Source organism: Lepidochelys olivacea (assembly GCF_965140295.1).
Source record: "Lepidochelys olivacea isolate rLepOli2 genome assembly, chromosome: 2".
Classification (NCBI taxonomy): Eukaryota; Metazoa; Chordata; order Testudines; family Cheloniidae; genus Lepidochelys; species Lepidochelys olivacea.
The window spans coordinates 136215310-136792025 of NC_140412.1; the positions used below are offsets into that span (position 1 = coordinate 136215310).

A 576716-nucleotide genomic window follows, 5' to 3' on the forward strand; every position below is an offset into this window, starting at 1 on the left:
CATGAAAGACCCCCTAACCTTATTTCTACCAGCTTAGGGTAAAATTTCCTCAAGGCACAAATTCTTTGCCCTTGGAGAGTAACACCAAGTGATTTAACAAAGAATCAGGGAAAAGACCACTTGGAGTTTCTATTCCCCCAAAATATCCCCCCAAGCCCTTATACCCCCTTTCCTGGGGAGGCTTGAGAATAATATCCTAACCAATTGGTTACAAAGTGATCACAGACCCAAACCCCTGGGTCTTAGAACAATAGAGAAATCAGTCAGGTTCTTAAAAGAAGGATTTTATTAAAAAAAAAAAAAGGTAAAAATCACCTCTGTGAAATGAGGATGGAAAATAACTTTACAGGGTAACAAAAGATTCAAAAACACAGAGGATTTCCCTCTGGGCCAAACTTTAAAGTTACAACCCCCGCCCCAGAATACACCTTCCTCTCAGCACAGAGGAAATCACAAGCCAAAACAAAAATAAGCTAACACATTCCCTTGCTAGTACTTACTAATTCTAATGGAGTTGGATTGCTTGCTTCCTTGATCTGTGTCTCGCAAGCACACACAACAGACAGACAAAACCTTCCCCTTCCTTCTCCCCCAGATTTGAAAGTATCTTGTCCCCTTATTGGTCCTTTTGGTCAGGTGCCAGCCAGGTTACCTGAGCTTCTTAACCCTTTACAGGTAAAAGGATTTTGTGCCTCTGGCCAGGAGGGATTTTATAGTACTGTATACAGGAAGGTTGTTACCCTTCCTTTTATATTTATGACACCTACTCTCTCAGACCCAGTCTCACCAGACTCCTTGTCCCAATCTACTCCTTTCCCTCCCTGTGCTCTGACTTTTGTCCCCTCTGCATTCAAATCAGATGGTTTCTTCTTCCATGCTGCTTGAGTTCTGGGGGGACAAGGGGGTGTGGTCATTGAGTGCCCAGCCCCACTCCAGCACACACAGCAGCTAGGAGCAGCAATTACAGGGAAAGTCCAACTTTGCCCCATAGCCCTGCATAGGAATATGCCCACTCACTCTGTGGGAATGGCACATGTACAGTGTGGTCAACACTAAGAGCTGTGAGAGGGCTGAGCATGCCCAGGGAAGCAAAATATGTTCTTTCCTAGCCTTGTTCTGGGATATGGCTGAATTGTTTAGATTGAAATTTTCCCCCCAAAAATCAGCCTGAGGCAGACATCAAGCATGGAAAATTTCAGCCCAAATAGTTAGTTTGGCAAAGCTATAACCACTGAAAACAGGGTCTTATAATGAGAAATATCAGGCAAACTTCATAGGCGGCGCTACTAGCTCTACCAATGTTTTTTAATTACACTTTGGTCTACAGCGTTGACCAACCTGCACTTCTCATCAGTGACTGACATGTTCCTTTTCATATGAGTTTTGACATACTGCAAGCACAATGTTGGCAAAATTAACTCCTTTTTATTAACTTTTTGATTCTCCAGTATAAAGACAAAATTCAGAATTTTTCAAAAGCCACTGTTGAAAGGTTGAAATCTTGGATCCTGATCCTGCTTCAAGATTCCCATTGGAAGCGGTTTTACATTTTGTAGTAGGCCAAGTGAGTATAACCTGCAAAGACAAAAATGTTGAACTTCATACCAATTCTCCATTCTGACTGAGGGAAATAATTCTGGTTTTACTTAATTCTAGAGATAGGAAAAGTGCATCTAAATGCAGATCATTGGGTTTGAGCCAGAATATGTGGTTTGTAGGAAGCCGCTGTCTAAAATGGGGTTAGCTGAAAAAAGGTTACACACATCCTCAATAAGCATAAGAAGATGGAAGAAACTTTCCTCCAGGTAGGTTGTTCCACAACTGACCATTATGGAGTATCTTGCCCTTTCTTCTGAACCATCTGGTGGCCATTGTCAGAAATTGGAGCTGCCATACTGAATCAGATCAGTGGTCCAGCTAGTTAGGTATCTTGTGTTCAACATCTGGATCTGAACTTTATGACTAAAGAATCTTTTATCTGAATTCATTTCAAAATGTATAATCTCCATCAAATCTGAATCTGGAGCAAAGACAGCATGCACACACAAACATACACCCCTCCTCCACACTCAAACTCACTCCCTCGCATATACTAATCAAGTGCTTTTGGTGCACCTGTTTGCAGCAGGACCATTACACCTGTGAGGGGGATTAGACGATAAGGCAACAAACAGTATCAACAAATTACACTGAAATTTTCTTGAAATCAACTGTAGCTTCACAACGAAATAGCACTTCAGATCAGGGCCACTTGAGATTGATTATTTTAAAATGTGAGACTAAGGATGCAAGTCTTCATTCATCTTCCATACACATCCAGAACAATGGACTTCTCAGAACATCCGTGGCTTTGTGAAGTGTAAAGAATAATAGTTATTATGTATCGGTATTGAGCCTGACCCTTGGTAGAACTGTACAGTCAATGGAAAACAGTTACTCATATCATACAACTGCTCTGTGTTCTTATTCTCTTTATTTTTTAAGACCAAGTGAACATTAAGCTGGGTTTTAAACTAATGAAGGTACCTTCAAGAATTTCTTGTTAATGTGATGATATATTGGCATTTGTTTCGCATACTTTACCAATCACCAGCTACATTTTGAGATCAAGTCAGATCAAGTGAGAGACGACAAATTATAAACAGATATGCAAGGCCATTACTACGGTCTCTTGTAACATTTTCTGGAGGAAATCCTGAATTATAATTGACAGTGAGCTATTAGTGAAATGTCCACTCACATACTCATGAACCGAAGGAAACTAAACTTTGGGAATATCTTAAGCCTCTCTCCCCATGCTCAGCCAGAAGTTAACTGATTAGCTCAAATGACCATCCGTATTTGCCAGTTACCAATATATTGCTTTATTTCTTGGTAGTAAATTAAGGCTTTATAGTGAGATTCACACAGTCCAGGCCAATTGAAGACATCAGAATCTTTAACAACCCATGTAGCAGTGTTCATTCCATTTAGCCAGGGCAGAAAGGTAGCAACTTGTTATAAACACTTAAATGTCACTAGTGAGACCTCGAGTGCCAATGGCTCAGCCAAATTCACACCAACCTTGAGAATGGATTCAACAGCTTAACTCTCCTTGGGGACAGTGAAGAGAATAGCTAGCTGGGATAAAATCCACTCTGCAACCTCCTGAGAAATCAGCTTTGTGAAAAAAGGAAGCTAAACTGATGTTAGTTGTCATAAAATGGCACCACTCCCTAACATACACCGATTAGTGACACAGCGGTAATGAGGAGCTGTAAGAGCTTTTCCCCACAATTATTTTGGCTCTTACCCCTTGTCTCTTTTGGACAGTGTTATTTAATTCAGAGGGAACTGAAGGCTGTTTAATGAGTTTGCCCATGAGACCACAATATCCCGCAAGTGAAAAAATACACAAACTGACAAACGGAGAAGCAATCTGTACAGGCTAAAGATCTTTTCTCAGAAGTAGGACACATCCTGCCAGCTTTGCCTTTTATACATTGTGTGAGTGAGGCTACAGATTATTTCCTCAGTGATTATGTATGTTCTTAAACACATGGATTTTCACTTCATCTCAGTGACATTGTTAATGTTGTCTGGAGACGATGCAGCTACTGTTCTTTGAAAAGCAGACAGAGCGTTTTCCTTCCCACATCTCTCTAGCAGAGACATTTACAGTGATTGAACCTAACATATGAACCAGTTGTCAATCATGTGTAGGGGGCCTGCCTGAAAATATCACTTCTAATGAGTCTGGCTTTCAGATCTAAGGACTGGAAGGTACTTCCCAGAAAAAAGTGGGAAAGTAGTTGCCAGAAGACTGTGATGGAAGTTACCATGAAATGATCACATGCTCAGGGAAAGAAGGGGACAACGAGCAGGGAGAAGCCTCAACATTGATTGCACTGGCAAGAGAGAGCAGCTATAACAGTAACACCTGTTAGAGTAACAATCTTCAACCATATGGGGCAGTACTGATATGCAATTTTTTGCTCAACAATGGCCATTTCTTCAGTTGAAAGGAATGTGCTGTCATGGCTGCACAGAATCCAATTCTAAGATGGATAGCATTCCAAATCCCTCTTTCCCAAAGACGTGATCTGATATCAGGGTAATGAATTCCAAGCCTTGAAATCTACTATCCATCCTTTAAATAAGAAGGCCCTAGAAAATGTACGCGCTTCTGTGTATAAATACCTAAACATTCCTTTTACTTAAAAGGAGTCTCAGTTGCAAAGGCTCCTTTTACCGATAAAGGAATTAAAACAGGCTCTGCGGCAACAACGAGAGTTACTGTGAGACAGCCCAACTACTGGGGACTTTCATAGGTTTGCCCTTGTATGACCCACTCTGAGACACTTTCCTAATCCCTGGAGTGCTGCTGCAGTATTTTAATTCACAGTAGTAGCAAAATGGGATTTCTCAGACCAATTTGCAGCTAAGTAAAACGTTGAATTTTCCCCTTAGTTGCCTGGAAAGGAGTATCTGCTGCTTCCTACATTTCTTAAAAATGTTCCTTCCACTCAAGTGCTAGTGACACTGCTAAGTGGACCCAAAGGTCCCCAGTACTAGCAAAGGATGCTTCCAAGCCAACAGAAAAGGCCCGTGCTGGATTAGCGGGAGTAGTAGGTTAACACATTAGTGATCCACATATAAGCTGTTGAAGAGGTATCCCAGGATGGGTAGGATTTTCAAATGCCCTCGGTGCTCGCTAATTCTGCTCCCATTGACTTTATCGACTTTAAGTCAATGGGATCAGAGCTAGGCCAACATCGAACGCATTTGAAAATGCCACCCAATACTGCCCTGGAGATTGCTGGAACATGGTTAAGGGACTCCAAGAAGATGCTACTTAGACAAGGTGGTGTTGCATCAGCCATGCTGGAGGAATTTGGGGGGTGGGTTTCGAGAAAAATAGTGCCCCTGCAGCGTCATGAACACAGCTGGAGCTCAGACTGAATGCTGCTCAAGTTGCACCGCAAAGGGAGTGATTATGTGCTATTCCCCTTGGAGAGCTAGTTCAGGCTAGCAAAGGGTCAGGATTACCAGGGGCATAGCACTGCCATGGTGCTGTGGAGTACTCACTGCTTTTAGGTTAAGGAAGCATCTCCGCAGAGACACAATCAAATAACAAAGTGATAGTTTAAAACAAAAAAATATTCTTTTTAAAAAACAAACCTCACCAGCACCATACAAGAAAGCTGACTCCCACGACCATAGAGAGAAGAGCTAGGTACTGTTTGTGGGAGCGTGTGTTTATACATCAATGTTTTTAATCAAGAGGTGCAGAGTGTCCTTTCAGAAAAAAGCGGGGTTGGTGTGCTCAATAATACAGCGCTTGCAATGGCGTTTAACAAAACGGAGAGCGTCCACGGAAACCTCACAGTCCTGCACGTTCAGCATCTGCAGGTCAAAGCAGTTTGCAGCTACAATCTGTAGGCCCTGGCCTGTGATGCTCTCACATGACTTCAGGCTCAGGCGCTTCAAGTTGAAGCAGTTAAGGGCCAGAAACTCCAGGCCGGTGTCTGAGACCAGTGGGCACTTGCCAATATCCAGCGATTTGAGTTTTGTGCAATTTTTGGCGAGGTACTCCACGCCGTGGTCCGTGATGCCCTCGCAGCCCCGCGCATTGAGGTAGCGCAGTTTGCTGCAGTACTTGGCAATGTAACGGATGCCCACGTCTGTGATGCGACCGCAGTGTGCGATGCTGAGGTACCGCAGACGCGTCTCCAACTTGGCGATCTCCCGCATGCCGAAGTCGCTGACGAAACGGCAGTCGCTCACGCTCAGCTCCTTGATGGATGTGCAGTAAATCATTAGGTAACGGAGGCCTTCATCGGTGATGCGGACGCAGCGGCGCAGGTACAGATGAGTCAGCTGAGTGCAGTGTGCGGCGATGGTGTGCAGGCCTTCGTCCTCAAGCACAAAACAGTCTGTCATGTCCAGGTAGCGGATAGAGATCTGTTTGCCATGTAACGGGGACAGCTTGATGGAGGCTTCGCGGGTCAAACTAATGCATGTCACTTTCGAACAGCCTACATGGAAAAACACAATGTTAATAAGTTGCAAAGCAACTCCTCTGGCAGGATGGGGGAGGTTGGCGTGTAACTGCAGACCTCAACACACGGGTAGTTATGCAGGCATCTCAGTGCTGCCAGACCCCAGAAAGTACTCTGATGAAACAGACACTAGTCCAGGTTCTGCCACAGCAGCCATTCATCTTAAATAACTCCACTGAAGTCAGTAAAGTTACTCCAGTAATCTAAACAACATCAGAACCACAGAAGCGTGGTTTTTCCATGTCCCAAATTAGGTCAGATCATGGCCCTCAATTTCTTTATGAAGGGACAGATTCTGAACTCTATTACCCCAGCACAACTCCAGTAATGGTTTTGGACAACCTGGGGACCACAAGTACATCAGCGCACACTGTTCTCTGGGCTGTGGCGATGTCACCACTGATTTACTTCGGGCATGTCTAGGCTGCCCCGCAGTTCAAACTACAAACGTGAATACCAGTGTGCACTGAAGTGCTGCACTGTATCGCTCCCCTGTGGATGCTCCAGGTGCAAATTAAAAGGTCTCTAGGTTACATTAATGTAGCCCTTTTCTGACAGGGAGATGTTAACACAAGCTAGGAACCTCTTCGTTTGCGCCACAGTGCAACATGGGGGAGTGACAGCACAGCACTTTGGTGCAGACGGCTATTCACACCCCCAGAGTCCAAACTGTGGGGCAGTGTAGACATGCCCCCAGTTGGTGTTCCAGCATCAGAGGCCATTTTACTGTCCAGCACCGCAAGAAACAAAAGGGAACCCCCAGGCCCAGATGGGCTAATGTTTGGGGAACAGAAATGTATGGTCTGCCCTATTGATGCCAATCGGGCTAGTAACCAAGTGACACCCATCTAGCAACTGGATGACAATTATAGTGTATGTCATGGCATCTTATATTCAAGCAACACAACCAGCCTGACCCTTGAATGTGCAGAAAATCTGGAAAATCACATGCAGCACTCGAATGCTAATCTCTCTCCTCTCCATTGTGATTCCCTTTCAAAGTATGTTATATTAAGCAGAGGACCTTTTCTTTCTTATTTTCCATAATAATAATAATAATAATAATAATAATGCAGAGCACTAACCACCAGGCCAGCCAGCCACAGGACCAAACACAGAATTACCAGGAATTCAATCCAGGGACCAGCTTCAGCCCTGACATGAACAGGTGCATTTCTCCCATTTCCTCCTTCTTGGGGTCATGGGGAACTAAGGAGTGCAGCAGAGGCAGCAGGGTCCTTCCCTGAGAGAGGGATGGGGTAGAGGAAGAAAGCACCAAGTGTCACTCTGAAGCCCATTAACTCTGTAGCGACACATCTGGCCTGTTCCATTCTACAGTCTTTAGCCAAGGAAGATAGGACAATGTAGCACAGGCCCTTTGGGGTGTGACAAAAAGTAAAGCAAGAAAATCAGTGTAGATGCCAGGATGAAACAAGTAAAACAGGGAAATTAGAGGTGGCATTAGAGCTGTAGGAACCTCAAAAATTGCCTGTTTGACTTATGCACTCATCATACTAGGTTTACAGTAGGAGCTTTGATTTAGACTTTTGCTTTGGTCAAACAGATGCAAAGTTTAACTGAAATCGCACACTACGTGCAAGTGGCAAGTACTGCACAGCACCTGGGGAAGCCCTAGGATCTTGAGACAGGAAGAACCATTTTGATTAGTCAACAGTGTCCTCAGAAAATCAATACCCCTTTTTCCCTTTTGGATATTCTGGTTCAGGTCTCTGCAGATGATGGTGTGGTTTATAATGAGAACAATCAACCGAATCTGGAAGACTCAGAATAAACAAATGTGTGCGCACACACACACGACGGCTGCAAGGAGAGATCCAAAGGGAGGCAATGCAATTGGAGTTCAGCCATGTAAACATTCCTTAGACTAGACAACAGAAGATGGCACAAGGGCCTACTCCTCCAGTTGGGTCTGCCCAAGTGGATGCTGGCAACCTGGCACAACCCCACTTATGTCAGTGCAGTTTGGCGTGAGCACGAGGGTCTGTCTGCACGGATCTGACTGCAGGACAGTGGTATAAATGTGGACTCTTTACAAACAGATTAGGATTTATTTTTAAAATTAAGATAGTGAGAATGAAGGTCTGCAGACAGAGAGAAGGAGAAGAAAATTCTGCTTGTTGAATATTCGAGAAGAGGGAAATATGAATGACTAATGCATTTCTGAGATGAAAATGAAAAGTTGAGTCTCCCCGCAGGGCTGGATTTACTGTACATGGCCATGTGATCACTGTTTTGACAGGCTCAGCATCTCCTTGTTGTCTAGTTACTTTGGCTACAACATATGATATTTGTTGGGAAGGGTGTTCAGAATGATTTCACCAGAAGAAAAGAGTGCACATTGATTATAGGACTTTTTTTTTTTTTTAAGTGAAGTGACATTTTTCTGGGTCTGTAACAATTTTTCTGTCCCAAATAATAAAGATATAAAAACAAACCCTCATACAGCAAGATTTTTCCATAGAGGAAATGTAACTAATTTAAAATGCAGGAGAAACTTCCAAGTGGAATGAAAGAACCTTGGCCAGCATATGTTGGATAATAGTTTGCAGTCAAGCTCAAACAGCTCCTGGAGTTATCTGAGGCCTGCTAAAGGAGTGGATGTTGAGAGTTACAGAATTTATGTTGTGGAAAACTCTGATAGTTAATAGGGATGCCTGTTTTTGACATTAAAATATTGATATCTTATCAGTGCCAAAGAATAGCCCTTAAGAACAAAGAGACAGCTGAATGAAACATATGGAAGTGAAATTCTTTACATTAATTAGGTTTTCTTTTGGGTCAAAGAGATCCAGGCTTTCATAGTTTTATTGATAGATCATATACTGTGACCAAAACTGCCACGGTCTCCATTATGTCACACAGCACACCCACCTAAGCTTTCATGCTTGTTACTATACCACATGTCATGTGTAAGCCCAAGCCTTTTTTTCAACTACCCCTAGCATTTAATCACAGAGGAATCTCAATATTTTGGGCTAGATTTTGGCCAAGAGTCCATCAGAGTCCAGCTAGACACATTAGGTTCAGAGAGAGACTGCAGCAGTCGGAGCTGCCAGGAGAGCATTACAACCAGAATTCCTCCGGGGGGCTCCCAGGCAGCACACTCTGGTGTGTGTCCTGCATCAGCCTTGAAGAAGGCGCATTCTCGCATCTCGATGCTCTACTAGTGCCTCCCTCACTCTTGTCCCCTTACAGGTACTTAGGTCCCACAGGGACTCTAGGAAAGAAAAGCATCGAAGCTCCCCATTAGGATCCCACCAATCCCTGTGTGCAGGCTAAAGAGGGATGGGAACCTCTTTGTGCCCTCTCCCTCTTGTGCATTTGCACAGAGGCTGATCAGAATTTGACCCCGGCTCTTAAACACTGCTCATGCAGAGCTGCACATTTGCAGAGCACTTCTCCTATTTAGGCTGCAAGCTTCTTGGAGCAGAGATCCGCTCTTACTCTGCTTGCAAAGATAAAAACATGAGAAAAGGGAGAAAGGTGGTGTGTGGATTATTGATGAGAAGAAGAAGGTAGGAACTGTGGCTTGAATAGGAGCTGTCCACACAGCTATTGTTTGTACAGCCCAATCTCCCCCTCCAATCTCTGGGGTGTCACCTACAAACCCTAAACATGGCTAATCCCCTCTCTTCCCCTCAGCTCCCACATGACCTTTTTGGATCAGGGTGCCTCTTCCTGGTGACCCTCCAGAAACTCACAAGGGAGAAGCAAAAAGAAAAGGAGTACTTGTGGCACCTTAGAGACTAACCAATTTATTTGAGCATGAGTTTTCGTGAGCTCACGAAAGCTCATGCTCAAATAAATTGGTTAGTCTCTAAGGTGCCACAAGTACTCCTTTTCTTTTTGTGAATACAGACTAACACGGCTGTTACTCTGAAAAGGGAGAAGCAGTTTCCTGATGGCCAGATATTCGGGTAGCGGGCTACCTGTCCCCCGGATGATAGGGGGCAGACCTAGTCCCACTTGAAATGGATGTAAAGAGAAATGGGAAACAGCAACTGGAAGAACTAGGCTGGTTCCTATGGGTGATAAGAGATTTTTAAGGGTGCTTGCATAGTACATGAACCTGAACCTCTGTATGATCCAGATTTGGATCCAACCTGCAAGGCCCTGGCAGCCCTGGAGACACACATTAAAGCAGATCTGACATTCTCTCCCGTAGAGGGCCTTGCTATGCATTCACTAGATCACACATAGTTAAAAACACCTGAGATAATTGCTGGCCCTATCGTGTTGCATTTGGTTTGTTTAGGTAGATGCATTTCACCTCCCTTTGCATGTGCCAGCAAGTACAGCATAGTGTGCAAAGCATTTGAACAGTGAAGTTACTCAGCGAGATCATTACACAGCCTGGCATACTGCCAAGCAGCCCTTCACACACCACAGGCTGACAGCAAAGAGGAGGTAAAAATAATACTCAGCCATCGAGAGGAAGGAGAAATAATGGGATCCTGTTTTCGAAGCACTTTCACAAGTACCCTCTATAACAAATGCTTTGAAAATTAATTTAGAAGTGGGCTCCTCAGCTCCAAAAACAAAGGCTTGCTGAAGATGCAAAACCCAGCTCTGGATTTTACGCACCCCCAAAGTTCAAGAGCATTGGTTTAGCGCTCTATAGAGGTTAGGGCTATTCTGAAACGTTTGACATTCAAACATATGAATGTTATAACTAGTCAGTTTAATATAAACTAGTTATAAACTAGTCAGTTTAATATTATAACCCTCCATTTCACACCTGGGTAATTTAAACCAAAGAGGCTAAAGGTTTCGTGTTAAACAACACAATTGCATCTTAGCTATTATGCTGACAATTAGTCAAACAGCTCCCTCTCACTTCGCTTTATTAAACCTCTTTCAGTTACCACAAACAGCCTTGTTTACTTACACTATACTGGGAAAACCATGGAACTGACTGTACACAGTGTTGCCAAATGCACAATTTCTCCTGTTTGTCTGGATGTTTCATGCAGCAACACAGCAAAGAAGAACATCTTAAAAATAGGAAGCTGTGACTGGAAGGCCACAAAAATTGGTAGGGGAACTCGGGCTCCTTTGGAAACCGCAGCGTTTGTCAGTTTTCAAAAATGAGTTCAAAGTAGCTCCGTGTTCTGCTCCTGTCTCTAAAGAGGTTGGGCACCTAGCTCCTTAAGGCTCCTTTGTGTCCTTTTAAGGGACTTTCCAGTCAACTGGGATTTACATCTGGGATTCTCCAAGATTACAGTGGGAGTCACTACTGGAGCCAGGAACTCTAGCATTCTAATCTCTGCTTTCAGTTCACTGGGCCAGGAGACGTATGGTCTGAGCACAGGACTGCACATCCAATTCATTGCATGCTTTTCCTTTGGTCTTTGGACTAATCTTGCACCACTGAATTTAACTGGAATTTTCCTCTTGATTCAGTGGTGATAGGATCAGGCTAATGTGTTATGAAGGCTTCACCATGGAGTCTGATGAATGGCATTTAAAAAAATTATTAAAGCAAAGTTGCAATAAAACATTAACCTACTACCTCGTACATTACTTATTCAGGATCAGGTTAATACTCAAAGAACCTGGCTCAAGATTCTGGCTTGCTGGCTGAGGAGCCCCCCTCTCCTGACTACACTAAACAGGGGGGACCAAATTTCTAAATACCTATCCTCTTTTTGGTGCTTCTCCTCTTGTGCACATACTTGGTATGAAAGCTTTTCCATTACAAGAACAATCCATATTTTACTCTCCCACCATTCCATCGGAGGAGGCAGGGGAGGGTCACATTTTTCCAATAATGTGTAATACAATGTCTAGCTGCTAACAATAAAAAAGAAATTAATTTTACTAGCTCCTTTACTGGAGCATTAAGTAAGCAGGGCCAGGGATCTCTAGGAAGCTGGCATTTTGTCATAAGAATCTCTTTCATTTCCTCACAAGTGGTCATAGGGTCACAACCACCACATGTGCAAGTATGTTTCCCTTTCCCCACATCCCCTCACAGAGCGCCTCTTAGAAGCACAAATATGATTGCTCTTAACTGGAGTCAAATACCATCTATACAATAATTTATAAAAATTGTCTTTAGGAGCTACACAACTTGAAGAAAGTATATCCCCTTTCTGATATAGGGCCCCATTAATCCAGATCAATTAATTTTTGTCCAAATCTGTCTCCCATCTTTTCATCTGGGTTTATTCCTATCAATGGATTTTTCAATCAAAATAGTATGCATCTTAAAAATTAAACATTTTGTTCCAGCTTGCTCCTGAGTTAACTCCTTAAATGTGGTTAAGATCTATATAAAGCTGCTTCATATCCAGATTTCACAATAAAATGTTTGACTTGTAAATATTGAAAATACAGGATATTTATGTTATTTATATTATTATATATCTCTTGGTCTAATTTCAAATCAGCACTCAGGAACAGCTGTCCGAACTGAGCATTCTCAGCTCTTACCTGCAACAAAGAGTAACTCTGAAATTTCCTAGGGATAAATTCCTGATTATTAATGCAAGTAAATAAGGCAGAAGGCCACTGTGACAGAAATGTAGAAAATTTGTCCAAAGCTGCTAAGGTGGTCTGGATGAAAAGGGGATTTTTTATTTCTGATCACCTACATTTCTTTTTAACCCAGCAATTACTATGAATAGCTATATTTGGGCTCCAGTCTTATTTGGTTATACCCAGTGTTTGGATGGTCTATTGTTAATCCAATTGATGTAATATTTTAATTGTCAGGTGCTGAGTGCTATTTTTATGTTAGAGTGGGAGCATGCCCTGCAGTAACAATCCTTACAAAAATAAATACAGAGAAACTAGTGGTTAACTACTTTTATATTTGTATCATGCTTTTTCTCCCAAGGCATTTCAATTACACACACATTTGATCACTGAAGTGCAGACACTTATGGTACACACCTCTAGAAACTAAGGCTCCCTACGTCACTTCCCATAAGTTGTAGAGATTTAACTTGATCTCTAATGTCCATACAGAGTAGACAGGGCCTCCTCTTTTAAGGTCAACCCATAAGATTCCCCCTGGCTAAACTGCATGGCATTTGGTTTATCTACCTAAAGAATATGAAGGGCTGAGTTCACAATGAAGAGATTTGAATCAGTGGTATAAAAGAGCCTTTTGTGCAGCTCCAGTGACTTCAGTTGCATACAGGACTTTGGTAGCCAGAGTTGATGGCTTAGTGGTCTAAGCATCAAGTTCAAAATTCCCATAGTTGCTCGTTTACTGTGCTTGCACACACATGCACAATAGCAGATGTCCCATAAGAGCCAATGAAGGGTGTGCTAAAAGGGAGAAAAATGGGAGCATGTGGGCCTGAGAGAGCTCGTCTGGCTTCAGTGTTGCCAACTCTTGTTATTTTATAGTGAGTTCCACAAACTTTTCTTCCTGGAGCAATGTCCGGTTGAGCGTAGGCTCACACAGGCAATTGCTTCTTCACCAATACAGATAACATTTGTACTGGATGGAAATCAAGTATAACTGATTATTGATGTAATCTTACTAGGAGCTTTCAAGCAAGTTGATAAACTGTCACCTGTTTGTAATTTGATCTAGTCAACATCAAAACCATATGGAGGCATTTTTAAAAATGCCTGAGTGGTGAGGTTTGTAGGATATTTGCAAAGTTAATGTAAACCTCAAACATAAGATTTTCTGACATTTTCATTTTATGGATGTTCCCATGATAGTGTGTGAGTTTTATGATTAAAATATTTAATAATAGAATGGCCACCTGATATAATCTTCAGAGAGAATGCCAAGATAAAATCAATTTAAAAAAAAAAGTTATTACACATATTTATCTGTGTACTTGCCTGTAACTATGTCTAGGCATCAGAGAATTAAAAAAACTCTGACCTGTGTTGCTATTACATTATTACAATTCTTCATGTACTTACTTCAGCTGAACTCCTAGAACTTGGTCTAAATTCTACTCTTAGTTGCACTAGTGTAAATTCATGTACATCGGTGATGCTACTCCAGTTTTATACTGATGTAACTAAAGAGAGAGAAGAGACCAAATTCTGCCGTCAGTCAATCTTTTCCCCATATCTTGCGCTGATTTAGTATCAGCCTTTTCCTGCTCCTTTGGCAATTTCACTTCTTTGGATACAAGAAAATCTTCATCTCTAACTGTGGGCACTTGGAACAGTCCACCTGTTTTTAAATTTAGTATGAAAGTGTCCTCTCATATTTACATAGACTCTAGTTTTCCTTTCCTTCTGCTTTCATTTTTAACTGTAATTCTATTTAACTATGCAAGGTATGGTACACAGTATGTAAAAAGATGCTATAAAAATACAGTTGCACTGTATTGTTCGGAAAGAATTTTAAAATCCAGTTTATTTTTCAGTACCTATGGCATTCAGGCCAAATCCTCAAGTCATTCCTCTAGTAAAAGATCCATCAGGTCTGATTCTGAACTCAGACTGATGTGACTTCATTGGCTTTAATTAGTTTATGTGAGTTAAAATCCCACTGAAATCAATGGTCTTAATTCTGCTCTGAATAAAGGTTGACGGCTTTCAGCTTCCACTGAAGTTAGGTGCAGGTGAAGTACTTAGGACCTCATGGGTCCAGGCCCAGGGCATGGCCTGTGTTTACTTTTGTGGATCACTCAGTTTGGACACTGGGGGGAAAAAGACATTTTTGTTTCTAGATACTTCCATTTCCTGCGTTACACACACTAGTCCAGTGCTGAGTGTTAAGGACTTTAGCTTTGCAGATGAATGTTTAAATGAAATACAAAGCAACCCTGACTGACACATTTTATATTTCTAGTTCTATTTTTGTAGGGGATTTTAGCCACATTTTTCATCCTGGTGGACTTTGTGGAGGGAGACAGAGTGTGTGAGGTAATATCTTTTATAGGACCAACTTCTGTTGGTGAGAGAGACAAGCATTCCAGCTTGCACAGAGCTCTTCAGGTCTGTGAAAGTTACTCAGAGTATCACAGCTAAAGACAAGGTTTGAACAGATTGTTTAGCATAAGTAGTTAAGACATATTTCAAGGGACCAATCAAGGTGAAGTGGCCCATTAACACCCTTCCAGTCATAAAGAGGAAAGGGGGATGGAGAGCAGCTGGGGGGTTGTTAGTGGGTTATAGATTGCTGTAACAAGCCATAAATCTAGTTTCTCTATTCAATCCATGATTTTTAGCATCTAGCCAAGTTATGAATTTAAGCTCCCATGGACACAGCTACTACCTCTCGTGGGGGTGGATTAACTACACTGACGGAAGAAGCTCTCCCACTGGCATAGTGGCATCTTCAGTGAAGCGCTGCAGCAGCACAGCTGCACCGGTGCAATGTTTCAACTGTAGACCTGCCCTCAGACACTTCTAACCTCCGTACGCAAAGTTCCTCTGGCTAGTCGCTAGTGTTATGTGGATTAAAAATATACATGAACCTTAGTGAAATCTAGCTCCAAATCCAAATTACACAGCAGGCTTTCATCTATATAATGGACCCAACCCAAACTTTGGGATCCAGACACCCCAAACGTTGGAACAGCTTTTATCTGGATTTGGATTTTGCAGCTCAGATCTTGAGCCTGCAGATTGCGTGGAGGAGCATTCACCAGCCCTAGACAACTCCTGTGCTGGGGAAATTTTCCCCTGGATTGTTGCTGCTCCTGTGTGTCACTGGAGTAGTGGCTGAGGATAGGGTGGGGAACAGATTCTTTGTTACTATTTCTTAGTTAGTTTTAATATTTTCCTCTTTATAATTAAAAGTTTTCTCTGCTCCAGCAGTTTATGAGACTGCAGTTCAGTATCTGCAAAGGATGTGTGGCTTCCAGCAAGGCCATTGCCAATAGGCTGTGTGGGTCTGATTCTTTGTTGTCCTGAACCTCTTGCAAACTGAGCCCAACACACTACTATTCTGATCCACTAGCAGCAATGTAAATAACTGCACAATGCGCAGGGCAACGGGGGTCAAGTCCTGTGCTCGTCCACAGGTCAAAAGAATGCCATCCAAGACACCCTGCTACCCTGGAGACAGATTTCATCTGGGAGAAGGGCAGTAACATTCAAATCACCAGTTATAACTCAGAACCCCAGAGTGAAATAAAATCAGAGAGGTTAACGGGCCTGATTTTCCATGGCCACACACCTGGTGGAGTCATTTATACCTATGGAAAGTGAGTGAACTGCCGTTCTGAGGAGGTAGCACTTTACACCATTTGCTCAGCTCCCTCTGCAGTCATTTATGTCTGTGCAATGGGTAAGCAGAACCAGTTAACTTAATTCAGCACTGAACTACACCCAGTGCAGTTGTGGGATCATGCAGAGGGTCTAACTCAGTGCCGAATTTCATCCCAGTGCCTCCACTGAGGCCCATCCTCCAACTCAAGCTCTGATCCATCTATATAATCATTATATAAGGGGAGCAAAATTCCCTATGGTTGACCTCTAATGAGAGCCTCCTGCCTTCAGACAGCACATCTGCTGCTCTAAACCATTGCAACACCACATAGAAGCTAAGAAGCTCCCTAATGTACATTAGTCAAGTCCCAAACAAAATTAGGCAGTGCCTAGATGTCAAAACGTATCCCTAGCTGAGGGTCTTGGCCCTTCCAAACTTCACTGTCCTTAACTCAGGGCCATATAGCTTTCGTGCTCCCAGAAAGCCCAGTTGCTGTGTTACCCACCCTTAAAGAGGGTGTAGTGTGCACTCCCCACTCTAGAGGGCCAGCTGTGCTGGCTGGTTCAGAGGGAGGGTTGCCGCAACAACTCCTGCAGCACAAAGACTGCAACTAACCCTATGCATTGACACAGTGTGATGAGGAGTATTAACACCCAGATAGGTAAGGCAGAAGGGGAAGGAGGAGGGGCTTGTCTTCTCGGTGCAGCTATAGGGGCCAGATTATGCCCTTCCCCTCCGTGCCTTATCTCCCCCTTTTCACTTCTTCACAGGATTGTCCTGTCTCTCTCAACCCAGACTATATTATTTAAATACTTTCACTTACCTGACACATCCAGGTGCTCCAGGTTTGGACACAGTGACACTACATCAAAGACTGCTTCATTGGAGATGTTGTAACAGCCCGACACCTCTAGCCTCCTCAGCTCTGGACAGCACTGGGCAATGGTGTAGAGTCCTCTGTCTGTGAGCCGCCTGCAGCCACTAACAATTACCGTCTCCAACATGAGACATACATTTGGCGTGTCCTGACAAAGCCTCCGGGTCAGCACTTTAAGAGCTCTGTCTACGTTGATTGTCTCGCCTGTCAGGCGAATAGTCCTCCAAAGCCGTGGGTCCCAGGCAAGGTTATACCAGCGGCGACACACTCGTGCACAACGGCACAACTGGTTGGTAGGCAGGAAAGAGAAAATTTGGATCATGGAGTGGTCTGGGAGACGGTCTATGTTGGCCTGTTCTTTCTGCTGTCTGGACGCCAGCCGAATGAGGGGATGAGTAAGGCGGGTTGGAGGAGGTGAATGGACCATAGCAACTGTCTCCCCGGTGACTGAGGATGAAGAAGTGGAAGATCCTCGGCCATTCTGGAAGCCGTGAGAATTCTGTGGACATATTAGTGCTGGGCTGGGCGTGCTGAGTGTCCGCATGCTCAGGTCGGAATCTGAAAGATAACAAAGCACAGAACAGTGTTCATTTATAGCATTCAATTGCAATTACAGTGTTTCTTTTGAAAAATAAATTGACCCTGATTTTTAGGCAGGCTTGTCCCATCTACCAATATTGCAGACAAGAAATTGTGAGCATGATTAATGGCTTTCTGAGACACATTGTGATTTGCAGGTACAGACAAGGTCACTAGTTAGACATCTAAATGCAATACATCAGCAACACTGGATGCCATTTAAATGTAGCCCATGGTGTATGATCCCTCCTCTCCCACACAACAATAAAACTCACATTCTGGTGTTCTGAACTGTAAAAAATAATTGAACACACACACACTTGCCAATCTTTCACTGCTGGCTGGAGCTGTGTGGCACTTGGTAGTTTCAATTCACAGGGATTCATTTCCTTCAGTGTTGGTTCATGTAGTTTCACATCTCCTGAGCATTGCTTTACGTTTCCATTTGGTTCAAAACTTGAAAATCAGAGCTGGCAAGTTTCACTGTACTGGGGGCCAGAAACCAGGAATTTTGACTGCAAGTTCTTTTCTTCCTTTATGTTGTTTCATGGAAGGAGAGCACTGTGTCCCAAGTTAAGTGCATTGGGTGACAGCACTGGCCCACCTGCATGCTCTGATAGGGTTGTAGGTGCCCTGCAGGCAAGTAAATGGCACTTGAGAGCATTGATTACATAACTGTTTCACTGCTCTGAGCTCTAAGGATTTCAGTATGTGTAAGACTCTGCTCGCCTGCCTGTTATCAACACATGCTGAAGAGAGTCTTCAGTTCTTCAAAGGTTTGTTTAAAAAATGTAACTTTCTCCCTCCAGAACTTGCGGCTAGAATTTTCAAGCTTGCACGTGTAAAATTTGGTGCCTAATTTCATGTTTAGGCATCTACATGAAACAGTTAGAAATGCTGATCATCCTGCTGAAGTCAATGGGAGTTTTGACTGCTCAACACCTTTGAAAATCCAGTCACTTAATTAAGTGCCAAAGTATGAATGGGGAGGGGCTAACTTTAGGCCTCTGAGTTTGAAAATTTTGTCCTTTCATTTTATGGGTGCCCTTTTTGCTTGCTATGCCCTCTTAAATCATTTGCAATAATGGAAGTTCCAGATGTGTCTCCTGAATAGAGTATACCCCCTACACCTAAACTTGATATTCTTCATCTTCAGATCTGCTCCCCACTGCTGGTGCGGAAGCCTTCACCTACACACCTACATCCCCAAGAGTAGTTCAGAATGAGATCACAGGATTGTGTTCTAGCTCAGACATGAGAGCCAGGAGAGCTATTATTATGCTATTGAACCCATAACGAAATTTTCTACTAGACTGGAATTCTTCCGGCAGCTTAGTGGCACATTTTACAGCAGTATTTCAGGACCACTGTTCATTGCATACCGATGAGGGGGAAGAAAAAGCAGGTGAGTCCCAGAGCTTTTTGCCAGTAAAAACTTCGAGAGCCTTGATGAAGTGAGCTGTAGCTCACGAAAGTTTATGCTCAAATAAATTTGTTAGTCTCTAAGGTGCCACAAGTACTCCTTTTCTTTTCACTTGAGTGTAATCTCTAATGAAGCACTTCACTGGAATCACATACCCTCCATTCTTTACAGTATTCTAGGGAGGGACTTAAAGAATTATCTAAACCCACAGCAACTTTCTAAAACATCTACTCTCCAATATTTACTAAGTGCTGGCCTACAGTTTGAGTCACTCTGAGATAGGATTTAATGACAGTGTGACATCTGTAAATACAATTCCAAAAGGGCAACTTAATGCACACATGGCAATTTTCAACAGTTTCTCTCCAACTAGATAATTGGCTACTTTATACAGGCACTTTTTTCAATGCGCTGTTCTTTACAGCCCTGGAATACATATTTACATTTTGGTGACCTTAGAAAGTCAAAATTTACAAAGCAGCCCTGCACTTTCCCCCTTTGATTACCAATGCTTTTGAGCAAGATGCTTTTTATTATAGCCTTGTTCAGAGCCCAAGGATTGTTTGCTGCCATAAGAAAAATGAAGTTTCTTAATGGTCATAAAAAATCTCAGAGGAAGGCTGGGCCAGCAGCAGAGCTATAAAAGCTGACATGAAGTGGGGGGAGAAGTGGGTGTGCACTTTGGGGGAATTTTCTTCGTCCATTAGGGAGCTCTGTTTTATTTCAAAAGTTTTTGGTTTTTATTTCCTTCCTAATTAATTTATAAGTTGTAGGGAAAATATGTAAATAGAGATTAACCAAATCAAAATCTAGTGTCTGAACACCCATGTGTTAGTGAGGATGTCTAATCCCTGAATTTTAGTCAGTTAGACACAGAGGATCCATTCGGGATCGAACCAACACATGACATCCCCAAATATGTGATCACTGAAGTCTAGCTTCTCTCTCTACATTTCCAATGTGCCCCTATTCTGATAAGACGACTCAGCCAAGATAGTCAGGGACACAACATCACACTCCGTGGGTGTCCCTAACCCTTCAAGTGCCAGAAGCTGGGACTGAATGACAAGGGATGGATTGCTTGAAATTGCCCTGTTCTGTTCACTCCTTCTGAAGCACCTGACAGTGGCCACTGTCTAGAAGACTAGTGGCTGGCTAGATGGACCATTTGGTCTGCCCCAGTAGGAACACCACCAACAGCCTTGAATTGTTTCTTTCTATGTCCCACAGAAATCTAGTCTCCAAGGAATTGTCATGTTCCCTTCTGCTCCTCTTGCGGCTCTGCAAATACTGCAGGATCAGGTGCTCCATACTTGCAATGCTCATAGCAATAGTGCGGGCTGTGCAGGCTCCGGGCTTCTGTGAGAGATGGTGGACAGCGAGGAGGAACATGCGAGTTTACAGGGATTTTGAAAAGAGGTGTGAAATATTATGGGATGCAGATGAAGTTATGGGATGGAGAACACTGAATTAGGGCAGGTTGACCTCCATGTTCCCAATCCCCCCTGTGCGACTCATTTTGGTCCCATGAGGCATTGCAAAAACTTCCCAAAACACACTGTGTTGGATGATGACGAGTTGCACAATGGGATACATACCCACAGTGCATTACCCTCTGCACTCTGATACAAGCACTCCTGGTGAGGACACACACCTCTGACAGAAGAAGAATAGTGTTCACACGCACAAGCGATGTAATAACTCCGGTGGCTGCATGCTGACGTAACTTAGACCAACATAATGTTGTAGTGTAGACATGACTTAAGTTTCAGAGTTTCAACTGCCAGACAAATAAGGATGCTCAATGTTACTTTGAGCTAACTCAGTGTTACTTTAGGTGCAGTTACTGCATGACATCTTTAGTTCTCTTTATGGGGAGTTTCATCCTAGGTGCTTATATGTATAATGGGCAAGCCAATAGCTACTTTTTCCATAACAATAACAATACAACCTCTATTTTAAGGGCTTGTCTACATGGGAAAGTTTTACCATTTATACCAGTATAATTAAAATAGATATGCGCTACCTCTGATTGAATTCCAGAATGAGAGTTGCTTTTTTTTGCTTTAGTTTAAACCCCTTTCCAAGTGACATAAACTACATTGAAAAAAGCACTCTTATACTGGAATAAAAGTGTCCACATGAGGAGTCATCCTGCTATAACTCTCTGGGTTAAAATTCACACCTTAGGGCTCATCTAAGATAAATTGGTATAAGGCAAGATTTTTTCATTCATAAACTGCTCTAAATATATTAATTGTTTGCACTTTCTTTCACCAACAGCAGTTGGTCCAACAAAAGATCTTATCTCACTCACCTTGTCTCTCTAAATATATGAAGAGCTGATCCAGCTGTGCATTCCTTGCACAACCAGAATCAGATAGTTAATGTCAAATGGCACCGAAAGTGAAGTAATTGCTATAGTTTTTATTAAGCAAATACATTTTTCCTTCTGAGAATGCATTTGTGAAAAGCTGGAACTAATTCCCCTCCCCCCTTTGTCCCTTGCCACTTGGCAAGCTTGATTTTTATTCCCATATTTTGAACAGAGCTAAAAATACCATGGCTGTTGTTAGTTAAAACACAACAGTAATCTACATAAAAATCTACACAAAAAAACATCTTCAGCAGCTCTAGGAGTGAGTTTGTTAGTTTGTCATTGCTTCAAAGCCACTTAGATAAGATTTGTGTGGCATCTAGCTACCTAGGGCCAATGCTGCATTCCTTGCATACATAAAGTTCTCACTAACATCAGTAGGAGTTTGGGGTTTGCAGAGAAAGCTGGATCAGGTCCTTAGTGGCTACCATTGTGTTTCTGATTCTTGTACTTTTGGGAGACGAAGTAATGGATTAAAAAACAAATCTAAGAATTTGGAATAAGGATTCACCTTTTAAGATTGTAACAGACGAGCAACTTCTGGACATAAAATTTTGGGAGGGATGCATTTTCAAAGTATCTCCAGTTTGTTCATGTGGATCATACCCAAAACTTTAAGTGAACCTGCAGGCTCATGCAAATTAAACTAAGCCGGATGCAGACCAGAAGGAAGAGAATGTTTGTGTCTTAGCAATATTGAACGATGGAAAGATGTGATCACATGGTTGTGCAACTGAGATGAATTTTATCCCAGTTGGCTGCAAACAGTATTCTGCAGCAAACATTCAGCTTCCCCAAGAACGGATCCTCCAGCATATTTTCCACTTTTCCTCATCAGAAAATCATACTGTGTGAAATGTAGTGTTTTCTTCCAGGATCAAATCCTGCCTCCTTTGAAATACAACATACTCAGTGAAGTTATGGGGACTGTTGAATAATGTGGCCCTCAAAACTTTAATACTGAGAGAGGAGATTAGTGGAAAGGAGTAAGCTAAACAGTGAAAGATGGAAAGGCTGAAGGAGGCTTAAAGCTAAGGGTCAAGCCACAGTTAAAATTGTTGTGCTCCACCCTAAACACTGTGATATTTAGATGCAAAGAATTATTTTAGTTGACTTTGGCTTAGTCTAAATGCCTTCCTTGAAATAGGCCTAGGGTTTAGTAAACATAGGATTAACCTCTAATTCTGGAAAAAAAGAGCCCTCCAGATTCGGGTATGGTAATGCAGATGCCCAGAGCAAGGATCTCTAAATAAAGGTAGAGGAAGGTATGAAAGTGAGTTCCATGTGAGACAAACAGCCCAACTTCTTGTGGTCTGACTGGAGGAAGACTATTTTGGCTTATTTGGTCCAGCTGCTTCCTGTAGCCCACAGGTGACCTGGGTGGTTTCACAGCAACGGTGACATGCAGAACAGAAATGTTGACCTGTGTAATGTCTGTATTTTAATGCGGTAATTGAGTGGATTGGTTTAATCTCCAGGCACCATCTTTCCTACTATTCACATAAATGTATGTGCCAGGCCTGTAAGGCAGACGATAAAGGGGAATGAGGAACAATACTGGAGAAATAATACCTACAATGGAAAAAATATATACATCCTTATTCTGCGAAGCAGCTCTTCAGGTTTTTATACTATGACCATCACCAGGGTAGCTGAGCACCTGAACCACAACTATAAGAGACTACATCTGAGGCTACTGACCAAGTAAGGTGTTTCCAAGCTTCTAACTAAAGGTATTCACCTCCTGCCTGACACTACTACAAACACCTGCAATTTGTGAGGCGTAGCTGTAACTGAAAGCTAAATCGGGGGCACATGCTCTATATCAGATCAGATCTATTTATATTGCAGTTTCCTGAGTTTATTTTCCTTTTCAGTTCTGAAAGTGATCCATCACACCTGCTAGTAGGCTGCAAAGTATTCTCCTTTTAGCTAGCAAACACCATATTTTTCTGGTTGTTGTTTCTTTCCCCCTTCCTTCTGAAATGTGGCCAAATTGCAAAAGCCTTTCAGAATAGAGATTTTTTCTGGTAGCAGAGCAGGTCTCTAGAGACTTTGTACAAGCTATGAGACACCATAATTTTTCCAAATTTTAACTCTTTGTCTCCAGCCTCAAAACCATGCAATACCACCCCTACCCCTTCTAGCCAAAGAATTATACAGGACTGTTTTAAGAGTCTTTAAAGCCACCCTGAATGAGATGAAGGAGTCATGGTTAATGTTAAAAGTTCCTTCTTCACGAGAGAAGCATGCTACCTAAATTTCCAACACGGGGATTAAGAGACCATAATAAAATTTGACTCTCCAGTATGGCAGGTCAGGGTATCACTCGAGTCTGACTGGTACACAAGAGCCTAGAGCAAATTGCAGCTTAAGCATTATAATTCAGAGATGTAGGACCCCGAAACTCTAGAAAAGACCCTCCATCTTCAAACCCTCAGCCAGGCCACAGGGTCTGGTTTACTAGGCTGAGGGTCTGAAGATGGAGCTCCTTTTCTAGAGTTCTGCTTCTCTCTCAAAAACTGCTCAAAGTGCTGAGAACCTCCTGTGAGGCACCCTCTGGCCATGTCTGCCTTTGGGAGTAGCACCAGTTCAGCACTGGTGGCCAGCAATTGATGTAGCTCATCAAGTGCTAAGTGCAGACAAGGACAAGCTGTGGCTTGGACCAACTGAGCGTGAGCAGAGGAAAGTCTCTGCTAGTTCAGTTGATCCATGTGTGTCGTCATATATATTTAGCAGTCAGCACTGGTGCAGTGTCATTGATTGCTGACCACAGAATACTTTGGGGGTACACAGTGGAAATTGAGGGTGCTCGGCACCTTTCATGATATATTCTGAACCTTCTGGAATCGGGCCCTTAGTCCTCAACTCACCCTCTTCATTATGTGTATTTGGCAATTACAACATACAAAGAAGCCCACAAGGATTTGCATATCAGTGATCCTCCCTTTTAACATAAGGGCTAAAGTATCTCTTGTTAAAGCCCCTCAGGTTGAAGGCATGTGTTGTCCTGACCAATGAACTCAACTACTAGAAATCTGCTTGGGTCGACAAGTTACCTTTTTTTTTGCTAAGAGACAGAAATCTCCAATATATCCGAGCTCATTCAGATGTATTTGTCTCTTCGTTTCATTTTTTATATACAAACTGCACAATGGTGGGTTTAAAAATGAAAAGAAAGTGAAGGAACCTTAATGCTTTGAAAAAGGGCTGTATTGACAACCATGGAGATAGACATGTTCATTTGTCAACCCACCCCCCAAAAAAGGTGTAGGTGCAAGCAGTTTGAACGCCAGTTTCCTAACATGCCGCATTAGACTAACAGTATCCTGTATCTGCGTGGATTTCCGCAGCTCCCCAACCTTCTAGAAGCCATGACATGTAATTTCAAGTTTATTTACTTTATGTTACATCAAGTATTAAATGAGTGCAATTAAAAATAACTCATTGTGATGTTAATTTATCAAAACTGTATACAGATTTTTCTTCTATTCTTGTCTTAACTGATTTTTGCTATTGCGATGTCATTCAATAAAAATTAATATTAGAAACAAAGGAACGTTTCCACAAACAGGGTACATATCACTTAAAAAAATTGAAAAAACATTGTTATCTAAATATCCATATCTCAGCCTATTATTTTTCATGTCAATTTTAATCCACACTGGAGCTACAACTGTATCAAACCCCACCACAAGAGGTTTGCTGGAATCTGTAGATGTTACATATGTCGAAAGGTTTAGTATTACCAACCCATGGAGTCATCTTAACAAGTAGGTGTAAACTGCTGGCATACGGCATCAGCCTTTGAAATAAAGACAAGTTTGAGGATCCTGATAAAATAAAACGCAGAGGTTTCTTTTCCTTACTGAGCCAGAGACAGAGGAAAAGATCCTCCATTCAGAATAACTTTACTCACCAATATCTCTAGCCCGCCAGAAATTAAAAGCAAAGTAATTACCCTCTTCGAACAGCATGCATATGACAGCACTTGGAACTACTGCACTATAGTTCTGAGCTTGATTGTAAAAGGTGCTAAGCACCTCCAGGGATGACTTTCATTCCGTTCCCATTGACCGCAGTGGGAAATGAAGACTCTTAGTGCTGCTTTACAAGATCAGTCTTCACTGCAAAGTTAACTCAAGTTAAAACTTGAGTGTTGCACCGAACTTGCATCCTGTTCACAGACAGGACTCCTTAACTTCAGTGTGATAGTGCTGGTAATCAAGTTAGCTGACCCATCTGGGGGAATAGGTTAAAACTCAAGTGAGCACAACCGAGCTGTTAACAAAACAACTCTGCAGCGTGGATGCAGGCTACTGCACTTGAGTGCTGCTACTCCTCAAATGGCTTCACATTATTCCTACCATGGGGCCAAACAAGTTCTCCCACAATTCATAGTATACATTCATAACGCATCTCACGTTACTACAGTGCAAAGAATTATGGGATTTGCCCTTATACATCTTAGTGCCCCACATGAGTGAGTGCAGCCAGTGAGGACACAGCAACTCAAGTATTATTTCACAGTGTAGACAATTCCAGTTAACTCTGCAGTGAAGGCCTACCCTCAGCAGCTGATCAGGACTGTACATTTGAAAATGTAGGAGACTCAAAAATTAAAGCTTGTGAAAGGTGCCAAGATGACAACCTTCATGATTACTTAACAGAACGGGCCCAACACCATCCACAGCAGTACAAGTTTCCCCACACAACCCTGGCAAAATGTTTTAGCTCTGTTCTGGACGGGATACTTCCTGGGGTAAAAGGGTGGTTCAAGTCTCTGGTCTTTTGGTTACCATTTGGGCCTTGGATGCTCTGCTGTGAATGGCAATTGTGGCATTTTATTTTATTTGTAGCAACCAGTCTACTAGAAATTTCAGCCTAATCACTATTTTATAGAGCTCTCACTGCCATAGTATTTGAGCATTTAACGATCATCAAAACTTTTCATGGAGGCCATTGAACAGTCTTCAGATGGTACTGGCTTTTAGTCAGTGTTCACTTGCTTTGGATTTAAACCAGTGACCCCAAGATGAAAGGCTCTGTAGCCATTAATAATCCAATAAGCCATCCAATCTCTTCTCTTGGGAACCTTGCAGAAAAGAATGCTTTCAGAGTAGCAGCCGTGTTAGTCTGTATCTGCAAATAGAAAAGGAGGACTTGTGGCACCTTAGAGACTAACAAATTTATTTGAGCATAAGCTTTCGTGAGCTACAGCTCACTTCATCGGACGCCTGGGTGCCACAAGTACTCCTTTTCTTTTTGCAGAAAAGAACACACTCTAGATAAATTTGAGACAATCCAGAGAGGGAGGATAAAGGAATGATAAAAAGATTAGGGTATATGAACCAAGTTGAAAGGCTAAGAAAATGTACCATGTGCAGCTTGATGGAAAGGTGATTAAAAAGAACTGTGCTAACTCACATTATTGCTTCAAATATTTGTAGATATGAGGTAGGGGAGGGATTATTTACAATGCTTGAAAATGGAGATAACAAGCAGCAACAAGTTTCAAATTAAAAGTTACATTTTAAAATGATCAGCAGTATGAGCAACTTGGCAAAGGCATGATCTACCTAAAGAGGGAATTGGGGTGGGATGTCTAGAGCTGTTTAGCAGGCAGCTTGATAAAACAAATGAGGAACCAGTCTAGGAGGAAAATCCTGCTGTTTAGAAAAGATGACCCAAGAAGTCTTTCCCATGCTTTGTCATCAACAAAAGACTACTATTTTTCTGCCAGCCTAGCTTTCTGTCAGAGAGTACACACAAAGCTTTTATGATTTTTTTTTTAAATGCAACTCTTTGTTGAAAAATGTTGGCACATAAACATTTAGGATGTAGGAAAAACAAGGGGCAGGAATAAGGTAATCAAACTATGTACCCAAAGGAACACTGATACCATGAACCAGATTCTCCCCCAATGGTGCTATGCCAGTGTACACCTGCTCAAAATCTGATCCATTGTTTCCCCATCTAGTTTGCATAAATATTTATTTTAAGCTAGAAAGTGATACATTGGTTATAGCTTTCCAAGATCAGTAGAGTACCTTTCAGAATGGACTTCTATAACCTCTGTAATCAGATCGTATTTCAAAGATGTCTAAAATGATTCCCCTCTAGAGTATACAGAATTCACTCCAGAGCACAAGGCTCACACAAGGTCACACACACTGAAAGACCCAAGTAAAATGCTACAAGATGACCTCTGCACTTGTGTGAATTTTACCTAATTTTCCCCCCCCACTTTGGCTGGAGTGTGCTGAACTTGATAATTCTTGTATAAATAACAATGATAAAAATATGGCTGGGAGATCATTTATCCAATGGTTGTATGTTTGACCAATTCTGAACTGGTTCACAGAAACTTTTGAGTGACACGTTCTGTTGCATTGTTCTTCGGGCTGTGGGGCCATTTCATTGCTGTGTAGACTTCCAGCCTGGAGCCTGGGACCTCACACCGCACAGGGTCCTAGAACCAGACTCTAGCTAGTGCTGAAGCTTTCTGGTTATACAAGAACAGACCACCGCTCCTGACTCTTTGGTGACCACAGTCATAGAGCAAGGTCAGCCAAGTAGTACAACAAAGGGGACTTTCTATACAATTCAACAAGGTTCACTGTACAAAGCATGGAGAAAATGGGTTTTAAAGAGGGACTTAAAAGTGAAGGAGACAGGGGCCTAGTACAGGAACTCTCACTCTTTCGTCGCGTGGACTCTAGAGGGACACTAGAGGGATGTGGACCCCCCCATGCTCGCTCTCTCTCATTCACAATTGCACAACCTACCTCCCCTCCAAGTCACAATCACATAACATCCCTGTGGCAACTAAAGTGATAGTTTACAGAGAAAAGTAACATAAGAAAATAGTGTATTTTTAGCAGCTTTTAATGTATTTGGAAACAAGGAGGAGAGCAAGTACCATGTGAACATAAAGTAAAACAGTCACAATTTTAGTTCATCCAATGAGGAGATTAAAAATAGTTTACATTAGGAGATATTTCAGAGACCCACAGTGACTTCATATTTTCCAAACTCCTGATTTACAAGTTGTCCAATCCTGCAGGGTGCTAAGTACTTCCTGAAAGGTACAGAGCAACTTTCACTGCCATTGGCTAATGGAAGTTGAGCACCCTCAGCATCCAGCAGGATCAGAACTTCTGAGTCTATGTTAAGTCTGCAATTTTTACTGTATTGGTACAGTCTCATTGCTGTATTCTATTTACGGCAAGAGTCATATTTTGCTAACACTTTTGATAATTGCCTGTAAAGTATACCTCATTTTACCCTGCTGAATTAGATTCCACAAATGCCAAGTCTGTGTCTATTTATAGCATAGGCCAAGTTCCCAGGAAGCATGTAGCATATACAGTAACATAACACAGAAAAAGCACCAGTAAGTGAACTCCTGTGTTAAGTTTCAGAGTAGCCGCCCTGTTAGTCTGTATCTGCAAAAAGAACAGGAGTACTTGTGGCACCTTAGACACGAACAAATTTATTAAAGCATAAGCTTTCGTGGGCTACAGCCCACTTCATCGAATGCATAGAATGGAACATACAGTAAGAAGATATATATTTATACATACAGAGAAGGTGGAAGTTGCCATACAAACCGTAAGAGGCTAATTAATTAAGATGAGCTATTATGTTAAGGAAAGAAGAGAGGCTCCTAAATCTGGTCCATTATTATTAAAAGTGGTTTCAGTTGCATTTACTCATTCCCTCATCTTTAATTCAGTTTAGATAACATCCAGTTCAAATGCCAGATGGTGACAATATCTTTTTGTGTATAAGACACCATTTTGGAAATTATTATTGCAGTCTGGAGGGAACTGGGCAATTCGGGGAGGGGGGGTTGATAGAGAAACGTGGAATCTTTCACCATTTAAAATCACATCTAATTTGAAAGTAACACCTTTCACTTGCTACCTCCTGGCTGTTCCTTAGCCTATGTGAGCAGGTATCTGCATCACAAACCACCATCACTAATAGGAATGCCGGTTGACAGTCTCAGCAAAAACCAAGGAAAGAGTAACCAAACAGTCCAAAGCATCACCCTTCCACTGTTGGTGAGGAAATGCACCGAAGCTTACATGCTACAGAGGACCTTGCAGCTCCATGGTGTTGAATTTCTTGGGCCTGATTCTGATCTCACACCAGTGTAATTCAGAGGCTTTCAAATTTTAAGATGATTCAGCTCCATGGACTTAGTGAGAGAACAGACTTAGGTCTTTTGTGAACCTTTACCTATTCAATTGCACATTACAGTATGGTAAAATGGAACACTTTAAAATGAATTGGAAGCTGGGAAATGAGGTGTCAAAGAGTTGCCTGGAAATCTTTGGACTTGTCTACTAACAATACTGGTTTAGAAACACAGTTAAAGTGATACAACACATTTGTATGGACACAGTTATACCAGTATTAAGGTTTTCATACCAGTATAGTTTATTCCTGTCCATGCTGGTCTTGCATAGGCTGGTGCAGAATACTAATGGGAGGGCAGACTGGGATAAGTACCTCCATAGAGGCAGATTATTTGAGCTTTATGTTGGTTAAATGGCTTTTGCACTTATTGAATAATATTTTCCCCTTAAGGAAAATGGCTATTTGTGGGTAGTTAGCCTCGCCAACTTTTGTAGTTGTAGTTAAAGTCAACCAGGCTTTAATATTGCATTGCCTCTCTGTTTATTTCTACAGTTGTCTCTATTGCCTCACTACCTTTAAAGAACATAAGCTTGTATTCCCAAATGATCTCGTTTTCTACAAGCCAGCTAGACACCATCTGAAAAGCACGTGATAAGAAAATGCTTCAGGAGGCAGGATGGATAAAATGGTTAAAAAGACTTTAAGTTAAATACAGTTTTTAATAAACCTATTTAAAATTAATTTTGAAATTGGCAACCTAAGCTTACTATAATATAATAAAATCATTTAAATTAAAAACAAAAATTAATATTAAGCAGTACTTATTTGCTGCCAAGGTTTAAAGTAAGTCAAACCCCTGAACTGGTGGAATTCACTGGCTAAGCACCTGGCTAAGTTTGAGTTTGAGACCAGTAGCTGCTTTTGCAGGAGCAGAATTTTTTTTTCTTCATTTTAGTTAAGAACATAACATAAGAATGGCCATTCTGAGTCAGACTAATGGTCCATCTAGCTCAGTATTCTGTCTTCTGACAGTGGCCAATGCCAGATGCTTGAGAGGGAATGAACAGAACAGGGCAATGATTGAGTGATCGATCCTCTGTTGTCCACTCCCAGCTTCTGGCAGTTAGAGGCGAGGGACACCCAGAGCATGGGGTTGCAACCCTGACCATTGTGGCTAATAGCCATTGATGGACCTATCCTCCATGAACTTATCTAATTCTTTCTTGAACCTCATTATAGTTTTGGCCTTCACACCATAACCTATAATGCTCCACAGGTTGACTGAGTGTTGTGTGAAGAAGTACTTCCTTTTGTTTATTTTAAACCTGCTACCTATTAATTTCATTGGATGACCCTTGGTTCTTGTATTATGAGTAAATAGCACTTCCTTATTCACTTTCTCCACACCAGTCATGATTTTATAGACCTCTATCATATTCCCCCTCTTTTCCAAGCTGAAAGTCCCAGTCTTTAATCTCTCCTTATATGGAAGCTATTCCATACCCTTAATAATTTTTGTTGCCCTTTTCTGTACCTTTTCCAATTCTAATATATTTTTTTGAGGTGGGGGTGACCAGAACTTCATGCAGTATTCAAGGTGGAGGTGCACCATGGATTTATATAGTCACATTACATTTTCTGAGTGGTTTAGTTCAATGACTAGTTCATTCAAAGTTTAGAAACCAATTAGGAGTTGAAAAAGTAGAAAAACTTGTTTTCCTCTTCCAATCTATGACTAAAACTAGGTGTGAGAGAATGAGATCTGCTAATTTTAAAATCCTGAAGGACATGGTGACCAGAAATCATCAGTTCAATTCACTAACTATAGATAATATTTCTTTAATAAATCAGAGACTTTTAAATGCAAAACATGCTTTGGTAAACTTGGATACATTTTTCTTTGTATTTTCAGCACAGTTAAATTAAATTAAATTAAAGTACTATTTTTGTGCGTTTAATTGGATTTGAATTTCCATCCAAATAGAGCTTGACACAAATCACATGTATAAAAATGAATAATCTAGTAAATAAGAAATGCATCCATCACCATTTTCTAAAATAAAAAAACAACAACTATGAATCTGAATAAGTAAGCTAATTAAGTACTAATTAAGCTAGCAAGTACTTAAATAAATGCGTATGGAAACTGTCTATCCATCTGGTTAGCAAAAAGAAGCACCAAATTGGTGTAAAGGCTGTATTTAGTTGCAAATCAACATATTTTAATGGTTACCAACCAAAGAGATGCAACTTTTCTTTAGGAAGATAATTAAAAAGTACAAACGCAAACACAATTAAAATCAATTATTTAAATCAATATTTCCTGGTTGCTGATTTAAATTATTATTCAAATTGGTGATTTAAATCGCTTTGATTTAAATGCATCCACCTTGTCCAGAAGTACCCAGAAAGTGAATTCTGCCTCAGCACACCTCAGCTCATATGTAGAACTAGCCCTGACCAGACACGACCCTGGATACATACTTGAGCAGTTGATACCCATGTTGCCTCCGCTGTACTGCTATTATTACTGGACCTAGCATTGATCTATGTAGAACAAAGCTAGCTCAGGATTATTTAAAGCTTTACATTTTTTAGATTACTTTGGTTTGGTTATATTCAAATCCAGAGGGATGAAGATCCTTCTGTCACCAGCACTGATTTTAGTATTCTGGGTAGTGCACACACACACTGGGGGTGCATGTGTGCCTTCTGTACATCACCTAAGTATCATAAAATCATTGCGAGCACTGGTACCAAGGCAGGCAAATCTAAGCCAGTGGTTCTCAACCAGGGATATACGTACTTCTGGGGGGTACTCAGAGGTCTTCCAGGGGGTACATCAATTCATCTAGATCAGTGGTTTTCAAACTTTTTTTCTGGAGACCTAATTGAAGAAAGTTGTTGATGCCCACGACCCAGTGGAGCTGGGGATGAGGGGTTTGGGATGTGGGAGGGGGCTCAGGGCTGAGGCAGAGGGTTGGGGTGCAGGGGTGAGGGCTGTGGGGTGGGGCTGGGAATGAGGGGTTCAGAGTGTGGAAGGCGGCTCAGGGCTGGGGCAGGGGGTTGGGGTGCAGACGGGGGTCAGGGCTCTGGGCCGGGGGTGCGGGCTCTGGGCTGGGGATCAGGGCACAGGCTTACCTCCAGCGGCTCCTGGTCAGCCGTGCAGCGGGGGTGCTAAGGCAGGCCTCCCACCTGTCCTGGCACCACAGACTGTGCTGTGCCCCAAAAGCGGCCAGCAGGACTAGCTCCTAGGCGGAGGTGTGCAAGAGGCTCCGCATGGCTCTTTCCTGCAGGCACCGCCGCCCCCCAGCTCCCACTGGCTGGTTTCCAGCCAATCGGAATGCACGTGGAGCCCTGTGGCCCCCCTGCCTACGAACCGGACCTGCTGCTGACTGCTGCTGGGGTGCAGCGCAGTGTCAGAATAGGTAGGGACTACTAGATTTTACTGGCCAGCCACTAGAGTCCCTGGATGCTAAGCAAGACAACCCAGTGCCTTGCATTCCCCGACCCAGTACTGGGTTGTGACCTGAACTTTGAAAACTACTAATCTAGATATCTGCCTAGTTTTACAACAGGCTACATAAAAAGCACCAGCGAAGTCAGTACAAACTAAAATATCATACATACAATGACTTGTTTAGACTGCTCTATAGACTATATGTAAGCGGGGGAATAGTCCAGCTATTGTGGGGAACTTTCCTGGCTTCTGCACTACCCCAGTGAAGTGGGCTAACGAAAGGATCTGAGTCCTCGCTCCCACTTCCGTTACCCAGTGGCCTCCCTGCCCTTGAGGACTCCCCTTCCACTCTCCTGTCTGGCAGAGTCCTCGTAACCCCAACAAGGCTGGGCCCAGAATTCCTGGGGGGCTTGACCCCCAAACCTGCTGTGGTCACCTAGGACGGGGGCTAGGGTGTCCCCACTCCGGGGTACTCTCTCTGCACTGGGCACTTCTCTGACCCACTGACCATTACATACAAGTTAAAGCAAATGCAAGTTATTTAATCAACAATTAATTTTAAAAAGAATAAGGGAAAATGGGAAAAGTGAAAGGAAACACATCAACCCGCTCTGTGGCGGGGAACATCACAAACGGTGTCTCTGGAATGTCCGGGCAGTTCACAGTCTGTTCCTTGTAAGTCCCAGGCCTTCTTCTCAGGCCCTGGCTGTGCTGCAGGGATGCTGTGGGTTGGACACTTGCTCTGGTGGTGGCCACACGCTCTCAGGCTCTAAGTGGTAGGACCCTTCATCCCAGTGTCGCCCCCGCCCTGTCGGGGTTACGATCCAAGCCTGGCCTGCAGAGCCTCTTGGCTGAGGTGTCTCCCTGTGCTGGGCCTGCTGCCCAGGGTCCCTCTCGCTCTCCCCAGCTGCTCACCGCACCCAGCTCCAGAGTGCTCCAGCCCCAGCTGCACCACTGTCTCTGCACTGCTGCTGCTGCTCTGCCTCCAGCTCCCTGGGCTGCTTCTTTGGCCCCTCTGGCTCTGGATGCTGCAGCTCTGCTCCCAGGACAGGTCTGCTCTCTCTGGGCTGTGCCTCTGGCTTTGGGGCTGCAGATCTGCTCCCAGGACAGGGTCTGCTCTCTCTGGGCTGCTTTTCTGGTCCCTCTGGATCTGGCACAGCATTTGGGGCTCTATATGCTGCAGTGTTGAGTACTTGCAATTGACTTCAGTTGCTCAGTGCTCTAAAATCAGGGTCTTTGTGCTCAGATACCACACAGGTTGATGGAATACATATACCGACAGAATACTGTGATTAAAGACAGCCAAAAATGACTCAGGCAGCATTGTCAGCTTTTAGAATTTTATGATAAGTCTCATGACATTTGGTGTTGTTCCTAAATCCCTGGTGCCTAGAGTCATATGAATGCATGAAAATCTCAGCTTTCATTTTTAGCAATGCTCCTAGCCCAGAGGGCACGTAGAAAGAACCCAAAATAGGCTTAAAAAATTTCATGTGTCTGGGAGGCAGGGGCACCTTTTAGGTGTGTGTGTGTGTGGGGGGTCCCCTGCCACACTCCAGGCTTCATAGTGCATGTTAAAGCTAAAATTAAAACTTACCTTTTTGCCCTATGCTGGTAATTTGGTTGTAGTACACCTGTATGAATTATTATTGAATATATAGAAAATAATCACAATAAATGTTCTCTAAATAGCCTGATTTTTATATTTTATCCTTCAAAAAAATCCAAGAACTTCCAGGGGCCTAAGTGACACCAGACCCCTGCTGAAAGTTGCCACCCCACACTGAAATCTGTAACAGCACCCCTTTTGGGAGATTCTTAGTCATCATTTTTGAACGCTTGGAGTTTATGATAGTGAATTAGCATCTACATAATTTTATAAAAAATTAGGGTGACCACATATCCTGTTTTTAAAGGGACAGTCCTATATTTAAGCCCTCCTGCAGGTGTCCCGACTTTTTCTTAAAAACAGGCATATTGTCCCATATTATCTGTCTCTTCCCATCAGTACTGGTGCGTCCTGCTGCTGACCAGATCCCAGCTTGCTAGCTGCCTGCCCACCAATGCAGCCCCCTGGTCCCTCAGTGCAGCCCCCGCTGTGTGCCAGCTCTCAGCCATCAGGGCCCTGTCCCCCGTCCTGTTTCTGGCCGGCACTCCCTGTGCGCTGCGAGCTGTGGTGACTGGTGCCCACCCATCAGCCCTTTACGTGCTCCCCCCTCACTGTCCTCTTCTTGCTTTGCCCCTCCCCCACAGCTCCTCCACATCCCTCTAGGTGGGGCATGTCCCGCTCCCAGCACTGTGCAGAGAACCAGCCCCTAGTTGGAGTGCTCAGCTCACCAACAGCCTGGCTGGCAGGCTCCTTCCTTCCCCCACTGCCTCTGGCTGGGCCGCGCTCCAGGAAAGCCCAAGATCCTCTGGCCCAGGGCACTGGTCAGGAGGAGCCAACCCCTGCACGTGCCAAAGCCCTGTGCAGTGCTGGCATGGGGTAGCCTCTCTGCCCCCCAGCTAAGCTCTGACGTGGCAGGGAGGAAGGGATTTCCAGCCTGTTCGGGCCCCAGCCCTGCAGGCTCAACAGCAGTCCCCTGGGCAGGGGCTTAGCACCCTCTTCACCTGCCCCCCACACCCTAGGTCCTTCCTCCAGGGAGTGCGGGGCTGCTCCGTCCTCTAGGCCCCCTTCCCTCCTGAGCCACCTCTCTGGTTGTGTTTGCTGAAGCACCTGCAGTAGGGTTCCCTGGGCCCTGGTGCACAATGCTACCTTAGGGCTTAACCGTTTCCTGACCGCGCTGTAGATGGCCGCTCAATTATGTCGGTGGCCAGCAGAAGCCTGTAGGTGTTGGCTGCCTTTCGACACTGTGCAGGCAGGAAGGGACAAGCTGCTTCTAGCCACAGGAGAGTGGGGAAGGGATAAGCTCTGGAAAGACAGGGGCCAGGTCATCCCTTCCCCCTGCCCTCCTCCCCTGCAGCTGGAAGCAGCTCCCATCCCTTCTCTCCTGCATAGCGCCGAAAGGATGTTCCAGGCCACATTAAGAACAGCCATACTGGGTCAGACCAAAGGTCCATCTAGCCCAGTATCCTGTTTTCCGACAGCAACCAATGCAAGGTGCCCCAGATGGAATGCACAGAACAGGCAATCATCAAGTGAGCCATTCCCTGTTGCCCATTCCCAGCTTCTGGGAAACAAAGGCTACGGACACCATCCCTGACCATCCTGGCTAATAGCCATTGATGGACCTATCCTCCATGAATTTATCTAGTCCTCTTTTGAATCCTGCTATAGTCTTGGCCTTCACAACATCCTTCACAAAGGTTGACTGTGCATTGTGAGAAGAAATACTTTTTTGTTTGTTTTAAACCTGCTGCCTATTAATTTCATTTGGTGACCCCTAGTTCATGTGTTATAAGTAAATAGCACTTCCTTATTTACTTTCTCCACACCAGTCATGATTTTATAGGCCTCTATCATAATAATCTCTTTTCCAAGCTGAAAAGTCCCAATCTTATTAATCTCTCCTCATAGGAAAGCCATTCCATACCCCTAATAATTTTTGTTGTCCTTTTCTGAACCTTTTCCAATTCCAATATATCTTTTTTGAGATAGGGTGACCAGATCTGCATGCAGTATTCAAGATGTGGGTGTCCCATGGATTTATATAGTGGCAATATGATGTTGTCTATCTTACTATCTATCCCTTTCTTAATGATTCCCAACATTCTGTTTGCTTTTTTGACTGCCGCTGCACATTGAATGGATGTTTTCACAGAACTATCCACAATGACTCCAAGATTTCTTTCTTGAGTGGTAACAACTAATTTAGACCCCATCATTTAATATGAATAGTTGGGATTATATTTTCCAATGTGCATTACTTTGCATTTATCAACGTTGAATTTCATCTGCTATTTTGTTGCCCAGTCACCCAGTTTTGAGATGCTTTTGAAGCTCTTCGCAGTCTGCCTGGGTCTTAAATAGCTTTAGTAATTTTGTATCATCTGCAAATTTTGCCACCTCACTGTTTACCCCTTTTTCCAGATCATTTATGAATATGTTGAATAGGACTGGTCCCAGAACAGACCCCTCAGGGACACCACTATTTACCTCTCTCCATTCTGAAAACAGACCATTTATACCTACCCTTTGTTCCCTATCTTTTAACCAATTACCAGTCCATGAGAGGACCTTCCTTCTTATCCCGTGGCAGCTTACTTTGTGTAAAAGCCTTTGGTGAGGGACCTGGTCAAAGGCTATCTGAAAATCTAAGTACACTATATCTACTGGATCCCCTTGGTCCACATGCTTGTTGACCCCCTCAAAGAATTCTAGTAGACTGATGAGGCATGATTTTCCTTTACAAAAACCATGTTGACTCTTCCCCAACAAATTATGTTCATCTATGTGTCTGACAATTTTGTTCTTTACTATTGCTTCAACCAGTTTGCCAGGTACTGAAGTCAAGTTTCCTGGCCTGTAATTGCCGGGATTACCTCTGGAGCCCTTTTTAAAAATTGGCGTCACATTAGCTATCCTCCAGTCATTTGGTAGAGAAGCTGATACAAATGATAGGTTACAGACTACCATTAGTAGTTCTGCAATTTCACATTTGAGTTCCTTCAGAACTCTTGGGTGAATACCATCTGGTCCTGGTGACTTATTACTGTATAGTTTATCAATTTGTTCCAAAATCTCCTTTAATGACACCTCAATCTGAGACAGTTCCATTCTGGTGAGAACCCTGGCAGAAATCTGGGAAGGGGAGGCATGTGACCCTGCGTGCCCCTCCGACACGTGTTGCCTTGGGAAGACACGGTGCCAGGTACCAGGCCTCGAGCATGGAGAGTGCTGGGCAGGGAAGGTTGGTCGGTCACCCCCCGTGTGAGAGAGGTGTACCGGAATGTGTGTATGGCACCTCTCCCTGTGAGAGCCCTAAAGACTTAAAGATAAGAACGTAAATAAAAAGAATCCAACTACACAGTATTTCTTTTTAACAGGGGCTCAGTCAACTTGATGTTAATTTGAACATTTGTACTGCATAGTTCTGACTGATTTAGGGTTGCCAACTGTCTAATCACACAAACCCAAACGCCCTTGCCCCGCCCTTTCCCTGAGGCCCCACCCCATTCACTCCATCCCCCCTCCCTCCATTGCTCGCTCACTCTCCCTGACACTCATTCACTCACAGGCTGGGGCAGGCGGTTGGGGTGCGGGAGGAGGTGTGAGGTCTGGACTTGGGCCGAGTGGTTCAGAGTATGGGAGAGGGCTCTGGGTTGAGCCTGGGGCAGGAGGTTTGGGTGCAAGCTCTGAGAGGGAGGTTGGGGTGCAGGAGGGGGCTCCGGGCTGGGGTAAGAGATTGTGGTTCAGGAGGGGGTGTGGGGTACAGGCTTCAGGGAAGTGGCTTAGGTGTGGGTCAGGGGACTGGAGTGCAGGGGCAGAGCCTACCTTAGCCCTGCTGGGATACTGACTGGGAGCCACCCGAGATAAGCAGGGCCAAGTGGCTCTGCGTACTGCCCTCTCCATGTGCTGCTCCCGGAAGTGGGCGGCACATCCCTGAGGTCCCGGGGGTGTGCACGGGGCTCCGTGTGCTGCCCACCCTCTCTCCCCCTCGGCAGCCACAGGGATGTGTTGGCCGCTTCTGTAAGTGGCGAGGGGCCAGGGCAGGCACGGAGCCTGCCTTAGCTGTGCTGTGCCGTCAGACTTTTAGCAGCCTAAAATCTTCCAGTTTGGCTTCAATAGCCTCCGGGAGATGGGGCCTGATTCCAGGAGACTCCCAGCAAAACTTAGAGGGTTGGCAACCCTAGATTGATTGCCGTTGAACTCACTTGACCACAAGTAATTTTACGCCGTGTCCTGTATTCAGCATAGGGAAATATGGTCACCCTATATAAAATACACACAGCATTTTAGCAAATCAGCTTTACCCCTTTCACTGTTTCATTGTAAAGTTACCTAAAATGTTTCTGAGCAACAATTTGCCTTTAGCAATAGACTGCCTTGTAGAGTTCCCAAACCTCAGTCTGAGTCAGAGGCATTTTTCTTGGGGTCAGGCCATTTTTAAGCTCAGTTAATGTTAAGTCCTAAAAACTATCACAGACTAACCCAGCCCACATTTTTTTAAACAAGCATTAGACATATTTACAATGAAGAAGCACTTATATAGTTTTCATTGCAGCACTCCTCAATACTGCTCTGCTCATTGGTGCAATACAAAATTAGGGCAGGTTTCAGAGTAGCAGCTGTGATAGTCTGAATCCGCAAAAAGAAAAGGAGTACTTGTGGCACCTTAAAGACGAACAAATTTATTTGAGCATAAGCTTTCGTGAGCTACAGCTCATTTCATCAGATGCATTCAGTGGAAAATACAGTGGGGAGATTTATATACACAGAGAACATGAAACAATGGGTGTTACCATACACACTGTAATGAGAGTGATCAGGTAAGGTGAGCTATTACCAGCGGGGGGGGGGGGGGGGGGAGTAGACGGAAACCTTTTGTAGTGATAATCAAGGTGGGCCATTTCCAGCAGTTGACAAGAGTCTGAGGAACAGCGGGAGGGGGAGGGTAGGGGGGTAGGGAATAAATATGGGGAAATAGTTTTACTTTGTGTAATGACCCATCCATTCCCAGTCTTTATTCAAGCCTAAGTTAATTCTATCCAGTTTGCAAATTAATTCTAATTCAGCAGTCTCTCGTTGGAGTCTGTTTTTGAAGATTTTTTGTTGAAGAATTGCCACTTTTAGGTCTGTAATCAAGTGACCAAAGAGATTGAAGTGTTCTCCAACTGGTTTTTGAATGTTATAATTCTTGACGTCTGATTTGTGTCCATTTATTCTTTTACGTAGAGACTGTCCAGTTTCGCCAATGTACATGGCAGAGGGGCATTGCTGGCACATGATGGCATATATCACATTGGTAGATGTGCAGGTGAACGAGCCTCTGATAGTGTGGCTGATGTTATTAGGCCCTATGATGGTGTCCCCTGAATAGATATGTGGACACAGTTGGCAACGGGCTTTGTTGCAAGGATAGGTTCCTGGGTTAGTGGTTCTGTTGTGTGGTGTGTGGTTGCTGGTGAGTATTTGCTTCAGGTTGGGGGGCAGTCTGTAAGCAAGGACTGGCCTGTTTCCCAAGATCTGTAAAATTAGGGCCGTTTACTATGGTATGGTACATTAATCGGGGATGATAGGCTGCTAAATAATAAAACTTCTAATGGATTCCAAAATACTTATACCTTGTTAAAATAAATCCAAGCTACATAAAGAACCACTTCTAGCTGAGCCACAGATCCTCTGACCCGCAATCAGGTGAAAGCTCCCTAATTCAGACACTTGGTAATGATGCTCTTTATGCTTCCAAGGGCCTTGCTTGGGGCCTCAGCTGCAGTAATTTGTGTAATGCATACACAGCAAGTTCAGCCACCACATGGACTCTGCTAATTGGTCAATAACACTTTTCTTCTTCAAAAGGATTTCCAAACATTCACTAATTAATTCTCCCAATACCCTCGTGAAGCAGGTGGCTTAACCTTTATATTATAGATGAAAAAAACAATGCAGCTACATGAATTGACCTGTCCTAAACCACAGAGATAGTGTGTCCAGACCACTAAATTACACTCTTTGGCAACTGGCCATCAGTTAGTAGATATAACACTAATTTATATTTTAAAAAATGACATGAACAAAGTATTGTTATTTATTATACATAATTTTAGGGATGACCCTTAAGTGTGAACAACACGCACAGAAGATCAGACGTTACACATAATAGCAACACCCACATCTGCCCTTCCATAAGCCAGTTTGTACCTTTTGCTTTTTGTCTCTCCGTAACTACGCCTGCCACTATGACTTCCTCTTGAGAAATTCCCAGAGCCAGCTCCTTTGTCTGCTATAAACACAAGGAGCGAAATGTCAGCTAGAATGTAAACTTGGCGGAGGCTCACAAAATACACAACCAAACAATTCAAGGCCTTGTTGAGACCAGCCCTTTTACTGCACGCAACCATAACCTTGACCAGACCGCCCTATTTATATGGCTTCCCAAGTATATAAACTATTGCTGTTAAATTATGAGTATCCTACGTTTATGAGAGCAATTAGTCTGTTTGTTTAGAAAAGCTATTTGTCTGTCTCCTGTATTTTAAATGCTTCCCCTCCTTCTTTTGCCCAAAGCAAAACAAAATAATGTTTGGATTTTTAATTGAGGGTGGGCTACATCCAAAGTTCACTTAATGCAAGGAAATCTCTATTACATTCAAAATTATTGGGGGATGATAAACTTTCATTAGAACTGGAATGTTCCTTTATGATGAAAGATTATAATAAAGCATGTGTGTTTCAGGCATACATAAGGGTTTTATTTTTAAACCTCTTTATCCAAGTTCATTAAGAGAGATTGTTTTGTTCGGAAATATTGTATTAAAAACCATGCAAAGTGTATGACAGAAACCAGAATGCTTTTTATTTGAGGGGTGGGTTGGTGGTGATAGTCTGGAGGTAGAGATGTATGACTGGAAATGTATCCCTTTAAACTGAATTTTGCAGTCAGTTGGAGGAAGGGATGGAATAAAGGGAGCACAAGACTTTTGGTGGGATGGATTAAAACCCATTTTCAAAAGGAGAAATAAGCCTCTCTAATGTTGCTCTACTGTATGTTACTGCTCATGGTGGCAAATGCATCTGAAGGCTATTACTGGGATATCTATCATCCACTCTGCCTGTCTTTTTGGCTAGTCTTCGCAGCCAGGAATAAAAATATGCAAATCCTGGTGCAACAGACACAGACTTCCACTACATATTGCAAAAACAAGATCCTAGATACCAGCAGTATTATTTCTACAACTCGGAGCCTTAAGCACTTGTTTGAAAAGTTGCGTGGCTGGCAGCCAACATGCTATTTACTTCTAAGAGTGCAGTTCATTCTCCCTTAGAGGGACTAGCATCCCAAGCCCCCTGCTTTAGGGGACCCCCAGATTAAGTCTTACATCTTCAATTTCACAAAAAAGAAAGCTTACAAGGCAAATTCAGCAGCCGGGAAAGTTAAGAGAATAAAGTTACCCTTCTCAGCACCTTTGCTTTGCTATTCTGTGTTATCGAGTCTCTCCTCTTTCATATGCATGTAGCTCTGGTTAGTGTGGATGAAAGTTCTACATTCTCATCACTATATATGCCCTTGTAGAGGAGACCTATTGCAACACTTACAAGCATATGATCCTGCAGAGGGTCTCAGAAAGGACAAATTACGAGTAGTGGAGCGGCCATCTTGGAAAAAGGAAAAACTAGAGGGGAGTTTTTAAAACCAGAATTGCATAGTTCAATCAATAAATACAAGGAAATACATAGATAGCTGGTATTATGAGAGCTGTGATACAGACAGAGACTCTCTAGTCAGTATTGGGACAAAGAATGTAAACACAGCATGACGGATGATTTAAAAGAAAACTGTGCCTGATTTGCTCAGCATGATGAGAACACACTTGGTTAAAGGCACTTCTCATGTATTACTCCTGGGGCAATTCTGCACCACTGCATATGCCACTGCGCCGTGCATATTTTTTTCTGCAGAAAGTAACTTCTGCCGGAAAGTTGCTCCAGTTACGCTTTTTGCCCACAAGAGGCCACGGTGGCGCTAGAACAGAGCAGTCACTTCCAGGCCCTCCACAACTGTGATAGGCAAGAGAAGAGGCTGCTTTGCAGGTAGGGATATGGAGGGACAGACAGTGTGGGGCACATGGGGCTGCATGGGCACATAGGGCGGTCAAAGACTGGGGTTCATAAGGTCTAGTGGGGTAGGACAGACTGGGGCAGAGGCTGAATGGGAGTGGAGGCGCAGGGCCACATGGGGGAAAGGGATGGCTTAGTGGGGCATTGAGACACATGGGGACGAGGGGGGTGTAGTGCCACATGGGGATGGGTGGAGGGGGCTGGCTGAGGGGTCCACAAGGACACATGGGGAGGGGCACAGGGATACATGGGGATAGGGAGGGGTGCAGAGACACATGGGGGAGTCTGAGTGGAGGTGGAGGAACACATGGGGATAGGGGGAGGGAATCAAGGATACATGGGGGTGCAAGGACACATGAGGATGGGGCAGATGTGCCTGAGCGAGAGAGGCTAGGGGTCAGCCAGGGTCTGTGTGGGGGAAGCTCCCTAGCAATCCCTCCCTGCCCTCCGCAAAACACCTGTTCCATATTTCTCCCACCCACACCCAACAACTCTCCAGGTTCACTCCCAGGCTTCTTCCCTCTCCCTCAGCTCCTCCATTACCCCTGATTCCCCTAAGTGTTTGCACTGCTTCTGAGGGGGCAGGTTATACAGTTGTGCATTGTAGTTTAAATGAATTATTACTCAAAGCTCTGAATTTATATGCCTAGTAAGGAATCTATTTGCCAATAAACGTATCCTGAATCTTTTTCATTGTCTGTCTTGTTACAGACATACTTGCTGACAGGTATTTTGAAATAAATTACGAATATTATATTGTTATTTTGACAAATAAAATATGCAGAATTTTAAAATGTGCACATAATTTGTTATTTTTTGGTGCACAATTTGTAATTTTTTGGCACAGAATTCCCCGAAGAGTAATGTGTAAACTCTGAAATCTATTTCAGAATTAGGGTGTAGTGAGACATAATATTGTCAGGAAAACCAATATCTTTTTGTCAGTATCCATTTTAGTCTTAGTGTGGTGGCAGCCTGTCCCCAGGAGACACTCACTCTGTGATCTTAAGTGAAGACTATACTTTTTTAGTTTAAAGGAAATCAAGAATAAGTGCTCATTTTTAAGCTGAAAGTATTTGATGTCCTTTGTAAATTAAAACCTATTGCACTTATATATACATGACCATAATTCCTGAGTTTACGGGAGATTGGTGACATCTTGTAAAGTGGATGTTTGTGACACTTGTCATGGGACAGGCACATCACATCGAAACACATGAACTCATTTTCAGAGGTGCTGAACACCAACATGGCGTAGCAATGCAGGTGCTCAGCACCTCAGTCTGAAAATCATACTAGCAGTTGCCATTTTGCTTCTTGCTGTTTGTACTTTCAAATCACAGAGCAAAGTTAAACGGATGCAGCTTTGTTTTAATGGAAAAGAGGCGAGAATAACCCTGAAAAATATCAAGATGAGATCACAGCAGAATTAAATACCATTCTACTTTCCAGAAGCAGTCTATCTATTCCCTGTTCCTCCATTTATTTATGTACCTTTTACCATCAACAACTGTTTTTATGAAGTAACTTTATGCCAGGCCCTAAACATGGATTTTATAGAAAGCTCTTGCTGTAAAAATAGTTGTTCAGTTTGATTAATGGTCATCTTGAACAGGAAATACTTGCATAATGTGAATACATCTTGGACACAGATCAGGCTCACAGTAGGTCTTTTGTGCTGCAGAGGCTAACCTGGAACTGTTCCCACTGATATCAGTTTGAATAGTTCTTCTGGACTGCAAAGTGTGGATACCGATATGCAGCTCTGGAGTTTTTAGGCTATGTGGTTTCAGAAGATGATTTATAAAATGCAAACTGTACCAGCTAGCCTGGTGGGGGTAAGAATCCAGCAACAAGCTGTACCAACGAGCCTTGTATGCATTCAGTAAGGATCCCTTTATACATACAGTGCAGCATGCAGATCTACAGTCTGACTCTAGAAAATTCAGAAAGTAAGAGTCCAAAATCTGGGAAGTTGAAGAGCATTCAAGGAATTCTTCATAATCCGACAAACAGATTTTACAAAACCCCTGCAGGAAGGCGCCTTAAACAGAAGATCTTTCAAAAATTACCAAAAGAACATTTTTAAAAAACAGATCTGGAGTAGACCCAGGACAAAAAAGAGATCATCAGAAAGAGAGACCAACAAGATAGGGGAGTGTTGCTGTCCAGTAAGGCAACTGGCATCCTTGTTCATTTTTGGCACGGTGTGATTGATATGTAACTAATTCAAAATGGTCAGGCTCCTTTAGGTGCAAGGGGACGTTAGATCTGTAAATCATTTTAGTGTTTACTTTCTGGTCTCTTGCAGTTTCACAGTTTTACTATTGAAAGCCAGCTGCTTTTCTATTGCTCTTCATTCTGTGGCCCAGTACCGGGAACTGACAATTCCTAGGTGAATAAATAATCTTTGGGGATGGCTACTGCAGCTGACTGGTACAAAAAAGTATAGCACTCGGTTTATTGAGCACCTGGAAACTGAGACTTTTGCAGATTGTACAGAAATGCTTGAGAAAGTGATAGGCCTTCCTGAACCACGCTGAACTAGTACTGGGGGGCGGGGGTAGGTATGGATGGGGGGAAGGGACAAGGATAGGCCTTGGCAATGGCACAGTGGCTTCAGTGCAATCCTGCACTTGTGTTAAGGATACACTTAAGGATACTCTTGCTGCCACCTTGAAGTGTTGCTTTACCATCTTATACTGACCTCAGGAGACCAGCTCCTGTAAGATTTCCACACAGCTCCTATTGGTTCATCCATGGAAATCAGACAGGGCATCATCAGGTGCAAAGGAGTTTGCATGCTTCATTAAAAGGCTAATGCAGCCGTCTCCTACACAGATTTCTTTTGCTACTGCAATGACGCTGTTTTCAGAGTAGTTGCACGGCCCAGTTGAGCTTCCTCTCGCTTTGCTCCAGGTGCTACTGTTTGGTAGTGAGAGCAGCTACTTACCAGATCTCTCTATGTAAGATCATTGCCTAGAGCAGGGGTGGCCAACCTGTGGCTCCGGACCCACATGCGGCTCTTCAGAAGTTAATATGCGGCTCCTTGTATAGGCACCACCTCTGGGGCTGGCACTACAGGCGCCAACTTTCCAATGTGCTGGGGGGGTGCTCACTGCTCAACCCCTGGCTCTGCCACAGGCCCTGCCCCCGCTCCACCCCTTCCCGCCCCCTCCCCGAGCCTGCCATGCCCTTGCTCCTCTCCCCCAGAGCCTCCTGCATGCCACAAAACAGCTTATCAGGAGGTGCAGGGAGGGGGAAGCACTGATCGGCTACCACTGGGCAGGAGGCGCTGGGAGCTGGGGGAGCTGATGGCGGGCTACTGATGTATTACTGTGGCTCTTTGGCAATGAACACTGGTAAATTCTGGATCCTTCTCAGGCTCAGGTTGGCCACCCCGGCCTAGAGGCTTCTGTGTTCCTAACTGCCCTGGGTGTGTTTGACTGCTTGTTCTGTTCAGTGAAGTAATGGGCACAATGGGGCTCTGATCTCAATTGGATCCTTTAGGCAAAACTGTAATACAAATAATAAATACCTAGGGAAACTTCTAGCACTTAAGCTCTAGGGTGCTCCAGAAAGACCTTATGACTCTATATTGTTTGCAAATAAGTCTAAGACACACTAAATATTTTGCCCAGAAAAAAAAATCTTGCCTAAATGCACTTATTTTAATAGGTTTTCCAATACATATGTACTAATATTATCGACTGGCCACACATCTTGCATGAGCACTCCTGAAAGAAGGTGGGGAATGTAACACTTGCTGTTTTCCTGTGAGTGAGAGTACTTCTTTGGAACTGAGTTCTTTGGAACTTATTACTGATGAAGTCATCTAAGAACAGACTGATGTGTCTAGATTCAAGGGAACATAGTCCAGTCAGCTGTTTTAATCCCAGGAAGGGAGCAGTCAGTTTTTGTGCAGTGTACTTGGTAGTAGGTCTCCAGTGAATTCACTGACCTTCAAGGCAGTTCTGATTTACCAGTGCAGAAAGGTCAGCTTTTCAATTATGTGCAACTTACTCTCAACAAAAACAACAACATTTTAAGAGCGGTGCTGAGGATACAAATTACATAAAACTGAAAAAACCCAAGAAAACTCTTTTAGAGTGTTTTCACGGGCACAGTCAGAGGAGGGCAGAGTAAAACTGATTTCTGATGCAAAAACACGGAGGGAAAGGAAGTAATATTTTAAGCTGTAAATGACAGGTATAAAATAAAGGTTCCTTTTCATGCATAGTTTATTTCAGTATTTCTGCTGTTTCTCCCAGGGGTCTGGTATGCTCTGGAAACAATCAGGACATTGGAAAGAGCCCAGAGAAATAAGGCTCACTAAAATGTGGACGATAGCATCTCTACGACTTACTTTACACCTTTTGAAATACAGAGCAGAACAATACTGCAGATAAAGACTCACTGATGCACCTCACTGGCCACAACAAGAAAATAATTACTTAAAGTGTTCTTAAATTATATCTCTGCACGTTTCCATTAGAATCAAACACGCCCACAGTCCTGCCTCAAGGAGTTTACAACCCGGAGTACAAGAAATGCATTACCATTGGCTGTATATAACCCCTTTTATTCATAGATGTCAAAGCATTTTACAAAAGGTGGATACATGTTACTTCCATTTTACAGACAGGGAAACGGACACTCAGAAAGCTTAAGTGAATTATCCTAGGAGAGGGTCATTCACTGAATCAGAAGCAGAACAAGGAACAAAAATCCCATGTCCTGACTTTCAGTACAGACCAACAGGAATAGCACGTCTGCAATTCAAAGATCAAACACAAACACACTGGAAGACTCAGATGAAGAGTAAAACATATATTTTGAAGTCAATTAAGACAGCAAGGTGAGATAACCAACAACCCTGAATTGGGTGAAAAAACCTTTTTTGCTACTAGCAGAAAGGTGTTTTGAAGGCTAGTGAAAGACGTGGAGGTTACTTGTTGTAACTGGAGATTCTTTGAAATGTGTGGTCCCTATCTGTATTCCACACACAGGTATGCATGTGCACTATGCATCTGAGTCCGAAGATTTTAACAAGCAGTGTCTGTTGACCCCACCCCAACAGGGACACATCTGTTACAACAGTGGCACTGGGAGTGGGAATGGTGAAGGGAACTCCCACTTGTACCTTGCCTGGGGTTGACCACCAAGTGAAGGAGGTGATGATCCTGGTGGGGTCTGGCATCCTGGAATTGACGTGGTCTTTGTTGGGTGACTAAACTGAATTGAGCCAGGTCTGCAGGAAACATAGATGAAGCCTGGCAAAGGATGTCAAAAAAGTACACACAGCTATATGGCCTAACAGTGACAGGCACATCTCATTGTAGTCCTTGGTCTGTGGGAAATCAAAGAAATTAGGTTGTGCATCATCTGAAACCTTCCTGCAGGGAGGAAGGCTCTTGTGCAAACAAAAGTCCAACATTGCCCTCAAAGTCTATTATCCTTGTGGGGGATAAAGCAGATTTTTCTCTGTTCTTACAGACCCCCAGGGCTGTGAGGATTTGAATGAGATATTGAATAGCTGAACTGACCTCCTGTCAAGATCAACATATCAGGAGCCAGCTGTCGAGATACAGAAACATTGTGTGGCCCTGATGTCTCATCTGGGCTGCCCTCATGGAGAAAACACAAACATGCTGGGGGTGCTGTCGCTAGTGTGAAAGGGAGGATTCAGAACTGGAAGTGTTCCTGGCCCATGATAAACTGTGGGAGGGGTGAATGTCTACATGGAAATGTGTGTTCTTCAGGTTAACAACTGTGAACCACATCCCTTCTTGAAGGGACGGGATTATTGATGCCAGTATGAACATCCTGAATTTTAACTTCTGCATGAGGATGCTGAAGATCCAGAATGGGTCTCCACCATTCATCTTTTTTGGGGACTAGGAAATACAGAGAATAGAACCCCCTTTCTTGATACTGAGGCCCCTCTATTGCCCCTCAATATAATAGGGATTCCACTTCCTGTTGAAGAATTACCTCGTGTGAGTGTTCCCTGAAAGGGGGGGCGGCGGCGGCAGGAAGGCTGTTTGTAGGGAGGGCAGGAGATGAACTCTCTGGAGTATCCATGATGGATAATGTCCAAGACTCAACTGTTCATTGTGATTAGCTCCCAATTATGGGCAAATAGAGTCAGATGACCTCCAAAAGTGACAGAAGAAGGGGCAGGTGGCACTAGCAACGGTAAGAGGGTCTCAACAAAAATTTCACAAATGGCTCCAAGCCACGGGCTGAGAATGGGTAGCAATCATAGTGGTAGAGGGGGCTCAAAAGCAGAGCCTCTGAGTCTTTTGCTGGGAGGGTCGGCAGGATGCTGGTAGTAGAATGGATGAGAAGGTGGTGGCAGTCCTGATTTATAGGTCTGCCTCTACTACTTTCTCCTTGGTGCTGGGGTGTAGATCCCCAGGAAGTGGAGGGTAGACCTTGAGTCCTTAATGAGTGGAGAGAGTCACCAATCTTCTTGTTAAAGAGGCTGGATTTGTCAAAGGGAAGGTCTTGGATAGTATTCTGCACCTCCCTGAAGAAGCCCGAGGACTACAGCCATGAATCCCTCCTCATAACAATACCAGTGGCCAAGCTTCTGGATGCTGTATTAACTGCATCAGCTGTGGCCTGAAGAGCCATTTTCGCTACCAGATTTCCCTCCTCTAGAAGGGAGAGGAACTGGGCTTGGTCCTCAGAAGAAAGTTTGTCCTGAAAGGCTGCCAGCCTAGAGTAGTTATTAAAGTCATTCTTAGCTAACAGAGCCTGGTAATTGGTGATGTGGAATTGCAAGCCCGCATAGGACAAGACTTTTCTCCCCAGATGGTCCAGTCTCTTGGATCCCTTGTCTGATGGGGTAGTCGTTAGGTATTAAGATCTATTACATTCTGCAGCAACCTGTACCACCAGGGATTGGGAGCAGGGTGGGAGAACAGGAATTCAGCTTCCTTTGTTGGACTGAAATAGTGCTTCTCACCCCTCTTAGGTATGGGGGCGCAGGATGCTGGGGTGTGCCAGACCAATCTCGCCAGTTCCACTGTGGCCTTGTTAACTGCAAGAGCCACCTTACTTTGGCCCTGAGGCTGCAGAATGTCCAACGGTTGGTGGTGTGGGTCTTGGACTTTCTCCAGAGATATCTGGAGATCACTAGCCACTCTTTGTAGTAAGTCCCGGTATTTTTCTATCATGAACAGAGAAACAGTATAAACAAGGTACTGTGTAACTGCTTGGAAAAATTAGAGGTACTAAACATATTGATAACACTCTAACAAACCACTTCATAGGTTAAGCCAATCCATAAAATGGTCGGGAAAACAGAAATGTTCACCCTGAGTTCACCTTGAAAGAAAAATGGAAAGACAAACATAACCAGGAATAATATATACAGCCCATACTACTGGATTCAAAGTCAAGTAGCTGCCAATTTCTAAAAAGGGGCATGTTCCACATTTACTGTGTACACTCCGGAAGTTTGGTTCTAATACGTGCTTCTCAATATGACTAGATGGTGCTGCACAGTAGTTTTGGTTAGTACAAGGTAACCTTTTGCAATAGTTTAAGTTTATATAGTTCTACTGTATTGGACAAATGGTTTTGCTTCTTTATCACTCAAATGAAGTTACACTTAAGTTATTCAAACTTTTAAACAACATTTTCTGTGCAATTTGAGGGTATGAAAACACCATAAAGTGAGAAAAATTACTTGATTCTGCCCGTCTTTAGAAAAAATGTGTTTCATTTGTTGAGTCTTTATTTGCATACAGAACATAAAGATTCTGTGGTTTAGCTCTTATGGGAGTTGCAAGTTTCAATACTGCAAATTTTTGAGACAGACAACTGAGACTATAAAAGGGAACGGAGGAAACTCTTGAGCAGCTGGGAATTGAGACAGTATGGGCTGTATTGTGTCCTTATTTGTTTTCAGGAATTAAGGCTTTTTCCTGACAGTCTAGAATTACTGGAAATGCGTATTAACCAGAAGAGAATTTATGATGTCTGCATAAGACCTGTATACCAAGGTAAACATTTTTGATCTGGAACTCAATATTTATACTTGCAATTCTTTTCCAATGATGAAAGTTTACATTTACACAATGTAGCATTCTTGCATACATTAAAAAGGGACAAATTCTTAAGGCTTCATTCAATTTTTACTCTGATCTTAAGTCTGTGGGAGTTTTGCTGAAGATAGGTCTAAGAACAGTACATGTGATCTATCAGAATCTTCCAGATCCTAGCAAAAATGTCAGCGAAAGCAAAGGACCATACCGTATAACTGTCCTAGCTAGCCAAACATATTTTTCAGTTATACAAAATTCACACATCTCTAGGGAGGACAATGTTAATAAACTTGATCATATAAACTTTACAATGAAATTCAATTTTACCTTTAATAGGTCTGTTAAACAGTAAAGTTTCTTACAAGACCAATAACATTTAATCAGATTCTATCACAGAGATCAGGTGTTTCATTTTCATTTTTTATTCCATTTCTACAATAGAGTCTTAGAACATTCCATGTCCCCCAAAAAGATAAAATAAAATGCCAATAAAAATGCTATGTGCTGCAGAATATTGGAATGATCCCTTCCCCTTTTTTGGTCCGGAAAAACTTACCTTAGGAGAGAAAAGCACATGTCTTTGCTTTTGTGATCCCATATCTGAGAATATCAAAATCTTCAGCCCCTAAAAAAGTTAAAAGGGCCAAATGTTTTCGTACAACAGTGAACTTCAGGTATAACTGCACTGAAAAGAGCAGACTTCCTTCAGTGTCTCAGACTACTGTCACTGAGAAAATAATTTGATCCAAGTTCTGTCTCTCTAGCAATGGCAAGATTGTTGTCATGTAAGTTCACCAAGCAGAAAGTCACAGGTCTCCATTCTTCCACCATGAGATTAGGCTTTCCTACTGAACTATAGCATGCATAGTCTAGATACATACAAGGGTCCATACCCTTCTGACAGCCATTTCTGGAAAAACTCTTGTGTACTTATACCCTGTATTTGTTCTAGCACTTCCAAGGTAACAACATGGGCTTTTGCTAGATTTTTCAGTAATTCCACCCTAGAAGAAAATACCCACAAGGAATTCAGTGGGGGACTCTGATCAACATTTTAGATGTCTGTACACAAATGCACGTAGTATTGGGAATAAGCAGAAAGAACAGGAAGTATTAGTACATACAATAAATTAAGATTTAATTGGCATCACAGAGACTTAGAGGGATAAGTCTCTTGACTGGAATATTGGTACAGAGGGTTATAGCTTGATCAGAAAGGACAGGTAGGAACAAAAGGGAGTAATGAGGGACTTTAACTACCCAGACTTCCATTGGAAAAGTAATATGGCAAAACACAAAATCTCCAGTAAGTTCTTGGAATGTATCGGGGACAGCTTTTTGTTCCAGAAAATGGAGGAAGTAGCTAGGGGGACATTCATTTTAAACTTGATTTTGAGCAGCAGGGTAGCAACTCTAAAGGTTAAAGGCAATTTGGGTGAAAGTGATCATGAAATATAGATGTCATGATTCTAAGGAAAGGAAGGAGTAAGAGCAGCAGAATAAGGATAATGGACTTCAAAAAAGCAGATTTTAACAGACTCAGAACTGGTAGGAAGAAAATCTAAGGGAAAAAGCTGTTCAGGAGAGCTGGCAGTTCCTCAAGGAGACAATATTAAAGGCACAACTGCAAACTATTCCGATTCAAAGGAAAGATATGAAGAATAGTAAGAGGACAATATTGCTTCATCAGGAGCTCTTTAATGACCTGAAAATAAAAAAGGAATCCTACAAAAAGTGGAAACATGGTGAAATCGATAAGGAGGAGTACAAAAGGACAGCACAAATATTTTGGGACAAAATCAGAAAGGCTAAGGCACAAAATGAGTTACACCTGGCAAGGGACATAAATGGCAATAAGAAGAGGTCCTTTAAATATATTAGGAGCAAGAGAAAGGAAAGTGAAGGTCCTCTACTTAGCTGGGAATGAGAGCTAATAACTGATGACATAAAAAAACTGGAGATGCTTAATGCTTTTTTGCTTTAGTTTTCACTAAAAAGGTTAATGATGACCAGATACTCAACACAATTAATACTGACAGGTTTCAGAGTAGCAGCCGTGTTAGTCTGCATTCACAAAAAGAAAAGGAGTACTTGTGGCACCTTAGAGACTAACAAATTTATTTGAGCATAAGCTTTGGTGAGCTACAGCTCTCTTCATCGGATGCATTCAGTGGAAAAATGTGTTAGTCTCTAAGGTGCCACAAGTACTCCTTTTCTTTTTACAATTAATACTGACAACCAGGGGGAAGGAATGGCAGCCAAAATAGGGAAAGAACAGGTTAAAGAATATTTAGATAAGTTAGATATATTCAAATCAGCATGGCCTGATGAAATTCATCTGAGGGTACTTAAGGAACTAGCTGAAGCAATCTTGGAGCCTTTAGTAATTATCTTAGAGAACAAACTCCTGTAGGATAGGAGAGGTCCCAGAAGACAGGAGAAGGGCAAACATGGTATCTATCTTTTTAAAAAAAAGGAACAAGCAGGACCCAGGGAATTACAGACCAGTCAGCCTAACTTCAATATCTGGAAAGATACTGGAGAAAAGTATTAAACAATCAGTTTGTGAGCACCTGGAAGATAATAGGATTATAAAGAATAGTCAACATGATTTGTCAAGAACAAATCATGCCAAACCAACTTAATTTCCTTCTTTGACAATGGATATGGGGGAAGCAGTAGATGTGATATACCTTGATTTTTAAGGCTTTTGACAGTTCCATATGACATTCTCATTAGCAAACTAGGGAAAACCAGTCTAGATGAAATTACTATAAGTTGGTGCACACGTGGTCGAAAGACCACACTCAAAGGGTAGTTATCAATGGTTTGCTTGCAAATTGAGTGAGTGTATCTAGTGGGGTCTCAAAGGGGTCGTTCCTGTAACCAGTACTATTCAATATTTTCATTAATTACTTGGATAATTGAGTAGAGAGTATTCTTATAAAATTTGCAGATGACACCAAGCTTGGACGGGTTACAAGCACTTTGGAGGACTGGTTTAAAATTCAAAATGACCAAGACAAATTGGAGAATTGGTCTGAATTCAACAAGATGAAATTCTATACAGACAAGAGGACAAGGGGTTGAGGGGGGGCGGGGTGTTTGGATGGGTTGAGGGTTCTGAGGGGAGCATTCAGGGGGCGGGAAGTGGGAGGGGTCAGGGGCCAGGCTGTTTGGGGAGGCACAGCCTTCCCTACCTGGCCCTCCATACAGTTTCACAGCCCGATGTGGCCCTTGGGCCAAAAAGTTTGCCCACCCCTGGTCTAGGTGGTAGTACTGCTGGAAAGGATCTGGGGGTTATAGTGGACCACAAACTGAATATGAGTCATCAGTGTGATGCAGCTGCAAAAAAGGCTAATATGATTCCAGGGCGTATTAACAGGAGTGTTGTATGTAAGACACAGGAGGCAATAGCCCCACTCTGCTCGACACTGTTGAGGCCCCAGCTGGAGTGCTTTGTCCAATTCCAGGCACCACAATTTAGGAAGGACATGGACAAATTGGAAAGAGTCCAAAGGAGAGCAACAAAAATAATAAAAGTTTTAGAAAACCTGATCTATGGAAAAAACTGGGCATGTTTAGTGTTGAGAAAAGAAGGACTGAGAGGTGATCTGATAACAGGTTTCCAGTATGTTAAGGGCTGTTATACAGAGGATGGTGATCAATTGTTTTCCATGTCCACTGAAGGTAGGACAAGAAGTAATGAACTTAATCTGCAGCAAAGTAGATTTAGATTATATATTAGAAAAACCTTTCTAACTATAAGCCCCGGAATAGGCTTCCAAGGGAGGTCATGGAATCTCCATCATTGGCAGATTTTAAGAACAAGGTGGAAAACACCTGTCAGGGATGGTTTAGGTTTACTTGGCCCTGCCACAGCACAGGGGCCTGAACTTGATGACTTCTTGAGGTCCCTTCCAATCCTACATTTCAATGATTCTATGATTAATTATGCCTCTATTGTCCTTCAGAGGCAAGCTTCTTATTTAGTAGATACTTATTTCTCCTTCCCAAGCCATAATGTTCATAGCACATTTAACAGCAATTTTACATTCTCACAAGCTACTCTTATATATCAGTTCATTTAGTAATCAACAGGGTTGCACCAGTGGCAGCTATTAACCTTTTCTCCCTTCCTCATCAAGCACATGAAGATACTCTGCCTGCTCATGATCTCTGTACAATGGATTTTCAAAAGTAGCCTTTTATTTGGGGTGTCTCCATTTTTGGGTGCTCATCTAGAGACACCGAGGCCCTGATTTTCAGAGACACTGAGCACTCACAGCACCCCTGATTTCAAGTGGAGCTCTGAAATGCTTAGCAACTCTGAAAAGTCGGACCCAAAGTGCCTCAGGTTGGGAAAACAAAAATTAAGCCACCCAAAAACCAAAGGGTGTATCAGAACATTTTGGTTAATGCCTCTGGCTACCACTGCTGGTGTGGTACTGCCCACAAGTAGCTATAAATCTGAAAAGGGGCCCAAAGCTTCTGGCAAATTGAGGGCCGTTATGGAAGAATTTTGTGTACATTTATAATCACAGTTACCTTATTGCAACATTTTGGCTTTAATAGTTCTAAAACAAAAATTAAGTTAGTTATGCCATCTCTCCTTGCTCTGTTTGGCTCCGTTGAATAAACACTGGATTTGCAGCCATACGAAGAAATTTGTCTACCCAATTTGTAACCACAAATGCAATTTGCAGATACAAGTCTGAGTTACGTGTGCACACAAAAACTTTAAAATAGAAAATTTTAGTCAAAATTTTTGGATCCCAGGTTAAACATTTGACCCTTAGTGCTAGATATGCTGAACAAACAGGCCAATCTTTAATTTTGTGTTCTTTATTTTTTTAAAGTAATGTTTAGTACAATGTAAAATGTTTACCACAAAAGGGAAACAAATGTATTGGCTATCAAGATACAGACTCTGCATTCATAAGGCCAACCATGAACTGATGAAGGGTTAGGAAGAAATTTTCCTGTGGACATAAACTGTCCATGATAGAAGAAAAGGAGTACTTGTGGCACCTTAGAGACTAACCAATTTATTTGAGCATAAGCTTTCATGAGCTACAGCTCACTTCATCGGATGCCGATGAAGTGAGCTGTAGCTCATGAAAGCTTATGCTCAAATAAATTGGTTAGTCTCTAAGGTGCCACAAGTACTCCTTTTCTTTTTGCGAATACAGACTAACACGGCTGTTACTCTGAAACCTGTCCATGATAGGGCCTTCCTGCACCTTCCACTGAAATATCTGGTAATGGTCACTATTGAGAAAAAGATTCTGGACTAGATGAACTTGTTGTCTCTTGTGCTGTGGCTATTCTTATGTTCTATGAACTATTCCTAAACTCAGTATTTAGAACTTTTAGAGAATTTTCTATTAAAAAAAAATCTAATTTATTTGCTGAGTTTTTTTGGTGGGTGTAAAGTGTGGTAGAATTTTAATAAGGGTAAAATTAGTCTTCTATATAAGAAATTCAGTTAATTATAACAGATATGTTAATGACTGAATGAATATTGTACTTAAGAAGGAAATAAAGGAAGAAGAAAAGTAAGGTAGAAAAGAAAAACAGGCTGATATGAAGGAAACCCACCTGTACAATCCCTTTGCAACTACTGTAATTTTTTGAAATGTGTTGTTTTATTAAGTCCTAATAGCTTCAGTGGAATTAAAGGGACTGAATTAAGTGGGGATTACTCATATGCTTAAAAGATAAGCATATCTTTAAATCCATCCCAGCAAAGCACATGCTTATAATCAGATGCTTAAAGCTCAGCATGTGCGTTGCTGGATTGGAGCCAGAGAGACGCTTCATGCTACTTATAGTGAATATTTACACCACTATAAGTGAGTCCCATTGTACTAATGCATGTGAAATGCAGCTCTTCACAACGGGGTTTAAAATCCTTCTTCCATTCACAAGAGATGGGGAAGAAAAAGTATTGTTTTCTCCCCCCCGCCCACCCCACAGCTTTCTCCTCAACCCCCCTGCCCTCCCAAGGAAGAAGGGGTAGAGGAAACTGACTTCCAAGCCTGTTGCATTGGTTCCCCACACATTTTATGTGGCCTAAGTGACTAATCCCAGGCTTTTGGTCTGAGTTTCAATCAGGTTTTGGGAAGATTTCTCAGGCACTCTGGACTATTTCAGAAAGCTTTTTATTTTAATGGTGCTATGGGCAATAGCACTATGAAAATACTATTGAACAGAATTCCAAAAAAGGAAGCCATTCCAGCCAGGTTGCGTAAGGAGCTAGCTATAGATGTCTTGAGCCCTATTAACTGAGCTGATTGACTTCAAGTAGGTTATATCTCATCTTTCCATTTAAACTTTTCAAAAATGCATGCCAATTTTCTTTTCATGTGTGGCCTGGGGTCGGCATATGGCAGCAGAGATGAAAATGTTAGCATTTTCAATGTCCCATTGTAGGCAGCTTTGGCATATGGCCATATGCATGTACAGGAGTAGCACATTACTTACTGATTAAAGGGACTAAGGTTTGTCACATTAATTAGATTCTATTCAGAGCGATTTCAGTGTAGTCACAGTGTATAAAATAACAACAAGATACCGTAAGAGTAACATGGCGATCATATAGCTGTTACAGGAATTGTGTGTCACAGTTGCTAAGTTGTAAGCTTACCTAACTTATCTGCAGAGTTACATACTTGTGTGGAATGAATGAAAAGGAACAGAGTCTAGTACCTATTGCACAGGACGAGGAGTCAGGACAGCTGGATTTTGTTCTCATCTCCGCTATGTTTGCTCTGTGACACTGGGTAAGTCACTTCACCTTTGTGTGCCGCAGTGTCCCTATGTGCAATATGGAGATAATATCTGCCTGACAGGGTTGTTGTGAGACTTAATTCATTACTGTTTGTAAAGTGTTTTGAGAGCCTCTGATGGAAGGCATCATACAGGTGTAAAATAGATGATCTAGAGCCACCTGTACTAATTTTTCCTTAAAAAAGATGTGTACTGAATATAAACACAATAAAAATAATCAATTTCAGGGCCAAATTGTGGTCACCCCTTACATAAGTGCACAGAGGGGGAGAAAGTAGAGACTCTCTCCCCATGCCCCCTGCACAGGGGCATACCACTGTTACAGTCCTTATGCATCCTACTAGACACCCCCACCCCAAATGTGATAATGGGCCAAGACCTAACCTGGCTTCCCACTCAGGACTAGCAGAAGGGCACACAGGCAGCCCACCCTTAGGAGATGGAGAAGTGACTGTACTCATTGTGTGTGCCTGAGAGATCAGGGAGGTATTGCCGCTTTCAAAGCACGAGGCCTCCCACAGTACCAATGGGGTGGGGCATCCCCGCTCTGCTCCCAAGGCTGTAGTTAAACTCAGTCTGAAAGGTTCAGAGTCAGGCACGCAGTCTGCTAGCAGTCCTCTTTTAAATTGTTTTCTACCTCCAAGGCAAGCTCCTTATACTGCCGGCCAGGCCCTTCTCAACTCTGTGTGATTTACTGTCCACGCAGAAGCCCATGACTGTGATTCATCCCCACAGTCTTTAAGAACTGGAGGCTATTTTCTGTGTCTATATTTACACTGAAAACTTCTCTGTTGTTTATATGTCCCCTCACAGCCGCCAGACTGTTTATTAAGGCATCAAATAACGTCCTCGCTATCAGTGATGTCCTCCAGGGTGGTGGTACTCTATGCTTACCACACAGATCAGACTGTGCCCCAGACTGACTGAACTGTCAAATAAGACCACGGTCAGAATGATTTCAGATCCCTTAGGGAGACATCACCTATCCCAAACTATGCTCTACATTCCTAAACATCCAGTAAATATTTTGAGAAATGCTGTATTGTGTGGCTGCTTGGTTTCTTTAACCCTTTTAAAAAGGCAATTTGGTGGATTAAATGCAGATTTCACTGCATGTGAAAAATGAATACACTGTGCAAGTTTCTTTTTCTGTAGTTGTTAAGAAGTGAAAGGATACAGAAGGCAGATAAACTGAGGGCCCCAAAATGAGATGGGGTGGCATTGTGCTAAGCTTTACATGATTCGTAAATCTAGTAGTTACTACTTTGTAAAGCTTATGTAATGCACTGGGATGTGTCTGTTCGCGCGCGCGCTTGTGCATGACAGGTACTCCTCTGTGTCGGATCCACAAAGTTTGTGAGTCCATTACAGCCCCAGCTAGAGAGCATTGCTTTCCCCCTCATGCCGTAGCAGCCCATGATTTTAGCTATGGAGTTCCCAAGTTCAATCCAAAGTGTGCTTGTCAACATGATAGCCCTCAGATTTCAATCTAAATAGACAAAACACACTAAGTGGGAACAAGGAAGAATAATCCATGCTTATCCAGATGGGAAACTGAGGAATAGGAGAGTAAGGGACTTCCTCCAAATTGCACCAAAGTCTGCGGCAGAGCAGACTGGAACTCAGACAGAGGAGAGAGTCTATTACAAACCCCAAAACCCTGGTGTCATTTAAGATGGTGGCTGCCAGACTACTTTCTTTTCTACATAGGTTGTGTGGAAAGAGTGTTTCAGTCTCCAAACCTGCCAGAAGAGCCACAAGAGTGATCCAGTAGATATAGTGTACTTGGAGATTCAGAAAGCCTTTGACAGGGTCCCTCACCAACGGCTCTTAAGTAGACTAGTATCATCACGCTGTCTCAAATGGCCCATCTTGATTATCACTACAAAAGTTTTTTTTCTCCGGCTGATAATAGCTCATCTTAATTAATTAGCCTCTTAGAGTTGGTATGGCAACTTCCACCTTTTCATGTTCTCTGTATGTATATATATCGTCTTACTATATGTTCCATTCTATGCATCTGATGAAGTGGGCTGTAGCCCATGAAAGCTTATACTCAAATAAATTTGTTAGTCTCTAAGGTGCCACAAAGTACTCCTGTTCTTTTTATGGAATAAGAGGGAAGTTCCTCTCATGGATCAGTAACTGGTTAAAAGAAAGGAAACAAAGGGTAGTAATGGATGGTCAGTTCTCTCAGTGGAGAAAGGTAAATAGCAGGGTCCCCTGGGGATCTGTACTGGCAACAGTGCTGTTCAATATATTGATAAATGATTTGGAGAAAGGGGTAAACAGTGAGGTGACAAAGTTTGCAGATACAAAATTACTTAATAGTCCAACAATGACTGCAAAGAGTTACAAAGAGATCACACTAAACTGAATGATTGGGTGACAAAATGTCATCTGAAATTCAGTGTTGGCAAATGGAAAGTAATGCACATTGGAAAGTATAATGCCAACTATGCTTACAAAATGATGGGGTCTAAATTAGCTGTTACTACTCTAGAAAGAGATGTTGGAGTCATTGCTGATAGTTCCCTGAAAACATCCGGTGTGCAGCAGCACTCAAAAAACCTAACAAAATATTAGGAACCATTAGGAAAGGGATAGATAATAAAACAGAAAATATCATAATGCCACTATATAAATCCATGGTATGGCCACTCCTTGAATATGACATGGAGTTCTGGTCACCTCATCTCAAATAAGATATTATATATACATGAATTGGAAAAGTTGCAGAGAAGGGCAGCAAAAAATGATTAGGGATATGGAACAGCTTCCACAGCAGGAGAGTTTAAAAGCACTGCGACTTTTCAGTTTAGGAAAGAGACGACTAAGGGGAGACATGATAGATTAGATCTATAAAATCATGAATGGTATGGAGAAAGTGAATAGAGAAAATGTTATTTACCCCATCACATAATACAAGAACTAGGGGTCATCCGATGAAATTAATAGGCAGCAGAATTAAAAGAAACAAAAAAGAAAGTACTTCTTCGCACAATGCACAGTCAACCCGTGGAACTCATTGGCATGGGATGTTATGAAGGCCAAAAGTATAACAGGGTTCAATAAAGAGATAGATAAATTCCTGGAGGACAGGTCCATCAACTGCTATTAGCTAATATGGTCAGGGACGCATGCTCTGGGTATTGCTGAACTCTAATCGCTGGAAGTTGGGACTGGGCAATAGATGGATCACTCAATAATTGTCCTGTTCTGTTTATTCCCTCTGAAGCATTGTGTACCAACCATTGTCAGACACAAGATACTGGGCTAGATGGACCATTGGTCTGACCCAGTATGGCCATTCTTATGTTCATAAGAATGATCAGTGGATTAGAAATCGTGCCTTATAGTGATGGACTCAAGGTGCTGAATCTATTTAGCTTATCAAAGAGAAGATCAAGGGGAACTTGGTCATAATCAATATACCTAGATGGGGAACAGAAATTTGTTCAGAGGGCTCTTCAGTCTAGCAGACAGAGGTATAACAAGATTCAGTGACTGGAAGCTCACACTAGACAAATTCAGATTAGAAATAAGGCATACATTTTTAACACTGGTTTCAGAGTAGCAGCCGTCTTAGCCTGTATCTGCAAAAAGAAAAGGAGTATTGTGGCACCTTAGAGAGGAACAAATTTGTTCATCTGTAAGGGGCCACAATACTCCTTTTATTTTTAACACTGAGGGTAATTAACCGTTGGAACAATTTACCAAGTATTGTGATGGAATCTCCATCCTTGCAAATATTTAAATCAAGATTAGATGTTATTCTAGAAGACATACTCTAGTTAAAACAGGATTTAATTCAGAGACGCCCTATGGCCTATGTTAAACAGGAAGTAAGACTAGGATGATCACAACAGTACCTTACAACCTATGTATAAATTCGCAGAAAATATTTTAATGATCATCATCTTTGTGGACCTTTTAAAAAATGACTTTTCTTAATTTGGAAAAATTTCGCTGAGTCTGGAAATTGTTACCATTAGGAGGTAATCTGGTGGATGAATTGGTTTATTGGTGTGACACTGGCAGACCAGCTAACCGGTGTATAACACAAAACAATTTAACAAGAGGCATTGCAATTGTAGTCAACACAATCCACTTATGTATGGTTATCAACAAAATGTTAATTAGGCTATCAACCCCCAACTCATTCACTTTGTATTGATAAGACTCAACCAATAGCTGCTAATTGTATTTGTCTGTGTTTACCTGTATCTTTCAGAGTAGCAGCCGTGTTAGTCTGTATTCCCAAAAAGAAAAGGAGTACTTGTGGCAACTTAGAGACTAACCAATTTATTTGAGCATAAGCTTCCGATGAAGTGAGCTGTAGCTCACTAAAGCTTATGCTCAAATAAATTGGTTAGTCTCTAAGGTGCCACAAGTACTCCTTTTCTTTTTACCTGTATCTTGTTAGAAGTTTACTAATGTAAACCAATTAGCTTTTAGATGCTAATTCCCTTTCATGTCTTAATTGCCTTATGTTATGTATGTGTCTGTGTTCAGTTAACCTTAAGATGAAAAATGTGAGATTCTGTGGAAAACTAACAATATTATCTACATTATCTTAACTGTCTCTTGTTATAATGGAGGACTGATTAATTGCCTTATGTAAATAAGTATAATTAGTTTACCTGTATATGCATAGGAAAGAGAGGATTACCTTCAAAGCAAAAGGTCCATAAGCTATCTGCATTGCCTATTCTTCCTCAGAGGAAAGCCCTGCTGTGATGATTTCTGTAAGGCAACTTATCAGAGAGTTACAGAAGCAAAACCTTGGGCCTGATCCTTTCATCCCAGATCTGCTTAAAATTTAACAGGAAAGGTCTAAGCCACAGGACAGAGATCTCCAGGTAGTTACTTAGATTACCCTGGAATTCTCAAGGAAAAACTCTAACAGGCCCTGCCCCTGAACGGTCTATTGGACTATAACCCTTTGAATTGATTCCAGAGAGACTTTTCCAAACCAGCAGATAGAACATCACTGCTCTGATCCTGATCTATGAACACTGACAATCACTTGTATGTATATGATTCCTTAACCATTAATTACCCTCTTTTTATTTTCTTAATAAATCTTAGATTTAGTTATTAAGGATTGGCTCTATGCGTGTATTTGGGAGAGATCTGAGATTCATATTGGCCTGAGGGTGTCTGATCCTTTGGGATTGGTACAACTTTAAGTATGGTGAATAGGGTTTTCAGTAACCCCTCACTATATTAGACTTGATTGTCTAGATGGGAGCCAAGGGCTGGAATGCCTAAAGGGGACTGTGTTTGGCTTCCTGTTAATCAGTGGGGTGCAACAGAAGCTCTTTTGTTACTGGCTCATTGAATCTAATTATAGAACAAACCAGCACTTGGGGGATTCTCTGCACTATTTCTTGCAGCCTGCCCTGAATGTGGCATTCTCAGTGTGGCCCATCCAGGCACCCCGTCACAACTGGTTTCTAATTTTAGGAAATATTATTGTGCTGCTATCATCACTGTAACTAGTAAAATCAATGTCTCTGAATTAATATGAAGAATTATATTGAAACATTGGAAACAGTAATTTATGATCTTTTGAGTCAAAAGCCGAATGCAAGATTTAGCACACAAGGAGGGCATCCTCCACAGTACTAAAATAATTTCATTTGCTGAAAATTTCAAGAACAGAAAGCAAGTGCCACTTTCTGTGCCTGTAATTTAAAAAAAAAAATTAATAAAGATTAGAACATTCACATTTTTTCTTGTCTCCTGATCTCCTTAATGACTGACTGTGCAGCCAATGAACAACTACGTGCACTTTTACAAGTGTCTCCTTGTTCCCTGGTGTGGCTGCCAGGCTGTTCCACGTAGCCCTGGCACCATCTCAGAAAGGCTGCTGCCGCATGTATACAGCCTCTTAGTATTCATGTACTCAGTGTAATGCACTCACTTTTTCATTTGTGCGCACATGTAACAGTCACCTTTTAGTGACTAGCACACCAGGAGGGTCACCCATTTATGGAACCAATATGGGATCTAATAAGGACCAGTGACCTGGAATAGTGTGATTGGTGCACTCCATTCATGAGTGTTTTAACTGTCACTTGTGTATGTTGACAGCCTCTCCCTGTCCTATTTTCCTGCTTCAAATACTATCCATCCAATGCCATCCACAGGGGAGGGATGACTGCTGGCTGTTTATTAGTGTAACGCTGACAGACCCTGGTCATCGGGATCGAACCTGGGACCTTTGAAGCTTAGTGCATGACCCTCTACCACATGAGCTAAAAGCCACCTGGCTGTTAGCTAAGGCTGTAGAGCAGACTCATTTTATCTCTCTCTTTTTAAGTGGTCTCGGTGCCACTAGATGGGACAGAACACCACACCCAGAAGGTTTGTGGGTTACATTAGCATAAACAGAGGCAAACAGCACAGTGGCAGCAGCAACAGCTGAAGTCTATTTAAAGTTCATTAATGTAAAAATGACCCTTGACGAATGGAAACACAAGGAAATCTCCCAAAGTCTCCAACCCTCCTGCTATAGCAAACAACTTCTGAAGTGAAGTTGTTTTCACACAGAACCTCACCAGTCTCTCGAGGCTTAATATAGTACACTGGCATGAAGCAGAGAGGTCAGCGATACTCTGGAGAGTATCTTTGATTAACTTTGATTAACTTTGTGACAATGGAAAGTGAAAGAGCAATGGTATCCTGCCTGAGCTCTTTAAATGTCGGTTAAGTTTAATTATTGACTTCCTTTTCCCTGCACTTCTTTAAAATAGAGAATTTACTAATACTATATCCAGGATACCAGACTAACCAAAAGAAAAAAAATCACATCTACACACAATAGATGAGAAAACCAGAAAGAGAAAATCAATATTATACTTTGTAAAGCTCTTTGAGGTCCTTGGATGGAAGATGTTATTTGACCACAAACATTTATGTTCTAGTAATACCCAGTGACTTAACACCCATGTAAGGCAGGAATTTTACTCGTAAGGAAGTTGACAAGATGTTAAGCAATTGTCCAAAGGTGAAAAGAGTGCATATCGCAGGTGGGTATAGAATTCTGACTTCCAGTCATGTACGTTAGACAATTTTTCCATTCATGACATTAGATTCGGGGAGGGGGGATCTTTCTTTGAAGACATGCAATGTTATAATTTTAGCTATTGAGCACCAAGCTAAGAAATATGTATCAGTGAGAACCAACACTGAGAATTATACAAAGTCAGTCTAAGTCTAGGATACACAACTAAATACACTTAAAACTACCTTCACTAAACGATGACACTCCCCCAATAGAAGTAGACTGCATCATAGAATGGGCCACCCAGATACCCTGAGAGAACTTGCTTCAATACAGGGGGAAAAAAAAACCCTATTGACCGCACACCCCTACTCGTCACCTGCCACCTCACACTGGAACCCATATGTGGTATCATCAAACAATTACAGTGCATACTTGATGCGGATCCACATCCAGAATGAAATCTTTCATAAACCACCACTTCTGGTCTTCAAACAACCTGCCAAATTCATCATCAGAAATAAGCTCCCTGGAGACCCGAACACACCAACTCTAAGTGGCACCAGACCCGCCAGAACAACAGGTGCAAAACCTGCAGACATACCTCCACTGCTATGGATTATCAACATCCCCCACAACACACCTTTCAAGATCCAAGCCTACATATGCCTATCACAACATGTGGTGTACCTCATCCAGTGTATCAAATGCCCCAACACAACTATGTGGGTGAAATGAGACAGTCACTATGCTCTCAAATGAATTCACATTGAAAAATGATAAAAGACAAAAACATCCTGTCACCCGTGGGTGAAGACTTTTCTCAGCCCTCATCTTCAAAGGAAACCTTCAAAAGGTGAGCCTGGGAACTTAAATTCCGATCTCTGCTAGACACTAAAAATCATTGACTTAAAGACACTGGTTTTATGACTCATTAGAACAGTTTGTAACACATTCTACTGCCTGTTAACCTTTAATTACCCCTTTCATTTTAAGTGGTCTCCTATAGCACATGTGAACCCCTTACGCTTAACAATCTGACCCAACTGGTTATTTAGCTTAGACATTCCAATTACGTTCCCCAGATCTGAAGAGCTCTGTGGAGCTCAAAATTTTGCCCTTTCCACCAACAGAAGTTGGTCCAATAAAAGATATCACCTCAGCCACCTTGTCTCTAGTATGATGCAGAACAGATTGTGATGCAGCTTTCAGAACAAAGCAGCATAAATTTGGAGAAAGTGAGGATTTAGCGAGTTACTGGCTGGTTATTAGCTACCAATATTGTTTCTTAAAATTACTTATAGAAGTCCAAGACAAAAATGGTTTATTTATGAATCTACAAACCATCTGCAACTGGAAATTACTTCACAGACTGAAAAATCTTATGGATAGTTAAAAACATACATATAGCTGAAGAATATAAAATAAAAAGGAGCGACTATGAAATAACCTGCCAACTTTGTCCTCAGGAAATAGCTGTGGAATGTGTATCCCTGCTGATTACGTGTATAATCGCTCCAAAAGCCATGTTCTATATCAAACAAAGCTGAACAGGACAACCTTGTTTTCTTTTTTCTTTTGCAAACAGCTTCTAATTAAGCACTTTTGGAATGATGCACGTCTGTTTTTACAAAGGAGGAAAAAATATCAAGACCTGATTTATAGAAGTAAGACATACGCACTGCTACATGAAATATGGCCAATACACACATACAATAAGCTTTATTAAAAACCAGACATTTTCTTTACCATGGCATCTACCTGTGCCAAAGTCTTTTTGGTATTCTCTACACCTGTAGAGTCAGAAATACTGCAGTACACAGTGAATTTACCTACTGTGTCTATCAAATGGGATCCAACTTATTGTATAAACCCAAACTATAAAAATACGGTACACAAACATTTCAACTATTACTGCTAAATAATAAACAGATATTAAGCACAGCTGAGGTGAACACTGAGACATATTGACATGGAACAAAACAAACCATCAACTGAGCTGAAGGAGGTCCTCTGATTGGGATGAAGTCAAATTGTTTGAAGCCAAGAGCCAAGAACTGTATTCTAATCCCACCTATCACACAGACACCCCTTTGTAACCTCAGCCAACTCATTTAGATAAGTCAAGCCAGTACTTCACTGAAATAAAAGGGAGATAACAGTACAGAATTTACCTGCCTCAGGAGAAGGGGGTGTGTTGTGAGGCATAAATTATTCTTTGAAGATTAAACATTACATAATACTAACTACTTAATCACAGTGACCTGAAAGACCTCATTCATTGCAGACATCATTGATTACTATTCAATGCTTTGAGTAGAGCTGTGCAGAAGACAGAAGTTTCATTTCATTAAGGACTTTATCATTTCAAAATGTGGCTCCATTTCAAATCAGAACAAAACCCTCAAATTTAAAATTTATCTAAGGGAAAATTCTGAAAAAAATTCATTTTGAATTGATCAAAATGTTTTGTTTTGATTTAGATATTTTATTTTATAACTCAATTTCAAAAATTTCAAAACAAAAAGCATTTCAAAACCAGAGATCAAAATGTTCCCTTCCAAAAATGTCAAAAAATAGGATGTTTCAATGGTGTTCGACCTTTTTCCCTTTTTGACTCCAAAATGAAATTTTGACAAAAACAGGATTCTGTGAAGCAGCGTGATTTAGCCAGAATTTCATTTTCCATCAGAAAATGGTTCTGTTAAAAGTTTTCCCAACCAGCTCTACTTTTGAGGTGCTCATGATTTGCTCTCTCCCACAAAGCAGAACCCTGATGGCACACAGCGTTGAGTACTGCTGTTCAGCTCTGTATGCCAGGTCACATTTTGAAAGCGGTACTTCTGAATAGATGCAGAAGCTTGAAAACATCTCCTATTGGAATGGATTTCTAGAAAATAACTGATCAAATATTCATCAATGAAAGCATATCCAAACTCCTTTAAAATCCTTTCGCTGTTCTCTGCTGATTGCTACTGGAAAATCAAAAGCTTCAGAAATTAGTCAATTAACAGATCTGTTGCTCTGTTCCAAAAGGATGCTGGCCAAATGAAACCAGTTGAAGATTTTCAACTGGATTGTTCTTAGGGTTGGCAGTTTAAGGACAGCGGAGAAGGTGTTTAAAAAACAGGTAACATTCTTCCTGTCCTTGGCACTAGAACTGAGCTAAAGCAAGAAAATCAAAATAAAAGCATTCTGCATGTAATTAAAAGCTTCTACTCACAACTGGCATCCTGCTGCCTACACAGCAGAGTCTTTTATGCTGATATATACGAGGATGTCCCTGTGACTATCCAGAGCCTGTACTGAACTGCCACAGCTGGAAGCAGCACAACAATGAAGCTGATTTGCCAAAGGGATAATTTTGATTGATTGTTTTGTTTTGGATGAGTGACATTCCTCTCACAATTACCAATCCCAAGGGAGAGAGGTAAGTAGTGGGGTCCCCCAAGGATCTGTACTGGGCCTTGTGCTGTTCAGCATACTCATAAATGATCTGGAAAAAGGAGTGAATAATGTGGTGGCAAAATTTGCAGACAATACAAAATCACTCAAGTTGGTTAAGTCCAAAGTTGGCTGTGAAGAGTTACAAAAAGATCTCACAAAACTGGGTGACTGGGCAACAAAATGGCAATATTGCCAAGTACAAAGTAATGCACATTGGAAAATAAAATCCCAACTATACATACAAATTGATGGGTTTTAAACTAGCTGTTACCACTCAAGAAAGCTATTAGACTCACTGTGAACAGTTCTCTGAAAACATCCACTCAATGTGTAGTGGCAGTCAAAAAAGCGAACAGAATGTTAGGATATCATTACGAAAGGGACAGATAAGACAGAAAATATCATACTGCCACTTTATAAATCCATGGTACGCCCACACCTTTAATACTGTGTGCAGTTCTGCTCTCCCCTCCCAGAAAATATATATTAGATTGGATAAGGTGACCAATGCCAAATTAAAAATGAAAAAGAAAAACCACTACCCATGCCACCCAAGGAATAGTAATTTCTATTTGTAATGGCTTTGCTTTCAAATGTTAACAAATAGTTCTAGCAATACTCATTTTCTGCATTTAAAAAAACCACACACGTTTGAACATTGTATTTATTCTGTTCATGCTTTGATAGCAATATAAAATTAATTGACAAATGAATAGAGGAGCCAAAAATCCATTAATATTAAGTAGTGGTATTATTTACATGACAGTTTTTTCTAAATATAGAAATTCTGTAATTATTCTAATGATTATTTGCTCACATTTCAAAGCAGATGAATAAAATGGGAGTCCTAATCCTTCTTAAATTTAAGAACAACAAAAGAATTTGTTCTTTGCGTCTTTGGAAAAACTGACGCAGAGCAGCTTGGGAACATGTGGCGACAATGGCAGAGGCTCTGATATTTGTGGAAAAAAATGAAGCAGTGCCAGGCCAGTAGGAGCCCTCAAATGTCATATCTTTAGAAATAGTATTATTAATGCCTAGCTCTTCTATAGTGCTTTTTATTGTTAAATCTCAAAGCACTTTGCAAAGGTGGTCAATATCTCCATTTTACAGATGGGGAAGACTGAGGCACAAAGCAAGGAAATGACTTGCCCAAAATCATGTAGCTGGCCTGGGTCAGAGACAGGAATGTAACCCATGTTTCCTGGGTCCCAGTCCAGTGTTCTACCCACTAGGCCGCACTGCTTCCCACGGTGTGTAATGTTGTAATGTTTTAAGTTACATAATACCTTACATTATATTAGAACTATCTATGAGCTAAGTTCTGCAACCCTCACTTATGCTGAGTAGTGCCATTAAAATAAATTGGATTAGTTGTGTAGTAAGGTGGTATACAATATAACTCAAAGAGGCAGAAGTGGGCAATATGAGCTACATGTAACCTCCAAAAAGATCTGCAGAATATCTCTAATTGCCAAACAGAGAAGATCTATGCATTCTACTGTAATTGCAGGTATTAACTGCTTGTTATAATGGACCAGTTTCTGTACATTCTGCTGATTTCCAGAAAATGCTAAAGCACAGCGGAACACATTGGTGAACAGAAGAGAGAGGAGACCCTAACCACGTGTTCTTCTGAGTGGCTCTTTCCTCATCTCCCTTCCCCAATAGCCTATAGAACTATGGTATTCTGAGAACCCTTATGCAGATTATAATTGCAGCCTTGATTCAGAATTAAAAACCCCATAATAGAATGCTTTCTGAGACCTTGCCTCTCTTGTCGACTAAGTGGCTAAAATTGCACACATTAATTTGACAGATGTAACCTGGTTTGCATGCTCAGATACCACTGACACATGCAAATTTGTTCTTTGGCAAGTCCAAGTTTAGAGGCCATTTTGGAAAATTTGGCCCTAAATAGCCATATTTAATCAGGCAATTACAGCAGCACTCAGACCTCCCATGTGTGAAAGCCAGATGTTAAAGTGGCCAGATTTTCGCTACCTAAGCAAGATTTAACCAGATCACTGAAATACTAATCTGTCTTCTGAGGAAGTTGAGTATCTCTGTTGCTTACCTTTATGTGGCTAAACTTTTTCCTAAACAAGATTTTTTGTACTTGTGAAATGTTTTAGATCCTATCATATTGTGCTTAGGAAAAAATGATAATTTATTCTTCCATACAAAAAGCTAAATTGGTATAGTTATAACAACAGTTATAATTAATATTTTTTAATTCAAACAGCTCATACCCACAAATCTTCCTATACAAAATCAATTGCACAAATTCATCCCTGATGTGAATAGGCACACTTTCTAGGGCTGAGTTTGAGTTTCAATGTTAATCACCCAGCTACATAAAAATCCAGTGCAAAGTTAGAACTTTGACATTAATTATTTTGCCAGCGTAAGTATATTTCTGGACACCATCAAATGGTTAATTGCTTGGCTGCTGCTGCACTAAGCAAGACCAAATCCACACACTGTTTATGCCTTTCTACATGCCTGTAGTTATAACCTGACATAATACTAAATTACAGAAAAAAGTGTCAAAACACCACAGTAATACCGAAACACATAGGAGACAGGAAGGAAGGCATAAGGAGCGAGAAAAGATAGGGGATAAACCAACAGCAAGGAGTTAGAGAATGCACTTTGAACTCTTAACACTTAAATCTACCTGCAACCACAATTTTATCAAATTGAAGTACTGATTATGATATATTGCTTCTTTTATTAGGAGGCTTTTTTTTTTTTTTTAACATTTCTTGTTAGAAGCATTTACAAGACACCGATGCATGATATCCCATATATGGAAAGGTGTATTGCTTTTAGATTTAGAAAAATAGTCACCACTTGATTTAAAAAAATAGATGCTTTATACCAGTTTTGCTAACAAAAATAAACAGGGTTTCAGTTGAAAACACTATACAATTTTTAGTTATCAATTCTGGGAATTTGCATTTCTTAATTTAGCCAGCAGGGGGAGCCCATACTACTCTGTAAATGAAAAAAAAAACAAATTACAAAGAACTATTAAAGCTACAATTGTTTTTAAAAAGGATAGGAGAATTCAAACATGCATTTTTGCATTTATAATGGCATTTTCCAGCATAAATTAATCTTAGTTTTCATGAAATATTTAACTAAAAGTGTGATGTTGGAATGATTAAATAGGTGCAAACAAAAGTCTAGGAGTCTGGTAACAGAGCAATACCCCACACTCTCCATCAAGGTTAGTTTTGTAGTGGCCCTATTTGTAGGCTTTGACTGTGACTCTCCATACAAGAATAAAGCGCTTAAGAAGCAATTAAATCACAGATTAGCTTGAGAGGCTGAATGACAATCAGCCCTATTATTTTTTCCAAAAGTAATGTCAGGACTCTAGTATTTGGCTGGGTTTATCTTCTCTGCTGCCTTTTTTTCCAGCATGCTTGCCTTAAATGTCAATCCCAATTAGGCAAAAATGGCCTTGTTAAAACCATTTTAATCCTTGTGAAACAGAACTGAATTCTGTGGTTAGCTGCTTTAAACTGTGAATTGGAATGCAAGTGAAGCAGATGTAAGTTATTTTCCTGTAATATTTGCCTGCAGAGACTAGACAGAAATGTATATCTTCTGAATTTTCATGTATTCATTCTTCAGTTATAGATGAGTTCCTACAGTACTGAGAACTATGTAAGAGAATCAGGAAGTAATTTAAACAATATTTCATTATTATCTATAGGTAGGGAGAAAAAACTTGAAATATGATGTATACAATATGTATCTCTATATGTCTGCTAAAATATACATATCTACTTGTCAGTGTTTTAAATAAGTATATTTTTATTTTTACTTTCCTTTATTTACATTTCTGTCATTTTTTTGCCATTTTTCATTTTGCAAACAATAATTCTACCCATAATTCCTAAACCAGTCTCAGTTTGGAATGAAGCTAAAGTTAAACATGACTCATGGGAATCAGATGGCTTAGGAAACTGAGTACTTACAACTCTAGGATGCTAGCGTAAAAATAGTTCTGCACATTAATGGAAGTAGGTTATTTTTATTTTTACTTTCTGCTGGCTATTTGGTGACATATAGGATATGTTAGTGGTCTCAGTCCAGAGCCTACTGGACAAGTACTTTGTAACATGATTGGCAGCCTAGTTAAAAATCTCATTTTGTCCAAGGAGACAATGGTCTCAAAAGAAGCCATTAAGAATTTAGCATTTGCCAACTGTCACTAGATAGTTACCATAGATTTATCTGATTAACTCAACCCTAGAGATCATCTTTCCAAGTCGGAGGACAATGTGGAGAAGCCTAAAACACCACAATATATCTGTTCCATGGATAAAGAAAAGTTTTCCATATGCAGCACCTTTCACCTTTACACCAGATCCAGTAACAGTTTCACAGCATTCAGATCTAAATGCAAAATTCACCTCTTCAATAAGCTCCTCCCTTACTAGTGATATTCCCCCATCACCAGTTCATGAAAGAAAGGATGGGGAAAGGGGAAGAAAAGCAGCACCATGACAAGGATGAAGAGAAAAAAAATTAACTTGACAGACTAGACCCCTGGGTCAAGTACAATGCTACTTTTAATTGTACTCCTGTACCCAGATACCACAGTGGCCAGTCAGTATCTTAGACATAGTATTTGGAGGGTTGTGCATGTATGATGTAGTCATACCATAGGATAATACTCCTTCCATTCCACAAGAGGATGTTAAATTAGACCTTTTAAAATTAGCAGGTCCTGATAATTTGCATCCAAGGGTTTTAAAATAGCTGGCTGAGGAGCTCATTGGACCATTAATGATGATTTTCAATAAGTCTTGGAACACTTGGGAAGTTCCAGAAGACTGAAGAAAGCTGATGTTGTGCCAATATTTAAAAAGTGTAAATGGGATGACCTGGATAATTATAGGCCTCTCACTCTGACATCAATCCCAGGCAAGATAATGGAGTGGCTGATTCTGGAACTCAATTAATAAAGAACTAAAGGAGACTCATATAATGCAAATCAACATGGGTTTACGAAAAATAGACCATGTCAAATTAACTTTATTTTTTTTGGTTGAGATTACACATTTGGTTGATAAAAGTAATAGTGTTGATGAAATATACTTAGATTTCTTTAAGGCATTTGGCTTGGTACCACATGACATTTTGGTTGAAAAGCTAGAACAATACAAAATTAACAATGAACACCTGAAATAGATTAAAAACTGGCTACATGATAGCTCTCAAAATCTAATTGTAAACTGGGAATCATTCTATGGCTTGTGCTACACAGGAGATCAGACTTGAAACTAGGTGATCACAGTAGTTCCTTCTGGCCTTGGAATCTATGAAAGATTGTGGATGCAAATGTGGAGGAACATCAATCATGATAGCAGACTTGGCTCATGAGAGGGAGATGCAACCCAAACTGTGCTTTACAAAAAAAAATTAATTAAAATTCCTAGTATTGAAAGGAACAGTATCTACTAGAAAACACACCTGTCTGAAACATTTTTAACCTACTGGTGTTACAAGTAACACCAAAGATGATTCTGCATGAAGAAATACGGATTTCTCTATCTCTGATCTCAATTTATATTTTGTGCATTTGACAGCATTTTGCATATAGCTAGTCTCACCAATTCTCCTGTATAGTCTGTTAGTCATTGTCCCTGTTCGTGTGGGGCTTTCATATAGCCACAGAGGAGAGAAAAATGTTTAAAAACAGGAAAATATGACGCCAAACCACAAAAATGGGCAGGTGTAGAACCCAAAATTACTTTTAATTTTATTCTTAAACTGACTATATTTAAAATTGGCTCTCTCCCTTTCAACAAATGATTTCCAGCTTATACAGACTAAAGTCTAGCTAGCTAATTATCTTGGGCATTTGCAATATGTCCCTAACCACAGATCGGACTGTCCCTAATGGCAACATGCGAAGGAAACTATTTGCAAATTTCACCTCTTCCACATGTAAGGTTGGCTTGCAGCCATCATTTGTTTCTTGACTACTGTCCTACCATACCTGGGACCCCATGTAAGACACTCCAAAGATCCAGAATCCACAAATGAGCGAGGGAGAGGATTGGGTGGGTGAGATGTAAGGAACAGAAAGCCTCAGTTTGGCTTCACTACCAGCTTTAGGTTCATTTAACTTAAGTTTTGCCTGGATTCAACCTCATGACAAAAATCTAATTTTGTGTGCTTTCCATCCATAACCATGAACTAATCTAGATTCACTGCGATGATGCTGCCAAGGTTATGAAGCCTCTGAAAATGTGGTCCAAGGTTAGGATTTATAATGAAATTCTAAAATCAAAAGTATTTTTGAAATGGTTTTGGCTTTTATTATGAATGTTTTCGATAACTAGTGTTAAAGTGAAGTCTAAAATGTAAAGCACTGCAAATCTGTGGATAGCCACTTTATATCCACGGACCATGTTTGCAGATCACAGATTGGATGCAATCTGGACGTGATTCAACACTACATTATTCCAGTTTCACATCCATGTAAATCCACTGAAAGCAATAGAGTTCCACTGACTTAATTATGACCAGAATTACACAGTGGTGGTGAAAGTCCTTTATTTTTATTTATTTATTTTTTTGCCTTCCAGCTCCCACCACGGCATTTACACCCTAAGTAATGACCGTTAAAAACAGCACAAGTGATACCACCCCTTTAAAACTTCAACAATCCAGAGTGAAAGAAAAGATAAAGGGGGATAGAAAAGGTAAAATACAGGGGCAAGAATGGCCAAGCTAAAAAGTTTGCAAATTAAGAGCATTTTTTTAAAGAAGTGGGAAGAGATTAAATGAAAGGTTTCAAAGGGGATTAACTTCAATTTAAGACCCATTGCTTACTACCTCATGGCCACATTGGGTGACCAGATATCCCAATCTTATAGGGACAGTCCCAATGTTCGAGGCTTTTACTTATATTGGCACCTATTACCCTCCACCCCATCTTGATATTTCACACTTGCTATGTGGTCACCCTATGGCCACATGATGGGACTCACCACATTGGGAGGCATCTGAGGCACATGGAGGTGGTTTCTGATGTAGGCAGGAGCTGCACCAACAAGGGCTTTAAATAGCAATAGAGCCATCTTAACAACCAATCCACCACTTCAGAGGCAGCCAATGGAAAGAAGTCTTACTGTGATCACAGCAGTGAGAGCCAGCCTCTACATTTTGAATGTGTTATACATGATAGAGTAGCCATGGGTAGAGGAAGTTACAGTAACTAAACTTTGACTATGAGGACATGCGTTGATGTTGCAAGAACATGGCATAAAGACGTGGAGAGGAAAGTGATCAGGAACAGTCAGCATGGATTCACCAAGGGCAAGTCATGCCTGACTAACCTAATTGCCTTCTATGATGAGATAACTGGCTCTGTGGATGAGGGGAAAGCACTGGACTTGTTATTCCTGGACTTCAGCAAAGCTTTTGATGCAGTCTCCCACAGTATTCTTGCCAGCAAGTTAAAGAAGTACGGGCTGGATGAATAGACTATAAGTGGATAGAAAGCTGGCTAGATCTTCGGGCTCAACAGGTAGTGATCAATGGCTCCATGTCTAGCTGGCAGCCGGTATCAAGCGGAGTGCCCCAAGGGTCGGTCCTGGGGCCGGTTTTGTTCAATATCTTCATTAATGATCTGGAGGATGGCATGGATTGCAAGTTTGTCATTTGCAAGTTTGCAGATGACACTAAACTGGGAGGAGAGGTAGATACGCTGGAAGGTAGGGATAGGATACAGAGGGACCTAGACAAATTAGAGGATTGGGCCAAAAAAAATCTGATGAGGTTCAACAAGGACAAGTGCAGAGTCCTGCACTTAGGATGGAAGAATCTCATGCACTGCTACAGACTAGGGACCGAGCAGCTAGGCAGCAGTTCTGCAGAAAAGGACCTAGGGGTTACAGTGGACGAGAAGCTGGATATGAGTCAACAATGTGCCCTTGTTGCCAAGAAGGCTAACTGCATTTTAGGCTGTAAAAGTAGGAGCATTGCCAGCAGATTGAGGGATGTGATCAATCCCCTCTGTTTGGCATTGGTGAGGCCTCATCTGGAGTACTGTGTCCAGTTTTGGGCCCCACACTACAAGAAGGATGTGAAAAAATTGGAAAGAGTCCAGCGAAGGGCGACAAAAATGATTAGGGGGCTGGAACACATGACTTATGAGGAGAGGCTGAGGGAACTGGGATTATTTAGTCTGCAGAAGAGGAGAATGAGGAGGGATTTGATAGCTGCTTTCAATTACCTGAAAGAGGGTTCCAAAGAGGATGGATCTAGACTGTTCTCAGTGGTAGCAGATGACAGAATGAGGAGTAATGGTCTCAAGTTGCAGTGGGGGAAGTTTAGGTTGGATATTAGGAAAAAACTTCTTCACTAAGAGGTGGTGAAGCACTGGAATGGGTTACCTAGGAAGGTGGTGGCATCTCCTTCCTTAGAGGTTTTTAAGGTCAGGCTTGACAAAGCCCTGGTTGGGATGATTTAGTTGGGGATTGGTCCTGCTTTGAGCAGGGGGTTGGACTAGATGACCTCCTGAGGTCCCTTCCAACCCTGATATTCTATGATTCTAAGTGTGCAGTCTGTGCACACTGTGGAATAGAATGACACTTGTGTAACACGTTTAACTTATTTCCATATTTAATACAATACCCTGTCAGGTCCTATCTTTATGTAATGCAATCTGTCTTTTGCCCATTGGTTAGAACTCACACACAAAACTAAGGAGGTGTTCAGATATTTTTATGGTAGGGGCCATGAAAATACCTCAAACGATAGGCAGGAAGAAAATCAAAAACCCAGAGTAATACCACCACTGCCAGAAAAAAAAAAAAATCACCGAGACACATCACCAAGCTAATCCTGTTTGCGGACCTTAACAGCAGCCACAGTGTTCAGAGAGACCCATTTTCAACTAGTACCAGTGATACACAAGCAAATTAGTTTCTAGCTAATGCAGCCTGCTCTTTATTGAAGCAACTGAGGGGGAAAAACAGCTTCTCACACATAGCCAGTGTCTACAAACAAAACAAGGAGCAGTAGGGCTTTGTTTTCACTTACTTTTGATTATTCTGTATATATTAAGAATTAGTATAATTTAGCACTGCTCTGGTTTCAAATCCATGTATGTGACAAAACGAGCACTTCCCCCCACACTTTTGGAAGTGGAATTTGCCATTACTTTCCAATTTACTATGCATTTTCTTATGTTTTAAACAACTCTCTTCTTCCCAAAATACAAGTAACCTTATCAATAAGCATATTAAAAGACCTGAACCAAAAACCCAATCCAGACATCTGTGAACTCTTGGAGTGGTCACAACTGGCTGTACATTAGAGGTGAATCTGAACCACACAATGATAATTCAACTTGGAGAAAAGGAAAGGCTCACAGCGTCAATCCAGAGTAGACAAAACAGAATTGAGACTTGGTTGTTTCAGACATATCAAACTCTGAAAATAAGTCTGGGCAGCCAGGAGTCCCAGTTAATGAACACTGCTGCATCTGCAAGCTCTTTCTGTCCCTTTGTGCTACTTGTGTATTTTAGCATCCGAGTCAAGTCCTTTAGATTTGTGTTGTGGCCTACTGTGTTCCACTGATTCATATAACCCACATGGCTGTCTGCAGAAGAAAACGATTAAATTAAGCAACATATTGTTATTCTTAATTTCTCAAGAGATGCAAACAACTCCCAGCCAAAATGTGACAACATGGATAAATTAGTTGCCTAAGGCAGCAGTTCTCAACCAGTGGTCTGAGGCCCCCTGAGGGGCAGCTAGCAGGTTTCAGGAAGTCTGCCAAGCAGGGCTAGCATTAAGACTTATTGGGCCCAGGGTAGAAAGCCAAAGGCCCACCAGCCCAAGCTCTGCCAACTGGGCCTCAAGCTGAAGCCTAAGCAGCTTAGCTTTGCAGGGCCCCATGTGGCATGGGGCCCCGGGTAGTTGCCCTGCTAGCTACCTCTTAATGCCAGCCTGACTTTTACATGCAGAAAAACAGCTGTTATGGCACAGGTGGGCCATGGAGTTTTTATAGCATGTTAGGGGGGCCTCAGAAAGAAAAAGTTTGAGAACCCCTAGCCTAAGGAACTTCACAGGCTTTGAAGTGATAGTGAGTGCACTACTGATTGGAGGAAGGGCTAACCTTCCAAGAGCCAACTCTTCAGTGAAAGCTATTGATGCCCAGTCCCCCACTCCAAGCCCTTGGCACCTTGAAGAGGCAGGCTCAATGGGAACGGGTGTAATTCGCAATCGCTGGGTAACACAGATTTGACTTCACTCCTTTACTATGAAAAATGCATGTTCAATCATTACATCATTTTTGTACTGCCTGCCTTATTAACATACAAAGTCCAACCTTTCATTACCCAATGGAGGGGATTTATGAACAAAGAAAGTGTAAGAGCAATTAGATCAGCAATTACAGCATTACGTCAGAGGCCAAAATATGGCAGCTGGATGCCTGTCATTTTGAGCAGAAAAAACAGAAAAGCCCCTAGAGGTAACTTCTGGGTGCTGTATGTTAACAGGGACTAAAGATCTCTTTGGGTATGTCTACACTACGAAATTAGGTCGAATTTATAGAAGTCGGTTTTTTTGAAATCGGTTTTATATATTCGAGTGTGTGTGTCCCCACAGAAAATGCTCTAAGTGCATTAAGTGCATTAACTCGGCGGAGCGCTTCCACAGTACCGAGGCAAGCGTCGACTTCTGGAGCGTTGCACTCTGGGTAGCTATCCCACAGTTCCCGCAGTCTCCGCTGCCCATTGGAATTCTGGGTTGATATCCCAATGCCTGATGGGGCTAAAACATTGTCGCGGGTGGTTCTGGGTACATATCGTCAGGACCCCGTTCCCACCCTCCCTCCCCCCGTGAAAGCAAGGGCAGACCATCATTTCGCGCTTTTTTTGTCTGCTGCCAGCCAAAGATGTAAAGGATCGATGGAGTGGGTCAGAACAAGACATAGACCAGATTTGTTTTGGACTCATTTTCCTCCTCCCCTGTCTAGATCACACTGCAGTCAGTCACAGAGAAGGCGCAGCGAGGTTAATCTAGCCATGTATCAATCAGAGGCCAGGCTAACCTCCTTGTTCCAATAACAACGATAACTTTGGTGCACCATTTCTTATTGGAACCCTCCGTGCAGTCCTGCCTGAAATACTCCTTGATGTACAGGCACACCCTTTGTTGATTTTAGCTCCCTGAAGCCAACCCTGTAAGCCGTGTCGTCAGTCGCCCCTCCCTCCGTCAGAGCAACGGCAGACAATCGTTCCGCGCCTTCTTTCTGTGCGGACGCCATACCAAGGCAAGCATGGAGGCCGCTGAGCTCATTTTGGCAATTAGGAGCACATCAACCACCACACGCATTATCCAGCAGTATATGCGGCACCAGAACATGGCAACGCGATACCGGGCGAGGAGGCGACGTCAGCGCGGTCCCGTGAGTGATCAGGACATGGACACAGATTTGTCTGAAAGCATGGGCCCTGCCAATGCATGCATCATGGTGCTAATGGGGCAGGTTCATGCTGTGGAACGCCGATTCTGGGCTCGGGAAACAAGCACAGACTGGTGGGACCGCATAGTGTTGCAGGTCTGGGACGATTCCCAGTGGCTGCGAAACTTTCGCATGCGTAAGGGCACTTTCATGGAACTTTGTGACTTGCTTTCCCCTGCCCTGAAGCGCATGAATACCAGGATGAGAGCAGCCCTCACAGTTGAGAAGCGAGTGGCGATAGCCCTGTGGAAGCTTGCAACGCCAGACAGCTACCGGTCAGTTGGGAATCAATTTGGAGTGGGCAAATCTACTGTAGGGGCTGCTGTGATGCAAGTAGCTCACGCAATCAAAAATCTGCTGATATCAAGGGTAGTGACCCTGGGAAATGTGCAGGTCATAGTGGATGGCTTTGCTGCAATGGGATTCCCTAACTGTGGTGGGGCTATAGACGGAACCCATATCCCTATCTTGGCACCAGAGCACCAAGCCGGCGAGTACATAAACCGCAAGGGGTACTTTTCAATACTGCTGCAAGCTCTGGTGGATCACAAGGGACGTTTCACCAACATCAACGTGGGATGGCCGGGAAAGGTGCATGACGCTCGCATCTTCAGGAACTCCGGTCTGTTTCAAAAGCTGCAGGAAGGGACTTTCTTCCCAGACCAGAAAATAACTGTTGGGGATGTTGAAATGCCTATATGTATCCTTGGGGACCCAGCCTACCCCTTAATGCCATGGCTCATGAAGCCGTACGCAGGCAGCCTGGACAGTAGTCAGGAGCTGTTCAACTACAGGCTGAGCAAGTGCAGAATGGTGGTAGAATGTGCATTTGGACGTTTAAAGGCGCGCTGGCGCAGTTTACTGACTCGCTTAGACCTCAGCGAAACCAATATTCCCACTGTTATTACTGCTTGCTGTGTGCTCCACAATATCTGTGAGAGTAAGGGGGAGACGTTTATGGCGGGGTGGGAGATTGAGGCAAATCGCCTGGCTGCTGGTTACGCGCAGCCAGACACCAGGGCGGTTAGAAGAGCTCAGGAGGGCGCGGTACACATCAGAGAAGCTTTGAAAACCAGTTTCATGACTGGCCAGGCTACAGTGTGAAAGTTCTGTTTGTTTCTCCTTGATGAAACCCCCCGCCCCTTGGTTCACTCTACTTCCCTGTAAGCTAACCACCCTCCCCTCCTCCCTTTAATCACCGCTTGCAGAGGCAATAAAGTCATTGCTGCTTCACAGTCATGCATTCGTTATTCATTCATCACACAAATAGGGGGATGACTACCAAGGTATCCCAGGAGGGGTGGTGGAGGAGGGAAGGAAAATGCCACACAGCACTTTAAGCACAGCACTTTAAAAGTTTACAACTTTAAAATTTATTGAATGACAGCCTTCTTTTTTTTGGGCAATCCTCTGTTGTGGAGTCGCTGGTTGGCCGGAGGCCCCCCCACCGCGTTCTTGGGCGTCTGGGTGTGGAGGCTATGGAACTTGGGGAGGAGGGCGGTTGGTTACAGAGGGGCAGCAGTGGCAGTCTGTGCTCCAGCTGCCTTTGCTGCAGCTCAACCATACACTGGAGCATTCTGGTTTGGTCCTGCAGCAGCCTCAGCATTGAATCCTGCCTTCTCTCATCACGCTGCCGCCACATTTGAGCTTCAGCCCTGTCTTCTGCCCGCCACTTACTCTCTTCAGCCCTCCACCTCTCCTCCCGGTCATTTTGTGCTTTCCTGCACTCTGACATTATTTGCCTCCACGCATTCGTCTGTGCTCTGTCAGTGTGGGAGGACAGCATTAGCTCGGAGAACATTTCATCTCGAGTGCGTTTTTTTTTCTTTCTAAGCTTCACTAGCCTCTGGGAAGGAGAAGATCCTGTGATCATTGAAACACATCCAGCTGGTGGAGAAAAAAAAAGGGACAGAGGTATTTAAAAAGACACATTTTATAAAACAGTCGCTACACTCTTTCAGGGTAAACCTTGCTGTTAACATTACATACATAGCAAATGTGCTTTCGTTACAAGGTCGCATTTTGCCTCCTCCCACCGCGTGACTACCCCCTCAACCCTCCCCCCTCCCCGTGGCTAACAGCGGGGAACATTTCTGTTCAGCCACAGGCAAACAGCACAGCAGGAATGTGTCCCTGAAGAAAAGCACCCTATTTCAACCAGGTGACCATGAATTATATCTCACTCTCCTGAGGATAACACAGAGAGAGAAAGAACGGATTTTGGTTGAATGCCAGCAAACATACACTGCAATGCTTTGTTCTACAGTGATTCCCGAGTATGTGTTACTGGCCTGGAGTGATAAAAGTGTCCTACCATGAAGGACGAAATAAGGCTGCCCTCCCCAGAAACCTTTTGCAAAGGCTTTAGGACTACATCTAGGAGAACTGCAAATGCCAGGGCAAATTAATCCTTTCACATGCTTGCTTTTAAACCATGTATAGCATTTTAAAAGGTACACTCACCAGAGGTCCCTTCTCCGCCTGCTGGGTCCAGGAGGCAGCCTTGGGTGGGTTCGGGGGGTACTGGCTCCAGGTCTAGGGTGAGAAACAGTTCCTGGCTGTCGGGAAAACCGGTTTCTCCGCTTGCTTGCTGTGAGCTATCTACAACCTCCTCCTCATCATCATCTTCTTCGTCCCCAAAACCTGCTTCCGTATTGCCTCCATCTCCATTGAAGGAGTCAAACAACACGGCTGGGGTAGTGGTGGCTGAACCCCCTAAAATGGCATGCAGCTCATCATAGAAGCGGCATGTTTGGGGCTCTGACCCAGAGCGGCTGTTCGCCTCTCTGGTTTTCTGGTAGGCTTGCCTCAGCTCCTTCAGTTTCACGCGGCACTGCTTCGGGTCCCTGTTATGGCCTCTGTCCTTCATGCCCTGGGAGATTTTCACAAAGGTTTTGGCATTTCGAAAACTGGAACGGAGTTCTGATAGCACGGATTCCTCTCCCCAAACAGCGATCAGATCCCGTACCTCCCGTTCGGTCCATGCTGGAGCTCTTTTGCGATTCTGGGACTCCATCATGGTCACCTGTGCTGATGAGCTCTGCATGGTCACCTGCAGCTTGCCACGCTGGCCAAACAGGAAATGAGATTCAAAAGTTCGCGGTTCTTTTCCTGTCTACCTGGCCAGTGCATCTGAGTTGAGAGTGCTGTCCAGAGCGGTCACAATGGAGCACTCTGGGATAGCTCCCGGAGGCCAATACCATCGAATTGTGTCCACAGTACCCCAAATTCGAGCTGGGAACGTCGATTTAAGCGCTAATCCACTTGTCAGGGGTGGAGTAAGGAAATCGATTTTAAGAGCCCTTTAAGTCGAAATAAAGGGCTTCACTGTGTGGACGGGTGCAGGTTTAAATCGATTTAACGCTGCTAAATTCGACCGAAAGTCCTAGTGTAGACCAGGGCTTTGAAAGAGTAAAGCTGGAAGCCTTTGTAAGGCACTCATTATTTCATGGATTTTCATCAGGGAATCAGAGAATTGATTATAATGATTTATAACTAAAGGTTCTGAAGTGGTATTTCTATCAGCATTTTGGGGAGTCCTGTGTGATTGTGGCATCATCCAACATTTGTGTATGTCTCTTTTTCCCTCCAGTTTAGCCAGCAAGCAGACTTTCTTAGAGCAGGTTTCAGAGTAACAGCCATGTTAATCTGTATTCACAAAAAGAAAAGGAGTACTTGTGGCACCTTAGAGACTAACCAATTTATTTGAGCATAAGGTTTCGTGAACTCCAAGTTCTGGCTGCCTGTGTTTCTACCAAAAAACAGACAGGATAGAGACCAGCCAACATATATGATACACAACACATTGGACACAGGCTATCACACAGACAGCAACAACTTTCGTTCCAAAGTAGGGGTGAATTTTAACTCAGAATTTAGAGATGAAAGGCTCTGTAGCTCATTAGCATTCCCTGAGCCATCCGGTTCACGTCTGATTGATTAGCTTTAAAAAAAAACAACAACAAAAAAAACCTCCCAAGCAACACTAATCTTAGAATGAAAAAAAAAATCCAAAACTTTTTGCACAGGCACAGTTCCCACAAAGCTTCCACCGCAGGCACGCTTTGAAAGAGTGCCCAAGAAAAATAAAAATACTTTGCATCTCCAACAGCTCTGTTGTGTTTCAACCAGCAATTTGTTCTGCAAGAACTGCTATGCAAGGGCAACCACTACAGTTTCAAACTGCTGCCATCATCTAGCTCATTATTTTTATTTAATAAAAGTGGTTTTCTTTAATCTGTTTCCAATACACATTACAGTCCATAAGAATACTGTGAAGTAGTAAGCAACTGATAAGGGAAGTTGGAAATTGCCATAGTGGAACAGACCATGGGTCTAGCAAACTCTCTCCAAAACTGGCCACTAAAGGGATCTGGCAAATTGTTCCATGCTGCATGAAGGGGAAGAGCGATTCTCTCATGACCCCTGTGAATGGGGATGTGCAATGAATGCAATGATAGTAAGATAGCAATGGAAGGAAATGGTATTTGACCCTCAAATTTGTTACACTTCTAGGGAATGCTCATCCCCAGTACTCCTAGATAAAAGCCTAGATCCAATGCCCCTGACAGTCTTTCCACTGATTTCAGTGAGCTTTGAATCAGGCCCAGATGGGCTACTTTGCTGAATTATAGAAGAGCATTATCCTGTAAGATAGGAAACCGAGGTACAAGTCCACTCAATTTAGCTTAATAAATTTTTCACCGTTATTTATATATTTTCAGACAGTATCATTGTCACTTATAGTATGACACACAATAAGATAAATAAGGTAGGGGGCCCAGGTTACCAAGTTCCAGAGTCCCAGGACACATCATTGTCAGATACCCCTCAATACAAGGATGATATCTGCCAGAGGGAAAAGTAATTGATGAGACTTAAGATGGCTGAGGAGTCCAATTTGTGCTTTACAGGTTTCTCCACATTATGTAACAAGTGGCTGTTTGGAGAGAGCACAACTGCTGCCCAAGATGCTGTACCCTTTTCCTCCTCCCCCTCTGCCATTTCTCAGTCTCTTGAGCAAGGCGATTCTCTTCAAAATGGGCTTAGGCTTGATGTATGATGTGATGCCATTGCAGTCTATTGCCAGCCAGCTCTTCCCAATTAGTGGGGTCAATGCCTCCCTGTGACATTATCTGACTAAAATATGACCATATAGATCATTGTTGCAACCGCTGTTTTATATTTGCAGCAAATATTGTACAAAGTGATGCCCTATGGATCCCAAGAAAGGTCGTATCTTGATTGCCAGTATGGCAGAGTACCTGGAATGGATGCCACATATGTGGAAAATGCAGAATACTGTTCGGTCATATAACAGTTAAAATACAATTGTGGGCAGAGGATAATGTTCCCAGTTAATCAGTATACTTGGTGTTTTATCCTTAAATTTGAAATCATAATTGGATCAGTCAAAATAATACCTATACCCAAATTTGTTGAACCAGTACTAATAAAAAGTCGACCAAGCTTTTGTTTTGAGGCTATACAGTTGCTCCCCAACTTTACAACATGCCTAGTACTAAATTAAACCTACATCTAAAGTCTTTATTAAAACAAAATACAAATCACCCAGCTCATATCTGAGAAAAATCGAATATAGTAAATAATCAAATGGAACGAATATAAAACCAGTCAGCTGGTGGGATCAAATAAATACAGTTGGATAACACCTAATTGTAGCATTCCAGTTTTAAGATATTGTTTTGGATACAAGTATTAATAGTCATAGCAATGCTTACAAATATGATGTAAAATATGGCGTATACTAAAGGATTGGCAAGAGACAGAAAGAAAACAGTCATTGGAATATGCCATCATACTTTGTCATGCAAAATGATGACTACACCCTTGCAAATATTTTATTCCCAAGAGTGTTGAGTTGGGGAACTGCTAAAGCACCTATGTCCTAACTGACTCAACACTTCAAAATACAACAGGCAAAATTGCTGACAAAACTTTCTAATGATTTTTAAACACTGATGCTAAGCTTTGAGCAAAAGTCCCTTGAAAACCCAGATAAGAATATCCTGACATTAGGACATGGTATTCCCCATAAGTTTCCTACTCTAATAAGAAAAATAAAGCTTATGTTAATGAATATTTTAGGATGCTACACGTACGTTGAACTATGGTACTAAAAGGTGGAAAACTGATAATGATAAATACAAAGGCTACATTTTATTGGTTTAATGTTAGTAGTTCATGACAGTGAATGGTGAAAGGAGAACTGAGTTGTGCTGATGTAATATTAATGATTTGTAATATAGAATGGAGAATGAAAAACAAGTTATGAAAGTTCAGGTAAATATATAACTGGGTATGTGGAATGATAGATGACATAGAAGGACGAATTAATATATAAAAAACAAGTGACCCATGGCCCAAATTGGAGACCACTGATCCAGAGACTGAGATGAGCATTATGTGCCCACTCTAGTTCTCTTCTCTGGAGCTTATAATAGCCTGGGACTTTCCCTCAACATTGGGAAAACTAAGATGCTCCACCAGCACAAATTGCCCGTTCTCCCACAAATTGTCATCGGCGGTGAAATTTCCCTTATCTTGGTAGCCACCACTTTGTCAAGCCAGGCCTTAAAAACCTCCGTAGGTAACCCATACCAGTGCTTCACCACCCTCCTAGTGAAATAGTGTTTCCTAATGTCCAACCTAGATCTCCCCCACTGCAACTTAAAACCATTGCTTCTTGTTGTGTCATCTGCCACCACAGAGAACAGCCTAACTTCATCCTCTTTGGAACCCCCCTTCAGGTAATTGAAGGCTGCTATTAAATCCCCCCTCACTCTTCTCTTCTGTAGACTAAATAATCCCAGTTCCCTCAGCCTCTCCTCATAAGTCATGTGCCCCACCCCCTAATCATTTTCGTTGCCCTCCACTGGACTCTCTCCAATTTGTCCACATCCCTTCTGTAGTAGGGGGGACCAAAACTGGGTGCAATACTCCAGGTGTGGCCTCACCAGTGCCAAATAGAAGGGAATAATCACTTTCCTAGATCTGCTACCATGCTCCTACTAATACAGTTCAATATGCCATTGGTCTTCTTGGCAACAAGGGCACACTGCTCACTCATATCCAGCTTCTCGTCCTGTAATCCCCAGGTCCTTTTCTGCAGAACTGCTGCTTGGCCAGTTGGTCTCCAACCTGTAGTGGAGCATGGGAGTCTTCCTTCCTAAGTGCAGAACTCTGCACTTGTGCTTGTTGAACCTCATCAGATTTCCTTTGGCCCACTCCTTCAATTTGTGTAGGTCACTCTGGACCCTATCCCTACCCTCCATCGTATATACCTCTCCCCCCAGTTTAGTGTCATCTGAGAACTTGCTGAGGATGCAATTAATCCCCTCATCCAGATCATTAATAAAGATGTTGAACAAAAATCTATGGAGTAACTCAAAATTGCCCAAAACTTTCACCAACTTTTCCAGAGATGGATGTGAAACTAGGGAAGGCAAGAGAAAACAGGGCTATAAAAGACTACTTGGAGTGAGAAGGGAATCTGATGAAACTGATCTAGACTCTCTGATATTCAGAATAAGATTTAAGAAGAAAGAAGAAACAATGATTGCAATAAAAGTGATTTAAGTTATAAATAAGAATTTTAACAAAGAACTTCACGGTAAGGACAAATTCTGGCAATGCTCTGTAGGTGGTAGTATGCAGCATTACAGACAAAGGAAACAAAATCTGTGGGGGGAAAAGAATTAATTTACAATCCTCCCAGTTCATTTTTATCTTTGAATATAAGTGTGGTTTTCATCCAGAAAAAGCTGAGACTGCAATAGTTGGAATAATGGCAGAAAGACAGACATTTTTCTGCAGACCAGTGGGTTAAAGCTAAACGGTGTTAAAAATAGATTCTCTTTGATTAATTTCAAGTACACTAAACGTAACTGTACCCACAGTTTTCTCTGCAGTCATTAATGTCCTTGACTGAAGGAGAGTTTAGATCTGATCAGGAGAACTGATTCCCAGTCTCCTGCTCTGAGTTCTCTTTCTGAACAACTGAATTGGTGTGCGACTTTGAGCAAAGTGATTTGATTTACCCATCATGGTATAATAATCAGTATTTATTTTTACCTAGTCTTTCAGGGAAATTGTGAAGCATAGTTAATATTTGTACATTATGTGGAGACCCTTTCATTTTATAGATGAAAGATTCTATAAGAGTCCAAAGTGTTTATTAACGGGATACACTGGAACATAACAGACTAGCAGTTTATCTCTTTGGAAACTGAGTTACTGGCTCATGAAGCTGAGAGACTATCTACATTCCTCCTCTTTTTTTTGCGTCCTCAGCTCATTTAGCATTGGACTCCTCTCTACCCATGTCTATATGACTTCATGGACACTGGATTAAAGACTTAGAACATAGAAGAGAGTTCCTGCCTTTAGAGTTTGATATGCTTGTATAATGCCTAGCACATTTGGGACACTACGGTTATATAATTATTAATCAAGCCTATTATTTATTTAACAACAACCCCAACACCATGAACCACCTCCACTCACCACAATAATAATACAGAGATTTCCAGACAAAGTAAAAGAAATAATGGCAAGACACTGTAAACATGGCAACAGAATTTGTAGACTCTTGCTTTAAATTTGAGGTGACCTCAGCAATTTCAGCCAGACCCTTACCTCTAAATTATTTCCTTACTTTTGTAGGTTTATATCAAGTTTGACCCATAAAGTTCAGTAAGTTTGATTAATTTACAGCTTGACCCACTACTCTAATATTTTCATTCCCTCCTTTGCTACCATTAGTTTTTCCTCTTATTCCTTCTGTTAGAAATGGATCCTTTCCCCAGCAACATCACAGCTACTTGGAGTCCTGTGTCCAGGGGTGCTGGAACAATTTGTATAGTGGAGCTGCTAAGAGCCATTGAACCAAACTGTAAACCCTGTAATATCCCCTGTGGACACTGCTATAGCACAGTGAAAGTCCCAGAGTGCGGTTTGGTTTACTCCAGGATTTTCACTGTGCTGTAGGTTCACACCTTGGCTTGCTACACAGTAACATGCAATGTAGACAAGCTCTAATAAGGGGTAAGTGAAAAGCACAGGAAAATACCAGTCAGTGGACGAGGAAACAATTGGAACCATGTTCTCCTGTCTCAAACTAAGTACACATTCCCCTAAAACATAGGGCATTTTGAAGGGAAAGTCTCTCCCTTGAAACCCAGGCAGATTTGGCAGTCATAGTAAACGTGTCACACAAAATGCAGGTCTGGCACAAACTGTTTTTTCTTGAGTAAATAAGAGGTTGCCAGTGAGAGTGCATCAGTATGCCATAAATCTTGATGCAGGCTCTTCTCTTTGATCCCATGGAATTACAAACTAATTAAATGAGTGCAGTCTGAAATAGGTTAATGTAATGGCTCTAATTCATCCAGTAAATCTAATTATTCCCATAAATCACCTTTAATCCTTGTTTCAACAATAATTTGTAGCCCCTGAATTATTTAGAGCCTGGCATAGGGGATGCAGGTAAACATATCTTAGACAGTTATAATCTATTTTATTTCCCTAATTGCAGATTTAGGATCTGATTCAAAGCCCTCTCGTCAATTAAATTGAAGTCAGTGGAAAGACTCAATGAAAGTCTTTCCACTGACTTCAATGGGCTTTGGATAATGCCCATCACCAGTGTCTTGGTCAAACAGGAGAGGAGACTGAACCTTCAGAAAGAAATAGTCCTAAGATTTCTTGCCCTGAACAATATAAATTGAGGGTTTTTTTTTATTGTAAATGTCATGACAACCACCCGACTGTGTGAGGCTCATTTTACATTGTCATAAATACAAAGGGAAGGGTAACCACCTTTCTGTATACAGAGCTATAAAATTCCTCCTGGCCAGAGGCAAAACCCTTTCAGCTGTAAAGGGTTAAGAAGCTAAGATAACCTCGCTGGCACCTGACCAAAATGACCAATGAGGAGACAAGATACTTTCAAAGCGGGAGGGGGGGAGGGGAACAAAGGGTCTGTCTGTCTGTTGCTTTTGCCGGGAACAGATCAGGAATGCTCTTCATAACTCCTTAAGTTAGTAAGTAATCTAGCTAGAAATGTGTTAGATTTCCTTTTGTTTAATGGCTGGTAAAATAGCTGTGCTAAATGGAATGTATATTCCTGTTTTTGTGTCTTTTTGTAACTTAAGGTTTTGCCTAGAGGGATTCTCTATGTTTTGAATCTGATTACCCTGTAAGATATTTACCATCCTGATTTTACAGAGGTGATTCTTTTACTTTTTCTTTAATTAAAATTCTTCTTTTAAGAACCTGATTGCTTTTTCATTGTTCTTAAGATCCAAGGGTTTGGGTCTGTGCTCACCTATGCAAATTGGTGAGGATTTTTATCAAGCCTTCCCCAGGAAAGGGGGTGTAGGGTTTGGGGGGATATTTTGAGGGGGAGACGTCTCCAAATGGGCTCTTTCCCTGTTCTTTGTTTAACATGCTTGGTGGTGGCAGCATAGGGTTCAAGGACAAGGCAAAGTTTGTACCCTGAGGAAGTTTTAAACCTAAGCTGGTAAGAATAAGCTTAGGGGGTCTTTCATGCAGGTCCCCACATCTGTACCCTAGAGTTCAGAGTGGGGAAGGAACCTTGACATACATATTCCTCTATAAATTAATTAAACTGGTTGATGTAATATTTACTTTCACCCTTTCCATGGTCAAATTAATTTGCATAAATAAAACAGAACAATTAATTGCAAACACTGCCAAATTACATATAAATGCAATAATGTTAAAAATAATTTAGTAACTATTTTTTCCAAATATGAAATTTAAAATAAAGAGAATATTAATACAGGAGCCTTGGTCTTATTGTTCTAGACTAGAAGACAGAATCCTCCTCAATCAAATGTTCTTAACAGAGGTCCAGATTCAGTCCCCATGCTGATTAGAACTCTGCTTTATGGGATGCCCCACTAACATAACTGTGGTGTCTTTCAGAGTAAAATACTATACAATTCGAGTAAGGGTGACAGTTTGCCCTCGTTGAGTTATAAGAACAGCCATACTGGGTCAGACCAAAGCTCCATCTAGCCCAGTATCTGGTCTTCCAACAGTGGCCAATGCCAGGTGCCCCAGAGGGAAAGAACAGAACAGATAATCATCAAGTGATCCAACCCCCTGATGCCAATTCCCAGCTTCTGGCAAACAGAGGCTAGGGACACCATCCCTGCACATCCTGGCTAATAGCCTTGATGGACCTATTATCCTCTATGAACTTACCTAGTTTTTTTTTTAACCCTGTTATAGTCTTGGCCTTCACAACATCCTCTGGTAAGGAGTTCCACAGCTTGACTGTATACTGTGTGAAGAAATACTTCCTTTTGTTTGTTTTAAACCTGCTACCTATTAATTTCATTTGATGACCCCTAGTTCTTGTGTTATAAGGAGTAAATTACACTTCCTTGTTTACTTTCTCCATACCAGTCATGATTTTATAGACCTCTATCATATCTCCCCTTAGTCATCTCTTTTCCAAGCTGAAAAGTCCCAGCCTTATTAATCTCCCCTTGTATGGAAGCCATTCCGTACTCCTAATCATTTTTGTTGCCCTTCTCTGAACTTTTTCCAATTCCAATATACCTTTTTTGAGATGCATGCAGTATTCAAGATATGGGCGTACCATGGACTTATACAGAAGCAATGTGATATTTTTATTATCTAGCCCCTTCTTAATGATTTCCAACATTCTGTTCGCTTTTTTTTGACTGCCTCTGCACATTGAGTGGATGTTGTCAGAGAACTATCCGCAATGACTCCAAGATCTCTTTCTTGCGTGGTAACACCTAATTTAGACCTCATCATTTTATATGTATAGCTGGGATTATGTTTTCCAATGTGCATTACTTTGCATTTATCCACATTGAATTTCATCTGCCATTTTGTTGCCCAGTCACCCAGTTCTGTGAGATCCTTTTTTAGCTCTTCCCAGTCTGCCTGGGTCTTAAATAGCTTTAGTAATTTTGTATCATCTGCAAATTTTGCCACCTCACTGTTTACCCCTTTTTCCAGATCATTTATGAATATGTTGAATAGGACTGGTCCCAGAACAGACCCCTCAGGGACACCACTATTTACCTCTCTCCATTCTGAAAACAGGGCCCCCATTCTAGTCATAAGGAGCCCCATGGTGCCACCCTACCCATTGTTATTTGTAAAATTATCTTACATGTAGTCCCATTAACTTCAAGAGGATCATTCAATGACTTCTTCAACATGACCAAGGGTAACAGAATATACCCAAATGTGACTATTAAAGATGGCAAAATTTGGACAAAAAGGACTGGCTGACAAAGAACCTGATCCTGGTCTCACAATGGTGAAACTCCATTTAAAGAAATGAAGTTAATCTTGATTTATGCGTACATGAGATCATAATTAAGCCCAAACACCTGACACATTCATGATCAGCAGGTGCAGTAATATTGGTTTATAGTATCATTTTTTATTTCCCTTGCATTGTAAAATGTACTTCAAATATTTCTTAAAATAAAAAAAGCTGCTGCCAATCAAGCTCATAATACATCTTTGAAAAAATGTCTTCAAATATCTCTCTAAACAATGGCTTGGCATTTACAATGATCTTGAATTCCAACTTCAAGTAGCCTCCTGTAAAACTGTACTGTGTTACAGCCAGGCCTGCTGAAAAAAAATTCAGGGCCGCAGGGCCAGGGCCATCCCTGCGGGGAGGATGTGGGGGCGGCCAGGGCCCAGGACGGAAGTGATGAATACGTCACTTCTGGGACTGCCCATGCTGGCCAATCATGCTGGCCCACAAGGCCCCCCAAAGCGTGGGGCCCAAAGCAGTCTCACGTGCCTACGAGCCCTGTGGCCCGCCCGGACGATTGACAAGGTCCTGGGATTCCTGGCAGCCGCCACCCCTACTATGGCAGCAGCTGGGGGCCCCCGGGCCCTTTTAAATCACCCAGGCCCCTGGGCAATTTCCCCCTTTGCCCCCCCACTGTCGGCAGGCCTGGTTACAGCAACCATTTCATCTAGTATGCACTGGATACTCTTTGCTTAAAGAATCATTTACACCAAGAGCTATGCAAAACTATCAAAGTGGTAAGCTTGGATCAGGTTCACCCAAAGCTTTGAGAAAGTGTGCCAGGACTTCAATATCAGAGAAGGATTTATGGTTTCAGAAGGAAACCATGGCACCTTATGACAGGTTTCTGCCTGCAGCAGATCTTAATAGGTATATTAAAAAGTCTTATCATTGAGGTTTATAATGGAAATGTCAACAATTCCTAATTCTAGATATACCAGAGGGTGCCCATGTCTATTTGAAAACACCTCTAGCTTCCACTGTAGAGTTGATGCTACCTGTTACAAAAAGCATTTATTCAGTTGAATTTTGTAACTAAGACACATGCAGTGATTTACCTGCATAGACCTAGACCATATTTTGGGGATATAACAATTTCCATAAAACAAACCACATCACCATTACATTATAGTCCACAGTAAAACAAATACAACCCCAGATTTGCATCTTCATTTGCATCTTTCATGACTGAGAAACATAAATCTGACAATATTTTATCATTCCAGGTTTCAAAAAATTAGCAGCCCTTACTCTTTTCACTCTCACTATGTTTACACGGTGTACCTGATTGCCATGGATTTATTCCTAGTTTAGCAGAATATTTTGCCTATCTTGGCTGTCATGTCTCACAGAGGGCAGACATAGACGTCGAGATTTAGCACAGAATCCGCTGTGCCAGCCTTGCCTTTGGCAGACTGTCTTGCCGGGTGTTCAACAATCACAACATCAGAACACACACTAGACTTTTAGTTCATAAAGCGGTGGTAATCCCAACTCTTCACTAAGGCTGTGAGACTTGGGTGACCTATAAAAAACACCTGAAAAACCTGGATCATCAGCACCAGCACTTGAAGATCCTCAATATAAAGTCGGAGGATTTCCGCATTAATGGCAGTTGTCGTCACAGAGGCCAACATCTTCATCTGATTATCCAGCACCAGCTGAGGTGAAGTAGACACTGTGTCCGCATGCCTGATGTACACTTACCTGCTGTATGCTCTACTCACCAAAGGAGAAAGGAAATGGGGAGGCCATTTAAACACTTTAAAGACATCCTCAAGATACACATCAAGAGATGTGGCATTAACACCACACACTAGGAGTCAGTAGCCCAGGATAGGAATAACTGGGGAAGGCTTGTCAGGGAAGGAACATCCACTCACTTTTGAAGAAAACTGCCTTACTCTGGTTGCAGAAAAACACAAGAAAGGACAGACGACTGTCACACAGCAATTGTGGCCCAACCTTGACTTCCAACGCCACCTGCAACATCTGCCAATGAACCTGTGGCTCAAGGATCGGACTCCTCAGTCACCAAAGGACCCATAAAAAATAAAACCTGTGAAAGTGATCATCCTCGGCCTTGAGGAATCGCTGCCACTGCAGATTCCATTGTAAGTGAGAGAATAATTAGACCCATTAACTCTGGATTAATTTATTAGTGAGACAGTATTGCATTCTTCATATTACTAGTGCTTTACCCTTTAGGTTGGACACTCACCTAAATAACATGCATCACCCCAAACAATATAGTTTGTCATAAAATAATTGATCTCCACGTAATGAACACTGAATCCCATGGGCAATTTTCTTAGGGGAAAAATCCTCATTTAATACTGAGAAAACTGCCAATGCTCTTCAAACACAATTGTGTCCCACAGTATGCAACAACTCAAAACTGGGGCACAGTACAACTGCAACTCGCCTTCAAGTTTCTTTATCAAGGTAGTAAGCCTGTTGCAGGGAAGGAGGAATTAGGATCTAGTGGCTGGAATGGTAACAAGAGGTCAGGCGAAGCGGTACAAGTTACAAGCAGTCACCCATTCCTGGTTTCAAGAACTCCCTCTATTCCCCAGATGTCAAAACTATCTGTACTTCTGCCCACTGCCAATGTGACAAGTGCTTCTATTTTACAAGGGTTTTGATTTTCTATTTCAAAACTTTGGTCACCCTATCAGAGTGCTACTAGTGCCTGGGATCATATTATTTTTCAAAGGGTGGAAAAGCAGCTTTATTCTGCAAACACTAACATACACCCACATTATGTGATACAAATTTGATTTTGAGAACAGAATAGGCTCCTCTCCTCTCACACTGGTTTAAACTGGGGTAATTCCAATTAACATAATACTGTCACGTTTGTGCAAATCCAGTTTGAGTGAGTGGAGAATCAGGGACTGAATTTTTAGTGGCAAAGAAAAGAAGCTGCAACCATAATCTTGACTCATTACATTTTAATTGTGATCTTTTATGTAAACCACTCACTTATCCAACTCCTCAGTATTTTTTTTTTTTTTTTTTTTTTTAGGAAGAATAACTCCCAAAGAGGTTCTGTAAAACATCTGCAATAAAAAAAAGTCCATTGTTGCATTATTGTTCAAATTGAACCTCTTATTAATTACTCATCTAACAATAACAACCTGAAAGTCATTCTATTCCCTCACTTTTGCTAACAACAATGAAAAATAGAGTGATCATGTATTACTTTCCACTTGTCTTTCTGCCATCTATGACAACTTTTTGAAACTGTGATATTGCGCCCATTTTCTTATGCTGGTATAGTGACTTTAACGAAGTTATTCCTGATGTATCTCAGAGCAAGTTAGATCAGAATCAGGACCCTGGTCTTCAAAACTCGCTGGTGCAATATTCATGAGACTCACAAATATCCATCATCAAGGTAACTACTATTTAACTAGTCTCCCACCCTCTATTGGTGGGTGGGCAGACTACTTACACCCCACACTAAATTCTCTTTGAAATCAAAGTAAAGCTTAAGTGAAATAATTATTCTAGTACCACCTGTATTGGGGGCATAACACTTTTAGGGTTCTACCCACGCACCCAGTTCATCCCCAAGTGATGACACTCCGGTGGAACACTAATGATTTGAAGTATGTTACTCCAAATAACTACTGCGGAAGGGCTACAGAAGGTATCAATAAAATTGTCCCAATTTATGATTACAGTTAACTGCTCACCACATTCACAAACACTGTTTTTGTTTTACTTCAAAATCTATTACTGTGCAAATTCCAAGAAGCACAGTTCCACCAGCCCATTTTCAGCTCACCACTGTTCATGAGCACAATACTATAATGTATAATAAGGAGAATATCCCATTGAGAAAATCCCATTATTTACAGTAGTTACATGTTTAATCGCTCCAAGAATTGACCCCTGCAGCCTGGAAAGAGGATCAAAAATAAAACTTGCATATTTATCTGGAGAAAATACACACAAGCCTTTCCAATTTAGAAATAAATTAATTTTCTAATGCAGTCTTCCATGCAGCTATCCTGCTGAATATTTCTGGATAGGTCAAAAAAAAGGCAATTAACTTTGATCACCACCTGCAAGTGGATAATTCTATAGAAATATGCCACTGCTACGCACAAAGCAAGCATTACTTTTAGAATGTGTGCCATTAGTCAATACTGCTTTTGAATTAAGAAGAAATAGGTCAAAGGCCTGTACCACATTGCTCTGAGCAAATGGAAGGCATGTGATCTGTTGGTGCTCTGCTTTAAGATATAAACAGCAGGAATATACAATGCACATGGCATCCCTGTAGAACATAAACTCTAAACCATCAGCAAGCAGTGAGGTGGTGACTTGTTCAAGCTGTGAAATGGCTACCAAAAGTGTTTAGAACTCCTTACCAGGTTCTGGATCACGCCAACAGTTAACTGGAACATCACATTCTGATATCTGGTGCAATGTTGACAGAAATTAGCTTCCTGTATGTTATGACATATTTTGCTTATTAATTTCACTGCATCTGTTAATGTGAACAGTAATTCTGTTCAGTACAACAGAATTACTGTGTGAAGCATCACCACACTGTATTGCAGGATAACAAAGAAGTCAGCTAGTGTTCCCATTGTGGTGTCATGAACTCTTCTTTTTATGCTAGTTCACTGCAAAGAATGCCAGAGCGGTGGTCTCCCTGATTTTCATTCTGAGGGATTCTTTAACAGCTCTTTGCTTCTCATCATAATGGGAATACTCCTGATTACACAATATACTCTGCTGTCACTTCCCAAACAGAAAGTAGAAAACTGGAAGAGTGAGGTATTCTTTATTCAAGTGATTGCAGAGAAAAACCCGAACTCTCAGCACTGCAAGCCCACAACTTCCTGCTTAAGACAACAAGTTCCACCCATCTTCAATGGACTGTTATTGATTGATAGCAGCAGCTTTGTTATCTACTTCAATGGTGCATTTAAAAGTTTTACAGCAGTTTGCTACTCCTTGCCAAACTTTAGCTGCTTAATATGCCATTTTCTGAGATCTCAATGCAAACAGCTAGGGTAGCAGAAAGATTTTTGTTTTGCTTGCAGAAGCGAAGTTGTCTAGATCATTGCAAATCTTCCTGGTGGTCTGAATTATAAACAAAGCTTCTTCATTCAACTCCTTTGTTGCTATTACAGCTTTGAACAATCAGTGGAAACTAAAATCCTCCTCCAGCCCATTCTTTAAAGGAATTCCTCATCCTTGGAGTAAGGGGTTGCATACTGTAGTGTCTAACTTTCTCACCCTAAAATTTTGACCACAATTTTCAAAAGTGACTAGGGACTTTGGGTATCTAACCTGACACACCTTATCAGTCTCTGATTCTCAGAAAGTGCTGACCACCCACCCTTGGAAACCAGGCCCATTTTGGTGTGTCAAGTTGGTCACATAAAAAACCTCTAGCCACTTTTGAAAACCTTGGACTTTGAGCATGTGATGCACCATCCCAGACAGAAAGATCCCTGTCTCTGTCAACCACATACAGCTGCCATTGAGAGACTATACTTTTGTGCTCCCTGGTGTTTTCTCCTTGTTCCCTGCCATTTGCTCCTCAGTTAGCTTGTTACTAATGGCAAGGTAGAGAAAAATATTTATTGTAATAGGACCTACCTGGCCTAGGGGCTCAACATTTCCCTCCATGTTCACAAAGAAGCTGGGGGAACAAAATAGAGTCCTCTGGAATCTCCTCACTCAAGCCACTAAGATACACAGTGTAAGTTAATACAGTGTGAGACTGTGTGAAGCTACACAAAGTTTTGCCTTCATGCTTTCTGAGGGGCGCTCCAGGCGTATCTTCTGCAAAATCATGGTTTCTGCAAAAGCCACTTACAAAACAGGGTAGTAGGACAGAAGAGCACCCACAGGGTGACTTCTGTGAAATCTGAGTGAATCATGTTCTCTGTTTATACAAATCTCCCCACTGTATTTTCCACTGAATGCATCCGATGAAGTGAGCTGTAGCTCACGAAAGCTGATGCTCAAATAAATTTGTTAGTCTCTAAGGTACCACAAGTACTCCTTTTCTTTTTGAGGGACCTGTGGTTTAAGAAAAAAACTGCTTCTCCCACAGAGGGCAGAAGGGGAAGGATAGAGGGCAGAGGTAAAGATTCAGAAAATGAGAAAGTAAACCCTTGAGGAATTTGGAAAGTATTGATGAAACCAAAATTTCCCCTCTAGTGAGCATTCCAGTACAGAGCAAAAAGTGGTCCTTGGTGTTTCTTGCCCCATTATACATGCTCAGCATCTCATGTAACAGGGCCCCCAATCTCTGACCGGGGCCTCTGGGCAGCAGCACTATCACTATAAGCCACCACAAATAAAGTAACAAGGGCTGCTTATCAGCTGGGTGGATACATTTCAGCAATCTAATTTTGTGTTCAAAATACTGTTTGCATTCTCAGATCTACTATCCCAGTTCTGAATAGCAGCTAACTTAATGAAGATGGAGGCAAAAAAAAATCATCTGTTAGTCATTTAATTATGATGAGTACTCATGCAATTTAGAGCATAAGGTCTCTGGCAGATGTAAAAGAAGCTAAGTACATAGACTCTACCAAGATTGCCTCTCTCGGTTTACCCTTGATATTGATTGAGCCTTAGTGGACTATGCTCTAGTTTTAAAAGGATTTAAGTTACAGCACTTGAGACAACTGCGATGAAGTGGCTTGTTACCTCTTTTCTGAACCCCTCTAAGAATATTTAATTGTTATGGTGTTTAAAAAAGAACAAGCTGGTCCCTAATCAGGAAGAACTTTTTCACTTCAAGGGTCTTGATTTGCAACCTTTTTTGATAAAGATGAACAACAACTGTAGTGTGGAAAAAGAATGCTGCATAGCTAGTAAAACAGATCCGCAAAATTCCCTGTCCTTTCAAATCGAAGTACTATAGTGAATTCTCAAAGGAAAGAAAACGAGGTAGAATTTACAACCTAGCCCCAAATATTTCAGCTGTACATGTCCACTCCAAGATCAGGCAGGATGAATCAAAATCTGAGTTGTGATGTTAGTGATCACAACTCACTCTCTTACACTTGTCAAATTTTTCTTGCAAGCAAATAAAGATTTAGGTCATTTACACCATCAACACAGTTACACAGAAAAAACTCAATACGTGGACAAAATTCTTCAACGTCTGAGAACATCATGCTGGACTGTGTCTCTTAGTTATTTGCCAGAAAGAATATACAGCTTTTTAAAGCTCTTGCGACCAGACTGGTTCAGGAGCAGTTTCATTCTAGTGATATGTATTAAGAGTAAATCAGGACTTATAAATTGAAATTCCAGTTTCTACTGATGATGGGATTTAATAGAGAAAACCTCCTCCTGTTAAAATAGATCAGTGAGTGGTTTTAATTCTTCTTCTTTAAAAGGCTCGGTTCCACTTTTGCCACCTGTCAAGAAAGTCTTCCTTAACTCTCTAAGCACCCACAAGTCTCACTGAAAACAACAGGCTTTGTGGGTGCTCAACAGCTTTGATAATCCAGGCCAGTTAACTTTATCTGTTTTAGGGTTTTAAAATGCCACCAATCACCATGGTATCTGCTATTGCCATCACTCAAAGTCCCTACACTTCAGAGACTCTGGCTCTCTTACCTTTTCAGGTTGAAATCTCTTCCTGGGGCATTTGTATGGTTTTGATTGTTTTCTTGGTCACACAGGTTTTATGATGAGGGGTTGAGTATCTGAGGATTTCACTTTATCACCCATAAATTATAAACCTTTTATGTCTTCCTTAATTCCATCTGCCATACTGAAGGGGTAGTAAGGAAGCAAAACTGCACCTGACTGCACATAAACTTTGCTCTGGATCTGACTATAGATGTTTGATATTGGGAAAGGAGATGCATGGGGGAAAAAGAGAACGTTTTGAATCTACCCTTACTTTCTCTTCTCACTTGTAGGTGAGAGGTGACATGCATTCGCCTGTCCATCACCTTAGATATATTGGTTGCCATACCTTCAAACCCAATTAAATTCTCCATTTTTTCCCGTTATTTGCCGGCAGTTGTTTCAAAAACGCCTTTGGTCAACACATTCATTTACTACACATTTGACTAACACAACAATCAAGCTTTCAGAAAAATTGGAAAATGAAAGAAATTTTTCAAAAAATGAGGAGGACGTGCAGTTGATCCTGTGGTAGTGAAAATCTTGGATTTCTAGTCTGTCTCCTGATCAAACATTTTTGTCCTTAATTGTTCCTTCCATTATCTGAATGAATAAACTGCCTTGATATTTTTAATAGAAACTTACGCTAATGAAATATCATGTTCGTCAATGGACAGACAAAACCTTCTACTTGCCTCTCTCACCTCCTGCATTTCTAATTAAAGAGAGATTAATGCAACAGTCTCCCGCTTTGCTAAAAACTCACATTTATTGTGCAACTGTTAAATGGAAGTTGTTAACCACTTTAATAAAAACACCAGTGCCTGAGGGTATGATCCTGTGAGAGCCTGAGTGCCTGCTGAAAACCCTTAACTTCCTATGGCTTCAGTAGCAATTAATTGAACCAAGCATCTTGCAGGATTGGGGCCCTTAAACAGCTTAGCAAGTTTGCATGTATAATATGTTAGTAAAGAACTTTGTTTCCATGGAGGGAGCAGAGCTATTCTCCATCTGAGTCCTGCTTAGTGCTGTTAATTAATGTTTTCTTCTCTCTAAGGGGCATCTCATCATTTAGTTCTATTCATTCACACACTGAGATAAGTAGCTGCAATAATGTTATCGGATGCCAATTAGGACAGGGTGCTATTGAGCACGTTTCTCCAACAACAACAATCGGGAAGAAAAAGGACAAGTCTAGCACCAGAGCGTCAATAGGATGTTGTAACTAAAAATAAAAGCTCTCTCTCTATAAGTAATTATATATTTTATGTTAGTATCAACAATTTATGTTTCTAGCGATGTTGAAGATGAAATGGTTGTGAAAGGTAGCAGATTACTGTACTGTGTATATATTCACAGATGGCTTCTTTGATAATGCCAGTTCATCAAGAAGTTTTCTCAGGTATAGGATAGACTCTGGTCAAAGTGAAAGAGAGCGCTCAGTGGTTAGGGCACTCACCTGGGATGAGGGTGAACCAGGTTTAAATCTAAGACTTGCCTGATTTACTGGACTGCTAGCTATCCTTGGGTGGTTTCTTTCTGAAAAATTTCCAAAGGTCTGTTTTGTCCCACTGAGAAATGGGAAAAATTCTGAAATCTCAGAAGTTTAATTGTTTTTTTTTTTTCAGGACAGGAAAACTATTTCCTGCCCAGCTCTACTCTCAGTAGAGAAAATACACATGGGCCCAGCCACAAAGAATTTATCATCCGATGTCAACAGAACACCACTAGCTATCCTCTTCAGCCCCCAACTAAAACCTCTCCAGCGCATCATCAAGGAACTACAACCTATTCTGAAGGACGATCCCTGACTCCCACAGATCTTGGGAGACAGGCCAGTCCTCACTTACAGACAGCCCTCCAACCTGAAGCAAATACTCACCAGCAACCACACACCATACAACAAAAACACTAACCCAGGAACCTATCCTTGCAACAAAGCCCATTGCCAACTCTGTCCACATATCTATTCAAGGGACACCATCATAGGGCCTAATCACATCAGCCACACCATCAGAGGCTCAATCACTTGCACATCTACCAATGTGATATATGCCATCATGTGCCAGCAATGCCCCTCTGCCATGTATATTGGCCAAACCAGACCGTCTCTATACAAAAGAATAAATGGACACAAATCAGATGTCAAGAATTATAACATTCAAAAACCAGTCGGAGAACACTTCTACCTCCCTGGTCACTCAATTACAGAACTAAAAGTTGCAGTTCTTCAAAAAAACCCTTCAAAACCAGACTCCAATGAGAAACTGCAGAACTGGAATTAAATTTGCAAACTGGACACCATTAAATTAGGCTTGAATAAAGACTGGGAGTGGATGGCTCATTACACAAAGTAAAAACTATTTCCCCATGCTAATTTTCCCCCCTACTGTTATTCGCACCTTCTTGTCAACTGTTTGAAATGGGCCATCCTGATTATCACTGCAAAAGTTTTTTTTCTCCTGCTGATAATAGCCCACCTTAATTGATTAGTCTCATTAGAGTTGGTATGGCAACACCCATTTTTTCATGTTCTCTGTGTATATCTATCTTCCTACTGTATTTTCCATTGCATGCATCTGATGAAGTGGGTTTTAGCCCATGAAAGCTTATGCCCAAATAAATTTGTTAGTCTCTAAGGTGCCACAAGTACTCCACGTTCTTTTTACACAATGAAGGGAGGCAACAAAACAGTAGGATGGATATGGGGAAGAATAACTGTGATAGCAGCAGTGAGATTATATGCCTACTTAACAACAGCATCTGCTGCTGTATTATATGGACACAGGTACACTTGCTTACTTGCCGTTTGAACAAAAAACCTGCCAGTAACATATGGAACAGCATGACCCACATTGCTGTGGTTTTTGATCATGACAACTACATGAAATGACAACAGTGACTTTAATTCAACCACAGCTTCTCCATAAAATAAGTAAGATGACTGAGGTGCTCAAAGGGCTGAAAATGGGATGCAGATCTTTTAACAACTGGCAAACTAGAGAAAACTCAGCTGATGTGAAAAGTGTCTAAATCACTAGCAGCTGATATCTGTTTGGTGATGAATGAAAAGTGAATTGGGGGATCTCAGTCCAGTTTTCTAGGGATCTCACTGCATCACAAAATCTGAAATTAAGTGTGTCACTCATTGCATTCTCTGCAGAAAGAGATGGATGAATCATTGGAAGTGGAGGAATGAACTAACCATGCACATTTGGGGCTCATCTTTACAGAAAAATGATAAACTTGCTGAGAACTTTGGGTGCGATAAAATTCTTTAGACAGCGAGTAACTTGTTAGTTCAGTTTTGTCTCTAGAAAGCATAAAATTATTTTATATTTAACCATTTGTTTCCAATATTCTGACTTGCTATCTCTCGAATCTCTGTTCTTTGATAATAAATTTATTCTTGTTTTCACTATAAATATATCTAAGTGTTGTGGTGTTAAGCAAAGTGGTGGTCCTAAATTTAATCTTACATGCTAGTGTGTTCTGTTCCTTTGAGAACAGCAGGCCTGGTAATTCTCTCAGTGTTCTCTCTCAATTCTCTCAGTGGATAAGAGGCTGGACACTACAGGGAATGCTTCAAGGACTATGGAGTTGATATGTGCCTATTGCTACCTGTACAGAGAGAGCAAGGCCGGGAAGGTAGTGCTTTTGTTGCCAGAGGCTAGTGGTTTCAGGGAGCTGCTCCACAGCAGGCACAGACAAGACTTCCTCATGCTAAGAGCACATAGTGATGAGATACCTCACAACCCTGGGTAGTGTCACACTATCTGAAGTTTTGAGCTTTGACCTACTTTGCTCCCACTGAAGTCAATATAGGTTCTGCCATTGACTTTGATGGGAGCAGAATTAGATCAATGTTGAACACAGTTCGAACATCCCACACTTCATCCAGATGCAAATTTACAAAACTTGATGCTGATACTAATGATGAGTGCAATCAAAAACAAATTATATACATTGTGAAGCTAATGTTTCTTTTTGAGATGAAGTGAAGGTTGATTTTTAGCATTTTTATGAGCACTAAGATGATGACAAAGATGTAGCTTATTCAAGAGCTGGGCTATGACTAAACCAGTGCCAGACAAGCTGGTGTGTGCAGCTCCAGTGAACTGTTGAGGGACTAGATGAATAGAAGTTTAATGCAGTGCAATTTGCCTGGGGAGCCAAGGCTAGCCAGATTTTTTTTAAATATGACCACTTTCCATGATCTTAAACATGTGGTTACTCAGCACCAGAACACTTTTCTCAGTTCTTTCAGGTTGCATGCTTCTATTTAGAGTTTTATTTTTCTTCCCCTCTCCTCTAGAATGCAAAGGTTTCAATGCATACTCTTCCAAAGAGCTAATCGAATACAGTTTAGAAGTGTTTCTTGTTCATAGAAGTAACCCTCGCCCTTGCTATGATGAGCAGGTGAACTTGTAATCATTCCAGAAGTTCTTGGGTTTTTTCCACCTCACCAGTGCACATGTACCCAGCACTACTTAGAGCTGTGTGAAACTTGGTGGCATTTGTCCGAGTATATTTCCCACCCCCCAACAATTCGTTTTACATTTCTGATCTGAATTAAACTACAAAGTAAAACACAGCTGAAAATTCCTCTGCCTGGTTTAAGGGTCAAAATGAGATGAAAACCATGGGGTTTCATTTAGTTTCCATCTTTATCATGTATCACCCTAAGTGAACTCTGAAGTTGGCCTAGGCTCACCTGAACGTTGACCCTGACTGAAGAAGTTTGTGAATGTTCTGAGATGCTAAGCAGAGTTTAGAACTTCCTAAGGGGCCAGCCTCCAATACCCCTTAATCATGTGCAATAATGCTTTATTCCACATAAACTATCCCACTGAAGTCAATAGAATACCTATGGAGTTGGTTGCTACCTGAGATAAGTCAGAGGGCACCAGAATCTGGTCCTTTATTTGGGTCTTCAAATACAATTAGAACTGCAAAATCTTTTCTTTGTTTTGTATCAAACTCAGTATTGTCTCACGAAAATAAAACAGGAGGATTTCAGTTGTGAAACATGGGATTTTTCGTTGCATTTGATTTGACCCCGAAGACTCCTACTACTTCAGAAATAACAAAGGTGTCGGCCTGTTACTGTGCTATAGAGCTGCTGCTGCTACTATTACAATGTCACTCATGGCTCTTAAAATATTTTATTCTAAAGGGGGAGAGATGCTGAGAAATATTTAAAGTTAACACATCTGGCAAAAAACAAAAGTAACAGCAGTACTTCATTAAGACTCGAACCTGCAGAGACTCCAGGATCTGTCATCAGTCGAACCAAGTTCAGGGGATTTTTTTCCCCCCACAGAAACGGAAGAGCATGTGATAGGGGAAAGAGAAGCCTAAGCTGAACTGTTTCTTTTCTAAACTGTCCTTATGCAAAAAAATGAGATACTTTCAAGGGAGAAGTGGGTGTGAAGTTTGGCTAGTCGACTGCTGTGTGTGCTGCAGCACAGATGTTTTGGTTATCCGCCATCGCAAATAGCAAAATCCTTCCAGCAATATACAGAACAGTGGTCTCAGTAATGTTGCTACAGCTCATGATCGCTATGCCATGTGATAGCAGTTGTTTTTAATTGAGCCACTGCTTTTTCATGTGTTCTCTCTGGGACAATAGATTATTTACCTATTTAAAAAATAATAAAAACAAACAAAAGAGGAATGGATAGCTCAAGCCATTAGTATTGAACTATTCAGCCTTTAACCTCTAGGTCACCTACCTAACAAAATTCAGCTCATGTTAGTAGTGATCAAACTAGTCACTACTTTCCAATCTGTGGTGACTTAGTGAAACATAGTATGTGTCTGTACACTTCCCAGCAGAGGTATACAATGTTTAAATGGGTACTCCAGCTCACTAGGGAAGTGTCCATTGTAATTATCATTGCGGGGGGAATCTATACAAAGGGGACCCCTACATACACATTGTGTGAATGGGTCCACCACTGTAGTGAGTCCTTGACCTTTCTTGGCACATTGAGAGGCTTACTCAGACTGTTTGTGTGGGATGTACACTGTCATGAGCCACCCTTGCAGGCACTGCATGCATAATTGGGCATGTTTTACAATGTAGGCGGTTGCCTCCACACAGCCTAATAGTCGGAAGCAAGTCCTGTTTGTGGACTGTTCACTGTACTGTTGATCAGGTTCATTAGGGTGGAGAATCTATGTAGCGGTAGTGAGGCTTTTTGCCTCCAATAAGTTTAGGTGAGTCCCAATGAATTCTAGTTCTTGCACTGGTGTCACCGTTGACTTTTGAATGTTTATTTGGAGGCCGAGTTTTGTAAAGAGTATCATTGTCTTTTGTGTGGCTTCGACAGCTTCTTCCCGAGAGGAGGCTTTGAGTAGACTGTCGTCTAAATATGGATATAGCATGACCCCTGGCTTGCGTATGTGGGCCGCTGCCACTGCTGGAAATTCAGAAATAACTTTGGGAGCCATGGAGACACCAAAGGGCAGTACCGTGTATTGGTAATGATCTTGTTGTAATGATCTTGTCCCAAAACAAAATTGGAGAAACTGCCTGTGTGACAGACGTATGGCAACGTGAAAGTATGCGTCTTCCAAGTCAAGAGCCGAAAACTAGTCTCCTTGTTTCAGTGCTGGAATTACTGTTGCTAAAGTGACCATCCTGAACCGTTGTGTTTTCATGAATTTGTTTAGGTTTCTCAGACTGAGAATGGGCCTCCAACCCCCAGTCTTTTTCTGGATTACGAAACAATGGAATTAAAACCCCTTCCCTCTGCGTTGTACCAGTATTGGTTGTACTGCTCTCAGTTGCAGGAGATATTCTTCTTGTCTCAGAAGGTGCTTGTGAGAGGAGTCCCTGAAGAGGGATGGGGCGGGAGGGTGGTTGGGGGAATGGAGGTGAACTGGATAGAATAATTGGTGTTGATAATTTCCAGTATCCATTTTTCCAAAGTAAAAATTCACCAGGCTGGGTAGAATGGTGTTAAATGATCTGTAAATGGATGGTTCATAGAAAGTGGTTTCAGCAACTGGAATTGGGGGAGGTCTGTTGAGCCCTCAACCATACCTTCAGATGTGATGTTCTGATGCTGGTTGTTGCAATGTGGGAGGTTGAGATGGTGTTGGCCTACATCTTGTGGGTCTTTGTCTCTGCCTCTGGGTATCATACTGCCTCTGTGGTGGTGTGTATAGCGCCAGTCTTGAGCATTGCACTGAGTAATATCTGTCTTGTTTTCATTTTTGCGCAGATGTGTAGATGCCTAAAGACCGAAAAGTCACTCGAGTCCTTCAATGTATGGAGGAACTCGTCAGTCTTACCCGCAAACAATTTTGGACATTCAAAGGGGAGATCCTCTACAGTGGATTGCACCTCCCTTGGGAATCCAGACAGGTGGAGCTAAGAGGCCCATTGCATCATTATGGAGGTTGCAATGGATCTTGCTGCCATGTCTGCAGAGTCTAAGGATGCCTGGAGAGTCGTTCGTGCCAGGAGGTGACCTTCAGAGATGACTGACTTAAATTGCTCCTTCTTGTCTTCCAGGATAAAGTCAATAAATTGAGACAGTTTGGAGTAATTGGTGTGGTTGTATTTGGCCATCACAGCATGAGAGTTGGCAATTCTGAACTGCAATGTCACTGACGAAAGGCCCTTGCAACCAAAGAGATTCAATCTTTTCCACTCTTTATCATATGGGGTGGTCATTTAATAGTGTTGCCTGCCGCATTCGTTGACCACCTCTGCCACCAATGAGTTTGGCTGGGGGTGTGAAAATAAAAATTCTAGTGCCTTTGATGGGACATAATACTTTTTATCTGTCCATTTACAGGTATGGGGAATTGTAGTGGGGGTCTGCCAGAAATTCTTGGCAGGCTCCAGGAGTGCTTCATTTATGGGAAGAGCAATTCTGGATGAAGCTGACGCGTGCAGTATGTCCAACAACTGGTGTTGGGACTCAACCTCTTCCAGGGGGATTTGGTACACATTTGCAATTCATTTAAACAGCTCCTGAAATTGCTTAAAATCGTCTCCTGTTGTAGGCAGTGGAGTCATGATGGTCTTACCTTGAGAGGCAGAGCTGTTAGTTGCAGGGATGGCCTCCTGATCTAGAGCTTCCTCTGTTTCTTCAAAAGTCTCTTTAGGAGGCTTATGGGGTCCTGCCTCTGACGTTGATGGGAAGCATCTCTGTCTTTCCCTGGAGGTACTGAGGGGCTTGGAGTAATGTTGCCTATATACTGAACATAGGTCCCAATATGGCCATTGTAGCGGGAATGGCATTGGTGATGGTATCCATGGATGTCCATACCACCCCTGGGTGCCAGCTCCGGAACGGTGTCCTGGCTGTTCCTGTAGCTCTGGTTTGATGTTCCCCTGTATGAGTGAAGAGTGTTTTGATAAAATCTCACCGTCCTCATCGTCTTCCTCCTTGCTAGAAAAAGGAGGGACAGATCTGTTTGTCAATGTGTGAAGTGGTGCCACGCTATACCGGTGACTCCGGTGCCACAGCAACTGTTAAGTCTTTATGCCAGAGGAACTGTCGCATTCCAAGTAGTCTTGGTACCAATGGTGGCATCTGTAGTCGTTGCTGTACTGGGAATTGTGGTGGTACTGGGAGGTGTTGCGGTGCCAGGAGAATTGGTGCCGAGGATATCTGTTCTGAAGGAGGTAGACTTCAGTACTGAAGTCTGCGCTATGCGCCAGAGGGCAAGAAGATGGTACCATCAGCTGAGGCACTGCAGAGGTGCTCAGTATCGAGTGTTTTGTTGCTGCAGTCAGTGCCATGGTAGCAGGGGAAGTCTTGTCTCTGCTGTCCTTCTGAGAGCCTGCCTGCTTAGGGTCTTTGGCTTTAATGCTACCAGAAGATCTTGCTGACTCATAGGTACCTAGCTGTCGTGCAGTTAGAGAACGCTTCTTTTTTGAGGCTGTCTTCGTAGGAGAAGTGGTATCTTCTTCGACCCTTTTTTAAGTGACAAGCCCCTCCCATGCAGAGTCGGTGAAGGAGGTCTGTCCAATGACCAGGAGGAGTTTGTGGTCCCGGGTTTAAGGCTGGGCAGAGAGATTTCTCCATAAGCATAAGTTCGATTTCAAGGTCCCTCACTTTCCTGGTGTGGGCCTTAAGGTTGTGGCAATGGGAGCATTTCTGGGTATGTGCATTTCCCCCAAGCAGAAGACACACTGGGAATGTCCGTCTGAAACTGGAATTTTCAGGAGAGGCAACATTTAAAACCCAGAGCCTTGGACATTCTCATCCCAAAAGGGATGAATGAAACGTAAGGTAAAATAATATATGCTTTTTTAATGGGGAGAAAGAAAAAGGATAACACAAGTTCTAAATAACTAGTCTGTCTACGATTATACAGTTAATTCTAAATCTAGATTTGAGGTAAGTCATGTAGATGCACTGCCAGAGCTCCAACTTGGACCAAGAGTGGTTGAAAAGGAACTGAGGGGCGGTTGGTCGTACAGCACTAGTTAACAGCCACTACAGACATGAGACAGGGAGAGCACATGTGTGGCCCAAGCAGGTACTGCTGTTTAAATTCTCCACCTAGAGGTGCAGGGGCGCACAATCACCTGAAGTGGAGCACCCACAGGGACATCACTTGAAGAACAACCCTGTAAAACCCTATGCACCCATGTGCCCTCTCCCAGTTGGCTCCAGAGGGTCGTTGGGTCCACAATACTTACTTAAAAACATTTTCTGAAGAGAACTGATGGAACATCAATTGTATATACCACCAGTGATAAATGTACCACAGTTGGGGAACCACTGACAGTGGATGAACTACCCAACCCTACCCACCATCTCTCAAGTTCATAAATGAAACTATAAAAGAAGAGTTGGGGCAGTTGGGAAGGTACGAGCCCCCATAAGGGACATTCAAATATTGCGATGCTAAGAACTACATCTATTGATATCAGCTGGTGAGCAGAAAGTTGGTATATGTCCCGTGTTGTTCCACAGATAAAGAGACAAAGATTTCAGTCAGGTCTTCACATCCCAAACAATACTGAATTCAGGTTATATAAAAAAGGTTAACACATGGCTACCCTTATGATTAAAATCTGAGAACCAGTTAATTCCTGTTTAATAAATTTTCACATATATTCTATATTGGTTCAGATGGTAGACACATATAGGATCAGTTTTGAAAAGATGAAAGACTAGAAGACCTGGGACTGGTGATAGTCTCCTCAGGAAAAATTTTTGTGCAGTGCCATGCACAGGTGAAAGCTGGCAAAGAGTTTTCCATTAAAGAGCATTCTGGATTCTACAATGAAGCATGAGCGGTGGAGAGCCTGCAAAATATCCTACCGCTGTGAGCTAAAGCATGTTTAAACCTAATAGAACTAGAGCAGAACAAAAAGAGTGAACAGCCCGCCAGTAGCAGTATAGCAAATGGTCAGTATCAATAAGCAGTGGTTCTCTCACACATTGCCACAAGTGCCTCCTGAAAGCCAGCATGAAAGGAAACCCAGGGGCAGCATTACTGCATCTGTACAGATGAGGTTAATTAGGCCACATTCAGGCTTCAATTATGCTGGGAAAAAAAGGCTGGTAGGGCTCAAATTGGATCCTATTGAATTTTGAATGTCACCTCTGAGAAGAAGGGTACTTACAAAAGAGGTGCTTTGAACTCTAAATACTTTATTGATTTGTCAACTTTAAACAAATTCTGCAAAAGCAAAATACAACTCCTGTTTAAAAAAACCAGCACTGAAATTGGTTGTGGGTATAACTTTGCTTTACAGGTTTTGTCACGAATTGGCACTAATTCTTTCTAATCAAACATTGTATAGCAATATACTCTACAATATTGTATAGCATGTATACTAACCTACCTACCAATCTTTCACATACATTACTGGAAAACATGTATCTTGGGGAGACACGTTTAAGTCCATTCCCCATGCTTCCAATGGCAGCATAAAGCAACTAGCTTTTACCGATGTGTTCACAGCAGAAGAACAGTGGAATGTTCTGAAAGGTTATTCCAAAAATCCTCTCCTTGTTGTTATCATCGCCACACATCAACATCCCGCTTCCAGAAGTGGAGCTTGGCTGAGAGAAATTGCACATTGATTTGCTCCAGCTATACACCAGCACAACCAGTTGATTTCAATTACCTGATTTTTCAAATGTCACTTTACTGTAGATGGTAGTATTCTGTTTAAAACGCTTTCAAAATTATCCTTGCCTGCTAGAACTTGCACCAGACAAGGGAAGAGGAATTAAGACGGCAATTACAGTGTTATCTTCAAATTAATTATGAAGAGATACCAATAGCAATTCACCAATAATTTTAAATTAGTTTCCTAGCATTAACAAGTTCACCCTTATCTCATTGAATGTGAATCCTCTTGCTGTTTTACAGGTAACTCTTGCCAGGCCCCTACCAATCTGTTTAAATTCTTTTAATCATGAAATATGGGGAGCATGTCTGGAATATTAAGCAACTGCCAAAGAGAGCAGAGTATCAATACCACCTGCACACAATAGATGTATATTATTAAATACATTATGCGGAGACGCAAAAAGACTTGACTCAATCCTTAACATAGTAAAATGGAGAATAAACCTAACAGAGCAACTGTTTGCAGGTAATAAATACACAGTCAGAAGTATTTATTCTATTATTTATTCACAAGTACCAAACCCATGGCACAGACCCAGGATCCCACGATCCCATGGGGAAGGAGGGTCCAGGCCTGTATCAAGCTGGGCCCGAGGGTTGGCGCCCTATTTCTTTGCAGTGAAGATGCAGCCCCATTGGACTTGTGCTCTCAGAGTCTGCCAAAAGTTTCCCACAATGCAATGAGCTGACTTTCTTTGTCCTCTGGACAGCCATGTTTTCCCACATTGCACCATGACCAAAGGGCTAGAACAGTCACATTTTGGGAGGACTCTATGAAGTCTGGGATATCAGTGGTTGGACTCAGGCCCGCATAATGCAGTGTAGACACTGATCCCCCAGTTGGGACCCAGAGTTCAACAATTCCTAAACTGGGGTTAAAAGTGAGTGTAGATGCGTAACCTCTAGGTTAACAAACCCAGGGTCTGTTAATCTGAGTTCTACTAACCCTGGGCCTGCACTGCAGTATAGACTTACTCTGGGCTTGCTGTGGCTCCTGTCACTGCTGCGGTTACTGGAGTGCAGTCTAGGCTTGAAGATCCTTCATAAAATTTCAGCAAAAGCTGTACTACTACTGCGGTTCCAGCACCATTTCAGGATAGCTTTCATTTTCTCCTTTTTATACCTCCACAGAAGCAGGGATTAATAACCTACGTCAGCACCACTGTGGAGCTGGTGCCTTTCCAACTCTGCTCTCCAATTGTTCACTCACTATAAGGAGTCCAAACTCACCCCCTTTGTTGAGCTCAGTTACAGTAACACAGAAATGTACAATGATCTATGCATCCGATGAAGTGAGCTGTAGCTCAGGAAAGCTTATGCTCAAATAAATTGGTTAGTCTCTAAGGTGCCACAAGTACTCCTTTTCTTTTTGCGAATACAGACTAACACGGCTGCTACTCTGAAACCTGTCAAAATGATCTAATGTCAATTTCAGCTCCAACCTTCTCCCCAAGGCTTGGCTGCTCCTAGTTTCCTTCCTCTGGGTAGCTCAGCCTGGGCCCAAATCAGGGATTCTCAACTTTTTTCTTTCTGAGACACCTCCAACATGCTATAAAAATTCCATGGCCCAGCTGTGCCACAATTGTTTTTCTGCATATAAAAGCCAGGGCCAGCATTAGGGAATACCAAGCAGGGCAACTGCCTGGGGCTCCATGCCACAGGGGGCCCTGTGAAGCTAAGTTGCTCAGGCTTTGGCTTCAGCCCCAGATGGCAGGGCTTGGAGCCCTGGGCTTCAGCCTCAGGCAGTGAGGCTTTGGCTTTCTGCCCTGGGCCCCAGCAAGTCTAATGCCGGCCCTGTTAGGCGGACCCCCTGAAACCTGCTTGCAGCCCCCCAGTGGGCCCCGGACCCCTAGTTGAGAACCACTGTCCTAGATCCTCTCTTTAGAAAACCAAACCGACCTCCATTTGTACAGTACTGTATTATGTCCAGTTTGGGAAATTAGTCACCTGTTTCATTGTGCCAGCATAATCCATTTAATATTCCTCCAGCAAGATCAATGCCTGTTAGAAGGGTGGAGTTTCAGCCTGTTAAATAATCATTCCTCTGAATATTCTGATATTGGACACTATTTAAGAGAGGATAGTAGATTAGGACCATTGCTGGTCTGATCTGGTGAAGAAATTATATGTATTTCTAACATATATAAGGTTGTCCAGATACTACAAAGCTGGATGATATCAAAATGTGTAATGATAATTTCTGGGGAATTTTCACAGAGACTTTAGCTTTGGCATGATTTTGCAGGTGCAAATTAATGTGGACAAATTAAATTTATACATGCAAATACTATTTGCGCACAATTTGCAAGTACAAACACTGGGCCAACACAGAGAGTAGTAAAATATGCCATACTAGCTTGAAGCCCATACTGTTGTGTTTAAAAAAAAAAAGTGTAAAAAAGAGGAAAATGTTTGAGAACTTAAAACTTGGATGATAACAAACTGTGGATTCCAGTGATGACTGAACCTGGTGATATTCTGAACAAAACAAAAAAAACTCATCACTTCACTCTGTCTAAGACATTCTAGGCTTCAGAGTGACAATCTTGGAATCTTACTATGTAGATTATGGGCCAAGCCCCTGATTGTAGGATCATTGTAGCATCTCTTGGGTTCCAGAAAGTGTTAAGCAATCCAAAATGAAGTTAGGATTCCAGAGCTCTGGGGGCAGAGCCAAGCAGCAACTTTGGAGTTTACCTGCTTTCGGGGAATCAGGGAATTTCCAAGAGGAAATCTACCCACAAGTAATGCTGGTTAAACCTTTTGGGAGGGGACAGGATTGGGTGCAGCCAACCTAAGTGGAGAAATATTCATGACAGTACGGCTCCTGAGAGGCCCATTTTTGGGACTTCAAATTAGATTTGGGATTGGAGCCACTTGTGCTATCACAATCATCTTCAGGGCTAGATTTCCACCACTAGCAGCCTTATATCCTGGTTTACTGCAGCAGCTGATGCATTCCAGAGATGAATATGGCTCAAGGTATTTATTGCGTTGTTGGGCACACTAGTAAGCCTTCTCTTTCTGAGATATACTCTTGTACTCCTTGATCCACTGATCTTAATACTTTTATGTGTGCATATCAAGGGCAGGATAGGGTTTTTTCCTTTTAAAAACAACACTGTAGCACAGCCAAATAGTTTCAGATTTCCAGTGCCAATGCTGATATCACTGGTTCAGAAAGATTTATCCACCTTGCTTGATTTTGCAATCACATTTTTAAACGTCTTCTCTAGCGATCACTGGGACTGTATGCTGAAGAGAAAATACAAAACAGAAAAGCTTTCCCCAGAGATTAATCCCTCTGTTAGTTATTGCCTGTTGCTAAGCCAAATCTCTATCTATAGAGGAAAGACCTTTGTGATTTTTTCCTGCTTCATGATGATGTTGAAAACAATAGACGTTTTGTTTTGGGGCAGGAGTACAGGAGCCAAACCTCAGCACACAATGGTGTGAGCATCATGCAGGCCTGCATCCCAACCTTTTAGAAATGCTTCAGCCACAACACCAAGTGACTGACTTCTGAAAAGATAAAGGACAGTCCCAGGGAAACAATGAACAAGATCGTCACTTTGTACAAGGCAGAAGGCCACTTCTGTATTCCCACAAACGCGTGCCAATTTTTCCTTTCCCCGTTCATGCTCTCCTCTATTAAATAGGTGATATTAGTTTTGACCTCCGCATGTTTAAGCGATTTATTATTCTGAATATAAATACTCTTGGGAGGGATGAACATACAGGCCCTGTAGAGCTCTGACAGGCCCCAGAAGAAACATCTGTGGCTTTGTTTTTTTTATAAATATTATATTAATTGTGCTAACTTCATGCCTCTGCATGTGTAACAATAAAGGGAGCCTGATTACATGCGATGAGCCACACTTAAGAAATGCCAAGAACCAGATGATGCTCGGCCCCTCAGAAATAATGCTCTAAGTCTCACAGGTTCAAGCCCTTAGTCATGATTTCTCCCAGTCACTGTGGATGATGCTTTAAATATGGGCTGTGGGGAAGGGGCAGAATCTAACAGAACTGTCAAACCATGGAGAAAGCATCATTCTAGGAAGGAAACTAATTTCTAGGATCCAGTGTTGATCTGTTATAATATATTTAGAGCTTTAATGGTGTAGATTATAAGAATCCTGGACTAGTGACTGTGGTTCAGACCCTCAACTGGTATAAATTGATATAGCTCCACTGAATCACACCAGGTGAGGATGTAGCCCAATGTCTTTATTTTTGTTTCATATAGCACTGAAGACACTGCTGGTATTCCTTTGTTAGAAGTTAATTGCTTCACCCAAGTTTTACTAGCATAAAATCTGCAAATTTACACCAGTGTAGTGCATCTACTCTGGTGTTTCCTACGTGCAAAAATCCTTAATGTAGATAAGCCCTCAAGACCTGAATCTCCAGCGACCTGCACCTCGTATTGTCATTAACATTGGTTTAAATCAGAACATTAGCATTTTTACACCCACTTTGCACAAGTGTAAGCCAGTGGTGAATCAGGCCCCACCCATATGAGATATATTTGAACTGGTATAACTACACTGATGTACTCAGGTAAGTTATCAAATTTAGCTGCACTGCTGTATAGTCCGCTTTGCACTGGTGCGACACACGTACATTTGAGGATTGCACGTGTATAACTCAACTACACCAATATAGTTATAGAGGTGCAAGTTTTAACAGGTAAGCCTTTACTCACCCTGGATTTGTTAGTCCTTGTTTTAGTAAAGTTTCCAGGTTGCTCTGTGCACAGACACAAATTATGCCTAGCATGAAATGATCAAGTTTTAAGCCATCTCATGCTTTGCTGCACCGAATATAAGATTAAATAGAAATCTCACAGTATTCAATATTGGCTACTTCCTGAGACTATGGGCTTATATATTTCTGTAAAATAGAATTTACTAAGTCAAAAACACTGGAATAACCCTACTCTCAACTAGTGATATTGGACCATTATTGTAGAAACTACTGCAAAACTTCATGTAATGTCATTATCCTTGGTATAAAAGAAAAACTTGGAGAGCAGATAGGATCCTTATAAATACCTTCCACAAATGGCACCCTTGGTACCCAAGTAGTTAGTAAAAAGGTAAAAATAGTTCTGGAATAAACTGTTGGATTAACATTTCTTTAACAAACATCAGCCTGAATGAATTACTACCAGTCTTGCAAATTAAGCTTTATATTTTTTTTAAACTTATAAGGGACACACAAAAATACACCTAAATACAGTGTATAAATATAATAATAGGTGCTTCTGGTAGGTTAATAGAACAGATCAGGTGTTTTGTGTGCTGTGTTCTACCTTTGAATCATTTACTGTCAACTGTTCTAGAACCATAAACATGGAAGTTACAGATGAACTATTCTTATCATATCTTTAAGTCCATCTCGCTGCAAATACAGCATTTCCTACAGTATATTTTCAAGTACTTTGTCCAGTCTAGTTTTAAGGGACACTATTATTGAGGTTTCCACACTCTACATTGGAAGAGATCAGTGTTATGAAATTTCTGGTATCCAGACAAAGTTTCCATTTGGTTCAGTTTTGTAAGGTCTTATTCTCCATTTTCACTCACACTCATGTAGATCCAAATGAATTTTATTTGAATCAGTGGTTATACTGATATTAAAATGGTGTAAATATAAGAAAAAAGGAAGTTCACAATTCCTAATAGCAAAGTAGAATCTTGTTAAAATTAAGACATCCTAATGGACTGTCTACCATTCAAAAAGAATAAAGGGGGGAAAGGACCAGAGACACCATGCTAAAATAATATTAACAACATTATTCAAATAATCTCCCTTCCCTTTTAATGTTTATTTTGAATTATTTCAAGGCTGTAGTTGAGATATTCACAAACAATTAACCTCCGGCTAATCACCATCTCACCCTTTGACACAGGGCAACAGTGTTGAATTTTCACGAGTTCTGTGGCAGTCACGGTCATTCATTATTATGCTAAACTGATGCCCTGGGAAATTGAAAGGGGAGAAAAAAACCTTATAGGAGAAGAAACTGCTAATGGTCAAGCAAAAAGTATTATTTGCAGACCCCTATATTTTCTACAAATTAACTGGATGCAGGGGAATGATTATTTTGGGAAGATGGCCTAGTGAGATTGGCAAGGAGCAATCATGGAATGAATCATGAATTTGAGGAAGTTTTTACAGCTATTTAGTCACTGTAAGTCATGGCTCATAAACAGCTGAAGGCAAGCAGACGACGTCACTGCATAAGAAAAAGGAGCCTACTATCACCCCTCCCCTGTGCTGGAGCTTAGTGCCATCAGTATCTTGCTGGTCTGAACACTAATAATATCCAGAGAAATGTAAACAAAAAAGACAAGAATTTACACTCGCACACACACAGAGCCCCATCAAAACCTAACAACTGTCCACTGTAAGCCTGATTATCTGCTGCATTGCACCGTGTGTAGTCATGCATACTTGTGCAAAGAACAAAAAAATCATAATGGTCACATTCTGCTCTCATTCTGCAGTACCCGCTACTTGATGCACTACAGCAAGACAGGTCACAGGTCTTAAAGGCCTGATGTTTTGAGACAACAGAGGACAGGAAACAAGTGTAGAATCAAGTATTTGCTGGAATTACTTCTCCCTCTTTCAAATGGAAAATGTATACAATAATCGTGACAGGCTGGAAAGAGAAAAAAAGGAGCACTATTTTAGAGGTTGGTAGGAACCACAGGCCTGACTATCCTCAATCTTGCATCTTGTGCGTGTACCTCTATGCAAAGTGCATGCAAAATGGGTATAAAAATCATGGTAGGATGGTATAATTTTACACTGATTTTGAACCAATGTAAATGACTGCATGCAAGGTGGAGGGCCAGGAAGTATGAGGCCCCAGGCTCAGGCACTCTCTAGGCTCAGGCACCCTCACAACACAATGAGCACAGCTGGGCCCAATAAACCCTGGATTGGTCAGAAGAGCCGACAGCTCACTATGTAAGCCCTGTAGCAACAACAGCACAGTGGCTGCTCAATGCATTCCACACCTGCAGCTGCATAGACCTGTTTTGTGCTGCCTGTCCAGCCCTTGCTCCAACCCTTGCCTGCTCTATTCCAGACCTAGTCCCTGCCTACCTCTGAACTCCTAATGGTTGACTCCAGGCTCTGACCATTGGCTTGTCTCCTGACTACGACTCCAGTTCTGCCTTCTGATTCTGCTCTGGCCCCAAGGCCAGAACCCTGCTCTGACCAGCAGATTGTACCACCTACACCTTGGTGTGTGATAGTGTGAGCAGCCCACAAGAAGATATGTAAGGACTTCACCCCATGACATGGAGCTCCTTTGTGGAATGGCCCCAGCAGGAGCCCAACACACCTACTTGGATGTTGATTGGTCCTGTGGGAACTGCAGGCTCAACCTGCACTCTACAAGACCAGAATGCAGTCCTCGAGCCACAGGTACAAGCCCAGACAGCATGTTCTGTCCGCACAACTCTTGCATCCACTTGTGACTGCTGGCAATTACTGCCGATCACAGCCTTTGGAGAAAAACAAAGCACAGACGACGGCCTGTTTAGACAGTCTGGCTTGCTGGGGAAATCAAAGTGAAGGAAGAATTGTGCAGGTTGAAAAAAATAAAAAATAAAAAAACAGGTCTCTTCCCAAGAGAAGTGATGGCTGAGGAGCCAGGAGCCTAAAGTGGGTGGTGCAGGTGCCCTGAATTGTGAAAGGTACATCTCCAGATACACCCTAGTCCTGATCCACATTAATATGAAATGTAAAAATAGTAATAGAAAACCATGGGCCTGATTTCAGTCTCTTGTAAACAGAGAATAACTACAAACATTGGTAACTCCTGAGTGAGATCAGAATAAGTCCTGTATAAGGGGATGAAAAGAAAACTAATGTAGAAGTACCAAAAAGAATAAAAAGATGGAAGAGAAACATATCTACATCTTTAGTATAAATGTGATAAGGTTAATATTTGAAAAAGCAATACAGTTCTGAAATTCTTATGGAGTAAAATAGTTTCACCTAAGAAACATGAAATCCAGAGATGATATTTGCAAAGAAATGTCACCTTCACAAACGAAAATTGTGGTAACTAACCAAATATTTTGAATATAAGAAACTATAGGGTAGGGTGACCAGACGTCCCGATAAAATCAGGACTGTCCCGATATTTAGTTGTTTGTCCCGCATCCTGACTGATGTACGGTCGGGATGCCATTTGTCCCAATATTTTGCTTTAGCAGCACTCCAACTTTTTATTTATTTATGTATTTTGCTTGGGGCGGCAAAAAACCTAGAGCCAGCCCTGGAGGGGGGTGGGGGGAGGGGTGAGCCCGTGGCTGCCCCCCCATGTGTCCTGATATTTTGTTCTTGTCAGCTGGTCACCCTACTATAGGGAGAACTGAGAAATTTACAAACTAGCTAGAGGATGGCTGTACTAACCGACATGGGGATGCCAGAAACCTGAGTTTTCATCTCTGTGTCTTCTCCCTACCTGACTGTCTTCATCTGAGTTATGTATAATAGGCTTCTGGTGACATAATTGCTAAAGGGTATGTTATAAAATATTCCTCGCCCTTCTGCTGCTAGTCTGCATTAAGCAGTGTGTAGCTGTACTCAAACAAAAATTATAAAAAGCAATTCAGACAACTCCTGGCTGCCCAAGAAAAGACTGATTTATATTAGTCCTTGTGGAAGATGGTACAACGAGTATCAAATTGCAAAACTTAGTCATGGACGCATGAACAACCAGACTACAGGTTAGTGGCACCTCACTATTCTACAGTCGATCTTTTAGAACACCAGGTGTAGTGCTTACCACTGCAAGCAAACAGACAAAGCAACTGAAAAGAGTTGGCAGGTCAAAAACAAAACGAAAATGTGTTTTTATGGGCTAGCATATATCCACATAAAACAGTATACAACACAAGCCCAGTCAATATTGGACCACAGGGACTTCTGTTTATGTATTGTGAAGCCAGCACACATTAAACTCTCAAGTTCTTTCCAGTGTTGGAGGTTTTCAGTGAGCATTGTACAGACCTTGGAAGGACTTCTGATTTACTCTGCCAATGAAAACATTATCGATGGATCCATCAAGTCCTCTTGTTTAGTGTCTCCTGCTTTTCTAACTAAACACACTAAGTAACAAATATCACTCATCAAATAATGAACTCAAATTCTCTTTCATCACCCATGAACCATGTTTCCAGGACAGAGTGAGCAAGCGTCGAGACAGACAGTTTTATGTCAACCTCAGAATTCACACTATAGCTATTCTAGACTGTTTTAGACCTACTGCATTGCAACTTGTTACCCTCTTGAATGCTAACCTCAATCCAAAACTCACCCAAGTACTCTTTTTCAGAGTAGCAGCCGTGTTAGTCTGTATCCGCAAAAAGAAAAGGAGGACTTGTGGCACCTTAGAGACTACCAAATTTATTTGAGCATAAGCTTTCGTGAGCTACAGCTTACTTATGATGTATTCCACCTTTTCCTTATTGTTTGTCTGCGGGCAAACCACGGACACTTGTTTGACTGTACAGTTATCCTACGGGTAAGTCAGCGTCTATATACAATGCTAAAAACTGATACTGAATTGATACTGTTTGATTCTACTACCTCCACTCACAGTTGAATTAATCATAGAAGCAGTCCCACTGAAGTTAGATAACTATTCATGTAGGATAAGATTTTCAAAAGTAGCCAGCATTTGTTTGTCTCACTAAAGTTAATGGGAGTTTTACTGTTTACTTCAATACGAGCAGAGGTAGGTCAACATTAGATGCTTTTGAAAATCCCACAGAATCAAGCCCTAAAGGGTATACAGGACACAAGGGAATATGTTTTTATTAAACTTTGGGCTCACAACATTTAGATCCTGTCCCTATTCTCTCATCTATCTTCAATGCCATACCTGATGTTGTGAAATAACTTTTAACTGTGTGTAAAATTAATTAATGTAACATTACAGAAAGTAGCTTTTTTTTGTTTAAATATATTGCGGTTTTTAAAAAATCATGAATTTCTTAATGATTCTATGATTGACACCCACTACAAAGCTATGTGGAGAAGCAATTCATGTATGTAGTAAAATTATACACAATTGAAATATATTTGTGGCTACCAAAATTTCATGTGGGAAGTTTGTTCAACATCACTGCCACTGTATAATCTGAGTAATTTAATGCAGTTCACTTTCCTCTATGAAAAACAGCAACAATATTCCTGTAATAAACCCAGTGGAGCCCCAGTTAATCAGAGTGCCAAGCAAGGAAAATGGGAATTTGGAAGACTAATATTGGCACAGTATGTAGGTAGAAATTGAAAAAGAGGAAGCAGACAGTTCAAGCAATGTAACATATAGACAGTAAAGATGCAAAGAATTAAAGATCTACAATCACAAAGAAACAAACTCACTGATCAAGCATATACAATAAATCAAGAACACCTGCATTTTTAAAAAGTGTTTCATGTGGACTTTTATGAATAAAAAATACTTGATGGCGTATTAGGCTTAAATTGTTTCCATCACAATTGATGCTGGGTTTTGCGAACTCTAGCATCCTGTGGCAGCAGAAATAATTGCTCAGTTCCTGTTTCTCCACAGGTGCAGTGTCAATGACTACATTTTATTTTTCCTGTCAGTTTACTTTGCAAGTAAAGAATGACAGCAAAAAGGCCAGATTCTGAATTGTTTACCACTGTACAATCACCTCATCAGTACCAGGATAACTTTTGGGTGTTTTCTCCTCTCCGTGATGCCACTCTTTTCAACTAGCAATTCAACAATTTATTTTCTTTTCCATGTTACCTTCTAACTGAAATGAAGATGAGTACCTAAAATTCCTAAGTAATGGTAACAGCCAATACTTTCCTCAAACAGAACTGCTTAGTACAATTCAGAGTAGCTCTAAACATGATAAAAGTATTATCTACCTTATTTTCTCTACATCATTTTCCTCTATAATTGTTTTAATGATAAACAAATGAGACTATAATTCCCAATGGATGAATATGAAATATTGTTTTATCAGCAAAAAATGCAATTATTATTAATACTTCTTATAGCACTTTTCATCCATAGATCTCAAAGCATTTCATGAAAGAGATCGGTATCATCCCCATTTTACTGATGGGAAAACTGAGACACAGAGGTGAAGTGACGCACCCAAGGTCATTCAGCAAGCCAGTGGCAGAGCCAGGAAGAGAACCCAAGTCTCCTGAATTGTAGTCTAGGGCTCTATAGGCTAGGCATTTGGTAGCTACTTATCTTAAGTCAAGCAACTTCAGCCATAGCTGCATGGAAGAAAGGGGAGACAATGATTTTTGAAACACTAGTGTTGGAGATGGCTGTGAAAAGTCATGCTACATCTTTCAATTGTCTTCCTGCATTCTCTAAAAGTCAATGCAGCACTATATTCCTGAATCTCTGTCAACGCATACCGTGTTAGCACCTACATTATAATTCTGTTATCTCTTGAAGGGAAACTAAAGCAATATGCCTCTTTAATAAAAATCATCCAATATAATGCAACCGCTGACAGTAATCTATTTGATGTTGACATCCAATAAACCACTCACATTAGTCACTTTGCTCAAGCATTGAATCAACAAAATCAACAACAATTGAGGGAAAAATTATTAAAGGTCTAGAAAACATGATCTATGAGGAAAGACTGAACTTCACCCCTCAAGGTTTGTTTAGTCTGGAGAAGAGAAGACAGGGAGGTGGGGGGAGGAGGAAGGGGGAAGAGGGGGACATAACAGTCTTTCAGTACATAAAAGGTTGTTATAAACAGGAGGGTGATAAACCATTGAGGACAGGCCAAGAAATAATGGGCTTAAATTACACCGAGAGATTTAGGTTAGCATCACCGCAGGCAGCGCCTCGTGCTGGCCGTCCTGGGGATTTGCTCCAGTCAGGCATTGCACCCTCCTCTGGCAGCGTCTCTCCTGTCATCCTCTTGCCCTGCAGACCCCTCACACTCCAGAAACCACAGTCTTCTCTCCATGACATGGCCCTCCAGTCGGGTCACCAGACGTGTTCCCCCATTCCAGAGTATCAAAGACCCTCTTGAAAAATGGGTTCTGGCAGTTTGCCTGCTCACTGCCTCACCGGTGCCCCTTTGTCGGCAGCTAGTAGGGGGACTCGGGTCCACCCTCTACTCTGGGTCCTGGCTCAGGGGCCCTCTCGCTGGCAACCAAGGTTTAACCTTCTCCATACCTTATTGCTTTTCCTTTGAGCCTTGCCTATCTCTCTGGCTCTCCCTCTCCTGTGGGCTTGCCAAGCCACACTCCCAACTGCATTCTCTCAAGGATTAACCATGGACTACTCCCTTTACACACCTCCCTTCAGGGAATGTCTGCAGACTAGCTCCCCTGAAGCCCCCTTCTGCTCTCAGTGTCTGGGCTTCATACAGCTCTCTCCTCTTCCTACCCAGCTGAGCCCCATTTAATCAACCCCAGGTGTCCTGAGGAGTTAACTGGCCTACCCTTTCAAGCCTTCTGTGGGATGGACACCCCATCACAGTTAGACATTAGGAAAAACTTCTTAACTCTGAGGGTAGTTCAGCACTGGAACAAATTACCTAGGGAGGTTGTGGAATCTCCGTTATTGGTGATTTTTCAGAACAGGTTAGACAAACACCTGAACTGTCAAGGATGGTAGATAATACTTAGTCCTGCCACAGTGCAGGGGACTGCATTAGACGACCTATCAATGTCCCTTCCAGTACTACATTTCTAAGTTTCTATAATCGGATCAGCTGGATAAGGGGCCTACATACACACACATATAACATATGGTATTCCCAGATGACACTGCATCAATCCTGCTTGAATAGCAGATTTTTGGATGAACTGAGTGAATCTGCTCCATGTTCCTTGTAACTCCTATTAAATGGACTGGAAGATTTTTGGTTCCCCATTCCACTGGGAATTTCTCAAGCATTATCAGTCTATGGGGAAGATGTGTGCGAATCGTCAGGATTGAGCTCTATTTTTTCTACAGAAAAAAGTTAACTACAACTTTATAGTATAAACTGCCTCTCAAAATACTATATACATTAAACCCAAATCGATAGCATTCCAAAATATTTGCTTTCTTGAGTTTGATGAATTGAGTAAGTCACAGAGTGCGTATCTCCAGGTTAGATGCAAAACATGCTGCTATTGCTGGTATGGGTACATTTTCTGACAGGAGTTTCCTATGGAACATCTATTCAAATTAACAGAATTTCAGGGCTTACTCTACATTGCTTTTACATAGTGCAGTGGTTCTCTACTAATGGTGCACAGAACACTTCCAGGTGGCCCACAATGCTGCTTCTGTGCCAGTTGCGAAACATCTGTCAGTCTTCAAATAGCAACAGGTCCTGCTTGTTGTACAATTGGGTGGGTGGGTGTTTGCTCACAAGAGACTCTCTCAGAACATGGTCCACAATACAAAAAGCATTGAGAATCCCAGACACAAGTGCCTTTCATTGAAGGATTTCAGTGTTTTATACAAATATTGGTTAAGTGTCATAACCCTGTAAGAGGTAGGCACCAGTAAGTTCTATTATACCCATCTGACTGGTGGGGAAACATTCTCCTTCACTAACTGCTAGATTATTCTGCTTCTCCACCAGCCACACAGGACAAATTATACTTTCCCATTTTATTGCACGCTGTTCAGGAGTGCTCTGGTTAGCTAATTCAACTTCAGAGTTAAGGAAACAATTAAGACAATTAGGATAAGCACTCCTCTATATTATTATGTCTCACCTCTTTTATTATACCCTCCTCTTCTCTTACTAGTAAGCAAGCATAAGTGCTTCCTGAGTAACGGTAAACACAACTTTTTCAGAACAGATTGCTAAGCCACCACATCATCTTGAAAACGTAGAAGTAGGACATGAGGGTGGAGTGTATGTAGGGAGCTCGTTGCACTCATGCAGGGTTTAGCCATCACACTAAGTGCTCTTGTAATCTGAAGAAGGGCAACTGCCACTGAATGGGCATGTATTAGGGTGGGGAGGAGATATGGCCATGACCACACCTTCCAGGTGCTAACTAGTGCCAAGAGGCCATACAAGCTACACCTATTCTACATACACATTCACTGCTTCAGTAAAATACACTCTTACCAGCACTTTTACAGTTACTATGATCGTTCCTGCACTATGCAAACCAAATGGAGCTAGCTACTTGGGTAGAGAGTGCCTGCTGACCATTCCCACATGTTTCAGGATCCTTGAGCCATAGTGGAGCCCACTTTATATTTGTTAAGGAAAAGACAAAAAACTTTGTGAAACAGCTGAAGTTCTTACACAAGACATATGATACTCAAAATAAAAAAAGCAAGGAAATGAACATTTCAGCCACCTAGCAGTACATACTCTCTGCTCCTGCATCCACAAAGAGACACCCTACCACTTCCAGATGGGAAAACTGTGCCTTAGTTTCCCCATCTGCAAAATGGGGATAATGATACTGACTTCCTTTGTAAAGTGCCTGGAGATCTGCTGATGAAAAGCACTAAGTAAGAGGTAGGCCAGTGATACTCAGACTGAGGCTTCAGAGCAGCAAGTGGGTCTTTAATATTTCTCCTGTGGCTCTCTGCAGCACATGATATTAAAACACAGTGTGATTTAATTATTAACCGATCTAAGTTATTAATCAGTCAGGATGCTTTTGCTATGTTATTAACCAATTAAGTTATGTTATTAACCAATAAAAACTAAATATTTCCCAGTATGCAGTTTAAATATAAATATATAGCACTGTAATAAATGCAATAATGAATTCACACTGCTGTCACGCTTTTGGCTAATGTTGATCACTAATTTGGCTCCTCAATCGCTGAGGTCTGAGTATCACTGAACTAGGTACTCATCATCATCATCTCCACCACCACCACCACCACAAGTAGTAGACGCCACATATCACATGCCCAGGTAGAGACACCAGACTTCCAGTACCCCTTTTGGCAAAGTATCCTCTCCAAATACACCAAACTCTTCCATTAATAATATTGAGAGGTGGCAGTGGGGTGAAAGGGATGCCAGAAGGGAAGGCTGAAGATTAATCTGGAGGGTATTTAGTAAAAGGGAGGGCATAAAGGGTTGTATCTGTGGGTGCGAGGCGGGGTAAGTTAAGCTTGAAGTGTGTGGGACTTGTGGTAATGGAAAGCAGTGTGTCTCTACAATACATATTCTCTACTCTTCCACATAGAGAATAATGGAATAGTTTGGTATATTTGGAGAGGATGCTTCATCCAAGGGCTTGCAGGAAACCTGGCAGAGCTGAGCCTGTGGTGGGTGATATATTGTGTCTACTAGTTTTGGGGATTCATGTTAGATGTGTTAACATTTCAGCATTGATCACAGAATCATAGAAAATTAGAGTTGGAAGAAACCTCAGGGGTTCCCAAACTTGGTTTGCGGCTTGTTCAGGGTAAGCCCCTGGCGGGCCGCAAGACGCTTTGTTTACCTGGGCGTCCGTAGGTACAGCCGCTCGCAGCTCCTAGTGGCCCCGGTTTGCCGTTCCCGGCCAATGGGAGCTACGAGCAGCTGTACCTGCAGACGCTCAGGTAAACAAAGCATCTCGCGGCCCACCAGGGGCTTATCCTGAACAAGCCGCAAACTAAGTTTGGGAACCCCTGATCTAGTCCAACCCCCTGTGCAAAGCAGGACCAACCCCAACTAAATCATCCCTGCCAGGGCTTTCTCAAGCCGGGCCTTAAAAACCTCTAAGGATAGAGATGCCACCACCTTCCTAGGTAACCCATTCCAGTACTTCACCGCTCTCCTAGTGAAATAGTTTTTCCTAATATCCAACCTAGACCTCCCCCACTGCAACTTGAGACCATTGCTCTTTGTTCTGTCATCTGCCACCACTGAGAACAGCCTAGCTCCATCCTCTTTGGAACCCTTCTTCCGGTAGTTGAAGGCTGCTATCAAATCCCCTCTCACTCTTCTTTTCTGCAGACTAATGTTGATGTTCAGATATACAGTCAAATCCATCTAACTGCCAGTTCTCTCTTCATTCCCAGCATCCCCTCCACCAATCTCTAGTTTAGGTGGGTGGTAATCCTGGATTCAGGTGAAGTGGGTTCTCTCTGGGGAACAGTGGAATAATCTTGGGCAAATCACTTGACCTCTCTGTGCATCTCTGTCCCTCATCTCTACATTGGAGACCATTTACAACACACACCTTTGCAAAGGTTTTTGAAACCCATGGATAAAAAGGGCTAGATAGACCTAATTATTATTCCATTCGCAAGTCAAGAAAATATGATCTAGATGAAGTTACTTTAAGGTGGGTGCACAACTAGTTGAAAGACCATATTCTCAGAGTAGTTATCAATGGTTCATTGTCAAACTGGGTGGATGTATCTACTGGAGTCCCACAGGGGTCAGTTCTGGGTCCAGTACTTTGCAATATTTTCATAAATGGCTTGGATGATGGAGTGGAGAGTATGCTTATAAAATTTGCAGCTGACACCAGGCTGGGATCAATTGCCATTGCCATAACCTTATAAAAACACAAGAGAAGCAAAGCAAAAATAATTCCCGCATTCTGAGTATATCACATATAGTGAGCACCAGACATAAGTATCTTTGTAGAATGCATTACAGATGGAGCTCTTACCAAATTGGTGCAAGATGTGTGCTCAGATACTAACATGCAGGCCAGCACTAAGAAGAGCTGGCAAGAGACATCAATAGGCAACACTTCTTGTATTTCTGAAAGCCTAAAACTTTTTTCCTTTTTCTTTTGGAGTTTTGGCAGATGTCTTCATCTCTTCAGATTGTCCTTCTATTGGGGTATGTCCATGGAAACAATGACCTTAAAATACAATCTCTCTCCACTGAAGAGCTATAAAATAGGAGGTGTGTCATGGGAAAAAAACAAGAGTGGAGGAGTTAAAATATTGGAAAAAATCCTCCCACTAATAATGGGAAATTGAAAAACCTGAGTTTGACACAAAGGGGCAAATCATGACCTGACTGACAGTGAGAAAGGGCAGAGGGATAACCCAGGATGTATAGTCTGGCTTGTTGAACTTTCCTGGTTCTCAGCACAGGAGTAGTGTGCATGCCCTGCTTGTGCATGCTATTGACTTTGCAGTATTTGCCAATTGTCTTGACATGCCCCTAGGCTTGGAAGAATTAGATTTTTATCAGTAAATGTCAATTCCATCATATGCACATAAACCAACAAAAATTTCCATCAATAATCAAAATTTTACAGGTAGGCAAAGCGAAAAAAAATGCTGCTTGAGAACTTAGGATATTTAATTTGTGTATTTTGACATGTAATTTTTAACAATTTGTGTTTTAATGGTTATAAAGCTTTAATTTTCTGAATCTCCAGGTTTACTGTCATTGCATAATTATTGTCTGAGCCCCCCGCAGCATGAAAAATTAAAATTGAAATAGATACAAATGCTTAAAAAGAAAGGGATGTTATCCATTGAAATTATAAACAAATCAAAATCCAATTCTACCGATCTTACATACCCTTATCTCCAAGATCACATTATCTAGGTCCTAGGAGACGTGCTACATGGTGGACTGGTCAATGCATTGATGGATCCTTTCTCCATGAGTGCTGCCAACACTTTGTGCGAGTCTGTCTCAAAGGAATTGTTTTCTGCACCATCGCCATGCCTCAGAAATGTGCTAACCTATCAAAACCGGAGTGCAAGAGCAAGAGCCAGTGCTGCACTGGAACCTGTTATTTAATAAAATACTCTTGATAGAGATTAACCATGATGTTAATGGACTTGCTGACCATTACATGACTGGCTTTAGTCACTCATGAGCTAAGTTTTCTTCCTCTACTGTATGTAAAAATATAAATATTGAACAAAGAGTTAAAGGTAGCAGGACCTAACACTGTTTTACTTGGCCAGGTCAAACAGGCAGATTCTGCATGAAGCTGGGACAGGAAAAAATGGTCTAAATGTGCCAGGAAATCATGCATGGCGCAGCATGTAGCTGACCATTAACCACATAAAGATGGATGATGCAACAACAGCATCTTCCATAACCTCAGAGCTTGAACCTATTGCAAATGAATTAAATTTGCTATCTAGAAATGAATGGGTGATGCACGACCTCATCAGGAATGAAAGTATTAAACGTTTAATTAAATTTATTAAATTACAATGTTCTCTCACCATATGGCCCACAATGGGAGGGCCACACAGAGAAGTTATTTTAGAAGTATATGCCAAGGTTTTATTAAAAAATAAAAGCCTAATCTTAAGTGCCCTACATATGGACTCAGGAGCTTATGTGGGCTGATTTTCAGTGACAGTTCAGCTGCCAAGTGCGCAGCATTCTTAAAAATCAAGGCATTTATTCTGTTACCCAACTGGATTTACATTCCCAACTTTAGGCTGTCGTGTTTTTAAATCTTGGCCAGAGATAGCATGACAGAGGGGCACCTGACTTCTTTGGATCTTCACATCCCTCCTTTCTTTCAGAAAATATAAGAAATATCTTAATATTTGTCTGACAGCTTTCTCTCACAACCTTGGAAATGCCTAACATACCCCAAATGATCTAAGATGGAGGTTTGAAGGAAGTGTATTTATTTTTGTAACTAAGTTTATTGCCTCCCTTACCAAAATCTTATGGCTTGTTTTCCAGCAGTGCTTTTCTTTGAATGTTTTATATTGGAAACTCATGGAATTTTGGCATTGTAAACACTTGTGAACTAATGCTGTCTACCAAGTTCTGCTCTCTGCTACCAGCAAGCAAGAGCACAATCTTCAATGGGGTCACACAGGTGTAACTCAGAGCAGAATTTGTCCCTATAATCTTTCAACTGCTCAGTAATTTAAAGGGCATTATTTCTGGGTGTACCTCTTTAATTTGTGAGGGATGTGATATGCTAATTTGACTTAATGTTCATCCTACTTAGCTGGGATAAACAGGAGAATGTTTGATTCACACATCCAGAACTAAAGAGATCCTCTGCTTTATATTCCAGACAAGCCAAGGAGTTTTTGCCTTGCAATATAAACTTGAAGGTTTTATGCTGTCCTAAGGATGAGAGGGGAGCTAATAAGGGATTTTGGTAGAAAAGTCTGACAGAAAGGAATTTTTGTATGAGAATCTTGTTATATAGCCATGTTGTGGGCCAGAGGCTCTCAACCCTTCCAGACTACTGTACCCCTTTCAGGTGTCTTGTGTACCCCCAAGTTATACCTCACTTAAAAACTATTTGCTTACAAAATCAGACATAAAAATAAAAAAGAAAAAAAAAGTGTCACAACACACTATTACTAAAAAATTGCTTACTTTCTCATTTTTACCATATAATTATAAAACAAATTGATTGGGATATAAATATTGTACTTACATGTCAGTGTACAGTACATAGAGCAGTATAAAGAAATCATTGTCTGTATGAAATTTTAGTTTGTATTGACTTCGCTGGTGCTTTTTATGTAGCTTGTTGTAAAAGTAGGCAAATATCTAGATGAGCTGATGTACCCCTGGAAGAGCTCTGTGTACCCCCAGGGGTACGCATACCCCTGGTTGAGAACCACTGCTCTGGGATATCCAGTGGACCAGTCTACAGCTGTCCTAAATAGCACGTTTTTTAGAAAAAATGTTTAAATGCATAATCTGACCCCACTGTGGACCGGGTATAAGCCCTCAAAAGAAAAGGGAGTTAAGAAAATGCTGAAGTGAGGAAACTTAACTGAGGTCAACAAAGAAGAGTTACAAATATTAACCACTCAGATTGCATTTGCCAGTGATTGCCTCCGAGGTCAATACTAGTTTATTTTCAACTTGTAACTTTATCTCCTTGCCTTCTTAGCAATTCTGTTTCAGAAGTTTGGGGCCATATTGGAGGATTAACAGAAAATTAACAGATTCAGGGCCAAATTCTCTTATAATTTATACTATTGTAGCCCCACTCTTCACCACAGTTGCATCACTGTACTGGGCAGCAGAACTGGGTTACCAATGTGTATACAACAATTTATTTATGGTGAACAAATTATTTATCAATTGGACAAATAATTCAAGAGGCATTGGAGCAAGGAGACAGACACCTAAATCTCCCACATCCCAGGTGGTTGCTTTAACCACCCGGCTACAGAGTCACTCATGTTTGTGCTCTCTCACTTTCTCTGGCCCAAATGACTTGATGAAGCAACAGCTTCATTAGGAGAGACTGAAGGAGACCCACATCAGAAAATGCCATAGCACAGTGATTAGAATGCTCACATTGGAGATAGCAGATCCCAGTTCAAATCTTTTCTCTCCCACAGGTGGAGGTGGAGGTGGGCCTTGAACTGGGGATCTCCTACATCCCAGGTGAGTACCCTAACACTAGGCTAAAAGTTATGAAGGAACTCCTCCTTCTCTCCTCCTGCTCCCTACGTGTCTCTTGCTAATATGGAATATGTGCCTGACTCCAGCAGAAGGATTACAGGTTGTGGATTCCAAGCAGACATAGGTGCCTCCCTACAACCTGGACTTAGGAACTTATCTCTGTGAGTGTGGTGGGGCTTAGCACACATCCCTCTTGTCAGGATCTCCCATTGGCTAATTTAGGCACTTCCCCACCTAGCATACTGGCTTTTGTGAATTTCAGCCTAAGGTGCTTACCTCTCCCTATTCATTGTCAAGGAGCCTACACACCTAACTTGGGCTTTCTGAATCGCAGCAATTTTCTAGGCGCCTAAAAGATAGGTGCTGTAACACTCAGCATCACAAGGCCTAACTCCTTTTGTGCATCCAGGCCTTAGAGACTTCATGCAAGTGGCAAAAGTTAGAGCAGGACAGGGAGTGTGCAGACTGTGTCACTGGATCAGGAAGCCATAACTTGCTCCCTTGCTGTACACCCTCACGGCATTCCTAGCACTCAGTGGAGCTTGGTGGGGAAGACTGAGACATCTTTTAACATAATGCTGGTTTGATAAATGCTCAAAGCAATATTTTTCTGTGAAGCACAACAGATATTCCTAGCAGTCTTACAGCAATAGTACTAGAGCACTAGTTCTCAATCTGGGGGAATACAGTAGTGGGCTCTGGAGAGCTAGAAGTTCACATGGAACTTGCTCCAGCATGTTGTTTCCATCCAGGCTCCTCTTTGCAATACTGGAAACAAGGAAGAGCAGTCAGCCTATCTGCCTCCATTAGTGGGTCACTGATGTATAGCAAAAGGGAGGAAAGAAAACAGCTGCTCTTTGGGAACAAAAGAAAGAAACCAAGATGCTGGGCTGCATGTACAGGAGGAGATGATGGAGGCCAAGCACCAGGGAAGCATGCATAGATGAGTCAGAACAGGGGACCAGGAAACAGGGGAGGATCAAACCAGATTTGGGTTGGGGGAGAAAGAGAGAGGAAATGAACAAGAGGAGACTAATTATTTTGCCTCAGGAAGCAGAAAAAACATTTTGTATTAAACAATTAAAAATACCAACATGTGTTATGTAAGCAATTGTAAATGGATCATGACTGACGAAAAAGATAAAGGGGAGATGTCCATGAGAATCTCTCTATTTAAAAGGTGGGTTCTCCACTGTGAAATTATTTAAAACATCAGCACTGTAGAATTATCTGTGCACCATTTCTCCAGTGACATCAGCACAGTGATAAAGACTTGGTTACAATGGGAATACCTTTCTAGACCTAAAGACAGCAGAAGCTGTGACTTGGCTGCACTCTTTTTAAATAGGTTTCAGAGTAGCAGCCATGTTAGTCTGTATTCACAAAAAGAAAAGGAGTACTGGTTTTTAAATAGCGTGATTGTGATAATATGTATTGCTACAAGACTGTATTTTGGCCCCAACATCTTCCTCGGACAAAGAGGTCATGCTATTCTGTCCTAGATTCTGAATATCTATTAGGCAAAAAGTTTACCTAAAGTACATCCCATTGATTTTTCATTTTGTTCAGTGATTGCAACCACTAGTGTGTGTGTGTGTGTGTGTATGTATTAGTTTTTGATATGACCTTATTGTATACTGACATCATATATTGATGTTAGTGTTAATATCAAGTTGGACAAGGTGTGCAGTGATGAATAGACAAAAATAAAACAGTCTTCAGTGAATCAGTAACATTCTTAGTTTAACAAATCACTTCCAAATGTGTCATCTGGTTCTAATATATTTGGTGGTTGGGGATGGTGGTGTTTTTGTTGTACATCGTTTCCACAGTTAAAATGCAATGCTTGAAGCCAGCAGTGAGAACAACATAAGCAGCAAAACCAGCCCCACTGTCTGCCACGTTAAAGTTTCTTGGATGGTTCTCTTAGACTGGGGATATGGTTCAGATTGCTGTCTGCCAGACATACATGGACTGAGAGGTTGCTGTAAGTTTTTTGGACTGCTCATGATTCCTGTCTACAGCAGGCTGTCAGATAAGGCTGTCCCTTATAGTATTCTACAATGCTATAGCAAAACTACTGTAAACTGTGGTGTTAAGCCATTATAGTTACATAGAGGCAACATGTAACCATGCAACAAAAATGAGCCTCCTGTCCAAGCCATAGGAGATGTGTGATGCTTGCCTTTTCTGGAAGTAGATCTTTCTATACTGTGCAACAGGAAAAGGGACTTACAGTGTGAGACGAATTAGCTCTCTATTCACAATGAATGTCATTCACAGAGAATGTGTTCCTCTTTTCAAGGACACAGTACAATGATCATTCAAAAGCCACCCAAATTAATGTGCCTCCTCTTTGTGGAGCAGATTCTAAAACAATGCTAATTCAGCATAGTAAACATGCAGCAATTCTTATCTACACAGTAAATGTGTGCACGTGTGTGCACACACATGCTACTAAACAGCAGATTAGGGATTCCAACTTGGGACCTCTGGGTCAGTAATAAGACCATCTAATATACTTTTAGATTAAGGGCCTGCTTCCCTAGAACATCTAATAGAGGGTACTGTTCCAAATAAAGACAGGTTTCAGAGTAACAGCCGTGTTAGTCTGTATTCGCAAAAAGAAAAGGAGTACTTGTGGCACCTTAGAGACTAACCAATTTATTTGAGCATGAGCTTTCGTGAGCTACAGCTCACTTCATCGGATGCATGCCGTGGAAACTGCAGCAGACTTTATATATACACAGAGAATATGAAAACATACCTCCTCCCACCCCACTGTCCAGCTGGTAATAGCTTATCTAAAGTGATCATCAGGTGGGCCATTTCCAAAACCTGGATTTGTGCTGGAAATGGCCCACCTGATGATCACTTTAGATAAGCTATTACCAGCTTGACAGTGGGGTGGGAGGAGGTATTTTTTCATATTCTCTGTGTATATATAAAGTCTGCTGCAGTTTCCACGGCATGCATCCGATGAAGTGAGCTGTAGCTCACGAAAGCTCATGCTCAAATAAATTGGTTAGTCTCTAAGGTGCCACAAGTACTCCTTTTCTTGTTCCAAATAAAGTCATCCCTCATGCCGCAGAAAAGCATAGTGGTTGTAGGTACATACTAAGAAATCAATGCTGCACCAGAATACATAAGATTGGTGCAGAGAAAAATTTTCCTGCATGTAAAGAAAAACCTTCTGATGCTGACAACAAGAATATTTCAAATTAGCTTTGATATACTACTGCAGTTGGTATGCAGAGCTTTGTTTGGGTGAATTTTAATTGTTTTAAGTAAAATACATTTGTTAAGTAAAAAAAGGGGTAACTAATTCTAGCTTTGATAACTTGATATATGGACTTTTGAAGTCTTATGTTTTTCAGATAAATTTCACATGTGACAGCACAAGTCCACACATATGCCCTTTAAAATATCTATGACATAATTGCCTCAACCCTTCAGCCTGCCTTCTTACTTCTGAAGATGCTCGTTAACTCAGCCTCTCTTGATGAACTTCTAAGTGAACACAGGATGGCTTGGAGGTAGGAAAACTAAGAGGGAACAGGAAGAGATTTTTAACACATTTCAGAAGGAGCCCCATTTGTTCAGCTATTAATTCAACAGCACTTGAGAGAGATTCCTTATAAACTACAGGTACTGATCACACTTTCAGAGTTAGGAAAGACTATTTTTATTCATTCAAAAAGTAAATATGTTATGTAATAGAGGAAAGTTCATCTTGTCCTACAGTACTATGTATGACTTTTACCTTCTGGCCATATCTACTCCTAATCTTGTGTCATCTTCAGCATTTTTACTAGCTGTTCAGTCTGTTTCCTTAAAACAGCCCTGGGATACTTTATTGAGAGAGAGAGAGACTTTAAATCTGAGAGTTTCTTTCAGCACTGAAAGTCATTTGTTGAGAAGAAAAGGACCAAATGGGGGAGAAAATCACCCCATCTCTTAATCACAATTCATTTTTGGCATCTTTTCAAGTAACCCCCTCTTTTAGCCAGATTCTACCTTCCTCCCAATACCCAGGAAAATTAATAGCAAAGAGTTGGGGATGAGGGGTTGTTAATGAATAAACTTCCTGGCTCTGATCTACATGAGGAAAAGCACCTGGAATTTCAACAAAGTTATCTAGCAATGAGTGTCCCACAACTTTCTTCAAAAACATCATATATGCAGTTTGTATACTATCTGCCGTAAAAGACTAGATTGATTCCTTATTTTTATCATCAGCTTACAAGCTTGCTTCCAAATGGGTCAGGACTTAATTGTACAAGGTCTTGTGAGAACTGACACAGATAAATGAAGTAGTGGAAATTCCTACTGCTTAGCACACCAAGAAACAGAAGTAACTAGTTATATGGGTCTCCCCTCTACCTTGGACAGCAGGCCAAATTCATGCCTCGGAATAACTTCACCGAAGTCAGTGGAGTCACACCAGGGATAAATTTGTTTCACTGTTTATAAAAGGAAAGCTTTGTACAAGTGTTCTGTGCATTTCTTGCTATGATTTCTTAAGTAGAAAACCAGCCATTTAACCCAATTCCATGTACACACAATACAAGCAATGCTTGCTGCCACTGTGCCGGATAGCTGCGGTGTCCCTGCTATTTTCTATCTTCATCCTGGACATAAAGCAGTAATATTTTTGGCACACAGACTGCTACAAACAATTATTTTTAAAAGGAGAGAGGAGGAAATTACCTACTCAGAAGATTAATGCTACAGATTACTCAGCAACACAGTGAAGCAGAGGAAAGGAAATTGAAGAAGCAGGTTCTTTCCAACATCAACGTAATATGTTACTTCTCATAACATCTCATTCCCCTCATTTGCACTTCTACTGCACCTATCCAAGACAATGAACAATGCAGGCTAGTTTTGGGTCATAACTCTCTGGAGGAAGGATATGTGATCCACACTCTCCCCTTCTCTACTCTTCTCCTGTTTGCAACATGCTTGCAGCTGTGCGCTTTCCAGAGTCACCTTGAAAAAACAAGGCAGCGTTCCTGTACATCATGTCCCTGGCTGGTTTTGCACATCTCACATCCCTTTTTTGCTTCAGAAGAGGTAGAAGAAAAAGGCAAGAGAAGAAGTCAATCACTCTGGATCCAGTCCTGGCAGGAGCTCAGTGCCTCCTGGCTAGGTGCTGACAGTTCTCAAATCCCACTGACTTTAGTGGAAGTGGAAGCCACTCAGCATGTCACAGGACTGCTTCACAATGTTACTGTATAGGAAATGGAATTCAACCTCCCTGTCCAATATATTACAAGCTCTTTAAGGTCACCACTACACTACAAAATTAAGTCGACATAACTAGGGTAACCATATTTCCCTGTGCTGAATACGGGACACCTGGTAAAGTTACGTGTATTCAAGAAAGTTCAATGGCAATCAATCAGAACTATGCAGTACAAACGTTCAAATTAACATCAAGTTGACTGAGCCCCTGTTAAAAAGAAATACTGCATAGTTGGAGTCTTTTTATTTATCTTATCTTTAAGGTTTTAGGGTTCACACAGGGAGAGGTGACACTCCTCCCCCCATACACCTCTCTCATACAGGGAGGGTGACCAACCAACCCTCCCCTCCTGGCACTCTCCGCCCTCCATGCCTGGCTGGGCCCCCGGGATGGACCCACATCTCCTGGTACCTGGCATTGCATCTTCCTGAGGCAACACGTGGGGGTGGGATGCAGGGCAACATGTCCCCCTCCCTAGATTTCTGCCAGGGTTCACACCAGAATGTGGCCAGCAGCAGTCTGTCGGCACTGTGTCGGAAGGAAGGGATTGGAGCAGACATGCGAAACCCACGGAAAAAACACAGAAATTGGGCTTCTTTTTGGCTTAATTGGCTTGTGAGTTACTTGTCGGCTAGTTTTTGGCTTGTAGCTTGTTTGACTTGTTGCAGCTTGTTTATTTATTTATTTATTTTATCAACTCCCAGAAAGCAGGGTCAAGGGGGGGAGAGAGAGTCAGGGGTACACAGCGGGCCTACCACAGTCCCAGACTGCACACTGGGGGTGGGGAAATCTAGTCACATAGAGTGTTAGGGTTCTTAGGGATTGGCTTGTTTTAACCTTGTTTTGAAATGGGATTAGCTTGATTTTTGGCTTATTGTGACAGTCAGGGTGCTTATTTACCGTGTGAAAGTTGGCAACGGTGACACAGGGTGGCAGGGGGGAAGAAGATAGATGACATGGCCCATGTCTTTGTAGAGCTCATCTCTTTCCCCTGCCAGCCCACTCCTCTGTGGCTGGAAGCAGCTTGTGCTTTCCTGCCTGCACAGTGTTGAAAGGCAGCTAACACCTCCAGGCTGCTACTGGCCACTGACATAACCCAGCCACCTCCTGTGCTCTGGCTACAGAACGGGCAGGAAGGGGGTAAGCCCTAAGGATGCATTGTGAACCTGACTGCAGGAGCTTCAGCGAACCTGGCCAGAGAAGTGGCAGCCCCGCACTCCTGGGGGGCAGAACTGAGAGTGGGAGAGGAGGGTGCTAAGCCCCTGCCCAGGGGGCTACTGTGGAGTATGCAGGGTCGGGGCACAAACATGCTGTGAGACATGCGGGAAATAGAGTCCTGGTCCCCGTTACTCCAGAGCTTAGCTGAGGGGCAGAAAGGCTTCTCTGTGACAGCGCTGTGTGGGCTTTGGCACATGCAGGGCTTGGCTACTCCTGGCCAGCACCCCAAGCCAGAAGGTCTTGGGCTTTCCCAGGACACCAGCCCAGCCACAGGCAGTGGGGGAAGGAAGGAGCCTGCCTGCCAGGCTGTTGGTGAGCAGAGTGCTCCAACCAGGGGCTGGTTCTTCGCACAGCGCTGGGAGTGGGATGCATCCTACCGGGGAGGATATGGAGGAGCAGCAGGGCTGGGGGTTGCAGGGGAGGCTGAAGGGACAAAGCAGGGAGAGGACAGTGAGAAGGGGAGCATGTAAAGGGCTGAGGAGTGGGCAGCAAAGGAGACACGTAACCGGCTGGCACCTGCCCGCACTCACCAGCCACTGCATTGAGTCTGGAAACAGGAATGGGGGCAGGGCCTGGCTGGCTGAGGGCTGGCACACAGCAGGGACTGCACTGACAGACCAGCAGGGGGAACGTCCAGCCCCGCACTCTGCACTTTGTCCCACCACCAGTCTTGCACACCCACCCCCATGGTCGGCTACTAGAAACCCCCCCGCCCCCCGCACTGCTGGTGGACAGGTGGCTAGCGAGCAGGGATCCAGCCAGCAGCAGGACCGGCCAGTACTGGGGGGAGAGAGAGAAGAGACAGAAAATATGGGACAATTTGCCTGTTTTTAAGAAAAAGTCTGAACGCCTGCAGGAGGTCTTAAAAATGGGATGTCTGGTCACCCTAGACCTAACTTAGGTTGGTATATAGCCGCTACAGTAATTACATAGCTTTTGCACGTCTGCACTTTGCTGCTTGTGTCGGTGGTGTGCGTCCTCACGAGGAGCGCATGTATCGATTGTTCTGTCTGTGTGGGATGGCTCCTGAAAGCCAGTAACAGTTGACATAAGCCATGCAGCGCCTAAATCAACTCTGTGTCAATCTAACTACATTAACCTTGACTCTATGTCGCTTGTGGAGGTGGAGTTATTAAGTTGGTCGAGTGGGCTAGTTATGTCTGCGCAAGTGAAATTTAAGTGTAGTCGCTTCCATAGTTAGGTTGATGTAAGCTGCCTTGCATTGACTTAATTCTAGGGTAGACCAGACCCCATTAGCATCACATAATCCAGGGAAGTGAGACAAATTATTTGACACACATTTCACAAATAATGACTAGGATACAGAAATAGTATAAATGCATGCATGTTGGTGTCCGTACTGACAGGTAATCTCCTCTGAAAATTATTTGACCCAGTCCTGGGTCAATTAAATATTTAAGATTCAGTGGTCTCACGAAACATGAAGGCCATTTTATACCGCCAGGAAGTATGTCATGCCCCTGTCTAAATGTTACAAGCCATATGTTTCTAGCACGGGTATAGTGTGAGATATGAAACCTTAAAATCACAACATTATGATTTATTGAAAAGCTATTGGAGATGATGTATTTTAGAAACTTCTAAACATTAATGATTGTGATGCTGTGGGGACCACCCAGACCAGTATGGGATTCTGTCACCACCTGCCTTTTAACTTTGGGTGCCTTACGGGTATGCTACTATAGCTCAGAACCCTGACACCAGTACCTAGCCTACAATTGTAAAGGTCTCACCCTGGATCACACCCACGTAGTTACTCCTTGCAGAGTGACCTCAATAGCACTTCTGGTCCTGAATCCTCCCCACTCCAATCCATCCCCCAAGTTCTTGACTACCAAATACTCTCCAGTTTGCACACTAGAGACGTGCTTGGAGTAAAAATAAACAAAAGATTGATTTAATAGAAAAATCATAGATTCAAAAGTGAAATAGTAAGGAAAAGCAAACACACAAGTGACACACAAAACAAACAATGACAACCTCAGGCTTTACACTTCTATATTAGCTCAGTTTCCTTTTCTAATACAAGTTACCTATTACCTCTGAACAGTTTCCCAGCATGCCTTCTGTCCCAGAGACGATCCAGTGTTTCACAGACAGCCCTGTGCTTAGATGCTGCGCCCCCCTGTTTCTGGATAGCCTTCACTTCAAACCTCTTCCCTTTTAACAGGGTTTGCAGTTTGTTTGTTTCTCCACCCCGCCCACCGCAGATTATGGCAATTCACAGTTACACAGAATGGTGGTTGGTAGGGGGACTCCCTCCTTCCTTAAGGCTTGTTTACGCTAACATTTTTGTCGGTCAGTGGTGTGAAAAACAACCTGCTGACCGACATAAGTTTCACCAACAAAAGCATCACTGTGTACAGCGCTATGTTGGTGGGAAAGCAGAGCATCTGTCACCAACTAGCTACCACTGCTTGTTGGGCCCAGTTTAATTGTGCCAATGGGAGAGCTCTCTCCCGCTAGCATAGAGCGGCTACACAGAAGACCTTCCAGTGGCGCAGCTGCAGCGGTACATCTGTGCTGCAGTAAGGTCCGTAGTGTAGACTCAGGCCTTGTCTACACTGCCATTTACAGCGCTGAAACTTGTATCGCTCAGGGAGGTGTTTTTTCACACCCCTGAGCGAAGAAAGTTTTAGCGCTGTAACTAAAACACGTAACACGGCAGTGTAGAGAGCGCAGACAGCTAGTCCCCTTATGGAGGTTTTATTACAGCGCTGGGAGAGCTCCACAGCCGCGGCAGCGCTTTAATGTCGACCGTGTAGACATACCCATAACCCAGCTCTTGGAAAACTAAGGCTTTCTTTTCAGCTTCAGTGTCTTTCCATTAGCTTTAATAGGCCACGATTGTCTTTTTCTGGGTTGAACAATACTGGGTGCTTGGTGTTAATTTTGTGTAAACAATTAGCCTGGGGGCTGCCCTTCCCTATGCGATTGCTTCACTCCCTGTTGTGAAGGGATGATTTAGTTGCACCACAATTAAAATGTTGTACACATATACATGCAGAACCATAACCTGTATACACATCTCCTATTGACCATCAAGTTCAGAACATTATAAGCTTTCATAAAAGCTCTTACTTGACATATGTTTATACACCACCACATCAATCATCATACACAAGCAGTTGAGTCAATTGCTTATTCGTTGGGGTTTAGAGCCCCTGTTCTCTGCATGCAGTGTCTGGGCCCTGATTGTAACACTGATATTTTTCCTTGCTTTCCAAGGCAGGTACAATTATGAGTCATGGCAGTAAGGCAAACTGGCATTAAAGGTAGTGTGATATGAAAAATAGTAACAAAAAAACAATCCAAGGCTTTCTAAAAAGAGATTTTGATACTGGAGATCTGATTAGTTAATACATGCATTGAATCGCACATTTTATCACAGTTTCTATATATTTCATATACATGCTGTTAATTGAATGGTTCAGTTTATTATTGTCAAGGTTCCTCCCCCACTCTGAACTCTAGGGTACAGATGTGGGGACCTGCATGAAAAACCTCCTAAGCTTATCTTTACCAGCTTAGGTCAAAACTTCCCCAAGGTACAAAATATTACCCCTTGGACAGGCCGCTACCACCACCAAACTAATACTGGTTACTGGGGAAGAGCTGTTTGGACGCGTCCTTCCCCCCAAAATACTTCCCAAAACCCTGCACCCCACTTCCTGGACAAGGTTTGGTAAAAAGCCTCACCAATTTGCCTAGGTGACTACAGACCCAGACCCTTGGATCTTAAGAACAATGAACAATCCTCCCAACACTTGTACCCCCCCTTTCCTGGGAAATGTTGGATAAAAAGCCTCACCAATTTGCATAGGTGACCACAAACCCAAACCCTTGGATCTGAGAACAATGAAAAAGCATTCAGTGTTTTACAAGAAGACTTTTAATAAAAAATAGAAGTAAATAGAAATAAAGAAATCCCCCCTGTAAAATCAGGATGGTATATATCTTACAGGGTAATTAGATTCAAAAACATAGAGAACCCCTCTAGGCAAAACCTTAAGTTACAAAAAAGATACACAGACAGAAATAGTTATTCTATTCAGCACAATTCTTTTCTCAGCCATTTAAAGAAATCATAATCTAACACATACCTAGCTAGATTACTTACTAAAAGTTCTAAGACTCCATTCCTGTTCTGTCCCCGGCCAAGACGACTACAGACAGACCCTTTGTTACTCTCCCTCCTCCCAGCTTTTGAAAGTATCTTGTCTCCTCATTGGTCATTTTGGTCAGGTGCCAGCGAGGTTACCTTTAGCTTCTTAACCCTTTACAGGTGAGAGGAGCTTTCCCCTGGCCAGGAGGGATTTCAAAGGGGTTTACCCTTCCCTTTATATTTATGACACGCCCCCCAAATCTCAGCTAGGGTGAAACACTGGCTGGGATTTCTTCCTGGAGCTCTAGGAAAACAGAGTTAATAAGACACATGCATCTCTAAATATACTACCAAGTACATAAAGACTAACAATATTTTCCACATCTCAAGGACGATTTTAACCAGTTGATTCTGGGAAACTTTCACGGGAGAGTGCATCAGCCACTTTGTTAGAAGCTCCTGAGATGTGTTGGATGTCGAAATCAAAATCTTGGAGAGCTAAACTCCACCGAAGAAGTTTTTTGTTAGTTTCTTTGATGGTGTGAAGCCACTTTAGTGCAGCATGGTCGGTTTGCAGGTGGAAACGCCGTCCCCAAACATATGGGCGTAGCTTTTCCAGAGCGTAGACAATGGCATAACATTCTTTTTCAGTGACTGACCAGTGGCTTTCCCTCTCAGACAGTTTTTTGCTGAGAAACACTACAGGGTGGAATTCTTGATCAGGTCCTTTCTGCATTAAAACTGCTCCCACACCACGCTCGGATGCATCTGTGGTTACTAGGAACGGTTTGTCAAAGTCTGGGGCCCTTAGTATAGGGTCAGACATGAGTGTCGCTTTAAGCTTGTTAAAGGCCTTCTGACACTTTCCGGTCCACTGAACAGCATTTGGCTGTTTCTTTTTGGTTAGGTCTGTCAGTGGGGCAGCGATTTGGCTGTAGTGCGGTACAAATCGTCTGTAATAACCAGCCAAGCCTAAGAAGGATTGAACCTGTTTCTTTGACTTTGGGACAGGCCACTTTTGGATAGCATCCACTTTGGCCTGTAGGGGGCTGATAGTTCCTTGACCCACCTGGTGCCCAAGGTAAGTCACTCTGTTTAGGCCTATTTGACACTTCTTAGCCTTAACAGTTAGTCCTGCCTCCCTTATGCGCTCAAGGACTTTTTGTAGATGTTCCAGGTGGTCTGCCCAGGAATCCGAAAATATGGCCACATCGTCAAGGTAGGCGACTGCATATTCTCCTAATCCCGCTAGGAGACCATCTACAAGTCTTTGGAAAGTGGCGGGTGCATTTCGCAGCCCGAAAGGGAGTACATTAAATTCATACAGCCCGAGATGTGTGATGAAGGCTGACCTTTCCTTGGCAGATTCATCTAGCGGTACCTGCCAGTACCCCTTGGTTAAGTCCAAGGTAGAGATGAACTGGGCCCGTCCCAGTTTCTCTAATAGTTCATCAGTGCGTGGCATTGGATAGTTGTCTGGGCGAGTTACAGCATTTAGCTTACGGTAGTCCACGCAAAAACGTATTTCCCCATCTGGTTTGGGAACTAGAACCACTGGAGATGCCCATGCACTTTCAGAGGGGCGGATTACACCCATCTGTAACATATCCTGGATCTCCCGTTCTATAGCAGTTTTAGCTTGAGGAGACACCCGGTAAGGTTGGACCCTAATTGGGTGAGCATTACCTGTGTCAATGGAGTGGTATGCCCGTTCAGTCAGTCCTGGGGTGGCTGAGAACGTTGGCGCGTAGCTAGTGCACAGCTCCTGGATCTGCTGTCGCTGCATACGCCCAAGGGTCATGGAGAGGTTCACCTCTTCCACACCACCAGCACATTTCCCTTCGTAGTAGACACCTTCAGGCCACTCAGCGTCGTCTCCTCCCTGGGCTGTAAACTGACAAACCTTTAATTCTCTGGAATAAAAGGGCTTTAGAGAATTAATATGATACACCTTAGGCTTTCGGTTGGAGGTGGGGAATGCTATGAGATAATTAACAGCTCCCAGGCGCTCCTGGACCACGAATGGCCCTTCCCACGATGCTTCCATTTTATGGGCCTGGAGCGCCTTTAAGACCATGACCTGGTCTCCTACTTTGAAGGAACGCTCTCTGGCATGTTTATCATACCAGGCTTTTTGCTCTTTTTGAGCATCCTGTAAGTTTTCTCTAGCAAGGGCTAAAGAGGTTCGGAGGGTGGTTTGTAGGTTGGTTACAAAGTCCAGAATGTTAGTTCCTGGAGAAGGTGTAAATCCCTCCCATTGCTGCTTCACCAACTGCAATGGCCCCTTAACCTCACGGCCATATACAAGTTCAAATGGGGAAAACCCTAAACTGGGATGTGGTACAGCTCTGTAGGCAAAGAGCAACTGCTGCAATACTAGGTCCCAATCATTGGAGTGCTCATTTACGAATTTACGTATCATGGCCCCCAAAGTTCCATTAAACTTCTCCACCATGCCATTTGTTTGATGATGGTAAGGAGTGGCAACCAAGTGATTTACCCCATGAGCTTCCCAAAGGTTTTTCATAGTTCCTGCCAGGAAATTAGTCCCTGCATCTGTGAGGATGTCGGAGGGCCAACCTACCCTGGCAAAAATGTCTGCTAGTGCCTGGCACACACTTTTAGCCCTGGTGTTGCTTAGAGCTACTGCTTCCGGCCATCGGGTGGCAAAATCCATGAAAGTCAGTATGTACTGCTTTCCTCTGGGTGTCTTTTTCGGAAAAGGACCCAGAATATCCACAGCTACTCGCTGAAATGGAACTTCAATGATGGGGAGTGGCTGGAGAGGAGCTTTGACCTGGTCTTGGGGTTTTCCCACTCTTTGGCACACCTCACAAGACTGGACATAGGTAGAAACATCCTTGCCCATTCCCTCCCAGTGGAATGACCTCCCCAAACGGTCTTTGGTCCTGTTCACCCCAGCATGGCCACTAGGGTGATCATGGGCTAAGCTCAAGAGCTTGGCCCGGTATTTAGTTGGAACTACCAACTGTCTCTGAGGATGCCAGTCTTCCTGGTGTCCCCCAGAAAGAGTTTCCTTGTATAAAAGTCCTCTTTCTACAACAAACCTGGATCGATTAGAAGAGCTGAGAGGCGGTGGGTTGCTCCGTGCCGCCGTCCAAGCTCTCTGGAGGCTTTCATCTGCTTCCTGTTCGGTCTGGAACTGTTCCCTTGATGCTGGAGACATCAGTTCCTCATGGGATTGTGGACCTAGGCTTGGTCCCTCTGGAAGCGATATAGGGGATGGAGCTGTTTCTGTTGACTGTGAACCGCTCTCCGCTGGTGCACTATGTTGGGATTCAGGCTCCGGCTGAGCCTCTTGTGTAGGGTTATCGGCTGCTGCCAGTTCAGGTTCGGTGGGGCCCTCTGGTGTTGAGGTTGCAAGTACTGGATTCAGTGCTGGCACGGGGTCTGGTGTTGGTTGTTCGGCTGGTTCCGGTTCTGGGACTGGTTCCGTCTGGGTCTCTGGGACTGGATCCACTACTGCTGTTGCAGACATTGGCCTGGGGTCCAGGTCCATCACCTCTGACTGGGTCCTGATAGAAGTTTCCGGAACAGAGCTAGGCCTCACGGCTTGTTTAGCCTGGTTGCGGGTGACCATTCCCACCCTCTTGGCCTGCTTCACATGATTGGCCAAGTCTTCCCCCAACAGCATGGGGATGGGATAATCATCATAGACTGCAAAAGTCCACATTCCTGACCAGCCCTTGTACTGGACAGGCAACTTGGCTGTAGGCAAATTGAAAGAGTTGGACTTGAAGGGTTGAATCGTCACTTGGATCTCTGGGTTGATTAAATTGGGGTCCACTAAGGAAGCATGGATAGCTGACACTTGTGCTCCGGTGTCCCTCCATGCGGTGACCTTCTTCCCACCCACACTCACAGTTTCCCTCCGCTCCAAGGGTATCTGGGAGGTATCTGGGCCTGTGGACCTCTGCTGTGATTCCGGTGCAATGAACTGTAATCTGTTGGGGTTCTTGGGGCAGTTGGCCTTTACATGCCCCAGCTCGTTACACTTAAAACATCGTCCAGCTGACGGGTCACTGGGGCGAGGAGGGTTGCTGGAGAACGGGGTGGTGGGACGATAAGGGGTCTGGAGGGTTCTTTGGGAGGTAGGTGGGGCTTTGGGCGGCCCCCGGTAATAGGGTGTGGTCTGGGGTGGTCCCTTCTGGTCTCCGCTCCAACTGCGACCAGTTTTCTTCTTCTCTGCCACCTCCACCCATCTGGCTCCAATCTCTCCTGCCTCAATTACAGTTTTGGGTTTCCCATCTAGGATGTATCTTTCTATTTCCTCAGGAACACCCTCTAAGAATTGTTCCATTTGCATTAGGAAGGGCAAATTTACTGGAGATTCAACACTTGTTCCTGATATCCAGGCATCCCAATGTTTTACAATGTGGTAGGCATGTCGGGTAAATGACATGTCTGGTTTCCACCTTAGGGCTCTGAGCCTCCGACGAGACTGCTCGGGTGTTATCCCCATTCTGACTCTCGCCTTGGATTTAAACAGTTCATACTTGTTCATGTGTTCTTTAGGCATTTCAGCTGCCACCTCAGCTAAGGGTCCACTGAGCTGCGGCCTCAGCTCTACCATGTATTGGTCAGTAGAGATGTTGTACCCAAGGCAGGCCCTTTCGAAGTTTTCTAAGAAGGCCTCAGTATCATCACCTGCCTTGTAGGTGGGGAACTTTCTGGGATGGGAAGTGGTACCTGGAGAAGGATTGCTAGGGTTTGTTGGTATATTCTGCTGGGCCTTTATCCTCTCCATCTCCTCCACATGCTTCCTCTCTTTTTCCTTCTCCTCCTCCACATTTTTCCTTGCCTCCATTTCCCTCTTGTGGGCAGCCTCTTGGTGTTGTTCTGCCTCCCTTTCTTGTTCCTTCTTCAGCTGCATGAGTTCTATCTGTCTTTCATGTTCCCTTTGTTTTTCCTCAGCCTGAAATTTGGCTAATTCCAGCTGTAGTCGAGCTGAGGATTTGGCCATTCTAACCTCTCTGTTTTTAACTAACTTTACACCCGAGGTTTAGAAATAAACAAACAAAACTTGGCTGTAAAATTTTGCTGTGCTGGAATAGAATACCTATTCTCTGATAGTGATTGTCAGCCTACAGAAAAAGACAATTCCCTTGTCTCTGCTCTGGGCCCAAATTAAAGCAAAAAACCTCCAACTACTTGGAAACCTGCTTACCCAGCCCAAAGAAGAAAAAAATTTCTTTTCAAACCTGTGCTCCTTGTAAAACAAAAAAAAAAATCAAAATCCTAAAAAAAACCCTGCCACTTTTGTCTCCAGGCAAATGGGTAGAGCACACACCCCCTATTTACTTTTAGGAAGAAAAGGAAAAAAAAAAAACCTCTGGGTTGGAAGACTGTGAATTTCCCTGCAGGAGTTAAGTACCCTGCCTCCAGGCAAAGAAAACCTGCAATTCACAAGATAATCCCCTTTTGTCTCTGCTTGGCCACAAAGCAGAGAGAAACCAAGCTGCTTTCAGTTTCAAAGCTGCCTTCTGGACTTCCTAAAAATTCCTTTTTAAAATCTGTATTTCTAGTTCAAAAAATCTCAACTGGATCTCAAAATGATTTCAGGTTAATCCCACCACTGTGCCACCATGTCAAGGTTCCTCCCCCACTCTGAACTCTAGGGTACAGATGTGGGGACCTGCATGAAAAACCTCCTAAGCTTATCTTTACCAGCTTAGGTCAAAACTTCCCCAAGGTACAAAATATTACCCCTTGGACAGGCCGCTACCACCACCAAACTAATACTGGTTACTAGGGAAGAGCTGTTTGGACGCGTCCTTCCCCCCAAAATACTTCCCAAAACCCTGCACCCCACTTCCTGGACAAGGTTTGGTAAAAAGCCTCACCAATTTGCCTAGGTGACTACAGACCCAGACCCTTGGATCTTAAGAACAATGAACAATCCTCCCAACACTTGTACCCCCCCTTTCCTGGGAAATGTTGGATAAAAAGCCTCACCAATTTGCATAGGTGACCACAAACCCAAACCCTTGGATCTGAGAACAATGAAAAAGCATTCAGTGTTTTACAAGAAGACTTTTAATAAAAAATAGAAGTAAATAGAAATAAAGAAATCCCCCCTGTAAAATCAGGATGGTATATATCTTACAGGGTAATTAGATTCAAAAACATAGAGAACCCCTCTAGGCAAAACCTTAAGTTACAAAAAAGATACACAGACAGAAATAGTTATTCTATTCAGCACAATTCTTTTCTCAGCCATTTAAAGAAATCATAATCTAACACATACCTAGCTAGATTACTTACTAAAAGTTCTAAGACTCCATTCCTGTTCTGTCCCCGGCCAAGACGACTACAGACAGACCCTTTGTTACTCTCCCTCCTCCCAGCTTTTGAAAGTATCTTGTCTCCTCATTGGTCATTTTGGTCAGGTGCCAGCGAGGTTACCTTTAGCTTCTTAACCCTTTACAGGTGAGAGGAGCTTTCCCCTGGCCAGGAGGGATTTCAAAGGGGTTTACCCTTCCCTTTATATTTATGACAATTATATTGGCTGATACTGTTACAAAGTACCTTACATTAGGGTAATAACAGAAAAAACTGCAGCTAATTTTATATGAAACTACATGCTTATGTTAGTGTGAAAAAAGAAATCTCACCCTGACAGTTAGCCCCCCACACACCACAAAACACTGCCTGGATATTCTAATGAACAAATTAAATAGGCACAAGGCAGCGTATGCAGATCCTGTCTTGTTAATATCATGTGTGAACACACACCCCTTCATAAAGTCAGAGGACAGTTGTCTCTAAACAGAGGCTACAGAGCTCTATATTACTCACCATGTTACTTCACAGCAAACACACACCCTAGTTATTTTGATAGTTGAATCAGCAAATTAATCTACCAAAGGTTTATTCTCAGTTTTTTATATTTCCCTTTGGACATTAATGACCTTTGTCCTCCATAACTGTATATGGGATCAGCTACCCAAGTTTGATAGTCTCAGAGCAGCATGTTAAAAATCTGAAGCATTCATTCAAAAAAGTCATATGAATAGGTGTTTGCATATTCAGAAACTTAGTAAATTTTGTGCTTTTAATTATTTCCACTTCACATCCTGGTTTCTTCAATTCCAGCCAGCCTAACTTCATAGTTTTTAAGATGTATGTACACTTTTCCCAACTCCATAGCTCCTGCTGAACCAAAATGGCAAACTGATATCTTGTTAATAGAGAAATCAGAGAGAAGAAAAGGCTACCAGAGCAGATAAAGAAAAATAAAACTTTGCAAAATGCAGAGTTAGGATAGACCTATTACTATACGTCATTTTAAAGCGGTTTGGGACTCATTTTCTAATCACTACATTGCTTTCCATGTAAATGTAAGGTCCTCATCCCTTATACTGGACAATCCTCTTTTTGGTTGGTTTGTCCCGTCCGGTAGTGGGACAAAACCAGATGTGGTTTTGCCCGGTATCAGATGAGAGATGTTATTTCAAACAGTGTACTGCTCTACCTCCACCAGCGTGACCTTGTACACATCCTGTGTGCGAGAGACTGGCAGGAGCAGGGCCGTGCACTTTTGAAAATGGCATCCCCCTCATGCAGCATGACCTGGCAGGCAGGGGCAGGCCCACGAATGTCCCTAGAAGAAAGGTTTTAAAAACAGATTCTTAACCTTATTGTTTATATTTATCAATATTTTTGAATAATTGTTTGTTATTGTATGTATTTTTATTATTAGTGACGATATCTATATAATATGAGAAATGGAAGCTGCCCCTTTAAGAATACGGTGGGGGCACGGTGAGAGAGCTAAAGGGTGGGCTGTGCTGGGACCTGCAAGAGGAGGCTGGCCTGCAGCTGGGCAAGGAAGAGTGTCTGCAAGAAGCTCCTAAAACAAAGGGTTTGAATTTCCAGAACAAACCATGATCTCTTTGAAAAGTTGACTCTCATGATTAAGGGGGTACATAAATGTGACTAAGGCTATGGCTTCACTGCAAAAAAGGCAGGTGTGTGTGGGGGGGTTGTTTTTGTTTTTACATTGGGATAACTAATACTATGCACCCTCACCCAGGGCGGATATCCTAGTTTACCTTGCAGTAAGAACTACAGCACCTGGTCTCCAACAGGATTATACAGCAGGATAGCTAACAGGCATTCATTACCCCCAGATAAAAAAAAACAAACGGGGCGGGGGGGAGGAGGGGCAGGGGGTGAGAAAGTGAAGACAAAGCCTAATGGATCCAGAGAGGTTAGCGTGGCAACATTTCCCACTCCCAAGAATTATGAAAGTGTGAACGGAGCTCTGCTTGCTAATGGCTAAGGGAGACTGTAGATATTCCCGCTCCAGCTGCAGCCCAGACTCTGGGACCCTCCCTCCCTTTCAGGGTCCTAGAGCCTGGGCTCCAGCCCAAGCCCGAATGTCTGTACTGCACTTAAAAAGACCCTTAGCCTGAGCCCCATGAGCCTGAGTCAGCTGACCAAGGCCAAACACGGGTGCCTTACTGCTGTGTAGACATACCCAAAGACTCCTAGACTGAGCCTGTGGGCTCCAGCACCCTATTTCTCACCTTGCCTCTCAATAGCAAGTCCAACTAAAAACTGTCTTAGAGAGACTTTCCCTTTGGGAGCAATGCTATGCACAGAGTATTTGCAGTGAAAAGAGCAGCTCTTTTAAAGCAAGGTAGTATTTATTAGTCACCTGTAATACAGCATAAGAGTCCTTAGGTTAGCAGGCAAAGCCCAGTTTAAGGCAGAGTCCATAGTGGAAGAAGCAATGGCTTCATCAGGCCATGCTTCTCTCTGGGATCCATCTTCTCTCTCTCTCTCTCTGTCAGAGTCTCGCCCCACCTGAACAGTCTGTTCTCACCTGTCCTGTCTCCAGCTCCAACCATGTTGTTTTCACATGTTCAGCCTTGTCTTGGCTTCCCAGTTGTTAAGTGTTAATGGTCCAGACCCTGGCACTTCCCTGGTCAACTTAGGATCTTCCACTGATTTATGTAGGTTCTATTCAACTCTTGATTAGTGCCTCCATACCAAGTCAGACTACCTGACATTCTTCCAGCCCTCAGTCATTCCCCTTTACACTCAGTGTTTGTGTTCAAAGAGCAGAGAGAAACTGAGGTGCACATCTGGACCATAAAAATATTACCGGAATTCCTACATTCATCGTACCCTTCTCCATTTCCCTCACGCAGTCCCACTTCTCCCTCCATCCTCAGTAGATCCCTGACCTCACTGCCTGACAATGTAACACAGGTGTTGAGAAACATCTGGTTTTTTGCCCAGAAAACTACTACTCTGGTCTGATTCTCCAGGAAAGCTTGTACAGTGAAGCTGACTTAAACCACCACCTAAAGAGCCAGCAAAAATCTGTTGCCTCGTGTTTAATTAAAGGTCAAAACAAGTACTTGAAACACTGTGGATACTTGTAAATGGTTGCATATTATAGATGGTCCATAGCGAAGGTTGTGCTGTAGATTTGTTTTGTTTGTTTCTAAGATACTGAAACATGCCGTGTTTGGCTGGCTCCCTTTGTGTCTCATCATACATGGGGGATGGAGTGCAAAAAGGCATGTTTAAAACACACGTTTCTTATCCTACTCACTCTAATGTCACGCTTCATTTTGGTAAACTTCAAGGAAATTTGACAACTGTACAGCTGATACCATGTATAAGACAGGGTCTGACAAGACTTAACTTATTCTTTTAAGATTATTATAGGCAGCGCAGAAAGTGACTTCAAATCTCTCCTTTGCCCTGATGCCTACACATAACTTGACAATGTTTCAGCAACTAGTGTGCTGTGACCACTACCTATTATGAAGACCAGTATTGTCTCATTGTTTCCTGTGCTTTCCATTCTGTCGGTATCCACATGGTTCTTGTCTTACACTTAGACTGTAAACACTTTGGGAGCAGTTCCATCTTTTTGTTCTGCGTTTGTACAGTGCCTAGTACAATGCAGTTCTTGCCCTTGATTGGGGCTCCTGACAGTACTGCAATACAAATATTATTTAGCATTGTTTATAGTTAAGGCTAAAACTTTCCATCTTGAATGAATTTGCATATTTAACAGAATGAGCTACAAAATTAGAAATAGCAATTTTATCTTTAGAAAGAAGCCATCTGAATCAATGTAATAAAGAATTTTAGACACATGCAGATAAAGTTAATGAAAAGGATCTAAATGTGAACAGTGGGTTTCCAGAGAGCCAAAATTCTTTGAATATACAACCTCAGATCTATGCAGAGACCTAGTATCCTGTCAAAACCCAGATAAAACATTTCATAAGAACGAATTTAATCATCTTGGAGATACTTAAATGGTAAAGAGTCATAGTGGTAAAAAGTTTAACATTAAACCTAAAATCGTACAATAAAAAGGTCATTTTGGCAGACATAACACTGAAGAACATAGCTATTTGGGACAACAGTTCTTGCCAGTTAAGTTAGACACAACATAACAAGTAAAGGCAATAGAGCAAAACGCAGGGCAAGGAGAAATACGGAAGAGGTACAATAATAAGATCATGCAGTTACTCATGACATACACATCTTGTAGTCTCAAATTGGCAGAAATTGCATATGATTAGCTGATAACATGAAAGTTCATCATTGGGGGATAAAATCTCATGTGATTTTCATTACATTGAATTTTAACTGAAGCATTACTACAGAGTCAACTTCAAACCCTAACCTAAACTTAATCTGGATTGACATCCAAATAACTCCTGTTAAATCACTGCCTACCTCTATTACCATAACCTGTACGACCTTCCTTTGCTGTATTGATTTGCAAACCTTTTTGGCCTCTGAGTGTTGCTATCTTATCATTACATATAAATACAAAACTTCAAGGGAAACTGAAGAGATGGTCCTAGTGTTATTGCTATGCAACTAGACCTATAGGGAATTACTCTGAGGGTATGCCTACACTACGGAATAAGGTCAAATTTATAGAAGTCGGTTTTTTAGAAATCGGTTTTATATATTGGAGTGTGTGTGTCCCCACAGAAAATGCTCTAAGTGCATTAAGTGCATTAACTCGGCGGAGCGCTTCCACAGTACCGAGGCAAGCGTTGACTTCCGGAGTGTTGCACTGTGGGTAGCTATCCCACAGTTCCCACAGTCTCCGCTGCCCATTGGAATTCTGGGTTGAGATCCCAATGCCTGATGGGGCTAAAACATTGTCACGGGTGGTTCTGGGTACATATCGTCAGGCCCCCGTTCCCTCCCCCCCTCCGTGAAAGCAAGGGCAGACAATCGTTTCGCGCCTTTTTTCCTGAGTTACCTGTGCAGACGCCATACCACGGCAAGCATGGAGCCCACTCAGGTAACCGTCACCCTATGTCTCCTGGGTGCTGGCAGACGTGGTTCTGCATTGCTACACAGCAGCATCAACCCCTTGCCTTGTGGCAGCAGACGGTACAGTACGACTGGTAGCCTGGGCAGACATGGGCGCAGGGACTAAATTTGGAGTGACTTGACCAGGTCATTCTCTTTAGTCCTGCAGTCAGTCCTATTGAACCGTCTTATGGTGAGCAGGCAGGTGATACGGATTGCTAGCAGTCCTATTGCATCATCTTCTGCCAGGCAGCCATGAGATGTGGATGGCATGCAGTCCTTCTGCACCATCTGCTGCCAGCCAAAGATGTAAAAGATAGATGGAGTGGATCAAAACAAGAAATAGACCAGATTTGTTTTGTACTCATTTGTGTCCCCCCCCATCCCCCGTCTAGGGGACTCATTCCTCTAGGTCACACTGCAGTCACTCACAGAGAAGGTGCAGTGAGGTAAATCTAGCCATGTATCAATCAGAGGCCAGACTAACCTCCTTGTTCCAATACGAACAATAACTTAGGTGCACCATTTCTTATTGGAACCCTCCGTGAAGTCCTTCCTGAAATACTCCTTGATGTAAAGACACCCCCTTTGTTGATTTTAGCTCCCTGAAGCCAACCCTGTAAGCCATGTCGTCAGTCGCCCCTCCCTCCGTCAAAGCAACGGCAGACAATCGTTCCGCGCCTTTTTTCTGTGCAGATGCCATACCAAGGCAAGCATGGAGGCCGCTCAGCTCACTTTGGCAATTAGGAGCACATTAAACACCACACGCATTATCCAGCAGTATATGCAGCACCAGAACCTGGCAGAGCGATACCGGGCGAGGAGGCAACGTCAGTGCAGTCACGTGAGTGATCAGGACACGGACACAGATTTCTCTGAAAGCATGGGCCCTGCCAATGCATGCATCATGGTGCTAAAGGGGCAGGTTCATGCTGTGGAACGCCGATTCTGGGCTCGGGAAACAAGCTTACTGGTGGGACCGCATAGTGTTGCAGGTCTGGGACGATTCCCAGTGGCTGCGAAACTTTCGCATGCGTAAGGGCACTTTCATGGAACTTTGTGACTTGCTTTCCCCTGCCCTGAAACGCATGAATACCAAGATGAGAGCAGCCCTCACAGTTGAGAAGCGAGTGGCGATAGCCCTGTGGAAGCTTGCAACGCCAGACAGCTACCGGTCAGTTGGGAATCAATTTGGAGTGGGCAAGTCTACTGTTGGGGCTGCTGTGATGCCAGTAGCCCACGCAATCAAAGATCTGCTGATATCAAGGGTAGTGACCCTGGGAAATGTGCAGGTCATAGTGGATGGCTTTGCTGCAATGGGATTCCCTAACTGTGGTGGGGCCATAGACGGAACCCATATCCCTATCTTGGCACCAGAGCACCAAGCTGGCGAGTACATAAACCGCAAGGGGTACTTTTCAATAGTGCTGCAAGCCCTGGTGGATCACAAGGGACGTTTCACCAACATCAACGTGGGATGGCCGGGAAAGGTACATGAAGCTCGCATCTTCAGGAACTCTGGTCTGTTTCAAAAGCTGCAGGAAGGGACTTTATTCCCAGACCAGAAAATAACTGTTGGGGATGTTGAAATGCCTATATGTATCCTTGGGGACCCAGCCCACCCCTTAATGCCATGGCTCATGAAGCCGTACGCAGGCAGCCTGGACAGTAGTCAGGAGCTGTTCAACTACAGGCTGAGCAAGTGCAGAATGGTGGTAGAATGTGCATTTGGGCGTTTAAAGGGTCGCTGGCGCAGTTTACCGAGTCGCTTAGACCTCAGCGAAACCAATATTCCCACTGTTATTACTGCTTGCTGTGTGCTCCACAATATCTGTGAGAGTAAGGGGGAGACGTTTGTGGCGGGGTGGGAGGTTGAGGCAAATCGCCTGGCTGCTGGTTACGCACAGCCAGATACCAGGGCGGTTAGAAGAGCACAGGAGGGCGTGGTACGCATCAGAGAAGCTTTGAAAACCAGTTTCATGACTGGCCAGGCTACGGTGTGAAAATTCTCTTTGTTTCTCCTTGATGAAACCTCCCACCCCTTGGTTCACTCTACTTCCCTGCAAGCTAACCACCCTCCCCGCCTCCCTTTAATCATTGCTTGCAGAGGCAATAAAGTCATTGTTGCTTCACATTCATGCATTCTTTATTCATTCATCACACAAATAGCGGGATGACTACCAAGATAGCCCAGGAGGGGTGGTGGAGGAGGGAAGGAAAATGCCACACAGCACTTTAAAAGTTTACAACTTTAAAATTTATTGAATGCCAGCCTTCTTTTTTTTGGGCAATCCTCTGTGGTGGAGTGGCTGGTTGGCCGGTGGCCCCCGCACCGCGTTCTTGGGCGTCTGGGGGAGGAGGCTATGGAACTTGGGGAGGAGGGCGGTTGGTTACACAGGGGCTGTAGTGGCAGTCTATGCTCCAGCTGCCTTTGCTGCAGCTCAACCATACACTGGAGCATACTGGTTTGGTCCTCCAGCAGCCTCAGCATTGAATCCTGCCTCCTCTCATCACGCTGCCGCCACATTTGAGCTTCAGCCCTGTCTTCAGCCCGCCACCTCTCCTCCCGGTCATTTTGTGCTTTCCTGCACTCTGACATTATTTGCCTCCATGCATTCGTCTATGCTCTGTCAGTGTGGGAGGACAGCATGAGCTCAGAGAACATTTAATCATGAGTGCATTTTTTTTTCTTTCTAATCTTCACTAGACTCTGGGAAGGAGAAGATCCTGTGATCATTGAAACACATGCAGCTGGTGGAGAAAAAAAAAGGGAAAGAGGTATTTAAAAAGACACATTTTATAAAACAGTGGCTACAGTCTTTCAGGGTAAACCTTGCTGTTAACATTACATACACAGCACACGTGCTTTTGTTACAAGATCGCATTTTGCCTCCCGCCCCCCCCCGCATTGTTACCCCCTCAACCCTCAACCCTCCCCCCTCCCCGTGGCTAACAGCGGGGAACATTTCTGTTCAGCAACAGGCAAACAGCTCAGCAGGAACGGGCTCCTCTGAATGTCCCCTGAAGAAAAGCACCCTATTTCAACCAGGAGATCATGAATGATATCTCACGCTCCCGAGGATAACACCGAGAGATAAAGAACGAATGTTGTTTGAACGCCAGCAAACATACACTGTAATGCTTTGTCGTACAATGATTCCCGAGTACGTGTTACTGGCCTGGAGTGGTAAAGTGTCCTACCATGAAGGACGCAATAAGGCTGCCCTCCCCAGAAACCTTTTGCAAAGGCTTTGGGAGTACATCCAGGAGAGCCGCGAATGCCAGGGCAAATTAATCCTTTCACATGCTTGCTTTTAAACCATGTATAGTATTTTAAAAAGGTACACTCACCGGAGGTCCCTTCTCCGCCTGCCGAGTCCAGGAGGCAGCCTTAGGTGGGTTCGGGGGGTACTGGCTCCAGGTCCAGGGTGAGAAACAGTTCCTGGCTGTTGGGAAAACCGGTTTCTCCGCTTGCTTGCTGTGAGCTATCTACAACCTCATCATCATCTTCTTTGTCCCCAAAACCTGCTTCCGTATTGCCTCCATCTCCATTGAAGGAGTCAAACAACACGGCTGGGGTAGTGGTGGCTGAACCCCCTAAAATGGCATGCAGCTCATCATAGAAGCGGCATGTTTGGGGCTCTGACCCGGAGCGGCCGTTCGCCCCTCTGGTTTTCTGGTAGGCTTGCCTCAGCTCCTTAAGTTTCACGCGGCACTGCTTCGGATCCCTGTTATGGCCTCTGTCCTTCATGCCCTGGGAGATTTTGACAAAGGTTTTGGCCTTTCGAAAACTGGAATGGAGTTCTGATACCACGGATTCCTCTCCCCATACAGCGATCAGATCCCGTACCTCCCGTTCAGTCCATGCTGGAGCTCTTTTGAGATTCTGGGACTCCATCATGGTCACCTCTGCTGATGAGCTCTGCATGGTCACCTGCAGCTTGCCACGCTGGCCAAACAGGAAATGAGATTAAAAAATTCGCAGTTCTTTTCCTGTCTACCTGGCCAGTGCATCTGAGTTGAGAGTGCTGTCCAGAGCGGTCACAATGGAGCACTCTGGGATAGCTCCCGGAGGCCAATACCATCGAATTGTGTCCACAGTACCCCAAATTCGACCCGGCAAGGCCGATTTAAGCACTAATCCACTTGTCAGGGGTGGAGTACGGAAATCGATTTTAAGATCCCTTTAAGTTGAACTAAAGGGCTTCATCGTGTGGACGGGTGCAGGTTTACATCGATTTAACGCTGCTAAATTCGACCTAAAGTCCTAGTGTAGACCAGGGCTGAGAAAGTCTTCTCTTCTTTTTCTGTAGTGAGCTATTTCCAGAGAGAATTTTGGCTCTCTGGAAACCCACTGTTTACTTTTAGATGTTTTTCACCATACAGCCTCAAAGTGACTTTACTGAAATCCCAGAACATTCAGCTGCTGAAAAGAGATGGAGAAACGTATTTCTTCTTTACAAGCTAGTAATGGTCCCAATTCTGAGACATGCTCCCAGAGATCCACAGTTCCTTCAACATATCAGTTCCTGTTTCAATGAACAGAAAAGCTAAAGTGGGTGGTCCTTCAGAAATAGTCAGAGCTAGTTGGAGAAACTTTGATGAAACCAGAGTCCATTGGAATAGGTGGTTCGGTTGAAATTTAAGACCTTCAAGTCAAGTTTATCTGAATTTCATTTTGAAAGAAAACCAGAAGAAAGTGCCAACAAACATCCAACAATATTGAAATGAAACATTTCAATTTTCAGTTTTGAAATGACTGTTTCGTTTTGCATTATAATGTATATAATTTTAAAAGTTGAAAGTCAAAACACAAGGATCCAAAGCAAAAATTTGAGTTTTCCTTGGGAAAAATTATTTTTTTTTGTTTTCATTCCCATTCATAACACAGGCAAATTTCAAAATCTCAAAATTCTTTGTGAAATTGAACTTCCCATCTGCCATACAGCTTTGCTAATCAAGTTATCTATTCGTCTTATGGAATCATATTCCTCAAGAGATGTACTCCTTCTACCCTGAATGGTCTTAAGATATATATGTCACTGGAACTAAATAGAATAGCTAATTGTCAATCATCCCCCAAATCTGATTAGTCTAGCTAGCTTTTGGCATATGTAAAAAAAATAATTCACATCATGCCAGGTCCATGTCAAAAATTAAGAAAATATTTAAGAATCCTATACTAAATCAAAATGAACTCAGTATAGCAATATGACATTTGGAATGAAACCCAGACAGAATGATTACCAGAACTGCAGTTTCCCACGTGAAGAAACTTGGTTATCACATGCTAAGTCACAGCTGAACACAGGATATAAAAAGAACAGGAGTACTTGTGGCACCTTAGAGATTAACAAATTTATTAGAGCATAAGCTTTCATGGGCTATAGCCCACTTCATCGGATGTATACAATGGAACATATAGTAAGAAGATGTGTGTGTGTATATATATACACACACACACACACACACACACGTACATACATACATACATATACACACACACACACACACAGAAGGTGGAAGTTGCCAAACAAACTGTAAGAGGCTAATTAAGATGAGCTATCATCAGCAGGAGAAAAAAGCTTTTATAGTGATAATCAAGATGGCCAAATTAGACAGTTGACAAGAAGGTGTGAGGATACTTAACATGGGGAAATAGATTCAATACGTGTAATGACCCAGCCACTCCCAGTCTCTATTCAAACCCAAGTTAATGGTATCTAGTTTGCATAGTAATTCAAGCTCAGCAGTTTGTCGTTGGAGCCTGTTTTTGAAGCTTTTCTGTTGCAAAATTGCCACCCTTAAATCTTTTACTGAGTGGCCAGAGAGGTTGAAGTGTTCTCCTACCAGTTTTTGAATATTATGATTCCTGATGTCAGATCTGTGTCCATTTATTCTTCTACGTGGAGACTGTCCGGTTTGGCCAATGTACATGGCAGAGGGGCATTGCTGGCACATGATGGCATATATCACATTGGTAGATATGCAGGTGAATGAGCCCCTGATGGCGTGGCTAATGTGATTAAGTCCTATGATGGTGTCCCTCGAATAAATATGTGGACAGAGTTGGCATCGGGCTCTGTTGCAAGGATAGGTTCCTGGGTTAGTGTTTTTGGTGTGTGGTTGCTAGAGAGTATTTGCTTCAGGTTGGGGGGCTGTCTGTAAGCGAGGAATGGTCTGTCTCCCAAGATCTGTGAGAGTGAGGGATCATTTTTCAGGATAGGTTGTAAAACTTTGACGATGTGCTGGAGAGGTTTTAGTTGGGGGCTGAAGGTGACAGAGACAAACACCTATAAGATCTCTATCAAGTATTCTTAAAACTACAATACCACCTACTGAAGTGAAAAAACAGATTGATGGAGCCAGAAGAGTACCCAGAAATCACCTACTACAGGACAGGCCCAACAAAGAAAATAACAGAACGCCACTAGCTGTCACCTTCAGCTCCCAACTAAAACCTCTCCAGCTCATCATCAAGGACCCATCCAGCTGCTGCAAGCACCCAACAGGCTAGGAGTTGGAGCTCTGGACTGGGAAGCACCACGATCCATGACTGATAGCGAACAAGATGACTGCTGTTGATACAGTTGAGTTACTGACAATGATGGAGTGATTTGTGGGTGAATTCCTCCCGCACCAAAGGCAGTAGAAGGGGACTCCAACCCAGGACAAGGAGGGCAGAGTTTAGAACCAGTAGCAGGAAGGGAGCCCCTACTGGACACTAAAGTGGTCTTCATAGGACATTCTGGCTCCCATGACACCCGTCTCATTTGCAAAGCAAGTTGGTAATGCTCTGTGGAACCCCGATTGGTTTAGTTTCGAGGTCTGGTGCTGCTCTCTCTGAAGTCAATGGCACTTTTACCACAGGATCAATCCCATGGTTTGGCTAGTTATGGGTTTATTGTTTCAACTGTTGGCCAAACTCTGCTCTGATTTACACTGTGTTCAGCCCCATAGTACTGATTGCAGCTACAGTTTGTAAGGGTGACAGAATGTACCCTTGCATTCACACCCAACACACTATTGTAATCATCTTTGCACAAAGTATGCCTTGTAAGGTATTATTTGAAAACTTATACTTTGCTGATCAGTATCATTCTGATAAAATAGGTGTGGCAGCGATGTATGTAAAGTTATAAGATTCCACTCTATGGTGGCAATAACACATGTTCCAATCCGAAGTTGACAAACAGGTCAGTCTTAAACAAAGGAATATGTGCTCTGCTTAATTTGCATTTAAGCAGTAAACAGAGTCATCAAGCATGAAGGGAATCAAAGGATGCTTAAACAGGTGAAAAAAAAAAAAGCAGCTGGAACAGCCTTCCCCGTATCCTCTTTGTCTCTTGGGACCCACTTGGAAATGTTTTTTAAGAGGGGGACTGAAACTATAAAAAGGAGGCACTGAAACTATAAAAAAGGTGCCTTGGAACAAATATTCCAAGGCACCCCGCCTCTCTCTGCCCATTGATTCTCAGCACCTGAAGCAACAGAAGCTTCACTGGATTCTGAGAGAAAGTATCCTGACTTAGAGGGTTTAGTCAGTAAGACCACTGAAAGCACATGGTGAGAAACTTTGCTTGAATCTGATGTAGTTTGTTAAGTACTACACTTGTCTACACTTACAGAGTTTTTGCACTGTAAGTTTCACCGGTGATAGGGAACCGGTGAAAGGAAAGCGCTGGTTTGTGTACTCAGTCAATTCCTCAGGCGTCAGGGAGTGTTTACACTACTAGCACTTCCATCGCCGATGAGAGCAGTGCTGTAGGGCAGCTATTCCACAGTGCAGCTCTCTCGATAGGTCTTGGAAGGGGGGCATGAGCGGAAAGCATTCTGGGTCCCTGCTTCGTGCCTCATGCTGCCCTGCTTCCTGTCTCAGGAGCCCCATTACTTCCTGGTTTCTTTGTGGCATTTTTTTTTTAAAACCTCCTACTGACTGGCTGCTTTCCCCGCCACATCTATAAACAAAGAGAAAGGGAGCTTCAAAATTCCCGGGGCTTACAGGGGGAGGGGCAGATGTCCATGTGTCAGAGCAGCGGACATGCTGGCCAGAATGGTCACTTTTGGAACTGTGGGATATCCTCCGGAGGCCAAAGGGTGTTTATGCTGCTAGAACAGGTCTTCATTTTCACAGCAGCACAAAAAGAACAGCGGTAAGAGCTATATGCCTCTCGTGAAGGTGGTTTTCTTTTTGCGGTGAAACTTCTGATTAACAAGTGTAGACGCTCCAGCGGTTTTAGCGCAAAAAAGGGACTTTTTGCGCTTTGAATGGTAAATGTAGACATACCCTAAGATGCCAATAGCATTTTAATTTTTTTCTTGCAACCATTTCTGACTTTTATGCCACACTACTTGTGCTCACTTAAAATCTCTTTTTAGTTAATAATCTTGTTTTATTGTTTTATCTAATCCAGTGTGTTTAAATTGAAGTGTCTGGGAAACTTCATTTGGAGTGGCAAGTTGTGTGCCTATTATTTCTATTCGAGTAATAATGGACTTTATATAAACTTGTATTATCCAGGAGAGAGCTGGGCAGTACACGACATACATATCTGCAGGAAAATCTAAGAGTAGAGGGTGTCTTGGGGTCGCCCTGCAGTATAACCCAGGCTGGTAAGAGCCAAGGTGTGGCTGGCTGGCTTCAGCACACACACAGAGACAGAGCTGGGAGTGACTTGCAGGCTGGAAAGCGTTTGTGAGCAGTCCAGGCTGGAGGCTACTGCAGCAAAGTATTGTAAAAGGTACCCCATGTTACAGGGCAGGGGTGACACAGCTCTTCAGTGTGGATTGTACTCTAGTAGATCACAGTAAATCAAGACAAAATTTCATCATCCTCCACATAGAGAAGCTCCCGATGCAGCAAGCCACTTTAAGCTTGTTAGACTCAGGGGCTTGCCCAGTAATGAAGTTCTGCTCTCTGGAATTTACATATCAGTTTTCTCCATTCTGTGCTCCTGAGCCCATATGAACTGCAGGGATATGGGGCAGTGGGAAACTGGTGGATTAACTTCTCCAAGTTGTGGAACTCCAAGCTCTGTTACTAAGTCAGTCACAGGGCATGACAAGTTTTGCCTAGATATCTCTAGGGGGAACTCCTGTGTGACAACCCATGGCAACTTTTATTGACCTGTGACTGCCACCAGCCAAATTTGTTCAGTTGGGGAATTTAAGAGTTGAAGAGAGAAGTATGGATCACGTAGATATGTTTGCAGTTGTGCTTAGGAAAATACACAAGAGCCCTGGTTGTCAAATGGTTTAGGTAGCAACACGCTTGACACAAAACCACAAAAGAACGGAAATGAAAAGTTAAGCCATCCAACAATATGTACCTTCCATTCCTCCATCCCCAGAGGCATGCAGCTTTCTGCTACTACAACCATACAAGAAAGACCTACATGTCACAACTGTAACTCCTCCTCCCCAACCCCCAGAAATGCTAAATTTCCAGCACCATCTTTACTACACTAATCCCTCCAAAATTCACAGCTAATTGTGTTGTGAAGGGGGTAACTTGTGTCATGAAAACACCATGCAAAAGGCAAGGTTGTGAGGTAGTCTGGTATTTTGGGAGGAGATCAATTGTTAAAGGAGGTTCTGGAAAGCTGGTATTCTTGATGGGGCATAGTTAAGGTTGTGGTGAGTGATTGGTGGTATGTATTAATTTAAAAGTACATGCCTGGGGGTGCAGGATTTGACGGTATGTAACGGTAAAGTGGATTACAACCGTTCATTTCTTTTTCATGATTTTTGTAAGTTGTGCTATGTGTAGCAACATTGACTGTTTATTAATGTACAAGAAACCTTGCAAACACATATGTATGCACTGAATAATGGCCCCATATCCAGAGATACCAAGCACCCCTAGTTCTCACTGAAGCTACCTCTAATATTTGAGTGCTATAAGTGGCTTAAATTTCAACACTGTCTTTAACCTCTCTATCTCAGTTTCCCCATTTTTATAATGGGAGTAACGAGGTTTAGTCAGTGTTGTGAAGAACTCTGAGATCTACAAAGGAAAAGTGCAAAATATTTTCAAAAGAATAAGTGTGTCCTGGCCAACTTTTAAAATCAGTAAAAACCTACTTCTGCATAGGTAATTGCTGCACCCTTTGTAGCTTTCGTTTACTATACTTTTCTTCACATCTGTCCTGCAGCAATGTGTTTGTATTGCTGTACAGCGTTTAACAGGTGCCATGCTTTATCCCAGAGGGGTCTTCAATCCAGCATAGGACAAAAAGTAATTTCAGGACTCTAAATTACATATAGCCCGGGCAAGCAAACCTGGAACAGGAACTCAAGTTTTCTCTCAGTTCTGCTTGACAGAGACTTATTTTATGGCCTTGCGCAAATGCGTTATCCTCTGTCTCTTCTCTGTTACACCATTTTTAATAGGGATAATATCACCTCCTCCCTTATGGAGTTTTTGTATGCATTAATCAGTTAGTATTTGTACAGAGCTTTCTAAAGTGATACATATTACCACCAATATAGTTTGTAAATTGCTTTGGGACCCTTTGGGATAAAGACTACTACTATAAATAAATATATAATTCTTAATCTGGGTATTGCAGAATAACACTGACTCATCACTGAAGGTATCACTATTTGCCAAATTTTAGACATCAGTACTTATGTAATAACATAAGAATGGCCATACTGGGTCAGACCAATGGTCCATCCTGTCCAGTATCCTGTCTCGCGGCAGTGTCCAATGCCAGATGCTTCACAGGGAATGCCTGGCACTGAAGCTAAGTTTACCGGCCTGTAACTGCCAGTTCTGGAGACTTTTTTTGAAAATTGGTGTCACAGTAGCTATCCTTCAGTAACCAAAGTGATTTTAAAAGATAATGTATTCCGAGTGACTCCTATAACACAAAATTAAATATTTTAAGGAATCAGGATTTCTGGAGCAAATGTCACATTTTTTTTTTAATGTTGGTGGGGTTGGCAATACTGTTTCACACCACCTGAGGTGCACAGAATAACATCTAGCTACAGTTAAATATTTCCTATGCAATATACTTTGAGCTAAGATCTAACAGTTATACAAGACATGATAGGATGCCTTTGTTTTCAGAGCTACCAACCCCATACAGAATGTATTACTTATGGCCTGATTTCACCCACATGCGGCCACTAAAAATAAAAACCACAGACAAAAAAACGCAGCCTTCAATCATTTGTAGATGCAACCCACTGTATGTGTGTGTAATAGAAATAGACATTTAAATGCTTGATTTATGGCTGCAAGAAATATTTGTATCTGTACAGTTCAGAGGAGGGTCTCAACATTTTATTATGTGTGGCTCCAATTTTGCTTCAACAAATCATTATTGTGTAATTAACCAAAAAGAAAATTAGATAAAAAGTTGGCTCAGTGTACATATATGCCTCAGTCTTCAATTTGTTGTCCTCATTTTAATCTCTCTAATACATCTGCAGAATGTTTAGTAATCTGAGAATTTTTAGTCACTTACTCAACTCTTGTGCTCCTTATGGTATTGCTTGCTCTCCTGTAACAATTTATCATTGCATACCAGTGAACCTCCAGCTCTTCTACTTGTTTTGTTATACAGTGTTAGCTGATACACAGGGAATTATCTTTATTGCTAAATAAGAACCAAATGTTGCTGATATCAGCAATGTATACAGGACTTGATATTTGCCATTGGTCCATAGTGAATGTATATATAAAACAGACTTTTTAAAAAAATGTCTCAAATATAGGCATGTTTCTCATAATCTTCAGACCTCCCTTGGAGTAATATTCCCTTGTGGCTTGTGCATGTCACAGTACAGACAGGAGTCTGAGCATATCACAGGAAATATAATGAAAAGATGTTTTCTTGTATCAATGTCACAAAATTCAATAGGCAACAAGTATTATACATAGTGTCATCATCATGTTCTAGACTCAAAGATTCCCAACAAGTATGCACGATCCATGTTTCCAACATATTTTTTGTTCCCACTACTATTTGGCGTGACCTTTAGTTCAAAGCCACCCTGTACTAGACAGCATATTTTTGCTGGTCCCTGGGCAGTCATTTAAAACAGGTTATGCTGCACTGTATTAGGTCAGTTTTTCCTGTAGAAATTATGCAGATAGACTTCATGTCAACACCAGAGCATTTTTATGCTGTTTTACAGAAAAGGGTAGTATTAAACCACTCTGACAAAACTCCCCACAAAAATATGTAATGAATAAGGGAGAAAAGCTTGGAAGCAACTCCATATTACACTTATACATAAACTCACCAGAAAGAGAAATAAATAAAGGGGCCTGGTGTACAGTGGAGGACGGGGGAAAAAAAGACAGTCTCTCCTTCACTTCAGATTTCAATGAATTGCACATTTCCAGACGGCTGTTCTATTTCAAACAAACAGACTGGGTCTCACTAAGGAAAATAAGGATTTTCTAGTAACATATTCTTGGCTTGATTGGAGCCAGTAATCAGCCATCCAAAGTCCATCATAGGACCCCAGTTCCAACTACTGTCTAGAAAACACCCTATTAGAGAGCAAAATTCCTATAGTTTAGGGTTAGAAACTTTCCACATTTTGAGGAAATGTGCCAGGGAAATAAAACAGACTCCTCTCTTGTGATGAAAGTCTCTCTGTCTCATTTATTTCATAAAATACACCTGATTGTGAAAATCTGGAACCGGAAGCAGAAAAAAACTGACAATGTCATTTTCTGCTGTTGTTACAATGTGCTCTGAGACCAAGTACAACTCTTACCCCTATGAAGAGGGTCACAAGATCTTTACGAACCATACAAAGCAGACGGCACCTGCACAAAGTCAGCTTCAGACTGTTCCACGTACTTATCTTGAAAGACTAAGGGGCGGAATCAGCCCTACCAGGTAGGCAGAATTACAGTTTTTGTGGTGGCTACTATTCCACCCCCACCCCAATTCAAAGTGACATGTAACAGCGTCTATTCACTATATTAGCTAATCTGTAAGAAACTGCTGTAGGCTCATTTGTTTCCATGACAAAATAGAAAAGGAGGACTTGTGGCACCTTAGAGACTAACCGATTTATTAGAGCATAAGCTTTCGTGAGCTACAGCTCACTGAGCTGTAGCTCACAAAAGCTTATGCTCTAATAAATCGGTTAGTCTCTAAGGTGCCACAAGTCCTCCTTTTCTTTTTGCGAATACAGACTAACACGGCTGCTACTCTGAAACCTGTCATGACAAAATAGTTGTTTGTATCAGAGCTCATTTATGTATCAATTCAGAATTGTGAAGGAGAGGATTAGGACCTAGTAAACTTTAGCCACTGCTTGACTATGCATGTATTTAGCAATCAAATTTCTTCCCTGCCTAAGGAGTTCTTAAAAATTAAAAATCTAAAAAATTGAGAATCTGATCTTAACACAAGTAAAACATTGAAGTGTAATGTTATTCTGAAAAGTTGCTATGTAAAACTGGTCCCTTCTTATTCAGATAAGCTCTGTAACACTTTCAACACTGTAATGACAAAAGGACAGGAGTAAAAAGCAGTAAAACCAAACACAACCAAGATGAAAAGAGCTGAATTATATACCAACCTGTTCAGCACCATCATAAGGTATTTACTAAATTCCAATCAGTTACACCTATAGACCCACATGGAAGGACAGGCAAAGTTGTCATTGGGGCATTAGTAAAACACTGGTACTACACAAGCGTAACCAGAGAATAAGTTTAGCCAGCAAAGCCTTTATTATTGGTAATGTGGGTGAAGTAAAGAACCCAGCTTGATTTTCAGATCCCCAAATTAATTTGTAGGACGGGCAGTTGGAAAAAAATTTGCTTGGAAATCACTGAGGGCAAGATTTTCAGAGGCACCAATAGTAGTTATCCACATAATTCCCAGTGAAAAACAGTTCAATGGGAACTGGATGTCTAACTGGTATTTATGCCTTTGAAAATCTCCACTTCAGACAAACACGAAGCCCCATGATGTTGCTATTCAGAAACACTCTGCAGAGCAGAAACACAACTTAAATGCTGTGTGTAAAAGAGATTAGTATGTTTAACTCACAGCAGGCCACAGCACACTGAAAAATACTGAGCTCTAAAGGGTCAAGCATCAGAAAAGCCATAGTGGATGCAGAGCAGGAAAAGGTGCTGAAGCTGTGAACCACCACCAGATACAGCAACATCTATTAGTCACCATCATGACGTGTGACAGTGCTTCACAGAAGCAAACTGCCATTTGAGTTCCCAAGCCAGGTGGATATGTGTCACCTGAAACTGTCCCATTCATGGAAGAGAGGTTGATTTTCTCCACACCATCAAAAATGGATGTTAAAAATGTTTGACAAATATGTATTCATGAGACAAGAGAACAGCAGCTGGCTATTGACTGGGTTAGAACATGTACAGTTGACATTTAAGAAAATGAAGTGTTTTGGAGATGAAAAACAAACATCCGTAGAAGTAATGGAAGGAGTATTTTGTTATGTTTGCCAGAACCTGCTTTCAAATATTGAATTATAAATCTGCAATTTCAAAAGAGTAAAATAAAAGCATATCATGGGCAAAAGATTCACCAAAGAGGATTAAAATTACTAAATTAAGCCATCTGCTCATTTTTTTCATTATCTATGGTAGAGTGCTGGAGAAAGATAGCACGTCATGGTTGACAAAAGTTATTTGACATGAGGATTATTTCCAGCAACAAGCGTTATAAAGCACATGCTATTGTAACAGAAAAAGCCTTCTGCCAATTATAAATTGAAATACTGTCCCGTCCTGCTCTCCCTCACTTCTCTAAACACACTTAACAGCTCTGTCAGGGAAAACAATGCCTGAATTTAACTGATGACAAAACATTAACGTGACAGTGCAATTCCATGTCTGTGAAACTCTTCATTCCCCATAATTTGACTACAGAGACATTCTCAAGTTTATTATCTCACTGGGTGCTGTATCCATTGATTTTGTCTCACAGCCCATAACACAGTCCTGTATCAATGAAAACTGTTCACATATTTTTATTGCTAAAGTGTGTTTGGTGTCCCCACGAGTACTCCAACCCTTCGTTGGCTCTTCTACTGCACCTAGTTCTGGAAATGCTGGAATTGACTTACTTTGTACAGAATACTCTGTACCATCCTTAATCTCATTTGCTGCCATGCATACGGAAGTCCTAGCCCTACTGCATTCACTACAGTTATTAATTCCCTATGCAGCTCAAAGACAGGTATTTATGTGGCCTCCATTATCATAGTGTCAAAGCAGATCCCAATCTTTAATATATTTAAGCTCTCAACATCCCATGAGGTGCAGAAGTATTACCACCCCCATTTTACAGATTAACTGTAGCACAGGGAGAATGGGTGATGTGCCCAAGGTACTGTGGAAAAGCAGAGGACCAAACCAAAATTTCCACCACATAACTTCTTTTGGGCAGAACAAGGTTTCAGATCATTTACAGTTCAGCTCTTCAGTGAATGACAGAACTGAGGATCCTGCTCAGCAAGTTAGACTCCTCTCCCTCTTTCTTACAACACCTAGGGTTTGTCTATACTACCCACCGGATCGGCGGGCAATGACTGACCCAGCGGGGGTCAACCACTGAGCGCTCTCCCGTCGACTCCGGTACTCCACCAGAATGAGAAGTGCAAGCGGAGTCGACAGGAGAGCGTCAGCTGTCGACTTACTACAGCAAAGACACCGCGGTAAGTAGATCGAAGTACATCAACTTCAGCTACGTGAATAGCGTAGCTGAAGTTGCTTATCTTAGATATTCCCACGCTGTAGCATAGACAAGCCCCTAGCAACTAAAGAGGAAGTAGTTAAGTTCCCCAAAGCCATATCAGGCCAAAAAGCTGAACTCAGGAGTGAAGCTGCCCCCTTCATTACAATTTGCTTCCCTTTCTCCTTGACCAAGTTTCAGCTATTTGGACAAAAGGGGAATTACAGGAGCTTGTAAAAAAGCTGAGAACTCCATGCTTGCACATTATATTTAAACAAGAATTTTCAAAGCCATCCAACTGTAGTCAAATCCGAGCCTTAAAGCACTACATCTAGGATGTTTCACTGTTGTAAAGCAAGTAGTTCAGGTGTTTCATTTAGCCTATATATCAAATATGAGTTACAAACCTCGCATTCATAAAAATATTTTACTATATTAAATCAACACAGGCCAGAATTTTCAAGTGGGTGCTTGAAGTTGCACATAGACTTGAGTGCCTAACTTTTGGCACTGAATTTCAAAGCCATTTTCTATGTCAAAGTTAAAAAGTGACCGGCCTAATCTTACTGAGACAGGACAAAATCTTCCTCTATGACCCTGAGTAGCAGCCATCCACAAATCAGCCGAGAGCAGACCCATCCTCCATTTTCACACCACCAGAAATGTTAGCCCTGTTCCCCTTCTGCACAGACCCTGAGGCTGTCGCAGCGGGCCAGGTAGTACGGGAAGATGCGCTGCACCTATTTGAAGAGCAAGAGAGCAGTATGTTCCTGTGGGAACCACAGAAAAAAATGTGGTGGAGTCACCCACAATTCCTTTAGAGACCCTGTTAGATCATTGCCTATGCAGGGATTCCTCCAAATTCAGCATGGCTCATCTACTCACTTGAAATGCAAGGGCTGTCCTAAGTAGAGCTGAGCAAGGCTCATCTACTCACTTGAAATGCAAGGGCTGTCCTAAGTAGAGCTGAGCAAACAACTTATTTTTTTGGTATGGGGGCTGAGCTGCCCCCCCACACCCCCCAAAAAAAATCTAGAAAAAAAATTAGTCCAATTTGAACCAAAAAATTGAACTTTTCCCTCTAAAAATCACCAACACATGAAACATTTGGATCAAGACACACAAAATGAAGTCAGGGTGGTCAATGAATCACAGCTAACTCACACTATTAACTCAAAAAAATTAATCATGATTACTCACAGTTCTAATCGGACTGTTAAACAACAGAATACCAATGGAAATTTATTAAATATTTTGGATGTTTTTGTACATTTTCAAATATATTTATTTCAGTTACAACACAGAATGTAAAGTGTACAGTGCTCACTTTTATTACAAATGTTTGCACTGTAAAAATGATAAAAGAAATAGTATTTTTCAGTTCACCTCAAACAAGTACCATAGTGCAATCTCTTTATCGTGAAAGCACAACTTACAAATGTAGATTTTTTTGTTATATAATTCAAAAACAAAACAATGTAAAACTTTAGAGCCTACAAGTCCACTCAGTCCTAATTCTTGTGCAGCCAATGGCTCAGACAAACAAGTTTGTTTATGTTTGCAGGAGATAATGCTGCCCACTTCTTATTTACGTCACCTGAAAATGAGAACAGATGTTCACATGGCACCTTTGTAGCCGGCATTGCAAGGTATTTATGTGCCAGATATGCTAAACATTCGTGTACCCCTTCATGCTTTGGCCACCATTCCAGAGGACATACTTCCATGCTGACGACGCTCGTTAAAAAAAATTGCGTTAATTACATTTGTGACTGAACTCCTTGGGGGAGAATTCTAAAACTGCTGTGTGTTTTACCTCCATTCTACCATATATTTCATCTTATAGCAGTCTCAAATGATGACCCAGCATGTTGTTCGTTTTAAGAACACTTTCACTGCACATTTGACAAAACGCAAAAAAGTTACCAAGGTGAGATTTTTAAAAATAGCTACAGCACTCGAACCAAGATTTAAGAATCTGAAGTGCCTTCCAAAATCTGAGAGGGACAGGGTGTGGAGCATGCTTTCATAAGTCTTAAAACAGCAACACTCCGATGCGGAAACTACAGAACCTGAACCACCAAAAAAGAAAATCAACCTTCTGCTGGTGGCATCTGACTCAGATGATGAAAATGAACACACATTGGTCTGCATGGCTTTTGATTGTTGTATAACAGAACCCATCATCAGCATGGACGCTCGTCCTCTGAATGGTGGTTGAAGAATGAAGGGACATATGAATCTTTAGCGCATCTGGCACATAAATACCTTGCAACGCTGGCTACAACAGTGCCATGCAAACACCTGTTCTCACTTTCAGATGACATTGTAAACAAGAAGCAGGCAGCATTATCTCCTGAAAATGTAAACAAAGTTGTTTGTCTGAGCGATTGGCTGAACAAGAAGTAGGACTGAGTGGACTTGTAGGCTCTAAAGTTTAACATTGTTTTATTTTTGAATGCAGTTATTTTCATACATAATTCTACATTTGTAAGTTTTAGGAGGAAGCAAGCAGGGTGGTCACCCTAGATGCCAACTTCTGGGAAAAACGAGGGTGCCAGATCACCAAGCTGCTCAGCTATTTTTCCTCAGCTCCTTTGCAGGCAACACCGACAATGTTATCTGCCCTGGCTGGCAAAATGCATAGGGCCGGCCCTCCATATCTGTTCAATTTGTTCTACTGCACAGCTTTACATTCATGCACAAATAGTTTGGTCAGTCTTTAAACACTGAAGTTCCTCTTTCTTACATACACTGTTGATCCCATGTAACCTAGCACGAACAAAACAGAAATCTCCAGGAAACTGCTAGAGGTGGTGTTTTCAAGTGAGCCCTGCATGCCAGCATAAATGCTGCAGTGTGCATGCCATTCACACTGGTGAGTGGACGTAGTCATAGAATCATAGAATATCAGGGTTGGAAGGGACCTCAGGAGGTCATCTAGTCCACCCCCTGCTCAAAAGCAGGACCAATCCCCAATTAAATCATCCCAGCCAGGGCTTTGTCAAGCCTGACCTTAAAAACTTCTAAGGAAGGAGATTCCACCACCTCCCTAGGCAACGCATTCCAGTGTTTCACCACCCTCCTAGTGAAAAAGTTTTTCCTAATATCCAACCTAAACCTCCCCCACTGCAACTTGAGACCATTACTCCTTGTCCTGTCCTCTTCTACCACTGAGAATAGTCTAGAACCATCTTCTCTGGAACCACCTCTCAGGTAGTTGAAAGCAGCTATCAAATCCCCCCTCATTCTTCTCTTCTGCAGACTAAACAATCCCAGTTCCCTCAGCCTCTCCTCATAACTCATGTGTTCCAAACCCCTAATCATTTTTGTTGCCCTTCGCTGGACTCTTTCCAATTTATCCACATCCTTCTTGTAGTGTGGGCCCCAAAACTGGACACAGTACTCCAGATGAGGCCTCACCAATGTCGAATAGAGGGGGACGATCACGTCCCTCGATCTGCTGGCTATGCCCCTACTTATACATCCCAAAATGCCATTGGCCTTCTTGGCAACAAGGGCACACTGCTGACTCAGCAACAAGGGCACACTGCTGACTCATGATGTGTGTCATCATCACTCATGACTAGTGATGATGATGAACTGAAGAGTAATGGCCATTGAAGAATTTCCTGTTCAGGAAGGTCTTTAAGGTCATTTAAAATGATTTTTGAAGTTTTACTCAGTCTTAGTGCTCAATAACCACTTCATTAACATATGCTTTCTTGATGGGAATAGACATTGGGCCTGATTCTCCACTTCCTTGGGACCCAGCGTACTCTTTTAAACGTGTACAACATGGACAAAAGATGCTGCCCAATTAGTGCCACTGTTTTACATTCATTGCACAGGTGTGAATGATTCCAACAAGGTGGAAGGCAGTAAAGAATCAGACCAATTATATTTGGGTTGTCAATAGACAAGCATTTCTTTGGGAATATTATGAATTAACAAAACTATCAAATGAAAAGACGTTTTATACAGTTTTCGGATTGCCCTCTCACAATAAAGCCATTGATAATAATTTATGTATTTCATTGTTAAATAAAAGATTTTGGCTCACCACTGAGCTAAAAAGTCATATTTTTATCATTTATCTCAACATTTATTTCCACAGGGTTCTTGACAAATATACCCATTAGATTGTTGATGCAGATTACGGCTTCATTCTTGGTTCCTCGGTAGTGAATATTTCCCCCTCAATTCATGTTGCAGCCCATCAGATTGCTGATAGAGATCTCTGCTTTATCAGAGGTTGGTAGGTTTTTTGGACCCTAAATTTCAGGTCCTTTGTTTCAAATTTTGTTTTTAACTTTTACTGTGTGAAATTCATTGCCAAAACTGAGAAATTTCAAAGGTTAGATACTTCTGACAGATCCTTCAGAACCACTGCAATGACACATGAATGGCCACTTTCCACTCTGGCTGGCATAAGCAGAGTAACTCCCCAGTTTAGAGTTACCAAGAGAGTGAGTAAACTTTGTTCAAATTATTTATATTTTGGTGACCAGTCAAAGTTATTGTCCCTCAGACTACAAGGATTATAGAGAAAGGTAAATAAATCTTCATTATAACCTCAACAGAAGTAAATATCTGCTTCTTTTCTTTCATGCATGTATTCTTAGTGCAAGACTACAAGACTCCTGAAGCCAAAGGATTATGGTTATCTAGCCACTGTGCTTGTTTTGCTAGAAAACAAATTTTCTTAAGCAAGCTGAGATACATTGACAGAACATTTACAAAATTGTCATTCTTCAAGAACATTAAGCAACAGAAGCAAATTGAACTTCATAATGTGGGACTCTGCATCATCGTTTCAAAAATAATCTCATTCCAGTTACGTGTACTGGCAAGGGATCTACAAGAAACACATTCCTAAAGGTAAACCATCAGGTATCAGGGTTCAGTTTACCTCATTTCACAATATATCAAGACACAATGCACAATAACAGAGTAAACTGAATTAGTGCAATATCTTGTAAGTTCTTGTAGTAAAGGTAAAAAGAGACATTAACTATGTTCACCGGGGCACTCATCAAAATCACTTGTAAGAACATAAGAACGGCCATACTGGGTCAGATCAAAGGTCCATCTAGCCCAGTATCCCATCTTCCGACAGTGGCGAATGCCAGGTGCCCCAGAGGGAATGAACAGAACAGCTAATCACCAAGTGATTAATCCCCTGTTGCCCATTCCCAGCTTCTGGCAAACAGAGGCTAGGGACACCATGCCTGCCCATCCTGGCTAATAACCATTGATGGACCTATCCTCCATGAATTTATCTAGTTCTTTATGGAACCCTGTTATAGTCTTGGCCTTCACAACATATTCTGACAAGGAGTTCCACAGGTTGACTGTATGTTGTGTGAAAAAAATACTTCCCTTTGTTTTAAAACTGCTGCCTACTAATTTCATTTGGTGACCCCTGGTTCTTGTGTTACGAGGAGTAAATAACACTTCATTTACTTTCTCCATACCAGTTATGATTTTATAGACCTCTATCATATTCCCCCTTAGTCATCTCTTTTCCAAGCTGAAAAGTCCCAGTCTTATTAATTGCTCTTCATATGGAAGTGCTGTATTGTAGTGCTGCTTGCATTGTTTCAAATGTTTAAAAGGAATCCCAGTAACAACTTTGGCAGTTGTAATTTAGCTAATACCAAGTATTAGTACTGCCAACCTTATGAGTGCAAAAATCATGAATCTGATCCCAAAAATCATGAGTGATTTTAAAATCTCATGATTTGTGGGCCAAACCACGCTTTTTAGCCTGTCCTTTGACTTTCTAACTCCCCTCTACTCTTCTGGCTGTATGTGGGAGAGAATTTCATGCCTCTTCCTGGCTGCTCAAATGGAGACTCCACTTACCCTTTCATAGGATAGGAAATGACATGGAGTTCCCCTATTACTGTTGTCATAAATATAAAGGGAAGAGTAAACACCTTTAAAATCCCTCCTGGCCAGAGGAAAAATCCTTTCACCTGTAAAGGGTTAAGAAGCTAGGATAACCTCGCTGGCACCCGACCAAAATGACCAATGAGGAGACAAGATACTTTCAAAAGCTGGGAGGAGGGAGAAAAACAAAGGGTCTGTGTCTGTCTGGGTGATGCTTTTGCCGGGGACAGATCAGGAATGGAGTCTTAGAACTTAGTATGTAATCTAGCTAGATATGTGTTAGATTATGATTTCTTTAAATGGCTGAGAAATTAAGCTGTGCTGAATAGAATGAATATTCCTGTCTGTGTGTCTTTTTGTAACTTAAGGTTTTGCCGAGAGGTATTCTCTATGTTTTGAATCTAATTACCCTGTAAGGTATTTACCATCCTGATTTTACAGAGGTGATTCTTTGTTACTTTTTACTTCTGTTAAAATCCTTCTTTTCAGAAACTGAATGCTTTTTCATTGTTCTTAAGATCCAAGGGTTTGGGTCTGTGGTCACCTATGCAAATTGGTGAGGATTTTTACCAAACCTTCCCCAGGAAGTGAGGTGCAAGGGTTGGGAGGATTTTTTGGGGAAAGACATTTCCAAACAACGCTTTCCTAATAAAAATAAACCCAGATAAACGTTTGGTGGTGGCAGTGGAAGTCCAAGGGAAAAGGGTAAAATAGTTTGTACCTTGGGGAAGTTTTAACCTAAGCTAGTAAAAGCAAGCTTAGGAGGTTTTCATGCAGGTCCCCACATCTGTACCCGAGAGTTCAGAGTGGGGAAGGAACCTTGACAACTGTCTTGACTCCTTCCCTCTCACCTCCCTCACTGCCTGCTGGAGCTTCTGCACTGTGCAGATCCCAAGTACAGGAGAAGTCCCAAAGCAGCAGGAGGGAGGAAAAAGTGTTGCTGCTGGCATCAGGGCCCCAGACTGAGCAGCAGCATTCCCCCATTTCCCCCTCCACCCCAGGACCCTTTCACTGCTTTAGGACCATACATCAAAGGCAGGACTCAATGGTAGGGTAGGTGCCTGTCCTTCGCCCTGAGGATGCTAGCTCACAGCTCTGCCTAGCCTTGACAAGCATGGGATCGGAGGAGCATCTCGCATCATCATGACAGCTCTTCCTATGGCACCAAAATCCTGTGATTCACAGTTTGAGAGAGCTGGCAACATGGCCTTCCCACTCCCACTCCATAAATATCCACTGCACCGCTCTCAGTCTCCTTCCTGTCCCCACATCCCCCTTCACCTCATTCCCCTGCAGCCCTAAATCTGTCTCCTGCTCCCCAAGTGCCTCACTCCCCCTCTCTCTTCCCATCCACCTTTCACAGTGTCTCTGCTGTTCCCCACAGTCTGCGTCCTCTCCAGCACCATGATCTATGGAGTAACAGCTGTTTTGCCTGTGGGCGTGGTTTCAATTCACACTGAAAACAGGGAGAAGAAATGGAAGCCGACTTTATTAAGGGTATCCTCACTTCCACGCTCAGAGAGACTACAGGGAAATGGCAGCCATCTTTCTGGCTTCATCCCCATTGATTGTCATAGGAGATGGTGGCTATTTTGTAGAATAAAAAATTCCAGAATGGGAGCCTTTCATGATGTTTTAACAAGACAGGTAAAAGGCACCTCAAAATTGCTAGTTGCAATAAAATCTAAAGAGTGGGCAATACTGCAGATACAAATGTATTAGAAGAGTGAGTTCTAGCAGTGTAAGAGTAAAGTTGCAGTACAATACTCAGTGTGAAAATGTATTTCAATTACTTAACGTAAGGCTGTTTATAGCTCACGTTGCTGAAGGAACAAAACACTGGGCGCTAGGTTACAGCTTGTTAGCAAAAGCACAGCTGAAAAAGAGCTCCCAAATTTGTTTAAACAAAGTATGTGATTTAAAGTAATCTGTACTCCTGCTCCAACTTCACTTTAAGAGGAAGAACGAAGAGCTCATTAGGAAGGCAGTTTACAAAGCTACAATGTGCATTAAGCACCGGCTCTTGCACCCAGTGAATTTGCCACTGACTTCAATGAGCGCAGGATTGGGCTGTATGCGTCTGGACCCAACAACATTAGGCCTTTTGTAGTAATTTAAATATGTACAAGAAGCCCAAAGGTGTCCTCTGCAAGCAGGAGGAGGAAACTGGAGACAGGCCAATCAAGATTACAGATGTTAACTGGATCTCTAAGAAGAGTGAGACCTATACACCTACTCTGTATTTTTCTTCATCACAGAGCATTTCCAGTCCAGCCCAGCCCAGCCCAAAGCTTCCTACTCACTTTAGAATGTTTGTTTTTTTCCCCAACTTCAGAATTTACAGTTTGGGGTAATTTAACACAGATTCTCTTCTTTCACATCAATCATGCTCTTTTGTACTGATGGCACTGACTCAAAAAGCCTCTGAACAATATTTGTTTCCTAGAGCCCCCAAGAACAAAGCTATTTTCATGCCAATACCTAGAATGCTGAACAGTGAAGTTTTGACATTGCAATGTGTATTTTTTGGAAGATTTGTTGTATTACGTGGATGATCCCTCCCTCCACCCCCCAAATTATGGTCTTTACATCTTTACTGAGCACAAAGACTCAGCCTACTAGTCTACAAGGTTTTTAAATATGTTTTTTAAACCAAATGCAAATTTCAGTCGAATAATAATTCTTATCTGAGAGGATATTACTGCCTGTTAGTGTATCAGAGTGTTTGGCTCCAGAAAAAACTATCTGCACAGGCAACACGTCCTCCTGATGATGGTTGAACACCATCAAACACTGTATTCTTCTGGTGGAGAATAAATACAAAGGAAAGGAGGTAACTCAGGAAATGGATAAGAAAAGTTACTTGTCAAATTATGGTAGCACCATGGCCCAATCCCCATTATACCAGGCATTGTAAAAAAACCATCAGTAGATTGTACTTGCTCCAAAGAACTCATTAACAGGGCCCTACCAAATTCACAGCCATGAAAAATGCGTCATGGACCGTGAAATCTGGTCTTTTGTGCACTTTTACCCTATACTATACAGATTACTCAGGGGAGACCGTTTCTCAAACTGGGGGTCCTGACGCAAACGGGAGTTGCAGGGGGGTTGCAAGGTTACTTTAAGGGGGTACTGCCACCCTTACTTCTGTGCTGCCTTCAGAGCTGGGCGGCTGTAGAGTGGTGGTTGTTGGCCGGGCACCCAGCTCTGAAGGGAGCGCCCGGCCAGGAGCAGTGCAGAAGTAAGGGTGGCAATACCATACTGTGCCACCCTTATTTCTTCACTGCTGCCTTCTGACCTGGGTGGCCAGAGAGTGGCGGCTGCTGACTAAGGGCCCCGTTCTACAGGCAGCAGCACAGAAGCAAGGGTGGCAACACCACACCATGTCCTCCTTACTTCTGCGCTGCTGCTGGTGGCGGCTCTGCCTTCAGAGTTGGGCTCCCGGCCAGCAGCTGCCGCTCTCCAGCTGCCCAGCTCTGAACGCAGCGCCGCTGCCAGCAACAGTGCAGAAGTAAGGGTAGCGGTATCACAACCCCTTCTACAATAACCTTGCAAACTCCCCCCCCCAACTCCTTATTGGGTCAGGACCCCTACAAATACAACACCCTGAAATTTCAGATTTAAATAGCTGAAATCGTGAAATTTATGACTTTTTAATTCCTATGATCATGAAATTGACCAAAATGGACTGTGAATTTGGTAGGGCCCTACTCATTACACTAAATGTAACTACTAAAATGACAGATGTCGTGTACTGAAAACTGTATTTAAATAGTAAGCTATCACTTCAAATGCTCAGGAGTTTTTCCTCGTCCTGCTTGAAGGCTAGAGGTTTTGTAGGGAAGCGTGTGACCTGGCTCTAGCAGCAGTCAGGCTAGAAAGAGCCAGCCATCCTAGAGCAATGTAGGGTACATTTTGCCTCTCTGCATCAGAGAGCAGCCTGATTTTGGTTCTTGTGTGTTAGGTCTCAGAATTGCAAGATATTTAGTGTTAAAACACACTTTCTGAAAGGTTGCATCGTGTCTAATTTTTGTTTGTATGCTTGAATCTGAAGTTTTGGCCAGTTTTGCAGTTGAGGCTGAAACCAGGTTTTCATGCAAAGCCATGTATCCTTTCTCTTGCAGTTTTTCACAAGTCATATTTTCCTCCAACATTATTTGCAATTAACATGGGGAGAAAAAGTCAATTTCTAGTTATAAAAAAGTTAGAAGTGCTCTCATTTGAAATTTCTCAGAGTTTCTGGAGATTTTATAGGCTGCTCTCAATGAGGCATAGCAACTGTTCTGAAACTTTATATTCACACAGATGTCAGTGTCCATAAGACTCGTATATAGCAGAGTTTAGAGGAAAAGGTGACTTCTATGGTGTTAATCTTTGGCCCCAGTCCTGCAGAGGTTCACAGATGTACTGAACTTTACAGAAGTACTCCCACTGAAGTCACTGGTACTACACAGGTGATTCTATTTACATTTTTGCAGGTTTGAGGACCTCAGTCATAGCGACTGTCAGCAAAGCTACCATTTGCAGATTTACTTATCACTCCGTAGCAATGATCACATTCCACTAAATAACTTCAGTTTCTATCTTGAAGAAAAGCATCTTAAAAATAAGCCATTCACAACAGCATGCAACATCACTCTCTATTAAAACTCCTGCCATGAATGGAGCATCTCAAATAAATTATAAAAAAAACTATGAAAAAGCTGCATCAAATCTGAAAGTCCTAATTTTGCAAATATCCCAGGAGTCCATGTACAAATTGGGGGCCAGATCCTGATCCTATTGAAATCCATGACAAAACTCCCATTGATTTCAATAAGAATGGGATCTGGCCCTGAGTAAATGGCTTTAGGAATCAGCCCAAACAGTCTACTGTTCTGTTGAATCCCTTTTGTCCCTTATATAGGAAACTTAAGAGAAAAATAGTCTATTGTCCAATGTAAGAGCTGCTCAGAATTTTATATTTCCTGGAATGGAAACTTCCTATTTCGTTACACCCATGAATCTGAGTCTAATCGCATTGTGGAGCATAACTGGAGCCCAATAATTAGTGTGACTGTGTAATTACTATAACCTGTTCTCTATCCAAAACAAACCCAGCCCAAAAGGAACCAGAGGGAAACAGAAGGTGGTTGTTGTTATTTCAGGAATTGGAGCACTTACAGAGTACTGGGCCAGGCTAAATGGGATAATGATGGGTAAATATTTTTCTAGTAAAACTCAAGCAATAATTGCAGAATTTATTATTATGTCAACAATTTAGAGAAAGCCAGCACATATAGACTCACAGACTTTAAGGTCAGAAGTGATGATTATGATCGTCTAGTCTGACGTCCTGCACAATGCAGGCCACAGAATCTCACCCACCCACTCCTATAACAACCCCCTAACCTAAGTCTGAGCTACTGAAGTCCTCAAATCGCGGTTTAAAGATTTCAAGGTACAGAGAATCCTCCAGCAAGTGACCCGTGCCCCACGCTGCAGAGGAAGGCAAAAAACCCCCAGGGCCTCTGCCAATCTGCCCTGGAGGAAAATTTCTTCCCAACCCCAAATATGGCGATGAGCTAAACCCTGAGCATGTGGGCAAGACTCATCAGCCAGACACCCAGGAAAGAATTCTCTGTAGTAATTCAGATCCCACCCCATCACAGGCCATTGGGCATATTTACTGCTAATAGCCAAAGATCAATTAATTGCCAAAATTAGGCTATCCTATCATACCATCCCCTCCAAAAACTTATCAAGCTTAGTCTTGAAGCCAGATATGTCTTATGCCCCCACTGCTCCCCTTGGAAGGCTGTTCCAGAACTTCACTCCTCTGATGGCTAGAAACCTTTGTCTAATTTCAAGTCTAAACTTCCTGGTGGCTAGTTTATATCCATTTGTTCTTGTGTCCACATTGGTACTGCGCTTAAATAATTCCTCTCCCTCCCTGGTATTTATCCCTCTGATATATTTATAGAGAGCAATCACATCCCCCCTCAGCCTTCTTTTGGTTAGGCTAAACAAGCCACGCTCCTTGAGTCTCCTTTCATAAGACAGGTTTTCCATTCCTCAGATCATCCTAGTAGCCCTTCTCTGTACCTGTTCCAGTTTGAATTCATCCTTCTTAAACATGGGAGACCAGAACTGCACACAGTATTCCAGATGAGGTCTCACCATTGCTTTGTATAACAGTACTAACACCTCCTTTATCTCTACTGGAAATACCTCGCCTGACGCATCTCAAGACCGCATTAGCTTTTTTCACGGCCATATCATATTGGCGGCTCATAGTCATCCTGTGATCAACCAATACTCCGAGGTCCTTCTCCTCCTCTGTTACTTCCAAGTGATGCATCCCCAGCTTATAACAAAAATCCTTGTTATTAATCCCTAAATGCATGACCTTAAACTTCTCACTACTAAATTTCATCCTATTACTATTACTCCAGTTTACAAGGTCATCCAGATCCTCCTGTATGATATCCCGGTCCTTCTCTAAATTGCCAATGCCTCCCAGCTTTGTATCATCTGCCAACTTGATTAGCACATTCCCACTTTTTATGCCGAGGTCAGTAATAAAAAGATGAAATAAGATTGGTCCCAAAACCAATCCCTGAGGAACTCCACTAGTAAACTCCTTCCAGCCTGACAGTTCACCTTTCAGTATGACCCATTGTAGTCTCCCCTTTAACCAGTTCCTTATCCACCTTTCAATTTTCATATTGATCCCCATCTTTTCCAATGTAGCTAATAATTCCCCATGTGGAACTACATCAAATGCCTTACTGAAATCGAGGTAAATTAGATCCACTGTGTTTCCTTTCTCTAAAAAATCTGTTACTTTCTCAAAGAAGGAGATCAGGTTGGTTTGGCACGATCTACCTTTTGTAAAACCATGTTGCATTTTGCCCCAATTACCATTGACCTCAATGTCCTTAACTACTTTCTCCTTCAAAAATTTTTCCAAGACCTTGCATACAACAGATGTCAAACTAACAGGCCTGTAGTTCCCTGGATCACTCCCCCCCCCCCTTTTTAAAAAATAGGAACTACGTTAGCAATTCTCCAGTCATACGGTACAACCCCTGAGTTTACAGATTCATTAAAAATTCTTGCTAATGGGCTTGCAATTTCATGTGCCAGTTCTTTTAATATTCTTCGATGAAGATTATCTGGGCCCCCCGATTTAGTCCCATTAAGCTGTTCGAGTTTGGCTTCTACCTCAGATGTGGTAATATCTACCTCCATATCCTCATTCCCATTTGTCATGCTACCATTATCCCTAAGCTCCTCATTAGCTTCACTAAAGACTGAGGCAAAGTATTTGTTTAGATATTGGGCTATGCCTAGATTATCCTTAACCTCCACTTCTTCTTTCTTTGTTTTCTTCTTATTTATATGGCTATAGAACCTATTACTGTTGGTTTTAATTCCCTTTGCAAGGTCGAACTCTACATGGCTTTTGGCACTTATGTAGATAACAGTAAAATTTGCAAGTTGGTGACTGTTTTTCCACTCTCTGTATCTGGATGAATTTTGTTCTAGTAAAAGCTCCTGAGTTTTCAGCCATAGATATTAAAATTCTCTGTTTAAATACAAAATATAAAATTCATAATGGAAAGCGTTAGCAACCTAAAAATATACAAGTTGCTGCCACTCCCATTTATAGATCTAAATAAGTATCTATCCACAGAAGCAGCAGTGGCACAAGCTTCCCCAAACATTAGGATTTAGGCAGGCGAGTGGGCCAAACAGGAAGAACCAAAGGCTAAAGTAGCTCACTTTCCAGAACTATTCAATCTAGAGCCTTTCTGCCAAAGTTGCTGACAAGGCATGGTGCTAGTTTCTGCAAACTTGCTGGTGCTTCTTGCAATAGACACCTGTCCACTGAGACCATCAACATGTTTCACGCTAACCACCAAAACATCAAGTAGCAACTACTTTTGATCACTAGCAGCCTGGGCTGGATTTGAATGGTTGATTTAGAGGTGCCCAAAATAAAATCAGTAATTATTGCTATTCATTCATATTAAAATTTTAAAACAACACACACACACTGGTTTACTCAAATTTCCAAAAACCTACTTCCTTTATTCTTTAAAATACATGGGTTCAAGAGAGAACTATATGCAGGATGTCATCAAGAAGTGAACCGCCAGGACCTCCTCCAACCAAGATGTCGCCACCTACCTGAGCAGCTCCCTAGAAGGCGAATTTTGAAGAGATGTGGGAGACTTTGCTTCTCTCTGGACTCATGCCCACAATGCTACATGACGACTGGAGAAGCGTATCAGCTGCTGCTGGATGCGGTGCAAGGAACGCTAGGAGCTGGGAGTGCTGGTGCCACAGGTGAAGAACACGGAGCATACAGTCATCACTCAGAGGGCCAGAACCATGCCAGAGAGGACCCTGAAGGATGCCATCCACTGCCAGTATGTGGAAAACTTGAAATGGACACCAGACCAGGGCAAGGCATTCGAGGTGATGTGCAAGTGGGACACCAGCAACCACTTCCTCCCCGGGGATAGCTTCACCTGATTTGCCAACTGGAGGTTCATTCACAGGGCCCGGCTCAACTGCGTCCCACTGAATGGAGCTGTGCACCACGGGAATCAGGACAAGCGATGCAGGAAGTGCGGCTACGCCAACAAGACACTAACCCACGTCCTGTGTAGCTGCACACCCCGCTCGAGAGCCCGGCAGCTGTGACACAATGCCATCTAAGATTGCCTGGTTAGAGCCATCCCGCCACCTGCGGGGAAGGTTGCCGTGAACTCCACCATACCCAGAACTGACAGCCAACTGCGGCTGGACATCGTCATCACCAGCAAGGACCAGAAGAAGATCATGACGGTGGATGTCACAGTGCTCTTTGAGAACAGGACCATGGCCTTTCGTGACACCCGAGCTCGAAAGGTGGAGAAATACGTCCCTCTGGCCGACACCTTGAGAGCTAAGGGTTACTAGGTTCAGACACACACGCTCATCGTAGAACCCTGGGTGCATGGGACCCCAGTAACGAACGAGTGTTGAGAGAATGCGGAATCAGTCAACACTACACTTGGCTGATGCTACAACTCATGGTGTTGGATGCCATCAGGTGGTCGAGAGACATCTACATAGAACACATCACTGGACATTGGCAATACCAAGAGGGATGAGCTGGAGTGCAGATGAGAAGCACAGTGGGGAAAGTAAAAAATATTTTCCTCATGGATTCTATTTTCCAAATGGACAACCAGCTTAATTCTCAATTACTAAGGGACAATCTTCACTCATTGCTATATTTGCTTTCCACAACCAACTCTCTGTGTAACTTCTCATGAGTGAGGTACCCAAATACTTGGATGTGAATATCTAAACTGTATTCTTAAATTTATTCACCTAAATGTGGGTTATTGCTGATTATGCACTATATGTATCTTATGACTTTAAAAACAAACTTGGCATTTGTGGATAATCTAAGCACTATACCCAGATGTACAGACACTTTTCTTAACTTTTGTACTATAAAAAAGTAGTAACATTATTTTCTCTACTTCTCCTCCTCTTGGCTTGCAAACTGTCCTAAATACAGTAATGTCTTGTTTTATTTTATTTTGGGAGTCTTTTTTGTTTTGAAGTGTTGTTTCTGGTTCCAAAACACTTCAAGTGGTGTTTTATTCTGAAGAGTTACTAAAAGGTAAATCCATATTTAGAGTCTCTCAATTTCCATATCAAATACATTCAGTTGACAAACATACTTTTTTCTAACTGACAGCCCTGCAAACTCTGCCTGGGATCTGAGAATCAAGTTGCATTCTTTATCACACATGATCAGTAACAAAAATCTCCGCAGGCCTGATTATGCTGAGCAACAACTCTGCTGCCCATTGAAGGCACTGGGTTTGCACAGGTATAATGATTAGAACTTTTTAATCAGTTCTGTGGACAATACAAAGAAGGAACAGAACCAGCCCACTCCCTCAGCAGTGCTGACTCTAGAAAAATAAAAGCAGTAATATCAAGCTACTTTAATAAAAGAAAGCAGATCTGCTGAATAAAGATGCCTTTTTACATAATCATTTTTACATTTTCACAGTACAGCCATACTTTAATCCCAGCCTTTAGATAATGTATTCTAAAGCTTTACCTTCATGCTTTATTTTAAGCAAGGCCATGACTAACCTCCTATCGCAAAGTACTTTGTTCTTTTAAAAATTTAAAGTATCATGACAGCATAACAGTTTCTCATATCCTCTGAAATTATCTTTTAAAAAGACTGATTTAGCACTGCAGCCTCTCACCCCAAATGTCTTACCCTGACAGACATCCTGGAGAAGTTATTATTCATCATCAGTGAGACATAGGAGATAATGATCCATCATCACTGCACTGACTACACATACACGTCTGATAACTACAGTATCAACACTAGAGCTCTCAAAAACTGAAATGCATCAGTCTCTGAGGAAGAAAGGAAATTAGAAAAGAAACTGGTCAAAAATTGTGCTGTGACCTGTGTGTGAAAAAATGCAGTCACCTCAAAAATGCAGTGACTCACCGGGTGGTATCTATGGCCCTTTTATCCACGACCTACTCAATTTTTTCCAAATAACTCAAATACCTCTTGAGGTTTTCAGAGGGAAATAAACAGATCATCCAGTGGCTTAATTGACCAGCTGGATGATTCATGTGCATGTAGGATGCAATAGTGAATTCTTACATTTTGATTCTGGATCCCTTATATCTAGTAATGATCAAAAAACAAAGAAAATGGAATTGTTCCTGTCAGAGAAGGATCATGATGTCACAATTTAGGGTTAAATTTTACTCCTCCCCTTCAACCACTAGTTTTCTTTGAGGGTACTCTTAAGGTTTTCAGATTCCCAGCTGTCACTGCTCTCAGGCACGGACCTACATCTCTCCTGCTCCAAACCGGGAGTTTAGGCTTATAGTCTCTCTGCATCTCACTATGGTTTCCCCAACAGGTCTGATGAGGGTCCAGTACTGTGGTTAAGCTCTCTCCAGGGGCTATAATGGTGCACCCTAGTTACCAACCAGCCTTCTGCACAGAGCAAACTGCATTTATTCTAAGGGTAAAAGCATTAAAGGGAAACAAAAAAACCAATAAGAGAACATATACACAAGTAGGCAAAAATCTTTCCAACCCTTCTGCAACTCTGTTCGACAGAAGGTCCTATCCATTTCCTGGATCAGAAAGAAGTCCTTAGTCAGTGTTAACCCAGCTTTTTACCCAAAAGTCCTTTATTTGTTTGATGGTCTCCGAAAATCCAGTTTGAACAACGTGTGAGCTCCCCAGGGTGTGGTACCTCTCTGGATGTGTTACAACCTAGGTAATTTGCCTTAAAATCGCCACTAACTGTTTTTTGATTTCTGGAGAAACTGTGGTGACCCTCTGCCCTGGAGTTGCATGCAATCCTTAGCCTACAGTGAAACATAACTTAATACAATATGATTCCCAACTGCCACAGGTAGGTCATGCAATGTTGATGAAGGTACCATGAACAAACCCCATAGCATTTTGTAAGGAAAGGAATGATGGGGTGGAGGTCCATCAAAAGGCCCCCTTATCTCCAATGTTCCAAATCATCTCATTCAGAGATGCACAGTTCCTTAGAAGCAATCTCCTGAAGACTACACCAGCAACAATGACCGAGCATATCACATCAGTCAGGAAATACTGGGGTTAGTCAATCCTGGTATAACAATTAATGGTGGATTGTCTTCCAGTGCAGCAATCAAATTCTGAATGTGGATCAATTTCCAAAGTCCAGGCAGCTCATATAAACCAAACCAAGTCTCTGGGTTGTAAGCTTCAACTTTCTTTGTGCAAAAGCCACATGAAGAGATCTCAGTGCAGCTCAATATTAACATTAACGCTGAAATGCCATTGTCACCCAGTTTCTTTTACTTGATAACAAAATAATTCATCCCTCAGTGCAAGTAACATTTATAGAACCAAGTGTGATCTTAAAACAAAGTCACTCTTTTTCAATATTTGCAAAACAGAACTGATATTTATTTTAGAAGTGACAGGTTTTTCTTCACAGGAAAAGCCTACTATTTTCACAGCTGAAGGCAATAATTTCCAAACTGGCAAACATTTCCAAATGAGAAACTTTTGATTATCACTGAGCATCTTTGCTGTTATTGTTTGTTTTCATTACAAACAGTCCTCTGAAAAGAAGGTCAGATGCACACACATGTGGTATCTGTGTACATGATGGTGGGTAGTCAAAGTATTTAAGCGCTTACAGAGGGCATCATTATAAATTTCACATTTGCCACTCTGCAATGATTGTAGTATTGTGCTCTCCTCTTCCTAATACAGGAAGACAGAATTGTTACTACAAGTACTATACTTGAGGTAGCAACATGAACATTGTAATGGTACCTACTGTATGGCAACAACCATCATATTTTTCTTGATAAACTTTTACAACTTGCACAAATTTGATGCAGTCTCCAAAAGGCCCTTTAAAAGGTTTATTTTACATACTAAATGTAGTTGTGTTTTACTTTTATATAGCATTGTCCCTCATGAAGATCCCAAGGCACTTCACCACCACTGAAATGCAGTCACTTCTGGGGTATGATCATACAGAGTAAAGTCACCCCGCTTCCTCAAAAATCCTGAAACTCCAGTGATATAAAACACACTCTGAACAATGTTTTGATAAGAGCTACATCTGCTGGAGAATTTTAGCTGTTTAGATTAAGCTGTACAGGCTTTTCTAGTGTGAGAAAGATAGCCGGGGCAGGTTGGGAAGAAGAGAACCTTATTGTAGTATGAGAGTACCTAAAAGAGGATCACAAACGTTTAAGTAAAGATCAGTGAGAACCAAGAATAATTAGGATAGCTTGTGCACCCTTCTGGAAGTTATAAGTAGTTGTATAAATAGTTTAGATTCTATTTACAGGCTTTTCTCTCCTCAGCACTATTCAGTGTTTTAAACCCTTTGCTCTTTGAGTTACTAGCAAAATCGAATTTAGCTGAAGTTTGACTATGATCACCCTTTATTTTCTTAAGCTTATCTGAATGAATTGATGGTTAACTGAATTAATTAATATAAAAAGGAGTTGAGATACTTGAAGAATGATTCCATTCAATTAATCTGTGTAAAGAACATCACCTCATTTTGACCAAAAGACATTTAAGTCCAACTATACTTGGACACCAGTGGATTTCTACCTGTGAGGTAAGGGGCAGTACAGTACTATTTTACTTAAGGGGTACTGAGGCACCAAGAAGCTAAGTGACGTCCCCAGCATCAAGTGGTAAAGTCTGTGGCAGAGCAGGGAATTGAATGTTGGTCCACAGAGTCCCAAGCTAGCACTCTAACCACTGGATTGGACCATAGATTCATAGATACTAAGGTCAGAAGGGACCATTATGATCATCTAGTTCGACCTCCTACAAAACGCAGACCACAGAATCTCACCCACCCACTCCTGCGAAAAACCTCTCACCTATGTCTGAGCTATTGAAGTCCTCAAATCGTGATTTAAAGACTTCAAGGAGCAGAGAATCCTCCAGCAAGCGACCCGTGCCCCAGGCTACAGAGGAAGGCGAAAAACTTTCAGGACCTCTTCCAATCTGCCCTGGAGGAAAATTCCTTCCCGACCCCAAATATGGTGATCAGCTAAACCCTGAACATATGGGCAAGAGTCAGCATACTTCCTCTTCCAGTAGGACTGATTTACCATGATTGCAAAATGTTTGTGTGATGACTGAAAATACAGTTGACCTTATTTTTCCTCACCTTCAGCCTGATTCTGAAGTTGTTACACATGCAAAGTTTCCATTAATGTCAGTGCGATATAAGTAATTTATTTCTTCCTTTTTCTGACAGCTGTGGGATGTACGATGTGTAACACTATACACCTAAAGGATACTGATAGGGAGAATTGTGATGTACCAAAAGTAGACAATGTAAATAATTTGATCAAATCCCTACCACCAGATCTCAGTCTAAATGAAATAATTATAATCCTTTCTGTGGGTGATAGTATTATCAAAAGGGTATTGGTTATACAAAGTAAAGCTTAAAACACAAATCAGAATTTCTATCCCAGGGGAAATTCCGATATTTGAATCTGTGTTTTTGTCTCAAGTTGGGATAAGAAGTTGAAATATTGAAATTTCACAGAACCTGAAGTTCTGGAGAAAAAAACAAAAAACCCACACGTTTGGATTTATCAATACCAAAATATTTTGTTTCAAAGCAATTCAACATTAAACTGCATCTCCTCATGGTTCAGCATTGCCTCATGGTAGCAGCAGTTCAGGTACCTCATGCCCCCATTCTCCTCTGCTGGGCTGTGAGGTGAGACTACATCTCATAATACAACTGCAACAACACAACTCCCATGATGCACTGCACTCCAGTCAGAGTGCAGAATGTTGCCTCATGGCATTTGTAGTCTGGCCAGACAGACTGGTTCATATGAGAGAATAGGAGCATGAGGCACGCAAGCTACAACTCCCATGAAGCACTGAGGCACCAGAGACACACACAATCTAATATTGAACTGACCCTAAACTGAACATTTAGGGACATCTCAACAAATTGAAATATTTTGTTGATTTTTACCAATATAAGATAAAAAAATAAGGAAAATTGAAATTTTCCTACAGAAAAAATCTTGATGTTGCAGAAATTGTGTTTTCCATCTAAAAAGTCACTAATGAAAAATTCTTACCACGCTGAAATACAAAGATTATCTTTTACTGATAGTACAGAAATATGTTTGAGGTGTCAAAGTCAGAGTACTACTTTAGCATTTGATTGTAGTAGTACTTACTCAAAGTTCTGTTTAATTAAATTGACTACATTTGAAGTGCTACTCAATACAAGTACAGGGTATAGAATTAGGGCCTTAATGTGCACCATTCATACAAATGTTCAGTCAGCATTTTGCACACAAAACATAGCTAATCAAGTCATTTCATGCAGCCAGCTATTAGGGAAGACCTAACACAGTTCATGATTGGACTATATTGGTAAGAAAAACACATGTCTCACGGGACATGTAGGCAGGGAGCAATTTGAAATACAATACCAACAGACTGCTGTACTGTCTAGGATTTCAGCCTTATGCTGCAAAACCATGCTAAGCGTATTTTATTTTTTGCATATTGTTATACAAAGCTGTATTACTACAAATAATGAATTATACTCCTTTAAGCAGTCAGCAGTGCACAGTCCAAAGCACTTTAAAGGCAGGCCTCTCCAGTAAAACATGAATATATTATCTTCTAGCTCAAGCCCATCAGGCCAGTGTGATTTAATGCCGCTCATTATGCAGAAAGGAAACAGTTTTAGCAAGAACAGAAATGCAGAATCCTCCAAAGCATACCTAGCATTACACTATGTAAACGAATACAAGGAAATAAATTGCAGATGGCTTATTGAAATAACTCCACCGATAGTCCATTGTGCTCATCTCCTTGAACTCTCAAGAAACAGTTATTCATTTCGTTACATTGTTGACACCATGTTGGTTTTTTTCAGATCTTCATTACTGGGGGAACAGGGCCCTCTTCCCTCACTTACATCACTCAGTTGAGAAAAATATAGTCTTTATCTGCTCTGAAACCAAAAGCTTTTCTATACCGTTTTTGAATTATTTACATATACAGGTTTAGTTAAATTGGTGCAACCCCTTAGCATTCCCAAAGTTATACCAGTAAGAAGGAATGCCTATGGGTATAGTTATTTACTGTAATTGATCCCTTCCCCTAGATGGTAGTCTTGCTCTTGTTCTTTCTTTCCCCCTCCCCACCTCCCTCCACCCCCATCGTTCCCTTGATGTTTCTCTCAAGTTAGGCTGATAAATGGCAGAAAGCAGATGTATACTGACTTGCTGTTCGGCTTTAACTGTGGAGTCCAGATACCAACGATCCTGTGCCATGAAAGCCTAGGTTCCCCCACTCCAGTGTGCAGTGCAGAGGAAAGCAAGTTCTTCCTCATTTCCCTGAAGAACCCTCTGGATGCAGGGCAGAGTGGCACGTAAGCACACCTTAAAATTAGAAAAGGAGTACTTGTGGCACCTTAGAGACTAACCAATTTATTTGAGCATGAGCTTTTGTGAACTACAGCTCACTTCATCGGATGCATACCGTGGAAACTGCAGAAGACATTATATACACACAGAGACCATGAAACAATACGTCCTCCCACCCCACTGTCCTACTGGTAATAGCTTATCTAAAGTGATCATCAAGTTGGGCCATTTCCAGCACAAATCCAGGTTTTCTCACCCTCCGCCCCACCCCCCCAAACTCACTCTCCTGCTGGTAATAGCCCATCCAAAGTGACCACTCTCTTCACAATGTGTATGATAATCAAGGTGGGCCATTTCCTGCACAAATCCAGGTTCTCTCACCCCCTCACCCCCCTCCAAAAACCACACACACAAACTCACTCTCCTGCTGGTAATAGCTTATCCAAAGTGACCACTCTCCCTACAATGTGCATGATAATCAAGGTGGGCCATTTCCAGCACAAATCCAGGCTCTCTCACACCCCCCGCCCCCAGAAACACACACACACACACACAAAAACTCACTCTCCTGCTGGCAATAGCTCATCCAAACTGGGGCGGAGAGTGAGAAAACCTGGATTTGTGCTGGAAATGGCCCAACTTGATGATCACTTTAGATAAGCTATTACCAGCAGGACAGTGGGGTGGGAGGAGGTATTGTTTCATGGTCTCTGTGTGTATATAATGTCTTCTGCAGTTTCCACGGTATGCATCCGATGAAGTGAGCTGTAGCTCACGGAAGCTCATGCTCAAATAAATTGGTTAGTCTCCAAGGTGCCACAAGTCCTCCTTTTCTTTTTGCAAAGACAGACTAACACGGCTGTTACTCTGAAACCTGTCTTAAAATTAGAGAGCACCAAGTGCCATAGTGATCTACGCACTTCATTTCTCCAGGGAGCCACCCTGATGTTCTCCAAAACCCTGGCCAACAAAACAATGTGCACAATTCCTTTGAAACCAGACTACAAGAGACTATTGTTTTTTTAAGCCATAAACACTCTCAATGACATGAGTGAGGATTCCATCGGCCTAGGAGCCAGTGTCTTGCGTGCCTCCATTGTGATATGCAAAGTCCTATGGATTCATCCGGGAAAAGGAGACTAGTGGAGGCTTTCAGACCTTTCCTTGGAGGTACAGAGTATTTGGTAGTATCCTGTATTCAGCTCTTAAAGACGTTATGAAAACAAAAAGCTCTCCCCACTTTGGCTTCACATTGCCCTAAGCCAAAATCCACAGGCCACAAGTACAGACTCAGCCAGTTGAAGTTCCACTAATAACTGTTTCATAAATCCAAGTCCAAACCAAGCCACACCAGGACCAAAAATAGTTGGGTTTCAAGCACCCTCTCATCAGAAGTTTCTCAGATTAATAGTGAGTTGTGCATTCACTTTTACTTCAAGTAATTTCTTTTATTCTGGCTTCAGCTCCCCAATCCTTTGCAATGTGACAGAAGCGCCCTTAGGAAGGAAGGTATCCGCATAATTCCATGCCTCAACAACTGACTTATCTTGATTATATTGCCGGAGGGTGCCTGCCAGGCAATGCCTCACCCTCTGCTGAGGTTTCAGACACTGGGAAAGATTTAACTATCCCAATGCCTTATTCATCAGGGAGCATAACTTCAAGGTTAGCCTATCTCAACCCACTTGTGTGTGTGGAAAATGGGGAGTCTGATCTCCTGACAGTGTTTGATTCCCTGGGCCCAGTATCACATTTTGTCTTTTCAGCAGTTTCTAATGTCATCCTTCCAGACAGACTAGCTTGTGTTCCACAGAAGAGTAGATGGCACATCAAAATCTCAAAGCTGCTGGCAAACCAGATTCTTCCAGCAAATCTGGTGGAGCCAAAAGAGAAGAAGAGATGAGACAACCCAGCGGAGGCTGTCAAACTCAACAAGCAGAGGGAATAATGAACAAAAAGTACTACCACTGGAACTGGCCATGTTCTCTCATTGGGCCATACTATACATCCTACTCCTTTCAAGGCCTTGCATGGTCTGGTAAATTAGAACATACTGCTGGAAATTTTATCTTTCACTCTATGGAACTGAATTCATTGGATGAAACACCAAAGAGAACAATATTACTACTTTTATTACAGTTTAATCCAGAATGCCCCACTGCCCCCACTCATCAGCTCAGGGTCCATTTGGGCTAGGTGCTGTACAATCACATATTAAGAGCATGCCTGCCCCCAAAGATCTTAAAATTAACAGTTTCCATTTGAGTACTCCTAAAAAAACTCCGGATAGGTGGGACCATTTTGGTTTAAAGAACAAATCTTTCACACCCAAAACACTGAACCCAAAAAAAGCCTTTTTGGGATGTTAAGATGGTTAAAATATTGAAAACTTTGTGAATTTCTGGTTCTCTAAGGAGAAAACAGAAGTGCCAAAATATCATAAGAAGTGAGAAATGCCAATTTAATGTTCTTAAACTAAAACTAAAATATATCAGAAGTTATATGAGTTTTCCAGATTAATTTTGCAGACTTTGAAGTCCAAATAAGTACTGGAGATTGAGCCACCAACTGGAAATAACTAAAATCTATATTATGCGAAAATTTATCAAGTGAAAATGGTTGGTTTAAACACAGAATTATCCATACAACTGTACAGAGTTGTTCACCATGAAAGATCCCAGAGTTGGAACAGTGATAATAAGGTATGTGGGCAGGTACTGTCCAGCAAGTCCTGCAAAGTAGCAAATATAAAAACGCGTCGGGGGAACAAACAGTAAGTATGAGAGACTACAGAGAAAACTTCTAATGGTGACTGAGCAATGGTCACTAAGCTCCAGGCTTAAGTAACAAAATGAAAAATAGCATAGGTGGGGGTGGGGGTACGGGGGAGAGAATGTTTGAGATCACAGTCAGCTGTCTAAATGGCAGCTCAAGAATTTGTGTGTGGCTAAGGGGAATTAAACATTTATCCTTTTTGGAGATTTTCAGAAACCTCACAGGTTAGCAATGAATAATGAGAAAAAAAACCCTTGCCTTGCTCTAAGTATGTGCAGGAAATTAAATTACTTTCTATGTGCAGAAAGTGACAGACAAACTCATTACAATAACTAATGAAGACGCAAGTTTTAGGGATCCAAAAGAGCACAGAGAGGTGCAGTGAACAAGTGAGTTTTAGAAATAAACAGAACATGGGTAAGAACCTGAAGGGTATGAAGAGCAAGTCAGATCACATTTCCTAGAGCCAAATCTAAAGACACCTGAGAGCAATGCACTTACCAGAGTTATCGAGATAGTACTGTGAAAGAAAATGGGAAGTGTAATCATATGGAGCTATTCATTCAGTCATTTTTGCATGGTTGATAATAGCCTTCCTCACCACAAATGCTGCATTTAAGCATGTTCCAGTGGAATTAATTCCTTTAGAAAAGCTTCCACAAGCTAGCCAGCAGGTCAGTAGCCAGAAGATTTATCCTACTTGCCATCAGTAGAAGGTTTCTGGCTACTGTTCTGGGCAGGGAGAGATGTCTCCCACTTCATCTCTGGAAGCTCTCTGGTTCAGCTTCCAGGCCCTCCAAGAGAGGCTCCATCCTCCCCAACCTCCTCTTCCCAAGCTCTGTAGAAGGGTGGCTCCCTTCCCCATCTCCTACATCACTTACCTAATACTACATTCTACAGCACTTGCCCTCTCTGATTTTTAATTTGTGAACTAAGTAGGAGAACGGATATGCTGATGGGTGCTTAGCCATCCATTTCATGGCCCAACAGAGTACTATTTACCAGCACAAGAGCATCTCTTAGGAGTCAAGGGTACAGATAGACTGCACCTTGCCCAGAGATATGCCTCTAGTCAGAGTATTATTCCAGAATATTTGCAGTTAGCAGTATTGACCAAAGTGAAAAAAAAAATGATGGGGCATTTCCAGGTTTTATCCCTAACCTGAAGTTCTGCCCAGTATGTCTTATGCACTTTTTAACAGCCAGTCCAAAACTGTTAAGAACAAAGTGAATAATTTTTCAAGATCCTTCAGAAAGGGCCAAGTTCTTTGTACTAAACTAACCCTTATTCGGGCACTAGTTTCAATGGGAGTTTTGCCTTGGTAAGGATGGATTTTAAGGGATTCTGAGGCCTTAAGAGCAGTACCCATGTTAGTTAAGACACTGACACTGACAATGGCAGGCAAAAAAGTAATGACCCTAGTTTTCTCTGTACTGTACCAAAGCCAAAATAAGAAATTCTGCAGATGTGGACAGGATCCCAAACGTTCTTACAAAAGGAGAGGATAACCTGCTTTAAGTTCAGCTGTGCAAAATTGTGATGAAAATTGACAAACCTCAGCACAAAATATCTTTGCCTAGCTTTTTGCACAACAATAGATAATAAACTTACTTAAATGTAGTCCTTGAAGTGTGTAGACAAATCGAATTTTGTCATAATGCAAGGTTTACTTGACAAGGATCCTTCCCCCTTAACTAACCAGGGGGAAGAGGGAGTGGGAGTGCCTTTAGCAATGGAAGAAGTACTGCTGTCCCTCTATTTAACTCCCAAGCAAGACAAAACACAATGAATTAGCATTCACAATGCCCTCACTGCACTGCAGTAATTTACACCCCACCACAAGCATGTGATATCACTCATGAAGTATTTTAAGTAGTTTAATATGTTGCATTGTGAAATAGAATGCAGCATCCTAGAGAAACTCATTCCACATTGTTGTGCATTTCAACTATAGCCATGAGATGACGGCAACTAAAGAAATAAATGATACAGTTAACAGTGAGAAGGAGCCCACTAGGTGGAGTTTTATAAAACATCATGACCGTGTTACGCCATTTTCCTCTGGAGGAGATGATTCCGATTGTCCGGTTAGAACTGTTGCAGTAGAAGCTTTTAATAAAACAATGCCATTTAATAAAATCATAATATTTTGTCCTGGAGAGTAAAGATACTTTATTAGTGGATAATTTCATGACCAAACAACAAAATTGTAAGAAAACATGGCTGTAATACTACTAATCATGTCTCACGGCTCAAACACACTGCTGTATATTTCAGGAAGCCATTTCTGCTCTGACAGTGATTTCCATCTTGCGAGGTTCTTTATTTAGTAAAAGGAGAAGGGAACTTATCTTCCTCTAACACATCACCGTAGAATCAAGATATTAAATTTGCTAAGCCAATGATCTAATCCAGTCTCGCAAATCCCATGTCTACATGGATTAGTTCTGAACTGGAAATCGGAAACAATTACAGTTGGCGAGTCAGTGCCAATGAGTCTGACACAAAAATATCTGTGATGGCATAGATGATTCAAGTTCTTGACAGGTAAAATTTGAGTGCTAATGTTAGTTGAGTGCTAATGTTAGTTGAGAGATAAGTGTTGTTTGTAAAGTCACATTCCCACTAACGCACATTTATCAGAAGTGACAAAGTACTGAACATCTTCAGCAGGGCTTGCAGGAGCAGCATTAAAGGAACATTTACCCTCCAGAAACCTGACCAAGCTTAAGATTGACGAGTATAGGGGATTTGTTAATTATTGGTACAGCACAGATTTTTCCATTTATGCCTTTGTTAGAGTGAAATAGAATTTAGGCCAAAACAAATACCTTCATGTGAGCACAAATGCAATATTAGCACTCGTAAGGTGCCAATGTGGTAATTTGAACATTCCTTGAAATGCTACTTTTTATATTATCACTCCACTCAAGTCAGTATTTGTTTTTCTACCTTTATGACACTCCCCATGTCAATCTTCTCTGGTAAAATGGCACAAATGATGGTGTCTGTAAAGGTCTCATTTTCCACTACAGTCAAGAAAGTGACTACCCCCACCCACTATGACCTACAGCTTATGATCTGTTCATGTAGAACATGTAATATAGTACAGCAGGAACCAGATTCAGCTCTAGTGTAAACAAATGAGTGCAATTTAATTTAGTATAAATGAAGGCTAGGGAAAATGCATCTCCTTAGAGCAGGACTGAATCTATGCCGCCTTCAATTAAAAAAAAAACCCCACAAACCTTTTCTACTCCCAAGGGAGATAGTAATCATCAATACAAAAAGGAAAGGAGGACTTGTGGCACCTTAGAGACTAACAAATTTATTTGAACATAAGCTTTCGTGAGCTACAGCTCACTTCATCGGATGCATTCAGTGGAAAATACAGTGGCAAGATTTATATACACACAGAACATGAAACAATGGGTGTTACTATACACACTGTAACCAGAGTGATCACTTAAGGTGAGCTATTACCAGCAGGAGGGGCGGGGGGGTGAGGTGAGACGGGACCTTTTGTAGTGATAATCAAGGTGGGCCATTTCCAGCAGTTGACAAGAATGTGTGAGGAACAGTTGCGGGGGGTGGGGGGGGACGTCAAGAATTATAACATTCAAAAACCAGTTGGAGAACACTTCAATCTCTCCGGTCACTCGATTACAGACCTAAAAGTTGCAATTCTTCAACAAAAAAACTTCAAAAACAGACTCCAACAAGAGACTGCTGAATTGGAATTAATTTGCAAACTGGATACAATTAACTTAGGCTTGAATACAGACTGGGAGTGGATGGGTCATTACACAAAGTAAAACTATTTCCTCATGTTTATTCCCCCCCTTCCACACACTGTTCCATAGGGAACATTATAAATGCTTCTCCATCAGCTAGAGCAGTGGTTCTCAAACTATGGAGTGGGCTTCCCAAGAGAGATGCAGGAATGTGTCATGGGAGGCATGAGCTGTGTGCTTTAGAGCGCTGGCTGTCAGCCCTGGGTTGGGGATAAAGGGGATAATCGGAGCTCTGCCACCCCAGGGCTGACAGCCAGAGCCCCACCACTCAGGTTCAGACTTTCCTCCCCCACCCCCCTCAAACCCTCACCAGGAGGTAGTCCAGGCTCAAGCTCTACCCCACACCCAAGCCCTCACCTGGAGGCAGTGGGGCTCCAGCTGTCAGCGTCAGGGTGGAAGCAGAAGCACAGAAGTGAGGGTGGCAATGGGCCACTAAGTCTGCTGTGAAAATTTATATTGACAAACATCACTTTTCACATTGCCACCCTTACTTCTGTGCTGCTTCTGGTATGTTGCTGCCTTCAGAGCTGGGCACCTAGCCAGCAGCCACGGCTCTCCGCTCTGCCTTCGGAGCTGGATGGTGGTACATGTACTTTTTTGGGGGTGTAAACGTCTGCAGACACAAAGAAGTGGGCTCCATCAAGCAAGTCTGAGAACCACTGAGCTGGAGGGAGGGAAGCAGACACTGTTCAGTAACAAAAAGTGCTTCTTCACCCACATGGATCTAAGTGTTCTGCCAGCCTGGGGAAGGATAGATCAAAACAAGGGAATAATATTAGGTCTGATGTAATGCCAGTGTAACGCCAGGTGGGCTAGGCAGTCCTTTTCCTTGTTAATCTAGCTTATAATGGAATGAATGTATGTCATCTTATTGGAATTCTGCTGACAGAATTACAGTTGGTAGCCTCTTCCTGATGCATTTTCATGTACAGACTAAATAAATCATGGTGCGTTGGTTTGTTTATTTATGAGCAGGAGAGAAGGGATGGAGAAAGCACTGTCAGACTAACTCTCCCCCTAAGCCACTTAATTCACACACTGTATTCATTATATCTCCACAATTTGTGATAAGTAAAGGCATCTACTTTTTCTTTACCCACTCCACACTTTCAAGGCTTTATGATTACTCACCATATGTGCCAACGCTGAGCCTCAAGTCACTGGGAGTCCAACACACACACCCACGACAAGTTCTTCAGTGCACAAGCCACATGATCTTTTCAACATATTGATCCATTACTGCTTTGGGTTCCTGTTTTCAAGGATCACTTCCACGGATGGATGACTAGCCAGTTGTATGGAACACTGACCAGTCTCACAACCAGCAAAGGGATCCAATGGTGGAACAAGGTAAGAAGCTGCAACTTGCAGACTTGAGAGAACTGTTACATTTCACCTCGGTCCTGCTTCTAAACAGCACAAAGAGGAATATCACTGCACTTGGAGTTTAAACTTTACATAATTAAACTTTTCTCCTTGGGAAGCAATACCATTCTTTAACGAGGACATTTTTCCCACTTATCAAATAAGATCCTGCATACATCAGCTTCATTTTGATTTCTAGGAATTAACTAGCCTGCTGCCACTCCTTAATGTTGTGCGGGATTTCTTGTGTCATAGGATTACGCTGTACAAATTAACTAATCTCCCTATGTTAATCTCTTTGGGGAATGGGTCCTCTTCAGTTTGATTCCCCATGCTGCATCTGCAGTTTAACTATTGACCCTGACACACACACACATACACACACTGAGCGGGTGGGGGAGGGGGGGAAAAGAGTGTCACACATGTGTTACAATGTGACCACACCCACAAATCTTTGATACAGTATCGATAAAATGCAGAGTATATATGGGAAAAAACAGTATATAGTTTGCCCAGGATATCAGAAAGAAATATTGTTTTTCATGGTAGCACCATATCAGTTATAGTATTATGGGGAAAAAAATCACAGAATTCCTCTGGTGCAAAAGGCTATAATTACCCTCAGCAGCCAAAGAGTTATACACACGTTAGTGACTTAAAAGAACATTGCTCATTGACCTTGTTATGGAAATACACCAAAGGGAGATTTTAAACCATTCAGCTTTGATCAAATGGATGACAAATGCTCTTGAAATCAAATTAGTGTAGTGCATAAAACCATATTCAGGACCTCTGAATTTTGATTTCTATTAATTTGTTTATTTTACACTCCAAAATGTCAGAAATAGCAAAGTACTACTGTTTTTGGCTCTGTCCTGAAATGAGCAAACTGACTTTTTTGAAAATGTGTGTTTAAAAAAAAAAAAAAAAAGATTGCTCCCAGAAAGAGTGACTATTTAAGACTGTATAAAGTTATAAATCCTTGAAAATAAGGGTTTATAAATGAAACACTGGCAGAAGCATAACTAAGGGAGCAAAAACAAAGTATTTAAATGTAAGTCACTGGCAGCATTTATTAGTTTTCAGTTACACATGTTTAAAAGTGTACTGTAATTCTGGATTAATAGATGGAGTATTAGATTAGATAGCCACTTTTTACATCATCACACCTCTGAGTCAGTATTTGTTTTTTTGCCATTCTGACATGCCCATCCACATCAATCTTCTTTGGAAAAATGGCACAAATAATGAAGTCTATACAGGCCTCATTTTCCACTACAGTCAAGAAAGACGACTTAAAGAGAATCTAGAATGATACATTTGAAAAACCCATGTCTTTATAGGTACATTAATTGCTTTTCAGTGGTCTCCTTATCCCCGCCCTGCCACTCATAACTGCAGGCTAATTCCCGATTTAGGCAGAAAGAACATGATTGACAGTACTAATGGAGCTTTACTTTTTCTGCTGCTGAGGGGATTTATTTTGCCTTAAACTGATTAAAATATTTCAAAAACAAACTTTGATCATGTTAGGGAAGTGCTACACAATTTCAGAAAAACCAGGAAGTCAAATCTAAATTATGTAACATCAATGTTTGGTTTGGGTTTCATCCAGACACAGGGGTATAAGACTACCCAAACAGAGTTCCTTCTATTTAGGTCTTTGGACCAGGGAGGTGCCCTTATTAGGCAACATTTGGCCTAAAATTCCAAGATGTAATTTTGGGTGCCCAGTCTGAGACAGCTTAAAAAGACCCAGTTTTCAGAGAAATACTGAGCACCCACCATCCATATACTAAGCCCTTTTACAGTATAAAGTTGGAGATATAAAAACTGAGGCACCAATACTAGGCATTTCTGAAAACTGAGGTCATTTATGCCTGAATATTCCAAAGAGAAAAGCTCATATTCAGGTTTCCCATATTCTTGTAATGGAGGGAGCTGGATGCTTGACAAAGTACTGTGCAGTCATCTTATGGAGTATAAAGATGGAGGGAAAGTTGGCTTCCACCCCTCCACCATTAGTCAAGCTTACTGGTTAAGGAAGTGAGTGGCATGGGTGTTTAAAGCCACTCAGCACACCCCTCCTGAGCAGAGAAAAATTGTAACATGTTTAAAAAAAAAAAGGAGGAATGAGAGAATATTTAGGTATAGAACAAGACTTCCTGAAGGTGTACAAGTATGCCTCAGATGCTTTCTTTTAGTTCCTCAGCTTTATCTAGACATTGCGTAATTCCTAACAAGAGCCTGAAGAGGTAAATTAGATACAAGGATTTAGTACAGAAGACATGCCTGTTTCATGATGAATGAGCAGGAGGTAAAAATTTTAAATGGTCAGAAAGATCAAAAAAATCCAGTTTTTTAAAAGAGGATATTAATTCACCAAGTTTAAATGATTTCTTTAACTATCTACTGCATGTAATCAGTTTCCAGGGTTCCATAAAGCAAGGATCCACAATCCTTGGAGAGCAGGCTGTTGCTGATACTTAAATTCTCTTGTTAAATTTCTCTGTTTAATAGCTAATCACATTTTTATAACAGGCATGAAGCGCTCTACAAGACCCTTGCTGAGCTGTTCCTCTAAATCAAAACCTTATTCCATCCTTCTACTTGCTGGCAGTGGAGTAGGGTTACTTTTACCATTTATGGTTGTAAAACCTATCCAGCAATTTTTTTTTTCAGTTTCAGTCTTTTCTTTCACCTACTCTTCCCTTCTCTGCCTTGCTCTAGGAAATAGATATTCCAGGCTCAGGCAAACGATGCCAGATGCAGTGCTCTGATCTTTAAACCTTTCCTGTTCTTCCAGGGATCTCTTATAGCCTCATTAATACACCCAGCAGCAGGACAACTGATGGATTAACACAGTGCGAGCTCTAGAGCAGTGGTCGTCAACCTTTTCAGACTCTGGATCCATCTGTAAGCTTTGACGGTCTGTTGCAACCCAGAGACCCCCAGCACTGCCCTAGGCCTGATACATCTGCCAACCCCCAGCTCCACTGCTGAGGTGAATGAGGATGCGGGACTCAGAGCTAAGATGCAAGATGTTCCACACAGCTCTGAACAGCTGGGGAATGTCCCCAGTGGGAAGTGATGGTGAGCCAAGACACACCCCCAAAGCACACAGCTTCCCCCCCACCCCCAGCGGCAGAAAGTATAGGTTGGGGAAATTTGGGGGCCTGGAAATGAAGTGGGGAGATCAAGGGATCAGGGAGCGTGGTGAGGAAAGAGTTGGAGGTTTGGGGGTTGGAGAAGGATATGGAGGCAGAGAAGGGTGTGGACGGGGAAGAGAGCTCCAGCTCCCAAAAGAGACAGCCTCCACACATGCACACCTGGGAGGCAGAGGGTAAAGCAGTTGGGTGCAGAAGAGTCAGAGATGCAGTGGGGGAAGGAGCTGGATGGTGTGTATGAAAGATGGGGGTTTGCCCAGCTTCAGGGCAAAGGGATACACATTGGGAGGCTGGTACTTATTAGAGAACGTGACACCAACGACTCCCTCCCGACTCCTGTCCCGTGGGGCTGGCTGAACTCAGCTCCCCACTCTGGGCATCAGTGCTGCTCGGGTTTGTCCCAGCCATACTGATGGAGGGAGCCAGCTAAGGCAAATTTTGAGAGTGTGAAGAAACCAGGTGCCTGGGGATCAGAGCACCACTCACCCAAATCTGGCCTGGCTGACCTCCCATGATGGAGGGATGACTGGGCCAAACCTGACTGGTGCTGTAGGATGTTGCAGTGCCCAGAGCTGAGCCCAGCCAATCCTGCTACCCATTCTGGCAACCCAATTTTGAGTCATAACCCACAGGTTGAGAAACCAGAATTCTCTCTAGAATCCCACTTTGATTCTCAGCTGATGTAATACGACACACACAAGGTATAAACTAATAGCAATAGACTGCACAGTCTTAAGGGCAGAGCATGTCACTTACTGTGTTCTGTACGTATAGCACCTCATACAACAGGGCTCAGATCTCAGTTGGGGGCCCTAAGGCATTCTGCAATATAAATAATAAACATCCAGTGTACTGGATGGGTGAACAGGGAGAAAAACTATACGGTTAAATCTACTCTAGTATCAGACCACCTCTGAAGAGAGAATACATTTTGGAATCAAAGAGTAAAGCTGTGAAAAACCCTTAAAATATGCTGTCCAATTCCAGGCACACTTTTATTAGACAGGATATTAGTAGAACTGGTTAACTTCTGTTAGAATGGACTCAAACCAAAACCTCAGATTCAAATATGTCTGAACTTTGCCAGAGTTCAGAACAGGTCTAAAACTTCACATATCTGGCTCATCGCTACTTTCTGTGGATGCTGCACATCCTTCCATAGGACTAGGAGATTGGTAGGACTGATACCCATCTACCTGTGCCTGCCCTCACACAATGCCAATATGATATTCAGAGGATTCTTTGCTCAAAACTTGGGGAAGGGAAAAACTCCTTACCAGCCCCATATCTGACAATCTGATGAACCCCATGAAACATGTTACCAGACAGTGATCACCACTCAGAGATGCAATCAAAGCAGTGGTACGCAGACTGAGCAGCTGGAAGGAAGTTTTGGGACAGTACAGGGAAGAGTGGGATGAAAAGGAGGAGACCACCTCTCTTCCCCTAATCCCAACATCCATCCTTTCATAGATATTTATATAGCCCCTATGACTGTAGTACTTGAGTGCCTCACAATCATGAATGTATCTATCTTCACCTCTGATTTAGGAAAGCGCTATGAGATTTATTGACAAAAAGCACTAGGTATTATTATTATTACCACCACCTCTGGGTTTGTTTGTTTTTGTTTTTTACAGATGGGCAAACTAATGGACTCACACTGGTAGTCTGTCGCAAAGCAGGGAACCGAGCCCAGGCTTCCCAAGTCCTAACCACTGGACTATCTTTCCTTTCAGGATGCCTCATGTTTGTTCTCCCCCACTCCTTCAAAAGTATCCCCACAGACTCCATCTTAGTCCCTCCACTGTCCCAGCATCTTCTCCCCAGCTCCTGAACCCCCATGTCCCATGCTGACACCAACCTCTCCATAAGGAAGAACTAATAGCCTGTGTTGGACAGACAAAAAGATGGGAGATGAGATGATGCAGAGGCAGTGAAGGGACCAACATGGAACCAGAGCATTCTGTGGCCAGGGTAACCATTGCTAAAGAGCCAGAGGCATTGGAAAGTATTTCCTGGTTTTCAAAGGTTTACGTTTAGCCACCCTCTTTGTTTTGTGATAGTAGAGGGTTCTTTAATTTAGCAGCCTTGTCCGCATACAGCTACTTCTAGACTATGATAAATATATCTAATCTTTGTGAAATTAAACAAAATTGAGATTCTTTAGACTCAGTGTAAGGCACATTTTCCAGACCTCAGATCATTCTTGTAGTTCTTTCCTAACCCCTATCCAATGTATCAACATCCTTTCTAGGATGTGGACACTAGAACTCAGAAAATGAAATTCCTGTCCCACAGGCATTCCCAACCCTTCAAAACTTTTTTTCATTCTGACTCCAAATGAAAAAAAGTCAAATTTCAAATTTTCTTGAAGAACAGAAATTCAAAAAATAAATAAAATTATTCAAAAACATTCAAATGTTTCAATTGATATCAAAATAATAATTTAAATTTTAACATTATTGTATCATTCCTATTATAATGTAAAAAAGGAAAAGGAAACAAGAAAGTAAAAATAATTCAACACATCATTGAAAATTTCATCTAGTTTGACATGTTCTCATGAAACATTTTAATTTAGACAAAAATTGCTCTGTCAAAAAATTTTCAGCCTGCTCTCGACTGGACACAATATTCCAGTAGTCTTCCTTACGCAGTATACGGTATTAATGCCACTTCCCCCACTTGTATTTTTCCACTCCCATATAATCCCAGATATAGACAAACATGACAGATTTGCCACTGAACATCTCCTGCTAACTATCTTGTACACAAATCACTACAATTGCTGTGCCCTGTTGCCAAGGAAAGAGACTAGGATGTTATCCATTAAATCATGAATTGAAGGGGTGCTGTTGCTTAAAAAAAGTACTTCTCATTTTCCAATGCAAGATTGAAACATTGCAATCCATCTATTCACATTGAACATAGTTAATTAGTTACAGATAAATGCCTTCAAGAGCTGTGAAAGGAGGGGGTGGGGGAGAAGAACCTTGGCATAACCCCTGCCCCCAACAGGGAACAAGCAAAAAGGCAGGCTGCTTGTTCACCAAAGTCATGGGCCAGATTATGATCTCAGTGACACCAGTGTAAATCTAGAGTAACTCTACTGAAGTCAATAGAGTTACCCTGCATTTACACAAGCACAACTGGGAACAAAATCTGGCTCATTAAGTTGCTTCAAGTATTCTTGGCCAACATGTGTCTTATTACAGTAGCTGAAAGATTTGAAGAAAGTTCTACTTGGATGCTGTTCTTCTGAGTAAAAAGCAAAAGATCAGATTCAAATCCTAATGTCAACAAGCCCAGGGTCAACAATATATTCTTCTGCTATGTAATGAGTTGTCAGATCTCAGCTATATTGCTGTCCCATTTTCTCCTGGGAGAAAGGAGAAATTGGTTAATCAGGTTGCTCGCAAAACAGCCTTCAGAAGTAGATACATCTGCTAGGCTCATTGGTCACTACTTGGCCTGAGTAGAGCAGACAGAGAAGAGCCGATTACAGTTGATTCTTTCTTCCCTCACCCACCAAAGTCACAACGAATTGGATCTTTCAGGCATGGTTTACTGGGAAAACAACAACTGAAATGGAAGTAGAAAAAACAAAACAAAACAACAACAACAAGGAAGTGAGGATCAGTTCAGCTGCTACTCAATATAGAAACACATTTTCAAAAACTGCCAAGTTTTTTGAGCATCCAATTTTCTACATCTACATTTTTAGTCACAGAATGTACACTTGTCAGGGACCTAACTTCAGTTATGAATCCACATATTTTCATTTACAAATCAGCTTTTACATAATTAAAATATGGTAGACATGGAAACGCAAGTGGCCAAAATCTAGGGTGTAGAACCACAGATACCAAAAAAATCAGATGTGGAAAAAGGATCCTGAAATTTTAGAGCTAGGTAAAAGCCCTTCTGAAAATTTGACTATTATGTTTCCTTTGAATGGCTCATGTCCACCTTATTTTGCAGATTGGGAACCAAGGCACAGAGAGATTAAATGATTTGTATAAGGTCACTTAGGAAGTTGGAAGGAAATGGAACCCAGCTCCATGAGCCTCAGCCTAATAACAATCACAAAATAATCTTTCTTCTATTCCCATGAGAAAGGGATCAAGGATTAGGAAGGATTTTGTATATGTCTGTATCTTCTTCCTCTTTGTCCCTTCAATTGGGATTGGTGGCTCTTGTTAGTCTCCAAGCATTCTTGTCAAGTGTGTCTTTCAAGCCAACACCAACCTTCGTATCCCCAACTTCAGCACCTTGAACCACCTTTTTTCTAGGTCTTCCTCATGGTCTTAGTTCCGTGACTACTAGCTCTTGTTCTCTCTGACCAACATATCCCACCACTTGTCGTTTCAAATGACCCAGCCATCTCAGTCAATACTCCCTCAGCTGTTCTTTGATAGGGGGCTACCTGAGACAAGGCTACCTAATGAAACTGAGTGAGCCAATCTGCTTTCTGACCCAGTGCCTTACCCAGCATTCCTGGAGCACTCTTATTTCAGCAGTGAAGTGCTAATTATTCTCTCTTCCTCATTGGCCAGCAATCTGACACATACATCATAGTTGGCCTAATAATGATCTTTTACACTTTCCTCTTCTGTTTACTTGGCATATTCTTATTGCAGAGGATTTCAGTCAAAACCCTCCCTTTACACCAAGCACTCTTCATGCAGCTCCTAACATCCATATCCCCATTCCCATCATGGCGCAACACTGAACTGAGGTATTTATATTGTTGCACAGATTAACTCTATACAATCGAGTTTTACTGGCTTTTCATTGTCCCTCAACAAAACATCACATGAATTCTGTCTTTTGTCAGCTGATATGTAAGCCAAGTTCTTTAACACAGAAGTCTATAGCTATAGGTCACTTTCCAATTCATATTTATCTTCACAGCACAACAGGATGTCATCAGCAAAAAGCAAGCTCTATGGAGCCTCTCATTTAGCTTCCTGTGTCAAGGTGTCCATTACAATCACAAATAGCAATGGGCTTATGGCTGTTTCTTGATGAAGTCCTACTCTCACAGTGAATAACTCACTGTAGCTGCTTTTCACTATGGCTGTGCTGCTCTCATATACATGCATGATAGTCTGAACATGTGTCTCCGGCAGATTGCACGACAACAGGTACAACCATAACAATTTTCTAGGAACTCTGTCATAAACCTTCTCTAGATCCACAAACACTAAGTGCAAATTCTTGCATTTCCCCTTGTACTTCAGGCTGCAAACACTGCATCCATTGTTGACCTTCCTGATATAAACCAGCATTGGTTACAGGATGCTCCAGCTCCTCCTGAAGTCTCTTCTCAATAATTCCTTCCAGTGATTTCCTCACATGACTCATTAAGTTGATGGGCTGATACTTGCTATATTCTTGCACATCTTTACATTTGAAGATGGGGACCAATGTTATCTTCCTCCTCTTGTCGGACATTGTTTCCAGTACAGAGACTAAACTGAAAAAGTTCACCACCACCATTCCATCATGGACTAATACTTTAAATGCCTGAATTGGTATACTGTCTGGTCCCACTACCCTCCCCTGTTTCATCATCTTGAGTAATGCCTGTGTCTCCACCATGATGGTAGGCCTTGTGAGGTTCTGGCTTACACATGCTTCCCTCAATGGTTTCTTTGCATTCCCTTTCATTGAGCAGTTTCTCATAAAACCAGTGCCACCTCCTAATGATTTCACTGTCTTCCACCAGTACTCTTGTTTACATCTTTGAAACACTGCAGAGCTCCCAAGTCCTCTGGGCTGCTTTGCCTAATCTTGACTAAAGTACTGGTTTAGGGGGGTAGTGAAGGCAGCTAAAATAAAATATATAATAAATGGAAGAAAGGGGAAGTTGATAGTAATGAATATAAATCAGAAGCTGGGGATTAGGAAAATGGATAAGGGAAGCAAACGGACACATGGAGGAATCTTTGCCAAGTGACTTAAGGACAATAAGGAATCCTGAGCATGATATTGGTCTATTAACAAATAGACATTGAAGAATCATCATTAACGCAGAAAAAGCGTTCAGTAAATATTTCTGTTCTTTATTTGGGAAAAAGATATAGTCAGATCATACGATAACATTCTTTCCATTCCTCTAATTAAACAGCAGCTACCAAAGTTAGAAATTTTTAAAATCAGCAGGTCCAAATAACTTGCATCCAAGAGTTTTTAAAAAGCTGGCTGAGGAGCTCATTAGACTATTAATATTGATTTTCAATAAGTCATGGAGTACTGGAGAAATTCTAGAAGACTGAAAGAAAGCTAATGTTGTTCCAATATTTAAAAACAATATTTAAAAACCCACGGAGTTACAGGTCTCTAAGTCTGACATCAATCCCTGGCAAGATAATGGAGCAGCAGATATGGGAACTCATATAATAAAGAATTAAAGGAGGGTATTGTAATTAGTGCCAACCAACAGGGATTTATGGAAAACAGAGTGTCAAATTAACTTGGTGTAATTTTTTTTATGAGATTACAAGTTTGGTTGATAAAAGTAACAGCATTGATGTAATAGACTTCTGTAAGGCATTTGACTAAGTACCACGTGACACTGATTAAAAACTATAACGATATAAAATTAACGTGGCATACATTAAATGGATTAAAAACTTTCTAATAGATAGGTCTCACAATGTAATTGTAAACGGGGAATCAAACAGATATATTTTTAGTGGGGTTGGCTCTTGGTCCTCCACTATTTAACATTTTCAATAATGACCTGGAAGAAAACAAAATCCTTACTGATAAATTTTGTAGATAAAAATTGGGAAGTGATAAGTAACAAAGAGTACAGCTCACTGATTCAGAGCAATCTGGATTTCTCGGTAAGCTAGCACGGGCAAACAACATGCATTTTACTATGGCTAAATGTAATGCATACATCTAGGCACAAACAACATAGACTGCATTTACGTGATAGGGAACTGAAACAGAGACTCAAAAGTATTTGTGGGTCATGGCAGACAGTGAGCTCAACATGAGCTCCCAGTGCGACTCTGTAGGCCCAATGGCTAATGGGATCCTTGGATGCATAAACAAGGGGTTATTTTGCCTCTATATTTGGCAGTGGTGTGACTGCTGATGGAATACTGCATCCAGTTCTGGTGTCCACAATTCAAGAAGGATCTTGATGAAATGGAGGGGGTTCAGAGAAAAGCCACAAGAATGATTAAAGGATTAGAAAACATGCATTACTCTAATAGACTCAAGGAGCTGAATCGATTTAGTTTAAAAAAGAAAAGGGTGACTATTATAGTCTATGTATCTACATGGCAAACACGTATATAATAATGTGTTCTTCAATCAAGCAGAGAAAGGTATAACAATCCAATGGCTGGACGTTGAAGACAGACAAATTCAGACTGCAAGTAAGGTGTATATTTTTAACCGTGAGGGCAATTAATCATTGGAGCAATTTACCAAGGGTTGGGGATAAGCCTAACTCAGATCCTAACTCTTGCTTACAGAATCTGGCTCTTATAATTCCTTCAGCTCCTGCCTGGCAACTACTTCTATTAATGATGCTTTGCTTGAATGTGTGTCTCCTAGCTGAGTGTCTCAAAATTGTTAATCATGAGTTTTGTACAGGAAAGGGAATGAGGGTGGATGAGAAGTCAAGTATTATCCAGGAGAGTAGAGCAACCAAATATTGCGGGGAGGGGGGGGGAATAAACTTTGTCCAGATGAGGTGAATGTTTGGCTTGTCACAAGTTGTCTTGAATACATTTGGCAACTAGGTGGAGTGACTAATGGTCAGAGGGTGTTCTTCCCGCCCCTTTTCCTTTGACTACCCAATAGTCTTGCATTCTAGCCTCCCACACCTCCACCACACAGCTACCTTCTACTCTGTAAAGAGGATGTCAGCTGCAGCTGAAAGTACTGGTCTGTTGGACCCAAGCACAGTGCTTCCACATAAACCTGTTGCTTCAAATCCTGTAACGTGCCAGATGATAGACTGGGGTTTAGCAGGTTCAAGATTCCATTACATTCTAGAACATTCGACAGCTGAATGGGGAGGATCAGCACTGTGGACCCCAAAGTTAGTCTTCTCACATGTCTGCTAGACAGACATGTTTTGGCCAAATCTTACTGAAATGAGAAGAAAACACTGGTTTCAAAACAACAAGCGAAGACATCCTACATTCCTTCAAAATCAGACTGACTTATCAACCTACTGTGTCTACTGTGCTTGGAACACACTGGTGCCATTTTTGATTTTTTCTGCTGAGCCTTCATAGCGCTGGAAGAAGCACCCAATAAATAGATTTAGCGAGCCAATCTAGGAACTCCAGATTCTGAGACATACCGCTATATTTTTTGACACTTTTCTCACCATGTACAACAACTGTGTTTATAATTATTCCTGAGTTATGTACTAGAAAAGAATTTCAGTATGGATGAACTGGGGATGAATAGGAGATCTCATCAACCTGCTACTTTTACAAGTGTTCAAATGTTTTGGTCTGCTAGAAAAACCAAAGTATTTGATTGTGGATAACTAAGATGCAAACACTGACTAACAGAGCATATCGGGCTGCTTTTTTATTTTGTAGCCAATACTTTTTAATTAAGCTTCTATTAAATGAATATTTTATCATGGAGAGAAGCAAAATGCATAGGAGACAGTAGTAGGACGTTCCCATCTTTAAGGCAACGCACTTCTAAAAATCTTCAATTGGGCCTCAACCTGGCCTTCATTTATACAAGCGCAGCTATTCATGCCTACCTCTGCAGTTCTACAGCAATCAAACTTAAATGCATAGACCTCAACAGGACAAATAGGTTTTGTGTATGACAATTCTATACACTCTCATTAAATTATTAGTGCTGGAAGACTATATGTGCAAAGTTGTACACACAAAAAATGGAGTCTGGAGTCTGAAATATCAAACAGAAAATATAAATTCAGTTCAAAAGATTAATCTAACCATATTCCCATAAATGATTCTTTCTCCATGCTGTGATGTATTACTAAAATCTTATACATGGATTTAACACACAAAGCATAAATAAAGAACCTAACATCCAGCCCTAAAATATATACTATATAAATTTGTGGAATGCAAAAGCTTAGTGCACAGAAAGCATCTCCCATGTGGTTTTGAAAAATCAAATCCTGAATTTAAACTAACTGCATAGTACTTTGGACCCAATTTGCCAAGGTGCTGTGTGCCCTCAATTCTCACATTTAAGTGAGTTGCCACACAGGATTATGCCATACATCTTGGTGCACAAGAACTTCATTTAAAGTTTTAAATGTTTTTTTTTATATGACAAGTTACATTATCATCATAGTTCATCTTTGGCTACTGCATATTCAACTATGTAATTTTTTTTAGTGTATTTTAGAGTTATTCAATGGCCTCCATTAAGTTACACATTTTCTGGTCTGGTACAATCTTTTTTCTCCTTGCCAAATACTAGTTAAATCTCACCTGAGTGTCCTAGGACATGAAATACATCCATTAAAAAGGGCATGTGTACAGTCCAAAGGGTGTGTGCTGTTTGTCATGAAGATACATATTTGAAAACAGAAATGCCCTTAAAAGCACAAGTCCCTATGGTGTCAGAGGGTTCAGCACTGCAGGAGTTAAGCAGTTCCACTTAAGTTTGTTTTGGCAGAAATTCAACTCTTTGGTCTATCCCAGCCTTGCTTTCACACACAAGACTTGGAACAATTCCATTTATCAAATCAGCCTCTAAAAGAAAAAGGAGAAAGAAAGGAGTAATGCAATTCAATACTGTTAACAATTCTCTCACTATAGTTCTATGTATGTGGTATAGAAATGAAAGGTAGAAGGAAAAAAGTTTGAAGTCTGAAGTCTCCAAAGGCTGGTTTCAAACCTTGCTGCTTCTGAACTGATAAAACTGCATTTGATAACTGTGCATTCAAATAAATTCTCAGATTAATCCTAAAACAAAAATAATGCTTCAGGATAATTTTTAGGTCAGGCTAGGAAATGAAAACATGCACTTTCTGCATACTCCAAGGGTGTCTTGCAGGGTTTTTTTATTACTACTTGGAACAATCAAAAGATAGTTGACAGTAACTTTACTTTGCTTGAATGTCTGGTAAGACTGACGCATTTCCAGTAGAAATTTTCATAGCCAGTGGATGCTCTGTATTCATTAGTTAGGATGTAGAACAATTTTATATGTCCTGATATATGTAGAAACATATGGCTATTGAGTATTTCTATTTTGAATATTTTCCAAAGAAACTGACAATGTTATTTTGACATTAATTCAAAGACAAATATTCCTATATGCATGTTTGATAAATCCTCTGGAATTAACAAGTAAACATAAGACACCCTGGTGCATCAACACTTATAAAAGGGAAACACACTTTCCATATAAAGAAAACGTTTCATTTAAGTGGGGAAGAGATGTTTTGTAGCCCTTCATGTGCTACAGAAAGCAGAAAATGGTGCCAAGATGATGATGCCACGGATGAGCTAACGTAACAATTCTCTAAAGGTTCTGAGAGCTATGAGCCTACTGTTTTCCAAATACGATAGAAAGCCCAAATGTTTAATTCTGGATTATTGAGATCCTAACATAGAATTTGGCTCTGTGAGTGTATTCCGTTGTAATCTGATTTATCAACCAACATTTCATCAAGCACTGCCCCCCTCATTAAAGCCCCATTTCAGGAAAGCACTTAAGTGCATACATGACACTAAGCATGTGCTAAAGTTCCACTGAGTTCAATATGATTCAAACACATTCAAGTGCTTTCTTGAATAAGGATGTTTTTGTGAGTCAGGGCCTAAAACATTAAAGTTTTGATTGAATCAAATGATTATGAAAATATAAGCTGCACATTCTGGGCCTAATTTTCAATGGGGCCTCAACCTGGCCTCCACTCAAGCAGGTTCAGCTTTGTGCACTAACACCTACTTGCGCACTTTGGCAGCATTAACACCTGCACAGCAAGCGCTGGTATTTGTATGCAATATACAAATGAGATATTTCTTCTTCTAGGAAATGTGATCAATCATTGACATTGTTTTGCGCTTTCTTTACACCTAAAACTGAAGTAATATTTTCCAAGTTAAGGGTTTTCACATTTCATAGTTTAAAAACCATACACAACCACTTGCTTTCTTGAGGAAGGTCAAATACAATGGGCAATACAACCAGACTTGTAGAGAGACAGCAGGAGAAGGGGGTGTTGAAACCCAAGTGTGATGGCATGAAGGTCATGCTGGTGTGCCCCCTTTTGGTCAGGAGTAGTGTCGCAGGTGAGTCCTGCCTTACTTCCCAGGGTTATGAACAAGTACAGACAGACCCCTTTTTAATCAGAGAGCACCCCTTTCAAGGATCTCATTTATTAATGACAGCCATCAGCACAAGTAGAAGCTCAATCGGATAGACCCACATACATTCATCACCTTGGGCTTCGTCCAACTAGGAGTCTCTGGCTCATTCCTTCAGGAGACTTTTTTCCTCTGCCTGAAGACAATCTGTGGTCCAGAAACCCTTTCCAGTTCCTCCTCAGGGTTACCCCTTTTTCGTCCTTCCTTAAGCAGGAATCTCTTGCTCTCCTCTTTGAAACTGGGTTATATTAGTTAGCTCCACACTTTCTCCTTAACCCCCAGGAATCTCCCTGACTCTTCTCCCTAGAGCTGAGTTATGTTAGTCAAATTTTCTAGCCCTTCCTAAGCAGGAGCCCTCAACCTCTCTGGAGCTGCGTTGGGGATTAGCCAGCTGTTGGGCCTTTAGCAGGTTCTCCCCCAATCTAGCCCCCTTTTCCTTAATTGGCCTTCAGGCTTCTCAACTGGCCAGTCTCTCCCAATGGTTATCTCCCGGTGCCTGCTCTGCTGTGAGAGAGGAAGCCTTTATGTGGGTCACCTTCAGGCAGTTCATCGCCAGTTGGATGGGTGAGAAGGGAGCCTTGCCCTGCCCTCTCTGCAAGGCTGTTGGCCCCAGGCCCTTAAACATTAAAAGGATTTCCTCCCAAACACTTCTTACTCCCAGGACCACTTTCTCTCTTCCGGTGTCTCCCAGATCCTTGTATGTATAGCCAGACCATTTCAACTTCCTGAAGGGCTATGCCACATAACGGCCTGAGCTGACCATTAGGCCCCACTACCTTGTAAGGGACAGACTACCATGCCATACAAAGCCAACAGAATGACTTAATATATTGGGAGGAACTTCCACAAAGCACTTTAAGATATGGGCAATACTGTGACACAGGTAGGTCCGAGCGCTGCAAGGAATGTCCTATATACCTCCAGTCTGGTGGTATTGCCACATATGACTATTCAGTTCAAGTCCATATGAATTATGGATAAACACATTCAAAAGTGCCAAGTTAGTCAAACAATCCAATGTGTTCTTCATCAAGTAACTAGGATGCAGCTGTAAGAATATTTCAGATTTAAATCCCCAGAATATACTGGTAAGCTGACTATCAGAAGATCTCTGCTAGGTTGATTCCATAACACCCACATACAAGATGGCAAAGACCAAGACGGTATGAAATGGGGGGGCTAGGAAACCAAAGGACGAAGAATGGGGAAAAGGAAAATGGAAGCAGTAGAGATCAGAGCAACACTCTGCCTTTGACTTCTCACTCTCAATGTTCCTATTAATGGCAATTAATGTTTACAGTAACAATTACAGTTTGTAAGATCTTTGGGAAAGAAGTGGTCATTCACATATTGATATAGCACCTAGCATAGTAGTGCCCAATCAGGTGACAGCTTTTAGGTACTACTGGAAAATTAATGTATCATAATTCTAGTATACTTTGTACTGTCTTTCTAGCTAGATTCCAAGTTTCTGAGTCAGATCTTGATCTTGGAGAGTCGTATATGGCACATAACGCTGTCAAATCAGGGTCCACGTTCGTGAAGGCTAAGTTTCTGCAGAACAACAAAATCAGACCTAGTTAATCTGCCACAGAGCAATAAATTGGGAGCCTCCTATTACAGAAAGAAAAGGAGTACTTGTGGCACCTTTAGACTAACCAGTTTATTTGAGCATAAGCTTTCATGAGTTACAGCTCACTTCATCGGATGCAGCTCACGAAAGCTTATGCTCAAATAAATTTATTAGTCTCTAAGGTGCCACAAGTACTCCTTTTCTTTTTGCAAATACAGACTAACATGGCTGCTACTCTGAAACCTATTACAGAGGCATCTTTCTCATTTCTACTGCCACATGATAAATTTCAGTATCCCGGCAGCTAAAATGAGATTTACACAGAAACAAATGGCAATGGTGGTCACACTAATGAGAGCAACCTGACAGATCACCTCTCTTCTAGTGTTCTGCTATAGCACCTGAGATCAGAGGTGCTTGAGTTAGTATATTCTCTTGATGTAAACATCAGCATGCGACTGGTGGGGCATCCTTTGTGAGCAGCCCACAACTCTGGAATCTGCTCCTCTTATTGGTCTGACAGTACCTACATTTGTTCATCTTCCAGGGTCACCTGTTTACCAGAAAAACTCAGGTGACGTTCAGTTGCAACTTCTGCTTTCTACATGCACTTACAGTTCAGAGAGGCACTTCAAAAAACAAAAAGTTACAGCAGAACCTCAGAGTTACGAACACGAGAGTTATGAACTGACCAGTGAATCACACACCTTATTTGGAACTGGAAGTACAGAGTCAGGCAGTAGCAGAAGGGGGGAAAAAAGCACACCCAGTATAGTACTGTGTTAAACTACGAGAAAAAGAAAGGGAAAGCAGCATTTTTCTTCTGGATAGTAAAGTTTCAAAACTGTAGTAAGTCAAGGTTCAGTTGTAAAAGTTTTGTTCAGAGTTACAAACATTTCACAGTTATGAACAACCTCCATTCCCGACGCATTCATAAATCTGAGGTTCTACTGTAGATAGATGTTAGAAATTTAACCCCCTTCAAAAAGAGTTGTTAAAACTAAATCGTGACATACCCAAACCATTTATAATAATTTATCAACAAGGAGCATTGTAAGTCTCCAAACCTGGAGCCTTGTTAGTTTCAAAACAAAAGCAAACAAAAAGCAAACAAACAATCAAAAGTCTTTGTTTCATTCTTACTATCGAAGTGGTTTGGTGGAAAAATAATCACGGTTTCTACTGCATGCAATCAAAATTTTGTTTGTGGAAACAGATTAGCAGGCAGTTATTTTTTGACTGCCACTGCCCATTGTGCATTGTCAGGAGAATTACGCACAGTGGGGTATCCACAATCCATTTCAGGTGAGCATCAAAATCCATTCAGGAATTTACAGAGCCTGCGGCTATCAGAGGTGGGAAGTGTTGCTCCGGATCAAGTGACAGGCAATATTGTCTGCCAAGTACACAATGCCCTCCGTTTTACAGCTCAAATATGGAAGAGGAGAAAAATAGGGAAGTTCAGTGTATTTTCCTCCCCATTTCCAATGGCTCTCTCTATACATACCATAGGTATTATCATGACGGCTGGGATTGTGCAAGTAGCCCAGGTGTTTTGCTGAAACCTTGTACACTAGTGAGTACAGCCTAGGTTCTTGAATGTTTGCGATCCTAGATTGATGCACTTAGCACTTCCCTGGCTACAAAATTCTCCTCTCCAGACAACCCATCACCATACAAACCAACTCTAGTTTAGTAAAACCCAGCCGTGAGAGGCCCCCTACTTACCATTTCTGTCTTCAACGGAGAACAGATCACTCCTTTCATCTCATGTCTTCAGGAGAAGGAGGGCCACAACAGGTAGAACCATTAGGATTTTTAGGTAAACCAGACAGAGACCTCCCCTGACCCTCATGTAACACACAACTGGAAAGTCTCTCTCACCTACCAGACCTCTCAAGCTAACTGTGGAGGAAGATAGGAACCCAGGCACTAAGCCAAGAGTTCCAAAACTTTTTGCTGGCACGACCCCATTTTAATGGGGGCTTTCCTGCCGGGACCGCGGACAGCAAGGAGAATGCCATTTTGAAGAGCAGAATAGCATCCTCTGCTCAGCATGAGCTTGTACATATAGTGCATGTGAGATCATGCTGTGCAAAGGATGCCATTTTGTAGAGCAAAATGGCATCCTCCAAGCAACAAGACCTCGCACATGCCATGTGTGTGAGGTCACACTACGAGGAGAAAAATATCATCCTCTGCATAGTAGGAATTTCTGTGGCCCATCTGCTGAAGGTGCAACCAACAGTTTGGGAACTGCTTCACTAAGCCTTCTGGAGGCCATCCCAGAAGACCGTGTTTAGTAGAGGGATGTGGGGAGAGGAAGAGAAAAAGGAAGTTCTCCCAGGATCTGGGAGGAAGAATCACCACCAAAAATTCCAAAAGCAGCAGAAGGGGTGGGCCCAAATGTGAATCCCTGTGGAAAGGCACTGAGTGGGACAATTCATTCAACTGCGGGGCCTCAATACTGGTGCACGTCATTCCTCCTTATTCTCCGTTTGTGGCACATAACGGTCTAGTCTCTTGTGAGTTGTAATATTTTGGTCTCTTTTTGGTAGTTGGGTTTAATGTGCAGGTGCTGGGTGGTGTTAGATGCCTGCAATACACAGGTGGTCAGACTAGATGATCTCGTGGTCCTTCTGACCTTAAAAACTCTATGACTACATATACACTTGCAGGCACCTCTGGGTACTGATCTAAGTACTGCTAACACTTGTACCCCAGACCCACACCAAGCATCCACTTATGCCATGCTGGGCACGGGAGCATGTTGTGTATATGTTTATGCCCGCATCCACACTACCCCTTTCCAGTGCACCTTGTTAGTACTACCATTTCATAGAATCATAGAAGATTACGGAAGGGACTTCAGGAGGTCATCTAGCCCAATCCCCTGCTCAAAGCAGGACTAACCCCAACTAAATCATCCCAACCAGGGCTTTGTCAACCTGGGCCTTAAAAACCTCTAAGGATGGAAATTCCACCACTTCCCTAAGTAACCCATTTCAGTGCTTCACCACCCTCCTAGTGAAAGAGTTTTTCCTAATATCCAACCTACACCTTCTCCACTGCAACTTGAGACATTTGCTTCTTGTTCTGTCATCTGCCACCACTGAGAATAGTCTAGATCCATCCTATTTGGAACCCCCCTTCAAGTAGTTGAAAGCAGCTATCAAATCCCCCCTCAATCTTCTTTTCTGCAGACTAAATAACCTCAGTTTCCTCAGCCTCTTCTCATAAGTCATGTGCCCCAGCTTCCTAACCATTTTTGTTGCCTTCCGCTGGACGCTCTCCAATTTGCCCACATCCTTTCTGTAATGGGGGGAGGGGCCAAAACTGGACGCAATATCCAGATGTAGCCTCAACAGTGCCCAATAGAGGGGAATAATCACTTCCCTCGATCTTCTGGCAATGCTCCTACTAATGCAGCCCAATATGCCATTAGCCTTCTTGGCAACAAGGGCACACTGCTGACTCATATCCAGCTTCTCGTCCAGTGTAATCCCCAGGTCCTTTTCTGCAGAACTGCCGCTTAGCCTGTCGGTCCCCAGCCTGTAGCAGTGCATGGGATTCTTCTGGCTTAAGAGCAGGACTTGCACTTCTCCTTGTTGAACTTCATCAGATTTCTTTTGGCTCAAACCTTCAATTTGTCTAGGTCACTCTGGACCCTATCCCTACCCTCCAGCATATCTACCTCTCCCCCCAGCTAAATGTCATCTGTGAACTTGCTGAGGGTGCCATCCACCCCATCATCCAGCTCATTAATGAAGATGTTGAATAAAATCGGCCCCAGGACAAACCCCTGGGGCACTCCACTTGATGCCAGCTGCCAACTAGACATAGAGTCATTGATCACTGCCCGTCCAGCCTGATAATCTAGCCAGCTTTCTATCCACCTTATAGTCCACTCATCCAGTCCATACTTCTTTAACTTGCTGGCAAAAATATTGTGGGAGACCATATCAAAGGCTTTGCTAAAGTCAAGATATATCATAGAATCATAGAATATCAGGGTTGGAAGGGACCTCAGGAGATCATCTAGTCCAACCCCCTGCTCAAAGCAGGACCAATCCCCAACTAAATCATCCCAGTCAGGGCTTTGTCAAGCCTGACCTTAAAAACTTCTAGGGAAGGAGATTCTACCACCTCCCTAGGTAACAACATTCCAGTGTTTCACCACCCTCCTAGTAAAAATTTTTTCCTAATATCCAACCTAAACCTCCCCCACTGCAACTTGAGACCATTACTCCTTGTCCTGTCCTCTGCTACCATTGAGAACAGTCTAGAACCATCCTCTCTGGAACCCCCTTTCAGGTAGTTGAAAGCAGCTATCAAATCCCCCCTCATTCTTCTCTTCTGCAGACTAAACAATCCCAGTTCCCTCAGCCTCTCCTCATAAGTCATGTGTTCCAGACCCCTAATCGTTTTTGTTGCCCTTCGCTGGACTCTCTCCAATTTATCCACATCCGTCTTGTAGTGTGGGGCCCAAAACTGGACACAGTACTCCAGATGAGGCCTCACCAATGTCGAATAGAGGGGAACGATCACGTCCCTCGATCTGCTGGCTATGCCCCTACTTATACATCCCAAAATGCCATTGGCCTTCTTGGCAACAAGGGCACACTGCTGACTCATATCCAGCTTCTCGTCCACTGTCACCTCTAGGTCCTTTTCCGCAGAACTGTTGCCTAGCCATTCGGTCCCTAGTCTGTAGCAGTGCATTGGATTCTTCCGTCCTAAGTGCAGGACCCTGCACTTATCCTTATTGAACCTCATCAGATTTCTTTTGGCCCAATCCTCCCATTTGTCTAGGTCCCTCTGTATCCTATCCCTACCTGCCACCGTATCTACCACTCCTCCTAGTCTAGTATCATCCGCAAATTTGCTGAGAGTGCAATCCACACCATCCTCCAGATCATTTATGAAGATATTGAACAAAACCGGCCCCAGGACCGACCCTTGGGGCACTCCACTTGATACCGGCTGCCATCTAGGCATGGAGCCATTGATCACTACCCGTTAAGCCCGACAATCTAGCCAACTTTCTACCCACCTTATAGTGCATTCATCCAGCCCATACTACTTAAACTTGCTGACAAGAATACTGTGGGAGACGGTAAGAAAAGCTTTGCTAAAGTCAAGAAACAATACATCCACTGCTTTCCCTTCATCCACAGAACCAGTAATCTCATCATAGAAGGTGATTAGATTAGTCAGGCATGACCTTCCCATGGTGAATCCATGCTGATTGTTCCTGATCACTTTCCTCTCGTGTAAGTGCTTCAGGATTGATACCTTGAGGACCTGCTCCATGATTTTTCCGGGGACTGAGATGAGGCTGACTGGCCTGTAGTTCCCAGGATCCTCCTTCTTCCCTTTTTTAAAGATGGGCACTACATTAGCCTTTTTCCAGTCGTCCGGGACTTCCCCCGATCGCCATGAGTTTTCAAAGATAATGGCCAATGGCTCTGCAATCACAGCCGCCAACTCCTTTAGCACTCTCCGATGCAACACATCCGGCCCCATGGACTTGTGCACATCCAGCTTTTCTAATAGTCCCTAACCACTTCTTTCTCCACAGAGGGCTGGCCACCTACTCCCCATGCTGTGTTGCCCAGCGCAGCAGTCTGGGAGCTGACCTTGTTCGTGAAGACAGAGGCAAAAAAAAGCATTGAGTACATTAGCTTTTTCCATATCCTCTGTCACCAGGTTGCCTCCCTCATTCAGTAAGGGGCCCACACTTTCCTTGGCTTTCTTCTTGTTGCCAACAGACCTGAAGAAACCTTTCTTGTTACTCTTAACATCTCTTGCTAGCTGCAGCTCCAGGTGCGATTTGGCCCTCCTGATTTCATTCCTACATGCCCGAGCAACATTTTTATACTCTTCCCTGGTCATTTGTCCAATCTTCCACTTCTTGTAAGCTTCTTTTTTATGTTTAAGATCCGCAAGGATTTCACTGTTAGGCCAAGCTGGTCGCCTGCCATATTTACTATTCTTTCGACACATCGGGATGGTTTGTCCCTGTAACCTCAATAGGGATTCTTTGAAATACAGCCAGCTCTCCTGGACTCCTTTCCCCATCATGTTATTCCCCCAGGGGATCCTACCCATCAGTTCCCTGAGGGAGTCGAAGTCTGCTTTCCTGAAGTCCAGGGTCCGTATTCTGCTGCTTACCTTTCTTCCCTGTGTCAGGATCCTGAACGCGACCAACTCATGGTCACTGCCTCCCAGATTCCCGTCCACTTTTGCTTCCCCTACTAATTCTTCCTGGTTTGTGAGCAGCAGGTCAAGAAAAGCTCTCCCCCTAGTTGGCTCCTCCAGCACTTGCACCAGGAAATTGTCCCCTACAGTTCCCAAAAACTTCCTGGATTGTCTGTGCACCGCTGTAGTGCTCTCCCAGCAGATATCAGGATGACTAAAGTTGCCCATGAGAACCAGGGCGTGCGATCTAGTAGCTTCTGTGAGTTGCCGGAAGAAAGCCTCCTCCACCACCTCATCCCCCTGGTCCGGTGGTCTACAGCAGACTCCCACCACTACATCACTCTTGTTGCTCACACTTCTAAACTTAATCCAGAGACACTCAGGTTTTTCTGCAGTTTCATATCGGAGCTCTGAGCAGTCATACTGCTCCCTTACATACAGTGCTACTCCCCCACCTTTTCTGCCCTGCCTGTCCTTCCTGAACAGTTTATAACCATCCATGACAGTACTCCAGTCATGTGAGTTATCCCACCAAGTCTCTGTTATTCCAATCACGTCATAATTCCTTGACATCACCAGGACCTCCAGTTCTCCCTGCTTGTTTCCAAGGCTTTGTGCGCTTGTATATAGGCACTTGAGATAACCTGCTGATCACCCCTCATTCCCAGTATGAGGATGAGCCCTCCCCTCACAGACGTTCCTACCTGTGCTTCCTCCCGCTATCCTGCTTGCCCACTTACCCTCAGGGCTTTGGTCTCCTTCCCCCGGTGAACCTAGTTTAAAGCCCTCCTCACTAGGTTCATGTCCACCGCTTTCCCCATATCCACTTAGCCAATTATCTCATCATAGAAGGCAATCAGGTTGGTCAGGCATGACTTGCCTTTGATGAATCCATGTTGACTGTTCCTGATCACCTTCCTCTTCAAGTGCTTCAAAATAGATTCCTTGAGGACCTGCTCCAGGATTCTTCCAGGGACTGAGGGGAGGCTGACCGGTCTGTAATTCTCTAGATTCTCCTTCTTCCCTTTTTTAAAGATGAGCACTATATTTGCCTTTTTCCAATCATCCGGGACCTCCCCTGATCACCACGAGTTTTCAAAGATAATGGCCAATGTGTCTGCAATCACATCAGCCAACTCCCTCTGCACCCTTGGATTCATTAGATCCAGCCACATGGACTTGTGTACGTCCAGCTTTTCTAAATAGTCCTTAATCTGTTCTTTCACCACTGAGGGCTGCTCACCTCCTCCCCATCCTGTGCTGCCCAGTGCAGCAGTTTGGGATCTGACCTTGTCTGTGAAGACTGAGGCAAAAAAAGCATTGAGTACTTCAGCTTTTTCCACATCATCTGTCACCTGGTTGCCTCCCCCATTCAGTAAGGTCCCACACTTTCCCTGACCACCTTCTTGTTGCTAACGTACCTGTAGAAATCCTTCTTGTTACCCTTCACATCCCTTGCTAGCTGCAACTCCAATTGTGCTTTGGCCTTCCTGATTACACCCCTGCATGCTTGAGCAATATTTTAATACTCCTCTCTAGTCATCTGTTCAAGTTTCCACTTCTTGTAAGCTTCCTTTTTGTGTTTAAGCTCATAGAAGATTTCTCAGTTAATCCAAGCTTGTCGCCTGCCATATTTGCTATTCTTTCTGCCCATCGGGATGATTTGTTCCTGCACCCTCAATAAGGCTTCTTTACAATACAGCCAGCTCTCCTAGACTTCTTTCCCCTTCATATTAACCTCCCAGGGGATCCTGCCCATCAGTTCCCTGAGGGAGTCAAAGTCTGTTTTTCTGAAGTCCAGGGTCTGTATTCTGCTGCTCGCCTTTCTTCCTTTTGTTGGGATCCTGAACTTGACCATCTCATGGTCACTGCTGCCCAGGTTGCCACCCACTTCTACTTCCCCTACCAATTCTTCCCTTTTTGTAAGCAGCAGGTCAAGAGGAGCACAGCCCGTACTTGGTTCCTCCAGCACTTGCACCAGGAAGTTGTCCCCAACACTCTCCATGGTTTTGCTCCTGCTCCTGGGACACATGTTCATGCAGTGCAGTATTGGATACTGGATGGAATGAGTCCAGAAATATTTCGGAAGCTGAAGACAGTAGACCAGAAGGGTGAATGAAAATCTACTGGGATCCCATGGAAAAGATGTGTTGAATGCCAGGATTGCAATGGTATGTCCATGGATGGACCAGCATTTCTGGTCCCAGAGAACTAGCATGGAGTGGAAGGACCACTTTGTGTTAGAAACCTGGGATGACGACGAGCAGCTGCTTAACTTCTGAATGAGGAAGCAGACTTCATGGAGTTATGCCAATGCCAACCCTCCAGCAACACACCACTCAATTTCAGAAATCAAACACCCATTCAAAAGTGGGTGACTATTGCCCTTTGATAGCTGGAAACACCTGACAACTACCAGTCGGTTGCCACCCATTTCAGGGTTGAGTAGTCAACTGTTGGGGTGGTAGTTGTACAGGTTTGCCACACTGTCAATACTATGATCTGCCCACAGGTGGTTGCTAATTCCCTGGAATTACAGCCAGATTTCAGAGAATGGGTTTTCTGAATTGCACAAGAACCATCCATAGAACACACATCTCAATCCTTACCCACCAAAAGGGACCAGTGATATGTGAATCAAAAAGTTTCATTTTCCAAAGTGTAGTGGACCATTGGGGTCAGTTCATAAGCACCAACTTTGAACACCCAGGAAAAATTCATGATGCCAGAGCATTCAGGAGATAAAAATTGTACTTGAGAAGGGACTAAGACTTTATTCCCCAATACATGGTTCTGTACAATGTTTCTGTGCCAACAGTTAGTTATTTTGGGGGATCTGCACACCCGCTTCTACCATGGCTCATGAAACCATACCCTAACATTGCTGCGCCAAGAAAAAGGGATTTCAAATACAGACTGAGTAGCTGCAGAATGGTGGAGGAGTGTGTCTTTGGACAGCTGAAAGCTTGTTGGAGATGCCTGTAGACATGTCTGGATACCAATGGGGCTAACGCAGCTCACAGATTCATAGTGTGCCATGCCTTGCACAACATATGTAAGGGAATATTTCAGGAGTAAGTGGTCACAGGACAAATCTATTTTGCAAACCCTGTACAGGCAGCCAGATCCCACCCATGTGCACACTGCTCCTGGTTCGTGGTGGGAAAAGAGAATTTGCGATGCTATTTGCTCAAACATCATGGAACAGAAGGGAACCAGAAGGTTACTTGTACTGTGCCAATTATCTCATCATAGAATGTGATACTGAAGTACTGCTGGAAATGCTCATTAGAGAATTGCCACACAGTGGAGTTGTGACATAATGTGGAGGGTTTCGATCCTGGCAGCCAAAGTTAATGTACCAACTGACAGCAAACAATTATGTAAAGCCACCCCACAAGTTTAACACCTTTTGCTGTTTTGTGCTGGGGAAGGTGTATATATTTAATGCCAGCACTGAGCAATGTTTTTGTTATATGTTAACAGGTCTGTTTAAGGGCGATTTATGCGGAGCACTTAATCATTATTAAAGTACTTGAAAAATAATAGTTTTGCGAGAAGCTTCACATATTCCTTTTCCATAACGTTTTCTGACACCCCTGCTCACAGCATGTAGACTGTTACACATGAGTATTCCCAAGGTTGCAAGCTGTGAATGTTTGTTGGGACGAGGATGAGAGGTTGTTAAAGTGTAGCTTAGCGTCAGATAGCTACATGGTTAATTGTTTAGTTTTGTTTCCTTTCTCTGTGTTGTCACTTGCATTAATTACAAAGGTATAAAGATGTTCACAGTTACACGTCTTCTGTTCTACGTGCCAGTGCTGGAGACAGCAATAGTTATTTCAAAGTTTAGTTCCTTGTCATAACTCCTCCCCTCCCCTTTTTTTATGATTAGGAAATTCATGGCTGTGCCTGGGAAGGGACAGAGGGGAGAGGAGGAACAGAGAATTCATTGCATTTCTATGGCACCACAGTTACAGAAATCACAGGCCTGGTGATGTGTTCTGAATCCTGCTCCCATTCAAAATGTGGGAAATATTTCGTTGACCATACTCAGAAAACAAGGTGCGCAGTTTAAGTGAACAGTAACCTTTATTTAAAGAGAACCATGGAACATAGAATAAAACATTTTTTTAATGGGAACTGGAAACTAATGGGAAAAAAAAAAGGTCAAATTCCCTGAGAAATATACGAGGTCTCGGTCTCCTTACCATTCTCCTCTCCAGTGCCCTGCAAAAGCTGCGGGGGGGGGGGGGGGGGCGACTGCTGTAGAGTATTGTGCATGGGGACAAACAGGGAAGTCTCCTACAGGGAGGTTGGGGGCTAAACACAAGCTGGACTACAGGGACTGGTTCAGGCTCATTGATCCCCTCCTGCATGCTCTGGAGGGGATTCCCCTCCTGCATGCTCTGGAGGGGATTCCCCTCAGAGGGCTTTCAAGTGCCAGTAGAGGATTTTGTGCCAGGCATCCAGCTTGCTCCTCCGTGTCACGGCGGTGGGGTGGCTTTACCATCTCACCAGCAGCTGGAGTATTAGTATGGCCACTGGGAGGTGGCAGGCAGGCCCTGAAAGCATCCAGCCACCAAAGGCAACTGTACTTCTGAAGGTCACAATATTGGTACTTTTTAGCATCTCAGGAATGCAACTGTTGCAACCTTTTTCCTTCTCAGACAGCTTTTGCAGCCCAGAAGAAAAGAGCTGAGGGTAATAAATGGTAAGAGACCTGCAGTACAGTGCTTAAAATGCTGTAATGTTTACAGTGCATGAAGGGGACAGTTAGGGTGGGGTTCAGATCCTTTCAGGGGCAACGTCATTAGTGACACCTATTTGTTTTTTAAAGGCTGGTGGCCACCCTTTAGAGAACATAGCAGCTTTGAAGACAGGCATCTTTCCAGTCCTGGGGAGGAGATCTGCCCAACTATGCCAGAGACATATTTCTGCTAATGGTCAGTCCTCTACATATTGCTGAGTGGAGGCACTTGTTGAGCTACAAAGGTGGGCCAACTACATTTGCCCTCCCATTAAACCTGAAGAACCAGCTTGAATTTCTGCTACACCAAAAATGTGCAGAATTATGCTTACAGGCCTGGGAGGCAATTAGAAAGGAAACTGACTGTATTGTAAGCTACCAGATAGTGTTCCCATGGAAGAGGAACAGAAGACCACAAAGAACATCCACCCACCCCATAATCCAACCTGAAAATCACCAGAAAGTCCAGCCCCTATATCAAGCAAACAGCACTGAAAGGGACAAGGAAATGGTCACCTTGCAAGTGTATTTTCGTCCCATAATTTTGGATTAACTCCACAAGCCAGCCACCTCTCCACTGCTAAGGGACACAGCATTGTGTTTATGCAAGCACCAGAGCAGATCCTTCACCCACCCCTGCTTCTCCCAGCTTCTGTACAGTAGCTCAGCACAGGGAGAGACCAGACACTAGGGCCTGGGAACGGTAAACCAACATTTGAAGTGTCTCAGGATGAAAGGACCACTCTGATGTTCCTCAGAGAACCAAAAAGTGTTCTTTCCCTGGGCAGGCCTGCACCTAAGCTAGCAACCACCCCCACTGCCTTCAGCATAGCTCCTATTCCTAAGGGGAAGGGAAGATGAGTGGTGGGAGGGGAAGGTGTTTTCCGGTCTTTGAACAACCACAAATATCAAAACTGTTCCCCCCCCCGCCCCCAGGGCTTTTTCCAAACCTGCCCCCTCCCTCCCCTTCTCTCCAGTCCACATGGCCCAAGGACTTCTGCTGCCCAAGTTCTGGTTGAGAAATGTACAGGCTTAGGGGCACAGTGACTGCTTGTTAATCTTTGTTATAGTTTCCACTACACGCCTTACAGTGATTCATGGGGTTTCAATAAAAATCATTGATTTACAGCTGTGTGTTGCTCAGGGACCATTTATCACCAGAGGAAGGGGGGATATTTCCAGGGAGGATGCGCGGGGGTCCATTTAAAAAACTTAGCAGCCTTGGGTGCTGGTTCCCATAGCAGCTTGGGGTCCTCCTTAATGGGGTCTGCTGGATAGAGGAGCAGAATCACACCTTCTTCCTGAGTCTCCCTCAGTAGACCCCAGGACCTCCTCACCCTGCCCTTCATCAGCATCCTGTCATATGATGAGGCCAATAGGGTTGAGCGGGGTTTGTTGAGAGACACTTCAAGTGCTGTACCGGCAGCCCTGGAGAGCACCTAGTCCAGCTCATCATACCAGGTGCATGTGCAAAGTCCCCTGGCAGAGAGACAGAGTCCTTCACTCTCCATTAGAAGAGCCTCAGGTGCTTATTTCCTCAAGCCTCCATGAAATCTCCTGGTACAAGTATACGTTCCTGCTGCTCCAGGCGAAGTCATAGAGGATGATGTACCCTGACCACACACTGATGACAATCTGGGTGTGTTCCAGAGACCAGGTGGCACCTCTTGGTATATGAGCCATGATCGCCTGGGCTGATCAACAGAGTTCACCAATGAACTGTTCAGAAGTGTTCAGTGCCCATCTGCTGGCAACGGGGTGGCATAGGGTGTATGCATCAAGGACATTCACACATTTAGATCAGGGTCAGGAAGTAAAGGGCTCAATGCATAGTGTGAATAGCCCTGAAGTACTACTGATACTCATGACCTGATTCACACCCCTTGCTTGTGTCTACACTGCACTAGAGAATGGTCACGGGGCCATGACACAGTGGAGGCATGCACACACACACCCCCCCTAAATCCTTCCTGCATGCTAGTTTATTTGTTGTGTGCTCTCCTTCAGGGCTTCAGATGTGGACAAGAAGGGGGTTATGGAACAACAATGCACATGGAACTGTATACAGTTGCAAGTGTAGACATAGCCTACTACATACAAATTTGAGCCTGTAGACTTTTGTTCAGCCCCAAAGAAGATCGTTTGATTGCATCAAGTGGTCCTCTTCTTCTGCATGGCTGTGAGAAGATTTAATTTAAAAAGGAATATTTAATTCCTATTAGCCATTTGCATTATGAAGTGCCAAGCATGACCCAGCATTCCAGAGTTAACCAGACTTCTGCAAAGAACCTTATAATTTAGCTCTTTTCCTAGTTAAGATCCCATCCAACGGTCTAAACACCAAGCAGCTCCTTTCCAGATCAGCACTGCAAAAGAAGAGGTTTGTGAATACCAACGGATTTTGACCCCCTGCAAAACCATAGGTCTTCTTCATCCCCAACTTGTACACTCTGAGCACTACAGCCATATTTTATGCATCCTTGGAGAGGATTAATTTAATTTTGATTTCCTCTCTGTGTTTGCTTTGGAGGTTTTCACATATATTGCTGAAGCTGACTAGAACTTGGCAGCGAGCAGACTGTAATATGAGGTATATCACTTCAGCCTCACTCAGCCAACTTGGCCAGCACTTCAAGGAAAACAATGAGCAGGCAGTGAGGACAGCTTCATCTCATATTCAGGAGGCAGACGACTGTGGTCTAGAAACAGAGGTGGTAGGACATTCCATTTCCAGCCATTGGATTTTAGAGGGACTGGCTTTGATATATTCCAGCTGCCAAATAAAGAAGACATTACAAGACCTGGCAGATAGTGTTTCTGTCATGGAAAGAGAAGGAAGGGGCACATCAAAGTTGTTTAAAATCAATAAAATCTGCTCATCCAATGGGGCTAGTTTAATTACAGTTAGTATCTTCCAAAACTGGAAGATACTGAAAGTAGAGCTGTGCCAAGAGATGTACCATTGTCACGATTCAAACAGCATATCAAGCAAGTGGATTTTGTTTGGGGCGAAGTCAGAGTGGGAATGGACACATATGAGCCTCATGTTCGACTACAAGAATTAAAGTAGCAAGTTTTTCCACATACAGTTTTGAAGTGTGAATACCACTTTTAGTTTTAAATTACAGGTCGCTGGATGAAATGTGAACTGCTTTGCCACCCAGTGTTCTTTTTGCAGTTAATAAACGCTACAAGTTATTAAAATAAACAAACAATCTGAATCTTAACCCATCCATTGCATTTTGAAAAGAAAAGTGATAGAGCACCACAGCAGTTGAAATATTGAACCAGTAATTGCACTATGCACAACGACAAGCAACTTCTACAGCATTCATTTGGAACTTTGCTGCTAGTTTATGTAATTTTTCATAACTGAAGTGTATTTGATTCATCTCTTAATTCAAATGCTGGGTAAGTTTGTGTTTCTTGGCAATCGCAGTCAGCACATTAACACACTTAACTGTGGCTTCTTTGAGTATTAAGAACATTCCTTAATCCCACAGTGGAGTAACTATATGGACAGACGGATTTCTTACATAGCCAATTACAGCACATTGGCCATAAACATACGACCATTAGTAGAGCCCTGCGCAGATACAAAATGTATATCTGCCGACATAAAGTGGATATCCATGGAGCTGCAGGGCTCTAGGAACAAAAGAGACCAGCAGAGCTATGGCCAGCAAGTGTCCAGGAACCGCAGCAGCAAAAGCAGCAGCATGTTGGGCTGCCACTCACAGGAGCCAGCGCCCAGCCCAGGCAGCCTCTTGGGTATGACTATGCTGCCCCCAGCCCTGCCACAGGCTCACCAGCAGCTGTCCCTGGTCACAACCACACCTGAGGAGCTGCTCCGGCTGGGTGCTGGAGAGGCTACCCAACATGCTGCTGCTTTTGCTGCTGAGGTTCCTGGCCCTGTCGCTGGCCATGGCCTTGCTGGTCTCACTCATCGTTACTAGAGCCCTGCAGCTCTGTGCATATCTACTTTACGCTGGCAGATATCCGCATCCATGTATATAAATTTTGTATCCACGCAGGGCTCCAATCATTAGAACTTTCAGCCCTTATATAAGAGGGCCTGGGACTACATTCAGAAAAAAATATCAGGTACAAAAATTGCATCAAGGATAGTTTGGCAAGGAAGCCTAAAGACTTCGTTTTGGTGAGTTGAATAAAAATGTTGTAATACTACTAAACTATTGCTTTATAATTTAGTGTCTTTCACAGATTCTCTAATCCCCAACTCTGGTAATCATTTATTGTTGACAGTGTTGAACTTGTGGTCCAAAAAAGGGGATTAAGTAGGATTTCAATCCAAGTTAGTCACTGAGGGTTGGATGCACAAAAGAAGTCGCAGTGCCTACTCTTAAGGAGCTGTCACGGCTGGGTCTTAGCCAGCCAGACCAAGTAGTCAGAAACAGAGTCCACGGTCACAAGATTGGAGTCAGGGCCATCAGGATAACAGGAGACACACTGGAGATCAGAACTACGAATCAGTTGCCAGGAGTCCACTAGGTCAGGATGCCAGGAAGTCAAGCCATGGGAGCAGGAAGCACAAGGCACACAATCCAGAACAGGGTGGAGCCCAGTTCAGACAGCTTCCTGTTCTTGCCACTAGCTTAAGTAGGGCAAGCAGGACAGTCAGCTGCTTTGCAACGCTGTCAACAGGACTGCGGGAGCAGAGCCTTAAACTGGGGCTGTACATCATGTGTCCCAGGTACACAAATGTCAGCAAGCTGCCAGATGGAGGGTGAGAACATAGCTGTTCTTATAAACTTTGAAGACCCAGGTTCAAGAGCCATGGGTCATGACATCACCCTTTCCTTGAGGAGTGCCCTTTGAGTGACATGGGTCCAGGTTTCTCAGAGTGGCTCCTGTGGAGGAGCTGAACCAGGGCAGAAGCATGAATGTTTTCCTCAGGCTCCCAAATGTGTTCCTCTGGGATCATAACCTTCACAATTGATCACATACCATATTTTGCCCCATTTCATTTTAGCGTGGAGACTTCACATACAATATATTTTTCTTGGTCCTGTACCTGTACCAGTGGGGGTAGTGATTGGGCTCTATGGGGAAATGTGTTCTCAGTGTATGGTTTCAGAAGTGAAATGTGGAACACAGGTTGGACTAGTTTCTGGGAAGGTCTGTCCATAAGGAGGTGTTCTATTGAAAGCCACATCTTTTGTCCTATCAAGTAGGTGGGTCCCTGTTGTCTATGTTTACCTGCATGCCTTTTGTAGCCCTCCTTTGCCTTTTCAAGGTGTCCCTTCACCTCCTTTTGGATGTGATGGATGTGTTCTTCTAGGTCCATGGAAGATGGGTTTGGGGAGGATGTGGGTAGTTGTAGGTGAAATTGGGGTGGTACCCATAGTAGATAGAAAAGGGCCTGTGGATGCATGGTCTGCATTGTCTGAGAACTCAGCATATGGTAAGTGAAGACCTGGTGGTGGTTGATGGTAGGTGATTGATGTAGCATCAAAAGTATCATTCAAGAATCTGGTTGATTCTTTCTGTTTGAATGTGGATTATAGGCAGAGGACTAGTACACATGGACATCTACTAAATGTAACTCCACATGCCAGAAGCAGACAGTAAAATGTGGTCCCCAGTCAGAGGTGATATGATCTGGGAGGCCATGAAGACTGATTATGTTGTTTATCCAGAGCCAGGCTGTTTCCTCTGCAGAGGATAAACGTGTGCAGGGAATAAAGTGATCCATTTTAGAAGAGCAATCCAGCGCAGTCAGGATGGTGGTGAAACCAGTGGATTCTGGTAGTTCCACCATGGAGGTCAAGGAAATTACTTCTTGGGGCCAAGACGGGGTGTCCAGAGGTTGGAGGAGACTGCAGGGTTTCTGGTGAGAGATCCTGGTGCAGATACACCAGCCAAGAAGCTATAAAAAGGTGTTTATAGTGGAGCACATTCATGGCCACCAGAAGAAATGGATGTTAATAGTTGGGTTTTATGTCACCCTAGGTGTTCTGTCATGGTGGAGTCATGGCACAGTTGGAGAGCCTCCACCCTCACAGGTCTGGGTGGAGGGGAGGGCACTTACATGCCTTCACAAACATGATCCCCTCCAGGGTATCGTGCAGTTCTCAGCTGACAATGGCCAGCTCATCAGTTGGAATTCCAGAGACAGAGGCAGAATGGATGAGTGCAAGCAGGTCCTGGTGGCAAGTTACGTTAAGAAAGTTATGGGATTTGAGACTGTGGTGTGGAAGTATAACATTGTATAAGTATAACGTTGTATAAGGGCACATGCTGGATACATTGTATATGAGAGGGCATGCCAAAACAGGTTACAAAGTATCTGAGGGAGCACACGTAGGGACAGTTAGCTTTTGAATGGAGAAGCAATTAAGATAGAGCCAGCATGTCTAAGAAGCAGGCATCAGAATGGAAGGCGTGAAGGGCAATTAGTTAAGTTAACTGGAAGCTGTTAAAGGAGATTGTTAAGGGTGGCAGGTAATTGAAGATACGTGACTCGTCTCAGGGATCTCGAAGGGTGGTGACTAAAATCTTTTTCTCCTTTTGTCTGTAACTTCTCTGTAACTTGTTCTCCAGCAAGCTGTATAAATTAAGAGACACAAGCCCCACTCGGGGGGCTCACTTCTAAATGTATTAGCAGAGCAGCTTTGCTAATAAAACAGAGTGGTCTGATAAATTGTGAGTCTGAGTCAAACTTTGACAGTGGCCTGGTTTCAAACTGGAGCCTCGCGGTCAGGGCCATATCTTCAGGACAAGGCATTGGCCATGCTGTTCCTGATTCCAGGGAGGTAGGTCAGGGTAAAGTTGAACTGGGAGAAGAATAGGGCCCAACAGTTCAGAGCCTTGACCTTGCACGGGTATTTCAGGTTCTCGTGGTCCGTAAAAATTTGGATCAGACAACAGGCCCCTTCTAAGTAATGTCACCACTCTTCACAGGCAGTCTTAGTTGCCAGGAGCAGCTTGTCCAGGATCTCAGTTTCGCTCAGTAGGTGTGAGCTTCCTTGAGTAGAATCCAATGGGATGCAGTATTTGCTCGGGCCCATGCCTTTGGGAGAAAATGGCCCCAATTGCCATACTAGAGGTGTCAGCTTCCACAACGAAAGCTTGTGTCATGTCAGGATGTATCAATACTGGAGCAGTGGTGAAGGCAAATTTTTCAAATGCATGCTGAGCCCCAGGTGACCAATGGAACTTGGAGCTTTTTTCAGAATAGGGCAGTGAGGAACTCAGCTTTTTGAAAAATTCAAAATGAACCTCTGGTAGAAGTTCACACAGCCTAAAAAATGCTATAGGTCATACACATTTTGGGAAGCTACCCAGTCGTGGAAAGACTGGACTTACGTGGATCCATCTTGATGCCTTCTGGGGACAAGATGAAATCCAGTAACTCTGCTGAGGTCTGATCAAATACATACTTCTCTAGTTTAGTGTACAGACCGTGATGTCATAGTTTCTCCAAGACTGTGCAGCGTGAGTGGTGGGTTGTTCCAGATCATCCAAGAATATCAGTAGATCATCTAAGTACACAAACTGGTCCAATAGCTCTCGTAGTATATCATTAATGAAATGCTGGAAAGTTGCTGAAGCATTAGTTGGTCCAAATGGCATAACTAAATATTTGACGTGGCCATTGCAGATCCAAAAGGTGATCTTTCATTCGTCACCTTCTCAGATATGGATAAGATTGTAAGCTCCCATGAGATCCAGTTTTGCAAATATGCATGCAGTCCAACAACTTGGGGATCTGAGGTAGTAGGTAATGGTTCTGGTTTCAAGTCAAGTGTTGATGCTTTAATATTAGATTGGAACATTAAAACGTGTCATATGATGAAACTTTCACTGCTCTCTTTGGGAAATTATTCAACTACTGACAGATGTGTCACAGAACATTCTGCCAAAAAAATCAGAAATATTTCTAGTTTTAATCCCCCTCTGTGCCACTCAATATTTTCCAATATTTGTGGACTATACTACTTCACCCATATTTAGAGAGGTGATCTATCTTTGCTCAGAAGTCAGTCTTCCCTTCTCCCTGATAATTTGTTACTCTGCTCTGGATTCTCACATTTCTCAGTCACTCTATGTATCACACTACTATCATCACACTGCTCAGCAACATATTGCCTCTGCATAGGCAGCCCAAAACTGCATTGGTCTTTTTTTGCTGTCACATTGTATTACAATTCCATATTTAACTTCCAGATCACTATCACCACTAAGTCTTTTTTGCTCCACTGCTTTCTCTCCCCCAGTGAGCCTCTCAAAATGATTTTTCTTAACTTAAAAAGACTTTAAATTGGAAAAATGTATTTGACATCCATCATTTTTAATCTGTAATAGAGCCAAATTAATTCCTGGCAGAACTAATCAAATACTCTATTGAACTCAGTGAGTGTCATTTTGCAGTAACAAGACTTTTCTCCAGTACAAAACTTATATAATGGGAATTTCAAAAACTTCTCAGGATTGGTTTAAATCTGTTCCCATTTTAATTCCCACCTTTAAATTAGCTTATCAAGTTCACGAACTAACTAACATCTAAATTCTCTTAAAGCCCTAGGATACATTTAATCCAGGCCAGTGTTTTATTTATATTCAAACAGCAATGGGAGCTGGTGGGTGCTCATCACTTGAGAATCAGATCATTTATTTAGGTGCTTAAATATGGATTTAGAAATCTATATTTCTTATTTTTTGGAAATCTTGGCTAATAGGGTCTCTTACTTGAGATCTACTTTACTTTGGTCTGCATATCTCTGCCTAAATACTATCCTAAATGAGACACTAGGCTACAGGCATGCATTGTGCACTGTACTTAGAGCACAGCTACCAAAGCGGCTTTCTCCCTGCACAAATTTGCAGTGCTCCGTGCCTTCAGACAGTTTTCAATGCCTAGCACCACAAGAGAACATGGCATACTAGCACAGGCAAAAAAACATATTATGCTAGCATAGGACTCACAACACACTTGGACCAACCAAATCCAGGAAACTGTGTGCAAACAATTAAGTCAGCCACTCAATAAGAAAAGCCCAGAGGTAAAGCCATACTATTTTTTTTTTCAGTTTGATGGCTTAAAAAGCCCAGTGGCTGGGGGGGAGGGAAAGACGGGAGAATGACTTTTGGGTTGACATGAAAATGTTTTGGCTTTCTGGTAAGTTAAAAAAAAAATTGTTTCAGGTGAAACACTACATTATGTTTTATATAAAACATAACGTTCCATTTTGAGGGTTACTTTTTAACTTTTAAAAAGTTTAAAAAGTTTAAAGTAAAATTCAAATCCACATGAAATTTGTTCCAAACATGTCAAAACAAAGTGGTGAGTTCATTATTATTATTATTCAGTTTTTGCAAACAAAATAATTCCACAGATTTGACAGTTAGCTAAAATGTTTTAATCAACCAAAATCTGCATTTTTTGTTGGGGGAGGGGAGTTTTACCCAGTTCAATGCAGAATTTTGATAAAGAAGAGCCAGATAACTGGTTTGGTCCTGAGCTGAGCAATCAAAAGTTAACTTAACACTGCAAAGCGTGGCTATGGTGAAATGGAGTAGTAGATAGGTAGTGTACTTTGGAAGCACAGTGAACCACGTTCATGTTGGCTAATGGATCATCACTATAATGCCTGCAACTAAAAATCATAAACACTTACTATATTTTGCTTTATTTACAAAGTGTTACCAAGACCAGTGTTTCCCAACCGGTGTGCCATCAGGACCATACAGGCGTGCCAAGGAATTTTTTGAAAAAACTACACAAGAACAAAAACACCTTCCCCTGTATTTTAATCAGTGTCAGAGCTAGATTGCATTATGTACTTCTGCTCTCCAGGATGAGGCCCCTTTCAAATATTATGCATGTGTCACTTTCCATTATGAAGCAAAGATAAGAGGGATAAAAAGTAAACAAAGATGATATGCCCCAATGAATGCAATGCGCTGCAATGAGCCTTTGATGATGATGCACATAAAAGAGACATACAATTTAAGATTAAATTTTATATTTGACTTGCGGTAAAAGCTAGAACAAGCCAGACCCGGAACAGCATTATTATTAATTATATTGCATTTATAAACAGCAGAGAAAGTTATACACACTTGGGAAGACCATCCTGAGAATGAAAAGGAAAAAATTAATTAATTGCTTGACATTCCAAAATAATACTCAAGTGCATGTCACTTTCTCCAGTGAGCATGCTTTTGTCCAGAATTCTTATATTTAGCTTTAATGTTCATTTCCACTGCTGAAAATATTAGAGTACAAAAGGCAGATCTAACATTAGCCACCATGGTTTTGATTTTAACCCTACTAGCATCATTCTGGATTGGCTCATGAATATTCATGAGAAAATTAGGAGAGACCTATGATAGATGCAACGTAACGCTACACTCATATGAACTTGACTTTACGGGAGTCACATGGTGGTCAGTGTGTTTTTTAAATTTTACAAATCTCAGAAGTTACAGCACTGAATTGAGAATTTATACCCAAAAATGGACAAATATTTGAAGAAGAAGAAGAAAAAAAGATTTTGGCAGTTCCACATCTACTTGCAGTGATGAAGCTGAACATAAAACTAAGAAAGTGACCGTGGTAAACCAACACTTCTGTGAGAGCTATCAATATGGATTTTCATCTGCAGGGGAACCATCTTGCTCTCTTTCACAATGTCTCATGCATGGGGAGAAAAATCAAACACCAGGCCATGGTGCCAAGTAAGTTAAAATGACACCTTTACAAGCCAATGTTCATCCCTTGCCAGGAAGGACAATTTTTTTTTTTTTAAGCATTTGAGGGATCAGAACGAAAAGCAAGTGTGATTGACAATAGACTATGCAACTGTTTCTGACAATGCACTGGAAGCAAGCTACATAGTCACTGAGCTTGTAGCAAAGGCAAGAAAAGCCACATACAATTGCAGAAATATTAATTTTACCAACATGCAAAGAAATTGTGAGTGTTATGGTAGGTGCACGTGCAGTCAAGGAACCATCTTAAGTGTTAGATGGAGTAATAAAGATAGTGAACATTATAAAATTGCAGCCCTTAAAAATCCAATCTTTTCTCCTTGCTGTGTAAGGAAATGGCAACAGAGCACCAGAGTTCACTTTCGTACACTGAAATATACGGGCTTTCCTGTGGAGAAGTTCTCTCATGCTTGTATGAGCTGAGAGAGATCAAAATATTCCTAACTTCAGAGAATCAATGTACACAGACTTCATTGCTGATGTGGCATGGTGTGCAAAGCTTGCCTATCTGGCTTATTTATTCTGCCACCTCAATGAACTGAACAGGAAAATGCAAGGTAGAAATGAGATCCTTCTCTCCAGCCCAGAGAAACTGCATGAGTTTAGGTCTAACTTAGTCCTCGGGGATGAAAAAGTAGCAAAAGGGACAATAGAAATGTTCCTCTTGGCAAATGCAGCAGATCCTGTTGACAGTATTTTGGTCAATGTAATTTCTGAGCATCTGGAAAGTCTGGAAGAAAAAAATCAGTTAATATAGAAGATTTTGATTGGGTCCAAGATCCTTGCTATGCGAAGTGCTAAGAATATTACAACAGCTCAAGATCAGCTTACTGAATTAAGGAAAATAAAGTTTGATTATGTCCCGCTCAGATTCTTTCCAGCTGAAGGTGGGAGACTAATATCTTGTAATCTCTGACCATGCTATCTCCATTCTATTGCCCTTTTCAAGCCTGGCTTACATCAAGAACAAACAAACAAAGAGCATCTGAGGTCGGAGCAAGAGCTTGGATCTTTTACTTGGAGTTTGGCATGAGATGTTGCTCACTTCCAAAAGTAATGCCATAAATCATGATACATAATATCGTTAGTTGATGTTTCTTGTACAACTTTTGTATTTGTTGTCCATCATATAATAAAAAAATATTTTTATTTAACATCTTGTTGGTGTGAATGTGCAACTTAAAACACGTGTCACAGTCTGTACAATAAAGTCTATCATCATTAACCTAATTGTACAGACTGAATGGCAAGGGTAGTAAACAGCTTAAACCAAAGCGATAAAAAAGGCGGATTCATTTGGAGACTATCTGGTGATGTGCCTCAAAATAATTAAAAATATCGAAGGGTGCCACATCAGAGAAAAGGTTGGGAACCACTGACCAAGACAACAAAACCTTCCTACTCCCCCCCCCCCCACAGAAATAATATACAACGTTGCAAGTTTTGGAGTCTGTTTCAATACACTTCAGAGGCAAAAGCTGCAACAGTTTTTGCACCCAATGTATCCTTTTATACACTGTTTAAGAAATATTGTACATACAGATAGGAAGCTTACATTTAAAAGCGCTTCACTCATGCGAACCAAACTAAAAGCAAGAAAAAAAAGTGGTATACAAATAAAGTAGGCATAAGAAAGGAAAACAGTTGAGTTATGATATAGATGATCATGTAAATAATTAGTGATACCTTATTGTATTTTACAGCATTGGTGAATTTGGCCCTTGAACGACTGAAAGTTGAAAGTCATGCCATGTTTGGTTTAAAAGGTAGTTTTCCATAGATTTGCAGCAAGGTTGAACATTTGACACAACCCTGGATGCCAATATAATTTGATGATTCTCATTATATTCCTTACTTTGACAGATTTCAACACTAATGTTTTACAAAACACAAATCTTAGGGGAATTTTTATTTGTCTACCGTTTAAAAATATTAGTCCTTTCTTGACCAATTATTTCAGCCCAGCAAGAACTTCTTGGAAAAATTGGTACTGTATTTACTCAAAGAACAAAGGCTATCAGCTCAGTTCTGTGCTGTCACAGGGGAACTAGGTGAGTCTGCAAAGCAGTGGCTCAAATGCTGACAACTTGAATTTAAATTACTTTTCTTTGGGTACCCAAGGGATTTTTATTCTAAAGTTGACTCTTTCTGAATGATAGGAGGAAAACAATAATACCCCTGCATAAATTGCAGGGCTCTTGGATTATCTGAAGTTCATATCTGTTGCAGATTTGTGACTAGGGGAACAGATTATAGTAGGTTTCAGTCCTCAAAGAAAAAAAAAAGGAACCATGTTTTGTGACAAATGTTTCCATTGCTTTTTTGAACTACAGTCACGATCCCAAGGTAAATCATGAAATTCCATACATACATTGTCAGTACCTCTATCTTCTGGGATGATGAGTAATATATGCACACTATATTACCAATCTGCTTCCTGATATAATGCGATACATCAGTTTTCCCAGCAGAAACCAATTTCCAGAAAAAGTTCACAGGATTATTTGCTTTTAATAATTCTCTTATTTCCTACAATTTATCCTTTGCTCTTGGGAAATCCTCCCCCTCCCTGAAATGTTTAACCCCTTCTTTCCCTGATGAAAGCACACCATCAGTAATCCCGACATGTGCTTACTTTAAGCACATTACATAAGCACAACACATTGTAAGAATTTACAAGTGTGGTCACCAAAGATTTCAATTCATACAGTGTAAGAGAATGTTCAGTTTGTTTAGATTCTTTTTCCTTTATATAACGGTGCTACCTGTAACTGGCTGAGTTTTTAATTTCTTATATTAAAACACCAATCCAACCTGTCCATTACTTTTCCTCCTGAAGTGTAGTACACCTGGCTATGCATATTTAATACTGGGTTACTCTACACTTTATGGCCCATAAGTGTTTAAATAAGTAGTAAGATGTGATAGTTTATGTATTGTTATGCATCTATTCTGATTTATAATATTTCTTAAACACACAGGAAGTGAAACTTCTCTCTTACACTGATGTAAATAATGAGTAATTCCAATGCCATTTGCTCCTATTGTGCATGAGTACACATACAACATGATAACCCATCTCAGCAGTATAGGAGACACCTTCACCCAAACTATAACTCCTCTCCCTGCAAACACAAAGCCCCAACTCATCTGTCTAGAAGGTATTGGGAGGATTAATTCATTCGTGTGTTTACAATGCTTTGATATCCTTGGACAGAAAGTGATCTTGAAGTGCAAAGTATTAGCCCCATAGTTTAGAGACTTTTTTGTAATATGTATGACATGCAGTACCTGCACTTTATTGCATTTTTACAGTATTTCAAAGAGTTACTTGCCTTTATGTTACAAGTAGATGCTAAGATTAGGATATGTTAGACTACCATTTTTCTCAGCATATTAATTTTTAGTCTGCATAAGGGTGGTAGAACGGAGCCTTTTATTAAATAATGTCACAGAAGTCAAGGGTCTACTTATGTGCTTCAGTGTAGGTACCTTGCTGAATCAGGGCCTGGGTAAGGTAACGGCCCAGTATGATTAAGGGTGGTAGCGTTAGGCTGGAAATGACGTCTCCAATTCTGAGCCCTGAGTTATACTGCATTATAACCACAATTCTGATCTCATATCCACTAACTTCTGCCAACTTTTTAATTCCAAATGGACCTATGTAGCAGGAAATATTTCCCCACTGCTGAGAGTTTCTTACACCATTGCTTGTCCTATTTTCTCACCATAACCAATATTTTTTTTGAAAGGTTGACATCACCCATTAAGCCTCAGGGAGGCAGAATAAAAGTGGGGGATTACTGTTGACTTGGTAGGGAGACAGTATGCAACAGCTGTTTGGGTTAGATTGTCAGATGGGTTTCAACCCAGACTCTACATGCTGACCCACAAACATCTGCAGACGAACTTAAGCATGAACACCTCTATGAAGTTGACAGAGAACAGCCTGTGAAATAATTTAAACATGCAAAGTCCAATGCCTGTGTAAATGTTAGTACTCAAGAAGTGTGCACGCAGGTGTTTGCACACGTATAATCAGACACCATTTCTTGGAAATCTGGTCCCATATGCTGAGGAGTAACAGTTTTATTGGAGACAAAGTATTTAAAGAGGGATCTGTTAGCAGATTCACCCAAAATATCCCTTATTTTTCAGAGAGCCATAGGATCTTGGACTTCCACAACTAGGGAGACCAGATGAACCGATTTTATAGGGACAGTCCCGATTTTGGGGGCTTTTTCTTATATAGACACCTATTACCCCCCATCCCGATTTTTTACACTTGCTATCTGGTCACCCTATCCACAACCATCAGAAATAGCTGGTAAGGATCACGGTTGAATATCCAGAGAGTCTTAAGGGTATTCTCTGCTCGTTGTAGCCTATATTAGAAGGAGTATCTGTTTATTCTTTTAAAGTGAAATTAGTCCCAAGACAGCATATTTGTCCAAGTGACATCACACTGTTAATCACAATACAGGTTTCAGAGTAACAGCCATGTTAGTCTGTATTCGCAAAAAGAAAAGGAGTACTTGTGGCACCTTAGAGACTAACCAATTTATTTGAGCATAAGCTTTCGTGAGCTACACCTCACCTCATCGGATGCATACTGTAGAAAGTGTAGAAGATTTTTTTTATGCTTTGTGTGTATAAAAAGATCTTCTACACTTTCTACAGTATGTATCCAATGAAGTGAACTGTAGGTCATGAAAGCTTATGCTCAAATAAATTGGTTAGTTTCTAAGGTGCCACAAGTACTCCTTTTCTAATCACAATACAGTGGATGATATATTCCTATCAAAAGTATGCAGAGCAGAGCAACAGCATGCTAATTTGAATCTCCTGCTACATCTAGGCAAGTGCAATTCTTACTCAGTAAGGGATTCAAATGCTGAATGCCATCAGTGCTTTAAGAATATTAGTATGCAACGGGAAAGAAAGATGTTTAGTGCAACTGAATCTCAGACAAGGGTGTAGAAATCAATACAGGAAGTTCTGAGTCTGCTGGAATTGAAGAGCAAAATCACACTAGACTGAAGTCTTGCACACTGCTTCGGATTACAAATGATAACTAAAAATCTTGTTTGGCAGAAGGGTCACAACCCTGGAACAAGAGGAGTTCAGGAAGCAGAGTTCAAGCTAACTTGCTCTCCCAGCCCACAATAAAAAACTCTAAGTAAACATTAGCCTCCCAAGCTAGAGCCCTCTAAAGACAGTCCAATTATATTTCTGTCTTTTCATCCACATTTGTTTCTATTCTTGAAAGCCAACTATGCTAGCAGTTCCTCCTCATGCCAAGAAAACAAACTACTCCTCTATGGAGTAGAGCTTGACAGAGCTGCTGAGGTTTCAGGCACCACACAATTCCCATTAGTTAAATGGGAGCTATATGGCTAAAAAAATGCAACACTTCCAAAATGTGCATGTCTCAAATGCAAAAATCCCAACACTGAAGCAGAACTACAGTTGAGAATATGCAGTCCTATGAGGCAAGTCTCAAATTCTCCAACTGGGAGCAGGACTCTGTTGCTATTATTGATGTCCCTACTAAACCTAGACTTGACAGAATTCTTTAAAAAATAATAATAATAATTTCAGCAGATAATATCAATGCTTAAGCATTTTTTCATTTTTCTATTTAAAATTCCCCAGCTGCAGGAAATTATGGCGTGGTCAGGCATGGGGGAGCGAGGGGGAAGAGGGGTAAGAATTATTTAATGACAGCATATGTTGAGAGTATAAAGTTAAAGCTTTAAAACAGTTAAAACACACACAAAAACCCTGTCAATATCCCACGTCAAAATATACAAAGTAAATATCCTTAAATCAAACTCTAATTAGTTCTTATGCAGTATTTTTCTTACTTTGCCTATCTGTAAATTTGGATGATTAAAAACAAAGGAAACATTTTTAATCTGTGTGTGTGTGTGGTGTGTGTTAAAATCAATGTTCACCAACAATTACCAATAAACATCTAATCCTTCCAAGCCTAACTAGATCTTACTAAATTTCAAGTCATTTATAGAATGCCCCCATCCTTTACATGACTAACAGTGACTTAATTTTTTCAGCAGTAACAAGCAGAAGTAACTTTTTGTTAAGATCTTTAGGAGAAAAATTTGCCTGAGAAATGGAAGCCTAAGAGTTAAGGATCCCAGGCTAGAATTTCACTCTCCATCCATCCAAATCAAATCAAGTGAATGAGCTGCTTGTCACCCCAGTATAATAGAACCTATAGCTGAAAAACCTCACTGACCATAGGTTAGATTAGATAATGGATTTGGTATGGTGTGATCTAGAGATATTATCAGCATGGCTGCACTGTGTAATTCAAGACTTTGCCACTTGTGAGTTATGCAAGTCATCCTAAACAAGTGCCAATAAAACCTTGAAACCTCATCACAATCATATATTCTCTAAAGCATTTTTACAGACATTTTCTGGAGTTACTTTGTTAGTTTTAATAGACTTGCACTTAATGGATATTATTATTAGAATTTAAATGTGCAAATTTTCCTTCAAGCATATTTGTTTGCTCAAAATTGACAGTCTCAACATATCCTTTAATACAATCTGCCACACTGTCTAGAGTAGCTCACAACTGAGTGTGCCAATTTCAGGTCAGACTGTCAGAAAACTGCGAAGACACCCCCAAACTAGTGGCATATTCTATAATTAGATTTCACCAAGCCAGTAACAAAATGTGTACCCCTAGATTACTAGATTAGTCTCACCATGGAGTCAAACAGTCCCCTTAGGCTCTCCAGCACATCTTGCTGCCCAGAGAAACTAGACTTTTTGATATTGGTCACTGTACCAAAAAATCACATCACATTAGGTTAGTCCCAACTCCAAATGGCCAGTCGCTTACCCCAGGTTAAATCTGTACCTCCAGATACCACCAAAGACAATGCTGAAGGCAGTTTCTCTAGTAAACTAACTAAAGGTTTATTAGCTAACTGGGCTACAGACGACAAAATGAAATTCAAAGATAATGTAAGGTGCTACACTTAGGAAAGAAAAACCAAATGCACTAAAACAAATGGGGGAAAACTGGATTGGCAGCAGCACTGCTGAGAAGGATCTTGGGGTTGTGGTAGACCACTATCTCAACATGAGTCAGCAATTCGATGCTGGCAAAAAAAAAACCACCCCACAAATACAACTTTAGATTGAATTAATGGAGGCATAGCATGCAGGTCATGGGAGGTGATAATACTGCTCTACTCAATGCTGGTTAGGCCTCAGCTGGAGTATTGTGTCCAGTTTTGGTCACAAATGTATAGAAAGGATACAGAGAAACTGGAAAGGACCCAGAGGCAAGCAACGAAGATGATCAAAGAGATGGAATGCAAGCCATGTGAGCAAAGGCTGAAGGAACTGGGTATGTTTAATTTGGAAAAGACGATTTAAGGGAGAATATGATAGTGGTCTTCAAATACTTAAAAAGGCTTCCATAAAAAAGATGTAGAAAAGTTGTTCTCTTTTTGCCACAGAGGCAGGACAAGAGACAATGGGTTCAAACTACAGCATAGCAGATTTAGATTAAATCTCAGGAAAAACTTCCTAACCATAAGAACAATAGGAAAATGGATCAGACTGCCTTGGGAGATTGTGAAAGCGTCTTCACTGGTGGTTTTCAAAATGAGGCTGGATAGCCATCTATCTTGGATGGTTGAAACACAACAAATCCTGCATCTTGGCAAGTGGCTAGACTAGATGGTCCTTGCATTCCCTTATGCCCCTATCATTCTAAGAAAAAAGGGATGAGCATTATTGAGAGGTTAAAGCAGGTAAAATACATGAACAGGTGAGTCCAAGTTTGTAAGTCAAAAATGTTAACAGAGTTGTAGTAATCTGCTAGATTTCCAAACGTTCCTCAAGGTTACTCAGTGTAATTCTGGGGATTTCTGTCCACTTGTTCAGTATTTCACTCTGTTAGAATCCAAAACAGTTCAGAGATACAGGATCATTCCCTTAAACCAGTATTTGTCTTCTGTGAGCAGGATCTATAATCTGAACAGTGTCTTCACCCCTATGGCTCTTTCCAACAAATAAGCAATACAGACAGTTTGTGAATTCCCATTGTTGTTTAAGGGCCCTTGCTTTGAAATTAGCTTTTTCTTCATTTACATCCCCCATCATCTGCATTTAATGGGTTATTTAATTACAAGGATATACATAATTCAATTGCCTGCCATTATATTATAATAGGGTTAGATAAGTGAAAACAATACAAGTAATACTTCATTAGTTTTCATGCAGTTTACACATCAAGTAAATTCTTATCTTACTACTAACACACACTTTTGATCTAGGATTAAGTAAGTAATGCGATAGTGCTCAACACGTTACAGATAAATGAAGACAATATTATTCAAATTTCCTTTGATCTAAATTAACACGAGTAAATTTAACTTTTTTTTATATTCACACACAAGTGAAATGGCCTATTGCTCTGATCTGAGCTAGTCTGTCAGCATCACAGCTGGTGGCTCTGGTTAGCACCACTGACTGGGCCTTTAAAAGTCCTGTTGGTGTGGGGCTGGCAGGTTCCCTACCTGCATCCGCATGGCTCCCCGAAAGCGGCCGGTATGTCCCTCCAGCTCCTAGGGGTAGGGGCAGACACCGGGGCTCCATGCACTGCCCCCGCCCCGAGCACCAGCTCCACAGCTCCCATTGTCCAGGAACAGCAACCACCTGCCCCAGCCCTGAGCCCCCTCCTGCACCCAAACTCCTGCCTGGAGCCTGCATCCCACCCCCCTCCCACACCCATCCGAACTCCCTCCCACACCCCAAACCCATGTCCCAGCCCTGAGCCTCCTCCCGCACCCAAACTCCTGCCTGGAGCCCCCACCCCAACCCTGAGTCGCCCCTGCACTCCAAACCCCTTGTCCCCATCCTGGAGCCCCCTCCTACACGCCAAACCCCTCATCCCTGGTCCCACCCCACAGCTCCCATTGTCCAGGAACCGCAACCACCTGCCCCACCCCAGAGCCCGCACCCCAACCCCCTGCCCTAGCCCACTGAAAATGAGCGACTGAGGGTGGAGGCGAGCAAGCAATGGAGGAAGGGGGGATGCAATGAACGGGGCGGGGCCTCAAAGAAGGGGCATGGCAGTGGCAGGGCCTTGGGGCAGGGGTGGGGCAGCAGGCAGGGCAAGAGCGTTCGACTTTCTGCTATTAGAAAGTTGGCAATTCTAGTCACAGCATCATCATGTACAAAGATTTTTCATATCCTCGTACAAGGAAATGTCATTTCTGCACAATTCTGAGCTTTTTAATGTTGTCATCTTGCTTAAATGTGTCTCTTTCAGACAAGGCCATTGCAAATATAAAAGTGCTGAGATGACATTTCTCAGAATCAGTGAGTATCAAAGCCAGGCTAGTACTAGCAAGAGCTTAAACAACTTAATGCAAATTTGTAGTGACCTCATTAATGCACAGATATATTATTCTTAAGAAATCAGTGGAGTCACATCAGAGATGAATTTTATCCAGTTGATGCCTTATGTGGACACTTGCTAATTCTTTTCCAGAAAACTGATGAGAGATTTTTCATTCATTCATGTAAGGGAATAAAAATTCCACCGTAAAAGTAGTTCACATATTTTCCTGTATTCATGATGGAATTCCAGCTGTAACCTCACAGAATATACCTATGTATATTAAATCTAACATTCTGGTGTACTCTGTCCACATGCATCTCAAAATGACAATGAGAAAATCAGTAGAAAGTTGCCTGCCATCCTAGTCTCCATATTTATTCAGTTTGCAGAGTCAGTGTGGGTTACTGGATTGAGCATGAGATCAATAAAGTAGTAGGAATTTGGGAGTTCCAGTCCCAGTTCTTAGAACAACTCAAACTGACTTGTCCTGACTAGAGACCAACTTCTCTACAACTTCTGTATCTGAGTCAGAGCTAAGGGAGGAAAGACTACGCAAAGTCACTGTGGCCAATGCCACACCACAAGGGTACAAGTCCCAATCCATACACAGAATGAGGGGCAAGAAGCAGTTCTTCTCAGCTGCCTTTTTAGGCATACTTCTTTTCTATGCTCTTTTCTACCCAAGGCCGCAATTGTGCGCTGCCCCACTACTTCAGAGAGACAACTACAAAGGATCACTGGGAAATTGGATCAAAAAATATTCAACGTTGCTTGTCTTAGCCTTTCACTCTTGTTCCTCAATTTATTTAAGGCCCAAATGAGAAAAAGAAAATATTCTTTTGGGGTAATTTTGCCATAGATAACCTGAAGTATTGCACCAGGAAGCTCTGATTTGCCCACCTGCTTCTATGAAGGCAGAAACAAATTGGCAGGATATTTAGTGAAGGAGCCTAGCTTACTGACAGGTCTGAGTCCGTCCCAAGCAGGATGAAAACCCACAGACCTCACTTCACTGGAGAATGTTTGAATCTGAATTAACCACAAAACTTACTGCAAACTCTTATTACTAATATTTTAAAGTTATCTGTGAAAAGAAAATCTAGCTGCAGTCTGAAGGGACTCTACACAAAGAAAAAAACCAGACCACTAAATCTGGGCAGCTTGGCCTTCCTAGCTCAACGCTTCAACAGGCTTGGACAGTTACCTGTTTTTCTCATCAGAAAGTTTCCCCATCTTTCAGAGATTAAAGTTTTGAGACTACTTAGAGGTTTGGGAGCCTCTAAATATCCCTCAATCCATCAGGTATTATGTTCAAGAGCAAAAGGAGCCTTAAGAAATTAGCACGAAAAAGAATCAAAACAGAGATAGTTGCTGAATATGCAATAGACACCAAAGCCACAAGGACAGTGATTAAATGTTAAGCTGTGAGGCTGAGACTAAAGGAAAGTGTGAGCTGCCACTCACAAGAGTACATTTATGTTTATGAGGCCAGTCAGTCCAGTCTACTTAAGACTAGTAAATTCACTAGTCATCTACAAATTCATCATCAGAGAATTCTGACGACATACAAGCCTCTAGAGGGAAGTGTTTAGAGAAGTAATACCATTTCTGCAATGCTGGCAGACAGCTGGGAAATCCAAATTCTAATGGGTTAAGAGAAGAGTTTGGCAAAAGGAAAAGAATATAATAAGGCAATAAATCCAAAGCAAATGTTTCTAAAGTTAGTTGCTAGCTTTATTAAAACTAGGCAGAATTGTTGATAAAAATTCCTCACCCCTCGCCCCCTTTTATACAAGGATTAGTAGAGAGATTCACATCCCTACTGGATCAGACCAAAAGTCCATCTAGCCCAGTATCCTGTCTTCCAACAGTGGCCAGTGCCAGGTGCCCCAGAGGGAATGAACAGAACAGATAATCATCAAGTGATCCATCCCCTGTCTCTCATTCCCAGGTTCTGGCAAACAGAGGCTGGGGACACCATTCCTGGCCATCTTGGCTAATAACCATTGATGGACCTATCCTCCATGAATTTATCTAGTTCTTTTTTGAACCCTGTTTTGCTCTTGGCCTTCACAACATCTTCTGGCAAGGAGTTCCACAGGTTGACTGTGCATTGTGTGAAGAAATACTTTCTTTTATTTGTTTTAAACCTGCTGCCTATTAATTTCATTTGGTCATCCCTAGTTCTTGTGTTATGAGAAGTAGTAAACAATACTTTCTTATCTACTTTGACTTTAGCAAAGCTTTTGACATGGTCTCCCACAGTATTCTTGCCAGCAAGTTAAAGAAGTATGGGCTGGATGAATGGACTATAAGGTGGATAGAAAGTTGGCTAGATTGTCGGGCTCAGCGGGTAGTGATCAATGGCTCCATGTCTAGTTGGCAGTCGGTATCAAGTGGAGTGCCCTAAGGGTCGGTCCTCGGGCCGGTTTTGTTCAACATCTTCATAAATGATCTGGAGGATGGTGTGGATTGCACCCTCAGCAAGTTTGCAGGTGACACTAAACTGGGAGGAGAGGTAGATACGCTGGAGGGTAGGGATAGGATACAGAGGGCCCTAGACAAATTAGAGGATTGGGCCAAAAAAAAAATCTGATGAGGTTCAACAAGGACAAGTGCAGAGTCCTGCACTTAGGACGGAAGAACCCCATGCACCGCTACAGACTAGGGACAGAATGGCTTGGCAGCAGTTCTGCAGAAAAGGACCTAGGGATTACAGTGAACGAGAAGCTGAATATGAGTCAACAATGTGCCCTTGTTGCCAAGAAGGCCAATGGCATTTTGGGATGTATACGTAGGGGCATTGCCAGCAGATCAAACGACGTGATTGTTCCCCTCTATTCAACATTGGTGAGGACTCATCTGGAGTACTGTGTCCAGTTTTGGGCCCCACACTACAAGAAGGATGTGAAAAAATTGGAAAGAGTCCAGCGGAGGGCAACAACAATGATTAGAGGACTGGAACACATGACTTATGAGGAGAGGCTGAGGGAACTGGGATTATTTAGTCTGCGGAAGAGAAGAATGAGGGGGGATTTGATAGCTGCTTTCAACTACCTGAAAGGGGGTTCCAAAGAGGATGGATCTAGACTGTTCTCAGTGGTAGCTGATGACAGAACAAAGAGTAATAGTCTCAAGTTTCAGTGGGGGAGGTTTAGGTTGGATATTAGGAAAAACTCACTAGGAGGGTGGTGAAACACTGGAATGCGTTACCTAGGGAGGTGGTGGAATCTCCTTCCTTAGATATTTTTAAGGTCAGGCTTGACAAAGCCCTGGCTGGGATGATTTAGTTGGGGATTGGTCCTGCTTTGAGCAGGGGGTTGGACTAGATGACCTCCTGAGGTCCCTTCCAACCCTGATATTCTATGATTCTATTCTATGATTCTACTTTCTCTATACCAGTCATGATTTTATTGACCTCAATCATATCTCACGTTAGCCGTCTCTTTTCCAAGCTGAAAAGTCCCAGTCTTATTAATCTCTCCTCATATGGAAGCTGTGCCATACCCCTAATAAATTTGTTGCCCTTTTCTGAACCTTTTTCAATTTCAATATACCTTTTTTGAGATAGGGTGACCAGATCTGCACAAGGTATTCAAGATGTGGGCATACATTGGATTTCTATAGCGGCAACATGATATTTTCTGTCCTATTATCTATCTCTTTCTTAATTATTCCCAGCATTCTGTTCGCTTTGACTGCCGCCACACATTGAGTGGATATTTTCAGAGAATTATCCACAATGACTCCAAGATTTCTTTCTTGAGGGGTAACAGCTAATTTAGACCCCATCATTTTATATGTATAGCTGGGATTATGTTTTCCAATGTGCATTACTTTGCATTTATCAACATGAAATTTCATCTGCCATTTTGTTGCCCAGTCACCCAGTTTTGAGAGATCCCTTTGAAGCTCTTCACAGTCTACCTGGGTCTTAACTATCTTTAGTAAATTTGTATCATCTGCAAATTTTGCCACCTCACTGTTTACCCCTTTTTCCAGATCATTTATGAATATGTTGAATAGGACTGGTCCCAGAACAGACCCCTCAGGGACACCATTATTTACCTCTCTCCATTTTGAAAACAGACCATTTATACCTACCCTTTGTTCCCTATCTTTTAGCCAATTACCAGTCCATGAGAGGACCTTCCTTCTTATCCCGTGGCAGCTTACTTTGTGTAAGAGCCTTTGGTGAGGGACTTTGTCAAAGGCTTTCTGAAAATCTAAGTATACTATATCCACTGGATCCCCTTGGTCCACATGCTTGTTGAGCCCCTCAAAGAATTCTAGTAGATTGGTGAGGCTGATTTCCCTTTACTAAAACCATGTTGACTCTTCAACAAATTATGTTCATCTATACATGTCTGACAATATTGTTCTTTATTATAGTTTCAACCAGTTTGCCCAGTACTGAAGTCAGGCTTACAGGCCTGTAATTGCCGGGATCACCTCTGGAGCCCTTTTTAAAAACTGGCATCACATTAGCTTTCCTCCAGTCATCTGGTACAGAAGCTGATTTAAATGCTAGGTTACAGACTATAGTTAGTAGTTCTGAAATTTCACATTTGAGATACAAAAGTAAGAGAACAGAGCAGAGTTGAGTTGTATAGATTATGCATTATAAATTAACGTTAACTGTGCTCAAAGAAAGATTGTCAAATTAAAAATCATGAGCCTGATTCACCACTACATTATTCCAAGTTGTTTGCATTGATTTCAGTGACATTACCCCAGCACGAATCAGAGCCACTCAGCGACGAGGAGTCCTGGCTATGCATCTTGTGAAATGGATAAACACGATGTACAGTACGTTTCGTGCCTCATTAGTCTTTAACGCACTGGCTTGAGTCATATTGCATTAGAACAAACTAATTGTGCATGCAAGAAGGTGATTTTCCCAATCTGGTGAACTCTGGGAAATCTCTGAATCAACAGAGAGCTTAAAGAATTTTTCCTTGACCTCCACTTTGCCAAAAGAAGAGCCATGAGTGGGCAGTACTCTAAAGGTATGTCTAACCTGCAAAACAACAACAACAACAAAAAAACAATCCTGCAGCAGTGAGTCTCACAGCTAGGGTCTACAGACTCAGGCTCATGCTATGGCACTAAAAATAGCCAAGCAGATGTTCCCACTTTGCTGGGTTTGCAGAGCCTGAGCTTCAGCCCCTGAAATCCAGCAATGGCCAAGCAGCAACAGAAAGGAGCAAAATCCAGGCCAGGCCCCATTATGCTAGGCAGTGTACAAAAGTATACTCAATTACTCACATACCTGTTTGTTAGTGACTTACAGCAGAAAATTACATTTGGGACCTAGTTATCAATACTATTTCTAAAATCAGACCTCTCTCTCTAAAATAATTCAAACCTTTTCCTTTGCAAGATTTAAGTGTGGTCTCTGCCACAAAATATCAGACCTAGCTTTTAACTAAAACCAGCTTTCTAAAAGGCTGTTTTCTCCCCAAAGCAAGTTATTCTGCTTTTAAAGTATAGTGTAAATGCATTTTCTCTGATAAGTCTCACATTTCAACTTCTTTGATCTGCAGCTTTACAATTTTATGTACCTTTCCAATTTGTCCTTAGTACTGTTTGGGTAAGAGAGTTTTAAACATTTGGCTATAGAATTTCAATCCAAATTAGCTAGAATAATGTAAGGTTTCAATTTGCAGCTTGAGTCTTGCCAATGTCCCAATCACCTTTTGTCTTGTATTTGAACTCTGACTCTTAGCCATTGATTGCAGTGGTATTGTTATAATTAGCAAAGCAACTTTTTAGGACTACAGCCTATTAGATAAATGCATAGTACAATGAGGTTACACATAAAAATACCTAAATCCAAGACTATGGACTTAAGGTTTGAAGGATTAGATTTTTTTCAAATCAGTAATGCCAATTTCACTTCACGTACACAAACCAACAAAAGAATATTTCCGATAATAATCAAAGTTTAGCAAGATCAAAAAAATGCTGCCCGAGAACTAAATGTGATTTAAGGAAATTTACTTTTTATATTTGACATGGGATGTTGATAACTTGTGTTTTCACGGTTATAAAGCTTTATTTAATAACAAACATTGAAAGTTAGTCATCTGACGCTTCCATAATTTCCTAAAACTGAAAATTTAAATTAAAAAATTAAAAGTACTCAAAAACAAAACAGGTATTATTCACCTAAGTGACTAAAAATCATATTCTGCCAAGCCTAACTACTTTGTATTTCTACACGCTGCTTGAACCGATTACCCTTGCGTATGCATTCAGATATGATGGTTACAAGAAGTTTAAATAAATAGTGAATGCTGTTTATTGTGCCAAAGTGTTTATAGTTTTGGATTTATTGACTGTCATGCCTTCCACCCCACACCCTGATTTTTGGCTTCAATGATGCGTTGCTGAATGTAGCAAAAAGTAACATTACAGTCATCTAGAGTTCTGCTGTTTGCAGAGACTCATGAAACTACAGGAAACTCAATGGTTTTGAGTTTCACAACCAATTCAAAACAGCCCTCACTTCACTCCACAGCCAACTGAACATAGGCCTAATTTCAAATGAACAGGGGTAGATTTAGAATTTCACATCAAAACCAGATAATTTGCTGAATGCAATAAGACCCACTTAGAGAACAGATATGCGGCATGGTCCCAAGACGACGAGCAGCACTCCCTGCTAAATGCTGTTGCTGCAAGAAGAGAAGGAGAGAGATGGGATGAGGGATTCACCGGTAAAGGAGCCAGGGATCACACATATACTCATGCAACATCCAGAATGTGTGTTATCTGGATATTCAGCATTCATATTAGAATCAGCTTCTAACATTGCACAAAAAGTGATGTAAAAAATAAAAAAAGTCGGGTTTATGAGAAAATACCTCAGCCAGTATCAGATTAAGAAGCAGCTCATAAAGTGCCCCTCACCTTTAGCCATACTTACAGCAAATTCTCTTGGCTAGGCGTTTACATCCTCTCTTTCAGCTTTGAACCTTGCTACGCTGATCCATTTTTCGGTCATCTCAGGAACAGATGGGTGCAGTGGTTTTCAACTGTGGTCCACAGACCTCTGGGGGTCCACAGACTAGGTCTAAGATTTCCAAACGTGTCTGCATTGCCATTCAAAAATTTGTAGGGGTCCGCAATTGAAAAAGTTTGAAAACCACTGGATTAGTGTAAAAACCACTTATAAGGGGATACAATGCTAGACTTTTCAAAAGCTTCAGCTAGTGCAGAACATGAGCAGCCTATGTTACACTTGTGATCAGTGATGCATTTGAGGACTATTATGTCTTTAAACGCTTCAGCTGCCTTGAGTACACTATCAGAGACCATGTGTGACATTTCACTCCATATGTTTATGGAAATATGCTTATGAGTGTAAACATAATGTAACTGGAATATGCTTTATGTAAAAGATCTCCTCTAAGGTATCATTACAAAGCTTATAATCTACTGAGTGTTTTCATCTTATTTGTATGAATGTATCATTCTCGTATCTGAAGCTAGAAATATGAAGTATTACTCTATGAAGTCCTATTGTAACTATGCGAAGTGTGGGCCATTAATGGTGGCTTGGAATCTTGATGGCTCCCATTAACTAGGACAACTGGTTGTAAATGGCTCTGTTTACTTGTAAGCCTTCCTGTATAGTGGATGCCAGCCAGTGGGTAATGAAGTCTCACAGGACATGTGAACATGTTACAGGATACTGGAATCCATCTTAAACCTGGTGTTTTTCCATTTAGAAGGAAGGGTGCGAACCCAGAGAGAGACAAAGGATTCCCACATTGTGCCAAAGATATAAAAGGGGGTGGAACAGAACAAAGGGGGCTGCCAGACATGAGGAATCCCCTAGTTACCACCTGAGCTGGAACGAACAAGAACTGTACAGGGGAAAGGATTGGGCCCAGTCTAAGAAGTCTAGTCTGTGAAAGAAGATTATTGGAACATCTGAGGGTGAGATTTACCTGTATTCAGTTTCTTAAATGTATTAGGCTTAGACTTGCATCTTGTGTTTTACTTTGCTTGGTAACTTACGTTGTTCTGTCTGTTATTACTTGAAACCACTTAAATCCTACTTTTTTTACTTAATAAAATTAATTTTGTTCATTAGTAAACCCAGAGTAAGTGATTAATACCTTGGGGAGCAAACAGCTGTGCATCTCTCTCCATCAGTGTTATAGAGGGTGGACAATTTATGAGTTTACCCTGTATAAGCTTTATATAGAGTAAACTGGATTTATCTGGGGTTTAGATCCCATTGGGAACTCGGTGTCTGGGTGCTGGAGATAGGTGACCTGCTGAGCAGTTTTTGGTTAAAGTCTGCAGCTTTGGGGGTGTGGACCAGACCTGGGTCTGTGCTGCAGCAGACTAGCATGTCTGGCTCAACAAGGCAGGGTTCTGGAGTCCCAAGCTAGCAGTGGAAAATGAGCTCAGAGGTAACTTCAGCATGTCAGGTGACAGTCCCAAGGGGATCTCTGTGACCGAACCCATCACAACAACATGTCTCTCTCTCTCTCTCGCTCTCTCTCTGTGAGAAAACAGCAAAGGAGATAAGTGGAGGCTCCTGAGCCAGCCTTTCTGTGTTAACAAGCAGCGCTTTGATAGAAGGACATTTTCAGTGTTGGGTCCTTTAACTTATTTCCCACCTTGGTTTGAGAGAGCCGAAGTCAGTTCACCTTCAAGCCATCCTCCCTCCAACCCTCTCCCTCCTCCTGTCTCTTGAAAAGGCTATGTATTACAGAGCATACAAGTAGGTTGAACTGGGGTAAGCAGTTTTAATGCTGACATAAAATGACATCCCAGGTGAAGAGAGCCCATATTCTAAATGTTTTTTGTATGCTTTAGTAGTGCTCCAACATGCGCACACCTGTAGGGTGAAATGAAATGCATGTTGAAGTAATCCAAATAAAACTTTTCTATGCTCAACTCAAACAATAAAAACAATGAGGAGTCTGGTGACATCTTAAAGACTAACAGATTTATCTGGCCATAAGCTTCTGTGGGTAAAAAACCCACTTCAGATGCATGGAGTGAAAATTACAGATACAGGCATAAATATTATATATATATATATATATAGGCACATGGAGAGAAGGGAGTAACCTTACAAGCGGACAACCAATGTTGAAGGCCAATTTAGTCAGGGTGGACGTGGTCCCGACAATAATTGTTGAGGAGGTATCAATACCAAGAGAGGGAAAATTGCATTTGTATTGAGCCAGCCACTCCCAGTCCATATTCAAGCCGAAAGTGATGGTGTTAAGTTTGCAAATGAATTGTAGTTCTGCAGTTTCTCTTTAAAGTTTGTTTTTGAATTTTTTTTTGTTGAAGAATGGCTACTTTTAAATCTGTTATTGAGTGTCCAGGGAGACTGAAGTGTTCTCCTACTGGCTTTTGCATGTTACCATTCCTGATGCCCAATTTGTGTCTATTTATCCTTTTACGTACCCTGACTAAACTGGCCTTCAATTGGCCTACTGCTCTGAAATTGGCCTACCCCTCTGAAATTCAAACAATGTCACCTACCACATTCCTATGTAAAGCAGTGATAAAGACTTTGTTTTAGATCTCAGTTTTTTCTGGGAAGGAAGGATGGTTATATACAGAAAGTCAAATAGCCCATATTTCATAAGGTACTTAGGTGTTATAAAAAAAGTGCTTATAAGCTATTTTATATGAATGTTCAGTAAGTTTGTTCTTAACTTATGCTAAGATAGTAACTTATGCTAAGTGATTAAAGTAGTTGAAGCCTTAGGCCGAGGTCAAGCTGACCTGAGAGGAATGCTGAAGAAGCAGCTACAAAGCCTGCTGAGACTGCCCGTTATCACTGAAGATAAAAAAGAAAGTAAAGAGTAGGACTGACTGTCTCCCGGAGCAAATCCAGCACCTGGCAACGGACTGTCCACTCAGCAACAGAACTGTCCAATGGGAAAGAGCAGAGACCCTTACTCAAATTAGGGGATTGGACTTTGGACATGGGCGAGGGCGGTGTTACGAACTGTAAAGGGTATAATTGCTTGCAATTTCTGAGGGGCGGGGTCCCTCTCCGGAGGCACCCAGCTTGAGCTGTATTTCTGTACACCAATAAAAGATGCCTGTGTAGACTGGACTCTGAATCTAGAACTCTGTGGGATCCTAGAGTCAAATCAAGCACCTAGAGGGGTGAGAGCAAGGGCTAATTGTTTTTCCCCCTAACATCAGGGCAAACATTTCATCTTTTTTACTGCTAACAAGCATTGTGAGATGGTTTCATGAAGATGTATAAGGATGGAAACCTATTGCTTTTACAGATTTCATGTATACTTCATGTATACTTGTATGTCTCTATGGTTCATAAAAATTATCTGAAAGTTGGCTGCTTATGCCATTATTCATTGGAAACTTCTAAAACCACCACAGAACGTTTTAGATACAGCAAGGGAAAGGTACATGAAGTGTGTTAGATTTCTAACTGTGAAAAATAAGCAGAGAGTTGTTATGCATTAATGAGTTTAATAATACAAAAAGTACAAAAAAGCTTCATCATTTGAATTGTAGGGTTACTTTTAAAAGACCCCACCTGAAAATATATAGAGAGACTGTAAAAAGAAAAGGAGGACTTGTGGCACCTTAGAGAGACTAACAAATTTATTTGAGCATAAACTTTTGTGAGCTACAGCTCACTTCATCAGATGCATGCAGTGGAAAATACAGTAGGGGGATTTATAGACACAGAACATGAAACAATGGGTGTTACCATACACACTGTAACGAGAGTGATCAGGTAAGATGAGCTATTACCAGCAGGAGACAAAAAAAACTTTTTGTAGTGATAATCAAGGGGGGCCATTTCCAGCAGTTGACAAGAACGTGTGAGGAACAGTGTGGGGGATGGGGGGGAATAAACATGGGGAAATAGTTTTACTTTGTGTAATGACACATCCACTCCCAGTCTTTATTCAAGCCTAATTTAATGGTGTCCAGTTTGCAAATTAATTCCAATTCAGCAGTCTCTCGTTGGAGTCTGTTTTTGAAGTTTTTTTGTTGTAATATTGCCACTTTTAGGTCTGTAATCGAGTGACATGAGAGATTGAAGTGTTCTCCAACTGGTTTTTGAATGTTATAATTCTTGACTTCTGATTTGTGTCCGTTTATTCTTTTATGTAGAGACTGTCCGGTTTGGCCAATGTACATGGCAGAGGGGCATTGCTGGCACATGATGGCATATATCACGTTGGTAGATGTGCAGGTGAACGAGCCTCTGATAGCGGGGCTGATGTGATTAGGCCCTATGATGGTGTCCCCTGAATGGATATGTGGACACGGTTGGCAACGGGCTTTGTTGCAAGGATAGGTTCCTGGGTTCGTGTTTTTGTTGTTTGGTTGCTGGTGAGTATTTGCTTCAGGTTGGGGGGCTGTCTGTAAGCAAGGACTGGTCTGTCTCCCAAGATCTGCGAGAGTGAGGGATCATCATTCAGGATAGGTTGTAGATCCTTGATGATCCGCTAGAGAGGTTTAGGGGGCCCCAACTAAAACTAAAAAGGCTTGAATAAAGACTGGGAGTAGATGTGTCATTACACAAAGTAAAACTATTTCCCCATGTTTATTCCCCCCCCATCCCCCACACTGTTCCTCACACGTTCTTGTCAACTGCTGGAAATGGCCCCCCTTGATTATCACTACAAAAAGTTTTTTTCCTCTCCTGCTGGTAATAGCTCACCTTACCTGATCACTCTCATTACAGTGTGTATGGTAACTCCCACTGTTTCATGTTCTCTGTGTATATAAAATCCCAATACTGTATATTCCACTGCACGCATCCAGTGAAGTGAGCTGTAGCTCACAAAAGCTTATGCTCAAATAAATTTGTTAGTCTGTAAGGTGTCACAAGTACTCCTTTTCTTTTTGTGGATACATACTAATATGGCTGCTACTCTGAAACCTGTCATATAGACTGTAGTATCTTATCACATCACAAGTAGCGATCTGAAGCACAGAACAAAGAAGTTGGAGGGAAGTCACTTTCTTGGGATTCCAGGGAAAGCTACAAGCTTTGCTGAAATTAGTTCCCACAACTATCCTCTCCGACTATTTTCAAGGACTTTTATTACCATTTGGTTATAAAAGGGCTTGAATTGGATAGATAACTTTAGTACCTCAAGCATTTCCAAAATCAAAAAACAAGCTATCCAAAGTACATACCTGTATGCCTTTCCATATCCAGACAAACACTCATTTCTAACATTGCCTATCAACATTCAGAACAAAAACTAAGGGTATATCTACACTGCTGTTAGACACCCATGGCTGGCCTGTGCCAGCTAATGCAACTCAGGCTAAGGGGCTGTTTAACTGCAGCGTAGACATCCAGGCTTGGGATGTAACCTGGGCTCTGGGACTCTGCGAGGTGGGAGGTTCCCAGAGCCTAGGCTCCAGCCTGAGTGTCTATACCACAGTTTAACAGCCCCTTAGCCAGAGGTCCTTAGCCTGAGTCAGCTGGCACAAGCCAGCCACAGGTGTCTAATTACAGTGTAGGTATACCCTACCAGTCTTGCTGACACAGCTTTAGGAATGCATAAAGCTCACAACCAAGTAGGACTCTCCCAATATTTCACATACTGTAGGACTTGATTGTCAACTACTATAGCTCTTAGTTTGAAAGGGGGGGAATGCCCATTCTACAGCCCTCATTTCTGCTGCAAATTCTGTGGGGCTAGGAACCTACATGTTAGGAGAGGGCAACAGCAAATTCCAAAGCAAGATTAATCACAGTCAATGTCAACTTTTACACATATGTCTTCTGGTCTGTTTAATTCTCTGTGATAGCAGGAAAAGGGATAGCTGGAGGTAAGGACTTTGATAGCAACACTATTGGGTGAATCTCAGCCAGATGCCTAAAACTTTCCATCAAAATGAAGAAGTCATCTGATATTGTGCCTGGCATAACACCCTTATGACAATATTATAAAGGATATCACCTTTATAAACACCTTATAAAAGCTCCTCTTTAAAAGTTATATTTCACATCACAGACAAAGATATGCTTCCTAGAAGTGCAATCCAGTTTAGCCAGCTAAGGGCAGATGATGAACCCAGAAGCTGTACACTGCCAAAGACAAGGCAGCTGTAAGTATTCGTCAGATTGTGACTGCCAGAGCCACAGCCCTCTAGCACTGCATGCACAGTACAGACGTCATTTTCAAAGAACTGCCACTTATTTGGTGTGACAAGTATGAATGGATGCTACAGAAGCAATTATATTTTCACATTGAAACAGTGTGCAATTCAATCATAGCACATGTGAAACAGCATTGCAAGTAGAAAAGGAGTACTTGTGGCACCTTAGAGACTAACCAATTTATTTGAGCATGAGCTTTCGTGAGCTACAGCTCACTTCATCGGATGCATACCGTGGAAACTGCAGCAGACTTTATATACACACAGAGAATATGAAACAATACCTCCTCCCACCCCACTGTCCTGCTGGTAATAGCTTATCTAAAGTGATCATCAAGTTGGGCCATTTCCAGCACAAATCCAGGTTCTCTCACCCCCCCACCCCCATACACACACAAACTCACTCTCCTGCTGGCAATAGCTCATCCAAACTGACCACTCTCCAAGTTTAACCAGAATGTCTGGGGGGCGGGGGTAGGAAAACATGGAGAGTGGTCAGTTTGGATGAGCTATTGCCAGCAGGAGAGTGAGTTTGTTTGTGTGTGTGTGTGTGTGTGTGTCCGTCCCCGGGGAGAAAAAAAAAAGGGGGGGGGGGTGAGAGAGCCTGGATTTGTGCTGGACATGGGCCACCTTGATTACCATGCACATTGTAGGGAGAGTGGTCACTTTGGATGAGCTATTACCAGCAGGAGAGTGAGTTTGTGTGTGTATGGGGGTGGGGGGGTGAGAAAACCTGGATTTGTGCTGGAAATGGCCCAACTTGATGATCACTTTAGATAAGCTATTACCAGCAGGACAGTGGGGTGGGAGGAGGTATTGTTTCATGATCTCTGTGTGTATATAAAGTCTGCTGCAGTTTCCACGGTATGCATCCGATGAAGTGAGCTGTAGCTCACGAAAGCTCATGCTCAAATAAATTGGTTAGTCTCTAAGGTGCCACAAGTACTCCTTTTCTTTTTGCGAATACAGACTAACACGGCTGTTACTCTGAAACCTAGCATTGCAAGTAGCACTCTAGAAAATCCTCTCTGCTCTTTTCATGTCCTCTTTTGTACGCACATATTCTCTGTAACAGAATGATCATTTTCATCTACTGCACTGAAGGTAATTTGTGGAGAATACCATGGATATGGATTCTTAAGAAAAATGCAGGCTGGAATTCAGAAGTTACCGCAAAAGAAAAATCTCCCCTTCTACCAAATTTCTTGTATAAATCAGCTATAGTAAAGCCAAATGAAACTGAATATTGCAAAAATAATTATAATTAGAAGTCAACCTCAACTGGTCCTTCTAAGAAAAATTAGAAAAAAAAAATCACACTGCTATAGCATGATGTTTGGTTCCTGGACAGGACACAGATGCAATGCATTTCAGTGGTTAAACCTTCCCTGAGAATATTTTTCTTTGCAGTCATGGACTTCAAAATTGGTTTTACCAACCTGGAAAAAATAAGCCATTGATGTGTTTGCTGGAACTTTCATAAATAGGAATGGTTGAAGGACTAAATAACACTGCCAGTAACACTGCTGCTTCCACATTACCAGGTAACTATTACAAAATACACACAGATCAAACAGCATTCATCTCCCATTGGAAACTGAGTCAAGTTAACAACACTGATCCAGGCTGAAAAATCAAAAAGCAAAACTATTTTCTACAGGCTGCCCAAGAGCTACACTACAGCTGGATGCCAGGAACAAGCAGTGCAAGATTATTACAATAGACTCATATTAAGAGCCAAATTTTAAATGATATGATTGTTCAGCCAAGACTGTCTCTAGTAAACTGACAGTGTGGGGTTTTAGAGCATTTAAACAATCCATGACAAAAAGTTTCATCCTTTGCTTCCCAAAATAGAAGCAGGGGTAGGGATATATAACATGTTCTTGAATTTCTTTAACTTTAATTGGTTAATGGTGAACAAATTTCAGCCAGCCTCTGGTATTGGGACGGAGGGAAGGAAATGCAATACATGCAGAGTTAGAGGATGGTGGCATACCAACAAGAGGAACTGTGCTACATTAAGCTGTGTGTATTCATGGCCTACAGTTATTGTTTCTGGATTAACAATACTGTGCCAATCCTACACAAAAATGTTTAGGAGAGAGAGATGGCCCAGGTATTTTTCCCCACCTTATACTCCTTATGCAAGGGGTGGGTTAAGTATAAGCTCTTGTGCTCAGAGATTTAGGACTAACTAGTATTGGCAGTAGTCTGAAAAGGAAACAGGAAAGAGCTAGGGTCATGCATCCCTCCCCTTTGATTCAGCAAGTAAAGCTACTCCGCTATGGAGACTAAGGTATGCTGTACCCCTTTGAGTGGTGGAGCATCAGCAGCAGCAATCTTCCCAATGCACCTGGGAGGTTGGCATGCATTTTGTCTCACTGGGTCATAAAACCTCTCATAGCTCCTACAGGTATGGTGCAGCTGTGCCACCATCCTCCACCACAGGGATGTGGCTTAAAAGCCACAATTTAGTTAGAGTTTTTCCAGATCTTGAATGCAGTATATGATCTTAAGCCTCACCGTCAGCACCCATTCACAACAATGGCAATTCCATTGTTGTAAGCCATGTGTCATTCCATCTGGGGTTTGAGGAGATCTCATGAAGGTGAAAAAAAGAAAGACTTCATTTTGAAACTGCTATCCATTTGCTGTCCACATGCTGTGGTGGAATTACTATTATAGCACTAAATATCTGTACAGAGAACAGGTTTCAATGTTAAAGAAGTACATGAGATATAGACAGTATTTCCGTTTTGTGGAACTGTCCATTTGATTTGATGGCAAGATGACATGCTCTGAGGCTATTCTTGATGTTGCCTTGCCATTGCCCTGAACTGCCTGTAGTCATTTGCACCACTGCAAGGCGGAAGTAAAGTGTTCACATTGCTCTGGTGTGAAATACTACATAAGTTGTAGGGCAACAGTGAATCAGGCCCATAGATTTTTCTTCCTAGCTGTTTCATGGATATTCAGTGCTATAACTTCAGCAACAGCTTTGTACCAACAGCCTCAAAGGAAAGGAGGGAGAAAGAGAACGCACAGCACAACTGGAAAGAATTAGGGTCAGTTTGCAAGGCTGGAATTCGGTTTGGGAGGCAGGGTAAGAATAGAAGGCCTGCAACTTCACATACTTAAGTTCCTTATTTCCTAACTCTACAGGGAGCATATAATTTAGCTGCCACTAGAGATGCAATGGTATTTTTAAAAAGCAGTCATCCAGTTATCTAGTGTAGCGTTTTGCATACTGTTCGAGGTCAAGTGGAACAATTCCGCTGGCATCCCTTCATAACCTCCTCTCCATACATACATACACACAGTCCTTTCATAGGACTATTTATGGTACTGTGAACTGTGCCTACTAGTAAGAGCAAAGGATAGAATTAGAAGTTCCCAGCTCTGCCATAGACTTACTGCATGAGCTGGCAAATCACTTGAAGCTCAAATACTATGGTGATGGGGGCCATGTAAAGTATAAAATACAGTCTGTTGTGGGTTAGGACTACTACACTGATTCTATGGAAGACTGAAGCACAGAGTATTCTAAAGATGAATTGACTAACAATAGTAAATGCTTTGTAAACAATAAAAAGGCACAACTACTACTGTTTGTACAGTGCTGGACAATGGGGCTCCATTCTTGGCTAGTCCCTCGCCATTATTGTACTAGGTATTAATAATGAAATAATTGAAAGCATTCTCACAATCTAGAACCTTAAGTTTCCATTCAACCCGTAGGAAGGACGCATCTTGAGTCTCAGTGGGGACTTACTTCTGTTCTGTAGGGTGAATGCAACTGAACAGCACAGAGTTTTAAATGGTCCTGAGACCTGAAATGGCAATTTCAGTGTTTTGAGGTGTATAGGATGAGTCCTTTAGCAGGGCACAACACTGGTATTTTGTGGGCTGACAATCACGAGGGAACAAGATATACAGGGAGATGAAAGCAGCACAGGCATACAAACACAAAATAAGCAGAGGTGTCCGCGTGCATTGCGTGTCGGGAAACACCCACAATCAGAGATAGGTTTACACAGTTTGAGGTAGTTTAAATAAGAAAACAAGATATAGAAAAAGCCTATGAGACTCCATTACCCTGGACTCCTTCCAAACCTTCATGACAATTCAGGAAATTCACTTGTCCGCTATTTTAGTTCTGCTGGGCCACAGTAACTCCTCTTGCTGCTGTGCTCTTGATTAATACAATCACGCTGAAAACTTCAGGGCCAGCATAGTAATCCACCAGCTATTTAAGGATTACACTGAAGGTGTGTAAAGCTGATAGACTTCAATGAGAAAATTTACATCATTCATTAGCTACACATAATAATTTTAAAAGTTATTTTGAAATTATATGATGTTCCCCTGGTTATCCTTAAAGACATTTTGATTACTGAACACTTCAGTGTTTGCAGCTTTGATTAGTAATTTCTTTATTTCCCTGGATGTAGACAAGACCTTCATTTTTGCATCAAGGCATTTTTCTTGACAAAATTTATCTAAGGTGAAACTGGAACCTTAAAGGCTACCACCCACCATGAGAGGTAAAATCTATTGTTACTAGATATAGGCCTAAAGCAGTATTTGGATCCTGACTTAATTTCCCCACATTTCCTAATGTTTACACCCAGCTCTTGTTTTGGGCCATTTCCGGTAATTTGTATTTTGGGGTTCAATCACTCTTAAGTAAATGTATTGATTTTACTTTACTCTCCTCATTTGGGTATAGTAAAACCTCAGAGTTATGAACATAAGTTACAAACTGACCAGTCAATCACACGCCTCATTTGGAACCGGAAGTACACAGTCAGGCAGCAGAAGAGACAATACATACATACATGGCAAATACAGTACTGTAAAGTGTAAATGTAAACTATTTAAAAAGGGGGGGGAAGTTTAAAAAAAAAAGATTTGACAGGCTAAGGGAACTGTTTCTGTGCTTGTTTCATTTAAATTAAGATGGCTAAAGGCAGCATTTTTCTTCTGCATAGTAAAGTTTCAAAGCTGTATTAAGTCAACGTTCAGTTTTAAACTTCTGAAAGAACCACCATAACATTTTGTTCAGAGTTACGAACATCCTCCATTCCTGAGATGTTCGTAACTCTGAGGTTCTACCGTTCTTAGAGTTTAAAGGTAAATAGCTGTAACCAGACAGCATTGTTTTATTGAATCCACACTTTTGTCTGTTTGCTTTTTTAAACCATTAAGGTGTGTCAGACACGAAGGAAGGTAGAGAGTAATGACTGCTTGCATCTTAAATTTTTCCTGCCATAACAAATTAAGAAATTAGAATAATCTGTTCACTAGTTAACCAGATTACATACCATTAAGTGGACATCTTCATGTCTGAGTCATCAGCTAAACATACTGTCCAAAGATCAGATACTTTTTAGCCTGCATCATTAATCGTGGCAGATGGGTTTGGTGGTTCCTAATCAGCTACCAAGAGCATTACTGTAAGGTCTAGAGCCAATATTCTTGCGTCTTAACAAAATATGAAGCCAGCACTGCTTTTCCTTGAATGCTCACCAGTTACGAGATGTATTTTATTAACTTTGCATTCCCAGCAGGAAATATTGGTGGTTCCCCATACTATAGTTCCCTGAAATACATTTATAAACCAGGGATTTTGATAAGGTGTTCGTACAGACATAAAATCTTCCCTCTCCCACTAAGACACCAAAAAAGGCCATATCTTGAAGTTGACAAATACCTTAATCACTCCAGGTGAAATACATCAGTCTGGCCAAATCACGGTCAACTCTCTCTGTCTATAACTGTATTTACTTTTAAATCCTTGGCACAAACTTCCAAGCACATCATTAAATATTTATCATCACATGGCATTCATAGTAGAGCAATAAAATTAACTTAGAGCTCCACCCACTGTGTTTTCATGAAGTATTTTCCTTGGAAATAAGCTTGAAGTCTGATCACATCTATCTTAATACACAACAACCATCTCCCGTAATAAATGTCTTGAACAAATTCCTTTCAGCAACTCCCTTACACTTATGTTTTGCAGAACGGACTTAAACCCTTGCACAATTAAAGCTAAAATCGTACAAATGAAGATGTCTGAAAGAGGAGTTTCGTTTTAAATTTACAATGCTCCCAAGGAACCGTGGGGTAGGTTTGGGGACAGGGAGTTAATCTTCTGAAAATAGCCAACATTACGCATGGGGCGGGATAACCTAACTAATGAACACCAGGCGCTTACCTTCACTGGTAGCCGCATTCTTTTGGGCTTTGGTCGGTGTGTGATCTGTACTTGAACTCACGTCGGATGAGATGCTTGAGCTGCCTTTGCCTGCAAAAAAGCGTGGGGGAGAAACAGGGTGAATATTAACAGCAGAGGAGAAGAATCCTCAATATCAGACCTTGGGACAATGCCAAGTTCAGTGGCTGATGTTCAGTTTGTACTGGGAAGGGGCATGAGGTAAATGCATTATAGCCTCCAGAATAAGCATCCTTTTAATTAGAGTTGCAAGTCTCACCTGCTTTGGGGAGGCTCCCATTGCAGATTTTCACAGCTCCATAATGAATTTAAAATTTTAATTTGTAATTAGCAGTTGCAAGAGAAGAACTGTATTTTCACTAAATATTACTAATGCAAAGGTAGCCCAAGTAAAGGAAAATAGGTATTGACCCTGCTTGGTGAATATGTGGATTAAATCAAAATTTCTAACAGACTGGTCTGTATCAGACTATCATCACTAAAAGCACAATAACCAGGGAGGGGGTCCGCATGGTGTTGAACTTAAGGCCTTGCACTAAAACTCAGAAGATCTGGGTTCCATGCCCAGCTCTGTCACTGACTTTCAATGCAACATTAGGCACATGCCTTTATTATATTCACATTTCACAGATTGGGAAGTTGCTTAATTGCATAGCTGATTGACTAAACTTATGGTTTGTTATGAAAAATGTTCAAGAGACCCAATAACCAAACTTAACTAAAATTTATGGTCTAAAGACAAAAAAAAGAGTACAATATGAAAAGGAAATACACATACCCTTTTCTCCAGGAAGTAATTCTTATCTCTCAGCATATTTACCTTACACAGAAGGTACACCCACCCTCCCAAGACCACTTGTATTTGCAGGATGGTTCCTTACAAGTTAGAAATCATTTCATACATCACATAAGATCCAACCCCCCAGTTTGTATCAGCACTTTAACGTGTGGTTCTGCATACTAGCCTTCCAGGTCCTGTTCTGTGAAGCTATCTTTGCAGAATATTAATGTATTTTGCCTTTGATCTGTTTACTATCCACTTAGGCCAAATGCTGAGTTGTCCTGTTCCAAGATATTGTGGGATATAGCAGTGAACAAGAGCGAACAGAATTGTGGGGAAAACAATACAATTTAGCTGGCATAACTGCTCAACATTCATACATACAATATCCATACTGTGTGCTTAATACATATTAATGTAGTGTAAGTGATGCCTATGGCAAACATTGTCTGTTCCTTGTTTGTCAGAGTCTTACCTATCTTACAGGGGTCAGAGAGAATAAAATGCATTAATTGTGAGGTGTGTAGATACTATGGTTATGTGAAGCCATATAAACACCTAGACAGACAGACGACTTAACTTTGGAAACATTGTTGGCAGCCTCAACAATCAATTCACATGGACACTGAACGATCTTCAGCCAGAGGCATGGTCCCTCCAGAGCAGGATTAAGGCACTTTGCCAGCATCCCAGGCTTGATCTGTTCCGAAGATTTATATGTTCACCCTCCATGTCCACTAAAACCACAGCTGTTAAATATTTCTTTAGTGTTGAACAACATACAAGGTAAAGAGTGTAGGTGACAGTTTATTGTTACTGGCTTAACATTTACCAAACAGCAATATCATCTGTTAACCAATGGTCTGTACACCAGAGGGTGAAGCTGTGGTATCTCCGATAGCACTCTGAGAAAACTGTTGCCAAAGACTGACATTTTGATGGCAACTATTGTACCTGGCAGCCTTATGATTACAGCAATCAATGGACTGTAAACCAACAGAAAACAATTTCCCAAACACCTACAAATAAAAGGGTTATGTTGGCAGACAAACTCCTCAAAATAGTTACTGTATTTCTTTTTCACATGGCTCACAGTAATTAAAAAAACTCAAGTCAATGGATCATATCACCTAAACAGGAAAATAAATCAGTTTCTGTTTCCTTTCACCTTAACACATTGCTTGAAGTGACACAGCATTCTGGAACTAAGCACCATTTATTGTTGCTTTCTCCTGTTTTTTACTACAAGCCAGGACAATGCAATGCTACTTTGCATCAGCTTTGTTCATATCTCTTGCCACATTCCATTACACCAATGGTTTTCAACCTGTGGTCCATGGGCCCCTGGAGGTCTGAAAACTATGTCTAAGACTTCCAAAGGGGTCCACACCTTCATTTGAAATTTTTAGGGGTCCTCATATGGGAAAAAAAAGTTGAAAGTCACTGCACTACACCAACACTCTTGGGTCCATCTGCACAGTTATGCTGTATTCTGATATAAAGTAAAAACAAAGAAAGAAGCTAGGGTGGGGAGGAAAAATTAACATAGGACAAAACTCGAGAGCTAGAACATAAAAGATTGAGTGCTGTTTCGGGTTGACACCTTTATAACTCCTGGTAATGACACCCACGAGGCCCCACCCCCATTCCGCCTCTTCCCCCAGCCCTGACCCCCTCATCCCCGTCGCTTGCTGGATCGTCCCCAGGAGTCTGCCTGCAGGTAGGAGACGGCCCCAGCTGAGCAGGGGCTGGTGCAGGTTAACGATCCTGTCCCTCTCCCCACCCCATGGTAACCGCGGTTTTGGTTCAGGTGCCATTTAGGGTTGCAAGGTCCCCTTTTTGACCAGACTTTCCAGTTGAAGACTGGGCACTTGGCAACCCTAAATGGCACCCAGACACAGAAGCCAAAAACCAGATGGGTGTCAATCCTAGTGTTCTTACCTTGTTTTTTGTCCGAGGACCCAAAAGTAGGAGAAAGAAATGTAATAGGAAACATCTAGGCTTATAAGAGGAGATAAGATTAGAGAGTGAAGGAAGATAAAAGGGGAGGGTTTTTAAATGGACAGTGTGGAATAGGGCGGTTACTTAAAAGAACAAACCAAATTTAATAGCAAGGTTGACACACAAAGAAAAGCAGAACTGAATCTCCACTGAGTTAGCACTATGGGGCCTGATTCAGTTTAGACGAGCATACCCTTCCCGAGACGATATCTACATTATAGCAAAGACTTTTCCTGCAAGCACAGACTGGTACTCACACTTGTTAAGTATTGCCAAGGAACAAGTTATGACTTTTCTACAGCCACAACTGTAAGTAACAAAGATCGACCAATCAGCAATGCATTTGATAGTTCTAAGGAAATGAAGGCTGTACAATACAGTTACATTTAAGAAGTGTTCTATAGCCCAAGTATATTACAATTACCTTCAGCAGAAGAATGTTAAGCAAAGCTGTTTAAAGTTATGGTGGGGTTTTTTTTAATAAAGTTACATTATATGCAGAAAACTAGCTGACACCATGTTTCTGTCACTTGAGTAAACCTATAATCATAGGAATGTTAGCAAGAGACTTTTCTGATCTGTTATTTCAATCAAGCATTCCTTAGGGTTCTGCATTAAAGTATGCCTGGTTTTCATAACATTTGGCTGTAAGGAGGTCTGCTCTTTTAAACGTACCACAGCAAAATGAGAATTTAACGTTTTTTTAATGGGAAATGACTGTTGAATATGCAAACCTAAGGGCCTTCTCAAACCAGGTTCTGCCACTTATGCCTTAGGTCAGTCCCAGAGAAGCAGTCTCCTCCATAAAATTGCTCAAGTTGATACATTCCCTGATATGTGAGATGAGCTATGGAGTGGGGGCATATTAAGGGGCTAGGCAGAATTAAAAAGAAACACTTGAGCTAGTTGGGGGGAGGTAACCAAAAGTTTTCATCAGAGCCCATATTCTCACCAACAAGTGTGGTTGCCTTTAAACTTAAAAGAATATTAACCAAAAGTAACTTGGCTAGCACATCGCTTCAACTGCTTGGATGCAGGGACAAGGAAAGAATGGAAGTGTATGAAACCCACAGTCCTTTACAAGACCCTCCCAAGTTAATAGGCCTCCCAGCTTAGGTGTCAGGATTTGTGGTGGGAGAAATCAAGTTGTGCACAGAGTACAGAAGGTATAGGGTTGCCAAGTTTTGTTTTGGGGGTGAGGGTTATATTTTATTTTTAAACACAAGCTTCAGAAAGAGACTGTAAGGTTTGGGATATTTCACTAGCAAGGACAAAACTCACCTCTAAAAGGAGAGCAGCATTTCCATAGAACATTGTCACATTCTGCTGCAACATAGAAACTGCAAGACTAAACTGATTAAGAGGCTAGCATGGCAAGCTGTGATTAACAGTACAATAATCCTTGGAACTATTTCTTCCAATGTGGTGAATTCTTTCACAGGGAAAGGAAATCAGTAACACAAACCATGGACAAGACACACTTACCAGCTGCATGTGTGCAACATAGACATTTGCATTGTTGGAGCACAAGGTCTTGTAGTGGGAGCAAAAGAACTGAGTTTTTCCATTAGTTGTCAATAGTAGTAAGACTTCTGTCCCCCTACAGGCACGCCACTGGAGCAGAACAACTGAGCAGGTAATAGCGATGTATTACTTAGGATAGATTTCAGAGTAGCAGCCGTGTTAGTCTGTATCCGCAAAAAGAAAAGGAGGACTTGTGGCACCTTAGAGACTAACACATTTATTTGAGCATAAGCTTTCATGAGCTACAGCTCACTTCATTGTGAGCTGTAGCTCATGAAAGCTTATGCTCAAATAAATGTGTTAGTCTCTAAGGTGCCACAAGTCCTCCTTTTCTTTTTACTTAGGATAGTACGTTTCCGTAATGTTCTTGAAATCCCAGTCTATACTACCCACTTTAAATGCACTTTTAACATTGACAACAGTAAATTACTTGCACTATTGGAATTTAACAAATATTTTAACAGGTAAAAAAAAAAGAAAAAAAAAACAATTATACAGAATGATTGTAGCCAGACACCAATTTTGCCATATTATTGTTCTGTTAATATTTTATAATTTCCCACAGCAGCACACAGTTTCAACAGAAAAGATGGTGCCCCAACTCCAGAACAGCCAATAGTCTAGTGCTAACAGAACTCACCAGGGCTGTAGCAGACCTGGTTCAAGTCCTTGCTCCAGAGCAGGTATTTGAACCCAGGTCTCCCTCATCCTAAGTGAGTTCCAGAATCCTGGGATTTGGGGTAGAAGGGAACCACCACTGCCTCTTCCACTTCGCGAATGGCAGCAGAGTCTCCTTTTGAATTTAGAGCCCCATCAAAAATGTTTTGGTCCAAACTGCTCAGTGAATGAGGACATTAATTTACAAATCATTTTGCAGCAACTGAAATTGCAGTTTTCAGCAAATACACGATTAATCTGAAAAAATTTGCCCTTCTCCACTCACCCCAATAATTTTGCCATTCAGTGTCTTGTAGGCAGTGCTGGCTTGAGTTTTTGCTTCTCTAAGCAAATAAGAAAAATTCTGTCCCTCCCAAATAAACAGCCAATAAACATTTTGCTGCTCTTAATATTTTGGTGCCTTAGGCAGCTGTCTCACTCTGCCTCCGAGAAAACTGGCCCTGCTTATAAGCCTGGACTCGTAATGAGCAGCAGCAGCCACCACATGCCAACAATCATAAATTGTATCTATTAATTTAAAAACCAGAAACCAAACCAAACCAAACAAAAAAGACAGTAAAAGTCCTACAGTCCGGAATAAATTATTTCAAAAGCAGCATTGGGAGGAGTCTATAACCACAGAGAATTTCAATGAAACAGACAGCAGGCAAAAGCAGATTCTTACATGATGCCCTATCCCTCTCTCAATTAAAAATATGCATTGCATTAAGAGGAACCTTTGGATATTTCAGCATAAATATCCCACTACCAGATTGTTACAGACCCTTACACAGGTTTACAGGGGGAAGCACACCATGACTGCAATCTGCACAAGAGCATGGCAAGTTGAGGAAATCTATCCAGTAACAGGAGACCACTAATTCCACACTTCTTGGTTGGAGAAAGGTGTGCTATTATCATCCACCAGGGGAAAATATTGAAGGTCTACCTTTGTACTACATTTTAACAAAAATACAGGATACTTTAAACAAAAAAAGGAGTTGAGTTAAACAGGAAGACGACTGGATATCTGGCTCATTTTGGAATGACAAGTGATCAGCGGTTTGATGTTTTCAAGCCAATAAGAATAGGCTTTATGATTACTATGGGACAAATTAGAACCTATTTTACAAAGTTGTGCAGGAAAATATGGAGACAGGTGTATGTTATGTGCACCACAGGTAGAAGTGAAGGGAAACAGCAGCCTCCACAGGAGCACTCCTCCCCCTCCCACACAGGTGGGCAAAAAGGGGATTGAACTTTAGGCAAACAGTTTCAGACACCCCCTAACCCCCCCAAAAAATGCACTTTCCACTGAAAAAACATCAAAAAAAATTGCCAAGCTCTACTGGTAATTAGAGTCCAGATCATAGGATCTAGACTCACTGGAAAATATGTGATTTATAACACTGCAAACGAGGAACTGTTATCTATATCTTTACTATAAATTTGAATTTTTCTCATCCAATATACCTAATAGATATGAACGATGATGCTTACCTGTAAATACCACTCTTTCCCTTTCTCCTAGATCAACATACATTCATTGATCTTTCCCCAAATGCAGCTTAATTTTTCCTCTTAACACTTCAAAATATGTTTTTTAAAGCATGTATATAGATCAGATACAAATGTCTTTTCTACCTGTAATTTCTAATGATACACATTACACTGATCAGTCTCAATCTTTAAAACCCCTCGGATATCTTCTTGCACAGAGCGCTGCCCTACATGGGTGCTTTACTTTTAGAAGTGTTATTTTTATAAGTTTCTTTACAGTAACTGACAACCCACTGTAGTAGCTGGGCTTGAAGGAATATCTGGCTTCTATTTCTATAGAAGATGTACTTTGAATAAATGAATAAGTACAGTAAAACTGGTGTTGGACAACACACCATTGACTATCTTTTTCTAATAGCAAAAAACAAAAACCACTTTGGAGTACATAATCTCCTTGGCATGAATGCAGATTTGGCTGGGTTACATTCCCTAACTATTGCTTAGTAGAATTCTACTTAATAAAGGAGGTGCCCTATAATCCTTTTCTTGAACTATCTGACCTATCTTGAACATACCTGAATTAAAGAGTAATATTTACATATTCATCCTACAATTCTACCATATAAAAAAAATCAACAGAAGTTCAGTTTAAGTAATATTTCAAGAGAGCTTTCATTTGTTCCTTTCTAACATGCACATGTCCCTTCTGTATCCTTTATAAATAAGGAAGCTTTAATTTTTTTATCCCGCTTTCAATGTTTATTGATTGAACCCACATCCTCATAATATTTATTGATTGCCATAAATTCTTCCCAAATTTGGCTACACAGAAGATTCTATTTGTTTGTGGTATTGGCACAATTCACAACAGATCCAAACAAATGCTTTAGTTAGACCCTAAAGGAGTATACTCATTGTACCTAAACAACTTAGCCCTGGTCTACACTAGGAGTTGAGGTCGAATTTAGCAGAGTTAAATTGATTTAACCCTGCACCCGTCCACACAGCGAAGCTCCCCCCCCCCTTTTTTTTTTGGGCTTAAAGGGCTCTTAAAATCTATTTCCTTACTCCACCCCCGACAAGGGGATTAGCGCTGAAATCAGCCTTGCCGGGTCTAATTTGGGGTACTGTGGACACAATTAGACAGTATTGGCCTCCGTGAGCTATCCCAGAGTGCTCCATTGTGACCGCTCTGGACAGCACTTTCAACTCAGATGCACTGGCCAGGTAGACAGGAAAAGTCCCGCGAACTTTTGAATTTCAATTTCCTGTTTGGCCAGCGTGGCAAGCTGCAGGTGACCAGGCAGAGCTCATCAAATGAGGTGACCATGATGGAGTCCCAGAATCGCAATAGAGCTCCAGCATGGACCGAACGGGAGGTACGGGATCTGATCGCTGTATGGGAAGAAGAATCTGTGCTATCAGAACTACGTTCCAGTTTTCGAAATGCCAAAAAACATTTGTCAAAATCTCCCAGGGCATGAAGGACAGAGGCCATAACAGGAACCCGAAGCAGTGCCGCGTGAAACTTAAAGGAACTGAGGCAAGCCTACCAGAAAACCAGAGAGGCGAACGGCCTCTCCGGGTCAGAGCCCAAAACATGCTGCTTCTATGATGAGCTGCTCACCATTTTAGGGGGTTCAGCCACCATGACCCCAGCCATGTTGTCTGACTCTTCCAATGGAGGAGGCGGCAACACGGAAGCAGGTTTTGGGGATGAGGAAGATGAGGATGTAGATAGCTTACAGCAAGCAAGCGGAGAAACCAGTTTTCCCAACAGCCAGGAACTGTTTCTCACCCTGGACCTGGAACCAGTACCCCCCGAATCCACCCAAGGCTGCCTCCCAGACCCGCCAGGTAGAGAAGAAACCTCCAGTGAGTGTACCTTTTAAAATACTATACATGGTTTAAAAGCAAGCATGTTTAATGATTAATTTGCCCTGGCATTTGCGGCTCTCCTGGATGTACTCCCAGAAACCTTTTGCAAAGGCTTTGGGGAGGGCAAACTTATTTTATCCACCATGGTAGGACACTCCACCACTCCAGGCCAGTAGCATGTATTCAGGAATCATTGAACAACAAAGCATTGCAGTGTATGTTTGCTGGCGTTCAAACAACATCCGTTCTTTATCTCTCCGTTATCCTCAAGAGAGTGATATCATTCATGGTCACCTGGTTGAAATAGGGTGCTTTTCTTAAAGGGACATTCAGAGGTGCCCGTTCTTGCTGGGCTGTTTGCCTGTGGCTGAACAGAAATGTTCCCTGCTGTTAGCCACGGGGAAGGGGGAGGGGCTAGCCATGCGCTGGGGGGAGGCAAAATGCGACCTTGTAACAAAAGCACATGTGCTATGTATGTAATGTTAACAGCAAGGTTTACTGTGAAAGGGTACCCATTGTTCTATAAAATGTGTCTTTTTAAATACCACTGTCCCTCTTTTTTCCTCCACCAGCTGCATGTGTTTCAAGAATCACAGGATCTTCTCCTTCCCAGAGGCTAGCAAAGCTCGGAAGGCGAAAAAAATGTACTCGATGAAATGTTCTCTGACCTCATGCTGTCCTCCCACACTGACAGAGCACAGACAAATGCGCAGAGGCAGACAATGTCAGAGTGCAGGAAAGCACAAAATGACCGGGAGGAACGGTGGCAGGCTGAAGAGAGGGCTGAAGCTGAAAGGTGGCAGCAGTGTGATGAGAGGAGGCAGGACTCAATGCTGAGGCTGCTGGAGGACCAAACCAGTATGCTCCAGTGTATGGTTGAGCTGCAGGAAAGGCAGCAGGAGCACAGACCGCCGCTACAGCCCCTGTGTAACCAACCGCCCTCCTCCCCAAGTTCCATAGCCTCCTCACCCAGACGCCCAAGAACACGGTGTGGGGGCCTCCGGCCAACTAGCCACTCCACCACAGAGGATTGCCCAAAAACACAGACGGCTGGCATTCAATAAGTTTTAAACTTTTAAAGTGCTGTGTGGCCTTGTCCTTCCCTCCTCCACCATCCCTCCCGGTGCTTCTCTCCTCCTCCACCCCTCCTGGGCTACCTTGGTAGTCATCCCCCTATTTGTATGATAAATTAATAAAGAATGCATGAATATGAAGCAACAATGACTATTGCCTCTGCAAGCGGTGATCGAAGGGAGTGGGGGAGGGTGGTTAGCTTATAGGGAAGTAGAGTGAACCAAGGGGTGGGGGGTTTCATCAAGGAGAAACAAAGAGAACTTTCACACTGTAGCCTGGCCAGTCATGAAACTGGTTTTCAAAGCTTCTCTGATGCGCACCACGCCCTCCTGTGCTCTTCTAACCACCCTGGTGTCTGGCTGTGCGTAACCAGTGGCCAGGTGATTTGCCTCAACCTCCCACACCGCCATAAACTTATTCCCCTTTACTGTAAGAGATTGTGGAGCACACAGCAAGCAGTAACAACAGTGGGAATATTGGTTTCTCTGACGTCTAACCGAGTCAGTAAACTGCGCCAGCACGCTTTTAAACGTTCAAATGCACATTCTACCATCATTCTGCACTTGCTCAGCCTGTAGTTGAACAGCTCCTGACTACTGTCCAGGCTGCCTGCGTACGGCTTCATGAGCCATGGCATTAAGGGGTAGGCTGGGTCCCCAAGGATAACTATAGGCATTTCAACATCCCCAACAGTTATCTTTTGGTCTGGGAATAAAGTCCCTTCCTGCAGCTTTTGAAACAGACCAGAGTTCCTGAAGATGTGAGCATCATGTACCTCTCCTGGCCATCCCACCTTGATGTTGGTGGAACGTCCCTTGTGATCCACCAGTGCTTGCAGCACTACTGAAAAGTACCCCTTGCGGTTTATGTACTCGTCGGCTTGGTGCTCTGGGGCCAAGATAGGGATATGGGTTCCGTCTATGGCCCCACCACAGTTAGTGGATGGCTTTGCTGCAATGGGATTCCCTGGGACTTGCAGATTACCCAGGGTCACTACCCTAGATATCAGCAGATCTTTGGTTGTGTTGGCTACTTGCATCACAGCAGCCCCCACAACAGATTTGCCCACTCCAAATTGATTCCCAACTGACCGGTAGCTGTCTGGCGTTGCAAGCTTCTACAGGGCTATTGCCACTCGCTTCTCAACTGTGAGGGCTGCTCTCATCTTGGTATTCATGCGTTTCAGGGCAGGGGAAAGCAAGTCAAAGTTCCATGAAAGTGCCCTTACGCATGCGAAAGTTTCGCAGCCACTGGGAATCGTCCCTGACCTGCAACACTATGCGGTCCCACCAGTCTGTGCTGGTTTCCCGAGCCCAGAATCGGCGTTCCACCACATGAACCTTCCCCATTAGCACCATGATGCTCACATTGCCAGGGCCCATGCTTTGAGAGAAGTCTGTGTCCATGTCCTCATCACTTTTGTCACCGCGCTGACGTCACCTACTTGCCCAGTTTCGCTTTGCCAGGTTCTGGTGCTGTACATACTGCTGGATAATGCGTGTGGTGTTTAATGTGCTCCTAATTGCCAAAGTGATCTGAGCAGGCTCCATGCTTGCCGTGGTATGGCGTCTGCACAGAAAAAACGCGCAGAACGATTGTCTGCCGTTGCCCTGATGGAGGGAGGGGCGACTGACGACATGGCTTACAGGGTTGGCTTACAGGGAATTAAAATCAACAAAGGGGGTGGCTTTGCAAGAAACGGAATGGCCCCCTCAAGGATAGAACTCAAAACTGGGTTTAGCAGGCCATTGATTTCATGGAGGGAGGGAGGAGGAAATGAATACAAAACAAATCTGGTCTATTTCTTGTTTTGAGCCACTTCATTTATCTTTATACATCTTGCTGGCAGCAGACTGTGCAGTAAGACCACTAGCCATCGTCATCTCCTGGGTGCTCAGCAGAAAATGGTGCAGTATGACTACTGGCCATCGTCTTCTGCTGGCTGCTGATTAAAAGACAGTGCACTGTCGGTAGGATTCAATCGTCATGAGACAAAACTTAAAAGGGAAATGACCTGGCTGAGTCACTCCCATGTTTGCCCAGGCACCCCGACCTCACTGAGGTCAGTTAAAAGAGCACCCTGGACTACGTCGACCACGGCTACCAGTCATACTGCACTGTCTGCTGCCAAAAGGCAATCAACTGCTGCTGTGTAGCAATGCAGTACCGTATCTGCCAGCACCCAGGAGACATACAGTGATGGTTAGCTGAGCGGGCTCCATGCTTGCCATGGTATGGAATCTGCACAGGTAACAAGAAAAAAAGGCACAAAACGATTGTCTGCCCTTGCTTTCACGGAAGGACAGAGGGAAGGGGGGCCTGACTATATGTACTCAGAACCACCCGCGACAGTGTTTTAGCCCCTTCAGGCATTGGGATTTCTACCCAGAATTCAAATGAGCGGCGGAGACTGCGGGAACTGTGGGATAGCTACCCACTGTGCAATGCTCCGGAAGTCGACGGTTGCCTCGGTACTGTGGACACACTCCACTGACTACATGCATTTAGAGCATTTGTGTGGGGACACACACAATCTACTGTATAAAAACGCTTTCTACAAAACCGATTTCCATAAATTCAACCTAATTCCGTAGTGTAGACATACCCAAAGACTAAGCCCTGGTCTACACTGGCGGGGGAGAGGAGAGGGAGAAAATCTATCTAAATTATGCAACTTCAGCTGTGTGAATAATATAGCTAGCTGAAATCGACGTACTTAGATTGACTTACCATGGTGTTTTCAGTGTTGAGTCGACTGCTGCTGCTCCCCGTCGACTCTGCCTGCGCCTCTCGCAGCGCTGGAGTACAGGAATCTAAGGGATAGCACTCGTGGGTAGTTTTATTGCATTTAGACTAAACGCGATAAATCAATCCCCGCTGGCTAGATCGCTGCCCGCCGATCTGGGGGGTAGTGAAGACATACCCTAAATGATTTCAGTTCAGAAGGCATCATAGCATACTTACACTTTAAAGAATCGAAAGAAACCAAGATGTACAAAAAGTTAGTGGACCACCTTAGAAGGCCACAAATTAGACGACACTATTTCAGTAGCAATAAGAACCCGAAGTTTAGGGAACTAAACCAAATGTTTATACCCATCCTTTATGTAAATTACTTGAATGAATATCCTTATTTAGTCCCTTTCTGTGACCAAAATAAGGTCAACTTCATGAAAAAACTCATACAGATACAGACAGACATCATCTTCCTTTCCAAATGCAAACAGATGGACATCATACCAAAAGGACTGAAGGTAAAAAAATCCATTATAATCTACATACCACACAGACTACGTTGACAGCTTGTGCCGCACACTCTCAAAGGCATGCATCCGATGAAGTGAGCTGTAGCTCACGAAAGTTTATGCTCAAATAAATTTGTTAGTCTCTAAGGTGCCACACAAGTATTCCTTTTTTTGTGCTTGTGAAGTCACTTGTTCATTACGCAGAACGAGAAAGCAGAAATCATAACCTGGGGTTACACTCTCAGGTCTGGATTATTTCATCTAAAAACCCAGCCTTACTATGACTAAGATCCAGTCCCTCACACTAGTCCTCGTACTAATAAATAGGCCTCTTATTAAAGCAAAGCCAGAAATCCCAATTATTTGTGTTCTCCTACTTAAACCTTATTAAACTATAAGTATTATACAACATTGTGGCACTATACTTGCAGCCAGTTAAATTTATACATGAGATTGTGGAAGTCAAGAGATGGTGGATTGGTGCTCATTTTCCCTTTTCACTGATCGTGTTTTGGCACTTTCTGCCTCAATTCAGTAATTTTCAAAAAGCCCAGTCGCTTACACAATCATAGTCAACATCAACTTTGACAGTTCATAACTGAGCTCATGTGGCAGAGCCTATCTCAGACAGACACATTTAATGGTCTCCTATTTTCCAGCCATTTGGGTTGTCCACCAGCACACCCATGACTATAGTCATGTCCGTCCTTCACTCCTCCTATGTTTGCAGTATCAACTCCTACTGGGAACAGTAACTGAGCTGAAAGCTGACAGCTGAGCAAAGATCTGGTGATTACACAGAGAGACATGCTCTTGGGTAATGACCCAAATCAATCAGTTGATTTCTTCCTGGAACCTGGTACGCTCTGAAAAAGTGTACATGCTTGTGTATGTGCTTTAAAGATAGTCAGAGTAGGTGTCTCCTTGTCACGTAATAAATTCCAATGCAGATTGTCATGAAGTAGCTTTGAAACTGAACAAAGTTACTGTTGTAGACTGAAGCACTGTACATGGGTCTACCATAGTTAATGGTTTCATACTGCCTTCCAAGTTCTAGCTATGTACAGATAAAAAGTGAGACCAAGTGGACAAGCCTCTTGAATTGCACTCAGTCTATACAGTTTATCATAAATACAGGAGTTAATGTTTTAGAGAGATTTAGGAACGTTAATCAGATCCTAGGGCTAATATAATTCATAAGAAAGTAAGTTAAATCGTTAACTACTATAGATAGATTCATTAGCAAGACGACCTTGGTGAATTGGTGTGTAAGTAATAGACTGAGTTGTCTGGCACTCTAGCTTTGGATTGTTTTTGCTGTGGTGTTAGTACATCGCCAGAATTGATAACCAACTGGCACAAACAAGGCCCTATTATGAGGGACTTAAAAATATCTAAACAAAGTCATCTTCCCAGAATAACGGTGGCTAAATATCAGTGTCATTTTCTATTGTGGCTGTGTTATTTGATTCTTAAGACCTGGATGGACTGAACAATTTTCTAGTTTCTTAGCAAAATCATAGTCTAATACTTTTGCCTTATTATATCCTATACTCTTAGGAAGAAAAGGAGTACTTGTGGCACCTTAGAGACTAACCAATTTATTTGAGCAGAAGCTTTCATGAGCTACAGCTCACTTCATCGGATGCTGTAGCTCACGAAAGCTTCTGCTCAAATAAATTGGTTAGTCTCTAAGGTGCCACAAGTACTCCTTTTCTTTTTGCGAATACAGACTAACACGGCTGCTACTCTGAAACCTATACTTTTAGTTGCTATTAAGGATAGTTAATAAATCTATTAAATTAAATTCAGCTGCAGTTCTTTTCTCTAGCTAGGCAATGAAAATCCAAAAAAACCTTAAGAAAAAGGGTTTTCATTGCCTAGCTAGAGAAAAGGGTAATCAGTTAAACAGGTTTGCTTTATACCAGGGGTCTCAAACTCAGTTTACCTTAGGGCCAGTGCCAGTCCTCAAATCTTCCCAGTGGGCCAATAATGTCACTCATGCTGCCCAGAACCTGCCCCACACCTGCCTAAGGCTCTGAAAGGGAGTTGGGGTGCTGGGTGCAGGCTCTGGGCTGGGGCAGATGGTGGTGGTGCAGAAGGAGGAGATGGGGTTGCAAGCTCTGGGAGGGAGACTGGGGGCAGGAAGGGGTCGGGGGTGCAGCCTCTGGGAGGGAGTCGGGGGTGCGGCACTTACCTGGGGCTCCAAGGCGGGGCGGGGGGCCTCTGTGCACTGCTTCCCCCAGGCACCATCCCCAGATCTTCCCATTGGCCGCAGGGGCACTCGTGGTGGGGGCAGCACGCGGAGGCACAGCCCTGACCCACCCCGCAACCGCAGGGAGTGGCCGGCAGACCCATGGAGCGAGCAGGCAGAAGCCACTCAGCTCCGCTGTGCTGCTGCTGGTGGGCAGGACCTGGGCCATTGTAAATCGCCTGGGGGACACACCAGGGTAGGGGGAGTATCCAGGGGTGGCTGGTGGGGATAAGGGAGAGACCCGGCCCCAAAATTCAGGGAGCCTTGTGGGCCACATTGGGGAGGTTCTCGGGCCACAGATGGCCTGCGGGCCGGGAGTTTGAGACCCCTGCTTTACACCTTTCTTAAAAGATCCATGGATATTCATGTAAAACTGCTTATATGTATCAATATAGAATTAATTTTACTTGATACTACAAGTAGTAAGTCTTTCACTGTCCATTTGTGTGTAAAACAGATGTTAAAAACCACCATACAAAGACACAATATAAAGCAACAGCTCATTAGTGTACTGAGAGACTTAACATAGATTCATATTCCCAAATGGCCCCAGCAATTTTTTCCAGGGCTGTTAAGTTTCTCTCAATGGATTGTTATTCTCGAACAACAGCCTAATTAGGCAAAAAGAACAGGAGTACTTGTGGCACCTTAGAGACTAACAAATTTATTTGAGCGTAAGCTTTCGTCGGCTACAGCCTATTTCATCAGATGCATGCAGTGGAAAATACAGTAGGAAGATTTTATATACACAGAGAACATGAAACAATGAGTGTTACCATACACACTATAATGAGAGTGATCACTTAAGTAGAGCTATTACCAGCAGGAGAGGGGGAAAAAAACATTTGTCATTTACAACACACACTTTGCTTCTCTACAAAACAAAAAGGACACTAAAATTTCTAAACTACTACATGCCACAAGGGGCCACCCAGCAATACTGTTAATCTATCCAGCTATACTCTTAGCCCAGCAGAAGAATCTGTCCTACCTTGGGGCCTCTCCTTCTGCCCCTTCACCTCCACAAACATGATACAGTTCTGTGGTGACCTAGAATCCTATTTTCAACGTCTCCAACTCAAGGAATATTTCCAACACACCTCTGAACAGCATACTAACCTACAGAGACCTTCCTACCAACACTACAAAAAGAAGGATTCTGGGTGAACTCCTCCTGAAGGTTGAGACAGCAGACCGGACTTCTACATAGAGTGCTTCCGCCGACGTGCACGGGCTGAAATTGTGGAAAAGCAGCATCACTTGCCCCATAACCTCAGCTGTGCAGAACACAATGCCATCCACAACCTCAGAAACAACTCTCAGAGTAACAGCCGTGTTAGTCTGTATTCGCAAAAAGAAAAGTTTCTTGTGGCACCTTAGAGATTAACCAATTTATTTGAGCATGAGCTTACAGCTGTAGCTCACGAAAGCTCATGCTCAAATAAATTGGTTAGTCTCTAAGGTGCCACAAGAAACAACTCTAACATCATAATCAAAAAGGCTGACAAAGGAGGTGCCGTCGTCATCATGAATAGGTCAGAATATGAACAAGAAGCTGCTCGGCAGCTCTCCAACAACACTTTCTACAAGCCATTACCCTCTGATCCCACTGAGAGTTACCAAAAGAAACTACACCATCCGCTCAAGAAACTCCCTGAAAAAGCACAAGAACAAATCTGCACAGACACACCCCTAGAACCCCGAGCAGGGGTATTCTATCTGCTACCCAAGATCCATAAACCTGGAAATCCTGGATGCTCCATCATCTCAGGCATTGGCATCTTGACAGCAGGATTGTCTGGTTACGTAGACTCTCAGGCCCTATGCTACCAGCACTCCTAGCTATCTTTGATACACCACTGACTTCCTGAGGAAACTACAATCCATCGTGATCTTCCTGAAAACACCATCCTAGCCACTATGGATGTAGAAGCCCTCTACACCAACATTCCACACAAAGATGGACTACAAGCCGTCAGGAACAGTATCCCTGATAATGTCATGGCAAACCTGTTGGCTGAACTTTGTGACTTTGTCCTCACCCATAACTATTTCACATTTGGGGACAATGTATACCTTCAAATCAGCAGCACTGCTTTGGGTACCTGGAAGGCCCCACAGTATGCCAACATTTTTATGGCTGACTTAGAACAACGTTTCCTCAGTTCTCGTCCCCTAATGCCCCTACTCTACTTGTGCTACATTGATGACATCTTCATCATCTGGACCCATGGAAAAGAAGCCCTTCAGTAATTCCACCATGATTTCAACAATTTCCATCCCATCAACCAGTCCACATAAGACATCCACTTCCTGGACACTACAGTGCTAATAAGCGATGGTCACATAACCACCATCCTATACCAGAAACCTAATGACGGCTATACTTACCTACTTGCCTCCAACTTTCATCCAGACCACACCACACGATCCATTGTCTACAGCCAAACTCTAAGATACAACCGCATTTGCTCCAACCCCTCGGACAAACTCCTACAAGATCTCTACAAAGTGTTCTTACAACTACAATACCCACCTGCTGAAGTGAAGAAACAGACTGACAGAGCCAGAAGAGTAACCAGAAGTCACTTACTACAGGACAGGCCCAACAAAATGTAACAGAACGCCACTAGCTGTCACCGTCAGCCCCCAACAAAAACCTCTCCAGCACATCAAGGATCTACAACCTATCCTGAAGGACGACTCATCACTCTCACAGATCTTGGGAGACAGGCCAGTCCCTGCTTACAGACAGCCCCCCAACCTGAAGCAAATACTCACCAGCAACCACACAACAAAAACATGAACCCAGGAACCTATCCTTGCAACAAAGCCTGTTGCCAACTGTGTCCACATATCTATTCAGGGGACACCATCATAGGGCCTAATCACATCAGCCTCACTGTCAGAGGCTCGTTCACCTGCACATCTACCAATGGTGACATATGCCATCATGTGCCAGCAATGCCCCTCTGCCACGTACATTGGCCAAACCGGACAGTGTTGCTATTGAATAAATGGACAAATCACAAGTCAAGAATTATAACATTCAAAAACCAGTCAGAGAACACTTCAATCTCTCTGGTCACTCATTTGCAGAACTAGAAGTCACAATATTACAACAAAAAAACTTCAAAAACAGACTCCAACGAGAGACTGCTGAACTGGAATTCATTTGCAAACTGGACACCATTAAATTAGGCTTGAATAAAGACAGGGAGCGGATGTGTCATTACACAAAGTAAAACTATTTCCCCATGTTTATTTCCCCCCCCCCCGCCCCCTCCACTGTTCCTCACACATTCTTGTCAACTGCGGGAAATGGCCCATCTTGATCATCACTACAAAAGGCTTTTTTCTCTCCTGCTGGTAATAGCTCACCTTAACTGATCACTTTCGTTATAGTGTGTATGCTGTCGACCACTGTTTCATGTTGTCTGTGTATATAAAATCTTCCTACTATATTTTCCACTGCATGCATCTGATGAAGTGGGCTGTAGCCCACAAAAGCTTATGCTCAAATAAATTTGTTAGTCTCTAAGGTGCCACAAGTACTCCTGTTCTTTTTGCGGATACAGACTAACACGGCTGCTACTCTGAAGCCTAAATAGGAATTTAGCAATAGCAACTGATAAGTATTTGTGAAAGATATCTGAATAACAAAGTTATACTAGGATGATGGTTACATGACTGGACCTACAGTTTTAATACACACTTGATGTTACGTGACATTTGGCTTTAGGGAACTTTAGAATTTAGTGAACATGTATATCCAACGAGGAAGGCCATCAAATTGTTGCTGGCATTACTAACACTAGTCTTTGAGTAAAATGTCAGCAGTAAGTTAGAGTTGGCTGATGCTAGGATGCGATAGCAAGAAGCACTAGTTGATACATCTCCTAAATACAAGGCTCCATTCTCAGCGAACCCATCAAATAAATATATTAAACTCCAAAACCAAATGGGTGACAACAACAAATGATATACAATGTATCTTTATTCAGAGACCAGTTTGATGGCCAGGCTGACTACGAGTTCCTCTTCCACGTACCTATTCCAGAATAAGCTTTTGAGCTCACTGCTATTTGGTTGTTTCAGAAACAAATTAATCCTCATCTGTAATCACTTATTTCTATTCTTAAATCTGCACTGGAAAATCCTCTCAACAGTGACCCTAATTTAATATTTCCAATTAAGATTTTACAGATTAAACAAACAGTTCACCAATATTCAGCTAAGTGGGAACAGAATAGCAAATCTCTATACTTACCTAATGCTTGTTTTACAATATACTGCTCTCAGATTAAGGAAAGTAAAACTTAAAACCTTACCAAACTTTATCATTAGCTATCCAGCTTTAGAGGACATGAAGAAAAATTACTACAAAAGTTTTATAAATTGAAAGTTCTTCGAGTTTTGTTTTATTTTCAAGGAAACAGAAGAGTTCAGTAGTTACTTACAAATTCTAATGGCTTTTCTATTACCAAAGGACCACATGATGTAGTCAGAGGTACATACTCTAAATTAAGTTAGAACCCTTGTACATGCCAATATCATAGCATCAATTTTGAAGCACAAATCCCGGGTTTCTGTTCCAATTAAAATAACAATGGCCCAATGTGATTCACCACTAACTTTATAAGACCATAAAATGTTTCTGTTAAATATAAGACTGTTAAATTCTGAAATGCCAATAAAAAAAACTAATAAACTCATGAAAGATACCTACTTTGTAGTAGTTTTTACAGATGTTTATATTTCATTCTTACGTTCACATCTCCCAGCAAAAAATAAATCCATACCCCAAATCAGAGTTTTTACCCCAATAAGGGAAAACATCCAGAGACTCCATGAAATCTACTAGGGACTTTACTAATGCTATTGACTTTATAAGGAAGGCATTCAGATATTATTGTGATGGATAGTACTATACAACCCTAAAAGACAAGAGCTTTCAAAAATTTTACTCAGTAGTCACATAAATCCCATTTTCTTAGGTGACAGAAGCCTAAGTTTCATTGACAGTCAGACTTTAGCTCAAAGTGCCTGAGTCACTTAAGAAAAAAGGGATTTAGTACCTTTTGAAAATTTTATTAAGTTTTCTTTTACTCAGTATTAAGTATTCCAAAGATACAGTTGCTTGTTCTAAGAGGAAATAAGTCACATGGAAGATAAAGCAAGTTCCAACACTAAAAAACAAGATACCGTATCATTAGGATAGTCTTTGAATTCCATAGACTGGATTGCACGTAAGATAAACACAGAGTAACTGAGCAACGTTCAAATATTGTTTCAGTGTACTGACCTCAGCTTTGCCCCTTCTGGACAGTAAATTTAAGTGCAAAACTATAAAACATGGGTGGCTTAGGTTGAACCTGGCATAACAGTCAGTCTGTCAAAAAGCCCAAAACTATAAGAGCTTGAAGGCTAAATAATCTTAGAAGAAACAACACATGCTAAACAGCTGTGAGAGTTGATTTCTCTTGTACCAAAGCAGCATTTTGTTTCAATGGAGTGGCACCTTTTAGTCACATTAGTTTTCCTGCTACATTTCACTTTTGTTCTTTGTTGCATTACTAGCAATTATGTCACAGGGAGAAGGCCTGATGTAATCTCTCTGCCCTTGTCACGTTTGAGTATGTTAGCACAAAGAAATGATGTCCAAGACCCAGCTGTAGTCTAAGAGCCAAATACGGTCCTTGACCCAGGCATGGAACTCTCAGTAACCTCAGGTTTCAGAGTAACAGCCGTGTTAGTCTGTATTCGCAAAAAGAAAAGGAGTACTTGTGGCACCTTAGCGACTAACCAATTTATTAGAGCATAAGCTTTCGTGAGCTATAGCTCACTTCATCAGATGCATATCGTGGAAACTGCAGCAGGCTTTATATATACACAGAGAATATGAACCAACCCCCCCCTACCCCCTAGCCCCCCCCAGATGTTCTGGTTTAACTTGGATTTAAACTTGAAGAGTGGTCAGTTTGGATGAGCTATTACCAGCAGGAGAGTGAGTTTGTGTGTATGGGGGTGGGGGGGGATGTGAGAAAACCTGGATTTGTGCAGGAAATAGCCCAACTTGATTGTCATGCACATTGTGGAAAGAGTTGTCACTTTGGATGGGCTATTACCAGCAGGAGAGTGAATTTGTGGGGGGGGGGGGGGTGGAGGGTGAGAAAACCTGGATTTGTGCTGGAAATGGCCCACCTGATGATCACTTTAGATAAGCTATTACCAGCAGGACAGTGGGGTGGGAGGAGGTATTGGTTCATATTCTCTGTGTATATATAAAGTCTGCTGCAGTTTCCACGATATGCATCTGATGAAGTGAGCTATAGCTCACGAAAGCTTATGCTCTAATAAATTGGTTAGTCTCTAAGGTGCCACAAGTACTCCTTTTCTTTTTTCAGTAACCTCAGTCCATTGTTACAGATCGAGGGATGTATGTGGCTGTTGAAGTACAAACACTGGATTACTCTAAAAGCAAAGAGCTTCTGAATTTGATATGCTCCTATTAAAGCTGATATGACTGAATATCCATAGGATATGTAACAAAACCTTCCAAATCTGAAAAATTCTACAACTTTGCACTACTGAGTAGTTTACAAAATGTGTTTTTTTATGGGTTTCATTAATTCTAGTATCAACAGAAAGATTAATGGACGTTGAAAGTTTAATTAAAAAAACATACCACACATTGCTTGAAAGAGTAACCAAACTGTTAGCGGATGAAAACCAACATGTGAAACTTATCAGTCTGATGTCGGTGCCCAATGTAAAACAAAACTACATCCATGGTGAAAAAAGTTGCATTTAAAAAAAAAATCACTTTTTCTACTCTGTTAAAAGCTTCATGAGGATTTAATTTAAATTTAGTGTGACAGTCATGTTAAATGAATTGACATTTGAGGAAATATTTGATGGAAGATACTACTGCAGTAGGGCTCAAACCTGCAAGGTACTGGGTATGCTCAATGCTGAATCACAACTAGTGTTCAGGGCTCTTCGCACATTTCAGGAACAACCTCCAACTCAGGAGAGTGTTAAGCATATGCTTAACTTTTGAGCATGTGAGTAGTTCCAGTGAAGTCAATGGGATTACTCATGTGGTTAAAAAAAGTATCTTCCTGAACTGGGTTCTGAATGAGCAATTCTCATTTAATATATCTAGGGTATCTAACATTAAACAATTGTTGCAGCTAAGATATTACATACACTCCGTCCTGTGCATGGTGAGGCAAGGATTCTGCAATAGTACTGTTTTTCCACACGTGTTCATATACTATTATAATGCACAAGTACAAGGGGGGGACTGTTTGGCAAATTCTTCAAGGAGGCAGTGGGGCTAAGAGTTGGGTCTACCATATTAGACATCTTGGTTCTATTCTCAGCTTGTGTAACCTCAGTAGGGCAGGAGACCCCTTGCTCAGTAAGGCTTGTGGGGGTCACAAAATTATTAACACTGGTCCATAGAAGAAAAACCTGAATTTCATCTCCTGGGTCGCAACCCAGTACCTCTTCCCCTAACCCAATGGGTATTTTGACAGGGAAAGCAGCAACTGCTGCTGGCACTGTTTTACCTGTGTCCTAACTAGAGGTGCTCCATGTGTGCACAAGGGATGGAAGGGGGTGGGAAGAAGGGCACACAGCAGAATATGGACCCTGAACTTCAGAAAAAACAGACTGACTCCCTCAGTAAACTGGTGGGCAGGATCCCCTGGGAGAACAACATGAGGGGGAAAGGAGTCCAGGACAGCTGGCTGTATTTTAAAGAATCCTTATTGAGGTTACAGGAACAAACCATCCCGATGTGTAGAAAGAATAGTAAATATGGCAGGCGACCAGCTTGGCCTAACAGTGAAATCCTTGCTGAACTTAAACACAAAAAAGAAGCTTACAAGAAGTAGAAGATTAGACAAATAACCAGGGAGGAGTATAAAAATATTGGTCAGGCATGCAGGAGTGAAATCAGGAAGGCCAAATCACACCTGGAGTTGCAGCTATCAAGAGATGTTAAGAATAACAAGAAGGGTTTCCTCAGATATGTTAGCAACAAGAAGAAAGTCAAGGAAAGTGTGGGCCCGTTACTGAATGAGGGAGGCAACCTAGTGACAGAGGATGTAGAAAAAGCTCACATATTCAATGCTTTTTTTGCCTCGGTCTTCACAAACAAGGTCAGCTCCCAGTCTACTGCACTGGACAGCACAGCATGGGGAGGAGGTGACCAGCCCCCTGTGGAGAAAGAAGTGGTTTGGGACTATTTAGAAAAGCTGGACGAGCCCAAGTCCATGGGGCCAGATGCGCTGCATCCGAGAGTGCTAAAGGAGCTGGCGGATGTGATTGCAGAGCCATTGGCCATTATCTTTGAAAACTCATGGTGATCGGGGGAGGTCCCAGATGACTGGAAAAAGGCTAATGTAGTACCCATCTTTAAAAAAGGGAAGGTGGAGGATCCGGGGTACTACAGGCCAGTCAGCCTCACCTCAGTCCCTGGAAAAATCATGGAGCAGGTCCTCAAGGAATCAGTTCTGAAGCACTTAAAGGAGAGGAAAGTGATCAGGAACAGTCAGCATGGATTCACCAAGGGCAAGTCATGCCTGACTAATCTAATTGCCTTCTATGAAGAGATAACTGGCTCTGTGGATGAGAGGAAAGCAGTGGCTGCTCCGGGTCAATGGAGGTTGTGGAAAGTGGCGCGGGCCGAGGGACGTGCTGGCCACCCTTCCCGCAGACCCATTGGCCTGGGGTCACAGACCGCGGCCAGTGGGAGCCGTGATTGCGTCCGCAGGTTCGGCCAGTCGGTAAACAAACCGGCCCAGCGCGCCAGGGGCTCTCTCTGAACAAGTGGTGGACCACAGTTGAGAACCACTATGCAACCTTAATATAGGTTTTGCTGATGCTTCCAGTACTGAGATAGATATCTGTGTATTAGTTAGCATGCATGCCAGTTTAGCTGGAAAAAAAATTATATATTTCACACACCCCCTAAACATGAATCCATTTTATGTTCCCACAAATATGCATCTACAACGTAATTGCTAGACCTTAGTAACTATCCTCTTAATATTCAATTGCATTTCTCCCCCACCAAACATCATATTACAATTCAACGCTCCATTTGTTATCACATAGGCTATCATCTATCAGAGAATAACTTGTAAAGTCAATTACATTGTTTCCCAACAGACAGTGAGGAAGTATCAAATGTGTACCAGTTGCAGGATCTGCAGTGAAGGGCAGCAAGGCACAGTTTATCACACCCTTCTAGAACAATTAAGTTGTATTCTCTGTGGACCATGAGCTTGGAGATGAACACCATAGGACTCTCCAAGCATTAGGCTCTACAATTACCTAGAGCATGAATTCCTAGGAATTTGAGTGTATTTTAGAAATAGTGCTAGCAGAATAGGAAAGGCCGCAGATATACTAGCCACAGTGACTTGAAAAGCTACCATATAAGATCAAACTCAGCCCCCATGGAGGAATTTAATGAATGCGCCTGGACTGTTTGTGTGTTCCTCATGCCTAGTTCCCCCGAGTACCTCTTTTAGTCCATCTTCCTCTGAAATGCATAAATTAAGTATTGGCTGATAGGTCCCAAAATCCCAATGACAGTCCCACTGTCTGATTTCAGTGGTGATCCATCTCCTTTTAAGCTACAGCAGCAATATTGGATACAACATGAAAAATCACGAATTAGGGACACCCAAGAGTCATGAGATTTGCTTAAAAGCTGTGAGGTTTTAATACTTTTGCATTGTTTTGTTTGCCCTCTGGTTTGAATATTTCAGGCGCATTTGCCTCATGTTTTCAGACTTCTCTCTGCAACCATGCAGCCTCCTTAAAATGGAAGCTGCTGGAATAGAGAGATTGCATAAGAATCTCTGCTTTCATTTAAAAAAAAAAATCTGGCCACTGGAATATTCTACTTCACTAATGCATGGATGTGCTCACGTACTACAGGCTTTACTGTTTGAGAGATTTAGTGGAAGCAAAATATTCATAACAGACAATGTAAACAAATGTTACTGTCCTAATTTTATATCTGTTTTCTAATCCACCCCATGAAACCAGTTAACTTCTGTAAAAACCAACATGCTGAATTAGTATAAATGCCTGAGGCAGAACAGAACTGAGACACTTTCTGGCTTTATACCCATAGCTGAGGATGTTACTTCACCGCTGAAAATTTCCACTAATGACAGTTTCAAATCTACTTTTCCACATCTCTTCTGCAATTTCAGATTCTTGTCCTTTTATATAAAAAGAAAGGACATCAGTTATTCAGGTCACAGTGCCAAACACTGAAATTAGAACAGACTACACTTGCCCAGTTCCATAAGGAAGACTGCAGTGGGTGGAAGAAGATTGTGAGGACATGTGCCAGTGTAGACTCTGCTACTGCATAAGAATTTATTACACTGAAATGTAAGAGGCATTCATTACTGTGTTGAACTCCCATTAATATAATGAAAAATATAGCTTAGATCAACAGTTAACAGACTAGGTACAAATATACTTTCCACAACAAAAATTTTTGTTGGTTACAGTTATGGGCCCCAATCCTTTAAAGATGCATGTATGAGCTTCATTTTACATGTTAGTAGTCCCATTGACAGGGTCAGCGCCCTGGTTGCTATACCATTAAATACATACATCTATCAAAAAAAATTGCAAACAAGGGAAACCACAAGGTAAGGTTATGTACACTGTTTTCTCATCAACCGGATCACCCACTTCAAAAAAAAAAATCACTAAAACTGCAGTATTCTCAATGATCTCTACCTAGTTTATCTGAATTCTGCCCAGACTATCCCAGTTTTGCATTTTAGAGTTGAATACAAAATGCCCATTTTCACCAAAGGTAGTCATCCCTTTGATTTCAATGGGGGCTGGGTGGGGAAAAGCCGTTGTAAGTTTAACATTATAAATCTGCACATTGAATATAGTTTTGAATATGCATGCAGCATAGTGTTTGATGGTTCATATCATGAATAGGTCCTCTTATAATGCAAAGGACAATTTGTAATGATCATAAACAATACAACTTACTCCTACAGATCATATAATATTATCTCCAATGAAGTGTCTAATTAGGAGTTCATGACTTACTTTACTTAGTAGAAAATTGTAATTTGCATTTTCTTAGTTTCTACAGTTATGACTCCTAAGCGATTAGATAGTTTAAAAACTATTAGGGAATATGATTTTGCAGATAGCGTGTGGAAGGCTAAACTTTATAAAGCCTGTATGAATAAGTGTTTATGCATGATTCTGACAGAAAGCTATGTAATGAGTGTATAAGATTCATTCACAGTTTGCAATTATTGTGAGCATTTAGATAGGAATTGTTTGGATGACAGTTACTGAGAGTGTTGCTGTTTAACAGTTGTCTTTTGTTTGACTAAAGTTTAGCAAACTTCCCTTTTTCTTTTGGAGTTTCCATTGTTTTTTCTGGTAAATCTGATTTACAAGGAGATTAGGCTTCCACCCACAGCTTTATGCAAACTGTTCTCTGCACTAGCGGCTAAAGGTTGGCGCCACTTAAAAGTTTTACCTGCAGGCCAGGGCATGCAAAGATTTTTCCCCTGAGCAAACTGGGGACCAGATCCAGCAAAACAATCAGTCCAGCTCTCTCCCAATTGGAGAGTCTGCAACTCTGACTACTCAGCTAGTCTGACTGCACAGTTTACTCCTTGGCTCACAAACAGCCCTAGCTCCCAGCTCTAGCTCCCAAACCACTTTTCCCATGGCTCTCAGCTAAAGTCCCCAGCAGGTGAGCCCTGTTCCGTTGCATCCTAGTACTTCTACCAAGTGCCAAACAAGCTTGCATACCAGAACTTGACTACCCCATTCCATAGCTGATTCAGCTCTTCTTGGCCGCTACAGATAACTCTTTGTATAGTAGCCCAGATCTGCAAGGGAACTTCGGAGAAGGATTCCCTCATAACCTTTAGCTTAGTGGTTATGGTATTCACCTGAGGGATGTGGGAGGCTCTGGTTCAATTCCCCCTTCTGCTTGACAAAAAGGATTTGATCAGGTGTTTTGATACCCAGGATTGTAAGGCACCTTCCTACCACCAGCCTTGATTGTGCCTGCTGTGGGTCCGTCAACCCCACCAGCCACTGGCAACAAATAAGCACTCCCTTCTAGATCTCCCAGGCCCCATTGTCACTTTACAGGTTAATCATAGGAACACAGAATGCTCAGAGGGTGCAAGCATTGGGCTCCTGTAGTGTCCACCCCAATCCACTGGAGACTCACTAATCACTGATTCGCTGCTTCCAAAGAAACAGTACACCCCCATTTACCAGTTCCACCTCAGGTCACCTCGCGACTTAACACACAGCACTTAGATATGTTTATAGTGAAATCAAGTACAACAAACTATAGAGATTTAAATAGTAGCAAGTAGAAATATTGGAAACAAATAAATAGTTGCATATAAAACCAAATTATTACACGCATTCTAAAGCATGGATTTAATGAGATACTAGTATAATGTAGAATATTGCTCACCCAAAACCCTTGCACGGTTTTACAGACAAAAAAAGTATGCGGTCAGCTTGCCCTGCACATAAAAGGATTCAGTGTTTCTTACCCCACCTCCCCTGGAAAAATATACCAGTCCCATCCTTTGCCTTTATTTAGGAAGAAGGCCCACCCCTCCACTGTTTGTTTCATCTTGTAGATTTCCTTTTCTAGATTGTGGAATCTCTTATCTTGCCTCTGGCTCAGTATGCAAAGAGGCAGAGAATACACAATATACACATGGCCAGACAGGGAGATAGCTGTCTTGCATCTTGCCTGAAAGGCTTGAGGTATGTCACCTCCTGGTTACCTGCCTTAATTACCAGTATTTAAGAACATAATTTTTAGTATGGATACAGAACTCCTTAAATATTACCCATACCTATATTTCTTAATGATTATGACATCCAGCAGGCTACTGACTGTCAGAGATTTCACACACTACTCTTTGGTGAACTATTATGCATATCTCTGAGCCAGGGTCTCTCTTTAAAACCTTATGTACCCCCTGTGCCCTCTGCCAATTGCCACCAAAAGGTTCCTGGATTACACAGGGGTCCTTCACATGTCAGGTGACTGCCATTTAGGTGCCTATGTCCTTTTGTGGATTCAGGCCAGTGCTCCCATGACCAACCTAGCTCTGCTGCCCCAATTCCTAACTGTTCCAAAATGGACTCAAGTGCTTAGAACTTTAAATATTAATTGCTCATTCATGAAAAGTTTAATTAGATCATTAAAACTCAATAGGAAGAGTGCTATTTTGAGGTTTTTTAATTTCAGCTTTATGGCTTGCATACCTTTGCTACAGCACTAAGCAGTTGGCAAGTATTTTTTTTTCTTATCGTCAGTTTGGAAAGGAAGCCTACTATATACCTGAATACGTGAAAGAGCGTGAAATCTGAGTTCTGGAACATCTGAAGGATCTTAGCATTGTCCAGCATAATTGCAGGCTGCAGTGGCACTACCCAAATGACACTCAGTAGGAGAAATGAATTATGAGAGAACAAAAAAATTCTTCTCTACCCCTACCTACTTAAAGCATTTGCTATAGCTGTAATAGCAAAGAACAGAAAATTGATCATATCAATGAGATGCTGGGCAAGCCAGACCTCCTTGATATTTAGATGAGACTTATGTTCAAGTCTGGGGAAAAAAGCCTGTCCACATAGACACATGTTCATGTAACTGAACTTATTTGTGCATTTAAGTCAGGCAATAGTCAGATATTTAAACATGGACCCTTTTATGGTAACTGCATGCAAGATATAGGGGTGTTCAATTACACAGAGGCTGAGGGGTTGATCTTTGACTTCTTTTTAAAAAGTAATTGGTTTCTCAGAACAAAAGGGTCCATGTCTGGTATTATGTCTCTGCCCACATTGTGGCTTTACAGAAGTGTCGAAAAACTTGATTCGCTCACCCAATTGTGCAATGACATTCCATGAGGAAAATTCCTTCCTGATCCCTGCGAGTGATCAACTTGACATGAAGTATTACTATTAGCAGCTTTTGTAGTTTTTACCCTAATGTTAACTGCCATTGCTGCTAATCTCTACAATATCCTGTGACAGGAATCATCACAAATATATAGCCCATTCATAATGTGAGTTCAGTCTTTCAAATAGCAGATAGTACTTTACTGGGCTACAAAGTCCTCAGCTGAGCATTCTCTATAGGTTCTTGTACAGAATTCACCATTTTAGTCAGTACCTGAGCACCTTTTTGCCTTTGCAACAAAAAACTAATGTCAACAAAAATACATTTAGGATGACAATTTTTAGTATTTCTTTTGCTGCATTTAAGAGTAATCATAGTCTAAGGTGCTTTGCAATCAAGAAGGAAAATACAGATGGTTACGTATTAACATCTACTGCTAGCTAACCAATAGAGTTAATATTCCAATTTAAAGACTTAGACTTCAATGAAGAGCTTTAGGCAGCAGCAGTTACAGTTCGTATCCTCCCTTTCTGTCTGTATCATGCCTAAACTAGTTAGCCTAAAGTTTAGGTGTTTTACACCTTAAGAGACAAATTATGTGCTTCATAGAGCAATGCAGCCCCACTGACATCAAAATACACAGGCAGAATAGAGTATGAAACACCCAGATTTTGAAAGAGAGAACATGGAACCAGTTGTTACAGGCATACAGATGTTTTGACAGGGATTGGAGAAGTAGGTTTTGGCAGCTGGGGAGAAGGGAAAGAGTTAACACTTCCCCCCCTTCTTCAGCCATGCAACATCCCCTCCCTCTTCTCCATCATTCTTGGGATTTTACTCTGTGTGGAAGGCTGGTTTGTGGATGTATATACAGGGGGGCTGACAGAAGCCTCATGGAACTTGCAGGGATTACAAGAACTGGGATAAAACATGGATTTTTGTAAGACTAAATGGAACAGACAGTCTTCCCATAACTGAAGATGTGACACTTGGGCTCAAGTCCTACATTTAAAGAATCTCTGTATGTAAATATATTTTTCAAACTGTCTTTTCAATGTTGTTTGAGACTTCCATCCCAAGTTCTGAACCATACATTTGTGGCGTCAGAGTGAGGAAACAAAGCAGGAACTTCTGGTCATGAGCACAGTACAGAATTGCTCTTGTAAAGCAATATGACCTTTATTATCTTTCTGCAATGACAATGCAGTCAAAGGTATCAAATGGATTAAAGAAGTCTTAGACGACCTGAAAAGCAAATCTGAACCTGAGCATTGGCTGAAGAGAAAATAGAAAGAACAAATTATATTATAAGAAATATAGTAACTTCTCACTCACCACAAAACCTCTGGCAATGTTAGCTCAGCTATACAGTAAGGGTAGTTACAATTCCCAAACTGATTTGTTTCTTTGCATATATTTTTGTCCCATGATGTATCCAACATCTGTCCTAATTCTATCAAATATATTTTATGTTCATTGGCACTAATGTTAAGATACAGGTCATGTTTATTACAATTGGTGTAATTACATTCTTCCTACCTAAAATTCCCTCTGTAGTTTCAATTGTATGAGTTATTCTTCCCTTCCTGTCTTAAGTTTTTACATAGTATTACTGTGCGCTCTATTAAACAGCTGCCACAGTTCACTGCTGCAGTGGCTGGCTGAGAACAGTGTGTGATGCAACTCATGTATTAAATATGTACTATATACACAAAATAGAGCCTGCCCTATGCTGAACTAAGGAACCTATGAGATTTGTCTCCAACCAGTAGGACAGTACTCCCGCACAGCATTCTAAGACAGAGAGCTAATTTAGGAGTTTAACAGTCATATTCCATTTGCAATATGATCATGGCTTAAGTGGAGTCACTTAGTGCATATGGTACATCAGCAACAAGGACTAACTGGGGTGCACTTTGCTCCTGTTTAGCAAAGCAGATTTGTGTTCCAAAAAACATCCCAACAGTGCTACCCTACTCTGCCTCACAGGATGTCTTTTTACACAAAAAAAAAGCATCTCGCAGTCTCTCTCATCCTTCTTCCTTACAGAGGGCTGGTCAGAATTTCTCAAAGCATTCGAAAAATTCTGGAAAGAGATGCTATATGCAAATATGCTTTAGTCTATTTTGGGGTAGAGAAGACTCTAAATATTCAAAAGTGTTGTTCCCCTCCTACACCCATATCCAACCCTGATAGAGTATAAGTGGCTAACCACTCCCCTAGATTGCATCAGGTTGAGCCAAATAAGTAGGCTACCCAATTGCCATCATTATTACTTTGACTCTTGAGCCTTCCTCCACATAGCTGCATTCACAGAGCACATAGTATGAATGGCAGATGCTAGGAAGGGCTATCACTGAGGTACAAGCTAGCCTTCCAGCTCAGCATAGGCATCACTGACTACATTCTTACACACTGTGTGTGACAACACAAATCAAGTTTCTAACAAGGCAACCAAGGCAGCTGGCTTTAACCCCCCAAGACATAATATTGTTGTCCTTGTAGCATTGCTGGAATCCGTCCAGAAGTGGAATGTAAAAGCTCAGTCTTTGTTTCCAAGCACAACTTCTGAAGTAGCCATAAAGTATATGCTAATAAAGATAGCCTCTGAATGCCTCTTAACACCATACTATTCACAAACATTCAATGTGAAAAAATTCCTCATTCTTGTACGTTAATCTATCCTAAAACTTCCAACTGTTTTTTGTATTTTAAAACCCTCAAGCACTTTCCCTCGGTACTCTGACAGAAATGTGTTATATTAAAAGATCGTCACTAGCAATTAACAACTCTCCTTCCCTACCCACACTCTCCTCTACACCAATATATAGGGTGACCATACACCCTACTTTGGTTGGGACAGTACCTTTTTTAAGCCCTGTCCTGGCGGTCCCGCCTTCCTCTCCCCTCCAAAAAGGAGGCATTTGTCCCATTTCCTCTGACTTGATCAGCTGGGCAAGACCAAACGGGACAAATGTCCACTTTTGTAAAAAAAAAAAAAAAAAAAAAGTGGGGTTCGGCACAGAGGAAAAAATACTGTTTTTTTTGGGGTGGGGGGAAGCAGAGATGCCAGCCCCCGTGCATGGGCAGGGGAGGCAGAACTGAGAGGGAGGCAGGATTCCAGTGGGGGGGGGGAGACGCACAGGGTTCCAGTGATGGGCAAGAGCATCGCACAGGGGTGCTCAGGTGAGCAGCTGCGGGTGTCTCGTTTTCTCTTTGGGAAATATGGTCACCCTACTAGTATAGGAACACTGGGAGAAGTCTTGAGATCTGTCCATGTTGGAAAGTGGGTGGAAATTCATAAAATATTACAGGTCACTACGAACGAACACACACACACACACACACACACACAAAACAAACACCAAACACACAAAAGACAGAAAGGCTGGGTCACTCCAAACAAAAAGGTCTGATATGGTCCAGGGTAAACATGAGAATGGAACTAGAAATTCAGGACCCAAAATTGGTGAGTCAGAAATTAGGCCTAATTGGTGGGCAAAACAAGGAGTGAATGGGCTATTCCACCCATCACTCCCGCCTCGGGTCCTTAAAAAGGGAGAGATAGACCTCCGAGGATAAAAATGGCACCTATGGTATTGACTTCTGAGGGATTCCCTAGAGAAAGTTCCCTGCTTTGCCCCAGACACTTTGTCCTTCATTGGTAAGCCTCAAATCAAGACATCCAGAGCAGCCCACTGATGATAGTGGACCATAATCACTGGACCAGTGAGGACCACAGGATACATGAGCTCCTGCTTTGCCTTTCATTGCCCTGTGTGTGCCTTTCCATTCCCTCCCTTCCATCTTCCTCCTGTCCTCTGTTGGCTTTTCACCTAGCCTGAAACCAGCTGCACTGCACAGCACCAGTATCATGGGAGGAGACGTCCCACCCAGCTCTGCCTATCCTGAGACGGTCCAGTGAAGGAGAGGGACCTGACCCGACCAGGAGTTGTCATCCTAGACTGGCAAAGCAAGCCAGGGTCTGGAGCAACAGCGGTCGTGGCCGACCTGCCAGCTCAGAGCATCCATATGTAACTGACCAGCTGCCTTGAATCCTAAGAGCAAAAGCCACATTTCCCTTACCTTATGCTATCCTCTCAATCTTCTCCCTGTTTGTGTCAGTTTTGTTAAAAATAGGAAGAGTAGCCACCATTCAAAGTGATCAACTTAAAATGGAACAGGATTAACCCTTTCTTCTCCATGACAAAGGATTACTTGACAAAATAAGAGACTAACACTTATCTTCTCTGAAAAAGAGACTACAATAAATTTTTATTGTTTTGCATTAAAAAAATCAAATTTCAGAATAAAATAATAATTAAAAAAACTTTGGCCTTATTTTTCCAGTGTCTTTGCCATCAGACTGAGCAGGCCAAGATCTGTACTCAAAACTTCAAAAATAGTGTTGTACAGTGACAGGGTCATCTTAACACCTTTGATTCTCTTTACTCATGTATTCCATTGAAATGAACACAATATTTCTCTATATCTTTCAATTTCATCTGCAAGTAGAAGGACCACAACTGCATGGCAAGGCAGTATTTATTTCTCGATTTTCCAGGTGGGAAAAAGTGGTAATTCTTCAACAACAGAAGTCCTATGAGAAACTGTAGAACTGGAATTAATTTGCAAACTGGACACCATCAAATTAGGCCTGAATGAAGACTGGGAGTGGATGGGTCACTACAAAAACTAAAAACTAATTTCCCTCTACTGTTACTCACACCTTCTTGTCAACTGTTTGAAACAGGCCACCCTGATTACCACTACAAAAATGAGTTTTCCTCCTGTTGATAATAGTCCACTTCCACTTTAAATGACGTGTATCGTTAGAACTGACCGTCCACTTGCTAAGGCAACTCCCATCTTTTCATGAACTCTGTGTGTGTGTATATATGTAAAGATATATATATCTGCCTACTGTATTTTCCACTCCATGCATCTGATGAAGTGGGTTTTAGCCCACTAAAGCTTATGCCCAAATAAACTGTGGCACCCTAGAGACTAACCAAATACTCCTCGTTTTTTCAAAAGAATCAGAGTCACAGGTGCAAGAGAACTACTCCAGTGTTCATTTATAATGTCCTCTTAAAACAACAGATTTTCCTTAGGGGAAATTAGACTTAGGAGTCCAGGACAAACATTGCTAACCACTCACTGATAATTTTTCTAAAGTATGTTTTGAAAAAGTGCTGTTATAAAGTTACAAGCAGAAAAAGGTTAATTGACTATCAATAACAAATGTATTCCTTTAAAAATATTTAGCACTGCAAAATGCCATCTGCATTAGGGACAAAAAATTACTGCCACTACAGTGTCCAATTCCCATCAAGTAGAAAATGTGTTCACTATCACTGGAACTTTTGCTGCTTTGTCTTCTTCTCCATTGGAATTATACGACATTTAAGAGAAAAGGGGTATAGCAGCTAAGCCACATGAGGGTTTTTTGTTTGTTTGTTAACACAACCCTGAACGCCTTCAGTCGATTTCAACAGAAGTCTTTACATTAGGCTGTTTTACTGTTCAACTACCAATTCATTAGATAGGAAGCAAAAGTGTTTGGATAAGAGCGATTACCTGGAACAAGTTATCGAGAGCGAGCGAGCACGTGCACGCACACGCACACACTGAAAAATTGACTGCATGTCTGTTAAAACAGACCTCAGATGTCTTCAAAGCCACAGGACATATTAACAGGTCTCAGAGTAACAGCCGTGTTAGTCTGTATTCGCAAAAAGAAAAGGAGGACTTGTGGCACCTTAGAGACTAACCAATTTATTTGAGCATAAGCTTTCGTGAGCGGCATCCGATGAAGTGAGCTATAGCTCACGAAAGCTCATGCTCAAATAAAGTGGTTAGTCTCTAAGGTGCCACAAGTACTCTCTCTTTTTAGGACATATTAACTGAGCTAATTTTAAAAAAAGGTACCAAAATATGGTTTCCGCATACAGTCGTTCATATTTTTCCTCTGGGTATTCTTTACTTTCAGTATAGGAACTCTTGAGCCAACAGTATTTTTTCCTAGATAGGACAAATTAAGTGCAACCACTGCAGCACCAGAAAGAATCAAGTATGGTGAAAGTGATAGGGTCATCAGTAAGTCTGGACTGATCACTCCTGATACTTCTGTGAAGGAGGTGCACTTAGTCCTTTGGACTTCCTTGGGGAGGGAATTTACAGCATTTCAAAGCACACCTCAATTTTTTCTTTACTGGAAGTTCCTTGTTCTTTCCATGAAATCTGCATCTCCACCCTCAACATTCCCGGATAGCCAAAGAATCCTAAAGAAAAAAAGGCAATATAGAGAACAGTGATTCCAAATCCCAGTTGATTAGAAGCCTAATGTGGAGGAGAAAAACTAAATTCTTTTAGACTGAAAACAGAAGTTGATACAAACACTGTAAAAAGTGTATTCAAATAGCAATATAAGCATGTAGAATATGTAGGATGTATGCATTAAGTGTTTAGTTATAAAGCTTGACCTCTAAACAATAATAAAACTAAAAAAAATTAAATGGAAAAATGGCTCCAAGCAGAATGACTTGGTTTGTAACCAAAAATGCAAGTTGTTACTACATGTCTTCCACAAAATTCTTTCCCACTCACATGGACAACTTCTTTTGTATATTCTCTACATACAGTGCAGAGGAGATCTGTAATGCAGATCAGAGATTTTCAAGTTAAATTAAATGCTAAGAACTAAATTCTCATTTTGTTCCAACCCTACTGACCTGTAGGAGTTATGTGGACGTACTAAAAAGTAGAAGACTTTGCTGTTTCTCAAGATAGACAGTCAGTACATTTGAAATATTTCTTTCATCTTAAGATATTTGTTGTAGTTATAATTTCCTATCTTAAAGAGAGGAATTTCTCTCAGACTAGTTGAATCTATTATAAATGGAAAAATGTTGTCATATGACCAGTGTCCAGTTTTATGATTTTTTTTTAAAAACTGTATTTCAAATTTTAGAGCTGTACTAGGTACCCACCTAACTGCCAGGCACAACCTCCCCATGTGACTGATGGAAGACTTATGCTCCAAACAAGGACTCGCATATGCTATTTGTATCTACATGCATTTTCTTAGATCCCAACCCTCTACACATATTACTGGGGGTAGTGCTCCCTACTCTGAGAAGACCTATTTGCTTCAGTGGCAATCAGTGTTTGCATGTTCAGACCCTAATGCTGCTCAGCACCCAGGAAATTATTGGTCTCTGAGGAGTACAAACGAGATTTATCTTATTGTCTTGTAAGACCACAGTTTGGAGGTGATGGAAAGTACAAAAACAATGCCCTTTGAAAGTTAATTTGTCCTTCTTGAAAGAAAAATATTAGACTTATACAATTAAGCATTTTTAAAGAATTCCTGCAAATAAAAGTCAAAAGAAACTAGCTGTAGATTTGTGTTTGATATAATTTTCTACTTTAATAAAAGGTTGTTAGGACTTTAACAGTTCATTTTTTGTAAAGTTTCAATAAAACTGCTTACCCACTGAAACAGACTATTACAATAAAAAAAATCGTGTGATCTTGTTGGGGGGGGGGGGGGAGAGTGTTGTCATGTGGAGAGAGCTTGTCATATTTCTCCGGGTTAATTAACAGTCATTCCCTACCCATTATCTTCTTTGTAGGGGCATTGGGGGGGGGGGGAGGAGGTACAACAGATTATCCATTTGAGCTTTGCGCATTCTCAGAATGAAGAGAGACATATCAACACTATGTTTATCCAAATTATTAGTACTAGACTCCTACCCTCAGCAACAGGTACTAAAAGGCAGTGGTTTGTAATGTGCTCTATGGAGCAGAGCAGGAGATTGAAAGCAAGGACTCCTAGGCCAGGCCACTGACGTTCTGATGAGTCATATCATCTTGACCACAAAATGAACAAACTCCGGTGCCAAAATGAACAGCCCAAATCCATATTTAAGAACCTAAATAAATATCCCAAATTATAAAGGTGCTGAGCACGTACAACCCTCACCAGAGTTGATGGGAGTTAGAGATGCTCAGCCAATTGCCTTAACCTCCAGGACACACATTTTCAATGTGACCTTTAATTGTGAGTACCTAAAGCATGGAGACACCCAAAAATAGAGGAAACCTTACATATTTGGCCACTTGTTTAATCTGGAAAGTGTTTAACTAGGGTTATATTAAGTACCTCACAGGGATTTTGTTAGACTAAATTCATCAGTGTTTTTAAAGCACTTTAAGATGCTCAAATGAAGATTTATTAATAGGAATTAGGCAATTTTTGAAAGTCTTCCCTCCCCCCACCCCTTGCTATATGGTATTTTACCAAGTGGTATTTTAAATTGTCCCAGTGCCAAGATTATTATACATTACATGGTACATTCAATAGTAAACTGATAAAGCTTAATCAAATATTACTCAAATTCCAGAGATTTTAGATTTTTATACATGTACAGTAGAACCTCAGAGTTACAAACACCTAGGGAATGGAGGTTGTTCATAACTCTGAATAAAATGTTATGCTGGTTCTTTCAAAAGTTTACAACTGAACATTGACTTAACACAGCTTTGAAACTTTATTTTGCATAAGAAAAATGCTACCTTCCCTTTTTTCTGTAGGTTACATTTAACAGTACTGTACTTTGCTGCTGCCTGATTGCATACTTCTGGTTCAAAATGAGGTGCATGACTGAATGGTCAGTTCATAACTCTGGTGTTCATAACTGAGGTTCTACAAGGACAAAATAGTCTACAAAAAATTCTCAATGGGCTTCAGCAGCTCTAGTGATATACAAACTGCAGAAGTACTGCCACAGAGTCAAGTGAGTGGGAATATTCTCAACACATGCAGAAACTCCCCTTTGAGGTAATATTTGTTATGAGTTTAAACTCTAGAGCACCAGGATACTCCTAAATTCCCTTTAAATTTACTATGATGCAAAAACTCTGCTGAGATTAAGTATACTCTACACAGTGGACCAGATTTTCACTTCAGGTAAATCATGATATCACCATTTAAGTCAATTAAGCTATGCCAGTTTATACCAGTTTAAGATGTGGCCCATTTTCTTTTAAAGAGGCCTCATGTATTTCTAATTGTAGGGTTTGACTGTAATTCAGTGCAGCTTGTAGTCTTGCTAACTGTATACATTACAAAGCTATACACACAGTTTCAGTAAAAACAGGATATGGCAGCACACAGCAGGAGCACCATCGCTACATCTAGGCCAGTGGTTCTCAAACTTATTTGATTCTGCCTCCCTTCTTTGGGTCCAGTAGTAGTTTACGTTCCACACACACACACACTTCTGCCACACAAGTACTCATACAGATAAAAAATCAATCAACATGCAACTCTCACTGAATATTAAAAGCAGTTAGGCATTGATTCAAACGGACCCAATAATCCATTATAACTAGAGCAAAAGCAAAACTGGGATGATGCTTACAACTGAATGTGCACACCACATCCTAGCAAATGGATTCACGTACAGATGACAATGACTTTGTATATTGCTATATAAGCTTAACAGAAATCCGCCAAAATGCACAGTGCCATCTAGAGTCAAACGCACAGTGCATCTGGGGACCGGATATGTCTGGAGGAATGGGCTTTGCTAGTTCATTGCTTTGGGTAAAATGTGTGCAGTAATTTTTTCCCCTAAAGCTTCTCAGGCCCCCCCAGAATACATTGCACACCCCCACAAGGGGGCCCACAAGGTTTGAGAACCTCTGCTCTAGGCCTAGAGAATGGTCACTTATCTGAAAGCAGTTGCAAGACAGAGTTCTTCCAAGCTCCTGGTTTATAGCAGCACTTCAATTTTATTTTGATAAAACTTTAAAATGTCATTGTTTAAACAGTGAAACATCTGTTTTATGCAGGGAGACTGAAATCCCAAACCAGGACTTGAAACATTAGAACCTTACAAAAGGTTGACTTTGTCCCTTAAATCAAGTACTTTTTTAATCCCAGCTATTGAAACAAAGCCCTTAACTAGTGTAGAAGAAACAGTGATAAATGCCACAGCAGCAATACAGGGGAATGTTGGTAGCTGTGTTTCCCCTTAAGGCACATCTCTTACTAAGGTAATTTTCAAAAAGAAAAGGAGTACTTGTGGCACCTTAGAGACTAACCAATTTATTTTAAATCTTTTTCCCTCCAGTGCCCCAAACTGTTTGCCAGAGAATTTTAGCAAAAAAGATTCCTCACATACACTTCACAACTTTGCTCCTCATCCACTACAGCTTTATTGACACGAGCCCAAAAGCGCCTGTTCAGCTAGTGATGAACTGGGAGCTGAAGTAGTAACATGAAAGATGCTCAAGCTAGCAGAGCTGCTGCTGAAGCTGAATTCACAATAGGAATCAGCAAACTGGTACCCATAAATCCCTCAGTACTGCCCTTGCCCTCCCCAAACATTCACTTATTTACAGAATGGAACCATAATCAAACCTTTAAAGTTCTGGAATGCTTGCTTATCTATTTTTTCATCTCCAGTTGCTGCTCAGACCAGAACTGGAAGATATAATGGGATATACATCCAGCCCATATTGGAACAAGTGGTGCTAGAAATCTTGAGACAGCTCTACTTGTGCTAAAGCCTGTTTTTGTAGACTCAGCTGTTTTAGATAAACTTTCCAGATTATTTAAATATCTGGAGTCTTGACATTTTAAGGTCCATTCATCCCTAACTAAAAGTTAGGTAACTGCATTCACACTCGTGTTCTGACTGTGAATTTGTTGAGGGGGGTCACGTTGGAGGCTGGATCGCTGCCAGTATCTGAAGAAATAAAAAGAGAGAAGGAGCCTCATACAGCACTTCCAAGCACTGGGACCAATTTTAAAAAGGCATCAGAATTGAAACCAGGCCAGGGCCTACATTTCTGAGAGCTTTGGTCGGTCAGTATCCCCTACAGCTTTCACCTACAACAACCCATAGCCACCCTGAAAGTGGACTTGGGACTATACTGACCAGCAATTTTGTTCATTTTCTCCACCAGTTTCTGAAATTTACCCAGTCACCCAGGCCCAGATTTTTAAAGATATTTAGGCATTGCAATGCCTGATGAGGAGCCTAAGTCTCATTTTCAAGTATATTTGGCACTTAAAAGCCTGAAGTGCCTAAATCACTTCTGAAAGATTTATGCTTCTAAATCATCTGGGCCCCCATTGACAAGCATCCAAACCCTCTTGCCAGGTAAGACCCTCCCACATCCCCTTACTGACAAGTACCTCCAACCCACCCAGCTTCTAACTCTCCCCCGCTACCTCCATGTGCTCTGTCGGTTACTGATGTCTGCCTGAAGTCATGAACTTCTTACACCAGCGGTGCTCAAACCTTAACGTCCCAAGGACCCCCATTTTGATTTGAAATTTGTCAGGGACCTCCAAACCCCCTGCTCAGCCCTAGACTCCGCCCCACCTCTTTCCCCCCCTTCCCTGAGTGTGCCCCATCCTCGCTTCTCCCCCTCCCTCCCATCACCCCCTGCACACTGGGGAACAGTGGTTCCCTGGCATGCAGGAGGTGCTGGGAGGGTGGGGTAGGAGTTGATCAGTGGGGCCTGCAGACCCCCTGGAGGTCTGCAGACCCCAGTTTGAGAAACTGTCTTGCCCCAAGCCTGCCCCAAAAATACTAGCACTAGTTCTGCTCTCTTCCATGCACATCTCAGCATGACAGAAGGGGATTAGATCTTAGATTGAAAAATAAATGTTCAAATAGCCCTCCACCAAAGAGTCACATCATACATTTATTAAAGAAAGAGACTGTTTACATTTAAACAAAATTTATATCACCTAGACATATCTGCCTAACTAAACCATCAACTGAGATATTTTCTTCTCCACCCTCTTCCTGGTGTGTGTTACAGCCACACTAGCCTTTCAATTGCATCTTTTAAAATGGCAGCTCGTCTGGGGCAGGGACATGGCCTTTTTGTGTTTTCTGTGACATGCCCAGCACACTTGTGTAAAGATATATTATAGTATCCACAATGTAAAGAGATGTGGGTTGGAAATAAAAATCAAAAGTCATTTTATTGAAGAGCTGCCATCTCTGGAGAGGAGAGAAGCATTTAGGCAGACAGACTGTGGAAAACAAATGGGAAAGGAAACCAGGACAAAACCCTACTCTTACAAAATAGGCCATGTTGTCTTGGATTTCCATACAAGAGAGACAGAGCTTGGTTTTCAGGTCTGGTCTGAAAGCCACGCGACCTTCTCAAGGCAGGAAAATACGGAGTTAGTGAAGAGCTGTGTTGACAATGCCAGGATTCAAGTCTGTGTTTCATGGGCACCTGGGTGAAAACTGGTGTTAAACATACTGATGGCTTCTCTAAGAGAGTTTGTGCATGGCAAGCTGGGGTGTAAATCTACAGCACACTAGCATGCCATGCACCAACTGTCCACGTGGCCCCTGCACTGAAAATTCCCTAGTGCACTTTGATCTACTCCACTTTGAAACTTGAGTGGGGGGACGTGCATTGTGGAACTGGCACACTAGTGAACTGTAGATTTACACCTCATCTTGCTGCACACTGAATGACCACATAAACAAGCCCTAAAATAGTCCCTCTGAACATTACCCTATGATTGCCTTACATGGCTATATTTCAGAATTATGAAAAAGGACACCAAGCTACTGCTACATGATGACATTTCTGCAGAGAAGAAATATGGTCCTATATTCTTCGTTGTATATTTGTTTTGTTGTTTTCCAGGCAGCCTATATTACTATGGAAAGTGCTGTTTAAAGTGTATTTGTTAGCATTTGATAGAGGCTATCAGAATTATCTATTTGGATAGTATTTCCTTCCCAATCTGTGCACTCTCTTAACCTGAGTCCAATAGCATATTCTTGCTACAAGTATTTACACTGCCTAGAAATACTGCTTTTGGTATTGCACAACAGCCTGTGTTTATCAAGCTAGCTAAGAGTGTCATGTGCTTCTCTAATGGATGGTCCACAGGGGATAAGAACCTATTACTACTAGCAGCTAATAGAGATTTACTTGAGCTAAAGGAGTGAAGGCCAGTGCTTTGGATGCTCAGAAACCTGGATTCCATTTCTGAAAATGTGGGAAGAGGATTCTTACTGCAAAACATGGACATGAACGCCTATAGGTCTCAGAGAAGCTACCTCTGACAGGAGAGCATGCAACAGTGGCTACACATGCCACAGCTGTAGTGTATTTTTGATTAAAAGACCAGTGTCCAGATAAGCCTTGTATTATGAACAGGAGCTCTGTGTAGAAAGAGGTTAACAATCTTCCTATTCCTCTGTGTAGCTGGAGCCTGTGACTGCCTTGTCCTGGGCTGCTTTGTTTCTGCCTCAAGAACCTGAAGACTGCCTCTAGAGTGTACAAGAAGTGTGGCATCTCTACACTTCCTGGAAGACTTTATAGCACAACTGCCACCTCTCATGGATGATCCACATCAAAGCATGAGAGAGGACTATTCCTACCATCATCACGTAGCATTCATCAGTACTGGCGAGGCCAGTACTGGCTATATTGAGATTACCCTTCTATGATGACCTGGGGTGGTGGGGAAGTCATATTTGGATTTACTGATATTCTGTACACTAGAAACAGAAGTCTAAGACTACACTGAAGACTGATATTCTGTATCCTGCACCCAGGGGCTACCCTGAACATTTGTCAGTGTTCCCTTGAGATGACTACCAAATACTACCCTTCATGAAAAGTAGCATCTGATTAATCCCCCACTATACCAAAAAGAATACTTGGGGGAATCAAGTCTAGCCAGACTTAGGTAACTGGGAACGTGGTGACTGATGGTGTTACCCCTCAGACTTTGAGGTATCAAGCTTCGAAGTTCAGTTCTCATTTTGTAGGATTCAGCTAATTGTCAAAAGAAATATACCATGTCCATTTGCTTCTCTTCCACCTTTACTAAGAAGAAAATACAGACCTAGGGATTCCGTTACTCTTAACTGGAAGAGATCCCCTAAAAAAAAATAAATAAATAAAATCCAACCAGGTATTGGAGAGTCTTCGGTCTTTTTAAGGACATTTCTATACCACCAAAAGTGCTATGTACATGCAGTTATGCCAACAAAAAAGTGCTTTTGTCACTATAACTTACTTTGTTCAAGGAACAGGTAGAAACTGAGGCAATAACACCTCTTTTGCCAGTTAAATCTGTGCCTAAACTAGGAGGATTTAATTTATAGCCATTAATTTATAGCTATACTAATAAACCTTTTCTAATGTAGACTGGGCCTTCGATGCAGTTTCTCTGAAATCCATCAGTAAACTATTAACCAGTGCTATTTTTACCCTTTATCAGTTTGAAATCATTTCTCTTTTCACTGAAAGAGGTTTCCTGATAAATAAGCCTATCTTCTGTATGCAAACAGTGTGAAAGTTGGTGCTTGCAGACAGAATGACTCAGTGAGTGAGAGCCATCATAAGAGGCATCACAATCAAGTTTGGTCCAGGGCTTGGAGTTCTAGCAGTCCCATAGGGAATAAGACAAGGATTTGGGTAAGTTATTTCAGGGTAAGATTAACTCAAATGACATTTGGGGATCTTTGCCTGTGGGTAGATGGATATGTTGTAAGCACCTGTGTGATGCTGGTAGACCAGGTGCCAGCTCTTGCCAAGTCTGTAGGCGTCAGCTAAGCACTGACAAATTAGCTGGAAACCAGACCAGCTCATCTGTATGTTAGTATTGTTTGAGACAGATGTTAGATTTGTAAAAAATTGTTTAATGTTTAAACTCTTTAAAATGCTTGGAACTTCTGTATTCTATGCTATAAGATAATATGAAAGTTTTGCTTTATAATTGTAAAAATGCCTTCTTTGAACTTGTGAACCTAGGCAGGAAGAGTGGTTCCCCTGCCCATCTAGAAGGACTATCAAGATTAAATGGGCCACTGTAGGACAAAACTACCCCATCCACCCCTGAAGAAGATACATGCAGGAGCTCTCATCCCATCAGTTTGAACTCTTTAGGAAAGGTTTCAGAGTCACAGCCGTGTTAGTCTGTCTTCGCAAAAAGAAAAAGGAGTACTTGTGGCACCTTAGAGACTAACCAATTTATTTGAGCATGAGCTTTCGTGAGCTACAGCTCACTTCATCGGATGCATACCGTTGAAACTGAAGACGACATTATATACACACAGAGACCATGAAACAATACCTCCTCCCACGCCACTGTCCTGCTGGTAATAGCTTATCTAAAGTGATCATCAAGTTGGGCCATTTCCAGCACAAATCCAGGTTGTCTCACCCTCCGCCTCCCCCCCCCCCCCAAACTCACTCTCCTGCTGGTAATAGCCCATCCAAAGTGACCACTCTCCCTACAATGTGCATGGTAATCGAGGGGGGCCATTTCCAGCACAAATCCAGGCTCTCTCACACCCCCCCCCGAAACACACACACAAACAAACTCACTCTCCTGCTGGCAATAGCTCATTTGGAGAAGGGTGAGAAAACCTGGATTTGTGCTGGAAATGGCCCAACTTGATGATCCCTTTAGATAAGCTATTACCAGCAGGACAGTGGCGTGGGAGGAGGTATTGTTTCATGGTCTCTGTGTGTATATAATGTCTTCTTCAGTTTCCACGGTATGCATCCGATGAAGTGAGCTGTAGCTCACGAAAGCTCATGCTCAAATAAATTGGTTAGTCTAAGGTGCCACAAGTACTCCTTTTCTTTTTTCTTGAGGAAAGGCATATAAAGATGCTCACAAGAGGAAATGGTTCTCTTTGCTGTTTGGACAAGGGCTGCAACTAAGAAACAAAAGCAAAGATCCCCAGGTTCAACCTGGGTTACCCCTGAAAGACATTCAGTGGACACATTATTACATCTCTGTCACATTTGGCACCACAGACTGTAGCTTATTTGTGTTCCTATGTTGCCTGCTTTAAGCTGTAAATAACATTTCTTTTTCCTAGTTAATGAATTCTTAGTTTACTATAGGATTGGCAGCCAGCATTGTCTTGGGTATGAGATCTAAGGTACAAATGGATCTGGGTAAGTGACTGGTCTCTTGGGACCGGAAACAACCTGACTATGGTGCGATTTTTGGTGCAAATGACCATTTACCACTAAGCCCACCTTGCCACAGAGACAAGGTAGACTGGGGGGCCCAAGGGGATTGCGACTCCATGTGATCACTGCATTGGATTGGTGAAATCTAATTACAGAACATACCACCAATTTTGGGGTGTCTCATCTGCTTTTTGACAGTCTGCCCTGAGGTTGGCGCACTCAGACATGAACCACTCCAGACAGCATGACAACCTGAATCAGTGTAGTTCTGCACCTTGAAACACTGCCAGATTATAACGCAAGCTGCATGAGAGGCTGGGAGAGAATGCCTTTATGCTTAGGACTAGTGGTTGCTACACACTGATGGGAGGTTCAGTGAATTCTCTCATCTACAGTGAAGAGCCCAGGGTTATACACAGGTGGGTTACGAGGTATTTGCTCACACTGCTGTGCAAAGGCTGAGGCAGTGTAAAAACTGCCCTGAACAGCAAGCAGAAATGGATCTCTCCTTCCAGCTTTCCTGTGTCACTACTGCTCAGGGGCTGAATGAGCAGGCATCAGGAAGGTTATGAACCATCTAAGATAGCCACTTGTTAGATATTAAGTAGCTGTGAGTAGGTTCTCTCATAGTTTAAAGGCCTTTGTGATTAAAACATGAACCTGAACCCTAGCTTTCATTCACTATTCTCCTACTGTAAAAAAAAAAGATGGTCATCCAATCAAGGAGCGGAAAGGATACCATGAGATTTTGGTGACCAATCACACCAAGAAAAGTAAGTCTAGTCCACAATATTTGGCAAATACTTGTACCTTCAAGTATCTGAAGCCACAACAATCGAGACCTGTTTGAAGCCAGGCTTCACATTTGATCCTGTGCAAATTCACCTTGCAAGTTCACCTCTTCTGCAAGGGAAGAGTCAGTTCCTAGAGGCCCTTTCAGAATTTACCTCTCCATGTATTTCTAACTGAGCAACACCCCTGGCTTTCACCAGGTCATGGCTGCTCCCAGCGGGCTTCCCTACTGTAGATTTTAGCACAATCCACTTCCAATGCACAGCTTCCTAGCCTTATTACTTAATTACTGTTAATTATAGCTCACACTAAGAACACTCCCCTACAAACATTCAAATTTACAAACACTGATGGAAAGACACTGACAGATGCCATGTGTGTACACTACACTCAGTGCCAAGAGGTAAATGAGTATGTGAACAAGAAGATATTCCTTTGAACAAAATAATCAGGGGAAGAAACAGCCATTGTGACACACAGACTCCCTTCCCTGTTGAACACACTATCTCCAAGAAAAGAAATTAATGCAGGAAGCCTAATGGTTGTATAATTAAGCCAGAAATAACTCAATTCTCTTTTCACGCTGTAGTTTTTGGTCTATTGTAGATTTCTGCCTTGGAGGAAAGAAATATTCAGATGCCCATTTGTAAAAAAGGGAGAAAAGCCATTCCACAACACAGACCCTCATGAGTCAAGTACTTGTACTGGGTTAGCAAAGAAGTATGTTAATGAAGCCCAAGGAGGCGAGTACCATTTGAGGTTATGGTGTCAACCATAATCAAGATGTTCCATGCTGAACAAATTAGATCACATGTATTACTGACTAAAGAGCAAGCCCCACTTGGAGATAAAGGTGGTATTTCTGTTACCAACGAGTCAAAGTATTTTGAATGTTAATTTTAAAACAACGTTACAAACAAAAAGCAACTTCTACCCTGTGTATGGCCAAAAGCCCAGAGTCACATTTTTTTAATTTTTTTGCCTGCTACTGAGCATCTGAGCCTTAAACTGTTTCAGCTGCAAGGAAGTGCTCAGGCCACATGGACTCAAATGACCTGCCAAGGTTGCAATCCCTACAGCAGAATCGTTAAGTTACTTCACAACAACACTACAGGGCTCACAACTAGTTTACTTGGAGTGGGATCCCACTTCATTTGTATTTGTTCATTTCAGTTTACAACGTGCGCCCATCCTTACTATCCATGACTGAGGCTTCTCGGCACTACAGTAATACTTGTGGCACCTTAGAGACTAACCAATTTATTTATTTATTTGAGCATAAGCTTTCGTGAGCTACAGCTCACTTCATTGGATGCATACTGTGGAAAGTACAGAAGATCTTTTTATACACAAAAACCATGAAAAAATGGGTGTTTACCACTACAAAAAGTGTTTCTCTCCCCCCACCCCACTCTCCTGCTGGTAACAGCTTATCTAAAGTGATCACTCTCCTTACAATGTGTATGATAATCAAGGTGGGCCATTTCCAGCACACATCCAGGGTTTAACAAGAACGTCTGGCGGGGCGGGGGGTAGGAAAAAACAAGGGGAAATAGCCACTCCCAGTCTCTCTTCAAGCCTAAGTCATTATGCAAGGTAACCTAAGTTAATTGTATCCAATTTGCAAATGAATTCCAATTCAACAGTCTCTCGCTGGAGTCTGGTTTTGAAGTTTTTCTGTTGTAACATTACTTGCTACAGACATGAAAGTTGCAGTGTCCATTGGTCTGCACATCTGCAGTTGCTCTCCTCATGTTCCAACCCAAGGACATAAGTAGCAGTGTGGAACGATGCCTCTTCAGTTCCTTCTCTGACTGTGAATCAGATAAGATCCAAAGTAGAGGGGAAGGATGGGAGGTTTAGTTTGACGTCTTCCTCTGCAAACTCCAATGGAGCCCGCTGGAAGAGGAGGGTGGTGCAATTCTTGCATGGATTTGGTTTGCGTGTTATACAGATCAAATGCGGCCCAGTAAGGCCAGTACGAAGGAAAGATCAACCAGCAGGGAAATGGGGAGGGGGCAAGGTCTAGGGTACCAGCAGTCCCCTGGGTGGTCATAACCAGAAGGGGGGGACGGCTCCAAGACCTCCTGTGGATTCTGTCCAGGCTTCTTTCCCTTGGGGGAGGGTGGGGGAGGCTTCTCTAGGTCAATGAATTCATCCTGTGAAAAGGTAAGCTCCTGTTCTACAGGTGGAGATCTGGAGGAAGAATGCTCCAATCTGTGGATGCACTAGGGGAGAATCTGTGCTCAAAAGTGGTTTCTGGCACTGAAATGTCTCTACAGACTTGTCCCAATAGATGAGGGGATTGTGGCTAAGGCAGAGCAAAAATATCCTCTTAAGGTGCAAAGATTTCCATATTTACTGGAGTTTGGAGTCCCTGAGGTTGGGACAGACAGATCCAGGGCATTCATTGATCTGGTACTCAAAGGATCCCAGTTGAAGTGTGCTGGGACAGAGCTGGTACTATTGGATCCTTCTTCCTTTGTGCTTTTCCTCTTGGACAGAAGATCTGTGCAGACCTAATTCCTTAGGACCCATGTGTGAGGACTCATCTGACTTAGATTGAGATGAGGAGGGATCCTTTTTTCTTAAGAGGCAGACCTGGATGGGGATCTGTCCTTAAGCCTATGGCCATGCCCCCTACTCTTGAGAGGGTTTCCAGGGCTTAGCGGTTTTGGCCCCTATTCTGCAGCTCATGCTCAGAGGGGTGCTGCTTGCAGTTTGAGGCTGTTGTACATGGGGATCTCACTTGTGTGGATCCAACTGGGGGTTCATGGCCTTCTACGTGAGGTGATTCCACAGATGGAGGTCTCACTCCTCAGGGGTTGGAGGAGGGAAAGAGCAGCAGATGCTGCACTTGGTGGCTATGTGAGCCTCTCCAAGGCAGTAAAGGCAGCTCTGGTATTCACTGCTGATGGAGAAGGAGCGGGGGCAGGAGAAACAGTTTTTAAACCTTGGGACTCTATACGGAGAGATGCAAAGCAGGGAGAACTAACTAATTAAACTAGCTATAAAACACACTGAAACACTTAAGTTTAGACTTACTTATAACTATTTACTATTTGTATTTAGATACTGAAAGTAGAGGAAGATCATAACAGACACACTGAGAATTGTAGAGCAGGCCACGCAGTGGTAAGAAGGAACTGGAGAAGCACCAGTCTGCACCATCTTTTATGCACTCAATTCAGAGCATGAGAAGAGCAGCTGCATATGCAGGGACCAATGGAGACTAACACCCAGTCTCTGCACATGGAGCGCATGCATATATCCACGTGTGAAATACAGGAACTAGTATTCTAAAAAGAGCATCAGTTTATTTTGGATTTGTTTGATCCCAAAAGTCAATAGAGATTTTTGGGTTGAAAATTCACCCAAAATAAAGTTTTGCATGAACTGCCATGAACAACACTTAACTTCACACTAATCTGCACCTTTTTAGCAGGAAAATTCACAATAAAATTTTAGAACATGACAGAATTAAGATTAGTCACCATAAACAAATCAAGGTGATTGCTTCTCATAGGTGGAAAGGCAAAAATGCTCTCAAGAAACTTGTTACAGACAGTTCTGATAATTAGTCAAAAACCCCCAATATTACAAGCTAGAAACTGTCTGTCCCTAAACAGAGGACTGCAACATTAAGAGTTTGTAGATTTATTCTCACATATCTTGACAGTATCCTCATTTGCACTTTGTGTGTGTATATAGGTGTATGTATATATATATATATATATATACACACACACACACATATACATATACACACACACACACACTCACTCTTCACCTATGGATTATTTCCCCTCTTACTTTCTACTGACAAAAATCATGTAAATTAGATTTGTTCAAGGTATTTCCATTCTCATGTACAAAACTTATGGTAAGTGTGCAGCAGAGAACGAATGAACATCAAGTCCTATCTTTGCCATTTATATCCTGCTTTGATTTAGAGAACTGTAGCTAGTTTTATGGGCTCCTCTGTCACCATCTTTTTCCTATATCGCCTGTGCATAATGACTAGAAATAGTCAATAAATCATCTTTGGGCTGGGTCCCAAAAGACATTTTATAAGTAGTTTGAAGAATGATTTGTGATGCTCTCTCCCCCATTTACTCAAAATGAATGATAGTAGATGCTATTGACAACAAATGTACTTAAAATGAAGCCAGGGAGGCTTTTCAAGTGCAGTAACAAGCATGGAGCAGAAAGAGGATATGTGGAATTAGGAAGGTCCAATACAGCATGTGAGGATCCAGAAGCAGCAGATGTCTGCTGAGATGCAATTCCCGTTCAACTCTCAGAGAAAGACTAGAGAACAGTTTTGTCCCTCAGAGACTTGAGCTCCAATTCCCAAAGAATTAGTCTGATGTTCTTATGGAAGTTATGGAATTGATCCCTTGCCTCTCCTCCCTTAGGTATCGCTCTATCTGGAGGGCATTCCACCCAAGAATCTCAGCTGGAAGCACTCCAGTGCAGCTTTCCTGCCTGGTTTGACTCTCACTGCTCCAAGTATTTTTCCAGTGGTTATTAGATTTTTAACACTGTAAAAGTAGTGCTAGGTGCCCACAACGAAGTTGAGAGGCTGCACCTAAATTTTCTTATGACCTTCTGAGAATGCTCATCTGTTGCTGTTACATAAAAGTCATCCATCCATATATTGATATTATATATCAGACAGATGAGATACAGTACATTAACTCTGGAACCTGTCTAAACACATTAGCATTTGGCAAACTAGGTACAATACATCTAACAGAAGAAGTAGCCCCTCTCGAACCCTTCCCTTCCCCCCCCCATATGTTCTTTATTAAATAGTTTCTTTTAACCTTAACTTTAGTCTCACCACCCTTAGTTTTGTTTTCTTAAAGGAGAGGATATCTGGTAAAATACTCTTTACTTCAATCTTATACCGTGGTCTCTCTGATCTGCTGAAACAAGTTTCATTCTCTTTCACACAAGGGAACTCAAGTCTTGTTAAATACAGAAGTTTGCTTTGTTCATTTTTAGCATATTGGACATATTGAAAGAGCAGAAAGTGAATATTAAATATGCTTCATGTACTGGGGCCTGATGCAAGAGAATTCACAAAATGCCTTATGGGCCAGATCCTCAAGTTCTATTGAGCTATTCTTGATGCAGGACCATGTGAAGGAGACAAGAGTAATATTAGACCTTGGCATTCCCCCATTCCCAGGGGCAGCTGGAGGCCTATTCCGCTTTCTGTTATAAGCAGGCCAGCACTCAGGCTGCTTTATCCTACATCAGCTGCAATGGCCTCTTAGGAGCTACTCTTTCAGTCAAGGGTCACCTGGATGCAGTGTGCTTCAGCACTCTTCCCTTCCCCCCCAACTAGTACACTATACCACACAGAGGATTCCCCTACACAAGAAGAATGCCCATAGCAGATTAAACCTGGTTTTTCACCTTTTCACCACCAGAACTGCACGCAAGGAATAATCGGGCACAAATTACGTTCTGAAATATTTTCTCTCTCTCACACACACACACACCCCTCCTAGACACACACAGGTATTGTAAGAAAACTGCCAATTTAAGTGCGAAAGACTAGGGACATCTCTTTCCATTTTTATTGATTTGGAAAGAGTCAATGCATTACTCATTTGAAGTATGTAGCAAAAATAAGTTGATGACAGTATGCTAGTATCTAAGTCATTTGTAGACATAACACAACATCCTACTTTCAGAAAGGACACTGCTAAGATTGGCAACCCTAAAATTTAGCCTACAATAAAGAAGTTTTACTTTTATGTATTACTGCCCATGTAAAATGTGCCAGCCTGAAAGGCCTGGAGAAAGAAGTCATTGTTGTGGGTTTAAATTTATCCACACCTCCAAGCTAACACTAGCTCTCACACTTTGAGAGAGTAGTTCTAGGAATGAGATGGTAATACCCATAAATTCTTTAGCCTCTCCGCTTAGACTATGAAACCATTAAATCAACTAATTATTTTGAACTATGGTTTCCATGATATGGACACTGGTCCACTAGAAACTGGAATAAGACCAAAGACTCATTACACACGACAGTAAACAACCATATAGTAATGATTTTCTAGCACAACTGATCTGGCATAGATTAGTGAATAAGTAACCCCAAGGCAAAAAGGTGCGTAAACCCATTTCCAACCTTCTGATTCATTCAGTTCCCACCCCGAGCTCCAACTATTTTTCTTTTTAAATACATCTTGGTTTGTTTGGCTGCCCAGATTAGGGCCTGGGATTTTAAACCAATGCATCCCTTAAAATTAGAGGACGTAATAATACAGAAATTTTTACAACAGAAAAGTAATCAAAGTCAAGGAGGAAGGACTGGGATTACACTCTAGGCCACTTAACCTTGGAAGCTAATTAACTGGAAAGAGACTTGGCAGGATATTTGAAAATTCACATCATAAGGAAAAGTTTTAAATATACTTGGATTCCAGATCTTCATGAAGTTTAGGAGCTTCTTTCTTCCATCAAGAAATTCTTTATACAGGAAGGACTAATGGGATAGAAGCAAGTTCAAAATTTTGCCTCTTATGAATGTGCCACGCTTCTTATGTTGAAATGCCTGCATACCGCCAACATTGCATACTCTAAATGAGTAACATCTGCAGCAGCAGCATGTATAAATTAACTTTACAGAACATCCATCAAGGGGGAAAAAAGTCTTCCAGGAGACCTATGTTCTTCAGCCATTCTAATTTACTATAAGCCTCTTGCAAAGATAATTACCAGTAGGGCTCACAGAGTAACATCAGTGTCATAGAGAACAGTTGCACTTCAGCTGCCAGACAGCTCACTGTCAAACCAAAGAGCTAAACTCAAGAATTATCCAATTAAGGTAAAATCACTATATCCAATAACTAATCTGGCTCCCTTTAAGTGCCCTTTATTCTTCTTTATGGGTTGGAAGACCATTTAAGCTCAATTAATAGAGCTTGTTTTAAGAGTATATGCTGGAACTTTGGCTCCAGAGGCTTTTAACCTCAGGCTTCATACTTGCAGGTAGTTCCCATCTTTCATTCAGAAGATGGGAACTTAGCTAGCACTAGAAAGTTAAATACCTGTCATTTGCTGTTAGAACTGGGACTGTCACATTTTTCTTCCATCAGAAGAGTGTATAATTGAAATATATTGGGGGAAACTTGTTAATATTAACCAAGCAGTTCTGCCAACCATCTGCAAGACATTTAAGCATTGTTTTAAAGTAAAAGGAAGGAGTAGGATTTTGTACATTCACCACTGGAAACTTATTTCTTGTCTTGTAGAATTCACAAGATTGAGGTGTGCTTGGGGGAAATGAGAGACACGCCCTTTTCACTGCAATCCACTATGGGTATCTTAATAACCTGCACCTCTTCATGCCCACGATAAGCACTCCAACTGTTACACTGCTTTAGAATCTCCTACATGAAGGCTTTTTCTTCAAGCAACGCTGCAGCAGACTTGTGTCAGTGTGTAGCTACAAAGTCCAGAAATGGTTGGGAAGAACCACCCTCACCATCAGATAAACACAGTGCAACTGCAACTTGTAAATGAAAGATCAAAACTAGGTCAATCTGAAGTGTGAGACCTATATAGCCAACTAAGGTCCAGGAATCTTCCACTGAGACGCCCTCAATCTGACAGCCAGAGTACAAACCTCCAGGCCCCATTCTATAGTCCTGTCTGATTTATGAGCTAGCTGGCACTGACAGAATGCATTTCCAAACAAACAGAGAGGAAGTAGAGGAAGTTATATTGCGGCCCCACTACTTGTTGCTCAGTCCATGTAGGGATTTCACTAGAGGCTACAGAGCCTCAAGCCAGTGGATGCAGGGAGGTTACTACAACCTGAGCAGAAATCACTGGAGTGATGAAGGGGGGAAAACAGATGGCTACTTTCCCCCCTTTTCTCAAGAGAGAGTTCTGGGTTGATAAGCAAGGATTTTAGAAGGCTTCAGGGGAACAGGTGAGGTTATATACCTAGGATCTTTTCAGAATGGTGCATGCTGAAAAAAGTGCTACTATGACTAGTAGGAGACCATACCATAGATTAGAACATTAAACAAATACAAAGACTGTCCCTGCTCCAAAGATTTGAACATATGTGGTGACAGTGGATCTTGCTAAAGCACATGCCATTCTTTTTAGCATTGCATAAACACAACATGCAAAATAGTTTGAGGGACAACAATTAGGAGGAAAACCCAGCCTACATCTAAAGTTTTGTATGGGTCTTTTCAAATAAATGTGCCTTAGCTTATTTTAACTTATTTATTATAAAGTTATGGGGTCCTGAAAGCACACAGGTTTTGCACATGAACTTTGTACATCTACTATAGGATTCCCCATGATGAGCCAGTCACCTAGATACAGAAGGATTACAATATATTGCATTCCAGTATATAAACTGCTCTTGCCAAATACATTGTCAGTGTTTTGAGGTATTTTATCACTGAAGAAAGCTCCACAGTGGAATACTTTGATTCATGTAAAGGAACTTCCTGAACTTCTGAAAACTGACATGAAAGACACATCCTGCATATCCCACTCACTGGGGTACCCACTGGTGAAGTGCCAGCATCTTCTGCCTTTGGTAGAAGATAATTTAGCTCAGCTGACAACATTCCCACAATAAAACCTTGTTTTAAATCAAGACTCATGTGATCTTGACAGTTTACACTGTTAAAACAGATTTTTAGCCTGCTTTAGGTCTATACACAAACTAGCTTCTAAAGGTTGAAAAGCAATAATCTGCTCAGGATTTCCCTCATCATCCAACACATATGCACTTTTAAAATTATGGGAAAGTTAGCAACATGTAATTTTGTTGCAGAACAACTTAATTTAACCTATAAAATTTGGTTAAGTACTCCAGCAGTATCCATCTACTGTAAGTCAGAGTCTTACATCATGAAGTGATAATGGTGATAACTGTATTTAACCCTTTTAATATCCACACTGCAGTACACTCACAGGAGGAAGTAAATTTGGTATCTCAAGTACTATGAGGTGATAAGTGCTTTAATGGTGAGCGCTGTACAGTTTTCCAATATACACTCATAAGGTATGCACTGAAAGCAGCAATGGTATGCTTCAGTTGTCATTAAGAACCAAATTCTGCATATTCACACCTGTGAAACTCCTTTCAAAATCACATATACCCATGGGTGTAACAGTATAAACTTTGGCCTAATGTTTTTCTTTCAAATTATCCTGAGTCCCTCTCGGAGCCCAAAGGATGCCCCTATTTGTCTGCTATTCACTCCTGCCCCGTCAGCAGCAATCTAGATGACTAAGAGTGGAAGCAACTCAGTTAGCAAGAAGAAAAGGAGGACTTGTGGCACCTTAGAGACTAACCAATTTATTAGAGCATAAGCTTTCGTGAGCTACAGCTCACTAGCTTATGCTCTAATAAATTGGTTAGTCTCTAAGGTGCCACAAGTCCTCCTTTTCTTTTTGCGAATACAGACTAACACGGCTGCTACTCTGAAACCTGTCAGTTAGCAAGATGGCTCACCGGAACATACAAGTCTGTCCTCCTCCAGCTTCTCCCTGGAAGCTGAATATGCAGCTACTCAAGAGCTACCAGTCTTTACTGGCCACATTCCAAAAATTATGGCTCAGTCCTTGAATAAAGTGAAGACACTGGTCTTTTTTGTTGGCTCACTTAAATAAAAAAAGTGATGGGGATAGAGATGCATACTTGAAAAGATCCTGTGTCTGGCTGTGCTCATTCTGGTTTAGATTCTATCCACCTGAAAGCTAACCAACTAGTCTGATTGAGATCTTTGTTCCTCTCTCTGGGACTGAATTAAGAAACCTTACACTTCAGTTTAAAAAAAAAAAAAAAAGGGACCTTCTCCTCACAAGGCTCTTTAAAGTGAGGCTTGGCAAAGAGGGAAGCAGAAAACCCAACATTTATCACCAACATTTTTCTTGTGTTCAGGTTTTGTAGGAAGTGAAGTGGCTCAACTCCACTTCAGTAAATGACCCACCAAGTGCAGAAGCTCAAGGATTCAGTTTTGCCTCAAATGTGAGTCATTTCTAGTTTGGCACTTATTGAGGGAAATGGGGGGAAAAGTCATACCGTATGTTACCTTGGAAATCTACAAAGTAAATGAAACACACTGGCTCTCTCTGCTCCTTCATAGCCCCATCATCATCAATTTCACATCAAATGGCAATACAGGACTGCAATAAATTATGTATCTGGGGAAGACACTTCAGCTTCTCTTCTGCGTTGAGGCTTATTCTTTCTGCTCACTTCCACTCCCAATATTAATCTGCAGGCAAGCTAGTGTCATTTAGAGCTCTGGGGCAGGGGAGAAATCTGATTTGTACATGTGTGATAAGAGACTCAGTTTAGTGAAAGATTTGGAAATGATGATAAAAGTATCTCAGCACTAGTATTTTCTAGCAAGCCAAATGGGTGCTTAGGACAAGGGGAGTGTGGCTACACAGATGATCGGATGTTGCTGCATAAAGAGTTCATGTATGGCTGTGTTACTCTGAGCAACAATGCCATGAGAGAATTTTACCAAACATGCAAAGCCAGTGCCAATAAGACCACCACCAAACTGTGAAGTAATAAGGGTAACCCCAAAGGAGTGTTACCTGGGCTAGATAGGGTTGCCACCCATCCCGGTTTTACCCAGACACTCTGGTTTTTGACTTCTGTGTCTGGGTGCCATTTAGGGTTGCTAGGTGCCTTGTTTTTGACCAGAAAGTCTGGTCAAAAAGGGGACCTGGCAACCCTAAATGGCTCCCAAACCAAAAAGTTCGTTTACCACAGGTTGGGAGGAGATGCCGGCTCATTAACCATCAGCCAGTGCCATTTCCTACCTGCAGACAGGCTCTTTGAGATGATCCAGTGAACAACTGGGGGGGAGGAGGGGGGGGAAGAGAGAGAAAGAGAGAGGAGTGAGGCCTCAGGAAAAGAGGCATAGTAGGGGGCGGAGTCACGAGGGTCCAGTTACCAGCAATTAAAAACATGGCAACCCTAGCCTGGATTAGCTGTCTGATAAGCCAACTCCTGCACCTGGGGAAAAGATGTAACTTAATTAGCCAACCCTTATAAAAAAGAGGGCTGTAAGAAGGGAATCTGCAACAGCTGGAGGTTCCTGGGGTGGTGCTCCCAATGAACTGCCACTTGAGCTACTGCTGAGACAAACTGCTCCAGAAAACCAAACAGACAAGAGAGGAGACGGTCTGGGAAGCCCTTGAGGGCTGGAGACTGAGCCAGGAAAGCTTGTTATGGGAACTGCTGCTGCGAGAGACCAGTCTGGGGAAGGGACTGCTGTGCTTGCACAGACTCTGAAGTAAGAGTCTGCAAGTGGTGGAAATTGTGTTGGTTAAGAAGTCTCAATTTAAAAAACAAAAAACAAAAAAAACCCACTATCCCAGCTGAAGATAGCTTCCCCAGATTCCTTGAGAAGTCACAGACATGACTTAACCCAGGAAGTGAACTGACCTAGCAGAATAAATCTTGGTCAGGCAGGAGGAGGGCACTATAAAATAGGCCCAATTACATAGACTATATCACACTCTGTATATGAGTGAAAGAAAAAAAAAGTCTAATTTTGAAAGAATTTAAGCCATTTAAAAACATTATTGGTGTATCCCCCCCCCAAGACATTACACCAGTGGTTCCCAAACTTGTTCTGCCACTTGAGCGGGGAAAGCCCAAGGACCAGTTCGTTTAACTACTGCGTCCGCAGTACGTCCCTCGGCCCGCGCCGCTTCCAGCAGCTCCCATTGGCCTGGAGCAGCGAACCGCGGCCACAGGGAGCCATGATTGGCCGAACCTACGGACACAGCAGGTAAACAATCACAGCTCCCTGTGGCCGCGGTTCGCTGCTTCAGGCCAATGGGAGCTGCTGGAAGCGGCACGGGCCGAGGGACGTACTGCGGACGCAGTAGTTAAACTGGTCCAGCCCACTAGGGGCTTTCCCCGCTCAAGTGGCGGAACAAGTTTGGGAACCACTGAATTACACATATACACCTTTTAAGCACTGTGGGTGAAATTCTGACCACTCTGACTTCAACAGGGCAGGCTAGGATTTCACCATTGTGAGTTGGACTTTAAGGACTTCTCCATATCACTGGAAAGTTATACCTAAATTGAGCACTCAAGAAGGGGTCAGGACACTGGCAGGTAGTTGAGTCCAAGAATAATTTGTGGTAAAATGTTGACAGACATTTACATTTGTGATTGCCCATTTATCCTGAGGGACAGCAACAAATGTACATATGACAATTAACTTTTGGTTTTTGCGGACTAGGAAAAGCTTAAAAAAAACTATTATAAAAAATAACTCCCATTTGCACTCCTATTAGGAGCTCCAGCTTTGCAGAAAGCTTACTGTGTCTTTGCAAAGCACTGTGGAATTCTAGTACATCTTTCCTTGTTTACCATCTTTAGATTGAAAGCATTTTGCAGTAGAACCTCAGAGCTACGAACATCTCTGGGGAAGGGAAGTTGTTCATAACTCTGAGCAAAACATTATGGTTATTCTTTCAAAAGTTTACAACTGAACACTGACAATACAGCTCTGAAACTTTACTATGCAGAAGAAAAATGCTGCTTTCCCTTTATTTTTATAGTAGTTTACATTTAACACAGTACTATGCTGTATTTGCTTGTTTTTATTTTAATTTTGGTTTCTGCTGCTGCCTGATTTGGAACGGGAAGTATGCAAAGTAGTGTGTGGTTGACTGGTCCGTTCGTAACTCTGGTGTTCATAACTCTGAAGTTCTACTGTTTAGTTTAGATCACTAGAAAGTAATCCAGAGTCCTTTCTAAACCTCAGTAGTTAACCTGCTAAATAAAAACTGTCAGAATAATATGGATGTGGGATTTAACTCCTTTTGAATCAAATAAAAAAAAGAAAAACGGGGAAGCAGCAAATCCTTACCTTTCTAGAAGGATATGGATTTTGGTCATGTATTTTTAACTAGGATTTGATGAGCTCATGGCTATATCCGCGTGAGACTAGAGGACAGGATTTCCTTCCAAGTTTAAAATACTGAAATGATTTTTCACCTGTGTTCATTTTATTTTATACTACAAATTATACCCTGTTCACAATGAGTTACTTTTTATTGTAATTTTCTAGGATGGTACAATGTAGTCCTGTGCCAATGTTACATTATGAAGTAAGCTGAATTCACTAGAGTTTAGGAAGCTTGTTTTTAATTGTCGAAAAATATTAAAAACAAGTTTAACAGCTGGCAGTTTGCCAGAAATAAATAGAAACTGAAGTTCTTGCTCCTAAACTCTCAGAATGTCTATTTTGTCCAGTCACCTCTCCTATTGACTGCAAGTCTTTGGGTGATTAAGTTACAGTACACAGAGAGCAAAACATATGCTTTTAGTCTTCAATGGGTTTTTTCCCCTTAAGTAAAAGCCAAGAATGAACAAAAGTAAAGCCTCCATATGCAAGAGCACATATGGAGGATGGAGCCAGAAAAAAAAAATAGCTTCATGTCTGCAGAGACATTTCTTAGAAATGTTTAGGTGCAATATGTACACACGCGGACAAACAAGGAGAAACTAAGGTTTCAAGGGATAGGCAGTTTTTTTATATACAAAAAGAACTCAAACATCTGTATCTAGCGTCACAGGTTTCATGGGATACAAAACCGTTTTTACAAAATTAAGTGCTGAAATTATATAAGGCCCCAGTAAGAGTAAGCCCTAGTCACTTCAGAACAAAGTGACATCACTACCATACCTCAGGTTTTTGACTTTCAACCCATGCACCAAGGTATGGCCAGGCATAGTTGGGAAGTGTGCTAGTGATGTTTTACTGTCTGTATCTGTCTAAACTGTCCAACAACATGTGAAGAGACACTGAATGAGAGTTGTTTAGTGGGAACAGGAAGAAGTTCATATAATGGCCACTGTAGCAATCTATACAATCCCATGGCATACTACATATAAATGTCCAGAGACTTCTCATTTACTGCTACTGAAATTCATAGGAAAGCAGCAACATGGGATACCAGGAAAGCAGAAGACTTCTGATTGCCTGAAAACGGGAAGCTTGCATTTAAAATGTTGCTCAGTTACAATCCATAGTGGTGCTAGGCTCTCAGGCATTTATACCCATCCCTCTAAATTCCAAGAGTTGGAAATTCAAAAAAAAGACATAATCTTCAGTAGAACAATAATTTCCACAATTTAATTATATTTCACATTTCAGAACCTAGTACTGATCTTCATCAACTTGATAAAAAAGTAATGACATTTTGACACTGAAAAAAAGCTCCCTCAAATATAGTTTAATATACTAGACAAAATTTATGAAAATTAGAGCTGAAGACGATTAGGTAGTAGAATCTATCTCCTTGTCATTCAGCATGCCTGTCTATTTTATACTTTGATTATAAGCAATTCGGGCCAGAGACCGTCTCAAATGTGTTCATTACAAAGCACAAGGGGCTCCTGGTCTATGACTGGCGTTCCTAAACAATATAAATAAATAAGTTTCTACATGCACGCTTTCTTAGTTTCATTCATTCAACTCATACAGAAGTCATACGATCATGAGTAGTTCCACAATCCCTAGTGTTTACACTCTTAAAACATTTGTATACTCATATCCTTTGAGTCATTTATTGAAGTTTTAACACACATACACACAATCAAATTAATCCCTTCTGCTCATCTACAGACTCCCTCTAAGCTGTCATCTTTTGATACTGTGCTAGTTAGATTCTTTCAGTATTCCATATGAAGTCCCATCAAAGCCATATAAACGCTATGCTTTGTCATAAGATACCTACCTCTTCAAGCACAGCCCCAAATGTCATCTCCTGTTTTTTAATACATGGTTTTGCATTGTGATGGGGCAGTACTTTGCTATCTTTTACTCCAAATTTTCATTCTGTATAAGCGCTTTCAGGACAGGTTGGGGGGGGGGGTGGTATTAAGCCCATACAAAGCATTTCTACTCTCTCCATCAGAGATGAGAGCTTGCATTTTTTCTAGTTAATCATCACTGTGATGTTCTGCCCATGTTTTACATTAGTTCTGTTTGCACTGATGTTCAGAACTCCTCCTTACATAGCATGACCAGCTGCCATCAACATGCCATTTAATTCCTCTTCCAGATCACTGAAAGATATTTAAAAATGGGATCTAACATGGCAGTTCATTACAACACATTCCCTCCAGCTTGATACATTGATGCTACCTCTTTATTATCGTCCTTATGTAGTTTGCAATCCAAGCAATATACATGTGGACAGATCAAGGTGTAACAATATCATGATTACCTGAGTATCTACACCCCAGTCCAGAATAGTGAGAAGGCAAAGCACTCTAGCCACTCTTTCTCCAGCACAACCTTATGAAGGGAGGACTGCAAATTCAGCCCTATATTGCCCAGGTTCTGGGAGTATTCAGGGGAGTGTGCACAGCCTCTTGGTGAGGCCAGACCACTGTGATGGGGGACATAGCTAGGGCCAAAATCTGACCCAAGAAATTTATTATGGGGACTACACTCAACTGTAAGCAGCTAAATGCAAGCTCCAATTTTCAGGGCAAACTCACTTTTACTGCATCAGAGAAATAAATTTATGGAGCAAAGCAATATAACATTGTCTCCTTCTGACAAAATAAATCCATTTAATCATTTGGCGGTGGTCTAATAAACCTTGAACTTCAGAGCCCAGAGATGTGCTCATAAATATACAATTCTTCAAAAAACAAAAATCTCCCAGTGTGAATCACTTGTCCATAAGCCCCAGAGAGAGAGAGACACTTCACATGATTTAAGACATTGAGACAAATTTATGTAGCTGTAGACAGGAATTTCCTGATTCAAACACAAGCACGAGAGGGAACTTCCTGTTTCCTCTTTCTTTCCTCCAAGAAAGATTTTTAGGAGGATTTACTAGTACTCCAAGCCATTAATTCCCTGGAATATATAGCTCAGGTTAGGTATAGGATTACCATTTACTGTACTGCAGCAAGAATGTAATGTCTGTGTTAATCTAAACATGACTCTACTCTGCAATTCAGAAGTGCCACTATACTATATGTTTCTGTATGCAGGTTGGTACACCAATAATGCATGTCCAAACCCTGATCCAGAAAACGTACTAGGACAAAACTGGGACCAGAGTGAAAACCATGGCAGTCAATGCCATATTCAGTATACAATTTGTAAGCCAGTGGACTTCTGTGCACCTAGCAATAGGATCAGAACCTAAGGCCTGGTCTACACTATGAGTTTATGTTGGATTTAGCAGCGTTAAATCCGAATTAACCCTGCACCCATCCACACAACGAAGCCATTTTTTCGACATAAAGGGCTCTTAAAACCGATTTCTGTACTCCTCCCCAAGGGGATTAGCACTGAAATCGACATCACCTTTTCGAATTAGGGTTAGCGTGGATGCAATTCAAAAGGTATTGGCCTCCGGGAGCTATCCCACAGTGCACCATTGTGACCACTCTAGACAGCACTCTGAACTGGGATGCACTGGCCAGGTGTACAGGAAAAGCCCTGGGAACTTTTGAATCTCATTTCCTGTTTGGCCAGGCGTGCTCATCAGCACAGGTGACCATGCAGAGCTCATCAGCACAGGTGACCATGCAGTCCCAGAAACAAAAAAGAGCTCCAGCATGGAGCTAACGGGAGGTACTGGCTCTGATCGCTGTATAGGGAGAGGAATCTGTGCTATCAGAACTACGTTCCAAAAGATGAAATGCCAAAATATTTAAAAAAAAAAAAAAAAATCTCAGAGGCCATGAGGGACAGAGGTTAAATCAGGGACGCAACACAATGCTGCATGAAACTTAAGGAGCTCAGACAAGCGTACCAGAAAACCAGAGAATCAAACGGACGCTCCAGAACAGAGCCCCAGACATGCCGCTTCTATGCTGAGCTGCACACAATTCTAGGAGGGACCGCCACCACTGCCCCACCCCTGTCCATGGACTCCAATGATGGGGTACTTTCCGCCATGCCTGATGATTTTGCAGATGGGGAAGATGAGGAGGAGGAGGAGCTTGGGGACAGCACACAGCTCTCCCTGACAGCCAGGATCTTTTTTATCACCCTGACTGAAATACCCTCCCAACCCAACGAAGCCAGAGAACGGACCTCTGGTGAGTACCTTTTTAAATATAATATAGGTTATAAAAGCATGCGTTTAACGATTAAGTAGCCCGAGGACTTGGGATGCATTCGTGGCCAGTACTGCTACTAGAAAAGTCTGTTAACGTGTCTGGGGATGGAGTGGAAATCCTCCAGTGACATCTACATGAAGCTCTCCTGGAGGTACTCTAAAAGCCTTTGCAGAAGGTTTCTGGGGAGAGCAGCCTTATTCCGTCCTCCATGGTAGGACACTTTACCACGCCATGCTAGTAGCAAGTAATCTGGTATCATTGCATGACAAAGCCTGGCAGCGTATGGTCCCGGTGTTTGCTGGCATTCAAGTAACATCAGTGCTTTCTCTCTCTGTTATCCTCAGGAGAATGATATCACTCATGGTAACCTGGTTGAAATTAAACTCCCCTATTAAGGGGACATTCTGAGGTGGCCGTTCCTATTGGGCTCTTTGCCTGTGGCTGAAAAGAAATCCTCCCCACAGATAGCCACGTGGGAGGAGGGGGGCGTGTGTGTGTGCGCATTGGCGCTGAGCTGTTTGCATTTGGCTAGCAGGGATCTTCCCTGATACCAGCGAGGCGGTGGGGGGAGGGGTAAAGCGATCATCCCAGATAATTGGATCGGGGAGGGAGTTAGTTTGGTTTCTGCTGCTGCATGTTAACAGGAAAACCGCAGCACTAAATGGCCAGCTCAACAGGCTTTGCTTAGTATGGGAGAGGAGGGCGCTGCTGTTATGAAGGTTGAAGAAGCCGAAAGACTATGGCTTACCATGGCCGCCTGCAAGCCAAATTCTGTTGACCGGCACCACATGTGTGATCTCGAACACCAAAGCCACAGGCACTCAATATAAGATGCAAAATGCGACGTTGTACCAAAATCACATGTGCTATGTAATGTGAATAGTGTTGTTCACTGTGAAAGCGTATAGCCATTGTTCTGTAAAATGTATCTTTTAAATATTTCACTCCCTTTTTCCCTCCAGCAGCTGCAAATGTTTCAAGCCTCCCTCCTCCGTCCCAAAGGCTCTCTCAGATAAGGCAGCGGAAAAAAACACATGCACGATGAAATGTTCTCTGAGCTCATGCAGTTGTCCGGCACTGACAGAGCTCAGCACAATGTGTGGAGGGACACAATAGCAGACTACAGGACAGTGGCCGATGAACGTGAGGAGAGGTGGCAGCAGGAAGATCAGAGGAGGCATGAAACAATGCTGGGGCTACTGTGGAATCAAACAGACATGCTCCGGCGTCTGGTGGAAGTTTATGAACGGCAGCAGGATCACAGACTGTCGCTGCAGCTCCTGCTTAACCGCCCTCCCTCCTCTCCAAGTCCCATAGCCACCTCACCCAGATGCCCAAGAATGCAAGGGGGGGGGGGGGAGAGAAGAGGCTCCAGGTACCTAACCACTTCACCCCAGTGGACAGCTCAAGCAACAGAAGGCTGTCATTCAACAAGTTTTAAAGTGGCCTTTTCCTTCCCTCCTACCATAACTCACAAGGTAGCCCGGGTGGGGTATCTATTAATAAAGAATACATGTTTTTTAAACGATAGTGACTGTTTCCTTTGCAAGCAAGCTGTGATCGAAGGAGGGAGGGTGGGTGGCTTACAGGGAATTTAGAGGCAGCCAACGGGGTGGGTTTTCATCAAGGAGAAACAAAACAGAAGTGTCACACAGTACCCTGGCCAGTCATGAAACCGGTTTTCAAAGCTTCTGATGCGCAGTACTTCCTGCTGTGCTCTTCTAACCGCCCTGCTGTCTGGCTGCGCATATTCAGCGGCCAGACGATTTGCATCAACCTCCCACCCCACCATAAACGTCTCCCCCTTACTCTCAGAGATTGTGGAGCACACAGCAAGCAGCAATAACAATGGGAAGATTGGTTTCACTGAGGTCTGAGCGAGTCAGTAAACTGCACCAGCGACCCTTTAAACGTCCAAATGCACATTCTACCATCATTCTGCACTTGCTCAGCCTATAGTTGAACATCTCCTTACTACTGTCCAGGGTGCCTGTGTATGGCTTCATGAGCCAGGGCATTAAGGGGTAGGCTAGGTCCCCAAGGACAGCTATAGGCATTTCAACATCCCCAACAGTTATTTTCTGTTCTGGGAAGTAAATCCCTTCCTGCAGCCGTTTAAACAGACCAGAGTTCCTGAAGATGCGAGCGTCATGAACCTTTCCCAACCATCCCACATTGATGTTGGTGAAACGTCCCTTGTGATCCACCAGTGCTTGCAACACCATTGAAAAGTATCCCCCGTGGTTTATGTACTGGTTGCCCTGGTGGTCCGGTCCCAAAATAGGGATATGCGTTGTGTCTATGGCCCCACCACAGTTAGGGAATCCCATTGCAGCAAAGCCATCTAGTATGGCCTGCACATTTCCCAGAGGACTTTGGAATGTTTCATCATTTTTAGAGGTAGGTGAATCCTGCAGAAAAATATTGTGTAAGAATCAGAAAATTTAAAATGAAAACACTTCAGCGGAGTATGCAAGTTTACTTGCCAGAAAAATGCATGTGACCAACTTTATTTTCAGGAATGCTCACAAAGCACAAGTTTTAAATTTTTATGCCAGAATATTAGCAGAAAGTGAATTTACTTTCTGCAAAGATGTGCAGTGTCTCAAAAGTTATCCCCATTCAGATCCCGATTCTGAAAACTCTTATGTTTAGGCTCAACTCTAAGCATGCAAGCAGACCCACTAACTTCAGCATGGCTACTTACATCCTTCACACATGAACTGTTAGTAATTAAGCATCTGAGCCTCACTCCGGAAACACAAAGTACTCTGTGATTTGGGGTGACCAGTCAAACCCAAGCAACAGTTCAAATTTTGGATTTAAATTTTTCAAAAAGCAAGTCATAGATAAGAGGTTCTGAATACTGAACATGTTTGAGAAGAGTCTCAAACAAACAAAGATTCAATCTGTGTTAAAGGCAGTGTCCATTGGGGAAGCACAAATAGTCTCACAAGAGGCTTCTGTATGGGGAGAGATAAAAATGACTGGGACTTTTCAGCTTGGAAAAGAAATGACTGGGGGGGGGGAGAATATGATAGACGCCTATAAAATCATGACTGGTGTGGAGAAAGTAAATAAGGAAGTTATTTACTCCTTCTTATAACACAAGAACTAGGGGTCACCAAATGAAATAGGCAGCAGGCTTAAACAAAAGGAAGTATTTTTTCCCACAACGCATAGTTAACCTGTGGAACTCTTTGCCAGAGGATGTTGTGAAGTCCTGATGTTAATTAAGATTCCACAGTGGGAGGGGGTGGCAAGTAGTGTGAATGCAGAGGCAATTCTTGAACAACAGTTACTGTTAAGTAACTTTTCAAAGGTCTGTGTACCCTCACTTGAGAGAGGGAGAGAGAGAGATCAACAAGCGGTGCTCCACCAGGATAACTGGACAAGGAGTTTAGCTTAATACAGGCAGTAGGACAGCTCTCTGAAACATACCACTGGAGCACAATGCTAAATCCAGGAGTAGTGACTGGTGAAAACATGCACCAAACTCAAAGTACTCCTTTGCAAATGTACACTAAGGGAACCAAGGCATCATATGTTGCTCTTGGAAATTGCCCAGCAAGAACATGACTCCAAGTGACCGGGGTCCTGGCTACTTCCTTCTGTTCTCCAAGCACAGAGACCCCAGTGGGGTTCAGGGCATCCCACAGGGCATAATTAATGGGACACGGTATGACAGTTAGCTGGATGAGTAAAACATCCTGTCAAAAGCATCCAGCTTATGCCGTCCTGTCAGAAGGGCCAACAAGGTAACTCACTGTGCTCCTTACTCTCTTCTGTGTTGTCCATTTCACCTATGGAGCTAGTCAGAGAGGTGTCCTTCAGCTAATACAGGATACATCTTACCACTCTTATATACAGGAGGGGAGTGAGAATGAAGAGGGAGACAGCCAGCCTTGGCCAGCTTGAGAAGGCCAGAGCTGATGGGTAGGACCAGCTTCTCCAAGGTTTGCATTTTATTATGTTCAATAGATGTCTCTGCTGCCATACACTACAGTTTGCAACTGTAGTGTATTTCCCTTTCTCCCCAGTAGTTCCTGAAACTGTCTGTGTTAGTCATGAAGGGAAACAAATGAAGCACCAATATGATCCTCTGCTAAGGTGCCATCTTATGTTCCTACAAAGGAGATTTTTAAGATTCCTCTGAATGAATCTCATCCCATTTCTCAGATATAGGCAGATTCTCCCACAGATCTTAAAGGCCTGGGCTGGGGCAGTTATCACTGCTGGAAGGGAAGGTTGCCTTGGTACTGGGTGAGGAGGTGTCTGCGATAGAATCAGAGTCAGTGTCAAAATCAGGCAGAGAGTTAGTTTCACAGCCTCCAGCAAGGGTTTCATGAAGTCCTGTATGTAGTGCTACTTCAAAAGCTTGAGAGGGCCCTGCATGATATCCTTTTATGATGTCTGGATCTGAAGGGATGAAAGACGACCGGGGTCTTGAGGTCAAGTTGGGGAACCAGGTTCATTTCCTAAGGGGTTGAAGGCAGTTCCAGATTGAGACTGGAAAAGTCAGTACAAGCACAGAATCAAGCAGCATAGAAGCATGTGCTTGGGGTGATTAGTAGCCTCATTTGTGCCCCACACACGCCAGCATGGAGAAAAGTGAAGGCATTACTGAGATCTTAAATAGCGAGGAACCTACGTCAGCGCAGAGATGTCTCCCTCTGTAAGGGTATAGAAGAGACCACAGCGGTGCCATTGGCTAGTACCTGGGGCCCTCATTGAGCTAGGAGTATTAAGGAACAGAGAGATGGTGCTTCCACTTTCCTTTTGCTTACATCCCTCCTGTGATGACATGTTTCCCATCTTTTACCTGCGTGGACTTGTAGAACTGAGACCAAGGCATCGGCATCAGAGAATAGATGCCGAGTTGGTGGCTGGGGCAACTATGTCAAATGAGGAGTAGAGACAGAGCTGGGTGCTTCCGTGTTGTTAAGGCTATTGAGGGCCGAATAGGCAGTTGCCAGTTTCGTGCCGCTTTTGATTTACCAGCACCAGTGGCATGAGGTAAGAGATTCTGGCCCAGCATAAGGCCAAGGAAATTCCAGTCTTGGGTCTATGAGAAGAAGTGGAGCTGAGACTGGAACAGAAAAATATCTTAAGTCCCATGACAAAGAACCTCGTAATTAAGGCTGGTCTCAGTACACTCAATAAGTGCATCAGAGTATCAGGCTGTATGTATTGAGAAGACAGATGAGCTTGGATCCTCAAACATCTCTCCCTTCTAGTGCAGGGAATGAAGTTGTGGTAAACTGCACACTTGGGTTACCAAGTGTATCTGCTGTCAATATAGAAGGCACTGGGTACGGGCATCAGTCTCCAATATGATCTGGTATCATCTCTTGAGACTCTTAAGGAACTCAGGGGCTCAGCAAAATCCCCAGGAGGGGCTGAAGGTTCCTGAGACAAAGGCAGACCATATATGATATGCTACCTATACAACTCTACACAACCTACCTATGAGGAAAAAAAAAAAAAAAAAAAAACTATAATAAGGGAAGATCTAGCCTGAGGACATGAAGGCAACAAAGGAAATTAGGACAATGTCATATGAGATCTCTCATGCACCCTTCCCCCTCCTTTATGGATATCTGCACCCCTCCCAAAAAGTAATTAAATCCCTGTACCCCCTCGATGCTACCTGCATCAACCCCACAATCCCCCTGCATGTTGTTAAAGGAGTTCATTCACCAAAAAGCTCTACTGCACAGAAGGGGGGGGGGGAGAAGGGGGCTGACCATCTCAGTGCAGGGTCCCCCACCCCTATTCACAGAATCATAGAATCACAGAATATCAGGGTTGGAAGGGACCTCAGGAGGTCATCTAGTCCAACCCCCTGCTCAAAGCAGGACCAATCCCCAATTAAATCATCCCAGCCAGGGCTCTGTCAAGCCTGACCTTAAAAACTTCTAAGGAAGGAGATTCTACCACCTCCCTAGGCAACGCATTCCAGTGTTTCACCACCCTCCTAGTGAAAAAGTTTTTCCTAATATCCAACCTAAACCTCCCCCACTGCAACTTGAGACCATTACTCCTTGTCCTGTCCTCTTCTACCACTGAGAATAGTCTAGAACCATCCTCTCTGGAACCACCTCTCAGGTAGTTGAAAGCAGCTATCAAATCCCCCCTCATTCTTCTCTTCTGCAGACTAAACAATCCCAGTTCCCTCAGCCTCTCCTCATAAGTCATGTGTTCCAGACCCCTAATCATTTTTGTTGCCCTTTGCTGGACTCTCTTCAATTTATCCACATCCTTCTTGTAGTGTGGGGCCCAAAACTGGACACAGCACTCCAGATGAGGCCTCACCAATGTCGAATAGAGGGGCTCAATCACGTCCCTTGATCTGCTGGCTATGTCCCTACTTATATCCAGCTCCTCGTCCACTGTCACCCCTAGGTCCTTTTCCGCAGAACTGCTGCCTAGCCATTCGGTCCCTAGTCTTTAGCGGTGCATTGGGTTCTTCCGTCCTAAGTGCAGGACCTTGCACTTATCCTTATTCACCAAAGACAGAACTGCAATTAAGGCTCTAAGGATTTGTGAGAAGGTTGAGGGATGGAGAGCATATTTTCCCCCCCAACATAGTATCCCTTTGCAACCAAGGTTTTAGCTGACAAACCAGAACTAAAGCACGAACCCATTCCAATTCTGGATGTAATGTGGAGTGGTGAGTTTAGACGCAGGGATTAGAATGCTAATTCCTCCCCTACAAAACACTCCGAGGTGCAGATTTCAAGACACATGCTTGGTCCATTTCTAGAATAAGTTCTGATAGTAAGAATTGATGTGAACACTCGTACCAGACTAAATCAGATCTCTGGCTGGCAAAATTTCTGACTTCATGGGCTCTTTTGAAGGGGGAGCTCATTTGGCAGTAAATGAAAGGAATTTCAATGTCTGTATAAAAAAAATGGTGTTTTTCCTTTGTCACTATCTTCATGCATATTTTGGATGTGAGTGACGCGTATTCTTTGGCACTTGCCTACTGGAGTCTCAAAGAATGTAACAGATCATAGGCCTCGCTACAAACAGACCCAGTGATCTTATATTGTCCTGGGTACCATGAGGGTGAATTGTACAGATGATCATTAAATGTTTAAGAATAAAAATAAAAATAGAGCACCTCTTTTGCAGTCAGAACAACAACAAAAAACTTTCAAACCTTCCTATTGGTTCCCTATTACCAGCTGACCTTTCCAGCAGTCTCCTACAATGCTTCAGTGCAGACCAAATTCATTGCTGGTGCAAACCACTGAAACCAATACGTTTCTATAAGGATGAATTAGATCCTGTGTATCTAAAACCAAACACAGTAAAATTTCACTGAAGTGAAATTGCAGAGGTAGCATTTATGGATAACAGCTGGAGAACATTAACTCTGTCTCTTTCTCTTTCTCCCTGGGGTTGAAAAATGTTGCTGTTCAGACAGGAAGCAGTCATATACCACACTGCATACTACAAGATTTACAGGATACAAGAACAAGTTGCAAAGCATTAGAAATAATGCAGTGGGGGAAGGGCTGATGCAGAACCTATCACAGCAGAATAATTTTAATTGTCTCATATTTTAAGCCTCACTGATGTAGTTTACACAGAACAGAAACTGGTCCAATCGCTGAACATGAAAACTGGACAGGACTTAGCCATTTAAAATGGTTAAATATCACTCCCCATTATTTACTCTTCCCTGGATCAGGCCCTAGATGAGCAGAAGTGCTAAGTGCACTTAACTCCCACTGAGGTCCATGGACATTAAGATGCTCAGCACCTACCTGAAGGTGCTCACAACACATTGTTAAAAACTAGGACCGAGATCATGTAAACAAATTGGAAAGGCTAACCAGGTGTTTGATTTCACTCAGCCCTTATTGGGATCCAGCAGCGGGCAGACAGAATGACCCTTGGAAAAAGTTATTGACATGACTAAAAATGCAGACTCTACTGGTGGTTACAGGCTGATAAAGCAATAAAGGGAGCAGGAGTTACAGCAACAAAAGCTATGTTAGGTAACAAGCACACCCAACTACTTCAGCTATCCATGTGTATATGCTTCATCAGGGACTAGTAACTCAGACCCTACCTTGCCGCTCCCTGTGCGGAAAATGCTGTTATTTTAAAATGCAGTCTTTATAATGGCAGACTATGTTGGAGTTAGCACCCCTACAAATAGGGTATCGCAGCAGAATTTATTCAGTTAACTTGCTGCAGTTGTGCTCACTCTTAAAAGGGGGAAACCAATTTCTTTTACTACAAAAAACAAAAAGTGCTTTTACTCTTTTACCAGCTCTGGCAGCTTCTTTCAGAAGCTTTCCATTTGCCAAAAATCTTGGAAATATAAATGTTCCCTGCCAATAACTTCGACGACATGAAGATAACAGACTAATCATCATTGATTAGCCAACACAGTCTGCAGAGAGAACAGACACGTATAAGGAGCTGTCAGGGAGAGAGACGGGTCAGTTGACACACCAGGGAAAACTTTGCCGTAGACACTTCAAAACCATGTAGCAGCAGCTCAGTGAGGCAGAGCCACCCAGGTGGGAAAGGGTTACTGCATGTAAAGCGCATACAGGCAGCATTCAAGAGCGATGGGAGCTATATAAGAGTAACCAGATTTGCAGAGTGACCAATTGGTGTCAGTACAGGAGAGGGCATAAAAAGTAGCTGAGGCTAAAAGGACGCGCAGTGAGGCTGGAGAGGAGAGGAGGGGTGTGTGTTTTAGAGCTGGAGTTTCTAGCTCCCATCTAAGGTCCAGCTGCTTTACACGAATGTATAGGAAATATTGGTTTGAACATCCTTGATATTTCCCATGCCACCCATATGGTGGCCGGAAAGCTCCCCCTCTTTCTGCCCTCCCCAACTGCAAACAAGCTTCAAAAGTTGGGCTACAAAGGGAAGCGAGCCAAACCCATCCCGCAACTGGCCAGCCCCCTCCCCCGCTCTCCCTACTGCCTGGGAAGGGAACTTTTCCCACTCTCGGGCTGGGGACACACACAAAGCCGACTCCGCAGCCGGCTGGACGTCCCCGCCCGCCCCAGCCCGAGGAAGGAAGGCGAGGGGAGCGGGGTCCCGCCCAAGGCGCCCGGCGACTAGCTGGGCTGGGCTCACTCACCCTCACTGCCGTACTGTTTGCCATTGTTCGCGCCCATCCTGCAGGCTTCATGCTCTCCGGCTGCCCGCACACACCATGGCTCCCCGGCACCGAAAGGAGGCGACTGGGGCGGGGACCCCGCTGGTCCGGAGGTTCGGCTTTTACATGCTACAGGCACTCGGGTCCTTCAGGGGGAGCCAGCCCCGCCCCACGCAGCCACCCCAAAAAGGGGGGGCGGAGAGAAAGTGAGGGGAAAGCCCCCGGTGCCCTCACCCCGCGCTGCGGGCACCGCGGCTGGCCAGCAGCTCCACTTATAATCCACACACGGGTCAGCAGCAATCCCAGCGCGCAGCCGCCTCCTCCTCCCGCCGGCAGCGACTGATGCGCCTTCCGCAGCCCGCTGGGGCGGGGCCGCTGCTCCTCGGGTCCCGCCGGCGCTGCCGGGCTCCCCTTCCCCGCCCGCGCCGGGAGGGCGCAGCAGCCACTTGTTCCTCGGCCCCGCGCCGGGCCGGGCCGCGCTCGCCGCCCTGCTCCGCCCGCTCCAGCGCCGCAGACTTTTGTTAGCGCCAGGCGCCTCCTCCCCGCATCGGTCGCTCCTTGGGCCGAGAGGGCTGGGCAGAGGAGGGCCAGGCTGGGGTGGGGGCTGCAGCCTTTTAAAGACACAGCGCGCGCTCCCCGCACGCCCCTGGGGCCCGGCCTGCGGCGGCGGAGCCCAGAGGCGCCTATTTAAGCAGCTTGTAAGGTTTCTCCGTCGTGCGAGGCAGGCTGGTGGTGTGTATGTGTCAAGGAGGAGAGTTGGAGACGGATTTCTTATGAAATCCCCACTGATTCTCGCCCCGGCCCCACTGGCTGATGTGTTTGGGGAAATCCGTTGTTTCTTCCCCACCTATCTGCTCCCTGCCAGGGCATGTGTTTTCCGCTGGTTTGCACTGTAATTAGAGACAGCATGATGAGCTGCTCTCTTTTGTCCCACAAGGGTGTGGGCTCAGCAGGAGTTTCACAGATTGGGCCTGATCTTCATGTGAGTGGCATTGAAGCTCTGGCTGTAGATCAGGGGTCACTAGGTTCAGTGTTTATTTTGTCTTTTTCATGCCACCTGACACAGCTGTTGGTTAAATGACCATTCTTCACTGATATTAAAGACATTACTCCTGATGGGAATTCTGCACCAAAATATTAAAAAGTCTGCACACAATGTTTTAAAATTCTGCATATTTTATTTGTCAAAACAACAATATAATTATGTGAGTAATTTATTTCAAAATACCTTTCAGTAAGTATATCTGTAACAATACAGACAAAAAAGAATCAGGAAATTTTTATTGGAAAATAGATTCCTGACTAGGCATATTAATACAGAACTTTGAGTAATAATTCATTTAAACTGCAATACAGAAACGTGTTTCCTGCACTCCTCAGAAGCAGTACAAAGGTTTGGACAAGTCATGAGTAACGGAGGAGCTGAGGGGGAGGGAAGTAACTGCTGGGAAGGAGCCTGGGCGTGAAGCTGGGGGGTTGTTGGGTGTGGGTGGGAGTTTAGAACACAGTTTTTGGGGGGGATGAGAGAGGGATTGTTAGGGACTTGAGGAGCCTCCCCCATGCAGACCCCGGCTTTCCCTTAGCCTCGCTCATTCAGTCAAGCACATCTTTCCCTGTCCCCATGTGTCCCTGCACCCTCATTCAGCCACCCCTCCCCCATCCAGGCCTGCACCCTCACTCAGCCACTCTACCTCCTCCATCCCCATGTGGCCCTGCACCCCCTCCCTGCACCCTAACTCAGCCACCCCTTTTCCCCCCATCCCTATATGCCCCTGTACCCCCATTTCCATTCAGCCCCTACTTAGGGTTGCCAGGCATCTGGAACACCCGGTCAAAAAGGGACCCTGGTAACTCCAGTCAGCACTACTGACCGGGCCGCTAAAAGTCCAGTCTGTGGCACAGTGGGGCTCAGGCAGGCTCCCGGCAAGTCCGGCTCCGAGGTGCAGGGGCTGCCACGGGGTCTCCCCGAGCTGCGGGGGCAGCACCTGCGGGCAGTGCACAGAGCCCCCTGGCCGAACCTCCGCCTAGGAGCTGGACATGCCAGACGCTTCCTGGGAGCTGCCTGAGGTAAGCGCTGCCTGGCTGGAGCCCCCATCCTGAACCCCCTCCCACACCCTAACTCCCTCCCGGAACCTGCACCCCACACCCCTTCCCACACCCCAATACTTTGCCCCAGCCCTAAGCCTCTCTTGCACCCCAAACCCTTCATCCCCGGCCCCACCCCAAAACCCACACCTCCACATGGAGCCTGTACCCCCTCCTGCATCCCACTCCCCTGCCCCAGCCCTGAGCCCCCTCCTGCATTCTGAATCCCTTGGCCCCAGCCCAGAGCCCCCTCCTGCACCCCAAACCCCTCAGCCCCAGCCCAGAGCCCGCACCCCCAGCTGAAGCCAGCACCCCAAGCCCCTGCCCCAGCCCAGAGTCCCCTCCCACACCTTGAAGTCCTCATTTCTGGCCCCACACTGGAGTCTGCACCCCCTGCCAGAGCCCTCACCCCCTCCTGCATCCCAATGCCTGCCCCAGTCCAGTGAAAGCAAGTGAGGATGGGGGAGAGTGAACAAAGGAGGGAGAGGAGATGGATTGGGCAGGGCAAGGGTGTTCGGTTTTGTGCAATTAGAAAGTTGGCAACCCTACCCTCACTCCAGTCTGTCCCCCACCACTAGCCCTTCTGAACCCCTATCTGTGACCCCCCCCCCCCCGCCCAGCCACATGTGCCCCAAGCTGTCTGTCCCCCCCATACCTCCTCACCTGGCCCCAAAGGCAGGGCACTGTGAGACACGCAGCCTCTTCTCTTCCGTATCTGCAGCTTACTGCTCCTGCCTGGGAGTGGCTGCTCTCTATTCTGGTGCCACAGGAACCTCTACTGGCTGAAAGTTGTAACTGCAGCACCTCTCCAGCAAACTATTTTTCTGCTGAGAAAATAAATTCTGCATGGGGACATGAATTCTGTGCATGCGCAGTGGCACAGAATTCCTCAAGGAGTAACACATGCAGCATATACTATTTCAAGCTTCATTGACCACTGGGTATAGTGTCCCTCATTTAGGGTTTCTGTGATACCTAATTAGAAAGGTCATAAATTTGCCATGGCACTTTAGAGATATACACTCACCATACGTGTAGAAATTCAATCCCTTCTGAGTTTAGGGAAATATTTGTCTTAAAAATTGACAGTTTTTGTGAACAGTTCTACATCACAACTGTTTGCAGAGCAGAGTCCACAAGTAGGTTCAAAAAGCTATTTGCAGTACATAAAAACTCTGATCCATGGTGCCCCTTTTGGCCCAAGCAGTTAGCCAGTAAGTGGGGGGCCTTGGAGGACTGTTTCTGATAGGAGAAAATGAGGATTCAAGTCAGGTATTTCTTTGTAAATAAACAGGATTGCAACACAGAATGTACGGAGCCCTGTTCACCTGAACACAGTAAAAACAAACAGCAGGAGGCAGTCTTCACAATTCCAAGCCTGTCATTTCAGTCAGCACTCTACCCAAAAAGAAGCTTCTTTGGTTTACTTTCAAGGCCATGCTACCAGTGCTTCTCTGGTTTTCTGGCTGCTTCCTCCGTTCTTTCAGTTTGCTTGCTCCTCTGACACACAAACTCTGTGTTTACTATCAGTTCCTAGGGAAACCACCTGTTATTCTCTTCAACTCCGTTCTTTTCTTAGGCTTTCCATGTATCCAGTGCTTTACGCGATAGTTTATATTGTTTCATCTATCTTATTGCATGAAGGAGCTTCATTGCTTCTCCCCCATCCCCACCCCCACTCTTTACTCAGAATAAAGGGCAGCTAGCATGCTCATTAGCTTCACCAAGGTCTGTGATTGTCCATAGATTAGAGACACTTGCTGGCAGCTACCAATACCCTCCAACATAACACTACATATTCTTGTGTGCCGGTTGACAAAGAGCTCCATGTACTATCCACATTGTGGAAGCACCAAACACAGCTCCATACTTAAAATTGTGTTGAACTGAGAAATCCTGCTGTAAATACAATCTGTTAGGTATAGAAAAAGGCATTACTCTCCCAAGAATATCAACACTTACTCTTTAAGTAATGGTTGTGTCTACAGGTTACTGGTAATAAACTGGTTCCAGAAAATTAAATCTTGGTCTAAACTAATATATATTCTTAATTTCTGTTCTTAAGCAGATCTTTTTAAGAAAAAAAGATAGCCAGTTTGTGTGTTCACATATAAAGGGAGTGTAGTGGGCATAGCTGATATTGTCATGGGAAACAATGGCACTGGTGACTGACAGGCTGTCTGAGATGGAATTAATTAAGTAGTAATCCCAATGAAGCAGGTCATGAAGGCTTTTTTTTTTCTGACTGCTTTTATAAATGCTTGGGGCCTGATCCCAGATGGTGCTGAATGCCCTCATCTCTCCCGGGAATCAGTGGAATTGCAGGCAAACAGCATAAGTTAGTTGCTCAGGTGCTTAAGTCTTTGCATGATCAGGTCTAAAGGATGCACACAACTTGTTTTCTCCAGGCTCAGAGGATGAGGCTCTAACATCCAGATGAACTCCCTTTCACAAATAATATTTTTAATATAGTATAAACATCATGAAAATAAGGTAAAATGCTTCATTTGAGTATCATGAAACTCAATAACACCTTTCTAACTCTTCTATATTTCCCTTCCTGTTGTAATCAATGGAGGGAGTAGAGGTGGCCACTGTTTGCCTCCCTTGCAAGAATGGAAAAAGAGGAGCTGTCACCAATTCAAGACATATGATCCTTACTATTTACTGTTCTTTCTTCCACCTTCGAAGGGAGACCATGCAAGTTTAGTAGGCTTCCATCCCATCCTGAGGGGCGAGACCTAACCTGCAGAACACTAGTGACTCCTCAAGTAGGAGAGGGGGAAGATGGATCTAAACCAGAGGTGAGCAAACTACGGCCCGCAGGCCACATCCAGCCTGTGGGACCGTCCTGTCTGGCCCTTGAGCTCCTGGCTGGGGAGGATAGCACCTGGCCCCTCCCCTGCTGTCCACCCTCCCCCACAGCCTCAGCTCACCGTGCCGCCAGCTGCGAGCTCCTGCCGGGCAGTGCAGCCGCGAGAGCCGCCAGTGGCCGGCCTGTCCCGATGCTCTAGACTGCACTGCGGCGTGGCTGGCTCCGGCCGGGCGGCGCGGCTGCCAGTCCTGGTGCTCTGAGCGGCATGGTAAGGGGGCAGGGAGCGGGGGGATATTGGATAAGGGGCAGGGAGTCCCGGGGGGGGCAGTCAGGGGACAGGGAGCAGGGGGCGGTTAGATAGGCGTGGGAGTCCTGGCGGGCTGGTCAGGGGTGTGGATAGGGGTCGGGGCAGTCAGGGGACACGGAGCAGAGAGGGTTGGGTTGGATAGGGGGTGGGGTCCGGGGGGGGCGGTTGGGGCAGGGGATCCTGGGAGGCAGCAGTCAGGGGACAATTGGGGCAGGGGGCGATTGGATAGGTGTGGGAGTCCCGGGGGGACTGTCAGAGGGCAGGGGTGTGGATAAGGGTCGGGGCAGTCAGGGGACAGGGATCAGGGGTGATTGGATAGGGGGTGGTGTCCCGGGGAGACGGTTAGGGGCGGGGGGTTCCGGGAGGGGGCAGTTAGGGGACAAGGAGCAGCGGGGTTGGATGGGTTCTGAGAGGGACAGGAAGTGGGAAGGGGCGGATAGGGGGCAGGAGCCAGGCTGTTTGGGGAGGCAAGCCTTCCCTACCTGGACCTCCATACAGTTTTGGAACCCCGATGTGGCCCTCAGGCCAAAAAGTTTTCCCACCCCGATCTAAACTGAATGTGTCATGAAGCAAGGTTAGTCATCAGTTTAACCATTTGTAAGTAGGACTGGTCAAAAATTTAATGAAAAGTCCATCTTCAGCCAACATATTTTTTACTTGGAAATGCAGCTGCAGTGCCTCATTGAAGTTGTAGTTCAGGGGCTTAATATACACCAATATTCAACACAAGGATGAACTACAAGCTGTCAGGAACAGTATCCCTGATGAGGTCACGGCACACCTGGTGGGTGAGCTTTGTGACTTTGTCCTCACCCATAACCATTTCAGATTTGGGGACAACTTATACCTTCAAGTCAGCGGCATTGCTATGGGTACCCACATGGCCCCACAGTATGCCAACATTTTTATCCCTGACTTAGAACAACACTTCCTCAGCTCTCGTCCCCTAGTGCCCCTCCTCTACTTACGCTACATTTATGACGTCTTCATCATATGGACCCACGGGAAGGAGGCCCTTGAAGAATTCCACCTGGATTTCAACAATTTCCACCCCACCATCAACCTCAGCCTGGACTAGTCCACACAAGAGATCCATTTCCTGGACACTACAGTGCAAATAAATGATGGTCACATAAATACCACCCTATACCAGAAACCTACTGACCACTATACTTACCTACATGCCTCCAGCTTCCATCCAGGACACATCACACGATCCATTGTCTACAACCAAGCCCTAAGATACAACCACATTTGTTCCAAGCCCTCAGACAGAGACAACCACCTACAAGATCTCTATCAAGCATTCTTAAAACTACAATACCCACCTGGGGAAGTGAGGAAACAGATTGACAGAGCGAGATGGGTACCCAGGAGTCACCTACTACAGCAGAGGCCCAACAAAGAAAATAACAGAACTCCACTGGCCATCACATACAGCCCCCAGCTAAAACCTCTCCAGCACATCATCAACGATCTACAACCTATCCTGGAAAATGATCCCCCACACTCACAGGCCTTGGGAGGCAGGCCAATCCTCGCTTACAGACAGCACCCCAAGCTGAAGCAAATACTCACCAGCAACTACACACCACACCACAGAAACACTAACCCGGGAAACAATCCCTGTAACAAACCCCAATGCCTTCTCTGTCCCCATATCTACTCTAGCGACACCATCATAGAACCCAACCACACCATTAGAGGCTCATTCACCTGCACATCTACTAATGTGATATATGCCATCATGTGCCAGCAATGCCCCTCTGCCATGTACATTGGCCAAACCGGACAGTCTCTACGTAAAAGGATAAATGGACAGAAATCAGACATCAGGAATGGTAACATACAAAAGCCCGTAGGAGAACACTTTAGTTTCCCTGGACACTCAATAACAAATTTAAAAGTAGCCATTCTTCAACAAAAAAAACCTTCAGAAACAGACTTCAAAGAGAAACTGCAGAGCTACAATTCATTTGCAAACTTAACATCATCATTTGGGCTTGAATAGGGACTGGGAGTGGCTGGCTCACTACAAAAGCAATTTTCCCCTCTCTTAGTATTTACACCTCCTCATCAATTATTGGGAGTGGACCACATCCACCCTGACTAAATTGGCCTTCAACATTGGTTCTCCACTTGTTAGGTAACTCCCTTCTCTTCATGTGCCAATAGATGTTTATGCCTGTATCTGTAATTTTCACTCCATGCATCTGAAGAAGTGGATTTTTACCCACGAAAGCTTATGCCCAAATAAATCTGTTAGTCTTTAACATGCCACCAGACTTCTTGTTGTTTTTGTGAATACAGACTAACACAGCTACCTTCTGATTCAGGGACTTTATGGTCCCATTCTTCTCTATGGGCCTGGCTCCCCAGCTGGACTACATCTTCCATGATGCAACAGGGTCTCCCCCTCTTCAAGAGGATGCTCGGTACCTCTCCAAAAGGGGGAGACCTATTGGATCATGGAAGACATAGTACAACTGGGGAGCCAGGCTCATAGAGGAAAATGGGATCATGAAGGCCCTGAACTACAACTTCAATGAGGCACTGCAGCTGCATTTCCAAGACAAAATATTTTTATTTGGGGATTTTTGCCATTTTTTTCCCCAATATAGACAAAGTTTTCAATTTTTGTAGTTTTCCATGGGGGAGGGGACATTTTCCAACTGATTCTAGATTTAACTTCAGTTTGAAAGCCACTCATCTCCCATTCATTCCAATGTTGAGCTACACATTGTGTCCTAACTTACATCAATTTATCAGGATTACTACTTTCTGTTGGGCAGGCATATTTGCTTTTTCACATTTTGGCGGGGGGGACTTACAACTCACTCTTTGTAATTAAATAGTGATCAATACACAGTCAACCTGTGGAACTCTTTGGCAGAGGACGTTGTTAAGGCCAAGAATATAACAGGGTTAAAAAAAGAACTAGAAAAATTCATGGAGGATAGGTCCATCAATGGTTATTAGCCAGGATGGGCAGGGATGGTGTTCTTAGCCTCTGTTTGCCAGAAGCTGGGAATGAGTGACAGGGAAAGGTTCACTTGATGATTACCTGTTCTGATCATTCCTTCTGGGGCACCTGGCATTGGCCAGTGTCAGAAGACAGGATACTGGGCTAGATGGAAGTTTGGTCTGACCCAATATGGCTGTTCTTATGAAGCTTCCATTATTCTGTATTATTCCTTTAACATTGTACAAGCCAAGTAATATTTTTCTAATTACTTCTACTTTTAGACTCTAATCAGGATGTTTAAACTTTCAAAAGGCTGCACATATTTCATAATCAGACGCTAAAATCATCATCATGTTGACTGCTGTTGGGCATACTAAATTGGAAAAGAATCCAGAAGAGAGTCTGACTAATACGTTACTGGCCACTTAAATAAAGCAATCAAAAACATGTTTTTCAAATACAAAATGACTCAAATTCAAACATTATCTTGAGACTGTAAGTAATAATCTATTTTGATTTCAAAAGTTACAGAATCACTGTAGCATTATGACAAAAGTCATGGCCCCAGTCCCAAAGACTTAGTGTAACTTGAGCCATGTGAGTAGTCCCATTAAAATTAACATGACTACTCACGTGAGTAAATTCATGCATGTGCCTAAATCTGTTCAAGATCTAGGCCTAGATCAACTCATATCATAACCCATTGTTTTGGGTGGAACCTGTTCTGCTCTGCTGTGGAATGCTGCACACCACAGCATCTGTGTCAGGCTCTGTTGTCTGGTTTAGAAGTTCCTGTGCAAAGTCCAGGGGTGAAAGTGAGCCAGTATGGGCCGGTGCGATGTACCGGTAAGAACTCATATCGGCCCGTAAGCGGCCCACATTAAAGTGCTGCTGCGGCAGCCCTTCCACGTCCCTGCCCCTGTTGCCTCTCCCATTGGCAGCCCTGCAGGTAGGGTCCATACCGGCAGGGCCGCCGCCGAGGGTGGGGGCGGGGGACAGAAGGGGCAGCAATGTTCACGTGCTGCCACAGCAGCGCTTTAAGGATCCTTAAAGCGCTGCCGCAGCAAAGGACTGTCCTTAAAGCGCTGCCGCGGCAGTGCTTTAACGTCGCTGCCCCTGTTACCAGCCCCACAGCCGCCAACCCCAGCCCGCCCCTTCCACCTGGGGCCCCGCCTCTTCCAGGGTCCAGAGCCGTCCCTGCCCCTGGCCCCGAACCAGTAAATCTTCGGAGTTACTTTCACCCTTGGCAAAGTCTATGTGCTCCTTTGTTTTAGTTGTCACAAGGTCCCTGATAGGAGAAACAGTAAACCAGAGTACCCACAATGGTAGAGCTCTGGGGAAGGCACGCTGAAGTTATTGGGGGAATAGCGCTAGTCTTGGCACCTGGGGAAGCTGGACCCACATACCAAAAAAAGAGCAGTAGACAGGCGGAGGCATAGCTCTGTGGTTTGAGCATTGACCTGCTAAACCCAGGGTTGTGAGTTCAATCCTTGAGGGGGCCATTTAGGGATCTGGGGCAAAAATTGGGGATTGGTCCTGCTTTGAGCAGGGGGTTGGACCAGATGACCTCCTGAGGTCCCTTCCAACCCTGATATTCTATGAAGACAGCTGTCTTGAAACCGCTCACCCCCAATATGCTCAAGAGCATGTGAGATCCAAAGTTTGGGTCCAATACAGCAGCCTGGTACCAGATCACAAAGGAAGCTCAACCAGGTCTGTATAACACAGTTCCCTTTGACCACCTGTGGAAAGTTTGGTTTAAGTGACATGCCCAGCATCACACAAGTACTCTGTGGCAGAGATACAAATAGAATCTAGTTCTCTAAGGCAATCAGCTGCCTTAACCCTGAAACCATCCTTTCTTTCTGCAGTCCCCTTCATAATTCACTACACACCTTCCAACTTCTGCAACACATGGAGAGGGGTCCTACAAACAACCACCTCCCTTAATACACACAACCCTGATTCATCCCCAGAGGAGGTCCAGCCTGTAAACTGAATGAGGCTGGGGTTCCAGGGAAACAGTAGCATGTGAATGCTGATGTGTAACTATTACACCCCCTTCTTTCTGTACCTCAGCTTAACTGTTTGCTGAAGCACAGGTCAGAGTTCTGTCTTTTAAGTATTTTTAGGAAAGCATTACACAGAGTTAAATCTCAGTGTTATTGGTTGTAAAACCCTGAACATAGCTGTTAATAACAATACCCAGACAGCCTCAGACAGATAGTACCATACAGTTTCATAGTAAACATTTACTACAAACAAAACCATTGTAAATAATATTTGGAATACTGATGAACTGTTAAACCAAACACTATCCAATAATAAGTCAACTGGTCTTTACACAAACTTCCCCAATTTATTGGTGTTACATATCTTTAAATCCAATGTTTCACCATAACATTTACACTTCTATACGTTAATACACACAAACATTCCCCTCTCATCATTTTTCAGAGATGATTTCAGAGTCTCTGTAGTGTGGCCATAATATATTGTGTGTGACACCTGGGTTCTTTAAAGCTTGAGAAGCAGAGCAGCATCCTCAGTTCTTTTCTATCCCTTCAGAGGCCTGCTAGTAAATGAAAGTCTGGGAATCATTCCAGCTAGCAGGATTCCAGCCTTTGGGTTAATAGTTGGAGACCCCTTCCCCAAGAGTGTTGAGTTTAAAGACCCAGTTCCCTCATTAAAAGGCCAGTCTTTATATTTAAATAATCACATTAGATTCATTTTCTCTGTTTTGAAATTTTCTCTGTACATTTTCCAACCTAAGCCAGGTTAGTCTGAAACTCCTAAATTGGCATTTAAGTCACTAATGAAAGGGACTGCTCCTTCTCTCTGTAGAAGGAGCACGGAAAGAAAAAAAGAACATACATGTTACATACATGTGGTTCACAAATTCTGTAGCAAGCACACACATATAGTGCAAATAGAACATTTGGATGCATACTTGTGTACAGCTGTTTATGCTTCATGTATATCGAGAAAAGGGAGAGTTCACACACTCAACCAGAATCTGTTGCTCAAGAATAGTAGAATGTGGGGGAATGTGGGAGGGCTTACCCAATCTGGCATCTGGAGTATCCACGGCCTGAGTTTCCCCTCAGCAGTCATCTACAGGCTTATAGGTTGTGGTGGTGCTCTTATGTAGGAGTCTCGTATGTGTTGTGGCACTCAGGTGATGTAGCCCTTCAGCAAACTCAGAGTTCATCCCTTCCTGAATGAAGAGTCCAAAGGAAACAAAACCAGCCTTCTACTCCACACTCTTGTCACAGCACAGCACTTCCTCTGAGGGTGCATCCTCTTCAACAGTCTTTAGCTCTTCTGTATAGCTCAATTTTCAGCTCTCACGGGCCCCTACCAATCTCTTTTTATTGTTGTTAACGGGGTAGTGCACTATCTCATAGAGTAGCATTCTACTACAGGTTGCGACCCTGCAACCCTTACAACTGGCGTATCTAGCTTGCAACGCAAATTGCCCAGCCTTCTTTTGCCAGGGTCATTTCCTACATATCCACCGTAGGCCTCCTCACTGGCCCTTTCATAGATATTCTCACTCTTTAGCTAAGCATCCACTCCCAAGTGAGCTCTCCCTTATACCTCACAAACCACTGAGCACAGGCTGCCTTTATATCCCCCAGCTGGCCTGGTTCTGAGTCACATGGTCCACCAACACAGGATCCTCCTGGTCACAGGTGAAGCTAAGCTAGGCGCACCAGAAGCTCCCTAGAATTGAGGGGTGCCCAAACTGTGGCCCCACCCCCTCACCCTGCCTCTTCCCCCCAAGGCCCCTCCCTCCAGTTGCCTTTTCCCCCTGAGGCTCTGCCCCCGCTCGCTCCTCTCTGCCCCTTCCCCTCCGTCGCTCATCCTTGAGACAGGTAAAAAGTGACAGGGCCATGGCCCCTTGGCCCTTCCCCCCATTCTGGCGCCTCTCAGCTAAGCCCAGACTCTCTTAAAGAACCAGCTTACGCTCTATTACAGGAAATGATGTGCATTCTCTAACAGACGAAACAAGTGCAGATTACATTTCTTTGTAATTAACTTTCCAATTAAACTAACGTCATTTCCACTCTAGTCCTTTTAAACAAAAGCCAGAATTTAGGGAATAAAAAGACAGACATGGTAATCCTAGATAATGGAATAAAGAGTCAGGAATAAACATATTGTTCATAGTAAAGTATAACTGAGGTACAATGCCCTCATATTAAATAAAAAGGTCAACAGTTAACTAAATTCAAAACATCAGACTTTAATCCATTGCAACAAGCTAAGGTGCAGATGTCAAGAACCCAACAGAAGTAATTGCTGGTAGTTTTCCTCATGCAAAGAGAGGTCATCCCCCTATGCAAGTGTGCATTTGCAGACGTACCTCTTCATACATGGCAACAAAAATTCACTTCCCCTTCTTGTCTGCATAATACATCATTCCCATTTGCTTTGTATACTTTATGCAGATCCTTAAAGGTATTTAGGAACTTAATTTCAATGGGAGTTAGGTGTTTAAATAGCTTGGAGGATCTGGGCCCAGGTCCTTTAGGCCATATGTCAGCATCATTACCTCTATTTTAGGAGCTTGTTCAAGCTGTGGCAAGAATTCCAACAAAGTGGATGAACAGTGTAGACCTAGGAACTAGGTTCAGCAGAAAGCTCCCTTCCTCTGGTTTTCATCACCCACTAGTAGCTTGACTTGTCTCATGTGTCGATGACTCATTCTGAAATTTACCAAAAGGGCATGGTCCACATGGGGAATTATGTAAATCCAACACAATTACTATACATGTAAATTCCAGAAATTTACATGACCCATCATAAAACTGACTAATTTCTGGTTCAATTAAAATCAGTCACTTGCTTCTGGAAAACAAAATATCATTGCTTCATTTCTAACATTTATATATATTATTCTTATTTTTCCCTGTACATATTAAATCACTTCCATATGTCCTCCATATTTAACAGATCTAACATAGGGTCTTTGTGGTCACTTTAAATTACCCAGCAGTTAAGATAAATGCAATATTTGTAATTTTGTTTGTTTGGGGCTGGCTGGCCGAGAGAGAGAGGCTGGAGTTTATGTTGGAAAACGAGGGAGAAGCAGCATGGGATGAGGAATGGCTTCAGATTAGGAAAATATTTATATCTGAAGAAGAGGGACCAGACAGGGATCCAGAAGAGAGTAAGGAAAAGGCTCATCATCTTATAATTGCCAAATCACTAGCTGAAGATGTAAAGATGGGAGATGCTAATTCCTTGAAAACAGAGAAATGGACTAAGCAACGTATCGGAAATATATTAAGAGCTAAAAGAGTGTAGGGCAGAGATTTATTGTACAACTAAGGAACAGGCTGAGAAACATCTTAAAACTATACGCAAGAGGGATAATGTATGGGGTTTCACTAAGCATGACGGAGGATGAAGTTAAAAGGGGTATAGGTGAGGACCAAATGCTGTTTGTTAAGTGACTGATTAGCAGGAGAGGTGGAGAACACCAACCTTCCACAGCCAGATTAAATTTCAAAGATGCAATGCTACCTGATAGGGTTAAAACAGTATATCAACTTTTCTACTTTAAGCCATATATCCCAGCCCCTTTGAGATGTTATACATGTCCATACAAGGTTTGGGCATGTGGTGGCTGTCTGCAAAGGGAAAACAAGTTGTGGTAAGCGTGGAGCAGGACACTTGCATGAGAACTGCATGGAAGAAATGGAATTAAACAGAACACAGCAATTGCCAGGAAAAGCACAGTGCAGCATACAAAGGATGCATGGTGGCAGAACGAGCTAGAGACATACAGAAAATTAAAACCATCCATAAAATACCCTCTGCAGAAATTACCAAAAGATATTCACAGTGGAAAGTGGAGAATGAGGAAAACTCCAGTGAAGGAAAACAGCTACTGCTACAACAAAATGCAGTTCAAGTCAAGAAAGATAATATAAGGAGAATAGAAGAAGATGGACTGCTTATCGGCAAAGAGAAATTTGTAGCATTTATGATATAAGTGATTAATTGCACTTTACACACAGGGAAGAAGACAAAGAATAAAAATAATAACAAAAGTGGAAGAAAAGTATTTACATATAGGCAATATCTCGACAGACTGCATTGAACTAATTTGAAATGAAGGTAATAATATATTTAAACAACGAGGTTCTAACACTTTTTTTGCTGGAAAACACATAGTTGAACACCACATGGTTGAGAATTAAAGAAAACTGTTTTTGAAATAAACAAACCTGACATCATATGTGTACAAGAAACATGGATGGTAAAAACTTGTTTAGAGTTCTAGGATATGATGTTTTTAGACATGACAGAAAAATAACAAGAAGAGGAAGCATCTGTATATTGATAAAGGAAGGTCTTAGTTATATCAAAATAGAAGTAGAGAACTTATGTTTTGAGTACCAGACTGGTGAGTTTGCTATGCAGAATAACAACATCTTTTTATGACTCTATAATGTTCTTAACCCATGTGTGATGCTGAGACAGCAAGGCGTAAGCAACCAGCAGGCTGAGTGACCCAAAACCAACCTTTAAGAACATATTAGAAAAGTATTGAAATGGTAAACAGAGCCATTCCTTGTAGATAATCAGCAAAGCCATGTTAAATAGACTACAGTCCTTGAAATATAAGCCTGTATTGTTAGAGAAGCAGAAGTAGATACTAATTGTATTTGTCTGTATTTACCTATATCTTGTTAGACATTTAACAATCTGAGCTAATTAGCTTCTAGATGCTCAACTCCTGTTTCTGTCTGTAATGTTTCATTACTATGTTCTATTGATTCAGAAATCAAGAAGGGATATTAACATTTAGATGGAACTGGTGGTGTAATAATATTATTGTCTTAATTTCTCTTTGAAATTTGTGACTCTACATTGTAAAACTACCTGTGAACTGCTTGAATGGTTAATTGCTGTAGGTTAATAAATGCAACTAGTTACTGGTGTGTGCCTAGGAAACAGAGATTTACTTCAAATCAATAATGTACATTACCTATTCTTCGTCCACGGAATGCCTGCTGTGATCATTTGTTGACAAGAGGCTAATCAGCTGAGCTTCAGCTATAAAGGGAATTTGGGGCCTGATCCTGTTTTATCTCAGATCTGCCTAAACTTTCACTGGGAAAGTCTAAATCCACACGACTGAGGTTTCCAGTTCTACTCTGGATTAGCCCTGCAATTTCTCATGGAAGAATCTGAGCACATTCTGCACGTGGACTGCCTATTGGGCTATAACCGATTGAACTGATTCTGGAAGGACTTTTACAAATCAGCAGCTTCGCCATCTTTGCTATGAAACTGACCTAAGAACTTTACTCTCATCTATATGTACGATGATCCTTTAACCACAGTAAGTCTCTTTCTTTCCTTTTTTAATAGATCTTATATTTAGTTAATAAGAATTGGCTGTAAGCATATATTTGGGTGAGATTTGAAATATTCATTGCCCTGGTGGGTAATGTATCCCATTCCTTGGGATTGGTAGAATTTTATATTTTATATATTTTATATATGGTGAATAAGGTTTTAAATAACCCTCTCTATGTAGACTTAGCTGTCTCAGTGGGAGCCAAAGGCTGGATTGCTTAAAGGGAACTGTATTTTAGCTTCTTGGTAATCAATAAGGTATTACAGAAGCTGATTTGTTACTGGCTTGGTGAATCTAATTCTATTATAAACCACCAGTTCTAGGGATTGTCCACCATATTATTTGCAGTTTGCTCTCATTGAGCATTCTCAGTATGGCCCCCTCCCACCAACCATGGTCACATCATGTAAAAAAATTAGACAATCTAGAATTGGTGAGTTAGTTAGGGGTGTTAAAGGCCCTAACATTATTTGTAGCAACCTTAATAGTCATAATTAATTATGGAGAAGTAGAAAAACTAATTATTCTAGCAAATGCCTGGGGCAGTTGATTGACGTGAACAATGTGGTATTGCTAAATACTGGAGCACCTACTTGGTTTAATTCAGTGGATGAAATCTTTTCAAATTTAGATTTGGGAATTGCAACAAGCAATATAGCAAGTAAATGCAGCTAGTAAATCTATAAAGAAGATGAAATGGGAAGTGATGAAATTATATATGAAAGCCAAGGTAAAGTTGAAAAAAACTAAAGGAATTTCAGGGAAGGGGTAGGAATGGGGGCAGGGAAGGGGTGGGAAGAGGCGGGGCAGGGGCGGGGCCTCATGGAAGGGGTGGAGTGGGGGCGGGGGCAAGGCAGCGGGGGGGGTGGTCAGTGGTGTGGCCCTTGGGCCAATATACTAGTCCTCATGTGGCCCTCGTGGTCATTTGAGTTTGAGACCCCCGACTTAGATAATGGCATATAAAATAAACATGAAGTTTGTGGCCAATGCCACAAGCTGGGAGGGGTTGCAAGTGCTTTGGAGGATAGGATTAAAATTCAAAATGATCTAGACAAATGGAGAAATGGTCTGAAGTAAATAGGATGAAATGCAATAAGAACAAATGCAAAGTACTATACTTAGGAAGGAACAATCAGTTCCACACAAAATGGGAAATGAGCGCCTAGAAAAGAGTACCACGGAAAGGAATCTGAAGGTCATAATGGATCACAAGCTAAATATGAGTCAACAGTGTAACACTGTTGCAAAAACAAAAAGCAAACATCATTATGGGATGTATTAGTAGGAGTTTTGTAAGCAAGACACAAGAAGGAATTCTGCTCTACTCCATGCTGATTAGGCCTCAACTGGAGTACAGTTGTGTACAGTTCTGGACACCACATTTCAGGAAAGATATGGACAAATTGGAGAAAGTCCAGAGAAGAACAACAAAAAGATCAAACGTCTAGAAAACATGACCTATGAGGGAAGGTTGAAAAAATTGGGTTTGGTTAGTCTGAAAAAGAGAGGACTGAGAGAGGACATAACAGTTTTCAAGTACATAAAAGGTTGTTACAAGGAGGAGGGAGAAAATTGTTCTCCTTAAATTCTGAGGATAGGACAAGAAGCAATGGGATTAAATTGCAGCAAGGGTGGTTTAGGTTGGACCTTAAGAAAAACTTCCTGTCAGGTTAGTTAAGCACCGGAATAAATTGCCTAGGAAGGTTGTGGAATCTCCATCAGGTTAGACAAGCACCTGTCAGGGATGGTCTAGGTCCTGCCATGAGTGCTGCACTTGACTAGATGACCTCACAAGGTTCCTTCCAGTTTTATGATTCTATGATTCTATGTTACAACTAAAAAGTTTCAGCACCACCCCTACCCCAACGGCCATCTAGCTATAAAGCAAGCAAAAGTGGTTGCAGTGGCCCTGGACCTATAATTTACAGATAAAGGAATAAAAGTTATCCATTTCTTCACCTTTTTTAACTTATTCCATGGCAGTAAGTTTCCATTTTCCCACTATAATAGCTTCCCCTGATGTCTTCTCTTTGTGGGCCTTTTGAAGAACTTGGATGGCACTGTTCAAACAGCTTTTACTATGTAAAATAAGTGTTCGTGTTTTGTTTTATTGTTTCTAAACTTATTCCCAAAGGGCTATATACCTGAGAATAAGGCTTGAAATAGCCAGACTTCCTGCATCCACAGCTTTGAATCCCAGCAGTGTTCATTATGAACTCATTAAACTGAGCTCCATACTGCTTTCTTTGAGTGGAAATTCCAGATGAGTCTTTACTGTTATGTCCTGATACTACACTTGTTAGGATGCTAAAGAACACGCTATGGTGTTTTGGGCAAATTTTCCTTTTCCCATGATACTATACAATGTATTGGCTGGCACCCTCCACCAGAGGTATGACAGTATTTCCACAGGGCTTCAAGTACTCTGTGTACAAAACATAGTTAATAAATGCTTTAGGGCAGGGATTCCGAAACATGTCACTATATGGAGCCTTTTTTCATGTGGGTTGTTTACCACCTCTCTTCCTGTTCCCAATCACTTACCTTTATGGCAGCTGCAGCAACTGTTGACATTGAAAAGTGCTATTAATGAAGCGACGTAGGAAGACAAACAAAAATACAACTTAGTCGCTAGAAGGAGCCAGCATCATGTGACCAGCCAGCCCTCCAAAGCTCACCACCAAGTCCTCCGGACGCCACAGTTTAAAAACCATTTCCAGATGAAAGCCATCAGGTTACCGAATGCGTTATACTATAGTTCTTCTCAAGAACCCATATTTAGCTGCAATAGCCAGAAATCCCCTTTTCGACCTTAATTTGGCAAGCATACTGTTCCCTCTACTCTGATACTGACCTAGAAACAAGAGCACACCCCTTATAACTCCACACCATACACTGCGTGCTGCTTCTATGAAGTCCATTTTGCAGCTTTGCCCTCACCCTCCTTTCTAGTGCACTAAATAGACTACATGCCTCCCTCAGGCCACGTCTGCACTATGGATGCTACAGCAGCATAACTACAGCACTGTAACTTCCGAGCATAGATGCAGCCTACAGTGATGGAAGAGTTATTCCATCGCTGTTGGCCACCTCTCCAAGTGACACGGAAGCATTCTTTTGTTGACCTAGCTGCATCTACACCAGGGGTTAGGTTGGCATAGTAACAGCACTCAGGGCTGTGGAGTGCTGTAGCTATGTCAACCTAAATTTTAACTGTAGACCAGGCATCAGTGACTGCTTCTCATTCTGTTCTCCACCCCAGCAGATATATTCAACTTGGAAACTTAAACTGATAGCCAGAACTAAACTTGGGGGGTGGAGGCAGGGCAGTCTCAAGCAATGGCCTTACACTGGGGAGCAGGACCAGCTCTAGGCACCAGCAAACCAAACACGTGCTTGGAGCACCACATGTCCAGGGGTGGCATTCCGGCCACCACCCAGCAAAAAATCTAGAGCTGGCCCTGCTGGGGAGCGCATCAGTGCCAGAGAATAAGCTGAGCTAAAATGTGATCAGCTGTAGGAACACTGCAAGACTCATCTCTTTCTTTAAACTTTCTCCCAACAACTAAGCTGAAGAGTACTAAGGTTTGTTCTTGGAAGAGTGTCACCTTGATTATATCCTTATAAGTAGCTTCATTATTGAGGGAGAAGGACTTAGAGACTCGTGTCTCCTTCTTGAGGAGCTTCTAAATTCATATCGTGGTGCCTGTGTGCTCTGGTCATGGGGACCTTGGAATGGTACATAAAAATGAATGAATAATTAATGGATAATGCAGTACCACTCTTGGAAGTTTTCTTCACATCCCTACTGTACTAGCAGTCAGCACTAGCCTTTATTACAGTTCAAAATAGTAAAGCTCTTCCAAGGGTAAAAAATAATAGCTCCACCTGCAATCTATAGAAGTCATATTACACAGATTTTGATACTAAGCCAATGTTCTCCTGAAAGTGTCCATTTAAAAGGCTTAATTTGTCAACAATTTCACACACCATTTGCCCAGAATTCTCACACGCAGCACTTCACTGTGCACTTTCCCCCCCAAGTAAATTGTGCTTCATTAATCATCTTTTCATCACTGTAAGTTCAATGCTGCTTTCTCTATAGGAGACCCAGAGGATACACAACCAGAAAGAAGACAAAACCATGGGAAAAGGAGCGTATACATGTTCTAGAAAACTAATGCATCCTGCTCCTCCTAGTCACAATCACTGCCTTATACAGCAATTTCTAGAACTTCACTTGTAGCCAGGTCTGAGAATTCAGCTATAGAATCAAAGTGGGTCTTTCTGAGGTGGAAAAGGTCAGAACAGAGGTTACATCAGTATGAAACCAACTTCTTACTTTTGGAATTGCTGAGAGATATTAATAATAGGAAAAAAGCCTCCAGACGAAGATGATTCTTTTTAAAAACTATTTATGGAAATTCTCGCTGCAAAAGGCTTGGCTTAATAACTAATTTTAAAAGCCATTACTGTCGATTGTCAGCATTTTTCTGCTAACCACGATGCCTGATGGACAAGCTGATGGAAAGTAATTAGTAAGGCGGAGAGTGAAACTTACTGCATGTAACTGATACTCTTTGTAAAATTGAGACTCAGGATTCTCCTGCTTGAAGGAGAAAAGACAGATGTTTCTGCTTCTTCAACAAGGAACCAAGAAGAACAAGTGAGTGAAAAATAGTACATCATTCCATAAATAAGCAATGAAATTTGAACTACAATATTTTAATCCCTTTTTTTTCTTCCTTCCATTCCCTCACACTCTTGTTAAGCTTGATGTTGAAAAATGGAAGTTGGGGTGGGAAATCCTCCAGTGTAATTGCTGAGGCAATAATGTTGCTAAATCCAAGGTTTAGTGTTTACTGTATGTCCTGTCCATTACCTCACCTGAGTGGCACAACATTAGCAGTAAAGTTTGCTTCTCAAATAGTTAAGGAATTCAGAAGAGGTTAGATGAAAGTTACTCTATATGCAGTTGGAAGGCTGGACAGGTGTGAATTAATACAGTATCTTATACATACTTAGGTACATAAAACCTACTTTCTAAAGTGGGAGACAAGTAAAATAGTAAGATTATCTGGGTGGAGCTTTATACTAAAGGCAAAATCCTACTCTTGAGAGAAAGGCATGCTGATACGGTGGGACTCGGGGTAGCATCCAAGTGGTGGGTCTCCTAACCATAGCCTACACGGAAAGCTATGATGGTTAAGGCTCCAATTTTGACACTGAGGTCGCAGAAGTCACGGACTCCATGACTTCCAGAGACCTCCGTGACTTCAGCCATGGCATCCAGGAACTGCAGAGCACCCCCGCCAACCAAGGCGGCAGGTCCCCAAACTCTGGCGGCAGGGGGTACCCTGCAGCTCCAAACCAGCACCTGTGGCGGGAGCCCCCAGAGCTACAAGTTGCTGCAGGAGGCGAGGGCCCCCACAGCTCATGGGCGGTAGGGGGACCCTGCAGCTCTGAGTGCGTGCAGGGGGGTGACTCCACAGCTCCAAGCCCCCATGGATAGTGGGAGCTCCTGGAGTGCCGAGCAGGGCCCCCTGTACCTGCCCAGCTGCGTTGTGGGGATCCCTCAGCTCCCCATGGATATTTTAAGTAAAAGTCAGGGACAGGTCCTGGGCTTCCGTGAATATTTCTTTATTGCCCATGACCTATCGGTGACTTTTACTAAAAATATCCGTGACAAAATCTTAGCCTTAGTGATGGTATCTACTTTTATGGCCCCTTTTGCCACAGTAAGGAACTGCCCAACGAGCACTTATGAATTTATTCTCACAGCTCCCTTGTGAGGGGGGAAATAACTCTAGTTCACAGCTGGGAACACTGAGGGAAAGAGATCATGCTACTTATCTAAGGGCAAAGAGACTCTGGCAGAGAAAGGAAGTGAACTCAAGTCTGCTTAAGGCCAGCCCCAGTGCCTTGCTCACAAGACCATTCAGGACTTTCCTCTGGGAAAGCAGGAAATAATGGAGCCAAAAGTGAGCAGGGGCACAACCTGGCCAGTGTACGCTGCTAACAGCCAAATGTTTTCAGGGGACATGCATCCAAACATGCTAAACATTTCCCCTTAAGGCCAAGCATTATTATGAAGTGCATTAGCTGCATTCTTAAATTGTCGGTACCCTGCTTGGTTGTTTGCACACTCTTCATGCTGAGGGCACCTGCACAAGGTAGACTAGGATTTTGCCCTGTGACCAATATAGCTGGTAAATGTTTTTCTGATGAACGCATCAAAAGTTTGTATCTTGCCTCATGTTGCACTAGATATTCTTTAATGCATTTTTTTGGTGCCAGAATAGCTGCAGCGTTCTCTATGCTTACCTATTTCCTAATACAAACATGATACGTTGAATGTGGATCATACAAGAAAATGAGTCTAAAACATTTACTAAGAGAATTGTGGGTTTGCTTTGGGAGTGCAAAGAACTTAGTGGTGTATGCTTCAAAAATTTACTATAAAGAGATTAAGTGCAAAATTAAAGATACGTAATTAAAAGCATTGCCCCAAAGATTTAAATTACAACGGTGTAGCATTCATGCAAGGTTCATGCACTTGGCAACATACAGGGCACACCCGGAGTGTTGTGTAGGAGCAGTGCACACACAGCCCCTCTCAAGGGCATGAACCTTGGAATCTCGCCCAGATGACATGAACCGTGGGAAGCCTCCCAGGACTGGGCTCAAGGCCCGAGAGCAAGGAATGCAGTAGATAGAAATTGGTAAATAAGAATGTTAAACAAAGCCAGTGTATTCCTTTTATCTGTTAGAGAATGTAATGCATGGGGGGAAGACAAAGAATAAAGGAGAGGGTGGAAAGCTGACAGGAGCAGCCCATTGGCAGACCAGCCTGCTTGCTTGCTTAAAGCTTTGTTCTGTCTTGTATTTGAACCGCAACAACTGGCGCCCAAACGCGGGGCCCTCAGCACTCACCTCGCCCGGCAAGGGTTTCAGACGCATCACTCATCCGCTTTGCGGATTCCGGTGAGTATTTTTCATTGTGGTAAGTATGGGAAGCTCTCTCTCTGCTTTGCAAGTGCAACACCGCAATGAGCTACAGTATTTGCTTTGTAAGGCTCAGCATGATTGCCCCACTCGAGAACTCACTCTCCTGCTACAGGAGGTGAATGCCCAATGCCCGTGGTACCCTGAAGCCAGAACCCTTAAGCTAGCGGACTGGGAGCGGTTGGGCCAGACATTGTACAAAGAGCCTCGGGCGCCCTTGCAGGCTTTACATGCCTGGCACCTCTGCCACGATGCGATACAGCGTGTTGCCTCGGAAAGGCCCTCCCTCGCGCCAATAGAGAGGCTGGTGATCTCGCCACTCCCGTCCGCTCCTGCAGCCATCCCCCCTCCTGGCGATACGACACAGCGTGTCACCTCGGAAAGACCCTCTCCCGCGCCAATAGAGGGGCTGCCGATCTCGCCACCCCTGTCCGCTCCTGCAGCCATCCCTCCTCCTGCTTTGCCCCCAGCGCCTCAATTACCACCACCTCCCCTGTCTTCCCCACTGGAGCTGGTGTGTGATCACCATCCCCCCGGGGGGCCCCATGCTCCGGGGCCCCCCAGGGGGGGTCATCCGCGTCTGCTCAGGGGCTTTCGCTGGTGCAACAAAAGGTTCACGCAGCGAAGACTCGCCCAGATCTTACAGCAGAGGAATTAGCTGATCTAGTCTCAGTTTGCACGGTGACCTGGCAGGATGATGGCCAGGGCAACCAGCTTGCAAACTGGGTCAGTTTGCCTTACTCGGTGATCAGAGACGTAAAGAAAGCGATTCGTGAGTTCGGCCTGACTAGCACGTATGTATGTGGTCTCATTGAAGGGCTAGGTACTGGGTACACCCTGGTCCTGGAAGACTGGAAAGCGCTGTTGCACATGATGCTGATGCCCAGTCAGTATGTTATTTGGCTTAGTGAGTATCGGCAGATGGCGGAACGCCAAGCCCAGGTATATAGAGAGCAAGGTGTCATTTATGAGCACTTGGCAGGGGAGGGCCAGTTTGCTACCATTCAGATGCAGTTTCAACTCTCTCAGGCCGTCTTCCCCATTATTTCTCTCTGCGCTCAGCATGCTTTCCGGAAGGTCCCAGATTCAGGCAAGCCTACCAAAAGCTTTGCCAGTATCCATCAGGGTGCATCAGAGTCCTTTATGGATTTTACCAACAGATTGCAGGAGGCTATCCTCCGACAGGTGGATAACCCTGCGGCAGCTCAGGAGATTCTGTTAAAAATGGTTGTTGAAAATGCGAACGAGGATTGCCGCCATGCTCTCCAGGCGGCACAAGCCGCTGGCGTTCTAGAGCTGTTGGTCATGCTGCGGGCGTGCCAAAACATCGGCCCACAAGCACATAAAACTGGGGTTCTGGCCGCCGCCCTGCAGAAAAGCGGAAAGGAGGGGAAGCGTTGTTATCGCTGTGGTAAGGAGGGTCACTTTCAGCGGGAGTGCCGCTCATCGACAGCGCCCGCCCGCCCCTCAGAGAAGTGCTCCAAGTGTCAGAAGGGCTATCATTGGGCTAATCAGTGTCGTAGCGGGTCGGGAAACCGCACAATGGGTCCCCCCCGAACCCAGGGCCAAATGGGGGTGTTTCCCACTCAGACAACTGTTCCTCTGCCTTAAAATCCATAGACTCCATGAGGGCAGCGACTGCCAGAAGTGCAGGGCTTGATTTGATTATGCAGGAGGACGCTGATTTTCAGTTGCCGGGGGAGGTTTGCGCCATACCTACACAGGTGACGGGACCTCTCCCTGCCGGATTTGTGGGTCTGGTTCTCCCTCGCTCATACGCTGGGAAACAGGGTTTTTTTGTCATCCCAGAGGTCATTGATGCCGATTACACCAGCATTATTAAGGTTCAGGTGTGGACCCATCTTCCGCAGTCGCTCCCGCGTGGACGGTCAATTGCACAATTGATTTTAGTCCCCTATCAGGTGCCAGCCTCAGAGGATCGAGCGGCTTTGGATCAACGCTGTCTCAGTTGCCATCTCACAACATGTCTTCTCCACTTGTTGCTCTAACAATGTCGCTCCGCCCCTCGAAACCTCAGTTAACACTTCTTTTAAATAATTTTCCTTTTACAGGGCTGGTAGACACTGGAGCTGACGTTATGGTGATTCGTGATCAGGACTGGCCGGTCAGTTGGCCAACAGTTCCTTCTAAAGAGTTGTGGGGGATCGGGGGTAGCAAACCCAGGCGCCAAAGTTTGTCTTGGGTCACGGTCTCTAAACCAGGAGGCCGTGCCCTTGCTACAATCCGCCCTTTTGTGCTCCCTGTCCACCTCAATATTTGGGGCCGTGACTTACTTGTAAAGCTGGACACCACCCTCGATATTAATGTATAATGGCCCAATACCCTCCCCCACCCACCTTGCCCTCCGCATTACCATTGGTATGGCAATCCTTAGAGCCCGTATGGATTGACCAGTGGCCCCTCCCCCTAGAAAAGCTGAAAGCGCTTCATTCGCTTGTGCAACAACATTTGCATGCACAGCGCTTCGAGAGCTTCACTAGTTCTTGGAACTAGCTGCTGTTATTTTGGCCTTTCAATTTTTTGCTGATTGTCCCTTTAATTTAATTGTGGACACTCATTATGTTTATCAGGTAATTGATCATTTACCCCTTGCCCTCATTACCCCTCAGGTCGATGCGGACTTTCTTCGCCTGTTTTTGTCCTTACAGTATTTCATCACCACTCGTAATTTTCCTTATTTTGTTGCTCATATTCGCAGTCATACCCCTCTGCCTGGGCTACTCACTGAGGGCAATGGGCGCGCCGATCGCGCATTACGTGGTCAGGTAAATTCCCTCTTTTCTGACCCCATTGAAAGCCATTCCTTTTTTCATCACTCTGCCTCTGTTCTGGCCCGACAATTTCACATTCCTGCTGATCATGCACATTCTATTGTTCGTTCCTGCCCCCACTGTGCCGCTGCTGCCCCTACCTTTTCTTATGCTGTTAACCCCAGAGGTACCGCAGCGAATCAGCAGTGGCAAATAGATGTCACTCACATGCCACAATTCTGCCCCTATTAGTTTTTACACGTTTCCATTGATACCTATTCGGGATTCCTCTGGGCAACCCCACAGCGTGGGGAAGCCACTCCCAAAGTTATTCACCATTTGCTAGCCTGTTTTGCTGTTATGGGTTGCCCGAGCCAGATTAAAAACGGATAATGCCCCAGCCTATTGCTCCACAGCCCTCTCCACCTTTTGTGCCCAATGGGACGTCCGTCTCAAACACGGGATCCCTTATAATTACTCAGGCCAAGCCATTGTTGAACATGCAAATCGCACGCTAAAAACCTTCCTTGACAAACAATTAAAACAAGGGGAGCTGCGTCTCCGAACCTTAGGAGACATTCAGCAACAATTGCATATCCTTTTGTTTACTTTAAATAATTTAACACTGAATACAGATCAGCAGACCCCCGCGGATTGGCATTTTCATAAGTCCGAGGTACTGGAAAGACCACGTGTCTATTACCGTCAGCTGCCCGATCCGCAATGGTTGGGCCCAGTACCTTTAATTACTTGGGGGCGGGGATATGCTGCTGTGTCTCTCCCTGCAGGACTGTTGTGGGTTCCGGCCCGGTGTGTGCGACCGGCACTGAAACAGCATGGCGTGGCACAGGGGCTGTCGAACCCCATACCGGAGTTTCAGCTGACCTTGGAGGAGAACGCGGTGCCTCCCGGGTCAACAATGGCGGGACGGAGACGGAGGAGACGTAGCATCCCAAGCCAGCCTGTGACATGGGGAGCAGTGAAAGCATTGGTCGCCGCGGCTCAACGAAGACTGGCAGCAAACCAACAGCCAGAGACTCCTGAGACTCTGTTTGTGGCCATTCTCGCCCAAATCACTGCTAATTTTGTATTGATTGTATGCCTTATGTGCCTGCTATTTCCTGTAGGGGTTGACTCAGGAGCGCCTCCTCCATTAGGGGCCCGAATGACATATAACCTATGGGAAAGATTGGCTTCAATAACAAATGTTACCCACTTTTTTTTATCTGATTTTGTAGCAGCTGAAGAATTGTTAGGTACGTGCCTTATTCCAGCATGTTGTCACCCTGAGGAAATAGGGAATGAGATGATGCTCGCTGCTTATGCGAACCTCTCTTCCCAGTACTCTAGCATGGCTAATTGGGGTCCGGCCAATTACACTTTACCTTCTTGGGCTTATTTTTTGCTGTTGCTGTGTGCAATGTATTTCCTTTTTGTTAAGGCTTTGTCGAGACCCGCCCTGGCAGGCTCCACGAGTTATTACCTTGTTTGTCTGGGAGTTAATTGGCTTGCAAAAGCAAATTGATGGCTACCATGAGATGGCCGAGCACAAATAAAAAAGGAGGGGATGTAGCATTCATGCAAGGTTCATGCACTTGGCAACATTCAGGGCACACCCGGAGTGTTGTGTAGGAGCAGTGCACACACGGCTCCTCTCCAGGGCATGAACCTTGGAATCTCGCCCAGATGACATGAACCGTGGGAAGCCTCCCAGGACTGGGCTCAAGGCCCGAGAGCAAGGAATGCGGTAGATAGAAATTGGTAAATAAGAATGTTAAACAAAGCCAGTGTATTCCTTTTATCTGCTGGAGAATGTAATGCACGGGGGGAAGACAAAGAATAAAGGAGAGGGTGGAAAGCTGACAGGAGCAGCCCGTTGGCAGACCAGCCTGCTTGCTTGCTTAAAGCTTTGTTCTGTCTTGTATTTGAACCGCAACACAACGGTTTTTCTAAGAAGCTCCATAACACATATTCACTGCTTAGTAGGACTCTTATCTAAATACTGAAAGGGACAAGTTAGAGAGTTCTGTCTCAGCTCATCTGGCTTCTGGCTACTGGGAGCTTGTCCTGCTCAAAGTCTACAGAAAAAGAGGATAGATCCTTTTTCTTATTTACACGGATATATTCTTGTAAGTCAATATTCCAATTACATTATTTTTGCTGCTCTGACATCTGCTTCTGGGAAACAGCAGAGCTGTTTGTAGCTGGCAGAAAAACCCATCTGACAGGAGAAAACGAGAAAAATGTATGGGAATATTCAAATAGGAATATTTTAAATTTGCATATTTTGCTTACTTTTATTGTTTAATAGATTCAGCCTCTATTTTTGCAGTAGTAGGATCAATAGCATACTAAATAAAATAACCCCTTGCAAAAACCAACTGGAGAATTTAAAAATATGCATCTTGAAACACTTTAAATGTGGTTTTTAGTACGAATGTGACTGTAAAAATTCCGGGGAGAGCATTTAATTCTGTCAGCCATAATATATTGAATTTACAGGGTCAAAGATATTTTTCTCACTGTCACCACACAAAAGGCAGCATAGTCTGAAAATCCAGCTCCTAAATCACTACCAGTTACAGAAGATTCTGCCATCACAATTTAGATGAATCTTCCTTTCAGTAAGCCTTGAAGAATTCACTGAAAACCTAATGCAGCCTGAGGCTGTATTGGCTTCTCAACAGCTCCCCTCTGTGCTGTAGAATCGCCCCTTGGGGTGTTCCCAGGACAACAGGGGGTGAGTGAGTTCCTTGCAGCATGGTTTCACTCGTGCAGTACTGTCAGGAAGGTGGAGTGGGCCCTGGAGCCAGCGCAGATGCACTAGACCTCTGTACAGATGGCCCTGGCTGTTAGTGGAGATGCCTGATATTCATACTCTGGGAGGCCAGACACCCTGCCCATCTTGTGACAGCTGGCACAAAGCCTGTAGAGTATTCATTTCTCAACATGCCAGAGTGTCTTTGATTTACAAACACTTAATAGACAACTCAAACTTGAATTTCAGATGGTGCATTTTTTGTTTTTTCTTTACTGTGAAAACATAATGAAACCCTGCAAAGCTCTTGGAGTCTAAACATTTCTTCATATTAATATTGTAATAGAAATGCTAAGCAGGGAATCGGTGCCCATTGTACTAGACACTGCACGCACACACACACACAATGAAAAACCACCACACTGCCTGCTCTCAGGAGCTGGCAATCCCAGTGGTGCTACCTACTGTTATCTTTGGTAACACCAAGAGGTCTCATCTTTAAGAAATTTGATATCCCTATTTAAAGTTGCATTAATATCATGCACACTAAACTAAGTAAGTTAGCTGATATGAAGAAAGAACAGAAATAGAGGCCCAGAAACACATTAGTTTGTAAGAGTAGAGAAGTCAGTCACTTAAAATACCCCAATAAGTAGCTTCAGAACACCATAACTTTGGCTCCCACACCCAGCCATTTTTTTTTAAAAAGAGTGGTAATAGGTTTCCTGAGAAAGTATTTTTGTTCCATGATTATACCCATTGTCCAACACACTTTTATTCTATTTTCCAAGTTATAGCATACTAATGAGAGACTGTAATGAGCAAAAGAAGGAAAGGAAAACCAAAACTAACCCAAATAAGTCTCTGGAAAAATACTACAATAAACAAAGTTGGTCTATTCTTAGCTTATCCTTAAATGTTATAGGAAACATTATTTCTGTTAACCAAAGCATAACACTGAGCTATTATAGGTGTTAATAAAGATAGGTAAATAAGAGACAAAATAAGGAAAAACAGAAGTTAAATACTCACCAATTAGTGAAGAAAAAAGACGCAGTTATCAGCTCTCAGTTGCAAAATGGTTACTCTAGGTCAGGATTACAACAGCTATTCTCTGCCAGTTCTAAAGGGCCAGGTACCAGAAAGGCATGGTGGGGACAAGTTTTTAAAAAGAGCATCTCTGTGCCATGGAAAGTTAATAGAAACTAAGATGTCACAGACAAAGATGTGCGGCTTTTTATTTTGTCAACTCTCATACTGTTAATAAGATGATAGATAGTAAAAAGTCTATAATAGATCTTTAAGTCTATAATAGATCTTAAAAATAAATCCATGTTTTAATATTACAGAGTAAAAAAAATTCCATGGTGTCTCCAAATATATTAATACAAAAACGTTTATTGTGCGTTTCATATGTACACAAGAAGGCAAAATCTTTAAAGGCTGAATTTTGTCAACTTGCACTATGTCAAATCTTACTCTGAGAGTATTACTCCTGCAATCAATGGTACAAGCTGGGACATACAGTACTACCCAACAGGTATGTAATGATACAGGATGAGACTAGACTCTGTAACCATATTAAGTCTCCATCAGGGGTTTCCAGTTCTAGATAACCTCTCCAAAATTGCTGTCTAACTGCATGAATGTCCTGTCTTGAGTGACAGGCAGTTATATAAGGTATGTCTACACTTACGACAGCATGCATGGTACAGGTATTGCATGCACAGCTACCATGTGTATAAACAGCAGGATAGATGGTGAGGCACTGTTTAAATGAGCAGACGAGAGTAGAGTGCCCTACATGCCGGCACCCCCAGGATACATACTCTACATGGCTCTCCAAGTGTCCAAGCAGTACCTCCCACGCCTACACTACTATTTTTAGCAATGTAGTCGGCCACTGCCTGAGCCTTTCCCCACTGCAGTGAATGGCTCTGCAGTGGGGAAAGGCTCTGGCAGCAGGAGGCAGTGGGCAAAGCCTCCAGCAATGGGGAGCAGCCAGAGACCACCTCTTCTGCCTCCCCCACCTCCCAACAGAGTCTTTCACAGCTGTGTGTAGCTGCACACCGCAATAAGTGTGGATGCAGCCTGCCTTTTACTGCTGCGTATAGCTACACATACCCTACACAATGCCACAAGTGTAGACAAGGTCTTAGAGAACCCCAGGAAAGAGAGAGAGAGAGCTGATTCATACAGTAGAGAGAAAGGATTACAGTGCAACAGTGTGTGGAAAGAGGTTGCAGTAAAGTCCCTACCACAAGAAAGATCCATAAGTAAGGAAACAGGGAGGGCAGACTGTGGTGGGGCTGGAATACTGTAGTTCAGCCAACACAAGTAAGTGTGATGGGTCACTTACAGAAATCAAAGGATCTATTGGGAGGCTGCAAGTAACAGGCAGGACTCAAAGCTTCCTCCCCCAAACAGACACATCATAACCTCCAAATAATAAGTACTAATATAAAGACACAGCACCACCTGTTGGTGGAGGTGTTGTCTGCATTGATCATTACATATCCATTACTGGTTGGGGTGAGAGAGAGAGCAAAGGGAATTGATTACATTGGAGCAAGAGACCTGGCTCCACACCCTGGGGAGAAAGAAAATTAGCATTGAAATGGAGGGGCAAAATTATCCAGGCTGGGACTGAGGGCTGTCCGTAAGTCATATAATACATTAGGGCAGGGGTCTCAAACATGCAGCCAGGGTTATTTTCTGCAGCCCGCCAGCTCCCCGCGCCACCCCAGCATTTACCTAGAGTGGCTCTGGCCCGGCACACACCGGGGGCAGGGCAGGCTCCCTCCCTGCCCCCACGCCGCTCTGGAAAGTGGCCGAGACCTGGGGGGGGGGGGCCACAGGGGTCTGTGTGTTGCCCTGGCTGCTCCTTCAGGTACCTCCCCCGAAGCTCCCATTGGCCAGGAACGGGGAACCTGTAATTTCAGGGAAGGGGTTGGAATGGGGGCAGGGAAAGGGTGGGAAGAGGCGGGGCAGGGGCGGGGCCTCACGGAAGGGGTGGAGTGGGGGTGGGGCGGGGTCAGCAGGGTTGGGGTATTGGTCAATGGTGTGACCCTTGGGCCAATGTACTAGTCCTCATGTGGCCCTCGTGGTCATTTGAGTTTGAGACTCCTGGTGTAGAAACTACCAACACCAACAGAAGAGATTCTTCTCTCAACATAGGTAATCCACTTCCCCAACAGGCAGAGCTAGGTTGACCTCACCTGCCTACACAAGGGGTTAGATGGGCTTAACTATAAGTGGATTTTTCACACCCCTGAGCAACATAGTTAAGCCAATTTAATTTTCTAGTGTAGACCAGACCTAATAGTCATACACCAGGGCGGAAGAGTGTTAGTTCACATTGTACCTGCTGACAATGCAGTGCAGTACGAGGAGGTGCTGTTTTAAGGAGATCTCATTCAGAGGAGATGTTAAACAAACCTTCTGCCTGTCTGAAGTGTTCTCTCCAACATTTTGGTTTTGTAATTCAAAGCTGTCAGTACAGCCTTTATAATCAGCAACTGCTCTAACTACCAGTATCCAACTCAGTGCTTTGTATTAGTGTTTGGAGTTGCTCTGACTGTATCAAGCACTTTTCATAGCCAAAGTCAAATAATTTCTTTCTCACTATAAATACATATAAAAGCAAAGTTGCATCTCAGTGGTCCCTAAGTTAAATTTCTAGTTCAAAATATTCTGTTGAATTCTGAAATTCGCATTTCTAGTTCTAATAGCACAGAATGAAAAATAACCACAGAAACCATCAGGAAGCTTTCCTTGTAGAGAAAATTAGATACATATAGCTATTGATTGATCTGATCAAACTAAACCAATCATGGCAGTGTCAGGATTCTACTCCAGGAAGGCAGCCAAAAGTACTAGAATAAGCTCATTTCAGGGCTTGTCTTCACTACTGGGGTAAGTCAACCTAAGTTACGCTACTCCAGCTTCGTGACTAATGTAGCTGGAGTTGATGTAGTTTAGGTTGACTTACCCTGGTGTCTTCACTGCGCTGTGTCAACGGGAGACACTCTCCGGTCAACTTCCCTTACTCTTCTCTCGGAGCTGGAGTACCGGAGTCGACTGCTCTTCCGTTGATTTAGCAGGTCTTCACTAGACCCACAAAACTGACACCTGTTGCATCGATTGCAGCATTATTGATATCCCCGGTAATGAAGACAAGCCCTCAGTAAGGTGCTGCTGCTATGGGATGTAATTGATGTAATGGACCCAAAAGATTATCATAGATAGCAATGCATACCAGAATGCAAGGCAGCAGAAAGAGAGGAAGACTAAAGATAATTGAATAGACATTGTGAAGAATGACATACAACAAAAAGTTTTAAAGATGAACAAAGCCGTTGAATTGGTACAAGACTGAAGTCTTTCCACTGCTTTCTTTCAACTCCATGACCACTGTTAAGCTAATGGACAGGAATCAAAGAGACAATAAAAATTGATGTAAACCAGCCCAGACCTTATTTTGCAATGGGAAAGGCTCTTTAATACCACTATGCAAAATGACATGGTCTACTTTGTACTGTAACTACAGATCACTGTAATTAACACCTAATCACTGTAATTAACACTTAATTTGACGCTAACTTCTTAATGAAAAACTTACATCTTGGAAGCTATATCTCCACCAAAGTGACAAGACTCACATCTTTCTTAGGCCCCATTCATTAGAATAACATTTCCCTGGAAAACTGCTGCAAAGGGAACAAGAACTACTCCAGCAGCAGACAGGAAATTGAAGAAGGGGTTAAGTTTAGTTTTAAAGTGGCAAGACTAGCCACTTTGTTATGGCCTGGTCATTTGAGCAATGCTTATTGAAAACTGCTGTGAAGGGAACAAAGCACCACTCTAGAAGCAGTGAAAGGGTTAAAATTTAGTGATCATAAATGCTCCCCACTTTACCCTGTAGCTGAGGGTGCTTGTGCATAGCTTAGTAAAGCTGAATTAAGAGAAAACAATACTGTGTACGTAACATGTTCAGCTATGAGTATGTGAAGAATGTATGTGAAAAAGTTGCATATTTTTGTTTGCTTTTAATTAGGGATGGATTCCTGATCTTCATTATCCCAAGCACAAAATCAAGACCAGTCCCTGGAACTGAGCAGTCTTCCCTTTGTGGGCCTCTTCTAGGTTTATGTAAGGCTTTAAACAATGCAAAAAAAAAAAAAAAGTAGTTGAGCTGTGTTTGGTGTTCTTAGAAGGAATTGTGAAGAAGATTCTGTGTTTTTGTACAGTTATTTCTGGGTGTCTAGCAAAAGAAAACACAGCTGGAAACAGCACCAGCAAAGTGACATGATGTGTTCAAAGCATACATTGCTAATCAATTTCAAGTCCAATCTATTAGTAATCAACTCAGTATAAACATCCCGCATATCAACCCTGCTTGTTGGTCTTGGGAGCTGCTGCATCATTTCCTCTCAAATCGTGGGTCCTTGTTACCATATGCTATATGTGATAATTGGTCTTGGCCCATTCAAGACAATGAAAATGACAAATGAGGTGCTGAACAGAAAATGTGACCATGAATTCTGATGGTGACCCTGCCCTCCTATTTGAGGTGATTACATTTTGTGTGCTGTATTTCCATATGTAACAAACATTCTAAACAAAATTTACTTTATAATTTATTGGCCAGCCTATTAGAAACACTGCTAATACATCAGAGAGAATGCATTCTGCCAACACCTCAGGGTAAATAGCACGGTTGGTGACTCTGGAAATACGTATTATGTAAATAATTATCTTCAGCAAAGAGAAACATGTTGCCAAGCCAGTTCTCTATTGGAGAAAATATTCCTATGCATCCCATAACAGGCCAGTTTTCTTACATTTACCATATACTTCAAATCAGAATGATATTTATTTTATATCAAGGGAACAAATGAAGCATGAATAAAGCCTTGCCTGCACTGCAGAGTTTTGCTGGCAAAAGGCAGCTTTTGGCAGCAAAACAGTGGTGATGTACACACTGCAATGCCACTTTTGATGACAAAACTCTTCAGTTTTGGTGACAAAATAAAACCACCTTGACAAAAGACATAGGGCTTTTTGTGCAAAAGTTTTGTCGACAAAGTGCCAGTGTAGACACAGTGCTTGATTTTATCACTTTAATTGGCCTCCCAGAAGGTGTCCCACAATGTCCATCCTGACAGCTCTGGTCAGCAGTTCCAATTCTGCTGCCTTGCAGCCAGGTAAGCAACTATTCACCCAACTGCTTTAAAGCCCCGGGAATTTTTGAAATTCTACTTCCTGTTTGCTTGGCATGGAGAGCTCACATCACATCTTCCCAGCTGACAACGGCGACTCCATGTAGCAGACACTGTCCCACATGGACCACTGCGAAACTGCTGGATCTGTTTAGTATTTGGGGAGGCTGTGCAGTCCCAGCTGTGCTCCAGCCATAGGAAGTTCAGTACGTAGAGGGAGATTTCTCGAGGCTTGTGTGAAAAGGGCTATGATTGAGACATGGTGCAGTGCAGAGCACAGATCAAGGAGCTGAGGCAGGCATACCAGAAGGTGAGTGAGGCAAACCGTCGCTCCGGTCCTGCACCGAAGACTTGCCATTTCTATCAGGAGTTGGATGCTATCCTCAGCGGCAACCCTACCTCCACCACCAAGAGCACCATGCATACTTCAGAGGGGCTGGAGCTGGTGGAAAGTGTACCTAACTTAGAGGACAAAGTCATTGATGAAGAGGTTGAGTTAGACAATGATGTGGAGTCCATGGCGGGGTCACCTGGTGGAGCATCCAGTCAGGAGCCATTCTCCACTCCGGAGATGTCTAGCCAGTCTCAGCAGTCGCACTCCAGTGAGCAAGAAGCAGGAGAGGAGACCCCTAGTAAGTGGTTTTGCTTTGTGTAGTGTGGAGGTGGGTTGAGGTAGAAAAATGTGCAAGGCTGGCTGTGTTTCTGTATGCTGGACACTTCTCTTCCCTTTCATTTTGCTTTTCTCCCCATGTACAATGTCTCCTGCCCCAGGATAAACTCACCATGTGTGGGGTGTTCGCCAACATGTGTGCTTGTCAAGGGTAAGCGAGAAAGTGATCGGTATGTTACTAGAGGTTTATTTTACTATACTGTTTCAATGCTTTGTGTGTACTTAATCATGCTTCTGTGTATTATTCCTTGTGCTTTTGCAGATGTGACCTTCAGAGGCACCTCCTGCACACCGGCAGAGCACCTCTGTCAGATAAGAAAGAGCCCAAGATGGAGCAAGGAGGGCATGTTCCAGGAGCTGCTGCAATAGTCAGATGCAGAAGAGGGAACACATGGAATAGAGGGAAATTGAAAGGCAGGACAGAAAAGAAAATGAGGCCTTTTTTAAGGATGCTACTGAGAGGATGATTAAAGTTATGGAGGAACAAACTGAGATGCTGAAGTCCTTCATAATGCTCCAGACTGAGCAGGTGCATGCCCGCCCTTCCCTTCAGCACATTCAGAACTCTTTTCCAGGCCCTCCCCAAACTCCACCCGTGCATTCCTTTCTGCTTTCTGGGACTTCTTGCTTTCCTGTTGACTCCACCCCCCCAGACACCTTTTCAAATGATTGCTGGACTTACGCACAGCTCTTAAAGTCAGCCCTCCCCTGGTACTGTTTCTCCCACCAAGCATGTGTGTGGTGTTGTTTTCTGTACAATTATATTGAATGATAAGTAATCTTTATTTGTTTCCTGCAAATTGTGATAGCAGATGGCAACACCACATGCACAAGCAATTTAATCATTTCCTTATATGGAAACCTAGGCCATAAAAATAAAATATGCTTCCTAGTAAAACTCGATTTCATTAGGCATTACAGTCCCAAGCATAGTAGTATACATTACTGGTTGTCATTTTCAAAGTGTTGCCTCAAAGCCTCCCTGATTTGAATTGCCTCCTGTTGTACCCCTCTGATAGCCCTCATATCTGGATGCTCAAAAATCAGTGGCTAGGCTGTCTGCCTCAGCAATCCACCCCTGAGCAAACTTTTCACTCTTCACTTCACAAATATTGTACAACGTACAGCACGCGGCTCTGACCATAAAGGCATCGCCATCGCGCCTTTAATCTGCCAAACGCACATTCCATGGTCATTCTGCACCTACTCAGCCTATTGTTGAATTGCTCCTTACCGCTGTCCAGGTTTCCAGTGTAAGACTTAAATTAGCCATGGCTATAAGGGGTACGCTGTGTCATAAGAACGGCCATCTTGGTCAGACCAAAGGTCCATCGAGTCCAGTATCCTGTTTTCCAACACTGGCCAATGCCAGGTGCCCCAGAGGGAATGAACAGAACAGCTAATCATCAAGTGACCCATCCCCTGTCACCCTTTCCCAGCTTCTGGCAAACAGAGGCTAGGCACACCATCCCTGCCCATCCTGGCTAATAGTCATTGATGGACACCTATCCTCCATGAATTTATCTCGTTCTCTTTTAACCCTGTTATAGTCCTGGCCTTCACAATATCCTCTGGCAAAGAGTTCCACAGGTTGACTGAGCATTGTGTGAAAAAATACTTCCTTTTGTTTGTTTTAAACCTGCTACCTATTTCATTTGGTGACCTGTAGTTCTTGTGTTATGAGAAGGATTAAATAACACTTCCTTATTTACTTTCTCCATACCAGTCATGATTTTATAGACTTCTATCATATCACTCCTTAGTCATCTCTTTTCCAAGCTGAAAAGAGATAGGGGAAGTAGAAGTGGGTGGGAACCTGGGCAGCAGTGACCATGAGATGGTCGAGTGCAGGATCCTGAGAAAGGGAAGAAAGGAATGCAGCAGAATTCAGATTCTGGACTTCAGAAAAGCAGACTTTGACTCCTTCAGGGAATTGATGGGCAGGATCCTCTGGGAGACTAATATGAGGGGGAATGGAGTCCAGGAGAGATGGCTGTATTTTAAAGAAGCCTTATTGATAGCACAGGAACAAATCATCCCAATAGGCAGAAAGAATAGCAAATATAGCAGGCGACAAGCTTGGATTAACAGAGAAATCCTTGGTGAGCTTAAACACAAAAAGGAAGCTTATAAGAAGTGGAAACTTGAACAGATGGCTAGGGAGGAGTATAAAACTATTGCTCAAGCATGCAGGGGTGTAATCAGGAAGGCTAAAGCACAATTGGAGTTGCAGCTAGCAAGGGATGTGAAGGGTAACAAGAAGGGTTTCTACATGTATGTTAGCAACAAGAAGAAGGTCAGGGAAAGTGTGGGACCTTACTGAATGTGGGAGGCAACCTAGTGACAGATGATGTGGAAAAAGCTGAAGTACTCAATGCTTTTTTTGCCTCAGTCTTCACAGACAAGGTCAGCTCCCAGACTGTTGCACTGGGCAGCACAGGATGGGGAGGAAGTGAGCAGCCCTCAGTGGTGAAAGAACAGGTTGACTATTTAGAAAAGCTGGACGTACACACGTCCATGTGGCTGGATCTAATGAATCCAAGGGTGCAGAGGGAGTTGGCTGATGTGATTGCAGAGCTTTGGCCATTATCTTTGAAAACTCGTGGTGATTGGGGGAGGTCCTGGACGACTGGAAAAAGGCAAATATAGTGCCCAGCTTTTAAAAAGGGAAGAAGAAAAATCTGGAGAACTACAGACCGGTCAGCCCCACCTCAGTTCCTGGAAAAATCATGGAGCAGGTCCTCAAGGAATCCATTTTGAAGCACTTGGAGGAGAGGAAGGTGATCAGGAACAGTCAACCTGGATTCACCAAGGGCAAGTCATGCCTGACCAACCTGATTGCCTTCTGTGATGAGATAACTGGCTCTGTGGATATGGGGAAAGTGGTGGATGTGATATATCTTGATTTTAGCAAAGCTTTTGATACGGTCTCCCACAGTATTCTTGCCAGAAAGTTAAAGAAATATGGATTGGATGAATGGACTATAAGGTGGATAGAAAGCTGGCTAGATCATCAGGCTCAACGGGCAGTGATCAATGACTCGATGCGTAGTATCCAGTGGAGTGCCCCAAGGGTCGATTTTGTTCAACATCTTAATTAACGATCTGGATGATGGAATGGATTGCACCCTCAGCAAGTTCATGGATAACACTAAGCTGTGGGGACAGGAAGATGCTCTGGAAGGTAGGGATAGGATCCAGAGTGACCTAGACAAATTTGAGGATTGGGCCAAAAGATATGTAATAAGGTTCAACAAGGACAAGTGCAGAGTCCTGCACTTAGGACGGAAGAATCCCATGCACTGCTACAGGCTAGGGACCGACTGGCTAAGCGGCAGTTCTGCAGAAAAGGACCTGGGGATTATGGTGGATGAGAAGCTGGATATGAGCCAACAATATGCTCTTGTTGCCAAGAAGGATAATGGCATATTGGGTTGCATTAGTAGGAGCATTGCCAGCAGATCAAGGGAAGTGATTATTCCCCTCCATTAGGCACTGGTAAGGCCACACCTGGAGTGTTGAATCCAGTTTTGGGGCCCCCCCACTACAGAAAGGATTTGGACAAATTGGAGAGAGTCCAGCAGAGAGCAACAAAAATTATTAGGGGGCTGGAGCACATGACTTATGAGCAGAGGCAACTGGGCTTATTTAGTCTGCAAAAGAGAAGAGTGAGGAGGAATTTGATAGCAGCCTTCAACTACCTGAAGGGGGGTTGCAAAGAGGATGGAGCTAGACTGTTCTCAGTGGTGGTAGATGACAGAACAAGAAGCAATGGTCTCAAGTTGCAGTGTGCGAGGTCTAGGTTGGATATTAGGAAAAACTATTTCACTAGGAGGGTGGTGAAGCACTAAAATGGGTTACCTAGGGAGGTGGTGGAAACTCCATCCATAGAGGTTTTTAAGGCCTGGCTTGACAAAGCCCTGGTTAGGATGATTTAGTTGGGGTTGGTCCTGCTTTGAGCAGGGGGTTGGACTAGATGACCTCTTGAGGTCTCTTCCAACTGTAATCTTCTGTGATTCTATGAAAAGTCGCCGTCTTATTAATTGCTCCTCATACGGAAGCCGTTCTATACCCCAATCATTTTTGTTGCTCTTTCCTGGACCTTTTCCAATTCCAATATATCTTTTTTGAGATGGGTGACCACATCTGCATGCAATATTCAAGATGTGTGCATACCATGGATTTATATAGAGGCAATATGATATTTTCTTTTTATTATCTATCCCTTTCTTTATGATTTCCAACATTCTGTCACTTTTTTGACTGCCACTGCACACTGAATGGATGTTTTCAGAGAACTACCCACAATGACTCCAAGATCTTTTTCTTGAGTGATAACAGCTAATTTAGACCTCATCATTTTATATGTACAGTTGGGATTATGTTTTCCAGTGAGCATTACTTTGCATTTATCAACATTGAATTTCATCTGCCATTTTGTTGCCCAGTCACCCTATTTTGTGAGATCCTCTGCAGCTCTTTGTAGTATGCTTGGGACTTAACTTCCAGGATCATTGTGGGCATTTCATCATCCCCCACTGTAATCTTCTGGTCTGGAAAGAAAATCTGTGCTTGCAGCTTTCTGTACAGGCCAGTGTTCCTGAAGATACAAGCGGCATGCACCTTTCTGGACCACCCCATGTTGATGTCAGTGAAATGCCTGCAGTGATCCTCAATTGCCTGAAACACCATGGAGAAGTACGCTTTCCTATTGATATACTCCACTACAAGGTGATCTGGTGTCAAAATTGGAATATGCGTGCCCATTTCTGAAAAGCCATCCACTATTTCACACACATTGCCAAGAGACATGGGTTCTTCGTAGCAGGATGCAATTAATGGCCCCACACACTTGCTTTATCGCAGCCCCAATGGTCGACTTCCCAATTCCAAACTGATTCGCAACTGATTGGTATCAGTCTAGAGTCTCCAGCTTCCACACTGAGATCCCACCATTCAGTGCTAGTTTCCTGAGCCCAGAAATGACAATCCACCATATTCAGCTGCTCCGTGAATGACAAAAGTAATCTAATGTTATTCCTATCCAGGTCAGACAGCATGTCAGGCAACTGTGAATCCTGTTGAGTTAGGAACTTCACTGTTAACTGCACTGCCATTTGTGATGTGTTACTGACAACTAGTAGAGCATTGGAAAGCAGTGCAGGATCCATCCTTTCACACAGAGATGGTGGAGCGAACAGCAAACAAGGGCTGCTGAAAAATGCCACAAACCAAAGACAGAAGTACATGGAATGCTGTGATGGAAAGCAATGCATCATGGGATGTTAAGCCCAGACCCATGATGCGCTGCTATCCACCCCGCCTTCCCACAAGATCTAGGGGCAGAAGGTGGCCAGCTGAACTGTGGGATAGAAACTCACTGTTCTCACTGTCGATGCTAGTGCCCCAAGTGTGGACGCGCTATGCCGACCGAGGGAGCGCAGTGTGAACCTTCAACAATGATTTTCTTTTAGTGCTTTTTGATCATCGACAAAACTGTGCAGTGTAGACAAGGCCTAAAAGTAAGTTATTCTCACAGTGTTTATGCCTCTTCAGCAGGAGGCTCTGTCTGACCACAAAATGGGAGCTTTATTTGCATTAGGGAAGGTGACTGCTTTCTAGTCAAAGGTGTAGGCTGACATTTTGAAAGTTGCCTAGAGGATTTAGAGGCATAATTCCCATTGAAATTAATTAGATCTATATTTGCCCACAGCCCACTCCTCTGATCATTCAGTTGGGCTGGACTGCAGGATCTGTACCAGGTTTGTTTTTTTGCTTTTTTAAAAGCAGTATCATCATTTGTTGGCAAATCAAACATTACAACACTGTCACAGTGCATGAGAATCTGAACGTGAAGCTGGATTAAAAATGACTTAATGGAAGTGAAACTGACTCCTTTTTTGTTAGCCAAACTGAGGGAAATGTAAGAAGTCAAGCAGTACAAATGTAGATTTTTTCAATCTAACAGTATTTCTTTAATTATCCTACTAGGAAGATAGGGTAAAACGGTCAATACTACAAATTCCTGTTCAGGGTTCTTAAATTTTTAATACCTTGAATGTAACCGAAATGTATACTGTACAAACCTAAATCAAGTTTCAGAGTAGCAGCTGTGTTAGTCTGTATCCGCAAAAAGAAAAGGAGATTAACAATTTTATTTGAGCATAAGCTTTCGTGAGCAAATGGACACAAATCAGATGTCAAGAATTATAACATTCAAAAACCAGTCGGAGAACACTTCAATCTTTCTGGTCACTCGATTAGAGACCTAAAAGTGGCAATTCTTCAGCAAAAAAACTTCAAAAACAGACTCCAAACGAGAGACTGCTGAATTGGAATTAATTTGCAAACTGGATACAATTAACTTAGGCTTGAATAAAGACTGGGAGTGGATGGGTCATTACACAAAGTAAAACTATTTCCCCATGTTTATCCCCCCACCCACCCCCGGCGCTGTTCCTCAGACTTTTGTCAACTGCTGGAAATGGCCCACCTTCATTATCACTACAAAAGGTTCCCCACCACCCCCGCTCTCCTGCTGGTAATAGCTCACCTTACCTGATCACTCTCGTTACAGTGTGTATGGTAACACCCATTGTTTCATGTTCTCTGTGTATATAAATCTCCCCACTGTATTTTCCACTGAATGCATCCGATGAAGTGAGCTATAGCTCACGAAAGCTTATGCTCAAACCTAAATCAAGTCTTTAGAACTAACAAAATGCTTAATCCTCACAAGATGGGAATTAACATGCTAATACACTGTTTCACACTTGAAGAGACCATGGTGGGGGAATGGGAACGGAAGAGATACATACTGCAGACAGGGAATACCCTGTGTATTGTGAAGTTTTCATGGCATCAGTATTCAGACTGAGTGTCACTAATCAACTGTAAAATACTTAGATCTTGGACAGAGAATCTTCTCTGACCCAGGATTATGTGTATGAGGTGGTTTACCGCAGTGCTGGTGTCTCACAGTTTTAACAGATTTTTATGTTAACATAAAAAGCATATTCCTTAAAAAAGTTACTGTCTTTATCACTGATGATTTTTCACTTCAGCAATCTCTTTGTCTTCACAGCAGTCCTAAATGCATTTTCTGTGCCAACCACACTGCAGACAATCAGTCACGTTTTGCCTTTAAATACAAAATGCAGTTTTCAGTGAGTGTTGCCTAGTTGTAGCTAAAGGCAAAATTTGGCCCAACTTTTCTGACTTAACAAATAAAAACATAATTGAAGCAACTGAGAATATGCTAATGGAATCTGTTAGAAGGGAAGAGGAAAATAAACTATTCTGTAATTCATATAAGATGGACTGTACTTCCTTCTTCAAACATTGTCAATCGTCCAAACAGAATGAATTAATCCATGAGATCTTCTGTAGTTTACCCACTAAATACGGAGAATGTCTGACTTAACTGGTTGCTGGACTGTGGTATGGCCAGAGTCTGAGCAGCTGGAAAGAGAATTTAGAGGAGGTTCAGAATAAGCAACAACAGAAACAACTTCTTTGGAGCTTTTAGTTATTTACAGTATTCTTGTTCAATCAAAATAGCACAAACCAGCAAAGGCTCATGGGCACATTCCCTTCCTATCTCTTAGTAGTCTGTAAAATTCCAACCTCCCTGAAACCAAACTAAGGGTATGTCTGCACTATAAGTGCTGCTGCAGCTGCCCTGCAGTAGCATAGACCCTTGCTACAGTAGCGAAAGGAGGTCTCGGTGGTAGCCAGGTTGACGGAAGAATTCTTCTGTCCACCCATCAGTGTCTACACTGGGTCTTAGATTAGCTTCGCTATGTCACATAGGGTGTGAAACAAGAAGCCAATTTTGGGGGCAAATCCTCAGCTGCTGTAAATTATCATACTGGTATTGAGATCAGGGGAGCTATGACAATTCATACCAGAGAAGGATCTGTCCCTTATGTTTTCAGAGGTCCCAGTCAGAGGTTTTGGTCACTAAAGGTCCCAATCCCACCAAGAGCTAAGCAGGTGCTTAACTTTATGCACGAGGTGTAGTCCTACTGCCTTCAATGTGGGTTCTTATATACAGTGCATAAGTTAAAGCACATGTGTAAATCTTTGCAGGGTCAGCACTAAATATCTGTCTCTCCCCTTTGCGAGAGCAGCCCCTTTTTAAGGCTCTGAGCTTAATGTTCCACCAGCTGGGCCAGTTCAAGTATTAGAGCAGAGCAGTGGTTCTCAAACTGTGGGTTGGGACCCCAAAGTGCGTCACGACCCTTTTTTAATGGGGTCGCCAGGGCTGGCATTAGACTTGCTAGGGCAGCAATTCTCAACCTGCAGCCCAATTAGCACACAACTGAGGCCCAGATGTGTGCTAAAAAAAATTCAAAATTTGGTCTGGCAGGGGGAGGGGTGGCTGAGGGGGAGAGAGAGTAAGCCCTGGTCTACACTAGGACTTTAGGTCGAGTTTAGCAGCGTTAAATCGATGTAAACCTGCACCCGTCCACACAATGAAGCCCTTTATTTCGACTTAAAGGGCTCTTAAAATCGATTTCCTTACTCCACCCCTGACAAGTGGATTAGCGCTTAAATCGACGTTGCCGGCTCGAATTTGGGGTACTGTGGACACAATTCGATGGTATTGGCCTCCGGGAACTATCCCAGAGTGCTCCATTGTGACCGCTCTGGACAGCACTTTCAACTCAGATGCACTGGCCAGACAGGAAAACAACCGCGAACTTTTGAATCTCATTTCCTGTTTGACCAGCGTGGCAAGCTGCAGGTGACCATGCAGAGCTCATCAGCAGAGGTGACCATGATGGAGTCCCAGAATCACAAAAGAGCTCCCGCATGGACCGAACGGGAGGTACGGGATCTGATCGCTGTTTGGGGAGAGGAATCCGTGCTATCAGAACTCCGTTCCAGTTTTCGAAATGCCAAAACCTTTGTCAAAATCTCCCAGGGCTTGAAGGACAGAGGCCATAATAGGGACTCGAAGCAGTGCGGCATGAAACTGAAGGAGCTGAGGCAAGCCTACCAGAAAACCAGAGAGGCGAACGGCCGCTCCGGGTCAGAGCCCCAAACATGCCGCTTCTATGATGAGCTGCATGCCATTTTAGGGGGTTCAGCCACCACTACCCCAGCCGTGTTATTTGACTCCTTCAATGGAGATGGAGGCAACACGGAAGCAGGTTTTGGGGACGAAGAAGAAGAAGAAGAAGATGATGATGAGGTTGTACATAGCTCACAGCAAGCAAGCGGAGAAACTGGTTTTCCCGACAGCCAGGAACTGTTTCTCACCCTGGACCTGGAGCCAGTACTCCCTGAACCCACCCAAGGCTGCTTCCTGGACCCGGCAGGCGGAGAAGGGACCTCCGGTGAGTGTACCTTTTAAAATACTATGGTTTAAAAGCAAGCATGTGAAAGGATTACTTTGCCCTGGCATTCGCGGCTCTCCTGGATGTACTCCCAAAGCCTTTGCAAAAGGTTTCTGGGGAGGGCAGCCTTATTGCGTCCTTCATGGTAGGACACTTTACCACTCCAGGCCAGTAACACGTACTCGGGAATCATTGTACAACAAAGCATTGCAGTGTATGTTTGCTGGCATTCAAACAACATCCGTTCTTTATCTCTCTGTGTTATCCTCAGAAGAGTGAGATATAATTCATGGTCACCTGGTTGAAATAGAGTGCTTTTCTTCAGGGGACACTCAGAGGAGCCCATTCCTGCTGGGCTGTTTGCCTGTGGCTAAACAGAAATGTTCCCCGCTGTTAGCCACAGGGAGGTGGGAGGGTTGAGGGGGTAGCCATGCAGTGGGGGGAGGCAAAATGAGACCTTGTAACGAAAGCACATGTGCTATGTATATAATGTTAACAGCAAGGTATACCCTGAAAGAGTGTAGCCACTGTTTTATAAAATGTGTCTTTTTAAATACCGCTGTCCCTTTTTTTCCCTCCACCAGCTGCATGTGTTTCAATGATCACAGGATCTTCTCCTTCCCAGAGGCTACTGAAGATTAGAAAGAAAAAAAACGCACTGGAGATGAAATGTTCTCTGAGCTCATGCTGTCCTCCCGCACTAACAGAGCATAGACAAATGCGTGGAGGCAAATAATGTCAGAGGGCAGGAAAGCACAAAATGACCGGGAGGAAAGGTGGCGTGCTGAAGAGAGTAAGTGGCGGGCTGAAAACAGGGCTGAAGCTCAAATGTGGTGGGATCGTGATGAGAGGAGGCAGGATTCAATGCTGAGGCTGCTGGAGGACCAAACCAGTATGCTCCAGTGTATGGTTGAGTTGCAGCAAAGGCAGCTGGAGCACAGACTGCCACTACAGCCCCTGTGTAACCAACAGCCCTCCTCCCCAAGTTTCATAGCCTCCACACCCAGATGCCCAAGAACGCGGTGGGGAGGCCACCGGCCAACCAGCCACTCTGCCACAGAGGATTGCCCCCAAAAAAGAAGGCTGGCATTCAATAAATTTTAAAGTTGTAAACTTTTAAAGTGCTGTGTGGCATTTTCCTTCCCTCCTCCACCACCCCTCCTGGGATACCTTGGTAGTCATCCCCCTATTTGTGCGATGAATGAATAAAGAATGCATGAATGTGAAGCAACAATGACTTTATTGCCTCTGCAAGTAGTGATCGAAAGGAGGAGGGGAGGGTGGTTAGCTTACAGGGAAGTAGAGTGAACCAAGGGGCGGGGGGTTTCATCAAGGAGAAACAAACAGAAGTTCACACCGTAGCCTGGACAGTCATGAAACTGGTTTTCAAAGCTTCTCTGATGCGTACCACACCCTCCTGTGCTCTTCTAACCGCCCTGGTGTCTGGCTGCGCATAACCAGCAGCCAGGCGATTTGCCTCAACCTGCCACCCCGCCATAAACGTCTCCCCCTTACTCTCACAGATATTGTGGAGCACACAGCAAGCAGTAATAACAGTGGGAATATTGGTTTTGCTGAGGTCTAAGCGAGTCAGTAAACTGCGCCAGCGCGCCTTTAAACGTCCAAATGCACATTCTACCACCATTCTGCACTTGCTCAGCCTGTAGTTGAACAGCTCCTGACTACTGTCCAGGCTGCCTGTGTACGGCTTCATGAGCCATGGCATTAAGGGGTAGGCTGGGTCCCCAAGGATACATGTAGGCATTTCAACATCCCCAACAGTTATTTTCTGGTCTGGGAAGAAAGTCCCTTCCTGCAGCTTTTGAAACAGACCAGAGTTCCTGAAGATGCGAGCATCATGTACCTTTCCCGGCCATCCCACGTTGATGTTGGTGAAACGTCCCTTGTGATCCACCAGAGCTTGCAGCAGTATTGAAAAGTACCCCTTGCGGTTTATGTACTCGGCGGCTTGGTGCTCCGGTGCCAAGATAGGGATATGGGTTCCGTCTGTGGACCCACCACAGTTAGGGAATCCCATTGCAGCAAAGCCATCCATTATGACCTGCACATTTCCCAGGGTCACTACCCTTGATATCAGCAGATCTTTGATTGCGTGGGCTACTTGCATCACAGCAGCCCCCACAACAGATTTGCCCACTCCAAATTGATTCCCAACTGACCAGTAGCTGTCTGGCATTGCAAACTTCCACAGGGCTATCGCCACTCGCTTCTCAACTGTGAGGGATGCTCTCATCTTGGTATTCATGTGCTTCAAGGCAGGGGAAAGCAAGTCACAAAGTTCCATGAAAGTGCCTTTACGCATGCGAAAGTTTCGCAGCCACTGGGAATCGTCCCAGACCTGCAACACTATGCGGTCCCACCAGTCTGTGCTTGTTTCCCGAGCCCAGAATCGGTGTTCCACAGCATGAACCTGCCCCTTTAGCACCATGATGCATGCACTGGCAGGGCCCATGCTTTCAGAGAAATCTGTGTCCGTGTCCTGATCACTCACGTGACCGCGCTGACGTCGTCTCCTCGCCCGGTATCGCTTTGCCAGGTTCTGGTGCTGCATATACTGCTGGATAATGCGTGTGGTGTTGAATGTGCTTCTAATTGCCAAAGTGAGCTGAACGGCCTCCATGCTTTCCTTGGTATGGTGTCCGCACAGAAAAAAGGCGCGGAACGATTGTCTGCCGTTGCTCTGACGGAGGGAGGGGCAACTGACGACATGGCTTACAGGGTTGGCTTCAGGGAGCTAAAATCAACAAAGGGGGTGGCTTTACAGCAAGGAGTATTTCAGGCAGGACTTCACAGAGGGTTCCAATAAGAAATGGTGCACCTAAGTTATTGTTCTTATTGGAACAAGGAGGTTAGTCTGGCCTCTGATTGATACATGGCTAGATTTACCTCGCTGCACCTTCTCTGTGAGTGACTACAGTGTGACCTAGAGGAATGAGTCCCCTAGACGGGGGAGGGAGGGAAGAAAACGAGTACAAAACAAATCTGGTCTATTTCTTGTTTTGATCCACTCCATCTATCTTTTACATCTTTGGCTGGCAGTAGACAGTGCAGAAGGACTGCATGCCATCCACATCTCATGGCTGCTCAGCAGAAGATGGTACAGTACGACTGCTAGCCATCCTCATCTCTTGCCTGCCCGGCAGAAGATGGTACAATATGACTGCTAGCCATCCTCATCTCTTGCCTGCCAGGCAGAAGATGGTACAGTACGACTGCTAGCAATCCGTATCGCCTGCCTGCTCACCATAAGACGGTTCAATAGGACTGACTGCAGGATTAAAGAGAATGACCTGGTCAAGTCACCCCAAATTTAGTCCCTGCGCCCATGTCTGCCCAGGTGCTCCCAGCTGACGTGGCCAGGAGCACCTCGGACACGACAATGACGGCTACCAGTCGTATTGCACCGTCTGCTGCCACAAGGCAAGGGGTTGCTGCTACTGTGTAGCAATGCCGTACCGCGTCTGCCAGCACCCAGGAGTCATAGGGTGACGGTTACCTGAGCGGGCTCCATGCTTGCCATGGTATGGCGTCTGCACAGGTAACTCAGGAAAAAAGGCGCGAAACGATTGTCTGCCCTTGCTTTCATGGAGGGAGGGAGGGAACGGGGGCCTGACGATATATACCCAGAACCACCAGCGACAATGTTTTAGCCCCATCAGGCATTGGGATCTCAACCCAGAATTCCAATGGGCAGTGGAGACTGCGGGAACTGTGGGATAGCTACCCACAGTGCAACGCTCCGGAAGTCAACTCTAGCCTCAGTACTGTGGAAGCGCTCCAGCGAGTTAATGCACTTAATGCACTTGGAGCATTTTCTGTGAGGACACAGACACTCGAATATATAAAACCGATTTCTAAAAAACCGACTTCTATAAATTCGACCTTATTCCATAGTGTAGACATACCCTAAGGCAGCCTACAGGAGCACTGCTGCCAGCAGGGGGCTAGTAAGTGCCGCAGGGGGCGGGAGAGAGTGGGTCTTTGGGTAGGTTTGAGGGGGGAAGCGCTGGGGGGTGGGGGGTGGGAGGGTGCTGGGATTTAGAGTTTTGGGGGTGCTGTAGCACCCCAGGGTTTAGGTGGGGCTCAGCTCCAGGGGTCGGGTCCAGCTGCCCAGCCCTGTGTGGGGGATATCAAGGTCCGGCCATGGGCTGCCCGGCCCTGCGTGGTGGGGATCCTGGGGTCCAGCCACACAGGGCAGAGGGACTGTCCCAGGGTCCAGCTGCTCAGCCCCACACCGCACAGGGATGTGTGTCCCGCAGTCTGGCCACCCGGGCTCACAGCACGTGCGGGGCGGAGGGTGTCCCACGGTGGTGTCCCATGGTCCAGCCACCCAGCCCTGGGCGGGAGTCTGGCATCTGGCCCCACTGCAGGGTCCAGGGTCCAGCTGCCCGGTCCCATCTGGGGTTCCAGGTCCCAGTTCCCGGGCCCAGCGCTCTGCTTCTGGCCCTGCTCTGGGCAGGGGCACTAGGCAGAAGGGACTGTGGAGGGGTTTGGGGTGTGTGTGCAGTGGTTCTCAGCCTGCGGCCCATGTAACACATTGTGGGCTGCATATGCAGCCCAGAATGGTAAACAGGTTGAGAACTACTGTGCTCATACGCATGGAAAATAGGAGATGGGAGCGGTGTTGAAGCCCCCCACCCTGGTTTTATGTGGGGTCCCAACTGCCGGCCCCACTCCCGGCCACGCACACACATGGAGTCCCGCATCACGGCTGCTGGCCCCATGCCCAGGAGTCCTGGCTGCCAGTCCTGCACCTGACTGTGCACTCAGGGTCCCAACTTCTGGCCCCACTCCCGGCCCCACATGCAGGGTCCTCCGCTACTGGCCCCATGCCTGTCCCTAGCTGTGGCCCCAGCCTCAGCCCCCTTATCCCTGTCCCCTGCTCCTGGAGACATTGCCCTGCTCCCGGCCTCAGCGGAGGTGGAGGTGGACGGGCAGGAGATAAAAAGGTTGGGGACAGTTTTGCTGGCTTTCAGCACCCCCACTATAAAAAGCATTCCAGTGCCACTGACCCTGCTTGGGCCTGGGCCTGAGGGCTTCAGCCCTGCGCAGCGGGGCTCAGGTTACAGGCCCCCTGCCTGGGGCTGAAGCCCTTGAGGTTTGTCCCCCCTCCCAGGGCAGTGGTGCTTGGGCTGGCTTGAGCTTTGGTCCTCCCTCCTGGGGTCGTGTAGTAATTTTTGTTGTCAGAAGGGGGCTGCGGTGCAATGAAGTTTGAGAACCCCTGGAGTAGAAAATTACAAAGGTGAGGACAAACGCTTCAGTGTTTACAATGAAGAAGAATCCTTACTTAAAACATAAGTGAAACAATGTAACAAGTTGTGGGGGGGAGATGGCTGTGTTTTTTGTTTTGTTTTTTGTCCTAAATGTTTACATATTAGGCAAGGAAGAAATTTGCTTTAACTGATTACCTCTAAGTGCTCATAACCAATATGTTGATCAAAATGATCAATAATTATTCGGAAAAAATAAGAAGCCAATGAGAACACAACTGAAATGGATCACATAATACAAAGATGCTTTGTACTGAAATTGCGGTATTCCTATCCGACCCTTTTGGTGGAAAAATAACTTTGTGCTCTAAGCTACCCAAAGGAAATGTGAAATGACTGCTTAATGTTTATGTCCACAGAAACAGTTTCAAATACAGGACAAAACTAGCAGATTCTTCAAGAGAAAATACAAGTCAAGAAACTGACTAGAACAATCACTGCTAACCTGCAGGAAATACACAGAACATTATGTTAAGGAATTCTGCAGTGGGAACAAAACCTCTGTAGAATCCAGAAACAATTTGCTTTGTACAGTTGTGGTCTTTATTACATAATCAGTCCAACAATGAAAAGAGAATTACAGCTCGAGATTTACTGTGTTCAAAAATGTTACCCTTCATTGGACAAAAGCCCCCTTCAAAGCGTCTTTGCCAGATGAAGTGTGTTACTCTTGTACATGAGAGCTTATCACCTTTGTTTGCTTTTTGCAGGTTCTTTTACATTTTAATTTGCCTTGGAGCACTAGATCTTTAGCTGTGAAGAATATTTTAAATATGTTCTCATTGGTATTTCTGTTGCATAAAAAATATGGAAATACGATAAAGTGCTGATAGCTGAGCATCCTCATTTTAACTCTTAAAAACCAATATTTTGCAGACTGACAAGCAGTGAATGATCAGGAGAATTTACCTAGCATCTTTAATTCAAAATATCCCACAGAGATAGGGTGAATTAGGAAGTTAGAGAATGGTTAGGCTCAAAACCCAAAATAAATAATGGACAGGGATGCCTATGGCCTGGCAATGAAACCAGTTTAAAAACTACCCCCAGATTTGCCACATAGAATAATAGAATATCAGGGTTGGAAGGGACCTCAGGAGATCATCTAGTCCAACCCCCTGCTCAAAGCAGGACCAATCCCCAATTTTTGCCCCAGATCCTTAAATGGCCCCCTCAAGGATTGAACTCACAGCCCTGGGTTTAGCAGGCCAATGCTCAAACCACTGAGCTATCCCTCCCCCACAAATCCATCCATCCATAAGCCTGGTCTACCCAAGGACATTTCTGCTAAAATTTCCCACCATGGCTAGCACCTGTGCATACTTCTAACTACGCTTACAGGGAAGTAAGTTGAAACCCAAACTTTTCTGTCCTTCCATAGCTGCTGCTTAGGATTTCAGATTCAGAACAGGACAGACAAGAACTAGGTCTTCCATAATAATTCATCACTCAGGTCTGTGACCACATTACCCAGAGAACTTTCTACAGGCCAGGACATCTCTCTACTGTGCCAGTGTAACTGAGATGTGGGCCTGGTCCCTAGAATGTTCCTGGAGGAGGAAGCTCCTGCCTATCACAGACTTTTAGGAGACAAATGATAAGTGTAAAATATGAGGAAAAAAGAGGTAGGATAATCTTTCAAATGCAGTGTTGCATCTCCAAATGGTGGATGTTGGACAGGGCTAACCCTCAGGACGTACAGCACCCTAATGAAATACAGCCATGATTTTGGGTTGTCTAACCACTGCTGTCTTAAAAGGGACCTGATTTTTAGATGGCCAGTGCTCAGGAGCTACTGAATGTTATGCTACTTTCAGATGTCTCAAGTCTGGCACCCAGAATCACTTATAATTAAATCACAGGATGTTTTATGTTAAAGCCCATGTGACATTATAAAAACCTGGGGCAAAGAATGATGTATGCGATGGGCAAGCTCTCTCTAAAACAAAACAAATTGTTCCAAATGCACAAAACTCAGGAAAAATCAATTGATGTTACTTGTGATTAGTTTAAATCAACCCTCACTCCCAATTTAATGATGTTCTAAGAGGCTCCCACTCCAAAGTCGTGCCAAAGCAACTTGGAGTTGGAGAGGAGGGCTATCTAAAGAGGCAGGCCTATATAAAGAAGCATAGTTCTTTCTATCACCATCCTTCCACCTTGAGTAACAAATAGATATATAACTAATAAGAATAATTACCTTCATTTCCCCTCTCCTTCCCAGCAGAAGTATCCTATTCAAGTCAAAGGCTTTATATTGTAATGTTGATATAGTATAATCTTCTGGAAAGCCCACACAGAGTTGAATTAATAGTTGGAATAAGTCTATTCTGCATTTAAACTAGGAGAAATAAAGCTGATACCTCTTAGTCCGGATGAAATGTCTTTTAAGCTGGACAAAGCCAATCCCTCTTAGAAGCTTCTCCCCCAACCCCCAAAAGATATTACTAGCTCACTCAAGGAAGCTCACTCAAGCTACTCCCAAGAGAAAGTGGGACCTAGGGAAAAAATGAAGTTCAATTAAAAAAATTTGCTCAGTTTTGATACCTAGATTAGTCCTAGATAAGAGAGGCAGGAAATCAAAACTGGCGCTGTGTCAGCATGTTAGCCAGCCAAATAGGAAAAGCTTAAAATGTGTGTTCAAATGCATTTGAGAAACTGAAAATAAGATTGGAGGGGACACTGTTTGACTATCTGTATTCTGGTCTTTTGGGGGTGGGGGGAAATCACATATTTTTCCTAAAACTGAGGAAGGTCCCACTGCTGAAATGGGTTTCTATTTCTGTATGCTGCAGGAAGGAAGATAGGGCACAGAACTGCTGTCTTCACTCAGGCAAAACTCCCATTGACATCAATAGTTTTGCCTGAGTAAAAACTGCAGAATTAATCTCAGAGTCTGTAAGGGCACACATAACTCAGAGGGCCCACCAAGCAGACAGAAGTAGAGTAAATTTATAGCAAGACAAACTATTTGGATTGTCAATCTGTGTGGATTTGAAATGGACAAAATGGCAAACTATACATATGCCGAGAACATCCAGTTCCTCCAAGTGTAATTGCTTGAGGTTTTGAGAAATCCCATAATATGAATATTCTTGAAGAAACCTTTCAGTAATCAGAATTCACATGTTTATCTTTTTATTTCTTGGTTTACTTTTTTGTAATAGTATACTAAAACCAGAACAGTATTTCTAGACTCAATCTAGACTAATTGAAAATGCTAGGCATGTGAGCTGCCCTTTGGCCAAACCAAAGTCCTCTTGCCAAAATAAAAATCTATCCTGATTTTCAGAGGAGATGTAACAGATATTCGCCAAAAATAAGTAGCTGTTACAAACTGCTTAATAAAAACCAAAAAGAAAGTGAATAAATAGACGCTCAAAGTGGGAAGCAAGTTTTTATAGAGTACTCAGTGATTTAATACCAGGGTTTCTTAGGGAGTCAATTGATGTTGAGCATCTTATGTTACAGTATATCTGCCCAGTGCTTGAAAGAAAGGTAGAATACACAGTTATAAATGTTCCCAGAGCATAAAGATTGCAGAGTGACAAATCCAGAGCTCTAAAGTCTTCCCACTAGATTTCCATGAGTACAAGAGTCTACTAACTTTCCATCTGCAGTTTCAATGGAATTGAATGTAAATCAACTGGCTCCAAATGAGGTCCCAAAGGTACTATGCAATCAATTCTTAGGCATGTATTAAACTTCTAAGTATCCAACAGCATTTATCTTACTGACAGACCAAACTTCTAAATATGTGACAGCTAAAAGGGAGAAGATACTGACTTGGAGAGCAAATTATCTTGAAGATCTGGCAAAGTCTTTCACGACCCTGGCAATGACTTTTGGGTTCGTTGTTCAAACCCTTCAAGAATGAGAACAGTCATAGAGGCCTGTTTGCTCCCTCCACTTGATTTTTTTTTCTCCTAGTCACTGAACAAAGCCACAGCTTTTCAGAATTTAAATAGACTGATTTGTTCGGGTGATACAAATACACCCAGCTCTTGGTAGGGTCTGAGTCTAAATGTTTTCCAAGAGATACAATCACAAGTACAAGCACTTTGGGTGAAATCCCGGCTCAGCTGGAGTAAATGGCATAAATCCCATTGACTCTAATGGGGCCAATATCTCAACCATCATTTAAAGGCCCGTAAAGAGTCATTTGTGATTAAGAATAGACAAGTGGCTCATTACCTATCGCCAGGAGCTGCAGAGCGCCATTTAAAGTGGGAGGGAGGCCATAGATTTGCTCCATACATTATGTTCATCATTTTTTCACAGTGGATAGGTTCAAGTTGATATTAAAATTGGTACACCTGGACTGATTATGGTATTAGATGGTCAATTGTGATTGAAGAATTAATTCTTTGAAATGGTATGCTGTACTACTTCATACTGAATTATTCTAATTTGTATTTACCCCAAAATATTGGTCAATTTAATAAAAATAAAATGACCAATGTTTATTTTTACCATTTCTAGGCTAAACCATCTACAATAGCACTGTCCAAAAGAAACATTACAAAAGAGCAGCGGTAAATAACGTCCCTACTGATGTTTTAATACAATATGATCACAATCATTTGACGTGGTAAATTCAAATAATATCTTAGAGAGATAATACACTACAAGCATTTAACATGGTTACTTTGGAACAGAATGAAACTGAAAACACTCACCAAGAGAGCAGATTCAAGGGAGGAGGTAGAGTCCCGGTGGGGCAGGCAGGGCGGCTGCTCTTCACCTACTCGAACTCCGGTGATGCGAGGTGGCAGTGACAATCCCCCGGCCCAGCAGCCATCCCTATCAGGCCACAATGGCTGAGCAGGACCTGGCTTCTACCCAGACTTGCTTCTTTGGGGTGCCACCACTTCAGTCTGGCCCGTGAGGGGCTTGGGAAGGTTCCAGTTCCAGCAGTTTGGAAAGTGGCATTACTATTGGCTGGGCAGCAAGTTTGGCCCAGACAATTGTAATGGAGGCAGCAGGGAAGAGCACGAAGCTGCAGCTTCTGACAGCTGGGATGAGTGGCATGTCCACTGCTGCGCAAAGGGCTGGGTGAGCAAGGTGCTGGGGCCCCCTACATGTGTGTTTTCCATGTGCTTATTTAAAAAGAGGTTGGGTCCTGGGCTGGATGGCCCCCATGGCTCTGCAGTCTATGCCTATCACCACTGGCAGAGGCCAGGAGATCACCAGACAGCTGGGAATGGTGCAACTCTGTTTGGTCGTAGTTCAGGAGTCTGTTAGCAGTTTTAATATGAACCCCATTGTCTGTGGTTTATAACTCGGATGGAACCAGTCTATCTGGGCTAACATAAGTACGTGCCCCAGGAACAAATGTGAATTTCCTGGATTTTGTCTGGTTTGGACACACAAGTTTAACTTGAATTTGACCTAGCATTTTAATTTTATTTCTCTTAATTTTCCCAGGCAGTGGGATATTAGTACTGTTGTGTTCTTGGTCTGCTTTCTATCTCTCTCTCTCTCTCTTGTAATTCGGTTTATTATTTCATATCAATAGAACTCTGCTTGTATCTGTGACCTGCACTTTTCTGTTAAGAGCCAAAAAGGACACTGATAGTCACAGGAAAGAAAAGAGCATTGAATGGTTTCATGTCCATGTCTGTACTAGTTCACCTTGTTCTGCTTCTGAATACAGAAATGTCATAGCCAGCATTCTTCTTGGAATTTGTTTCATTCGGACTGTTTTTGAGAGTTTTTCTTTTTGGGTCGTTCTGCATTTCTTCAAGGGAAAAGAGCCAAGTTTGTGGTAATGTGAATGATAATTTTATCAGTTGACTTAGTTGTGTGAGAGCCAGCAAGTGTTGGCTGTTTTCAAATAGCTGCCTGAGGCTATAAGCTTATTGTCCTTGGAGGATATGTGCCTTATGATTGCAAAGCTGATGCACAGCCTTGAGCCTTATTGGTCTCCTTGACTGCTCCTAGGAAACAAAGTAAGGAGAAGCCATCTTCAGCTGGCTGCACTCCCTTCTATCTGACATGGACCTAGTCACACTGTGAGTGTGAGTCCTCCAGGCTCTATTACAGGAATGTGCTATAAATATGAAATAATGGCCACAAGGAAACTCCAATTAGTTCAGCAAGATGAGGTCTGCCTTTAATAGGACAGACCCAGAAGAGCACATCATTTCTAACACTTGCTTCCTGTGAAGCACTGTCTCAATGTAGAGATCAGGACTCTAGTGTAGAAAACACTGAATAGAGTAATTCCTGACTTGGAGGGTCTCTCTTTCCACCTCGACAACTGTGATAGTCAAGCAGTAGAGGGTAAGAAGTACATAGGCTAGCAGAGTAGAGGGCAGGAACTGAAGGCAGGGATTATTCTACAGCAGGCCTTGACTGCATAATGCCACCCCACTGGACATCAGAATGAGTTCAGTCCTCAGCACTTATATAGCAGAAATGATTTCCTTATGAACAGTAACCACTTTAGAGTGGCCTGGCAGAACTCTCATAGATTTAATAAAAATAATGAAGAAAAGCAATACTATAAAAAATTCCTTCCTTCATATATTCAGAGAGGTAGAGAACAAAAGTCTCTGTGTCACAAAATTCTGAGTGTCACAAAATTCTGTATGAGCTAGATCTGGGCAAAGAATTGAGAGGAAAAAAATATTTGCACAACTCTCTGGTAACGTCTCTAGCATATTTAGATTCAGCCATTTTTGTCTCGCTTTTTATTTACTCGCAAATGTTTGAGAAAAAGCAAAGTTTGGTTTGTGTGAATGTTGGTTGAAAGTGATTTCAGGATTGCAGCTAAAACTTGTTTAGAAAAAACAAACTGGTTTCAGCTGGAAATGGAAGCAGCATTGCAGCCATCTGGGAAATTAATACTTGGGTTCTGTGAACATAGGAGACAAGCTAGGCAAAAGGGGGAGAACTGAGAGGAGAATGGAAGAAAGATGAATGGCAAGGGAGGTGGAGAAAGAGGGCATTTGGGAGGGAAGATTGGGGATGCATATCTGAATTAAAGAGGACAGAGGAAGTCAAAAAGTGCTGGGAGGGCCAACTCCTCATGAGTGTGGGTTCGCTTCAGAGATCGCAGGGAATAGTACTTTTGCAGCTTCCAGCTTCTGAGAGAGAGGAGTGAACTCAGTATAGCCAGGACATCTCAGCACTGTGGCCTCACCAAAGGGTCTAGCTCCAGGCCTTGATGAAAGAGAAGCTGTTGCTTCTCCTCAGCAGCAAGTATAGTGTCTAGCCAGAAGGGGAATCAGTGCCCACCCCAGGAGAAGTGGCAATAGTGGAATACTGTATGTGGGCTGAGACACTGAACAGTGTTTCTCCAAACACTCCTGTGCGGAAGATTTGCACTGAGGCAACTGATTGAGGATGATGCACAAATACTGGTGACTGCATTCTGTCCAACTGGGTCCAAGCATGCTCATGTGACTGTTAAATGGTTGGTGGCTGGCAGTGACTGTGCTGAATGGTGGCAGTCCTGGCAATTCTTCAACAAAAAAACTTCAAAACCAGACTCCAACAAGAGACTGCTGAATTGGAATTAATTTGCAAACTGGATACAATTAACTTAGGCTTGAATAAAGACTGGGAATGGGTGGGTCATTACACAAAGAAAAACTATTTCTCCCCACTGTTCCTCAGACGTTCTTGTCAACTGCTGGAAATGGCCCACCTTGATTATCACTACAAAAGGTTCCCTCCCCCCTCTGCCCCCCCACTCTCTTGCTGGTAATAGCTCACCTTACCTGATCACTCTGGTTACAGTGTGTATGGTAACACCCATTGTTTCATGTTCTCTGTGTATATAGATCTCCCCACTGTATTTTCCACAGAATGCATCCAATGAAGTGAGCCGTAGCTCACGAAAGCTTATGCTCAAATAAATTTGTTAGTCTCTAAGGTGCCACAAGTCCTCCTATTCTTTTTGCAGATACAGACTAACACGGCTGCTACTCTGAAACCTGTCCTCACTGAGAGGCTTGAAGACTCCAACAAGCGTTTAAGAGGTGTTACCTTTGCAGCATCTGGTTGAAGTATAAGCAACAGTTCCCCAAAATACAGAGCGCGTAGTCTATCATGCCCCACACCTCCAAATTAATAGCAGCTTTAAGAACATACAATAGGAAGCAAGGCCAAGCAGGCTAAAGACAGTAAAAGATTCCAGTGCCTGTAGTTAGAGGAAAGACTGGACAAAGATTTTACATTGGATTCTAATAAGGCTCAGGCTCCGCTGCATACCCAAGGGGAACTGGGTTCCAAAGAAGTATTTGCCTCAAGGAACCCCGCTCCTGGCACTTGTGAACTTCTCCCTCGGGACATGCAGCTGAAGCATTCATCTGAATATAGATGTTGGTTCCATGGAAGGGTATGGCGAAACCCGGCTTTGTAGATAGAAGGTTCTACTATTCGAAATCTCAGATGAGTGATCTGAAGTCTGAATTTAACTGAGGAAAAGTACAGTATATGTTTTTTACAAACCCTTATAGCTGCGAGGACAAAATCCTTCCAAAATTGATACCATACGTGCAGATTAAAAACAGGCTCTGAGCCAAATCCTCCTCCTCAGTTTCATTGGTGCAACCTCACTAACTTCCATAAAATTGTACTGGGGAGGTGGAGAAGAGAGTTTGTCCCTGTGAGTGCTGCACTGGAAGGGGCTCACTCTCTCTTGCATTTGGTGGCCTAGCTATTAAATGTTGTAAGACTTGGATCAGTTTACTGCTCTGACAATTATTAGTGTGTATATAGGGCACCCTTAGTTAGTTTTCCCATTACCATGAGTTAAATGGTAATATCATGAATATCTTCACAGTCTAATAATAGGAAATACCTGCACATACCTTACATCATGGCAGTAAAGTAAGTTATATTTTTTTTGTAAAACGTGGCTAACTGTGTAGAGATATGGATATCTATAGTGCTTTAGATAAAGATATAGACTAAGAGGAATTATCCATGGGATAAAGTCCAGAACTGTGGGATAAATTGTATTTCTTGTGCACATCTGACCACCTCTCTTGTACTCTGCCCACTAATCCATCTCCAGTGGTAACTATTCTAACATTCCATGTCTTCCAGCAAACAGCTGCCAATTTTTACGTCAACCTGCGCCAAAAGTGTTTCCACACTTCTCCAAAGCATGTAACATCCTATTAAAGTTACATTGGCCTGAGGCCCAGTATGGGCCATACTCAAGGCTGGACCATTCAGAGATTAAGGTCTGTCTCACAATTTCGAGAAGTTATCTTCTTACCACTGGCCTAAAGCTACTTATATCTTTGATATCATGCACATATTTTTTCAGCCAAGATTCCCCGCTTCCCAATGAAAGATATAGCAGTTGTTTGTAGCCTCCATATGTCCCGAGACACTGCAGCTTCAAAAACGACATTTTTATGTACAGAAAAGTCATTTTGGGGGGCATCTCCAAGGCCTGAGAAGTTGGACTCATGGTATGGGACACCTGGTTTTACAGGATGGGGTATACAAAAAGAGTCCCCAATAACATGTTTTAAAAATTCCTAAAACATTTATAAGACAGTTGCTCCTTTAATATATGCAGCATATTAGGCACAAAGGATATTACAACAACCTTAAGATTGCAAAGTCAAGCACACAGAAGTTTGGAAGTGCCACAGTTAAGATTGCCTGTGCAACCTGAATTTGGCCACCTTGAGCATATGCATAATGCTACAGTCTTTAATTACATGATCACATCCCACTTTTCCAGAGGAAATAAGCTTGAGCATGCTCAGTGAGATTCTTGGAGATTTCTAAAATCTAAGAAATCTCTGAGCACATGCCAACTGCAATTTTTTCAAAGGCTTATAACTTGGCCAACTTTGGACAGATTTTCACAGGGACAGGAAAAGGCATGTCCCTGACAGATACCGTCCCTGCCAAATTTCAAGCCCGTGCTCTAAAGCCTGAGGGCACTAGGCTTTTCAAAGAAAAGGTCACCAGACTTTAAAAAAAAATTGCAAAATTTATTTTCCCCAGCCTCATTCTTGGAAACAACTGAACTGTTTTGACTGAAATTTTCCAAAACATATCAGCCTGAGGCAGACATCTGGCATGGAAAATTTCTGGCCAAATAGCTAAATTGGCAGAGTTATAAATAACTGAAAGCCAGGTTTTATAATGTGAAGTGGTGGGCAACGTTAGTAAAAGGCAACACTACCAACCCCATCTATAATACAAATTCGTGCTGGTGTGGTGTAAAAGATGCATCAACACATCTTTGGAATGACCTGCAGAACTCATGCATAGCTCTGACACTCACGAGTAGTACACATTTGGCATTTTAAGCAGTTATACATTTCTACAGGCACTACAGAGCAACAAGTAGGGCTTCTAAATCAGATGATGCTGGAACCCCCAATTTCCACTGGGGGAAATTTCAGGTATGTGAATACTCCACTGAGCTCAATGGGACTGTCCACATGCAGGAGTGGGACCTTAATGTAAGTGCAGGTCTAGAGGAGTAAAACAACAGAAAACAGAAAATATTTAAGTTATAAATCAGCCAAAGAGGTCTCTGCTTATTTTCTATAACTATTAAGTCAAATATAATACATTTATTTAAGCAAGTTTCACCTTGAAAAACATATAGTATTTCCAAGTAAGCTTTTGAAAAGACACATATTCCCACTGGCACAGAGACAAAAAGTGCATAAATGCAAATACTGCAAATTTACCATAACATATGCAAACCAGTTTGTTTATAATGACATCAGCCATGGACTACTGCTGTAAAAAGCTCAGAAACATTTAGTGTTTTGTTAGATTCTTATGTAGCCAAATGAATTTCCCCCTATGGCTCCATATTGGTTTTTGAATAAAACTATTCACATTGCTGTCTTCTTGTCATGACACAAGATATGTCAAGTCTGTAAAGTCTATTTGTAGCCATAGAATGTGTGTCAAATTAGGTTACCGATACCATGTAAACATTTCTGTTGAGATAGTGATGATTTCACATAGGCACATTGTGACCAAGATTTTCAAAAACAGGTGCTTAAAGTCCCCAGTCCATATTTAGGCACCTGGATAAGTGTTCTCATTTCCAGGGGACGTCCAACTCCCCAAGATTGCCTTCCACTGTTATTATACAGAAACCTGTGCACCAGTCAACTGTACCCCAGCGGAACGCCATTCAGTGGCATGGTGAGTGCCTTCAGAGTGCCCACCACCTCCTAGAAAGGGCTAACAATCTTGCAGACTCAGACCTATAATTTCTTATTATTCATCTGTATTACTGTGGTAGTTAAAGGGCCCATCAGAGATCAGAGACCCATTGTGCTAGGCAACGTACACACATATTAGTAAGAAACAGTCCCTGCCCTGAGGTACTTACAGTTTATATAAACAAGACAGACAAAGAGAGAGAAGGGAAACAAAGGCACAGAATGAGGAAATGACTTGCCTGAGACAACATGGCTGACAAATGGCAGAGCCAGATGCAGAATCCTGGTCTCCTGCCACCCAAGTCCAGAGCCCTGTGCATTAAACTTCACAGATTCTAAATTGCTGAAATGCTGCAGATTCTCTCAGCATTAAAGGTGATGTATAAATCTAAATTATTTATTTCGGCCAAATATTTCTAATTTGGAAACCTAAAATAAGATAGTAACTAATGATGGTATAAAAGGTCAAACATAAATTAAAGACTGACTAATTTTCCTTTAAGTCACTTTATTCTATAAAAAGTGATATATATTACAGTCATCAAGCACATTAAAAAAAAATCTGACTGGTGGATGTGGGATAAAAGAGAATTAAAATGCCATGGCAGTCAGGTTTTCCAGAGTCTGGTGATAAAAACCATACCTCCCTCCCACCTTTCATCCACAAGGGACAAGTAGTACAGTGCTTAACAATGACCATACTGGGTCAGACCAATAGTCCATCTAGCCCAGTATCCTGTCTTCCAGCACTGGCCAGTGCCAGGTGCTTCAGAGGGAATGAACAGATGCTTGTACAGTGCAGTTCTGTGTATGATTAGAGAAAGACTGCAAATTTTGTGGATCCCCTCAAATATCAACCTATGGGACTCCTCATTACAAGAGAAATTGGAAGGTTTCCTCAGGGAGGAGGGGTTTCGGCCCTTCTCTCTGTGAAGGAGTGGAGAAAGTGTCTGCAGCCTGGAGGAAGACAGCCAAGTAAAGGAGCTTGTACCTATGGAGCACAAAGGATTTGACAGAGGAGTCAATCAGGTTTAGCTGGGTGAAATTTTTTTACTTTAAACTTCTTCAGCAATAAATGCAGGATTTTGGCAACATGGAAAAATTGGTTTTGCTGAAATGTTTATTATGAAATAAGAACAAGTCAAATTTTTAAAAATTGGCCTTTCAGTTAGAAATGATTTTTGATTAGAAATTTTCTTTATTTTTATTTTTAAAAACTTAAAAATGTAAAATATACTCAAAGTCTAAAGGAAATATTTTATTTCAGGTTGAATGGAACATTTTCTTTGGCCCAAAATAATTTTTTTGTCCTTTTGATTCACCAAAAGCATTGAACATTTTCATTTTTGGTCTGACCTGAAATTTTTTTTTTCAACTTTTCAAAATTGCCAAGTGATCCAAAAAGTCAGTTATTCGCCCAGGTCTAGTTAGTTTGTCTGCATGTGAGAGAGGAGAGCTAGTTCAGCTTCAACTTGTTACCCACCTTGTATTCAATTAAGCTGCATGACTCTTCCCATAACCACCAGCTGAAGAACTGCATCAAGTTTTAGAGCCACTGTCTCAAGGAACCATCCTGCACACACCACCTGGCATAGCACTGGCCTTATCAGTGAGCAGCCCTTCTTTAGAACAACTTGCATTGGCAGGAATGGACTTTTGGATAGTTCAGGCAGTTGAATGACATGATAGGCAAAATATTCCTGTCAGTATTTTATTTATATAGCTGGCTTACAAAGAATGGCTAATGACTTTTTAATTGAAATCAATACAGTGAAGACATGCCAGCTAGACACTGTACAGGGGCTTACCATTCCATCATACACCAAAAAATCCTTACTGCTTTAAAATGCAGGACATTAAAACAATTACCTTGATATTTAAACTGTAATAAAACTGATCTTAACATCTAATTAAGGCAGTGGTTTACAGCCTTTTTGATATCATGACCCCCTATTACAATAGAAAATAGTTCCAGGATCCCTTTGTCACCTAAGCATTAAAAAAGGGAAGGGTGGTCACTACACCATGAGATCTGTTGGCTCACCCACACCACCTGGTTGAGAACTCATGGATTAAGGAATCTGTCTATTTATTAGAACATCCCAAAGAGTTAAAGTGAGAGACACATAAATGTCCAAGTTCTTTTTTTTTAACTCGATGCACTCTGCGCCAAATCCTAATCCCACATTCATGCATCCTCTGTCTGTCTCAGGGCAGAATTCAGTTATTCTTTGACAGTAGACAAGTCACAAGGGGCTCATTCCAGTCAGGTGCCTACCACCCCCAACCCCAATTTGGATTCAGTGGGAGTTGAAAGCATGTAACAGCTTGGAGAATAGAGCCCACAATGATCACAACCAGAAATGGGTACTCTGTTCCAAAAAGTGCAGGACCCCTGGTTATCTGAAACTTTTCTGAACAAAACTAGCTCTCTAATGTGGCACAATAACTGCAGAATCAGGATTTACTATTAATGCTATGTAGAACAGCATTTCTCCAAGTGAATTTTTGTTAGTGCGTGCAGCAAACTAAAATTCAATGTTTATCAACTAAGGGTCATGCATCGCCCCTCGCTGCAAATTATGTTGGCTTTTTGGTAACATTTTTGGACTGTGTATGATGAGTGTAAAGTAATAACTTATGCAATCATTTCTTTTTAGAACAAGAACCATGTAGGTAGAATGTTTTAATATCTGGATTATTTATGGTACATAGTTTCTGCTTTAATACATTTTTGTGGGCTAACTTTCTCAGCACAGCCAGAGGCAATAGACAAGTGAATATAAGCATGTGGTTTGTAATATTTTTTTCTCTTAACACTTTGCACTTGTATCTTTGTTGAAAGTAGGCATTTCTCCTTACTCTACCCACTGAAATCATCAGGCTTTTAGCCATTGTCTTCCTTGGAAGCAGAAACAGATCTGTAGCTGATGAGGTTGAGATAAAAATGTCACCTCTGAACCTGCAACTGTAATCATGAAAAGAATCCTTGTACCTATGCAAGGTCCACATTGGCACAGGGGTCTGCCCAGATCCAGTTGCAGGATCAGTACCTAATGGCCTGAATTTGCAGGCTTTCCACACTGAATTCGGTGGTAGTCCCATATGTGGAATGCTTGCAGGGTCAGGCCCTTAAACTGCAAAAGGTACCCCTAATCCAGGATTTGGAGAGGTGGAATAAGGCAGGATACCCCCAAGATCCAAACCCCACATTCAGAGAAGACCTACATATAGCAGCAAGTCAGAGGCAGAGTGCAGATAGTTTTGCAGTGTGCACTTATTTGCTGTTAGGTGGCTGGCTGAGTTGCCTCTTTTGGGAGGAAGACAAAGGAGACAACAAATTAGGGAGAGGGGGCGTGTGTGCGTGTGCGCGTGCAGGTGTATGAAAGTGAGAGACAGAGGGCTTGTCTACACTATAAAATTAAGTTGACGTTATCAAATTCGACCTTGAACCTCAGAACTAATTAAGTCGACTGTGCGTGGCCACACCATGCTCATTGTCTCGATGGAGTGTGTCCTCACTGGCAGTGCATCGTGGGTAGCCACCTCAAAGTGCAACTTGCCGCAGTGTGTTTTGGGAAGTTTGTGCAGTGCCTCATGGGGCCAAAACATTGTCCCAGGGGAGAATGGGAACACTGCATCAGCATCCCATGATGCACTCTCTTCTCTCCCTCATATCAATGGCAAACAACTCAGTGGTTTTTGCACCTTAAAACTGCTGCGTGTACGCCATAATCCCAGAAGCATGGAGCCTGCTCAGTTGTGCACTCTTGCTGTGAGCATCTCAAACACCTCGCGCCTTCCCCTGCAGTATTTCCAGAGCTGAAGTAGGGTCGTCACGCGGAACATAGCGATATCCTGCAAGCAGCCCTCCTACAAGCCTCTGAAATAAACAATTCACAGTTGCTGCTGGCAGTCACAGAGCAGCTGCACTCTGTTGAGAGCCATTTATGGTCCCATGCAACAAGCACTGACTGGTGAGACTGCATCGTTTTGCAGGTATGGGAGGACAAGCAATGGCTGCACAACTTTCGAATGCAGAAGGCCACCTTCCAGGAACTTTGGGCAGAGCTTTCCCCTGCCCTGCAGTTCAGCAACACAAACACAGTTACCACTCTGAAATAAAAATGAGAGCTGCTCTGACAGTGGAGAAGCGAGTGGCAATCGCTATTTGGAAGCTTGCAACACCATACAGTTACCGGTGAGCGGGGAATTAATTTGGAGTTGGCAAATCACTGTGGGAGCTGCTGTGCAGGGCCATTAATCGACTTCTGCTTTGAAGGATAGTGAGTCTGGGAAATGTGCAGGACACAGTGGATGGTTTTGCCGCGATGGGGTTCCCTAATTGCGGTGGGGCGATAGATGGCACTTATATCCTCATCTTGGCACCAGACCACCTTGCCAAAGAGTACATTAACTGAAAGGGATACTTTTCAATGGTGTTGCAAGTCCTGGTGGATCACAGGTCCTTATGCTGCATACCACAATGATGCCAGCAGAATTAATTCAGGAGTTATGTAGGAAAGTGTCCTACCATGGTGGAAGAAATAAGACAGCCCTGCCCACAAACCTTCTGCAAAGGATTGCACAGTACCTCCATGACGGTTTCCTAGAGATATCCACAGAGGATTCCCGGGCTATCCCAGTCCACATAAACAGCCTTTTTCAGGGGCCACCCTCTGCGTAGCTGGAGTGGCCTCCTGTAAGCAGAGAGCCACAGCACCTCGCTTTTTCTTCACAGTAAACGTGCAATACCACCAAATGTGTGTGCCCGCTAAAGTTTAACTGGACTTTGATTGTAACTTTATACAGAGGTGCCTTCCCTGGCATCACGGTCGGCCACCGTGATGTTCTGCAACCCACAGGGCTCCAGGATTAAAAAATATTTCCTGGCTCTTGGGGAGAATGGATCCACCGCTTGCCTGTATCCCATTCTCCTCCTCATTCACCATATCATCCTCCCAGTTGTCCCTAGACTCACACACCTGTAAAGTGTCCATGTTGCTTGTGGGGTGCTGGTAGGGTCACCCCCCGAGAATCGCATGCAACTCGTTGTAGAACCAGCATGTGTGGGGTTCAGCAACAGAACGACTGTTCACCCCCCTTGCCTTCTGGTACGCTAGGCGAAGTTCTTTTATTTTCACACGGCACTGCTGTGTGTCTCTCGTGTAGCCCTTCTCCCTCATTCCATGAGTGATGTTTGCATAGATGTCAGCATTTCTTCTGCTGGAACGGAGCTCTGCCTGCACAGACTCTTCTCCCCACACAGTGATGAGATCCAACACCTCCTGTGCAGACCAGGCTGGAGTGCATTTGGGGCGTGCAGTCTCCACGATCAGCTGTGCTCAAGGTGGCACGCTCCCAGTGCTGCTCAAACAGGAAATGGGAAATCAAAAATTCCTGGGGCTTTAGCAGGGGAGGGGCTGTTTCCTGTGTACCTGGCTGCAGTGCAGCAGAGTTGAGAATGATCTCCAGAGTGGTCACAGATGAACATTGTGGGACACCACCTGGAGGCCAATTAAGTTGAATTACATGATGCTGCGTCTGCACTACCTCGCAGTCGACTCATAAAAATCGACTTTAGAGGCGACTTAGGTTGGCGTAAAGGACCTGATAGTGTAGACACATACATTAACAGATCAACTTAAGGTGGCTTCCTTCAACCTAACTTTGTAGTGTAGACCAGGCCAGAGAGAGGGTTAGGTACATCAAAGACTTCAAACTCAAGAGCCCCTTATGTACAAAGGGAGTCACTTACCATTGATATTAAAATTATTCTTTCATTATATTTTTAAACACAAGTGGAAAGAATCACACTACAACATAGTAATTTTCATTAAACTTTTTTAACAATAAAAATAATTTACTGGACAGTGTATACTCTAATTTTGCAAAAAACAAGCTTTAATAAAACAAAGCTAATATGAATATTTCCATAATTTCTAATAATTCCAGCGATTACAGTTTTTTAAACAAAAAAGCAATCACCTGGATAGTTTGCAAACCCAATAGTGCAGTACTGTCAACCTGAAAGTCAAACTCACTATAAACAAGAGAAGCTGCCCTCACTGATTTTCATTCTCTATGCTGAAATTCAAAAACTAAACCAACAGCATAGTGGGAAGGAAATAGGACTTCTACAGTTCTTGCAGTCTTAATAATTTAGGTAATTTGGGCAAAGAAATCGAAATGTTTCAGAGGCTCCATAGGTGAGGTTATATCTCAATTGGTATTTACACAGAAGGAGTTTAGTCCTGCTTTCACACATTCACAATCAAATTTATTTGCAAATTTAATACAGTCACTCTTCATAAGCATTCAGCTACATTTTCCCATCTTTTCTGGCTGAAAAGTTTCATAAACTTTCTTAAAGGAAACATTTAAAATGGAACCCTTTTTAAGATTTCCTCTGTACGTTTCACACTTCTCTTGCTAAAGAGCTAACAGTCTCTGGAAACTCCAAAGTAACTTTCCACATACTGACATGTTCAGAACAGCTCAGGGAAAAGAGAGTTTTGGTATTTGAACGTTGAACACAAATAAATGTATTTTAATTGTTCTCTAGTAGTTCTGACTATCTGTCCCCACACATTCCCTTTCACCCCTTGCTCCCAGGGAGCGGACAGGCATGTGGGTGGAAGCATGATGGTAGAGCAGCTGTGGCAAGGCAAAGGAGGAAGAGCCACTGCAACAACTAAGAATGGAAACATGGTGATAGTCCAGCCATGCCTTTTCCCCCTGATCATGCTGTTAATATTATTGGAGATTTTACTGGAAATGGGGACTGGAGGCTACTAGTCCTCTGTACAGATCAGTGAGACAACCCTACCAAGTAAAATAGGTGACACTGAATGGAAATATTAGAGCTTCCTATTTGGGTCGGAGAAGCGTTGCAGGCACTGACGCTTAAGCACAGAGATACTTAGGTCCTCCAGAGCTGCTGCCTCAGCTCCCTTCATCCGAGCCCCATTGTTGGGTTATATAGTGGACTGTACTTGCAAGATCAGCCCTACAGCTGGCAAACACATGTTTGACATCCCATACCCATATCCCTCTTTAACAACCCTCATATGATCTGTAGGTCCCTGTAGTATCCCTTGGGGTGGATGAATAATTAGAATTGCTTTCTAGGTTGACCTGTATTTAAAAAAAATGAAACCACTTCACGGCAGTGCCATCTACTCCAACTAAGGATGGTGGCTTTGTCAACACCACCTATCAAAGGCAACTGTCAGATGCCCTTTGTTCATAGCTTGGGGAGACATCAATCCACATCTTTAGTGCAGCTGGTTTATCATACTTCAACCAACAAGGATCAAGGAAATCTGAAGACAACAAATAATTCCATGGCTGCTTTGCACTTCCTACTTGATAGTCTTATCCAAAACGGGGGTATTCAATAGCAGTCTGTAGTTGCTGAGCTCATCAGCAGCAAGAGTTCATTTCTTGAGAAGAGGCTACCCCACAGCCTCATTGAAATCACTTAGATATCTCTGAGACAAGGAGGCACTGACCATCTTTAGCAATAATAGTCCCACTGTCTCACTACTGGCCTTTACCAGCTAGGAAGTTCATAGGTCCAAAACACAGGTAGCAATCTGACATGCTACCAACACTTCTAGAACTTTACTGAGATGGCAGTGGCCAAACTCAGAAGACTTCACATTTGTCACCTGAAGACAATGCCCTGCATCCATACTGACAGCAAGCTCTGAATAAACCTGAGTGACTTTACCTCTGAAAGAACTAGCAAATTCCTTTTATATGGAGGCTCATTAATTAAGATTATTGCCTACAGTGTATTTTTCAGTGCTTTGTCCAGACAAATTTAAAATGCCCCAAACAAATGAGATTTTTATTATTTCTCTTGGGAAAACTACTCCCCAACCAGATACAGTAGATCTTATCATTAAATAATTTCTCTTGTGCCTCCTTTTTTCCTCTCAAGTTCTTTATATTATTTTTAGCTATCCCAGATTCACACTAAATAATACCTCTTTTTCATTGATGTTTACATTTTCCAAGTTCTTAGAGTAGGATATTCTATTAATATAGTAGGATATTCTATTGATGGAGACCAAGGTGACAGGTACTGTAGAAATGTCTTAGAATTAATAATTGTATAGGGTTTACTTATCCATCATTCTAAGTTTTCATTCAATGGCCTTTCTAAATAACCCTTCATTGCTGTTTCTGGGTCCAAACTGAAACTCCAAATCCAAATTACTCATTAATTCGGCAACCAGAGAAAGCAGTCTGGATTTGGATCTCTAGTTTTGGATCAATATCTTTAGTGTTGGTTCCTGATCACAGCAAAAAACCAAAACAAATATAGCCTATTTCCTCGATCCAGTTCTGATACAGCCTAAGCAGCTGGCAGTCACAAAAAAAGCATGTTATCAGATCCTGGCAGCCTCCAGTCCAACCCCCAACCCTCCCTGGACTACTTTGTACGGGACCCAGACCAAATGTCATAGAAAATTCTGTCACTATCAGATCGAACCTACCAAATTTTGAGACCCACAGGACTTTTTGGGGGGAAGGTGGAAAGAGTTATGTCTAAATTAGGCTTATAAAGGAAACTAAATCAGTTGCAATCTTAAGTATACATAGCTGTAAAATGTAACATTTACACTCAGAGTAAATCGGGAACTTGAGAAAGGACCAATGTGACTTTGATGGAGAAGGCTCCACTATTGCTATAGCCCAAGAGGAGCAGAGCAGGGAAGGGGGAGGGGGAAGGAGGAGAGACTGCTATGTGTTTACTCAGTATATGGAAACAGCAGTGGTTGCACTGTTCAGAAAGTAAGACAACAATCCTTCCCCAGTGCCACTTCAAAATAAAATTACTGTCTATTTCCTTTTCTGCCTTACTGGTTTATACATATGTAATCTAAGAACTGTCAGAACTCATTGCAAGTAATGAGATCCTGACAAACTAGAAGGCTTCCTTGTGTCCCTCTCTCAGGGTACAGCTGCCAATCAATGGAATTCCAAACCCTGCAGGCTTTTTTCGTTAGTAATCCTGGAGGTGCTACACAAATCTCAGCCAATATGTTTTGGATAAATTTTAACCATCCCTGCTGCTGACTCAGTCCTTCTTTCTCCATTTACGCTGTTTTTTCCCCCGTCTGCACGTACAGCCCTGACATATGGGCTGAATTATACCTTCCTTTGAATACACGATTTAAATCACCTCTTCTGCCCAGCAGCTTGACACAGCTCAGCTACCAAAGAGAACCACCTGCTGGGGTCTAAGGAGATTACAGACGAAAAATGCCCGGGTACACCAGAACAATGATGACTGCAGCTCGCAGGGCCATGCACTGTTGATCACAGGACTGTTGATCAACAGAGTTATCAGGTACCTCAGTGAGACAAAGACAGGAGGTAAAACGTGGAGGAAAACTGCTTTTTAAGGGTCCCTTGAAACATCCAGTTAATTGTTTTATAATGAAAGACTCCTCTCTGAGTGTTAACTATTATTTATATGTACACTCCTTACTATACCCCAATAAATGCAAGGTGCCTCATATTACAAATAAATAGCACAGGGTCTCCGTCCTGAAAACTTACAATCTAAGGTATTTAGGAGCACAGTGCCTTTGATTTTTCACTGAGACTTGTGCTCCTAAATCCCTTGGATGCTTTTTGAAAATCTGCCCCTAAGTCTCCCATTCTGCAATAGGATGTACGCTGGCAGATACCTGTACCCATATGGAGCCCTATTGACTTCCCTGGCACTCTGGGTGGACATAAGGGTCCTCCTGCATGGATGAGGCTGCAGAACTGGGGAACAACAGAGGGACATCAAAACTGTGGGGTGAGGGAGAGAAGACAAGGTTATGTGGACCCAGAAATAAGATGATGTGTCTTCTAATCAAATGAGTGTGCATAGCAAGGCTGATATTTGTGTGTGTGGCATGCGTGTGTGTGTGCAAAAACAAACAAAATATCTTAGAAATGAAAATAATATTTCTTGTTTAAATATTTTATAGGATTTCCCCCCTTTATTATTGAGAAGCACTGGGACAAAGGGGTCACACTTTGTAACATTAACCAACAGCAAAATAAAGGGGAGGACGGTTGGACTCAGTGGGCTTGTTGTGAAAGAAAAGAACACATTACAGGTAAAATTATGGTCTCTACGCTGCTACAATTATGCACCCAACTAATCCTTACCCATGCAAAGTAATCCCCTGGCCTTCAATAGGCTTCTTACAAGAGTAAGATTAGCAGGACTGGGGCCCTTAATACAGTAGATAGGGCAAAAAACCCAAACAGCCTGAAGCACATAGAGTTGTTCATTCTAACATTCTGTGAACTGCCCAAGGAGGCCACAACTGCAGCCTAGGCATTCGTCAGCAGTGCTGTTAAGGATTTGTGACCATGACCTTCCTTTAATAGCAGATATGGTACAGTATGTGCTAAATATGACTAACCGGGAATAAATGAGGGCACAGAAAGTAACATCCCTGACCAGTATATTTTATAAATAACCAAAAAAGCCATTAAATAGAAATCCACATAAAATATTACAGCATGTGCTCTTTTTGGTGTTCTCAGTTATAAAGAACAAAACAAAATATACAGAAACTTTATGGAACTTTATTAACTTCAGTTGCTTTACATGAGGGATGGATTTCATCCCTGGATGGATTTCATCCCTGCATAACTCCAACAAAAGGAAAGATATTTCTCAAGTTCAAGATCCATTTTAACCTGTCCAGTTGTGCCCAAACCCTTAGCAGGAAAGGTGAGACCAGAACTGTCACATGCCTGAAACAGAAATGCACAAGAGGAGTGGCAGCAGATCAAGGTCTGGTGGCTTTTGACCCAAGGGCTGCACTGAATGGAGTGCATTGCACTGTAGCTGGAGTCTCCAAAGGGAATTTTGGCTGACTCACCTATAATTCATCTTAGAGATTCCTAGGAACCTTCTGCAGCAGGAGGTCCCTGCCACCCTTTTAAAGGCAACAGCATGAACTCCCCTTGCCTGCTGGCCAGGCCCCAGGGTCAGTGCAGAGGGCTCTGCACTCTCTTTAACAGCCTTTCAGCTAGGTACTATGGGCCAGATCCAGCCTGTGGGCTGTATGTTTGATTCCCCGGCTCCAGCCAAAGGAGGCTGGACTGCACAAAGCCCATTAGCACTGATCTGATAGCCAGGTAGGGGTTCACTGTAGAGTAGAGTGAGGCACTTTCTTATCTATCAGAGTCTGAGTGTGCTGCCTTCACAACAATCCTAGGCCAGGTGGGCAGAGGGAAAAAAGAATGGAATTTAGGGCCCAAGCTTAGATCTCCTTTACGGCAGCATAACACTCCCAGCTAGCCCACCAAACTGGCTTTCACCAGTCATGGAACTTTGCACAGACTGTTGCAACTATGGCATTCTTCCACTGTTGGAGGACACAGACAAACTGTCCTCTGTATATTTTTGCTCCACTCATTTAAATCAGAATGAAGTCCTGCTCTTGCAAACCACAAAGGACCATCAATGAACCTCAGGAAGTCTGCAGGGAGCAGGCAGTGGGTGAGCAGCTCTAACCTGGATCTCTTTCTTAGGACGTAAGCTGGTCTGTAGAGGACAGATGGGGAATCCCAAATCATAGAAGACTAATGAAAAAGACTTATTAGATGCCTATCAGCCTCCAAGTGCAAAGTTGTTCCCCCCAGTGTATTTTCCAGTTTTTTTGTCCAGACTACTTTTTAACATCCCAAACAACTAGGTTTTCACCATGTCTCCTGAACCATCAAATGGTCTAAAAGTCAGAAGTCTTTTATGATTTTCAGCCTAAATATTTATCTTCCTAATTTAATCCATCTTGTACCATTCTAAATAAATCCTGTCCATCGTTAATGTTCACACAGCCTTTATATACTTGTAGACATTTATATCCTCTCTTAGTTGCTACATAGCCAAGTTATACATAAAGTAAATTTTAATCTTTCCTCATAACCCTAACATTTTTGTTTCTATGCATGCCACTGTTCTGTTTCTACTCTTCCCCTGACCATTCTCCCCACCCATGCCCCTTTAGGTAGGAAGAAAATATTATTCTAGCATTCTTATTAACAAGATCATTTTAATTCTAAGCAATAGTTGCATGCTTCAATCAAACTGAGCTAGAGTAACTTGTGCCATGGAGTATAAAATACTATTTAATGGAGCAAAGAAAATTTATTCTTTGTGCTTATAAACAATTGGTAGCAAAGTAACAGTGATCTGTTTATTAGGTTTCTCAATGTCTAATTTATACCCTTACAAAATGTAGTACATGATGAACATAAATAATGTATGGTACATAAGGCAAGATTATACTAAATTAATGGACCAGAACAATTTAGATACAAAAAAGAAAGTACAGTATATGCCAAATAGAGGTCATAGCACAATGGGAAGTTCTGTTTCAAAAGTGATGTCATGATCTAGCACTGTGCCAGGATTACACACCACACGTTTGTACTCCTGTGTCATATTAAGCAGGCCCTTTTGCAATATCATTTACATAGTAGTCAGTACATGTCACAGTAATTTGATATTCTTTAATTAGGGGGAGCTAGTCAGACTTTCAGGTTGGCCCTCTGGTATCCACCTCAGAGACTCTGGACCCACATTGCTTATTGAAAGAAACTTGACTCAGTATCATCTTTCAAACTTTATTAAAATATTTAACCAAACAAAATAAAATAAAATAAAATCAAGGAAACATATCACCAAAGTTAAGCTAATATTAAACCAAACTAAAGCAATTTAAGCAAACTAAAGCTTTATTGTATTAAAGCAATACAACTGTCAAATCTACATCAAATCACCAGGTTAGATTCAACGTTGGATTGGAGTTAAATCATCGAATGAACTGAAACATCAAATTAATAATAAAAATAACCAATCTTTATAAATTCTAAAGAGGATCCTAATGAGGTGGCTGTCTATCTGGATATACACTAGAACCTCAAAGATACGAACACCAGAGTTATGGACTTACTGGTCAGCTGGACATCATGTGGAACTGGAAGTAAGCAGAGACCAAAAAAACCCCCCCAACAAACCCCAGCAAATACTGTATTACCTCAGGGCTTTAGCCCTGTGGTTGGAGCAGCAACTGCAGGGGGGGAAGTCAGTGCTCTGGGCGGGGGGTTCAGAGCTTTTGACCTGGGGGAGCACTGGAACTCAGGGCTTCAGCCCCACAACTCTGTTTCCCGGCTTCAGCCTGGCAGGGGGTGCTGGGGCTTGGGGCTTTAGCTAAGTGGGGAGCACCAGTTTCAGGCCCAGCACTCCTCCCATAGCTAAAGCCCCGAGCCCCAGCACCAACCCCCCTACCCCAGCTGAAACTGGGAGTGGAGCTGCAGGGAGCCCCGAGCTCTTGCACCCCCTCCGTGGGGCAGAAGCTGGCAACAGAGCTAGGAGGCTGAACCCCCAAGCCCTGGCACCCCCTGCTGAAACTAGGAACAGAACCATAGGGCTGAAGCTCCGAGCCCAGGTCTAAAACATTGAGCCCTGGTGCTCCAACGGGGCAGAAGCCCCTACCCTCCCCCGACCCAGAGCTCTGTTCCCCACCGCTGACCCAGCGGCTGCAGCCCCAATCCCCCCGCACTGCTGAAGTACACAACATCTTCTTCAGAGTTACGGAACATTTCAGAGTTACAAACAACCTCCATTCCCGATATGTGTGTAACTCGGAGGTTCTACTGTAGATTCAAATTCAAAAATTGTACGAAAAGTCAATTAAATCTATAACTTGGAACTGGTAAATATCTTAACACTGAAACCAAATTGTGTAAATGTCTGAACCATAGCCTCAGAGCCAATTATAAAGCCTCATCCTTAGATTTCAATTACTGTGGGAGTGATTAACCCTTTCTTCCTATACCCTCAACAGAAATCTTATAATTCAAACTAACAGAACACCATATATAAGCAGAAGTTTGACAATTCTTGTGTACCAAAATTATAGGTGACAATTTCAAGCTTCTCGGGACTTTTAACCATCAAGCACAGAACATATGCTAATGAGTAACTTTATAAGACAATATTTAGGGCTATTTACCTGGGGAATTTTCTTTGAGGTGCCTTCTTTGTGTGGACTGTATGGGTGATCTCTCTCGCATACACATGGGTGTACACAGTCACATTTTCGCTTCTGTACCTTACAAATGAAAGCTTAAATAGGCTTAGAAGTCTTCTAGCTAATCCAAACAAAACAGAGAAGAAAAATACAAAATTCAAGATAACAGATGACTCTTCAGTTCTTATAGTCTTCTGAATTCTCCTGGAGTAGGAAGGAGCAGCACCTGCTGTCAAGGAACCAGATGGTGATATTTGGCTGGCACAGTGCTTCTCGTTAGCGGGCCTGCTTTGGGTGCAGGGAAAGACTGCTCAAAAGCTGGAGTGGACTATTTGTTGATGTTGTGACATACTGTCCCTCCCCCCCCCCCCCCCGGCCCCAAGGTGATCAATCTTGGAAGCTCTGGATAGTCCCTCAGGTAGTTTATTGACCTGAAGGGCCAGGCTTCCTGGCCTTACCCTGGATTCTTATGGTTTATAAACTTCACTTACTCCATGTTGCAGTGCCTTCCTCCAAAGCCTTTGGAAAAAATCAGGTACAAGGCCTACCTTGGAGCCATATGATTCAGTCCAATCAAGTTCAAATTAGGTTATCTTCTAGTGTCAGTTTTGAGAAAAATCCTGCATAAGCTGGCAATTAAAAAAAATATTCAGTGTCTTATATACCACAGAGATGAAGTCTGTGACACCCCCCTCAGATATCAAACATCTTTTGAGAAAGCTGTCATGGTCTTATTTGGATGAAGGATGTTGAGATGACACTGTGTCACCAATTCACAGAAAATCTGACACAAAAATATGCTATAAAAATAGATTATTGGTAGTGGAAAGCGCCCTAGCGGTCACTCAACGTTCCTCATCAACAAAATTAAAAATAAAAGTTTAAACAACTTATGATTAGCATCATCATTCTTTGTGCAAACAAGACAATTTACATTCATCTTGCTAATTTGGAAATGAGCTTTAAGAGCTTGTCTACACAGCCGTACAGTTTGGAACTATAGAGGTGTGAACTGCAGTGAGCACTAATGGCTGCACTCTAACTACCCTATCTGGATGCTTCAGACATGAACTGAAAGGTCCCTAGTTCATGTTAACGTGGTCCCGTTTCAAGAGGTCTATATTAATGCAAACTAGGGACCTTTTAGTTCATGCCCACAGTGTCCACATGGGGGAGTTACAGTGCAGTACACTGGTATACACTACAATTCACACCCCTGTAGTCTGAACTGCAAGGCTGTGTAGACATAGCTTAAGTCAAAAAGCTTATCTTCTCGAATCTTTATTTTGGTAATCAACGTTACCTTAAAGCCTATCAAAATGAAACCAATTAAAGATACAAAATTAAGTTTATATAAGACCTGTAGTCTCTCATACGCTATGTCTATCAAAGTATGTGTTGTAAATACTTCCAGTTTGTAAAACAGTAAATAGGTAGTAAAAACCATCTCATACCATCAGTTTTTCAGCAGAACACCTTATTCATCTCAATGGGGAGTTCTGCTTAAAACTTGGTACCCAAGTTGAGTCCAAAGTATTAAATAAAGCAATACATATATATGAGTGTGTAATAACAAAAGAGATGTACCCATATCTCACCTCTTTCTGCCTTAAAAGTATTGTACAGATACCTCTAATGCACATTGAAGAGCATCAGCAGATGTACAGAGGTATCTGTAGAATATTTGTGGGCTAGAGGTACCTTTTTCAATGCATATCTCGGGACGGGGGAGGGGGTAGGTAGAACAGAACTCTAGCAGGCGGGGGAAGCCTGCTAGAAGGGAAGCACACCCTCAGGGCTGTTTGTTTGAAGGAAGAAGTTTGAACCCAGGGTTGAGAGCAAAGAAGAGCACTGGCAGAGACTCCAGAGTGGGAGGAGTCCAGAGAGAGAAGTCCTGGGAGGCATGACCTATAAAAGAGCAGGAAGTCAGCCATGAAGTCAGATAGCATGGGAAGAGGCCCTGGAAAGGAGAAGCAGAGAAGTTTGTAGCTATGGAAGCAGGCAGCCCAATTATTTGGGGTTCCCAGGGCCAGAAAGACAGAGAGTTGTGCGGGTTCCCCTTACGCAGCTGCTCGGCCAGGAGATGTAGATCCTCCCCGCATACAAAGGGACGACTGGCAGGTAAGCCCAGGAGAAGGGCTGGAAGTGAGATGAAGATGTGGGAAGAGAAGATGAGCTCTCAAGAAGGAAGGGCTGAGCCCAGTGAGACTGGGACAGAAGGCTCTTATGTATGTTTTGAACTTTGATACCCCAGACAGGGTGGACTTTTAATAATATATCTGAAATAAAATATATTAGCCAGAGGGATCAGTCACCTCTGCAACTGAACAATGCTGAAGGCTGAGAGAATCACTGACAAACCCAAAGAAAAACAAAGGCAAGGTGACTGCAGTGCCATGCCAGGCCATAAGGGGGCATGTTCTGGAGCTGCACACTGCTACACTTCCATCAGTGCTCTGGATCAGTTTTTAAAAATAAAGCATAAACTGCTACATAGTAGATAAATGTGTTTAGTTCACTAATAACAGAGTTAAACTGCTGCTTCTCTCTTACTATTCTGAAATAAAGGAAAAAAGGAAAAGAATAATATTTTCAATTTACTCATTAACAACGCCCTTTTAAAACACTACCTTTTTTATTTAAACTATTCAGATATGCTCAGAGAGTTGTCATTCAAATAGGTCAAGCCAAGCGCAATACCAAATAAGGCATATCCTATTATAGCTTTAATTACAAACTATAAACACTAATTACTCAGTAGATGCTGAAATTTTGATGGCCTGAGTCACTGGAACAGTGGATGCTTCCCTGGAGAGGCCTAGCTGTTTAGCCATGTGGTATCTGACCTACTTTTCAGCATTTTCCTCTTGGAAGCAGACGGCCATTTAAAGTCCCATATAACCATTCAAAGTCCATTCTTAATTAACCCTTGTAAACAAAAACCTCTTTAAGGCTGTCTATAAATCCCAGCACCCTTTCTGCCTAGTTCAAGATTTGAATAATGGCCTAGACAATAGTTTAAAACTCAACAGCACCATCTATCGACACTCCACCATTACACAATGTAACCTACATTCAAAGGGCACTAAGAGAACCATAACTAAGGAGGATATTTAATTAATAGATTCTAAGGCCAGAAGGGACCACTGTGATCATCTAGTCTGACCTCCTGAATAACACAGGCCATAGGACTTCCCCGAATTAATTCCTATTTGAACTAGAACATTTCAAACATTTAATGTTGATTTTAAAATTGCCAGGGATGAAGCATCCACCACAACCCTTGGTAAATTGTTCCAATAGTTGGTATATATAAAGTGGATTGCAAGTACAAAATTTTACTGCCGTGCTGTGGACAGTATATTATCAGACGAGGGAGGTAAACAATTTGCACAGAATAGGATTATTAAGTAAAGTTCCTAATGTTTGATTTTTTAGAAACAGATCTGTCTAGGAAAGCAGAGTACATATACAGGTTTTAAGGGTTAACGATGAAACAATTCATTAATCCTATAAATGAGATATTTTACATGGGTTGAGAATGTTGTGCTCATGTACAAATAATTTAATATGCAGTGATATAAAACAGTAGCTTGTTGAGATATATAATCAGTTAAAACTAATGTCTTAGAATGATACTTAGTGTATAGGAAACTACAATTCCATACTAGACATGAAGGAAAATTAGAATTACCCTGGATTTTTTTGAACCAGCATGTTTGGAATCTCTATTCTGGTAATGCATAGTACTGAAACATAAGAGAACAGACTACCAATAAAGTATTCAGTTCTATACATATGAAGCTGATAAATATTGTGCAATGTTATTACTCAGTTGCCTTTTACAATGCAATTTTCCTGTGACCGGAGTATAATCAGCAACAATGGTGAGCAGCATTACCTTAACAGCACTTTTATTTTATTTCAGATATATTATTTTCAGTCACCCAGCTTAACCTACATTGACACCTTCTTTGAATCAGTGCTGAGACATGTACAGGTCTCTCTGGCTGGCCAGCAGTCTGGCTGGTTTGCTTTAAGTTGTGTCTGAGGCGGACTGACTAACTACCTACACAGTCTGCTGTGTAGAAAGCAGTTATTACATCCTGCCTCTTTCTCACCCTTTTAAATTTCATTTTGTGCAATGGGATATGAAGATGGATTACAGAAAAAAACAAGTCTCAGAAAAGTTCTGAAATGAGATAAAACTAGAATCGTATCTTTGTTGTGTTTCACTGAACAAGATCCGTTCTGCTCTTTCTACATTTGTGAGAGAGCTGATGCTATGCTATGTTGATGGGAGAACAATCCAAGACCATTACATTATTCAGTGACTGTAATAGTTAGGAACAGACTTAAGTTGTAAAATTTAGATCCAGACCTCGACTGTAAACATTTCTCATAATGTTCTTGGATGTTTGATTTGAGGATTTTGCTGGACCTCACTAGATATGGGGGCTAGCAATAATACATACATTTAGATCCAGATTTCAATCCTGCCCACCACCCTAACCTCTTCCACCCAAAAGTTCTAGAGTGTGTGGATCAGTACAGCAGTAGTGATAAAATAGATAAATATCGCCACAATGACATATGGGATTCTACAGTGTTACAGTGATATACAGTGTTGTTGTAGCTGTGTTGGTCCGAGGATATTAGAGAGACAAGGTGGGTGAGGTAATATCTTTTATAGCAGTGGTTCTCAACCAGGGGTATGCATACCCCTGAGGGTATGCAGAGATCTTCCAGGGGCCACATCAGTGTTTCTCAGCTGTGGATTACAAATCCCAGAGGGGGTCACAGGACAGATGCAGGGGAGGGTCGCGAGTGTAGGGCCAGTGTTAGGAGTTGGCAAGCAGGGCAATTGCTAGAGGCCCCACACCACAGGGAGCCCTGCAAAGTTAAGTTGCATGCTTTATGCCCCAATAGTATCTATGTGGGTGAATCCAGACAATCACTATGCTCTCGTATGAACTCATACAGGAAAATGATAAAAAAAACCCCACCCTATTACCTGGGGGTGAACATTTTTCACAAAGCCATCACTCTATAGCTGACCTATCAGTCCTCATCCCCAAAGAAAACCAGCATAAGATTTTCAAAAGATGAGCCTGGGAGCTTAAATTAATAACTTTGCTAGACGCTTCTCCCATTGTCATAGTTAAATCCACCTCCCCGAGAGGCAGTAGCTATGAAGATGGAAGATGCCCTCCCATTGACATAATGCTATCTACTCTGGAGGTTAGGTCAGTATAACTACATCACTCAGAGGCGTGGATTTTTCACAGTCCTGAGCAACATAGTTATACTGATATAGGTCTGTACACATTACACATTTATGTCAACCTGTCTTACGTCAGCATACAGCTGCTGCAGTTATTACATCACTTGCGCATGTGCACACTTGACTCCTTGTGTCAGTGGTGCACATCCTCACCAGGAGCACTTGTATTGATGGAGTGCAATGCACTGTGCAACTCGTCACCATCCAGTACAAGGTCTTTTGGGAAGCTTTTACAATGTTGCATGTGGCCAAAACAAGTCACAAGTTATAAGGATAACTGGGAGTATGGGTTCAACTTCCCATAAATCAGTGTTTTCCATCCCGTAATTTTATCTGCATCTCACAATTTTCACACCTGCTTTTCAAAATCCCCACGAACCCACACATCCCTCCTTGCTGTCCTGCACAGCTCTGCACTATTGTCACAAAAGTTGCAAGCACTGGGTGTGTGATCTTGCAGGATTTATAGAGCCACAAGAAGAACTGCAGAGAACATGAGGATTTGTTGGAGGTTACACTGCTGTGGGACATACAAAGAAACATTTCAAGGTTGTTGATGACATTTATGGAGCAGCTGGAGATGGTGCAGTGTCGGTTCCGGGCCTGAGAAACTAGCACTGGCTGGTGGGATTGCATCATCATGCAGGTTTGGGATGATAAGCTGTGGCTGCAGAACTTTCAGATGCGCAAGGCCACATTTCTGGATATGTGTGCTGAACTCCCCACAAGCCTCCAGGACAGGGACACCAGAATGAGAGCTGCACTGACAGTGGAGAAGTGAGTGGCTATCACCCTGTGGAAACTTGCAACACCCGATTGCTACTGATCAATTGGGAATCAATTTGTAGTTGGGAAATCCACCATGGGGGCTGTTGTACTACAAGTGTGCAGGGCCATTCATCATCTCCTGCTATGCAGGACTGTGACTCCAGGCAATGTGCTGGACATAGTGGATGGTTTTGCAGCAACGGGGTTCCTGAACTGCAGTGGGGTGATAGATGGCACCCACATCCCTATTGTGGCTCCAGACCTCCTTGCCACAGAGTATATCAACAAAAAGGGCTACTTTTCTGTGGTTATACAAGTGTTGGTGGATCATCAGGCATGCTTTACTGACATCAGTGTGGGCTGGTCAGGGAAGGTGCATGACACATGCATCTTTAAGAACACAGGACTGTTCAGAAAGCTGCAAGCAGGGACTTTCATTCCTGACTGGCAGATTACCACTGGGAATATTGAAATGCCAATAGTGATCGTGGGAGACCCCACCTAGCCCTTGCTCCCGTGGCTCATGAAGCCATCCACCATCCACTTCAGTAGCACCGAGGAGCACTTCAACTACAGGCTCAGCAGGTGCACAACAATAGATGAATGTACCTTTGGTTGTTTGAAGGGTCGTGGGTGTTGTTTACTTATGAGATTGGACCTCAGTGAGAAAAATATCCCAATGGTTATAGCTGCCTGCTGTGTCCTGAATAATATCTGTGAAAAAAAAGGGAAAGTGCCTGCTGGGGTGGAGGGCAAGAGGTGAAGTGGCTGTATGCTGAATTTGAACAGCCAGATACAAGAGTTATTAGAAGAGCTCAACGTGGAGCTATATGGCTCAGGGAGGCTTTGAAAGACGGTTTTAATAGTGAGCCAGAGTAGTGTGTGTTGCTGTAGTGTGCGCTAACTGGCCTTGCTCTTTTGTAGCCCAGTATGAATCTTGCAGTATACATTGGAATACAAAATCTTGTCCATGAACCTATTAATATTGTTTGCGAATGATGTTATGGGTTGTGTGACACAGTGCAGTAACAGTTAATTGGTCACTGGGAGACCTGCTCCGCCTCAGCCAACATATGTTGTAAACTAATAAAGATGAACTTTGGTCCAAAAATTGTATTTTATTCTGAAACATTAACCAGGCATTTAAAAAAAAATAAAACAATAAAAGTTAATAAATTAAGGGAACAGAACTTATGAAAGGAAAAAGAACAGTTATTTCCATTTCAGATACCAACCACGGCTTTCGCAGGTCAGTGTATGTGAAGCTGTGATTGTCTTTAACGTCCCTCAGGTAGAGTGCACCAACCTCTGATGCTACACCCAATAATTAGTGGAGGGCACTGAGCTCCTCTGGTCCTGGGGCCACAGCAGGAGCATGGAACGTGTGCCTCCAAAAGCTGTCAAATTTTTATTCCTGCACACCATGGTGATTTTAGCTGATCTCTCTCCTGAGGGCAACAGGCAGAGAGAACACAGTGGCTGCTGGTATCCTGTTGCCGCCCAGAGCCATATGCTGCTAGCCTGTGTATTGCAATGATGCTTGCTGAAGTAATTGATGAGTGGCATGGGAAAGCATTCTACCACAGTGGAAGAAATAAGGCAGCCCCACCCAGAAACTTTTGGCAGAGGATTGTAGATGACCCTCAGGAAAGTTTCAGTGAGATCTCTAAGGAGGAGTCCGAGGACATCCTTGGTGCACATAATCTGCTCTGTGTGCACCCACTGCCTAACTCTAGAGGGGAATGAAAAACAGATAGCAACTCTACCTCTCCACTTATTACTTTTAGCACAAGTAAAAAAAGAGTAAAATCAACAGACGTGTCCTGCTACTTTGGGAGTGCCATCCTTGAAATTTCAGAGCAAACTGCAGCCTTACCAAAGCTTCCCTCCCTGGCATCAAGCTCGCCTGTGCTTGACTCCCTGGCATCAAGCTCGCCTGTGCTTGACAGAAGGAGGATCCAGGGAACTACAGGCCAGTCAGCCTCACCTCAGTCCCTGGAAAAATCATGGAGCAGGTCCTCAAAGAATCAATCCTGAAGCACTTGCATGAGAGGAAAGTGATCAGGAACAACCAGCATGGATTCACCAAGGGAAGGTCATGCCTAACTAATCTAATTGCCTTCTATGATGAGATTACTGGTTCTGTGGATGAAGGGAAAGCAGTGGATGTATTGTTTCTTGACTTTAGCAAAGCTTTTGACACAGTCTCCCACAGTATTCTTGTCAGCAAGTTAAGGAAGTATGGGCTGGATGAATGCACTATAAGGTGGGTAGAAAGCTGGCTAGATTGTCGGGCTCAACGGGTAGTGATCAACGGCTCCATGTCTAGTTGGCAGCCGGTATCAAGTGGAGTGCCCCAAGGGTCGGTCCTGGGGCCGGTTTTGTTCAATATCTTCATAAATGATCTGGAGGATGGTGTGGATTGCACTCTCAGCAAATTTGCAGATGATACTAAACTGGGAGGAGTGGTAGATACGCTGGAGGGGAGGGATAGGATACAGAAGGACCTAGACAAATTGGAGGATTGGGCCAAAAGAAATCTGATGAGGTTCAATAAGGATAAGTGCAGGGTCCTGCACTTAGGATGGAAGAATCCAATGCACCGCTACAGACTAGGGACCGAATGGCTAGGCAGCAGTTCTGCGGAAAAGGACCTAGGGGTGACAGTGGACGAGAAGCTGGATATGAGTCAGCAGTGTGCCCTTGTTGCCAAGAAGGCCAATGGCATTTTGGGATGTATAAGTAGGGGCATTGCCAGCAGATTGAGGGACGTGATCATTCCCCTCTATTCGACATTGGTGAGGCCTCATCTGGAGTACTGTGTCCAGTTTTGGGCCCCACACTACAAGAAGGATGTGGATAAATTGGAAAGAGTCCAGCGAAGGGCAACAAAAATGATTAGGGGTCTAGAACACATGACTTATGAGGAGAGGCTGAGGGAGCTGGGATTGTTTAGCCTGCAGAAGAGAAGAATGAGGGGGGATTTGATAGCTGCTTTCAACTACCTGAAAGGGGGTTCCAAAGAGGATGGCTCTAGACTGTTCTCAATGGTAGCAGATGACAGAACGAGGAGTAATGGTCTCAAGTTGCAGTGGGGGAGGTTTAGATTGGATATTAGGAAAAACTTTTTCACTAAGAGGGTGGTGAAACACTGGAATGCGTTACCTAGGGAGGTGGTAGAATCTCCTTCCTTAGAGGTTTTTAAGGTCAGGCTTGACAAAGCCCTGGCTGGGATGATTTAACTGGAAATTGGTCCTGCTTCGAGCAGGGGGTTGGACTAGATGACCTTCAGGGGTCCCTTCCAACCCTGATATTCTATGATTCTATGACTATCAGGACTGGCTAGACTGCAGTGGAGCCAAACACAGGTCCTGACTCACTGTGCAGCTGGATGCCCCGGTCACCTGTCCCCCATCCTCCTCCTCCTCGCTGTTCATGGCAGGGACCTGTGACTCTGGCTCTTCAGAAGTATCCACAGTGCTGGGGTTTTTTTTGTGGGGTGGGGTGGGGGGGAACCCTCCACCAGGGATGGCATGCATCTCTTTACAAAAGTGGCAGGTCTGCAGCTCGGCATCCACTCCGTTGTTGGCATCCTTGGCTTTCATGCAGCACTGCTGCATGTCCCTCTTGTAGCCCTTCTCCTGCATCCCCTGAGCAATTTGCTGATAGATGTCCACATTTCTACAGCTGGATGGGAGCTGTGCCTGCACAGCCTCTTCTCCCCACAGGCCCAGGAGATCCAAAACCTTCTGTCTTCTCCAGGCAGGACTTCGCCTGCAGTGTCTAGCCAGCATGGAGAGCTGTGCAGTAACTCTTAACAGTGGAGAGCTGCTAGGTATGCTCGCCAAGCCAGACAACCCGGAAAAGGATTTGGAATTTCAAAAATCTGGGGGCTTTAAAGGGGAGGGGCGACTTCTGACTCCTACGTCTACCTGACCCCTGGGCAGCAGAGTTCACAATGGTGACCAGAGCAATCAGCATGGGGACTGTGGGACAGCTCCTGGAGGTCAGTAACGGTCAACGTGAGTAACACAGTGTCTACACTCTCACTGTGTCAACCTAACTACATTGACCATGACTCAGCACCCTTCAGGGAGGTAGTGTGTTAAGTTGGTGTAGCTGGCATGACAAGTGAATGTGAACGCAAAAGGTGCACTGCAGTGCCACGCAGGACAATATGATGATTTATAGATTCCAAGGCCAAAAGGGACCATTGTGATCATCTATTCTGACCTCCTGCATAACAGGCTGCAGAACTGCCCTAAAATAATTCCTAGAGCATTCCCTGTGAGCAAAACAAAATCCAATCTTTATTTAAACATTGTCAGTGATGGAAAATCCATCACAACCCTTGTTAAATTGTTCCAGTGGTTAATTACTATCACGTTCAAAATTTACTTCTTATTTCCAGTACAAATTCAACTTCCGGCCAGGGGATTGTTACTCCTTTCTCTGTTAGACTGAAGAGCCCATTATTAAATATTTGTTCCCCATGTAGATACTTATAGGCTGTAATCACCTTAACCTTCTCTGTTAAGATAAATATATTGAGCTCCTTGAATCTGTCACTGTAATGCATGTTTTCTAATCCTTTCATCATTTTTGAGGCTCTTCTCTGAACCCTCTCCAATTTATCAACATCCGCCTTGAATTGTGGACATCAGAACTGGACACAGTATTCCAGCAGCATTCGCACCAGTATCAAATATAGAGATAAAATAACCTCTCTACTCCTCCTCTAAATTCCCCTTTTTATGCATCCCAGGATTTCATTAATTCTTTTAGGTTTCAGAGTAGCAGTCATGTTAGTCTGTATCTGCAAAAAGAAAAGGAGTACCTGTGGCACCTTAGAGACTAACAAATTTATTTGAGCATAAGCTTTCATGAGCTACAGCTCACACAGTGAGCTCATGTTCAACTGATTTTCCACCACGACCCCCAATCTTTTTCAGTGTCACTGCTTCCCAGGATAGGAGCCCCCTATCCTGTGATTATGGCCTACAGTCTTTCTTCCTAGATGTATACAATTATATTTAGCCGCATTAAAATTGCATATTGTTTGCTTGCATCCAGTTTGCCAAGCGATCCAGATAGCTCTGAATCAGTGACCTGCCCTCTTCATTATTTATCACTCCCCCAATTTTTATGTCATCTGCAAACTTCAGTGATGATTTTGTGTTTTCTTCCAGGTCATTGATAAAATTATTAACTAACATAGGGCCAAAAATGTGGGACCCCACTATAAACACACACACACATTTGATGATTCCTCATTTACAGTTACATTTTGAGACCTAACAGTTTGTAATCTATTTAGGGTATGTCTTACATTGCAATGTAAGCCCAGGGTGAGACCCAAGTTAGCTGACCCTTGTTAGGGAACCCTGGGCATGAACACCTACACTGTTAACCCTATCTTAGGGGCTTTTCTAACCTATGCTCAAACCTAGGGCTCTGGCATCCACACTGCAGTGCACAGACCTAAGTCAATGTAACCATATCCCAGAGTCCCTAGTGCCTCCTCCCACAATATGGCCACTCTAGGCCTAGGACCATGGTGCCTGGTGGGAAAACTTTGCTGCCCACCCTGCACATTGCCAGGAAGCCGCTCGATTTGCAAAAGGCTTGAGCAGTTCACTCTCCATTGCAAACCCAGGAGTGTGCTTGCGGATCGGTAATTGGAGGAGAATGGGTTAACATGGACTTGAGCTGCTGCTGTTTGCAAAGGTGGGTGCCTTCCATTTTCACTAGAGTGGATTGCAGATTGCTGGGGTAGAGACAGGTAAGGAAGCTGTCCCATGGAACTGTGGGATACATCTGGCTAACTCCCAGGACCAGCGTCAAGAGGAGCTGCGTCTACACCTCAGAGGAATAGGGCTCAAACCCTGGGTCCTGGTTTCACTTGAGTTTGGACCCTCCAGCCCTGCAAGGTCCTGGTTCCTTGGGTCCAAGCCCTGGGTTAGTGCAATTGCAGTGTAGACACGAGGGGGTTAGGCTTGAGCCCAGGCTCAAGCACATGTTTATATTGTAGTGTAGACATACCCTTAATGTGCACTGTGTTAACTTTTATCATTCTAGTTTTTTAATCAAAATATCATGCATACCAAGTCAAACATCTTACAGCAGTATATATTATATCAAAACTATTATCTTTAACAACTGAACTTGTAATCTCAAACAAAAAAATATCAAGTTAGCTTGGCCTGATTTATTTTCCAAAAACCCATGTTGATTTACATTAATTACAATATCCTCCATTAATTCTTTATTAATTGAGTGCTGTATCAACCGCGCCATTATCTTGTCTGGGTTTGATGTCAGACTGACAAGCCTCTAACTGTGAGGTTAATCCTATTTTCCCTTTCAAATAATTGACTCAACATCTGTTTTTTTCCTATCTTCTGAAACTTGCTCCAAGACTTACAGAAAAATCAACATGAATGGTATGGTGAGCTCCTCTACCAGCTTTGTGAACATTCTGGGATGCAAGTTATTTGGACCTGCTGATTTAAAAATGTCTGACTTCAGTAGCTTCTATTTAACATTCTCCAGAGATACTAGTGGAATGGAAAGAGTGTTATCACCATATGATGAGACTATCATTTGCTTTTTCCCCAGGATAGAAATATTTATTGAACACTTCTGCATTTTCTGAATTATGATAATTATACCATTTCCATCTAGTAATGGACCAATAGGAACAAAAAGTTTCCTGACAATGCTAATATACTTTAAAAACTCCTTATTGTTTTTAACTTTGCTGGCCATAGATTTCTCCTTGTGTCCATTGGCTTCCCTCATCCATTTTCTACAATTCCTAACTTCTGATTCATATTCATTACTATCGGCTTTGCCTTTCTTCCATATAGATTTACAGCTGCCTTCACTGCCCTTCTAAACCAAGTAGGTTTTTTAACCAGTACAGCCTTCTTCCTCCATTGTGGGATTCTGTCTTTTCGGGCATTTAATAAGGTGTTCTTAAACGATTCCTGACTATCATTCACTTTTTTTCTGAATGAATTCTTCATCCCAGCTGATTTGGCTCATAATTTTCAGTTTTGCAAAATTGGCCCTATTAAATCATCAATTGTACACACACACACACAAATAGTCTGGATTTTAGATTGCTTGTACATCATAAAAGTGATGAAGTCATAATCACTTGTACCTAAGCTACCATTACTTTTTAGTTTGGTGAGCAGTTCCTCTTTAGCTGTTAGGAGCAGGACAAATAAGGAATTCCCCTGTGCTGGCCTCAACACTTTTTGAGGTAGCAAATCATCATCTACAATGTTTAGAAATTCCAAGGATGTTTTAGTACGGGCAGCATGAGACCTCCAGCGTGTAACTCAAGTTGAAGACCTTGTGATCACACAGCTTTCCCTCCCTCCCCCCCGCATGCATTACAGTTCAGCTCGTAAGGAGGCAGTCATTCTGTTTCCTAGTGGGATCTGGTAGTCCATAGCAGTCACAACTAATAATGCAGTAGAGTTATGCTGCAGTGACTAATAATCAAGCAGTATGCTGCAGTGATACATGCAGCAAGAGTCCTGTGTCACCTTATAAACTAACAGATGTATTGGAGCACAAGCTTTCGTGGGTGAACACCCACTTCACTGGATGCATGGATGTCGAAGTGGGTATTCACCCACGAAAGCTTATGCTCCAGTACATCTGTTAGTCTATAAGGCACCACAGGACCCTTTGCTGCTTTTACAGATCCAGACTAACACGGCTACCCCTCTGATACTTGACACACACAGTTATACCATACAGTTTGAGAGATTTCAGATTTAATATGCATCATCCATTATGTGTTACTATATAGTCTGAAACAATTACACCATCTGATAAATGAAACGAGAATTTATGAATGTTTTAAAACAAGAAATTAAAGAAGGCTAAGTTCCTCTGAATCCAGTTAAAAAAGTTTCATAACTGTCTCAAACTTCATTTCTTAATATCTACACTTGTGTAAACCAACAAATCAAGTCTATGGCAGGCAAAACACCTTAAAAGTAAAGAATCAAATATGACAAGTTGTCAGAGATTAAATTGTGCCATTAAAAGGTCTTAAGTGGACAGAGCACAAATTTCTATGCGGAAACATACAATAGGAAGGAACCCAAGGACTGCTGTACAAGAATGGACTCAATGGTTCATCTTTTCTTGTATCCTGTTCAGAGGGAGGTATAAAACACCTGGAAACACTGAAGTCTGTTCACTCTTCTCCTCTGCAGGCACATGTATATGCTCTTAATGCTTATGGTGGTCATGTATTCATCTAGAGAAAACGATCCCACACTGTTTCATGGTTTTTTGTTTACATTAAGAATTCTTTGAGCTCTGTAAAAACATTTGACCAAGTATCTAACAGCTGTTTACAAATATTTAGCATTTGTGTGGTGATGTTATATAGAAACTTATATTTATTAAATGAAAACTGAAATTCTCCCAATTCCAGCAGCTGGAGCTTGAAAAATACACCAAAATTGTGAGACACACGATGAAATCATGAGAGTTGGCAACAGTGTTATTCATTAATCATAATTGTATGTTGTTGCTACAGGGAAGAGTAAAGGTTATTCTGGGTAACTTAACTGTGTATTTCTATACTTTAAATATGTATGATTGTTTTTGAGATAATTATTCCAAAATGTGGAAATTCAGTTAAGGATAAACTTAAAAGCGATCATATCATTCCTGAAACGTTTTTGCCATTAAATTGCTGATGTGCATTCTCAATTACAACTCTAGTTGAATGTAGGCTTATTGGGAATAATCATAATAATGAGACAATCATTAATAAGTAAGTTAATTACAACCTAATTTCTTCAAATATAACCTAAGCACACGATGTCAATTAAAATTAAGCTGTCATAGAATTCATCCGATGCACAAAGAGTAAGAGCATGGGGAAGTTGCACTGTATTTTCCCTATACATCAGAGATTGGATTCCTGCTGAACATGCACAATGGAATTCAACCTTAACTATGAAATCACAACTGGTGCCTCCATATTAACCTTCCTTAATCATAATTCTTGCTGTTTGTCCAGCAATCAGCAAATGGACCTACATGACTGACATTTCCCCATTTTCCTTGTTGTTGTGGGATATGCACACCCCGTCCCCCTTTGGGGCAGGTTAGGGTTGTGATACCACTGTGATTATGGTCTATCCAACTATCCTTAGGCTGAAAGCAGCACAACCCAGTGGCCAATGTCTGTATGGCTGCCCTGGGAATCAGGGCTGTGCAACTTAATAGCTACAGTCAATACAACTGACATTGGAGTCAGGGCGGTACAGCCCAATGGCCAGAGTCAGTATGACCATCTTGGGGTTCAGGGCTGTGTAGCTTAATAGCCAGAGTTAATACAACTGTCCTTGGGATCGGGCAATGCAGCCCAATGGCCAGAGTCAGTATGGCTGCCTTGGGTATCAAGGCTGTGTGGGACTACTGGCCAGAGGCAATATGGCTGCCCCAGGGATCAGGGCTGTGTGGCCTACTGGCAAGAGTAAAGGGCTGCCACCCTGGCAGGGGAGAGGGGGAAGTGATGGCCAGGGTAGGGGGACCTAAGCCCTCCCTGCTCCGCTGGGTCCTGGCCAGATCCTGTCAGCAGCAAGTGTGGTCACCACACAGTCAGCAGGGATCCTACCACAACTCAGGTGGGAGATAACTACTCACACTGCCTCCCTGGGACACTTCCTACCATGCCTCCTGAAGCCGGGGTCCATATGTTGTTGGGACCTCTGAGCCCCTCAGTGTAGGTAGCTCCTTGGGATTCCCCCTCCAGTTGGCTGGCTGTGAGCAACAATTCTTTGGTCTGGTCCTTGGGATCTCTGATTCCTGCAGTCAAGTGCTGAAGTGGCTCCTGGGCAGAAGCCTCCACCAAGCATCTTCCCTCCTCAGTGGTCAGCCTAGAATGAGCTGGCTGCTCCCTTTTATACTGATGCAGCAGTTGGAGCATGCCCAGCACTGTCTCAGGGGTGGGGACATCTGCCACCCATAGTGTGGAGTTAACCCTTTATTGCCTAGTGCAGGGTATGCACACCCTGTCACACTGGTCTATGTTTTTTCCTAATTATAGTATTGCAAGCTTTCTAGAACTATAATTCTGCAACTAGACCTGTAACTATGCTCTGCATCTAAGCTTAGTGCTGTGGTCTTTAAAGCCAGTGAAATTTTTGAAATTTTTGACAGATTCAATGGGAGCATGATTTGGCCCTTGGATTTGATCCTGCTCCCACTGAAATCAATGGCGAAACGTCCACTGACTTCAGTAGAGCAAGATCAAGCCCTTAATGAAGCGCTTTATTTAGTGTGTATAGATTCAGGAGAGCTACACTACTCTTACAGCAGCATTAACCTTTATGATTGCCTCCTCCTTTAGTGGAATTAGGACCACATCCATCCCATTGACTACTCTCTTGGTCCAAAAATATCTAAAGCAAAAGAGAAATCTCACAGCTCATGATGTCATCCTGAAAAACAGATTCCGAAGTCAAAATGAGTCTGCCACATATCTTTAAGGAAGTTAAGGACAGATTCCTTCTACTCAGAATAGATTTTCAGTGTAAATGTCAAAACTCTATTTCTGCACAATGATCTCATACTATGCCATATCATGAGCAGAATGAGAAGAGTGTAGAAAATAGTCAGAAGTGTTCAGTGAGGAGGCCAAACTACATGCTCTGAGTGGCTGCTTTTATGGCAAAATACCCTAGTTCAGAGGTCAATTCAAATTTATTTTATATTCCCACAGTTCTAATTAAACCATACATGATTTGAGAAGATATGGACATGCAGCATTATTTCCTGGGGGTTAGTATTCTTTTCTCTGCTCTCTAATGCAAATGAGATTCACACTATCCCCCCAAGACCTGGGGAAATACATTCAATGCCTGTTCTGTCATGTTTCCATAGACAGAAAACAAAGACATTTTGTTCCACAGATGAAATGTTTTGAATTATAAGCATCAAGACAAAGTGGTCCCAAATGAAATGAAAATATTTGAGCGCTACAGAAGACAATATTTCCAGAACGATTTTTTTTCTTTGGCTGCCTAAGCAGAGAAAAAGCCCTATTCATTTTCCCAAAATTGATTTTTTTAAAATACAATGAATTGGAAAGGTTTGCCAATAATTACTTCCTCCCATGTCAAGACAACACACATTTTATACCATGCATGGTTTGACTTTATTTTTTAGCATCTGTAGAAAAGACAATTAATGTTGCCTTTTTAGTCCAAATTCTACAACATGGGCTGTACTTTTACAGGTGTAATATTCTGGGGCCGGGGTGCACTATTACTTGAGCACACAATAATAGCTCTTAAAGCACATTTACATGAAAACCCCACTTGTAGATGCAAATTGAGAAAATATGTTTGCCTGTGTATCTCTTACCTTTGGCCCAGTGCACGATATTGCACAAAATGATTGCAGGCTTACAATAGCGTATATCATGAGTACTTGGATGTAAAACTGGTGTAAGATCAAAATCAGGCCATGTAGATATAAAATTTTGCACATACAAATGGAACACATGTTGAAGACCTAATTTAAAAATAGTCTTAAGAGCTACAGGGTCAAAAAGTTTCAGATTTTGTTTGTGTACAGCTGCTTTTTATCAGCAAAGCATACATTAGCTAGCACAAACTGGGTAACTATGAGATTAAATATGCAATTTACACATGCAACTAAGTTTTCCATAACAACACCATGCCCACAATGACAGACAGGGTCATTAGAAACACTTAAGGCCATGTCTACACTTACTGGGAGTTGACTCTGCTGCAATTGATGCAGCGGGGGTTGATTTAGCAGGTCTAGTGAAGACCTGCTAAATTGACTGCAGAGTGCTCTCTGGTTGACTCCAGTACTCCACCAGAATGAGAAAAGTAAGGTAAGCCGACGGAAGAGCGTCTTCCATCAACGCAGCACAGTGTAGACACCGCAGTAAGTCAACTGAAGCTACGTTGACTCCAGCTACATTATTCCTGTAGCTGGAGTAGCGTAACTTAGGTCGACTTACCCCGGTAGTGTAGACAAACCCTAAGATAGATAAATATCAAGTAGGTGAACACAAACATTTTATGCATGCAAAAATGTGATGCCCATTAGAAGTTTGGCTCTAAAACTGTGAATAGCAGATATCTTGAGAAATCACCTCATGTATGCCGGTTAATTTTGAAGTCAGTTTTCCATTCCTGCAGAATTCTGCCAAGTCCTAGCTCTGCAATTAAAATGAAAAAGAAAAAGAGAGAGATAAAAGGACTCATTGTTCCTGTTAAGTTTCCTTTTTGGGGCTCTTTCACTCTACAAATTAAAAACAAAAATATTGTTGTTCTTTGTAAAATACTGTCGATCAGAAGACAGGTCTGAGGCCCTGATTCAGAAAGGTACTTTAACCTAACTAAGCATCTGAGAAGTCCTATTGAGTTATGACTCTCAATAAGTTTAATATTAGGCAGGTGCTGAGGTATTTTGCTAAACTGAGACCTGTGTGTGCATTTCTCTTTTTAAATTTTTAAACAGTTCTGCAGGAAGTTTGCCCAAATCATGGAATCATTTTGAAGAGATTTTTTGGCATCCCTTGCATAAAATCTGTTTTGGGATGAACCCCAATAACTACAGTTATTTCTTTTCCCCTCTTGCTCTCCTTTCTTCCAGTGCATCACTCAGTACAGTAAAAAAATACAGGATGCATTCCCTGCCTCATGGGTGGACAACGTAAAAAAGTAACGGAAGTCACAGATAAAGTCTTATGTAAGAGCATTATGTTTTTACTTTTCCCCTCATTTTACTGTAATGGATGGATGACTACATTGTTTCTGAGGTGGATGAGTCTTTTTGGGCATCACATAAATGAAGTAGATTTTCATGAGGGGTTTGAAGGAGGAGAAAGCGCATAGATGCCTAATGAACTGAAAGAGAAGGGGAGGGAGGGAGTCCAGGCATGAAGAACAGCATGAAAGAATACAAAACAAAGTATGAGCACGGGGGACAAGGTGAGAGTAGAGGCAAGATTCATTAGCAAGATAAGGAGTTGAGGGGAGAGGTATAAATAAGATATATGAGTGGAATATCAATATCATCCGCATACATGAATTTCCTTGACTCCATTGCTGATATATCAGTGGTGTATAGATTAAAAAGTATTAGGGCCAGGACAGAGCCTTGCGGGATGCCTGAGTTAAGAGTTCCTAGTCTACTGGTCTGGCCATTAAGGTGTACCTTAAAGCAGTGGTCCCCAGTCATTGCCGACAAGAGGCAGATTGTTCGCCAGCAGTGAATGACACGGGAGACCTTGAGGAGCAGGCCCTGCTTCCAGGCAGTGTCCTACGCTGAGGACAGATCAACAAGGGCCATTCCTGTCTTCAACTTACATTGGAATCCTGCCTCAGTGTGGCAGGTAAGTGAATCTACTTGGTCACAGCAGTTCCTCTTCAGGCAAAATCCTGCCTGCTCCACTGGGACGATGACTTCAATAATATCAGATAGACAGTGGAGCAGTGCCCATTCCATGAGCTTGCTGGTGGTTGAGAGGAGAGAGATGGGGAGGTAGCTGGCTGCGTCCTCTGGAAGTTTCCCAGGCTTCAGTAGGGAAACCTCTGTTACCTGTTGCCAGCTTGTTGGCACTTCTCCGGTTCTATGCACGGCAGTAAAAAGCGACACCAGCCATTCCCATCCCCATCTCCCCAGATTCTTGAGAAACTCTGGAGGAATGCCATCAACCCCTGCAGCTTTCCAGCTTTTGGTTTCCAACAGCACAACATTGATCTCCTTGACGGAATATGGGGACGAGAATGGAGATTCCTCCAGGCACTGTTGAAGGTTTCTGCGGAGTTCCCACTAGACTTCCTGGTGTGTAATCTTGTCTGTCGAAAGAAAATGAGAGGCAACAGCATTTGTTGTCACCTTTGCTGACCGTTGCATTACTGGCTGGGATCTTTCAAGTTGCTGCAAAAGAGCCCATGCCTTACAGCTCGAATGGGTGAAATCAAGGCTTTCAGTGGTCTCTTTCCACCTTTCCAGGCATGCCAAATACAAGGACTCAAGCAGCACAGTGGCTTTATCTGAGTTGCTGCTCTTTTGATATTCCATCAGGAGACATTCAGATTCTTTTCTCCAGCAGGGAGTGAAAGCCTTGAGGTGACCATGTGGGATGTACTTCTTAGCGGTTGATTTTAAGATGTTTGTAAAACGACCAAAGTTTCTAGGTATTGGTTCGAGCCCTGGGAGCCAATGTTTGGTTTCTGAAGTGTAGGCGGGCCAGGCACCCCTGCAGAAATTCCAATGCGGCTTTGGCATAGACTGCAGAAGAGGCACTTCCAGGCCAATCTGGAAGATGATTGGGCGATGCTGGCTATGCGGGAAGTGGCTCAGCATGGTTCTTGTCGTGGCCAGTGGGACACCTGCACTGTTATGGGTCACAAAACACAGGTCAGGGTTATAATCCGTTGTCCACCTCACAGACCGAAAAGATTCAGATTGCTTCGGATCATCGAGCAGATGGAGGTCTTCAAGGGAGTCCCATTCTGTGATCTGCTCCCCGGCTGTGTCATTTGAGCAGTATCCTCAGTCTTCATGATGGCTGTTAAACTCACCTATGTAGATGGCCGGATGAGGAAGGTAAGGTAAAATGGGATTAGGCCACATGATGTTAGGTGGCTTGTATATGGTTACTGTATTGATGTCTCTAATTTGAACCATGTTGATCTCTCTTCCACTGGCCGATGATTCTTCCAGAACGTCCACATCTTCTAATCCATTTTGCACGTACACTGCTAGCCCATGTTTTGGATGGTTGACAACAGCAATTTTAGTATAGCCATAGGTTTTATGTCTGGCAGCTTTATCTTCTTCTTTCATGTGTGTTTCTTGGAGGGCCACAATGTCAATGTGATGGTTTTTGAGGGTTCTCAAGAATAATCCACATTTTCCCTGAACATCCCTTCTACATTAAGTTGGTATATTCGAAGAACTGGCCCAACTGTTCTTTTTTAGTCCTGGAAAGGGCAATTTGAGGAAGTATAATCATTGCTACGTTCACAGGGAGGTCGGTAAAATGATGTCCAGTGGCCAATTGATGATATTGGTGGATTTGCACAAAGCACAGAGCACAAAAAACACCAGCACTTAATCGAAGCACCACATGAAGGTTATCGTCTTGCTCCCATCAATCCCATTAATTTCATGGGACTGCTCACAGAAACACACATAGGATTGGGCTCCCAGAATGGAAAACTCACAATAAAATCACACCTGCATGGAGAATCTTCAGAGGATAAACAATGGCTAATGAGAGGACTTATCTTTCCCTAGGAGAGAGAGTCTTTATTGGCATTTGTCTGAGTAGCATCATCCATCATTTTCATCCTTTGTCTTTAACTAGGAAATGCTTGCGGACATTTACCTTAAATGGTCACTGTTTACACAGGGTCTTTTTGACTGTAGCAGCAGGGCTGAACATGGGTACACGTAAAACAAGTGCCTGCTGGGAACTCCTCATGTTTGGAGCCAGAGAGCCCAGCATGAGAGCCTTGCTCAGGGACTGGCCCTGTGGTGATGGGGCTTAATCCTCATCACCTGTGAAGCAAGGGCGAGAACCTAATTAGTTATACTCTGCACCAGGGAGGTGATTGACTCAGTACCTCCTGGGCAGAGGAGAAGGAGTTAGGCTGTATAAGCAGTAAGGAGAGCTTGGTAAAGGGGAGGGGGAGACCCAGGAGAGAGAAGCTAGGGAGAGTTCCCTCTCCCTGGGAAGGCTTACAGGAAGGCATGGTAGCCTGAGACTGTCTGTGCCCAGGAAGCAGAGCTACAGGAGTACGGTTAACTTCTGTGGTGGGGCCCTAAAGTGGAGAATAGCCCCAAGCTAAGGTCTGTGAGGACCAGAGAAGCCCAGCAGGGGTGAAGGACTTATTGTTTACATCTGAACTCCAGAAGGGGACTGAACTGTTATGTGACTTGGCCAGAGGGCTGAGCCACAGAAGACCCAGTAAAGCAGTCTAGAGAAGAGACTGGCTGGGAATGGTCATTGCAGCCAATGTAATGGCCACCAGAGGGAGTGTGAGAGGCAAAGTCCCCTGCAATTCTGCTTCTGGGCACAAGGGGGCGCCCTAGAGGTAGGACACACTGACACCTTGTATTCCCTCAAGGTTCCAATACTGGACAGGGAAAAATCTCTCCGCTGTCAAACACCACAACCTCTTCCTGGAGGTTGGGCCATCTGGCTACTTGAGACTTTCCAAATGGAAAGGCATTCCCTGCACACAGGACTTTCCTGTATCCTGTTAACCCAGCTCAGAAGAGGTCTAGAGTACAACTTGTCATCTAACCTGCTATTATGGATTTAGGTTTCTGAAAACATGTCGTGTGTGCCAACTGGTGGCCATACACCAAAGTGGACTAAGAAGGCGGGGATATATTTCAATAATGCTGAAGTGACTTAGGAGCAGAAGTCCTGTTGAATTTTAATGGGACTGTGCTTCTAAGTCATATTAGGCACTTGAGAAAAATGACACTAAACAAATTAGCGCACTGACCATGCCCATAGGAGCTGTACTAAGCTTTCCTCACATGGAAGTCCCTTTTTTACGTTATGTCAGAACAAAAATGGCAGGGACTCTAGACACCTATCAAAACATTCAGAATACTCACTGTGTTGAATGCTTGCAAAAAAATCCAACAAACAAAAAAACCTTGCTAACAGGATAGTCAAGAAGTTACAAGTTTCTTTGACCATCCCAATTATTGATGGTGTGTAGCAGTCAGTCCGGGGACTCATTACCTGCTGTATGCACAGTAATAAAATGCCTCACTACACACCAGAGCTGAGTTTTAGTGTCAGAGGAAGTACAAACAGCTGTCTTTCTTCCTATTACCAGATGTGATGAGTGCTTCTCAAGGGCTAAGAACAGCCCCAGAACTTGAATCTGCAGCTCCTGGCTCTAGAGAGAGAGCAAGAAGAGGAGTGTGTGTCAGAGGGTGACCTTGCCTGGAATGTCCTCCTGCTGTAGACTGCAGCAGAACAGGCATGGCTGCCTCAGTTTCCCCTTTCAGAAACCCCAGTAACGCCATGTCAGGCTCTCTTGCTTAAACACCACTTCTCCTTGGACATAGTATAGTATCAAAATACAGTTCAAATAATTCCCGAACACAGTCCATTTCCCACATCCAGTGTATAGGACATAAAACTCTGCTCTTCCAAGCAGGAACCATCCTCCTTTCCCTCTCCCCGCCGCACCCTGTCTGCTGTAAGTACTTCCATATCATACTTCAGTGTCTCCCGCCTCAACTACACTCCTTATTGGTCCTCTTCTGTCCCTTTGCCAGGACAGCCAGTCCAGCCCTTCCAGCTGGAGTGGAACCCTGATCTTCCCAGCAGGAACTTCCCCAATCTCTCTGCTGGGAGATGATTCTCACCCAGGGAGCATCCCTCACTCCCTCTGGTCCTCTCACTCTTCCTCTGGGTCCAGTTTTCCAGTACTGATACATCAGCAGCTAAGTCCCTCTACTGCTTCTCCAGTCTTCAGCTCTCCCCAGCCCTGGCTCTCTGACTTAAGGAAGTCACCCAGCAAACTCCTCTAGCTGCTTTCCTGCCTTCAGTCTTCCTCCATAACCACCTAACAGCTGCCTTCGGGGACCTTCCTCCAGGAACCTGGTCTGTGGCAGCTCTCACCTGCCCTTTTCTTCAGTGTCAGGTAGCTGTCACCTACCCTTTCCTGACTGACGCAGGCAGTTCTGACTCACTGGGTATCTCCTCCTTCTAAGGCCCAGGTGCCCTCTTTTAAGTCCGGGGGGAGGGGGGTGGTCAGCTGACATTTCACAGGTGTACTAGTCTCTTCCCACACAAAGGGCCTATGAGAGGATGATATCACAGCATGTAGCTTACTGAAGGAAGGAACAGCAGACATTGACAACGACAGTGGTTGTCAGTGTTGAGAACAGCTGGCTATAGCCTTCCTTACATAGGGACTCTGAAGATCTACTACGGGCATTTACTTTGGAACGAGTTGATCCTCCTCTTGATTTCTGTTGTACAGTTCCATGAGACTGCTACCTAAAGGAGGACAGACACGATGCCAGGGTTAAAATACACTGTGTCTGTGCCAATCATGCTACTTTTCCAAATCTTTTCAAGCTTGTAAAAAAGTTGATTGCTGCTTTTGATATCCATTGCGTGGCATCACCATCACTGCACATCTCGCTTCCTAGAGCATTGTTTCATCACGCTACATATCGCTACAGGGTTAACCTCACAAGAATGAGGCTTGGTATGGACGATGCTCCTCTGCCCATTAGAATGTGCAGAGTGGAAGACAGTGGGCAACACCTGTTACAGACAAGGTCTTTATCTAGTAAGCTGGTCTGGACTTGGTCAAGAGGACTGTGCATCATTGATCTACATGAGGCATATTCCACAGGGAGACAAAGTGGTTTTGTATGCTGCAGTTGGCAGGACATACCGCAAAGTGAACCAACGATAAGGATGCGTAATTGAGAAAGCCATGTTCTCTAGGCATGATTTTTCTCCCGTCTACACTGGGGTAATTCCATTAATGCCAGTGGGGTTACCTCTGGTTTATATCAGTGCAACTGCAAGCACAGCTAGGTCCTTTGAATTGGGACTAGGCTGTGCTAAGTGTTGAACTAACGGCTCTGGAGTCCCTCAGGCTGGCAAATGCAAAGAGAATTTTTCCCTTAATAAGGCCTTTCCTTTAGGAAGTGACCTGCTTAACTCTTAAGCCAGCATATATATTGACCCCAAGACTACTCCAAGCAACAGTCTGACTTTTTTGTGTGTGTGAAGTGATTGACAGGTTTTAAACAGGGCAAAATCCTAATACCCCTCCTCCAAACCATAGTGTACTAGCCTTGCAAAGTATTCACACATACAGGTCAAATGTCATTAAGCAGAAGTGCCCTAATTTGAAAAATAAGGCAGCAGAAAGGATTAAAGCACTTGTCTTTATAAGAGATTTTAATGTAACTTAACTCACAGGTGCAAAACAGGCAATCATATACGGCTAGCAACTCATGTTTCGTTAGCTTTATTGGCAGTCTTCCCTCAAAAAGATGTAAGGGTTTAATGTTATCTCTACAGAGAGAGATGCAAGTGGCTTTACAGCAGCCCAGTCCACAATCAGGAGTTTGAGGGAACCTGTACCGTTTAATGTTTTCCATTGTTTAGCCCTGGGATTCTGTGGTTTCTTCTGCCCTTGTCTCTAATGATTTTCACTATTATTTTCATCTTCTCAATGAAGTTATGCAACAGAAAATTAAAGGGATGTACAGGTGAAGCAATTCAGCCCTCACACATGGAAAAAATAAACTTATTTTAGTTTATTCCTTTTTCTCTTTCATTTATTTTGAGTAAATAGATACAGGTTGGTTGTAATAACTGCTCCAAAATCAATGGGTGAACATACTTGCTTGTGTGTACATTGTTAAACTCATGAACTAGGTATATCATCACCTTCATAAACTATACCATTCCTTATCTGCTGTAAGTGCAATAGCCAGAGCCATCCCCTCTGTGGGAATATCCCACCTATCGAACTGGAAACTGCCCAAGTGTCTCCTCAGTGTATCAGTTTCTGATACATTCTTCCTTTTGAAGTAGGAGGTTTGCTCCCCATGAAAGAAGCTGGAGATTCAAGCTCACAAGGCACACTGATGCTCTAAGAGCTAACAGAGGCCAAGGCATTCTGGGGAGGCCTATGCTTCTGCACTAGCTGTGGGTGCAGGTCTTCCTATTATAGCTTCCTTGCCAACCAATGCTCCTTGAATGGGGAAAGGTTTGCATGCCTGAGGAGAAGGGTACAAAAGTTAATAGCAAATGAATCACAGCTCCAAAAAATAGAAAACGCTTCTGCAAATAGGGAATGTTTCTGACCTAAGAAAAGAACCTGAAAAAATTCTAAGACAGCCTCACAATGTTCTCTGGCAGATACCAAACATGAGCAGGATGAAAGGAGAAAGATAAACAGATTTCTGAAGAGAGAAAACTTGCTTAGAATTCTGCCTTGTGGGAGTCTGGATTTGGATCATTTAAATTACAGCAGATGACATGAAAGCAGGAGAGGTCTTCAAAATATATTAGCACCGTTTTGTTGATTCATAATGCCATGGCATGATTTCGTATGAAACCCCCTCTCATCAGAAAACAAAAAAGTAGATTCTACAGGACAACTCTACCAAAAGTCCCAAACCCTGCATTCCATGGGGGATCACTTGACAAGTCTGCACTTGGGTCAATGGGGTGGGATTTAAGCCCACAGTATAAAAGGAAATAATGTAAATATCCACAATTGAAAAGCAGCCACTGCGTATATGTGGCTATTTTCTCCCTAACATTTTCAGCCTGCATATCTGGATTAATGTCATAAGAATTTCAAATGATAACTTGGTAGCTCTGACTATTTTACTGTGTCAAGAAGCTGTAGGTCTATCAGATTAAAATTCAATTTTTTATGATGTTTAAGTATGACTGCACACGATGGATCATAAAGGCTCTATACAAGTCTGCTTTTTTAAAAAATATGCATTTTAAACATTGTGCAAGTACTGTAGCTATGATCATCTACATTATACATGATTTTAAAATGGGCATCACATGATAAAAGAAAAGGAGTACTAGTGGCACCTTAGAGACTAACCAATTAGTACTCCTTTTCTTTTTGCGAATACAGACTAACATGGCTGCTGCTCTGAAACCCATCACATGATAAGTTACTTACACATTACAAGACAACGGTGAATTATTTGACACCATATGGATCCTATTAATGAACCATACTCACACTGGATAGCATATGTGGTAGGTAAGGTATACGCTGCTTGCTGCAGACCCAGACTCTCAGTCAGTCTGTGTCAGCAAATTGCTGGTGACAACTTCCTCCTCCCTTTCTGCAGGGCAGATCTTTTCATTGATCAAGGACTTTTGCTCTCCATGTTTTCAGCCTTGGCAAAACCATGGTTGGGACTCAGGGGTCTCCTCTTCACAGCTATTAACCTGGCTATTCTGTTTGAGTATTTGCTAGAACGCTCCTTATCTAGTCCATGGTGTGCCTCTGCTGGTTGGCTCCTTTAATGACTCCATTTGATCTAACTCCATAGCAAGTAACCCATCATAAACAACACAGAGAGGTATAAAATACTTTTGAATTTTTTTAATCCAGAAACTCTGCAATATTAAAAACCTCCCTCAAAACACCATCCTTGCTACCATGGATTCTGGATTTCTATATATCAACATCCCTCACCATGATGGTATTACTGCCTGCCTCCAATACCTACAAGAAAATGACCTACGCCCAGAAATCCACACCAAAGTCATCCATTTCATCCTCACCCATAACTTTATATTTAACAACAAACATTTTGTCCAAATAGTGAGAACAGCCGTGGGTATTAGGATAGCTCCCCGATATGCCAGCCTCTTCGTAGGCCACCTCAAGGAAGAATTTCTGGGAAAATGTACCATGAAACCAGTGACATACCTGAGCTAAATCAATGATATTTTCATCCTCTGGACAGATGACCTGAACTCCCTCATAGATTTCCACCACAACTTCAACCACCACCACCACCTGTCCATCGAACTCTCTCTGGAACACTCCCACACCAGCATCAACTTCTTGGACACCAAGATCAGCTTCAACAATGGAACCTTACAGACAACTATATACAAGAAACCCACACCTACCTTCATAAATCCAGTAGCCACTCCAGATACACCAAGAATGCTGCTATCTACAGCCAGGCATTCAAATACCACAGAATATGCACACAATTATACTGTCTTCACCAAACAAGGACACTCCATCACAGAAGCAGATTTCATCATGGAATGGGCCACCCAAACACCCCAAGAGAACCTGCCTCAATAAAAAGAAGCACAGACTGCATGCCCATACTTGTCACCTACCACCCCACACTAGTACCAATATGGGGATCAAACAATTACAATCTATACTCAATGGGGACTACACCTTCAAAGAAGATTTCCCACCCCCGCCTTTTAGCCTTCAAAGCATCCACCAACCTCGCCAAGCTCAGCAGCAGCACCAAGCTCCGCACAAACTAGTACACACCAGCTCAAAGCAGCACCAGACTCTGCCAAAACAACAGATGCACAACTTGTAGATGGATCTCCGCTGCTACTATGATCAACATTCTTCACATCACACCTTTCAAGATCCATGGGTCCTACACATGCCTATCACAACATGTGGTGTGCCTCATCTAGTGCAGAAAATGCCCCAACAACAACAACAACTATGTGGGTGAAATCATACAATAACTATGCTCTCAAAATGAGCTCATACAGCAAAATGATAAAAGGCAAAAACACCCTATCATCCATGAACAAACACTTTGCACTAAATGATCACTCCATAGCTGACTGCTCATTCTTCATCTTCAAAGGAAACCCTCACATCACCTTCAAAAGACAAGGCTGAGAACTTAAATTCATAAATCTAGGTTTTTAGTCCAGCAAAGTTAACTAGCATCTCTGCTTTATGATCCATTACAACAACTTGTATTGCACCTTGCTGCCTTGTAATCTCCATTGTCCTACCACTGTAGATGTGTTAATTGCATGCTTCATTTTAAGTGGTCTCCTACAACATGTGTGAACCCCTTTTCCTTAACAGTTGGTCCCCGCTTGTATTTAGCTTGACCACTCTGGTTTCCTTCTCCAGACCTGGAAAAAAAATGTTCTGTGATGCTTGAAAATGTGTCCCTTTCACCAAAAGAAATTGGCTCAATAAAAAGATATTACCTCACCCACCTTGTCTCTCTCCTACCCTGGGCCCAACATAACTACAACGACACTGCAAATAAAAAACCAACAGGTATTTCTCAGTTCTCCACACAACTAGCTGTGCCTTGTTGCATCTTTCTGTCTTCAAGCTGACTCTCCCTTTCTTATTGCTGAGGGGACTGGGTAGTCTCAGGTTATGTTATAACCCTATAAGCAGAGTTATAGAAAGGAATGACTTTGGCTTCAACACGATGGTAGACATTTAGTACACTTTAAAAAGATCAGGAATAGTTTAGAACAAGTTATAAAACTCCACCCTGTACATTTAAAAGCCTGGAAGGGGTGTGCAGAACTTCCCACTACCTTTACATCTGTCTTCTGATTTTGAGGGCTCCAGGTTCTAAAGAAGAATCTCATTTTAAGAGAGTAAATTTCAAACTGTGGTGAATGTAGCTCTGAAATTATGATCACCTTATGGTTTCTGTTTTTTAAGATATGGGGATTTTTTATTTTATTTTTTTGGAAACACCATAATTTTAATATGTCTTTTCAGATTTTTTTTCAAACTTTCCAGAAATAGTCTAGGATGTGACAAGATGTCACAGGGTTTGGATTCTTTTGGGGAAGTGTGTGTGTCAGGGTGGTATTGAAAATCTGTCTTTGAATGGGAAGCTACCAACCAGTGCTCCACAATGTCACTTTATAGGGGGGAAAAAACCCAAGTCTTTTTCATGTATTTTATCCAAAAAACAGGCTTGCATTTTAAAATTGTCTTTACGTACCTATGGATATCTAGAGTAATCTTACAGTCAAGCAGATCCTGATATCATGTTTTGGTGAACATGAGAAATTTCTGTCCTGAGAGATAAATATTGATTAAACTAAAGTCAAGGATGGTATTTATCTAAGGGAACAATAATTCCATTATTTATGAAAACATGAAGTCAGTATACACTCTGTATTTTTACATACACTCTGAATGTTTTCTTTAGAAATAACATTCATTTAGAAATACATTCTCTTATTTAAGAAACTCATGGCAATAAACAAGCTGGACCGGGTAAAATCTTACTGGATGTTTTTTAGAAAATAAATGTCCTTGCCTATAACTTTAACAAGACTTCTGGCTTATGAGAAATTTCAAAAATCTAATTACCTTATTTGCCAATTAATGTGAATGCTATGTATTTGCTTTTTGCATTTCTCTCAGCTTAGCCAGTGAAAGTAAGCGAGTCAGTTCCACTTTGATTCACGCTCGTTTTATATCCAGTTCACCAGCAGTGTGATGGCAGAAGCTAGAGAGAACAGATTTTATTCAAACAAAAAGTAATATTCATTGAAATATAAACGGTCATTGAAACATTTCTACTCAACTGAGGTTCGGATAACCTATTTTGGGGGCAAAATCAACATGACTGCCACCATCTTCAGAGCAAAATGCTTTTCAACTTTCACCCTTGAACTTGCTTTCCCATTATAACTTCACATTTTTTACAAACAAAATAAAATCATAATAAATAAATCATAAGTCCAGTTTCTGCTATCTGAGAGTGCGTGCAAATGAGAGTGAGGGAATATTAGTGTACAATTTATAATTTTGTGAAGCCCTAAGATACCAATGTGATGAGATAGATTAAGGGATACTAACACTTGAAAAGAGAACTGTAGTTAGAGGTCCAGGAAAAAAATATCAACTTATTAATCACTTCCAAAGAGGCAGTTAGAAACAGATATTTGCATTTTATCTAATTGACTGGCTCATGAGAAGGGAATAAGAGCTTCCCCCTCCCCAGCTTCAGCCAATCAAGATACAGATATTTACACCACAGTTGCCAACTTTCACACAGTAAATAAGCACCCTGACTTCCACAATAAGCCAAAAATCAGGCTAATCCCATTTCAAAACAAGGCCAGAACAAGCCAATCCCTAAGAACCCCAACACTCGGTGTGACTAGATTCCCCATGGCGGCAGTCTGGGACTGTAGTGGGCCCGCTGTGAACCCTTGATTTTCTCCCTCCCTTGCCCCTGCTTGCCCCACCCTGCCCCTGCTTACCGGGAACCGATCAAAAAAAAAAAAAAAAAGAAGCAACAAGCTACAACAAGCAACAAGCTATAAGCCAACCAAGCAACAAGCTACAAGCAACTCACAAGCCAATTGAGCCAAAACCAAGCCCAATTTCTGCATTTTTTTCGTGGGTTTGGCATGTTTGATTTACACGTGTCCTGATTTGCTAACTTTGCTGCTATTCAGTATTATGGAGTTCTGAGGAGGCAAAGAGTGACTATCCCCAAACAGGGTTTTATTGGGTTTATAGCAACAGTGAATGGCAGTTTGCTTTAAACAATCCCGCTGAAAAAATATTAAAACAAGGTCCTGTTTGTGCAAGCTGCCCCACACTGGCAGGTTCATTGACTTCTGTGGGGTTCCACATGTGCAACAGGGTCAGCTTGCACAGAGTAGCCTATAGGATGGGACCTGAAATTGGTATTCCTCACTTCATTTTCCTCAAAGGCACCACTAAAAAGGACATGCCCAGTCAGCAGCCTTCAAACGTTGGTAAGATGCATTCATTCCCTGCCCCTCGACATGCACACACACACACACACACAGAGAACATACAGATGGATCAGCACAAGGTTTCTGGCACTTGCCAAGAATTAAGATTTTGGGTGAGTTTTGTCTTAAATTAAGTTGACTTTAGTGTATTTAAAAAGAAGAGCTGCCACTTCCCTCCAGTAAAAAGATCACAGGGGGCATGCACATTAGCTATGCTTTTTTTGCTAATTAGTGGTTTGAGGCAGCTGTACATGAAAAGTCCCCCACTGGGCCGGTGGGATTTATGTAACAGCCTTATTATTTGGTATTAGTGTTAAGTGACCATTTTTCCTAGGCGCCTGCACTGCTAAATGGGCAGTCTCCTTTGGGCTCCTTGGTCTTGCCTATTATTACCAATAGTAAAGAAGAAAACAGACGTTTTAACTTCACATAATTTAACAAAAAACTCTTCAGGCCGGAAGTGTGCTGGGACCCTTTTGGAGTGTGTCACAGTGTCTTACACAGTGTTAAACCACATGTGCAGTGTTTCGGCCAACAATAAACCTCTGCTAGAAGGGAACTCTATAAAGTCATTTATCCCACCTGCCCAGTCCTTCAGGGAGTCCTTGGAGGAGGGGCAGAACAGGACTGGACTCCAAGAATTCTGCTAGTGCCCACACAAGATACTTAAGCACTTGGATAACTTTACCTCCACAAGGGGTAGTACTGACTTCAGTGAAATGAGGTGAATGAAGCTACTCGGGTGTTTGCAGGATTCTGCTGTTTTTGTTTATCTCTGTAAAAGAGCTGATTATTAGAAGTATTTAAATGGCTATAAAAGAGATGGTTGGTTTGGGAGTCATTTGCTAACTGAAGTATAAAGACCAGAATATTTATTCAGTGCAATACACATGTAGGGTAATGCAAGAGAAACACACTTAGAAGACCAAAATTTTGATCTCACTCACAACTTGCATGACCTCACTGGTATGTCTTTTGGCTCTGTGTTTGTACAGTGCCTAGCACCATGATGCCCTGGTCCAGGACTGGGGCTCGTAGGTGCTATGGTGCTGCAAATGATTAAGAAGAAGAAGATGATGATAATGATGATGATCTGGGTTGCCCATGAAGTAAGTAAGGGTAGAATATCACAGAAAATTGATATAAACAGAAATTGTACTCAGATCTAATATACCAACAAAATTAAGAGGTAAGAATGAAATCCCACATTGGGCCTATGTGCTGCAGGGTATATGGTAGGTAAGGTCAGTGCTGGATACTGCACTTAGCAAGGGCTTAGGCAGGGATTGGCTTCTTGAGCCCTAGTTCTTCAAAGAATTCATTTTGGACTTACCTGAAAGAAAATGTTTTGGAAAAAAACTGAAAAGCTGCATTCTGAGTCAAATGAAATGTTTTATTTGACCTGAAACAAAAAAAGTGTTTAGTTTGTGAGTTTTTCATTTTTTACAAAAAAGAACATTGAAGTAAAATTGGAAACAGTCATTTGAAATCCAGAAATCAAAGTGTTTTATTCTGAAAGTGTGAAAACAAAACATTTTGATTTTCTGATTTTTTGCAGAGTAGGGAGAGGGTTCCCTTAAACAATCCAGGGAATCAGACACGAATTTGAAAAACTATGTTTTGTTCAACCCAAGTCCACATTTTTGGCAGGGGGGGGAAAAAAAGGTTTAGTCTGAAAGGTTTAGCTTTACTTTTGGCAAAGAAATCCTACCTTGTTCTGAAGAAGCTGCTTCTCTGTCACTGTATACTGTTACTGTCCATAGGCACCTGAAGGGAAACTGTTGCAGGTGCCAAAACTGTTGAACCGGCTACATATCATGGTTGTAACCCAGAGTTCCAGTCAGAGTGGTTGGATTACTGTCCCACCTCAAGGAGAAATGAAGGCATGGGCCCGCCACTTGAAGGGGGTGCACATGGGTGACTGGAACAGCCTCAGAAGGGGCAGCTTACCCAGGGACTGAGACAGTGACAAAAGGCCACTTGAAGGCTGCAGTTAGTTGACTTTCCAGACTTAGAAGGCCAGCCCCAAAAGAGACATGTTGAGATATAAGTTCCAGTAGCCGCATAACCCTCTCCTGGGAAAAGGCAGTAGAGACGGAAGGTTTCCTATCTATATATCTTAGTTACTTATATGGCTCAGCACCCTAACAATCTTTTTAATGTATTCATCCTTACAACACTCACGTGATACAGGGAAGTACTATTGTGCCCACTTTGCAGATGGGGCACTGAGGAATAGAGAGGCTCAGTAACTTGTCTAAGGTCACACAGAAAGTGGGTTCTGGGGCAACAAATTGAACCTGGGCCTTCCAAGCCCTAAGACAGCACTGGGTTGACCTTCCTCACACCCATCCTGTTCCTGGAAAGAGACTTCTTCCATGTGTTACAGTCTACCAATGTATCTCATTTAGATCAAGGGTAGCACAAAATGGACATCAAGTGTAGGGTAAAGAGTGTTTAATAAAAGTTGCAAATGCAAGGAGTTAACTGGTATAAAACTAACTGATAATCTGCATAAAATGTGGAAGGTTATATATTTGATAGAGGGTGACTGATGTGGGTAATTCCCATTAATGCTAAACAATATGCATATACATCTCTAAGTCAAGACAGAGCTAGAATAGCTCCCTTGGGTTATACTAGATGTTATGTTTGCCCTCACTTTTCCTTTTCTTACTGCTGAGGAGTTGATATATGCTCACGATGCATTAGAGGAAGACAGAAGTGAACAATGAACCAGCAAAAGGAAATGAGAAAGATGACAATAGGGGAGGGGCAAGAATTAGTTTTGCTTGTGTAAAAGTTAATACTTTGGGCCAAATGTCAAAAGTGACATCAGATATTTTGCCCTCAAATATTTTGCACTAACACTCATTTATGGATTTAAACTCCATATTTGTACCAACAGATAAATTAACTGCTCGATTGACTGCTCAAACTGCCATTAGCATGTACAACAGCTTGATTTGCACATGCACATGAGGACAATAGTATAGGAAAGTTTTCACTGTTTCCCAACCACTGCCCTACTATACACATTCACTCTCCTAAGTTCTTCTATATCGTCAAACCCCTTTAAAGTTAGACTTGATGCCATAGTCTGAAAATTAGTCCTGCTCTTGTCATTTTTTGTGCCAGTCATTGGTATTATGTTGGCAAGAACAAGTTCTTGATAAATGTTAGCAACAACATTTGAGAATAGGTTAACAGGAGCACGCTCTCTCTCTTTCTCTCGCTCTCTCTCACACACACACAGACACACACACACACAGGCTATTTGAAAAAGGCACAAGAAAAGTGTTTCTTTGCAGAAAACACTTCATCTGGCCAATAACCTCTAAATGTTGGGGGTGCTCAAACTCCAACACCAGATGAGGATTTACAAAGAGCCCCCGTTTTGTTTTTTTAATGAACTTCCCCAAATTCCCAAATCTGAACCTCTCTGGACTTGAGGCGCTTGGAATGTAATTTTGCAGTTTGAGGCCGGCTTCATTTTCATTGAGATTCAAGCTGTGTTGTTTCCTGCCAAGAAGCAACCTGTCTTGTCAGAAGTTTTGATGACACTGTCTAATATAGCACAATGTTTAAGAATAAAGTAAAGATTATGACATTGTTAAATTTTAGACTGACCCTGCCAATTTAAAGCCTATAATGATACAGTTGCAAAACTATCAACTTACTGAGCAGAGTCTCTAGGTAGACCTATACTTCAGCTAGGAGCAAGCCTCCTAGCTTGGGTGGACAGACTGTGCTAGCAAGGCTAAAAGAGCGGTGTGGATGTTGTGGCTCTGGCGGAGACTCAGGCTAGTCACCAGAGCTCAAACCCAGGCGATTGGGTGGGCTTGAGAGCCTGAGCTGCAACATCCACACTGCTACTTTTAGCGAGCTAGCTCAAGCCCCACTAATGCAAGTCTGTCTGCCCATGCTGGGAAGCTCGCTCTCAGCTGCTGTGTAGACCTCCCTTTAACACATATACTGCAAACAATTACATACATGAATGAATTTTCCCGGAGTGGGTGGCAGGACCAGTTCAAGGCATGGAATAGTAGGCAGAAATTAGCTGCCACTTTTTTGTGAGGACGTGATGAAACTGTTTGCTTCTGTGTCAACTTCAGTACAGTCTGAGAACTGAATTAAGCCACTTAGTACTGCTGCTCCCCTTCTCCATAGTAGGACCCAATCCTGTGAGTCTCCCCTGTGCAGAACTCCCATTGATGTCAATAGGATTTCTGTGCATGGAGGATTTGCAGACTGGCACCTATAATATAAGTGTCATGTGATATCCCTGGGTCTGTGATAATTAGCAGGACTAAACCCAAGACTGCTAGGTCTAAAAACATACCTCTCTACTGCCTGAATTAGAAGCTATCAGTGACCAGTTCAGACTTGTAAACCTCTATGTAATCCCACTGTGGAGGACAGAGAGCCACACTGTAAGCCTGTCTTCTGTAGCCTTATACCCACAGAACAAATGGTTCAGCAAAGTGGGAGAGGGTCATATCATACTGTGGTGGATTCTTCTGTAAGTGTCTAAAATACCAAGACTAGAGTGCATCTGTTAAAACTAAGCCCTGGTCTACACTAGGACTTTAGGTCGAATTTAGCAACGTTAAATCGATTTAAACCTGCACCCGTCCACACAGTGAAGCCCTTTATTTCGACTTAAAGGGCTCTTAAAATCGATTTCCTTACTCCACCCCTGACAAGTGGATTAGCGCTTAAATCGACGTTCCCAGCTCGAATTTGGGGTACTGTGGACACAATTCGATGGTATTGGCCTCCGGGAGCTATCCCAGAGTGCTCCATTCTGACCGCTCTGGACAGCACTCTCAACTCAGATGCACTGGCCAGGTAGACAGGAAAAGAACCGCAAACTTTTGAATCTCATTTCCTGTTTGGCCAGCGTGGCAAGCTGCAGGTGACCATGCAGAGCTCATCAGCACAGGTGACCATGATGGAGTCCCAGAATCGCAAAAGAGCTCCAGCATGGACCGAACGGGAGGTACGGGATCTGATCGCTGTTTGGGGAGAGGAATCCGTGCTATCAGAACTCCGTTCCAGTTTTCGAAATGCCAAAACCTTTGTGAAAATCTCCCAGGGCATGAAGGACAGAGGCCATAACAGGGACCCGAAGCAGTGCCGCGTGAAACTGAAGGAGCTGAGGCAAGCCTACCAGAAAACCAGAGAGGCGAACAGCCGCTCTGGGTCAGAGCCCCAAACATGCCGCTTCTATGATGAGCTGCATGCCATTTTAGGGGGTTCAGCCACCACTACCCCAGCCGTGTTGTTTGACTCCTTCAATGGAGATGGAGGCAATACGGAAGCAGGTTTTGGGGACGAAGAAGATGATGATGATGAGGAGGTTGTAGATAGCTCACAGCAAGCAAGCGGAGAAACCGGTTTTCCCGACAGCCAGGAACTGTTTCTCACCCTAGACCTGGAGCCAGTACCCCCCGAACCCACCCAAGGCTGCCTCCTGGACCCAGCAGGCGGAGAAGGGACCTCTGGTGAGTGTACCTTTTAAAATGCTATACATGGTTTAAAAGCAAGCATGTGAAAGGATTACTTTGCCCTGGCATTTGCGGTTCTCCTAGATGTAGTCCTAAAGCCTTTGCAAAAGGTTTCTGGGGAGGGCAGCCTTATTTCGTCCTTCATGGTAGGACACTTTACCACTCCAGGCCAGTAACACGTACTCGGGAATCACTGTAGAACAAAGCATTGCAGTGTATGTTTGCTGGCATTCAACCAAAATCCGTTCTTTATCTCTCTGTGTTATCCTCAGGAGAGTGAGATATAATTCATGGTCACCTGGTTGAAATAGGGTGCTTTTCTTCAGGGACACTCAGAGGAGCCCATTCCTGCTGTGCTGTTTGCCTGTGGCTGAACAGAAATGTTCGCCGCTGTTAGCCACAGGGAGGGGGGAAGGTTGAGGGGGTAGTCACGCGGTGGGAGGAGGCAAAATGCGACCTTGTAACGAAAGCACATGTGCTATGTATGTAATGTTAACAGCAAGGTTTACCCTGAAAGAGTGTAGCGACTGTTTTATAAAATGTGTCTTTTTAAATACCACTGTCCCTTTTTTTTTCTCCACCAGCTGCATGTGTTTCAATGATCACAGGATCTTCTCCTTCCCAGAGGCTAGTGAAGCTTAGAAAGAAAAAAAAACGCACTCGCGATGAAATGTTCTCCGAGCTCATGCTGTCCTCCCACACTGACAGAGCACAGATGAATGCGTGGAGGCAAATAATGTCAGAGTGCAGGAAAGCACAAAATGACCGGGAGGAGAGGTGGAGGGCTGAAGAGAGTAAGTGGCGGGCTGAAGAGAGTAAGTGGTGGGCTGAAGACAGGGCTGAAGCTCAAATGTGGTGGCAGCGTGATGAGAGGAGGCAGGATTCAATGCTGAGGCTGCTGCAGGACCAAACCAGAATGCTCCAGTGTATGGTTGAGCTGCAGCAAAGGCAGCTGGAGCACAGACTGCCACTGCTGCCCCTCTGTAACCAACCGCCCTCCTCCCCAAGTTCCATAGCCTCCACACCCAGACGCCCAAGAACGCGGTGGGGGGGCCTCCGGCCAACCAGCCACTCCGCCACAGAGGATTGCCCAAAAAAAAGAAGGCTGTCATTCAATAAATTTTAAAGTTGTAAACTTTTAAAGTGCTGTGCTTAAAGTGCTGTGTGGCATTTTCCTTCCCTCCTCCACCACCCCTCCTGGGATACCTTGGTAGTCATCTCCCTATTTGTGTGATGAATGAATAACGAATGCATGACTGTGAAGCAGCAATGACTTTATTGCCTCTGCAAGCGGTGATTAAAGGGAGGAGGGAAGGGTGGTTAGCTTACAGGGAAGTAGAGTGAACCAAGGGGCGGGGGGTTTCATCAAGGAGAAACAAACAGAACTTTCACAGCGTAGCCTGGCCAGTCATGAAACTGGTTTTCAAAGCTTCTCTGATGCGTACCGCGCCCTCCTGTGCTCTTCTAACCGCCCTGGTGTCTGGCTGCGCGTAACCAGCAGCCAGGCGATTTGCCTCAGCCTCCCACCCCGCCATAAACGTCTCCCCCTTACTCTCACAGATATTGTGGAGCACACAGCAAGCAGTAATAACAGTGGGAATATTGGTTTCGCTGAGGTCTAAGCGAGTCAGTAAACTGCGCCAGCGCGCCTTTAAACGTCCAAATGCACATTCTACCACCATTCTGCACTTGCTCAGCCTGTAGTTGAACAGCTCCTGACTACTGTCCAGGCTGCCTGTGTACGGCTTCATGAGCCATGGCATTAAGGGGTAGGCTGGGTCCCCAAGGATACATATAGGCATTTCAACATCCCCAACAGTTATTTTCTGGTCTGGGAATAAAGTCCCTTCCTGTAGCTTTTGAAACAGACCAGAGTTCCTGAAGATGCGAGCGTCATGCACCTTTCCCGGCCATCCCACGTTGATGTTGGTGAAACGTCCCTTGTGATCCACCAGAGCTTGCAGCACTATCGAAAAGTACCCCTTGCGGTTTATGTACTCGGCGGCTTGGTGCTCCGGTGCCAAGATAGGGATATGGGTTCCGTCTATGGCCCCATCCCATTGCAGCAAAGCCATCCACTATGACCTGCACATTTCCCAGGGTCACTACCCTTGATATCAGCAGATCTTTGATTGCGTGAGCTACTTGCATAACAGCAGCCCCCACAGTAGATTTGCCCACTCCAAATTGATTCCCAACTGACCGGTAGCTGTCTGGCGTTGCAAGCTTCCACAGGGCTATCGCCACTTGCTTCTCAACTGTGAGGGCTGCTCTCATCCTGGTATTCATGCGCTTCAGGGCAGGGGAAAGCAAGTCACAAAGTTCCATGAAAGTGCCCTTACGCATGCGAAAGTTTCGCAGCCACTGGGAATCGTCCCAGACCTGCAACACTATGCGGTCCCACCAGTCTGTGCTTGTTTCCCAAGCCCAGAATCGGCGTTCCACAGCATGAACCTGCCCCATTAGCAGCATGATGCATGCATTGGCAGGGCCCATGCTTTCAGAGAAATCTGTGTCCATGTCCTGATCACTCACGGGACCGCGCTGACGTCGCCTCCTCGCCCGGTATCGCGTTGCCATGTTCTGGTGCTGCATATACTGCTGGATAATGTGTGTGGTGGTTGATGTGCTCCTAATTGCCAAAATGAGCTCAGCGGCCTCCATGCTTGCCTTGGTATGGCGTCCGCACAGAAAAAAGGTGCGGAACGATTGTCTGCCGTTGCTCTGACGGAGGGAGGGGCGACTGACGACACGGCTTACAGGGTTGGCTTCAGGGAGCTAAAATCAACAAAGGGTGTGCCTGTACATCAAGGAGTATTTCAGGCAGGACTGCACGGAGGGTTCCAATAAGAAATGGTGCACCTAAGTTATCGTTGTTATTGGAACAAGGAGGTTAGCCTGGCCTCTGATTGATACATGGCTAGATTAACCTCGCTGCGCCTTCTCTGTGACTGACTGCAGTGTGATCTAGACAGGGGAGGAGGAAAATGAGTACAAAACAAATCTGGTCTATTTCTTGTTCTGACCCACTCCATCTATCCTTTACATCTTTGGCTGGCAGCAGACGATGCAGAAGGACTGCATGCCATCCACATCTCATGGCTGCTTGGCAGAAGATGGTACAGTACGACTGCTAGCCATCTTCATCTCTTGCCTGCCTGGCATAAGATGGTACAATACGACTGCTAGCAATCCTCATCTCTTGCCTGCCTGGCAGAAGATGGTACAGTACGACTGCTAGCAGTCCGTATCGCCTGCCTGCTCACCATAAGATGGTTCAATAGGACTGCAGGACTAAAGAGAATGACCTGGTCAAGTCACTCCAAATTTAGTCCCTGCGCCCATGTCTGCCCAGGCGCTCCCAGCCGACGTGGCCAGGAGCACCTCGGACACGACGAGGACGACTACCAATCGTATTGCACCGTCTGCTGCCAGAAGGCAATGGGTTGCTGCTACTGTGCAGCAAAGCCGTACCGCGTCTGCCAGCACCCAGGAGACATAGGGTGACGGTTACCTGAGCTGGCTCCATGCTTGCCGTGGTATGGTGTCTGCACAGGTAACTCATGAAAAAAGGCGCGAAACGATTGTCTGCCCTTGCTTTCACGGAGGGAGGGAGGGAACGGGGGCCTGACGACACGTACCCAGAACCACCCGCGACAATGTTTTAGCCCCATCAGAGTGCTCCATTGTGAGTGCTCTGGACAGCACTCTCAGATGCCCGATTGTTTGCCATTGCTCTGACGCTGGGAGGGGCGCTTACAGGGTTGGCTTCAGGGAGCTAAAATCAACAAAGGGGGTGGCTTTACATCAAGGAGTATTTCAGGCAGGACTTCACGGAGGGTTCCAATAAGAAATGGTGCACCTAAGTTATCGTTGTTATTGGAACAAGGAGGTTAGCCTGGCCTCTGATTGATACATGGCTAGATTTACCTCGCTGCACCTTCTCTGTAAGTGACTGCAGTGTGATCTAGAAGAATGAGTCCCCTAGACAGGGGAGGGGGGGAAGCAAATCTGGTCTATTTCTTGTTTTGATCCACTCCATCTATCTTTTACATCTTTGGCTGGCAGCAGACGGTGCAGAAGGACTGCATGCCATCCACATCTCATGGCTGCTCGGCAGAAGATGGTACAGTACGACTGCTAGCAGTCCGTATCGCCTGCCCGCTCACCATAAGACGGTTCAATAGGACTGATTGCAGAACTAAAGAGAATGACCTGCTCAAGTCACTCCAAATTTAGTCCCTGCGCCCATGTCTGCCCAGGCGCTCCTGATCGACCTCACAGAGGCGACCAGGAGCACCTCAGACATGACGATGACGGCTACCAGTCGTACTGTACCGTCTGCTGCCACAAGGCAAGGGGTTGCTGCTACTGTGTAGCAATGCCGTACCGCGTCTGCCAGCATCCAGGAGACATAGGGTGACGGTTACCTGAGCGGGCTCCATGCTTGCCGTGGTATGGCGTCTGCACAGGTAACTCAGGAAAAAAGGCGCGAAATGATTGTCTGCCCTTGCTTTCACGGGGGGAGGGAGGGTGGGAACGGGGGCCTGACGATATGTACCCAGAACCACCCGCGACAATGTTTTAGCCCCATCAGGCATTGGGATATCAACCCAGAATTCCAATGGGCAGCGGAGACTGCGGGAACTGTGGGATAGCTACCCACAGTGCAACGCTCCGGAAGTCGACGCTTGCCTCGGTACTGTGGAAGCGCTGCGCCGAGTTAATGCACTTAATGCACTTAGAGCATTTTCTGTGGGGACACACACACTCGAATACATAAAACCGATTTCAAAAAAACCGACTTCTATAAATTCGACCTAATTTCGTAGTGTAGACATACCCTAAGGGCTTTAGCTCCAAAAACAGGCAGGTAATTACTCAAAGAGGAATGTTTTAATTCAATTATAAAAGAGATTTGTTAAAGATCTATTTAAAACTTAGATTTAGCATCTGAGTAGAGCACTTTCAAGCCAACCATTGACTCAAAATCTCTGAATTCAACTGCAAATTGTTTCTTATCTAAATAAAATCTGCTCCTAAAGCAAAGGCAGCTGGTAAAATATAATGGTCAGCCGACCCACAATGTTGTAAAATAAAGCAATGAACGTGCACTCTGCACAGGAGCAATGTATATATTTTTAATTAATAAAGTGCTCAGTTTGCCAGTGTCACAGGTGTCTGTCGTGGGACCAGCTTTGACAAGTGTTTGAGATTCAGACCCCAGAGACATACAGCCGCAATTATCAAACCTGTCCATATTTTATTTTGACAGGAAACAATTTGCAGCTGAATTCTGTTGAGTCTAATGGATGAAAAAAGTGTCCAGCTGTTTCTAAGGCTGGGCGATGCTGTACAGATCTGACAGCAGCTGCCCGCTGCCAAATTGTTTCAGAAGTTTTCTAATTAAATCCAGTTTGGGGGATTTTTGTGCTCTGCATCATATGACCTCCATCTAACTCTGCTACTCCCCCTGCATAGTAGTGTAAATTGCAGGACCACTGTTAAAGCTGCATCAGCACTTCTGTTATACTATATAAACCAGAATTGCTGTTGTACTATACGCCTAAAACTTTACCTAAAATAAATAATAAATAATCTGTGGCCAGCAGATGGCTACAATCCCTTCCTGAAACATCTTGGTTTGACATTAGACTGAAGCCTCACATACCACCTAGCACCTGAAAAATATTCAGAACAATATCAAGATGTGGGGAAATCTCATTCAGCAACTGGCAGGAATGACCTTGGGGGCTGATGCAAAAAACTCTATGAACCTTTTCACTGGCCCTTGTCTACTCCACCACAGACCAGTACTCACTGGTCTGGGCACATAACTCCCACACATCACTTATCAACTCTTACCACCACCATGCAGATTGTTACTGGCACATTAAAATCAATGCCACAGCCGGGGCTTCCAATACTGGAAAACATCCATCAACATCAAACATTTATTACAACGTGAGAATCCTTTGGGAGTCATATCATATTCAAGGGAATAAGGATCTTCCAATACATGAAGATCTAAACATCATACCGAGATTCTAACTCAAATCCAGAAAGCCTGTTTCATTTGCAGTGCAAGAGCTCAGACTCACGGTTTTCCCTCCAAACATCAAGGGTGAGCAATATGGAAGGGTGTCAGAGTCCTGAATAAACTCCTCATCAGGTACTCAACCACAGAAGCCAGTGGCTTTTCACTCCCACAAAAAAATAATAATAATGAACTGCATCTGCACATCACATGGCAGAGGCACCTATCTCTTACCTAAATGGGGACTGAGCCACAACCCTATATGTAAAATTTCAAACACCTCTTTAACCAATGTACCAAATGATCACATTCTGGTGCTATCTGCCATTCGCTCCACTTCACCTGAAGCAATCAATTGGATTGCCAGCCTAAACTCGGACATCTAAACACTGGTGTTTTAAAAGATAAGCCATACAAAAGAAGTGGTTTACCTACAATCAGGGAGCCTTAAAATTCCACCGGACCTAAAGGGAATTTCCAATCCTGCAAGGAGAATTGAATAAAAACAGTTGAATAAAACAGTGTTCCTGTTAAAAAGATGCTCCCTTCCTGGAGGCCAGATGAAATTTTAAAGCTCCCAAACCTTACTTCAGCAATGATCCTATCTAATTCAACACTGTTCCCTTGAGTTATTCATTCCTGGGTATTTTGGATTGGGGGGAGCGGGGGAAGAGGGGCTGGAAATAAAAACTGACATTAGCCCAAATAAAAAACAATGACTCTGAACGCCCCTGAACTGTGTATGTGCATGCATGCAGAGTGGGAGGGGGGTGGTTGAAGGAGCAGACTTCAGAATCTGAACTCTGATCCAGATTTTGTTTGCTGGTACCTACCTCTGAAAGTGAATCTCAACACTCCTGAGCTTTAGAGGGGAGCAGTTTGAAATCAGCACACACAGTTTTGTGGTTGGAGACCATCTGTAATTAGTCTGTGTATTACCAGGTGTTTTGAGACCATATGATTAAGGTGCTACAAGGCCCACGTAGAAAGGGACTAGAATAAGGGTGCTGCAGCAGCAGGTAATTGGTTATTAAAATTTATAATACAGACAAAGTGGTAGGTGCTTTACACCCACAGAGGCAGTGCCTAACTTTTGTTAGCTTCAAGCCAGATATAACATTCTTTAGTCAAGCATGCTGGTGTGGAAGATGTACCTGGAACATTTTCTAGCAGCACCAATGTGTTTGTGATTTTGCTACATGACTGGATCACACACAGATTTTCCCAGAAGGCACTGTCTTAGCTAAGCTTAGCAGAAGATGTGGAAGTGAGCAACATTTCCCTGTCCCATGCTTCTCCTGATGTTTTGTGCCTCTTATTATGAGAATACAGATTAATTCTTAGGATATTAGCTAATTTTCTGTGTATTTCGGTAGAATTTACTTATTCCCTGTTTTTCTGGAGCTATCTGGGAGTAGAGCAAGATACATTTTTTTCAGACAAATAGTTTATTTTCTGAAAAACACAGTTTTGGACAAATTATTCATGAATTTGGCAAGTGGTTTTGGACAAAAACAAATGTTTAAAAAAAATGTTAGGTCACCAAACAAAAGCATCAATTATTCGCTCAGCTCTACTTTGTAGAACTGTGCTAGAGAGGCTTCTGAATCCTGGGAGCAGCAAATCACAAACTGCCCCATCTTTTACCTCCTGAGAACCACCCTGCTCAGCACTCCCAGTGTGAACCTTGTCCCTTTGCTGTCAAATCCTGACATATCCCTCAGGCTGGGAATCTAGTGAGGGGACTGAAAACGTTAGAGCAGTCTGAAAGGAGGGTTGCATGCTGACTTTGCCAACCGGAAGGGGGGAGAAGTTACTGAAGAAATAACATTAAAATTTAAACAGATTCAGCATGGAAATTCACTGGTTTTGAAGGAGTTGTATCTGACTCCTGCACCCTCAGGTTGTATGTGACCCCCAACCAAAACATGGAGAAGCCTGGGTATTGTTGAGCAACGTGCAAGGAGGGGACAGCATGTGAGTTAACTGCCACTCCCTTTCTACCGTTTTCCATGTGTTTGTCCCTTTTTGTGCTCCTTTGCTCCCCTCTGGCCTGCACAACTTTAGCAGAGCGCTGCTGTCATTAAGAGCAGAGTCAGCCACCTTCTGACTGGCTATAATGGTATTACTCTGTCTGCACATGCAGTGCTACTGTTTGTGTAACCATGGTGAAGAAGTTCAGAAGAGCAGTCACGTAAGTTCTGCAATAAAACATTACAGAGTCCAGCTTACTTCAGTGATAAAGTGTTAAGTGCAAATGATGCACTTTTACTTCCTACAAACTTCAGTTGACTTAATTGAAGTCAACATTCAGCCGCTGCGATAATTAAGTTGATTGGGCATGTCCACACCACGCTCATTGTGTCGGTGGAGTGCATCCTCACTAGCAGCACTTGCATTGATACAGAGAGCAGTGCACTGTGGGTAGCTCTCAAACAGTGCAACTAGCCGCAGGGATTTTTGGGAAGGGCTTGCAATTCTTCATGGGACCAAAACATTGTTCAGAGTGGAATGGGAACATGGCTTTGACCTCCCATGATGCAGTTTCCTCCCTCTCCCCCTACCCAGCTATCAATGGCAAACAACTCATGCTTTTTCATGCCTTTTTTCGAAAGCCTGGCATACCCACTCATACGCCATAATCCGAGAAGCCTGGACCCCACTCAGCTGCGCACTTTTGTTGTGAGCATTACAAACACCTTGCACCTTTTCCTGAAGTATTTCCAGAGCTGAGACAGGAGCTGCCACGTGTAATATTGCAATGTCATTCAAGCTGTCCTGTTGCACGCCATGCAACGAAACAATTCCTGGTTGCTGCTGGCAGTCGCACAGCAGCTGAACACAGTGGAGCAGCGTTTCCAGTCCCAGGAAACAAGCACTGACTGGTGGGATCACACCATTATGCAGCTATGGGATGGTGAGTAGCGGCTGCAGAACTTTCATATGAAGAAGGCACTTTCCAGGAACTTTGTGCAGAGCTTTACCCAGCCCTGCTGTGCAGCAACACTAAAATGAGACCTGCTCTAACAGTGGAGAAGCGAGTGGCGAATGCTCTGTGGAAGCTTGCAAAGCCAGACTGCTACCAGACAGCGGGGAATCCATTTGGAGTTATTAAATCCACTGTGGGAGCTGCTGTGATCCAAGTGTGCAGGGCCATTAATTGACTTCTGCTAAGAAGGGTATGGATTCTGGGCAACATGCAGGACATAGTGGATGGTTTTGTTGCAGTGGGGTGATAGATGGCACGCATATCCCAATCTTGGGACCAGACCACCTTGCCAAAGAGTACATAAACCAAAAGGGATACTTTTCAGTGGCGTTGCAAGCACTGGTGGATCACAGGGGGCATTTAACAGACATCAGCCTGGGGATGGTCAGGAGAGCTGCATGACGATTGCATCCTTAGGAACACAGGTCTGTTCAGAAACCTGCAATCAGGGACTTTCTTCCTAGATCATAAAATAACCATTAATAATCCTGAAATCCTGAGAGACCCAGCCTACCCCTTGCTCCCATAGTTCATGAAGCTGTACACCAGCCATCTGGACAGCAGTAAGGAGAGGTTAAATAATAGGCTCAGTAAGTGCAGAATGGTGGTGGAATGTGCCTTTGGACATTTAAAGGGTTGCTGGTGCAATTTGCTGTCTAGGTTAGACCTCAGTGAAAGCAATATCCCCATTGTTATCACTGCCTGCTCCTAATATCTTTGAGGCAAAGGGAGAGAAGTTTCTGCAGGGGTGGGGCAGGTAGGCAGATGTCTGTTGTCCTTCTATAACAAACCTGGACCTATTAGAGGAGATGAGAGGCGGTGGGTCACTCCATGCTGCCGTCCAAGCTACCTTGAGTCTCTCATCCGCTTCCTGCTCTGCCTGGAACTGCTCCCTTGATGCTGGAGACATTAGTTCCTTGCTGGGTTTTGGAATTGGGCTTGGTCCCACTGGAAGCGATGCAGGTGATGGGGTTGTTTCCGTTGACTGTGAACTGCTCTCCGCGGGTGCACTAGGTGGTATTTCAGGCTCTGGTTGAGCCTCTTGCGCTGGATTATCTGCTGCTGCAGGTGCAGGCTCTGTGGTACCCTTTGGTGCTGGCTCCCCTGACTCTTGAGGAGTTGCAAGCATGGGCTCTAGTGGTGACTGCTCCACCAGTTTCGATTCCTGGGCTGGTTCTTGCTGAGTCCCAGGAACTGGATCTACAACTGCTGTCATAGACTTTGGTTTGGGTTGCGGTCCACCACCTCTGGCTGTAGGAGGCTCAGGAATGGAGTTAGGTGTGGAGACCTGTTTAGCCTGGCTGTAGGTGACCATTCCCACCCTTTTTGTTAGCCTCACATGATTGGCTAAGTCTTCTCCCAGCAGCATGGGAATGGGATAATCGTCATAGACTGCAAAAGTCCATATTCCTGACCAGCCCTTGTACTGGATAGGCAACCTGGCTGTAGGGAAGTTAAAATAGTTGACCTTAAACAGTTGCACCATCACTTGGGTCTCTGGGTGGATGAATTTGGGGTCCACCAGGGATTGGTGGATAGCTGACACCTGTGCTTCAGTGTCTCTCCACACAGTCATCTTCTTCCCACCCACACTCACAGTTTCCCTTCGCTCTGGGGGTATTTGCGAGGCATCTGGGCCTGAACGCTCTTGGTGGGACTCCGGGGTGATGAGTTGCAGTTGGCTGGTGCTCTTGGGGCAGTTGGCCTTTACATTCCCCAGCTCATTACATTTAAATCATCGCCCAGCTGACTGTGGGCTGGGGTGAAGGGGGTGGTTAGAGAGTGGTGTGGTGGGATGAGAGGGCATCTGGGGTCTCCCTAGCTGTGTGGAGGGCTCCGCACTTGAGAGGTGGGGCTTGAGAGGTGGGGCTTTGGGCTGACCCCGATGGTGGGGTGTCATCTCAGGTTGCCCCTTCTGGTATCCCCACCAACTGCTACTAGCTTTCTTCTTCTCTGCCACCTCCACCCATTTGGTTTCTATCTCCCCCACCTCGATTACAGTTTTGGACTTCCCATCTAGGATGTACCTTCCTATTCCCTCAGGAACACCCTCTAAGAACTGCTCCATTTGCATGAAGAGAGACAGATCTTCCAGAGATTTAACACTTGCTCCTGAGATCCAGGCACCCCAATTTTTTACAATGTGGTAGGCGTGCCGGGAAAATGCCACATCTGGTTTCCACCTTAGGGCTCTGAAACACCGATGGGCATGCTCGAGTGTTAGCCCCATTCTAATTCTGGCCTCGTGTTTAAAGAGGCCGTACTCATTTATGTGTTCTTTAGGCATTCAGCTGCCACCTCTGCTAAGCATCCACTGAGTTGCGGCCTGAGCTCCACCATATACTGGTCTGTATGGGTATTGTACCCAAGGCAGGCCCTTTCAAAATATTCTAAGAAGGCCTCTGTATCATTGCCTACCTTGTACATGGGGAATTTCTTGGAATGGGGAGCAGTACCTGGAGAAGGATTGTTAGGGTTACCTGGTGGACCCAGCTTAGCCCTTTCCAGCTCTAAGTGCTTCAGTTCTAATTCTGCCTCCAAGCGCTTTGGCTCTCTTCTCTCCTCCACTTCCGCCTCCAAGTGCGTCACCTGCATTTCTGCCTCCAAGCACTTGTCCTACGCTTCCAAGTGCTTCATCTCCAGGTAGAAATTCCTTTCTGCCTCAGTTAGAACTCAGCCTGAGTTAAAGGCATCCTCCATCCTGGCATCAGGATCTTGGTTGTGGGAGCTGATCCTTCCCTCCTGGGAAGTCCCCGTTCCCCCATCCCTTCCCTTCATTTCTGTCATGGAGCTGGATATCTGGTCTGTCTTCTCCGTGGCATGCCACTTTGGGGAAGACTGGTTTTTCTAAGGTTTCGGTGCCTGACCTCAACCTCATGCACAGGGCTGCCCTACTCTAGCCTAACTATTTCGTTGCCATGAAGATAGAAAAGAAAAAAAAATAAACAGCTTGTTGGACTCCCTGGCTTTGCAGGCTGATCCTTTTGCAGGCCTGTTCCCCCTTAGGCAGAAAAGAAAAGAAATAGGGAAAAAAAACCTCCCTGGCTTTCAAGCAGCCAAAAGGAAAAATACATCCTTTTAAAATCCTGAGGTCTATGCTTCTGGTTCAAAACTATCTCACCGCTCTGCCACCATGTCAAGACTAAATCACCACTCTGGCACTTCAAGGCCCGCAAGGATTTTCAAAATTAATATTGGCCACTCCAGGCTTGTATTACACTCCCCAGGTTACAGCTTTTCTCTGACCTTGACTTTTTGACAAGCCAAAATAAAGAAATAAACCTGATCGCATCTATTTAAACATTCCCTGTCCAATAATTTCTTCTAGGTATGGAAGATGAATTTTCATACCTGGTTTAAGCCTTACACAGCATTTGTGCTTATAGCATTGCTGCTCCAGCTCTTCTTTACCAGAGAACAACAAACAAAGGGGAAGTTTTTTTTCCCCATTTTAAAAAGTTCTAGCCTTCCCATTGGCTCTTTTGGTCAGGTGCCCACTCCTTTTCCTTTACTTGGGGAACTTTGTTAACCCTTTACAGGTAAAGGGAGCAGAGAACAGCCACCAAGCAGGACTTTATAGCTAACTGGCTAACTGGGTGTTCATAAAAGGGAGCTTCTCCACTTCATTTCTTACAGCTAGTAATAAGTATTTTGATAGCTGCAGATGGAAAAGGTACTATACTAATGCAAAGTACATTACAAATGTAGATGCGCATTACTTGTCTTGGGCTACAGATGGGGTAGCTGAGCCAAAGAGAGAAGCTAAGGTCTTGCACAAGGTTCATGTAGCAGGTGAGTTTCAGAACTAGGATTAAGACCCAGGTCTCCTGACTGGTAGACCCATCCTCTTCCTGCTAGACCATATCATCCCACAGACATATTGTCTGCCAATAGCTTGAAGATTACTGGATTCTGAAAGAGAAGAATCTTGAGAGGAGTAGAAGAATGGGAAATAAGGTTACTTTACTAGGAACACATACGCACACACCCCATTAATTATGCTATTAATCACATATAATCACAGTATTTAAGATTAAAATGCCTCACTGACCTTTATTTATCTGTATTATCCATGATCAGTTTTGTCTCCACAGATTGTGTCCCCCCAGCCTTTTACTGTTTGAGACTATAACCATTCTGTACTGAATCTCTCCAAAAGCAGTAACTACTCCTACAGCAAGATCCTTTCAGAGATGGTAATTTTGTAGCCTGCATCTCTCTAGTCTGTGTGGCATTCACAGCGGTTAGCCAAGAAATGCAGGCTTGCCAAATGGGCTCTTTGCCAGGAACTACTCATCACACAGTCAGGATGGGACTTGAACAGAACCTGAGCCAAAAGAACAAGCAGATGGAAATATATTTGACCCTCACTCCAGTGTGTTGCTGTTAGATTTTTCTATGCTACGTGGCCAGATTTGGTGAGGAGCTGTCTCCAGCAGAGCTTAGGGACTCTCTCCCCAGCACATCCATTGGCCAGAGTTTCAAAACAGCTCCAGTCCACTTAGTGCCCAGACAGAAATAAGTCCCCAACTAAAAACTCTCCAGCGCATCATCAAGGATCTACAACCTATCCTGAAGGATGACCCATCACTCTCACAGATCTTGGGAGACAGGCCAGTCTTTGCTTTCAGACAGTCCCCAACCTGAAGCAAATAGTCACCAGCAACCACACACCACACAACAAAAACACTAACCCAGGAACCTATTCTTGCAACAAAGCCTGTTGCCAACTGTGTCCACATATCTATTCAGAGGACACCATCATAGGGCCTAATCACATCAGCCACACTATCAGAGGCTCGTTCACATGCACATCTACCAAAGTGATATATGCCATCATGTGCCAGCAATGCCCCTCTGCCATGTACATTGGCCAAACTGGACAGCATCTATGCAAACGAATAAATGGACACAAATCAGAAGTTAAGAATTATAACATTCAAAAACCAGTTGGAGAACACTTCAATCTCTCTGGTCACGCGATTACAGACCTAAAAGTTGCAATATTACAACAAAAAAAACTTCAAAACCAGACTCCAATGAGAAACTGCTGAATTGGAATTAATTTGCAAACTGGATACTATTAAATTAGGCTTGAATAAAGACTGGGAGTGGATGTGTCATTACACAAAGTAAAACTATTTCCCCATGTTTATTTCCCCCTCCCCTCCCCCACTGTTCCTCACACATTCTTGTCAACTGCTGGAAATGGCCCACCTTGATTATCACTACCAAAGGGTTTTTTTGGTTTTTTTCCCCCCCTCTCCTGCTGGTAATAGCTCACCTTACCTGATCACTCTCGTTACAGTGTGTATGGTAACACCCATTGTTTCATGTTTTCTGTGTATATAAATCTCCCCACTGTATTTTCCACGGCATGCATCCGATGAAGTGGGCTGTAGCCCACGAAAGCTTATGCTCAAATAAATTGGTTAGTCTCTAAGGTTCCACAAGCACTCCTGTTCTTTTTGCGGATACAGACTAACACGGCTGTTACTCTGAAACCTATCATCCATGTACAGTTCAACACAGTAGCAATATGAGTCAAATGTTGAAAAAAATGTTACTAGGGATCTCTAAACTAGGGATTCTCCCACATCCATTGTGGGTTTGTGTACACAGCAATTAGAGGTGTGACAGCAGCATGCAGAGACGTTCCCAAGCTAGTTTTGGTCTAACTAGCTTGAACAACAGCACAGTGGTTTTCAAACTTTTTAGGTTGCACTCTCCTTTCCAAATAATGTAGTCTGCCACGTACCCCCAACTGAGATCGGGGTCATAGTATACCTATGAAAACAGAAAAAGCATGTAAGGGATAACATGATGCAACACAATGCACAAGCCCTGGGTAAAATTATTATCATAACAAACAATTCTATTATAGACACACTTTCGCTTTGGATAAAAATAGTCCCTCAAACAAGTTTCTAGTTGTTTTAAATTTAAATTGGAGGTTTTCAATGTCATTTTATTGTAATTAATTAAAATGAATTAAATCTCTGCTGATCTCAATCACCTGTGGGTTGCAGGACCAGGCATAAGGAAACAAAGTAGTCTTATGTATTCATATGGGGAAGGAAAGAAAAAATTAGGAAGAGTACCAAAAAGAATCCTTTCAGCTTTCAAGGACAAATTACCCTTTACATCTAATTTGCTGAAAAGTATTGGGATGATAATTTAGATTGTAACAGCAATTAAAAACACTCATACAAAAAGCTATAGGCACCCTATTAATTAGTTTACTTGCAGGTAAATGCTAACCACCCAACAGCAATAAATTATATGTAAATAAATTCATTCAGCCTGCAGCCAATAAATCAAAGCAGCCTCTCTAACTTCCTCCTCAGGAACATACTCTCAACCTTCCCCCCAAAACATGCTAAATAAACAACTTTTGCAGCATGCCCACAAGTCTATTCTGGACCAAGGGGTTGTAACTGCTGAATCAGACTGCTTAAAATACATTACCATTGTGTAGTAGTGGTGTATTCTTCTCTGGATGTGTGCATAACTCCCAGTGTGAATGTACACTAGGGAAGAGACCGTGTGTCAAAGTTTAGTATTCCCTCCTGCTCCTATTCTTTATTTTAGAGTCCATTTACATTTTACCATCTTATTTAGATTTATGATAGTAAATTCTGCATTTATGCCCATCATAAAAATTAAGCTTATTGTTACTCTAAACCTAACCCTAAATCTAAGCCAACAAAAATAGAACAAAAAACTTTTGAAAAGAGAAGCCCTAGTCTCATATTAACCAAATACATAAAAAATTTAGTACAATCTGAAATGAAAGGAGGTTTTGTTGATCAAGAGAAACTGTTATATAAAGAAAACATGTGATTCGTGGTCAAATTTGTGACATGTAGCCTTTCTTAGTTTCCAAACCTGCAGATTCCTCTTTAGGTCAAGTGTGATGCAAGGACACTAACTATCTTGCACAATAATTATCTTGACCTCCCTTCCTTTTCTGTCTGTGGAAAATAAATTATCACGGTTAGCGACCACAAAGTCAAGTGCTCACACCGTGGGAAAGTAGTCTGTTCTGTGGTTAGCTATGGGGCTTGGAAAGGGAAAGTAAATGCCTTTCGATAATGTAAGTAGTACAGTGAATAGCAACTTCAGTTCAAATATAATAAATCACTTAGAACACATATGCCTACAACACATATGTACTACAATACAGAGTGTATATATATTGGGTTCAGCCAACATTTTCTCTCTTTTCATTAGTTGGTAAGGTGGTACCATTTTGAGCAGTTGTTCCCTACATTTATATTGGGGGAAAACCACTCAAACTAGTAATATCTTTCCTACTAGAAATAAGGTAAAATAAAACTTTTAGGTGAACAGAGTCAGGACAACTCTTACTAAAATCCAGCAAGCTATAATAGCCTGTAGAGCCCACCATGCTATCTGGACCAAGTATTATCAAAAGCTACTGGGGAAAGAAGGTTTGAAAGTGGAGTAAAAAGTTTAAACATTCAGAAAAGAAAGAAAAAAATATATAAGGGAAGAGGGAATTTTGAAAAGGTGGGGAGCGGATTAAAAAATTTAATTAAGGTGAAGCTAAATTGTTGAAAAAGCAGATAAAGTTTAAAAAAAAGTGAAGGCCAGGGTGTGGGGAGGCCAATGAGTGTGAATCTAGAATCTTTGATCATGAAATTAACCTAGCAGGTGGAAGGGGGTATACCAAGTCACTTTCTTTTCACTGCCTAGAGGTGCTTTCTCCAAATGAGGGTTATTCATAGGACAGTGCTGAGAACCTTGCACTGCACATACTGTTCCTGCTCTGTTAATAATAAACCAAAGTTCAGACCAGAGAGCTGTCAATCCAGCACCTTCCACGAACTCTGAATTCACTCATATCTTTTGTTAAGATGACAGTATACAAACATTCACACTGAGTTAGAAAACTATTTACTGAAGCATCATGAAGTAGTTAAAATTTCCCCCACTATTACGCCAGGTACACCACACACACACGCACACCTACCCTAGGACATTTTCTGTCTCTGCTACAATGTGTCTCTTGACATTCTGGCAGCCCCAGCTGGAAGCAGTAATGACAATGAGGGATGCATTATACTGCTGGTATCTGTTACCCTAGAAAATTACAGTGCATCTATTCGCCTCACTTCATAATTTCTCAAATGTTTAACATAGTTTTGTTTCCCTTGTGAGTTGTTGGAGGCAATAGAGATGGGTGCATTTTCTCAGACTTTGATAGGAGAAGAAAACCATCTGCTGCTATCTGTTTTATTAAGCAAGCTTTTGGTTAGCACTTCACCAGAAAATACTGTTTTTTTTTCCAAAAGCCTGGCACATTCTAATATTTCTGTTGTGGTCTAGAATTCAGTAATACCTTTGCTCCGTTACCATGCAAAACCAGGTCTACCTCTCAAAACATGAGGTGGTTAAAAACTAGTGCTTGTGAATCAAACTTGGACATTAATCTCTTGCACTAGTTAACATTTTTGCTATGCAGGGAAGACCACTTCAGTGCTCCTCTTGGCATTCCTTAGTTTGCGTTTTTGGGATAGAAAATGGACTTTTTCTAATCAGAAACATACTGCAGCAACTGTGGTTCTAAGTGCTTGATTTTCTTAAGCAGTCTACTTAGTGACAAAGCAATCACCTCTCAGTTACTCATCTGCCATGGGACTCGATGGAGATCAGATGTGCAAATCATTTCATGTTCCAGAAAGCGATATGCAGCAGGGCCTGAAAGGGAAGAGAATTCACTCCTCTGGTAAGCAGGGTTCTCAGTGGATTAAGACCTATTCTTCCTCTTAAAGGATGAATGGGTATCTAAATCCCAAGGATTCAATAAAATATTTATATAGTTTTAGTGCAGCAGAGCAGACATGGGCCAATTCTGGGATTTTTAATGGTTGCCTTCTACAGAAACTTGCATGAACTCTGAAACATTCCTCTTTTACAAGCTCTTTTGTTACATATGGGTGTTTGTTAAATTTGTGATGGTATTGTCTGGCAAATATCTGTAATTAAAATATCTTCTTTTTGATATATGAAGAGAGCCATCCCATTGCCTCTTATTCTGAACAAAACAACTTGCACCTCCAAGAAATCTGAGCCAATAGATACAGCTTTCATGTTGAAGCAAGAGTCAGAAATGGGAAGCAAAGTATAGTTTTGCATATTGAGGAATGATGAAAATGTGAGAAAGCTGAGGTGAAGACCAAGACTATAACAGGGCTCCAAAAAGAACTAGATAAGTTCATGGAGGATAGGTCCATCAATGTCTATGAGCCAGGATGGGCAGGGAAGGTGTCCCTAGCCTCCGTTTGCCAGGAGCTGGGAATGAGCGACAGGGGATGGATCACTTGATGATTACCTGTTCTGTTCAGTCCCTCTGGGGCACCTGGCATTGGCCACTGCTGGAAGATAGGATACTGGGCTAGATGGACCTTTGGTCTGACCCAGTGTGGCCATTCTTATGTGGTAAGAGACCCATTTTATCTCTCACTATTCCACATGGAAATATTAGAGTGCAGGGTCTTCTAATTGCAATGGGGTGATGGGTTTTTGTATTTTAAATATTCTGCATTAGTAAGTTATTTTTATTTCATGCCATTTTTTTGTCAGAGAAATTCACATATGACGAAACCCCCCAAATTTGTTCATTTCCTGAAGAGGGATCACTAGAGCTCAGATGATTCACAGTGAGCAATTTTGGTCATTCAGATTCACATTCACATCATCCCCTCTGCTTTCAGTCTTGGAGGGGATAAATACGTTATTTTGGTAGGTTCATTATTGACTCCAGAAATCTGTCAATGAAGCCAACAGGAAGTTGTCTGCAGTTCATGCCTTCATTTTTTTGGAAATTTCTCCACATGAGCATTGCATCTTGTGGGCGTTACAATTTATGGGTGTGTATATGGCTGGGATGGAGAGTAGCCAGGGTAAAACTGCTCTTTTTTAAGCATATTGTGCTGCCCTTTCAAAGGTTTCCTCCAACACATGTGTTTTGTACCATCTGATGAGAAACAGATCTCCTGTAAGTCTGATGCCTCTCACGCAGTCTTCCCTGCTAGTAGAAGTCAATGCCTGTCTGGATGTTTTTTATAAAATATTCTGTAGTTTAAATAAGAATTAATTGAGGGAAATTCTATGGCTTGCGTTATGCAGGAGGTCACACTAAATGATCGCAGAGGTCCCTTCTGGCCTTAGAATCCATGAATCTAGGTTATTAGATAAGGGACTTGAAAAGTTATGTTTCAGTGGGGTTGTCCGTTAAATTATTCCTTATTAGTTATTATTTGTGTTCAGGCTCACAATCCCTACTACAATGAGGTTACAGTTTAAGGGGCAATCTCACCTTCCAGTATAACTGCATGCCTGCATGAACCACATTGACTTCTATGATGTACAGTGACTTGCAGGACTATGGCCCAGCTTAGGAGTTTACAACAATCATAGAACCATAGAAGATCAGGGTTGGAAGGGACCTCAGGAGGTCATCTAGTCCAACCCCCTACTCAAAACAGGACCAACCCCAACTAAATCATCCCAGCCAGGGCTTTGTCAAGCCAAGCCTTAAAAACCTCTACGGATGGAGATTCCACCACCTCCCTAGGTAACCCATTCTAGTGCTTCACCGCCCTCCTAATGAAATAGTTTTTCCTAATATCCAACCTAGACTTCCCCCACTGCAATTTAAGACTATTGCTTCTTGTTCTGTCATCTGCCACCACTGAGATCAGCCTAGCTCCATCCTCTTTCGAACCTCCCTTCAGGTAGTTGAAGGCTGCTATCAAATCCCCCCTCACTCTTCTCTTTTGCAGACTGAATAAGCCCAGTTCCCTCAGCCTCTCCTCGAAAGTCATGTGCCCCAGGCCCCCAGTCATTGTCGTTGCCCTCTGCTGGACTCTCTCCAATTTGTCCACATCCCTTCTGTAGTGTGGGGCCCAAAACTGGACGCAATACTCCAGATGTGGCCTCACCAGTGCTGAATAGATGGGAATCATCACTTCCCTCGATCTGCTGGCAATGCTCCTACTAATGCAACCCAATATGCCATTAGTCTTCTTGGCAACAAGGGCACACTGATGACTCATATCCAGCTTCTCGCCCACTGTAATCCCCAGGTCCTTTTCTGCAGAACTGCCGCTTAGCCAGTTGGTCCCCAGCCTGTAGCAGTGCACGGGATTTTTCCATCCTAAGTGCAGGACTCTGAACTTGTCCTTGTTGAACCACATCAGATTTCTTTCAGCCCAATCCTCCAATTTGTCTAGGTCACTCTGGACCCATCCCTACCCTCCAGCATATCTACCTCTCCCCCCAGCTTAGTGTCATCCGCAAACTTGCTGAGGGTGCAATCCATCCCATCATTCAGATCATTAATGAAGATATTGATCAAAACTGGCCCCAGGACAGACCCCTGGGGCACTCTGCTTGATACCAGCTGCCAACTAGACATCAAGCCATTGATCACTACCCATTGAGCCTGATGATCTAGCCAACTTTCTATCCACCTTATCATACATTCATCCAGCCCATACTTCTTTAACTTGCTGGCAAGAATACTGTGGGAGACGGTAAGAAAAGCTTTGCTAAAGTCAAGGTATATCACGTCCACTGCTTTCCCTATATCCACAGAGCCAGTTATCTCATCATAGAAGGCAGTCAGGTTGGTCAGGCATGACTTGCCCTTGGTGAATCCATGTTGACTGTTCCTGATCAACTTCCTCTCCTCCAAGTGATTCAAAATGGTTTCCTTGAGGACCTGCTCCATGAGGTGAGGCTGACTGGTCTGTAGTTCCCCAGATTCTCCTTCTTCTCTTTAAAGATGGGCACTATATTTGCCTTTTTCCAATTTTCCAATTTCCAACTTATCTGACATGCTCCTTATCATGCCTTCCCTTTTCTCTACATGTTCAAATGCATCTTCTGAGCTGTAAGATAGAGTTTTTTCATGTGATGATGTCATTTCAGTGATTGCCTTCCCCACAATGATGGTTTTTCTCCACAATCCTTAGATTTTCTTGCTTCTGTCATTTGGATCGAGTGACTGCAACTGCTACTTCTCAACATACACTAATGATATAGGTCTTCCTTTCAGACTGATTGACAAAATATACAGTTTTGTATGGTTGCAACTACAAGATCTGCCAATGTTATATCCAGAATAAAAGCCACAACCAACAGTCAAGCATTCTCCAGTGGCCAGCCATGGAAATTCCACTTTTCCAATGAGATATAAAACCTCATTGTAGAGGCCTGTATCTCTTGTAGCTATTAAGAGGCCCCATAAGATGTTAATGGCTCTTAATGGCTAAGGTGTTAAACCTGATGTCCTGGATAAATTCTGGTTTGGTATTTACATTATGCCTACCTAAATTTACTCTGTAGTTTCAGTAGGAGTAGTTATTTTGCACTTCCTGTTCTAAAAGGTGATTTACACTTTTTGCTGTGGGCTGTTAAACAGCTGCTACATTCAACCCAGAAATGGCTTCACATTCAATAGTAGGTGAAGTGAGAGTTTACAAATTAATAGGTAAAGTGCTAGGGGATTCCTGTCACTGAAAATGGCTAAACAAAGGAAAGTCATGGCCCAATCCAAGCACCACTGAAGTCAATAGAAGGCTCTAAAAATCACTCTAGATCCAGCACCATGCAGGTTCTGTGAGGATGAAAAATAGTGGCTTTGTTATGCAAAATTATTTAAGCCATTTTCAGCCTGTCATTGTCCTTCCTCTGATGTCTGTTTTAGGTGTTAACGGGCCTATTTCTTGCTTTTTCTAGCATCACCTTTAAATGGGAATTTTATCTAAGGTACATCTCTGGCCCCCATTTCTGTAGCATGAGCACCTAACAATCTTGAAATGTATTTATCCTCACAACAGCCCTGTGAGGTAGAGAAGTGCTATTATCCCCTTTTTACAGTGATGGAACTGAGGCAGTCAACATACACAATCTCTGGCAGCTTATTTAAAGGATACTGCTCATGGCCTGAAATCCTACCACACTGGCTTGGGCCACCAACTTGCACTTAATTTGAAGACAAGACTTCAGGAGCTTCCATGGAAGCTTTTCAAGACCCACTCTGCTTTTTTAATGAAAGCAATTCAGCTTGAGACACAGCAGTTCCTTTCTCCCCTAAATCAGAGAAAGGATGGTCCAATGGCTAAAAGCACTAGAGAGGGAGGCATCGTACAGACAACGGGAGTCTGATATGGCCTTTAGAAAAAACATACATAATACAAATGGTCACAACAAATGTAATCAAAGATGGAATCCCAGCCTATACTCCATCACCATTTCTTATTTTCTTGAAGCAAAATGAGATGTTACTTAACATTCATGCTGCCATTCTTAGATGTTATACAGTGTCTGAAGAGAAACTTTCATCTGCATTTCCTAGTTGCAGGAGCTCTAAAAAGTGAGACCCTTAAGAAGCTAATGGCCTGATTTTCAGAGGTGGAGAGCAATCTGCACTATCCATTAAAGAGCTCAAGTGATTTAGCATCATGAGTCCCAGAGAGTCAATGGAATGTATGCTCCAAAATCCTACTTACTCACGGGGTAGCCATATATGTGGAAGATCCTATGCAGATGGGTGGCACCAGTGTAAATTGTGACTTCCAACAGTACAGCTTCCAACAGTGACTTCCAACAGTACTTCAAAACAGGGTTTCGCTGCAGCAGTGCATGTCACAGTTTGTACCAGTACAGAGCATCTGCACAAGGCTTTTGCATCAGCATAGATACACCAGTGGCTAAAATCCTAATGTCCACAGCCTTTTTCAAGTGCGCAGAGCCTCACCAGCCATAGATGTAGGAAAAGTTGCTCTTGTCAATATTGGCATTAAAAAGGATCATAAGTCTATTCTGACTTGCTGACTAGAATTGTAAGATGTTGCTGCTCCATGATTTCCAGTCATTCAGAGGGTCTACTCTGCTTTGGCAAAGCAGAGTTTAGAGGGGAGAAAGGGAAGCAGCAGCAGAATTCAGGAAGACCTCACTGTTTCAGGATCTTTTGTTTTTCAGTGAATTTTTTTACAGCAAGCTGCCTGCCAAAGCCTCAAAGATTAGTCAAAGTTGACTTCCATGTTAATGGTCCGTGTGACCTCTCTCTGAACACAGGAAGCAGAACCATCAGTTCAGATTTACCTCAAACTAAAAGTGGATAGGATTATTGCCTGCTATTAATGATGTAAAGAAATTGACTTCTAATTGAAATGAGGTGGAAGTCTGGACTGGCTGAATAGAACACCCTTGCCCCTGGAAATTGGCCTTTAATGGGCAATTTCCTCTAATGCAAACGTATTCTGGTGTTTATTGTGTAGAGTTGTTTTTTTTTATGTCCACAGGTTTCACACACAGAAGGTGAGGTAGCATCTTGTGTTGTGGTGTAAAGACCATCAACTTATTCTCTGAAAGGCAAATATGACTTGTCAGTCAAGCTGTGTCAATACTTTAGTTAGGCAACCAGGGAAATTTTTGGCCTTGGGAAAGCATGAGGCTCTTTGTAGTGAGGTGGTGTGGTTTCCTGCTGCCCCGGAGAGAGACAAGCCCCTCCGGACACCAGAGTGGGCAGAGCCAGGGAGCTCTGAGCCCGCCCCCGCAGAGGGTCAGGCACTGCCCCGGAAGTATAAAGGCCCAACCTCAGGGCTCACTGGAAAAGCAGCCACCAGGGAGGCCAGATGTCTCTGGCCCAGCTCATGAGTGGGAAAGCCCAGTGGCCTGTGGAAGACCTGAGGACTGGCCCGACCTGCCCCGCACCAGCTACCCGGAGTAGTTGCTGAGCCTGCCCCACGCCAGCTACCCGGAGGAGTTGCCGAGTCTACACCTGGCCAGCTATCCCGAGGAACCCATGGTGCTAGGTGCCCCTGAAGACACCACCCTAACCCAGGTACCTCAAGAGGGGGAGTCTGGAAGTAGCCCAGGGTCAGCCGACCCTAGTCTGGCTGCAGCTCTGCCAGAACCCATGTCAGTATGTTGCGACCAGGATCCCCAATGACTCAGCAGTGGGTCTTCTGCCGCTGTTAGGGCCCCGGGCTGGGATACAGTGGAGTGGGAGGGCCTGTGTTCCCCCTGCCACTCAACTCACGGGTGGGAGTCTCCCCCTCTCCCAGGCCCTTTGGAACCTAGGGCCTGGGCCTATGATTATTATATACTGTTGTTGCTCAGCCCCTGCCTAAAGGCCTGAGTGCCTGACTCACCATTCTCCTGCCCTGACTCAGGGCCTGGGCTCACTGGGTTCATCTGTACCTTCACTAAGGCCATAGAGTAAGACTCCCACGGCCGGACTAATTCCCCACAAGAGCTATTCCCAAAGGGAGTGAGGCAGTGTGGTTCCCTGCCACCCCAGAGAGAGATGAGCCCCAGCTGAGCCTCTCTACATTCTGACAGCTTCTTCTGCTCCTATGTAAGTTCTGAGTCAAAGGGCCTTTGAAGTGCAAGAGTAGCATCTCTTCAACTTTTAAATATTCTATACTCTGGCTAACGCCACACTTTTGCCTTCTACATCCATATGACTGTACTCAAAGGCCCTAATTCTGCAATTGGCCCTGTGTGCAGGGCTGGATTAATGCAGGGACTTCAGTGGCTGCAGTCTAGGGCCCTGGGATAAGGGGGACCCCAGCACATCAGGGCTCAGGTAGGCTGCCTGCGTGCTGTGGCCCCACACCACTCCCAGAAGCGGATGGCTGCTGGCAGGTCTCTGCGGCCCCTGGCGGGGAGTGGCATGGGGCCATAGCATGCAGGCAGCCTGCCTGAGCCCTGCTGCATTGCAGGCTGGGAGCCACCTGTAAGTGCCTCCCAGCCAGAGTCTACACCTCGCACCCCATCCTGCACCCCAACCCCCTGCCCCAGGTCAGAATCCCCTCCTGCACCAAACTCATTCCCAGAGCCCACACCCCTTGCCCTCTACACACCCCAACACTCTGCCCCAGCCTGGAGCCCCCTCCTGCACCCAAACTGCCTCCCAGAAAGACACTAATATAACAGCTCTTCTAAGGTAAGAAGTAGGCTATTTTGAATGAACTTAACTATATTCTACATGTTTTAAGACTGAAATGTAACCACAGAAAAACTTTGTTAATTAAAAGGCAAGTTTAGTATAGCATTAATAGCTTCGATGCCATAATTGTGATCATTTTGTTTCAAATTAGGAAAAATACTTATACACAGGGGCCCCACAAAATCTCATAGTCCCGAGCCTACAGGAGAATTAATCCAGCCCTGCCTGTGTGAGTGGACCCCCTAAACCCACACAAAGCTGTTGTGATAATTGGGCCTACAAATTTACTCAAAGTGTGAGCTCAACAGTAAAAAGTATGTGAAAGTTCATAAAATGTCACAATAACCCATAACAAACATTGATGGAAAAAAGTTATGAAAGGGAGACAGACTGAATTAGTCTAAACAAAAAGGCCTATGAATAGAATCATAGGACTGGAAGGGACCTCGAAAGATCATCTAGTCCAGGCCCCTGCACTCAAAGCAAGACTATTATCTAAACCATTCCTGACAGGTGTTTGTCCAACCTGCTCTTAAAAATCCCCAATGATGTAGATTCCACAACCTCCCTAGGCAACGTATTCCAGTGCTTAACCACCCTGACAGTTAGGAAGTTTTTCCTAATGTCCAACCTAAACCTCCCTTGCTGCAATTTAAGCCCATTGTTTCTTGTCCTATGCTCAGAGGTTAAGAAAAAAAAATTTCTCCCTCCTCCTTGTGACAACCTTTTGCATACTTGAAAACTGTTATCATGTCCCCTCCCAGTCTTCTCTTTTTCAGACTAAACATAACCAGTTTTTTCAGTCTTCCTCATAGGTCATGTTTTCTAGAACTTTAATAGTTTTTGTCACTCTTCTCTGGATTCTCTCCAATTTGTCCACATCCTTCCTGAAATGTGGCACCCAGAACTGGACACAATACTCCAGTTGAGGCCTAATCAGTGCGGAGTAGAGCAGAAGAATTATTTCTCATGTTTTGCTTACAACACTCCTGCTAATACATCCCAGAATAACGTTTGCTTTTTTTGCAACAGCATTACATGGTTGACCCATATTTAGCTTGTAGTCCACTATGACCCCCCAAATCCGTTTCTACAGTACTCCTTCATAGGCAGTCATTTCCCATTTTGTATGTGTGCAACTGATTGTTCCTTCCTAAATGGAGTACTCTGCATTTGTCCTTATTGAATTTCATCCTATTTACTTCAGGACATTTCTCCAGTTTGTCCAGACCATTTTGGATTTTAATCCTGTCCTCCAAAGCACTTACAACCCCTTCCAGCTTGGTATCATCCACAAACTTTATACGTGTACTCTCCATGCCATTATCTAAATCACTGACAAAGATATTGAATAGAACTGGGCTCAGAACTGATCACCCTGGGACCCCACTCGTTATGTCCTTCCAGAATGACTGTGAATCACTGATAACTACTCTCTGGGAATGGTTTTCCAACCAGTTTTGCACCCACCTTATAGTAATTCCATCTAGGTTTCATTTCCCTAGTTTGTTTATGAGAAGGTCATGCGAGAAAATATCAAGAGTTTTACTAAAGTCAAGATATATCACATCTACCACTTCTCCCCTGTCCACAAGGCTGGTTACTCTGTCAAAGAAAGCTATCAGGTTGATTTGACACAATTTGTTTTTGACAAATCCATGCTGACTGTCACTTATAACCTTATTATCTTCTAGATGTTTGCAAACTGATTACTTAATTATTTTCCTTACTATCTCTCTGGGTACAGAAGTTAAGCTGACTAGTCTGAAATTTCCCGGGTTGTCCTTATTTCCCTTTTTATAGATGGGCACTATATTTGCCCTTTTCCAGTCTTCTGGAATCTCTCATGTCTTCCATGACTGCTCAAAGATAGTCGCTAATCGCTCAGACATCTCCTCAGTCAACTCCTTGAGTATTCTAGGATGCATTTCATCAGGCCCTGGTGAATTGAAGACATCTAACTTGTTAAACATCCAATTACCAGCAACCTTCTTGGTGTAAACTGAAACAAGAAAGTCATTAAGCACCTCTGCCATTTCAACATTTTCTGTTATTATTTTCCCCCTCTCATTGAGTAATGGGCCTACCTTGCCTCTGGTCTTCCTCTTGCTTCTAATGTATTTGTAGAATGTTTTCTTGTTACCCTTTATGTCTCTAGCTAGTTTGATCTTGTTTTGTTCTTTGGCCTTTCTAATTTTGTCCCTACATGTGTTATTTATTTATATTCACCCTTTGTAATTTGACCTAGTTTCCACTTTTTGTAGGACTCTTCTTTGATTTTTAGATCATTAAAGATCTCCTGGGTAAGCCAGGGTGGTCTCTTCCCATACTTCCTATCTTTCCTATGCAGTGGGATAGTTTGCTCTTGTGCCCTTAATAATGTCTCTTTGAAAAACTGCCAACTGTCTTCAACTGTTTTTCCCCTTAGACTTGCTTCCCATGGGATCTTACCTACCAACTACCTGAGTTTGCTAAAGTGCCTTCTTGAAATCCATTGTCTTTATTTTGCTGTTCTCCCTCCTACCATTAGTTAGAATCATGAACTCTACCTTTTCATGATCACTTTCACCCAAGCTGCCTTCCACTTTCAAATTCTCAACCAGTTCCTCCCTATTTGTCAAAATCAAATCTTGAACAGCCTCTCCCCTAGTAGCTTTCTCCACCTTCTGAAGTAAAAATTGTCTCAACTCAAGGATGGTGTTGAAAACATGCTTTGTGAAACCAGAAGATGGAACCAGAAATTAATGAACTAAATGAACATAGAGTGGGCCTAATTGGGGGACAAAAATCAGAGAATGAGCTATTCCACCCCATCAGTCCCTTTTGGGGTCCTTTAAAAAACAACCTAGCAGACTTTGGGGTGAGAGACAGAGGCTACTGGAGCAAGCTTCATCATCATGGCTGCCACCCCCACAGCATCCTGGGACCCCAGATCATCTTTTCTTTATCTTTAATAAAACATTTAAATGATTTTTAATGGGACATTTGCCATCATACTAAGCAGGCTGATGTCTCACTATACCAAACCCTGACTCTTGTTTAACACTGTTTAGTGTTGGACAGTGACTGGGTTATGTTAACACCTTTGGACTATTTATTCCATCTAACTATCTAGCCCTGCTGAAGTCAGGAGTTCACCAGCATCAAGCTAGTTGCATGATCAGGGCCTATATCTAACCTATCACTAAAATTGCCAAGAACTAAAAAAATTGAGGTTAGCTAAAGCTCTGTTATCAATTTTACATATGTAAGCAGAGACAGGGTGGGCTCCACCCTGACATCTGGTGGTGAGGTGTGGCAAGTTGTGGAAAAGAACTTCAGGGGCTGATCTCATTTGCATAGGCACACCCACCCCGCCTAGAATGAGGCCATAACTGCCCAAATCGTCACTTTGGCTGCTGTGGGATCCCCAGTGTCTCTGTTATTGGGGCGGGAAGAATAAATTGTTAGTACCCTGATTATGGGAACTGTGCTTGGAACTGTACTTGGCCTTTTTGTTATGATGGAGGACTCACCATCAACTGAGTAGCACTCACTAGGCAAGGGACATGGGTTCCAAAACTCTGTGAATTGAGAGAGACTTGAGACAGGTATTAGTGCCTGGTGGTGTAGGCCCCTTTGTGAGGGCCTGAAGCACCAATTGCACCTCTGTCTCTCTCCACTGTGGAATGTCAGAGCTAATTTTGGGTCTATTAAGAGTTTTGTTACAGGTACTGTGCTGAATTCACTTCAGCCTTATAGTGCACCAGCACTAAGGCTCCCACTACTATGAGCTGAAATCACTGAGAGCTGAAATCACTGAGCACTGTGTCAAGTCGTGGGGAGCCGGAAGATCTAGTGTGCAGTGGAGCCGGTCGTGAGACAGCGGTGTGTTCGTGAGACGGCGAGCTGTCCGGAGCCGGTCGTGAGACAGCGGTGTGTTCGTGAGACGGCGAGCTGTCCGGAGCCGGTCGTGAGACGGTGAGCTGTGCAGAGCGGAGCCGGTCGTGGTGGAGCGGAGCAGAGCCCTGTGGGGCAGTCAGCTTCAGGACACGTAAGGTGCCCCTTACCTCTTTCCCCCACACCCAGGCACATTTTAGCCAGATTGGGGAGTAACACTCTGCAGGTGAACTTTTGAACTCCGGGGCTGGACTTTTTTTGGACTTTGGGTGATTTGTGGATTGCTGGACTCAAGAGACGTTTGGGTTCTGGGACTCAAGAGCCTGAGGGAAAGGATGTGGCCCAAATTTTCTGGGGTGGGTCAGTGTTCATGGTTTGGTTAATGAACACTAGTTGTGGTGTTTCCCCAATTTAATGCTGATGTTGTTTGCCTCATGTTATTAAAGATTCTCTACTACACCAAGACTCTGTGCTTGCGAGAGGGGAAGTATTGCCTCCTTGAGGCGCCCAGGGGGTGTGTAAGATTTTCCCAGGTCACTGGGTGGGGGCTCAAGCCAGTTTTGCATTTGCTTTAATGAGAGGGAACCCCTGTGTATTGAACCCGGCCCTTGCTGCTATCAACTTGGCCTGGCAGAAGGGTTACACATACAATCTTTGGAAGTGTGCAATATGTGATCATCTGAGAAGTTCCTAATCATGTAAAAACTTTTAACCAAATACATACTGTAAGTTAACTCTGGTATCACAGTAAATAAAACTGCAGGTAATGTTTTGAAAAGCATCTAACTCCCATTGACTTCCAGTGGGATTTTGATACTTTTGAAAATGTTACCTTGTATTTTTTTTCGTGCTATTTAGGTGTTCAAATACCAGAATCCACCCAGTGGTTAGATACATTTGTTTAAGTCAGCTATCACCTTCATCCACCTGTGCAGAAATTAATTTATATATATATATATATATAATCTGTGAAATAGAGCTAAACTATTGCAGCAATCCTGGCCTGTGGACAGAGTGGAATTTGCAATATCCTTGCAAACGAGGCCTGCCTATTTGATCAGCTCGTGTTGACAATTCCTTTTATAAAATTTCATGAACATTTGAGTGGGTTTGTATTCACAAGATTACTAGAAATAGCATCATGAATATTAGCACACATACAGATTTGAATAAAAATTGGCACAGGAATTGCTCCTGTAAATTTTCAAAGTTTTCATTATATTGTTGTCCCTTCTTCTGACACCAGCATCTGCACTCTCCCAAACAATAGCTATGTCCAGGGCCTTGCAGGTTGACTTCACAATGAAATAAGTCAGCGATGCAAAGTCAGGGTACATTCTAAGTATAACTTGCTTTATTTACACACAGACATCAGCCCTGAGATGAGATGGCCTAACATCCTGTAGGGCACCTTTCTATAGTCCGACATCAGTGTCCAGTTCCCAGAAAGCAAATACTTCCTTGAGAATTTTCTGTAATCAAAGCCAAAGGCAGAAAGCAAACTCTAGCTACTTTCATGGCTAAATGAGCTCTACACAAAGCCTTGCAACAACACAGCATGTTGTCCCAACAGTCAAAACTTTTTCACACTAAGGAAAAGAACTTGGGAAACTATTTGTAACAGTGCCACCTGGTGACACTTGCCATAGCAATATACGCATGTTGAATAGTTATCTATTTTTATGATTGAATGGTTAACAGAGATTTCTGGTTTATAAATCTTAGGTCACCCAATCAGGCAACAGAAGTGATAGCATGTGACTTAGGCAACCAATCACAGAGCAAGAACAGCTAAAAAAACCCCAAGCAAATAGTCATAGCAATGATTCTATGAATAATCTTAAGATAAAATTTGTTTGCACAAACTATTCTTTGAACAATTATGAATATCAAACCAATCAGCTTATACATAATTCATGAATTAAAAAGTGTTTCATCAGAGTAATTTTCAAATAGTTCTATACACATCATGCTTCAAGTGATTCTGCAGAGGTAGAATATAACAAAGCTGTGATTGGCTTCAAAGGGCCAGATTCTTATGCACACTGAGTGTCCCTGAAATAGGTAGAACCCAATTTTATTCCGCTTGAAATCACAGGCAATGGGAGCAGTATTGCACTAATAGACCCCAGTTCAGCAATGCCCTGTATCTTTTGTAAATCATTTACCACAATGCAAAGTGAGTATAAAACACTACCAGTCTGATCTGGATATACGTTATACCCACTTTGCATAGGTGCAAATTGCTATGCAAGAAGCAGGGGACTGGAGAATTCAGCCCATAGACTCCACTCTTCCTTTCTACTCATGTCCCAAAAAAGACTGATTGTCATACCTTCTTCCATTTGCTGATCTTTTTGTGAATATAAATGGGAATACTGCATAGCTAGGAACTGCCTCTATTAGCAACCTAACTCACGATGAGGAAGCCATTAAACTATATTATGAGAGGTCATCCAGAATTTTAACAACCAAATAAAATTAAATGTTAAAGCTATTACTTGCAGATGATTCATATTAAAGTAATGCTCTTTTAATATTCTAGTTTTAAAAATATTAACAGTTCTGGATTAAATCATTACACTTCCCTCCAGAGGTCTTCCACTTTCATATCCCTTCAAATGCCAAAAAAAAAAGACCTTATAGTGATGCATTAGAATTATTTCAAGTGTGGGCTTTTCTTTGTCTGTCTCAGCTTTTTCCTCTCTTTTGTTACAATGACTAGTTTTTCAATGTTTTTCCCTTTCGTTTCCATGGTTTTCCATCTTTGCCTCTGAGATCTCTTTTCTACCTTTTTTTAACCTTAAGCATTTTGTCTTTTATCTTTGCTCCCTCCATCCTCAGTTCTAATGTCTCCCACTAAGGTCCAAATACTGCTTTCAGTTACAGCAGTGTAAATCTAGATTCCAGTGAAGATGTTAGTTACTCTGGATTTACACTGATGTGAGACAGCTGGTTGGTTCCTTACAGCTTTCTAGGGAACTCTATTTCACCCGAGACTCATCTTGTTTCTTTGTCTTCCCTCTCACCTCACTTTTGTCAGGCTTTTCTTCAAGATGGCAAGAACAAACAAACAATCTGTCAATCACAGTTGGTTTAGCTGCCTTTACTCAACTACAGTTCCTGTATGGGGCCACTGGGTAAGAGATGATTGGAAGTAATGTCATAGGGATGGGCCAGGGCAGGGAGAGGGGAAAGATATTTTGGAAGATACATGACATCTGTAGCCTATGAAGATTCCCTCATGGGCCTAAGCCTGCCCCAAACAGTGTTTGGAGGTGCATGAGTCCACCTAATCCTGCAGGAGCTACTGAAATCTCTTTGGGGCAAGAGGAGGGGGGGAAGTCATGCTCCAAGGATTGCCTCTTTGATATTCCTAACTGACCTTCAAGATGGTTATGCTATAGTTATCTAGAAGCTTTATAAAGAGAGTTGTTTCCACACAGGTTGCTAGTTTAAGGACCAGAAGGTAAGGTAATGGCTACCATTAACAATAATCATTCTTCAAATTCATACTTGGGAAATGCAAATTCATTTTAAAGATCTGAACTGTACCTAAGCTACTCTTTTTTTAATGACTGTGACTTACTAAGACAAATTGTCCCCACTAAGGCAAAATTTGTGTTTAGGTTGGGCTTAGTGAATGCTAGCTGACTATGTCTGTTTTATGTTTGATCACATCATCTGCTATGCCCAAAGCACCCCAGAGCTGCTGGATGTTACCAGCCCTTGACCCTTGGCCTAAGAACTCTCTCTGGTACATCACCTATATTTACCCCTGCTCTGTAGGGCAGTGTCACATCTGCTGCAAATCCTCACTGCACCAACTGGACTCCTCTACTTGCACAACTCACCTGACACCACAGAAACCGGGATCCCTCTGGGTGCAGATACACCTCTTTACGTATTGTCTTGAATGTTGTAGTAACCTGCTGCAAGTTATCCCTGCACCAGTAGATACAGCAGTCCCTAGTACAGTGAAGGGCAGTTGGAATGCATGTAGATACACATGAGCATATAGTTCTGTGGGGCACATTGCATCACCTGACATGGCACATGTATTTAATCATTCCATATGCCTGCTATAGGGCAAGTTTGGCTGAAACATACTTACAGTATACCCACAGTGGTGGAGGTAAACTAAATTAATTCCCGCTTTGAAAGGGATCCTTTAAACATACCCACAAAATGTTATTTTCATATTCAGTAACTAATGTGGCTGTTAGTCCTGTTACCTTTGCAGAGCCAACCCATCTAACATCCTGTCTACATTAGAGAAATTTTCACTGATGAAATTATAGCACTCTGTGTTCACCAGTGCACATACCTAATGGCAATGGGCTGCACTGAAGTTTAAAGTGGAGCTTATGTTGTATCTTACTCTAGTAATTTTCCAGGGGTAAACCCTACCTTAAACCAGCAGCACTGTCTCAGTTAGGGATTTGCACTGGCATCACTACATTGATATGATCAGTCAAGTGAAAATTTTCAAATATTTCCTAGTTTAAACAGGCTCTTTGAGAGAGGGAATGGAATTATTTTCTTTTATGCGCATAATCAGTGAGAGAGTTCTTTTTAAACCCCGGTGGTCTGACCAGTCATTTACAGTTGTGCATCCTAGTGAAGGCAATCAGTGAGTGCAGAATTTGGTGCACAGCAGGTTTATTACTGGTGATATGTAGGAAAAGGACCCCACTTAACATTTTTATTTCCTGTGATAGTTTCTGAACAGTCCCCTTTCAAACAGAATCACACTTTAAATTTGGTTTCAGAGTAGCAGCCATGTTTTCCACTGCATGCATTCGATGAAGTGAGCTGCAGCTCACAAAAGCTTATGCTCAGATCAATTTGTTAGTCTCTAAGGTGCCACAAGTACTCCTTTACTTTAAATTTGGAGTATTGCATCCAGTTTTGAGCCCCCCCCACTACAGAAAGGATGTGGACAAATTGGAGAGTCCAGCGGAGGGCAACAAAAATGATTAGGGGGCTGGGGCACATGACTTATGAGGAGAGGCTGAGGGAACTGGGCTTATTTAGTCTGCAAAAGAGAAGAGTGAGGGGGGATTTGATTGCGGCCTTCAATTACCTGAAGGAGGGTTCCAAGAGGATGGAGCTAGGCTGTTCTTAGTGGTGGCAGATGACAGAACAAGAAGCAATGGTCTCAAGTTGCAGTGCGAGAGGTCTAGGTTGATATTAGGTTGATATTTTACTAGGAGGGTGGTGAAGCACTGGAATGGGTTACCTAGGGAGGTGGTGGAATCTCCATCTGTAGAGGTTTTTAAGGGCCTACTTGACAAAGCCCTGGCTGGGATGATTTAGTTGGGGTTGGTCCTGCTTTGAGCAGGGGGTTGGACTAGGTGACCTCCTGAGGTCACTTCCAACCCTAAGCTTCTATGATTTAAATACTCTAATCCTGTTGCCCCTTTTTGACCTGAGTAGTTAGTGAAAGTTCATTGCCTTGAGGATGTTCCATTTGTGAGAGGTAGACATTAATGATGGAGTCTGGGATCTATTTGATACAGTCTTGTTTATAAGCCTGTGTACCAGCTTGCTTCTTCAAATGCAGGAGGAACCAAAACCAAAAGAATAGTTTTAGTTTACAATCCCAAGCCTCTTTAGCCAGTACCAGACCCAAAAAGTTCTCTATCTTTTTTCCATAGTCATACACCTTGCTTGCATACTGCTGCTTGGCTTTCTTGCTTTCAGCCACACTCTGTTTCTGTGTTTGCACACCAGCTTGTCTTTCACTCCACACCTCTACCTGGCCAGAACAAATAGTCAGTAGAACCCGCTGCCCACATAGTGCTAATTTCTGGGAAGACTCTAAGGCCTTGTTTTTAGGTGTGGCCCCTTAACCGTGTCTTACAGCTATCTTAAATGAACAGCACTTTCTTGCATCAATTTTAACTCAACCCATAACAAAGTTTTATCCAGCTCATAATAGTACACTATTTGTCCAGGTCACATTTTTTAAAAAGGATCCCACTGTCTTTATTTGCATTACTTTGAATCTGTGTAAGAGAAATGCTATTCTTATTAGTATAATCCAAAATTCCATTGTAGACCGGAAGCTTCAATAAACAGTGACACAGTAGAAAGGGCAGAGGGAGTGTGTCACAGGGTATATCCACACTACCCACTTCTTCTGGTGGTGTGTAGTGTACACATACCCCCAGCACAGGTGTAAATAGCAGTGTAAACTGTGAGGCTTAGGCAAGTAGCATGAAGACACACCCACCCCTTTCAGCTGTGTAAGTATATGCCAAGTATATGCCCTACCCAGTGTTTAATTTGTAATGAACAATGTACTTGGGCTCAGGCAGCTTCTTTACTTTCACAGCAAGCCCAGAGCTGCCAGGGCTATGAACTACCAAGCCTAGAGGTTCTGGGGATCAGCCCTGGCCCAAATTAACCCTTGCCTGCACAGCTCTCTACTTGACCAAGCCATGCCTTCCCACCTACACTGCTATGTTTATCTATCTCCCCCTCCCCCGGCTGGAGCCTTTCCCTGCTGCAGGAAAAGACTTTGGCAGTGGGGAAAGCCTCGGACAGAGGGAGATAGTGGGGGAGGGAGGGAGAGGCTGAGCCTTTCCTTGCAGCCTTCCACTTGCCAGAACCTTTCACTGACATGTAGCTACACACTGCACTGTGGACATAACCTGCTTTTCCCTGTGGCATGTAGTTACCAGTACATGACAAGCTGCCACCAGTGACCTGCACTGTAGACATAGCCACAGGATGGTCCTTCTGTCCCTTCTTGGGCAGGCCTTAGGTCAGCCTGTCTTTGCTTGAAGTTCTGTCCCTCTGAACACAGGTGTTTTGGGGCCTATAATCTTTACAAGGTCACATGACCGCAGCCTGGACGCAATGCCTGCTGAGGGAATGGGGTCAAGCTATGAAAAGAGTCTTTGTGGAGTTTTTGTGGTGGGTCAGAGATGAAGCTGGGAAAGGAACCTGGGAGATGGACTGTTGTAGCGCTAAAAAAGAAAAAATGCACTTTGGTGTCAATATAGTACTTTTTGTGGGGGCAAAGAGTGGGTTAGACAGAACTGGTTGGAATGCACTTCCATTGCTCTGTCGCTTTAAGGCGTGAGCTCTGTTAACAGGTCAGCAGTCCACAGCGGTGCTGAGCAGGGTGTGGCTGCAGAAGAAGTTTGGGCTTCTTGGAAGCATTGTGTCAGGGGGTTGTGTGAACTGTTTGTTTGATTCAATAAAATGCTGATATCAGGGTCAGGAGCCAGGTTACAGACAGCAATTTAAGAGGAAATCCAAGGACAAACCAGTGTCTAGGATCTAGTGCGTGCAGAGGCTGGAGCAGAGTCAGGCAGGCAGCTTCCCATCATGGCTTCCTGGTTTAAGTACTAGTACCAGACAATCAGTGGGCTTTAAGGAGCTGCCACTCAGGTCCTACTGGGGGTACTTCCTGCCAAAACCAGCCTGACAGGGTCCTTCCATGGGAGCTGTCATAAATATAAAGGGAAGGGTAAACCCCTTTGAAATCCCTCCTGGCCAGGGGAAAGCTCCTCTCACCTGTAAAGGGTTAAGAAGCTAAAGGTAACCTCGCTGGCACCTGACCAAAATGACCAATGAGGAGACAAGATACTTTCAAAAGCTGGGAGGAGGGAGAGAAACAAAGGGTCTGGGTCTGTCTGTAGTCGTCTTGGCCAGGGACAGAACAGGAATGGAGTCTTAGAACTTTTAGTAAGTAATCTAGCTAGGTATGTGTTAGATTATGATTTCTTTAAATGGCTGAGAAAAGAATTGTGCTGAATAGAATAACTATTTCTGTCTGTGTATCTTTTTTGTAACTTAAGGTTTTGCCTAGAGGGGTTCTCTATGTTTTGAATCTAATTACCCTGTAAGATATCTACCATCCTGATTTTACAGGGGGGATTTCTTTATTTCTATTTACTTCTATTTTTATTAAAAGTCGTCTTGTAAAACACTGAATGCTTTTTCATTGTTCTCAGATCCAAGGGTTTGGGTCTGTGGTCACCTATGCAAATTGGTGAGGCTTTTTATCCAACATTTCCCAGGAAAAGGGGGGTGCAAGTGTTGGGAGGATTGTTCAGTGTTCTTAAGATCCAAGGGTCTGGATCTGTAGTCACCTAAGCAAATTGGTGAGGCTTTTTACCAAACCTTGTCCAGGAAGTGGGGTGCAAGGTTTTGGGAAGTATTTTGGGGGGAAGGACGCGTCCAAACAGCTCTTCCCCAGTAACCAGTATTAGTTTGGTGGTGGTAGCGGCCAGTCCAAGGATAACGGGGGTAATATTTTGTACCTTGGGGAAGTTTTGACCTAAGCTGGTAAAGATAAGCTTAGGAGGTTTTCATGCAGGTCCCCACATCTGTACCCTAGAGTTCAGAGTGGGGGAGGAACCGTGACAGGAGCCCAGTCGAAGCCTCCAGTAGAGGTGGCGAGGTCAGCAGTACAGAACCTCCCAGATTCCAGTTCTTACTGCTGGCTCTTCTGGAGGCACAGAAATTTTCAACACAATCCAAGCAAGCATGTGGATGTTAGTATACTTAGAAAAATATCAGCTGCTAAACTGAATAAGCTCATTTCAGCCTTAATTGTAGTGCAGTTACTGCCTCACTATCTTTCGCAGCCCCTCTCCCTAATCCTTCACTGCATACTCTTACAAAAGCTCCCATTTCCCCCAGGATGAGATGAGTCTTCCCTGGATTTGCATTTGCTACCCCAAATCATCTGCTAAAACTTCTTCTCCCTCCCTCCCTCATAGCATCTAAACCAGCAGCTTCCTACCTTATGCTCTCTGAGGCATTAGGTAGGAAGCAGGGAAGGAAAGGGCTGTTGATTTTTCTGTAAGAAAAAAACGTGGCAAAGCTCCGGCTGCAGAGTAGTCGTCATTTCCATCTCATCCATTGCTTACTTGACCAGATGTTGCTTCTCAGAGAAGTGATGGTGTTTCTTCCTATTTCCAGGACATGAGGTTTCACTTTGGATTGACTTGAAACAAAGAAGGAACTCGTTCCCACTCAAGTGGTTCAGCATGGCAATTAGAGAGTTGCTTCCCTTCCTCCAGCACATGGCTAGTTGAACACATTTATGGAATGACGCAAGCCTTGGTATGCTCACTTACACATACTGCACATTAATTCAGTGATGGTTGTGAATAGACTACGAAACATTTATTTCAGAGCCTGCATCAATGCAAATATTTTTGGCCCAGGGGAAACATTTCCTTTAGAAACACTTCCCTCTCATCTCAACCCCTCACAGCTGGCACAAGATAATGAGCTAGAGTATTTAAGAAGCAGAGGTTAGGACACTGCATTGCCTATTGTCTTCACCAGATGTGTACACGCATAGCTCCTAGACACATGAAGAGAAGTCACTGGCCTGATATTTAGAGCTGCTCTTCACTTCTGAAATTCAGGCCACATGTGTGACAGATACAGAACAGAGTGATGTTTGGGGTTGTTTTTTTTTGGTTTTGTTTTTTTTGAGGGGAGATGGAGATACAAACTCTGCTGCTTTGTGTGAATCTGAAATATACTGTAGATTAATTTGAGTAAAGTACAAATTCAGTTTCCTCATTTTCCTTTCAGCCCCTCAAAAATAGCATGCTGATAGATATTTTAGATTAGTAATACTGTGTCCATCAGTTTTTCTGGTTTAGAAAAAGTGAGCCAAATAACCAAAGCCAAAAACCCAGTTTCCAACCTGATTGGAACAACCAACCATTGTTACAAACAGTCAGAAAAAGAAACTTCCCACTATCATTTTATGCAGAGCAATAGTGGCACCCAGTTGCCACTTAAATTAATCCTCAGTGACTATATTCCATCGGGATAATTATATATAGATAGGAGAAACACTTAGTGTACTTTTCTATAAAGGTTTTATTGTATCAAGTTTGAGAAAGCTACATTAGACCCAGGGTAGACTGAGTTACACAAATGATTCCAAGTAAGTGCACAGAAAACCAGTAAACCACACCACCATATATTTTATATGTGCCAAAAGTGCTGCAGAGAAGCTATTTTAGCAATGTTTTAGAGAGTTTTAAATGTTTTTATGGGGGCTATTTTTTTCTAACCCTTCACCTATAGTAGCGCTTTTTTTTTTTTTTTGCTCTAGACACATTGTCACACACAAACCAGACAGACCTCCACGGTATGTGTCTTCCATCTAAAGTAAAGATGGAAACAAAGTGAGTATTTTTAACTTCTTGTACTTCCCAAGTTCAACCAGCAGGAAGATGGTAGGTGGATGTGTTATGGCTATAGATATAACACACAAACAACTAAGTTAAAAGAATATTAAGATTGCAAAGTCAAGCACTCACATAAAAACCCAATTAAATGCCAGAATTAAGGTTGCCTGTGAAATCTTAATTGGGACTCTTGTGGGTATCCATTATGCTACAGTCTGTATTCGCAAAAAGAAAAGGGGGACTTGTGGCACCTTAGAGACTAACAAATTTATTTGAGCTTAAGCTTTCGTGATCTACAGCTCACTTCATCAGATGCATTCTTTAATGACAGAATCACAGACTATGTTTTCTACAGGACTCCTGCCTCATATAGTGCACCGAGTGGACCATACTCACCTTATGACCAGATATTCAATATTTTGTATTTTCCTCATTGTTCAATATGTAACCCCAGGTTTTATGTACTGCATACTATCAAAACTGTGCTCTGAAGACAGCATTATTGATTTCCTCAGGGGTTTTCCTATGGCACTCATCACTACAGTATCTGAGTGCTTCACAAATAATAATTTAGTCTCACTGCTATGACACCAGGGAGCATTACTTCCATTTTACATATGGGGAACAGAAGCACCAAGATTAAGGTCAAAAGTATCTATTAATTTGGGAGCCAAAGTAGAGATGCCTAGGACCTAATTTTTCAGAGTATTTCGCATTATATACCACTTGGTATGTTCAAAGCCCAGTGCCCACTGAGTTCAGCTGCAGCTGCAAGTGCTCAGCAGTTCTGAAAAATCAGGCCCAAGAATCTGAAGTCCGGGACCCTGAAAATGAGGACTACCCAATTAGTGACCACCTCTACAAAGACTGCTCTAAGCAATTTGCCCAGCATCACAGGAACTCTGTGGCAGAAAGAAACCAGAGATTCAAATGTGAAAGAAAGCAGAAATTAAAATGAAGTAAAAGTCTTCAATGAATCACACTGAACTGCAGTGTATGGATAGAAATTCCATGCTTGAACAATAAAAACATAGCAGTAGAAATATACTACTGGCCACCTAACCAGGATAATGATGGTATTGTAAAAGTCTCAGGGAGATTAGAGAGGTTACAAAGGCAGAAACCCCAATAGTAACAGGGGATTTCAACTATCCTCATGTTGACTGGATATACCTCAACCTAGGAAGGGCTGCAGAGATGAAATTTCTAAACACCATAAATGGCCTCTTGCTGGAGCAACGTGTCCTGGAACCCACAAGGGGAGCACATGATCTTGTTCACGAGGTGAATATAGTTGAACCACTCAGTAATACATAAAATTATATGCATATATATTATATTATATAAAATATATATATTAAAAAAAGAGGCGGTTGGGGCAAAAAGGAATCATTTAGAAATTGGAAGTCAAATCCGACTGAGGAAAAATTGAAAAAGGGAGCATAAACTCTGGCATGTCAAATGTAAAAGTATAAGGCAGGTCAAGGAAGAATTTGAAGAGCAACTAGCTAAGGACACAAAAACTAACGGTAAAAAAAAATTTAAGTGCAGCAGAAACAGGAAGCCAGCCAAACAATCAGTGGGGCCACTGGATGATTGAGGTGCTAAAGGAGCACTCAAGGAAGACAAGGCTGTTGTGGAGAAGGTAAATTAATTCTTTGCATCAGTCTTCACTGTAGATGATATGGGGAAGAGCCCCACACCTGAGCTATTCTTTTTAGGTGACAAATCTGAGGAACTGTCCCAGATTGAGGGGTCAATGGAGGAGATTTTGGGCCAATAATCCCACAAGAACCAACCCCCCCAACCCTCCCCCCCATGAATAAAAATAATAAGTCACTGGGACCAGATGTTATTTACCCAGGAGTTCTGAAGGAACTCAAATATGAAATTGCAGAACTATTAACTGTGGTATATAACCTATTGCTTAAATCAGCCTCTGTACCAGATGACTGGAGGATAAATAATGTAATGCCTATGTTTCAAAATGGCTCCAGAAGTGTTCCTGACTATTATAGGCTGTAAGCCTAATTTCAGTATCAGGCAAATTGGTTGAAACTATAGTAAAGAAAAATGTTTAAACTGTTTGCTCTAAAGCATGGGGGCACTAGAACTTTTCAAAGGTGACATCACCAAAATCCTTTAACATGGACAAAGTAACATTTTCCTCTAGCTTCATTCTCTGAAAATGACTGACCAGTTTTGGCTGAAATTCTCAACCCAACCCACCAATCAAACCATTCAGCCTGAGGCAGATACCTAGCATGGAAAGTTTCAGTCCAAAACAAAGTTAAAAGCAAATTAAAATAAAGTCTCACAATGAGAAACCTTCATGGGTAACACGACAAGTTCCACCTGCAATCCGTTGACATACTGCATCAGTGAATCACATTGCATTCTTCTTCACTGCTGTCAAACATACCAGTCACAGTTCTACTTTCCGTTGAAATCAATGAAACATCTACACAAAATGGCAACGCTGGTGGTTGTTGGTTGGGGTGAAGCAGTTAAATGACAATTAAATCTCACTCCTGAATTAGCAATTTGGCCTCTCAGGACCTGATTCTCCTTGACACTAAGGCTTCTTTAGAGTGAGGACACTGCTGTAAACATTAATCAGCCCCTTAAGACATCTCAGGAGACGCACCAAGGCTGGGCAGTTTATGATAGTGAACACCTGGTGCTCTAGCCAATAATGATGATACTGTAAAGGCTCTGAAGGGATCTTCTTATGCTGCCTAAAAGGAAGGAACAACAAGACTGTAGAGGTTAGCTGTGTGAAAGGAAGTAAGAGCTGTGGATATTGTGAATGAAGCCACTGTGAAGCTTTATTACTTCTGGTGAACAAACAAACACACACTGCTATATGGGACTCAGTGTTGTTACAGAATGGAATGTTATTTCCATTCCGCTCTTGGCCCATCTATAACCGCTATCCTTAATAAAGCTTTCCAACAGAATACCAAAACCAAACAGAAGCAGATCATTGTATGCTTAGCTACTTCACTTACAATGGTTATTCAGAGGTGCACATGGAAACATTCCTATGACAGTGCTGAGTTCCATGCCAGGCCATATTGTGAATGCTGGAGGGCTGCTGCACATGGCCAGTTGGTCACACTTGACACGAGTAGGTCTTCTGCTTTTTGCCCTAAGCTTGAAGGTATATTTGACATATTAGTTTTGGTTTGTTCTTCTGTAGTTGGTTTTTAGTTTGCTTATGCAAGTGTCTATTCTTTTGTGAGCTCTGCCTATAGTTAAAACACCACTGGGATTGCTGTAGTTCTGAATGTTAGCATTAAGTACCCATTTATGAACGTAATTTAGCCCAACTTTGCCATTCCAGATTTACGTGTGGGTGCAACATAGATTCCTCTATTGCAAATATATATTTCAATGTCCATTGTTTTCCAGAGGGTGGGTATTGTATATTGGTAGGCCATTGTATTGTAAAGACAGGCCATAGCAGACTCCATTTAGGCAGTCTGTGACGGACTGAACAATTATTCTGGACCAGAAATGGGCCCCAAACCCGCATCCCAGATCTCAAATCCCTGCTATGAGCTTTTGTAAAAGTTTACAGCTTGGGCCAATCTCTTTCCTGAGTTTTACTATGCATACTCATTGCTTTAATAAGCTTCACCACTGAATGAACTAGATGATTTTTAGCACACTTAACCCCTACATTAAATAGATACAACAGCATTTCAGATGATGAAAGACATTGATTTATCATCATCTTGCAGATACATAATTTAACTATTCTTAGGACTGCTTAGGTAAAATATAATTACTCAAAATAGTTATTTGGTCAAGACACCAGAGTTAACACTAATTCTTACAAAATGTACCATAAGATCTAGAAAAATCACACATGGTCAGGAACTCAGTTATACATTTTGGCCAGTACACAGCAACTGTCAGCATTCAAATACCCTTTAACGCCATGCTAGTATTCTAGTTCAGGGGGAAGTTCCCCCTAGTGAATGACTAACACCATCTCACAATGGATACATGCTTTTTTTGGAAGTCTCCCATCCATGTAGTGAATACACTCAAACACAGGGGCGGCCCATCCATATAGGTGAACTAGGCGGTCGCCTAGGGTGCCAAGTGAAATGGGGCGCCAAATTCAAGGAAAAAAATCAAAATGAAAAAAAAATGAAAAAGATGAAGAAAAAAATACAAATAAAATAACAAAGATGTCATTATTTCAATTCCCGTGCACGTATGGAGGGATTATGAATTATAATTAATTTCTTTACATTTGTGAGAATTTATTAATATGTCAAATCTTTTATTTACTGCAAAATAAACAATATTTTAGCAAAAAAATTTCCAATTTGCAACATAGGATCAAGATGGCCCACTCCGCAATATTGATAAGCAATAACTCAGCCACAATGAAATACATCCGCCAGCAGCAAGAGCTGCAATGCTAATGACACTCTAACTTGAATATACATCAAGGTCGCATAGCCGGAAATTCATGTAAAGCAGAGAGTCGGCATTGACTTATGAAAATTCAAAAGACATTGATGGTACAGATTTGTGTAGTGAGCTTCAGGCTTTTTCAAGACAACTTAAGAAACATTCCACTCCTGAAGAAGTACTAAAGTTTGTTTGTGAAAATAAACTCACAGACAGTTTTCCAAACATTTTTATAGATCTACGAGTTCTTTTAACTTTGCCAGTTTCCGTGGCTAGTGGGGAACGTAGCTTCTCAAAGTTAAAATTGATAAAAACATATCTGTGTTCAACAATGGTGCAAGAGAGACTTGTTGGACTTGCAACAATGTCAATAGAGCATGAACTAGCTGGAAAACTCTATCTAAAAGAACAAGTGACTGAATTTTCAAAACTTAAAGCAAGAAAAGTCATGTTTAAGAGCACAGAGTGTTTTTTATTTGGAGTGTTTTGTAAATACAGGTTAAAGTTCATTGAAGAGTTTTCTTATTTCTTCCTATATTGGATGTGGTGGTAATAGCAGTTAAAGCTGGATAGCGTAATGGATTCTTTGGATTTGTAATAATAAAAATTATAATTAACGTTTTTAATGCATTTTTATTTGAAATTGGACTGCAATATCATCTAGCTGTCATGTACAAATCTATTCTGAAAATTTTGTGTCTCTATTTTTATCTCATCTCAGAAACATTGGTTGGATAGATGGATGGATGCACAAACTGAATAATTAAGTCTGTGTTTAAAAAGAACGCTTAAAAACATTAGAAGGAAAAAAGGGGTAAAATGTTTCCCAGTTTACCAAAAACCTCAGCCTAGATCTGCCCTTGGCATTTGGGGGCACCGATTGCATGGTTTGCCTAGGGCACCAGTTGCTGGCAGCTACTCTACGGCCGCCCCTGCCCAAACCTGCTTAGTTTGCAAGCATGACAGGACTACAAAACGGGTAATGTTACAGGGATGTCTTTCAAAAACAAAAATGACTTTCAGATTGCCCGTCAAAATGATCTACACTAATACCGTTAGAGAAGATGATTTAACTAAACTTTGACTAAAGAGTGAAAAGCAAATTCAGATCCTTTATCCAGATACCTGTGACATGAGAGCTGGGGCCTGGACTGACTTCCCAGCTCTTAACCAGTTCCAAAAAGAAGGTTGATCAGAGACTCGATCCCCTGAGCTCTATGTAGTCTCACCTGACAGATCTGCTCTTTAGGGGGGGAAAAAATGCAGATTTTCTCCCAGGGAAATTCTTCACAAATGCTTCATTATGTTGCCATCGTTTTTTTGGTTTCCATCTAGAGCGGCTGCCATGGGGCCTCTCTTTTAAAGCATGTGTCAGTTTAACATTTTGTAACATGTGGGACCCTTTCTTTATTACTGCAAACAAAATATTTGCATAGTGAATAGAGCAGTAGCTCTGCTGTTTGAAGTCATTTGAGTGGTGTTGAGTAACTTGGCTACAAATAAGATTGTGCTATGGCATTAATTAAATATTTGTTTCCAGCCTGGGTGTTTACTGGCATTTGGAAAGTGTTTATAACCTTGTACAATCACCACTAATTATTGCTAAAATATGCTCTGGGTATTGTGAAAACAATCACACTTCCTTTACTAGACAGCCATATGAATGTTTATGTACATATATGTACAAACACACACACCAGTTACTAATGCACAAATTTTGGCGCCTGGACAACACAGAACTATTACCAAAGGACACATTCAACCTAAATAAAACACTTAGATTTGGCTAAAATCTCCTATGTTATGCCAAGAAGCAAGAAGAGTTTTAGGACCACCTGCATGCCGATGGCTGCGGGCAGCAGGGGACTATCAGGGCAGGTGTTGCTTACCTTCTTGAGTCAGCACCCAGTGAGAGCTTTATCTGCAGCTGCAGAATGGTTTTGAGCACACGGTGCCCTCTGCATGTCAACTGTGCCTACTCACCTTCAGATTTCATCATGAGAGGGTGGTCCATTAAAGTGTTCATTTTCTTGTCTGAGAAGAGGCCTTCAAAGAAATGCATAGCACAGAGGGGTTCTGGCCATCCCTTGGCCATCTTGGTTTGTTTAGGGACCCATGAAACCACAGTTATTGGAACGGGGTGGAAATGAAGGAAGGATGAGAACACCACTACTTCCCCATCCAGGAGTGTTTGTTCCCCCCTTAATCTTTAGTTCCTACTTAATTCAAAGAACTGTTCCTCTTGCTTTTCAGTTGGTGTAGGACTCCACAATTTCAGCCTTCCTGAGCAAGAAGTAAGCAGTTTTAATTATTTTCCCTATTTTAAGGGTTACCTGGGTAATGGAGTGGTGGATGGTTGTAGTGTAACCCTTCTGCCCGTCAGAGTTGGCAGCAACAAGGGCCGGGTTCAATATCTAAGGGTTCCATTCCAATAACACAATGCAAACCGGCTCGAGCCCCCACCCAGTGACCTGGGACAAATATATACCACCCCCGCTGGGCGCCTCCAAGAGGCAATACTTCCCCTCTCGCAAGCACATAGTCTGAGTGTAGCAAAAGTCTTTTAATAACAGAGAGAAACAATGTGGCATTATGTTGGGGAAACAGCACCAACAGGATTCATAACACAACCCATGAGCAAAAAAAACCCACCCCAGGCAAATTGGGGCATGCCCTTTTCCCTTTGGTTCTTGAGTCCAGCAACCCCAAATCACCCAAAGTCCCAAAAGTCCAATGCCCCAAAAGTCTCTGTCCCTGGTCAGGGCAGCCCCAGAGTTCGAAAGTTTATCTGCAGAGCTTTACCTCCCAACCTGGGTGGAAATGGGACAGGGGTAAGAGGCACCTTACGTGATCTGAAGCTGACCGCCCCATAGCTCCATAGCGGCGCTCCGCTCCGCCAGCCGCCCCACAAACACCTTCGCTCAGCTGCACTCCGCTCCGCCAGTCGCCCCACGAACTCCTTCGCTCAGCTGCACTCCGCTCCGCCAGCCGCCCCACGAACTCCTTCGCTCAGCTCCACGGCCCACAAGCAGCTCCTGCCATCCACACACTGCGCCGCGTCGAACTGCTTCACCAGCCGTCCCGCAAACTGCTCCACAATATATCTTCAGGCTCCCCCACTACTTAACACAACACTCAGTGATTTCAGCTCTTAGGCGAATTCAGCTTATAATAGGGGAGCCCCAGTGCTGGTGCACTGTCAGCCCAAAGTAAGCTCAGCAGCCTATAACTAGACTTCTAATGAAATCAAAATTAGCTCTGATATTCCACAGTGGAGAGAGGAGGAAGTGCAATTAGCATGTAAGGCCCTCACCAAGGGGCCCATGCCACCAAGTATTAATACTTGTCCCCAGCCTCTTTCCATTCACACAGTTTTGGAACCCATGACCCTTGCCTAGCGAGTGCTACTTAGTTGATGGTGAATCCCTCCATCATAACAAAAGGCCACGTGCAGTTCCAAGCACAGTTCCCATAATCAGGGTAATAACAATTTATTCTTCCTGCCCCAATAACAGAGACACTGGGGATCCCACAGCAGCCAAAGTGACCATTTGGGCAGCTTTGGTCTCATTCTAGGCGTGGTGGGTGTGCCTATGCAAATGAGATCGGCCCCTGAAGTTCTTTTCCACAACTTGCCACACCTCACCACCAGATGTCAGGGTGGAGCTCATCCTGACACTGCTTACATCAGTGTAAGGGCTGCCATCTTGGCTGTCACCGGGGATTGAACTAGGGACCTCCAGAGATTAAAAACAAGAGTTATCTACAACTTCAACTAGAGAAGCTCGTCAACTCAAAGCTGTAAACAGACTCATCAGGTAGAAAAGGGGACACAGCACACCTTGACCAATGGGTTACAATTGTAGCTCAGCTAACATTCAGAAGCGAGACTATTGTCTCTATATGATATGGGGGGGGGAATCAGGCAATAAAATCAGATTTTCCTAACAAATTACAAAACAAGTAACTTATTTTCTTGTGGTAGATAGAAAGAGAAAAAGGTCTTCACTGTTTCTTATTCCTATTCACATCTGTTTTCTTGACTCTTCCAGAAGAAGGATCCATGTGGGACTGCTGTCTCAGTCTGTGTGGAGTACGTGTTTCATTAGTAGAGTCCTAGGCATCAAGAGTAATGTGGGAAGGGGTCTGCACTTTCTGTGGCAAGCCTTTAGTGACAGCAATGCTAGAGGAAAACTTCAAAAAATTAGTATATGGGCCAGGAGACAAACTTGTTTCCCCCACTGGAATAAAGAGTCAGATCATATGGAGCTATTTTAGAATACTTAATTAAATATCAGATATTTTAACTGGTTCTTTGGTAGGAGTTACTGCATTGTGCTCAAAATTCACCAGAACAAAGCATTTTCCATATTAGACTTTCAATGCGTAATAGGAAGAATATACTCTGAGCTTGTTAGTGGTGTTTGGATAATAGTGCTCAATTTAACATTTTCACCTAGAACTTCCACTTGTTACCGAGTGGTCATCTTCTCATCTCCTAGACTTTTCCTTCCTGGATACTACCAATGGCTACTGCAGCTTAGCTTTCAGTCTCTTTTGGCTGCCATTCAGCTTTCTATTCTTATTACTAGGCTATCTTCCTTAGTGTTCCAGTCCTTATCTCCACTTCCATTGCACTCCTGGCTGACATACATCTTTTTCTGCCCTTTGTCCATCTGCTCCTACCACATGCTCCCAACCTTCTTTCTCTCCTCCAGATGCCTCTTTATGTGTATCAAGCTGTCCTGCAGTGGCTCAAGAGCGTGAGTACCAAACTCAAGGCAGACTGTTAGAAGCAAGGCACAACCCCCTGCTGTCCACAGACAAGGCAGGCGAGGTAAAGCTATAACTTGCAGCCAGAAAAAGTATGATATTAACCTGCTTAGACATGGTCAAAATATCATTACCTATTAAAACATCAGCAGGCAGTAGATTCCTACGCCCAAAATATCTCTTTTAAAATCCTCAAATTTGAGGTAGACCTCAGCGAATGGTACAGTTACAGGGAAGTTGGCCAAAGCTAATATATTTAAACCAGGAAGAGTGTCATCCTATCTTACTAAATTCTCCTTGACCAAATGACTTGGAACATTGTGAGGACTGGAGGGAGACAATCAATACTATTTACCTTAGCATTTTTAATAAATTCCTCACTACCCTCCCAAGGTTCAGTCCTAACATTTTCTTCTATGATTTTCTCTTGCTCTATCGCTGCCTCTGGAGTAATGGTAATGGCATTCACTGTGACAGGAGGGGTGTGGCTCCTGGGGTCACCTTATATTTTGGACAATTTGCCATCACTGCAGGTCTCCAGGACATATAAAACCAGACTGCCTTCCTTTAGGGCAGGGGGCTTTAAACACTGCTTTAAAAACCCCCAGGAAAGCTGAAGTTGGGGTTAGGTTTATTTTCAATGCCCCATGGGGATTTCTCTTTCCCTGGGATTTGTGCCCCATATGGGACCTTGATTCAACATACTCACCCGCAATTTCTGCAGCCTATAAAATGGGAAGGTTTTTTGTCACAGTTGACTGCCTTTACCTCATCTGTAATTATCCATAGCAATTGCTCCTGGTCTTCCATAATCACCTTCAGCCCCCACTCCCATTCTCGCATAAAATTACACATTTTATGCTCATATTTAACATGGCTGACATTGCTAGATTCTGAAGTTTCTACACTTCAGTGGATAGGTCTCAGGGATCTTGGCATCCTCCTCCTTCACATCATTAAAAACTTGCCTGGCTTTCCTACTTAATCTGGTTAAGAGGATAGGCATCTGTTTATCTGCTGAGATATCATGCATCCCACATAGTCTCTCTCGTCCACCCTTGAAATCCTCTATACAGTCAGTTCCTTTATAAACAGGGCAGACCTTCTCCCAATCCCTTGTGTTGTGTGTGGGTGTACTCCCTGGCTGGGGAAGCCCCTTTTGCTGCTCTAGAACATTATAGCTCAGGTTATGAGCTTCCATCTGCCTCCTGTGTTCCCTCTCCTCAGCTTCTTCATTATCTTTGACTGCTGCTATTTGCCATGGATCTTTGGTGGGCTCTCTTCTTAGCTGCCTCAGCTGCTTCAGTCTCCCTCATCCACAGTTCCACCACCAGACTTCTTTCTGGACTCTCAGGTGCTGCAATCAGGGCAGATCCACTACGGTGTCCTCCTCTGCAGTGCCTGGGGCAGGAGAGGCCTTAAAATCCACCACCTCTTCTTGCTCTGGAACGTGGTTTAAAAAAAAAACACAACACACTTATGACCAACATTCTCAGTTCCTGAACTGAGACTTTTTATTGGAGAGGGGACTCGCCTAACATAACTATTCAAGTTCTTTTCTCACAAGGCCATTATTTGACTGTGGTTCAATCATTATGAATATTCTTTAGCCTTTAAAATGCTCAATATCAAGCTTAAACTTTTAACAGGGTTGGCGTTATGATCTATACGTTTAATTGATCTGTTGTATGTGAATTCTGACAAGACCACACGAGTGTTGAGCTGTCAAGCAGTGGCTCCAGGGCATGAGTACCAACCTCGGGGCAGATTATTAAGAAGCAGGGCACAAACCACAGATTGGTTACAAGTTCTATATTTAGGTTTCACCAAGCAAGTATAAACTCCTCAGGCACTATAACTGTCTTAACATGGAGTGGCAAACAGTCCTCTTGGGTAGTCTGATTGGACTTGCCAACCAAGCAAGGTTACCTGTTAGTTAGATGGTCTCTTACACCAAGTATCTCAGTAATATTCAGGTTCCTCCTAGTCCCAGAGGGATGCTCAATTACACTTTAGGTCTCACACAAAAGACAATGCTTGTAGCTAAGCCTATAATAAACTATCTAAAGATTATATAGGAAAAGGAAACAAGTTATTTGCCAGGTTAAAGCATATTACACACAAATGGGTTCCAATCTTATGTTTCAAAAAGTAATAGAGTTTGCTATTATAGAAGCTTCTATACATCCTTTTGGGCTAACCAGGCTAAGCACTGGGGATCTTTTGCTTATGCCTAGTAATCCTTGCCCCCAAGCATCCAAGTAAAATAAAGATACAGTTCCTTCTTGCCATGGGATTTTATACCCTTCCCCACTTCTGCTTTGAGCTGCAATTTTGGCCAATGGGAGGCATTCACTTTCAAGACTCATCTTTATGAGCTGCCAGGGAAGCAGGGAGAGGAAAACAAACAACAAAGTATTTTGTCCTCTTTGATGTTCCACTCTAGTCTTGAGTCAAAGGGCCTTCCTTGTCAGGCAGGACATACTAGTCTCCAATGGAAGATGTTATTTCAAACTCATTGTCTCTCTCCTGTCTGCTGACTTACAGTTACAAAGGCTTACAAGGCCATCCTCAAATATTACCCTACAATATGGGATACAGACATTAATAATGAGATTAATGCATGTGACAATTCACAAGCATTCAATAAAGTCTAAACACTAAACATGTTCTTATCATTCTAATACCTATTTTAAGAAAACATGCAGGTGTGCCAGACTGATTTCAGCTATGTATTTGACAGTGTTCAATTGAGATTTGGGGCCCTTGGTATGAGTTGGCTCCTGGTCTGCCAGCATCACAATTTGTTCTTAGGACATCTGGAAAATTCAGGCCTGCAAGTTTTGGTTTCTAGAACAGAGTTTCCTATTCCTACAGTTTTGACTTATGTCAAAAAACTTCTAATTCTGACACTTTTGGTGTTCATCATTTTGTTGCTCCTTATGCAGTGTTCTGTTAAAACAAAAAATGCTTGCCTGCTCTATTACTTCCTTCTCTTCTTTCTGAACCACTACGTGGACAGCCCATTGAAATGTGATTGGATGGGTGAAGAACAAGTATACTGCTAAAGCAGAAGTCTAGTGATTTTAGAATGACAGATATTTTCTTCAGGGTGGCATAAAGTTGGGGCAAGCCATAAAATTAAGTTATTTACATTATGGCTGCTTTTCTGAAGACATCATTTTGCAGGATTCTCACTATCTAGCCTCTATTTCAGTCACCTGTTGGGTCATTCTGTGTGATCAAAAGGACTTTAGTTTTATGTCTCACCCAGAAGTTAGTATCCCCAGCAGTATGCCTATCAACATGTTGGGTATTACATTTAATGCTGACTCAGAGGGAAGATCTTCACTACAACTTCACTATCACGTCCTGCAGCAGATAAGTTAACATTGACAGGGGATGCAGAAAGTATAAAAGGTTTTATCAAAGTATTGCCCCCATCTATGCCTGCTTATTTAATCAGCTATAATAAGGGTTTGTTATCACAGTCTGGGTAAATAGGATCATCCATTTCCATAGTAGTCCTAGACTAGAAAACACCAGATCAGGGCATTCTGAAATGACTGGAGCAGCTGTTAAGGAACTGGAACCCATTTGCAAGCAAACTGTGGAGAAAGAATGAAGAAATACTCTAATGTAGCAAAGGTGGGGGCAACTGGTGTAGCGGACCAGACTGCTAAGAGATGAGTGGGTGGCCAGTGCTAGTATGGGCTAGGAGAACATTAAGGTAATACAGTATGAGACACATTGCTTAAATAATCAGTTACATGTTTCTCACGAAGTTATTGAATTGCAGGTTGCTTAGCTGTAATGGAGACTCAAGAGTTCTTATAAACATACCTTCTACTGATTAAAAAAAGAGATTTTAAAGAGATTACAGAAAGTAAAATGAGGACAATTTTGATAGTATTTACAAAATTTAAATGAATGAATTTAATATTTTTTCAGAAGAAGGATGGATAGTCTGGGAGGTAGGGCACTGGACTTAGACTCAGTAGAGTTGGAGTCAATTCCTGGCTCAGCCACAGACCTCCTGTTTGACCAGGCAAGTCACTCAGAGTACATCTACACAGGATTTAAAGACCCATGGTACAACTGTGGCTAAAAATCACTGGGTAGCTGTTCAGGCTGAAGCCTAAGCTCTGGGGATTCCCCCCCATTGCAAGGTCCCAGAGCTTGGGTTCCAGCTTGAGCCCAAATGTCTACACTGTGATTTTTCAGCCCTGGAGCCCGAGCCAGAGTCACTTGACCGAGGCCAGCCATAGGGTTTTTTATCCTTGTGTACACATACCTTTACTCTCCCCACTCAATTCTCCATGTGTAAAATGAGGATAGCAATTTCCTACTTCATGTGACTGTCTGTACCCCTGTATTCACCCCTTGCACACTATTATAATAACCTTTGTACAAGTATGTCTTGTGAGGTATCATTTGAAAACTCATAAATCGCTGGTCAATACTGTCCTGATAAAACGTGCTGCAACGTTGCATGTAAAGTTAAGATTCCATCGTATGGTGTTATGGAGACATATTCAAAGTCTGGGGAGTGGCCAAACCAGTTCTTCAGAGACGAAGGGCACGCTTCTCAGCCATAGGCAAGGTCAAACGAGCCATCAGCTGAGAAATGCTGATTCATTGGCAGGAAAGGGGACATTTGGGAGAAAAAAAAATCTACATCTTAAGAAGAAACATCTTGGGGTTCCTGTCCACGCAGACTTTGTCTACTGAACCTCAGCTGGAGATGCTTCTCCAAGAAGGGAAAGAACTATAAGAAGGGACGGCAGATGCCCCCAAATGATCCCTCCTGTTCTCTCTACCCACTGCATCCACAACATCTGAAAAACAAAGGAAGCAGCACTAGACTGTGGGGAGGGATCCTGACTGAAAGATGTTCAGTCAGTAGGACTGCTGAAACATGTGACGAGAAAGGCTTTGCTTTGAATTCACTCTAGTTTAAGTTACGCATTAGTTGAGTTTTATTTTTATTTTTCTTGTAACCAATTCTGACTTTTATGCCTCATTATTTATATTCACTTAAAATCTATCCTTTTGTAGTTAATAAACTTGTTTTATCTAAACCACTGCATTTGGATTGAAGTATTTGGGGAAACTTCATTTGGGATAACAGGATTTGTGCGTATCATTTTCTATTAATAAAATGACAGACTTTATATGAGCTTATATTGTCCAGGAGAGAGCTGGACAGCCCAAGACGTACATTTCTGGGGAAGTCTGGGACTGGGAGTTTGGTGGTGTTACTCTGTAGTGTAATTCAAGAGTGGTTGGCTACAGCACTCATACAACATAACTGGAAGTAACTTACATGCTGGAGGCTGTGTGAGAGCAGACTAGAAGTGGTATTTCTCACAGCAAAGCAGTGTAAAAGGCACCCTAGGTTAGAGAGCTAAGGGGACACAGCTGTTCATCAGTTCAGATTGTACCCTGGGTACGTCACACTTGACACGTGAATTGCAAGGCAAAATCCATCAATAATTATGAGATGCTTGGACGCTGTAGCGATGCAGGCCATAAGAGTATACAAATAGATAGAAAGAACACCTAGAGGGATAATTGCTAAATTAAGCAGAATCTGCAAGCTCCCACTGCAACATAGCCTTTCTCTTTCCCTTTTCCTAATGTATCACATGGCTTAAAACCAAAACCTGCCGCTAAGTAATTTTCTTTACAGTATTAAAGCTCTTCATTTTTATTTGCCTATCTTTTTCTAAAAATCTTTCCAGCTATGCATGTAAAAAACCCCAAAACAAATTTCTGTTCGTCCCTTTCAGAAACACGGGTTATCCGAAGAGCAAAAATGCTCAATAAAAACCTTTTCTTCTGGCTTCCAGTGAAATCAAATGATTCATAGCTGGTCAGGGAAAAGAGGAGCAAGTAACGCTACTTTCAATAGCAATTACATTGTGTTTAATGGGATTTCACACTCTCCCTATCTAAGCATCTTTATTTCCTTTTCAATATTGTTTGTTTCAACCATGGCAATTTCTCAATGTATTTCAGTTCCTGGGAACTTGCTGTTCTTACCCCTGTTAATATCACGCGTTGCCAAAGAAATTAATAGGACATGGTAGATAAAAACATTCAAGGATTCGAGTTTTCCAGCTCCACTAGTTACAAATGGCAGTGGGGGCAAGGGATAGTGGTGGGTCTTTTACAAATTACAGTGGAAGATACACAAGCAAGGTAATATTGACCGTGCAAAGAGGTTTTCTGAAGACACCAGAAACAAATTAAAATTTCCCCACAAGACACCTCTTAAGCCAACAGGTGAGACAAACACATGAAGTCTTTCTGCTGTCATTGCACCTTGATCTGGAATCCCATAGGCCAAACAGCATTGAGCTGTATTTAGACATCTTTAGACACCTTTTTTATTTATTTATGAGGTTTCCTGCTTGGTGTTTGTTGTTTTTTTGTCAAAAGTAGTTAGCCTAAGCTTTAGCCTTGTACAACTTCAAGGGAATATTGTCTGATTGTCAGTTATAAAGTTTGGCAGCCTAGCGGTGGGTTACTTAGAGATTCACTAAGATATAACAAAAATGATACCTTAAGTACAAGAGTGTTATGATTATTAAACACTCACAAGGTATTGTGGGAATTACTGTTTGAACACACCCTAACACAAGCTGAGGCACACAGAGGTTAAGGCCAATGCTTTCAAACCTGCATTTCTAAATTGACTACAGTAGGAACTGTGGGTTATCAGTACCTCTGAAAATCAGGCCATTTTTATTTAGTTATGTAGATATGGATTTAGAGGCCTAATTTTAGTCATCTACATTTGAGAATTTTATTCTTCAGTGATTTGCCCAAGGTAACACTAATCATTAGTTGAGCCCAGAGTAGAAGCCTGAATTCCTCACTCCGTTCCCTTATTCTAAAAGGAAGACAACACTCACTTTTATTTCTCCAAGCACAAGCAGTGTTCCAGGCCCAGCAATTTGCAAGAGTCAGTCAAAACAGGCCATTTGAGGGAAATGCAAAAGGGTCTTTCTCCCAGAGATTAAGTATGCTGCTTCTGCAATACTCCCAGTTCATACCATCTGGGGATCTATGTTAGCAGTCCACAGAAGCTATTACTATTATACCCAAAGTATGTTAACACAACATTATGGCTGATGAGAGGAACAGTAGGAAATCCAGAGACAAGATTTCCACAGCAGCCTTATCCTCTTCAAAAATGTCATGCATTACAAACTGTGCACAGTTAAAATTGAAGAAAAGGATGCAAACAGTTTGTCATTTTGCCCACTTTAGTGTGAGAACACAGTAAAAGACCTTTTATTGCAATATCTATATGTCAGGAGTCATAGCAAATGTTGCTTATGCCCCAACTGAACCTTAAATAGCCTGTTTTCTGTGCTTATAGCCTCATCCTTTGTGTTGCAGTGTAGTGGGCCAGCAACCTTCAGTGTGTCACTTCATGGCCTTGGGTCACATTACAGGCAGTCTGCCTCAGTTTCGCTCTTGAAGAGTTCAAAGAAAACTTCACCCAGGCTATTTCTTGGTCAAAGATACCCCGCCTTGGGGACTGGGTTTAAAATCCATACATAAATCCACACAACACAAGTTTTCTTATCCTCTTCCCAGGTCTTCCTGATTGGAGCCTTTGCAGTCCCTTCCCCCTACTTGGTAAAGGTCTCTCCCAGGCCTCCCTTCCTAGGGCACCTCCCCTGGTCTCAGGGTCTTCCCTGCAGAAGCCTTTCCTCATTCTCTGCATACTCTACTGCACTTCCCCCTTCAGTTCAGCTACCTGCTGCCCTTTATAGTGAATTACCTGATTCCACCCAGGTGTGCCTCATTTGGTCATCAAGGCTGAGCCACCCCTAACAGTAATAAGCTTCAAATATAAACTTCCTTTATGTTTATCTTTTAAAAAGAAAAAGAAGAGAAACATTCAAAACCCAGATAAATAACAAGGTGGGCAAAGCTGTGCAACTAGAAATGAAGGAAGATGCTCAGTAGGAAATGAGGGAAGGGCTGCCGTAGGATGCACATTAAAAGCAAAACAAAGAGAGAGACACTCCTTTTCTTTTCTGTGTCATTCTCCTATAGGCGTTCTGATAAAGTTCACCCTTTATTACTTTGTGATCACAAGCTTTAGCACATGGTGGTATGGCTGGTTAATGATGGTTTTTTTATACGCTGACTTTATCAAAGCCCAGAGCAATAAGATAAAAGGATCAGAAACAAATTAAAATTTCCCCACAAGACAACTCTTAAGCCAACAGGTGAGACAAACACATAAAGTCTTTCTGCTGTCATTGCACCTTGATCTGGGATCCCATAGGCCAAACAGCATTGAGCTGTATTTAGACTGGAGACCGTGGGCGGGTGTGTCAATACAACAGTGCCCCATTTGGCCTGATAGAGTGCTGTACAACAGCTCACTCCATCTGGTGGGGCAGGCAGCCAGCCAGCTCCTCTTGCACTAGTCTCTCAGGTAGCCCATTCTGACATATGGAGGGTATTAGCCTTAGTCCTGCTGGCGTGTGCAGGTTTCCCCCCTATAGTTGTTGGGGTCAGCTCCTCCCCGTGCTCAAGGGGTTGCAAACACCACGAGTCTTTAAGGCTCCCAGGCGTCAGTAGGGAAGCCCAGCCCAGCCCCTCCTCCACTGGGTTCCAGCTCAGGGTCCTTAAATTAGGCAGGCAGAATGAAGCCTCAGCCATTCCTCCGGCAGTGCTCTAAGCTCCTTCCTTCCTTCCTTCCTTCCTACCTCCCTTGGTTTCTGCAGGCTTTTCCAGCTAGTAGGTCCAGTCATCCCTCCCCTGAGCAGCTTGCTGGCAGGAATTTCTATCTCCAGCCTGCTCACTCCTCTGGCAGCCACCCCACTATCCTGCTTCCCAGCTCTTATATTTTCCCAGCTGCTGTGAGACTGGCAATCAGTGTTGGCTGGCAGTTCTTGCCTTAACCCCTTGGGTGCCAGGCCAACCTTGGGTATATACACCCTATGACAGAAACCCAAGTACTGCATGCAGAAGTAGCATTAGTGATCCACGAGAATGCTTCCCTGGGCATCACTACTGAACGAATGCCACAACTGGGTATGCAGAAGCCTTTACTACTGGAGGTGCCTTCTTAGAGATGGTATGCAAAACACTGTCATTAAATTTTCAGTGATACTTTTCACAAAAGGAGAGATGCTAAGTATCCAGACCAAAGTGTTATTTGGCCAATTGCACCCCTTCTATCTAAGTTACCCACTTTAAATACTGATGGGTAAGAGATTTCTTTCTGTTATAAGACCTTGAGTGGTGTTGCTGTGTGTTATTCAACATCCGTTGTGTTCCACCCCACAGTTGTGGGTTAAGTGAACCCTAGTAAAAAAAATGTCCCTTACAATCCATTTGGAAAATGCTCAGGGATCTCTCTGGATAAGAGATAGCATCCTGAATAGATATGTCATTATCAAAATGTTAACAAAATTGAAAAGGAACAGTATCCCAGAAGGAATCTGACTGAGCCTTGAAATTGCATCTGAGATGTTTATGTGGGACTATAAAGCATTAACCATAGGGTTGGGCCTTTTGATGCATTTGTTTTAGTGTATTAATCCTGCATAGATCAGATGTAGATAGGAACAAGGATCATACAGGGTTAATTTCACAAGCTGCCAGAGAGCTAAAATACCACTTTTATTGCCCTCTTTCCTTGCTTTCATTCTGTGGTTCAGATTATGAATTTTTACATTTCAAGGCAAAACCCGTCCAGCTTTCATTTTGTCATTTAAGTTTGCAAAGTCTTTTTCTGCCTGATATATTACACAGATGGTTGAATATTCTAAACCATAAGAATGTTTATTAAATAGTAGTGCAGAGGCAGCTTAGATTAGCCCATACCAACTCACAGTGGAACTCAGTAGCCACCTTGACCTTGGTGAGGGCATATTCCAACTCTGTCTGTTCATCTCTTTCATTTTTGAAGATGTGTTTATAATCAGTCTGAAAGCAGGAGGAAATAGACCAGTTATTCACCCATGAATTTCATCACAGACTTGGAGTTTAAAGAAACAACCTGTAGAAAAAACGTGAGCGTGAAAAGGATGACGCTAGCAGCTTGGCTTACACAATGAAAAACAAACCCAAGGTAATTTCCCTGAGTAGGGTAAAACTAGACACCTCTGCGAGACTTAACTACATGGTGCATGCTCACAAGCAGCATGGAATAACAGCACCCTTTGTATAATTACTTCTTGTCCCTGCCCCATTTCATCAACCCATGTAGTTAAGCAAAATCCACTGCAGGAATGCTTTACACGAGATCATTCCAGAGCATAAAGAAGAAAAGTAACGTTGAGAAAGAGTGAAAAGTCGGCTTAAAAACAAAACAAAAAGAGTTATATAGCCACTAGAACACAGCACACAATGTACTGATGAACTGATAATATTACGTGGCTGTATGCAATGTCCATTATTGATCAGCATAGCATTTGCTGTACTTTAAATATAAATTTTGTTTGCAGATGTCATCAGTTATTAATATTTCTGCCTGCTTTACAGAAATCTTCAGGGGAGAGTTTAGTAGTAACCTCTTCAATGGGTCACTGAGGCCTGGACTGTACTATTTCATGCACAGAGAGGAGGGTAGCATAATTGGACTGAAACATGGAGTGTTCACAGCAATTAATTTTGCATAGCAATTAATGGGCTTACGTATGCCTTATCCCAAACTCCAAAGTTGCTAAACCAGTTAAACAATCGTCAGGATCAAATAAAATGCATGTTGAAGGTGCCCAGAAATAGAGAATGAGATTGTATCTCATTTAAGTGCAATGGAATTTTGATTGGCTGCAGGGTCTTGTCCTGCCATCTAGGGATGCTGACAAAGAATGAATATTTACGTTAGGATTGTCAACTGGTACAAAAAAACTTTAGAGAAACCAAGAGCCACATTGGCATGCAGTAGGCTCAAGCAAGAGATCCACTTCATGTGAAAAAGCCTGAACATACCAGCACAAAAACCAAAATACATGGCAGAAATTGATGGGCATCCTATGCACCTCACGGTGTGAGAGGATTAAAAAAAGAAGCAAGGAAGCCAGTCTGGGACTGTACTCTATCTTGGGTGGAAGGGAGATTTCCAGGCTCTTGAAGTAAAGGTTTTAAGGGTGGATTTAAGGGTGGAGAATCCAGTCCTCTGTGTGTGAGGTAAGGACTCTATGGCTGTGTTTCTTGTTTCTGGTAAGCAGTAGCACCTGAAGAAAGAGGCCTTGGTAACAATCTTTCACAGCATTGACACTTACTCAAGCTAATCACTATCGTTTAGTATTAATAAACTTACTTACACAATATTTAATTCTTGATTGTTTCTTTGTTATACTTTGACAGTTAATTTATAAGCCCAGTTTCATGTTGCTCAGAACTCATGTTCAAGCTTCCTGCATCCTACCTCCGTATCTTACACAGCACAGCAATACCAGTTCCACTGCAGCAGGGGATTTTCATGTCCATGGACTGGGGACAGCATTTGTAGAGCCATGCACGGATACAAAATTTGTATCCACATCCAATCCATGATCTGCAAACATGGTCCATGGATATCTGAGGATATGAAGTGGATATCTGCCGATATGCAGGGCCCTAAGCATTTGCTCCTGTAACAATAATATTCTGTAGCTGGGTATTGATCCTTTGGCACATGTGAGTGTCCTGGGCCTTGTTTCAAAGCTCTGACCTGCAGCAGAGTTGGGTGGCCAAAGATTATGTGACAGAAGCCCTTTGGCAGTGCTTTCTATTATATGGAGCTTGTTCAGACAGAGAGGAGACCTAGAGTCAGGGAAAGAAACTGGAAGTGAATCCTCCAAGTGAAAGTTTGGTGTAGGATTCCTGCAGGGGGAAAGAGAAGCAGCCCCAGCTTGTAAAGCCTGTAGGAAAGAGGTGATTTTTAGAAGGAACTGAAGAGCCTCCAGACAAAGTCTGGAAGATTTTTGTTTCAGTTGACATTATCTGTTATGTTTTGTTAACAAACCAAATCCCAAGAAGGGAATGTTATTTAAACCATGTGAGTCTATGTGCATTTATTGAAAAGACCAAGAATGGAGAACTGAGTTTATTTAGTCCTGTGGTAGTAATATGGACATTTCAGAAGGGTTCTCATTTCTTTTTGTGAGCATCAGCTGGTTTCTCAGGCCAGCACTTAAAAAAACAGATTTAATCAAACAATGGCTTAAAATCTTTTTCTGTCCAAACAATGAGCATGCTAGGACTCCTGCTGCACAGCCTGTCTGATTAGTAACACAATCTCCTCCTAGTCCTTTGGCCTTTTTTCAGCTGTGTGTATCATTCCCTGAGGTTTAGTGTATTTCCAGTTAGAATCATGTAGAGAAGATGCATGAGGCTTGATAGGAGTCTATAGGGCTGATCCTAACCCTGAGGAGAAGAAGATCATCTTTAAAGGGCTGATCCAAAGCTTGTTAGAATAAATGGAATGACTCCCCTAGACTTCAGTGGGTTTTGGATCAAGCTTTAAGAAAGAATTGTTGCCACAAAATGTGCTTGTTAGTGAATAGTTAAAGAGGGACACTGTGACAGATTGCCCCTCTTAGGACGTCACCTGATGTGCTGAGATACTGCTGAGCCTGCCTGTTATGCCAGCCTGGGCACCCTTTTTACCTGTCTTAAGCCTCCTCCAGCACACACAGGCAGGGCCACACCCAATGCAGAATGACACAGACACTGAGAACAGTTCTGGGAAGGCTCAGCTTAAGGTACTTGCCCCAGCACTCAGGTATCCACCTCCCTTGGAGTGCAGACCTAATGATATATTATGAAATCCACCTCCACCCTCAATGTGGAGGAAGGTATGCACAACCTCTTACCCAGACGTCTAGTGGGTGTCTTCCCAATACACACCCAGTTGTAATTGTTATGTAGTCCATATTCCTAACTTTAGGTATGATACTTGCATACAAATTGGATAATCACATTCAGTAAATCATAACCTTTCCAATGATTCCTTACAAGACCCATCTTGCATAAAGAATATCTCGGTTATGTCATATCCATGTTATAAGCATATGTCCATAAAGCATATGGAGTGTAACATCACAGACACCACCTATCTAGCCAGAAATGAAAACTTTTAGAAACTAAAGGACTCTCTTTATTTAGAAGCCATGACACTGCTCAACACTGGAACAGAAGCAGTGTTTCAGAGGGCTTTTAAATACTTTTTAATGTTAATACTGGGGCTTAAATTCTCAAAAGTATTTCCCTGAGCCCCCCACGCCCTTCTCCCTCCCTCCAACATGCTATGAAAACTGCAGGGGGTTGAAAATATTTACCGGAACTCAGCTCCAGACAACTCTGGCTGAATTTAAGCCCTGATATTAGTATTAGGCAGTAAAGTTTCACAGTCCTCGATGTAAATTCTCTGCTAATGTAACTTCACTGATTTCAGAGAATTTAGTCCCTTTAATTTTAATTTTTGAAATATTAGATCAAGTAGTAATTACTTGCAATAGACTTTATTGTACAAATCTTAAAATAAGACTTCTATAGTAACAAATTATATTTGGAATGCAAAAAACTGTGCTAGACCTTGGCAGGATGTTTATAGTTACTCATCTGATACACTGCAGCTCAATTTGGCTTTCCCAATTTCAGCTGGGTCTCAAAGAAAGTAAATGGGAAGGGACTACACAACATCCATTTTTTTGTTTCTGCCCCTCTCACATTTCATGCCACATCTGTCCCAGAGTTCCTGGAAGAGATTCAGGTACTATAAGTTCTTATAATAAAGTAAGTGATTTGGAAATTCAGGCATTGCTATTTGAAGGCTGGCAATCAAGGATGAAGTAACAGAACAATAGACTGGCCTGGGAAATCCAGATTATTTTATTAGGGGGAAAATATTCTTTGTGACCATGAGAAGGAAAACCAAAAGAGTACTTTGAAGATCCTTCTTTCCCCCACCATCCCAAAAGTGACTTGTATACATAACAGAGTGAAGCCAATTTTTGACCTAATATTCACACAAGAAGTAGCCAACATGGGTGTTATGGACTTAAATACAACAGTTATTTGCTAGCTAACAAGTCAAATTCTTTCCCGATTTATACCCAACAGAGTGCCAATGAAAGATTTATGACATTTATGGATGGTACATGTGCTAGCACATTGGTGGGCCTCTGGAGTGCTGAGATCATGACAGCCAGAGTGATTAAACACAAACACAGGATCTCTAAGGCAGTATATATTAATGTCTAGATTCTCTAGTACTGTACAGTTGCTTTGTACTGCACCATCAGTATTCTGGCCTTTCAACTGCCAAATGGGCTAATACCTACCTGAGAGATTTGATTAAATTCATGGTTGTAAAGTGCCAGGAGAACCTCAAACTGTAAATGCCATAGATGTGCCAAGAATATTTAGTATATCGAGGACTATTAAAGTAGGTAACTAAATTATTTTACAACTACAGTATATTATACCAGCAGGCTTATCTGGGAAGCAAGTCTATTGGGCACAACCTGAGCTGGTGTAAATCAGCATAGCTCAAGAGAAGTCAAACAAGCAATGTGGATTTACACCAACTAAGACGGTGGCCTACATTTCTTTCTCAGCTAATATAATCCAGATGTCCTTTTTGCTGCGATCCCTGTTACTGCATCACATTCGCATGGTACCATTGCAGTACTAAAGTTGAATCCCTCGGAGATGCTTTATGTACTTTTTGGATAACAGTTCTCTCTAGAACCCATTTCTCTGTTCCCAGTTTCACGCTGCTCTCTTCCTTCCTTTACTTCTCTCTCCCAGTCATACACATCAATTTTTGAGCTTCTCACGTTACTTTTCAAAAATAGATCTGGGCCAAAAGAGGAAAAGAAAAGCAATCCCACTACGTCAAAGAGGATATCCATTTCCAGTGTTTTATTGGTGCTCTGATAGAAGAGGCTATGACTGCATCAGAAGACTAATTGAACTGAGTCAAAATAAAATTTGTCTCATGCAGGCAGTGGCCCAAGTTCAAAATGGTATTAAGCTGAGCTATTCATTAGAATAATATAATTTGAGAATATTATGCAGAATAATAATATAATAGTCACAATAAAAATCAAATGCAGCATTGGACTATACCTACGACAACTCTTCAGCCAAGGCCTGAGAAGTCCAAATACATTGCTAAAATTAAGCACATGACACCAGGTTGGCAGCTTGAAAAAAAGTTGACATTGTGCCGATAATAGTAGCATCCTTTTTCAAAATGAGTGAACATGGAGAATCAAAGTTTCAAGCTACATCTGGCCAGATTTTAATCCTTCCACTGTATTCATATGTTAATAAAATTAGTCTATTTTATTCCATTGTATCTATCCAAGGTCTCCAGTTTCTTTTGAAAAGTCTTAGTAAGATTCAGATGCTGCTAATGAACTCTGTCAATAATGTAGTTTGCTCAGGTAAGTCCCTTCACGAATCTTAGGGATCTTTTGTCATTTTCATTGCCTTACAAAGCATAAAATTGCACATGAAAAGAAATTACATACAAATTTGTTTGTATAAAGCAGTGATACCCAAGAATCTATTGGGGAGTTTTCATGCTATTCCTATAGTTCATTCTCTAATTGCTGTACATTTCCCCAATATTTTTGTAATTTTACAAAGTTCAGTGATGTATGGTTAAGTCAGAATTTTCTGTATTTTATCTTCTCTCTCTTCCAGGGCTTCCTAATATATTTATTTCTTAAGAATCCAGTACATATCGTGTACCAACAATTAACATACTTCTAATTTGTTCTTTATACATTAACAAAATATAAAGCTGTAAGACTGCTCACATTCTTGCAGTGGAATGAACACTGACTGGAATACCAGTTGCTACCTCTCTGAGCTTCATATGTTGTGTTTTGGGCAATCAAATCCACATAGCTATGCATCTGCTGGATCTTCCCCCACTTACCCCCTAAGTCTAATCATCCACCATGGTGTGTGGGGTGGGGGGCACACTTCATGGTAGCTTTCCCTATAACCTTTCTTACTCAGCCCTTTTTAAATGGTGAGGAAGGCCTTGCACCAGGCATCCACAGCAGGGTGTTTCCACCCTAAATACTAGGCTAGTGTGATAGAAAGTTCATTCATATTGCTTATTGTGCTTGCCCGAAGGATCATCATTGTAATAAGGTACAGTCTAGAGGTCTGCATGTGGAATAAAGTATATAATTTACAAAATCCACGTATATTTCTAGCAGGTACTTAAAGCCAACAAGACCTTGTGACAATCTGAAGTCGACAATTATACTTTTGAACACCATTGTATAATTTTGGAGTCCATTGAGTTATACGCTAGCTGGATAACAGCTTTTCAAACGCTGGTCATACCACTGGCAGCATGTACACTTGTTAAAACCAATGGTGTGGACACAGAGACTGCAGTACATTCAGAATTTTTTAGTGAACTGACTCCAGTAATCTATGGTGTACAAAGTTGATGGTTTCTGTGAAAAAGATAGCATCCTCCAGAGCTTCCCTCTCCCGCCCCAACTCCTGCTCTAACATTAAGAACTTCATTGATTCACTGAGATTTTCAGGTACAGTAACTCCTCGCTCAACGTTGCAGTTATGTTCCTGAAAAATGCTACTTTAAGTGAAACGATGTTAAGTGAATCCAATTTCCACATAAGAAACTAATGGCGGAGAGAGACAGAGATACACATCATGTGTGTGAGAGAGAGATGCGCATTGCCGCTTTAAGTACGCTGACCCCACTCTAAGTACACTCCTTTTTAAGTAGATCAGCAAGTTGAGACAGCAGCTGCTGCCAGCAAGCTCCCTCCACCCTGAGCCCTGTCATGTCCCCCTTCTGATCTGTGGAAATAGGGCACAGGAGTGGGGGGCAGGAGCAAGGGGAGGGGGACACCCTGACATTTGTCCTCCTCCTCCCACCCCCCACACAGCAAGCAGGAGGCTCTGGAGAGCAGCTCCAAGGCAGAGAGCAGGAGCAGCACATGGCAGTGGGGGGAGGGACACCTGAACTGCCAGGCACTTGATAGCTTGCTGGGCTGCTACTGCACAGGGAACTTAGGGGAGCTGATAGGGGGCCTGCTGGTCCACCCTGGTTCCAAGCCCCCACCAGCTGGCTCCAACGGGCTGCTCTTCCTGCAGTGGACAAAGCAGGAAGCTGCCAAATGATGTTCTAAGGGAGCATTGCACAACTTTAAAGGAGTATGTTCGCTAACTGATCAGCAAATAACAATGAAACAATGTTAACCGGCATGACATTAAGTGAGGAGTTACTGTAATCAGTTAACCTTTACTGCTATACTAATCTCTCAATCAGAAAAAATAAGAAGGCTTTCTAATAGACAGCTAATACAGAATAAAGCTGAGCAAATAATTGGGGTTTTTTAGTTCAATTTTCATTTTGTTTAACCCAAAATGATTTCCCCCCCCCCCCCCCGCATTTTATATTTGGATACATTTTTTACCCCTTTGTTTTTTTAAACTAGATGTAGCTAAATTTGAAAACAAAATGTAAAGTCAAACAAAGTCAAAACATTTCCTTTGAAAAATATCGAAAGAAAACATTTTGATCTTTCTAAAAAAAAATTCAGACAAAACTGTTCATCAAAATTGACCTGAATTCATAAATTGTTTTGGTCAACCCCAAACTCCTTTTTTCACCAAATAAATTATTTGTCCAAAAAAATCTGCCCAGCTTCAGTGCACACATCCTGCTGTTAATATACCTCTCATCCAATGAGCCTGAAATACTCAACAAAAGTGAGTTGTCCCCTCTTTTCATTTATGTCTGGCTTGGAGGCTGCAACCTTCTCTTTCAGCTACGGACCATGCTAGTGTGATCCATATTCTTGACGCCTTGAGATTAGACTACTGCAGTGTACTCTACTGAAAACCATTGAAGAATCTGACAGGTTTCAGAGTAGCAGCCGTGTTAGTCTGTATTCGCAAAAAGAAAGGGAGTACTTGTGGCACCTTAGAGACTAACCAATTTATTTGAGCAAATCTCCCCACTGTATTTTCCACTGAATGCATCCGATGAAGTGAGCTGTAGCTCACGAAAGCTGATGCTCAAATAAATTGGTTAGTCTCTAAAGTGCCACAAGTCCTCCTTTTCTTTTTTTGAAGAATTTGAGATGGTGCAAAACACAGTGACCTACTAAAAAAAAAACCCAAACCCAGTACATCTCATGACGAACACTTTACACTAGTGCTCTGCCTTTTATTTTTCAAGTGACATTTAAGTTGATGGATTTGACTTACTTCAAGGGATTTTCAGAGGGACCAGAAAATGTCCGGTTCCCCCTGAAGTACAATGTGAGACGGAAAAACTTCTGATAGCTGTGGCTCTCTGTAGTATCCATTAGAATTATAAGGCTTCGCTTCCCAGAGTGCATTTGCTACAGCACTGTCATGAGTTTAGCAGACTTCTTAATTCCATGTACTTTTGTCCTACTTCTTTCCATTTTATACTGACTTACCCTGCACGCTGCCCTGTTACCAGCCCTCCACACACCACCTCCCTCCCCTTGGCTTCTAGCTGTATTAATTAAAGTTTCATTTTACTCAGGAGAGATCATTCCACATTTAGCAACCATTTTCAGTATGATAATTTACAGTCTCACTTTACACGGGGAAGTAATCTCTTTTTAAAAAAATCAACATTACAGACCTTAGAGACCACCAAATAATATTTTGCTTTAAAAGTTATTAGAAAACCAGGTGTTCGCACCATCAGCACTTCTTGTGAATTTGTATTTTACTTCAGGAAACCATTTACCGAATAACTGTTCTATGAAAGTGCACAGGATTGTATGATGACTTTAAAACATAGACATCAAGGAATTGGAAAAAAAAATCAAAGAAATCTGCATTTTACAAGACAAGGAGCGTTGCTGTTCTTTCCATTCATTTCTTCCACCCCTCCTTCCAGCCCCCTTGACCACAGAATGACAGGCTGAACAACAGACACCATTTTTTCAAATCAGTCATGCTACCGATTCACTGCATTTTGCAAGTGTCGTGTCCAACAGTCTCAGTAAAGTGCATGTGTGATCAGTAGCTGTTCTGGGGAGCAAAGGATCGTACAAAGCAAATAAGGGACTACCGAGCACAGTTGCCAACTTTCGCGTGGTAAATAAGGACCCCGGCTTTCACAATAAGCCAAAAATCAAGCTACTCCCGTTTCAAAACAAGGCCAGAACAAGCCAATCCCTCAGAACCCCAACACTCTATGCGACTAGATACCCCCGGCGTGCAGTCTGGGACTGGGGTGGGTGCGCTGTGCACCCCTGACTCTCTCCCCTGATTGGCCCTGCTTGCCCCACTTGTCCCTGCTTGCCAGGAGCTAATTTAAAAAAAAAAGGCAAAAAGCTACAAGCAACAAGCTACAAGCCAAAGAAGTTACTAGCCAAAGACGAGCCAACAAGCAACTCACAAGCCAATTAAGCCAAAAACAAGTCCAATTTCTGCATTTTTTCCCATGGGTTGGCATGTCTGCTACTGAGAGAGGCAGTAGCAAGGAAGGGTGAATAAATGCAATAAATCTGTGCTGTTATGAGAATGGTCTTCATTTCCTGGCTCTGGTCAGATGACATGGGTCAGGATTACAGAAGGTTTTACTACTCCACATGACAAGTGGTTGATATCTACTGACTCCAGTGGCTACAGTTAAATCTTTTTAAAAGAAATATTAAATGCAAATAACAACAGCCACCTGTTCTCATACAGAGTTTTTCATCACTAGATCCCATAAAACGTGTCAACTGAACAAATACACAAAAACTAATATGGTAGTTAATAGAATATGCACATGTCAAGGTCTAGGGGGAAGACACTCTTAAACCCCAATACACAAGCGTATCAGCCTGCCTTTTATTAGACAGCTGTAACATCTCTGAAGATCAATGGCTTTCTGTACATATAGGCACTCACTCTTAAAGCAGTCCCGTTTCGGCCACTGAGGTTGCCGGGAGCCTGTATTTGCTGCTGTCATAAATATAAAGGGAAGGGTAACCACCTTTCTGTATATAGTGCTACAAAATCCCTCCTGGCCAGAGGCAAAACCCTTTCACCTGTAAAGGGTTAAGAAGCTAAGGTAGCCTCGCTGGCACCTGACCCAAAATGGCCAATGAGGGGACAAGATTCTTTCAAATCTGGAGGCGGGGGAACAAAGAGTTTGGTCTGTCTGCGTGATGCTTTTGCCGGGAACAGATCAGGAATGCAGCCTTACAACTCCTAAAAAGTTAGTAAGTAATCTATAAGTAATCTAGCTAGAAAATGTGTTAGATTTTCTTTTGTTTAATGGCTGGTAAAATAAACTGTGCTGGATGGAATTTATATTCCTGGTTTTGCTCTTTTGTAATTTAAGGTTTTGCCTAGAGGGATTCTCTATGTTTTGAATCTGATTACCCTGTAAGGTATTTACCATCCTGATTTTAAAGAGGTGATTCTTTTACCTTTTCTTTAATTAAAATTCTTCTTTTAAGAACCTGATTGATTTTTCATTGCCCTTAAGATCCAAGGGTTTGGGTCTGTGTTCACCTGTACCAATTGGTGAGGATTATTATCAAGCCTTCCCCAGGAAAGGGGGTGTGTAGGGCTTGGGGGAATATTTTGGGAGGAAGACATCTCCAAGTGGTCTCTTTCCCTGTTCTTTGTTTAAATCGCTTGGTGGTGGAAGCATACGGTTCAAGGATAAGGCAAAGTTTGTACCTTGGGGAAGTTTTTAACCTAAGCTGGTAAGAATAAGCATAGGGGGTCTTTCATGCAGGTCCCCACATCTGTACCCTAGAGTTCAGAGTGGGGAAGGAACCCTGACATGATGGCAGAGCGGTGGGATCATTTTGAACCAGAAGCACAGCAGGATTTTAAAAGGTTCTGTAAAAGGTGATTGCAGCTGTTGATTCTGTCTCTCTGCCTGGGGGACAGAGCAGCAGGCATAACAAAAAGATTTTTCTGTAGGCTGAGAACAGCTATCAAAGACAAAAGGTATCAGGTTTCAGCACAGCAAAATTTTACAAGCCAGGCTTTTGTTTTTTCCTTTCTAACTTTCGGGTGTAAAGTTAGTTAAAAACAGAGAGGTTAGGATGACAGAATGCAATGTTCAACAGAAGCTGGAATTAGCCAGATTTGAGGCTGAGGAAAGACAAAAGGAACATGAAAGACCAGTAGAACTCAGATGGAGATGGATGCACAAGCAGCCAAAGAAAAAGAAAGGGAAGCTGCCCACAGGAGAGAAATGGAGGCAAAGGCTAAAGAAATGGAGGAGAAGGAAAAAGAGAGGAAGCATGCACTGGAGATGGAGAAGGCCAAGGCTCAGCAGAATATACCGAATAACCCTAACAATCCTTCCCCACCAATCCACAAATGGGACCGACTATGTCCACAGTATGATGAATCCAATGATATTACTGAATATTTTCTCACCTTTGAGAGACTGTGCACACTCCATCAAATTCCTGAAGCTCACAAGATGACCACACTGGTCACAAAATTGACTGGAAGAGCACTGGACATATTCAATAAGATGCCTATTGAGAAGGTTTCTGACCATAATAAATTCAAGGATTTGGTTTTAAAAAAATTCCAAGTTACACCTGAAACTTACAGAGTAAAATTTAGAGCCCTTAAGATAGGACCTGGACTAAGTAATGTGGCTTATCTAAACCAGATGAAGGATCCGTTAGATAAATGGGTCAAAGGAAGGGGTGTAACTAGCTTTGAAGGAATGTGTGATTTGATGACTCAGGAGCAATTCCTGACTATGTCCAAGGAGGATATAAAACAGTGTTTATGGGATAAGAAAATGGACTCAGCAAAAAGTCTTGCTTCTGATGCTGATCCATACGAGCAGTCCCAGACCGCCAGAGAGGTGGGGCAAACCAGAACAAAATGGGTGGAGGGAGGAGAGAGAAACAACCCTGGTCGCAGTTGGAGTGGATACGAGAAGAGACACCCTCAGACCACACCCTTCTACCGGGGGCAGCCCAAGGCCCCAACTACACCCCAAGGAACACTCTGGACACCTTATCGTCCCGCCACACCGTTCTCCAGCAACCCACCTCGCCCCAGTGACCCGTCAGCTGGACGATGTTTTAAATGTAACGAGCTGGGGCATGTAAAGGCCAACTGCCCCAAGAACCCCAACAGATTACAGTTCATTGCACTAGTATCACGCCAGAGGTCCTCAGGCCCAGATACCTCCCAGATACCCTCAGAGCGGAGGGAAACTGTGAGTGTGGGCAGGAAGAAGGTCACAGCATGGAGGGACACTGGAGCACAGGTGTCGGCTATCCATTCTTCCTTAGTGGACTCCAATTTAATCAACCCAGAGGTCCAAGTGACAATTCAGTCCTTCAAGTCAAACTCTTTTGACTTGCCTACAGCCAAGTTGCTGGTCAGGAATGTGGACTTTTGCAGTCTATGATGATTATCCTATCCCCATGCTGTTGGGGGAAGACTTAGCCAATCATGTGAAGCTAGTCAAGAGGGTGGGAATGGTCACACCTAGCTCTGTTCCAGAAACTTCTACCAGGATCTGGTCAGAGGTGATGGAACCGGACCCCATGTCCGTCTGCAATAGCTGTAGTGGATCCAGTCACAGAGATCCAGACAGAGCCAATCTCAGAACCGGAACTGGCGGAACAACCAGCACCAGAACCATTGCCAGCACTGAATCCAGTACTTGCAACCCCAACACCAAAGGGCCCCACTGAACCTGCACCGGCAGCAGCAAATAACCCTATACAAGAGGCTCAGCCGGAGCCTGAACCCCAACATAGTGCACCAGCGGAGAGCGGTTCACAGTCCATGGAAACAGCCCCATCACCTGCATCGCTTCCAGAGGCACCAAGCCCAGGTCCACAATCCAATGAGGAACTGATGTCTTCAGCATCAAGGGAACAGTTCCAGACTGAACAGGAAGCAGATGAAAGCCTCCAGAGAGCTTGGACGGCGGCACAGAGCAAACCACCACCTCTCAGCTCTTTTAATCGATCCAGGTTTGTTGTAGAAAGAGAATTTTTATGCAAGGACACTCTTTCTGGTGGACACCAGGAAGACTGGTATCCTCAGAGACAATTGGTAGTTCCAACTAAGTACTGGGTAAAGCTATTTAGCTTAGCCCACGATCATCCTAGTGGCCATGCTGGGGTTAACAGAACCAAAGACCGTTTGGGAAAGTTGTTCTTCTGGGAGGGAATGGGCAAGGATGTTTCTACCTATGTCTGGTCTTGTGAGGTGTGCCAAAGAGTGGGAAAACCCCAAGACCAGGTCAAAGCCCCTCTCCAGCCACTCCCCATCATTGAGGTTCCATTTCAGAGAGTAGCTGTGGATATTCTGGGTCCTTTTCCGAAAAAGACACCCAGAGGAAAGCAGTACATACTGACTTTCATGGATTTTGCCACCCGATGGCCGGAAGCAGTAGCTCTAAGCAACATCAGGGCTAAAAGTGTGTGCCAGGCACTAACAGACATTTTTGCCAGGGTAGTTTGGCCCTCCGACATCCTTACAGATGCAGGAACTAATTTCCTGGCAGGAACTATGGAAAGCCTTTGGGAAGCTCATGGGGTGAATCACTTGGATGCCACCCTTACCATCATCAAACAAATGGCCTGGTGGAGAAGTTTAATGGAACTTTGGGGGCCATGATACGTAAATTCGTAAATGAGCACTCCAATGATTGGAACTTAGTATTACAGCAGTTGCTGTTTGCCTACAGAGCTGCACCCCATCACAGTTTAGGGTTTTCACCATTTGAACTTGTATATGGCCATGAGGTTAAGGGGACATTACAGTTAGTGAAGCAACAATGGGAGGGGTTTACACCTTCTTCAGGAACTAACATTCTGGACTTTGTAACCAACCTACAAAACACCCTGCGAACCTCTTTAGCCCTTGCTAACGAAAACCAAAAGGATGCTCAAAAAGAGCAAAAAGCCTGGTATGACAAACATGCCAGAGAGAGTTCCTTCAAAGTAGGGGACCAGGTCATGGTCTTAAAGGTGCTCCAGGCCCATGATAGGGAAGCGTCATGGGAAGGGCCATTCACGGTCCAAGAATGCCTGGGAGCTGTTAATTATCTCATAGCATTCCCCACCTCCAACCAAAAGCCTAAGGTGTACCATATTAATTCTCTAAAGCCCTTTTATTCCAGAGAATTAAAAGTTTCTCAGTTTACAGCCCAGGGAGGAGATGATGCTGAGTGGCCTGAAGGTGTCTACTGCGAAGGGAAAAGTGATGGTGGCGTGGAAGAGGTGAACCTCTCCATGACCCTTGGGCGTATGCAGCGACAGCAGATCAAGGAGCTGTGCACTAGCTACGCGCCAACATTCTCAGCCACCCCAGGACTGACTGAACCGGCATACCACTCCATTGACACAGGTAATACTCACCCAATTGGAGCCCAACCTTACCTGGTGTCTCCTCAAGCTAAAAACTGCTATAGAACGGGAGATTCAGGATATGTTACAGTTGAGTGTAATCCACCCCTCTGGCAGTGCATGGGCATCTCCAGTGGTTCTAGTTCCCAAACCAGATGGGGAGATACGTTTTTGTGTGGACTACCATAAGCTAAATGCTGTAACTCACTCAGACAATTATCCAATGCCATGCACAGATGAACTATTGGAGAAACTGGGACGGGCCCAGTTCATCTCTACCTTGGACTTAACCAAGGGGTACTGGCAAGTACCGCTAGATGAATCCGCCAAGGAAAGGTCAGCCTTCATCACACATGTCGGGCTGTATGAATTTAATGTGCTCCCTTTTGGGCTGCGGAATGCACCCGCCACCTTCCAAAAACTTGTAGATGGTTTCCTAGCAGGATTGGGAAAATATGCGGTCACCTACCTTGATGATGTGGCCATATTTTCGGATTCCTGGGCAGAACACCTGGAACAGCTACAAAAAGTCTTCAAGCGTATAAGGGAGGCAGGACTAACTGTTAAGGCTAAGAAGTGTCAAATAGGCCTAAACAGAGTGACTTACCTTGGACACCAGGTGGGTCAAGGAACTATCAACCCCCTACAGGCCAAAGTGGATGCTATCCAAAAGTGGCCTGTCCCAAAGTCAAAGAAACAGGTTCAATCCTTCTTAGGCTTGGCCGGTTAATAAAGATGATTTGTACCGCAATACAGCCAAATTGCCGCCCTAACTGACAGACCTAACCAAAAAGAAACAGCCAAATGCAGTTCAGGGGACTGAAAAGTGTCAGAAGGCCTTTAACCAGCTTAAAGCGATACTCATGTCTGACCCTGTGCTAATGGCCCCAGACTTTGACAAACCGTTCCTAGTAACCACAGATGCATCCGAGCGTGGTGTGGAAGCAGTCTTAATGCAGGAAGGACCGAATCAAGAATTCCATCCTGTCGTGTTTCTCAGCAAGATGCTGTCTGAGAGGGAAAGCCACTGGTCAATCAGTGAAAAGGAATCTTATGCCATTGTCTACGCTCTGGAAAAGCTACGCCCATACGTTTGGGGACGGCGTTTCCACCTGCAAACCAACCATGCTGCGCTACAGTGGCTCCATATCGTCATGGGAAATAACAAAAAACTTATTCGGTGGAGTTTAGCTCTCCAAGATTTTGATTTCGACATACAACACATCTCAGGAGCTTCTAACATAGTGGCTGATGCACTCTCCCGTGAAAGTTTCCCAGAATCAACTGGTTAATATCATCCTTGAGATGTGGAAAATATTGTTAGTCTTTATACAGTTAGTAGTATATTTAGAGGTGCATGTGTCTTATTAACTCTGTTTTCTCCTAAAGCTTCAGGAAGAAATCACAGCCAGTGTTTCACCCTATCTGTGATTTTGGGGGGCGTGTCATAAATATAAAGGGAAGGGTAACCACCTTTCTGTATACAGTGCTATAAAATCCCTCCTGGCCAGAGGCAAAACCCTTTCACCTGTAAAGGGTTTAGAAGCTAAGGTAAGCCCACTGGCACCTGACCCAAAATGGCCAATGAAGGGACAAGATTCTTTCAAATCTGGAGGCGGGGGAACAAAGAGTTTGGTCTGTCTGTGTGATGCTTTTGCCGGGAACAGATCAGGAATGCAGCTTTACAACTCCTAAAAAGTTAGTAAGTAATCTATAAGTAATCTAGCTAGAAAATGCGTTAGATTTTCTTTTGTTTAATGGCTGGTAAAATAAACTGTGCTGGATGGAATTTATATTCCTGTTTTTGTGTCTTTTGTAATTTAAGGTTTTGCCTAGAGGGATTCTCTATGTTTTGAATCTGATTACCCTGTAAGGTATTTACCATCCTGATTTTAAAGAGGTGATTCTTTTACCTTTTTTTTTAATTAAAATTCTTCTTTTAAGAATCTGATTGATTTTTCATTGTTCTTAAGATCCAAGGGTTTGTGTCTGTGTTCACCTGTACCAATTGGTGAGGATTATTATCAAGCCTTCACCAGGAAAGGGGTGTGTAGGGCTTGGGGGGATATTTTAGGAGGAAGACATCTCCAAGTGGTCTCTTTCCCTGTTCTTTGTTTAAACCGCTTGTTGGTGGCAGCATACTGTTCAAGGATAAGGCAAAGTTTGTACCTTGGGGAAGTTTTTAACCTAAGCTGGTAAGAATAAGCATAGGGGGTCTTTCATGCAGGTCCCCACATCTGTACCCTAGAGTTCAGAGTGGGGAAGGAACCTTGACAGCTGCTCAGGGTGTTTTTTCACTCTCTGTGGCCAGGGTGGAGTTCATTACCTTTCATCACAGGAACATTTTCAGTAGTACTCTGGATGTCCTAAAGAAACAGACTACCAGTGTCCTTGTTCGTTTTGTTTAGCTGTACAGATAGACGGACACACAGGAATGCTGATAAGGGACTGCTTTCATTTCCTGCCTCCCAATCTGCTGACATGGGTAGGGATACAAGAGTTAATATAACCCAGACTAGAGCTGGGTGAAGTTTTTCAAATGTCAAAGCTTCAATGAATTTTCAAATTCTGGTTCAAAAAAGAAAGGAGGGGGAATGGGCAGAAGAGAAAATGTTTTCGTAATTTTTTCCTGAGCCCTCTCCCACAAGGCTGCTCCAGCCACATGAGAGGGTTTAATATCCCACTGGTACCACAGCCTCCTGTTGCAGTAAGTGATTACTGTGGCGAAATGCAATCCATGTGCTCTCAAGAGGTTGTGGTGAAGTTTTGGTTTTTTAATTCCCTTTCTTTAAAAGAAAGGAATGTCATGAGGTTATAAAAGTTAAAACGTTAGACATATGGCACCCCCGACAGGATACAGAAAGAAAACTTACAATGCCCCAACCCCCTCAACCCCTCTCCCTCCCCCCCACATTTCACCTTGTTGCTGCAGCTGACTGGGGTCAGTACAATTTTTTCCATCTGCACTGCTGTTGAACACAAGCAGAGTGTCCCCCAAGCTCTTCACTGAGGAAGCTGTGAATTGCTGAAAGCTGGAGACGTGTGTCAAGTCAAGCCATTTTTTAACCCTTTCTGCACTGGTGCCAGACATGACAATTAAAAAACCCCCACAGCCTTCCTGACAAAAAGTTTGTTTTCTGTGCCCCAGTTTTCCCTTGCCAAAGCATTGATGGAGTCTTCCTTCCAGATTCCAAGAGCTAAAGGCCAGCTGAAAATCCAGAGCAACCTACAACCACACTTCAAAGCAACCCAAGCCTAATTAAATCCAGCAGCTGCTCATATGTTTAATATGGGACTTTCTCCACAATTTATTTTCTTTTGTTATTATTTACCAGATAAATGTAATATGTTGACATCTTACTGCTATGCATGCAGTACATGATCAAAAACCTTAACTGAGAATATGTATCCATTCTCTACTCTTACCTAACCACATGAGTTCAAATTATTCCCTCCATCCATAAAGGCTCAGGGAATGAAACAGGTGAATCCTTGAGTAGACACCTTGATGGAGGAAGTGTTACCTCTGTAGCATCCTTCCCTACGTCTCCTCTGGGCTCTTCAAAAGGCCCACAGAGATCCTCCAGATCTGCAGCTGAGGGCATGGCTCGGGAATAAGCCCTTTCCATGAACTGTTACCCGACTGATGCCAAGGGGATTCATAGATTTTTAAAATCAGAAGGGATTATTAGATCATCCAGACTGACCTCCTCTGTAACACAGGCCAGAGAATTTCATCCAATTACTCCTGTACTGAGTCCATTAACTTGTGTTGGATTAAATTCCTCATGGACAGTAATACTCACATGGCAGTATTTGTGTTAGTAGTGACGTCGCTTCCCCAGGGGACCCCCATCCTGAAAGTTGGAACAAGTTGATGAGCCCTGGAAGAATGGATCCTACAGAGTTGCAATGCTTTGGAATCAAAAAGAGGCAGGTAAGAATGGATGCAAAAGAAGCCAATCCTCTGTGTAGACGGCGCGTTCTCCACGTCCAACCTCACTTCCTCCCTGCCCCGGTTCTTTCTCCCAGTCTCTTTGCCCAGTCAGTCCCAGTTCTCCCCTAGCACTCTGGCTCACCCACAAACTCCTCCTGTCAGGAGCTCCTCATCAGATCAATCATCCCTCTTCTCCCCCACGTTGGTTCTTTGTCTCTACCCACCCCCTACCCCATTACTAGTCTGTCTCACTTCCACCACAACCACAACCCTCAGTCCGTTTTCCTCTTCCCACCCACTGCCAGCCTCCTAGTTTCCCCCATCTCCCGCAGGATTGTTGTCCCAAATCTACTCCCCCACCGTCACCCCACCCACCCCCAACCCACAGGTCTTCTGTCCCTTCTGCCTTCGAATCAGGCAGCTTCTTCCCCCATGTTGCCAGGGCCCAGTAGGGGATCGTTGAAATTACTTCCTTGCTCTCAATTCCAGTGCTTGGAACTGGCATGCCCCTCAGCAGCCCAGAGCCACAACTTGAGCTGTCAGTTTTGGTTGGACATATTCCTGGAGGCTTCATCACATGACAATCTTTAATTAAAGCTTAATCTTTATTTCCTGGAGATGCCAGGACAATTCTGGGGGGGGGGGTGGCAACCCTACCCACAACTGCAGGGAAAGTTCTGCTCCGTCCCAGGCTGAGGCAAGTGCAGTGGGCACAGAAACTTTGGGTCATTTCACTGCTAAAAGTTGAAGGAATCTGAGCATGTACAATCTGCATTTTTCAAAGGCATATAACTCAGCCAGATCTGAGCACATCCCCGACACAAAGGCCACAGCCTTGCCCAATTTCAATTCCTTGCTGCAAAGCATGGGAGCACTAGAGCTTTTCAAAGAAAAGGTAACCCACATTTTTTAAGCCTGGGCAAAACACCTTATTTTCCCCCTAATCTTCAGAAATGGATGGCCCCTTTTGGCAGAAATTTTCCAAAATTTTCAGAATGAGGCAGATACCTGGCATGGAAAATTTTAGCCCAAATGATTAAAGTTTGTCAAAATTATAAGCAACTGAAAAAAGGGTCTTATAATGGAAGTGTTGGGCAACCTTAATAACAGGTGTCACTTCCAGCCCCACCTATAATCAGTTGTAGTTCTGGGAATCCTGACCACATTTCCTGGAACTTTTAAATTCTCTGATTTAGATGGAGTGTTATGTTCTCTGGGCAGCAATCTATAATGCTCAAAGAATTGAGGGAGAATTAGTAAACATTCTTTTTTGTGCCTTGTTTATGTCTGGTAGAAAATTAAGGACTTCTAGGTTAATAGTTCTTGAACCGTATGTACAATGGAGCCCTAGGGTAAAATCCTGGCCCTAACAAAGTCAATGGAAGTTTCCTCGTTTACTTAAATGGAACCAGGATTTCACTCCTAAATCATATTAAATATCCTATTATCTGTACTATCCTGAGTAAACCCATGAGTGATTACATAGTATGTGGATTAGATCCTTTTAAAATCAAAAACTTTGAGAAAATAGAATACTGGAAATGACAAAGAAAATCCTCAAGTTGTCAGGATGTGCTTGTTTGTTTTTTGTTTTGTTTTTCTTTTTGTTGTGGCAACACTCAGGCTGAGCTTTTCAAAGCTGCCACAAGTATTTGAAAGCCTAAATTCCTGGCAATAAAGGTGTCCAAAAGCATTAGAGGGCTGTGAAAACTTCAGTCTATATTTATTCACTCAACAATTCATTTTGACAATACGATTACAGAACACAACAATGTTGGTCACAAACATAGACAGTGTTGTTTGATGTTTCTAGGCACTTTAGTCCATAGGAATTATGATCGAAAAGTTATTCTTGATTATAGCTGGTTGGAATTGAAGCTAGACAAGTTAAAACTGGAAATAAGGCATACATATTTTAATAGTGAGTGTAATTAACTGGTAGAGAAGATTACTAAAGCATGTGATAGATTATCCATTGCTTAAAATCTTTAAATCAAGATTGGATGGACTTTCTAAAAGTTTGTGCTTTCAGCTAAAGCAAAGGTCACTGGGCTTGATCCAGGAATTACAGTGTGAGTTGCAGGAATTAGTGTGAGATGCCATGTCCACTCCTGTGCAGGAGGTCAGACTTATTATAATGATCCCCTCTCACACTGAATGAATGTTCCTGGACAATCTCTGGAAGTATTTTGTTGATTTTAAATAATAAGCTCAGTTGGCTTTGCTTGTTTTCTCCTTGTGTGTTTACTTTCCACAAATCTAGCAACTAAGATTACAATCAATGTTCACATAAAGAGCTGATTTTAGAGGGCAAAATTACAGGAAGTGAATTTGTAATGCCTGAACACAAGTATTTGTGTTGGAAACCCAATTCTAACAGTTATGATATTCCAATAAAGGAACACGGACCATATGATCATGTGTGCAATCAAAATTAACAAAACACAGATCAAATCTTTAAATATGAAATGCCCAGTAAACTGCTTGCAAACAATGTATAGATGAACATAAATTATTCTGTAAATAATTATAAATTCAAGCAGTTTATAAAGAATTCACAAAGATTTGTCAACAAACAGAATCATCTTCAAAGTCCAGGAATGGTCCAAATACCTGCATGAAATGTATAATGGGACTAGTCTTCTGAACCATTTTATGGCATTTAATGGAAAATTATATCCCTATTCCAGAATGCTGTAATATGCTTGAAAAAGGCTTTTAAATGGTTAACTGTCTCCACTGACTTCTATAGGTTTCTAAAGTAATTTCTAGAGACTCCCTTATTGGCTTTATTCCTATTTTGTTCTGCCCTATCATGGATAATTTTTCAATAAGGAATTAATAAGGACTTCTGTTCAAGGCATATTCAGCAAACATTATCAACAGAGTCTTTATGGAAACCTATGAGATTGCTCTAAATAGGTTAGAGTACCTGCACCTGTGCAACCCCACCTGCAAACAGGGGGTGCAGATGTAAAGCCCAAGTTGCTATTGTTTGAAGCAGCTTTGCTGCTTAATCCCACCCATTTTTATCATTTTCAGCCAATGGGCAATTTGTGGAAACAATCTGGAGCTGTGACCACTTTGCTTCTTAAAAAGCCATGAGGGATTTCAGTAATGGGAGAGTCTGTATAGTGGTGAGAATAGGAGATTGTGACCCAAGGACTTCTTGACGCCAACTGGCAGGCAGTACAGGGGTGCATAAGTGTTAAAGGGATTCCCCGGTGTAGAATTCACCTTCTAGTTCACCAAAGAAGTGTCATGTAAGGTTTCCACTGAAAGCCTGCATCACACCAGTCATCATAACCTTAGTGAAGTGTATCTGTGGATAGCATGTAAGGAGATATGTATAAATATTGGAAATTATATTCTCAAGGCCTAGCAATAAAAGGCAGGTAGCGTGCCTTGAGACAGACTTCACCAGACACCTATCTTGTGTACTAATCAGTACAGAGAAGAAAGATTCTTATAGTTACAGGAAGAGAGGAAGAAAAGAAGACCACAATTCAGAGACAACATGGGGTGTCTGTCAAATTCATGTATATTCGAATAATATGTCAATAAAGGGCAAGAGATCTATTTAATACTGTCTGCAAGATGTGTGGATGAAAAATAACTTCTAACCCATAGATTTTGAGAAGTTAACGTAATTACTTATTAATTCATTCAGCCATTAGAATTCTGAGTGTATTAGTGGAAAAGTGAGAGCATCTCTCCCCAAAGCTCTTTCCTGGAGGCCTTTTGGAGCCATGTTGTATATGTCCCATTCAAATAAATGGAGATCTGGATCTCATCTGAATGAAGATTCAATCTCTCTCTCTGTCACACACAAAGGTGTTGTGAATAAATATTATGACAGACTGGACACATGATGTGGTCTTGGTTGCAGCATGGACCATGCTCAAAGATTAGCTCTTTGCCCAAGCAGCCAGAATACTGGCTAGTTTCCACCTCCCCTTTTCTGAACTCAAAGAAAAAACACATTTTAAAAAACCATACTTGGAGGAGAGACTACAGCATTATGAACAAATTCCAACACTTTTAAGTACTCAGTAAGCAAACAGTCACAGTGTTGTTTAAGAAAGCTAAAACAGGACCATCATTTTTTAGGTCTCAGTTCTGGATACAGACAACAGATATTCCCAGGTAACATATTACTTCTGAGAATCCTCTGCCTCCACTCCTAAGCCATAGCATGTCCAACCCTTTGGTAAGATTTACTCCTTTATTTGACTGGCCTCTTAGGCCTGGCAAGCTCAGCTCTGAAACATTCTCCTTTTACTGTGGGGTTGTGCCCAGCACAGGTTCAACTTTGGGGCAGGGGAAGAAAGGGAAGGAGCTGTGAAAGTTCCCAAGATTCCCTACAGTGCTAAAGGAAGCTCAGCTGTTACATCATCTCTCTAACCTGTGGTCTGTAGATCAGAGCATGAAAAAAGAAGTAGGTAAAAGCTTAAGAAGCTGGTATAATAAAAGGTATTACCTCACCCACCTTGTCTCTCTAGAGACCCCTTTCTAAAGTTTGTTCTTCTAGAAATATTCCTTTTACTCTGCACTTCCTGTGCTTCCATTATGGTCCAATCTGTAAAAGAGAGAGCCTGCTTTTAAAGTAGCCTTCACCACCTTAAAGATTTCTTTAACAGTTAAGTTTAGCAAATCCCACTCATTAGGCTTTAGTTTATTCCTCAAGAGAAATAACTTCAGAAATGGGCCATGTGATTTTTAAAAAGCCTGCCAGACAAAAACAGAAGGTGCTTGTTCAGCCAATTATAAAGATAAAATTCAGTTGAGAAATTCAGATCTGTATCTGGGTTCAAATTTCATCATCAACCAAGTTTGGAGTTCTTTGGATCTGGTGACTGTCTGGGCCCATCTCTAACCATTCAGTCTCCCCGGATAATCTTCACTTCAGATTTAATTCAAGTTGCCTACACTTGAGTTAATTTTCTCAAGTGAGAGTAACCACATTGAGGAATAATATTTGAGTTGCTATGTCCACTGGCACTGAGCTCACTTATGTGTGGGGCTAAGACTCCTAGGGGCATAGCCCCTGATTCTTAGCACCGAGGTAAGCTGAGCTGCTCTGTGAACTCTTTCCCAGAAAACTGAGAGAGAACTTTTGGGGCATTTGCGGGGCATAACTGTGAGAAGGCATTGGAAGACTAGCAGCACTCAAGCTAGCCTGTGTCCATGCGGCAGAGTGGTTGTGTAAGCAGTTGAGTGAGTTGTGCTCATTTGAGTTTCCACCTCTCCCTCCCCTCTGGCCAGCCAACTCAAGTTAAAAGCACCATCACATCACTATGTGGCATAATTTTGACTTGCAGATTGGCAACCCATCAGTCATATGGAAAGAATGGATATATATATTATATATAGGCATATAATGCCTCTCTCAACTGACTGAAAATGGGGGGATGAGGGGGATAGTTCCATTCCAGGTGCTATGTCAGCTTAACCCTCAGGCCATACCACTATGACAACATATACCTCTGAATCATTTATTGACCCATCCCCTTGACCCAAGCACTCTGGCACTGCCGGACACCCCTGAAATACTGGGTGTAGTAGAGATGTTCCCTAGACTCCTGTCATCCATACATGCCCTGTTGATGAAAAAGCACTCTTGGAGTCTTGAAGATATTATTAAAACTGGGATAAAGAGCTTAATGTTAAGGATGTCAACAATGGTTTTTGAACGTGCATGTTACCTCTGTGCTGTGTGTTACAGAAGATGATTTTAAGTGTATAACTTCGGGTTTTTTCTTTTCTTTTTGTATCATAATTTTTACTTCTCAATACAAAACATTAATAAGAAATCTTGACAAAAAAAGCACCACCATTACACCACTCAAGTTAAGGGCTTCTGTATGTGGATGGGACTTGAGTTAGGGGCTACACTAGAGTTATGACTTGAGTTAACTTTATGGTGAGAACATGCACTCTGTGTTTCATGATCATGGGCTGCTGGTTTCTCTTGGTTTCCTCAGATCTCTTTTCTCTGTCAATAGTTTATATTTTAAAGACAATCTGGGGCAGGGTGTTCCCTCCCCACTGCTAGTCAAGATGGGGTCCAAAGCACAAGTACCTTGCCACTAAGCCAAATGAATTTCTTTGTTTAGGAAAAGTAGATGGCAAGGCATGCTCCAGTAGTTCCTCCATTAATATTTTTTCCAACTAGCATCAGTGAGATGGGATTAGTGTGTAACCCCCAATACTCCTCATATCGGCCCTGGCCACCTATCTCCCTTTTCTTTCCTTCTCTTTAACCAGCTGTGCTCCTATCTTCCCTCCAGCTTGTGGTTCCAACATTCATTCACTCCTGCATGAAAACTGACCTCACTCAGTGAAAGTGTAGAGCTTCTGTTTTGACCCCTCTGGCTTGAGAGACTGTCACTACTCAAAGCGGCCTATATGATTGAGCACTGGACTGGGAGTTATGAGATCTGATGTCTGCTACCGGCTCTGCCACTGGTCTGCTAGGTGACCTCCAGCAAGTCATTTCACGTCTGTGCCCCAGTTTTCCCCATCTGTAAAGTGGGGATAATGATACTTAACTCCTTTATAAAGCAGTTTCATGTCTATGAATGAAAAGCCCTAGAAGAGCCAGGTATCTTTACCATTTAATAAAAGTAAAGGGGTAATTATTAATCATAAAGATTTGGTCTAGTACTTTCACAGGTAGCACATAAGACAGCAGTAAATTGAATAGTCCACACAGAAACACAAAACAAGGTGTGACCAAGTTCCTCCTCTGCTTTGGTGGGTCTTGTGCTTATTGGCAGATTTGCTTGCCTCAGAGATTCACGGCAGCCCTCAGTTTGCCCACTTTTGCTAGTGGCTCAAACCTGCCGTTCACTCAGCTAACTTCATCACTGGTCAGCGTGGGAAAAAGGAAGAACAACAATCCCCGCAGTCTCTGCTGATCCATCATGTGGGTCGGGGAACAGCCCAGAGACCTTCCCCTCTGGTGGAACCCACAGTCCAGGTCAACTCTTCCAGTCTCTGATCAGGAGTTGGGAGGTTTGGGTTCCAGCCCAGGGCCCTGAGGACTGCAGTTGTTTAGAGTGCCTCCTGGAACAGCTGTACGACAGCTACAACTCCCTAGACTGCTTCCCAATGGCCTCCTCCCAACACCTTCTTTATCCTCACCACAGGATCTTCCTCCTGGTGTCTGATAATGCATGTACTCAGTCCTCCAGCAGTATGCCTTCTCACTCTCAGCAACTAGTGCCTCTTTCTCCCAGCTCCTCATATGCATACCACAAACTGAAGTGAGGTCCTTTTTAAACTTAGGTGCCCTGATTAGCCAGCCTGCCCTAATTGATTCTAGCAGCTTCTTAATTGGCTCCAGGTGTCCTAATTAGCCTGCCTGCCTGAATTTGTTCCAGCAAGTTCCTTTCTGTTTCAAAATTTCCCTGTTATCTTACCCAGGGAAAATGGAGTTGCTTAATTTGGGACTAATATATCTGCCTTCTAACACTCTCCTGTATTGGCGGCGTCCACCGACTCCCTTGACGCCTTTGCGGAGCGGTGGGCGCTGTCCGGGGTTCTCTGCTCGGTGTCCCCGTCCGGTTCCCTTCGTTTGACCCTTTGACCGCACTCCCGTCCCTGTTTTTCATTAGTTGTCCCCAAAAAGAAAGAAAGAAAAAAAAAAAAAAAAAAAAAAAAAACAAAACACTCTCCTGTAGCTATCTGGACTGACCCTGTCACGAAGATACAACAGATTATGCAGGTAAGGAATTTGAAAAACTAATATTTAGTGCTTAGGTTTGAGTTGTATTGAGGACCAGTGGCACAAATAAGTACATATTTCTTGACAATAACAGTTACCATATCAGGGTTATGAAGTGGAAAATTATGTACCTGCTTCGTATTCATGCATTGGTTGGATGCACTAGTACAAGTAGGGCTTTCTGGTCAGTTTGTACAGTATAAAGAGTGCAGAAAGTACTGCATCAACAGAGTTGTATGCCTGCAATATACTTGCAGAGCTTTCATTCAAGTTATTTTGTGTGCATAATATTCAATGAGTTGCTTATCAAGTTTGTGATGCAAAGCATACATGATCTTTCTAAAGTAAATGGATGGAAAAAGTTGTAGCTCTTTTGCTGGAAAGATAGATCCATTTTTTCCCTCATGGTTGTAAGATCATCTTGTGAGTTCTGAAATACGTACATTTACAACCTATGCCTTTATACCAAAAGAGAAGGGTCCCTCTCAAGTTGGTAAAGCTGGTCTCCACAGTTAGTCCTGCAGCTAATAGGGTGTGGTTGAAATCTTTAAACAAACGTGGACCTAGGAAGGATTTTAGCTGGACTGATAAAAATCCCACTAATTAAATTTGAGCCAGCACAGATGGGAGACCGGCACTGGGAAAGTTTTTCAAACTGTTAGAAGAGAAAATGTTAATTACACTCCCAGCCATAAGATGAGATCATTTGTTTAAAGTGAAACATTTAATGCTGTGGTTCTTTGTAAGTTATACAGCTTTGCTCACATGTGTGAGATGATATTTGGTTTTCAAGTAGAGCCGTGTAAGATCTCTCCTGTATTAAAGAACAATAACTCTACTGTCTAAAAACAAGGTGAAAGTTAAAATAGGGTGCACACTTGACCCATGTATTTCAAGCATGAATGTGTTACCTTTGTACAGCTGATCTCGTAACTATCTGGTCAAGACGCTAGTGGAAGCCCCCACCACATCTTTCTTGCGAGGCACAGTAAGCTGATCTCCCCAAAGTGACCAAAGTAGGTGGTCTGACCTCTCTATTGATGTCCTCGACAATAGCACACTGAACAGAGTTTAGCTCAATGAGATGACTATTGGAGAATATTGAATTATTAGGCCTAGACTACAAATATGAGGAAAACCTTCCCCCCTAGAGATGATGATATTTTCATTCTTTAGCACTATAGACAAAAGCCTGACTTCCTTACTGAATTCTCACTCCTTACCCAGGCAAACTCCCACTGTAGTCAGACTTGAAATAAATCTTTTCACTGTAATGGAAGCTCCCTTTTAGGGAGGTGCGAGAATGGATAAACACCCAGAAATGATGGCAGGGTTTGACTCTGTTTGCAGAGTGTTGGGGTGTTCTCTCTCTCTCACTGACTGTGTGCTTTGTTGCATGGCCTACAGTTTGCTGTGCTATTTTGAAGTTAGCAGTGCTTTCCCAGGCACTGGACATGATTTCTCTGTGTGTTTGACATACTGTTAAATGGTGTAAGTTTTGTGGTCCATTAGTCTCTTGTTATAGTATGTGTCTGACTGATCTCAGAGAACCTAGGACTGAGAGTCACCTTGTTAACCCCCTACCTCCAGTGAGAGAGACTTGCTTGTGCTTAACTGGGTGTCAGTTCCCTGACTCCACCAGACCATTGGCCACCCAAACAATCTCCTCTGGGCTACGCCAGCCCTTATTTTGCCTTGCAGGATAACAATAGGCGCACCCCAATCCCCAAACCCGTTTTTAAAGTATTCCCCAGTAGGGTCCAGCCCCTTCTCCACTGAACATTCACAGTAATATCAGATCTGCGGTACCCAAGGGAACAGTGCACACACCCAGCTCTTTAGCTCAGACAACAAAATCTAATATGTTTAGGCCTAGAGGTTCTGCAGTCAGTCCCCACAGATGAATCAGCCAGTGACATTATTATACAAATGAACTGGGTCTTGACTCTCTTGCAGCAAGAGATGCAAGGTGGAACAGATGGTTTAGCATAATAAGTTAGCACATATTGTAAGGGACCATTCAAGGTAGGGTGGCCAGTTGTCAGTTATTGCTGTGATGCTGGGAGTTCCTTTCCCAGACCTGGAGAAGAGCTCTGAGTGGCTCAAAGCTTGTCTCTCTCTCCAACAGAAGTTGGTCCAAAAAAGATATTACCTCCCCCACCTTATCCCTCTAATATCCTGGAACTGGCATGGCTACAGCTACACTATATACAGCAGCATAGGGTGACCAGATGTCCCGATTTTATAGGGACAGTCCCGATTTTTGGTTTTTTTTCTTATATAGGCTTCTATTACCTCCCACCCCCGTCCCGATTTTTCACACTTGCTGTCTGGTCACCCTACAGCAGCGCTGGAACAATGTGTGCAGTGGGGGGGCTGAGAGCCATTGAACCAAACTGTAAACACTGTATATGATGGAATCCACTTCAAGCCCGGGGGTGCTGCAGCACCCCCTGCACTCCTAGTTCCAGCACCTATGACTACATAAAGGGATCAATAAACAATTAAAGGGCGAAAAAAGAAAGAGGAAAGACTGAAATAAAGGTAAACAGGCCGTTACAAGTATATCATACATTTGGTTTTGACTGTTAATAATTTGCACACATAGAGGTCATTTCATCCCAAAACATTTCCAAGCACTTTAAAGACTCTACAATATTTAGTGATTTCACCATCTTCACCTCTGGATTAGGTTATGAAAGCTACTTTGCACCAGCATTTACATAAGGAAATGAAGACTACCTTATTAAAATTTAAATGGTCAGAAAAATTTCGGCAGGCAGAATTCAAATACCCATGCTGTACTATGCCAGACACAGGCAACCACCACTTTTCTTGCAAGTCATTCCATAAAAATCTTTGAGGTCAAGATTCCTACCCTGATTTTTACATCTGATCCCAAAGACTTAACTAGCAGAGACCTTCACCATAAAGAGGGCTTTCGATTTAAACAAATCGGTTTTTTACCTTTTACCAGCTACAATATTCCTTATATAATCCATAGCTACTACTTAGTATTAGGAATACAGGAATTAGTATACAGGACTAGATGGACCATGGTTTAAGCCCATACAGCAATTCCTATCTCCACTAGTTCATAGTTCACCTATGCCCTGAAGCCTGACGGTTTATACTCCTATTAAGGGAACTTTTTAATCCCCTCTCATTAATCATATAAGTTTGTAATGCTTTAAAAATCCTATAAAGCTATTGGCCTCAATTATATTTTGAACAAATGAATTCCACAGGTTAAATTACTATCCAGAAAAGATCCCACCAATAAATGCCCTGAAGTTTTTCCTGTAATGATGATATATATAATTGCTTAGGCGCTATAGCCCAATTTTTTATTTTCTCTACTAGTTAGGGCTAGGTGAATTTCCACTTCAGAATATTGGAGGTGCACACTCTAAATTAAGCATAAAAATTAACAACAATTCAGCATGTTGCCTAGGAAATCCATTATACAGTCCGAGCGACTGTATAGTGAGTCATTCATTTATTCCCAGTAGTTCATTGATTGATCAAATTCCATTCCATATAACACTGATAAAACAAGAAAAATGTCAGTTGCTTTGAATAGAACAATTAGCCCACATTCAATCAGCTGTAGTGACTCTGCTGGGAGAAAAATGTGGTCCAGATAGACTGTTAATGGAAGCCTCCTAATAGACTAGGTTTGCAGTTAAAATTTGATTAGTATTTTAAGTGTTGCATGGCTTGTTTGCACATTTTTAACTGATTTAAGTAATATGCACATTCTTACATACCTTAAAAAGCCTCCATTTACACATGCACAAGGGGACTTGTTTACACAAATTGGATAATTTGAGTCTAACTTGCATGCACAGTTCTTCAATTTGTTTACAGCTGCAACATGTGCATATGCATAATTTGTGGGTGAAACCACTGTACTTGGTTGCAAAACTGAAAAGAATGAAAAATAGTTCTTCCACAAAGTTCTGGGAATACACACAAATTAAAATTCCATTTTTGCCATGATTTAATAAAGTTATCTGATACATTTTCAGTCAGTTTTTCCAGGAAGTAGTGTAATTCTCCTACATTTTTAGATTTTGCCTGCACTCTTCCTACAAACCCCATTAAAACTCACTAATTACGATGCCAAGCAACCAGCTGCAGCACTAATGCTGATACTAACACATCATATTTAAAGAACAGCCACCCTATCAAGATGAACTCCCCAGTAGCAAAAGGGCCTTCCATTCACCACATAGTCTCCACAGATGCAAACTTGCTCTGGAATTCACTATGATTGATATATAACAATTTCTGCAGAAATAGTGGATAGGAAAAAAAGTTACAAATGCTCTCAATTCTGATCACCTGCTGGGGTCAAGAATCTCCTCTGTGTTTTGGTATTGCAGCTAGCCAGATGTATTATGGCTCATTTCCACTTTCTTCTAAAGCATCAGCTATTGTCCATTGCTTGAGACATTACATTGGACAGGGTAGATCTTAAAAACTGTTCTAATACAGCAAATTCTAAATAACTCATGTAGCACTTGATTGCCAAGTGCAGACAGATGCTATAATCTTTTTTTGAATTTGTGAACTGCATGGCAATGATTATGAGAGTATAAGTTGATGGCTATTTAAACTGTCCTGCCAAACAATGAACAAAGACAGAAACAATCATAATATCTGTTTGTTTTTAATGTATGTAAGTGATGTGCAAGCTGGCTTTCTGAGAGAAGAGAAATGCATGGTTTGATTTAGTCCCATCTAACAGATTCTAATTTGGAGAGTGTATTTGTGGGAGTATTTTTCTCTTCCAACTGTTATTTAAACACATGTGCATGCACACCCCCACCCTTTTATGGCAATAACTAACAGCTCAGGCTTAATACAACTTTTTTTTTAATAAATGGAAAAAAATTACTCACTAATAGCTGGAAATATGGAAAAATGTATGGGAAAGACCAAATCAAACCTCTGAACCATATGAACCAAACAAATGGAGAACTAGACGTGCTGACAAAGGTCACAGAAGAGAAAAACAAATAAAAGACATATGAAGAGCATTAAGAAAAGATGGGGAAAGCAGCATGCTACTGAGGAAGACATTGAATACACATAAGTGAATAAGGTCCCGTCCCCCGCCAAAAAAAAGTCCATACAGTATGAAACCAGTGCCTATGTTACTCCATAGACCATTTTATACACTACCTACTGGCTAACTTCTAGTGCTGAGAAGATATCCCATGAACAGTACACAGACTAGATAAAACTTAAAAGGAAGACACCTCAATGGCTGACCATAAACTGTACCTCTATGAAGCCTGTTCCTGGAAAAGTTCTAGTAACAGTCACACCAAACTAGTAATGCATCATGGATCCTTTCATTTCTATGTTCCCATTTCAAATCTTAGCCAGGTCACTAGTGACTACAGGTCATCATTACCTACAAGTCTACAAGATGGGATATTATGAATTAATGACCTCAGTCCACTTCCTAGAAGACAAGCGGAGGTTTTGTGGTATGGACACAAGTGGCATTAATTAGTACTCTTACTGGCAAGCTAAGAGTACATGCAGGGAATTTATAAGAATAGCATCTGAACTACTTTCAGAGCCTTCCAAAGGGCAATATCATAAGGTACTAATACTCCACAAAAGACATCATGACAGGAATGAAAGCTCTTGCTAGGGTGTGAACTGAAAACCTTCAAACAAGTTGTTATATGATCTTGTCACCATAGAGCGCTGAAGTTTAAAATGTAGGTTGTAAAGCATGAAGGGGAAAGAGACTGAAAACAATCTCCGCAGCTTTAACAAAAATAGTAAAATAAAGTTCTGTAGGAACTAAAAACGACACATTACAGAGATTCCCACTGCAAATTCATAAACTAATTTTATTTAATGGGAACAAATAACAGAAGGCCAGATTGTGCCCTCCTATTGCATGAGCAGAGGGTGGGAATCCAGTACATTCTGGCACCAGGAGCACAAAAGCAGAGCTGCTGGCTGAGCTCTGTGGCATGTCTCCCCTGAAAGCTCCTCCATGGAGACTCTTCAGGGCATAGGATCTACTTGCTTAGAAAGGGGTGGCACAGGTCACATAAAACTCAGTATAGTCCCCTCTAGCCTGGTGATTCTTTAATGGATAAGTGAATGTTGCCCCAATCAGCACCAACTTTTCTACTTTCTGGTGTCCAGCAGGTCAGAGAAACCTCCGCAGGGACCTTGGAGAGTCCACTTGTTGGGCAGGGGGTTCTTCTACAAGATCCCCACTGCACCTTCTCACAGAAAGAATGTGTAAGAAACACTCAGAACCTTGAAAAGGTAAGATACTTAAGTAACTAAATGTGGATTTGGATACCCAACTTCACAACTCCATGCCTGACAATTAGAATAGGAGTACTTGTGGCACCTTGGAGACAAACAAATTTATTAGAGCATAAGCTTTCATGGGCTACAGCCCACTTCATTGGATGCATAGAATGGAATATATAGTAAGAAGATAGATAGATAGACAGATATAATATACAGAGAAGGTGGAAGTTGCCATACAAACTGTAAGAGGCTAATTAATTAAGATGAGCTGTTATCAGCAGGAGAAAAAAACGTTTGTAGTGATAATCAAGATGGCCCATTTAGACAGCTGACAAGAAGGTGTGAGGATACTTAACTTAAGGAAATAGATTCAATATGTGTAATGACCCAGCCACTCCCAGTCTCTATTCAAACCCAAGTTAATGGTATCTTGGTTGCATAAATAATTCAAGCTCAGCAGTTTCTCATTGGAGTCTGTTTTTGAAGCTTTTCTGTTGCAAAATTGTCACCCTTAAATCTTTTACTGAGTGGCCAGAGAGGTTGATGTGTTCTCCTACCGTTTTTTGAATGTTATGATTCCTGATGTCAGATTTGTGTCCATTTATTATGGCTAATGTGATTAGGTCCTATGATGGTGTCACTTGAATAAATATGTGGACAGAGTTGGCATCGGGCTTTGTTGCAAGGACACGCACCCTGCAAGGAGCTTGGGGCAGAGGAAGGGGGGGCTGATGCTGCATTGCAAGTCCCACTCCTATAAAAACACTAACCCAGGAACCTATCCTTGCAACAGAGCGGGCTGGGTTAGTGTTTTTATAGGAGTGGGACTTGCAATGCAGCATCAGCCCCCCCTTCCTCTGCCCCAAGCTCCTTGCAGGGTGCGTGTCCTTGCAACAAAGCCCGATGCCAACTCTGTCCACATATTTATTCAAGTGACACCATCATAGGACCTAATCACATTAGCCATGCCATCAGGGGCTCGTTCACCTGCACATCTACCAATGTGATATATGCCATCATGTGCCTGCAATACCCCTCTGCCATGTACATTTGCATAGAGACTGTCCGGTTTGGCCAAAGAATAAATGGACACAAATCTGACATCAGGAATCATAACATTCAAAAAACGGTAGGAGAACACATCAACCTCTCTGGCCACTCAGTAAAAGATTTAAAGGTGACAATTTTGCAACAGAAAAGCTTCAAAAACAGACTCCAATGAGAAACTGCTGAGCTTGAATTATTTATGCAACCAAGATACCATTAACTTGGGTTTGAATAGAGACTGGGAGTGGCTGGGTCATTACACATATTGAATCTATTTCCTTAAGTTAAGTATCCTCACACCTTCTTGTCAGCTGTCTAAATGGGCCATCTTAATTATCACTACAGAAGTTTTTTCCTCCTGCTGATAATAGCTCATCTTAACTAATTAGCCTCTCACAGTCTGTATGGTAACTTCCAACTTATCTGTGTGTGTGTGTGTGTGTGTGTGTGTGTGTGTATAATCTTACTATATATTCCATTCTATGCATCCGATGAAGTGGGCTGTAGCCCACGAAAGCTTATGCTCTAATAAATTTGTTCGTCTCTAAGGTGCCACAAGTACTCCTGTTCTTTCTGTGGATACAGACTAACACAGCTGCTATTCTGAAACATGCCTGACAATTGTGGACTATATAAATAACTATGTCCCCACATGCTCAGAGTGCAAACAGCAGGATGCTGGCCCTCGCTATGTAGGTGCACTAAATAGGGAGATCTCCTGGTTCCCTGTTTTGCCTTTCACAAATATAACCTAAAATCACTATGGAAAAACCAAGGTGAAAGAGAGACACAAGCGCACAATGAAAAGTACAATCTGGCCATGGTGTCTAAAATCCTGATGTGTTCCTTTGAGAAATATCGGCCTTTCAAAAGTATTTACTTAAAAGCAAGGTAACTCTTCAATATGCTGCTTTCCCATGTAGTCTTTAAATATAAAACTTATCCTTTGCACAGCAGCAGTAGTCTTGAATTGGTTGCCCCTCCAAAAAACCCTACCATGTTTTGTTAACAAGATTTGGAGGTATGCATCTACAGTATAAAACATAAGAAACTAGGAATTGTGGCCAGCACTCCTTGGCAGCAAAACTGCTGAGACTATTAATTATAACTTTTGTTTTTATTGGAGGAAGTTACTAAAAGTAAAAATATATGGTGCGCTTTGATATTAGGGGGACTGTGAGGAATGAAGCCAACTTCAATTCAGCCGAGTCTAAAATTGTGCTTCGGAAGAAAAAGAAAAACCCCTTCATCTTAGATGATGTGAGCATGATTAATTTCAGGAGAAGATTGCTCATTGAAAAACTGAACTAGTTCTACAGTGTTAGTCTATCTACATCTTAAAAAAAACCATGCAGAAAGGTTAATATTGGTTTAAATCAGTTCTCCTTTCATGTTATAGTTCGTTGCAAGGTTAAATCACTTCTACATTTTAGGGGAAAAAAAGTTACCAAACACACTTGAGCACCAAACTCACCATTTCAACTCCCTCATACTGCATACTCCTCCCCCGAGAAATTGTTTTTTCAGAAAGCAATGGCTGCCATCTGCATACAGTGCATATCCTAAATATTTTCTCTAATGGATCAAAACTCCTATGTTAATGAACTATTCCTATCAAGTTACAAGAGAGAAATAATGCAATTCTCTGTCCTCTGAGGATACACAGCATTGTCACAATCTGAAGTTGTCTTCTTCTACAAGTGGACATGTACTACTGTGCAAAATGGGCTACTGGATCTATGTGAAGTCACCACAAGGAGAAAGAAAAATGGGATTTTGGTTGGCTGAGAGTTTTAGGAAGTAAAAAGAGAACCACAGGAACAAAAAACCCATATTGACAACCATCCTAATAGCTACCATCTCATGAAACAATTTGGCTTTATAGGGTATAGTTTCTGCATCTCTCTTTTCTCCCCCATTTTTCTTTTTAGGCAATTTCTTAATCTTGGCCATCATTAAAGCTTGTTTAAAAAATGACATTATTATCAAGATTTTGTCCTTTTTCCTAACTAATTGTCAAAATTTTAACTTTTGTAATATTTCTTTGCCAGCAATATAGCTAGCAGAAAATATGGCATCAATTTTTGCAAAAATATTCCTGACTCTTTTAAATCAAAATTTTGAATTTTAGAGTTTTGCTGAGGTTGCAAATTTAATTTGTTTTAAAATAAGGCTCTCTCCATCATCACTGTGTTTAGGATCTATACGCGATATTAAGAATAGAATCAATATGAACACACCTTGTACTCTTTTTTAAAACTGATCACATGGAAATTTGTTATCTGTTTTCTTAAGAAGCTTTTCATATTCATAGATTAGACATTAGGTACTTAGGAAACTAGCTAAAGTAACCTTGAACCTGTAGCAATTATCTTCAAGAACTCATGGAGGGACTAGTGAGATCCCAGAGAACTAAAAGAGGGAAAACACACAATAGATCTTTAAAAAGAGGAACAAAGAGGACCCAGTGAATTCTAGATCAGTCACCCTAACTTGGATACCTGGGAAGATAATGGAACAAATGATTAAATAATCAGTTTGTAAACCCCTAGAGGAAAACAGCATTATAAGGAATAGCCAAGAACAAGTCATGCCAAGCCAACCTAATTTCCTTCTTTGACAAGGTTACTGGCCCAATGGATAGGGGAGAAGCAGTAGAAGTAATGTGTCTTGATTTTTAGTAAGCCTTTTGACATAGTCCCATGACAGTCTCTTAAGATAACTAGGTAAATGCAGTCTAGATTAAATTACGGGGTAAGGTGGGTGCGCAACTGGTTGAAAGACCATACTCAATAGTTATCAATGGCTCATTGTCAAACTGGGAGGGCCTATTAGTGGGCAGGGGGAAGTTCTGGGTCCAATATTAGTCAATATTTTAATTAATGACATGGAAAATGGAGTGAAGAGTATACTTATAAAATATGCAAATGACATCTAGCTGGGAGGGGTTGTAAGCACTTTGGAGGACTGGGTTAGAATTCAAAATTGTCTGGATTGATAAATTGGAGAATTGGTCTGAATTCAACAAGATGAAATTCAATACAGACAAGAGCAAAATACTTCACTTAGGAAGGTGAAAACAAATGCACGACCACAAAACAGGGAATAACTGGCTAGATGATAGTACTGCTGTAAAGAATCTAGGGTTATAGTTGCTCACAAATTGAATGAGACTCAACAATGTGATGCATTTGCAAAAAAGGCTAATATTCTGGATTGTATTAACAGGAGTGTTTTATGTAAAACACACGAGGTAATTGCCCTATTTCACTCAGCACTAGTGAGAGCTCAGCCAGAGGACTGTGTCCATTTCTGGATGCCACATTTCAGGAAAGATAGAGACAAATTGGCAAGAGTCCAGAGAAGAGCAACAAAAATGCTAAGGTTAGAATTGACTGACCTGGTGTAAAACAAACAAGCAAACAAACAATCCAAACTTACTAGGCACGTTTAGTCTTGAAAAAAGAAGACTGAGGGGGGAACCTGGGAACAGTCTTCAAGTATGTTAAGGGTTGTTATGAACAGGATGGCGATCAATTGTTCTCCATGTCTGCTGAAGGTAGGATAAAAAGTAGCGGGCTTAATCTGCAGCAAGGGAGATTTCGGTTAGATATTAGGGAAAAGATTTTAACTATAAGGATACTTTAAGCTCTGGAATATGCTTCCAAGGGAAATTGGAGAATCTCCATCATTGGAGACTGTTAAGAACAGGTTGGACACACACTTGTCAGGGATGCTCTAGGTTCACTTGGTCCTGCTCAGAATAGTGGACTGGACTTGACTTTACGTTTGAGGTCCCTTCCAGCCCTACATTTCTACAATTACAGAATCACAGAATTGTAGGACTGGAAGGGACCTTGAGAGGTCATCTAGTCTAGTACCCTGTACTCATGGCAGGACTAAGTATTATTTAGACGATCCCTGACATGTGTTTGTCTAACCTGCTCTTAAAAACCTCCAATGATGGGGATTCCATAACCTCCCCAGCAATTTATTCCTGTGCTTAATCACCCTGACAGTTAGGAATTTTTTCCTAATGTCCAACCTAAACTGCCCTTGCTGCAAGTGAAACCCATTGCTCCTTGTCCTATCCTTAGAGGTTAAGGAGAACAATTTTTCTCCTTGTAATAACCTTTCATGGGCTTGAAAACTGTTATGTCCCCCCTCAGTCTTTTCTTCTCCAGACTAAACAAACCCATTTTTTTCAATCTTCCCTCTTAGGTCATGTTTTCTAGACCTTTAATCATTTTTGTTGCTCTTCTCTGGACTTTCTCCAATTTGTCCACATCTTTCCTGAAATGTGGTGCCCAGAACAGGACAAAATACTCTAGCTGAGGCCCGTGGGTGGAGCCCCACTTCAGGGAGGCTAGGCCCTGGTTCCACCCTTTTCACCCGCTGTCCCCCCCAACCAGAGCCCTAAGCCCACCACGGCCCCCAACCCCCGCAGCCTGAGCCCCGAGTCCCTCTGCACCCTAAGCTCCCATCCCTCCCCACGGCCCAAGCCCCCCTGACCCTCCCCTGCACCTCAAGTCCCAAGGACTTCCCCCCCCCCCACAGCCAGAGGAGTTCTGGGTCAGCCGAAGCCCTGAACCCCCCATCCCAACATGCTCAGAGGGGCCCCAAGCTGACCAGAGCCCCCGCAGCCACACCTCCCCTCTGCAGCCCCCAAGCCACCTCGTGAAAATTCAAAAGCTCTTCTCATCTTCTCTCAGAAGAAGGTGAGCTTTTGCTATGCCCCATGCAGGTTCCAGGGCGGCTGAGGAGACTGTATGTGCTACTCAGCTTCCCGGGTTCATCCATAATTTCCGTGGAGTCCTGGGAGATTACTAATGAACCCAGGAAACTGAATAGCACATACTGCCTCCTCAGCCACCCTGGAACTTGCATGAGGCATAATAAAAAGCAAAAATTTCCCCTGCCAAATCCACAACCAGGGTCCTGCAGCAGCATCTGCACCAGTGGAGGCAGAGCCCCCCCCATGGTCTATTATACCCATGTTGAGGCCTAATCAGAGTGGAGTAGAGAGGAAGAATTACTTCTCACGTCTTGCTTATAACACCCCTGCTAATACATCCCAGAATGGTGTTTGCTTTTTTTGCAACAGTGGTGCACTGTTGACTCATATTTAGCTTGTTGTCCACTATGACCCTCAGATCCCTTTCTTGAGGTACTCCTTCCTAGGCAGTCATTACCCATTTTGTATGCATGCAACTGATTGTTCCTTCCTAAGTGGAGTACTTTGCATTTGTCCATATTGAATTTCATCTTCTTTACTTTAGACCATTTCTCCAGTTTGTCCAGATCATTTTGAATTTTAATCCTATCCTCCAAAGCACTTGCAACCCCTTCCAGCTTCGTATCGTCTACAAATTTTATAAGTGTAGTCTTTATGCCATTATCTAAATCATTGATGAAGATATTGAACAGAACCGGACCCAGAGCTGATCCCAGGGGGACCCCACTTATGCCCTTCCAGCTTGACTGTGAACCACTGATAAGTACTCTCTGCGAACAGTTTTCCAACCAGTTATGCACCCACCTTATAGTAGCTTTATCTAGGTTGTATTTCCCTCGTTTGTTTATGAGAAGGTCATACAAAAAAGTATCAAAAGGCTTACTAAAGTCAAGATATATAAGGTCAAAAGGATCCGTTTTGATCATTTTGTCTGACCTCCTGCTTAACACGGGCCTTAGGACTTACCAGAATTAATTCCTACAATGCTTTAGTTCAATCTTTTAGAAAAACATCCAATATTGATTTAAAAATTTCCAGTAATGGAGAATTCACCACAACCCTTAGTAAGTTGTTTAATTGTTAATTACTCTCACCATTAAAAATTTGCACCTTATATTAAGTCTGAATTTGTCTGGCTTCAACTTCCAAACTCTGGGTCTTGTTATATTTTTGGCTGATCAAAGAGAAATTTAATGGGTGACAATCACCATCTAGACAGCATATCATATTTTCCCATTCTTTTATCATTTTCATAGCACTTTTCTGAACCCTTTTCCAGATTTTCAATATCTTTCTTCAACTGCAGTCATCAGAACTGGACACAGTATTCCACTAGGAGTCAAACCAGCGCCAAATACCAAAGTAATATAACCACTCTTCTTGCTGCTTATACTTCCCCTGGTCACAACCTTGCATTGGGAGCTCATGTTTAATTGATTATCCACCATGATCCTTTTTAAAATCACTGCTTCCCAGCATTGAGTTCCCCATCCTGTAAGTATGGGCTGCGTGCTTTGTTCCGAGATATATATAACTTTACACTTGACCATATTGAAATGCATATTGTTTGCTTGCACCCAGCTTACCAACCAATCCACATTGATCTTTATCAGTGACCTGTCTTCTTCCTTATTTACCATTCCTCTTATCTTTGTCATCTGCACACTTTATCAATAATGATTTTATGTCTTCTTTCCGGTCACTGATAACAATGTTAATTAGGTAGGGCCAAGAACTGACCCTTGCAGGACCCCACTAAAAATATACCCACGTGATAAAAATTTACAATTACACAATAAGGCAGTTTATAATCCATTTCATGTGTGCCATATTGAATATGAATCAGTCTCACATCCTAATCAAACTGTCATGCAATACCAAGTCAAATGTCTTACAGTAGTCTATTAGATCAACACAAATACCTTTATCAACCAGACTTGTTACCTCAGCAAAAAATAGCATGTTAGTTTGACAAAAATCTGTTTTCCATAAACCCATGCTGATTGGTACTAGTTACATTACCCTCCTTTAGCAATCGAGTCCTGTTTCAGCCGCTCCATTACTTTTCCCCGAGATTGACTTCAGACCAACAGGCCTATAATTATCTGGGTCATCCCATTTACCCTTTTAAAATGTTGACTCAATATTAGCTTTCTTGCAGTCCTCTGGAACTTCTCCAATGTACCAAGACTTATTGAAAATCCGCATTTACGGTTCAGAGAGCTCCTCTGCCAGCAGTTTTAAAACTCTTGGATGCAAGTTATCTGGACCTGCTGATTTTAAAATGTGTAACTTTAGTAGCTGCTGTTTAACATCCTCCTGAGTTACTGTTGGACTGGAAAGTATATCATATGATATGACTACATCTGGCTTTTTCCCAAACACAGAACACATTTTTATTGGACACTTTTGCTTGATATGCATTATTATTGACAATTTTATATTTCCATCTAGCAATGGACCTATACCATTGTTAGGATTCCTTTCATTTCTAATATACTTTAAAAACTAATCTTTACCATGTCCTTAATTCCACTTGCCTTAGATTTTTCATTGTGTGCTTTTGCTTCCCATATCTTTTACTACGATTCCTAGCTTCTAATGTATATTCCTTGTTATCAACTTCCCCTCTTTTCCAATTTTTTAAATAGCTCATTCACTTTACCACTAAACTAGGTTGGTTTTTTAACCAGTCTAACCTTCTCTCTCAATTGTGGCTTAGTGGGCATCTAATAAAATACTCTTAAATGCTTCCCAATTGTAACTCAAATTTTTCTGTTTAAATTCTCTCCCCCAGCTGAGAAGTCATCCTTCTGCCATTGAAACTGAGGGAAGTATTGCTCAAAGAGATGGGTTTTAGATGGTTTCCTATAAACAGCAAGGCTCACATATCGCCTGATCTGTGATGGTACAGAGATCTGTAGCCAACGGGTGTCACTGGCATCCATGGGATCTTTGTTTCCTCTTCCATTTCTTATACTGAGTAAAAAGCAGGATTAAAAACAAGAATTTACTGTAATTAGTCAAAACCTCTCCAGCCCCCAATATAGCTTAGAATGTACGTCAGGCCAGAGTCTGGTCCCATAAAAGGGAAAGTCATTATTTCAAGGGAACCAAGATTTAGCCCTAGATGCACCGATAGCATGGCTGAGAGTCTGACATATTAGTAAAATATGCTTTTGCAATAGGTACGATGCATAAGTAGAAAGATTGTGCTTTGAGTGGTTCCATTTAAAAAAAAATTCTTTGCACTGACCATGCAGGCTCCTTGAGGATTGCCCCCTCTTAGAGGACTGAACATACACCTACTCCTCCCCATGGGAGATGCAGCAAGGAACAACCATTTAGATATTTGGACTCTTGGGATTTAAAAAAATATATATATATTCTTTCCTCCCTGCCTGCAGACTGAGGCTGATTGCTTTGCTGTGGGCAAATTTATAAGCTGTGGCAGTTTGGCAGACATATCTCTGTCAGTTGTTGAATTTCATTTTTGTTTTGTGAATGCCACTCATGATAACCTTTTTTATGGTTTAGAGCCTCCATTTTGTAGCAGAGACTTGACCCCTAGTGGACAGGCTGTCTGAGAAGCTGCAAAAAAGCAATGAAGAGCCATCAACACTGAACAACTCTCCTGCTTGAACAATGGAGTTTCTGCCAGTAGAGCCTTTGCATTTGGTTGGACTATCTGCACAGAAACCTCTCGGGGGGACAGGGTGACCAGACAGCAAGTGTGAAAAATCAGAACAGGGGGTGGGAGGGGGTAATAGGAGCCCATATAAAAAAGCCCCAAATATTGGGACTGTCCCTGTAAAATCGGGACATCTGATCACCCTACGGGGGGAGGATTCCAGTCCTCTTCCCCCCAGTCACATGGCTGGGAGACCTGCAGTTTTCCACCTGACCGAAGAGGGACAGAGTCTGTCAAAGTGTGCATCTGTCAGCAAGGAAGCCATTTCATCACTAAAAGGGAAGACCTAGCTGGAGAGAGAAGACCCAGCAGGAGGGGATTTGCCTTCTTTCAGGATGTTGACCAAACCCAGGGACTCACAAAGAGGAAAGAGATTAGACTAAGGGGTATGCATTCAGAAATGTATTCTTTAAAAACAGAGTTACAAATCTAAAAGCAATAGTGTGTGTGTATGTGTGTGTGTGTGTGTGTGTAAGAAGCTATTTTGCTACACCTGGTTTTGCTTGGCTTTCATTCATCTTGCCCCTGAAGAGCATAATTAGAAAATCAGATCTCTCAGAGCCTAATGAACTCTGATGGTGGGAGCTTGTCTAAGGAACTGGGGGTTCAGGAGGGCTGAGGCATGGGTTCTAGGGTCTAGATAGGTTTCGAGTAGCAGCTGTGTTAGTCTATACTCACAAAAAGAAAAGGAGTACTAGTGGCACCTCAGAGACTAACCAATTTATTTGAGCATGAGCTTTCGTGAGCTACAGCTCACTTCATCGGATGCATCACGAAAGCTTATGCTCAAATAAATTGGTTAGTCTCTAAGGTGCCACTAGTACTCCTTTTCTTTTTAGGGTCTAGATAGCGGACAGCTGGCCCCATTGCCCAAGAAGGGTGTTAGGTATGGGGTGTGCACCGAACAACCCAGAGCCAGGAACAGTGACCAGTCAACTACCCAGAGGCTTAGAAGTACATGAGGTTCAGCAGTTGGGTCCTACCACAGTCAGTTGTCAGTTCAGAGAGAAGGACTGGACCAGGTTGTAACACAAATTCTTTGCTTCTCTAAATGTATCTGTTTTGGTTTGTCAGTTTTTGGAATGTAATCTCTTTGGGATGGGGACCAACCAGGGGTGTTTGTCCCTGGGGGTATGCAGAGGTCTTCCAGGGGGTACATCAACTCATCTAGATATTTGCCTACTTTTACAACAGGCTACATAAAAAGCACTAGTGAAATCAGTACAAGCTAAATTTCATACAGTGACTAGTTTATACTGCTCTATATACTGAAATGTAAGTACAATATTTATATTCAAATTGATTTATTTTGTAATTATATGGTAAAAATGATAAAGTAAGCATTATTCAGTAATAGTATGCTGTGACACTTCTGTAGTTTTATGTCTGATTTTGTAAGCAAGCAGTTTTTAAGTGAGGTGAAACTTGGGGTACACAAGACAAATCAGACTCTTGAAAGGAGTACAGTAGTCTGGAATGGTTGACAGCCACTTTTCGCGTTGACTATATGACTAACATAAAAAGGTGGAGAAAAAGAGTGAGTGTTCACTGTTCAGCATAGGAGGAGTGGAACCAGTGGGAGGGGACTAGTTCAACCCCTGGCCATAGATATTTCAGAGCCACAAAAAGTGGTTTGTACTGAGGGTCAGACACACAGGTGCTTCTTTTGCAAGCTTCTTTTGCAAGCATCTTTTGTGACACTTCCTAGGATACCTAGGGTTGAGAGGCACCTTGCTACCACCTGCTGTTAGCATGAGGAAGCTTTAGCTGTGTCTGCCAGAGGTCAGTTCTTTAACTCCACTGACCATGGGCAACACAAGCACTCCCCTTTAGGCCTATTCAGGCCCCACTGTCTCTCTCCAGGTTAGCAATAGGCACATGCCAATCCCCAAGCATCTCCTGCAGTGTCCAGCCCCTGTTCCACTGGACACTTACAGTATTTACAGCTCCACTTTTTCCAAAGCAACAATACACCTCTGCTTACCAGTTCCACCTCAGATCACTTCTCTGCTTAACACATAGTACTCAGATATGTTTATATTGAAATCAAGTCCCAGTTTATGTAACAAAACAGAGTTTCAAGTAGCAGCAGCAAGTATTGGAAACAAATGGTTACATATAAACCAAAACATTACACACATTCTAGAACCTAAACTTAATTAACTGGATACTCATGTCTTGTAGAGTTTGGCTTACCCAAAGTCCTTGCAGTACTTTTCAGTCAGACTTGGCTGTGATCCTCTTTTTCATGAGCCAGACATGCTGTCAGCTTGTGACCTAGGTGACGGACCCTGTCTGTTTCCTTATACCCCCAGATGTACCTACAATCCTTTGTCTTTAGTCATAAACAGATACCCCCTGCTGTTTACAAAATTGACAAGAAATTCACAGAATGAAACAATCTTTTATTTTTGCCTCTGGCTCACTAGGCAAAAAAAGGCCTACATTGTAAGACATACACTGTGCAATACATACATTTCCAGACAGGGAGATAACCATTTGTTCCTCCTGCCTGAAAGGAATATATCTGAGGCATGTTACCTTCTGGTGACCTGCTTTAACTCCAAGACCTTAAAGACAATTTTCAGTATAGATATCTAACTCCTTAAATATTATCCATACATACATTGTGCAGTGATTATGATGACTAGTGGGCTCACCTGCCACCCTTTGTATATATCTGATCCAAGGGATCCCTGTAAAAACCCTTGCACCTCTGTGCCCTCTGCCACTTGGCACCAAGATGCCTTGGATCACATATGTAAGATACTAAGAGTGAAAAATGTCAGAGAAACCAGAGACTATTTGAACTTATGGGTTTTACTCCTCACACTTCTCTTTCCAGAGATGTCACTGAATCCTGACAGCATGTTCTGTGTGTGACCTTAGACATGAAGAATGAGCTGTGGCTGAATTCAATCTGTGTGTTCTCCAAGTCAAATACTAACATACACACTTCATTTGGCTTTGGGACATCCAAAGGTTACACACCACTCAAGAAAAACCCTATTAAGTTAAATTACACAAGTGTTCATCCATTCAGAGAAGAATAGATCAAGAAATTGTCATAGAAAGAGAGTCCAAAATCCATTTGGCCAAAGCAACCTTCCACACAGATGTTTCTCTTGACTTCAAGTTTTTTTTGCCACTGTAGCTTTAAAAAGATTCCCAGACAAAGAAGCCATACAGTAGAACTGATCTAATTGAGGATTTACATAGGAATGAGACCACACTTGGTGGGGCATTATAGGGCGTTTGATAGTAACTTTCCCTCCTTAAAATCTTTGGGTTTGGCACTGATTGGATTCACATGATGATGGGTCCAGAGTAAACAGTCCCACTCCAAGACCTCTAGTAGTTTACACTGAAAAACATCTTCAGTTTGGAGCTTGTCCAGGAACAACTGCATAGTCAGTAAGTTTTATTTCCTTTATTCCCTGTTGGAATGTAGTGAGCTTGCATTAGATATTGGTATGGTGACATCAGCATGAAATTTGCCTCAATGCAATCAAGAACCCAGAGCTTGGGTCTAAAAGAGATTAAAATGGAGCTTACAAATTGTGAATGCCCTACTATATGGTCAAAGTTTGTATGAGGAATGTTCTGAAATACAGTACTGGGTGCCAGCTCAGCTACCAGTAGAAATACCTTGGTTGAAGGTGTGGGGAAAGTGGGATTATTGTGATCCAAATTGAATTCTGGTCATGTTCATGGAGTACCCATTGAACTGTGTGGCAAACAAAATTGTTTCTCATTTATGTGGGCACATAGTTCTTTATGACCCAATAGCATGAAGTATGTAGTTTTATGCCAGATCCCATGTGTAAAAGCATGACGCAATGTAACCAGCTGAACCCTAAAGTCAACATGACAGAACCTGGCACCACCCATATTTGGTCACAGCAAGCAAAAATCGATGGCATAACCTAGCTGCCAAGTCATAAGTCTGGAGCTGAACATGATGCATGATGCCTGGCTTTCCTATCCCAGTGTCCAGGGATAGGTCATCTTTACTACCCTTTGCCCTTAATACCGGGCTCAGTGAACTAGACCGGCTTCTGCATGTTTAGGCATAAAAGCAATGTTCTGAGACATTGCCATCCTGTGGTAGTTTGGAGGCAGCACACCTACTGGCAACTTCCCATGTTACGACATTATTAGAAATTAAATTCTGGTATGTCATCAGAGAGTGCAGTTATCAACAGAAAGAGAGTAACCTTGCAGTCCCTGGCAGCATTCATCAGGTAGTACATATTTTCTTTCATCCCCAAGACAAAATTCCCACTGTACAATATGTATATTGTATAGCTCTATTATAATTAGATGGATTTTATTTGGTTAAAATCAAGGAATTTAACAATGTTTTTCCCCCTTAGGGAAACAATTCAGATGAAAATAAACCCCCCCAATCATTTAATTACTTTTTGCATTCATATTCATTCCTGAAAAATGTGTTTCTGAAAGAAGGCTGCATCCTCATCATAACGTCAATTATATTCTTATTGTGTTTCAACGTCAGTAGCGCAGGGCTATGCTAGTAATGCAAAATGTGCACCTTTCATATACATTTAGTATATGTGGGTTGAAACTACTGCATATGATGGTACTGAATTTTTCTGTAATTGCTGTACCATGAGAAGCCACATTAGGTCATCCCATTACTGATTTTTTTGGGAGAGGAGGGTTACATGGGCATATTTACAACTGTGCTAACTATTTTATAGAGGAAGTGATGAAGGAAAAGGATGGTCTTGTGAATAAGGCACTGGCTTGCAATACAAGAGACCTCCATTCATATCCCTAGCTCTGCCACAGGTTTCCTGTGTGACCTTGGGAAAGTCATGTAATCTTAGCACCTTAGTTCCTCATCTGTGGGGGAGGGAAACATGGATATTTCTCTCCATCATACACAAACTGAGGTTAAATGTGTTGTCTGAACAGCAGTCAGATACTACAATAACAGAGACGGTTTAAGTACAGAGATGATATATACTGCTACCGTTGAGAAACCTTCCTCAAAGAATTGTATCAGCACTCTCTCCAATACTACAGTAGTTAAAAAAGAAAGGTGGAAAGGAATGGATAGTATTAGACAAGGACTCAAAATATAATTAGAATAGTCCACCATCTGTACTTGTATAAAGGGATTAGCAGGGAGGAAAAATTACGTATCTCTCAAATAATAGTTGGGTAAGGACTTAAGCTTTTTAAAGAACACATTAATTGTGCAGCCCATCTCCAAAAATGGGGCATATTAGTATTTATATGTTTTTGACTAAAATGTGCAAGTTGCAATAGAAAGTATGTAGCAATTTCCCACCCACCCAAACAGCCCATTTGCCTTAGTTTAAAAAAGTCAGTTAGGAGAGAAGTCTGGAGTTTATCCACAGGGGACTCTGTGGGGAATATTCTCTTCTAAGTGAATGCATTTAATTGCCTTCTATGCCAATGGGGATTGCATATGTGCATTGAAAAGAGAATACAGAGAGTAGCTGCTCTTAACGCTCACCTTATATTTTACAGATGGCAGTGTGTGTGGATGGTAAAGTAGGCTAGACAAAGAGAGCCAAAATTTAGTCATGCTTCTTTCCTGGAAATGTGTTGAGCAGACCTTTCGGTCAGAAGAGTCTCTCTTTCCTTATACTCAACTTTTCAGATAAGCCCAGCAATAATGAAGGATTATAGCACAACGTCCATTTGAATGAAATAAAAGGTACACAAGAATTATGGGCTAGGTGTAATACAGTTCCTGTGTGGGAATGAAATGATTCATGCATTAACATTATCTATATAAAACTGAGTGAATGATGTCTGAAAATAGTCATACAGGGCAAATGTTTGTACTGTGGCCTTTGGACACAATTCTTTGTGTGTAATGCTGTACTCACAATCATTTGCAGAGGTTTGCATAACAAGTGAGTCTGTGTTCAACAGAACTACTGGTCAGTTTGAGACTACTTTGAGATGCAGCATGCAAGTCGGGGGGGAGGGAGAAAAGGTCACGTTTTCAAAGATTTCCTGATATGGGATGTCTTAGACTTTGCCCACACAGCCAGATATTATCATTCCACTAACTGATTAGTGGCACAGTTTGCTAAAACCATCCTGTCTCCCCGCACATGGCACCTGGTTAATCACTAGTTACTCTTAAACCCAAGTGCCAAACTAGGTCACTAAAATGAAGCATGGGTATATGATGTTACTGGTTAAGTGCAAAAATATGAGATTTCCCAGCACCTTTGAAAATCACGCCACTCCTATCCTGATGTCTAAATGTCATGTCAGAAGCTTCACTCTAGGCGTCCAGGTTTGAAACATTGGTCCTTATCTTATCATGCTAACCTAGGCTGGTGTTGGAAACCTTTTCCTTTCTAAGGAATTTGGGTCTTTTCTAATTGTTTTTCATTCAGGAGAAAAGGGGATGACAATCCTTACTGGAGTAAACACATAAGGCTATTTTCACATAATTTTTGAGGGGTAGAGGGGGAATCATGTCCCTCTATGGTACCATCTAATTGACGGAGAAGGACCTTTGGAAGAAAAGGAGTAGATCGGACTAAACAAAGCCATCTTTCATTTCAGCTCTCTGCTGTGCCCTGTCGTCTGAACCCTTAAGATTTAGAATGTACTTTCAAGAGCACTACTCCAAATTCCACATGTGTTCTTATTTGCTTGGAGAATTTTCCCCACACCCTGCTTAGCATTTGCTCACATTTCCCTTTTCCCCCCAGTCTAAGGAAAAGCTGCTTTGGACCTCATCCCGTAGCCCTCAAGTATGTCTCCTCCAAGAAATGCAGCTACAACATTCAGGGTGCGTCAAGGAGCATTAACTGTGATAATCATCTAATGAAGTTAAGCCTAATTAGTTGATATACTGCTCCCTAAACGTCCTGCTCCTAGAGAGATTTTTCCTCTCATCCAAAGCCTTCTGGTGTTTTTCACAATTTCAGGGTAATTGCACCTGTATTTCCTCCCCCCCCATCCCATGGCCCACTCCAGAAGTGCCCAGGAAGGTTTCCGTCTCCCAGCAGCCACCTTTCTCAGGCAGAGATCCATCTTACTCTTCCCCTCCAGACCAGAAGTTTAGGCTTATAGTCCCTCTCCACCTCACTGTACTTTCTCCAGCAGGGTCCAGCACCTGAGGTTAACTTCTCTTCAGGGACTATAACACAGGGCTATCAGTCAGCCATCACAAAGCAAACCACATTTATTCTTAAAGTAAAAAGCATTCCAATGAAAACATAAAAATAATAAAAACCTACATGCATGCAAAAAGCTTCCCAGAAGTCACCTCCAGTTCCAACATAGAGCTTTGGTATGTGTCAGTCTTTCAAACCCCACAACTGGGTTTGCTCCCTTGGTTACAAGTTCACACCAGTTTTTAGACTAGGAACCAGAACTTCGACTAGAAGCAGACCACGAGTCCTCACCCACAAGGAGGCTACACCAGGTAGAAAGATGGGGAGCAGAAAGTCTATTACAGGGCCCATTGGAGCAAGGTGGACTGTATTGGGATGAAGAGCTAGTTCCAATTCGTGGAGCCCCCATGGAGAACATCCAAAAGCTCACAAATGCTTTTACATTTAGTTTTGCAACATTGATGCTTTACAACTATGTATCGCCCAATAAGAGAGCCTTCCCATAACAAAACAAGCATACAGTAAACCAGTGTCTGAGTACCAAAGCTTAAAGATCACTTTCCCTGAGTATTCATGTGAGCAAAACTATTCTTTAAATTCATGTAAAGCTGCTATAATAAAGTGCAGATGAAGGAAATTCATTTTTAAGTTAGTGTGCATACTTAGGAAGAGTATTTTGGAGCCATTATTCAGCTCTTCTCATAAAGAGCTGATAATCTCAGATAACATGAAGAAAATACTGCAATGATTCACCTATCCATTGCAAGTAATGACTAGGTACACAGGATATTAGCTGTAGTAAAAGCTCTTTCCCACTCCATCACGGAAAACCTAAAATACTTCATTAAGTCCCAGCCTGTTTCCCCAGAATTACAAGCAATGTTAGATGCACAGGTATAGTTTGACTTCTATATTTGCGGGTGGGGGTGTGTGTGTGTGTGGATCCAGTCAGGCCAACAGGGCGGTGCATAGGAGGAAGGGGCAAAATCCACAGGGGCGAAACTTGGCCAGGGGAGGCGGTGCAATTTTAACCGTGATTCCAGGAGCTACTTAAGCAACTGAAAATTCTAGTGTTTTTGAAGATACTAACTTAGAAATATCTGACAGAAGCATTGTATCTAATTCCTATATCAAAAAAAGAAAATTAAAGAAATATTAGACCCACTCAGCTCTAATACTAACATGTTCTGACATTTTGTGGCAAGTCACTTATGGGACACTGGTTAGGTTTAAAATTGTAATGTACATTCTTACTCAGACACTCTTACTGAAGGCAGAAGGGACCTTTGTGATAATCTAGTCTGACCTCCTTCACACTGCAGGCCACAGAATCTCACCCACTCACTCCTGGAATTGACCCTTAACCTCTTGCTGAGTTACTGAAGTCCTCAAATCCTGACTTAAAGACTTCAAATTACAGACAATTCACCCTTACACTAGTTTAACTCTGCAAGTGACCCCATACCAAATGCTGTAGAAGAAGGGGGAAAAACCCCATGGTCTCTGCCAATCTGACCTGTGGGAAAATTCCTTCCTGACCCCAAATATGATGACCAGTTAGACCCTGAGCATGTGGGAAGACCCGCCAGGCAGATATCTGGAAAAGAATTCTTGTAGTAACTCAGAACTTCACCCCCTACACACATCTAGTGTCCTGTCTCCAGCCATTGGGGATTTTTGCTACAGGGAGTCGCCGATGGGCCACACGCCATTGTAGAGAGTCGTGTCATATCACCTCCTCCATAAACTTATTGTAATGAGGCAGTGTGGCTCCCCGCCGCCCCAGAGAGGGTCGAGCCCCTCCAGACACCAGAGTGGGCGGAGCCAGGAAGCTCTGAGCCCGCCTCTCAGAGGGACAGGCAGCGACCTGGAAGTATAAAGGCGGGCCCTCAGAGCTCACTAGAGGACCAGCCACCGGGGAGGCCAGATGCAGCCAGCCTAGCCCGCGACTCGGAAAACCCTGCGGCCCCAGGTCCATGCCAAGACTGGCCTGGCCTGCACCTGCCATCCATGGGAGTTGCTGGACCTGCCCTGCACCCACTACACAGAGGAGTTACTGGGCCTGCCGCTTGCCCACTACCCTGAGGAGCCCATGGTGCTGGACTCCCAGGAGAACACTGCCGTGACCCAAGTACCAGAAGGAGGGGAGTTAGGAAGTAAGCTGGGGGCAGATGACCCTAGTCTGGCTGTAACTCTGCCAGAGCCCATGTCAGTGTGTTGTGGTCAGGATCCCAGCAGCGGGTCATTTGCTGCTGCTAGGGCCCCGGGCTGGGACGCAGTGGAGTGGGAGGGCCTGTATCCCCCCTGCCACCCAACTCGTGGGTGGCAGTCTCCCCCTCTTCCAGGTCCTTGGAAGCCTGGGCTAATTCACACATGCTGTGTTGCTCAGCCCCTGCCTGAGGGCTTGAGCTATTGACTGTTGCCCTGCCCTGACCCAGGGCCTGGCCTGCTAACATTGGGCTATTTGCTCAGCCCCTGCCTGAGGGCCTGAGCTACTACTATTTGGTGCCCCACCCTGACTCAGGGCCTGGGCCTATGGTGCTCATTCCAGTTATCACAAGGGTTGCCAAGGGAGACTCCAGTGGCTGGACAAATTCCCCAAAGTCAACTGTGTGTAGCGAGCCAGTGTGGCTCCCCGCCGCCCCGGAGAGGGTCGAGCCCCAGCCTAGCCTCTTTACACTTCAGGTTTTTTGCCCCCACTGAATCATAGAATCATAGAATATCAGGGTTGGAAGGGACCTCAGGAGGTCATCTAGTCCAACCCCCTGCTCAAAGCAGGACCAATCCCCAATTAAATCATCCCAGCCAGGGCTTTGTCAAGCCTGACCTTAAAAACTTCTAAGGAAGGAGATTCTACCACCTCCCTAGGTGCACCTCCACCACTGCTCCCCTTGGAAGCTGTTCCAGAACTTCACTCCTCTGATGATTAGAAACTTTTGCCTAATTCCAAGACTAACCTTGTTGATGGCCAGTTTATGATGTATTTGTTCTGGGGCCCACATTGATGCCTAACTTAAAAAACTCCTCTCCCTCCCTGGTATTTATCCCTCTTATGTATTTAGACAGAGTAATCATATCTCCCTTCAGCCTTCTATTGGTTACACTAAACAAGCCAAGCTCCTTGAGTCTCTTCTTAAAGTTTAAATGATCTAGACTTTAGTTGTTCAGGCTATATTTTGGCAACTGGACATAGCACACTATTGCACAGGCATGTTAAGAGGAACAAACTGAGAGGAGAACTACTTTGTGGGCATTTACAAACAAATGCATTTTCAAAACTTGTGGCTGCAGTTTTAGAGGCCAAGTTGAGGCTAGCTGATATTTTGGCTTTTTTTTGTTATGTTAACAGTGGGCCATGTTCTTTGAATACCAGATGCACCCACAGCTGTGAGAGCAAGATTTTCATATGCAAAGTGACAACCAGAACATCTTAGCAAATTGTTTAACCAAGTAACATGGTGAACACATTGCTTCTGTCTATTGCTTTCACAACAAACTTCATTTCTGATCCAGCCTCGCTTCTGAGTGAAGAAATAGATTAACTGGTTCAAGAAGAGCTCTCTCTGCTTGAAGGGTCTTCTAAATTATAAAGGCTTGACACAGAAGTTGCATTTTAAAGTATTTGTTTCCTTGAGGACCCTTTGCAATCTACTACTGTAATCCAATACTTCTTGCTCCCTTCCCCACCAAAGGAAACACACAAGAGTATTTTCATACACAATAACTATAATGGTAGGCTGAAGACATTTGTAGGGCCCTGGATCAGATTGACTGATGTGCATTTGTTTCAGAATTATGATGCTTGTTTCAGAAACTGACATGAAAATTATGTTTTGTCCTATTAATACAGCAGTCTCACTCTCTGCCTACAATCTAAGTTAGGGCTATTAGCTTAAGGAAGCACTAAGTCCGTACAACAATTTAAATACCTCGGTGTGGAGCTGTGATAGGAAAGTAGGTGCAGATGCTAGGAGATATATGGCTCCTTGGTGTAAGTGGAGGGAATTGATGGGAATTCTTGGCAAAAGGACTATGTTGGTGTATTGTTCTTTTTTTGCAAATGAAAAGATAACTGAAAAAGCATTTAATTTGTCAAAAGCCCACATTAGGTTCTGCTTTTATGGCAACCAAGTTCTAATCTAGTTCACTGGACTTTATTCCTTATGGTCCTTGATACCAGTTGTAACAGAGACATGAAGAGGTGTAGATGAAAAAGCACAATACAAATGAAGATCAGAATGTGGCAATTGACAGATATCAAGAGTTGTGTTTTCACAATGTGACAATGTTACTGCCGTGCCAGGAAACTATTGCCTGTTGCCATTATTAAACCTGGCAGTTAAAACTTCTAGTTATTAGCAATTGGGAAAAACAGGTAAAATTTCCCTTCTGCAAGGCCAGTACCCGAGGTGGTGTGGTTTGAGGTAGCAGTTTCATATTTCTGAGTGTGTGGAAGGGTCATGAGAGACCTACCAAATTTCTTTGGCCTCTTGGTTTAAAAAGAAAAAATCCAACAAAATAAAAGTCATATCGTGACCTTAAGAACTTCAATACCAACCAACAGAGGATTCACTGTTCTATAACAGCAACTCTGAGCAGGCCTGACAAATTCACTATAACATATTGCTTTCATACTATTTATTCATAAATAGCGCCTTGTAAATGATCAAATCAAAGCCAGGATCATGCTGGCTATTAATATCATTGTGAAATGTACATATGGATTATCTTTAAAAAGTTATGTTTATATACTGAAAATGTGTCTTTATAGTTTGTATCCAGGTGTTACTCTCCAGCAAAGGTGAAAGACTGGTTTGCCAGACAAAGGGATGTACGTTCACATGTCTGCCGAGGCTCATCTGTATATGTAGGCTTGTAAGCCAAAACAATAGAAGCTCCATTTACATATCAGTCAACAAGGGGATTGGATGTCAATAGGAAGAAAAGAACAAGCCATGAGGACGAACTTGGCTGTGTGAAAAAAAAAATGCACTTTGGGAAATATAAAAAGAAGCAAAAAGCCATTTTGGTATCCATTACTGAGGGAGCAAAAGGAACAGAACTTTTTGCATCCAAAAATGGTGGATCCCTGCCACGTGGGCTGGTGATGCTGGGAAAGATTGCTTTAGATAAGAAATTGCTTTCAACAGGGATTTTAGCCTGTTTAAGGGTCTAATAAGTGTGTTATACTTTTGTTTAGCCAGTTTCCAATATTCTCCCTCACTACTCATTTGAATCTCTGTTCTTTGTTAAACTTATTCTCATTTTTATTATAATTACATCTCACTGATGTGGTACCAAGCAAAGTGTGACTCCTCTGTTGAATAAAACAAGCTGATGCATATACTGTTCTTTTTGGTGGACACCAAGCCTGGTAATTTCTGAATGTCCAGTGGTGGGCTGGACACTTCAGGGAGTGCTCTGAAGACTTGGGTGTTGGTGTGCACCTGGCACTAGCCTGCACAGAGAGGGCAAGGTCTGGAGATCTAGAAGTAAGTGTTTGTGGGGCCAGAGGCTGTTGGTTTCAGGAAGCTGAACCACAGCAGGGACAGACAAGACCACATCACTCTAAGGACAAGTAATAGCAAGGTGACTAATAATCCTGGGTATCCCTGGGAGAGCATCACACATACCCCATCATCATTACCTAGGTAACTTGACTTGCCACTCAGTAAGCCAGTATAGGATAATTAATTTGACCTATATACACATAGGGATGGTTATATTGAAACAAAGTTTTTACCACTATCCCCAAAACAGGCAAGGCACATCAGTTATATGTAACCTCTGGCCTTACCTTACTGGCCATGCAACTAGCATCCTGAGCTCACACTGGATCCAATCCTACTCCTATTAAAAATGAGGACATAGGTCCCATTGACTACAACAGGAGCAGGTTTATGCCCTCCCTTGCTTTTATTAATGACCACTGACCATCGGCTGGTTTCAAGATCCCAGCAAGTGCCCACCTAAGGTCACCAAATGGTTTCAACATTTGATGCCAGGACTTTTGTCAGAGTAGAAAGGGGGATGGTTTAAATGGGGATGGGATAACAGGGTTTTAGGAACTGGCATGAGAGGGGAAAAAATAACCAAGTGCCTCTTCTTCTTTTACTCCTCCACCCCCTTCCCACCACAATCTCCTTTGTAATAAAAACAAGAAAAGGAAAAGCTTTCACCTCTGTGCCTCATTCCCTTAATTGTATCCTCCCAAACCCTAAGCCCGCCTGTATTCTCTGCCACATACCTGCAGCCTCTATACCCTTAAGTTCCCACTGTTCTGTATTTTTCCTCTTTTATTTCTGCACTCCCTCCTCCTCCTCCTTGGTTTTCTGTGCTTATATTTGCCATGCTGGCCTTACTTTCTTCTCTGCTCATTCCTCCTGCCACCCCATCATTCAGTCTACTCTTTTCCTCTTCTCTCCCTAGCTATCATTCTCCTACACTCTCTCTTTCTCTCTCAGCCTTTTCTGGTTTCCTGAGGCAAGTGTGCCAGGGGAGCAGAAAATAAAAATAGCTGCTTCTCCATCCTATACACGCACCCATGAGACAGCAGCCATTTGGCAGGCCTTGCTGGTAAGCTCCAGAGAAAAGGACTAGTGCTGTTGGCAAATCCAGCAGCCCAAGAGAGCTGGGGGATGAGAAGAGGGGATTGGTCCCTGCCTCCATCATATCAACAAGTACTACCAGACAAGTGCAAGGATGAGTGCATCCTTTCCATTGGGATAGCATTGCATGCGGCACATATTACTTTAAGATCATTAAGACTACTATAATCACAATATCTGCCTCCTGTGACAAAGTGGGAAATTTTGTGTAATATTTTTATGAAGCTTATGTGTGCCTTACTTTCCCCTATATTTTACATGGCTACCCAACTGGGAAGAAAAGATCTAAATATGCTCTCAGGGCAAGTTAAGAGACATAGGTGTGTATGTGTCACCTACCTATCTGAGCCTGAATGGGTCATCAAAAAGGACTGTCAGAGGCTGACCTCATATCAATGGGAAACCCAATCACCAGGACTTTGACATCTAGTAGCCAATGACCCAGAGGGAGGTGGATTACCTCCACCATTCAGCAGGCAAGCTGAGAAAAGACCCCAGCTAGAGAACAAAGGATTGGAAGGTGATGGATAAAATATTGGTTGCTGGAAGAAGCTGGGAACTCTCTCAGCTGGGAGCTAACTGAGAAGGTCAGAGCCTGAACATGTGGTTCACTATAGTTTGGCTGGGGCTCTGGGTAACCAGAAGGGACTCTGCTTTAACTTCGATTTCTCTACACTAACCTAAGGACTTTCAGACTGTGTGTACCAGGTGATCAATAAATGGTTAGCTCAATTTGAAAAGGCTGCCAGTGTCATTGTGACTACTCACGGAGAGCATTGCGCCCTGAAGGGGCACAGCACCAGCCTCCCACAGGGCTCTGGCTTTGTTGGATTCACATCAGGGAACATGGCCAGGGAATCCTGTATAGGGTTAGGTGGTGCCAAAGGCCCAGTCTTGGAGGCCATGGGCCTGCCCCTGTGGAACTGTGTTTGTCCTTGGAGCCCAGAACAGAAAAAAGGTCACTCCCAGGAGCCTGGTTATAGGCTGGGGCACAGATCTGACCCCGTCACTCTCTGACAGCTCCATAGCACAGAAAACTATTAAACCCTGAACATGTCTTTTCATTTAAATAATGTAAGGTGATAAGGAAATTTAGGTTAAATTATACTTATGTACTTTTAAACGTAACACTTGCCCTTTCAAGTTGATGTCACAAATCTTTCCCCTTGTTCATAGAAAAATGCTTAATAAATCTGTTAGCAAAGCTCGTGTGATTATCAAGACTCTGCACAATGAAAAACTAAGAGTAGGTGCTATCAAGCTAGTCATTACATATCCGCACCATAACGCACTCCAGGGACTGTGGTTTATTGGCAGTAGATGTGGAGAGAAAAACAGGTCGTTTGAGTATTATCAGCTTTTCAGCCAACATCAGGCTGAGTTTGCCTAACTCTGTTCTTCCATGTTACCCTCTTTCCCCAGACACCATGTGAAACAAATGCAATTGAGTGCTTGTTCTGAGTGGCTTTTTCATTACACGTACAAACCTGATGTTAGCGCCTGATGGAGCAGCAGCACTGGAAGACCATAAACTGCTCATTACTTTCTGGCAGTGAAATCAGTGTTGTGTTTTAGACTATGCTGGGAGGTGAAAACATATCCAGCACCAGCACTGTGCTTCATTGACCTGAAGATTCACAGGCCTCATCAGGAACAGAGATTTGTTTTCCTCAAGGGAAATGGTAGGTTATTCTACCCAGAAATCCAGAAACCTTAGGAAATGGGATAGTTATCACATTATTTCATCTACTAAATGTAAAATTGAGACACGCTCCCACTGATGTCAATAAGACTTCCCATGTGCTGAAGTTTTAATGACAAGCAGTTATTCTATAGATCAAGGATTGGATTCATGACGGTTTCATCAAGTCATATTGATACAGGGTGCAAGTGATTTCAATTACCTTTTTGAAAAGGGTGACTGAGAGACTCATTAGTTAGTCTCTACTGTGTGGTAAAATAGATTTCTGAGATTTCAGAAATATATTCAGGGCCAAATAAGCTAAACCTGCAATGTTGCTGTGACTATGGCTTATATACCCAAAACATTACAGTTGACACCCACAGATCCCACTTGTACTCAGTTTGCACACACGGGTTGGGGTATCCTCTCCCAGGGTCTCCTCATGCTGAATATTCTATTTCATTCTATTAGAGTCTCACTGTTTTGGCAAAATGCCAACAAGAAGTTCCTTATCTAAGGCCTGATTCTGCATGGTATTGAGTGCCCCCAGCTTCCATTAGAGCTAATAGGAACCAAGAACACTCAGCAATTATTCTTCATGGGTAAAGTCTGGGGGCCTAACTGAGATGGGAGGGGGGCTCATTATGCATGGCACTGTACAAACAGCATTAAGGACAGTTCCTGCCCAAAAGGATAAATATACAAGACAAACCGGGGAGGAGAGGACACAAGGTAGAGAAAGGCGGTGAAGTGACTTGCTCAGGGTTACCCAGTGAGTCAATGGCTTATATGGGAATAGAATCTGGTGTCCTTGCAGGGTAAGACCCCAGGTGTTAGAATTTTTAACACCAGTTGGAATGTGAATAACTCCTGTAAAAGAGGGAAAGGGTTAAAAATGAAACCTAAGTTGGCATGCCATTAAGGGGAAAACAATGTAGGAATTATAACAATATTAACAGAGAGGTGGAAGGAAAAATACATACTTCTAAATGTGTCATTTATTACCAAACATAAGAAACTTAATATGGTCTTAGCTCCCTGGTTCAGTAATATGATAACCCCTGAAAGTGGTAATACAAGAGTTAAACTCTCCAGACACATTCCTCATCCCTCTCTTTTACCCAATATCTAATTTCAAAAACAGATATTCTCTCCCTTGTGTTAGAAAGCAAAATGTTCCTCTCCAAACCACATCTTTAAAAACAAGAAATCAGAGCCAAACATTTCTCTTTCTAGGACCCTAGAAATTCCCTTTAATTAAATTCCAGCTCAGGAGACCTCACTAGTATGTCTAGACAACCACTGGCCTTCTAGCTAAACAGATTTCACATAATTGCATCAGGAGACAGTGCATGGGCAGCGGAGACTGCTTAATTATGTGTTAAAGAGCTTAAAAAATAAACTTTTTCCTTGAGACAAAGTTGGCATTGTACAATTCACTTACTACCCAAAACTAAGTTGCATCACAAGTACCGCTACAAAATGCTTCATTGTTAATTGCATTCAAGGTACATAATTTATTTCATGTAGGATCTGTAGATAGATTACTGTAGGTTGAAGAAGGGAACAAAGGCAGAAGTTTAGGGATAACGGTGAAACTGTGATTCAAAGGATATGGCACAGGCCGCAGAAAGAAATTCTAGAAGTCACTTAGGGTGCCTCAGCATTTAAAGCTTCTGCTCCCAATGAGAAAGTTACATGGGCAGTTGTAACAAGGTAAGGAAAAAAGAAAGAAGGGAGCATGGCAACCAAGGAGTTTAGGGAGTAGAGCTGATGAACAAGTTATCCCCCTACCCTGCCACCCTGCCCCACAAACTCCTGCAAACAAAAATTAAAATCTTTAAAAAACATTTTCAATTACAATAAAGTTTCAGGTATTTTCTAAAATAGTGAAAGCCCCAAAATATGTCAATTTTCAATACAAAATAAAAGATATTTTAGTTAAAAACCAAACCAAACCACTAGTTTTCAGTTACCAAAAACCAAAAAAGAAATCCATGAAGACTGAATTTTTTTTGCCATTAAAATTCCTGTACAGTCAAAGTAAAGAAGGGGGTTGATTTTTTTCCCTGCATTAGGGAGCAAGATGAGAGATGGAGAGTGACTAAGCAGAGCGCTCTCTCCCTTTGTCCATTCCAGCATTGGAGACTTTCTGACATGTCCTATATGATGTTGGTAGCTTAACCATGACTGAAAGTGAGCTCCATGGGTTTACTCCTAAGCCATCTCCAATCCTGTTACCCCTTCGACCCATTTTCCCCTTTTCATCATTCGGGCCTGCAACATTGGGTCCTTTCTTTGAGAGCTCCCCACTTCACACTACCTATCCCAATTGTGACCAAGTGACTCTTCCTCTTAAACCACATATGGAATATCTGACCCTTGGGCTTGTTGTGCTGCCACTTGCAGGCTGCAGCTCCTGCCCCCTTCCTCTCCAGGTGCTCACCAGGCCCATCCCCGAACAGATTCTCTGAATATGGCCCTTGCTCTTCTAGCCATGTGGCCTGCTCCAGCAACCAGGTCTGTTTCTGCTCCTCTGCTGAAGTCTTCTCTGGTGCTGTCCCCGTCTCCTCTGCCTCCAGTCTAAAAATCATATCACCCCTGCTCAGCAGCCCGTCATGCATGACGGTGAGCTCTGGATTTGGGGGCGGGGTGAGGACCTGGTCAAACTCCAAATATTAAGGGCAGGGAGATGGAGACTTGCTGTTGCTATCTTTACCTGGCAAAAGGCGCCCTCCAGGATTTTAATGCACTCCCTGCACTGGACTGCTATCCAGCTGATCCCTACCTCTGCCAGCCACTAAGACATGCTGTCGTACAAGTCCAGAGTTTGGGTGCTATGAATTAGAGACCCCCTCACTGCCAACTGGTAAAGGGCACAGCATAACATAACTCCCATCAAGCCTGACTCCCTCATTACCCCAACTTACTGTTGTCATAAGCTGTATCTAGAAGGAGTTATGTAAGGCGGCACATGCAAACTGATAACATGCTAGTCATTAATATTATTGCATGATGTATGTACAGGTGATGAATAAAAATTATAGGTGCTTGTTGGAAAAACATTTCGAAAATGTGTTTGGCAGGCAGTGCATAAGTTCAGCGGTTCTAGTCAAAGGAATGTTGTTTTGCCAACTTGATTGTGCATCAGTGTAAAATAAGCAAGGTGAGATCAAAGAGAATGAAAAGCACATTTACATATAAAGTAAAAAAAACCCCATCAGGCAGGCAAGTGGGGGAAGATGACCACTTAACAATCTCAAGGGAAGATGGAGACTGCACCCCCAGGAAGCCTTCCTGACTCTTGAAACAGGGTCAATGAACTTTGGGAAGATATAAGCAGAGGCAAAAAGCCATTTTGTTATCCATCACCTAGGAGACAAAGGGGAAGCAGCACCCTTCGAGCTCATGAAAAGTGGATCCTCTTGGCTCAGGAGGCAAAAGTAGCTGGAAACAGACTATAGGTGAGAAATCTGCTTAGGAAAAATCTTAGACTACAAATTAAGTCAACCTGAAGCCTGGTCTACACTACAGAGTTAGATCGACATAAAACAGCATACGTCAGCCTAACTCTGTATGCATCTACGCTAAAAATGTAGCTCTCACCGAAGTGATTCGCTCACTACACCAACTTAATAACTCTTTTCAGAGTAACAGCCGTGTTAGTCTGTATTCGCAAAAAGAAAAGGAGTACTTGTGGCACCTTAGAGACTAACCAATTTATTTGAGCATGAGCTTTCGTGAGCTACAGCTCACTTCATCGGATGCATACCGTGGAAACTGCAGCAGACTTTATATACACACAGAGAATATGAAACAATACCTCCTCCCACCCCAGTGTCCTGCTGGTAATAGCTTATCTAAAATGATCATCAGGTTGGGCCATTTCCAGCACAAATCCAGGTTTTCTCACCTTCCACCCCCCCACACAAATTCACTCTCCTGCCACTCTTTGGCACACCTCACAAGACTGGACATAGGTAGAAACATCCTTGCCCATTCCCTCCCAGTGGAATGACCCCCCCAAATGGTCTTTGGTCCTGTTCACCCCAGCATGGCCACTAGGGTGATCGTGGGCTAAGCTCAAGAGCTTGGCCCGGTATTTAGTTGGAACTACCAACTGTCTCTGAGGATGCCAGTCTTCCTGGTGTCCCCCAGAAAGAGTTTCCTTGTATAAAAGTCCTCTTTCTACAACAAACCTGGATCGATTAGGGAGAGTGAATTTGTGGGGGGGGGGGTGGAGGGTGAGAAAACCTGGATTTGTGCTGGAAATGGCCCAACCTGATGATCATTTTAGATAAGCTATTACCAGCAGGACAGTGGGGTGGGAGGAGGTATTGTTTCATATTCTCTGTGTGTATATAAAGTCTGCTGCAGTTTCCACGGTATGCATCCGATGAAGTGAGCTGTAGCTCATGAAAGCTCATGCTCAAATAAATTGGTTAGTCTCTAAGGTGCCACAAGTACTCCTTTTCTTTTTAATAACTCTTGACTTTCTCCTTTGGACATATTCTGTGGTATGTGAGTGCTTTGCTGTAGATCAGTGGTCCCCAAACTTTTCACGGTCGCACTCCCCCCACCCTTGTCCCTGTCTGCACTCCCTTCTCCACCCAGAGGTGGGGCCAGGACTGAGGCAGCAGCTCTCGGGGGGGAGGGAGAGGGCATGGACAGGGGTAAGGAGGCCAAAGCTGGAGCCATAGCTGGGGGTGGGTCTGGAACGGAGCCATGGCCAGGGGCAGGGCTGGAGCCGGGCTGGGAGTGGAGACACAGCTGAGGGCTGATGCTGGAGGCAGGGCTGAGACGGGTAGTGGAGCCATGGCCGGGCCACAGTGGGGACCAGCAGCCAGGGCCACAGGCGGGTGCAGAGCTGGCAGAGCACCAGTCGGGGTCCTAGGCTGGAGGTGGGGCTATGGCTGGGGGCAAGGCTGGAGCAGAGCTAGGGGAGGAGCAGGGCTGGGTGGTGCTCTGTCCCTGTCCCTGCCCCCCGCCCCGAATGTTCCTTTCACAGTTTGGGGACCACTGCCGTTAGATAATAGATTTCATGGTGTGTTTGAGGTGGTTACTGGATCTATGAAGGTACGTCTGATGATCCATCGGTGTCTTGTACATAGTTGTCTGTAGGTTTCCATTGCTCAAGCCGTTTGTGATCTCCAGGAAGTTGAAGCTAGTATGGGAGTGTTCCAGAGAGAGTTTAATGGACAGGTAGTGGTTGCTGAAGTTGTGGTGGAAATCAATGAGGGAATTTAAGTTGTCTGTCCAGAAGATGAAAATATCATTGATGTATCTCAGGTATATCATTGGTTTTGTGGTGCATTTGTCCAGAAATCCTTTTCCAAGGTGGCCTATGAAGATGTGGGTATACTAGGGAGCCATCCTAGTAGCTGGGGCTGGACAAAGTGTTTTCTGTTGAATGTAAAATTGTTATGGATGTGGGATGAAATGGATGAGTTTGGAGATGTATTTGGGGTGGATATCTGAGAGTTGTCCATTGTCTTGTAAATATTTGAGGCAGGCAGCGATGCTGCCATTGTGAGCCATTGCGGTGTTTAGAAAAGTGACATCCATGGGGGTGAGGATGCTTTTCTGAGGAAGGTTGTAAATATTGTTGAGTTTGTGGAGGAAGTCAGTTGTACATTTTGCTGTGACGCTGGGGGTTCCTTTCTCAGAATGAAGAAGAGCCCTATGTAAGCTTGAAATCGTGTCTCTCTCACCAATAGAAGAGGGTCCAATAAAAAGATATTACCTCACCCACCTTGCCTATCTAATATCCTGGGATTGACACAGCTACAACTACACTGCACACAACCTTTGTCTAAGAGCTGGTCGATGCAACAGAGTTAGATTGACAGAAGGCAACTTATGTCGACTAACTCCGTAAGCGCCTCCACTAAAATGTAGGTCCCACCGATGTAACTTGCCCACTACACCAACTTAATAACTCCACCTCCATCAGAGCTAGTGCGGATATGTATTCTCAAACTGGAAATTACACCTTCCAGCTCTAGTGTAAAGTACCCTACATGAGCTGAGGTGATGACAGTAATTTACAGATCAGAAACTTCACTAGAGTACTATAGTTATCAACAAAACAAGCATTACAAACCCAGGAAACTCAGAGTTAAAGGTCAGTCTGAAAAGAAATTCCAACATGTCAAGGGATGGAAATGCACAGTTAACTTCCCTAACAACCTTGACTCTGCCCTATAATGACACCATAAAAATAATTTTAACTGCCAGCGTAATCTAATTTGGGGCATGGAGAGGTCATGGTTGGAGAAAAATAAGTGGGGAGTGTTACCAGATTTGCCCGTTCCTTTGGGGTATGCTCATTTATTAGGGTTACTCTTCTGGGGGAGGACGGGTTCTGTAATTCTATCAATGTACTGCTTGTGTCACTTATGTGTTCATATGAAGCTCTACTTCTCTCTTCTGCAAGTCACCTCCCAATGGAGCTATCCTGCAGGACCTAGGTTCCCCAGGGCTGGGTTCTTCCAGCCCCAGAATCAGATGGAAACAAACACACACACACACACACACACACACACACAGCGAGTCTGAGTGGACCGGGTCAATCAGCACTCTCAAGCTGCCACCCTTATATGCCCCAGGACTCAATAGGCTGGGCCAAGTAGCACTTCCAAGCTGCCACTCTCGCATGTCACTGGTATCGCACCGGAATAGAGTAAGCCTGAGCAGACTGGGTCGAACAGCACTTCCAGGTTGCCACCCTTATATGCCCCTGGACTCAGTGGACTGGGTCAAGCAGCACTTCCAAGCTGCCACCCTCGTATGTCAGAGGTTTAGCACGTCCGTACCCCCACTTTCACATCACAATTGTTCTGGTAGTAACCCACTTGATGAGCAAACCCCACAGTATTTTTGGGTGCTACAGAGATCTTTAGCTTAGGTAAGAGAAGGGTTGCTGCAGAGTAAATGGGGAAGCCAGAAACACAAAAGAGTAAAGTTCAGAGAGAGAGGGAGGGAAGCAACCAGCTTAACCCTAAAAGTTATTTATTGAATAATAGTAATAACCATACAAGGAGAGCCTAAACCAACATAATAGTTACATTATTAAAGATCACAAAAGTCATATATAGACAACTATACCTGATCAAACAAGTCAGGGTTAGAAAGTTAAACCTGAGGTAGAAAAGAAAACAGAGAGAGAGAGAGAGAGAGAGCTGGGATATTACCACTACATTAAGCTAGAACTGGTTGGGGTTCCCAGGGGATGGTGGTAGCTCAGGGTCCTGAGTGCTGGAGACAGGCAGAGCCCCCAGCATGATCAGTCAGGAGAAGATGAAATCCCAGTGGAACTGATGCAGAGTTTGGATCTATGCATCAGAACACTTACTTGAGTATGGGTAGGTTTTTTTTGTAGGGAAACAGCAATGGTTCAAGAGGGAACACTAGATTTGTTTATGGGTAAACTGATGACTCAAGGATTTTCTTTAGACTATACAATAGGAGCTGATCACTCTTGGGTAGGGGTGGTATTCCTTCCATGGAACTCCCAATGCAGTTAGGCAGTTTCAGTATTTTGGATATCAATCAAGGATTCATTACTAGAATTGGTCTGATAACTGCTGAGCTGGGTGTGTGCTGGCAAATGTTCATTAACATCTGGAGCAGAGATCCCCCAGGATGCAGTGCTTCCCTGCTTTTCTGGTCCCAGAGTTCAGTGCGGTTCTTGCCTTGGAATCTCTGTTCTCCATTCTGTATGCTAATGGAGATGCCTCCCTGTCCCATCTTTGATGCAGATGAGGCTAGGGGAGTTGCCTTAATCCTATCACCCTTGTCAGGAGGGGTCTAGGTGTGTCTCCCACCTCCCTTCACTGCTCTCTGCAAGTCTTTTTTCTGATCGGCTTTGGTTCAAGCAGAGGTTGGGCGGGGGGGGGGGGTGTCCTTCATGAGTCAGGCTGGATACTGTGCCCTTGTTCCCTAAGAATACAGAGCTGACTGGTAGCAGGATGGTGAGGGGTAGCAGTGGAGAGCGGGGATACGGGAAGATCAGCAAGTGACCACTGAACCTTTAAGAGCAACAACAGTTGGGCCAGGTATATTTACCCATGAGAATCTGGTATAGTCTTGAGAGCTCTAACAGTTTCTCAGTCAAGATATTCTGATGAATGCACTGCAGGGGGGTATTTAAGATTCTATGCTGAATCTTTAGCAGAGAGCTTTTTCTGGGTAAGTGAGCATGCTTGGCTATGTGTTCTCTCATAGATTTTAAGGTCAGAGGGTCATGGTAATCTAGTCTGATCTCCTGCACATTGCAGGCCACAGAACCTCACATACCCACTCCTGTAATGGACCCCTAACCTCCGGCAGAGTTACTGAAGTCCTTAAATCTCTCATTTGTATTTTCTAAGTGTTGTCCCATGTCTCCATTTTTATAAGCCCCACTGAAACAAAATGAATAACTGGGCTTCTCACTTGCATACCATATGCGAGGCAGCAAACAGCTTCTCTGGGCCATAGGAAATCAATCCCACCCATGGAGGACAGACAGTTTCCCTCAAGGCATACTCATCCTAAAGTAATTTGAAATGATTGCAAAAGTTGCCCATTCTCTTCCTATAACACTAATCCTAATGACTGTCACAGGCTTCTACTGCCTGCCTTGTGTTAATCTGGGCAACACACTCCGATCTCACTGTCTAGCAGTTTTTTCAGAATGCACTCAGTTGTTCTATTGTTTCCAGATACATTTAGCATGATTTAAGACACAACAATAACAAAAAAAGAAAAGGGAAATGTGAATACAGCAGAATTGCAGCTGTGGGTAATTCAGTAGCAAATAAGTGCTAATTGACTCAAAAAAGTGTTCTGAGGCCATGCTGATGTGGCAACAAAAATGCTGCTCAATGCAGTTAAAAATGTGTAGTCATCCATTTAAAATATGAACAAAAGATTAAATGGCATACAAGTCCTTCTCAAAAGTTGGCTGCTATAATTTTGTCATCAGCTAGAATTGAAGAGGTTGTTATTAAAAAAGACAAATTCAGTTGTGAAGAACAAGCCAATCCATTCCCTCTTTTTAATGCCCTGAGACGTAGGACTACAGCATCCAAAGCAAATGGCCAAAGATAGGGTAGCCTCCTTGAATTTCATTCGTCAGGCTGCCTTTGAGTGATTTATCCTCTCGCTATGCCAGCCCATAGCCACCAATGGAAGTGCAACTGTGCTTAGCATGGGCATAATCTGATTTTTTTGTGAAGTCAGGCTGTGCCAATGACACAGCTGTTCACTAAAAAATAAATAAATAAATAAAAATCTCCTCCTACAAAACATGACAGTTTAGTTCCCTTTGTGATGCAGTTTTGTGGCGGTTTTGTTTGGCTGACAAGAGTTTAATGGGTTTTAGGTGTGGGCGCTGCTTTTTTCCCATGATTTATTGCTTCTTCTGCCCCATAATACACACAGTTTCATAAACATTTTTCCCTCTTTTTTGAATCGCTCTACCCGACGAGCTCTTTCGCCTGCTCACAGAAGGCAGCCACCTGGCTCCAGTGCTCTGGGACACAAAAGTGGGTTCTGCCAATGCTACTGGCAGCACGTGCGGCACAGATGGCATATCTGAGTGGGAGATCAGGACCTCTTCCTCAGTGAAAGAAGTAGTACTGTGCTTGAGGGTGGCATAATCCCTCAGGCATCAATGACTCCTCCCCTTTCAGCTCCACTCTACATCTTAAAGCCATAATTTGGTCTTCAGAATGCAACTCACAAAGTTGGACTGTGGTATATACAAGAGGAGTCAGAGTCCACACAACCCAATACAAGGACCTGGCTTTCTGAGGGTGCTAAGCATCTGCAACTCCTGTCCTGAGAATCAATGGTATAAACTCTATTAATTTAATTTTGTGCCCCTCAGTATTTTGTATATGTAATGTCATCAGATCCCATTTGGTGGCGGCTGGATCAAACCTGGGACCTCTTGAGTTTAATGCATGAGCTAAAAGGCATGTCTCTCTTAGGCCAGGCTATAGCAGGCTCATCAACCTGTAGCTGGTCTCGCTGCCACTAGAGGGAGACAGTGCTACCCCAAGCAGGCATGTGTTACATATAGCTCTAATCACACTATCAGTTCTTATCGCCAGGTAAAAGTAAAGTTCCATTCTCCATCAAGAAGTGAGCAAACAAAGGCCAAGGTCTTAGCTGATGACGTTGGTTTTATCTTCCTCCCCAAAGCGTTTCAGACCTGGCAAAAAAAGGTCAAATTATTGAGCTGTGTGGATGCTGCACAAATGCAGCAGCCCAAAATCAGTTGCACTGCAAACTTGCTTTATTTTGCTCTGCCACAATCAGTCCTTTAAATGAACAAAACAATGGAAGTTATACCTTAACATCAGAAGGCCATCTGTATGCATCATCTGTCAAACACAGCCTCCCCCCATCAGAGCTAAGCAAATAAATGCTCCCTGCCCCTGGAGGACTCCTGTATCCTCTTTCAAGAAATCTGCTGAGCAGTAAAGAGACAATACGTTATTCCCCGGAGCTGGGAACGCTGCAGAGACAGGGAATATAAGGGATGGGTGAAGAAGAAATATTTTATTGGTATTCATATAGCACCTTCAGTTCACATAGTGCTTTCGAGACATGTAAAACCATCATGTCTTTGCACCAAAGAACTTACAATCTAAGGGACCATCTGCAGTACAGTTTTTACTGTGTTTGTAGCCTAGTCACAGCAAGATTGGCTTTTGGCAGGTCCAAGCAACTCACCTTTCCTACACGTACCATCAGTGGCCTTAGGGATGGGCCACTCAGGTGACCACTGGGGGCACCATGGTCAGGAGAGCGCTGCGCAGCAGTGCAGAGGTGCGCACTGCCAGTGTAGTGTCAGAAACTGCTCCCGGCTGGCAGGGGAGCACTACAAACTCCTAGAGGCGACACGTGGGGGCAGCACCCAGATTTCTCAGTGCTTCCTTCCAGCAGAGGAATGGTCGTGGGGGGGAGGGGGGGGAACAGTGAAGCACAGATACTGCTTCCCTGCAATGTTCCTCCATGACCCCCGAGGGGCCTATTTGGTGGAGGGAAGCGAGGAGCAACTCCAGGGCTCCCAGGATCCAGGTCACGTTTCCCACTTGGGCTGTGCTGTGAGGCATCAGGAGCTGCTGCTCTCCTGCCCTCTCCTCATGCAGCCCAGGCGGAGAAAGTGACCTGGATGCAGGAAGTCCTGACTTTGCTCCTCCCCACATCCAACCTCCAAGGGGTGTGCAAAAAAGCAGCATTGGGTGGGAGAGTGAGCAGCCATGCCAGCTGCTCTGTGCATCCGGGTCAGTTTCTCCGTGTGGGTGTACGAGGGGTGTGCAGGGGTTAGCGGTGAAAGGGGCACAGTGCAGGGCTTAGGAGCACAGGAGGGGAGTGCAGGGGTTGGGGCAAATGGGTGGTGGGGAGTCTTGAAAAATCAGGCCCTAAATCACCAGGATACAAAATTAGAATTGTAAGGGTCAAGACCTAAATGAGCAAGTCTGCAATAGGAGCATACGTTTGTCCAGCATGCAGCAGGGGGCACAGTGCTACAACAGTTCAAATGTAAGTGAAAACTAAGAGTTGGTCCAAGATAAACGCAAGGCACAGTAATCTCTACAGAGTTGTATTAAGCCTCAAGCCTTGTACACCCCCACCCTACTCACAAGTGTACAGTGGAAAAAAAGTGGCAGGGCATATGACAGGAGCAGGATTTAAGAGTCAGAGGTTTATCGTGCCATTGGAGTACTTAGATAGGCACTCCCATCTTAGCTGGACAGGAGTAAATTGGCAACCATGCAACAGCACTCAATTTAATACAAGAGTGGGTTTCTCTGCACTCCTTGTCCTGTCACTAGTTGTATCCAGGTGTTTACAGCTTTATTATACAAATGCTCAGCACCTGGCTGGGTGGTATTGTGCTTTTAGAGCTAAGTCCTGGGCCCAGTGATATCAACTGAAGTTCTGTCCATTAACTTCAGTGGGACCAGAATTTGGCCCTAGGCTCAGTTATAACCTCAGCTACATGGATGCAATTTGTACTGACCTCACTGAAGTTGCAACCCTATGCCCAAGGTCAGAATTGAGCTCTTAATATAAAACATCTCAGTTAAAAAACCCCTATCATGCACATTAACAAATGTCTTCGAGTATGAAACCCTGCCGTCTCTTGCCCGCCTATTTGTATAACACAGAAGGCCCACCACTAGCACTCTAGAGAAGACCTAGGTGCCTGATCCAAAGCCCAGTAAAGTAAATAAAATCTTTCCATTGACCTCAATGGGCACTGGGTCAGATCTTTAGGGCTTATACTATGACTTGGCCTGTGTGCCCATGCATAGGAGCAAGGGGGCCTAAAGTGACCCTTTCGTCCCCTGAGCAGCCTACCCATATCAGAGCTCACAATGTGGGGGCAGAGCAGGCACTCATGGGACACTATTCTCCCACCTGAATTGGTGGGCAGGGTATGGAGGAGCACCTCCTCACCCCACCCCACCCCACCCTGCCCC

At 42.8% G+C, this 576716-nt stretch overlaps 1 protein-coding gene across 4 annotated transcripts; it reads right to left on the reverse strand.

The window, feature by feature from the left end:
- Positions 1–324: 324 nt before the first annotated feature.
- On the reverse strand, positions 325–337538 carry FBXL7 (F-box and leucine rich repeat protein 7). 4 transcript variants are annotated; one of them, XM_084619057.1, is made up of 6 exons: positions 336971–337538; positions 277196–277278; positions 265033–265122; positions 40869–40950; positions 17027–17638; positions 2468–6017 (listed from the first exon to the last, which is right to left on the reverse strand). In XM_084619057.1, exons 3-6 carry the CDS (start codon positions 265048–265050, stop codon positions 5281–5283), a joined length of 1449 nt encoding a protein of 482 aa, XP_084475183.1. In that variant the 5' UTR covers positions 265051–265122; positions 277196–277278; positions 336971–337538; the 3' UTR covers positions 2468–5280. The 4 variants fall into 4 exon arrangements, 3 of the variants coding, with proteins under 3 accessions (XP_084475183.1, XP_084475182.1, XP_084475181.1); XR_014710221.1 differs by lacking the exons at positions 40869–40950; positions 277196–277278 and adding an exon at positions 325–1575 and having other exon boundaries at positions 5166–6017; XM_084619056.1 differs by lacking the exon at positions 277196–277278.
- Positions 337539–576716: the final 239178 nt, after the last annotated feature.

What these genes read in the sequence shown, in the direction of transcription:
- FBXL7 (XM_084619055.1), bottom strand. Translation starts at nt 337,007, where the DNA reads ATGGGCGCGAACAATGGCAAACAGTACGGCAGTGAGG. An exon ending in CAAACAGTACGGCAGTGAGG is followed by an intron (nt 265,123 to 336,970) that starts GTGAGTGAGCCC and finishes GCTTTTTTGCAG; the next exon opens with GCAAAGGCAGCTCAAGCATC. An exon ending in GAATGCGGCTACCAGTGAAG is followed by an intron (nt 17,639 to 265,032) that starts GTAAGCGCCTGG and finishes GTTATCTTTCAG; the next exon opens with ATTCCGACCTGAGCATGCGG.